Raw genomic sequence first — 576716 nt, 5'->3', positions numbered from 1 at the left:
AAATTTCCCATTACTTTTTTTCCACATTGTTGGTTGCTGGACATTAGGCTTAAATAGTTTTCGTCATCAAGATGTGTTCAAAATTTAGACAAAATAAATTATTAAAATTATAGAAATTAAAGAAAATTTGTTGAAAAGGCAAGTATATCGGTCGAAAGTCCATTCTTGCCAAATCTTATGTACCTTGTAGACTCTATTGGGGGGCAAGAAGGGTCCTGAGGATGGCATATGACTGGGGCCTGAATGTTAACCCAGAGAAGACAGAATTATGCTCATTCACTAGTAGGACTATAACTGTCCAATATATTGGACTATTGTTTGTTTTTGGGCAAGACGATACCAGTATCTGATAAAATAAAGTAATTGGGAGTAACCTTAGGCAAGGACCTGAATTAGAAGAGCCATATGAAATAGAGAACCGCTAAAGCCCTCAGATATTGGACACCATGCAGAAGAGCGGTGGGCTCTGATTGAGGCCTCAATCGAAAGATGAGGTACTAGATATATGAGAACGTAATAAGGCCAATCTTGACATACGCGTCGATAGTCTGGTAGACATAAATGAAGAGGAAGTGTAACATAAAAATTTTACAGCGGGTCCTGTAAGATGGCCCTGGAGAATGGGACCCCAGAACAAATACCAGAGGGGAATAACTGCTACACTGATGATCGACGAAATTAAAGACACCTACATCCTATTCCATTTACCAGACCACAGCACAATCTACCAGAGAGAATTATGGGCCATAACACGACAACACATATGGTGTTATCGTGTTCGTATCGGGCTGCCGCGATAGAGCTATACGTTAGGTTAGGTTATGTGGCAGCCCGATGTATCAGGCTCACTTAGACTATTCAGTACATTGTGATACCACAGTGGTGAACTTCTCTCTTATTACTGAGTGCTGCCCGATTCCATGTTAAGCTCAATGTTAAGGGACCTCCTTTTTATAGCCGAGTCCGAACGGCGTTCCACATTCCAGTGAAACCACTTAGAGAAGCTTTGAAACCCTCAGAAATGTCACCAGCATTACTGAGGTGGGATAATCCACCGCTGAAAAACTTTTTGGTTTTCGGTCGTAGCAAGAATCGAACCCACGACCTTGTGTATGCAAGGCGGGCATGCTAACCACGGTGGCTCCCTATACAATGTGTATATACCGCCGGTTAGTAGCTGTGCTCTAGATTATAGCCCAAACATTGAGTGGCTGTTGTGCGGGCATAACCGATTGGTTCTGGAGACTTTAGAGCCCACCATGAACTTTGGCATTCTCTCCTGGGTGATGACCAGAGAGGCATAGCTTAGGCAGAGCAAACAGATGACTCCACATTTTGCACGGTGAACGAAGAGGCCCCCACGAGGATTATGGGGGATTGCAGCAGTTCGCCAGATTTATCTTTAGCATCGATGTTTTTTCCTGGCAACCCGTCATTTCATTGGTATCAGACCACCTCCCCATAATTCTCGCCATTAACCGATCCTCCGATTTAATAACCTCTGAACGCCGGATGTTTATAAACCAACAGAAAGCCAACTGGGAAGGCTTAAGACAATATACAGATCGCCGCTTCAGTGAGCTCCCGTTCCCCTCTCATGATCTTGCTGCCCAGAGGGTGTTCCGTGACTTCATCAACGCAGCAGCCGCACGCTTCATACCCGCTGGTCGAATTGCCCAAGTGAAGCCCAACATCCCAGCTGAAGCGGGGGGACTCGCAGACGAGCGTGATGAACGCCGTCGCACTAACCCTGCTAACCCTAGAATCAGGGAACTGAATCTAGAGATTAGTAATATAGTCGACGAGCACAAGCGGAACACATGGTTAGAGCACCTGCAGCAATGTAACCTAGGCACAGGAACAGGTAAATTGTGGTCAATAGTGAGAGCCCTCTCGAACCCCGCTACGAGGGATGATGGAATTTTAGTTACCTTTGGCAACGTGACTGTGACTAATCCGAAGAGATGCGCTAGACACTTCAACCGACAGTTTGTCGAGCATCCTTAGAGTGATAGAGCGAAAAGGAGAACCACTCGTCGCATACGTGGTCTCCGAGCCGACGACACACCACAATTTACCACAGCCGAAGTTACCAATGTCATAGAGTTGAGTAGTTCGCGAACGAACTAGTTCAATTGAACTGTTCACTGAAATAGGCGAACTGAACTAGTTCACATCTATCGTTCTTTTCCGTTCACCATGTCAGTTTAGCAAATTAATAAGCACATTGTATCAGTTTGTTCGCTCAGTTATTTTCGCTTCCCTTGATAATTGGACAATTTTCTGCCTTTACGCTCATATCGATATTTTTTGCCGTTTGGGATTCTTTTCGCATGGGATTTTTAGGATGCATAAATCAACGCAAGGCTAATATGTTAAATCAACAACAGAAGTCGAAATGAACCAGTCACTGACCGAAAATGAACTAATGAACTAACTGACCGCGCTAGTTCGTTGATCGGAAAAGAGCTGAAGTGAGCGATCACTACACTAAACTATAATGCCCAACACTAAAATGTCATCAATAGCGCGAAACCATCAAAGGAGCTGGGCCCCGACGGAATTAATGCTGAAGCATCTGGGAATACTGGATGTTGAGTACCTGACCAGACTCCTCAATTTGTCCTTGGAATCACTCATTATACCCGATATCTGGAAGATGGGTAGGGTGATTTCAGTATTGGTTCGAGTAAAGGTGAATCGTACAGACCGATATCCCTTCTCTCGTCAGTAGCCAAGACACTTGAGGCACTACTCCTCCCCAGCCTTGTGGAAAATTTTCCAGCTGCCCACCATAAAACATGGATTCCGTAAGGTACATAGCACGACGACAGCCTTGCATGCCATTTCGGCACATATTAATATGGGACTCAATCAGCCCAAGCCGTGTCATATGACAGTCCTCGTGGAATCAAAATTCTCTTTCTAGAGAAAATCAAATCAAAATTCTATTTCTTGAGAAAATTTGGCAATACTTTACATCGAAAGAAAATTTTGTCAAAATTTTATTTCTATCAAAGATTATGAAGTACCTCTTACCCCCATTTTGGGGAAGCTCCGTTAGTGCTACGTTAGTTAACGAACTTTTAAACCGTACTATGGCCATGGCTGTCATCATGTCTATATATTCCATATGCCAGTTAGGAACTTAACGCTAAAAATTGTTCAGTTAAAATTAACCGGAGAGAAGATAACATATTTCGATTTTACTTTCTGTTAACTGGGAGACACATGAAAATGGTTGGTAGTTAGAGAGAAATATTTTGCAAAATCTACCAAACAGTAAAAAATCTACCATTTTTTGGTAGAATTCTACCAATTGTGGCAATTGAGACGCAAAGCTAATAGAAGCAACGAAAAATTTTCTATAAAAATAAAATTTTGGTAGATTATTTTTGGCTCGAGTGGCAACCATGATTATGAACCGATATGGACCAATTTTTGTGTGATTGGGGATCGGTTATATGTAACTATAGACCGATATGGACCAATTTTGGCATGGTTATTAACGGCCATATACTAACACCACGTACCAAATTTCAACCAGATCGGATGAATTTTGCTCCTCCAAGAGGTTCCGGAGGTCAAATCTGGGGATCGATTTATATGGGGGCTATATATAATTATGAACCGATATGGATCAATGCTTGTGTGGTTGTTAGAGACCACATTCTAACACCACGTTCCAAATTTCAACTGGATCGGATGAATTTTGCTCCTCCAACAGGCTCCATAGGTCAAATCTGGGGATCGATTTATATGGGGGCTATATATAATTATGGACCGATATGGACCATATAACACCATTTATCAAAATTCAACCGAATCGGAAGAATTTTGCTCCTCCAAGAGGTTCCGGAGGTCAAATCTGGGGATCGGTTTATATGGGGGCTATATATAATTATGGACCGATATGGACCAATTCTTGCATGTTTGTTAGAGACCATATACCAAAACCATGTAACAAATTTCAGCCGGATCGGATGAAATTTGCTTCTCCTTGAGGCTCCGCAAGCTAAATCTGGGGATCGGTTTATATGGGGGCTATATATAATTATGGACCGATATGGACCAATTCTTGCGTGGTTGTTAGAGACCACATTCTAACACCACGTTCCAAATTTCAACCGGATCGGATGAATTTTGATCCTCCAAGAGGCTCCGGAGGACAAATCTGGGCATCGGTTTATATGGGGGCTATATATAATTATGGACCGATATGGACCAATTTTTGCATGATTGTTATAGACCACATAACACCATGTACCAAATTTCAACGGAATCGGATGAATTTTGCTCCTCCAAGAGGTTCCGGAGGTCAAATCTGGGGATCGATTTATATGGGGGCTATATATATTTATGGACCGATATGGACGAAATTTTGCGTGGTTGTTAGAGACCACATTCTAACACCACGTTCCAAATTTCAACCGGATCGGATGAATTTTGCTCCTGCAAGAGGCTCCGGAGGTCAAATCTGAGAATCGGTTTATATGGGGGCTATATATAATTATGGACCAATATGGACCAATTTTTACATACTTATATACTTACACCATGTACCAAATTTCAACCGGATCGGATGAAATATGCTACTCTTATAGGCTCCGCAAGCCAAATCTTAGGGTCCGTTTATATGGGGGCTATATGTAAAAGTGGACCGATATGGCCCATTTGCAATACCATCCGACCTACATCAACAACAACTACTTGTGCCAAGTTTCAAGTCGATAGCATGTTTCGTTCGGAAGTTATCGTGATTTCAACAGACGGACGGACGGACATGCTTAGATCGACTCAGAATTTCACCACGACCCAGAATATATATACAATTTATGGGGTCTAAGAGCAATATTTCGATGTATTACAAACGGGATGACAAAGTTAATATACCCCCCATCCTATGGTGGAGGGTATAAAAATACTGGAGAACTACTCAAAGAGAGTAGGATGAAAGTCAGGAGGACCGTGGGAATAATGACCGGGCACCTAGAATTGAGAGCACATCTGCGCCGAATTGGACGAGCTAGGAGATTGGTGAATGTAGGGCGTGTTTTAAGGATAATGAGACCTTCGAACACTACATTTGTCACTGTTCTGCCTTTACTAGGCAAAGAGTTAACCAAATCGGTGAAGAGGTGATTCGGAATCTAGTCCAGCTTGGAAACAGAGATAGGAAACAAATTCGTTAGAGACACCGACTTCGTGGAATAAGAAAACGGTACGATCGAAAAAAGAAGTTAGAGCGCACAACAAGCCAAATACTGGCTTATTGTGTATGTCAGCTGACATTAGACAGGACAACCTGAATCCTCTCTATAATCTAATGCGCTGTACAGACTATCAGTTATTCCGGACGGAATGTCGGTGTATGTAACGAATCTTACAGTGTGTCGGATCGATACGACTTGTCGGCTATGACTAAATAATCGGCAAATGTGTTATCGATCCCATAAACATGCAGCAGAATCGATTATGCCTTCGGACTTAACTTGTAATGTGTTATGTAAAGCACATAACGTAGCCCAAACTACCAAATATTCCTTGCACCATAGAATTGGTGCATAGTAGTAGAAACTCTACTCTCTACATGTTTTGCCTATACCAACTGTTACCACATTTTTTTCCAATAACTTCCAACTGCTTCGTCTCCTTTTCCAATAAGCTCGTATAAAATTGTAATGTAAATTTTTTTTGAGTACACTATGTTGCACTCAAATGTAGCAATGTGTGGATCTCGCCCCCACACCACCTCAAAAAAAATATCATCAATATGGCGAAATTGTATCAACAATCAAACACACTATTGCATCAATTGGACACAATGGCAAACAAAGCGGCATACACTTCAGTGATTACTATCTCAGAAAAACTTTTATATATCTATGGAAAAAAGTTGATAGTAAAATGGAATCACACTGTGCATGACTATTGCCAATGGTGAAACCATTCCCTGTCCCAAAAACATCGATTTGATTCAAAAAATCGTGGATTTCAAATCAATTTTTCACATGCATTTTTACTACATACAGCCATATTCACAGCCAATGATGGTGGTTTTTTCTGCACTTTTCAATTGAAGTCCTATGTGAGTAACAAACTACATACATAGATTAAATGACATTTTTTTAGTAAAAATAACTTAATGGTGTTTACAAATTTCATCATTATACCCACCACCATAGAATGGTGATGAGGGTATAATAAAATTAACATTTCGTTTGTAACACATCGAAATATCGATTTCAGACCATATTTTTATTTATTTATTTCTATTTTGCTACAGCCTTCAATTATGGACATATGACTCTATGCCAAAACCTCCTTTTTTCTCGGCAAGCAGGTGAAGTCCGAAGACCAACTATAGTGGTCCAGGTTTTGATATAGCCCCCATATAGAACGACCCCCGACTTGGTTTCCTAAGCATCTAGCACCACAATTTTTATTCAAGATTGAAAATCATAAGGGTGATACGGTCAAAATTTGGTCAATATAAACTTGACGTATTTCTTTAAATTTTGTATTTAAAAAACCTGAACACCCCCATTTTGAAGGTGTGTGTGTGTAGAATGTTGCTCCTATTTTGATTTTGGAATTCCCTCCTCAGTTGTCAAAATGCCGTCCAAGCAAGAAGAGCAGCGTATCAAAATTTTGCTCGCGCATCGCGAAAATCCGAGCTACTCCCACGCAAAGCTGGCAAAATCGCTAAAAGTTGCCAAATCAATGTAACATTGACACGTTACAAATGTAATTAAAGTGTTTGGGGAACGTTTGTCGACAGCCAGGAAGTATGTATCGGGGGGAAATCGAAAACCGGAAGCCGCTGAGACGACAAAGAGAGTTGCCGGTAGTTTCAAGCGAAACCCTAACCTCTCTCTCCGAAATGCCGCAAATAAGCTGGGTGTATCGTCTACAACCGTGCATCGAGCCAAAAAACGAGCCGGACTATCGACTTACAAGAAGGCAGTGACTCCAAATCGCGATGATAAACAAAATACGACGGCCAAAGCGCGATCCCGGAGGCTGTACACGACGATGCTGACGAAGTTTGATTGCGTGGTAATGGACGACGAATCCTACGTCAAAGCCGACTACAAGCAGCTTCCGAGACAGGAGTTTTATAGTGCAAAAAGAAGGGGAAAGGTAGCAGATATTTTCAAGCACATAAAACTGTCAAAGTTCGCAAAGAAATATCTGGTTTGGCAAGCCATCTGTACCTGTGGCTTGAAAAGCAGCATTTTCATAGCTTCCGGGACTGTCAACCAAGAAATTTACGTGAAAGAGTGTTTGAATAAACGTCTGCTGCCTTTCCTGAAGAAACACGGTTGTTCCGTACTGTTTTGGACGGATTTGGCATCTTGCCATTACGGTAAAAAGGCCATGGAGTGGTACGCCGCCAACAACGTGCAGGTGGTTCCGAAGGACAAGAACCCTCCCAACACGCCAGAGCTTCGCCCAATTGAGAAATACTGGGCTATTGTCAAGCGGAACCTAAAGAAGACCAAAAAAACTGCTAAGGACGAGCAGGAACTGGCTTTCTGCGGCGAAGAAGGTGGACAAGGTGGTGCAAAATCTGATGGCAGGTGTCAAGCGTGAGGCCCGGCAATTCGGATTTGGAAAAGCGAAAGCCTAACTGAATATTTTTCCTGAATTTTATACTAATTGAACTTGAAAAAGAAATTTAATTTGATTTTTTAAATAAACGATTTCACCGATTTACACGCGTTTTCCCTTGACCAAATTTTGACCGTATCACCCTTTAGAACCGGAGAGGAACTATATCGGTGCAGGCATATCAGAACGAACCCATTGCTGTAGTTGCCTCAGCGTCCAAATACCACAATTTTCCCAATTTGGATGAAATTGAAAACATTGCACTTCTACCCTCCACCATAGGATGGGGGGTATATTAACTTTGTCATTCCGTTTGTAACACATCGAAATATTGCTCTAAGTCCCCATAAAGTATATATTCTGGGTCGTGGTGAAATTCTGTGTCGGTCTAAGCATGTCCGTCCGTCCGTCTGTTGAAATCACGCTAACTTCCGAACGAAACAAGTTATCAACTGCAAACTTGGCACAAGTAGTTGTTATTGATGTAGGTCGGACGGCATTGCAAATGGGCCTTATCGGTCCCCTTTTACGTATAGCCCCCATATAAACGTACCCCCAAATTTGGCTTGCGGGGACTCTAAGAGAAGCAAATTTCATCCGATCTTGCTGAAATTTGGTACATGGTGTTGGTATATGGTCTCTAACAACCATGCAAAAATTGGTCCACATCGGTCCATAATTATATATAGCCCCCATATAAACCGATCCCACGATTTGGCTTGCGGAGCCTCTAAGAGAAGCAAATTTCACTCGATCCGGCTGAAATTTGGTACATGGTGTTGGTATATGGTCTCTAACAACCATGCAAAAATTGGTCCACATCGGTCCATAATTATATATAGCCCCCATATAAACCGATTCCCAGATTTGGCTTGCAGAGCTTCTAAGAGAAGAAAATTTCATCCGATCCGATTGAAATTTGGAACATGGTGTTAGTATATGGTCTCTAAAAACCGTGCCAGAATTGGTCCATATCGGTCCATAATTATATATAGCCCCCATATAAACCGTTCCCCAGATTTAACCTCCGGAGCCTCTTGGAGGAACAAAATTCATCCGATCCGGTTCAAATTTGGAACGTGGTGTTAGTATATGGCCGCTAACAACCATACCAAAATTGGTCCATATCAGTTATAGTTATATATAGCCGATCTCCAATCACACAGAACTTAGTCCATATCGGTTCATAATCATGGTTGCCACTGGAGCCAAAAATAATGTACCAAAATTTTATTTCTATAGAAAATTTTGTCAAAATTTTATTTCTATAGAAAATCTTGTTAAAATTTCATTTCTATAGAAAATTTTGTCAAAACTTTATTTCTATAGAAAACTTTGTCAAAATTTTATTTCTATAGAAAACTTTGTCAAAATTTTATTTCTATAGAAAATTTTGTTAAAATTTTATTTCTATAGAAAATTTTGCTAAAATTTTATTTCTATAGAAAATTTTGTGAAACTGAATTATAGACGTATTTAATCGGTATTTTTTGATTTAATATATACCACGTATGGGCTTACTTACAATTTAGAAGACAGTGTTAGGAGGTTTTAAGATACCTTGCCATCGGCAAGCGTTACCGCAACTCAAGTAATTCGATTGTGGATGGCAGTGTTTAGAAGAAGTTTCTACGCAATCCATGGTGGAGGGTACATAAGCTTTGGCCTGGCCGAACTTACGGCCGTATATACTTGATTTTTATACACCGCATTTTTTATGAAATTGAAAAATTCAATGAAAATCTTCAAACATGGCAAACTTACATACGAACAATTTGTTTTTCACATATATTCCTAACATTAATAGGGGTCCAACGAGGGTTAACTTATTTTGGCGCGATTGGGAACTTCTACTTATATACTTGTTTTTCTTTGACTTTCATATACCACATTTTTTTATGAAATTGGAAAATTCAATTAAAATCTTCAAACATGGCAAACTTACAGATGAAAAATTTGTTTTTTCCTTATATTCCTAAGTAGGGGTCCAACGAGGGTTGTCTTTTATTTGGCACGATTGGGAACTTCTACACACAAAAAAAATTATATTTGTGATTCAATCACGAAATTAATTGATTCAATAAATTTTTTAATTGAAAAGTCTTCAATTAGTTAAAAAATTAATTGAAAGTCAATTAAAAAATAAATTGATTGCTAATAGATACTATTAATTTTTTCGATTGATTTTTCTTTCAATTAAAAAAATTGTTGAATCAATTAAATTTTAAATTGAAAATTCTTTTAAAATTCAATGAAGACTTTAATTGGAAAATTTTTCATGAAAATTTTTTTCTGTATAACGCTATAAAATGCCAGTTGACAGATCAGCTTGACATTTTTGACATTAAAACTATTCATCTCGCCCAAAAAAAAATGGAATTAAATCGTGAAATTTTGAGAAAATTTCCTATAACAAAGAGATTTTGAGAAAATTTTCTATAGCAAAGAAATTTTGCAAAAATTTTCGATAGCAAAGAAATTTTGCAAAAATTTCCGATATCAAAGAAATTTTGAGAAAATTTTCTATAGCAAAGAAATTTTGAGAAAATTTTCTATAGCAAAGAAATTTTGAGAAAATTTCCTATAGCATAGAAATTTCGAGAAAATTTCCTATAGCAAAGAAATTTTGAGAAAATTTTCTATAGCAAAGAAATTTTGAAAAAATTTTCTATAGCAAAGAAATTTCGAGAAAATTTCCTATAGCAAAGAAATTTTGTGAAAATTTCCTATAGAAGTGAAATATTGAGGACATTTTCTATAGCAAAGAGATTTTGTGAAAATTTCCCTTAAACATGAAATTTTGAGAAAATTTCCTATAGCAAAGAAACTTTGAAAAAATTCCTATAGCAAGAAATTTTGAGAAAATTTTCTATAGCATAGAAATTTGGCAAAAATTTCCTATACAAATGAAATTTTCAGAAATATTTCTATAGCACGACATTTTGAGAAAATTTCCTATGACAAAGAAAATTTCCTATAGCAAAGATATTTTGAGAAAATTTCCTATAGAAAAAAATGTTGCGAAAATTTTCTATAGCAATAAAAATTTGAGAAAATTTCCTAAAATAGGAATTTTGAGAAATTTTCCTATACCAAAATAAATTTCCTATACACACAAAGAATATTTCATTAAAATTCAGCCAACGAAATTTTTTCATTGATATAACGAAAGATTTTCATTAATACAATGAAGATATTCGATAATAGTACGAAACGTTACGTTGATTAACAGAAAAATAGTCATAAATAATAACGAAAAATTGCGTTGTATTAACGAATTTGTTTCACTGGCTCACTTTTTTGAAAAAAAAATCCTATAGCAAAGAAATTTTGAGAAAATGTCCTATAGTAAAGAATTTTAACAAAATTTTCTATAGGAAAGCAATTTTAAGAAAATTTGCTATAGCAAAGAAATTTTGAAAAAAACTTCTTATAGCAAAGAAATTTTGAGAAAATTTCCTATAGAAAAGAAATTTTTTAGAAAATTTTCTATAGCAAAGAAATTTGAGAAGGGAGCCACCGTGGTGCAATGGTTAGCATGCCCGCCTTGCATACACAAGGTCGTGGGTTCGATTCCTGCTACGACCGAACACCAAAAAAAGTTTTTCAGCGGTGGATTATCCCACCTCAGTAATGCTGGTGAGATTTCTGAGGGTTTCAAAGCTTCTCTAAGTGGTTTCACTGGAATGTGGAACGCCGTTCGGACTCGGCTATAAAAAGGAGGTCCCTTGTCATTGATCTTAACATGGAATCGGGCAGCACTCAGTGATAAGAGAGAAGTTCACCACTGTGGATTGAATAGTCTAAGTGAGCCTGATACATCGGGCTGCCACATAACCTAACCTAACCTAAAGAAATTTGAGAAACTGTTTCCTATAGCAAAGAAATCTTAATAAAGTTTCCTACAAAAATGAAATTTTCACAAAATTTTCTATACAAAGAATTTTGATAAAATTTCCTATGGCAACGAAATTTAAAAAAAAATTCCATTAGAAATGAAATTTAGACAAATTTTCCTATAGCAAAATATATATGACAAATTTTCCTAAGCGTTGAGATTTTAACAAAATTCCCAATAGCGAAGAAAGTTTGAGAAATTTGTCTACAGCAAAGAAATTTTGAGAAAATTTATAGAAAAGAAATTTAAAAAAATTCCTATCGAAAAAAAATTTGAGAAAATTTCCTATAGCAAAGAAACTTTGAGAAAATTTTCTATAGCAAAGAAACTTTGAGAAAATTTCCTATTCAAATGAAATTTTGAGAAACTTTTCTATAGCACGACATTTTGAGAAAATTCCCTATGACAAAGAAAACTTCCTATAGCAAAGAAATTTTGAGAAAATTTCCTGTAAAAATGAAATTTTGAGAAAATTTTCTATAGCAAAAAAAATTTTGAGAAATGTTCCTAAGCAAAGGAATTTTGAGAAAATTTCCTATAGTAACGATCTATAGAGAAAATTTTTATAGAAGCGAAATTTTGAAAAAATTCTTATAACAAAGAAATTTTGCGAAACTTTTCAAAGAATTTTAATAACATTTCCTATAGCAAAGAAATTTTGAGAAAGTTTTCTACAAAAATGAAATTTAGTCGATATACAACTGTGATCTAGATAATAGGAAATCTCTGTGATATTTAGTTTTAAATCTGATTATTTTCAGCAATTATATAAAGTTTTGTGTTTGTCTCATATCATATGTTAGCGAATAAGAAAACTTTATAAGTGCAATAGAAAATAACCTGACGAAAGATTAAATATTCAATAAAAATACCTTCCCTGAAGAAGCTGGAATCGCCCAGCGAAACGTTGGATGACAAAAATGGAATAAATTAATCTTTTATTCGCATTAAAATACCTGACCTTAAAAGCCCAAAAATAACAATAGATGTTTGGAAATTTTCACAAAATTTTCTATACAAAGAATTTTGAACAAAATTTCCTATGGCAACAAAATTTTGAAAACAAAATTCCATTAAAAATGAAATTTTGAGAAATATTCCTTTAGCAAAAACTATATGACAAATTATCCTAAGCATTGAGATTTTAACAAAATTCCCAATAGCGAAGAAAGTTTGAGAAAATTGTCTATAGCAAAGAAATTTTGAGAAAATTTATCGAAAAGAAATTCAAAAAAAAATCCTATCGAAAAAAATTTTGAGAAAATTTCCTATAGCAAGGAAACTTTGAGAAAATTTTCTATAGCAAAGAAATTTTGAAAAAATTTCCTATACAAATAAAATTTTGAGAAACTTTTCTATAGCAAAGAAACTTTGAGAAAATTTCCTATACAAATGAAATTTTGAGAAACTTTTCTATAGCAAAGAAATTTCGAGAAATTTTTTTATAGCAATGAAATTTTGAGAAAATTTCCTATAGCAAATAAATTTTGAGAAAATTTTCTATAGCAAAGAAATTTTGAAAAAATTTCCTATACAAATAAAATTTTGAGAAAATTTTGTATAGCAAAAAAATTTTGAGAAAATTTTCTTAGCACGACATTTTGAGAAAATTTTCAATGACAAAGAAACTTCGTATAGCAAAGAAATTTTGCGAAAATTTCCTGTAGAAATGTAATTTTGAGAAAATTTTCTATAGCAAAAAAATATTGAGAAAATTTCCTAAGCAAAGGAATTTTGAGAAAATTTCCTATACACACAAAGAATATTTCATAAAATTGAAATTTTTCATTGATATAACGAAACATTTTCATTAATACAATGAAAATATTCGGTAATAGTACGAAACGTTAGGTTGATTAACAGAAAATTAGTCATAGTAACGAAAAATTACGTTGTATTAATGAATTTGTTTCATTGGCTCACTTTTTTGAAAAAAAATCCTATAGCAAAGAAATTTTGAGAAAATGTCCTATAGTAAAGAATTTTGACAAAATTTTCTATAGGAAAGCAATTTTAAGAAAATTTCCTATAGCAAAGAAATTTTGAAAAAACTTCTTATAGCAAATAAACTTTGAGAAAATCTCCTATAGAAAATAAATTTTTGAGAAAATTTCCTATAGCAAAGAAATTTTGAGAAAGTTTTCTACAAAAATTAAATGTTCACAAAATTTTCTATGTCAACGAAATTTTGAAAACAAAATTCCATAATTTTTGAAAAACAAAATTCCATAAATTTTGAGAAATATTCCTATTTTAGCAAAATTCCCAATAGCGAAGAGGCTTTGAGAAAATTGTCTATAGCAAAAAAATTTTGAGAAAATTTATCGAAAAGAAATTCAAAAAAAATCATATCGAAAAGAAATTTTGAGAAAATTTCCTATAGCAAAGAAATTTGGAGAAAATTTGCTATAACAAGAAGTTTTCTACAAAAATTAAATGTTCACAAAATTTTCCATACAAAGAATTTTGATAAAATTTTCTATGTCAACGAAATTTTGAAAAGAAAATTCCATTAAAAATTAAATTTTGAGAAATATTCCTATTTTAGCAAAATTCCCAATAGCGAAGAGGCTTTGAGAAAATTGTCTATAGCAAAAAAATTTTGAGAAAATATATCGAAAAGAAATTCAAAAAAAATCATATCGAAAAGAAATTTTGAGAAAATTTCCTATAGCAAAGAAATTTGGAGAAAATTTGCTATAAGAAGAAGTTTAGAAAAAAATTGCTATAGCAAAGAAATTTTGAGAAAATTTTCTATAGCAAAGAAACTTTGAAAAAAATTTTTATAGCAAAGAAATTTTGCAAAAATTTTCTATACAAATAAAATTTTGAGAAAATTTTCTGTAGCACGACATTTTGACAAAATTCCCTATGACAGAGAAAATTTCCTATGGCAAAGAAATTTTAAGAAAATTGCCTGTAGAAATGAGATTTTGAGAAAATTTTCTATAGCAAAAAAAAATTGAGAAAATTTCCTAAGCAAAGGAATTTTGAGAAAATTTCCTATAGCAACGACCTATTGAGAAAATTTCCTATAGAAACGACATTTTGAAAAAAATTTCCTATTTGGAGAAAATTTTTTATAGCAAAGAAATTTTGAGAAACTTGTCAAAGAATTTTAATTCCTATAGCAAAGAAATTTTGAGAAAGTTTCCTACCAAAATGAAATTTTCACAAAAATTTCTATACAAAGAATTTTGAAATAAATTTCCTATGACAACAAAATTTTGAAAAAAACAATTCCATTAGAAATGCAATTTTGAGAAATTTTCTAATAGCAAAAACAAAATATGACAAATTTTCCTAAAACATTGAGATTGTAACAAAATTTCCAATAACGAAGAAAGTTTGAGAAAATTGTCTATAGCAAAGAAATTTTGAGAAAATTTATAGAAAAGAAATTTTAAAAAAATTGCTATCGAAAAGAAATTTTGAGAAAATTTCCTATAGCAAAAAAATTTTGAGAAAGTTTCCTAGAAATGAAATGTAGACAAAATTTTCTATGGTAAGCACCATTCATTAGACGTTTTTCGAAACCGATAGCGGATATGCTCACCATCATACCACTGCCATCCGAATACCACAATTTGCGACATGGATTAACTCAACATCAGGACATCGATGAACTTAATTAAATTTTTGACGATGAAGCTCTGTCAAAGACCTGTGTTTATCTATGGTATGGTGAATTCAATCTCAAGACGATATAGTCCAGACTTGGCACCGAATGGCTTCTTTTTATTTCCGTACGTAAAAGATAAAATGAGAGGTCAAGGTTTTGCGACACTTGTTTTAGAGATACCTCAATCAAAGTTGCAAAAGAGCTTTGACAATTGGTTCAAACGCGTGCAAAAGTGTATATGTTAGATTTTAATGGAGATTATTTTAGAAACCAATAAAGCTATTTTCAATTAATATTTGTTTTTTTCTCTAATCCCTAAATATTTAAAGTCAACCCTCGTACTTAAACTTACTGTAGTATATCATAGTGTAGAGAATCTTTATCGTTTCAAATTCTTAGTTTGTTCGTATTTCAAAGTTCTAAAATAAATATCTTAATTATTTCGACAACATATTTTTTTTTTCACTAACATAAAGAAACTTTTTCGAAAAAAAAAATAATTCATAACAAAATTCTTCTCTTCTTTAGTAAATAACTAAAAAAAAGTCAAAGTTCACAAGCTTCTTTAAATTCTTAGAACATTTTTCTTTCATATTTCACATTCTGCAAATATGACAAATTTTCATTTGAAGAAAAAATAAACTTCTCTTCTAAATTTAAATCTATGTCTGGAGGATATTTGTTCATCTCTCACGTATTTGTTTAGCAAGTAGCTTCATGAGTACGAGTATGTGCAAGGGCAGTAAATTTCTTTCAGGTTAGTGTGTCGTTAGATAAGTGTGAGTAAATGTGTCAGAGTGTTTGAGTTGCAAATGAATTTACCCAACCACAATGGCAAATACAAAGGTACCTGCTATTTGGTGTACATGTTTAGATGTTGACGCAAATAAAATATAATCCCACATTGTAGTGTCGAGTGTCAACATTTTCCATTGCATTTTCCAAATGGTTTCGACAGTCATGTGTGTTTGTCTGGCCCCTGGAGAAATAAAAGATGAAAGTGATCCGAAAAGAGAAGAGTCCTACAAATACCACATGAGTGGAGTGGGGGATACATTGTGGAAGTGTGACATGAAAAAACAACCCAAAGGATAAGCGAAGAATTTTTATATTAAATATTAAGAAATTGATATAAAATTTAAATATTTATTTTATGTTTTTTTTTTTTGATATTTTTCCTTTAGCTAATACGACAACGAACTTCGGGAATTATGTAACTAAAACTTTTTTTGTTTACATCAATGCGATAGGCCGTATTAGCTAAAGGAAAAATACCCAAAAAAACATAAACTAATACTATTGGCCAAAATTAAAATATTTATTTTCAAATCTTTAGCCATTTGTGATAGCCGTTACAGAGTAAGTATCATGGTCGGCAAGTGGGTGCTCTTGCACAAAACGCTTCTTTAAACGTGATTCCAGAAAGGTACAAATTAAATTGAAACCGCCATCATGCGAGCAGCAAACAAACATATGAGCAGACACCAAGAGCTTGCTCACATGAAGAAACCGTTGCGGTGATTAAGGAGCTGATTGTAGTCAAATTTGTATAGAGATGAAATTTTTATGCTGCTGCTACATATGCTACATATATCAAAGACATGCATTCGGTATAATAGTCCCCATATATATTTAATTTATTACGTTTTCATGTTTAACCAAGCTTTTAATTGGAAATATTTTGGTGAACTTTTTTCTGTGTACCATCTGAGTCGATCTTTTGATGGAAGTATATTTACCTGAAAGTTACCTGAAATTCGTAATATTAAAATTTTGGCTTCTGATATCAGTTATGGACATAAATAAGTCCAGAAGCTCATGTAATTTGTTGTGGGGAGATGCCTCCACTAAATTTTTTTGCAACCGATCTTGGGTTGTGGCTATTTAACCATACTACAGAAGACATTTAAAAAACCTGAACACCCCTCATTTTGAAGGTGTGTGTGTGTGTAGAATGTTGCTCCTATTTTGATTTTGGAATTCACTCTTCAGTTGTCAAAATGCCGTCCAAGCAAGAAGAGCAGCGTATCAAAATTTTGCTCGCGCATAGCGAAAATCCGAGCTACTCGCACGCAAAGCTGGCAAAATCGCTAAAAGTTGCCAAATCAACCGTTACAAATGTAATTAAAGTGTTTGGGGAACGTTTGTCGACAGCCAGGAAGTCTGTATCGGGGGGAAATTGAAAACCGGAAGCCGCTGAGACGACAAAGAGAGTTGCCGGTAGTTTCAAGCGAAACCCTAACCTCTCTCTCCGAGATGCCGCAAATAAGCTGGGTGTATCGTCTACAACCGTGCATCGAGCCAAAAAACGAGCCGGACTATCGACTTACAAGAAGGTAGTGACTCCAAATCGCGATGATAAACAAAATACGACGGCCAAAGCGCGATCCCGGAGGCTGTACACGGCGATGCTGACGAAGTTTGACTGCGTGGTAATGGACGACGAAACCTACGTCAAAGCCGACTACAAGCAGCTTCCGGGACAGGAGTTTTATACGTCAAAAGGAAGGGGAAAGGTAGCAGATATTTTCAAGCACATAAAACTGTCAAAGTTCGCAAAGAAATATCTGGTTTGGCAAGCCATCTGTACCTGTGGCTTGAAAAGCATCATTTTCATAGCTTCCGGGACTGTCAACCAAGAAATTTACGTGAAATAGTGTTTGAATAAACGTCTGCTGCCTTTCCTGACGAAACACGGTTGTTCCGTACTGTTTTGGCCGGATTTGGCATCATGCCATTACGGTAAAAAGCGAAAGCTTAACTGAATATTTTTCCTGAATTTTATACTAATTGAACTTGAAAAAGAAATTTAATTTGATTTTTTAAATAAACGATTTCACCGATTTACACGCGTTTTCCCTTGACAAAATTTTGAACGTATCACCCTTCATCTTCTGTTATTTATTAAAATTATTTCATCAAATTTTATCAAAATTTTATTTCTATGTAAAATTTTGTAAAAATTTTGATTTCTATAGAATTTTGTCAAAATTTTATTTACGTAGAAAATTTTATCAAAATTTTATTTCTATGTAAAATTTTGTCAACATTTGTTTTCTTCGGTTTTATCAAAATTGTATTTCTTTAGAAAATTTTGTCAAAATTGTATTTGTATGTAAAATTTTTGTCAAAATTTTATTTCTATAGAAAATTTTGTCAAAATTTTAGTTCTATAGAAAATTTTGTCAAAATTTTAGTTCTATAGAAAATTTTGTCAAAATTTCTATGTAAAATTTTATTTCCATAGAAAATTTTATTAAACTTTTGTTTCTATGTAAAATTTTGTCAACATCTTGTTTCTATAGAAAATTTTATCAAAATTGTACTTCTTCAGATTTATCAAAATTGTATTTCCATAGAAAATTTTGTCAACATTTTAATTTTATGTAAAATTTTGTTAAAATGTTATTTCTATAGAAAATTTCGTCAACATTTTATTCCTATAGAATGTTTTATCGAAATTTTATTTCTATTAGGTTTTGTCAAAATTTTATTTCTATAGAAAGTTTTGTCAAAATTTTTTTTCTATAGAAAATTTTGTCAAAATTTTATTTCTATAAAAAATTTTATCAAAATTTTATTTCTATGTAAAATCTTGTCAACATCTTGTTTCTATAGAAAATTTTGTCAAAATTTTATTTCTATAGAAATTTTTGTAAAAATTTTATTTCTATGGAAAACCTTGTCAAAATTTTATTTCTATAGAAAGTTTTATCAAAATTGTGTGCCTATAGAAATGTTGTCAAAATTTTATTTCTATGGAAAATTTTGTCAAAATTTTATTTCTATAGAAAATTTTGTCAAAATTTTATTTCTATAGGAAGTTTTAGCAAAATTTTACTTCTATAGAAATTTTTGTAAAAATTTTATCTCTATAGAAAGTTTTATCACAATTTTATTTCTATAGAAAATTTTTTCAAATTTTATTTCTATTGAAAATTTTGTCAAAATTTGTGAAGTTCCTCATAGTTGGAGAGGAATATTTTGCAAATTCTCCAAAACACCCAGAATTCTACCAATCTACTAAACCGTAAAAATCTGGAATATTTTGCAAAATCTTTTTTTGGTAGAATTCTAAAAATTGTGGCAACGGTGGCCTAGCTTAATATTCGACAAATTTATACTTGTTTCAATATACCGAATTTGGTTTTCTCCGATAAGAAACCATTCCAAATTAAGTAGTTTGTGAAGAAATAAAATTATCATGTTTACTTGCCAGCTGCAAATGTAAACTTTTGATTAACCACTATGACCCAAACGCCGAAGGTATTGGTATGGACCGCTATACTCATCGACAGTGGTGTCAAAATAAATTCCGAATATTATCGGGAAGATGTTTAAAGACAGTATTGAAGCCCCAAGCTGACAAACATTTCGGCCGCAGATCATGGACATTCCAACAGGACTTAGCACCATCGCTCTCAACCAAAAATGACTTAAAAAAGTGGTTCTTGACTTCATTTCTACCGAGCAATATCACCTGGGGCATTTTAGAGAGTAAGGTTCGAACAAATTTTTTGCTTTTGAACAATAAAATTAAAAAAAAAAATAAATAAAAATAGCGTTTTACTTTGATGGTTTACATATCAGCCACTTTCTATGTTCCTATTTTGATGGGGATTTAGTTATATTGCTTGGAGTCAACCCCGGAGTTGGTGTTGAGTTTGAACAAAAAGCTGAAGTCGAAGTTGAGCTTGACTCCACAGCACTCAAACGTGTCAAAATAAGTACCATTTTTATGTTAACCTGATATCAATGCAGGTTGGTTTAATGTCCAAAAGTTTTTATAAATTTCAATTTATAAATGTCAATATACTAAATATTATTACAATATTTATGCGGGTAAGAAGATTAAGTGAATTGATACTATTAAGTTATTGAAAGGAAAAATCTACACAAGCCAGATTATACACATGTTTTATCGCGGGCTAATTTGAATTTCCATAGCCTTTAGAATAGATCCGGCAGGGGAATATGGTGCATTTTTGCCCAATTTCTTATGAAAATTGCATATGAAAATATTTCTCCCCAAATTGAACCATTTTTTACCACCACTGCACCGCATTATCAACCCTCTCCCACACTCATGTGTTTCTCTTTCATTCCCGAAGTTACTCAAGTTATTAGTGATGCTAACTCACTAACACTTATGTTACGTTGGGATCCCCATCATACTAGTACGTCTATTTTACTGCCGGCAGCTGAATAATCTGATACAAACTCATAATAACCCTATGTACTGACATAAAGGTCTTGAGGGGAGGTGCGGCTTATGCTGAAGATGTGAGAGTAATAAAGATCACAGCAAAATTTATGCTTAGAGAATTTTTATGTGCATATCTTAACCCTCCTATAGAAACTTTTCCAAGTCTCTTTTAGTTCCCCTCTATTCATCGTTTTTCTCACTAACTTTTGCTTGTTTACAAAATAACCCATATTACTCATATTTCTCAATTCGTTGAATTTTTATCTCTTGTAAATATTTTAATTTTTGCAAAATAATTTAATGATTTATTCATGTTTAATCTTCCATCTTGTTTATGCATGATGGTTTCTTACATGCTTAATAAATTGCTAAACATGTTTCAAATCTCATTAGCCTTTTTAATGAATGCCTGTTTTGCTCTCATTTCCATGAATAATCTATTTGAAGTGAAATGCTCGCAACAACCATGCCACATGTTACCTCTGACTATTCATTTGTGCATTGTAAGATAGGTGGGCATTTTGTATTTGGGAATAAGTCCCTTGATTTCATGGAAGAGCAAACTCTCTTGTGATGCCTCTGGCATGTATGCATGTGGAGGAAATCATAAAAACAAGTCGTTAGAAAATTCCAAATGAGTTCTCTATCAAATATCATTTTTCAAACAGCCGCCTCTGATAAAATCTTTTATGATGAGATGCCATTTGAAATTCCATTAGTTAAAGAGATTGATAAGTAAAGTAAAAGGACATATGGGATGTTAAATTAAGTGCAAAGGATGACGAGTTCATATAATTAAATATATAATAAATCTAAGAGCTATAATAAAGAAAAACGATTTAGTTTAATAGATTGAAATTATTTTTCTTTTATTTGAAACTAGCTCAACCGCTTTTACCAGTTTTTACTATGAGCTCTCAAATACTCACCACAATGGATTAAATTTAATAAATGTCTTTGAACAATCATACGCCCTTAAGAAGATCGGTGCAAATGGTTTGATTTCCGAACTTTTAAAAAGTTAACATTTTTACATCAGACTCTAGAGATTTGTAGTTCTAGATGAATCTTAAATTTCTCGTCTATACTTGCAGAACATCGGATAAAATAATGTATTTACTTCTAGTTACAAGCAATTTGGATGGAAAATGGACTTTCTATTCCCTCACGAAGTTAAAAAGGGAGATATGCCTATATGGGGTCCATAAAACCATGAGCTGATGTAACCAAAATTTGACTAGACCTATGGCATATAGGACACGGTTGCCACTTTTGGTAAAATATTTTGCAAAATATTCCTCTCCATACATTTTCTATAGAAATAAAATTATGAAAAATTTTCTATAGAAATAAAATTTTGCCAAATTTTCTACAGAAATAAAATTTTGACAAACTTTCTATAGAAATAAAATTTTGCAAAATTTTCTATAGAAATAAAATTTTGACAAATTTTTCTATAGACAAAAATTACAACATTTTCTATAGAAATAACATTTTGAAAAATTTTCTATAGAAATAAAAGCTTCACAAAATTTTCTATAGAAATAAAATTTTGACACAATTTTCTATAGAACAAATGACAACATTTTCTATAGACATAACATTTTGAAAAAAATTTGTATAGAAATAAATTTTTAAATGCATTTATCATCAGTGATGCGCATTTAGACTGACTGTCTGTACGAAGTACACAAAGTGTATCGTAGTACATGTAATGATATAATGGCTCATTTATTAGCCTGATTATTTTTATGGTGTATTACTGGTTATTTTTATGTTGTATGGAAACGTGAAAATGTTATCCAAAATGGTTGGAAGACAGCTGTTTCGAACTTCCACATCCTCATCAGTTCCCTTTATTGGACGATCTACTGATCTCAATTATTAGACCATGTTGCTAAGTCATTCTACTATTGCAAAGAAATAACATTTTGACAAAATTTTCTATAGAAATAAAATTTTGACAAAATTTTCTGTAGAACTAAAATATTGACAAAATTTTCTATAGAAATAAAATTTTGACAAAATTTTCTATAGAAATAAAATTTTGACAAAATTTTCTAGAGAAATAAAATTTTGACAAAATTTTCTATAAAAACAAAATTTTGAAAAAAAAATTATAGAAATACAATGTTTACAAAATTTTCTATAGAAATAAAATTTTGACAAAATTTTTTATAGAAATAAAATTCTGACAAAATTTTCTATAGAAATGAAATTTTGACAAATTTTTCTATAGACAAAAATTACAACATTTTCTATAGAAATAACATTTTGAAAAAATTTTCTATAGAAATAAAAGCTTCACAAAATTTTCTATAGAAATAAAATTTTGACACAATTTTCTATAGAACAAATGACAACATTTTCTATAGACATAACATTTTGAAAAAAATTTGTATAGAAATAAAATTTTTAAATGCATTTATCATCAGTGATGCGCATTTAGACTGACTGTCTGTACGAAGTACACAAAGTGTATCGTAGTACATGTAATGATATAATGGCTCATTTATTAGCCTGATTATTTTTATGGTGTATTACTGGTTATTTTTATGTTGTATGGAAACGTGAAAATGTTATCCAAAATGGTTGGAAGACAACTGTTTCGAACTTCCACACCCTCATCAGTTCCCTTTATTGTACGATCTACTTATCTCAATTATTAGACCATGTTGCTAAGTCATTCTACTATTGCAAAGAAATAACATTTTGACAAAATTTTCTATAGAAATAAAATTTTGACAAAATTTTCTGTAGAAATAAAATTTTGACAAAATTTTCTATAGAAATAAAATTTTGACAAAATTTTCTATAGAAATAAAATTTTGACAAAATTTTCTATAAAAACAAAATTTTGAAAAAAAAAATTATAGAACTAAAATGTTTACAAAATTTTCTATAGAAATAAAATTTTGACAAAATTTTTTATAGAAATAAAATTCTGACAAAATTTTCTATAGAAATAAAATTTTGACACAAAATTTTCTATAGAAATAAAATTTTGACAAAATTTTTAGATAAAAATGAAATTTTGACAAAATGTTATATAGAAATGAAATTTTGACAAAAGTTTCTATAGAAATGAAATTTTGACAAAATTTTCTATAGAAATGAAATTTTGACAAAATTTTCTATAGAAATAAAATTTTGACAAAATTTTCCATAGAAATAAAATTTTGACAAAATGTTATATAGAAATGAAATTTTGACAAAAGTTTCTATAGAAATTAAATTTTGACAAAATTTTCTATAGAAATAAAATTTTGACAAAATTTTTCATAGAAATAAAATTTTGACGAAATTTTCCATAGAAATAAAATTTTGACAAAATTTTCTATAGAAATAAAATGTTGACAAAATTTTTCTATAGAAATAAAATTTTGACAAAATTCTCAGTAGAAATAAAATTTTGACCAAATTTTCTATAGAAGTAAAATTTTGACAAAATTTTCTATAGAAATAAAATTTTGACAAAATTTTCTATAAAAACAAAATATTGAAAAACATTTTATAGAAATAAAATTTTGACAAAATTGTTTATAGAAATAAAATTCTGACAAAATTTTCTATAGAAATAAAATTTTGACAACATTTTTAGATAGAAATGAAATTTTGACAAAATGTTATATAGAAATGAAATTTTGACAAAAGTTTCTATAGAAATGAAATTTTGACAAAATTTTCTATAGAAGTAAAAATTTTCTATAGAAATAAAATTTTGGCAAAATTTTCAATAGAAATAAAATTTTGACAAAATTTTCTATAGAAATAAAATTTTGACAAAATTTTCTATAGGAAAAAAATTTTGACAATAGGAATAAAATCTTGACAAAATTTTCTATAGAAATAACATTTTGACAAAATTTTCTATAGAAATAACATTTTGACAAAATTTTCTATAGAAATAAAATTTTGACAAAATTTTCTGTAGAAATAATATTTTGACAAAATTTTCTATAAAAAGAAATTTTTGAAAAAAAATTTTTGTAGAAATAAAATGTTAACAAAATTGTCTATAGAAATAAAATTTTGACAAAATTTTCTATAGAAATAAAATTCTGACAAAATTTTCTATAGAAATAAAATTTTGACAAATTTTTCTATAGACAAAAATTACAACATTTTCTATAGAAATAACATTTTGAAAAATTTTCTATAGAAATAAAAGCTTCACAAAATTTTCTATAGAAATAAAATTTTGACACAATTTTCTATAGAACAAATGACAACATTTTCTATAGACATAACATTTTGAAAAAAATTTGTATAGAAATAAATTTTTAAATGCATTTATCATCAGTGATGCGCATTTAGACTGACTGTCTGTACGAAGTACACAAAGTGTATCGTAGTACATGTAATGATATAATGGCTCATTTATTAGCCTGATTATTTTTATGGTGTATTACTGGTTATTTTTATGTTGTATGGAAACGTGAAAATGTTATCCAAAATGGTTGGAAGACAGCTGTTTCGAACTTCCACATCCTCATCAGTTCCCTTTATTGGACGATCTACTGATCTCAATTATTAGACCATGTTGCTAAGTCATTCTACTATTGCAAAGAAATAACATTTTGACAAAATTTTCTATAGAAATAAAATTTTGACAAAATTTTCTGTAGAACTAAAATATTGACAAAATTTTCTATAGAAATAAAATTTTGACAAAATTTTCTATAGAAATAAAATTTTGACAAAATTTTCTAGAGAAATAAAATTTTGACAAAATTTTCTATAAAAACAAAATTTTGAAAAAAAAATTATAGAAATACAATGTTTACAAAATTTTCTATAGAAATAAAATTTTGACAAAATTTTTTATAGAAATAAAATTCTGACAAAATTTTCTATAGAAATGAAATTTTGACAAATTTTTCTATAGACAAAAATTACAACATTTTCTATAGAAATAACATTTTGAAAAAATTTTCTATAGAAATAAAAGCTTCACAAAATTTTCTATAGAAATAAAATTTTGACACAATTTTCTATAGAACAAATGACAACATTTTCTATAGACATAACATTTTGAAAAAAATTTGTATAGAAATAAAATTTTTAAATGCATTTATCATCAGTGATGCGCATTTAGACTGACTGTCTGTACGAAGTACACAAAGTGTATCGTAGTACATGTAATGATATAATGGCTCATTTATTAGCCTGATTATTTTTATGGTGTATTACTGGTTATTTTTATGTTGTATGGAAACGTGAAAATGTTATCCAAAATGGTTGGAAGACAACTGTTTCGAACTTCCACACCCTCATCAGTTCCCTTTATTGTACGATCTACTTATCTCAATTATTAGACCATGTTGCTAAGTCATTCTACTATTGCAAAGAAATAACATTTTGACAAAATTTTCTATAGAAATAAAATTTTGACAAAATTTTCTGTAGAAATAAAATTTTGACAAAATTTTCTATAGAAATAAAATTTTGACAAAATTTTCTATAGAAATAAAATTTTGACAAAATTTTCTATAAAACCAAAATTTTGAAAAAAAAAATTATAGAACTAAAATGTTTACAAAATTTTCTATAGAAATAAAATTTTGACAAAATTTTTTATAGAAATAAAATTCTGACAAAATTTTCTATAGAAATAAAATTTTGAGACAAAATTTTCTATAGAAATAAAATTTTGACACAAAATTTTCTATAGAAATAAAATTTTGACAAAATTTTTAGATAAAAATGAAATTTTGACAAAATGTTATATAGAAATGAAATTTTGACAAAAGTTTCTATAGAAATGAAATTTTGACAAAATTTTCTATAGAAATAAAATTTTGACAAAATTTTCCATAGAAATAAAATTTTGACAAAATGTTATATAGAAATGAAATTTTGACAAAAGTTTCTATAGAAATTAAATTTTGACAAAATTTTCTATAGAAATAAAATTTTGACATAATTTTTCATAGAAATAAAATTTTGACGAAATTTTCCATAGAAATAAAATTTTGACAAAATTTTCTATAGAAATAAAATGTTGACAAAATTTTTCTATAGAAATAAAATTTTGACAAAATTCTCAGTAGAAATAAAATTTTGACCAAATTTTCTATAGAAGTAAAATTTTGACAAAATTTTCTATAGAAATAAAATTTTGACAAAATTTTCTATAAAAACAAAATTTTGAAAAACATTTTATAGAAATAAAATTTTGACAAAATTGTTTATAGAAATAAAATTCTGACAAAATTTTCTATAGAAATAAAATTTTGACAACATTTTTAGATAGAAATGAAATTTTGACAAAATGTTATATAGAAATGAAATTTTGACAAAAGTTTCTATAGAAATGAAATTTTGACAAAATTTTCTATAGAAGTAAAAATTTTCTATAGAAATAAAATTTTGGCAAAATTTTCAATAGAAATAAAATTTTGACAAAATTTTCTATAGAAATAAAATTTTGACAAAATTTTCTATAGGAAAAAAATTTTGCCAATAGGAATAAAATCTTGACAAAATTTTCTATAGAAATAACATTTTGACAAAATTTTCTATAGAAATAACATTTTGACAAAATTTTCTATAGAAATAAAATTTTGACAAAATTTTCTGTAGAAATAATATTTTGAAAAAAAATTTTTGTAGAAATAAAATGTTAACAAAATTGTCTATAGAAATAAAATTTTGACAAAATTTTCTATAGAAATAAAATGTTGACAAAATTTTCTATAGAAATAAAATTTTGACAAAATTTTCTATAGAAATAAAATTTTGACAAAATTTTCTGTATAAATAAAATTTTGACAAAATTTTCTGTAGAAAAAAATTGTTGACAAAATTTTTTATAAAAATGAAATTTTGCAAAAATTTTCTATAGAAATAAAATGTTGACAAAATTTTCTAAAGAAATAAAATTTTAGCAAACTTTTTTATAGAAATAACCTTTTTACAAAATTTTCTATAGAAATAAAATTTTGACAAAATTTTCTATAGAAAAAAATGTTGACAAAATTTTCTGTAGAAATAAAATTTTGACAAAATTTTCTAAAGAAATAAAATTTTTACAAAATTTTCTATAGAAATCAAATGTTGACAACATTTTCTATAGAAATAAAATTTCCACAAAATTTTCTATAGAAATAAAATTTTGACAAAACTTTCTATAGGAATAAAACAAAAAATATTTTTTTGTAAATTTTTCTCCATATTTTGGTAGATTATTTTTGGCTCGAGTGGCAACCATGAAATAGGATCATCGTGAAAGTACCTAATTTCACGATGAGATTTCATTTTTTGCCGGCACACAGATCAAATTCGAAGATGGGCGACATCGGTTCATGTTTCGCCGCCATATAGATCGATCTCTCGATTCGTATATACTTGTTGAGTACTGAAAACATCGATGTGAAAGGTCATCCGCCGTAAAGTCTTGACCGTATGACATCTTTTTATTCTCGTACGTAAGTAATAAAATGAGAGGTCTACAGAGTGGCAAAAGTGCTGCGAAAATTGGTTCAAAAACATGCAAATATCTTAAGAGTGAATATTTTGAAAAACAATAAAACTATTTTCGATGATTAATATTTGTTTTTGTTTACTAGTCCCTAAATATAAAAGACATCCCTCTCATAGAGTGTTATCACAATGCAACAACTTCCTCCGGATTACATTTAATTACCAGCTTATTAATCTATTGCATTTTGTTAGAAAACTTTAATAAAAAATTTTAATAGAAAATCGTTATTATTATTAATTTATATCATATGGTTAAAGGAGCAAATTTTCTGTTAGTCAGGTTTTTGCACAAATCGAGTGTATAGAATAGTGCGTTACGATATTGTCACCTTTCTAAACATTAAAAATTCTAAGACGTATAGTCAAATAAAACATAAGCAAGGGCAAAAATTAAATATACATATACATGTGCTGTGTGTGTTCCTCCGTCTACCCTAAGCAACCTGCTTCCGGTTTTGGTTATGGCCCATATATATGAAAACATGGCACGTGCCTTCGTTTTTCCTAAATAATTTCCAATGAAACAATTAACTTTAATTATATGCTGGTAATTTAGGAATTTGTATCATCTTTCTTTTCTACTAAGCTTTCAGTTACATTTTTCAAGAGTTTTCAAAATAAAAATGTTCCAAGATAAAGTTTAACTTTAAAGTCAGGCAAAGATATCGCTTACAATTCTCTTTAATTTCCAAGCAATATATTTTCCATACATCACGGTTGCTTAGATAGATCTCTTAAATCGTTGCTTTGTATTTAATATTTATTAGCTGTACCTAATTTGTAATGGATTCTAGCAAATGGAAGACAATAACAAATGAAAAATTCATCAATTTTAATTTAAAAACATCTCTTGGCAATAGTGCCTACATACATATACACTGATAACCTGTATCATACATAGAGAAATAGCTTCTCTTTCTCTTCAATTTTAATTTAAAAACATCTCTTGGCAATAGTGCCTACATACATATACACTCATAACCTGTATCATACATAGAGAAATAGCTTCTCTTTATTACAGCAATATTTTTTTACATAATAATTAAGGTTAGTAACTCAGGTATTTTACTGTTTGTTACAAGAGCTCATTTAGTTTCATTGATTAAATGAAAAATGCTCTTTTCAATTAAACTCAAAATGTAATTAATAACAAGTAGAATACTTATGTTTACATGGGAAAAAGTAAAAGTACATCAATTTCACTAGAATTATATTTCATTTGCTTGCGAGACTTTTTACATACGCTCCAAACATAAAGGTGGGTCGATTTGTATACGAAAAAAAAACAAATTATTTTCGAGGACACGCTTTGGTTGTGAGTGTATGTTGTGTTTGTCGTTTAAATATTTTGTTAATATGGCTAGGTTGGAATATGTCCTGAGTGATTTAGATGCGATCTTTGATTTGAGATTAGAGGTGTGCGCGTGACACGAAATTCTCGTGACGCGCGTGATTCACGTGAGTCGTGAACAAAACCCAAAGCAACCCTCGTGAATGTGCGTGAATGACTAAAATAAATATGTCGTGCGTGAGAAATAAAATCGGTTCGTGAATGTGCGTTAATAAAATTTCTGCAAATTTCACGCTCACGAAAAAAATCAAGATTTAATTCATACTCGTATGTTAACTGAAATTAATTTAGCTCTCGAACTATATTATTGTTTTAAATTTTGTTACCTTCGCTGGTTTCCTTTTGGAAAATGTCGTGAGTCTCGTGAATTTATCGTGAATTGTCGTGAATCGTGCGTGAGCGTGAGTCTTTAAAAGTAGTTCGTGCGTGAGTACTGGTTTTCATTTCGGGACTGGCTACCACACGTATCGTGTGTGAGCGTGCGTGAATAAACATTTCTCTTCGTGAATGTGCGTGAGTGTGAGTGAAATTTCAGTCATGCGCGCACCTCTATTTGAGATGGTAGCGTTACTGGCATCCACAGACATATTTTTGGATTACCCGTTTTCCAAACTTATTTCTTTGGATGTATGATACGGGTTGTATTGGTTAAATCCATTGTCCATACACGCAGAGAAGGAATATGATCACCTCAAACATGTTTCAAGAGCAAAATGTTATTTTTGTATGGTGACCATGTAACATGTTTGTCACTAAAATGTTATTTTCTCGTCAAATATAAGCTGCTTGCCGAAATCAGATACATGATTTTCGAGAAAATAACATGGTTGCGAAAACCATGTTACATGGTCACCACACAAAAATAACATTTTGCTCTTAAAACATGTTTGAGGTGATCATATTCCTTCTCTGGGTGTAGTTTGACAATTTCCTCTAGCTAAAAATTAATAAAATTTCGTTATAGGTCCATGACTTGAACATAGCTAAACAATTCATTTATAATAAAGCAACTACACACAAAGTTAAAATAAAATTATTTCTTTTGTAGGAAACAAAATTATTTTCGGTGGAGATAAATTGTAAATTTAACTAGCCGAGACAAAAACTAGGTAGGCCACCATGCACTACACATGCGCAAGATTTCAAACAAAAAGCTTTGAAGAATATTATTAATGCAAATCATTTCCATTTTCGAAAGCATTCCTGAAATGTTATTTTTTATACCCTGCGCCACACTGTGGAACAGGGTATTATAAGTTAGTGCATATGTTTGTAACACCCAGAAGGAGACGAGACAGACACATGGTGTCTTTGACAATAATGCTCAGGGTGCGTCCCTGAGTCGATATAACCATATCCGTCTGTCCGTCCGTCCGTCCGTCTGTCTGTGAACACATTTTTGTGATCAAAGTCTAGGTCGCAATTTAAGTCCAATCGCCTTCAAATTTGGCACATGTTCCTAATTTGGGTCTGAATAGAACTCTATTGATTTTGGAAGAAATCAGTTCAGATTTAGATATAGCTCCCATATATATCTTTCGCCCGATATGCACTAATATGGACCCAGCAGCCAGAGTTTTATACCGATTTGCTTGAAATTTTGTACAAACATAACACTTGGTCGTATAGTCAAGTGTGCAAAATTTGATTGAAATAGATATAGCTGACATATATATCTTTCGCTCGATTTGGACTTATATGGTCTCAAAAGCCAGAGTTTTGCTCTGACTTACTTCAAATTTTGCACAAGCGGTACTTTTAATGATAATATTGTATGTGCCAACTATGGTCAAAATCGATTCAGATTTAGATATAGCTCCTACAAATATATATCTTTCGTCCGATTTGAAGTTATATGGCCTCAAAATCTAGGGTTTTGCCGTCATTTACTTCAAATTTCGCACAAGGAGTACGTTTAGTAGTATCGGTAATTGGTTGAAATCGGTTCAGATTTAGATATGGCTCCCATATATATCTTCCGTCCGATTTGCACTCATATGACCAGGGGGGCCAAAGTATTACTCCCATTTATGTGAAATACCGCATAGATAGCAGAATTGTTATTCTAACTGTACATGTCAAATTTAGTCAAAATCGGTTCAGATTATATATAGCTCCCATATATACGTACTCCAGAGTTGGGGAAATATGGTAGACTGTTACACATTTTAGACCCATTTTCAATGGAAGTTTCCTACAATTAACTGGATAGCTTTAGCCGAAAATAAAAAAATTGTCTCTTTTATATAGCTTCCAGCAAATGTGAAGTAGTTGAGATGGTAACACAAATTTTGGCCTACATACACGCAAAAAAATAATTCTTTCCTCCCAAACGAAATTTTAGACAAACAAAGTTCATTTCTCATTTGCTTTTTGTTGAAAGGAAGTTTATTTAGAAAAAAGTATATACTTTTTGTGATAAACGTTTAATCTTTTCCGGGATGTAAAAACAATTTCATAAAGACTAACTCAAAAAAAAAAAAATAATTTCTGGCTAATTGCATTTTCCCTCACATCTTTCTCACTTCACGAAGTTTTTTTAGTTCTTAGCACCTTTTTCTGTAATACAAACAATGTAGAAGAAATTATACGATTTTATAAATTTTAAATTTTTTTTTTACCTTTCGCCTGGACGGAGAATCGAACCGCGGACCATGCAATTTGTAAGCCAACACACTATCCACTGAGCTATGTTGCCGTTATTGTCATCAATAGACAATTACCCATATAAGTTATATTTATATAGCATAGCGTGCGGCGCCTACGAGCCGATTAAACAAAGTTTATTTAACATTTAGTTGGGCACCGTGGAGCAGTGGTTGCTACGTCCGTCTTGCATGCCAAGGGTCGTGGATTCGATCCCTGCTAAGACCAAAGTTTTTTTTTTACATATATTCCAGATATGGTCGGAAGATTCCGAAAAAAATTTCAACATTATATTCTACTATATTAAATTTTTACTATGAATTGTAAAATGTGTCTTATTAAAGACCTAAAGTCAGAAAAGAACAGTGTTTGATATAAACGAAATGGACTGTGTTGTTGGTTCAAAAATAACTTTTTTTATTGAAAAAATAAAAATTTTGTACCAAACGAATTTTTTTGGTGATAAAAGTGTATACTTTTCGAAGCAATTCAAAAAACTCTAACAAAAGAAAAACGTTTTCGGTACACGTTTTCCAAACGATTTTTTTCTTTGCGTGTAGGGGTGAAGGGTATAATATAGTCGGCCCACCCGACTTTAGACTTTACTTACTTGTTTTTACTTACATTGTATTCCACCCTAGTGCATTAGCCGACTTAAATTTTGAATTTATAGATTTTGTAGAAGTCTATTGTGTCCAGATCGAGAGATATTAAAATGTATATATTTGGGACAAACCTTTATATATAGCCCCCAACACATTTGACGGATGTGATATGGTATCGAAAATTTAGATCTACAAAATGGTGCAGGGTAAATCGGTTCAGTTTTAGATATATGTATTTCCCATATAAGGTTGGCTGATAAGTCCCCAAAGAAAAACACATTTTTTTGTCAAAATTCGTTTTTATTATTCAACATAGTTCCCTTCAAGAGCGATACAACGATTATAACGACCTTCCAATTTTTTGATACCATTTTCGTAGTAAATACTCCTTCGGTTTTGCCTCAAAATAGGCCTCAGTTTCGGCGATCACCTCTTCATTGCAACAAATTTTTTCCCTGCGAGCATCCTTTTGAGGTCTGAGAACAAGAAAAAGCCGCTGGGGGCCAGATCTGGAGAATATGGTGGGTGGAGGAGCAATTCGAAGCCCAATTCATGAATTTTTGCGATCGTTCTCAATGACTTGTGGCACGGTGCGTTGTCTTGGTGGAACAACACTTTTTTTCTTCTTCATATGGGGCCGTTTTGTCGCGATTTCGACCTTCAAACGCTCCAATAACGCCATTTAATAGTCACTGTTGATGGTTTTTCCCTTCTCAAGATAATCGATAAAAATTATTCCATGCGCATCCCAAAAAACAAAGGCCGTTACTTTGCCAGCGGACTTTTGAGTCTTTCCACGCTTCGGAGACGGTTCACCGGTCGCTGTCCACTCAGCCAACTGTCGATTGGACTCAGGAGTGTAGTGATGGAGCCATGTTTCATCCATTGTCACATATCGACGGAAAAACTCGGGTGTATTACGAGTTAACAACTGCAAACACCGCTCAGAATCATCAACACGTTGTTGTTTTTGGTCAAATGTGAGTTCGCGCGTCACCCATTTTGCACAGAGCTTCCGCATATCCAAATATTGATGAATGATATGACCAACACGTTCCTTTGATATCTTTAAGGCCTCGGCTATCTCGATCAACTTCATTTTACGGTCATTCAAAATCATTTTGTGGATTTTTATGATGTTTTCGTCGGTAACCACCTCTTTCGGGCGTTCACTGCGTCCACCGTCCTCCGTGATCATTTCACCACGCTTGAATTTTTCATACCAATCAATTGTTGTTGATTTCCCTGGGGCAGAGTCCGGAAACTCATTATCAAGCAAAGTTTTTGCTTCCACCGTATTTTTCCCCTTCAGAAAACAGTATTTTACCAAAACACGAAATTCCTTTTTTTTTATTTTTTTCACAATAACAAAAGTTGCTTCACAAAAGACGCTCTACCTCGCAAACTAATTGACTTACAGACGTCAAATTTTGACACGAATCATTTGAAGGTTGGTACTACATAAAAATAATATGCGTTTAATACTAACGACGCCATCTATGTGTCAGACCGGGGACTTATCAGCCAATCTGTTAGAGAAGCAAATTTCATCCGATCCGGTTGAAATTTGGTACGTGGTATTACTATATGGTCCTGTTGAAACTTGGTACGCGGTGCAAGTATATGGTCTCTAACAACCATGCAAAAATGGTTCTGTTCTAATCCCCTGTTGGTTAAGCTACTCTTGTAGTTTAGTCAACGCAATGGTTTTTAAGCTGATATCAAAACAACAAATATGAATGAAGTACAAACCAACCAAAGGTTAGGTTAGGTTAGGTTAGGTTATGTGGCAGCCCGATGTATCGGGCTCACTTAGACTATTCAGTCCATTGTGATACCACAGTGGTGAACTTCTCTCTTAAACCAACCAAAACAAAATAAAATTTTATTTCTATAGAAAATTTGGTCAAAATTTTATATCTATAGGAAATTTTGTCAAAATTTTATATCTATAGAAAATTTTGTCAAAATTTTATTTCTATCGAAAATTTTGTCAAAATTTTATTTTTATAGAAAATTTTGTCAAAATTTTATTTCTATAGAAAATTTGGTCAAAATTTTATTTTTATAGAAAATAATGTCAAAATTTTATTTCTATAGAAAATTTTGTAAAAATTTTATTTCTATAGAAAATTTTGTAAAAATTTTATTTCTATAGATAATTTTGTCAAAATTTTATTTCTATAGAAAATTTTGACAAGATTTCGTTTCTATAGAAAAATTTGTTAAAATTTTATTTCTATAGAAAATTTTGTCAAAATTTTATTTCTATAAAAACCTTTTTCAAGATTTTATTTCTATAGAAAATTTTATCAAAGTGAATAATATATGTATTTAATCGGTATTTTTATACCCTCCACCATAAGATGGGGGTATATTAACTTTGTCATTCCGTTTGTAACGCATCGAAATATTGCTCTAAGACCCCATAAAGTATATTTATTTTGGGTCGTGGCGAAATTCTGAGTCGATCTGAGCATGTCCGTCCGTCCGTCCGTCCGTCCGTCTGTTGAAGCTTAGCATAAGTAGTTGTTATTGATGTAGGTCGGATGGTTTTGAAAATGGATCATATCGGTCCACTTTTACATATAGCCCCCATATAAAATAACCACCAAATTTTGCTTGCGGGGACTCTAAGAGAAGTAAATTTCATCCGATCCGTTGGTACGTGGTGTTAGTATATGGTCTCTAATAACCATGCAAAAATTGGTATATATCGGTCCATAATTATATATAGCCACCATATAAACCGTTCCCCAGATTTGACCTCCGGAACCTCTTGGAGGAGCAAAATTCGTCCGATCCGGTTGAAATTTGGAAAGTGGTGTTAGTATATAGCCGGTCTATAGTTATATATAGCCGATCCCCATTCACACAAAAAGTGGTCCATATCGGTTCATAATCACGGTTGTCATTCGAGCCACAAATAATCTAAAAAAATTTTGTCAAATTTTTATTTCTATAGAAAATGTTGTTAAAATTTTATTTCTGTAGAGAATTTTTCAAGATTTTATTTCTATAGAAAATTTTTACAAAATTTTATTTCTATAGAAAATTTTGTCAAAATTTTATTTATGTAGAAAATTTTGTCAAAATTTTATTTCTATAGATAATTTTGTTGAAATTTTTTTTCTATAGAAAATTTTGTCAGAATTTTATTTCTATAGAAAATTTTGTCAAAATTTTATTTCTATAGAAAATTTTGACAAGATTTCGTTTCTATAGAAAAATTTGTTAAAATTTTTTTTCTATAGAAAATTTTGTTAAAATTTTATTTCTATAGAAAATTTTGTCAAAATTTTATTCCTATAGAAAATTTTGTCAAGATTTTATTTGTATAAAAAATTTAGACAAAATTTTATTTCTATAGAAAATTTTGTTAAAATTTTATTTCTAGAGAAAATTTTGTTAAAATTTTATTTCTGTAGAAACTTTTGTCAAGATTTTATTCCTATAGAAAATTTTGTCAAAATTTTTTTCTATAGAAACTTTTGTCAAGATTTTATTTCTATAGAAATTTTTTTTTAAAGATTTTATTTCTATAGAAAATTTTGTCAAAATTTTATTTCTACACGCAAAGAAAAAAAACGTTTGGAAAACGTGTACCGAAAACGTTTTTCTTTTGTTAGAGTTTTTTGAATTGCTTCGAAAAGAATACACTTTTATCACCAAAAATATTCGTTTGTTACAAAATCTTAATTTTTTTAATAAAAAAAGTTATTTTTGAATCAACAACACAGTCCATTTCGTTTATATCAAACACTGTTCTTTTCTGACTTTAAGTCTTTAATAATACACATTTTACAGTTCAAAATTTAATATACTACAATGTAATGTTGAACATTTTTTCGGAATCTTCCTAACATATCTGGAATATATGTAAAAAGAAAAAAAAAAAACAAAAAAAAAACGTTGGTCGAAGCAGGGATCGAACCCACGACCCTTGGCATGCAAGTCAGACGTAGCAACCACTGCTCCATGGTGCCCAACTAAATGTATTTTTCTGTGAAATAAACCTTGTTTAATCGGCTCGTGGGCGCCGCAAGCTATGCTATATAAATATAACTTATATGGGTAATTGTCTATTGATGACAATAACGGCTACATAGCTCAGTGGATAGTGTGTTGGCTTACAAATTGCATGGTCCGCGGTTCGATTCTCCGTCCAGGCGAAAGGTAAAAAAAATTAAAAAAATTTATAAAATTGTATAATTTCTTCTACATTGTTTGTATTACAGAAAAAGGTGCTAAGAACTAAAAAAATCATGGAAGTGAGAAAGATGGGAGGGAAAATGCAATTAGCCAGAAAAAATTTTTTTTGAGTTAGGCTTTATGAAATTGTTGTTACATCCTGGAAAAGAATAAACGTTTATCCCAAAAAGTATATACTTTTCTTCCAAATACACTTCCTTTCAACGAAAAGCAAATGAGAAACGAACTTTGTTTGTCTAAAATTTCGTTTGGGAGGAAAGAATTATTTTTTTGCGTGTATAGAAATTTTTGTCAAAATTGTATTTCTATAGAAAATTTGTCAAAATTTAATTTCTATAGAAAATTTTGCTAAAATTTTATTTCTATAGAAAATTTTGTCAAAATTTTATTTCTATAGAACATTTGGTCAAAATGGTATTTCTATAGAAAATTTTGTCGAAATTTTATTTCTATAGAAAATGTTGTTAAAATTTTATTTCTATAGAAAATTCTGTCAAAATTTTATTTCTATAGAAAAAAAATTGTTAAAATTTTATTTCTATAAAAACTTTTTTCAAGATTTTATTTCTATAAAAACTTTTTTCAAGATTTTATTTCTATAGAAAATTTTGTCAAACTGAATAATATACGTATTTAATCGGCCTTTTTTATTTAGTTTAATATATACCACGTATGAACTAATTTACAATATAGAAGACGGTGTTAGGAAGTTTTAAGATACCTTGCCATCGGCAAGTGTTACCGCAACCCACGTAATTCGATTGTGGATGACAGTCTTTAGTAGAAGTTTCTACGCAATCCATGGTGGAGGGTACATAAGCTTCGGCCAGGCCGAACCTACGGCCGTATATACTTGTTTTTTGTTTTTTTTTTTCAAACTAACATTTTTGCAATATTAAACTAATAATTTTGATTTTCTTATAAATATTTATTTCAAATGTAAACGTCTATTAATCATTAATATAGATATACCAAATCCATATACCAATTGAATGAACGTTTGCCCAGTTAATTGAACAGTTGTCAATTAACATAAAAGATTTCTTTACAAACTATCTATAAATTCAAATATTCACACTTTCAACATCTACAACGAAGATGGAGTTTTAATCACTTTATACATCCATACTCGTATATTTTTCTTCTGATTATGTTCAATGAGTCATTTTACTCATTGAACAAAACTGTTCAATGACTTTGGTCGTAAATGTCTATACTGAATATCCAATTATTTCGATACACATCATTTGCATAATTTGCAAAAATTACCTAGAAGATATAAAATGCAATTGTGTGGAAAAGTGTTGATGGAAATTTAAATGGCAGCTACAATGGCCAAGTATTCAATTGCCGACAAATTGCAATTGTGTTAATTTTGCATAACAGAATATTTTTGACCAATACTAATTGCTAATAGGAGATAACATTTTGAAATAGGATACATTTATTATAGAACAAATAGACTAACAAAATTGGGTTTGTAATTGTTAAATGAAATAGTCGCAAGACTTTTCTATTAGAAATAGATTTTGACTTTTATATGATGCCCTAATATTAGATTCATATTTTCTTGAAAGTTGGAGAAAGAGCTGAAGATGGATACACTCAATCACATTGAAATTGAGTTATTCAGCATACATGAGAGTTGACGGGATAATATTAAGCTAGAAATAGTTAATGATGATAATCATTTTATACGCTACACTATACACAGACGTAAAAGACTGTTCTAAAAAACTAATTTAGAACTAACTGTGCCAAAACCAAAAAATGTGCCTTGTGTTAATTTTTTATAATTTAAATATTGAAAGAATAAAAATTTTTCTAAAAAAATTATCTAAATTCTTAATGCAGTTACAATCCAAATTTAAACATTTTTTTAATTTAAAATAGCTTGACATCACTTTTAAAATGTGGTTTTTAAACAAAATTGTATGGTGTGCCAATACTTATGTGCGTCACTGTATGTTAATATATATCTTAATATGTTAGAACATATTTTGTTTGGGACATAACATTTTTTTTTAAATATAATATGTGTGAATGCAAACATATTTTAATTTAGCATTGCCTATAAATATATATGCGATTCGAAAGGGAGCCCGAGAGAATAGTGCAAGTAAAAAAATGGAAGTAACCAATTTGCGCTTTAAAAATATATACACACAAAGAAACTTTCATTAAAAGTTTTTTTTTTTCTACCAGTGTATACCTAAGGAGAAATATTATATGTTCAACTTAAAAAAAAAATATTCATATAATCTCATGTGTAGAAAATTTTATTTATGCATAGGTATGTATACAATATTTTTATAATATTAAATTGAGCCGACGGGCTTTTTGGGCAGCAAATAAATCAATTACTTCTTCAGTCGGCACATTTATTCGGCGATGAACCGACATTACTGCCAATTGAGTCTACTCTCGCTAGTCGAATTTCTAAGATACGTCTTTAATCTCTTCATTGTTGAAAATGAAAGTTCGGATGAGTACGTAGTAACTGCAGGGATGGAAAAAGCAGTACTATAGTACTTTTTTCAATACTTTTTCACCCCGGTCAGTACCGTAGTACCCCCGCGAATGATTTAGTACCTTTTGTGTAGACATTTTTGAGTCGATATCAGATTTATGGTACAATAGCTTTGACAAAATATTTTTATATTTTGAGAAAGTCTTTATCAACTTTATTTGCTAATAGTCTTTTACAAATATGGCAAAACAAACATGTTCATGTGGGAAGAAAATCTCGATTTTGTAAAAGACATAGTCAAAAACCGGATTTTATTGAACTTCAAGAATGTTTTAGTCGAAAAAAGAATGTGATTCTATATTATCGATTTTTTATTTCGGTAGAAAATGTTGTCAAAATTTTATTTCTATATAGAATTTTTGCAAAATTTTATTTTTATAGAAAATTTTGTCAAAAATTTATTTCAATTGAAAATTTTGTACAAAATTTATTTCTATAGGAAATTTTTGCAAAATTTTATTTCTATTGAAAAAATTTTGCAACATTTTTTTTCTACAAACTTTTTTTGCAAAATTTTATTTCTATAGAAAATTTTTGCAAAATTTTATTTATATAGAAAATTTCGTCAAAATTTTATTTTCTTTAAAATTTAGTTTCTTGACAATAATTTTCCAGTGATATATTTTTTTTTAAATTTAGTAAAAAGTACCTTTCCGCTCAAAAAATACCTAAAATTTCTTAAAAATTTTATTTTCCATCCCTGAGTAACTGGCAAAGTGACCAAAATTTTTAAAAGAATATGCACGTTTGGAAATATCTCTTTATTGCACTCTCCAAGTGCTTCCATCGCTGAATTAGGCAGGTTCTTTTCGCAGGTTTTGCGCCATTTCATTTACACATGTGTGTTTGGCTGTTCCGTTGTTGTTGCTATGGCCAAACAAAGCGAGTCATGTTCACAAAAAGAACAACAAACACAAATAAAAAGCAGAAAGACATTTTCCAAAAATGAAATTTGTGGTGCGAGAACAAAAACAATTTGTTTTTTTTTTCGACCGACGTTTGACAGGCTTTTCAACTAGTATTCTATGATTTGTGCAAGTTTTATAAGTAAACGTTTTTCAAAATAAAACCTCCAGCTTTTCTTCAACAACTTCGATAAGATTTTTCTATGCAGCTAAAAATATATATTTATTTATATAAAAATATTCATTCATTTCGGGGGGGTTTGATCCCCCTCATCCCCCCCCCCCCCCCTGAATACGGCCTTGGTTGCGGTAACACTTGCCGATAGCAAGGCATATTAAAACTTCTTAACACCGTGTTCTCAATTGTAAGTTAGTCCATACGGGGTATATATTAAACAAAACAAGGCCGATTAAATACATAAATAATTCAGTTTGACAAAATTTTCTATAGCAATAAAATTTGACAAAATTTTCTTTAGAAATAAAATTTCGACAAAATTTTCGTTAGAAATAAAATGTTGACAAAATTTTCTATAGAAATAAAATCTTGACAAAATTTTCTATAGTAATAAAATTTTGACAAAATTTTCTATAGTAATAAAATTTTGACAAAATTTTCTATAGAAATAAAATTTTGGTAGATTATTTTTGGGGATCGGCTATATATGTTATATAACTATAGACCGATATGGACCAATTTTGGCATGGTTGTTAGCGGCCATATACTAGCGCAATGTACCAAATTTCTCCACGTATCAAATTTCAACCGGGTCGGATGAATTCTGCTCCTCTCATAGCTCCGGAGGTCAAATCTGGGGATCGGTTTAAATGGGGGTTATATATAATTAAGACCGGTATGGACCAATTTTTGCATGGTTGTTAGAGACCACATACTAACACCATGTACCAAATTTTAGCCGGATCGGATGATCCCCAGATTTGGTTTTGGAGCCTCTTGGAGGAGCAAATTTCATTCGATTCAGTTGAAATTTTGTATTTTGTGTAAGTATATGGACACTAATAGCCATGCAAAAATTAGTATACATCGGTCCATAATTATATATAGCCACCATATAAACCGTTCTCCAGATTTGACCTCCGATGCCTTTTGGAGGAGTAAATTTCTTCGGATTCGGTTGAAATTTGTACATTGGGGTAGTATATGAACGCTAAAAACCATGCCAAACTTGGCCCATATAGTTATATATAGCCCTCCGATAAACCGATCCCCAATAACACAAAAATTGGTCCATATCGGTTCATAATTGTATATAACCCCGATATAAAGCAATGCCCATATTTCAATCTGGCTCTCTAATTAACGGTCAAGAGATCATATCGGTTACCTATATATACCTTTTTTTTGTCTACTATATACCACGTATGGACTAATTTACAATTTAGAAGACGATGTTAAGAAGTTTTAAGATACCTTGTCATCGGCAAGTGTTACCGCAACCCAAGTAATTCTTTCGTAGAAGTTTCTACGCAATCCATGGTGGAGGGTACATAAGATTCGGCCTGGCCGAACTTACGGCCGTATATACTTGTTTTTCATTAACCTACCAATTCACTTCTTTCTATATGAAAATTTCTTCCAACGTTCAATATCGTTAATAATTTACTTTACGCTTAAATCCACTACAGATACAAAGTGGAAAATTAAATTAAAATTAACTCAATTTTATCGATAATTATTCTGAAAATATGTACACATATGAAATTTCATACTGTCATCAATTTATTTACATTCGAACGTTGATAAACTGCGAAAGCTTTCATAAGTTATATATTTCATACAAATTACTACTCTTCACAGGAATGAAAAATAAGTGTAGAATAAATAAACTTTAATGCTCCTTTGGGGCAAAATAACCATCGAAGGAACAACATTAAAAAAAAACTCCATTACAAGATCGTGGGTAAACGTCGGCGTCTGCACCATCAAGAGTCAACATCGTCACTATGACACTGCAATCATTTCCAATGTAGAATATCTGCACCAGAGTGCTATCCTTATAAACCACAAAAAAAGGATGCAACCCATCACAGGATATGGTGTTGTGGTGCAGGCACTTTTTTCCCCTTCTGTCTGGTACATTCACTTTATGACTTGGTGGCTTTGCTTTTACTGCTTCATTTTTTTTCCTTTTTTTTTGACTTCAACAACCAGGAATTGAGTCGTCCAACAAAGGACGAAAATTCTACTGCGATTAAAAAAAAACAAGGGAAATTGTTTCATTCCAAAAATATCGTTAAATGAAATGATACCACAAACCAGGAAAAAGGAAGCTTGAAAAAAATGACACCATGCTGATTACCACCGCTCGACATTCACCAGATTTGGTCCAATATGCGATAAAGGTAGGCCCACAAAAAACAATGCCCATTGGATTAACCAGAACCACGGTGGATTGCTCTCAACAACAATGGTAATTATTTAGAAGAGTGCTGTAGGAATGGCATCATTGAAAGTGGTCTCGTTGGATATTAATGATGTCTGGGGGAATGGATTAAAAGTATAGCTAATAAATCATCAACATCATTAAGTACTGGATATGCATTGAATTTTCATTTAAAATCTTATGATTATCGAATTTTTTATAATTTAAATTATGAAAATCTGATTTTTATGAACATATTTCATAAAAACATTGATGAAAATAGAATTTGTTTTCTAAAAATTTATGATTATCAAATTTTTGTAGAAAATTTAATGATTATCGATATTTCAGAAGCTATAGGAAGATTATTGAGTTTTTATAGAAAAATTTATGATTATCGAATTTTCATAGAACCTTTGATGGTTATCGAATTTTCATAGAAAATTTGATGTTTATAGAATTTTCATAGAAAATTATCAAATTTTTTATTGAAAATTCGATGATTAAGAAGCAAATTTGTCTCTAACAACCATGCAAAAATTGGTCCACATCGGTCCATAATTATATATAGCCCCCATATAAGCCGATCCCCAGATTTGGCTTGCGGAGACTCAAAAAGAAGCAAATTTCATCCGATCCGGCTGAAATTTGGTACATGATGGTGGTATATGGTTTCTAACAACCATGCTAAAATTGCTTCACATCGGTCCATAATTATATATAGCCCCCATATAAGCCGATCCCCAGATTTGGCTTGCGGAGCCTCAAAGAGAAGCGGCTGAAATTTGGTAAATGGTTTTGGTATATGGTCTCTAACAACCATACAAAAATTGGTTCACATGGGTCCATAATTATATATAGCCCCCATATAAACCGTTCCCCAGATTTAACCTCCGGTGCCTCTTGGAGGAGCAAATTCATCCGATCCGGTTCAAATTTGGAACGTGGTGTTAGTATATGCCCGCAAATAAACATACCAAAATTGGTTCATATCGGTCTGTAGTTATATATGGCCGATCCCCAATCACACAAAAATTGGTCCATATCGGTTCATAATCATGGCTGCCCTTCGAGCCAAAAATAATCTACCAAATTTTATCTATCAAAATTTTATTTCTGTAGAAAATTTTGTTAAAATTTCATTTCTATAGAAAATTTTGTCAAAACTTTATTTCTGTGGAAAATTTTGTCAAAATTTTATTTCTATAGAAAATTTTGTCAAACTGAATTATATACGTATTTAATCGGTCTTTTTATACCCTCCACCAAAGGATGGGGGTATATCAACTTTGTCATTCTGTTTGTAACACATCGAAATATTGCTCTAAGACCCCATAAAGTATAAATATTCTGGGTCGTGGTGAAATTCTGAGTCGATCTGAGCATGTCCGTCCGTCTGTTGAAATCACGCTAACTTCCGAACGAAACAAGCTATCGACTTGAAATTTGGCACAAGTAGTTGTTATTGATGTAGATCGGATGGTATTGCAAATGGGCCATATCGGTTCACTTTTACGTATAGCCCTCATATAAACGGACCCCCAAATTTGGCTTGCGATTGCTCTAAGAGAAGCAAATTTCATCCGATCCGGCTGACATTTGGTACATGGTGTTAGTATATGGTCTCTAACTACCGTGCAAAAATTGGTCCACATCGGTCCATAATTATATATAGCCCCCATATAAACCGATCCCCCGATTTGGCTTGCGGAGCCTCTAAGAGAACCAAATTTCATCCGATCCGGCTGAAATTTGGTACATGGTGTTGGTATATGTTCTCTAATGACCATGCAAAAATTGGCCCACATCGACCTATAATTATATATAGCCCCCATATAAGCCGATCCCCAGATTTGACCTCCGGAGTCTGTTAGAGTAGCAAAATTCATCCGATCCGGTTGAAATTTGGTAGGTGGTGTTAGTATATGGTCTCTAACAACCATGCAAGAATTGGTCCATATCGGTCCATAATTATATATAGCCCCCATATAAATCGACCCCAGATTTGTCCTCCGGATCCTCTTGGAGGATCAAAATTCATCCGATCCGGTTGAAATTTGGAACATGGTGTTAGAATGTGGTCTCTAACAAACATGCAAGAATTGGTCCATATCGGTCCATAATTATATATAGCCCCCATATAAACCGTTCCCCATATTTGATCTCCAGAGCCTCTTGGAGGAGCAAAATTCATCCGATCCGGTTGAAATTTACAACGTGGTGTTAGTATAAGGCCGCTAATAACCATGCCAAAATTGTTCCATATCGGCCTATAGTTATATATAGCCGATCCCCAATCACACAACAATTGGTCCATATCGGTTCACAATCATGGTTGCCACTCGAGCCAAAAATAATCTACCAAAATTTTATTTTTATAGAAAACATTGTCAAAATGTTATTTCTATAGAAAATTTGTCAAAATTTTATTTCTATAGAAAATTTTGTCAAGATTTTATTTCTATAGATAATTGTTTCCAAATTTTATTTCTATAGAAAATTTTGTCAAAATTTTACTTCTATAGAAAATGTTGCCAAAATTTTATTTCGATAGAAACTTTAAACTTAATTATATACGTATTTAATCGGCCTTTTTTAGTTTAATATATACCACGTATGGACTATGTGGTATATATTACGGTGTTAGGAAGTTTTAAGATACTGTGCCATCGGCTTCAGTAGAAGTTTCTACGCAATCCATGGTGGAGGGTACATAAGCTTCGGCCTGGCCGAACTTACGGTCGTATATACTTGTTTAGTTTAACTTAATATATGCCACATATGGACTTACTTACAATTTAGAAGACGGTGTTAGGAGCATTATGGAAATTTACATAGAAAATTTTATGGTTATCGAAATTTCATGAAAAAAATTGAATATTAGCGAGTTTTCATAAAAAATATGTTGATTATCAATTTTTCATTGCAAATTGTATGATTACCGAATTTTCATAGAATTAGTTGTTTGTGTTTTTTTTTTTGATCATCGAATTGTCAGTGAAAATTTGAAAATGGTCATCGAATGCCACTAATTCATTAGATTTGTTAAAGGTCCTGTATAGTCGACATCAAACTTAATATCTTATTCTCTACATTTATGTATTAGTTTTAATTTTCACATTTTTCAACAATTCAATACCACTGTACCATGCAAAATACCACATCAATTTCCACCTCCATAGCCATAGTTCATGGATGTGAGCAAAAAAACGTAAACGATATTAAAAAATATTGTTAATATGCCCTGGACGAAAGATAATATATGACATGGGAAATAAACCCTTGGTAGCATATGTCGACAAAAAAATCTACATTGTCAATGATGAGTTATTATTTCAGCACAATTGAGAAGAAAAAACAATATATGCCATTATCCTACACCTTCCTTGTTGGATAATAATCTATGGAGGCGACGTAAATTCCGCCCTAGTACTATAGTTACTTTGCAATGTCAAATAAAAAAATCTGCAACGCTGTCTATTGCCAGGACATAAAAGTTGCAGAATACCATATAAGTTGCTTGGTTTTTTTTTTGTGTTACATAAACGTGTGAAATATACTTTGTGTGTGAGATATTTTTTTTTTATAAAAAAATAGAATATAATTTTGTCTAAGATGTTTGATGATTATCCAATTTTTCATAGACATGTTGATGATTATCGTTTTTTTTTTTATAAAAACATATTATTATTATTGAGTTTTTATAGAAAACATGATGATTATCGAATTTTTATAAAAACAAGTATATAAAGATTTAAGTTCGGCCGGGCCGAATCTTAAATACCCACCACCATGTATCAAATATTATAGTTTCCCGTGAAAATTTCAGGGGGATTTGGTGATAAGCAGATCAGTTCAACCAGCACACCTCTTTATTGTTCTAAAATACCTCTAGATTTCCAATTTCAGGCAAATTGGATAAAAACTACGGACTCTATAGTCCCAAGACCCCAAATCGGGAGATCGGTCTATATGAGGGATATACCAAAACCTGGACAGATACTCACCATTTTTAGCGCACCTCTTTATGGTCCTAAAATACAACTAGATTTCAAATTTCAACCAAATTGGATAATAACTACGGATTCTAGAAGCCCAAGAAGTAAAATCGGGAAATCGGTCTATATGGGGGCTATACCAAAACATGGACCGATACTCACTATTTTTGGCACACCTCTTGGTGGTCATAAAATACCTCTAGATTTCCAATTTCAAGCAAATTGGATAAAAACTAAGGTTTTTATAAGCCCAAGACCCCAAATCGGGAGGTCGGGTTATGTGGGGACTTTCTCCCTGATCAAGAATATATAAATAGAAAATTTTATGAAAATTTTTAAGAAAATTTGATGATGATCGAATTTTCATAAAAAATTGAGATTTCATAGGAAAATTTAATAGAATATTTAAATAGAAATTTAATAGAAAATTTCATAGAAATCTTTATTATTATCGAATTTTCATTAAAAAAAATTATAATTATTGAGGTTTGATTCGAAAATTTGATGATATCGAGTTTTTATTGAAAACTTTATGATTATTGACTTTTCAAATAAAATTGTATGATTATCGAATTTATATAAAAAATTGTATGATTATGGAATTTCATAAAAAATATTATGATTATCGAATTTCTATAGAAAACTTTATGATTATCGAATTTTAATAGAAAATTTTATGATTAGCGAATTTTCATAAAAACATTTATGATTATCGACTTTGAATATACAATTTTATGTTTATCGAATTTTCATAGAAAATTTTAGAGTATCGAATTTTCATAGATTATGATTATCGACTTTGAATATAAAATTTTATTATTATCGACTTTGCATATAAACTTTTATGATTATCGAATTTTCATAGAAAATTTTAAGATTATTGAATTTTCATAGAAAATTTTGAGATTATCGAATTTTCATATAAAATTTTATGATTATCGAATATTTCAGAGAAAATTTAATGATTATCGAATTTTCATATAAAATTTTATGATTATCGACTTTGCATATAAAATTTTATGATTATCGAATTTTCATAGAAAATTTTAAGATTATCGAATTTTCATAGAAAATTTTAAGATTATCGAATTTTCATAGAAAATTTTATGATTATCGAATATTTCAGAGAAAATTTAATGATTATCGAATTTTCATAGAAAATGTAATGATTATCGAATGTTCATAGAAAATTTAATGATTATCGACTTTTTATATAAAATTTTATGATTATCGAATTTTCATAGAAAATTTTATGACTATCCAATTTTCATGGTAAATTTTAAATTTATCGAATTTTCATAGAAAATTTAAAGATTATCGAATTTTCATATAAAATTTTATGATTATCGAATATTTCATAGAAAATTTAATGATTATCGAATATTTCAGAGAAAATTTAATGATTATCGAATTTTCATAGAAAATTTAACGATTATCGAATTTTCATAGAAAATTTTATGATTATCGACTTTGCATACAAAATTTTATGATTATCGAATTTTCATGGTAAATTTTAAGTTTATCGAATTTTCATAGAAAATTTTAAGATTATCGAATTTTCATAAAAAATTTTATGATTATCGAATATTTCAGAGAAAATTTAATGATTACCGAATTTTCATAGAAAATTATAAGATTATCGAATTTTCATAGAAAATTTTATGATTATCGAATATTTCAGAGAAAATTTAATGATTATCGAATTTTCATAGAAAATGTTATGATTATCGGCTTTGCATATAAAATTTTATGATTATCGAATTTTCATAGAAAATTTTATGATTATCGACTTTGCATATAAAATTGTATGATTATCCAATTTTCATGGTAAATTTTAAATTTATCGAATTTTCATAGAAAATTTAAAGATTATCGAATTTTCATAGAAAATTTTATGATTATCGAATATTTCATAGAAAATTTAATGATTATCGAATATTTCAGAGAAAATTTAATGATTATCGAATTTTCATAGAAAATTTTATGAGCATCGAATATTTCAGAGAAAATTTAATGATTATCGAATTTTCATAGAAAATTTTATGAGCATCGAATATTTCAGAGAAAATTTAATGATTATCAAATTTTCATAGAAAATTTAATGATTATCAAATTTTCATAGAAAATTTAATGATTATCGACTTTGCATATAAAATTGTATGATTATCCAATTTTCATGGTAAATTTTAAATTTATCGAATTTTCATAGAAAATTTAAAGATTATCGAATTTTCATAGAAAATGTTATGATTATCGAATATTTCATAGAAAATTTAATGATTATCGAATATTTCAGAGAAAATTTAATGATTATCGAATTTTCATAGAAAATTTAATGATTATCGACTTTTTATATAAAATTTTATGATTATCGAATTTTCATAGAAAATTTTATGATTATCGACTTTGCATATAAAATTTTATGATTATCGAATTTTCATGGTAAATTTTAAGTTTATCGATTTTTCATAGAAAATTTTAAGATTATCAAATTTTTATAAAAAATTTTATGATTATCGAATATTTCAGAGAAAATTTAATGATTATCGAATTTTCATAGAAAAATTAATGATTATCGAATTTTCATAAAAAAATTTATGATTATCGACTTTGCATACAAAATTTTATGATTATCGAATTTTCATAGAAAATTTTATGATTATCGAATATTTCAGAGAAATTTTAATGATTATCGAATTTTCATGGTAAATTTTAAGTTTATCGAATTTTCATAGAAAATTTTAAGATTATCGAATTTTCATAGAAAATTTTATGATTATCGAATATTTCAGAGAAAATTGAATGATTATCGAATTTTCATAGAAAATTTAATGATTATCGAATTTTCATAGAAAATTTTATGATTATCGACTTTGCATACAAAATTTTATGATTATCGAATTTTCATAGAAAATTTTATGATTATCGACTTTTTATATAATATTTTTTGATTATGGAATTTTCATAGAAAATTTTATTATTATCGACTTTGCATATAAAATTTTATGATTATCGAATTTTCATGGTAAATTTTAAGTTTATCGAATAATCCCAAGACCCCAAATCGGGAGATCGGTCTATATGAGGGATATACCAAAACCTGGACCGATACTCACAATTTTTAGCGCACCTCTTTATGGTCCTAAAATACAACTAGATTTCAAATTTCAACCAAATTGGATAATAACTACGGATTCTAGAAGCCCAAGAAGTAAAATCGGGAAATCGGTCTATATGGGGGCTATACCAAAACATGGACCGATACTCACTATTTTTGGCACACCTCTAGGTGGTCATAAAATACCTTTAGATTTGCAATTTCAAGCAAATTGGATAGAAACTAAGGTTTTTATAAGCCCAAGACCCCAAATCGGGAGGTCGGGTTATATGGGGACTTTCTCCCTGATCAAGAATATATAAATAGAAAATTTTATGAAAATTTTTAAGAAAATTTGATGATTATCGAATTTTCATAAAAAAATTGAGATTTCATAGGAAAATTTAACAGAATATTTAAATAGAAATTTAATAGAAAATTTTATAGAAATCTTTATTATTATCGAATTTTCATTAAAAAAAATTATAATTATTGAGGTTTGATTGGAAATTTGATGATATCGAGTTTTTATTGAAAACTTTATGATTATTGACTTTTCAAATAAAATTGTATGATTACCGAATTTATATAAAAAATTGTATGATTATGGAATTTCATAAAAAATATTATGATTATCGAATTTCTATAGAAAACTTTATGATTATCGATTTTTAATAGAAAATTTTATGATTAGCGAATTTTCATAAAAAAATTTATGATTATCGACTTTGAATATAAAATTTTATGTTTATCGAATTTTCATAGAAAATTTTAGATTATCGAATTTTCATAGATTATGATTATCGACTTTGAATATAAAATTTTATTATTATCGACTTTGCATATAAACTTTTATGATTTAATGATTATCGAATTTTCATAAAAAAATTTATGATTATCGACTTTGCATACAAAATTTTATGATTATCGAATTTTCATAGAAAATTTTATGATTATCGAATATTTCAGAGAAAATTTAATGATTATCGAATTTTCATGGTAAATTTTAAGTTTATCGAATTTTCATAGAAAATTTTAAGATTATCGAATTTTCATAGAAAATTTTATGATTATCGAATATTTCAGAGAAAATTTTAAGATTATCGAATTTTCATAGAAAATTTAATGATTATCGAATTTTCATAGAAAATTTTATGATTATCGACTTTGCATACAAAATTTTATGATTATCGAATTTTCATAGAAAATTTTATGATTATCGACTTTTTATATAATAATTTTTGATTATGGAATTTTCATAGAAAATTTTATTATTATCGACTTTGCATATAAAATTTTATGATTATCGAATTTTCATGGTAAATTTTAAGTTTATCGAATTTTCATAGAAAATTTTATGATTATCGAATATTTCAGAGAAAATTTAATGATTATCGAATTTTCATAGAAAATTTAATGATTATTGACTTTTTATATAAAATTTTATGATTATCGAATTTTCATAGAAAATTTTATGATTATCGAATTTTCCATTCTTTTTGTTTTGTTATTGTTGGTTTTGTTCTTTAAGCATTGTTGCTACAAGTGTAGCTTAACCAACAGAGGAAAAGAAAATTTTATGATTATCGACATTTTATATACAATTTTATGATTATCGAATTTTCATAGAAAATTTTATGATTATCGAATTTTCATAGAAAATTTTATGATTATCGAATTTTCATAGAAAATTTTATGATTATGGACATTTTATATAAAATGTTATGATTATCGAATTTTCATACAAAATTTTATATTTATCGAATTTTCATAGAAAATTTATTGATTATCGAATTTTCATAGAAAATTTTATTACAATATTTATTCGAGCTTATTGGACAGGAAGAATAAGGGAATTGGCATTATTAAGTTACTGAAAAGAAAATGGCAGTTACCCATATCGCAAGCCTGACTATACATATATGTTTCAGTGTTGGCAACTACACATTTCCATAGTCTTCCATTTCCATAGATCTGGCCCGGTGAAAAGATGATGCATAGTGCGGGTGGAAAAAATTGTTAAATTTGGGAAAAATAATTCTCGTATGTAAATTTCATAAGAAATTAATATAAAAAGATCAAAATTAAATCATCTCACCCGGCCAGATCTCGCTAAAGACTATGGAAATGTGTAGTGGCCAACACTGAAACATGTATATATAGTCAGGCTTGCGAGATGGGTATCTGGCATTTTCTTTACAGTAACATAAGAATGCCAATTCCCATAATCTTCCTGTTCAATAAGCTCGAATAATTATTGTAATAATTTCTAGTTTGAATGATTTGGACATTGAACCAGCCTGCATTGATATCGGGCTAACATAGAAAATTTTATGTTTATCGAATTTTCATAGAAAATTTTATGATTATCGACTTTTCGATCCTTTCGTTAATGTTCGGTTAGTCGATTTTGATCATTATCAAAAGTCGATTTAAAAATATGTAGAAGATTAAAAAAAATCTCTTTTCGCCAAATCGATAGCATAAAAGTTTATTTTCTACTTTTCAACCCTTTATTTTTCCAATTACACCCAATCGAAAATGTTAAGTGATATCGAACTTACAGCACCCTCTTCTTCTAAATAATTGTATCCAAAAATTTAAGAATGACCTTTATAGTCAATATCCAATCGTTCTCTTACTAAACCCCTCTATCTAACAAACTCAAACCGATTTTCAAAAAAAAAAAAATACGACAAAAACCAAAACATAACCACTCGCTATGAAACTACATTCCCTACAATTAGGCCAACAAACGTTTCATCGTTTAAGTAGATGGCCTAACAAGTGAAACTGAACTAGGCGAAGGGCATAGATACCGAGTGGTTGAACATTAAAAGTGCATTCCCTTTAACGATATGCATCACAAATAGCCATCAAAAGCAAACACGCAACATTGTCCTTCCCACGAGACTCCATGCGTTCCATGGTGAAATATTCAAGGGCCATTGCAGTATGTTATGGGACCAAAGACCCTTTGTGGCTTTTTGGTTGTGGCACGTTGCTTGAACGGCATGTCATAGATCTAAACGAGTAAGCGAATGGCTTAACATGGATAAAGAAGAGAGATGCATATTTTGAATTTAAGCAAATATAAAAATTTAAATGAGATTTGTATTGTTTTTTTAATTTTTTATATACAAAGCATAAAACCTCGAATCGATGAATTTAATACAAATCGAATTTTTCGGAATTAAAGGAATTTATTGTCTATGATGTCACAATGGACTAATAAGTGAACCAGCTTATTGAACTCTCAACAGGAATAGACTCCAACTGAACACGGCATATGTGACCTATCTTATGACACGACCTATTTCAACTTCCCTATTAGAGATTTCAGCACATTTTTTGACTAAAACCCCTTCAATTTAATTTCCGCTGTTAACAAATTAAAGCAAATGCCCATTTATGTACTCGAATAGTTTGCTTCAACGAATTCATGTATGCTCCCCAAACAAACCCTAAACAAATTACCAACTTAGATTCCCAATTTGTCACTTCATGCAACCGGAGTACCATGGAATTTATCCGGCATTTATATCGAATGGAAATAAAATCATCAATGAACATTCTATGTAATTTGCTTGTAAATTGAGACGATTCCAACGACCAACCTCCTACAACCACGCGATTTGTTTTTGTTGGATGCACTCTAACGATTATACTCGGTAGTGTGTGTTTTTTTTTCTCCATTGATTTTGCGTAAATTGATGTTGTTTATCTATTCATTAATTTTGCCGATGATGCCTTAAACCACACTAAATTGAACATACAGCCACAAGCTAGTTTTGTGAACAAAACGTAAAATTTTAACTCAAATTCCCAAGCTATGGGAAATCGATGCATATGTGCATTACAAATTGATACAGTAATTTCGCATCAGCACTTGATGATGTTTAAACTCAATGTTTACATTTTATTAAAACCACATATTACCACATTTTAAATAGAAAATTTAATATTGAATTTATTAAAATATTTGATTTACACGTAAAGAAACAAAATCGTTTGAAAAATGTGTAACGAAAACGTTTTTCTTTTGTTATAGTTTTTGAATTGCTTCGAAAATTTTAAACTTTTATCACTAAAAAAATTCGTTTGTTACAAAATTTTTATTTTTCCAATAAAAAAATTATTTTTGCACAGTCAATTTCGTTTATATCAAGCACTGTTCTTTTCTGACTTTAAGTCTTTAATAAGACACATTTTTCAATTCATAGTAAAAATTTGATATAGTAGTATGTAATGTTGAACATATTTTCGGAATCTTCCGAACATATCTGGAATAAATAAAAAAAAAATGTTCGGTCGAAGCAGAGATCAAATCGAAGCAGAGATCAAAAAATGTTCGGTCGAAGCAGGGATCGAACCCACGACCGTTAGCATGCAAGGCGGACGTAGCAACCACTGCTCCACGGTGCCCAACTAAATGTACTATGTTTCTGTTAAATAAAGTTTGTTTAATCGGCTCGTGGGCGACGCAAGCTATGCAATATAAATATAACTTATATCGATAATTGTCTGTTGGTGACAATAACAGCATATAGAACATAAAACATTTGATGAATATCAAATTTTCATAAAAATTTTGATGAATATCGAATTTTCATTAAAAAAAAATTGGTGCACATCGAATTTATATAGAAAATTTGATGCATATGGAATTTTTATCGAAAATTTAATGCATATCGAATTTTCATAAAAAAAATTTATGAAAATCGAATTTTTATAAAAAATTTTATGAAAATCGAATTTTCATAGAAAATTTCATGAATATCGAATTTTCATAGAAAATTTCATAAATATCGAATTTTCATAGATAATTTTGTGAATACCGAATTTTCATAGAAAATTTGATGAACATCGAATTTTCATAGAAAATTTGATGAATATTGAATTTTCATTGAAAATTTTATGTATATCGAGTTTTCATAGAAAATTTTATGTATATCGAGTTTTCATAGAAAATTTTATGTATATCGAATTTTCATAGAACATTTTATGAATATCGAATGTTTATAGAAAATTTGATGAATATCGAATTTTCATAGAAAATTTGATGAATATCGAATTTTCATAGAAAATTTGATGAATATCGAATTTTCATAGAAAATTTGATGAATATTGAATTTTCATAGAAAATTTTATGTATATCGAATTTTCATAGAAAATTTGATGAATATCGAATTTTCATAGAAATTTTGATGAATATTGAATTTTCATTGAAAATTTTATGTATATCGAGTTTTCATAGAAATTTTCATGTTTATCGAATTTTCATAGAACATTTTATGAATATCGAATATTTATAGAAAATTTTATGAATATCGAATTTTCAAAGAAATTTTGATGAATATTGCATTTTCATTGAAAATTTTATGTATTTCGAGTTTTCATAGAAAATTTGATGAAAATCGAATACTGAATTTTCATAGAAATTTTGATGAATATCGAATTTTCGTAGAAAATTTTATGAAAATCGAATTTTCATAGACAATTTTATGAATATCAAATTTTCTTAGAAAATTTTATGAAAATAAAATTTTCATAAAATATTTTATGAATATCTAATTTTCATAAAAAAATTGATACATGTCGAATTTTTAAAGAAAATTTGATACATATCGAATATTTATAGAAAATTTAATGCATATGGATTTTGCATAAAAAAAATTTGATGAATATCGATCGAACTTTCATAGAAAATTTGAAGAATATCGAATTTTCATAGAACATTTTATGAATATCGATTTTGCATAAACAAATTTATGAATATCGAATTTTCATTCAAAATATGAGGAATATCGAATTTTCATATAAAATGTGATGAATATTAAATTTTATGAATATGGAATATTCATAGAAAATTTTATGAAGATCGGATTTTCATAGAATATGAATATCAAAATTTGATGAATATCGATTTTTCATAAAAATTTTTATGAATATCGAATTTTCATAGAAACTTTGATGAACATCGAATTTTCATAGAAAATTTGATGAATATGTTATTTAATTTTCATTAAAAATTTTATGTAACATATATCGAGTTTTCATAGAAAATTTATGTATATCGAATTTTCATAGAACATTTTATGAATATCGAATATTTAAAGAAAATTTGAAGAATATCGAATTTTCATAGAAAATTTTATGAATATCGAATTTTCATAGAAATTTTAATGAATATTGAATTTTCATTGAAAATTTTATGTATATCGAGTTTACATAGAAAATTTGATGAAAATCGAATACTGAATTTTCATAGAAATTTTGATGAATATCGAATTTTCGTAGAAAATATGAGGAATATCAAATTTTCATAGACATTTTGATGAATATCGATTTTGCATAAAAAATTTGATGAATATCGAATTTTCATAGAAAATTTTATGAAGATCGAATTTTCATAGACAATTTTATAAATATCAAATTTTCATAGAAAATTTTATGAAGATCGAATTTTCATAGACAATGTTATGAATATCAAATTTTTTTAGAAAATTTTATGAATATCGCATTTTCACAGAAAATTTTATGGATATCGAATTTTCATTGAAAATTCGATGAATATCCAATTTTCATAAAACATTTGATGAATATCTAATTTTCATAAAAAATTTTATGAATATCGAATTTTCATAAAAAATTTGATGAATATCGAATTTTCATAGAAAATTTAATGAATATCGAATTTTCATACAAATTTTGATGAATATCGAATTTTCATAGAAATTTTGTAGAATTTTCATAAAAATTTTGATAAATATCGAATTTTCATAGAAATTTTGATGAACATCGAATTTTCATAGAAAATTTGATGAATATTGAATTTTCATTGAAAATTTTATGTATATAGAGTTTTCATAGAAAATTTTATGTATATCGAATTTTCATAGAACATTTTATGAATATCGAATATTTATATAAAATTTTATGAATATCGAATTTTCATAGAAAATTTGATGAAGATTCAATTTTCCTAGAAAATTTTATGATTATCGAATTTTCATAAAAATTTTGATGAATATCGACTTTTCATAGAAATTTTGATGAACATAGAATTCTCATAGAAAATTTGAGGAATATTGAATTTTCATTGAAAATTTTATGTATATCGAGTTTTCATAGAAAATTTTATGTATGTCGAATTTTCATAGAACATTTAATGAATATCGAATTTTCATAGAAAATTTGATGAAGATTCAATTTTCCTAGAACATTTTATGACATAGAAAATTTGATGAAGATTCAATTTTCCTAGAACATTTTATGACATAGAAAATTTGATGAAGATTCAATTTTCTTAGAAAATTTTATGAATATCGAATTTTCATAAAAAATTTGATGAATATCGAATTTTCATAAAAGTTTTGATGAATATCGAATTTTCATAGAAATTTTGATGAACATAGAATTCTCATAGAAAATTTGAGGAATATTGAATTTTCATTGAAAATTTTATGTATATCGAGTTTTCATAGAAAATTTTATGTATGTCGAATTTTCATAGAACATTTTATGAATATCGAATTTTCATAGAAAATTTGATGAAGATTCAATTTTCCTAGAACATTTTATGACAATCGAATTTTCATAATAATTTTGATAAATATCGAATTTTCATAGAAATTTTGATAAATATCGAATTTTCATAGAAATTTTGATGAATATCGATTTTTCATAGAAAATTTGATGAATATTGAATTTTCATAAAAATTTTGATGAATATCGAATTTTCATAGAAATTTTGATGATTATTGAATTTTCATAGAAAATTTGATGAATATTGAATTTTCATTATAAATTTTATGTATATCGAATTTTCATAGAACATTTTATGAATATCGAATATTTATAGAAAATTTGATGAATATCCAATTTTCATGAAACATTTGATGAATATCTAATTTTCATAAAAAAATTGATACATATCGAATTTTTATAGAAAATTTGATACATATCGAATTTTTATAGAAAATTTAATGCATATGGATTTTGCATAAAAAATTTGATGAATATCGAACTTTCATAGAAAATTTGAAGAATATCGAATTTTCATAGAACATTTCATGAATATCGATTTTGCATAAACAAATTTATGAATATCGAATTTTCATAGAAAATATGAAGAATATGGAATTTTCATATAAAATGTGATGAATATTAAATTGTATGAATATGGAATATTCATAGAAAACTTTATGAAGATCGGATTTTCATAGAATATGAATATCAAATTTTCTTAGAACATTTTATCAATATCGAATTTTCATAGAAAATATGAGGAATTTCGAATTTGCATAAAAAATCGAATATCGAATTATCATAGAAAATTTTATGAATAGCGAATTTTCATAGAAAATATGAGGAATTTCGAATTTGCATAAAAAATCGCATATCGAATTTTCATAGAAAATTTTATGATTACCGATTTTTCATAAAAAATTTAATGAATATTGAATTTTTATAAAAAATTTAGTTATCACAATCAAGTACTAAAGAGTCTTATATATAGATATCTCATCCGCAATCTACACAGAAAGAAAAGTAAACCCTTTTATAAAAATAATGAACTATTTCGTCCAAAAGTGAACTAGATGGTACTCCACATTTTGGGATTTCCACAAAGCGTTGTTATAACCAGGAAAATGTAATGCCCTGGTGTACTTTTTAACTGTAATTCTAGAATTCCTCTCATAGAAGAACAAATTAAAGAAAAAAAATCATGGACTCTAAATCATGACCATTTTAACCATATATTCTTACTTCTTATTATTTTTGGGAATCGTAAGAAAATGTTCTCCTGCTTTGGTTCACATTGAACTTATGTGTATGGTCATTGATCTTTATATCCAGGTTTAGTTAGTGGGTAGTGGACAGTTTCGCAAGAAATAATAAAGTTCAACTACAAACCAATTATTTTTTTTGCAATAAAAATAAGTTAAACTTAGCGTTGATTTACCTATGAATTTTTTTCTGTGCAAAGAAATTTTACCTAAATACTCAGAATTTTTGCCAAAAAAAAGGGAGAGGACAACATTCAGACATAAATAAAATAAAAATATTAGGAGTAGTAAAAATAAATCCATTATTTTACTGTTATCGAAAGCATCCTACAACGATTCAATTCGAAAATTTCATTTAATACTTTTATTGATATGATACATATACTGAGAAACAGAAATCGCATAAAAAATCAAGTTGAATTGAATTTCCTCGAAAAAAAGTTCAAGTTGGTTTTAATTAATTTAGCCTAGCGTGTTGATAGGTGTTTTTTGTCGAGATTCCACTCTCGTTATCTTTTTCTGAAAGAAAATTGCATTAATGACTCTGGTTGTATTATGCAATATGCAAATTGAATGTTTATCCCAGTTGATGTTAGTGGGTATTGGAGGCTGCATTGCTTTTTGTCGACCAGCAAGCTCTAGGAAGGAAATGTGTTTATGCATTGAAACCTTGGTTGCCAAATGCTGGTAGAATTTTACCAAAAAATGATAAAGTTTTTGTTGAAGTAGGGACGTCCTCCGGTAAGTCCAATGGGAAATCGTCAATTTTAAAAATGTTTACCCATTTGAAATTGAAGGGATATTTTATTTGTATACCCAAAAAATAGGAGTGGTTGTTTTCCGTTGTTTTTTGTACTCATAGAAAATATCTTGGTTTCACCAGTACTAATTGACATCGTCCTGCCTATCGACTGCGAACAAATTCAAAGGCCTTCTTAAATTCCGCACTGCCTACTTTCATCAAGAATTTTTTCACTTTTTTATATTTAACAAATATTATTCACCGCAACGAATGAACAGAGTTTTTTGTGAGTTGGACAATTTTACTCACAATAAAACGCAAAATCGTATATGTATGTCAATATACATTGTTGAAGTATACAAAGAATTAAGCCACTTATTCATACATATATTAACTTTGTCATTCCGTTTGTAACACATCGAAATATTGCTCTAAGACCCCATAAAGTATATATTCTGGGTCGTGGTGAAATTCTGAGTCGATCTGAGCATGTCCGTCCGTCTGTTGAAATCACGCTAATTTCCGAACGAAACAAGCTATCGACTTGAAACTTGGCATAAGTAGTTGTTATTGATGTAGGTCGGATGGTATTGCAAATGAGCCATATCGGTCCACTTTTACGTAGATCCCCCATATAGCTTGCGGATCCTCTAAGAGAAGCAAATTTCATCCGATCCGGTTCAAATTTGGTACATGGTGTCAGCATATGATCTCTAACAACCATGCAAAAATTGGTCCACATCGGTCGATAATTATATATAGCGGATCCTCTAAGAGAAGCAAATTTCATCCGATCCGGCTGAAATTTGGTACATGGTGTTAGTATATGGCCTCTAACAACCATGCAGAAATTGGTCCATATCGATCCATAATTACATATAGCCCCCGTATAAACCGATCCCCCGATTTGGCTTGCGGAGCCTCTAAGAGAAGCAAATTTCATCCGATCCGGCTGAAATTTGGTACATGGTGTTGGTATATGTTCTCTAATGACCATGCAAAAATTGGTCCATATCGATCCATTATTACATATAGCCCCCGTATAAACCGATCCCCCGATTTGGCTTGCGGAGCCTCTAAGAGAAGCAAATTTCATCCGATCCGGCTGAAATTTGGTACATGGTGTTAGTATATGGTCTCGAACAATCATGCGAAAATTGGTCCACATCGGTCCATAATTGTATATAGCCCCCATATAAACCGGTCCCCCGATTTGGCTTGCGGAGCCTCTAAGAGAAGCAAATTTCATCCGATCCGGCTGAAATTTGGTACATGGTGTTGGTATATGTTCTCTAATGACCATGCAAAAATTGGTCCACATCGGCCCATAATTATATATAGCCCCCATATAAACCGATCCCCAGATTTGGCTTGCGGAGCCTCTAAGAAAAGCAAATTTGGTACATGGTGTCAACATATGATCTCTAACAACCATGCAAAAATTGATCCACATCGGTCTATAATTATATATAGCCCCCATATAAACCGATCCCCAGATTTGACCTCCGGTGCCTTTTGGAAAAGCAAAATTCATCCGATCTGGTTAAAATTTGGTACGTGGTGGTAGTATATGATATTTAACAACCATGCCAAAAGTGGTCCATATAAGTCCATAATCATATATAGCCCCCATAAAACCGATCCCGAGGTTTGGTTTTGGAGCCTCTTGGAGGAGCAAATTTCATCCGAGTCAGTTAAAATTTGGTACATTATGCTAGTATATGGCCGTTAACAACCATGCCTAACTACACACAAAAAAATGTTTTTCTGGTTCAATCACGAAATTAATTGATCCAATTAATTTTTTAATTGAAATATTTTCAATCATAGAAATGATAGTATCAATTAAAAAATTAATTGAAGGTCAATTAAAAAATTAATTGATCCAATTAAAAAATTAATTGATACTATTAATTTTTTTGATTGATTTTTGTTTCAATTAAAAAATTTTTTGAATCTTTTTTGGACCCCAATCACACAAAAATTGGTCCATATCAAGTTCATAATTGTATATAGCGCCCATATTTCAATTCTGGCCCTCTACGCACCGTGCAAAAAGTCCATATCGATTCGTAATTATTTGTAGACGTACCTATGCATACCTTTTTTGTCTAATATATACCACGTATGGACTAACTCACAATTTAGAGAACTATGTTAAGAAGTTTTAAGATTCCACAACCCAAATAATTCGATTGTGAATGACAGTCTTTCGTAGCAGTTTCTACACAATCCATGGTAGAGGGTACATAAGATTCGGCCTGGCCGAACTTACGGCCGTATATACTTGTTTAAATTAAACTTCTTTAATCACAAAATTGATAGTATTAATGACCAACGTCAATTAAAAAATTAAACATTTAATTGATACCATTAATTTCTGTGATTGATTTTTGTTTCAATTAGAAAATTTGTTGAGCCAATTACAATTTTAATTGGAAACATTTTGGTGATATTTTTTATGTGTATATATAAATATGAACTGATTTAGACAACATTTTTAACACTTCTACAAAATCTCTAGACATAAAATTTAATCCAGCTAATGCCCCTAAATATCAAAACATGGGCCGATACTCACCATTTTTGGCACACTTCTTTATTTATTATTTATAATAAATTTCATTACAGTATACAAAACCCCGCGAAGCCACAAAAGCTTATCTGCGGGATGGTCCGAAAATACCTCTAGATTTCCAATTTCAATCAAATTAGAAAAAAACTACGGTTTCTATAAACCCAAGAAGTAAAATTGGGAGATCGGTCAATGTGGGGGCTCTACCAAAACATGGACCGATACTCACCATTTTTGGCACACCTCTTTATGGTCCTAAAATACTTCTAGATTTTCAATTTCAGGCAAATTGGATTTAAAGTACTGTAAGTAAAAAAAACTGCGACCTGGACTTTGATCACAAAAATGTGTTCACAGACAGACGGATATGGCTATATGGACTCAGGGACCCGCCCTAAACAATATTGCCAAAGACACCATATGTCTATCTCGTCTCCTTTTGGGTGTTGCAAACATATGCACTAACTTATAATACCCTGTTCCACAGTGTGGCGCAGGGTATAAAAATCGGAGTAAAATTATGGCCACTGAGGTCATATAAGTATTAGAGGTGTGCACGTGACACGAAATTGTCGTGACTCACGACAATTTTCGTGATTCGTGTGTGAGTCACGCTCATGATAACAGCGTGAGTGTGCGTGAGCGTGATTAACAAACCAAAATGTCGTGCGTGAGCGTGAGTCACGAAAACAATATCTTCGTGAGTGTGTGTGAGAAACGAATTACACTCACGAAAATATTCCTGCTTACCACCATAAAAAGCTTTAGAGTTAAATTCAATTACAATTTTAGTGACGCCTGGGATGTTAAGAGTTTAATAACACCCTCGATTTTAATAATGCTCATGTTTTCAGACACTTCGGTAAGGTAAATTAATCATAAAATTATTCGTGAGTCACGATGTTTTTCGTGACTCACGACATTTTCGTGCGTGAGTGTGCGTGAGTACAAATTTTCTTTTCGTGAGTGTGCGTGAGTCCTACCAAAAAATATCGTGCGTGAGTATGATTTTTCAGTCGTGAGTGTGCGTGAGTAAACCATTAATCACGTGCACACCTCTAATAAGTGTACACCGGCGAAAGATTTATATGGGAGCTATACATATATCTGTACCGATTTCAACCAAATTTGGTATACTCTACGACACTCCTTATGCAAATTTAAAGCACATTAGGATAAAAATTAATGGTGATCTCTTCTGACCCAAAACACACATTTGTGGCAAATTTGAAGTAGATTGAACTTAAATTACGGCTTAGTCTTTGAACACAAAAAAGTGTTTTCACAGACAGACGGACATGGCTGGATGGACTCAATGACCGTCCTGAGTATTATTGCCAAAGATACTACTAACTACCCAGCAAAAAAATTTGGAGGCACAACTTTAACAGCACTTCGAAAAATGTCATCCCAAAGGTGTACTTAATTTTAACTACACAAGAAGTTCTTTTAAATCAATTTTTTATATCTCGCTTTTGTCATATTTTTAATGAATAATTTTAACTTTTTTGCTTCACATGGTCTAAAAACAGAGAACGAATTAATAAAATGTTGCAAATTATTTACATTTTGTCGAATGCTAAAAGCTAAAATTCTAGAAATATTTTGTATTTTTGAAAATATACGAGAGCAAACGTTGGAGACAAGCGTTAGAAGTTATAAGAAATATTAAAAAATTATAAAAAATTATAACAAAGTTTTATTTGGCAAAATATCACAAAATTTTTTAATTCACACTCTAAAGACTGAATTCGCATCATACCTTAAAAATTGATACAAATTCAGTGCAAGGGCTATTGAAACGTTGGACATTCGTCCTATGACAAGCCCATCTTAAATTCATAGCTTTTGCGCCAATTTTGCACCACTTCCCGATCCAAAAAGAACATTTTCACTACTTTTTTGTCGGCGCTTGTTTTGCTGCATAATTATAGCCCAGAAGGGTATAAAAATGTAATATTTACAAACTCACATTACCAACAAATTCGTGAAAATAAAATAAAACAGCGAATTCTGCAAATTAAACAAATAAAATGGACAGATCTACACTCTACAGACCCATGAGTTACCATTGGGATGGGAGCATAATAATATAGATTACGATTGTAATTTCCAGCGAAATATAACGAAATCAATCAACTCAGATGCAAATGCTTTTGGTGGCTTTTAAACAATATAATGAGCAGTCAATAAAATAAAATATAATGTGTCCAGGTTTTCTTGAGGCAAAATAGGTCTCCATTTCGGATATGGCCTCCTTATTTGACTGATATTTGTGTCCAAATAGTGAAGTTCTAAGTTTTGGAAAGAAAAAGAAACAAAAATCAGGAGAATGTGGTAGATGCAACAAATTCGACTAATTTGACTTGACAAGGCGGAAGGTAGGAGAGAGATAATCATAATGAATGAGTACATATTTATTTAGCAAGTGGTACGGTTTTTATCATCAAATCAGTCCGTTAATTAAGTTAGAACCAAAGACGATTAAAGAGGAAGATGTGAATTGGGCTTTGATAGTGTTAGTGTCAGAAACCGGAGATTAGCCCCATACTTGTAGGAAAGGCGCTTCAAACTTACTGGTTTGATGCAGACGGTTTTTATTTTGCTATTTTCTCAAAAGTTCCCGCAAATTTCTGTGTCGATTACACTAAATTATTAATTAAATGTTTCATGAAGTGTTTTTGTTCTTTTAAAAGTTAAAAAAATTGCTAAAATAAGTGAATTAGGTTTTGTTACGAATGCAAAATGAAAAGAGAAACCGAAAAAAAAGTTGCAACTTCTCATCGAACATGTATGGGGCTAATCTCTGGTTCTCGAGAAAAAAGAATAACAACATGCCCAATTCACATCTTCCTCTTTAATCGTCTTTGGTTAGGACATCGCTCTAATCAATTTGCCCATTTACAGGTTGTTAATGCCCGTTCAATACTTGTTAGTAACATTTCATCCTTGACAAACCCAAATTCCCAAACCCAAGCAATGAATGTTAATTCTACACAAAAATTGGTCACATACTACCATTCATATCGCTCCATCATCACCATCTTCAAAAACTCACTTTCAAAAGATGTTTCATGAAGTTCTTTCAAACATTCGCTTAGAGCTAATCCACGTCCATGCATAAAAGAAATATTCGTTACACTTCCCAAGCTGACGACGTTCGCATCATGAAGTTTCAAGTTCTGTTACAATTGTTGAGGGAATATTTATCTTGATTTAGTAGAAGTAAACAAAGGTTCATGCAGACAAATTTTTAATCAAATTAAAAATAACGAAATGAAGACAAATACCTTGGAAGAATAATCACAAATGTAAACACATCAAAAAAATGTTTGAAATGTAACTGATAATAATAAAAATGAATATGAAAGAGAAATGTACGAAAGGGTGAGCCGATTAATTCACAAAATTTTGCAAGCGATCATATTGCAAAGAAAAAGGAGTTTTCTTTGCGGAGCAACGGAAATTTAGACATACGAAGTTTTTTACGCTAAAATTTTTTTCTTTTAAAGCTAAAAAAAAAATTTGAGGCAATCTTTGCGACGGGTTGCGGATTTTTTTTTTAAATAACAAAAGAGAATTTTGTATCGGGCGATAATGTTACCGAGGCCCCAAATAAACTGATCCACAGATTTGACCTCCGGAGCCACTTGGAGGAGAATATTTCATCCGAGCCGGTTTAAATTTGGTACGTTATGTCAATAGACTCTAAAAGTCAAATCTGGAAATCGATTTATATGGGGCCTACATATATTTATAGACCGATATGGACAAATTGCATGGTTGTTAGGGCATATACTCATCACGTATCAAAATTTCAACCGGATTGCATATCAGATGAAATTTCCCCTCGCAATAGGCTCCGGACTTCTAAAAGTGGTCCGATATGGCCCATTTGGCGTATACCAATAACAGTTAGTTGTGCTGTTTCAAGTCGATAGCTCGTTTCGTTCAGAAGTTAGCGTGATTTCAACAGACGGACGGACAGACAGCAACCAGAATATATATGCATATATACATTTTGTGGTCTTAGGCCAATATATCGATGCGTTACAAACAGATTGACAAAATTTGTATAAAAATTTCAATTTTATAGAACGCACATCACACAAGCCCAAAGAATCCAAATTTTTACGTGAAGGTCAAACTGTAGGAATCTTTGCAAAAAAAAAATGTGTATGTCGTAATATGCAAACTCCTAACCTTAAATTAGCGTCAATACCAATCCACCCTAATATACAAATATATGGATAAACATTAATATAAATACGAAATTTCAAAAAAAAAAAAAAAAACAAAAAAAATTGAAAATAATAACAAGTATATACGGCCGTAAGTTCGGCCAGGCCGAAGCTTATGTACCCTCCACCATGGATTGCGTAGAACTTCTACTGAAGACTGTCATCCACAATCGAATTACTTGGGTTGCGGTAACACTTGCCGATGGCAAGGTATCTTAAAACTTCCTAACACCTTAATGTATACCACATTGTCCATACGTGGTATATATTAAACTAAAAAAGGCCGATTAAATACGTATATAATTAAGTTTGACAAAATTTTGTATAGAAATTAAATTTTGACGAAAGTTTCTATAGAAATAAAATTTTGACAACATTTTCTATAGAAGTAAAATTTGGAAAAAAAATTTATATAGGAATAAAATTTTAACAAAATTTTCTATAGAAATAACATTTTGACAAAATTGTCTATAGCAATAAAATTTTGACAAAATTATCTATAGAAATAAAATTTAAAAAAAAATTTTTCTTTAGAAATAACATTTTGACAAAATTTTCTATAGAAATAACATTTTGACAAAATTTTCTATAGAAATAAAATTTTGACAAAATTGTCTATAGAAATAAAATTTTGACAAAATTTTCTATAGAAATAACATTTTGACAAAATTTTCTATAAAAATACAAATTTGGTAGATTATTTTTGGCTCGAGTGGCAACCATGATTGTGAACCGATATGGACCAATTTTTGGGTGATTGGGGATAGGCTATATATAACTATAGACCGATATGGACCAATTTTGGCATGGTTATTAGTGGACATATACTAACACCACGTTCCAAATTTCAACCGGATAGGATGAATTTTGCTTCTCTTAGAGGCTCCGCAAGCTAAATCTGGGAATCGGTTTATACGGGGGCTCTATATGTAATTATGGAGCGATATGGATATGCATGGTTGTTAGAGACCATATACTAACATCATGCATATGGCTATATAAAGGGTGGTTAAAATTTCAAAGGCCGATGTTGATTTTGAATAAAACACAAACTATTTAGGAAATTATTATAATTTTATTTTATTATGATATATTGGTATTACTGAATTATGTATGGAACAAAATATCGGCCAAATGGGCGTCGCGACCTTCGGTGGCACACCTTCATCCGATGGTCCAAATTTTCGATGACGCTGAGGCATAATGGAGGTTCTATGCCGAATTATCTCATCCTTTAGCTCTTGAATTGTTGCTGGCTTATCGACGTACACCTTTTCTTTCAAATAACCCCAAAGAAAAAAGTCCAACGGTGTCAAATCGCATGATCTTGGCGGCCAATTGACATCGCCATTACGTGAGATAACACGGCCATTGAATTTGTTGCGCAAAAGAGCCATTGTTTCGTTAGCTATGTGACACTGTTGGATTCTCATTCGCCCAAATGCGCAATTCTGTATATTGACGAATCCGCTGAGGTGAAAATGTGCCTCATCACTGAAGATGATTTTCTTCGAAAATTGATCATCCACTGTTGCCATTTCTTGGAACCATTTAACACGTTGTTGGATTATGTATCTCTCCATGGTTCAAATTGAGTAAGTCTGAAATAGACAAATTTCGGAAAAAAAACTTAGCGTTTAGGTGTGGTTCACATTAAACATCGGCCCTTACAATTTAACCACCCTTTATAATTATGGGCCGATGTGGACAAATTTTTGCATGGTTGTTAGAGACCATATACCAACACCATGTACCAAATTTCACCCAGATCGGATGAAATATGCTACACTTAGAGGCTCCGCAAGCCAAATCTGGGGGTCCGATTATATGGGGGCTATATATAATTATGGACCGATGTGGACCAATTTTTGCATGGTTGTTAGATACCATATACTAACATCAGGTACCAAATCCCAGCAGGATCGGATGAAATTTGCTTCTCGTAGAGGCTCCGGAAGTTAAATCTGGGGATCGGTTTATATGGGGGCTATATATAAATATGGACCGATGTGGATCAATTCGACATACATCAATAACAACTAGTAGTGCCAAGTTTCAAGTCGATAACTTGTTGGACGGACATGCTTCGATCGACTCAGAATTTCACCACGACCCAGAATATATATACTTTATGGGGTCTTAGAGCAATATTTCGATGTGTTACAAACGGAATGACAAAGTTAATATACCCCCATCCTATGGTGGAGGGTATAAAAATTTGAGGCAACCTTTGCGACGGGTTGCGGATTTTTTTTTTTTTAATAACAAAAGAGAATTTTGTATCGGGCGATAATGTTACCGAGGCCCCAAATAAACTGATCCACAGATTTGACCTCCGAAGCCTCTTGGAGGAGAATATTTCATCCGAACCGGTTTAAATTTGGTACGTTATGTCAATAGACTCTAAAAGTCAAATCTGGAGATCGATGTATATATGGTTGCATGGTTGTTAGGGCATATACTCATCACGTATCAAAATTTCAACCGGATCGCATATCTGATGAAATTTCCCCTCGCAAGAGGCTCCGGACTTCTAAAAGTGGTCCGATATGGCCGATCTGGCGTATACCAATAACAGTTAGTTGTGCTGTTTCAAGTCGATAGCTCGTTTCGTTCAGAAGTTAGCGTGATTTCAACAGACGGACCGACAGACAGCACCCAGAATATATATACATATGTATATACGTTTTGTGGTCTTAGGCCAATATATCGATGCGTTACAAACAGAATGACAACATTTGTATAAAAATTTCAATTTTATAGAACGCACATCACACAAGCCCACAGAATCCAAATTTTTACGTGAAGGTGAAACTGTAGGAATCTTTGCAAAAAAACATTTTTAGTGTATATCGTAATATGCAAACTCCTAACATTAAATTAGCATCAATACCAATCCACCCTAATATACAAACATATGGATAAACATTAATATAAATACGAAATTTCCAAAAGAAAAAAAAAAACAAAATAAATTTATGTAATAAAAATAAATTCCTATTAACTTTTAGATGGTATAAGAAGTAAACAACAGTATGAAGATATGCGTACATAGAGAGGAAACCCTGTTTTAGATATGTTTATGCTTTAAATCATGCTTTAATTTGAAAATCATATAACATACAGGGTGGCTGATATACATTGCAAACAACGTCAGATTGCTATCATTCCTAAACCCCTCGTTTCCTAAACCGCTAGTTTGAAAGCCATAATTCGTGTCAAAGGTAGCCAATTCGAACAAATCTATAATGATCTTAATTGTATGTTATTTCCCATATGTTTTGCTTTTAAACAATAAAATAACAAATGATAAAAAATATAGCGCTTTACTGTATGGAATTACATATCAGCCACCCTGTATAAATATTTAAACAAGTTTTTTCTTGGATCCAAAAATTTTGACCTTCCCTTAAGGATTTTGGTATTGATTCCGAGCCAAAGATGCTGCTTCTTTAAAATAAGGAAATTTTTTAGCGACCTATCTGGCTTTAAATCTAGGACCAATAAAATTAATATTAGGATACAGATCTCATTTATCAAATTTTCATTCTCTTTTCGCGGTTTATTAATAAAGGTACTCACGTACAAACAAATGCCAGTTTAAAAATCCAAATTATAACGGATACTTCAAAGTAAAAAATGTTTTCTTAATTCCAAAATGTCCTCAAAATAAGTCTTAGCCTATATCTGAAGCATTTTTATCTTAAATCTAAAGTTTCAATATTTCAATTAATTTAATGACAATTTCTCTAAATCAAAAATGTGTTTCTTTACTTTAAGGAAAATAAGCCTTAGTTCAAAGACATGCCACTTTAAATTTAATAAAAACAAGTATATACGGCCGTGAGTTCGGCCAGGCCGAAGCTTATGTACCCTCCATCATGGATTGCGTAGAAACTTCTTCTAAACACTGCCATCCAGAATCGAATTACTTAAGTTGCGGTAACGCTTGCCGATGGCAAGGTATCTTAAAACCTCCTAACACCATCTTCTAAATTGTATGTAAGTCCACACGTGGTATATATTAAATCAAAAAATCCAATACGTATATAATTCAGTTTGACAAAGTAGACATAAAATTTTGACAAAATTTTCTACAGAAATAAAATTTTAACAAAATTTTCTATAGAAATAAAATTTTCACAAAATTTTCTATAGAAATAAAAAATTTGACAAAATTTTCTATAGAAAGAAAATTTTGACAAAAAATTTGTACAGAAATAAAATTTTAACAAAATTTTCTATAGAAATAAACTTTTGACAAAATTTTCTACAGAAATAAAATCTTGGTAGATTATTTTTGGCTTGAGTGGCAACCATGATTATGAACCGAATAAAATTTGAACAAAATTTTCTATAGAAATAAAATTTAGACAAAATTTTCTATAGAAATAAAATTTTGACAATGATAAAATTTTATTATGAACCGAATAAAATTTTAACAAAATTTTCTCTAGAAATAAAATTTTGACAAAATTTTCTATAGAAATAAAATTTTGGTAGATTATTTTTGGCTCTAGTGGCAACCATGATTATGAACCGATATGGACAAATGTTTGTGTGATTGGACCAATTTTGGTATGGTTGTTAGCGACCATATACTAACACCACGTTCCTAATTTGAACCGGATCGGATGAATTTTGCTCCTCCAAGAGGCTCCGGAGGTCAAATCTGGAGAACGTTTTCTATGGGGGCTATATATAATTATGGACCGATATGGATCAATTCTGCCACGGTTGTTAAAGATCATATACTAACACCATGTTCCAAATTACAACCGGATTGGATGAAATTTGCTTCTCTTGGAGACTTCGCAAGCCAAATCTGGGCATCGGTTTAAGAACCGATGTGGCCATTAAGAACCGATGTGGACCAATTTTTGCATGATTGTTAGAGACCATATACCAACATCATGTACCAAATTTCAGCCGGATCGGATGAAATATGCTTCTCTTAGAGGCTCCACAAGCCAAATCTGGGGATCGGTTTATATGGGGGCTAGATATAATTAAAGACCGATATGGACCAATTTTTGCATGGTTGTTAGAGACCATATACCAACACCATGTACCAAATTTCAGCCGGATCGGATGAAATTTGCTTCTCTTTTAGGCTCCGCAAGCCAAATCTGGGGATCGGTTTATATGGGGGCTATATATAATTATGGACCGATGTGGACCAATTTTTGCATGGTTATCAGAGACCATATACCAACACCATATACCAAATTTCAGCCGGATCGGATGAAATTTGGTATATGGCCAAATCTGAGGGTCCCTTTATATGGGGGCTATACGTAAAATTGGACCGATATGGCCTATTTTCAATATCATCCGACCTACATCGATAACAACTACTTGTGCCAAGTTTCAAGTCGATAGCTTGTTTCGTTCGGAAGTTAGCGTGATTTCAACAGACGGACGGACGGACGGACGGACATGCTTAGATCGACTCAGAATTTCACCACGACCCAAAATATATATACTTTATGGGGTCTTAGAGCTATATTTCGATGTGTTACAAACGGAATGACAAAGTTAATATACCCCCATCCTATGATGGAGGGTATAAAAATTTTTGAAGCAAAGATTATAAAATTTATTTTAATTAAAATTTCATTATTTTAAATAAATTTTGTCCTTAATATTTTGTAAATTTCGCATCCTAAAATTTAGGTTACTTAATCTTTAATATCACGTAAATATTTTTTTCAGTGTAGTTTAAAAATTTATTTGTTTTTGTTAACCATTCACTTGTGTTGCAGTATGGACCTACAATATTTCATTCCAAATATCCAATCGAAACAAATGACCATTTATTTGTATGACCTTGGCATATTTGCACAAAAGAATTTAAAAAATAATAAACTAAATTTTTTTGCATAATATTTGTATAAATTAAAAGCTTATAAAATGATTCTATTTGCATCAATAATGTAAATTGTAATTTATGTAAAATAGTTTTTATCCACAACTTGTATGTACATGAATATGCTCGTTATTATATTAGATATTCTTTTGTTTCTTGTTTTTCTTTTTTTTTCAAATGAAACCAAGAAAAGCATACAAACGGTTATTATATTGTTAAAATTTATAGCAATTGATCATTGTTAAAATGTTTATATATAATTTGCCTTTTATTATCAGAATATAAACTCCCAAGTTCAAATAAGTTAAAACAAATTTTATTCCTACTGTTACTACATGGTAAAGAACTACAAAAAAAATCCAGAAGTACAGCAAATTGCAGAGTGGAATTTTCACATCATTCAGATATAATATCTTAGAAGTTTATTTGATTGAGAAACATTTAATATTTCTAAAATAATTGATCTCCTATTAATCACTGACAGGTAGGAATTTAGACGGCTACACTTGCTTGGTCTTAGTTGGGCCAAAACTTTGCTGGTCTTCCGCGGGATGTCTCTTTCCACCGGTGCTATTGGCGGTGATCGAGCTTAGAAAACAGGATTATCCTTGTAGCTTCCCACCGCTTCAGCTACAGCATCCTCCGTATTCTGTTCTGTACAGTCTCTCTTTTGTAACGCTAAATCTCGGACTCATATAAAAATTTCATTTTTTTTAGGTTTTGGGTGGATTTTTCAATTTTTTTAGGGTGGTCACGAATTATCGTCCTTTTCGCTCTAGGACGCTTAGTTTAGGAGATATGGCCAAAATAAGTTTTCCATATAAAAATTTAATTTTTTTAGGATTGGGGTGGATTCTTCAATTTTTTGAGGATGGTCACGAATTAAAGTCCTTTTCGCTCTAGGACGCACATTTAAGGAGCTATGGCCGAAAGAAGTTTTTCATATAAAAATTTCAATTTTTTTTAGGTTTTGGGTGGATTTTTCAATTTTTTGAGGGTGGTCACGAATTATCGCCCTTTTCGCTCTAGGACGATATGGCCAACAGAAGTTTTTCTTATAAAAATTTCAATTTGTTTAGGTTTTGGGTGGATTTTTAAATTTATTGATGGTGGTCACGAATTACCGTTCTTTTCGCTCCAGGACGCATATTTAAGGAGATATGGGCAAACGAAGTTTTTCATATAAAAATTTTAATTTTTTTAGGTTTTTGGTGGAATTTTCAATTTTTTTGGGTGGTCACGAATTAAAGTCCTTTTCGCTCTAGGACGCATATTTAAGGAGATATGGCCAAAAGAAGTTTTTCATATAAAAATTTCAATGATTTTAGGTTTTGGGTGGATTTTTGAATTTTTTGAGGGTGGTCACGAATTATCGTCCTTTTCGCTCTAGGACCCTCAGTTTAGGAGATATGGCCAAAAGAAGTTTTTCATATAAAAATTTCAATTTTTTTTAGGTTTTGGGTGGATTTTTCAATTTTTTGAGGATGGTCACGAATTATCGTCCTTTTCGCTCTAGGACGATATGGCCAAAAGAAATTTTTCTTATAAAAATTTCAATTTGTTTAGGTTTTGGGTGGATTTTTAAATTTATTGATGGTGGTCACGAATTATCATCCTTTTCGATCTAGGACGCATATTTAAGGAGATATGGGCAAAAGAAGTTTTTCATATAAAAATTTAAATTTTTTTAGGTTTTGGGTGGATTTTTCAATTTTTGAGGGTGGTCACGAATTAAAGTCCTTTTCGCTCTAGGACGCATATTTAAGGAGATTTGGGCAAAAGAAGTTTTTCATATAAAAATTTCAATGGTTTTAGGTTTTGGGTGGATTTTTGAATTTTTTGAGGGTGGTCACGAATTATCGTCCTTTTCGCTCTAGGACGCATATTTAAGGAGATATGGCCAAAAGAAGTTTTTCATATAAAAATTTCAATTTTTTTAGGTTTTGGGTGGATTTTTCAATTTTTGAGGATGGTCACGAATTAAAGTCCTTTTCGCTCTAGGACGCATATTTAAGGAGATATGGCCAAAAGAAGTTTTTCATATAAAAATTTCAATTTTTTTAGGATTTGGGTGGATTTTTAAATTTTTTGAGGGTGGTCACGAATTATCGTCCTTTTCGCTCTAGGACGCATATTTAAGGAGATATGGCCAAAAGAAGTTTTTCATATAAAAATTTCAATTTTTTTAGGATTTGGGTGGATTTTTCAATTTTTTGAGGGTGATCACGAATTATCATCCTTTTCGCTCTAGGACGCATATTTAAGGAGATATGGCCAAAAGAAGTTTTTCATATAAAAATTTCCATTTTTTTAGGATTTGGGTTGATTTTTACATTTTTTGATGGTGGTCACGAATTATCGTCCTTTTCGCTCTGGGACGCTTAGTTTAGGAGATATGGCCAAAAGAAGTTTTTCATATAAAATTTCAATTTTTTTAGGTTTTGGGTGGATTTTTCAATTTTTTGATGGTGGTCACGAATTATCGTCCTTTTCGCTCTAGGACGCATATTTAAGGAGATATGGCCAAAAGAAGTTTTTCATATAAAAATTTCAATTTTTTTAGGATTTGGCTGGATTTTTAAATTTATTGATGGTGGTCACGAGTTATCGTCTTTTTCGCTCTAGGACGCTTAGTTTAGGAGATATGGCCAAAAGAAGTTTTTCATACAAAAATTTCAATTTTTTTAGGATTTGGATGGATTTTTAAATTTATTGATGGTGGTCACGAGTTATCGTCTTTTTCGCTCTAGGACGCTTAGTTTAGGAGATATGGCCAAAAGAAGTTTTTCATACAAAAATTTCAATTTTTTTAGGATTTGGATGGATTTTTCAATTTTAATTCGTGGTGGTCACGAATTATCGTCCTTTTCGCTCTAGGACGCATATTTAAGGAGATATGGCCAAAAGAAGTTTTTCATATAAAAATTTCAATGGTTTTAGGTTTTGGGTGGATTTTTGAATTTTTTGAGGGTGGTCACGAATTATCGTCCTTTTCGCTCTAGGACGCATATTTAAGGAGATATGGCCAAAAGAAGTTTTTCATATAAAAATTTCAATTTTTTTAAGATTGGAGTGGATTTTGTCACTTTTTTGAGGGTGGTCACGAATTATCATCCTTTTCGCTCTAGGACGCATATTTAAGGAGATATTTCCAAAAGAAGTTTTTCATATAAAAAATTCAATTTTTTTAGGATTTGGGTGAATTTTTCAATTTTTTTATGGTGGTCACGAATTATCGTCCTTTTCGCTCTAGGACGCTTAGTTTAGGAGATATGGCCAAAAGAAGTTTTTCATATAAAAAATTCAATTTTTTTAGGTTTTGGGTGGATCTTTCAATTTTTTGAGGGTGGTCACGAATTATCATCCTTTTCGCTCTAGGACGCATATTTAAGGAGATATGGCCAAAAGAAGTTTTTCATATAAAAATTTCAATTTGTTTAGGATTTGGGTGGATTTTTCAATTTTTTGAGGGTGGTCACGAATTATCGTCCTTTTCGCTTAGGACGATATGGCCAAAAGAAGTTTTTCATGTAAAAATGTCAATTTTTTTAGGTTTTGGGTGGATTTTTCAATTTTTTGAGGGTGGTCACGAATTATCGTCCTTTTCGCTCTAGGACGCTTAGTTTAGGAGATATGGCCAAAAGAAGTTTTTCATATAAATATTTCATTTTTTTAGGTTTTGGGTGGATTTTCAATTTTTTTATGGTGGTCACGAATTATCGTCCTTTTCGGTCTAGGACGCATATTTAAGGAGATATGGCCAAAAGAAGTTTTTCATATAAAAATTTCAATTTTTTTTAGGTTTTGGGTGGATTTTTCAATTTTTGAGGATGGTCACGAATTAAAGTCCTTTTCGCTCTAGACCGCATATTTAAGGAGATATGGCCAAAAGAAGTTTTTCATATAAAAATTTCAATTTTTTTAGGATTTGGGTGGATTTTTCAATTTTTTGAGGGTGGTCACGAATTATCGTCTTTTTCGCTCTAGGACCCACATTTAAGGAGATATGGCCAAAAGAAGTTTTTCATATAAAAATTTCAATTTTTTTAGGATTTGGGTGGATTTTTCAATTTTTTGAGGGTGGTCACGAATTATCATCCTTTTCGCTCTAGGACGCATATTTAAGGAGATATGGCAAAAAGAAGTTTTTCATATAGATATTTCATTTTTTTAGGTTTTGGGTGGATTTTCAATTTTTTGATGGTGGTCACGAATTATCGTCCTTTTCGCTATAGGACGCATATTTAAGGAGATGTGGCCAAAAGAAGTTTTTCATATAAAAATTTCAATTTTTTTAGGATTTGGCTGGATTTTTAAATTTATTGATGGTGGTCACGAATTATCGTCTTTTTCGCTCTAGGGCGCTTAGTTTAGGAGATATGGCCAAAAGAAGTTTTTCATACAAAAATTTCAATTTTTTTAGGATTTGGATGGATTTTCAATTTTTTGATGGTGGTCACGAATTATCGTCCTTTTCGCTCTTGGACGCTTAGTTTAGGAGATATGGCCAAAAGAAGTTTTTCATATAAAAATTTCAATTTGTTTAGGTTTTGGGTGGATTTTTCAATTTTTTGAGGGTGGTCACGAATTATCGTCCTTTTCGCTCTAGGACGCTTAGTTTAGGAGATATGGCCAAAAGAAGATTTTCATATAAAAATTTCAATTTTTTTAAGATTTGGATGGATTTTTAAATTTATTGATGGTGATCATGAATTATCGTCTTTTTCGCTCTAGGACGCATATTTAAGGAGATATGGCCATAAGAAGTTTTTCATATAAAAATTTCAATTTTTTTAGGTTTTGGGTGAATTTTTTAATTTTTTGAGGGTGGTCACGAATTATCGTCCTTTTCGCTCTAGGATCCTTAGTTTAGGAGATTTGTTTAGGATTTGGATGGATTTTTCAATTTTTTGAGGGTGGTCACGAATCGTCCTTTTCGCTCTAGGACGATATGGCCAAAAGAAGTTTTTCTTTTTAAATTTATTGATGGTGGTCACGAATTATCGTCTTTTTCGCTCTAGGACGCATATTTAAGGAGATATGGGCAAAAGAAGTTTTTCATATAAAAATTTCCATTTTTTTAGGTTTTGGGTGGATTTTTCAATTTTTTGAGGGTGGTCACGAATTATCGACCTTTTCGCTCTAGGACCCTTAGTTTAGGAGATATGGCCAAAGAAGTTTTTTATATAAAAATTTCAATTTTTTTAGGTTTTGGGTGGATTTTTCAATTTTTTAGGGTGGTCACGAATTATCGTCCTTTTCGCTCTAGAACGCATATTTAATGAGATATGGCCAAAAGAAGTTTTTCATATAAAAATTTCAATTTTTTTAGGATTTGGGTGGATTTTTCAATTTTTTGATGGTGGGCACGAATTATCGTCCTATTCGCTCTAGGACGCTTAGTTTAGGAGATATGGCCAAAAGAAGTTTTTCATATAAAAATTTCAATTTTTTTAGGATTTGGGTGGATTTTTCAATTTTTTGATGGTGGTCACGAATTATCGTCCTTTTCGCTCTAGGACACTTAGTTTAGGAGATATGGCCAAAAGAAGTTTTTCATATAAAAATTTCAATTTGTTTAGGTTTTGGGTGGATTTTTAAATTTTTTGATGGTGGTCACGAATTATCGTCCTTTTCGCTCTAGGACGCATATTTAAGGAAATATGGTTAAAAGAAGTTTTTCATATAAAAATTTCAATTTTTTTAGGATTTGGGTGGATTTTTCAATTTTTTGATGGTGGTCACGAATTATCGTCCTTTTCGCTCTAGGACGCTTAGTTTAGGAGATATGGCCAAAGAAGTTTTTTTATAAAAATTTCAATTTTTTAGGTTTTGGGTGGATTTTTCAATTTTTTTAGGGTGGTCACGAATTATCGTCCTTTTCGCTCTAGGACGCTTAGTTTAGGAGATATGGCCAAAAGAAGTTTTTCATATAAAAATTTCAATTTTTTTAAGTTTTGGGTGGATTTTTCAATTTTTTGATGGTGGTCACGAATTATCGTCCTTTTCGCTCTGGGACGCATATTTAACGATATATGGCCAGAAGAAGTTTTTCATATAAAAATTTCAATTTTTTTAGGTTTTGGGTGGTTTTTAAATTTTTTGAGGGTGGTCACGAATTATCGTCCTTTTCGCTCTAGGACGCTTAGTTTAGGAGATATGGCCAAACGAAGTTTTTCATAAAAAAATTTCAATTTTTTTAGGAATGGGGTGGATTTTTCAATTTTTTGAGGGTGGACACGAATAATCATCCTTTTCGCTCTAGGACGCATATTTAAGGAGATATGGCCAAAAGAAGTTTTTCATATAAAAATTTCAATTTTTTTTAGGTTTTGGTTGGATTTTTCAACTTTTGAGGGTGGTCAAGAATTAAAGTCCTTTTCGCTCTAGGACGCATATTTAAGGAGATATGGGCAAAAGAAGCTTTTCATATAAAACTTTCAATGGTTTTAGGTTTTGGGTGGATTTTTGAATTTTTTGAGGGTGGTCACGAATTATCGTCCTTTTCCCTCTAGGACGCATATTTAAGGAGATATGGCCAAAAGAAGTTTTTCATATAAAAATGTCAATTTTTTTAGGTTTTGGGTGGATTTTTCAATTTTTTGAGGGTGATCACGAATTATCGTCCTTTTCGCTCTAGAACGCTTAGTTTAGGAGATATGGCCAAAAGAAGTTTTTCATATAAATATTTCATTTTTTTAGGTTTGGGTGGATTTTCAATTTTTTCATGGTGGTAACGAATTATCGTCCTTTTCGCTCTAGGACGCATATTTAAGGAGAAATGGCCAAAAGAATTTTTTCATATAAAAATTTCAATTTTTTTAGGTTTTGGGTGGATTTTTCAATTTTTTGAGGGTGGTCACGAATTATCGTCCTTTTCGCTCTAGGACGCATATTTAAGGAGATATGGCCAAAAGAAGTTTTTCATATAAAAATGTCAATTTTTTTAGGTTTTGGGTGGATTTTTCAATTTTTTGAGGGTGATCACGAATTATCGTCCTTTTCGCTCTAGAACGCTTAGTTTAGGAGATATGGCCAAAAGAAGTTTTTCATATAAATATTTCATTTTTTTAGGTTTGGGTGGATTTTCAATTTTTTGATGGTGGTAACGAATTATCGTCCTTTTCGCTCTAGGACGCATATTTAAGGAGAAATGGCCAAAAGAAGTTTTTCATATAAAAATTTCAATTTTTTTGATGGTGGTCACGAATTATCGTCCTTTTCGCTGTAGGACGCTTAGTTTAGGAGATATGGCCAAAAGAAGTTTTTCATATAAAATTTCAATTTTTTTAGGTTTTGGGTGGATTTTTCAATTTTTTGATGGTGGTCACGAATTATCGTCCTTTTCGCTCTAGGACGCATATTTAAGGAGATATGGCCAAAAGAAGTTTTTCATATAAAAATTTCAATTTTTTTAGGATTTGGCTGGATTTTTAAATTTATTGATGGTGGTCACGAGTTATCGTCTTTTTCGCTCTAGGACGCTTAGTTTAGGAGATATGGCCAAAAGAAGTTTTTCATACAAAAATTTCAATTTTTTTAGGATTTGGATGGATTTTTCAATTTTTTGATGGTGGTCACGAATTATCGTCCTTTTCGCTCTTGGACGCTTAGTTTAGGAGATATGGCCAAAAGAAGTTTTTCATATAAAAATTTCAATTTGTTTAGGTTTCGGGTGGATTTTTCAATTTTTTGAGGGTGGTCACGAATTATCGTCCTTTTCGCTCTAGGACGCTCAGTTTAGGAGATAAGGCCGAAAGAAGATTTTCATATAAAAATTTCAATTTTTTTAGGTTTTGGGTGGATTTTTCAATTTATTGATGGTGATCACGAATTATCATCCTTTTCGCTCTAGGACGCATATTTAAGGAGATATGGCCAAAAGAAGTTTTTCATTTTCCATTTTTTTAGGATTTGGGTTGATTTTTAAATTTTTTGATGGTGGTCACGAATTATCGTCCTTTTCGCTCTAGGACGCTTAGTTTAGGAGATATGGCCAAAAGAAGTTTTTCATATAAAATTTCAATTTTTTTAGGTTTTGGGTGGATTTTTCAATTTTTTGATGGTGGTCACGAATTATCGTCCTTTTCGCTCTTGGACGCTTAGTTTAGGAGATATGGCCAAAAGAAGTTTTTCATATAAAAATTTCAATTTGTTTAGGTTTCGGGTGGATTTTTCAATTTTTTGAGGGTGGTCACGAATTATCATCCTTTTCGCTCTAGGACGCATATTTAAGGAGATATGGCCAAAAGAAGTTTTTCATATAAAAATTTCCATTTTTTTAGGATTTGGGTTGATTTTTACATTTTTTGATGGTGGTCACGAATTATCGTCCTTTTCGCTCTAGGACGCTTAGTTTAGGAGATATGGCCAAAAGAAGTTTTTCATATAAAATTTCAATTTTTTTAGGTTTTGGGTGGATTTTTCAATTTTTTGATGGTGGTCACGAATTATCGTCCTTTTCGCTCTAGGACGCTTAGTTTAGGAGATATGGCCAAAGAAGTTTTTTATATAAAAATTTCAATTTGTTTAGGTTTTGTGTGGATTTTTCAATTTTTTAGGGTGGTCACGAATTATCGTCCTTTTCGCTCTAGAACGCATATTTAGGGGGATATGGCCAAAAGAAGTTTTTCATATAAAAATTTCAATTTTTTTAGGATTTGGGTGGATTTTTCAATTTTTTGATGGTGGGCACGAATTATCGTCCTATTCGCTCTAGGACGCTTAGTTTAGGAGATATGGCCAAAAGAAGTTTTTCATATAAAAATTTCAATTTGTTTAGGTTTTGGGTGGATTTTTAAATTTTTTGATGGTGGTCACGAATTATCGTCCTTTTCGCTCTAGGACGCATATTTAAGGAAATATGGTTAAAAGAAGTTTTTCATATAAAAATTTCAATTTGTTTAGGTTTTGGGTGGATTTTTAAATTTTTTGATGGTGGTCACGAATTATCGTCCTTTTCGCTCTAGGACGCATATTTAAGGAAATATGGTTAAAAGAAGTTTTTCATATAAAAATTTCAATTTTTTTAGGATTTGGGTGGATTTTTCAATTTTTTGATGGTGGTCACGACTTATCGTCCTTTTCGCTCTAGGACGCTTAGTTTAGGAGATATGGCCAAAGAAGTTTTTTATATAAAAATTTCAATTTTGTTAGGATTTGGGTGGATTTTTCAATTTTTTTAGGGTGGTCACGAATTATCGTCCTTTTCGCTCTAGGACGCTTAGTTTAGGAGATATGGCCAAAAGAAGTTTTTCATATAAAAATTTCAATTTTTTTAGGATTTGGATGGATTTTTCAATTTTTTGATGGTGGTCACGAATTATCGTCCTTTTCGCTCTAGGACGCTTAGTTTAGGAGATATGGCCAAAGAAGTTTTTTATATAAAAATTTCAATTTGTTTAGGTTTTGGGGGGATTTTTCAATTTTTTGAGGGTGGTCACAAATCGTCCTTTTCGCTCTAGGACGATATGGCCAAAAGAAGTTTTTCTTTTTAAATTTATTGATGGTGGTCACGAATTATCGTCTTTTTCGCTCTAGGACGCATATTTAAGGAGATATGGGCAAAAGAAGTTTTTCATATAAAAATTTCAAGTTTTTTAGGTTTTGGGTGGATTTTTCAATTTTTTGAGGGTGGTCACGAATTATCGACCTTTTCGCTCTAGGACCCTTAGTTTAGGAGATATGGCCAAAGAAGTTTTTTATATAAAAATTTCAATTTTTTTAGGTTTTGGGTGGATTTTTCAATTTTTTTAGGGTGGTCACGAATTATCGTCCTTTTCGCTCTAGGACGCTTAGTTTAGGAGATATGGCCAAAAGAAGTTTTTCATATAAAAATTTCAATTTTTTTAGGATTTGGATGGATTTTTCAATTTTTTGATGGTGGTCACGAATTATCGTCCTTTTCGCTCTAGGACGCTTAGTTTAGGAGATATGGCCAAAAGAAGTTTTTCATATAAAATTTCTATTTTTTAAGGTTTTGGGTGGATTTTTCAATTTTTTGATGGTGGTCACGAATTATCGTCCTTTTCGCTCTAGGACGCTTAGTTTAGGAGATATGGCCAAAAGAAGTTTTTCATATAAAAATTTCAATTTTTTTAGGTTTTGGGTGGATTTTTCAATTTTTTGAGGGTGGTCACGAATTATCGTCCTTTTCGCTCTAGGACACTTAGTTTAGGAGATATGGCCAAAGAAGTTTTTTATATAAAAATTTCAATTTTTTAGGTTTTGGGTGGATTTTTAAAATTTTTTGAGGGTGGTCACGAATTATCATCCTTTTCGCTCTAGGACACATATATAAGGAGATATGGCCAAAGGAAGTTTTTCATATAAAAAATTCAATTTTTTTAGGATTTGGGTGAATTTTTCAATTTTTTTATGGTGGTCACGAATTATCGTCCTTTTCGCTCTAGGACGCTTAGTTTAGGAGATATGGCCAAAAGAAGTTTTTCATATAAAAAATTCAATTTTTTTAGGTTTTGGGTGGATTTTTCAATTTTTTGAGGGTGGTCACGAATTATCATCCTTTTCGCTCTAGGACGCATATTTAAGGAGATATGGCCAAAAGAAGTTTTTCATATAAAAATTTCAATTTGTTTAGGATTTGGGTGGATTTTTCAATTTTTTGAGGGTGGCCACGAATTATCGTCCTTTTCGCTTAGGACGATATGGCCAAAAGAAGTTTTTCATGTAAAAATGTCAATTTTTTTAGGTTTTGGGTGGATTTTTCAATTTTTTGAGGGTGGTCACGAATTATCGTCCTTTTCGCTCTAGGACGCTTAGTTTAGGTTATATGGACAAAAGAAGTTTTTCATATAAATATTTCATTTTTTTAGGTTTTGGGTGGATTTTCAATTTTTTTATGGTGGTCACGAATTATCGTCCTTTTCGGTCTAGGACGCATATTTAAGAAGATATGGCCAAAAGAAGTTTTTCATATAAAAATTTCATTTTTTTTAGGTTTTGGGTGGATTTTTCAATTTTTGAGGATGGTCACGAATTAAAGTCCTTTTCGCTCTAGGACGCTTATTTAAGGAGATATGGCCAAAAGAAGTTTTTTATATAAAAATTTCAATTTTTTTAGGATTTGGCTGGATTTTTAAATTTTTTGATGGTGGTCACGAGTTATCGTCTTTTTCGCTCTAGGACGCTTAGTTTAGGAGATATGGCCAAAAGAAGTTTTTCATACAAAAATTTCAATTTTTTTAGGATTTGGATGGATTTTTCAATTTTTTGATGGTGGTCACGAATTATCGTCCTTTTCGCTCTTGGACGCTTAGTTTAGGAGATATGGCCAAAAGAAGTTTTTCATATAAAAATTTCAATTTGTTTAGGTTTCGGGTGGATTTTTCAATTTTTTGAGGGTGGTCACGAATTATCGTCCTTTTCGCTCTAGGACGCTCAGTTTAGGAGATAAGGCCGAAAGAAGATTTTCATATAAAAATTTCAATTTTTTTAGGTTTTGGGTGGATTTTTCAATTTATTGATGGTGATCACGAATTATCATCCTTTTCGCTCTAGGACGCATATTTAAGGAGATATGGCCAAAAGAAGTTTTTCATTTTCCATTTTTTTAGGATTTGGGTTGATTTTTAAATTTTTTGATGGTGGTCACGAATTATCGTCCTTTTCGCTCTAGGACGCTTAGTTTAGGAGATATGGCCAAAAGAAGTTTTTCATATAAAATTTCAATTTTTTTAGGTTTTGGGTGGATTTTTCAATTTTTTGATGGTGGTCACGAATTATCGTCCTTTTCGCTCTTGGACGCTTAGTTTAGGAGATATGGCCAAAAGAAGTTTTTCATATAAAAATTTCAATTTGTTTAGGTTTCGGGTGGATTCTTCAATTTTTTGAGGGTGGTCACGAATTATCATCCTTTTCGCTCTAGGACGCATATTTAAGGAGATATGGCCAAAAGAAGTTTTTCATATAAAAATTTCCATTTTTTTAGGATTTGGGTTGATTTTTACATTTTTTGATGGTGGTCACGAATTATCGTCCTTTTCGCTCTAGGACGCTTAGTTTAGGAGATATGGCCAAAAGAAGTTTTTCATATAAAATTTCAATTTTTTTAGGTTTTGGGTGGATTTTTCAATTTTTTGATGGTGGTCACGAATTATCGTCCTTTTCGCTCTAGGACGCTTAGTTTAGGAGATATGGCCAAAGAAGTTTTTTATATACAAATTTCAATTTGTTTAGGTTTTGTGTGGATTTTTCAATTTTTTAGGGTGGTCACGAATTATCGTCCTTTTCGCTCTAGAACGCATATTTAAGGGGATATGGCCAAAAGAAGTTTTTCATATAAAAATTTCAATTTTTTTAGGATTTGGGTGGATTTTTCAATTTTTTGATGGTGGGCACGAATTATCGTCCTATTCGCTCTAGGACGCTTAGTTTAGGAGATATGGCCAAAAGAAGTTTTTCATATAAAAATTTCAATTTGTTTAGGTTTTGGGTGGATTTTTAAATTTTTTGATGGTGGTCACGAATTATCGTCCTTTTCGCTCTAGGACGCATATTTAAGGAAATATGGTTAAAAGAAGTTTTTCATATAAAAATTTCAATTTGTTTAGGTTTTGGGTGGATTTTTAAATTTTTTGATGGTGGTCACGAATTATCGTCCTTTTCGCTCTAGGACGCATATTTAAGGAAATATGGTTAAAAGAAGTTTTTCATATAAAAATTTCAATTTTTTTAAGATTTGGGTGGATTTTTCAATTTTTTGATGGTGGTCACGACTTATCGTCCTTTTCGCTCTAGGACGCTTAGTTTAGGAGATATGGCCAAAGAAGTTTTTTATATAAAAATTTCAATTTTGTTAGGATTTGGGTGGATTTTTCAATTTTTTTAGGGTGGTCACGAATTATCGTCCTTTTCGCTCTAGGACGCTTAGTTTAGGAGATATGGCCAAAAGAAGTTTTTCATATAAAAATTTCAATTTTTTTAGGATTTGGATGGATTTTTCAATTTTTTGATGGTGGTCACGAATTATCGTCCTTTTCGCTCTAGGACGCTTAGTTTAGGAGATATGGCCAAAGAAGTTTTTTATATAAAAATTTCAATTTGTTTAGGTTTTGGGGGGATTTTTCAATTTTTTGAGGGTGGTCACAAATCGTCCTTTTCGCTCTAGGACGATATGGCCAAAAGAAGTTTTTCTTTTTAAATTTATTGATGGTGGTCACGAATTATCGTCTTTTTCGCTCTAGGACGCATATTTAAGGAGATATGGCCAAAGAAGTTTTTTATATAAAAATTTCAATTTTTTTAGGTTTTGGGTGGATTTTTCAATTTTTTTAGGGTGGTCACGAATTATCGTCCTTTTCGCTCTAGGACGCTTAGTTTAGGAGATATGGCCAAAAGAAGTTTTTCATATAAAAATTTCAATTTTTTTAGGATTTGGATGGATTTTTCAATTTTTTGATGGTGGTCACGAATTATCGTCCTTTTCGCTCTAGGACGCTTAGTTTAGGAGATATGGCCAAAAGAAGTTTTTCATATAAAATTTCAATTTTTTTAGGTTTTGGGTGGATTTTTCAATTTTTTGATGGTGGTCACGAATTATCGTCCTTTTCGCTCTAGGACGCTTAGTTTAGGAGATATGGCCAAAAGAAGTTTTTCATATAAAAATTTCAATTTTTTTAGGTTTTGGGTGGATTTTTCAATTTTTTGAGGGTGGTCACGAATTATCGTCCTTTTCGCTCTAGGACACTTAGTTTAGGAGATATGGCCAAAGAAGTTTTTTATATAAAAATTTCAATTTTTTAGGTTTTGGGTGGATTTTTAAAATTTTTTGAGGGTGGTCACGAATTATCATCCTTTTCGCTCTAGGACACATATATAAGGAGATATGGCCAAAGGAAGTTTTTCATATAAAAAATTCAATTTTTTTAGGTTTTGGGTGAATTTTTTAATTTTTTGAGGGTGGTCACGAATTATCGTCCTTTTCGCTCTAGGACGCTTAGTTTAGGAGATATGGCCAAAAGAAGTTTTTCATATAAAAAATTCAATTTTTTTAGGTTTTGGGTGGATTCTTCAATTTTTTGAGGGTGGTCACGAATTATCATCCTTTTCGCTCTAGGACGCATATTTAAGGAGATATGGCCAAAAGAAGTTTTTCATATAAAAATTTCAATTTGTTTAGGATTTGGGTGGATTTTTCAATTTTTTGAGGGTGGCCACGAATTATCGTCCTTTTCGCTTAGGACGATATGGCCAAAAGAAGTTTTTCATGTAAAAATGTCAATTTTTTTAGGTTTTGGGTGGATTTTTCAATTTTTTGAGGGTGGTCACGAATTATCGTCCTTTTCGCTCTAGGACGCTTAGTTTAGGTTATATGGACAAAAGAAGTTTTTCATATAAATATTTCATTTTTTTAGGTTTTGGGTGGATTTTCAATTTTTTTATGGTGGTCACGAATTATCGTCCTTTTCGGTCTAGGACGCATATTTAAGAAGATATGGCCAAAAGAAGTTTTTCATATAAAAATTTCATTTTTTTTAGGATTTGGGTGGATTTTTCAATTTTTTGAGGGTGGTCACGAATTATCGTCCTTTTCGCTCTAGGACCCATATTTAAGGAGATATGGCCAAAAGAAGTTTTTCATATAAAAATTTCAATTTTTTTAGGTTTTGGGTGGATTTTTCAATTTTTTTAGGGTGGTCACGAATTATCGTCCTTTTCGCTCTAGGACGCTTAGTTTAGGAGATATGGCCAAAAGAAGTTTTTCATATAAAAATTTCAATTTTTTTAGGATTTGGATGGATTTTTCAATTTTTTGATGGTGGTCACGAATTATCGTCCTTTTCGCTCTAGGACGCTTAGTTTAGGAGATATGGCCAAAAGAAGTTTTTCATATAAAATTTCAATTTTTTTAGGTTTTGGGTGGATTTTTCAATTTTTTGATGGTGGTCACGAATTATCGTCCTTTTCGCTCTAGGACGCTTAGTTTAGGAGATATGGCCAAAAGAAGTTTTTCATATAAAAATTTCAATTTTTTTAGGTTTTGGGTGGATTTTTCAATTTTTTGAGGGTGGTCACGAATTATCGTCCTTTTCGCTCTAGGACACTTAGTTTAGGAGATATGGCCAAAGAAGTTTTTTATATAAAAATTTCAATTTTTTAGGTTTTGGGTGGATTTTTAAAATTTTTTGAGGGTGGTCACGAATTATCATCCTTTTCGCTCTAGGACACATATATAAGGAGATATGGCCAAAGGAAGTTTTTCATATAAAAAATTCAATTTTTTTAGGTTTTGGGTGAATTTTTTAATTTTTTGAGGGTGGTCACGAATTATCGTCCTTTTCGCTCTAGGACGCTTAGTTTAGGAGATATGGCCAAAAGAAGTTTTTCATATAAAAAATTCAATTTTTTTAGGTTTTGGGTGGATTCTTCAATTTTTTGAGGGTGGTCACGAATTATCATCCTTTTCGCTCTAGGACGCATATTTAAGGAGATATGGCCAAAAGAAGTTTTTCATATAAAAATTTCAATTTGTTTAGGATTTGGGTGGATTTTTCAATTTTTTGAGGGTGGCCACGAATTATCGTCCTTTTCGCTTAGGACGATATGGCCAAAAGAAGTTTTTCATGTAAAAATGTCAATTTTTTTAGGTTTTGGGTGGATTTTTCAATTTTTTGAGGGTGGTCACGAATTATCGTCCTTTTCGCTCTAGGACGCTTAGTTTAGGTTATATGGACAAAAGAAGTTTTTCATATAAATATTTCATTTTTTTAGGTTTTGGGTGGATTTTCAATTTTTTTATGGTGGTCACGAATTATCGTCCTTTTCGGTCTAGGACGCATATTTAAGAAGATATGGCCAAAAGAAGTTTTTCATATAAAAATTTCATTTTTTTTAGGTTTTGGGTGGATTTTTCAATTTTTGAGGATGGTCACGAATTAAAGTCCTTTTCGCTCTAGGACGCATATTTAAGGAGATATGGCCAAAAGAAGTTTTTTATATAAAAATTTCAATTTTTTTAGGATTTGGGTGGATTTTTCAATTTTTTGAGGGTGGTCACGAATTATCGTCCTTTTCGCTCTAGGACGCTTAGTTTAGGAGATATGGCCAAAAGAAGTTTTTCATATAAAAATTTCAATTTTTTTAGGATTTGGGTGGATTTTTCAATTTTTTGAGGGTGGTCACGAATTATCATCCTTTTCGCTCTAGGACGCATATTTAAGGAGATATGGCAAAAAGAAGTTTTTCATATAGATATTTCATTTTTTTAGGTTTTGGGTGGATTTTCAATTTTTTGATGGTGGTCACGAATTATCGTCCTTTTCGCTATAGGACGCATATTTAAGGAGATATGGCCAAAAGAAGTTTTTCATATAAAAATTTCAATTTTTTTAGGATTTGGCTGGATTTTTAAATTTATTGATGGTGGTCACGAATTATCGTCTTTTTCGCTATAGGGCGCTTAGTTTAGGAGATATGGCCAAAAGAAGTTTTTCATACAAAAATTTCAATTTTTTTAGGATTTGGATGGATTTTCAATTTTTTGATGGTGGTCACGAATTATCGTCCTTTTCGCTCTTGGACGCTTAGTTTAGGAGATATGGCCAAAAGAAGTTTTTCATATAAAAATTTCAATTTGTTTAGGTTTTGGGTGGATTTTTCAATTTTTTGAGGGTGGTCACGAATTATCGTCCTTTTCGCTCTAGGACGCTTAGTATGGGAGATATGGCCAAAAGAAGATTTTCATATAAAAATTTCAATTTTTTTAAGATTTGGATGGATTTTTAAATTTATTGATGGTGGTCACGAATTATCGTCTTTTTCGCTCTAGGACGCATATTTAAGGAGATATGGCCATAAGAAGTTTTTCATATAAAAATTTCAATTTTTTTAGGTTTTGGGTGAATTTTTTAATTTTTTGAGGGTGGTCACGAATTATCGTCCTTTTCGCTCTAGGATCCTTAGTTTAGGAGATATGGCCAAAGAAGTTTTTTATATAAAAATTTCAATTTTTTTAGGTTTTGGGTGGATTTTTCAATTTTTTGAGGGTGGTCACGAATTATCGTCCTTTTCGCTCTAGGACGCATATTTAAGGATATATGGCCAAAAGAAGTTTTTCATATAAAAATTTCAATTTGTTTAGGTTTAGGGTGGATTTTTCAATTTTTTGATGGTGGTCACGAATTATCGTTCTAGGACGCTTAGTTTAGGAGATATGGCCAAAGAAGTTTTTTATATAAAAATTTCAATTTTTTTAGGTTTTGGGTGGATTTTTCAATTTTTTTTAGGGTGGTCACGAATTATCATCCTTTTCGCTCTAGAACGCATATTTAAGGAGATATGGCCAAAAGAAGTTTTTCATATAAAAATTTAAATTTTTTTAGGATTTGGATGGATTTTTCAATTTTTTTATGGTGGTCACGAATTATCGTCCTTTTCGCTCTAGGACGCTTAGTTTAGGAGATATGGCCAAAAGAAGTTTTTCATATAAAATATTCAATTTGTTTAGGTCTTGGGTGGATTTTTCAATTTTTTGATGGTGGTCACGAATTATCGTCCTTTTCGCTCTAGGACGCTTAGTTTAGGAGATATGGCCAAAAGAAGTTTTTCATATAAAAATTTCAATTTTTTATACCCTCCATCATAGGATGGGGGTATATTAACTTTGTCATTCCGTTTGTAACACATCGAAATATTGCTCTTAGACCCCATAAAGTATATATATTCTGGGTCGTGGTGAAATTCTGAGTCGATCTAAGCATGTCCGTCCGTCCGCCCGTCCGTCCGTCCGTCCGTCTGTTGAAATCACGCTAACTTCCGAACGAAACAAGCTATCGACTTGAAACTTGGCACAACTAGTTGTTATCGATGTAGGTTGGATGGTATTGAAAATGGGCCATATCGGCCCACTTTTACGTATAGCCCCCATATAAAGGGACCCTCAGATTTGGCTTGTGGAGCCTCTAACAGAAGCATATTTCATCCGATCCGGTTGAAATTTGGTATATGGTGTTGGTATACAGTCTCTAACAACCATGCAAAAATTGGTCCACATCGGTCCATAATTATATATAGCCCCCATATAAACCGATCCCCAGATTTGGCTTGCAGAGCCTAAAAGAGAAGCAAATTTCATCCGATCCGGCTGAAATTCGGTACATGGTGTTGGTATATGGTCTCTAACAACCGTGCAAAAATTGGTCCATATCGGTCCTTAATTATATATAGCCCCCATATAAACCGATCTCCAGATTTGGCTTGTGGAGCCTCTAAGAGAAGCATATTTCATCCGATCCGGCTGAAATTTGGTACGTGGTGTTGGTATATGGTCTCTAACAACCGTGCAAAAATTGGTCCACATCGGTCCATAATTATATATAGCCCCCATATAATCCGATCCCCAGATTTGGCTTGCGGAGCCTAAAAGAGAGACAAATTTCATCCGATCCGGCTGAAATTTGGTACATGGTGTTGGTATATGGTCTCTAACAACCATGCAAAAATTGGTCCACATCGGTTCATAATTATATATAGACCCCATATAAACCGATCCCCAGATTTGGCTTGCGAAGTCTCCAAGAGAAGCAAATTTCATCCAATCCGGTTGTAATTTGGAACATGGTGTTAGTATATGATCTTTAACAACCATGCCAGAATTGGTCCATATCGGTCCATAATTATATATAGCCCCCATATAAAACGTTCTCCAGATTTGACCTCCGGAGCCTCTTATAGGAGCAAAATTCATCCGATCCGGTTCAAATTAGGAACGTGGTGTTAGTATATGGTCGCTAACAACCATACCAAAATTGGTCCAATCACACAAAAATTGGTCCATATCGGTTCATAATCATGGTTGCCACTAGAGTCAAAAATAATCTACCAAAATTTTATTTCTATAGAAAATTTTGTCAAAGTTTTATTTCTATAGAAAATTTTGTTAAATTTTTTTTCGGTTCATAATAAAATTTGCATCATTGTCAAAATTTTATTTCTATAGAAAATTTTGTCAAAATTTTATTTCTATAGAAAATTTTGTTCAAATTTTATTCGGTTCATAATCATGGTTGCCACTCGACCCAAAAATAATCTACCAAGATTTTATTTCTGTAGAAAATTTTGTCAAAAGTTTATTTCTATAGAAAATTTTGTTAAAATTTTATTTCTGTGGAAAATTTTGTCAAAATTTTCTTTCTATAGAAAATTTTGTCAAAATTTTTATTTCTATAGAAAATTTTGTGAAAATTTAATTTCTATAGAAAATTTTTTTAAAATTTTATTTCTGTAGAAAATTTTGTCAAAATTTTATGCCTTCTTTGTCAAACTGATTTATATACGTATTGGATCGATGTTTTTTGATTTAATATATACCACGTATGGACTTACATACATTTTAGAAGATGGTGTTAGGAGGTTTTAAGATACCTTGCCATCGGCAAGCGTTACCGCAACTTAAGTAATTCGATTCTGGATGGCAGTGTTTAGAAGAAGTTTCTACGCAACCATGATGGAGGGTACATAAGCTTCGGCCTGGCCGAACTTACGGCCGTATATACTTGTTTAGGATTTGGATGGATTTTTCAATTTTTTGATGGTGGTCACGAATTATCGTCCTTTTCGCTCTAGGACGCATATTTGGAGATATGGGCAAAAGAAGTTTTTCATATAAAAATTTCAAGTCTTTTAGGTTTTGGGTGGATTTTTCAATTTTTTGAGGGTGGTCACGAATTATCGACCTTTTCGCTCTAGGACCCTTAGTTTCGGAGATATGGCCAAAGAAGTTTTTTATATAAAAATTTCAATTTTTTTAGGTTTTGGGTGGATTTTTCAATTTTTTAGGGTGGTCACGAATTATCGTCCTTTTCGCTCTAGAACGCATATTTAAGGGGATATGGCCAAAAGAAGTTTTTCATATAAAAATTTCAATTTTTTAGGATTTGGGTGGATTTTTCAATTTTTTGATGGTGGGCACGAATTATCGTCCTATTCGCTCTAGGACGCTTAGTTTAGGAGATATGGCCAAAAGAAGTTTTTCATATAAAAATTTCAATTTGTTGAGGTTTTGGGTGAATTTTTAAATTTTTTGATGGTGGTCACGAATTATCGTCCTTTTCGCTCTAGGACGCATATTTAAGGAAATATGGTTAAAAGAAGTTTTTCATATAAAAATTTCAATTTTTTTAGGATTTGGGTGGATTTTTCAATTTTTTGATGGTGGTCACGAATTATCGTCCTTTTCGCTCTAGGACGCTTAGTTTAGGAGATATGGCCAAAGAAGTTTTTTATATAAAAATTTCAATTTGTTTAGGTTTTGGGTGGATTTTTCAAATTTTTGAGGGTGGTTACGAATTATCGTCCTTTTCGCTCTAGGACGATATGGCCAAAAGAAGTTTTTCTTTTTAAATTTATTGATGGTGGTCACGAATTATCGTCTTTTTCGCTCTAGGACGCATATTTAAGGAGATATGGGCAAAAGAAGTTTTTCATATAAAAATTTCAAGTTTTTTAGGTTTTGGGTGGATTTTTCAATTTTTTGAGGGTGGTCACGAATTATCGACCTTTTCGCTTAGTTTAGGAGATATGGCCAAAGAAGTTTTTTATATAAAAATTTCAATTTCTTTAGGTTTTGGGTGGATTTTTCAATTTTTTTAGGGTGGTCACGAATTATCGTCCTTTTCGCTCTAGGACGCTTAGTTTAGGAGATATGGCCAAAAGAAGTTTTTCATATAAAAATTTCAATTTTTTTAGGATTTGGATGGATTTTTCAATTTTTTGATGGTGGTCACGAATTATCGTCCTTTTCGCTCTAGGACGCTTAGTTTAGGAGATATGGCCAAAGAAGTTTTTTATATAAAAATTTCAATTTGTTTAGGTTTTGGGTGGATTTTTCAAATTTTTGAGGGTGGTTACGAATTATCGTCCTTTTCGCTCTAGGACGATATGGCCAAAAGAAGTTTTTCTTTTTAAATTTATTGATGGTGGTCACGAATTATCGTCTTTTTCGCTCTAGGACGCATATTTAAGGAGATATGGGCAAAAGAAGTTTTTCATATAAAAATTTCAAGTTTTTTAGGTTTTGGGTGGATTTTTCAATTTTTTGAGGGTGGTCACGAATTATCGACCTTTTCGCTTAGTTTAGGAGATATGGCCAAAGAAGTTTTTTATATAAAAATTTCAATTTCTTTAGGTTTTGGGTGGATTTTTCAATTTTTTTAGGGTGGTCACGAATTATCGTCCTTTTCGCTCTAGAACGCATATTTAAGGAGATATGGCCAAAAGAAGTTTTTCATATAAAAATTTCAATTTTTTTAGGATTTGGGTGGATTTTTCAATTTTTTGATGGTGGTCACGAATTATCGTCCTATTCGCTCTAGGACGCTTAGTTTAGGAGATATGGCCAAAAGAAGTTTTTCATATAAAAATTTCAATTTGTTTAGGTTTTGGGTGGATTTTTAAATTTTTTGATGGTGGTCACGAATTATCGTCCTTTTCGCTCTAGGACGCATATTTAAGGAAATATGGTTAAAAGAAGTTTTTCATATAAAAATTTCAATTTTTTTAGGATTTGGGTGGATTTTTCAATTTTTTGATGGTGGTCACGAATTATCGTCTTTTTCGCTCTAGGACGCTTAGTTTAGGAGATATGGCCAAAGAAGTTTTTTATATAAAAATTTCAATTTTTTTAGGTTTTGGGTGGATTTTTCAATTTTTTTAGGGTGGTCACGAATTATCGTCCTTTTCGCTCTAGGACGCTTAGTTTAGGAGATATGGCCAAAGAAGTTTTTTATATAAAAATTTCAATTTTTTTAGGTTTTGGGTGGATTTTTCAATTTTTTTAGGGTGGTCACGAATTATCGTCCTTTTCGCTCTAGGACGCTTAGTTTAGGAGATATGGCCAAAAGAAGTTTTTCATATAAAAATTTCAATTTTTTTAGGATTTGGATGGATTTTTCAATTTTTTGATGGTGGTCACGAATTATCGTCCTTTTCGCTCTAGGACGCTTAGTTTAGGAGATATGGCCAAAGAAGTTTTTTATGTAAAAATTTCAATTTGTTTAGGTTTTTGGTGGATTTTTCAATTTTTTGAGGGTGGTCACAAATCGTCCTTTTCGCTCTAGGACGATATGGCCAAAAGAAGTTTTTCTTTTTAAATTTATTGATGGTGGTCACGAATTATCGTCTTTTTCGCTCTAGGACGCATATTTAAGGAGATATGGGCAAAAGAAGTTTTTCATATAAAAATTTCAAGTTTTTTAGGTTTTGGGTGGATTTTTCAATTTTTTGAGGGTGGTCACGAATTATCGACCTTTTCGCTCTAGGACCCTTAGTTTAGGAGATATGGCCAAAGAAGTTTTTTATATAAAAATTTCATTTTTTTTAGGTTTTGGGTGGATTTTTCAATTTTTTTAGGGTGGTCACGAATTATCGTCCTTTTCGCTCTAGGACGCTTAGTTTAGGAGATATGGCCAAAAGAAGTTTTTCATATAAAAATTTCAATTTTTTTAGGATTTGGGTGGATTTTTCAATTTTTTGATGGTGGTCACGAATTATCGTCCTATTCGCTCTAGGACGCTTAGTTTAGGAGATATGGCCAAAGAAGTTTTTTATATAAAAATTTCAATTTTTTTAGGTTTTGGGTGGATTTTTCAATTTTTTGAGGGTGGTCACGAATTATCATCCTTTTCGCTCTAGGACGCATATTTAAGGAGATATGGCCAAAAGAAGTTTTTCATATAAAAATTTCAATTTGTTTAGGATTTGGGTGGATTTTTCAATTTTTTGAGGGTGGTCACGAATTATCGTCCTTTTCGCTTAGGACGATATGGCCAAAAGAAGTTTTTCATGTAAAAATGTCAATTTTTTTAGGTTTTGGGTGGATTTTTCAATTTTTTGAGGGTGGTCACGAATTATCGTCCTTTTCGCTCTAGGACGCTTAGTTTAGGAGATATGGACAAAAGAAGTTTTTCATATAAATATTTCATTTTTTTAGGTTTTGGGTGGATTTTCAATTTTTTGATGGTGGTCACGAATTATCGTCCCTTTCGCATATTTAAGGAGATATGGCCAAAAGAAGTTTTTCATATAAAAATTTCAATTTTTTTAGGTTTTGGGTGGATTTTTAATTTTTGAGGATGGCCACGAAAGTCCTTTTCGCTCTAGGACGCTTAGTTTAGGAGGTATGGCAAAAAGAAGTTTTTCATATAAATATTTCATTTTTTTAGGTTTTGGGCGGATTTTCAATTTTTTGATGGTGGTCACGAATTATCGTCCTTTTCGCTCTATGACGCATATTTAAGGAGATATGGCCAAAAGAAGTTTTTCATATAAAAATTTCAATTTTTTTAGGTTTTGGGTGGATTTTTCAATAAAAATTTCAATTTTTTTAGGTTTTGGGTGGATTTTTCAATTTTTTGAGGGTGGTCACGAATTATCGTCCTTTTCGCTCTAGAACGCATATTTAAGGAGATATGGCCAAAAGAAGTTTTTCATATAAAAATTTATATTTTTTTTAGGATTTGGGTGGATTTTTCAATTTTTTGATGGTGGTCACGAATTATCGTCCTTTTCGCTCTAGGACGCTTAGTTTAGGAGATATGGCCAAAAGAAGTTTTTCATATAAAAATTTCAATTTTTTAGGTTTTGGGTGGATTTTTCAATTTTTTGAGGGTGGTCACGAATTATCGTCCTTTTCGCTCTAGGACCCTTAGTTTAGCAGATATGACCAAAGAAGTTTTTTATATAAATTTTTCATTTTTTTTAGATTTTGGGTGGATTTTTCAATGTTTTGATGGTGGTCACGAATTATCGTCCTTTTCGCTGTAGGACACTTAGTTTAGGAGATATGGCCAAAAGAAGTTTTTCATATAAAAATTTCAATTTGTTTAGGTTTTGGGTGGATTTTTCAATTTTTTGATGGTGGTCACGAATTATCGTCTTTTTCGCTCTAGGACGCTTAGTTTAGGAGATATGGCCAAAAGAAGTTTTTCATATAAAGATTTCAATTTTTTTAGGATTTGGGTGGATTTTTCAATTTTTTGATGGTGGTCACGAATTATAGTCCTTTTCGCTCTTGGACGCTTAGTTTAGGAGATATGGCCAAAAGAAGTTTTTCATATAAAAATTTCAATTTGTTTAGGTTTAGGCTGGATTTTTAAATTTATTGATGGTGGTCACGAATTACCGTTCTTTTCGCTCTAGGACGATATGGCTAAAAGAAAAATTTCAATTTGTTTAGGTTTTGGGTGGACTTTTAAATTTATTGATGGTGGTCACGAATTACCGTTCTTTTCGCTCTATGACGCATATTTAAGGAGATATGGGCAAAAGAAATTTTTCATATAAAAATTTCAATTTTTTTAGGATTTGGGTGGATTTTTCAATTTTTTGATGGTGGTCACGAATTATCGTCCTTTTCGCTCTAGGACGCATATTTAAGGAAATATGGCCAAAAGAAGTTTTTCATATAAAAATTTCAATTTTTTTAGGTTTTGGATGGAATTTTCAATTTTTTGAGGGTGGTCACGAATTATCGTCCTTTTCGCTCTGGGACACGTAGTTTAGGAGATATGGCCTTATTTTCGTGGATTGTGGTTACCTATCCACATGTGGTGCGACAAGAAGTAATTGTGTCTACACACAGTGGTGATATTGGTCTCCACATACAGGTGATCCAAGCGTATACTTCGGAGACATCCTGTCGCAGTTCTAAAAGGAAAATATGAACTATTTTATTTTTTAGTAAAATTGTGCACTATATTTGTATACAACTTTTTTTCTTATTTTTAGTTCACGTCATTAAAGTTAGCAAAAAATTATTCAAATAAGGAACATTATTCAAATAAGGAACATATGCAAAATTTAACTAAAATCAACTAATTTTCATGAACTAAAATAAAGTTCAGTTGGCATTAGCGACCCTTTTTTCTGGATGTGCCGGCGAGTGACTTAAGGACTTTGTTTCTACCGTGGTGCTTACTGCAAATAGCAGTGGTATGGGCAGACGACTTGAAAAGGCAGTCGAAAGTAGAGGTGTGTACGTGAGTAATATTTTACTCACGCTCACGCACACTTACGAAAAGAAAATTTGTACTCACGCACAAAATGTCGTGGCTCACGAAAAATTCAGTGAATAACGAAAAATGTCGTGAATCACGTGTAATTTTATGACTAATTTACATTAGAGGCGTGTTTGAAAAGATGAGCATGATTAAAATCGAGAGTGTTATTAAACTCTTAACATCCCAGGTGTCACTAAAATTGTAAATGAATTCATCTCGTAAGCGTTTTATGTCAGTGGTCGGAATATTTTTGGTGAAATTTTTTTCAAAGTAAATTGATTTCTCCCAAATTTAAAAGTTTGGAATACGAACATGTCATAAATGCAGTAATTGGTTTCCCTTCCCGTTTACGTTTACGTTACGTTTTCAAAAAGTACTCACCAATAACCCGGCATTAGTGCCAAATGTCAATCATAAGAAAGAAGAAGAATTGCACCGCTATAGAGTTGCGCCTTTATGTGTTTTTATTTAATTTCATATTAGTTTAAGTTAAATTGCACAATTCTGAGTAACACCACAAAGAAACAGTTCTAAATTTATAATCTCAAGTTTGAAAATGTCCGGTGGTAGTCCTTTTGTACCCAAACGGGGATTGATCAACATTAAACCTCGAACACCACAACGTGGTGGTGGTGGTGGCGGCGATGCAGATTTGCACAATTTCTCCATTACCCTAATGCCTGGTGAGATACAGAGAATGCTGGATAACTCTCAGATGAATACTAGTGGGCTTTTTAGTTCATCATTTCATGGAGCTGCTATGGGTGACACAACAAGCATTTGTGAACGCTCACTGCTGGATCATCCTCAAATTGATGTTTTCAAAGAGAAGGCCGACATGTTATTTCCTCAATTTCTAGAAGTCTTGCAAGCTCGTACCAATGACTCGGAAGTATTCGATACAATTCAAGATCTTATACATACGTGTTCTGGTGTTTTGGAAGATTGTTTGAAAGACGTCCATAGAGGTGGCATGGACATTATTACAAAATCCAAGGCCGAGTGGTTAGAAATGGAGTGTAAAACTTGGAAGCTGTTATATGCTTTATACAAAGACCGTGTTCTTCTACAATCAAATGACCCAGGAATGGATTGTGACATCGGCAGTCTGGGGGGATCCGAAAAAGAGATAATTGCCCAGTTGTACAATTGCAACTCAACTCTAAGGGAATATCAGCTTATTATTGATTGGCTGGAGGCTTGCTATGAGAAAAAGATGACTGGACCTGAAGTGGGTCATACCACAGACCGTACAGTGGCCTGGGAGAATACATTGTTTCAATTGAAGAAACAGCAACAAATTGCCTTTGGATCTGGCACAGAAATAGTAAAGTCACTTGATCCCGATGCACCCATCAGAGAAAAGAAACCACTGCATGCTTTGGACGAAGAAGATAATATGCGTCTTTCGCGTTGTATATTCGAGGAAATTCGTCAGGGTCGCATAGATGAAGCCATGTCTTTGTGTAAATACTGTGGACAAACATGGAGGGCGGCCATATTGGAAGGCTGGCGTCTGCATGAAGATCCAAATTATGAGCCAAACTATGGAAACAATAGGGAAAAAATGCCCATAGAAGGCAATCCTAGACGAGATATATGGAAAAAATGTGCTTGGATGATGGCTGATTCAAAGAAATTTGATGAATATACCAGGGCCATAGCCGGTGCTTTCTGCGGCCATTTGGAGTCGTTGAAATCCCTATTATCAAATTCATGGGAAGACCTCCTTTGGGCCTATTTAAAGGTACAAGTTGATATTCGTGTGGAAAGCGAAATAAGGGCAAACTGCATGAAGCCCTATCACACAATGCCAGAAGATTATTGGAATTCTAAGATGTCCATGGAACAGATTTTCGATGAGTTATTGGTGCACAATGATGCAGCTGTACGGGACTATGCCCAAAGCAAAATTGGTATTATACAAAAATTCTTAATACTCGATAATATTGCTGAGTTATTGCAACAAATACGCCGATGGATTGAAGAGGATCAACTTTTGGACAGCAAGGATTTGTCAGCTTCCCATATGTTGAGATTTTTAACGCACATTGTTTTATTCATGCGTCAAATAGGTCGTGTCGACAAAGAGGATACGGCAGATCGTATAATAGCTGCTTATGTCGAGAGTCTAATTCCAATGAAAGATGCTCAACTAGTAGCTTTCTATACAGCCGCTTTGCCTGGCAAGACGCAGGTTACATTATATGCAAATTTTTTGGCAACCATAATGGAAACATCGGCCAGACAGACAGCATTGGAAGAGGCGATGGGTGCCGGCTTAGATATAGAGAATATAACACGTCACACAGTTGAAACCATTCGACAAAAAGAGCCCACCGAAGCGGAGATACAACAGATGCAAGAGGAACCATTACAACAGGGAGATATTTCCAGTTTTGATCAACAGAAAATCAAAGTTCTTGAATGGTTAACGTTCTTGCCATCACAACGTGGAGATCTGTTATGGCAAGGAAATGCAATGATACGCTCATTTTTGGCCGAAAATAAAATGGAATGTGTACGGGCTGTATATGATATGATTCCACAGGATTCCCTAACTCATATAATAAATACCTATGGCAGTAAGGACAATTTACCCTGCCGTGAAGACTGTAGTATTAAGGAATATCTTAGCTATAAAGTGTATTTGGCGGCCATAGATTCGTTTAATGAATGGTCGCGTCTATATCACAATCGCCCTAAAGAACCACAATTGGTAAATGCTGGAGCAAATTTCACCGAACGAATGGCTTCAGAACACAAAGAGCAAGTCTATAGAGCTGAGCTAAATCGTTGGAATGTGTCGTTGGAGGAACAGGCAAAAGGTAAATAATGGAAAATTTTCGTTTTCTGGAATTATAAATATTTCTAATATTCTAATATCTCTTTGTAGTATGTCGTGATTCTCTATATAATGTTCTGTTGTTCCCTGAAAAAGGATGGCTTATTGATCCTGACACACCCAAGGATCCCACTGATATTAGTTCTATTGTTTGGGAAAGTCGTCAGATACAATTGGATAAAATCCGTAGTATTTGTATACCCGAAGTAACCCTACTTTTACATAAGGTTTTACATTTGTCCGAAGACTATCAAGGTTGCGTTAAATTGGCCGATGAAATAGCCTCAGAGAATCGTGAACTCTACAAAGTCTATACAAAACACAAATTAGCTGAACTCTTGGCGAAACTGGCAGAATCCTCATTGGAGTTATTAAATAAAAAATTAGATCCTTGGGGATTTCCGGTGACTGTTTAATAGAATACTACATTTTTTTTGTATTTTATTGGAAATTTTTTTGTTAAAAATAAATTCAAAATCAAATAGTTTTAAGAATATATTTCTTCAGAAGTTTGGAATTGGAGGCAGCTTCCTGGGGAAAATGGTTTATTGCAATTTCTAACTAGATGGATCTAAACGTGTTGGGTAATTAAGTTTTTTTTTTGTCTGCTGAATGGCGATTTCGAGACGGAAAAAGGTTTGATTGTAAAATATGAAGGACTCTGCAATAGATTTTGGACCCTGTATCCCTCACAATATTATGAATTAACAATAACTTTGGAATGACAGTATTATTTGGGCGAAAATACAATGAGGGAAAAAGTCGGGTAACCCCAAGGCAACATATTTTTTGCCAATCAAAAACGCCAGTAGATGAGTTGAGACATTGTCATCAGACAGGTATATTGGCAATTGTGATGCCATAGTGGTTAACTTCTTTTTCATTACTGAGCACTGCCCAATTCAATGTCTTGCTTAATAGCAGTTGACCTTTTTTTAGCCTAGTCCCAGATTTTTTTTAATATCTTTGGACCACAATCTTCATCAAATTGTTATATATAATAAGAATTATGTATATTAAACTCCATATCAACAATTATCCTCCACATTACAAACTTCTTTATTTGTTACAAAGTTTACATGAACTGTAAATTTTCTTAATTATTAAAATGGTAAAACAAAAAAAAAATATGTTAAGCAAAAATTTGTCTAATTAAAATTTAATTTTGCCGTATGCTATTCTCTTGGTTTCCTTCGGAACATGCGGCCATTTGTAGCAAATCTTGATCGACGGTCTTTAAAGCATTCTGATATTCGGTAATTTCAAGAGCTTCCCATTCAGCTTTAAATGCCACCTTTGGATCTTGTGTCATAGTCATAGCCGCTCCCGTCATTGCATCTGCTTGGGCTTGTGTTTGATCGGCTTGATTATTTTCACCCAAAACCAAGGTGTAGATAGAACGCAAACCAAATACATTCAAGAAATACCATGAAGCTGATGATACCCAGGCGGCATCTAATGAAGCTAATTCAATGCCTCTTTGCAACATAGGTTTAAAACGCAAAGTCAAAGGGAATGGCACTTTAGTTGTAACAAAACCAGAAAACATCCAATTAATCCAACCTCCAATGATGACCATAGGTAACATATTGACAAAGTTTCCCTTCAACATATCGGTTACCATTGCTGTGGAATTTTGGGGCACCGGAGCTCTTTTCTGAGTCTTGAAATAGCCAGTCTCCTCGTTGTTAAAGAAATTCTTACGCATGGCAAATGATTGAGCTGTTAAATATTTTCCATTTTCTCTTAACAAGCGAGCCCGGATCATAGCTTGGCTACAAGAAAAACATAATGCAAAATAAAATGTATAAATTAACTACTTCCGATTGTCCATGCTTTGCTTACCTATCTTGGATTTGTGTGATTTCGGCCTTCTTCTGTGAGGCTATTAAAATGCTAACATAATGGCGAAGAATTCCTATGAAGAAAGCTATCAAAACTATAGGTAAGAATACCCATACGCGGATATTAGGATCAATTAACAATTCTGTCATGATTTTCCTTCAATTAGAAACTGGAGAAAATAATTTTTTCACTTTTTCTTCCCCAATACCTGCACACAATATGACAATCATCAATTAATGTCAAATTTTGTTATTGTGAATGATAATTCATATGTTATCAATTAGAATTATTGCAAGACGTATTATATTGACGTTGTGAATTTACTTTCATGAACTTTTATTATGCGTCGTTCTCTTTTATAATTTTTTGGGCAATTTATTTAAAAAAAATGTTTAATAATGAAAACATGGCTATGCTGATTTGATTCCTCCTGCGTGCGCTAATATTTTGACCATTGCTTTTTTTAAGGTAAGTACAGGCATTTCGGGAGATTTTGCGGGATCCCGAAAAAATAAACCCAATTTGTTAAATTTGTGGCTTTTTGGGATTGTTTATTAATAAATTGGAGTCTTAATTCATTGCAAACTGGTCTTAGATGTCATACCCGACAAATTGAGTTAATAAACATTGATGGTACACATTGAGTAAGAATTTATTATACATGAGGTGTACTATAAACAGCACAATTTCATGAAAAATAGATCAGGTCCTCCTTTGAATAATAAGATCAAGTGAAACGGAATTCGTGCCACATAAAATAAAAAAACAATGATAAAAGGTCCGTCGACAATATGACAAGAATGCGTTTAAGTAAGTACTATGTTCGGCTTTTTCACCAAAACACTAAATTAAAAGTACAAATATATTTATGAAGACGACTATATTTTGATCGAGTCTTGCCAAATAATGGATGGAAAAGATCCAAGGAATTGATTGAAAAAATTTTAAATTTCTAAATTTGTTAATTAAAAAAAGTAACCGTGAAAACAAGCTGGTTTTCAGCTTGAAAACTGAACATGGTACTCAGCTTTTATCTGTAAAAATTTGGATGCCTTGTTATTTTTAAGAAGTTAATTAAAATGATGACGTGCAATCAAATTGCTTTTTAATTTATTTTGTCATAATTCTTTTGTTTTTGTTTCTTTACCATGTTGATTTAGTGTTCGTTAAGTATGATAGCAGTTTGAAATTGCTTTTTAATTTACTCTTACGTTCTTTTTGGTTCATAAAATTGATTTATCCTAAATTGGTTTTGGCGCTGTAGATTGTTATTAATAATATTTTTTCAAGGATCCCGACAATTTCAGGATCTCGAAAAAATCCCAGAAAACCCGGGATTCAATATTTTGAAATCCCGAATCCCGGGATTTATAAAAGTCGATTCCGATTCCCTAATAAATCATAAATACACTATTCCGAAGTTGCCTCAAAATTGGTCCAGATTTAAATGTTTCCCATATTTTTTACTAACATATTTTCCACCCCAGGGCATTAACCGAATTAAATTTTGAGTCAATATATTTTCTAAGAAGTCGTAAGTATATTGTCCTTGAATATGCCTTAAATATATTGTATATGGGAACATAAACCTTTATATCCTGCCAGCATTCCAATGTCGCTGTCATTCATGCGAAAACGTGATCTCACCGACAATCGCTGTGGTTGTGATTGCTTATTCCAATATTGCTACGCAGTTATTCGGGTATATCGCATTGGCTTTGTAATACACTTCAAAACAAATAAAATTAATTCACGATAGTGCACATTGTAATTCTGAAAAACATTATTTAAAAGGTATTTACCATCTTAGTATTTCACATGTAAAAAACATACATTTTTGAGGTAAAATAATTTTACATTAGAACTCATCTTATATTTTTAGCATGGAAACGGGTCCAAATAATCAAAATGCGGCACCCCCAGCAGAACCACAGATTTCAACAAACAATTCCACCTCAACTGTTGGACAACAATGCAAGAAATCTAGAGCCGATTTGAATTCATTGCCTACAAGACAATATTTAGATCAAACTGTAGCGCCTATTTTACTTATGGGCCTACAAACATTAGCTCGAGAACGACCACCAGATCCCATCAGTTTCCTAGCATCGTATTTATTGAAGAACAAGAATCGTTGTGACGATGCAATCGCTGAGAATGCCTGAATAACTGGCTATATGTTTCATCTCGTGTCACATTGTACTGAATGGAAACTTATATTTTTTAGACACTAATATATTATTGAATATGTTCTTCATTAATTACATGAAAAATTTGAACTCCCAATTTTGGGGACATGGCTTTTATCGATACGATTTGGAAAAATGTACATTTCAAGATAAATTTGTATTCTTTTGGGAGCAAGTACATTGAAGTAAGCAAATATCGTACATTAGGTTTCTCTATAATATCTTTAATTACTATATGAAATATGTATATCACACAAATCACGTGGAAATAAAATTATACCGTAGTTACCTCTTACAGATAAATTAATTTCTATGATTAAAAATGACTCTGCATACTAAATTCGTAAAAACGATTAATTTCAGTAATAGCACTTGGATAATTGTGTCTTATAAATAATCGTGGAAAGAGCCCATGTATAGGTATAACTGCACATCCACAATACTTTGGGTCGTAGCCGTTCGTCGTGAGGGTTTCATGTATAGAATGGAATTGTATATGTTTCTGCAGACGCTGCTAGAGCATGTGCTTAAACTATTACCTCAATGCCACCAAAAGGGGAATCGCGTCCGGCACCTTATGCCGAACTAATGGTCGTGCCATCAAAGACATCAGAAAAAGTAGGTGCTGCATTATTGCACTCGTGACTGTGGATTTTTTATTTTCGCAAAATTCTTCGTAGACAGAAATAAAACCAATTTTAATTTTTTTTAAATTTTTTTAAAAATGTGGCTTTTGTTTTCAAAACTAATTACTCATCAGCCTCAACTTCACTTACTCCAAACATACCAGCCATTAAGCATCCATAGCTTAATGCATTAGAAGCCGATATTTCACTAGGCGTTGGTATGGGACCATCATCGCCTTCATATACATACGGTAACCTCAGCATCCAATATGCACTTTGCGATAATTTTGGTTCGGAACCCAATACAAAAATATAATCTCCATTTGCAGTGCGAACTTTAGGATCCAAAGATACATTTACCGGAGCTTTGGGGGTAACAACATGAATACGCATTAATTGGGCTACATCAAATTTCTTCGTCCGGCAAGGACAAGGGAAGTATAAAGGCATATTGTTAAAAACAACTTTGCTACCACTGTCCCTGAGAATACCTTGAATTATTAAAAAAAAGACATATATTAAAAATTTTCTTTTATACTTTAAATAATCCCACAAACCTGACCCTCCTCGCAAAATTTTATCGGGAGCTGACATCATAAATCTATGGCCTCTGGGACATTCATATTCAAAACCTACAAATATCTTTAATACAAACACTTCACCCATTTTTCGATAGCGTGTTTTCTCATAAGCCCATTGTGCCGAATGTTCTAAACGAACTTGAACATCCCATGGCAATAGAAAATTTGAACCTGATAGGAATCCCGATTGAAAGTGTTCTTGCAAACCATGATTGTGGCTATACACTGAACTTGGACCTACACAACACAGAGACCAACTGGGAAATTGAGGTAATAATCCCACAGGACTTTGTGTGTGCATCATGCCAGGCAAATATTCTGTAGTTGAGGGTTGGCGAAATATCGTACGTTCCGTTGTTTCATCATTAGCATCATCGGTTTCTTTCACCTTCAAAATCAGTTCATTTACAGATTCATCAGAGCTATTCTCCTCCTCATTGTCGTGATCATCAATTTTATTCATTTTATCCATAGATGCGGAAAGACTAAGATTTGTGTGAGTACCTTGAAGTAGAGATTGCAAAAGGAATAAAAATTGAGGATCGTGATTTTTTTTTTACAAAATTTGCAATAAACTAAAAAAGGCGATCGTTAATGTATGACATGCAATGTTCATTTTTAAAGTTGATTTCTATGTTATGGTATTTGTCGTTTTTCGCTATCATCAATTTTGGCCATGACTAGAAATGTAGTATTGAATTTTAAAGATATTGAGAGTCGATGCCATATTTTTATAAAATTATAACATTTTATAAATTATAACAAAAAGTCAATCTTTTGGGATGGCAAAAATCCACATTTATATTTTTAAAATTTTTGGAAAACGCGATTTTTCTATTTTTTATAATATGATCTCGAAAAGTCGATGAAACTTGTTATTGGAAGGTCAAAAGTTGATTCAATGATGTTGGTAACCAAGAAAAGTCGATAATCCCAGTTTTTAGACAACGGAATAGAAACTTTTTTCCAACTAAATCATTTCAGTCTATGTTTTTACCTACCTTGAGAAGCAGTCAGAGGTTGAGAATTGTTGATGTTAAATTGTTCTTCGTCTGAATCACACAATGAATTGGATGTCATGTCCTGGTTATTACGCATGGGTAATTTTGGAAAACCTCTATCAAATTCGGCGGCCCTACAAAATGGGAAATCTTTCCGATTATCTTTTCTATTTACTTTATAATAAATTTTACTTTAAGAACTCCTTACCTATAGTCATTAATAGAAGGTTCAAATATGGCAAAACTTATTCTCTTCACTTTGGCACACAAATTACAATTACTGGCCATATATTCATAAAATTCATAATTAGCGTGTCTTGTGCTGTAGGGATCTTCTCGTCGACCTTGAACTTTACCACAATTACAGGCTGATATGAACACCAAGCCACTTGAATGTTCTGTGGGATCTTTTGCAATGTGTTTGGGTCTAGCACATGGATAACCCCTTAAACTGGGATATTCACATTGTTCCTTGCCATTCTTCCAACATGATTCACACATTTCACGAAGTTTTGCTTCATTTGTGGCCTTATCGGATCCGCGAGCATATTTCATATACAATGCTACAGCTTCCTCAACCTTGAAAGGGTGGAAATATTTTAAAATGAAAACCAAATATGAAATATTTTAGCTTCACTTACCAATTTTTTATGAACTGCTCCACTGTAATAAGTCAATGTAGGATTGTTATACATAGAGAACGCCTTTTGAAGGCCTATATCACAACATGCCTTAAAGAATCTAGAAAGGAAAAAATTTAACACACACGCAGAAAAAAACGTCAACATTGCTTTTTCGACCAAATTTTAAATGAATATGAAAACATTCAATAAAAAAAAAAATAAAAAATTAAATAAATAAATTTTTAACTAGACCAATTATTTTTTAACTGGTATTTGGCTATAAATAAACTCACTCGCTATCATAATTTAGAATTTTATCAAAATTTTCCAAATAGGATTTCTGTAAGAGATGTTTAAAAAACGTTTATTATATTTTTAGAATTATGTACTTTATTTCAAAACTCACATAGTCTGGATCATTAGCTTCAAATTCTGGATTATCAGGATTTTCTATGAATAGTTTGTGCAACATTTTAAAAGTTTCATACCAAGATTTGAAATTGAGTAACTGCAAATAGACAATAGACAAGTAGCTGCAAATAAATATACAATACAAATATGCCACTACTCAGACTTACCACAAAATGATGCTTGCCTTTGAATTTTGTTAGATTGTCATTGAATCCTGTTTCAAATGCTTGATCTACATGTTCCTTTAATAGATCTATAAATTTTCGATTCTTTACAAACAAATCTTCTTGCGAATCTGATGGCTTTGTTTCGGTATTGGAGAATGTGAGAGGTTTTCCAAAACCCTGTAAGATAAATTTAAGGTAAATAATGAACATTTTATTCCTAAGGTACTATATATGACAAAAAGTCAATTTATAACCCATCAATTTCCAAAATAGAATCTTTTTAATATGTATCGTGAAGCGAAAACGAGATTAATTCGCAAATGAATCCAAATTAGGAATATAAATAGAATAGAAATTTGTCAAAAAATCGACCGAATACGTATTTTTATATCCAATCTACCTTAAATGGCAGTAGATCGTCTAAATCCTCATCATCTTGTGTGAAATTAGGTTTTTGTAAAAATTCCTGTAGCAAAGCTACAGATTTCAAGAGCGGATCTTCTCGCAGCTTATCATTGAGATTGTAGTAGACAAAACGCAAATTAACAGGAATTGAAAATAATGAATTATTGCTATTGTTGACCACTATAAATTCGTTTCTTAGCATTTTATAGATATTGTCCTCAACATCGAATTCAAATTTCGAAATTGCTTCCTTGGTTTTTTCTAAAAAAAAATAAAAAAAAAATATTTTATATTGGGAATAATAGTAGACAGTTTCCAAAGCTTACCATGCCCATCAGGTAAATTTTCAAATAGAAAGAGTACACGGGGCGAACACAATCTCGCAGGTTTACCCAATATATAGCCGGTATTCGAGTTTTTAAGCAATTTGGGGAAGAACTTTAAAACATGACGATCTCTGAAAATGTAAATATATTAAATAAATTCCAAGTTTTTTTTTTAGTTTGTCTCGATAGGCATTTACAAACCTTATAATCTTTAAAGCCTTAAAGACACCTAACAATGAAGCATCAAATGTTACACTCAACTCCACAAACACTATCACATGACAAACTTGTGTTGCAAATAAAAACATGCGAGCAAAACGACTTCGAACTTTCTGATGGAATGTCAGAAATTCTTGAAAACGTTGTTGTTCTAGATCTTCGAGTAACATTTTCTGCATACATGCTTCATCATAAGATGTAGCAAAATGTAAATATAAGATGGACTCCAATGGGTTGTGGTAGAATTGTATTTGGCCCTGCAAATAAATTTAGGAAGATATTTCTTAGGGGAAAAAGGTGTTCTAAAAAATATTTCTTACCTCTCTGGGTTCATTTTTCGTAACACTGGGATGTCGACCCAATATTTCCAAAGCGGCCATTTTATTACAATCTGGAAATGCTGATTTTCCTATCACACCTACAACTACCAATTTCTTATCATTTTGTTGAAACAGAATCTTACTGGAAATACAAGGGATCGTAATGAAATGAATTAATTTGATATTGCAGATATGTAATATAATCCATATTTCCTATGAAAGTAAAAAAGCAACAACCTGCAAAGCCCCAAATAGTTGAGCCAAAATTTTATAGTATTTTTTGTGCAATACTGGAACATTGGAAGTGAATTTGTTTCCAACACTCACAGTTTCCTCAACTTACTTGATTTCTTCCGGAATATCGGGATATGCCCAAGAAAAATGTTCAGGCATTGTAAATATACTTATGTTAAATGTAACTCCCAGGACAAACGATTTTTTTTTTTCAAAACACAAACAACAGATGGTATTGTTTACGTTTATTTTCGATACCATTGTTCGATAATTTATTATCGGCGATGTCACATGGTGACACAGAGAAATCAAAATAGGTAGTCAATACACATATGTGCCCTGCCAGCATTTCAAAGGGTGATTTCATCGCTACCATAGACTCGTAAATGATATTACAATAGACGCCAACTGTGATGGGGAAATGTACCAAAAAGTGTGAAATGTAAATGAAAGTATTATGCCATCTTTATTGTTACAACAGTCATTTCGATATTTTTGAAACACCCCTGCCAACATTTCAAAGTTCCATTTCATCCTCATCGCTACCACAGACTCGTAAGTGACACTGCAACAATCGCCAACTGTGATTGTATTTTGCCATCCCTATTAGCATGAAAGTATTTTGCCATCACTATTGTTACAAGAGCCATGTTATATTTTGTGAAATAACCAAGCACAACTAGCTTCTTATAATTTATTTAAATAAAAACGATAATGAAGTGCTGAAAACATATTTATTTCGCTTAAAATTGTGAAAGGTATATTGGTGAACAATTTTTGACTTTCCAAATCGAATAAAGTGATAGTTTTTCAAATATTTTTCCAGACACGCTGCCTCCATTGGGAATAAAAGCACTTGCTGATAGACGCTACAACATGTAACTTGCAACTTGTAACTCAACATCAATCTTTTATTAATGCATAAAAATATGTTAAATTTTATGTGATAGTCGTATAAATGTTATATTTATGAGAATTTATAAATGTATGATAAAATTAATAAACATCTAAACAATCGTGTTTTAATTTACCACAATGATTCTTCTACAACTATCTTAAAATGCACTTTCTCTGATTGTTTATTGGCGTCCTTCTAAATGAATCCAGAAGGGCACCTAATAATTGCACTCATGCGATACTTTTTTGTAGTAACTTGGCGTGGTACAACTTCTCAATAGTGACGGCGCTTTTCCGAGGAGTTTTGGATATCGTATACGACTGTTTTCGACGTAGTGGGGATTCTCAGAAGCGCCCCCAAAATCAAAAAATGTTGGCAGGGACAGCACAAATAGCTTCTCATAAATTATTTCAATAAAAACAAAAATTAAATACTGAAAAAATAGTTATAACGCTTAAGATTGTGAAAGCTATATTGACGAAAAATTTTCGGCACTACAAATGGAACAAAATGAAAGTTTTCAGATATTTTTTCAGACATGACGCCTCAATCAAAGATAAACACACTGGCTGATAGACGCGGGTAGATTAGCAGAGTATAGCAATATCATTCCTTTGTTAATGAAAACTTTATGTTAAATTTTTAGTTATATAACCCAATAAACACAAACCTTTGAAAAATGCTAAATTTCAACAATTTTTCAAACATTTTTTCAAAGGATTAGGGTAATATTCAAGTTGAGAAATTGTTGAGAAAATCGCGTTCTCAACAAAAAACAGACATTACCCTCAACAGTGAAATTCAACACATTAGCAATAATATCTCAAGTGTTATCCTCAAATTGAAATACATCGCTACTCAATGATTTGTCAAACAATTTTCGATGCGAGTCAAATTCAAAATTAACATCGTTGCAAATACTTTTCAACCTAAATTTGTATGAATGATATCCCCACTTCAAATTGAAAGTCAAAGCCAAAATTCTATGAATTTTGTATAATTTATTCTTTTTCATCAAAATAAAATATATAATAATACACTACACCAAATAATACACTACAATAATAATTGATAAATAATAATCTTATTATACTTAAGGCCGGTATGCACCTCTAGCGAAAAATTTCATTCCCATAAGAAATGCATTGCTATTTATGCTAACGAAATTTTCGGTAGCGTTCAATTTCGTAAGCTAGTACGCACCTCTAATGAAAATAACAGGGTTGTCAAAAGCATATTTTGGCAACAAACATTTAATTTATTACAATCATTGTGTGCGTAAAAGTTTTAAAAGGTCTGTAAATAATAAACAATTTATTTGAGGAATATTTGGAACATATATTAACAATTTTTAAAAGCGATTAGCTGGTTTAAAATTTGTGTACACAGCCCTGTTTTTTTGTTGTAGACTTAAATAAATTTTTGCTACCGAAAATTTCGCTAGAGGTGCATACCGGCCTTTATCAACAAATAAGAACAAAAAAAAAAACAACAAACCTTTAAATATCTTAAACAATATTAGTAAACACTTTTGCATTGATAATTCGATTTCCTTCCTTTTGGTGTCATAAAACAGCATTAAAATTTATTAACATGCGGGCAATTTGAAGTTAGGAACGTACTGGACCGCGTGTTAGAATTGATTTCCAGCAGAAGGAATTCACAAAATATGCATTTTAAACTGTTAATAGCATATGAATTAAACTGACGATGTGATGCACATTTTCATCCAGAAGTTGTTGATTTCAACAATTTGTTGTTTTTAACAATTTTAATTGGTTGCACTTGTAATGCTTCTGGAAACTTTTTCTTGTCGATAAGCAACTTATTTTTCATTGGTCAGCTTCTTAATGTTTACAAGAATGTAGCATCCAAAGGTTTTAGTTTTCTGCAAAGAGATTTAAATTTAGTGACTTCTCTAAAGTGTTAATTTAATTTTTCATATTGACGTACCAATTATTATAAACTATTTGAAGCAGTTCCAGTTAATTGCCCACCATTTTTTCATCGGTCTGCTTTTTAATGTTTTCAAGAACGTAGAATCCATAATTTTAGTTTTCTGCAAAAGAGATATACATTTAGTGACTTCCTTAAAGTTTTATTTCATTTTTTATTTTCACTTACCTATTTTTATAAACTATTTGGTTATATGTCTAATATTTTCCATTTTTTTATTTCTTGCAATTGACCACGAACTTCGTTGCACAAATAAGTATTGAAAACCACATGGTTTTTTCGTTGCATTTTAGGGTAGTGTTTTGTCAAAGTTTTCTCATATTATCTTCAACACCTTTTCAAAGATTTCGTCAACATTTTGGCAAATTGGAAGTAATTCGCAAACAATTTGAAGATGTATTGAAGATGAGCTATTTCAAGTCAAGTTGAATTTATGTTGAAAATTATATTTACCCTCAAGCTGAAAAGTTGTTGGATTTGAAAAACGCTCATCCTGTGTTTATTGGGTAAATGTTGAATTTATAAATTTTCAATTTTTGGGTACATTTCCCAACCATATTTGGCGATTGTTCCAGTACCACTTATGAATTCGGCCACCGTTATGATTATGTTTATACACTTTGATTGTGTTATATTTTGTATGAACTACCCTGTCATATTATTTCAGTTTAATAACATCGTAGAGTCAATTGACCAAATAATTATTTTGTGTAAATTACTGGACAACGGACAAAAATATTAAGAAATGGGATGCGATGGTGGTACTATTCCGAGACGGGATGAATTGGTTCGTCTCAAAAAGAAACCCGAACAGGTAAGTGCAAACACTGTAAAGATAAACTCGAACACAAACTGTACCCTTTAACTTTCTTCAACAGAAAGACAAAGATTCCGAAAGAGAATTTCGTTGGCTGCATTGTACCTTGACTCAACAACGATTGCAGGAACCCATAGTGATGTGTGGTCTGGGCCGTTTATATTCCAAACAAAATGTACTCGAACGGTTGCTAGAAAAAGAACCCATGCCAGAAGTTGCTAAACATATTAAAAGCATGAAAGACATTAAACAACTGAGTTTGACTCCCAATCCTGCATTCACTGAAAAGGACAAAACTGAGGGCTTACTCGATGATCGTCATGCTCCGTACATTTGTAAATTAATTGGTTTGGAAATGTCTGGTAAGTTTCGATTTGTAGGCATATGGTCTTGTGGCTGTGTAATGTCAGAGAGGGCTTTAAAGGAAATAAAAGGTAGCTCGGCCGGAGGCTCATGTCCAGTTTGTCAACAACCATTTGGAATCGAAGATGTAATTGTTCTTAACGGCAATGAAGACGATCTTGAGATGATGCAAGCAAAGATAGAAATGCGTCAAGCCAAAAGAAAAGCAAATAAAAAAGAGAAAAAGGAAAAGAAGGACAAAACTATTAAAACTGAAGAAGATACCTCCAATGATATGCCTTCAACAAGTAAATCCGTTTCCAAAGACAATGTTGCACCAACAACATCGACCAATGCTTCGAAACTAAAGATCGTAGCAAGTACCAAAAGATTGGGTGCAAGTTCAGAAGCAATGCAAGATCCAGAGATAAAACGATTGAAAACAGATTATAGTGTGGCAAAAGATCCAAAGGCGTCTGATGTATACAAGTCGTTATTTACTTCGCATAAAAGTGACAAGGAACAGACACGGGCCCACTGGGTCACATATAATCCCTTCTATAATTAGTTTTAGATTTTATTTTTAGCATATGAATTAGTTGAAATCATATATTAAAACGTAAATAAATGTCCTTCTATATTATCTACAATGTGCGAAGATGGACTTTTTTTTCGCATCATTCGCATCAAATTAGTTTATTAATGACCCTTTAAATTTCGGAGAGATCGTCCAGAGCAACTCAAAATGCAGAGATGATATACAGATATCTCTCAATATCTTCTTGCAATATATGTAAAAAATATTTTTAAGTATAATGGTCTTATTTGTGAATGCAAGTCCGGTGGATATAAATCATCCACGGCATAAACCTTGAAATAGTATTTCCAACGAAAATAAAATTTTCTACAGAAATAAATATTGACCAAATTTTCTATAGAAATAAAATTTTGACAAAATTTTCTATAGAAATAACATTTTGACAATAAAAATTTGACAAAATATTCTGTATAAATAATATTTTGACAAAATTTTCTATAGAAATAAAATTTTCACAAAATTTTCTATAGAAATAAAATTTTGACAAAATTTTGTATAGAAATAAAATTTGGACAAAATTTTCTATAGAAATAAAATTTTGACATAATTTTCTATAGAAATAAAATTTTGACAAAATTTTCAATAGAAAAAAAAATTTTTTGACAAAATTTTCTATAGAAATGAAATTTTGACAAAATTTTCTATAGAAATAACATTTTGACAATAAAAATTTGACAGAAAATTTGACAGAAATAGAAATAAAATTTTGACAAAATTTTGTATAGAAATAAAATTTTGACAAAATTTTCTATAGAAATAAAATTTTGACAAAATTTTCTATAGAAATATAATTTTGACAAAATTTTCTATAGAAATAAAATTTTGACAAAATTTTCAATAGAAATAAAATTTTGACAAAATTTTCTATAGAAATGAAATTTTGACAAAATTTTCTATAGAAATAAAATTTTGACAAAATTTTCGATAGAAATAAAATTTTGACAAAATTTTCTATAGAAATAAAATTTTGACAAAATTTTCTATAGAAATGAAATTTTGACATAATTTTCTATAGAAATAAAATTTTGACAAAATTTTCGATAGAAATAAAATTTTGACAAAATTTTCTATAGAAATAAAATTTTGACAAAATTTTCTATAGAAATAAAATTTTGACAAAATTTTCTATACAAATAAAATTTTGACAAAACTTTCTATAGAAATAATATTTTGACAAAACTTTCTATAGAAATAAAATTTTGACAACATTTTCTATAGAAATAAAATTTTGACAAAATTTTCTATAGAAATAAAATATTGACAAAATTGTCTATAGAAATACAATTTTGACAAAACTTTCTATAGAAATAAACTTTTGACAAAACTTTCTATAGAAATAAAATCTTGACAAAATTTTCTACAGAAATAAAATTTTGACAAAATTTTCTATAGAAATAAAATGTTGACAAAATTTTCTATAGAAATAAAATTTTGACAAAATTTCCTATAGAAATAAAATTTTGAGAAAATTTTCTATAGAAATAAAATGTTGACAAAATTTTCTATAGAAATAAAATTTTGACAAAATTTTCTATAGAAATAAAATTTTGACAAAATTTTCTATAGAAATTCAATTTTGATAAAACTTTCTATAGAAATAAAATTTTGACAAAATTTTCTATAGAAATAAAATTGTGACAAAATTTTGTATAGAAATAAAATTTTGACAAAATTTTCTATAGAAATGAAATTTTGACAAAATTTTCTATAGAAATAAAATTTTGACAAAATTTTCTATAGAAATAAAATATTGACAAAATTGTCTATAGAAATACAATTTTGACAAAACTTTCTATAGAAATAAACTTTTGACAAAATTTTCTATAGAAATAAAATCTTGACAAAATTTTCTACAGAAATAAAATTTTGACAAAATTTTCTATAGAAATAAAATTTTGACAAAATTTTCTATAGAAATGACATTTTGACAAAATTTTCTATAGAAATAACATTTTGACAATAAAAATTTGACAAAATATTCTGTATAAATAATATTATGATACAATTTTCTATAGAAATAAAATTTTGACAAAATTTTGTATAGAAATAAAATTTTGACAAAATTTTGTATAGAAATAAAATTTTGACAAAATTTTGTATAGAAATAAAATTTTGACAAAATTTTCTATAGAAATAAAATTTTGACAAAATTTTCTATAGAAATAAAATTTTGACAAAATTTTCTATAGAAATAAAATTTTGACAAAATTTTCAATAGAAATAAAATTTTGACAAAATTTTCTATAGAAATGAAATTTTGACAAAATTTTCTATAGAAATACAATTTTGACAAAATTTCCTATAGAAATAAAATTTTGACAAAATTTTCGATAGAAATAAAATTTTGACAAAATTTTCTATAGAAATAAAATTTTGACAAAATTTTCAATAGAAATAAAATTTTGACAAAATTTTCTATAGAAATGAAATTTTGACAAAATTTTCTATAGAAATAAAATTTTGACAAAATTTTCTATAGAAATGAAATTTTGGCAAAACTTTCTATAGAAATAAAATTTTGACAACATTTTCTATAGAAATAAAATTTTGACAACATTTTCTATAGAAATAAAATTTTGACAAAATTTTCTATAGAAATAAAATATTGACAAAATTGTCTATAGAAATACAATTTTGACAAAACTTTCTATAGAAATAAACTTTTGACAAAATTTTCTATAGAAATAAAATTTTGACAAAATTTTCTATAGAAATAAAATTTTGACAAAATTTTCTATAGAAATAAAATGTTGACAAAATTTTCTATAGAAATAAAATTTTGACAAAATTTCCTATAGAAATAAAATTTTGAGAAAATTTTCTATAGAAATAAAATGTTGACAAAATTTTCTATAGAAATAAATTTTGACAAAATTTTCTATAGAAATAAAATTGACAAAATTTTCTATAGAAATAAAATTTTGACAAAATTTTCTATAGAAATTCAATTTTGATAAAACTTTCTATAGAAATAAAATTTTGACAAAATTTTCTATAGAAATAACATTTTGACAAAATTTTCTATAGAAATAAAGTTTTGACAAAATTGTATATAGAAATAAAATTTTGACAAAATTTTCTATAGAAATAAAATTTTGACAAAATTTTCTATAGAAATAAAGTTTTGACAAAATTTTATATAGAAATAAAATGTTGACAAAATTTTCTATAGAAATAAAAATTTGACAAAATTTTATATAGAAATAAAATTTTGACAAAATTTTTTATAGAAATAAAATTTCGACAAAATTTTCTATAGAAATAAAATGTTGACAAATTTTTCTAATAAATAAAATTTTGACAAAATAAGATTTTGTTGTATGGTAGTCTTAAATGTATATACCGCAGTACATAAGTCTGGTTATCGGTCTACGTAGAGGTTGACATGACCTGTTGATCCGATCGGGTGTATGCATATGTACGATCTTCGAATATGAACCACTATTTGGAGCCGATAGAACCCAGAATGTTTCCAATTTGAGTGACTCCTTTTTTTACAGTCTAGAATCAAGACTATACCAATATATTGACCCATCATATGTTGGGAGTCGTAGGAAAACCAGAACCGCACCTTTTAGATATTCAAAGTGAGACCGGCTTATGTCTATGTACGATAATCCAATTCGTATAACTTATAAAACGAGAAAGGATTATGTCCCAGATCAACTGAGACGCGATAAACCCCAGATTGATTTCAATTTGATTGGCCTATTTTCTCTTATGAGTAGTGTATCATTCGACAGAATTATAATTTTGAACATATAACTGGAAATTTTTTTTTTTTAATTAAAATTAAATCTCACACTTAAACAATAGTATATCAAAACTAAATAAAATCTTTCTACCGTTCATCCATATAATTTAATATGGATGATGCAATTTTAGAATCGTTTGTTGCATTTTCCTCAATTTTATCTTGTTTCGTGTCATCTGTTGATTCTTTTTTGGGTGGATCTGAATTAATAGGCTCATCGTTAGATGGAGTTTTATTGTCCTCATTTGGTTTAGAATTTGTGTTGCTACAACTTTCTTGGTTATCCTGGGGAGAAAAATAAAAAATTCGAATACAATATTCCAATTCTCAAATGAACATTGCATACTTACGATTGGTTGATGTATTGAATCAATGGGTTCAAACACTGGAACATCGGGTAATGATGCAAAGATTCTACTCAATGAAGGCTTTACATTAGGCATATCTTCATTTTTTGAGTTTTCTTTACTTGGCCTTATCATCATAACACGAACATTATTGGGACAAGCAGTATTTTGAGTTTCTGTACTTTTTCCAAGGGTATCCTTTTTAGGGGAGATGAGGTTTAAGAAAAAATAAACAAAATTAGTGATTAGTTCAATTTGATCATAGTTGATAACTGCTTTTGTCATAAATTTGTGGTTTCACCGCAATGTGGAATTCGGCTATAAAAAGGAGGTCTTCTGTTATTGACCTAAGAATTGGGCAGCACTCAGTGATAATAGAATAAAAAGTCTAAGTTAGCATGAAATATCGGGCTGCCACTACACCTATCCTAACCTTCCTAATAATCGGTGTGACAGTGTAACAATATCTCCATTCTATAGTCGTTAAAGCAAAATTCTGGTAAATTGGGCAGACGCACAGACATACAGTGCAGTTGCATATGTAAAATTGCAATTGTAAAAAACACTAAAAATGTTGTTTGCTATACTATGAAGTTCGAAAATATAACAGCAAACACCGACTGTTGTTTTCAGCACATTTTTTCTATGATTTTCATTAATCTTGCAAAAAGTCTGCTGAAACAGGGAAACCAGCCACTGTTGGCTGAAATAGCATAGATGTTTTACTTTGGCTGAAATGAATAAAAAAGACTGGGATCTATAGTAATACAAGAAAAACAATTATTAAGAATATTTCTCCCATTTAGAGGTTATTTTTGGATAACAAGGAATTTACAAAAAAATTGTTTTTTAAAAATAACAAAATTTTATTTCTATAGAAAATTTTGTCAAAATTTTATTTCTATAGAAAGTTTTGTCAAAATTTTATTTCTATAGAAAATTTTGTCAAAATTTTATTTCTATAGAACATTTTGCCAAAATTTTATTTCTATAGAAAATTTTGTCAAAATTTTATTTCTATCGAAAATTTTGTCAAAATTTTATTTCTATAGAAAATTTTGTCAAAATTTTATTTCTATAGAAAATTTTGTTGAATTTTTATTTCTATACAAAGTTTTGTCAACATTTTATTTCTATCGAAAATTTTGTTAACATTTTATTTGTCAAAATTTTAGAAAAGTTTGTCAAAATTTTATTTCTATAGAAAAGTTTTTCAACATTTTATTTCTATAGAAGTTTGTCAAAATTTTATTTCTTAGAAAATTTTGTCAAAATTTTATTTCTGCAGAAAATTTTGTCAAAATTTTATTTCTATAGAAATTTGTGTCAAAATTGTATTTCTGCAGTAGATTGTGTCAAAATTATATTTCTATAGAAAATTTTGTCAAAATTGTATTTCTATAGAAAATGTTCTCAAAATTTTATACCTATAGACAATTTTCTCTAAATTTTAATTCTATAAAAAATTTTCTCACAATTTTATTTCTATAGAAAATTTTGTCAAAATTTTATTTCTATAGAAAATTTTGTCAAAATTTTATTTCTATAGAAAATTTTGTCAAAATTTTATTTCTGCAGAAAATTTTGTCAAAATTTTATTTCTATAGAAAATTTTGTTAAATTTTTATTTCTATACAAAATTTTGTCAACATTTTATTTCTATAGAAAATTTTGTTAACATTTTATTTCTATAGAAAAGTTTGTAAAAATTTTATTTCTATAGAAGTTTGTCAAAATTTTATTTCTGCAGAAAATTTTGTCAAAATTTTATTTCTGCAGTAGATTGTGTCAAAATTTTATTTCTATAGAAAATTTTGTCAAAGTTGTATTTCTATAGAAAATTTTGTCAAAATTTTATTTCTATAGAAAATTTTGTCAAAGTTGTATTTCTATAGAAAATTTTGTCAAAATTTTATTTCTATAGAAAATTTTGTCAAACTTTTATTTCTATAGAAAATTTTATTAAAATATTATTTGAATGGAAAATTTTGTTAAAATTTTATTTCTATAGAAAATTTTGTCAAAATTTTATTTCTATAGAAAATTTTGTCAAAATTTTATTTCTATAGAAAATTTTGTCAAAATTTTATTTCTATAGAAAATTTTGTCAAAATTTTATTTCTATAGAAAATTTTGTCAAAATTGTATTTCTATAGAAAATTTTCTCAAACTTTTATTTCTATCGACAATTTTGTCAAAATTTTATTTCAATGGAAAATTTTCTCAAACTTTTATTTCTATCGACAATTTTGTCAAAATTTTATTTCTACAAAAAATTTTGTCAAAATTTTATTTCTATAGAACATTTTGTCAAAATTTTATTTTTATACAAAGTTTTGTCAAAATTTTATTTCTATAGAAAATTTTGTCAAAATTTTATTTCTATAGAAAATTTTGTCAAAATTTTATTTCTATAGAAAATTTTGTCAAATTGTATTTCTATAGAAAATTTTCTCTAACTTTTATTTCTATCGACAATTTTGTCAAAATTTTATTTCTATAGAAAATTTTATCAAATTTTTTTTCAATGGAAAATTTTGTTAAAATTTTATTTCTATAGAAAATTTTGTCAAAATTTTATTTCTATAGAAAATTTTGTCAAAATTTTATTTCTATAGAAAATTTTGTCAAAATTTTATTTCTATAGAAAATTTTGTCAACATTTTATTTCTATAGAAAATTTTTTCAAAATTTTAATTCTATAGAAAATTTTGTCAAAATTTTATTTCTGCAGTAGATTGTGTCAAAATTTTATTTCTATAGAAAATTTTGTCAATAGTTTATTTCTATAGAAAATTTTGTCAAAATTTTATTTCTATAGAAAATTTTATTAAAATTTTATTTCAATGGAAAATTTTGTAAAAAGTTTAGTTTTAGTTTTGTCAAAACTTTATTTCTACAGAACATTTTGTCAAAATTTTATTTCTATAGAAAATTTTGTCAAAATTTTATTTATTTAAGGGCAATATTTTGCAAAATCTACCAAATCATCAAGAATTCTACCAATTTACTAAACAGTAAAAAAATCGACCAGTTTTGGTAGAATTCTACTGTAGCAACCGTGATCGTTATTGGTAATAAAAAGTGCATCAACTACGGCAATCCTAAGCGAAAAAATTATATGATTACCCCGGACTATGGAAAGAAGCTTATAAGCATTTTCATTGTGTCGATTCGTCGATTCTGTCAAAAGAAGATTCTTTTTTTCCTTCACGGTATCCTTATGTTGCGAGAAATATGGGGAAAAGTAGTGGCTAGCGATATACATTACTTGGATTGATCAGTCCATTGCAATTTTTTTCGTAATATATTCCCAAACGTATGAAAAAAATCACGCATGTCTTATTTGCGCTCCCAATATGTGTATATTAAAATAAGGACAACTACAAATTTACTTACATTTGATAGACAAGATATGTGTGTGGATTCTTGATTATGTTCTATGGATACGTTGTTTGGGGGAATATTCGCATTTTCAAAATTAGCGGACGAGATTGTATTATCACTACCGTTTTTAGATGGTTTTTGGTTTATTTCCAAGGCATCCTAATGGGAAATAATGAATTTTAATTGGTTTTAGGAAGGCATTACTTATATACGTACATTTGGAGAATTAGATATGGCTACATCGCTTTGAGCTTTTACCATATTTGCTTGAGTTATTTCATTAGTATCCATTATTGAAGTATTATCAATTAATCTTCCATCTAATTTCAGGGGATGCTTTAAATAAACAGGAGTTATAGACATTCTAATTAGAAATTGAAAAAGGATAACTTGCAAATATATTTACAGTGGTTTGATTAGAAGTCTCCATGGGCTCGCTAATTATTGTCACAACACTTTGTACTAAAGCAGTAGGTGGCAATTCATTATTGTGCGATATTGGATCGTCACTGGCAAATAGATGAACTTCTTCATTTATTTGCGAAGTATTCTAGTGCAACATTTAATGTAAAAATTTTAATAACAGAAAAACAAATTAATAAAATAAAACCTTACATTTGACGACATCAACACATTTGGTTCTATCATATCATCATCTGATTCAGAAGCTTCATCACTAATATCCTCTTGATGTATTTCCAAGGATGCCTGTTTATACTTTGGAAATGAAACATGTTTTCCAGTCCTATCTAATTTTTTATGGTTCGATCGGAATCTTTTTCGTGTTCTTTGAAATTCATTTCCTGACAACGAATTATCACTGTCGTATCCTTTACGTTTTAAGTTTACCTCTTCAAACTCCTGGCCATGGATAATGCTTATGATTTCTTTTCTTCAAATATGTATAAAAATTAATTCTTTTACTTACATTTCCATCATTGCAAGAAAGAATTACATTGCCATAGTGTTCATTTCCAAACTTTTTAATAAGGCCGTAAGAAGACAAATTATTAAGGGAGGCTCTAGCTACACTTTCAAAATCGCGAACTGGAACCAAATTTCTCATTTGGTATTCCATTTCCGCTATTATATGATCGAATGGTATTCTTTTTTGGCGACTTCCTTTGCTTAATGCATAAACGGCTTTTAGGACATGGCGATTTACTTTTTTGGGAATATTGAATATATCCATAATGACAATTTAATTTATTACAAAATTTATTTCAATAAAAAATTTTATTTCACAATCGAATTTTATTAAAGAAAAATTCAGGTTTTGTGATTTGAAAAATTTGAAAATTTCTTCTTGAAATAAAAACCAAGGTAATTTTGTTAAATCCTTATATTTTCAAGCAGGGTGTATAAACGAGTATTGTGTGTAAAATTTAAAATGGGGTATTTGGTATTACCTAGCCAGTATTTCAAAGTCCGGTTTCATTTTCATATTTACCAAAGACATTTCTATGTAACAAACAATAGATAAAAAATCAATAAAAAATCAATAAATTCGAAAAACAAATCAAAATAAACAGAAAAAAATATACTCACATCATGGCTTCTAATTTACATCAGATACCAACATTTCCGGTAAATGGGATAAAATAATTATTTACTAATCACTTTAGAAGCAAAGTCGAGTTATATATGGGCTGTCTCATACAAACCATCATTATTTATGGCTAAAATAACACCATACATATAAAGTTTATGTTCTCATATACATATATTTAAATCTGGATCGATCTGCACAAAATTTGTTTGACTTCTGTAGACTTAAAATTTAAATAGGCTAATGCCCTGTGGTGCAGCAAAATGTTAGTAAAAAAATATGGGAAACATTTAAATCTGAAGCAATTTTTAGGTAACTTTTCAAAAGTGTATCTATGATTTATCGGTCGATAGATACGTATTAGAAATATAGGAAAATTGGAGTCATTTTTACAAGTTTTTGTCTTAGCAGTGGCGTTTTTACAAGGAAAATGTGAGTATTTTTGCCAATTTTGCCGAAATCACAAAAACATATATATGGGAGCTATATCTAAATCTGAACCGATTTCAACCAAATTTAGCATACATAGCTACAATGCTAATTCTACTTTTTGTGCAAAATTCCACTTAAATCGGATTACAAATTTGACCTCTGGGGTCATATGAGTGTAAATCGTACGAAAGATATATATGGGAGATATATGTAAATCTGAACCGATTTCAACCAAAATTGGCATGTATATCGAGAACGTTAATTCTACTCCCAGTACAAAATTTAAAGCATATCAGAGTAAAACTCTGTCGTCTGGGGCCATAGTGCATATCGGGAGAAACATATATATGGGAGCTATATCTAAATCTGAACCGATTTCAACCAAACTTTGCATGCACAGCTATAATATTAATTCTATTCCCCGTGCAAAATTTCAGACTACAAATTTGACCTCTGGGGTCAAATGACTTTAAATCGGACGAACGATATATATGGGAGCTATATCCAAATCTGAACCGATTTCAACAAAAATCGGGATGTACATGTAGAATAAAAACTGTACTCCCTGTACAAAATTTAAAGCAAATCAGGGCAAATCTTTAACTTCTGGGGCGATATAAGTGCATATCGGGAGAAAGATATATATGGGAGCTATATCTAAATCTGAACCGATTTCAACCAAATTCTGCATACTTTACGACACTATCACCTGCACTCCTTGTGCAAATTTTAAACCAAATCAGGCTTAAATCCGGGCTTCTGGGACCATATTAGTAGATATCGGGCGAAATGTATATATGTGGGAGCTATATCTAAAACTGAACCGATTTCTTCCAAAACCAATAGGGTTCTATTCTGAGCCAAAACACATTCTTGTGCCGCTGTTCCACAGTGTGGCGCAGGGTATAATGATAGCCAATAAAAATATCTGCACCGCAACGTGGAATCTTTACACTCTTCGGTTTTAATTTTTACATGTCAAAGAATCGTTTACCAACTTTAGTATCCTATGTCCGGTCAAATAGGAATGTCAAGAAGCTTAAGTAAAGAAACGGTAATGACCTACTAATTTATAAGTCGTCCCTATGTCGATTACACGGCCGCCATAGTATTAGCGCTTTTCAATGGAGAATTTCCTAGTTGTTCAAAATACTGCGGTTGCTACTGGATGTTCCTCAAAGAATCCGGAAGAGCAATGTTAAACTTTTCATGTTCTATGTGGGAAACTGTTCCATATGGAAGAGTTTGCCACAGCTGGGGGAACACAAATAAAATTCTGAAGGCATTAGTTGGCAAAACTTGGAGGAGAGATAAGGCGACGATAAAGTAGATCTACGAGTGCATCCGTGACTCCTTCGTCGATTAAGAGACCTCGTTTGAATTCACACTTGCTACCCTACTTAATGGAGGAACTTCCAAGTGATGAAAATTTTGAAAATTTTCAGGGGCAGAGATCCCCAGCATATGCACAGAGGGTGGTTACCCGATGTCCCTTCAAAACGCCGGAACAGCACCTACAAAATGAGTCGAAATTGTTGTCGGTGATGGATTTGTATTCTGATCACCTCCAGGAGGACACCTTCAGAATGAACCAGCTCCAGCAATATATCGAGAATCAATTACCTGGTTGACGACAGCAGTGAACAGAAAATACAGGCGGCACTGAGGACTATCAGAGCAGTATTGGTTTGGGGATCAGTCCTTCATGCGTTAGGAAAGGTGCGAGTGAGCCGCCAAGATAATATCTACAACAGCTTCCGGCCATATTTTTGATATAGATCACAGTACGGATAAATTTTCTCGGGTAGCTGAAGAACAAAGAAGACAATAGCAGTTATTACGGTAAGACCACGAACCCATTTGGGAATGCCGAAGGGAAATCAATAATTACTCATAATACAGCAGGATCTGCAACATATGGGTGACATGCTGAAATAAGGGGGAAATTTAAAGGCAAAAGAACTGGATCTAAAAGTGAGGATACAAATGGAAGTGAATTTAGATTCATGTCCGTGTATTAAGTAAGTGTACCAGGAACTGGGGATATCATTCGTTTGTGCCAAATGGGTTGGCTCATGATTATGTACATATGATAGGTTTTAAGACAGGAGATACCTTGTAATCCCAGCTTCTAAAGATTTAGAGCCCATCATATCAGGGAAGGCTATTCGGAACGTGAGCAATTTGGAGATTGCGATGCCAAACAAGTTGGGGCATTCGTTAAAGACTCCGAGCGTAGATGGAAAGAAGTTAGAGCTCACAAAAAGCCCTGTATTGACTTAGGTTTATGTCAACCGACATGAGGCAGTGAAACCTGGATCCTGTTTTCATCCTAACCTAACCATTACATGCATACAATTCGCAAGGTTTACAACAATAAGGACTATGCTCACTGCAGTCACAAAATTTAATACATGCATATTTTATTTTTTTTTTTTAAATTTTTATTGAAAATATTTTGTTTTTTTTTCGTTAGTTTTAAAAATACAAAATAAATTTACTGTATAATATTTTCGCTCTTATATTTAAAAATGATTCGTAATCCGTATTGAAGTTTAGATATAATTGGTTTTGTTTTGTGTTTGTTTACAAATTACTATGGAAGGGCTATTGATGACCAAGAAGCATCATTTATTCTACATTTAATTTAATATGTTATTTAAAAAGTAATAATTTATGGGACTAAAAAATATCCATTTTGTAAAATATAGAAAAAAAAACATTTTTAAAACCTCAAATGGTAGACTCGCAAAATTTACAGTTAATACTATCAGTTTTTAAGCCTGCTACTAGACATAAATATCGAGCATTCGAGCATTTTACTCAGCAGTTTCGACTTCCTCTTCGGCTGCATAATCATCATAGAAATTAAATTTTGTATCATCGATAAATGGATACTCGTTCATTTCAATGTCATGGATATCTCCAACTTCTGACGATGACATAATACTGTTTCCCTTAATATTAAATGATGCAGGATTTAAGACATCACACATGCCCCCATCATTATTTTCGTCCACCTCATTGCCGTCTTCTGTTTCCGAATCATTTGAATGAAATCCATTGGAAAAGATGTCACGTCTTTGTTCATGATTGTCATAGATAGTTTGTTCTTCATTGAAATTGTTAGAATTATAATGGTCTTCATGGTGATTCTGTGGCGGTGACGAGCCATTTTCGTATCCACTGTAATTGGAGCCCAATTCATTTGTATAATTTGCTTCACTTTCTTGCAAATTGTTATGATGGCCATCACTGTATATAGATTCCTCTTCTTGGTCAGGGTACATATATTGGCCGTCATTATGTTCATGCTCCTCAGATTCATTTTCTTCCATATTATAATTGGAATTATTTTCCATTTCATCATTATCATCATACATGGATTGCCTGTGATTACTGCTCTCTTCTTCAAACTGCTCCTCCACCTCCTCCTCCTCTTGCTCTTCGGCCTCATCAAGATCATTTGCATTTTGTTGTGTATTTTGTTCATTGTTCGATTCTTCCTCTTCCTCATGGTCCTCACTCATAGCTTCTTCTGGTTTATTTTGACCTTCCATATCTTCTAAAGGCAATTGTGGTAAATTGTTTGATGCTGGATGTTGCAACATCTGCTGTTGTTGCTGCTGCATGTGCATTAAAGCTTGTATTTGTTGCATATACATGAGTTCCTGTCTTCGTCTTTCCTCTTCACTTATTTCTACTCTTCCAGCTTCCCGCATATTGTTTAATAAAGCCGCATGTTTTTGTGTCACGTGTAAGGCCAAAGATGAAGCATCCTTATGCAGTTCTCCACACACAATGCATAGCAAAGTTTCCCTCTTCAGTTCTGTTTGCTGGTTTTGTTCTAATTCCTTCTTTTGCATTTGCAAATGATTTTGTATATGCTTATTGAGATAAGCCGACTGGCTATAGGATTTTCCACATATATAACAAGGGAAAGGTTTGGAATTTTCATGGATTTTCATATGGACACTTAGGCTGGAAGCTTGTGTGAATGATTTGTTGCAATATTTACAATTAAATGGTTTTTCACCTGCAAGAAAATAGCAATTAAATGATTAGCAAAAATAAATGAAGGTTTGTACGCATACCTGTATGAATACGCATGTGAATATTGAGACTTCCAGATTGTGTAAAGGATCTATCACAAATTGAACAGGTAAATGGTTTATCTCCCATATGTTGCTTCATATGCTGAACCAATTCAGACGATGAGGCATAGGCAATTCTGCAAATTGAACATTGATACACTAATGACAGTGTGTGCATTCGCATATGTTCCTTTAGTTGGAATTCCTGTTTAAAAGTCTTATCGCATTCTGGACAGCTAATAGAGGATTCCCCATTATTGTGTGTTTTCAGATGTATGGCCAATGAGGTCGAGTTTACAAATCCCTTATCACACAAATGACACTGATGAGGTTTTTTGATTGAATGGGATCGCACATGTACCATAAGACTGCTTGATTGGGTGAATGCTTTGGAACATAATTCACATTTATAGGGCTTTTCACCACTATGTATGCGTATATGGGTATTCAAGCTTCCAATGTGCGTGAAAGTTTTCTCGCAAATGGAACATTGGAAAGGTTTATTGCTTATATGACAACGAACATGTTTCGAGAGATCTCCAGCACTGGGAAAAGAAGCCTCACAATGACTACATTGGAAACATTTCGGTTCGCCACTAATTAGAGAAGACATTTCTATGGCAGCCTGTTGGGCAGCACTGCGACGTCCTCGTCCTCGTTTGACAGGGCCAATGACAGGCGTAATTGTGGTATTTGAAGCAGGATTTAAAACAAACACAGATCCCTTATCATCTATCTCAGGTTTGATGTGTAAAGCACCCATCCCTAGCCCATTGCCATTCATTTGAGAATTGGAATGCAAAGATTCTGCTTCAACTTCTTCATAAGCTCCCTCTTCCATAACCTCCATAGTGCTATTATCTCCTTCAAAGCCAAATTTTTGTAGTTCTGGAGCATCTCGGGTAGTTTCATCCTGGGTATTCGAGTTGGAAGAACTGGAGTCCGACGATGAACTTGATGAAGAAGATGATGTGGTCGAACTTGAGTCATCATCCGAATCTGAATCCGAAGACGAGTCGTCTTCCTCTTCCTGATTTACTTGTTGTTGCTGTTGCTGCTGCTGTTGTTTTCCTTGTGTACTATCTTCGGCCACTAGTTCACACACTGGTTCAAATACCCAACTGTAATCTTTACCATCGTCCAATTCTTCCTCAGACTCTTGCGGTTCGGGAGGTAAGTCTGCATGTTTTGTATTCAAATGTTCATACATATGAAAAGGATTTACAAAATACTCCTCACAGCACATACAATGAAATGTAAGATCTGGAGGTTTTGATACAGAATTTTGGGCCGTCTGAATCCTGTGACGTTCTAAGGCATCTTCAGTAAGCGGGATAATTGTCAGGGGTAAGGTGACATTTTGTTTGTTGAGATTATTATTATTGGATGTATTGATATTATTATTGATGTGGCTTCTGCCTGCATATGAGTTCATATGTAAGGCCATTGCATTGAGAATTCACTGGAAAACAACAAAAAATGCGAAATTTGTGGTTAAGTTGAATTTATGTGAAATAAAGCTTAGTCGTTTTAGTCCTAAAATAGCGTCCGTCAACCTTTTTTACCTTCCGCTATATCTAAAAACTTCTTTATTTAGTTATGACATGTATATTTATCCCGATCGAATCTCGAGTAATCGGTCAATACCGGATGTGGATCCTGCCCTATATTTGTCTCTGGATGAACTCATGGCATTTGATTGCAAAGATTCGAGTAATAATAAATAAAACAGGCGGATCTCCCTTATGTCAACATTTAAGGCATGCTCTTCCCGGATTCTCGTAGAGAATTTTCATCACATAAAAGAGCTTCGTATTTTTCATCACATAAAAGAGCTTATCACAATGGACTGACTGAATAGTCTAAGTGAGCCTGAATATTAATCGGGCTGCCACTTTAACCTATCACATAAAAGAGCTTCGTATACCATAAGTGATAGGGTAAGATAGTCCAAATTGTACACCAATCTCATACGGAATACACCCCAATTATGAAAGGGCTTTGAAGGACAAAATTATTATTTTCTTGAAATTTGTGTATTCCTAATATGTATTTTTCCATTTCAAAAATTTTGTTAGTTGTACCTCTAAACTGCAATTAAATCCAATGTTTTGCCGCGCTATCACTTTGACCCTCAAAACGAGTTTTGATATAATGCCAATTAAAAAATTATGTATTACAATGCTTTTCTCCAGTTTTCTTTGTATATGTACACATACATCTATTTCAATAAAATAACAAAGTCCTCCTCTGTCCTTTTGCTAATTAACATAAAACCAAACAAACCAAATATTTCTGCTTTTCTCCACAGTCCAATAAAAACCAACTGCCTTAAAAAGAAATCTCTTAGACTTTGTGAGTTGCTAAACACGTTTTTTTATTTATCGAGAATTAGTTTGTACTAGTATTAATAAAAAACAAGATATAATAAAGGATTCAATTGTTGTTTTGTTTATAGGTAGTTGGCGAATCTGTCAGTGCCAGTGTTGCCATTGTATCAGTCTACTACCAGTTTTAGCAACGCTGGTTTGCCAATTTAAAATTTGAAAAGACCGTTTCAACCCTGACAAACACCAAATTAGAGAAATGTTTGAATTCAACGTGTCTTCAAATTTTATTCTTGTGAAGTAATTTCTGTTAAATCTGTATCAGAGAGGAGGAAATACAAGAGGAAGCAAATTGCTATTCTGCAAAGAAAACAAATGTCAACTGTATAGGTTCTAAATTTTATTTTCCTTAAATTTCGTAAAGCCGGCAGAGAACAGAACTGGGTACACCGACGCAAACTGTATGATATTTGAGAGAAACGTCGACAAAAACAGCCTGATATTGGAGAATCTTTCCACATGACTGCCACCTACTGACGCAATTTTATTTAAGAATTACGATCTCTTGTATTTCTTCCTCTCTTTTTGTATTATTTATACATTTGTATTTAACGTCTGTTTAAGAATTGTTTTGTAAGCTCTTACAATTCTGCCTATTAGAAATCGAAAAATTGTGTTAAAAAGTGTATCTTAACGAGGCGAGAAAAATTTCTTAGTTTTCTGGATAAATTTCTAGCTTTTTCAAATACAAAACATCGGCGTACATATAATAGTTTCAATATTAAGGCGGGTAAGTTTGCTGGCATGTTTCACTAGTGACATCGAAATATTGGTGTCAGGGCCTATAAAGTATACAGGATGGCTGATATATAATGCAACAAACTAAACAGCTATATATATAAGACCAACAAAGCCACCATAAGCTGCATGAAAGTGGCTCTGCGGTATTTTTCCCATTCCCGTCTCCTTGAGATGATCGACACTTTGGTATTTGTGAGTGGCAATCTTTTTTTCCAAAATGGCCAGGCGTACAAGTCCAATGAGTTGGTATCCGGTTATTGGGCATAGAAATGAAGCGATAATCTCCTTTTTGACCCAGGAAAGTGAATCTTTGTTTGATCGACACTTTGGTATTTGTGAGTGGCAATCTTATTTTCCAAAATGGCCAGGCGTACAAGTCCAATGTGTTGGTATCCGGCTATTGTGCATAGAAATGAAGCGAGGAATCTCCTTTTTAAACCTGGAAAGTTATCCTATTTTGTACACTAATGGCATCCTTCGTTATTTTGACTACGGCCTACTTCAGTGCCTTTTAAATTGTATCGTGAGCAAAAGTGATAACCAACATTTAGTTTATTTTGTTACTGTGTTAATTTTTAATTAATAATAACCAAAAAAGTATTCAATCATATACTTTTTTGGTTAAGTGAACTTAAATTTATCAATTTTCAATCGACGGAAGCACACTTTACGTCAAAAATAAAATTAAGCGTTGTACATTTTGACATTGGATAATTGTCTAGGGTTAGGGTGGATTATCCCACCTCAGTAATGCTGGTGACATTTCTGAGGGTTTCAAAGCTTCTCCAAGTGGTTTCACTGCATTGTGGAACGCCGTTCGGACTCGGCTATAAAAAGGAGGTCCCTTGTCATTGAGCTTAACGTGGAATCGGGCAGCACTCAGTGATAAGAGAGAAGTTCACCAATGTGGTATCACAATGGACTGAATAGTCTAAGTGAGCCTGATACATCGGGCTGCCACCTAACCTAACCTAACCTAGGGTTAAGGCATTCTTGGTTGACGCATACTGATTGCAATGGTACTGAGTCCTGGGGCAATGTCCATGGTCTGCGGCCGGAATGTTTGTCTTCCCAGGGCTTCAATACTGCCATTATACCAGTATTGAAGCATTTTTTTAAATCTCACGGTAGATGAATATCAGCGAGAAGCGACTATCGGCCATTAGGGCAGCCCAAATCATTGCAATCCGGGCCTATTGTTTATGACATATGCAATCGATGAAATATCTACCTTGCTAATCTTACCAGATAGTTCACTGCTACAAATCCGTCACCAAATTCTCAGCCACACTTCTGCCGTATGAAAGCTGTAGAGTTGGGAAGTTCGCGAACGAACTAGTTCAATTGAACGGATCATTGAAATGAACGGACCGAATTAGTTCGCATCAATAGTTCTTTTTCATTCCCCTTGTCAGTTTAGCTAACTAAGCATATTGTATCAGTTTGTTCGCTCAGTTAGTTTCGATTTCCTTTGCAATGTCACAATGTTCAGCCTTTAATCTCATATGCTTTTTTCGCACATAAATTGTTCGGAAATATTATCGTATGTGGTTTTGAGTGATGAATAAGTCAACGCAATACTTGTAATTTATGATGAAATGGGCAAGAGCAATAAAATAACTTGGAATGAACCAGTCACTGACCGACAATGAACTAGTGAACTACCTGACCGAACTAGACCTAAATTGAGCGATAATATCATTGAACTACAATGCCCAATACTAAAGGGTGATTCTTTTGAGGTTAGGATTTTCATGCATTAGTATTTGACAGATCACGTGGGATTTCAGACATGGTGTCAAAGAGAAAGATGCTCAGTATGCTTTGACATTTCATCATGAATAGACTTACTAACGAGCAACGCTTGCAAATCATTGAATTTTATTACCAAAATCAGTGTTCGGTTCGAAATGTGTTTCGCGCTTTACGTCCGATTTATGGTCTACATAATCGACCAAGTGAGCAAACAATTAATGCGATTGTGACCAAGTTTCGCACTCAGTTTACTTTATTGGACATTAAACCAACCACACGAATGCGTACAGTGCGTACAGAAGAGAATATTGCGTCTGTTTCTGAGAGTGTTGCTGAAGACCGTGAAATGTCGATTCGTCGCCGTTCGCAGCAATTGGGTTTGTGTTATTCGACCACATGGAAGATTTTACGCAAAGATCTTGGTGTAAAACCGTATAAAATACAGCTCGTGCAAGAACTGAAGCCGAACGATCTGCCACAACGTCGAATTTTCAGTGAATGGGCCCTAGAAAAGTTGGCAGAAAATCCGCTTTTTTATCGACAAATTTTGTTCAGCGATGAGGCTCATTTCTGGTTGAATGGCTACGTAAATAAGCAAAATTGCCGCATTTGGAGTGAAGAGCAACCAGAAGCCGTTCAAGAACTGCCCATGCATCCCGAAAAATGCACTGTTTGGTGTGGTTTGTACGCTGGTGGAATCATTGGACCGTATTTTTTCAAAGATGCTGTTGGACGCAACGTTACGGTGAATGGCGATCGCTATCGTTCGATGCTAACAAACTTTTTGTTGCCAAAAATGGAAGAACTGAACTTGGTTGACATGTGGTTTCAACAAGATGGCGCTACATGCCACACAGCTCGCGATTCTATGGCCATTTTGAGGGAAAACTTCGGAGAACAATTCATCTCAAGAAATGGACCGGTAAGTTGGCCACCAAGATCATGCGATTTGACGCCTTTAGACTATTTTTTGTGGGGCTACGTCAAGTCTAAAGTCTACAGAAATAAGCCAGCAACTATTCCAGCTTTGGAAGACAACATTTCCGAAGAAATTCGGGCTATTCCGGCCGAAATGCTCGAAAAAGTTGCCCAAAATTGGACTTTCCGAATGGACCACCTAAGACGCAGCCGCGGTCAACATTTAAATGAAATTATCTTCAAAAAGTAAATGTCATGGACCAATCTAACGTTTCAAATAAAGAACCGATGAGATTTTGCAAATTTTATGCGTTTTTTTTAAAAAAAAAGTTATCAAGCTCTTAACAAATCACCCTTTATAAGGCAGTTGAATGTCAGCGTCGACGGCGAGATAATTTCGACTACAAACTACCCCAATATTCTCGAGGTTACAATCGACAGCCTTTTCATGTCGTCTGCCCATGCCACGGCAATTTGTGATAAGCTTCGCGGTAGAAACAATGTCGTCTATTCGTTTGCCGGTGCACTTAAGATGCGGATAGGGAAACTACATATAAGGCAATTGGCCTATTAGTAGTAAACAATGCAACGCCATACAGACCTGAGTAGTTTTGGCCCAACTACGATTTGGCAAGTGCCGTCCCAATTCCTACGTAGGTACACACAAAAAAAAATTTTTTGATTTCAATCACGAAAATCGCGGATTCAATCATTTTTTTAATTGAAATGTCTTCAATCACGAAAATGATAGTATCAATCACCCATTTTGATTGAAAACCAACACGATTTTTAATTAAAAATTTAATTGACTTTTGTCACGGAATCAATTAATTGTGTGATTGAATCAATTAAAAACGTGATTGATTTTTAACATAAAATTCAATCACAGTTTTAATTGAATCAATTAAAATTTTAATAAATTTCGCGACAAAAATCAATCAACTATTTGATTCATTCAATTAAATAATTAATTGAAATTGGCTATAAATTTCGATCAAAAAATTTATATATTGCGACCCCAAAATCGTATTTAGTTTTATTTGAAATAAAAGAAAATATGTGTTTCTTATAAAACATATTTAACATTTTATTATTTTTTTAATTATGCAATAGACAAATAAATTTGGTTCTTGTCATTTGTGTTTTGTTCTAACATAACTTACAAATACAATTACTATCAATAACAACTATAGGGTGAAAAAATAAATTATATAAATCATTATCTTACTTATAATAATATCTTCCTTTAATAACCATGTTAGCATGTTCCTTCTAATATGTAGATGCGCCTAGATTTCCAATAAATCAGCAGCCTGTAAGCTAAATTAGTTTTTCTGAAAGTAAACAGAATAATTCGAATTTAATTTTGTTCAATTAAAAGTTAATTTTGTTAAACATTACCTGCATAGAATATCAAGTTCAATTCTTAGTTCCAGGTTGCAGATTTATAATCTTCTTTTGCAGTTGTAGTCTTTTAGCATAAAAAGGTGTATTAAGGAGCTCGGTAATTTAATTTTAGTAACAATTCCTTTCCAAAATTTCCACACATTAAAATCGTCTATTAAAATTTGAACCAATCAAAAACAAAAATAATGGGAAAGCAATGTAATATTTGGTATTATATTGATGATACTTTGCCAATTCTGGAAATAGAAAAAAATATAAATGGAAAATACATATTTTTATTATTCGGATATTTTTCATATTTTTAAATCAAAAAGAAAGAACTTTTTACCATTACATAATTCAGCTCATTAGTTTATATACCAGATATACTGCTCTTTACTTGGGTTCAAACTGAAAAAGGCAGGTAAAACAAAAATGCAATTTAATGCCAACGCCACTTCGCAACTTCAAGGAGAATCTTCCAACAAACCCATACCGCTCTTGGTTTTAAGAAAACTAGGAGTGAAAAAAATTTATAATTTTAAAAGATCAATATTGCAAACATATTCTTATATATTTGATAAAATGATGGAGTTGATGGGATTGATTGGTCAATTTCACGAAATAAAATTGGTCACTAAATGAAATGAATAAAAAATATATTATTTTAGTCCGTTTAATGTAAACAGGCTTCAATGGAAAACGGTATTCACATTTCACAATTTCTTACCTTCAATAAACGTAGATTGTTTTCCATTTTTACAATACCTCAAAACACAAACACAGGTAATTTCAAATGCGTTCTCTCATATATTTTTTTCAAACCCTTACCACGTGGCCATTTGTTGTTGCACACTTTATTTATTTCAACCCTTTGCTATGATTTGTTGTTGCGTTCAAAATATTTATGCACACATTTTGAATGCAGCAGACAGAATGTCGCCAATCATGTTTTTCAATTTACGCGAAAAACAAAAACCTAACCGTTCGTTACGAGTTACTTGCACAGACTGATCTCTCCATCATACTTTGTTGAATAAATACCCATTCTCTTGTTCTCTTTTCGCTCTTTCCATTGCTCAAAATTATTCAGTTTCAATCACAAAGGTGATTGGATCAATCACATGTGTAATTGGAAACGGAAAAAATTTCAATCACGTTTGTAATTAAAAATTATTTCCGAATTGATTAACAAATTGATTGAATCAATTAATGTTTTAATTGGAAACGTAACAAATATCAATCATTTTTTTAAGTGGTTTTTATTCGGATTTGATTAAATAATTAATTGAATCAATTAACATATTAATTGAATCCGTTTCCAAATTCAATTAAGTGTTTATTGAAAAAAATTTGGTGATAATTTTTTGTGTGTAGGATCTGCAATGAAGGTCCACATGACAGGCACCACCTTTTTGCTTGCACAGCAAAACCTACCCGACTGGACCACGGTTGCCACTTGTTACTATAACAATCTACCAAAATTTTAAGAAAAATTTACCAAAAATCTACCAAGTTAAAAAAAATTTATTTTAAAGTTTTTGATCAAAAATTTGCAAAAATTTTATTTGTCTAGAAAAATTTGTTAAAATTTTATTTTCCTAGAAAATTTGTCAAAATTTTATTTCTTTAGAAAATTTTGTCAAAATTTACCTCTATAGAAACTTTTGTCAAAATTTTATTTCCATAGAAAATTTTGTCAAAATCTACTTCTATAGAAATTTTGATAACATTTTATTCTGGCAAAATTTTTTCTACAAACAATTTAGTTAATTTTTTTTTGGGAGCCACCGTGGTGCAATGTTTAGAATGCTCGCCTTGCATACACAAGGTCCCACCTCAGTAATGCTGGTGACATTTCTGAGGGTTTCAAAACTTCTCTAAGTGGTTTCACTGCAATGTGGAACGCCATTCGGACTCGGCTATGAAAAGGTTGTCCCTTGTCATTGAGCTTAAAATGGAATCGGGCAGCACTCAGTGATAAGAGAGAAGTTCACCAATGTGGTATCACAATGGACTGAATAGTCTAAGTGAGCCTGATACATCGGGCTGCCACCTAACCTAACCTTAGTTAAAATTTTATGCTCATAGAAAATTTTGTCAAAATTTTTTTCTGTAGAAAATTTTTGCAAAAATTTTCTTCAATGGAAATTTTTTCAAATTTGTTTTATAAAAAATATTTTCAACATTTTTCTTTTATTATATTATTTTGTCAACATTTTTTTCTGTAGTAAATTTTGTCAAAATCTTTTTCTATGTTGTAGAAAATTTTGTCAAAATTTTTTTATATAGAAAATTTTGTCAAAATGTTTTTCTAGAGAAAATTTTGTCAAAATGTTTTTCTATAGAAAATTTAATTCTAATTTTTCCTTTTAATTCTAATTTTTATAACTCCCCAGCAAAAAAAACGTCGCCAAAAAAGTTATGAAAATGATCTTTTTGGATCCGGAAGTGGTGCAAAATTGACGCAGAAGCGATGAATTTAACATGGACTTGTCATAGGACGGAAGTCCTCCACTGAATTTGCATCGCATTTGCCGTTGCACTGAATTTACATCGCTTCTTTAGTTGTGATCCGAATTCAATTTTTTGTATGTAAATTAAAAAAATCTGTGATATTTTGTCAAATAAATAAATTTTATAATTTTTTATAGTTTTTAATGGAATATAACGCTTGTCGGAAACGTTTGACCTCAAATATTTTCAAAAATTCAAAATTTTTCAGATTGGATTTAGCATTTTTTTCGACAAAATTTAAATGATTTGTACCATTTTATGAATTCTTGCTCAGTTTGCAACCTTTTTGAAACAAAAAAAGTTCAAATTACTCATTAGAAGTATGAAAAAACATGTTATAAAAAATTTAATTAAAAGAACTTCCTCGGAAGTTAAAATAAACAACATCATTGGGAGTGCATCTTCTGGAAGTGCTTTTGAAGTTGTGCCTTTGAAAGAACTTCAAAAATTTTTTGCTGGATCGCTTTTTCATATATTTAATGGGTAATTAGAAGTAAGAATTAATAAAATGGTACAAATCATTTAAATTTTGTCAAAAAAATGCTAATTCTAGTAAAATTGAGAATTTTTGAATATATTTTTTTTAACTAAATTTTTGAAACGGTCATTTCGGTTATTTCTTTTAACAAACACCCTCCACCGGTTTTGTGAATATAGTCCAGTTTTTTTAAAACCGAGAAAAACCGACTTTCAAAAAACTCGGGTTTTTATTACTCTAATTGTATGATTAACTTCTATAAAATCTATAGCTTTGCAATATTCGAAATAACTTAAATTTCACTAAATATTTTTTTTTAATATATGTTTTCATGTATTTATTCGTTTAAGAATATTTTCTGTTTAAACTAATATACAACAATAGAAATAAATTAAAATCAGACTATTTCAGCAATATTAACGATAAAACAAAAGACTAAATTAAATTATTAAATAATAAACTAATACTAAAATTTAATTTAAATAATTTCTAATTATTGCGAATTGGATCGTTGTAAGGTTACGTTACTTCACTGAATGGACAGTGTCTTGCAAATGGTACATCTATACAAACGCATCCTTTGGCACTGTAAATATAAAGCAAATATGATCGTTTTTTATAGTGTGTGTAAAAGTAGTTTAATTTTACATAGTTTAACGGGAAAATTAGATGAACATTTAAAAAATAAAAAAAAAAATCTGGACTCGTATTTTGAAATTTATTTCGATGGTACTTACTGATCTGGAGCATCATTCCCCAAATAATATTCTCGAAGTTGTGCAACAGCTTCAAAAGGATTTTTACTCGATACTGGAAGTCTCTGTGGTCCACTTATATCCACGCAACCATTTGGACATGGCACTCCAAGATATCGGCGATGTTTAAACATGGCCGATGCCAAATAGCATATGCTCATAAAATGAGAACAACGCGATCTTCCTGATGGATGTGATAAAGAAAGGAATTAATGGTGTGAGAAAACTATCGGGAATAAAAGGAAAATTTTCAGCTGGTAGAATTGAATAAAAATACTTTGGGAGTACAGAAATATAAAATCCTGTATAAGGACAATAACATAAAAAGATATAACCATTTTAAGTTATCCAAGAATATTATTTCTTCAATTTAGTACTACAGAGTGAGAATTATAGACCCATGTGGATCGATATTAGTCCATATTGGGATACACAAATAGAAAATTGAATTTTCGAATAATCGACTTTTGTCACAAAAAGTCCAAAACCACTAATCGTCAAATTCAACTTATTAACTTTTGAAATATATGAAACTCGACTAATCGAATTTTGTTGTTGGCAAAAATGGACCTTTAACGAAAAAGTCGACATGGGATGAATAGGAGAATATGTTGCAAATATAACTCTGAGATTATGTGAGGAAAATATCGCAGGGACCCTTCGGGAAATTGGTGGGAATTGTCACTAACGGACATAACATATCACAGGATTGGTACCAGTGCTCCAGTTTGTCGCAATTTTTAAAGTTTTATATAATTTATTGATTTCCATACTCTCTTGATATTAAAATCTTATTGGATCTACACATTTTCTCAAATACAATTATCAGAATAATTGGATATATTCTAATAGATGTCCCAGAACGAGTCTAAGACGTGCAATGACAAAACCATGTCAATGACAAAACCGGCCCTGGGGTTGATCCAATTCCCGTAGGGGAGATATAACAATTTTAAGTTATTCAAAAAAAAAAAAAAAACAAGTATATACGGCCGTAAGTTCGGCCAGGCCGAAGCTTATGTACCCTCCACCATGGATTGCGTAGAAACATCTACTGAAGAATGTCATCCACAATCGAATTACTTGGATTGCGATAACACTTGCCGATGACAAGGTATCTTAAAACTTCCTAACACCGTAATATATACCACATAGTCCATACGTGGTATACATTAAACTAAAAAAGGCCGATTAAATACGTATATAATTAAGTTTGACAAAATTTTCTATAGAAAAAAAAATTGACAACATTTTCTATAGAAATAAAATTTTAACAAAATTTTCCATAGAAATAAAATTTTGACAAAATTTTCTATAGAAATAACATTTCGACAAAATTTTCTATAGAAATAAAATTTTAAAAAAATTTTCCAAAGAAATAAAATTTTGACAACATTTTCTATAGAAGTAAAATTTGGACAAAATTTTCTATAGAAATAAAATTTTAACAAAATTTTCCATAGAAATAAAATGTTGACAAAATTTTCTATAGAAATAACATTTTGACAAAATTTTCTATAGAAATAACATTTTTTCGTTTTGTTATTGTTGGTTTTGTTCTTTAGTCATTTGTTGTTGTTTTTTTGATTTCAGCTTAAAACCATGCATTGACTAAACTACAAGTGGTTTGATGAACGCACGTTTCGGAATTACCACATTCCTCATCAGCATACTTCCAGCAAAACTATCAACCAATTATCAGAATAAATTCAGGCAGTTCATTAAACCAAACAATGAACCACACTTAAACCTTCCGAAAAAAGGTTTTACATGATAGCCGGCTTATGCCGAAATAATTTGTACAAACATATCTCTTTTCCGTTGCCACCGTCAAATCATCGATTTGAGTGCAGTTGGCTGGGTTTATTTTGAGCGTGCTTCCTCTTGTTTCATTCGTTTTGTTTTGTTATTGTTGGTTTTGTTCTTTAATCATTGTTGTTGTTTTTTTGATTTCAGCTTAAAACCATGCATTGACTAACATTTTGACAAAATTTTCTATAGAAATAAAATTTTGACAACATTTTCTATAGAAATAAAATTTTGACAACATTTTCTATAGAAATAAAATTTTGCCAAAATTTTCTATAGAAATAAAATTTTGCCAAAATTTTCTATAGAAATAAAATTTGACAAAATTTTCTATAGAAATACAATTTTGGTAGATTATTTTTGGCTCGAGTGGCAACCATGATTATGAACCGATATGGACCAATTTTTGTGTGATTGGTGATCAGCTATATATAACTATAGATCGATATGGACCAATTTTGGCATGGTTATTTTGCGGCCATATATTAACACCACGTTGCAAATTTCAACCGGATCGGATGAATTTTGCTTCTCCAAGAGGCTCTGGAGATCAAATCTGGGGAACGGTTTATATGGGGGCTATATATAATTATGGACCGATATGGACCAATTTGTGCATGGTTGTTGGAGACCATATACTAACACCACGTACCAAATTTCAACCGAATCGAATGAATTTTGCTCCTCCAAGAGGTTCCGGAGGTCAAATCTGGGGATCGATTTATATGGGGGCTATATATAATTATGGACCGATATGGATCAATTCTTGCGTGTTTGTTAGAGACCACATTCTAACACCACGTTCCAAGTTTCAACCGGATTGGATGAATTTTGCTCCTGCAAGAGGCTCCGGAGGTCAAATCTGGGGATCGGTTTATATGGGGGCTTTTTATAATTATGGACCGATATTGACCAATTTTTGCATGGTTGTTAGAGACCACATTCTAACACCACGTTCCAAATTTCAACCGGATCGGATGAATTTGGCTCCTGCAAGAGGCTCCTGAGGTCAAATCTGGGGATCGGTTTATATGGAGGCTGAAATAGGCTACTCTTATAGGCTCCGCAAGCCAAATCTGGGGGTCCGTTTATATGGGGGCTATACGTAAAAGTGGACCGATATGGCCCATTTTCAATACCATCCGATCTACATTAATAACAACTACTTGCGCCAAGTGTGAAGTCGATAGCTTGTTTCGTACGGTAGTTAGCGTGATTTCAACAGACGGACGTACGGACATGCTTAGATCGACTCAGAATTTCACCACGACCCAGAATATACATACTTTATGGGGTCTTAGGTCAATATTTCGATGTGTTACAAACGGAATGACAAAGTTAATATACCCCCCATCCTATGGTGGAGAGTATACAAAATTTAAGTTATTCAAAAAAATATACGTGAGAGTGAGAATACACAGATACACAAGTAGAAAGTCGCCTTTTCGACTAATCGGCTTTTATCAAAAAATGTCCAAATATACTTTTTGTAATCAAGTCAAATTGATCTAATCCACTTTGGTTAGTGATCAAATGTGACTTTTAACGAAATAGTCGACATTCGATGAAAAGAAGAATATGATGCAAATATTTCTGTACCAATTCTGAGATTATCTGCCGATTCTATCATAAGATGATATAGCCATTTTAAGTTATTCAAAAATAACCATTTTCCAATTTAGTCATACATACATGAGAGTGAGAACAATAGACTGATATGAACATATTTTAGTTCATATTTGGGATACAAAAATCTAAAATCTACTAAACAACTTTTTGTCAAAAAAGTCGAAGTTGTGTTTTTCTTCTTTTCTTCCTCTTTAACATGTTTGGCAAAATCCACTATTAACGAGATCGTCGACATGGGATTATAGGGAGATGCATATATTTCTGTGGTAATTCTGAGACAATCTGCAGACGATATCATAAGGCGATTTAGCTATTTTAAGTTATTCAAAAAATTCTTTTTCCAATCCAATGGAGAGTAGGAAAACAAAAAGACAAATTCGTTTTATCCCATTCAATTGTACCATCTGAACAATAAAAAGTTAAAGTCTTACTTATTGGATTTCCTTTACAATATGGTTGAACTCTACCACCATTTACGCAATAATTCAAATGACCGGTATTTTCCTCTTGACCCAGATGTCCAGCATTTGTATGAAGGACTTGTATAACATTTGCATCATCCAGTGACAACCGGAACTGATTACTTTTCTTGCGTTCAATCAAGGGTCTAGCCGGATCTAAACCAATTATGCGATACTGTTTTACATTTAGGTGATTACTGACCATACCACAGATGTGAGCACCCAATGAATGTCCCACACAGGTGATTTTTTCTCTTGCCGCTCCATAGTGAGTGAGGAAGGAATAGATCTGAAAAGAAATAAGAAAAGGAATTAGCCATCGTTAGAGAATATATAAGAATGGGGCATATATATTTCTTTCATCATGGTTTTGAAGTTTCAACCGGATCGAATGAAATTTGCTCTTCCAAGAGCCACCGTAAGCCAAATCTGGGATCGGTTTAAAGGGTGATACGGTCAAAATTTGGTCAAGGGAAAACGCGTGTAAATCGGTGAAATCGTTTATTTAAAAAAAAAAATCAAATTAAATTTCTTTTTCAAGTTCAATTAGTATAAAATTCAGGAAAAATATTCAGTTAGGCTTTCGCTTTTCCAAATCCGAATTGCCGGGCCTCACGCTTGACACCTGCCATCAGATTTTGTACAGCCACCTTGTCCACCTTCTTCGCCGCAGAAAGCCAGTTTGCCTTGAACTGCTGCTCGTCCTTAGCAGTTTTTTTTTGGTCTTCTTTAGGCTCCGCTTGACAATACCCAGTATTTCTCAATTGGGCGGAGCTCTGGCGTGTTTGGAGGGTTCTTGTCCTTGGGAACCACCTGCACGTTGTTGGCGGCGTACCACTCCATGGCCTTTTTACCGTAATGGCAAGATGCCAAATCCGGCCAAAACAGTACGAAACAACCGTGTTTCTTCAGGAAAGGCAGCAGACGTTTATTCAAACACTCTTTCACGTAAATTTCTTGGTTGACGGTCTCGGAAGCTATGAAAATGCTGCTTTTCAAGCCACAGGTAGAGATGGCTTGCCAAACCAGATATTTCTTTGCGAAATTTGACAGTTTTATGTGCTTGAAAATATCTGCTACTTTTCCCCTTCCTTTTGCCATATAAAACTCCTGTCCCGGAAGCTGCTTGTAGTCGGCTTTGACGTAGGTTTCGTCGTCCATTACCACGCAGTCAAACTTCGTCAGCATCGTCGTGTACAGCCTCCGGGATCGCGCTTTGGCCGTCGTATTTTGTTTATCATCGCGATTTGGAGTCACTACCTTCTTGTAAGTCGATAGTCCGGCTTGTTTTTTGGCTCGATGCACGCTTGTAGACGATACACCCAGCTTATTTGCGGCATCACGGAGAGAGAGGTTAGGGTTTCGCTTGAAACTACCGGCAACTCTCTTTGTCGTCTCAGCGGCTTCCGGTTTTCGATTTCCCCCCGATCCAGACTACCTGGCTGTCGACAAACGTTCCCCAAACACTTTAATTACATTTGTAACGTTTGATTTGGCAACTTTTAGCGATTTTGCCAGCTTTGCGTGCGAGTAGCTCGGATTTTCGCGATGCGCGAGCAAAATTTTGATACGCTGCTTTTCTTGCTAGGACGGCATTTTGACAACTGAAGAGTGAATTCCAAAATCAAAATAGGAGCAACGTTCTACACACACACACCTTCAAAATGAGGGGTGTTCAGGTTTTTTAAATGCAAAATTGAAAGAAATACGTCAAGTTTATATTGACCAAATTTTGACCGTATCACCCTTTATGTGGGGGCAATACTTGCGGTTCCTCTGCCCTATATTCATAAAAACTACTTATACCAACAGACCGACGGACATCGCTAGTGAACTTAAAATATTCCTAGAACGAATGCAACACATATTGAAAAAAGAGCTTGTACTAAATCCATTGAAGTTCCAAAAAATGCAAGTGCTCACCGATGCACCAAAAACCTTGCGCTTGCAAAGTGGATAGTTACTGAAGTTGGATTTCTCCGATGAGAAGACATTCCAAATTGAGCAGTTTGCGAAGAAACAAAACTACTTGCAAATCTTTGATTGGCCAACAGATCTCAAGCGATGGTAATGGTGCGGGCCGGCATAATGAGCCAACGGAAGTTGGAACACAGTATACTGTAATTTTACCGGCAAAATAAGTTTACTTTATAGTTGCTGTCTGCAAATAAAATATATCGCAGAATATATATTTTTCGCTCAGAAGTCCGAAAACGTGGTCTCACGTGTGAATCAGAACAATTAACTTTTTGAGAGGTGTGAAGAATTATATGTTGTGTGGTGTACAGTGCGGTGAGACCCAGAACAGGCATGAATAAATAAATCCATGAGAGTTAACTTGTCTTTAGTGCCCTGGAGGGTTCACTAATGTTTTTTTAGTGAATGGCTCAAAAACGCGGCCTTTTCGGCCTTTGAAGGCCATAATTCGTGTCAATGTTAGCCAATACGAACAAATCTAAACTGATTCTAAAATTTCATATTATTGCCGACATTTTGTGCTTTTGAACAAATCAACCACCCTGTATTGGACAAACTACTCATTCCTACCCAGCAAAAAAAGAGATTCCAAAAAAGTAGTTTGGATCCCCAATCTGTGATCCGGAAGTAGTGCAAACTTGGATCATCTCCAATGAATTTTACATGGGCTTGTCATAGGACGGAAGTACTCCCTTTTTGGATCCTTTGCATTGCTTTAGAAGTTGTGCCCTGGAAGTTAATTTGAATGAAGAAATTTAAAAAGCGAAAAAAACAATTTTTTTTTCAACCAATTTCACTTTTTTTCATCCATATGTTTTATTACACAATTATTTTCTTATTATCTAATTTTTACAATTTGAAAATTTTTTCGCTCCGACCAGGGGTTGAACCTGAGTTTGCTGGCACCATAACAGAACGCCTTAGCACACTCAGCCACAAACGCCATTGAACATAAGGTTTCGAAAGGTCAATTCAAATGTTTGTGTTATGATCATAATACGACACCAAGGAATAACATTCTAATAGCTTCTCGAGATGTTCTTTATTAGTATGAACGAAAAAATAAGAAACGCAGGTTCAAAACTCACCAGCGGCAATTTTTTTTATCAAATATTTTTCTAAAAAATATTTTTTTTTATGTCATGCATCGTTTTTATTTTTTATTTTCGGCATATATTTTCGTATAAATATATTTTTTTCATTAAAAATCAACAAAAAATTAAAAATTCACGTAATTTGCAAAACCTTCTCAAAAGAAGTTCCATGGAAGCGAAAAAGTCAAACGGCACAGGTTCAAATCCCAGCGGGGATGAAATTTATTTTTTTTATTATTTTTTTACGTTTTTTTTTTATTAATTTCTATTTTTTTAGTTTTTTTTATTAGTTTTCCATTTTTTTGTAAAATTTAATTGTACAAAATTTGCATTTAAAATAGCCTGATTGCGTTCTTTCGAATACTTGTCTACAAGGACTGGGGGATCCCAAGATGCGCTTTAGAAGAAATGTTTGTGCACTTGTCCAAAAGGACTGCATCGGAAGTGGCAAAAAATTATTGGGGGATCCCACGATCCGCTTTAGAAGAAATGTTTGTGGACTTGTCCAAAAGGACTGCATCGGAAGTTGAAAAAACTCTATGGGGGATTCTGGGATGGGCTTTAAAAGACATGTTTGTGGAACAACTTCCAATTTTTTTTGCTGGGTACTATTAGACAATATTCACCGAATCGATCTTCAATTATATCAATTACAAGTGGTACATACTCGTATGAAGTAGATAATAGCCCCAAAATACAAAACCAATTAAATTTATAATTTTTAAATTTTATAAAATAATTTAATATACTTACTTGAGCCGTACATTGCGCTGTCAATCTTGTATTTATTAAAGATTGCAGATAACATGGATACTGAGTCAATGGCCTCCAGTCAACGGTAATAACATTAAAGTCTCTCGATAGATACGCTTGAAAAAGTAATGAAAAATATTTTTCATATTTAACCACAATGTTTGTATCGAAAACAAAACAAAAAAATTTTTTTTCTTTTTCAAAAATATGTGTATTAAAGCGAAAAATTATGTTGTTGATATTATTGTCGATTTACAAGTCTACTCACTAACCATCCCTTAAAAACTGCAAATGCTTGTCAATGGCTGTACCATTGAAGCCATGCACGATCAAAACTGTCTCACGCTTTTTGCTGAAACCACCTTGGAACAATGTCATCGGATTATGGATATTAACGGCAACACCACGCCGTGACGATTTCCTGAAATGTAAACAAAAGAAAATTAATTAAATTATATAGTATGCATATGTATCATGTAATATAATGATATGTAATGTACTACATATTTATTTAGTTTATTGTACAATCAAGATATATCAAAGGCATACTGTTACATCATGAGCAGGAACATTTTTTATTAGAAAAAAACGATCTTTGAATATATTACATACAATATTTTTTTATGTTAGCCTGATATCAATGCAGACTGGTTTCTCGTCCAAATTAATTACTTTACATATCATTACAATTCTAATAAGAGCTTATTGAACATAAAGATTTTTTTTCTACTATGATTATATAACCTTGAATTAAATATTCTACATTCCTTCTGCACGAATTTATTTTTCCTCTTTTTGAGGTATCTCAACAATGAACATATATGGTAGCTTTCACACCTTAAGAGAACGTTGCTATCTACACGCAAAGAAAAAAACATTTATCACAAAAAAATTTTATTTTTTACAAAATTTTTATTAAGAGGATTTTTTTATTCCAAAATCACAGTAAATTTCGTTTGTAGTAGTATGTAACGCAGAACATCTTTTTCGAAACCTTACGAAATTTTTAAGAATATATGTAAAATTACATTATTTCCGTTTCCAAATGTTGTATTTTAAGAAAGTGGCATACTAAAAGCATGTTTCTGTTAAATAAAGTTTCTTTACATCAGCTCGTGGGCGCCGAAAACTATGTTTTATAAATATAACTGCTTAATTGTATGGGTTGCTTGTGCGTTGATGGCTATAGCGATAATTATCTGTTGATGACAATAAAATCTACTTAGCCCAATGGATAGTGTTTTGGCTTACAAACTGTATGGTCCGCTGTTCGATTCTCCGTCCAGGTGAAAGGTAAAATTAAAAAAAAAAAAAACAAGTATATACGGCCGTAAGTTCGGCCAGGCCGAATCTTATGTACCCTCCACCATGGATTGCGTAGAAACTTCTACGAAAGACTGTCATCCACAATCGAATTACTTGGGTTGTGGTATCTTAAAACTTCTTAACATCGTTTTCTAAATTGTGAGTTAGTCCATACGTGGTATATATTAGACAAAAAAGTTATGTATACGTAAGTCTACAAATAATTACGAATCGATATGGACTTTTTGCACGATACGTAGAGAGCCACAATTGAAATATGGGGGTCGCTTATATGGGGGCTATATACAATTATGAACTTGATATGGACCAATTTTTGTGTGATTGGGGATCGATTTATCTGACGGCTATATATAACTATAGACCGATATGGACCTAGTTAGGCATGGTTGTTAATATACCATATACTAGCACAATGTACCAAATTTCAACTGACTCGGATGAAATTTACTCCTCCAAGAGGCTCCAAAACCAAATCTCGGGATCGGTTTATATGGGCGCTATATATGATTATGGACTGATATGGACCACTTTTGGCATGGTTGTTAAATATAATATACTATCACCACGTACCAAATTTCAAGCAGATCGGATGAATTTTGCTTCTCCAAAAGGCACCGGAGGTCAAATCTGGGGATCGTTTTATATGGGAGCTATATATAATTATGGACTGATAGGAACCAATTCCTGCATGGTTGTTGGATACCATATACTAACATCACGTACCAAATTTCAACCGAATGGGAAGAATTTTGCTCTTCCAAGATGCTCCGGAGGTCAAATCTGGGGATCGGTTTATATGGGGCCTATATATAATTATGAACCGATATCGACCAATTTTTGCATGGGTGTTTGAGGCCATATACTAACACCATGTATCAAATTTCAGCCGGATCGGATAAAATTTGCTTCTCTTAGAGGCCTCGCAAGCCAAATTGGGGGATCGGTTTATATGGGGGCTATATATAATTATGGACCGATGTGGACCAATTTTTGCATGGTTATTAGAGACCATATACTAACACCATGTACCAAATTTCAGCCGTATCGGATGAAATTTGCTTCTCTTAGAGGCCTCGCTAGCCAAATTGGGGGATCGGTTTATATGGGGGCTATATATAATTATGGACCGATGTGGACCAATTTTTGCATGGTTGTTAGAGACCCTATACTAACACCATGTACCAAATTTCAGCCGGATCGGAAGAAGGGTGGAGGGTATAAAAATGATCTTTGAATATTTTACATACAATTTTTTTATGTTGCAAGTTTGTAGGTCTTTGGTCGATCCATTGACTGACCTGTAGGCGTTGCAAGTTGGTCAATTCGGGGTATGAGAATTTGTGTTAGCTGTCAAATCCGCAATTACTAACCGATATCGATATTATATATTTTCTTTGCTGGAAAAGTGTGCAATTATCTTTCACAGATCGCAAGATATTGGCCCCACAATTTTTTTCCAAAAGTTGACAAAGTGGGGTCAGTATTTTGAAACTAGAAGTTCCGATCCTTAATATCTTTTTGATCCTTAATATCTGTTATTCAATATTTTTTAAAACAACCTTTCCTACAAAACTCAACAAAAAGCATACTGTATCATAACTAGTTCAAAAGTTATAAAGTTTTCAATTCATATTTTAAAATTCCAAAAAAATGTATTTAAAACAAGTATATACAGCAATAAGTTCGGCCGGGCCGAATCTTAAATACCCACCACCATGAACCAAATATAAGGGTTTCCTTTGAAATGGATGGCTTGAGGACACTTCCCGAAGATAAATTTAAAGATTTCACCTATGAGAACTTTATCAGATTCTGGATTTATAAGAACCATTTTTGTTTGAGTTTTAGAGGAATCATTAGCATCTCTTGTAAGTGTGCAAGAAAATTATAAAATAACGTCTTGATTTGAAACCTTAAATCTGTAGAAGTAAAATCTGGAAATTTTACATTGAGTTTCAAGCAATTTTCATGATCAGTGCGCCTTCTACACCCTCAAGAAGTGAAGTCGGTCTATATGGAGGCATTACCAAATGGACCAAAAAACTTAATCCGATACACGTTTTTGTGAGCCTAAAATACCAGAATATTTACAATTTCAGGCAAATCAGATAAAAACTACGGTTTCTAGAAACCCAAGGAGTTTAATCGGGAGATCGTTCTTATGGGGGCTATACTAAAATATGGACCGATACTTACCGTTTTCGGCACACCTATTTATGACGCGAAAATACCTCTAGATTTCCAATTTCATGCAAATAGGATAAAAAGTTCGGATTCTAGAAGCCCAAGAAATAAAATCGGGAAATCGGTCTATATGGGGGCTATACCAAAATATGGACCGATACTCACCATTTTCGGCACACCTCTCTCTAACTACGGTTTCTATAAGCCCAAGACCCCAAATCGGGAGGTCGTTTTATATGGGGACCATAACAAAACATGGACCGATACTCACAATTTTTGGCACACGTATTTGTGGTCCTACAATACCTCTAGATTTCCAATTTCAGGTAAATTGAATAAAAACTGCGGTTTCTATAAGCCCAAGAAGTAAAATCGGGAGATCGGTCTATATGGGGGCTATACCAAAACATGGACCGATACTCACCATTTTTGGCACACCTCTTTATGGTCATAAAATACCTCCAGATTTCAAATTTCAGGCAAATTGGATAAAAACTTCGATTTCTATAATCCCAAGACCCCTAATCGGGAGGTCGGTTTATATGGGGACTATATCAAAACCTGGACCGATATAGCCCATCTTCGAACTTGACCTGCCTGCAGACAAAAGACGAGTTTGTGCAAAATTTCAGCACGATTGCTTCATTATTGAAGACTGTAGCGTGATTACAACAGACAGACAGACAGACGGACAGACGGACATCGTTATATCGTCTTAGAATTTCTCCCTGATCAAGAATATATGTACTTTATATAGTCGGAAATCGATATTTCGATGTGTTACAAACGGAATGACAAACTTATTATACCCCCGTCACCATTCTATGGTAGTGGGTATAAAAAGTGTTCCTTGTCCAATAAAAAAAGTAGTTTTTCTTTGGGTGTAGAGGGCTCTAACAATTGCCACTTGTGGTTTTCTAGCAAAATATAAAGCAATCACACTATCACGCTTCAATTTCATCACGAATAACTTTGTTTCTGAATGCAATATATCAAAGTGCTTTTGTTAGCTTGAAACCATAATATGAAATGACACTGGAATAAATTTTGTCAGCTATCAGGCGAGCTGTTCAGAAATAATATGAAGCTGAAGATGGTTGCAATACATATCAGCCAAATTGTATATGTTACAGAAGCGATGGTTTTTGAGAGTGTTAACTACACTCTCAAACTCCGCCAGACTTTAACTATTTCTCATAGTTTTGTTTGAATTTCTTGAATGAATAATATTAAAAGTAATTAAAATTACTCCTAACTAAATTTATAGTTTTTTATGTTACATAAAAAATTTAATATTGTTGATTGTGTAATATTTTCAAATTAATTGCACATGGGGAACGCTTGCATTGGTAATGTTTTAGGCCTGTGTACGTCCATCTTCGCAATATTGCAGTGCTATAATTTAAATTTCTTTTTCATGGTTAATGCATCAATTTTATAGACATTAAAAAATGGTTGGTTTAATATAATAATTGGATAGACTTGTTGATAGGTAAAAAAGCCTATGGAAAGGTTATTTAACAAGAAATATAGACCCGGAAATAATTATTTCTTTTCCCACAATACAAAAGAATTTGGCAACATTTCTTTGGAAATAATAATATGAAATCACTGATCTTTACATTTTTTACGACCTTACATTCAATGTCGCAATATAAAATAAAATTTAATGTTTTTGTATGCTTTAATATAAAATATATTAAGACAGTTTTGTTAATTTGCTTTGTTTTTCGCATGAAAGGTAAATAGCGCTGTTAAATTTAAATATTTTATTTATTATATTTATACAATTTAAAGCGTTTTAAAGAATTGTTTTTGTAAAACGGCTTACGAGTTTGAAATTTCATATAACCTATTTATGTTTCATATAATATTCATAAGATGGAAAGGTGGGCTTCGACGTCGCCTATATTAGCTTCAGATTGTAAGCAATATGTGATGGATTCAATTTTGATTTGATTAGGGCTTTCAAGGCCTTCAAGTATGTTAAACATTTACAAATGCCCAATAAATGATACATTTTGTTAAAAGATAGAAATATTTCTAAAAGTCTGCAATTTTGTAAGTTTGCGATCATAGTGAAAGAAAGGAGCTGTAATGGGTCAGGTCAGAAAAATAATTTACAAAAAAATTTGAAGAAAATTTTGCCAAAAATTTACCAAATTAAAAAAAAAACAATTTTGATCGAAATTTTGTGGTTAGTATAAAAAATGTTTTTACTTCGACTTGTAAATATGCCGAATTTTAAATGTTTTAGAATGCAACAACAAGGGAAATTTACTACTTCTACAAAAATTTAGCTTGTACCAACAAGGCAAAGGGGGAACTTACTCACTATGGACTTTGATAGTATAAATTTTTATAAAAATATTGATTTTATAGAATACTTTGTCAAAATTTTATTTCTATAGAAATTTTGACATTTTTATAGAATATTTTTATAGAATATTTTGCCAACATTTGTTTCTATAGAACAGCTAAAAATGTATTTCTATAGAAAATTTTGTCAATATTTTATTTCTATAGAAAAATTTGTCAAAATTTTATTTCTATCGAAATTTTTGTCAAAATTTTATTTCTTTCGAAAATTTTGTCAACATTTTATTTCTATAGAAAAATTTGTCAAAATTTTATTCCTATAGAAAATTTTATTAAAATTTTATTTCAATAGAAAATTTTGTTAACATTTTATTTCTACAGAAAATTTTGTCAAAATTTTAATTCTATAGAAAATTTTGTCAAAATTTTATTTCTATAGAAATTTTGTCAAAATTTTATTTCTATAGAAATTTCGTCAAAATTTTATTTCTATAGAAAATTTTGCCAAAATTTTATTCCTATCGAAAATTTTGCCAAAATTTTTTTTCCATAGAAATTTTGTCAAAATTTTATTTCTATAGACATTTTGTCAAAATTTTATTTCTATAGAAATTTCGTCAAAATTGTATTTCTATAGAAATTTTGTCAAAACTTAATTTCTATAGAAATTTTGTCAAAATTTTATTTCAATAGAAAATTTTGTTAACATTTTATTTCTATAGAAAATTTTGTCAAAATTTTAATTCTATAGAAAATTTTGTCAATAATTCATTGTTGTTGTTGTTTTTTTTTTTTTGATTTCAGCTTAAAACCATATATTGACTAAACTACAAGTGTAGCTTAACCAACAGAGGAAAAGAATATTTGTCAAATTTATTTGGGCAAAGCCCTATAGACTGCAAGATGGTTGGATGGACGCACGTTTCGGAATTACCACATTCCTCATCAGCATCATCTACTTGCAGCAAAACTATCAACCAATTATTTCTATAGAAAAGTTTGTCAAAATTTTATTTCTTAGAAAATTTTGTCAAATTTTTACTTCTATAGAAATTTTGTCAAAATTTTAATTGAATAAAAAATTTTGTCAAAATTTTATTTCTATAGAAAATTTTGTTAAAATGTTCTATAGAAAATTTTCTCAAAATTTTATTTCTATAGAAAATTCTGTCAAATTTTTTTTTTCAATAGAAAAATTTGTTAACATTTTATTTCTATCTAAAATTTTGCCAAAATGTTATTTCTATAGAAATTTTGTCAAAATTTTATTTCTATAGAAATTTTGTCAACATTTTATTTCTATAGAAAAAATTTCCAGAAATTTATTTCTATAGAAAATTTTGTCAATATTTTATTTCTCTAGAAAATTTTGTCAATATTTTATTTCTCTAGAAAAATTTATCAAAATTTTATTTCCATCGAAAATTTTGCCAAAATTTTATTTCTATAGAAAATTTTGTCAAAATTTTATTTCTATAGAAAATTTTGTCAAAATTTTATTTTTATAGAAAATTTTGTTCAACATTTTGTTTCTTTAGAAAATTTTGTCAAAATTTTATTTCTATAGAAAATTTTGCCAAAATTTTATTTCCATCGAAAATTTTGCCAAAATTTTATTTCTATAGAAAATTTTGTCAAAATTTTATTTGTATAGAAAAATCTGTCAAAATTTTATTTCAATAGAAAATTTTGTTAACATTTTATTTCTATAAAAAGTTTTGCCAACATTTTATTTCTACAGAAAATTTTGTCAAAATTTTATTTCTATAGAAAATTTTGCCAAAATTTTATTTCTATAAAAATTTTTGTCAAAATTTTATTTCTTTCGAAAATTTTGTCAACATTTTATTTCTATAGAAAAATTTGTCAAAATTTTATTCCTATAGAAAATTTTATTAAAATTTTATTTCAATAGAAAATTTTGTTAACATTTTATTTCTACAGAAAATTTTGTCAAAATTTTAATTCTATAGAAAATTTTGTCAAAATTTTATTTCTATAGAAATTTTGTCAAAATTTTATTTCTATAGAAATTTCGTCAAAATTTTATTTCTATAGAAAATTTTGCCAAAATTTTATTCCTATCGAAAATTTTGCCAAAATTTTTTTTCCATAGAAATTTTGTCAAAATTTTATTTCTATAGACATTTTGTCAAAATTTTATTTCTATAGAAATTTCGTCAAAATTGTATTTCTATAGAAAATTTTGTCAAAATTTTATTTCTACAGAAAATTTTGTTAAAATTTTATTTCTATAGAAATTTTTGTCAAAATTTAATTTCTATAGAAATTTTGTCAAAATTTTATTTCAATAGAAAATTTTGTTAACATTTTATTTCTATAGAAAATTTTGTCAAAATTTTAATTCTATAGAAAATTTTGTCAATAATTCATTGTTGTTGTTTTTTTTTTTTTGATTTCAGCTTAAAACCATATATTGACTAAACTACAAGTGTAGCTTAACCAACAGAGGAAAAGAATATTTGTCAAATTTATTTGGGCAAAGCCCTATAGACTGCAAGATGGTTGGATGGACGCACGTTTCGGAATTACCACATTCCTCATCAGCATCATCTACTTGCAGCAAAACTATCAACCAATTATTTCTATAGAAAAGTTTGTCAAAATTTTATTTCTTAGAAAATTTTGTCAAAATTTTACTTCTATAGAAATTTTGTCAAAATTTTAATTGAATAAAAAATTTTGTCAAAATTTTATTTCTATAGAAAATTTTGTTAAAATGTTCTATAGAAAATTTTCTCAAAATTTTATATCTATAGAAAATTCTGTCAAATTTTTTTTTCAATAGAAAAATTTGTTAACATTTTATTTCTATCTAAAATTTTGCCAAAATGTTATTTCTATAGAAATTTTGTCAAAATTTTATTTCTATAGAAATTTTGTCAACATTTTATTTCTATAGAAAAAATTTCCAGAAATTTATTTCTATAGAAAATTTTGTCAATATTTTATTTCTCTAGAAAATTTTGTCAATATTTTATTTCTCTAGAAAAATTTATCAAAATTTTATTTCCATCGAAAATTTTGCCAAAATTTTATTTCTATTGAAAATTTTGTCAAAATTTTATTTCTATAGAAAATTTTGTCAAAATTTTATTTCTATAGAAAATTTTGTTCAACATTTTGTTTCTTTAGAAAATTTTGTCAAAATTTTATTTCTATAGAAAATTTTGCCAAAATTTTATTTCCATCGAAAATTTTGCCAAAATTTTATTTCTATAGAAAATTTTGTCAAAATTTTATTTCTATAGAAAAATCTGTCAAAATTTTATTTCAATAGAAAATTTTGTTAACATTTTATTTCTATCTAAAATTTTGCCAAAATGTTATTTCTATAGAAATTTTGTCAAAATTTTATTTCTATAGAAATTTTGTCAACATTTTATTTCTATAGAAAAAATTTCCAGAAATTTATTTCTATAGAAAATTTTGTCAATATTTTATTTCTCTAGAAAAATTTATCAAAATTTTATTTCCATCGAAAATTTTGCCAAAATTTTATTTCTATAGAAAATTTTGTCAAAATTTTATTTCTATAGAAAATTTTGTAAAAATTTTATTTCTATAGAAAATTTTGTCAAAATTTTATTTCTATAGAAAATTTTGTCAAAATTTTATTTCTATAGAAAATTTTGCCAAAATTTTATTTCCATAGAGTTAGTTTGTCAAAATTTTATTTATTTCTATAGAAAATTTTGCCAGCAATTTATTTCTATAGAAAAGTTTGTCAAAATTTTATTTCTATAGAAAATTTTGTCAAAAATGTACTTCTATAGCAAATTTTTCCAAAATTTTATTTCTACAGAAAATTTTTCAAACATCTTATTTCTATAGAAAATTTTGTCAACATTTTATTTCTATAGAAAATTTTGCAAAATTTTACTTCTATATCAAATTTTGCCAATAATTTATTTCTATAGTAAATTTTGTCAAAATTTTATTTCTTTATAAAATTTTATCAAAATTTTATTTTTATAGAAAATTTGGCTAAAATTTTATTTTTATAGAAAATTTTGTCAATATTTTATTTCTATAGAAAATTTGGCTAAAATTTTATTTTAGTACAAAATTTTGTCAATATTTTATTTCTATAGAAAGTTTGTCTAAATTTTATTTCTATCGAAAATTTTGCCAAAATTTTATTTTTACAGAAAAATTTGCCAAAGTTTTATTTCTATAGAAATTTTGTCAAAATTTTATTTGTATAGACAATTTTCCAAAAATTTATTTCTATAGAAAATTTGGCTAAAATTTTATTTTTATGGAAAATTTGGCTAAAATTTTATTTTTATAGAAAATTTGGCTAAATTTTATTTCTATAAAAAAGTTTGTCAAAATTGTATTTATTTCTATAGAAAATTTTGTCAATAATTTTACTTCTATAGAAAATTTTGCCAAAATTTTGTTTTATAGCAAATTTTGCTATAAAAACTTTCTTTAGAAAATTTTATTTCTATGGAAAATTTTGTAAAAATTTTTTTCTATAGAAAAATTTTCCCAAAAAAATTATTTCTATAGAAATCAAACTTTTATTTCTATAGAAAATTTTGTTAAAATTTTATTTCTATAGAAAATTTTGTCAAAATTTTTTATTTTTACTGAAAATTTGGTGGCAATTGTATTTCTATAGAATAGAAATAAAATTTTTTGAAATTATTTTCATCCACCTAGCAGTACTGCAGGTAAAACGTGACCAAGTAATAATTTCAAATGCCAAAGTGATGGGGGATTTAACATCACTATTAGACTAGCATTTAATGTTTAAATCAAATGTCAGCCTAATGCCTGCAATTATAGACAAAAGGTTTTTTTTTCCACTACCATAAAAGGTTAATACGTTTATGCTGCACAAAAAAAAACGTATTTCAGTAAATTATAGCACCTACACCATCATTAAACCATAGCTGGGTTTAAACAATTATTTCCTTTTTGAAAATCATACAATATTATGGACATCATGAAATAATTCATATAAAATTGTCATCTCTCAATTTAAGGAATGATACAATACAAATAATCCAAGCTTTCGTTTACACATTTCCATTTATAGCCCTGGTTTGATAGTTTGCTTTTTTTCCTCATTTGTAATTGATATTTGCCTTCTACAAATGATATAGTTTTTATTTCTTCTCTACAAACTTTTACTCTTAGCAAACACCTTCACAAATATATACGCGATTTTAAACGCGTTTGGTAGCCAAATGATTTCCTGATGAATGGCCGCGATTTAATCCAGCTAAACTGCTTGCTTCAATGAAAAGACTCAGTGTTGTAAAACAAAAAAACTTAGTAAGAAAGTCGTCTGGCTTGGCCAAATGGCAGATATTACTATGAACTTGATTTCCCAGTCCTGGAATATTTATAAATTTTTCCAGGTCAATCATGACCAGATTTCATGGTGAAGAAAAAATATTAAGAAAAGAGTAATGCTGAAAATTCGGTTAGATATTGAATATAATTTAAAAATAGAAAATTTTAAGGCCTTTAGCCTCAAGATTTTCTGTAGAAAATTTTAAAGGCTTTAGCCTCAAGATTTTCTATAGAAAATTTTAAGGCTTTAGCCTCAAGATTCTCTATAGAAAATTTTAAGGCTTTAGCCTCAAGATTTTCTATAGAAAATTATAAAGGCTGTAGCCTCAAGATTTTCTACAGAAAATTTTAAAGCTTTAGCCTCAAGATTTTCTATAGAAAATTTTAAAGCTTTAGCCTCAAGATGATCATAGATTCAATAGAAAACATATCAGATTATATTAAATTACAAAATTCGTTATTAGCACAAATCTTTTTTAATAGTGTATATGCTCTAGATGAATGAAGAAGGAAATAATCTTTCTATGCCAATGAATTTCCCATGTCTTCACATATCAATAATAAAATCCAGAAACGTCTTCATAAATATCCATGTCACATCTACTTCTATCTAAATCACATCTGCATTACAGCTATCAATGTCTACGAGTATCTATCAATACATCAATCATGTGTATTAATCACCAACATTAAATCAAGAACAACTTGAACATCACATTTGAATAAAATATATGTTCATGTCTTCACCTATTATTTCAGTCTGTCGTAAGCAAAAAAGAAAAAACAAAACAAATATTAAATTAATTTGAATATTTAATTAGTTACCTACACAGAAAAAAATAGCTCGAAAATAGTTCCACTTATAAAGGTGATTGAAAAAGAAAACGTTATCAATGAAAATATTAAATGACACAATTAATTTTTAATAAAATTAAAAATAAAATTAAAATATTAATTATCCCAATTAATATTTTAATTTAAAAAAAGTTTCTAAATTCACGAGGGCTTGTCGGAAGTAATCTTTTTAAGGATGGCGTTGATTTATTTCGAATTAATTCTTCAGATGGAATGCAATTTTAGTATTTCAGAGAGTACTAAATTTTTTTTACCTTCCACCATAGGATGTGGGGGGGGGGGGGGGTTTGGTACATTAACTTTGTAATTCCGTTTGTAACACATCGAAATATTGCTCTAAGACCCCATAAAGTATATATATTCTGGGTCGTGGTGAAATTCTGAGTTGATTTAAGCATGTCCGTTCTTCCGTCCGTGTATTGAAATCACGCGAACTTCCGAAAGAAACAAACCATCGATTTGAAACTTGGCACAAGTAGTTGCAATTCATGTAGGTCGGATGGTATTGCAAATGGACCATATCGGACCATTTTCACGTATCGCCCCCCATATAAACCGACCCCCAGATTTGGCTTGCGGAGCCTCTTGGAGGAGCAAAATTAATCCGATCTGCTTGAAATTGTTAGTATAAGGTTTCTAACAAGCATGCAAAAATTGGTCCATATCGGTCCATAATTATAAAGGGTGATTTGTTAAGAGCTTGATAACTTTTTTTTTAAAAAAAACGCATAAAATTTGCAAAATCTCATCGGTTCTTTATTTGACACGTTAGATTGGTCCATGACATTTACTTTTTGAAGATAATTTCATTTAAATGTTGACCGCGGCTGCGTCTTAGGTGGTCCATTCGGAAAGTCCAATTTTGGGCAACTTTTTCGAGCATTTCGGCCGGAATAGCCCGAATTTCTTCGGAAATGTTGTCTTCCAAAGCTGGAATAGTTGCTGGCTTATTTCTGTAGACTTTAGACTTGACGTAGCCCCACAAAAAATAGTCTAAAGGCGTCAAATCGCATGATCTTGGTGGCCAACTTACCGGTCCATTTCTTGAGATGAATTGTTCTCCGAAGTTTTCCCTCAAAATGGCCATAGAATCGCGAGCTGTGTGGCATGTAGCGCCATCTTGTTGAAACCACATGTCAACCAAGTTCAGTTCTTCCATTTTTGGCAACAAAAAGTTTGTTAGCATCGAACGATAGCGATCGCCATTCACCGTAACGTTGCGTCCAACAGCATCTTTGAAAAAATACGGTCCAATGATTCCACCAGCGTACAAACCACACCAAACAGTGCATTTTTCGGGATGCATGGGCAGTTCTTGAACGGCTTCTGGTTGCTCTTCACTCCAAATGCGGCAATTTTGCTTATTTACGTAGCCATTCAACCAGAAATGAGCCTCATCGCTGAACAAAATTTGTCGATAAAAAAGCGGATTTTCTGCCAACTTTTCTAGGGCCCATTCACTGAAAATTCGACGTTGTGGCAGATCGTTCGGCTATTCATGATGAAATGTCAAAGCATACTGAGCATCTTTCTCTTTGACACCATGTCTGAAATCCCACGTGATCTGTCAAATACTAATGCATGAAAATCCTAACCTCAAAAGAATCACCCTTTATATCATAAAAACAACTTCTTATAATGTGAAAATGAAGTCCTTTGCTCGAAAAGTATTTTTGGATGTACTATAAAAGTAAGTTAGGAAATTTTTCCCAAATCAATTAATGTATATTTGTTATTTATAATCGATACTATCATGATTGTAGACATGTTAATTATAAAATTGATTGGATCAAATAATTAGAACATTTTTTCTGTGTATATTTACTCAAAATGAAATGCACTAATCACTAGCCGGTTTTGGACAAAATACAACTAATATTTTTAATAATATATAACCCAATTAATATGAATAGTTTGAAATAAATATAACCCCTGCTCATTCATTATTTCTTTGGGATGCATCTTTCACTAAAGTAAACAATGACGCACAGTGGGATGTGAAATGAAAAAATAAAAATATATATGTTATATGATCATAAAGTGCATATAGTTAGTCGCTGTGAAAAGAGATAATAAGTACGCTTTCAATAACCATGTACATGGTTGCCTAGGTTAGGTTAGTTATAGAGGTAGCCCGATATAGCAGTCTCACTTAGCCTATTTAGTCAATTGTGGTACTACAGTGGTGATTTTCTCTGCGATCTCAGAGTGTTGCTCGATTCCATGTTTAGCTCAACCTACTTTTTATAGCCGAGTCCGAGGCTCAAGATATCAAATCTGAGATTGGTACACGGGGTCTATACCTAAAAGTGGTCCGATATGAATGTTTACAATACCGAGTTTCAAGTCATTGGCCTTTCGCTCGAAAGATAGCATGACTAGACGCAAGACCAACTCTGAATTTCAACATTACCAAGAATTTATAGATAACTTTGTGGGGTCTGAGACCAATACCTCAATGAGCTACACCCGAAGTTTAGTATACCCCCCCCCCATCCTATGATTATTTTATTGAATGATATTTATTTTCGATTTGATTTTAATCCCACAACCCACTGTGCTTGACATTGGCCATGAATTTCTTATAGATTGTGTCGTCATACTCATTCAATAAATGTTGTCTACTTTTTATATGCATTTGTTGAGAAGAATGTGATTATGACAACAGGTTCGGTTGTAGCGACAAAGTTGTTTGGTTATTGTCACAAATGTTGTTGTTCGAGTTGCCTCCTATGAATGGTGTTCAATTTCTACTGGTTGCAATTTTTGGGTCAATCGTTGTTTTTATTAAAAAACCTGTTGATTTTCTTTAGATTTGCGTTAAAATCAATGAACAAACTCACCAATATTTCCGTATAAGCACAGGAGAAATTTGTTTGCATTGATCACATCTCTTCCCCAAAAATGTTTTGGTAATGGGAAAAAAGTAAAAGTTGTTCTAGAATGCATGGAAACTCTGAAAAACTAAATTGTGATAGTTAATTTATGGACTTGCAATTATCCGTTTGGTATTTGTTTGTCTCACTTTATGTAGGTTAAATGATATATGAACTGGCGTGATTAGTATTTAGAGAAAAGGAAATTATGAGAGAAAAGAAAAAAGTTGATCTTTCATTAAGAATTTAAATAAAAACAAGTATATACGGCCGTAAGTTCGGCCAGGCCGAATCTTATGTACCCTCCACCATGGATTGCGTAGGAACTTCTACTAAAGGCTGTCATCCACAATCGAATTACTTGGGTTGCGATAACACTTGCCGATGGCAAGGTATCGTAAAACTTTTTAACACTGTCTTCTAAATTGTAAGTTAGTCCATAAGGGGTATATATTAAACAAAAAAAAGGCCGATTAAATACGTATATAATTCAGTTTGACAAAATTTTCTATAGCAATAAAATTTTGACAAAATTTTCTATAGAAATAAAAACTTGACAAAATTTTCTATAGAAATAATATGTTGACAAAATTTTCTATGGAAGTAAAATGTTGACAAAATTTTCTATAGCAATACAATTTTGACAAAATTTTCTATAGAAATAAAATGTTGACAAAATTTTCTATAGAAATAAAATGTTGACAAAATGTTCTATAGAAATAAAATGTTGACAAAATTGTCTATAGAAATAAAATGTTGACAAAATTTTCTACAGAAATAAATTTTTTACAAAATTTTCTATAGAAATAAAATGTTGACAAACATTGCTATAGAAATAAACTTTTTACAAAACTGTCTATAGAAATGAAATTTTGACAAAACTTTCTATAGTAATAAAATTTGACAATTTTTACATGGCTGTTAGAGGCCATATACTAACGAAATGTACCAAATTTCAACCGCATCGGATGACTTTTGCTCCTCCAAGAGGCTCCGGAGGTCAAATCTGGGGATCGGTTTATATGGGAGCTATATATAATTATGGACCGATATGGACCAATTTTTGCATGGTTGTTAGAGACCATATACTAACACCGCGTACTAAATTTCAATTGGATCGGATGAATTTTGCTCATCCAAGAGGCTCCAGAGTTCAAATCTGGGGATCGGTTTATATGGGAGCTATATATAATTATGGACCGATATGGACCAATGTTTGCATGCTTGTTAGAGACCGTATACTAACATCAGGTACCCAATTTCAAACGGATCGGATGAATTTTGCCCCTCCAAGAGGCTTCGGAGGTCAAATCTGGGGATCGGTTTATATGGGAGCTATATATAATTATGGACCGATATGGACCAGTTTTTGCATGGTTGTTAGAGACCATATACTAACACCACGTACCAAATTTCAATCGGGTAGGATGAAGTTTGCTCCCCCAAGAGGCTCCGGAGGTCAAATCTGGGGATCGGTTTATATGGGAGCTATATATATTTATGGACCGAAATGGACCAATTTTTGCATGGTTGTTAGAGACCGTATACTAACATCAGGTACCAAATTTCAACCGGATCGGATGAATTTTGCCCCTCCAAGAGGCTCCGGAGGTCAAATCTGGGAATCGGTTTATATGGGGGCTATATATAATTATGGACCAATTTTTGCATGGTTGTTAGAGACCGTATACTTAGACCACGTACCAAATTTCAACCGGATCGGATGAATTTTGCTGCTCCGGAAGGCTCCGCAAGCCAAATTTGGGGATCGGTTTATATGGGGGCTATACGTAAACGTGGGCCGATATGGCCCATTTTCAATACCATCCGACCTACATCAATAACAACTACTTGTGCCAAGTTTCAAGTCGATAGCTAGTTTCGTTCGGAAGTTAGCGTGATTTCCACAGACGGACGGACAGCCGGACATGCTTAGATCGACTCAGAATTTCACCACGACCCAGAATATATATACTTTATGGGGTCTTAGAGCAATATTTCGATGTGTTACAAACGGAATGACAAAGTTAATATACCCCCATCCTATGGTGGAGGGTATAAAAATCGGCTCTTAAAAATTAAAATTAAGATACAGATTTCATTTACTTTAGGTTAGGTTATGTGGCAGCCCGATGTATCAGGCTCACTTAGACTATTCAGTCCATTGTGATACCACAGTAGTGAACTTTCTCTCTTATCACTGAGTGCTGCCCGATTCCAAGTTAAACTCAATGACAAGGGACCTCCTTTTTATAGCCGAGTCCGAACGGCGTACCACATTGCAGTGAAATCACTTAGAGAAGCTTTGAAACAGTCCGAAATGTCACCACCATTACTGAGGTGGGATAATCCACCGCTGAAAAACTTTTTGGTGTTAGGTCGAAGCAGGAATCGAAACCACGACCTTGTGTATGCAAGGCGGGCTTGCTAACCATTGCACCATGGTGGCGATATATTAACACCGCTATTCATACAGAAATAAAAATCCAAATATATACGAGGGTTGCCTTTTATAGTTCGGGATTGTGCAACCCTACATACAGATTGAAACACTAGGGCGTTTTGACATACGAGCGCTATTTGTGTTGTTTACCTCTCACCCAAAAGATGGAATTTAATCGTGAACATTCGTGAGCCATAATTTTTTACAACTTTTGACGTGGATTAACTCAACAAACCAATTCTTGGCGATGAAGCTACGTCAAGGACTAGTGTTTTGGATATACCTCAATCAGACTGGCAAAAGTGCTTCGACAATTGATTCAAATGCATGGAAAAGTGTATAGATCTTAACCCTTATATTATGTTGGGGTCATTTCGTGACACAAGCACGGTTGCCACTCGAGCCAACAATAATCTACTAAAATTTGGAGAACATTTTACCAAAAAATCTTATTTTGCAAAATTTTATTTCTATAGAAAATTTTATCAAATTTATTTCTAGAAATTTTTTTCAAAATTTTATCTCTAGAAAATTTTACCAAATTTTATTTCTATGAAAAAATTTGTCAAAATTTTATCTCTATAGAAAATTTTGTCAATCAATTTTATCTCTATAGAAAATTTTGTTAAAATTTTATCTCTATAGAAAATTTTGTCAAAATTTTATCTCTATAGAAAATTTTGTCAAAATTGTATCTCTATAGAAAATTTTGTCAAAATTTTATCTCTATAGAAAATTTTGTCAAAATTTTATCTCTATAGAAAATTTTGTCAAAATTTTATCTCTATAGAAAATTTTGTCAAAATTTTATCTCTATAGAAAATTTTGTCAAATTTATTTCTAGAAAATATTTTCAAAATTTTATCTCTATAGAAAATTTTACCAAATTTTATTTCTATGAAAAAATTTGTCAAAATGTTATCTCTATAGAAAATTTAGTCAACATTTTATCTCTATAGAAAATTTTTTCAAAATTTTATCTATATAGAAAATTTTTTCAAAATGTTATCTCTATAGTAAATTTTACCAAAATTTTTTCCTATCAAATTTTTTTGCCAATATTTTATTGCTATAGAAAATGTTTCCAAAATTTTATCTCTATAGAAAATTATGTCAACATTTTATCTCTATAGAAAATTTTTTTCAAAATTTTATCTCTATAGAAAATTTTGTCAAAATTTTATCTCTATAGAAAATTTTGTCAAAATGTTATCTCTATAGAAAATTTTGTCAAAATTTTATATCTATAGAAAAATTTTTCAAAATTTTATGTCTATAGAAAATTTTTTCAAAATTTTATCTCTATAGAAAATTTTGTTAAAATTTTATCTCTATAGAAAATTTTGTCAAAATTTTATCTCTATAGAAAATTTTGTTAAAATTTTATCTCATAGAAAATTTTGTCAAAATTTTATCTCTATAGAAAATTTTGTCAAAATTTTATGTCTATAGAAAATTTTGTCAAAATTTTATCTCTATAGAAAATTTTGTCAAAATTTTATGTCTATAGAAAACTTTGTCAAAATTTTATCTCTATAGAACATATTGTCAAAATTTTATCTCTATAGAAAATGTCAAAATTTTACGTCTACAGAACATTTTGTCAAAATTTTATTTCTATAGAAATTTTTTTTTCAAAATGTTATCTCTATAGAAAATTTTGTCAAAATGTTATCTCTATAGAAAATTTTGTCAAAATTTTATCTCTATAGAAAATTTTGTCAAAATTTTATCTCTATAGAAAATTTTGTCAAAATTTTATCTCTATAGAAAATTTTGTCAAAATTTTATCTCTATAGAAAATTTTGTCAAAATTTTATCTCTATAGAAAATTTTGTCAAAATTTTATCTCTATAGAAAATTTTGTCAAAATTTTATCTCTATAGAAAATTTTGTCAAAATTTTATCTCTATAGAAAATTTTGTCAAATTTATTTCTAGAAAATATTTTCAAAATTTTATCTCTATAGAAAATTTTACCAAATTTTATTTCTATGAAAAAATTTGTCAAAATGTTATCTCTATAGAAAATTTTGTTAAAATTTTATCTCTATAGAAAATTTTTTCAAAATTTTATCTATATAGAAAATTTTTTCAAAATGTTATCTCTATAGTAAATTTTACCAACATTTTTTCCTATCAAATTTTTTGCCAATATTTTATTGCTATAGAAAATTTTTCCAAAATTTTATCTCTATAGAAAATTATGTCAACATTTTATCTCTATAGAAAATTTTTTTCAAAATTTTATCTCTATAGAAAATTTTGTCAAAATTTTATCTCTATAGAAAATTTTGTCAAAATGTTATCTCTATAGAAAATTTTGTCAAAATTTTATATCTATAGAACATTTTTTCAAAATTTTATCTCTATAGAAAATTTTTTCAAAATTTTATCTCTATAGAAAATTTTTTCAAAATTTTATCTCTATAGAAAATTTTGTTAAAATTTTATCTCTATAGAAAATTTTGTCAAAATTTTATCTCCATAGAAAATTTTGTTAAAATTTTATCTCTATAGAAAATTTTGTCAAAATTTTATGTCTATAGAAAATTTTGTCAAAATTTTATCTCTATAGAAATTTTTGTCAAAATTTTATGTCTATAGAAAACTTTGTCAAAATTTTATCTCTATAGAACATATTGTCAAAATTTTATCTCTATAGAAAATGTCAAAATTTTACGTCTACAGAATATTTTGTCAAAATTTTATTTCTATAGAAATTTTTTTGTCAAAATGTTATCTCTATAGAAAATTTTGTCAAAATTTTATCTCTATAGAAAATTTTGTCAAAATTTTATCTCTATAGAAAATTTTGTCAAAATGTTATCTCTATAGAAAATTTTGTCAAAATTTTATCTCTATAGAAAATTTTGTCAAAATTTTATCTGTATAGAAAATTTTGTCAAAATTTTATCTCTATAGAAAATTTTGTCAAAATTTTATTTCTATAGAAAATTTTGTCAAAATTTTATCTCTATAGAAAATTTTGTCAAAATTTTATCTCTATAGAAAATTTTGTCAAAATTTTATCTCCATAGAAAATTTTGTCAAAATTTTATCTCTACAGAAAATTTCTCAAAATTTCATCTCTACAGAAATTTTGTCAAAATTTTATCTCTATTGAAAATTTTGTCAAATTTTTTTCTCTATGAAAATTTTGTCAAAATTTTATCTCTATAGAAAATTTTGTCAAAATTTTATCTCTATAGAAAATTTTGTCAAAATTTTATCTCTATAGAAAATTTTGTCAAATTTATTTCTAGAAAAAATTTTCAAAATTTTATCTCTATAGAAAATTTTACCAAATTTTATTTTTATGAAAAAATTTGTCAAAATGTTATCTCTATAGAAAATTTAGTCAAAATTTTATCTCTATAGAAAATTTTTTCAAAATTTTATTTTTATAGAAAATTTTTTCAAAATTTTATCTCTATAGTAAATTTTACCAAAATTTTTTCCTATCAAATTTTTTGCCAATATTTTATTGCTATAGAAAATTTTTCTAAAATTTTATCTCTATAGAAAATTATGTCAACATTTTATCTCTATAGAAATTTTTTTTCAAAATTTTATCTCTATATAAAATTTTGTCAAAATTTTATCTCTATAGAAAATTTTGTCAAAATTTTATCTCTATAGAAAATTTTGTCAAAATTTTATCTCTATAGAAAATTTTGTCAAAATTTTATCTCTATAGAAAATTTTGTCAAAATTTTATCTCTATAGAAAATTTTGTCAAAATTTTATCTCTATAGTAAATTTTACCAAAATTTTTTCCTATCAAATTTTTTGCCAATATTTTATTGCTATAGAAAATTTTTCCAAAATTTTATCTCTATAGAAAATTTTGTCAAAATTTTATTTTTATAGAAATTTTGTTAAAATTTTATCTCTATTGAAAATTTTGTCAAAATTTTATCTCTATAGAAAATTTTGTCAAAATGTTATCTCTATAGAAAACTTTGTCAAAATTTTATCTCTATAGAAAATTTTGTCAAAATTTTATCTCCATAGAAAATTTTGTCAAAATTTTATCTCTACAGAAAATTTCTCAAAATTTCATTTTGTTAAAATTTTATCTCTATAGTAAATTTTGTCAAAATTTTATCTCTATAGAAAATTTTGTCAAAATTTTATCTCTATAGAAAATTTTGTCAAAATTTTATCTCTATAGAAAATTTTGTCAAAATTTTATCTCTATAGAAAATTTTGTCAAAAATTTATTTCTATAGAAAATTTTGTCAAAATTTTATCTATAGAAAATTTTGTCAAAATTTTATCTCTATAGAAAATTTTGTCAACATTTTATCTCTATAGAAAATTTTGTTAAAATTTTATCTCAATAGAAAATTTTATCAAAATTTTATTTCAATAGAAAATTTTGTCAAAATTTTATTTCTATAGCAAATTATTTCTATAAAAGTTTGTAAAATACCTCTTAGTTGGAGTGAATATTTTGCAAAATCTACCAAAACATCAAGAATTCTACCAATCTACCAAACAGAAAGAAATCTACCATTTTTGGTAGAATTCTACCAATTGTGGCAATAGTGGACCCAGGCATATGTATCATCATCGCATTTCTTTATGTTGGAATATAATTAAAAGGTCTTTGCTACTCAGCATGAATTTAGTATATGTCAACAATTCATGCATTCATGCGATGAAGTCAATGGCAACACAGAGTTCCTTAGAGACTACACAATTAATAAATAATCCCAAAAAATAAAAAAAAACAACCCTCGTACAGATTCTTAAGACTAAGAACTGCAACCAAATATCCTGAAATTTAGTTTAAGTCTATATTTGAAGCTTTTTGATGTTTAATCCAATGATTCGATGTTTAATTTAATATAAAAATTGTTTCTTTAAAACAAAAATGTTTTTCCTTACTTTAAGGAAAACATGCCTTACTTCAAAGACATACGACTTTAGTGGAGGTATGTAAATTTTAAATATTGCTGTCCTAAACTTAATAAAAAATATTTTTAAACCAAAGATTATGAATTTTCTTTTGATAAAAATTTCTTTATTTTAAATAAAGTATACATTGCAGAATCTTTCATATTAGAATTCTCTCCAAAAAAGTTCAATCACCGTCTGAATATTAAAGTATGTACTATTGTATCAGTATTAAATATATGGTATTAACAATTTTATTGTTTTTTTTTAACAACTCCCATCGAATTTAGGCAAGCCTATGGATTTGTCAAGAACTGGTCAACACCAGTCAAAATGATGAATTCACAACACGTTATTTATTTTGTAGGTATGTTTTTTTTTCGCTAAGATAAATCGATGTGTAACACTCGTTGACTATCCTCCATGACCCTTCTCAACGTGATGAGGATATAAATGCAAGTAAGGTCTATTGTTCGTTTGTCTACACTTCAAACTTGCAGATGATTAACCGGTTGGAAGCGGATGCTTTTCATGACCATGCAGTGAATACTGTTGTTTTGTTTTTTTACTGTTTTGGCCACTTATTTTTAAACCTGGCACAGACGACATTTTTTGGTCTGGTGTTTGGCCTAAGGCGTAAAAAGGCTTACTTTGGTAGCACTTGCAGATGGTACTTTCACAAAGATTGTTTATAGAATAATGCAGCCATTGCTGTAGTATATAAAATATGGACAAGGCATCGGTTGATAAATAGTATATCCAGGCATATAAAATGTATACTGGCTGTCTCTTCTAGTAGATATAAAATTTAAAGTGATTTTCCCACAAACGAATACCATTTGACAAAATTTGAATACTTCATTTGGAAGGTGAAAAATTATTTGAAAAGAAAAATTATATTAAATTAATTAACGCTAAATTAAATAAATTGAAGAAAATAGAATACCTGATTGTATCACCATGCTGCTTGTTTTTTCTTTAAATTATATAGAATATAACATATTTTATTATACCCTTCACTATAGGATGGGGGGTATATTAACTTTGTCATTCCGTTTGTAACACATCGAAATATTGCTCTAAATCGTGGTGAAATTCTGAGTCGATCTAAGCATGTCCGTCCGTCCGTCCGTCTGTTGAAATCACGCTAACTTCCGAACGAAACAAGCTACCGACTTGAAACTTGGCACAAGTAGTTGTCATTGATGTAGGTCGTATGGTATTGCAAATGGGCCATATCGGTTCACTTTTACGTATAGCCCCCATATAAACGGATCCCCAGATTTGTCTTGCGGAGCCTCAAAGAGAAGCAAATTTTATCCGATCCCGCTAAAATTTGGTACATGGTGTTGGTATATGGTCTCTAAAAACTATGCAAAAATTGGTCCACATCGGCCCATAATTATATATAGCCGCCATATAAACCGATCCCCAGATTTGGCTTGTGGATCTTCAAAGAGAAGCAAATTTCATCCGATCCGGTTCAAATTTGGAACGTGGCGTTAGTATATGGTCTCTAACACCCATGCAAAATTGGACCACATCGGTTCATAATTATATAAAGCCCCCATATAAACCGATCCCCAGATTTGGCTTGCGGAGCCTCTAAGAGAAGCAAATTTCATCCGATCCGGTTGAAATTTGGAACATGGTGTTAGTATATGGCCACCAACAACCATACCAAAATTTGTCCATATCGGTCTATAGTTATATATAGCCGATCCCCCATCACACATAAATTGGTCCATATCGGTTCATAAGCATGGTGGCCACTCGAGCCAAAAATAATCTAGCAAAATTTTATTTCTATAAAAAATTTATTTCTATAGAAATTTTATTCCCATAGCAAATGTTGTCAATATTTTATTCCTATAGAAATTTTTGTTAAAATTTTATTTCTATAGAAAATTTTGTTAAAATTTCGTTTCTATAGAAAATATTGTCAAAACTTTATTTCTGTAGAAAATTTTGTCAACATTTTATTTCTATAGAAAATTTTATCAACATTTTATTTCTATAGAAAATTTTGTAAAAATTTCATTTCTGTAAAAAATTTTGTAAAAATTTTATTTCTATAAAAAATTTTGTAAAATTTTTATTTCTATAAAAAATCTTTGGCAAAAATGCTCAGGGTGGGCTCCTGAGTCGATATAGCCATGTCCGTCTGTCCGTGAACACATTTTGGTAATCAAAGTCTAGGTCGCAGTTTTAGTCCAAACGACTTCAAATTTAGCACAAGTATGTGTTTTGGCTCAGAATAGAACCCTATTGATTTTGGAAGAAATCGGTTCAGATTTAGATATAGCTCCCATATATATATTTCGCCCGATATGGACTTATATGGCCCCAGAAGCCAGAGTTTTACCCTAATTTGCTTAAAATTTTGCACAAGAAGAACAATTAGTACTATAGTCAAGTCTGCCAAATTTTATTGAAATCCGTTCAGATTTAGATATAGCTCCCATATATATATTTCGCCCGATATGGACTAATACGGTCCCGGAAGCCAGAGTTTTGCTCCAATTTGGTTGAAATTTTGCAGTAGGAGTACAATTAGTAGGGTAGTAAAGTGTGCCAAATTCTATTGAAATCGGTTCAGATTTAGATATAGCTCCATATATATATCGTTCGCCCGATTTACACTCATATGACCACAGTGGCCAATCTGTTACTCCGATTTAATTGAAATTTTACACAAGGAGTAGAATTAGCATTGTAGCTATGCGTGCCAAATTTGGTTGAAATCGGTTCAGATTTAGATATAGCTCCCATATATAGCTTTCGCCCGATTTACACTCATATGACCACAGTGGCCAATCTGTTACTCCGATTTAATTGAAATTTTACACAGGGAGTAGAATTAGCATTGTAGCTATGCGTGCCAAATTTGGTTGAAATCGGTTCAGATTTAGATATAGCTCCCATATATAGCTTTCGCCCGATTTACACTCATATGACCACATAGGCCAATTTTTTGCTCCGATTTAATTGAAATTTTGCACAGGGAGTAGAATTAGCATTGTAGCTATGCGTGCCAAATTTGGTTGAAATCGGTTCAGATTTAGATATAGCTCCCATATATAGCTTTCGCCCGATTTACACTCATATGACCACATAGGCCAATTTTTTTGCTCCGATTTAATTGAAATTTTGCACAGGGAGTAGAATTAGCTTTGTAGCTATGTGTGCCAAATTTGGTTGAAATCGGTTCAGATTTAGATATGTCTCCCATATATAGCTTTCGCCCGATTTACACTCATATGGCCACAGAGGCCAATTTTTAACTCCGATTTAGTTGAAATTTTGCACAGGGAGTGGAATTAGCATTGTAGCTATGCGTGCATTTGGTTGAAATCGCTTCAGATTTAGATATAGCTCCCATATATATGTTTTTCTGATTTCGACAAAAATGGTCAAAATACCAACATTGTCCTTGTAAAATCGCCACTGCTTAGTCGAAAAGTTGTAAAAATGACTCTAATTTTCCTAAGCTTCTAGTATATATATATCGAGCGATAAATCATAAATAAACTTTTGCGAAGTTTCCTTAAAATTGCTTCAGATTTAAATGTTTCCCATATTTTTTACTAAAATTGTGTTCCACCCTAGTGCATTACCCGACTTAAATTTTGAGTCTATAGATTTTGTAGAAATCTATCAAATTCTGTCCAAATCGAGTGATATTTAAATGTATGTATTTGGGACAAACCTTTATATATAGCCCCAACACATTTGACGGATGTGATATGGTATCGAAAATTTAGATCTACAAAGTGGTGCAGGGTATAATATAGTCGGCCCCGCCCGACTTTAGACTTTCCTTACTTGTTTAATTTGATTCCTTTTTTATAATTGTATCATTTAATCATAAAATATACATGATTACACACAAAAAAAAATTTCTGATTCAATCACGAAATTAATTGATCCAATTAATTCTTTAATTGAAATGTCTTCAATCACAGAAATTATAGTATCAGTTAAAAAATTAATTGACAGTCAATTAAAAAATTAATTGATACTATTAATTTGTATGATTGATTTCTATTTCAATTAAAAAATTCAATTAAATTTTTAATTGATTTTTTTTTTTTAAATTCAATTAATATTTTAATTGGAAAAATTTTTGTGAAATATTTTTATTAAGTTCGACTTTAGCCGTTAAAATCGCTAAAGTGAAAACTAAATCAGTAAAAAAATGCATAAAATTATACATATTTTTTGCAAATTTTATTATAACTTGATGGGGAATAGCCCAAAGCAAATTTTCACAATATTTGTAAAGGGTGATTCTTTTGAGGTTAGGATTTTCATGCATTAGTATTTGACAGATCACGTGGGATTTCAGACATGGTGTCAAAGAGAAAGATGCTCAGTATGCTTTGACATTTCATCATGAATAGCCGAACGATCTGCCACAACGTCGAATTTTCAGTGAATGGGCCCTAGAAAAGTTGGCAGAAAATCCGCTTTTTTATCGACAAATTTTGTTCAGCGATGAGGCTCATTTCTGGTTGAATGGCTACGTAAATAAGCAAAATTGCCGCATTTGGAGTGAAGAGCAACCAGAAGCCGTTCAAGAACTGCCCATGCATCCCGAAAAATGCACTGTTTGGTGTGGTTTGTACGCTGGTGGAATCATTGGACCGTATTTTTTCAAAGATGCTGTTGGACGCAACGTTACGGTGAATGGCGATCGCTATCGTTCGATGCTAACAAACTTTTTGTTGCCAAAAATGGAAGAACTGAACTTGGTTGACATGTGGTTTCAACAAGATGGCGCTACATGTCACACAGCTCGCGATTCTATGGCCATTTTGAGGGAAAACTTCGGAGAACAATTCATCTCAAGAAATGGACCGGTAAGTTGGCCACCAAGATCATGCGATTTGACGCCTTTAGACTATTTTTTGTGGGGCTACGTCAAGTCTAAAGTCTACAGAAATAAGCCAGCAACTATTCCAGCTTTGGAAGACAACATTTCCGAAGAAATTCGGGCTATTCCGGCCGAAATGCTCGAAAAAGTTGCCCAAAATTGGACTTTCCGAATGGACCACCTAAGACGCAGCCGCGGTCAACATTTAAATGAAATTATCTTCAAAAAGTAAATGTCATGGACCAATCTAACGTTTCAAATAAAGAACCGATGAGATTTTGCAAATTTTATGCGTTTTTTTTTAAAAAAAAGTTATCAAGCTCTTAACAAATCACCCTTTATTTCTTAAAATGGATTATTAAAGAAAAGTAATCGTGAAAAAAATGACGATTTAGCGGCTAAACTCGATCTTAATACCCACCTTAACAAATTAATTGATTTCTTTGTCACTTTTAATTATATTTTTAACGGTTTCAATTTTATATTCAATTGAATTTGGCCGCAAAACTCAATTAATTTTTTAATTGTGGAAAATATTTTTTTAATACAATCATTAATTTTCTTAACTGATTTTAGTTTTTTAAGGACAAGAAATTTTTGTGTTCACGGCAAGTTATTTTATATATAAATTTATCTACCTGTGCTTACATTTGTTTTTTTTTTTATTTTTCTTATAAAATATGAGCTGAAGTCAATGATTCAGATATTTCATTATTTAAAATTTTCACAAACCAGTGTAATACTCTTGCAATTCAATGATGAAAACTATTTTTAATAGCTTATTAGAAAAAAGATGACATTCAATAGTCATTAAAAATTTATGATTTAAACACTTTCACATTGTCAAGTTTTCACTGGACAGGTCATTGGTAAGATTAAATATTATTAAAGTCTACTGAAAAATTCATCTAGTGAATAAATTCGTCATAAATGCATTTATTTAAAGATTTAAACTTACGGTGTATGCAAACGATATGTGACATAAGGGCTCGGACAGACTCTGGTACTGATCAATTGGCAACGTAAAACATTTATATCAAGTACACCACTACGAACGAAATTTTTCAAATCTGTTTCACTGAATATCAACGTATTCGTTTTATAGTAAAAACTAAAGCAAAGCATCAAAATGATTAGAAACTTGGAATATATCATTCTGAAATGATTCCCAAAAACGATTGATTGATTGTTTATATATATATGTATTACACTTCACTTATATTGTGTTTCACTAAATTATCTGTATATTTCTTTTGTATATAAACATTTCCTTTTTAAATTATTCAAATATTTATTTTATTTTCTTCAGTTTGAATGTTATTGTTTTTATTTAGTTTTAATTTTTATAGCGCCATTCCCCATATATTTATGCGCTATATTAATCGCGCGCGCGCTCTCTTTGTATTCGCATGTGCTTCTTCTTTGAGCTACCGATACGTTATGTTATTTACATTTAAACATTTTATGCTACGATTAGCCAGTCTCATTTCCAGTCACATGTAAACGATTGATTATGTGTATGTGTGTGAGTAAATGAGAGAGTGACTAGCTGCACTTTAATTCCTGTATTAACGAGGTCCAACTTCGTTTGTCGGTTAAATGTTTTTCGTAAAAGCGAGAAGATACAGTGTTTACATTAAGCAGCAGTGCAGTACTTTTGACTTTTATTTATTTTTTTGTTTCCTTGTAAATGTGTTTTTATGACCTATATCGTGTATTATAGGTATTTTAAGTTTGTACAGCTGTAATGCTTATAATCTATAGACATAATAATCGTAGAATCAACAATAAATACAAAATAAGGTATTTAAACAATTATTTACACATGAAAATGTGTCTACATTTTCAGATGAAAATATGCCCTCACATGGAGAAAAATACGTATATGTTTAAATGTAGAAGTTCGAATCAAATGTTCAATCAATCAAATTTGTAGAATTTAATGATGGAGAGCATGTACGATGAGATTCTTTTATATTTCGGGATTAGAGGCAACATGAAACATTTTTGCCGCAAAAATTTTATTTTCTCGCCAAAAATAAAATGGTTGTCGAAATCAAATACATACCCAGCAAAAAAAATTTGAAGTTCTTCCAAAGGCATTACTTTCAAAGCACTTCCAAAAGATGCACTCCCAATGATGTTCTTTATTTTAACTACCCAGGAAGTTCTTTTAATACAATTTTTATACCCTCCACCATAGAATGGGGGTACCCAGCAAAAAAATTTGGAAGAAATTCAGAAGATGCACTCCCAATGATGTTCTTTAGTTTAACTACCCAGGAAGTTCTTTTAATTCAATTTTTTATAACTTGGTTTTTTTCATACTTTTAATGGGTAATTTTAACTTTTTTTTGTTTCAAATAGGTTAAAAACAGAGTAAGAATTCATATAATGGTACAAATCATTTAAATTTTGTCAAAAAAAAATGCTAAATCCAATCTGAAAAAATTGTGAATTTTTGAAAATATTTGAGGTCAAACATTTCCGACAACCGTTAGAATCCATTAAAAATCATAAAAAATTATAAAAATTATTTATTTTACTAAATATCACAGAATTTTTTAATTTACATTCAAAACATTGAATTCGGATCACTCCTAAAGAAATGATGCAAATTCGCTTTTTTTGCTACCCAGCGTCGCCAAAAAAGTTTTGAAAATGTTCTTTTGGGATCCGGAAGTGGTACCAAATTGCCGCAGAAGCGATGAATTTAACATGAGCTTGTCATAGGACGGAAGTCCTCCATTTCAACAGCAGTTGCACTTAATTTGCATCACTTCTTTAGGTGTGATTCGAATTCAATGTTTTGGATGTAAATTAAAAAAATTCTGTGAAATTTTGTTAAATAAATAATTTGTATAATTTTTTTATAACTTTTAATGGATTCTTACGCTTGTCGGAAAAGTTTGACCTCAGATATTTCCAAAAATTCAAAAATCCAAAATTTTTTTCAGATTGGATTTAGCATTTCTTTCGACAAAATTTAAATGATTTGTACCATTTTATGAATTCTTACTCTGTTTTTACCTTATTTGAAACAAAAAAAGTTAAAATTGCCCATTAAAAGTATGAAAAAACAAAGTTATAAAAAAATGAATTAAAATAACTTCTTGGATAGTTAAAATAAAGAACATCATTGGGAGTGCATCTTCTGGAAGTGCTTTTAAAGTTGTGCCTTTGGAAGAACTTCCAAATTTTTTTGCTGGGTAGGTATAGACCGATATGCATGGCTGTTAGCGATCCTATACTAGCGCAATGTACCAAATTTCAAACGAATCGGATGAATTTTGTTCCTCCAAGAGGTTCCGGAGGTCAAATCTGGGTATCGATTTATAACATATGGGCCTATATATAATTATCGACCGATATGGACCAATTTTTGTTAGAGACCTAACACAAAATTTTGATAAAATTTTCTATAGAAATAAAATTTTGAACAAATTTTCTATTGAAATAAAATTTTGACAAACTTTCATATAGAAATAAAATGTTGGTAATCGGATGAATTTTGCTCCTCCAAGAGGCTCTGGAGGTCAAATCTGGAGATCGGTTTATATGGGGGCTATATATAATTATGGACCGATATGGACCAATTTATGCATGGTTGTTAGAGACCATATACTAACACCACGTACCAAATTTCAGCCGGATCGGATGAATTGTGCTCCTTCAAGAGGCTCCGGAGATCAAATCTGGGGATCGGTTTATATGGGGGCTATATATAATTATGGATCGATATTGACCAATTTTTGCATGGTTATTAGAGACCATATACCAACACCACGTACCAAATTTCAACCGGATCGGATGAATTTTGCTCCTCCAAGAGGCTCTGGAGGTCAAATCTGGGGATCGGTTTATATGGGGGCTATATATAATTATGGACCGATATGGACCAATTTTTGCATGGTTGTTAGAGCCCATATACTAACACCACGTACCAATTTTCAACCGGATCGGATGAATTATGCTCCTTCAAGAGGCTCCGGAGGTCAAATCTGGGGATCGGTTTATATGGGCCGATGTGGATTAATTCTTGCAAAGTTGTTAGAGACCATATACTAACACCACATACCAAATTTCAACCGGATCGGATGAAATTTGCTCCTCCAAGAGGCTCCGAAGATCAAATCTGGGGATCGGTTTATATGAGGGCTATATATAATTATGGGCCTATGTGGATTAATTCTTGCATTGTTGTTAGAGACCATATACTAACACCACATACCAAATTTCAACCGGATCGGATGAAATTTGCTCCTCCAAGAGGCTCCGGAGATCAAATCTGGGGATCGGTTTATATGGGGGCTATATATAATTATGGGCCTATGTGGATTAATTCTTGCATTGTTGTTAGAGACCATATACTAACACCACATACCAAATTTCAACCGGATCGGATGAAATTTGCTCCTCCAAGAGGCTCCGGAGATCAAATCTGGGGATCGGTTTATATGGGGGCTATATAAAATTATGGATCGATATTGACCAATTTTTGCATGGTTATTAGAGACCATATACCAACACCATGTACAAAATTTCAACCGGATCGGATGAATTTTGCTCCTTCAAGAGGCTCCGGGGGTCAAATATGGGCCGATGTGGTTTAATTCTTGCCAAATTTCAACCGGATCGGATGAAATTTGCTCCTCGAAAGACGGCTCCGGAGTAGAGGTGTGCGCGTGACACGAAATTCTCGTAACCCTCAAACTATATTCTATTTTTGAATTTTGTTACCTTTGCCGATTTATGTTTGGAAAATGTCGTCAGTCTCGTGAATTTGTCGTGAATCACGTGAATTGTCGTGAATTGTCGTGAATCGTGCGTGAGCGCGAGTCTTTAAAAGTAGCTCGTGCGTGAGCGTGCGTGAGTAGTGGTTTTCATTTTGTGAATGTGCGTGAGTGGGATTGGCTACCACACGTATCGTGCGTGAGCGTGCGTGAATAAACATTTTTATTCGTGAATGTGCGTTAGTGTGGATGAAATTTCAGTCACGCGCACACCTCTACGCCGGAGGGAAAATCTGGGGATCGCTTTATATGGGGGCTATATATAATTATGAACCGATATGAACCAATTTTTGCATTATTGTTAGAGACCATATGCAAACACCACATACCAAATTTCAACCGGGATCGGATGAAATTTGCTTCTGTAAGAGCCTCCGCAAGCCAAATCTGAGGGTCGGTTTATATGAGGGCTATACGTAAAAGTGGTCCCATATGGCCCGTTTCCAATACCATCCGACCTGCATCAATAACAACTACTTATGCCAAGTTTCAAGTCGGTAGCTTGTTTCTTTCGGAAGTTAGGCGGACGGACGGACAGACATGCTTAGATCTACTCAGAATTTCATCACGACTTAGAAAATATATTTTTTGGGTTCTTAGAGCAATATTTCGATGTGTTACAAACGGAATGACAAAGTTAATATACCCCCCATCCTATGGTGGAGGGTATAAAAGCAGAGCCAATTTAACCTCTTTTTAGTTCATGGAAATTATATAAATATTCCAAAAGAGTACGTTTCCTTCAATTTAAAAATTTTTTGTTTACTTTAGTTAAATGAACTAAGAATTTAAAAAAAGTTGTACGTAAAATCAAAACTGTTTTTTTTATGGCGATTGTTGAAAATACCATTTCGATTCAATGAACACTAATAGAAACAATTTCGTAGTACTTAAAAATTCAATTTCAAAATTTCTAATCCAATTTAGTTAAATTTTCGCAAGAGATAGTTCATTTTTCCCATAATGTAGTTTACTTTTTTTCTGTGTAGTATAAGTGGCTTAAAGTTTTTATTTGTAAATTTTGGTATATGGTGCAAAATCTTTGGTATTGGATAATTTTGTTTTTCTTGTACAGAATAAAAATTTCAAAATTCCAGACACAAACTTTTCATGTTAGAAGTTTTTTCGCCAAACTTTGTCCCAGTTTTTTAATCTCTTGAAATTCTAATTAACTCCAACCTCCGAAGATAAATTCCCAACCAAAGTTCAATGACGATAATCACGATAATCACTTTGAGCGAAGTTTCATTTCAACTTGTCTGTTAAACTCGATTTCCATTTGCATTGGCCTAATCCAAAACGTTCGATTGACTTCTGAGTGAACTTATGCACTTAGTACGACAAAAAAAAACCAAAAGCAGCTGCTAAACGTAGTCGCCCATTGTGATCATTATTTTTGTTTTCTTTGTTTTATGGCGTCTGCCATGCCAAATGTTACAGAGCAATGTTACTATGGCTGATGTTATTTTGTTTTGGAATTTGTCTTTTAGCATGTGTATCTTTGTTTCTCATCTCAAAACACTCTTTAGGTGGTAAGGTGTTTAGGTCTATATGCGCTTACATTCGTATATATTTTAATTAATTCCCCGTTTCATCATTTCAATGTGGTTGTTTTTTTTCGCTCTGAATATAAATTGATGTGAAATGTTAATTCATTTGATTTTTGGGTTTTTTTTTGCTATGTTTCACATCAACCAACACGTTCGTGGATAGTTGTTAACATTTCTTGTTACCGGTATATGGCAGTTGTTATGGTTTATTATATGTGTGTCGTGTGTGAGCGAGAGTGTTCGATGTTAATGAGAGTGGGAAATTTTCAATTACATCGTGTTTGTGTCTTAAGTCTTTTGATTTACACATTGTAATGCATGATGGCACAATGATAGAATTGTATGAACATGATGCATCTTTATGGTGTGAAAAACAATTGTCATAAATTATTCGTTAATGAGTTTATTATATTACAATAAAATATCTACAGTGTGTAATACTGTTAGTAATTAAATGATTACTCACAACGACATAAATTGGTCTTAAGCCTATAAATAAAATGAGAATAGTATTTTAGCCTAATTAAGGGAAAAAGTAATCAAATATGGCATAAGAAAACCTTGCAATCAATTAAAGTGGTACTCATGTTTATGTTTGGTAGAATTTTTACACAACTTGATTTATTATGGTTTTCATTTGATATTTTGTAGTTACCATTTAAATAAAATAATATAATGAAATAATTGATGACATACCAGGAACATACTCACAAACAAACATAAATGAATATCATTTGGTTTTATTTATAGATCGTTGTCGATCAAATAGTTTTTTGCGAATATCTAAATACCATGAATATATTTGCACAATTTTAATATCTGTTATTTCACACATAAATCAATTCGAATAGCTTGTTTTGCTAATTTGAAATAATATTTTATAATAAAAACTTCAAAATTTAACAAATTAAGTTTTTAACCTAAATTTTATTGTTTAAATTGGAGGTGTGCGCGTGACACGAAACTGTCGTGACACGCATGATTCTCGCGTGAATCACGTGGACCGATAAAACTAAATCATATACACTTTGTGTCATTGAGCTTAACATGGAATCGGGCAACACTCAGTGATAAGAGAGAAGTTCACCAATGGACTGAATAGTCTAAGTGAGCCTGATACATCGGGCTGCCACCTAACCTAACCTAACCTATATACACTTTGTTATGGGTCTAAAATGCCAGTATATTTTCAAGTTGTGGCAAATCGGATAAAAACTATAATTTCTAGAAACCCTAGGAGTTAAATCGGGATTTCGGTGTAATGGGGGCTATACCAAAACATGGAAGGTTGCACTCAGTATTCAGTACATTTAATTGTAGTTCTAGAATCTAGAGCCCAAATCGGAGGGCCGGTTTATATGGGGGCAATATCAAAAACTGTACCGATACTCAATATATTCGGCACATCTCTTTATTTTCCTAGAATACCTCTAGATTTCCAATTTCAGGCAAATTGGGTAAAAACTACGGATTCTAGAAGCCCAAGAAGTAAAATCGCGAGATCGGTCTATATGGGGGCTATATCAAAACATAGGCTGGTACTGACCGTTTTCGACACACGTCTTTATTTTCCTAGAATACCTCTAGATTTCAAATTTCAGGCAAATTGGATAAAAACTACGGATTCTAGTAGCCCAAGAAGTAAAATCGGGAGATCGGCCTATATGGGGGCTATATTAAAACATGGACCGATACTCACCATTTTCGGCACACCTCTTTAAGGTCCTAGAATACCTCTACATTTCCGATTTGAGGCAAATTGGATAACAATTACGGATTCTAGAAGACCAAGTAGTAAAATCGGGAGATTCGCCTATATGGTGGCTATATCAAAACATGGACCGGTACTCACCATTTTCAGTACATGTCTTTAGGTCCTAGAGTACCTCTAGATTTCAAATTTCAGGTAAATTGGATTAAAACTACGGATTATAGAAGCCCAAGAAGTAAAATCGAGAGATCGGTCTATATGGGGGCTATATCAAAACATGGACCGATACACCCCATTTTCGGCACACCTCTTTATGGTCCTAGAATACCTCTAGATTTCCAATTTCAGGCAAATCGGATAGGAAATACACTTTTTAGACGCTCAAGAAGCAAAATCGGGAAATCGGTCCATATGGGCGCTATACCAAAACATGGACCGATACGCACCATTTTCTTTAAGGTCCTAGAATACCTCTACATTTCCGATTTGAGGCAAATTGGATAAAAATTACGGATTCTAGAAGACCAAGTAGTAAAATCGGGAGATTCGCCTATATGGTGGCTATATCAAAACATGGACCGGTACTCACCATTTTCAGTACATGTCTTTAGGTCCTAGAGTACCTCTAGATTTCAAATTTCAGGTAAATTGGATTAAAACTACGGATTATAGAAGCCCAATAAGTAAAATCGGGAAATCGGTCTATATGGGGGCTATATCAAAACATGGACCGATACACCCCATTTTCGGCACACCTCTTTATGGTCCTAGAATACCTCTAGATTTCCAATTTCAGGCAAATCGGATAGGAAATACACTTTCTAGACGCTCAAGAAGCAAAATCGGGAAATCGGTCCATATGGGCGCTATACCAAAACATGGACCGATACGCACCATTTTCGGTACACTTTTTCATGGTACTAAAATACGTCTATATTTCCAATTTCAGGCAAAGTGGATAAAAAATACAGTTTTTATAAGCCCAAGACCCCAAATCGGGAGGTCGGTTTATATGGGGACTGTATCAAAACTTGGACCGATGTAGCCCATCTTCGAACTTGACCTGTCTGCAAACAAAAGATGAATCTGTGCCAAATTTCAAGACGATTGGGCCATTATTGAAGGCTGTAGCGTGATTACAACAGACAGACAGACGGACATGCTTATATCGTCTTAGAATTTCTTCCTGATCAAGAATATATACTTTGTATAGTCGGAAATCGATATTTCGATGTGTTAGAAACGGAATGACAAACTTATTATACTCCCGTTACCACTCTATGGTGGTGGGTATAAACAATTATCTAAGAACAAAGATCTCATGTCTTTAAAATATTGATGCCATTTTTGCGTGGCATAGAAGACGCAATTCTCTAATACAAAAATGTTTTACTTGACCAAAAGTTTATAAACTTTTCATTGAAGGCGTTTTTTCCTCAGGGTTAGGATATGTCTGTACATGAAAGAACATTAGTTGAACTTAGGTCAACATGGCTTTAAAATGGCTTTAAAATGTTAGTCTTTAAAATCATTGACTTTTTGTATCTTGACTATTTTAAAGACTTCAAAAAAAAAATAATTTATAATTGATGGTGAGTTTGGATTTCGGATTTGAAGCTACGGTTAACACGTTTATGAAAGACTTTAAATGATGAAAACACACAGGAAAACTAATAAATTAATATTTTTGTCTCAGTATGCAGTACGCAATTTCAATATTTAAAAGTGAATTGCATCTTAAACATATCGTTGGTTACTTTTTTGCCTCTGAAACAATACCAAAATAATTTTAGTAAAAACAACCTCTTTGGAACAATATTCCTTATTAAGATCTATACACTTTTGCATGCTTTTGAACCAATTATCGAAGCGCTTGTACCCCTCTGATTAATGTATCTCCAACACATACATTCTGAACGCATAAACCGCTTCTTCAGGCGTCGAACAGTCGAGTGATGTTTACTTTCGGTCTCATACGTCTAAATTGACGATGTTATAGACGTGTTTATAAGCACTGCGATCATACTTGTGGAGCATTTCTTTCGACCTATAGACACGATCCTTGTTTTGAACGATTGACAAATTGTGTGGGATCCAACCACGGTTGCCACAGTTGGTAGAATTCTACCAAAAATGGTAGATTTTTTACTGTTTGGTAGATTGGTAGTATTCTTGATGTTTTGGTAGATTTTGCAAAATATTCCTTTCCAACTAAGAGGTACTTTACAAATTTTCTATAGAAATACAATTTCGACAAAATTGTCTATAGAAATAAAATTTTGACAAAATTGTCTATAGAAATAAAATATTGACAAAATTTTCTATAGAAATAAAATTTTGACAAAATTGCCTATAGTAATAAAATTTTGACAAAATTTTGTATATAAATAAAAGTTTGAAAAATTTTTCTATATAAATAAAATTTTAAGAAACTTTATATAGAAATAAAATATTGACAAAATTTTCTATAGAAATAAAATTTTGACAAAATTTTCTATAGAAATAAAATGTAGACAAAATTTTCTATATAAATAAAATTTTGACAAAATTTTTTATAGAAATTAAATTTTGAGAAAATTTTCTACAATAAATAAAAGTTTGAAAAAGTTTTCTATATAAATAAAATTTTCTATATAAATAAACATTTTCTATATAAATAAAATTTTGATAAAATTTTCTATAGAAATAAAATTTTGACAAAATTTTCCATTGAAATAAAATATTGACAAAATTTTGTATAGAAATAAAATTTTGACAAAATTTTCTATAGAAACAAAATTTTAACAAAATTTTCTATAGAAATAAAATTTTGACAAAATTTTCTAAAGAAATAAAATTTTGATAAAATTTTCTAAAGAAATAAAATTTTGACAAAATTTTCTATAGATATAAAATTTTGATAAATTTTTCTATAGAAATAAAATTTTGACAAAATTTTCTATAGAAATAAAATGTTGACAAAATTCTGTTTATAAATAAAATTTTGACAAAATTTTCTATAGAAATAAAATATTGACAAAATTTTCTATAGAAATAAAATATGGACAAAATTTTCTATAGAAATAAAATTTTGACAAAATTTTCTAAAGAAATAAAATTTTGACAAAATTTTCTAAAGAAATAAAATTTTGACAAAATTTTCTAAAGAAAAAAAGTTTTACAAAATTTTCTATAGAAATAAAAGTTTTACAAAATTTTCTATAGAAATAAAATTTTGACAAAATTTTCTATATAAATAAAATATTGGGAAAATTTTCTATATAAATAAAATTTTGACAACATTTTCTATAGAAATAAAGTATTGAAAAAATTTTCTATAGAAATAAAATATGGACAAAATTTTCTATAGAAATAAAATTTTGACAAAATTTCCTAAAGAAATAAAATTTTGACAAAATTTCCTAAAGAAATAAAATTTTGACAAAATTTTCTAAAGAAAAAAAGTTTTACAAAATTTTCTATAGAAATAAAAGTTTTACAAAAATTTTTATAGAAATAAAATTTTGACAAAATTTTCTATATAAATAAAATATTGGGAAAATTTTCTATATAAATAAAATTTTGAGAAAATATCCTATAGAAATAAATTTTTGAAAAATTTTTCTATAGAAATAGAATTTTGACAACATTTTCTTTACAAATCAAATTTTGACAAAATTTTCTATAAGAATAAAATTTTAACAAAATTTTCTATTGGAATAAAATTGTGATAAAATTTTCTATAGAAATAAAATTTTGCAATTTTCTGTTTTTCTATAGAAATACCATTATAAAGTACTTTCTATAGAAATAAAATTTGTTTGATATTTTTGTTTTTATAAAATTTTCTCCAAATTTTGGTAGATTATTTTAGGCTCGAGTGTCAACCTTGGATCCAACGCGAACAACTTTTTTTTGACAATGTTCATGCAATATTAAATGTGTGCTGGTCCCACAAATGCTTAAGGTTTTTTCAATCTCACTATACGTCACATCACGATCTTGCAATATCAGTTGGCGCATAGTATCAATGGTTTCCGGAACAACAATTGACTTTGGACGACCTTCAAAAAACTCGTCTTGGAGTGAACTACGACCTGGATTACATACACCGTACCATCGATAAACACTGGTCCTTAACGGAGTTTTTTTTCGCCAAAAATTGAATTAAGTTCATCGAAGCACTGTCATTCAGTTAATCCACGTCGAATTGGCAGGTTGCAACACTAGGGTTGCCCAATTCAGCCAAATAAAAGGCAACCCTCGTATTAACCATTCCTTTTAATTAGATCAGTCTTAGATTGACAAAATGTAATCTATTTTACTTGCTTTACAAATATTGTAAGGTATCTGTTAATAATCTTATACTATGAGCAAATGGCTAATATGCTTTAGTGACAAATTATTTAACCCATAATAGAAAAATATAAAAGTAGGTTATAGTTTAGGCCTATTTTGAAATTTATAAATCATTATCATTTTTAATTTATTTCAAGTTTTTTCCTTAAGTCTTTTGTTTTACGAATAAATTGATCACGAATTGCAAACATTAAAAGTTACACAAAGTATTTGGCTAATCAAATTTGCACATCCTTGACTTATACTGCTTAGATATTCGTGAGCGATATGAAAGACTTAAGACGCAAACATAAGAAAGAAATTCGTGAGCGATATGAAAGACTTAAGACACAAACATAAGAAAGAAAGACATTCTCACGTTTGTGTCTTAAGTCTTTCATTTATTTTTTAGATTTAAATATAAATGTAATAAAATGTGATAAAACTTACTTGGTAAACAATTGAAATGTTAAATATTTATGTGGGCAAATATCCGTTCTTAACAATTGACAATAAATTGGGTCAATATTTAAATGACGTTGAATAAATAAATTGAAATCGGCACGATCCCAGAAAGCACAGTGTGCTAACATCGATAATGAAAAAAAATTATAAAAACATTGCCCGGTTAAATATCATGTGACACACTTTCTTAGCATTTTACTACCTTTGGCTCCAAGAAATAAAATAAAAATAAACACTTTATGCATATTGTAATCTCTTTTCTATCGACTTTAAAACTTTTCAATTGCACAAACAAAAACTGTGGTCACTTTGCAAGAGCACTTTAATAGAAGATCATTTATTCGCTTTAATTTTCTCTCACTATTTTTGATTCTTCCTCATAGTTGGAGTATCAGATGGTTACTAAATGTTCCATATGTTATGGGTTAATGTCATCTGTATGCCTGTTGCGCTTTGATTTTAGAAATTCTAGCATTCTCATTTCTGGTTGAGCTGGTTATTACTACTTCTCTTAGAACTTGGTTCTGTGCTAAGTAGCACATCGTGGTTTTTACGTCTGCACATGATCAACTTCCATTTCAGTGAAAATAAAAATATTGGTTACCAGGACAACTTTTGCTTCTTTTGCCATGGTCTATTTTTGTTATAGTTGCTTTATATTTTGTTTTGATTTTTATTTTCGCATTTGGTCTGTTACGTTTCATTATTGCATGCATTCTATTTCCTATAACTTTCGTAACGAATTTTATTACTTTATAGTTTAATGTCTTCTTTTTGTTTTGCATCGATTTAAGGATTATGCTAAATCATGCTATTGGACGAGGGAGGTTTAGTTTAATTTGGAAAATAAAATTGTTTTCTTCATATTTCTCCTTGGAATCAGAAGACCTGTAAAAAGTGCTTAGGATTTTTAAACGAAATTTTTGCTCAGACGATACTTTTATCGCTCTATTATGCTAATAATCCATTCATCATAAAATACTTGGTTTTTTTGGTTTTTAATTGAAATTCGAATTATAGAAGTTAGCCGCACATGCTAAATTTTACTGAGACTAATTTATAGACTGAAGCTATATTATGGAAAAGTTTTCAAAAGTTGACTCTTCGAGTTTAAAAAAAATTATAAAACTAGACTTTTTGGAATATAAAAAGTTTGGAAAATTCTACTTTCTTTCTACTTACAGAAAATTCAACTACATTTTCACGTATGCAATTGGATGAGTTATATAAGGTATAAGAATTTTTTAAATTACTGATATTTTCTACTCATACTCTGAGTTATTTTAAATAAATTTTCCCTTTCAATTTAATTAGGATTTTTCGACTATTTCATTTCAAAACATTTTTATAAAAAATCTCAAGTCGATTGCTTGATGGGATTTAAAAAACGCCTTCATTTTTTTTTTTGATAAAATATCTATCAATTTTGAATTTAAAGATTTAGAAAAAAGTGATTTCAACATTTTATTTATTCGGCAAAAGGTCGATTTTTGTGGCCAACATTTGGAATTTGTTTCGAAAGGAGGATGTCGGCATTATTGTAACGGCACATAAACCAAACAAATTCCTTTTAAAGATTGACCAAATTTTGATAAGAATTTGAATAAGAACAAAATAAATAAGTTTATCAGAAAATCCGCGCTAATTTTAATGGGAATACCGAACTTAGTATCGGTCTTTAGAGTTGAAATTAATTTGACTACAATATTTTTGTATATCTTTGAAAAGTAATGAATTTTCAACAATTTAGTTTTATTCCCTCTGCAGTCGCATTACTTATCTAATCACTCCTCATGTCTGCCTTAATTGCAAATCATTTTTGCATTGTGCTGTCTTAGACCTCCATTATTTGTTTTTCATTTCCAAAAATTTCACGCTTTACTTATTTTTCTCAGAAACTGTAAACAAGTCAAAAGCGACGGCGAAAGTAAATAGGAAAGTTATTTACCTAGGAATTTATGGTGGAATTTTGTAAATCGAATTTTGTAGAAATTTATATCAGTATGGTAAAAGGTCAATACTCGCATTTGAATCCAAAACAACAATTAATTGGGCAAACTGTAAGAAGATTGTTATTTACACTGGCCTACAAACAATTTTTCCAATTGTCTATAGCGATAGAAAAATTGACTAGTAAAATATTTAGAATACGTACTAACTTAAAATACTAACTTGAAAAAGTCGACTGCTTCAAATTTTGAAAAAAAAAGATTTTTCTTTCTCATTACAATCTCTAATTTGAAGGTATTTTATCTTTAATCAAAGGAAATGTTTTTTTTTTTTTACATAAATGAAATATTCACTTACTTCAACACATACATACATAACGTAGGGTCTTATATTTCAAATATTGCTATTCTAAATTTAACGAAAAAAAATATTAAATATTTGTAATAAATATTTTTTTAAAGAATTTATTATAGTGTGAATTGTATTTGCTTATATTTAGAAAAAAATCTTAAATACTTGTAATAATTATTTTTTTTTAAAGATTTTATTTATTATTTTGTGAATTGTATTTGCTTATATTTAGATTGTATAATCTTTAATATTTGCTCAATATTTTGTTAGTGTACACCTAAATTTTAGTAAGCAAAATTTACACAATATGAAATAAATTCTTTAAAAATGAAAGACAACAAATAAATACGGCCGTAAGTTTGGCCAGGCCGAATTCTATGTACCATACAGGGTGATACAGCAAAATTTGGTCAAGGGAAAACTACACGCGTTTTCCCTTGACCTTGAATCGGTGAAATCGTTTATTTAAAAAATCAAATTAAATTTCTTTTTCAAGTTCAATTAGTATAAAATTCAGGAAAAATATTCAGTTAGGCTTTCACTTTTCCAAATCCGAATTGCCGGGCCTCACGCTTGACACTTGCCATCAGATTTTGTACAGCCACCTTGTCCACCTTCTTCGAGGCAGAAAGCCAGTGGCCTTGAACTGCTGCTCGTCCTTAGCAGTTTTTTTGGTCTTCCTTAGGTTCCGCTTGACAATAGCCCAGTATTTCTCAATTGGGCGCAGCTCTGGCGTGTTGGGAGGGTTCTTGTCCTTGGGAACCACCTGCACGTTGTTGGCGGCGTACCACTCCATGGCCTTTTTACCGTAATGGCATGATGCCAAATCCGGTCAAAACATTATGGAACAACCGTGTTTCTTCAGGAAAGGCAGCAGACGTTTATTCAAACACTCTTTCACGTAAATTTCTTGGTTGACAGTCCCGGAAGCTATGAAAACGCTGCTTTTCAAGCCACAGGTACAGATGGCTTGCCAAACCAGATATTTCTTTGCGAACTTTGACAGTTTTATGTGCCTGAAAATATCTGCTACCTTTCCCCTTCCTTTTGCCGTATAAAACTCCTGTCCCGGAAGCTGCTTGTAGTCGGCTTTGACGTAGGTTTAGTCGTCCATTACCACGCAGTCAAACTTCGTCAGCATCGTCGTGTACAGCGTCCGGGATCGCGCTTTGACCGTCATATTTTGTTTATCATCGCGATTTGGAGTCACTACATTCTTGTAAGTCGATAGTCCGGCTCGTTTTTTGGCTCGATGCACGGTTGTAGACGATACACCCAGCTTATTTGCGGCATCTCGGAGAGAGAGGTTGGGGTTTCGCTTGAAACTACCGGCAACACTCTTTGTCGTCTCAGCGGCATCCGGTTTTCGATTTCCCCCCGATCCAGACTTCCTGGCTGTCGACAAACGTTCCCCAAACACTTTAATTACATTTGTAACGGTTGATTTGGCAACTTTTAGCGATTTTGCCAGCTTTGCGTGCGAGTAGCTCGGATTTTCGCGATGCGCGAGCAAAATTTTGATACGCTGCTCTTCTTGCTTGGACGGCATTTTGATAACTGAAGAGTTTATATTGACCAAATTTTGACCGTATCACCCTTTACATTTAGCCAACTGTGAGTAAGATCGGTTGATAAATAAGGGTTTTGTGGCCAAAATTGGGAAAATCGGGCGATACATATATATGAGAGCTATATCTAAATCTGAACCGATTTGGATAAAATTTTGCACACATGAAGGGCGATGAAAAAGATTACTTTGTGCCAAATTTGGTGACGATCCGTTTGAAAAAAGCGCAACGTGACCCCATTTGTCGAAATCGGGCGATACATATATATGGGAGCTATACCTAAATGTGATCCGATGTCTTCCAAATTCAATAGCGTTCGTCCTTGTGCCCAAAAAACTCCATGTACCAAATTTCATCAAAATCGGTTAATAATTGCGACCGGAATCCTGTGAACAACAAATACATGGACAGACGGAAACCAAATCGTTGGATCGTCATCAATACCAAAATCCTTAAGGGAAATGTATATGCGCCTGTATGATATATCACATTCTTTACAAAAAAAAAAATCATATAGCCAGTGTACCGTAATTCACCATTCATTTATTATTGAAAAAATTATCCAATTATGTATTTAGGAATACAGACAACAAAAAAACCACTCTACTCATCATCCAGTAATTTAAACAATTATTCGCATACAGATTGAGTACCAACCGAATATCTCGGTATCTGTATTGTGGAAAAGAAAAATAATAATACGCTAGGGTAGCGAAACATTTATCACACAAAACATCACTTCATGGGCGGTAAATTTTCATTTTCCTTATCAGAGTGCCTATTTTGGCGGCAAAATTTTCCTACAACATAATAATGACATAGCATACTTAGTTAAGAGGTAAGTGTTGCTTTAAAGAGCTCGGATGAAAATTAAATGTGCAAAATTTTACCAAGTAAGATATGTAGGAAGATTGAAAACAACACCCCTTTTTTATTTGAATCACTTGAAAATGTAAGCAAACTGACATTGCATGATCTTGGCACAAATGTCCGGAATAACGTAATTCGCAAACAAAAGAAGTGCGTTTAACTAAAGTTAATAGCCATTTAGGTAGGTGCCTTGTTGTAGATTGTAGATCTTATATGCAAAAATAGTGTAGTGTAATTGAATTAAAGCATTTGTTATAGCATTCAAACATGTGGATACATACTACACTCAAAAAATGTTTACTTGGATACAAAGATTTCCGAGCTAAATACGCTGCATTTTGGGAAGCACCGAGTTTATACAGTGTGACAAAAAAAAACGTTTTGACAAAACAAAAACACTTTCATGTATTGCATTCAGAAATAAAGTTATTCATGAGTTCCCGATAATGTTATCTATGGCGGCTATCTTTAGATTAAAAAGTGCAGGAAAAAATAGTCAGAAATGATCCGAAGTTCCGCACTGAAAAAAAAGCATGCCCGGTTCCAAAGATTTTGTCTTTACTTTAAAAATTTTGGTATTGATTCCGAGCCAAAGAAGCGGAGAATACAAGTAAGGATACTTTTAAGACACAATTCTCTTTTAAATTTGGGTTTTGTGTACTTGCTTCTAGGAAGCAAATTTTATTTTTCATTTTTTCAGCTTTTTTTTCTTCATATGCTGTCAAAGTCCTTTAAAAACGAGTTAATGACAACTTTATTTTCCAAATTCAGACTCGACTTCCAGTAGAAGGTTTCAAGTAAGAAACGTCTTTAAAATAAAGTGTTGAGCACTTAAAGAGTTTAATAAATTGAGTAGCTTGCATGATTTGGACTTTGCAATGTCCTTAAATAAGTTCAACTCTACTTTAGATTTAATTTACTTTTAATTCTGGTAGTCTGTAAGGATTGTAATCCATAGACTTAAATAAATGAATAAATAAATAAATATATAAATAAATAAATAAAAAACATGTCCTAGTACACGGTTGAAAAAGACTGTTTTTCATATGTTTGGCTATAAACATTATATGTTTGTAACACAAATTTTTAAACACAATATTTTTGAGTGCAAGCATATAATGTTCATAAACTAGCATAACATGTTTGGGACATATATGTTAATATGTTAGAACATATTATGTTTGGGACATAAAATGTTTGTAAATATAATATGCTTGAATGCAAACATATATTAATTTAGAAATAGCCTATTAACATATATGTGTTTAGTAGCTTGGAGCGCTATTTAACAGGGAGCGATATTGAATTAAGTTGGTGGTTGTTGCTTGTTATTACAAAATTAACATTTTATTTTTCCTTGGGCAATTGATCAGCTACTTCTTTGATCCTTACAAACTGTGTGGTCCGCTGTTCGAGTCCCCGTCCGGCAAAAGGTAAAATTAAAATAAAAAAAAATCATAAAATTGATTAATTTCTTCTACAATGTTTGTATTACAGAAAAAGGTGCTAAGAACTAAAAAATCTCGTGGAAGTGAGAAAGATGTCGGGGAATATACAATTGGGCAGAAACAAAATTTTGAGCATTCAGGTCGAAAACCTATGTTGTGAGCACCTATATTACCTGTTTATTTTCATAATTCATTATGATTGTAAATATATAAATAAATAAATAAAATTTCGAGCACAATATTGTTTTGGAGAATTTTTTTAAGCATATAATATTTTTGGGTGCAAAATGCTTCCAAACATATTATATGGTCACATAATAACATATTGTTTTTTGGAAGACAACATGATTGAATTTGGATGCAAAAATACAAAATGTTTGGAACTTAGACTACCCAAACATATATTGTTTAGACCAATATGCTTTCAAACATATTATATATTGGAAGAGATCAAACATATAAATGTTTGGGCAATACCCAAAAATGTATATGCTTGAAGCAAAATATGTTTGGGAGTATATGTTACAGAAGCGATTTTTTGTGAGCGTGTATGAACGATTTTTTGCTTTGTAGTCAAGATGCAAAACGACAACAAATTTAAAAACAATTTCATTAAATTTAAAGAATTTTTCTTAATTATTAAAGTCAAGTTGACCTTACCCCAAATATTTTTTCTTTTATATTATAAGGACAAAACGACTTCATTGAAAAGTTTATCGACTTTTGGACAAGGAAAAAACTTTATATTAGAGAAATACGTCTTGCAAGAGAAATACGTATAGCAATAAAATTTTTCAAAATTTTGACAAAATTTTCTAAAGAAATAACATTTTTACAAAATTTTCTATAGAAATAAAATTTAGCAAATTTTTCTATAGAAATAAAATTTTGCAAAATTTTCTATAAAAATATAATGTTGCAAAATTTTCTATAGAAATAAAATTTTGCAAAATTTTCTATAAAAATATAATGTTGCAAAATTTTCTATAGAAATAAAATTTTTAAAAAATTTTCTATAGAAATAAAATTTTTACAAAATTTTAAAGAAATACAATTTTGCAAAATTTTCTATAGAAATAAAGTTTTGAAAAATACTTCTAAAGAAATAAAATTTTGACAATATTTTCTATAGAAATAAAATTTTGACAAACTTTTTATAGAAATAAAGTTTTGAAAAATTTTCCATAGAAATACAATTTTGACAAAATTTCCAATAGAAATAACATTTTTACAAAATTTTCTATAGAAATAAAATTTTGAAAAAATTTCTATAGATATAAAATTTTGAAAAAAATTTTTATAGAAATAAAATTTTGAAAAATTTTTCTATAGAAATAAAATTTTTACAAAATTTTCGATAGAAATAAAATTTTGACAAAATTTTCGATAGAAATAAACTTTTGAAAAAAAATTCTATAGAAATAAAATTTTAACAAAATATTCTATAGAATAAATTTTTGAAAAAAATGTCTGCCAATATTCGACATACGTATATAAAATAAAATTAAAAAAAATAAAATCGATTGTTCGAAATATTTCAAATAAATTGTTATGGGCGGTGGGCATTAAAATGGATCGTTACAGCCCATCTGCTAGTCTAAAATTCTAGGAAGCATAAAATGATCTCCGTAATTGGAAGTTGCTTTTCATTTACAGTCATTCCCAACATTGATCGAATGAATAACGCAATGGAAACAAATTTGTGTAAAAACTTTTTTAGTTACAAGAGTGTGAAGTGTTTTAAAAAATTTAGTTTGGCCGGAGTCGGAGTCGAGCAAATTTTTACGACTCCTACTCCAGCAAAATCTTCAGACTCCGACTCCACAGCCCTGTTAACGACAACTTTATTTTCCAAATTCAGACTCTACTTTCAGTAGAAATTATGCTATGTTTCAAGTAAACAACCTCTTTAAAATAAAGTGTTGAAAAACATGTCGTAGTTTTGAACGATTTTTTGCTTTGTAGTCAGGATGCAAAAAGACATAAAATTTAAAGACAATTTAATTAAATTTAAAGAATTTTTCTGAATTATTAAAGTCAAGTTGACCTTAGCCCAAACATTTTTTCTTTCATATTATGATACCCATTTTTAAATCAAATCACTTAATTATAAGGACAACACGACTTCATTGAAAAGTTTAACGACTTTTAGACAAGGAAAAAATCTTTATATTAGAAAAATACGTCTTGTATGCTAAGCAAAATGTGCATTCGTATTTTAAAGACATGAAATCTTTGACCTCACGAAATGTTTTTTTTTTTTAAGTGCGGTCCCATTTTATCGACATTCACGTCGCATTGGTACTTGCTTGTGAGTTGAACATATCGTGGGAATGGATGCAACACATATTTAAAAATGAGTGAGCAGTTTGTGAACAAAAACTATGATTTGGTTTACCTGTCAAAGAGGTCAACTGAAAATTTACACTTTCGAATGGCACACTGAAAAAAATATTGTCGTGAAGCCAAAGTTTTCACGTCTTTAAAATACGAAAGCGAATTTTGCTTAGCACAGAAGACGCATTTCTCTGATACAAAGTTTTTCCTTGTCCAAAACGTCGATAAACTTTCCAATGAAGTCGTTTTGTCCTTAGAATTAGGTGACTCGACTTATAAATGGATATCATAACACGAATAAAAATTTTTTTGGGTTAAGGTCAACTTGGTTTTAATAATTCAGAAAAAAATCGTTAAAATTAATGAAATTGCCTTTAAATTTGTTGTCTTTTTGCATCCTGACTACAAAGCAAAAAATGTTCCAAAATGGGACAAGCTTTTCAAAACTTTATTTTAAAGACGTTTTTTACATGAAACATAGCATAAATCTGCATTTGGAAATTAGAGTTGGAGTCGTAAAAATTTTGCTCAACTCCGACTCCGGCTAAACTAACCTTTTTAAAACACTTCACACTCTTGTAACTAAACAAGTTTTTACACAAATTAGTTTCCATTGCATTATTCATTCGATCAGTGTAGGGTATGACTGTAAATGAAAAGCAACTTCCAATTACGGAAATCATTTTATGTTTCCTAGAATTTTAGACTAGCAGATGGGCTGAAACGATCCATTTTAATGCCCACCACCATAACAATTTATTTGAAATATTTCGAACAATCGATTTTATTTTTTTATTTTATATACATATGTCGAATATTGGCAGACAGTTTTTCAAAAACTTATTCTATAGAAAATTTTGTTAAAATTTTATTTCTATCGAAAATTTTGTCAAAATTTTATTTCTATCGAAAAATTTGTCAAAATTTTATTTCTATAGAAAATTTTGTCAAAATTTTAATTCTATAGAAAATTTTGTGGAAATTTTATTTCTATGGAAAATTTTTTCAAAACTTTATTTCTATAGAAAGTTTGTCAAAATTTTATTTCTATAGAAAATTTTGTCAAAACTTTATTTCTATGGAAAATTTTTTCAAAACTTTATTTCTATAGAAAGTTTGTCAAAATTTTATTTCTATAGAAAAATTTGTCAACATTTTATTTCTATAGCAAATTTTGTCAAAATTTCAGTTCTTTAGAATTTTTTTTCAAAACTTTATTTCTATGGAAAATTGTCAAAATTTTATTTCTATAAAAATTTGGTCAAAATGTTATTTCTGTAGAAAAATTTGTCAAAATTTTATTTCTATAGAAAATTTTCTCAACATTTTATTTCCATAGAAAATTTTGTAAAAATTTTATTTCTATTGAAAATTTTGTCAAAACTTTATTTCTATGGAAATTTTTTTCAAAACTTTATTTCTATAGAAAGTTTGTCAAATATTTATTTCTATAGAAAGTTTGTCAAAATTTTATTTCCATAGAAAATTTTGTAAAAATGTTATTTCTATTGAAAATTTTGTCAAAGCTTTATTTCTATGGACATTTTTTTCAAAACATTATTTCTATAGACAATTTTGTCAAAATTTTATTTCTATAGAAAGTTTGTCAAAATTTTATTTCTATAGAAAGTTTGTCAAAATTTTATTTCTATAGAAAATTTTGTCAACATTTTATTTCTTTAGAATTTTTTTTCAAAACTTTATTTCTATAGAAAATTTTGTCAATATTTTATTTCTATAGAAAATTTTGTCAAAATTTTATTTTGTCAAAATTTTATTTCTATAGAAAATTTTGTTAAAATTTTAATTCGATAGAAATATTTGCCAACATTTTATTTCAATAGAAATTTTTGTCAAAATTTTATTTCTATAGAAGATTTTATCAAAATTTTATTTCTATGGAAAATTTTGTCAAAATTTTATTTCTATAGAAAAATTTTTCAAAATTTTATTTCTATAGAAAGTTTGTCAAAATTTTATTTCTATAGAAAATTTTGTAAAAATTTTATTTCTATAGAAAATTTTGCCAAAATTTTATTTCTATAGAAAATTTTGTCAAAATTTTATTTCTATAGAAAATTTTGTCAAAATTTTATTTCTATAGAAAAAATTGTCAAAATTTTATTTCTATAGAAAATTTTGTTAAAATTTTAATTCTATAGAAAAATTTGCCAACATTTTATTTCAATAGAAATTTTTGTCAAAATTTTATTTCTATAGAAGATTTTATCAAAATTTTATTTCTATGGAAAATTTTGTCAAAATTTTATTTCTATAAAAAAAATTTTCAAAATTTTATTTCTATAGAGTTGGTCAAAATTTTATTTCTATAGAAAATTTTGTAAAAATTTTATTTCTATAAAAAATTTTGTCATAATTTTATTTCTATAGAAAATTTTGTCTATGGAAAATTTTTTCAAAACTTTATTTCTATGGAAAATTTTTTCAAAACTTTATTTCTATAGAAAGTTTGTCAAAATTTTATTTCCATAGAAAATTTTGTAAAAATTTTATTTCTATGGAAAATTTTGTAAAAATGTTATTTCTATAGAAAATTTTATTTCTATAGAAAATTTTGTCAAAATTTTATTACTATAGAAAAATTGGTCAACATTTTATTTTTATAGAAAATTTTGTAAAAATGTTATTTCTTTAGAATTTTTTTTCAAAACTTTATTTCTATAGAAAATTTTGCAAATTTTTATTTCTATAAAAAAATTGTCAAAATTTTATTTCAAAGAAATTTTCTCAAAATTTTATTTCTATAGAAAATTTTGTAAAAATTTTATTTCTATAAAAAATTTTGTCATAATTTTATTTCTATAGAAAATTTTGTTAAAATTTTAATTCTATAGAAAATTTTGTCAACATTTTGTTTCTATAGAAAATTTTGTCAAAATTTTATTTCTATAGAAAATTTTGTCAACATTTTATTTCAATAGAAAATTTTTTAAAAATTGTATTTCTATAAAAAATTTTGTCATAATTTTATTTCTATAGAAAATTTTGTCAAAATTTTATTTCTATCGAAAATGTTGTCAAAATTTTATTTCTATAGAAAATTTTTTCAAAATTTTATTTCTATAGAAAATTTTCTCAAAATTTTATTTCTATAGAAAATATTCTCAAAATTTGAAGTATTTGAGATTTTATCGAAATGTAGTTGTGCAGAGTATATTATAGTCGCCACAGCCCTGGTCGTCAACACGTTTTTATAGGATATGAAGAAAAAAAGCCGAAAAATTAATGAAAATTTGGAATTTAGAGTCAAGTGCGCAAAACTCAAATTTAAACGAGAATTGTATTTTAAAAGTTTCCTTGCTTGAATTCTGTCTATATTTCAAGCTGTTTTGTTCGTAATTTAATGATTCAATATCTAAGTTATTTTAAAGATTATTTCTCTACATTAAATATGTATTTCTTTACATTATTAAAAATTAGGATAACGAACTTTATTTTAAAGAATTGTTTTACATATTGTGTAAATCTTTTGTTTTTTATACCCTCCACCATAGGATGGGGGTATATTAACTTTGTCATTCCGTTTGTAACACATCGAAATATTGCTCTAAGACCCCATAAAGTATATATATTCTGGGTTGTGGTGATATTCTGAGTCGATCTAAGCATGTCCGTCCGTCCGTCCGTCTGTCCGTCTGTCCGTCTGTCCGGCTGTCCGTCCGTCTGTGGAAATCACGCTAACTTCCGAACGAAACAAGCTATCGACTTGAAACTTGGCACAAGTAGTTGTTATTGATGTAGGTCGGATGGTATTGAAAATCGGCCATATCGGACCACGTTTACGTATAGCCCCCATATAAACCGATCCCCAAATTTGGCTTGGGGAGCCTCCCGGAGCAGCAAAATTCATCCGATCCGGTTGGAATTTGGTACCTGATGTTAGTATACGGCCTCTAACAACCATGCAAAAATTGGTCCATATCGGTCCATAATTATATATAGCTCCCATATAAACCGATCCCCAGATTTGACCTCCGGAGCCTCTTGGAGGAGCAAAATTCATCCGATCCGGTTGAAATTTAGTACGTGGTCTTAGTATACGGTCTCTAACACCAATGCAAAAATTGGTCCATGTCGGTCCATAATTATATATAGCCCCCATATAAACCGATCCCCAGATTTGACCTCCGGAGCCTCTTGGAGGGGAAAAATTCATCCGATCCGGTTGAAATGTGGTACCTGATGTTAGTATATGGTCTCTAACAACCATGCAAAAATTGGTCCATATCGGTCCATAATTATATATAGCCCCCATATAAACCGATCCCAGATTTGACCTCCGGAGCCTCTTGGAGGGGCAAGATTCATCCGATCCTGTTGAAATTTGGTACCTGATGTTAGTATACGGCCTCTAACAACCATGCAAAAATTGGTCCATATCGGTTCATAATTATATATAGCTCCCATATAAACCGATCCCCAGATTTGAACTCCGGAGCCTCTTGGAGGAGCAAAATTCATCCGATCCAATTGAAATTTAGTACGTGGTGTTAGTATATAGTCTCTAACAACCATGCAAAAATTGGTCCATATCGGTTCATAATTATATATAGCTCCCATATAAACCGATCCCCAGATTTGACCTCAGGAGCCTCTTGGAGGAGCGAAATTCATCCGATCCAGTTGAAATTTGGTACATGGTGTTAGTATATGGTATCTAACAACCATGCAAAAATTGGTCCATATCGGTCCATAATTATATATAGCAAAAGTCATCCGATGCGGTTGAAATTTGGTACATTTTGTCAATATATGGCCTCTAACAGCCATGTAAAAATTGGTCAATATCGGTCTTTAGTTATATATAGCCGATGACTTATTACACAAAAATTGGTCCATATCGCCAAAAATAATCTACCAAAACTTTATTTCCATAGAAAATTTTGTCAAATTTTATTACTATAGAAAGTTGTGTCAAAATTTCATTTCTATAGAAAGTTTTGTCAAACGTTTATTTCTATAGAAATGTTTGTCAAAATTTTATTTCCATAGAAAGTTTTGTCAAAATTTTATTTTTATAGAAAATTTTGTAAAAAATTTATTTCTGTAGAAAATTTTGTCAACATTTGATTTCTATACAAAATTTTGTCAACATATTACTTCCATAGAAAATTTTGTCAACATTTTATTTCTATAGAAAATTTTGTCAAGTTTTTATTTCTATACAAAATTTTGTCAACATTTTATTTCTATAGAAAATTTTGTCAAGTTTTCATTTCTATAGAAAATTTTGTCAAACTATATTATATACGTATTTAATCGGCCTTTTTTTGTTTAATGTATACCCCGTATGGGCTAACTTACAATTTAGAAGACAGTGTTAAAAAGTTTTACGATACCTTGCCATCGGCAAGTGTTATCGCAACCCAAGTAATTCGATTGTGGATGACAGTCTTTAGTAGAAGTTCCTACGCAATCCATGGTGGAGGGTACATAAGATTCGGCCTGGCCGAACTTACGGCCGTATATACTTGTTCATTTTAGGTTATAACCTTTCATATTAGGTCAAAACTTTGTTGAGATGTTGTCGAGCGTCATAGAATAAAGGATGGCTGACAGGAAGAGTTACCAAGTGCACCCTGGTATTTAAAAATCTATTATGATTCAGTTTTTTCCCTCAAAAGTTATGCACAACGGCCGTAAATTATATTGCATAAATGTCTTTTGAGAAAAACAAGTTCAATATCAAACCGCAACTAAAGCAGCATTCATAACCGGAACAAAGAAAGGTAAAAGACACAACATAAATATCCCCCTACAAGTTTTGTAATGCATGAGATACAATTACCTCATTGGGTGCAGAATAGGAAAGGCAAGTGGGGGGAGTGTTGCCTAAAACACAAATTACTGCGTCAGCTAAAGTAAAACTGCATTAAAAACAGTAGAAAAGCAAATAATAAGAAAAAAATATTGGAAGAAAGAGTAAAGTGGAAACACAATAACATGAAAAAAGCCTTTCACTTCAAAGTAAATCAACATTTGTTAATATCATGGAGCAGTATGTTCCCAGCAAAAAAATTTGGAAGTTCTTCCAAAGACACAACTTTAAAAGTTCCGAAAGATGCACTCCCAATGATGTACTTTATTTTAACCACCCAGGAAGTTATTTTAATTAAATTCTTTATAACTTGGTTTGTTCATACTTTTAATGGTTAATTTTAACTTTTTTTGCTTCAAAGAGTTTAAAAACAGAGTAAGAATTCATAAAATGGTACAAATCATTTAAAATTTGTCGAAAGAAATTCTAAATCTAATTTGAAAAAATTGTGAATTTTTGAAAATATTTGAGGTCTAACGTTTCCGACAAGCATTAGAATCCATTAAAAATTATAAAAATTACTTATTTGACAAAATATCACAAAATTTTTTAATTTACATCCAAAACATTGAATTCGGATCACACCTAAAGAAGTGATGCAAATTCAGTGCATCGGCTGTTGAAATGGAGGACTTCCGTCCTATGACAAGCCCATGTTAAATTCATCGCTTCTGCGTCAATTTTGCACCACTTCCGAACATTTTCATTACTTTTTTGGCGATGCTTTTTTTGGTGGGTATAATTATGTCCTAAAGCACATAGTGATCAGGGTATAATTACTTTAATCTGCCAAAAAATGTGCCTACCAGAAATATTGATTTTAGACCCCATAAAATATATACCGATCGACTCAGAATCACCTCCTGAGTCGATCTAGCCCTTGTTGTCCGTCCGTTCGTCCATGTATTTGTTGTTCGCAGGATTCCGATCGCAATTATTATCCGATTTTGATGAAATTTGGTATGTGGCGCTTTGGTACAGAGACGAACGCTATTGAATTTTTGAAAAATCAGATCAAATTTAGATATAGCTCGCATATATATGTATCGCCCGATTTCAATAAATGGGGTCAGATTGCGTTCATTTACTAACCGATTTGCCATAAAGTAATCCAATTGACCACCCTTTAAGTGTGCCAAATTTCATCGAAATCGGTTCAGATTTAGATATAGCTCCCATATATATGTATCGCCCGATTTTCCCAGATTTGGCCATAAGTCCCTTATTTATCAACCGATCTTACTCAAATTTGGCTTACTCTAGTCTTCTATTGTACTGACTATAACAGGTTGTCTGATAAGTCTCCGGTCTGACACATAGATGACGTCGCTGGAACCCTCCACCATAGGATGGGGGTATATTAACTTTGTCATTCCGTTTGTAACACATCGAAATATTGCTCTAAGACCCCATAAAGTATATATATTCTGGGTCGTGGTGGAATTCTGAGTCGATCTGAGCATGTCCGTCCGTCCGTCTGTTGAAATCACGCTAACTTCCGAACGAAACAAGCTATCGACTTGAAACTTGGCACAAGTAGTTGTTATTGATGTAGGTCGGATGGTATTGCAAATGGGCCATATCGGTCCACTTTTACGTATAGCCTCCATATAAACGGACCCCCAAATTTGGCTTGCAGACCCTCTAAGAGAAGCAAATTTCATCCGATCCGGCTGAAATTTGGTACATGGTGTTAGTATATGGTCTCTAACAACCATGCACAAATTGGTCCGCATCGGTCTATAATTATATATAGCCCCCATATAAACCGATCCCCCAATTTGGCTTTCGGAGCCTCTAAGGGAAGCAAATTCCATCCGATCCGGCTGAAATTTGGTACATGGTGTTAGTATATGGTTCATAATTATATATAGCCCCCATATAAACCGATCCCCAAATTTGGCTTGCAGACCCTCCAAGAGAAGCAAATTTCATCCGATCCAGCTGAAATTTGGTACATGGTGTTAGTATATGGTCTCTAACAACCATGCACAAATTGGTCCGCATCGGTCTATAATTATATATAGCCCCCATATAAACCGATCCCCCAATTTGGCTTTCGGAGCCTCTAAGGGAAGCAAATTCCATCCGATCCGGCTGAAATTTGGTACATGGTGTTAGTATATGGTTCATAATTATATATAGCCCCCATATAAACCGATCCCCAGATTTGGCTTGCTGTGCCTTTAAGAGAAGAAAGTTTCGTCCAATCCGGCTGAAATTTGGTACATGGTGTTAGTATATGGTCTCTAACAATTATGCAAAAATTGGTCCACATAGGTCATCAATTATATATAGCCCCCATATAAACCGATCCCCCGATTTGGCTTGCGGAGCCTCTAAGAGAAGCAAATTTCATCCGATCTGGCTGAAATTTGGTACATGGTGTAAGTATACGGTCTCTAATGGCCATGCAAAAATTGGTCGAAATCGGTCCATAATTATATATAGCTCCCATATAAACCGATCCCCAGATTTGACCTCCGGAGCCCCTTCGAAGAGCAAAATTCCTCCGATTCGGTTGAAATTTGGTACGTGATGTTAGTATATGGTATCCAAAAACCATGCAGGAATTGGTTCATATCAGTCCATAATTATATATAGCACCCACACACAAAATATTTTTTTCTGATTCAATCACGAAATTAATTGATCCAATTAATTTTTTAATTGAAATGTCTTCAATCACAGAAATGATAGTATCAATTAAAAAATTAATTGACAGTCAATTAATAAATTAATTGATCCAATTAAATATTTAATTGATACTATTAATTTGTGTGATTGATTTTTATTTCAATTAAAAAATTTGTTGACTCAATTAAATTTTTAATTGAAAATTTTTTAAAACTCAATTAAAATTTTAATTGGAAAATTTTTCGTGAAATTTTTTTCTGTGCATATAAACCGATTCCCAGATTTGACCTCCGGTGCCTTTTGGAGAAGCAAAATTCATCCGATCTGGTTGAAATTTTGTACGTGGTGGTAGTATATGATATTTAACAACCATGCCAAAAGTGGTCCATATCAGTCCATAATCATATATAGCCCCCATATAAACCGATCCCGAGATTTGGTTTTGGAGCCTCTTGGAGGAGCAAATTTCATCCGAGTCAGTTGAAATTTGGTACATTGTGCTAGTATATTGCCGTTAACAACCATGCCTAACAAGGTCAATATCGGTCTATAGTTATATATAGCCCTCAGATAAATCGATCCCCAATCACACGAAAATTAGTCCATTATCAATAATTGTATGTAGCCCCCATATAAGCGACCCCCATATTTCAATTCTGGCTCCCTACGTACCGTGCAAAAGTCCATATCGATTCGTAATTATTTGTAGACTTACCTACACATACCTTTTTTGCCTAATATATACCACGTATGGACTATCTCACAATTTAGAAAACGATGTTAAGAAGTTTTAAGATACCACAACCCAAGTAAATCGATAGTGGATGACAGTCTTTCGCAGAAGTTTCCACGCAATCCATGGTGGAGGGTACATAAGATTCGGCCTGGCCGAACTTACTGCCATTTATACTTGTTTTTATATAGTACCAACCTTCAAATGATTCGTGTCAAAATTTTACGTTTGTAAGTCAATTAGTTTGTGAGATAGAGCGTCTTTTGTTATTGTGAAAAAAGGCAAAAAAGGAATTTCGTGTTTTGATAAAATACTGTTTTCTGAAGGGAAAAAATACGGTGGAAGCAAAAACTTGGCTTGATAATGAGTTTCCGGACTCTGCCCCAGGGAAATCAAAAATAATTGATTGGTATGCAAAATTCAAGCGTGGTGAAATGAGCATGGAGGACGGTGAACGCAGTGGACGCCCGAAAGAGGTGGTTACCGACGAAAACATCAAAAATATCCACAAAATGATTTTGAATGACCGTAAAATGAAGTTGGTCGTGTTGGTCATATCATTCATCAATATTTGGAAGCTCTGTGCAAAATGGGTGCCGCGCGAGCTCACATTTGACCAAACACAACAACGTGTTGATGATTCTGAGCGGTGTTTGCAGCTGTGTTAACTCGTAATACACCCGAGTTTTTCCGTCGATATGTGACAATGGATGAAACATGGCTCCATCACTACACTCCTGAGTCCAATCGACAGTCGGCTGAGTGGACAGCGACCGGTGAACCGCCTCCGAAGCGTGGAAAGACTCAAAAGTCCGCTGGCAAAGTAATGGCCTCTGTTTTTTTGGGATGTGCATGGAATAATTTTTATCGATTATCTTGAGAAGGGAAAAACCATCAACAGTGACTATTATATGGCGTTATTGGAGCGTTTGAAGGTCGAAATCGCGGCAAAACGGCCCCATATGAAGAAGAAAAACGTATTGTTCCACCAAGACAACGCACCGTGCCACAAGTCATTCAGAACGATGGCAAAAATTCATGAATTGGGCTACGAATTGCTTCCCCACAAACCGTATTCTCCAAATCTTGCCCCCAACGACTTTTTCTTGTTCTCAGACCTCGAAGGGATGCTCGCAGGGAAAAAATGTGGCTGCAATGAAGAGGTGAACGCCGAAACTGAGGCCTATTTTGAGGCAAAACCGAAGGAGTACTACCAAAATGGTATCAAAAAATTGGATGGTCGTTATAATCGTTGTATCGCTCTTGAAGGGAACTATGTTGAATAATAAAAACGAATTTTGACAAAAAAATGTGTGTTTTCTTTGTTAGACCGGGGATTTATCAGCCAACCTGGTGGTGGTGGGTATAAAAAGTTATTTAACTACGCTAAGCGAAAAATATTCGTTGTATTAATGGGTCCTAATAAATATCACAGCCTTCAGTGACGGTCTAAATCATCAGACTTCAAGTATGTTAAGCTAGGTTTTGTGCTTAGCTGTCATTTCTAATTTGACAGATATACCATTGTGAACAAAGTAAAACTTATTTTCTGCTAGCCCTTAGACAAATCCCTGCAATTATCACTTCGAAACCAGCCACCCCCCAATTAAGGTCATAACTGCCATTTGAAAAAAAAAAAAAAAATTGCAAACTATTACTTCGTTTATTTCGAGTAGTTGTGTTATTTATTCCCATGGTATTCTTGGAATTAAAACCAAACTAAATAATTTGCATTCTGATTTGAGGATAAAAAAGTGTAAATGTGTAAATAAACTATTTTTCCTAGCATACAGTCACTTTGCTCAACGACCATCACTTACTACTACTACACCCTTCAGTTTCGTATGCTGTTTTTTTTGTTCCACTTGCTTGAGGGACTTGGTAGACTTAATTAACAAATTTACACAAAACCATGTTGTTTTTATTCTCTTTGACCTGCCATTTACTCATTCCTGAAAATTATTTTGTCTGTCAGGAGAAGGGTTAATAAAAAAGGAATCTTTTTATAATCCTTTGCTGTGTACTTCGCCATCTGAAGCAGCAAGTAAGATGAGGCACAAATGTAAATAGCTTTTGCATATGTAAATATTCTATGGCTCACATGCATGAGATGAATAGAGTTTTAATGGGTCGATCCAAACAATGCAACATGCACTGATGGTGATATAAACAAACAAGTATATACGGCCGTAAGTTCGGCCAGGCCGAAGCTTATGTACCCTCCATCATGGATTGCGTAGAAACTTCATATAAACACTGCCATCCACAATCGAATTACTTAAGTTGCGGTAACGCTTGCCGATGGCAAGGTATCTTAAAACCTCCTAACACCATCTTCTAAATTGTATGTAAGTCCATACGTGGTATATATTAAATCAAAAAAGATCGATCCAATTCTTATATAATTCAGTTTGACAAAGTAGAAATAAAGTTTTGACTAAATTTTCTACAGAAATAAAATTTTACCAAAATTTTCTATAGAAATAAAATTTTCACAAAACTTTCTATAGAAGTAAAAATCTTGACAAAATTTTCTATAGAAAGAAAATTTTGACAAAAATTTCTACAGAAATAAACTTTTAACAAAATTTTCTATAGAAATAAACTTTTGACAAAATTTTCTATAGAAATAAAATCTTGGTAGATTATTTTTGGCTCGAGTGGCAACCATGATTATGAATCGAATAAAATTTTAACAAAATTTTCTCTAGAAATAAAATTTTGACAAAATTTTCTATAGAAATAAAATTTTGGTAGATCAGTTTTGGCTCTAGTGGCAACCATGATTATGAACCGATATGGACCAATTTTTGTGTGATTGGACCAATTTTGGTATGGTTGTTAGCGACCATATACTAATACCAAGTGCCTAATTTGAACCGGATCAGATGAATTTTGCTCCTCCAAGAGGCTCCGGAGGTCAAATCTGGAGAATGTTTTATATGGGGGCTATATTTAATTATGGACCGATATGGACCAATTCTGGCACGGTTGTTAAAGATCATATACTAACACCATGTTCCAAATTACAACCGGATCTTATGAAATTTGCTTCTCTTGGAGACTTCGCAAGCCAAATCTGGGGATCGGTTTATATGGGGCCATATACCAACATCATGTACCAAATTTCAGCCGGATCGGATGAAATTTTCTTCTCTTTGAGGCTCCGCAAGCCAAATCTGGGGATCGGTTTATATGGGGGCTATATATAATTATGGACCGATGTGAACCAATTTTTGCATGGTTGTTAGAGACCATATACCAACCCCATGTACCAAATTTCAGCCGGGTCGGATGAAATTTGCTTCTCTTTTAGGCTCCGCAAGCCAAATCTGGAGATCGGTTTATATGGGGGCTATATATAATTATGGACCGATGTGGACCAATTTTTGCATGATTGTTAGAGACCATATACCAACACCATATACCAAATTTCAGCCGGATCGGATGAAATATGCTTCTGTTAGAGGCTCCACAAGCCAAATCTGAGGGTCCCTTTATATGGGGGCTATACGTAAAAGTGTACCGATATGGCCCATTTTCAATACCATCCGACCTACATCGATAACAACTACTTGTGCCAAGTTTCAAGTCGATAGCTTGTTTCGTTCGGAAGTTAGCGTGATTTCAACAGACGGACGGACATGCGTAGATCGACTCAGAATTTCACCACGACCCAGAATATATACTTTATGGGGTCTTAGAGCAATATTTCGATGTGTTACAAACAGAATGACAAAGTTAATATACCCCCATCCTATGATGGAGGGTATAAAAATATTAAAATAATAATGTCTTTAAAGGGAAGAGTAAGAGTAAAAGTTTGGGGAAATTTTGGCTTTCTGAGACTAACAAACTAAATTTGGGTATTTGCAGACGGGTTACTAGTTGCAAAAAAACTTACTTCGAACTCATTACCAAAATTAGGGAGTCATTAGGAAGCCATTATCTGGGGGACTTACACACAAAAAAAAACAATTTTTTTGTCTTCAATCATGAAATTAATTGATCCAATTAATTTTCAGTTGAAACATCTTCAATTAATGAAATTATAGTATTAATCAACAAAGTCAATTAGATAATTAATAGTTCCAATTAAAAAAAATAATTGATACAATTAAACAAATAATTGATACAATTCATTTTTGTGGTTGATTTTTATTTCAATTAAAAAATTTGTTGAACCAATTAAGTTTTTAAATGAATCTATCTATATATGAAATTCAATCTATGTTTGTTTATTTGTATGTTCCGAGTTGGCTCCGAAACGGCTGAACCGATTTACTTGAAACTTTCAGATATCGTAGAGGGCGTTCATGTGGTGAAAATATGGTACCTCACTTTTTGACACCTGGTCGCGGAGGGGGACCTCTCCTTTGTCGGACTTTTTGAAAATTGGACCAAAGTTGACCGATTTGCTTGAAATTTTCATTGAAGGTTGGGATTGGCATCTAGACAAAGATCCGCTACTTTATATTTCGATATTTGGTGGTGGAGGGGGATCTCCCCTTTGTTCGACTTTTTTTAAAGTACAGTGAAAAAACTAAAAATCTCTAAATTATCTGAGATTTACAGAGAACATGAGGTGAGGTTGTGAAATTAAAAGGGGGACCTGATGATTTCATATGTGGACGGGGAGGGGGACCTCCCCTTGCCATACTTTTTGAAACTTGGAACAAAATTATGCGATTTGCTTAAAATTTTCATTGAATGTTGGGATTGGCATCTAGACAAAAATCCGCTACATTATTTTTCGATATTTGGCCGGGGAGGGGAATCACCCCTTTGCCCGACTTTTTTTAAAGTACAGTGAAAACAAAACTCCTTCGACTGAAATTTTACGGAAAAAATGAGTGAGGTTATGAAATTTATATCAGGTTACTGATTTTTTAATAAAAATAAAAGGACATATGGAGACATCCGCTTCTCTTAAGTACATACAGAGAAACAATTAAATTTTACCGAGTTACTTGAAATTTACAGAGGACTTGGGAGAGGTTACGATATTATTAGTTGATACCTGATTTTGTGAAATTTGGACGGAAGAGAGGCCGCCCCTTTAGGCTTATAATTTGCTTGACATTTTCTGGGACGTTTACAAAAGATACGCTACATCACTTTTCGATATTTGGTCGGGGAGGAGGTCCTCCTCTAAAACTGAAAAAAACAAAAATTCTTAAGTTTTCTTGAAATTTACAAAGGCAGTGGGGGAAGGTTATGAACGTAGAGGCAACCTTCCTTGCGCCACACTTGAAGAAAAGTTTCAAGAATTTTCAGGGAAGGTTAGGGGTGCTATTCACTACGGTGTTTGTCGATATTGTATTGGGGAAAGTGACGTCCCTTTAAAACAATAGAGCAAAATTTAAACATCTCCGATCTACTTGAAATTCCCTGTAAGGGAATCACCTGCTGTGGGAGGAGGTGATTAAATTTATACATAATTTTTAAATTAGTATATGATTTTTCGATATCTGGTTGGGGAAGGGGAAAATTGAAATAAACTTTGTTCGATTTACTTCGATAGAATTTATAGGGACCATTGAGTAGTTGTGAAATTAATATAGGGTACGTGATAGTCCGATATCTGGTCGGAGTAGAGCGAAGGTGGGGAGAGGGTTCCCTTTTGTCGTTTTTTTTTTTCTAAAATTGAAAGTAGATGGTTGTCCGTAAATGGGAACTCGGTACATAATTTTATGATTTTTGCACAGGCTTCTGCCAGACTTCTTTTTAGTAAAGAACTTAAATTTACATGAAATTGGCAGCCAACGTAGAGGGTGCATCATTTTCCAACATTTTAGCAAATGTTAATGTGGTAAAATTTGTTACTCTTTTGCTTTTTCCGATTTATTGGATGGGAAACAGTAATTCTTTGTATGTTATTATAATATAGTGCTTAATTTTCAGATATGTTGAGGAGAAGGATACCTTTCCTTGACAAACCACACTTAAAATTCACAAGAAATATAGAAGATTGTCCAACTATGTTACTTGAATACAGAACATTATTTAAAAAATTTGGAGGAAAGGGTACACCCTCTCCCCGACATTTTTTAAGACGAAACGTTTTACATATGCATATCCGCCGTATTTGTACCTATAAACGAAAAAACAACTAGTCCGATTTGTTTGAAAGAATTCAAATCTTTTCGAATGTGTTTTCAGCACGAAGGATATGGTTGACTAAGTTAACGCAAAATGTTCCTACAAATACGTTTCGGAAGGTGCAGCGAAGCGGGCCGGGTTAAGCTAGTATTTTTTAAAATTCAATTTTAATTGGAAATATTTTGGTGAGATTTGTTTTCTGTCTGTCATGTTTTGTTAAAGTACAAATTGGAGTTGTCTATGTGATATGAACACTGAAAAAGAACTTACCATGAAGTAAAAAATATAAAGCAGACATCGAGTGCTGATTTTATCAGTCTTTTTGCTATGAGCGTAGACCATATGCTACACAGAATTTTAAAGCGAATGTGCTCAGAACATCTGAGCACATACTGTAATTGGCCACTGTTTACTGAGATTCATAAGGTGTGATCCCCACGAGGAAGGCTAAAATTGTATTGTGCCGAATTAGTGGGTGTATTCAATGCAGAATAGGACAAAAAATATCACGAAAATTTTTCTAATTGAGTTTTAAAAAAGTATTCAAATTAATAAATAATTGACTCAACAAATTTTTTAATTAAAAAAAAAAAAATAAATAAATAAATCACAAAAATTTGTTATATCAATTAATTAAATTATATATAAATTCTTATCAATTTATTTTTAATTGACATTGGTGATTGATACTATCATTTCTGTGATTAAAGACATTTCAATAAAAAAAGTAATAGGATGAATTAATTTCGTGATTGATGACAAAATTTTTTTTTGTGTGTACGGTCAAATTGTCCTAATTGTCTACCAACCTGTTGTCACATCAAATGCTATCAGCTGATTTGGTCCAATGCTACTTCCAAATGAGACTATATCGAAAGCTACTTTTTTCAAAATATTTGTTGTATTTTTTATAGGCTATGAATTTATCGGTATGTTGAATTTATTCCATCCTTACAATGATGCTTTGCATCACAATGTTCTTTAAGCTCAAATCAAGTAATTAGTTGTGAAGGATATTCTTTACTGCCATCTATATGTGATGCATGATATGCAGTATTCATGAGCATAGTTGTTTACCTTACCGGGTATTCACAATAGATACGCTTTCTTTGCAACCAAGCTGCTTAGCCAAGACGAGAACCATACCCTTATAAACGAAAAGTATGTAAAATCTAGAATTCAACCTACCTTCAAACTGAAAAATGGTGACTGAAATCAGTGTTGCCTGGTTAGGGGTTTTCCCCCCAAATTTAGGGGGTTTTTTCACGTTTAGGGGGATTTTTAGGGGTAAAATTTATTTGGGGGGATTTTTGGGGGTAAAAAATTATTTCAGACCTTATAAAGTGGAGCAATGCTCAAGCAAATTCGGAAAAATTCTAGCATGAGTTATGAGAAAAAAGATGCGGAAAGTCAACAAGAAGATCCTAAATACAAACAAATATCCAATAGCATTATTTTCGTTATCTTTTTTAAACTCTTCTGTTGAAAGGGCATTTTTAATATTTGACAAAATTAAAAACAATCGTATTTTAACTTAGCAGCTGAAAGCTTTTTAAGAGTAAGTCCACTTTTTAAATTGATATACATATTGTATTATTGCATCCATAGAAAAAATAATTTCCTCAGGGATGAAATTTTAAACAAACGAAAATCTCTTTTGTTTTAAAGTATTTTCTTAAATAGCAAATTTTATTTTTTATTTACTTCAAACGAAAAAAAAATTAGCATCAAAAGAAAACTTAGTTTTTCCAAAATTTCGTCTCTCAAGAAAGAACTCTTCTTTCAGGGTATATATTTGTTTTAAATTTAATTTTTAAAGTGTATCACTACAGGATTTTTTTCACGTAATTTTGGGACCACTTTTTGTACTTTTATATTCTAAAATTTTTTGGGGGTTTTTGAAAAAAGCTTAGACCAATTTAGGGGTTTTTTCTTAAGATTTGGGGGAAGAATCAAAAATCACCTGGCAACACTGATACATGATATCAGAATCTATAATTGATTTTGCACCTACAGAGTTAGTATGCCACTAATATTGAGTCCATTATTAAAAAAGAAGAATTCGCACAATTAGTGTGGGTAATGTAGCAAAATTTGTGAAATATATTTGTGTAAGAGCTTTATATATAAGTCTGAATAAGGTCGGTTAGTACATCTAAATTTGAAATTTGTGTAACATTGGGTTATATATAAGATTATTATAGGGAGACACCGTGGTGCAATGGTTAGCATGCCCGCCTTGCATACACAATAGTCGTGGGTTCGATTTCTGCTTCGACCGAACACCTAAAAGTTTTTCAGCGGTGGATTATCCCACCTCAGTAATGCTGGAGACATTTCAAGGCTTCTCTAAGTGATTTCACTGCAATGTGGAACGCCGTTCGGACTCGGCTATAAAAAGGAGGTCTCTTGTCATTGAGCTTAACATGGAATCGGGCACTCAGTGATAAGAGAGAAGTTCACCACTATATAAGTTCACGGCTATAAAAAGGAGGTCCCTTGTCATTGAGTTTAACATGGAATCGGGCACTGATAAGAGAGAAGTTCACCACTGTGGTATCGGCTCAGTTTTAGATGTAGCTCCCATATATATGTATCGCCCGATTTTCACAAATTTGGCCCTTATTTTTGACCATATGCCCTCATTTAGGAACCGATCTTAGTCAAATTTAGTACAATGTAACCTTCTTTGGTATCAACCATACCTTCAAAATATCATCGAAATCGGTTCAGATTTAAATATACCTCTGATAAATATCATTATTTACTAGCCCATCTTACTCAAAGTTATAACAATGTAATCTTGTATAGTATAAACTAAGCCTGTCAAAAATAATAGAAATCGAATTTAGATATAGCTCCCATATACATGTATCACCCGATTTTCCACAAATTTGCCTATAGGTTAGGTTAGATGGCAGACCGATGTATCAGGCTCACTTAGACTATTCAGTCCATTGTCATACCACAGTGGTGAGTGATAAGAGAGAAGTTCACCACTGTGGTATGACAATGGACTGAATAGTCTAAGTGGTTAAGGATATAAATATGGACCTCCAGGACTTTTTGATTGATTTTTGCCGAAATTCTCGTTCTCCAAAGAGAAATTGAGGGAAATTGCATTGAAAATTGGGCTGTTTTCTTTTAGCACTGGATGCAGCACTTGTAGGGGCTATCCAGAACATCTCATCAGTGCAAGTCGCGTCGGTGTTGCCAGATTGCATTTTGATAAAGTGACGCTTTTTAGATTCACAATAGCAATTTATTGTGACTAATTGATCGAAAAACATTAAATTCAAAGTGATACAGTGTCTATAACTATTTGAGCATTTGATACATTAAAAATGTAAGATTTCACTTGTTTTCTGTGATTGTTTTTAAACAGCTGATGACAGTGTTGCATATTTTTTGGAGATGTTCTGGATAAACGAGTACTCTGTTTTCTTTTAGTCCGTGACTGCTTAGGTTATCCAGTGCAAAAAGAAAACAGCCCTAATGTTGTTGGCTCAATTTTAATAGGGCTGTTTTCTTTTTGCACTGGATATAACATTTGTATGGGCTATCCAGAACATCGTTGCACTGGTGTTCTATCCAGAACATCTCATCAGTGCAAGATTTCACTTCTTTTCTGTGATTGTTTTTAAACAGCTGATGACAGTGTTGCATATTTTTGGAGATGTCCTGGATAAACGTGTAGTCTGTTTTCTTTTTGTCCTTCATGGCTTAGGGTATCCAGTGCAAAAAGAAAACAGCCCTAATGTGGTACTACCATAGACCAAGAAAGGTATAGACGTCTCAAGTCAATTCACAATAATCTGCCCATCGAAGATGTCGTCTTTTTGTTATTGAAAAATAAATTTTAATTTGTTCTCTGTCTTTTGAAAAAAAAACTGCAACTTTTCTAAAAGAAACTAAAATTCTGACTGATTTCCAATATATCATCAGCCAAAGGTAATGTTGTGACTTTCACAAATTACACTATTTCCTAAAGGGTCATCAAAGTAAGAGCAAATAGTTAATCTCAAACGCTATTTTTGTTCTCTTTATTTCTGATTGTTATACTATTAACGATATGCTGCTAACTTGGATGCTGTTATAAACTTCGACGACATTGACCATATCAATTCTAACAAAAGGTTTCTGTCAAAGAGTAAAACGAAAATAAAGAATTTGAAGGTAGAGAAAATAATTGTTCGTCCATCGTCTATCATCAGCTCGCTGTATATATGAAAAAACTTGGATGGACAGTTATCGATCATAGTACAAGATAAGCACATTATTTTTTACGCAATAAAGCATAGTCAATTGAATTGAAACTAAATTGCCAAAAGTGAATTTTATTGAATTTGGATTTAGACTCGCACTTTACAAGTAGGAAAAAGCTCCTGCTTCATCAGGTAAATTGAGGGAATCTTATACACAATAGAATTAAGTGTATGTACACCCTCAAAAAAATCGCTTCCAAAAACACATTTTGCTTTAAGCATATATATTTTCAGGATTGGTCCAAACAAAATATTTTTTGTATTGTTCAAACATATTATGTTTCACCTTGGGGCATATACTGATAGTAAAAATTTTAATGAAATTTTCTTTGTGTGGATATATTTTTAAGGCGCCAATTGGTTACTTTCATTATTTTAATTGCAGCATACTCTCTAGGTCTCTCTTTTTAAAAACATATATGTTTGTAGGCCTTTTCCAAATTAATATATGTTTGCATCTAAGCATATTATATTAAGAAACATTTTATGTCCCAAACATAATGTGTTCTAACATATTAACATATATGTCCCAAACATGTTATGCTAATTTATGAACATTATATGCTTGCATTTAAAAATATTGTGTTAAAATATTTGAGTTCCAAACATATAATTTTTACACCCAAACATATGAAAAACAGTCTTTTTTGTCCAGAGAATGCATGATGCAATTTGAAGTTATTCGAATGGTAATGAGATTAGTTGTACAACCAATCATACAATCAAATTTACATTTCTTTCACATTTTTTGAGCAAAATTTTTGTAAAATTATTATAGTAACTTGATACTAATTGATTGTGGTTGGAAAGTTAAAAATTTTAGCAATAAATATAACAATTATTAATACATTTGAATCAATATGTTTGAGTAATCAACATAAGGCGAGAAGGACTAAAAGAAAACAGAGTACTCGTTTATCTAGGACAGTGTTGCCAGGTGATTTTTGATTCTTCCCCCCAAATCTTAAGAAAAAAGCCCCTAAATTGGTCTAGACTTTTTTCAAAAACCCCCAAAAATTTAAGAATGTTAATAAGTCAAAAAGGTGTCCCAAATTTGTTTAAAAAATCCTGCAGTGATACACTTTACAAATTAACTTTAACACAAATATATATACTGAAAAAAATTTTTTTTCTGAAGAACAAAATTTCGTTTTGAAGTAAATAAAAATCAGTAGATAACATCATTATACCACTTTTCATAAATTCGGGTTTATTTGTCTAAAATTTCGTTCCTGAAGAAAGTAATTTTTCTATGGGTATAATAATACAAAATGTATATCAATATAAAGAGCAGACAAAACAATATAATTCAATGTATAAATCTTTCAAATCAAATTAATTAAAACAATGGCTTATAAAGTACAAATAATAGAAATAAAAAATAAACAAAAATTAAAGTTCAGTAAATTTTTTGTTTTTTGTTTTTTGTTTTTAATTGTATCAAATGTTTTTAATTGTATCAAATATTAAAAATGCCCCTTCAACAGATGCGTTTAAAACAGAATGTCATTGCTTACTTGCTTGTATTTAAGAACATGGGTTGACTTCCCTCATTTTTTTTTTCAAAATTCATGCCAGAATTGTTCCAAATTTTGTTGAGAATTGCTCCACTTTATAGGGTCTAAAATAATTGTTTACCACCAAAAATCCCCCCAAATAAATGTTACCCCTAAAAATCCCCCTAAACGTGTAAAAAACCCCTAAATTTGGGGGGAAAACCCCCCAACCTGGCAACACTGATCTAGTACATCTCCAAAAATATACAACACTGTCATCAGCTGTTTAAAAACAATCACAGAAAAGAAGTGAAATCTTGCATTTTTAATGTATGAAATGCTCCAATTAGTAATAAATATTTACTGCTGCGATTATTTATGACACTGTATCACTTTGAATTTCATGTTTTTCGATAAAATAGTCACAATAAATTGCTGTTGTGAATCGAAGATCAAAATACAATCTGGCACTGATGACATGTTCTGGATAGAACACCAGTGCAACGATGATCGCATAGTCCATACAAATGTTGCATCCAGTGCTAAAAGAAAACAGCCCTAATATTATTTGAATCAATATTTTTGATTAATTGGCCACTACACTTGAGTCGAGATCAGTCGATATATTCGGCGTCGGCGCGACTCGACGGCTTTATTCTCTGGTATCACGCTAACACACACTCACGCACACTTACGCCGTTACTATCAGCCTGACTCACCTGTGATTCACGAAAATTTTCGTGAGTCACAGCAATTTCGTGTCAAGTGTACACCTCTATTACAAGCAAAATTATTGTAAATTTATGTCTGATTAACAATCAGAGAATGAAGCCGACCCATTTTCGTCGGCGGCGGCTGACACTAAATTTTTGCCTCCGGCGGCGGCGGCGGTTTAACGGCTAAGCCGATATAAATTTGTCCATTCGGCTGCGCACAATTATCCATTATAAAATCAATTTGAAGTTATTCGAATGGTAATGAGATTACAATCTTACAATCAAATTTACATTTCGTTAAAATTTTCTGAGCAAAATTTTTGCAAAACTGTTATAGCAGTTTGAAATTGAATGATTGTGGTTGGAAGGTTCAAAATGTTGGCAAAAATACGACAATTATTAATAATTTTTTTCTGATTTAAATTGATATTTTTGAATAATTGGCGGCTAAATTTGAGTCGAGATGAGTCGACATATTCGGCGACGGCGTCGACTGGCAAAAAATGTTCTGCTGCGACTGAAATCAGCTTCGCGACTCGGCTGCTTCATTCTCTGTTAACAATCAAATTGATGTTGGATGTACAACTTAACGTACAAACGTTTGGAACGTTGTTATTTGAATTTTCATTAGATAATTCCATAGTCTATAAAAATTTTGATCACACACCCAAAGAAAAAATACTTTCCTCTGGAACGAAATTTAAAAAAAAAATCGAAATTCCATTTTCTTTAAGACCAACTAACCCCCGAATTTATTGCAAACGAAGCAACTATTATCTTCAAATTTGTTATTTTCCTTTAAAACAGACTTTGTGGCGTTTTATTGTTATGAGATTGAGGAATATTTTCTTTCAAGCATCCGTTTTTTCAGACTCTTTTAATACGACACACAAAAAATAATTCTTTCCTCGAAACAAAATTTTAGACCAAATCAGATGTTTTGTTAGTAAAGTTGTCCCTTTAAAGGCAAATAAAACTTCCTTTTGTGATACTACTTTTTCCTCAACGAACTTTTTCTTTAGCTTGAACAGATAACAACTTTATGAAATCTTCGATGGTCTCAAATTAGGTTTGCCAGATAATAAATTAATTTTTTTGCATGAATTTACAAATAAACACTCCCAACAAAACCATATACCTTCCTACATTTTCATTTCCTATGAATATTCACCCCTTTTTACGAATGATTTACAGACCAATCATGGCATTTGTAACGCGTCAATATCAATAATTCTTTAAAATGGCATATTGAGATGTCAATTCACAAAAGCCCCAATTCGCACACACACACACGCATACATACTCAGAACATCCTCCCCATAAAGTTTGAAAATTCTTTGTGAACAGACGGAAAAAGTCATTTGCAATTATTCAGCCATTCCTCCGTTTTTTTTTTTGTTTGGGAGGAAAATGTCCTCTACAACATCATTTAACATATTATCCTTGTGCCTTGATCAAAACCTAGACAATAACATACCCTTTGGCTAAAATATTATAAATAAAACAGAGCATAAGGATAACAAGAATAGGTGAGAGAGGGAGAGAGAGAGTGAGAAAGAGTAAGAGAAGCTTTGGTCAGAGATAGATGGGTTGGTTTGGTCATTGAAGAGAGGAAGAGAGTTACAAAGTTAATTAACACTGTCTTACATTTGTTTGCCTCTGGGGGAGCTTACAGTGAATCCTTTTGGCCTTAAAAACGATGACAACAGACTACAACAAATAAATACGTAATAAAGCGAATCAATTGAGTAAGGGTGAAAGGATCCTTGGGTATAAATGGTTGAACCAGGAATTTCATTTTCACGTGTACGTTTGTATGTCATCTGTGCACTGTTCATGATATTCCCCACTCATACTTGGTTTTTTGTTTTTGTTTTTTTTTTTTGCTTTTCAGTTTAATGTTAACTAGAATTGCCTTCGTATTCCCATCAGTCCTTAGATTCCATTGGATGTCTGGTCTTTCGGTTTGTACTACAATCTACGTGTTGTTGATGCCTATGCAAAACAAAAATGTCACTGCAAAGATTTATTGGATTTTATAGCATAAAATAGGATTTTTCAGGAATTTGTATTTTTTTTTGATTCTCATACACTCAATGTTAGAAAAGGTTGTTCTTTTGTAAAAATCGGGGGCATTTTGTGATATGGTCATATGTATATTATACAGTTTATGTTTCGGTTTGATGCGTCCCAAAATTAGGGTTTATAAATGGTTTCCTAAACATGAAAATGTGGTGGTGTAAGTACTGCATGCTACAAAAGATATTCTTCACAAAAAGGGGAAGTCGAGTTTGAGGTTATGATATTGAAAAAGTAAAGTTTTTTTTCTTACCTAAACTAATTTAAGAATTAAGAATTCGCAAAAATCAAAATGTTTCTCAATATTTATTCTCGGTAGTACCATAATATACAATAAATAATATAAAATTGTGCAAATTCAATTTTTACAAATTTAATTTGTAAAAAGTTTATGTCTAAAACTGTATCGGTTGCACGGTTGCCACTCGAGCCAAAAATAAAAAAATATATCTATAGACAATTTTTTATCAAAATTTTATTTCTAAAGAACATTTTTGTCAAAATTTTATTTCTATAGAAAATTTTCTCAAAATTTTATTTCTATAGAAAAATTTCTCAATATTTTATTTCTAAAGAAAATTTTGTCAAATTTTTATTTCTATAGAAAATTTTGTCGAGTTTTTAATTGTATAAATTTTATTTTTATATTTTATATATAAATATTATTTCTATAGAAAATTTTGTCAAAATTTTATTTCTATAAACAATTTTTGTCAAAATTAAATTTCTATAGAAAATTTTGTCAAAATTTATTTCTAAAGAAAATTTTTGTCAAATTTTTATTTCTATAGAAAAATTTTTTAAATTTTTATTTCTATAGAAAATTTTGTCAAAATTTTATTTCTTTAGAAAATTTTGTCAAAATATTATTTCTATAGAAAATTTTGTCAAAATTTTATTTCTATAGAAAAATAGAAATCTATAAAAAATAGAAAATTTGGTCTAAATTTTATTTCGATAGAAAATTTCGTTCGAAAATGTTTGTCAAAAATTTATATCTGTAGAAAATTTTTGTCATTTTTGTGCTGTAGAAAATTTTGTCAAAATTTCATTTCTATAGAAAATTTTGACAACATTTTATTTCTATAGAAAACTTTGTCAAAATTTACTCAAATTTATTCAAAATTTTCTCAAAATTTTATTTCTATAGAAAATTTTCTCACAATTTTATTTAGAACATTTTGTAGAATTTTTATAAAAAAATTTGTCTAAAATTTATTTCTTTAGAAAATTTTGTCAAAATTTTATTTCTATAGAGAATTTTGTCAAAATTTTATTTCTATAGAAAATTTTCTCAATATTTTATTTCTATATACAATTTTTGTCAAAATTAAATTTTTATAGAAAATTTTGGCAAAATTTATTTCTAAAGAAAATTTTTGTCAAATTTTTATATCTATAGAACATTTTTTAAAATTTTTATTTCTATAGAAAATTTTGTCAAAATTTTATTTCTATAGAAAATTTTGTCAAAATATTATTTCTATAGAAATTTTGTCAAAATTTTATTTCTATAGAAAAATTGAAATCTATAAAAAAAATAGAAATTTTTGTCAAAATTTTATTTCGTTCGAAAATGTTTGTCAAAATTTTACGTTTGTAGAAAATTTTGTCAACATTTTTGTGCTGTAGAAAATTTTGTCAAAATTTTATTTCTATAGAAAAATTTCTCAAAATTGTATTTCTTTAGAAAATTTTCTCAAAATTGTATTTCTTTAGAGAATTTACTCAAAATTTTATTTCTATAGAAAATTTTCCCAAATTTTATTTCTATAGAAAATCTTCTCAAAATTGAGAAAGTAAAGTTTTTTTTACCAAAACTAAATTCGCAAAACGCAAAATGTTTCTCAATATTTATTCTCGGAAGAATAAATAATATAAATTTGTGCAAATTCAATTTTTACAAATTTAAGCCAAAAATTACCAAAATTAGGAGAAAATTAAAAAAAAACCAAAAAATCTTCTTTCCAAAGCTTTACTTCGATAGAAAAATTTGTCAAAATTTTATTTCTGCAGAAAATTTTCTCAATATTTTATTTCTAAAGACAATTTTCGTCAAAATTTTAATTCTAAAGAAAATTTTGTTTTATTTTTATTTCTATAGAAAATTTTGTCGAATTTTTATTTTTATAAAATATTTTCTCAAAATTGTATTTCTATAGAAAATTTTGTCAAAATTTTATTTCTATAGACAATTTTGTGAAAATTAAATTTCTATAGAAAATTTTGTCAAAATTTATTTCTAAATAAAATTTTTGTCAAATTTTTATTTCTAAAGAAAATTTTGTTAAATTTTTATTTTTGTAGATTTTTTTTTTGAGTTTTTAATTCTAAAGAAAATTTTGTCTTATTTTTATTTCTATAGAAAATTTTGTCGAATTTTTATTTTTATAAAAAATTGTATTTCTATAGAAAATTTTTTCAAAATTTTATTTCTATAGAAAATTTTCTCAATATTTTATTTCTAAAGAAAATTTTTGTCAAAATTTTATTTCTAAAGAAAAGTTTGTCAAATTTTTATTTTTATAGAAATTTGTTTTAAATTTTTATTTCTATAGAAAATTTTGTCAAAATTTTATTTCTATAGAAATTTTGTCAAAATTTTATTTCTATAGAAAATTTTGTCAAAATATTATTTCTATAGAAAATTTTGTTAAAATTTTATTTCAATACAAAATTTTGTCAAAATTTTATTTCAATACAAAATTTTGTCAAAATTTTATTTCTATAGAAAAATAGAAATCTATAAAAAAATAGAAAATTTTGTCAACATTTTATTTCGTTCGAAAATGTTTGTCAAAATTTTATTTCGGTGGAAAATGTTTGTCAAAATTTTATATCTGTAGAAAATTTTGTCACAATTTTTGTGCTGTAGAAAATTTTGTCAAAATTTTATTTCTATAGAAAATTTACTCAAAATTTTATTTCTATTGAAAATTTGCTCAAAATTTTATTTCGTTCGAAAATGTTTGTCAAAATTTTATTTCGGTGGAAAATGTTTGTCAAAATTTTATATCTGTAGAAAATTTTGTCACAATTTTATTTCTATAGAAAATTTACTCAAAATTTTATTTCTATTGAAAATTTGCTCAAAATTTTATTTCTATAGAAAATCTTCTCAAAATTTTATTTATAAAATTTTGTAGAATTTTTATTTTTATAAAAAATTTTCTCAAAATTTTATTTCCATAGAAAATTTTGTCAAAATTTTATTTTTATAGACAATTTTTGTCAAAATTAAATTTCTATAGAAAATTTTCGCAAAATTTATTTCTGAAGAAAATTTTGTCCAATTTTTATTTCTATAGAAATTTTTTTAAAATTTTTATTTGTATAGAAAATTTTGTTTAAATTTTATTTCTATAGAAAATTTTGTCAAAATTTTATTTCTATAGAAAACTTTCTTAAAATTTTATTTAGAAAATTTTGTCGAATTTTTATTTTTATAAATAATTTTGTCAAAATTTTATTTCTATAAAAAATGTTGTCAAAGTTTTATTTCTATAGAAAATTGTGTCAAAATTTTATTTCTATAGAAAATTTGGTCAAATTTTATTTGTATAGAAAATTTTTTCATTTTTGTTTCCATAGAAAATTTTGTCAAAATGTTATTTGTATATAATTTTTTTTTATTTCTATAGAAAATTTTGTCAAAACTTTATTTCTATAGAAAATTTTGTAATTTTTTAGTCAAAATTTTATTTCTATAGAAAATCTATCAATACCGCAAGTATTTTGCCAATCTACCAAACAATAAAAAATCTACGATTTTTGGTAGAATTCTACCAACTGTGGCAACGGTGATCCGTTGACGAGTTATCATTTTTTGCGTTTTGCAAATTCGTAAATCAGAACAGGGGGGTTTGATTCAAAATGCAAGATTTACATCCCAGCAAATAATGCAGCACTATTTCAGCAGGTTGATTATTCGTTTACGTTATTGCCACCGATTCATGTAGTGTGGTTGCACGCCTACTTTATTATATACCAAAAAGCACAACTAAACTCTTACTGCTGAAGTATTTTTTGCTGGGATTGCAACCACAAGTTTACTTCAATATTCAATGTTTGATTTGATCTGATTTTGAAGACATGGCTGCTGTCGACAATTCATCCATATCATCGTGGTGCATTGGATTGTATTCTCGCCTTCCATAAAAAGGGTCATGGGTTCAATCCCAGTTTCGACCGAACGCCGAAGACTTTTTCAGCGATGGTTTGCTGGTGATATTTCTGAACGTTTCAAAGCTTCTCTATGCGGTTTCACTGTTTAGACTCGATTATCATAAGGGGTCTCTTATCATTGAGCTAATATAGAAACGGGTAGAACTCATTGATAAGAGTGAAGCTCCCTATAATGGACAGAATAGTCTTAGTGAGCCCACAATATATTAGGCTGTTACTATATCTAACCTAGCCTACACACAATAAATAAAAATTGATGACAAGCGTAACCCGGCCTGCTTCGCTGTGCCTGCCGAAGAATATTTGTAGGAACATTTTGCGTTAACTTAGTCAACCATACCTTCGAGGTGAAAACATATTCGAAAAGAATTGAACTCTTGTAAAGAGTAGGGTCCGGCACAAAAACTGAGGAGAGGGTGTTTCGTTCCCACCATTTTTTAAATTATTTTCTGTACTGAAGGCGTTGGATCCTCCTTTACATTTCCTGTAAATTTCAAGCGTGATTTGTCAGGAGGAGGTATTATTCTCCTCAACGTACCTGAACATTAATCATCATATTTCAACTACATATGAAGAATCTATGTTTCCCGCCAAATAAATAGGAAAAAGGAAAATTACTTAAAAATTGAGCATATTAACAGTTGTTAAAATGTTCGTAACGGAAAGCAAGTCTTTCACGAACATGTCTGTAAATTTCATGTAAATGTAGGTTTTGTACTTAAAAAGTTTAGCAGAAACCTGTGCAAAAATCATAAAATTATGTACCGAGTACCCATTTATGCACAACCCTCTACTTTTAATTTTCAAAAAATCGTACAAAAGGGAACCCTCTCCTTCGCTCCTCCGCAACCTGATATCCGAAAATCACGTACCCTATTTTCATTTTCTCAAACTACCCAACGGTCCTTATAAATTCCAATTAAATGGACGAAGTTTAGATTTTTCACTATTCTTCTTCCCCTAACAGATATCGAATTTTCGTCCGTGTAGCAAGAAATCCTAAGACAAATTTCTGTAACAAATATTCTAAAATAATCTCAAATGGTATCAATGATATGAGAGTCTTATGGAAAATTGTTGCTCCCCAAAGTTATAGTCGCCTCAATCAACACAATCTACTGCCAAGCAGTATGGTCCTTTATACCACCTCTTACACTTTCCATTTCCGTGAATTTACTAGAATGGAAATTTAGCTCAACTTGTATTTGTTCGACTTTGAAAACATTCTCTTGTGCGGGTATGTAAATATTTATTTATCCTGTTTTCTCTAGGATACCATTGGAGTAATTTCTCATTGTACAGTATCACCTCTCATTCTTGTTATTTTCTCGTTCTCAGTGTGAAATCCTCCCTTTTGTTTTTAGTTGCAATTTGCCTAGCTTGCATAGCACTTAGATGTGTTTGCTTAGAGTTTTGTATATTCAACAGTCAACCATAACAACAACAGCTTGCAAATATCCTTTCATAGGCTGGCGAGTCCGAACTGCGTTCCAATGTTGGTAAATGGTGGCCAGTAGAAATGATTGACATTTATGCATAGTATCCAAATATTATCCCCTATTCAGTACTTAAAACGTTTTTATACTCTTCACCATACGATGGAAGATATTCTGGCTATTTCATTCCATTCGTTAATCGTCCAATTTAAATATGCGTTGTGCAGCGACAAGGAGTCCAAAAAAACGAAAACTATCAATTCCAGGAATATATGCGTCACAAAACCTTAGGGAACTAAATGGATGATCTAGGTTAGGTTAGGTTAGGTGGCAACCCGATGTATCAGGCTCACTTAGACTATTCAGTCCATTGTGATACCACATTGGTGAACGTCTCTCTTATCACTGAGTGCTGCCCGATTCTCACTGACACTTCTGAGACTTAGGAGCTTGAACACGCTGGAGAGGACAGCCTACAGGTATACTGAAATTCTGGCCGAGCAGTATAGAGAGACGGAGCATGTTTATCATCACAAACCGACGTACATTATACCAAGTATGGAAGAGTGGGAAGACAGGAGGATACCCTTCGGAACCCTGAACATGTATACGGACGGATCAAAAATGGTGGAAGGAACGGGCAGCGGAATCTATTGTAGTGAACTAGGAATAAGGGAGTCTTACACGCTGGATAGTGATTGCAGTATATTTCAGGCTGAGATTTATGCGATCACGAAGGCTGCTGAGTCGCTCTTGATGAGGCCGTTATACAGAAGCGATATCAGCTTCTTCATCCACAGTCAGGCAGCTATAAAGGCATTGTGCAGTGCTGACATAAGGTCTAGGGTAGTCAGCCGCTGTCGTCGAGAACTCAAGGTTCTCACTGAACAGCATAATATAACTCTGTGCTGGGTACCTGGGCACTATGGGATAATAGGAAATGAGAAAGCAGATGTGCTGGCTAAGGAGGGTGCTCGTGGAACGAACAATGTCCTAGCGGACGTTTTTCCTCCACTATCTTCTTATCATTACAGGATAGAGGTTAAATATGATGGGCAATGGCGAAGACCCTGGGTCTCTTCGGATGGTTGCGAACAAACCAAGTTGATATGGGATGAAAAGAAACGTAGGAACTGTGAAATTTTGTTGTCGATGAACAGAGAGGAATTACGGCCATTGATTGGTATCATAACAGGACACAACACACTTGGGAAACACATGGTAAGAATAGGACTTAAGGACGATGATATCTGTAGATGATGCCTGGACCCGGAAGTTACGGAGGACTCGTACCACTTCCTGTGTCAGTGCCCAGCTTTATCCTTTAGAAGAAACAAGATACTGGGCTCCTTTTTCTTTCAGACTCTCACTGATCTACGGGAGTGCAGCTTAAGGAACATACTTGCCTTCATCAGGGCCTCTGGTTGGTTATTTTGAGATTTCTTTCAAAGAGAACGAGCAGATGGAAGTTTCTGGGACAAGGCGGCCGCATCGGAATAAGAAAGATTGAAAAATCACATCGAGGGATCACAATGGACCTATACTGGTCTAAGTGGGCATCAATGCAAGACATTGATGTCACCCTCTACAACCTAACCTAACCTAACCTAACCTCCCGATTCCATGTTAAGCTCAATGACAAGGGACCTCCTTTTTATAGCCGAGTCCGAACGGCGTTCCACATTGCAGTGAAGCTACTTAGAGAAGCTTTGAAACCCTCAGAAATGTCACCAGCATTACTGAGGTATGATAATCCACCGCTGAAAAACTTTTTGGTCTTCGGTCGAAGCAGGAATCGTGTATGCAAAGCGGGCATGCTAACCATTGCACCACGGTGGCTCCTGAATGATCTAAAAATAGTCCAGAATCTTATGCCTCGATAAGAACCCCATATGATCATATAATTCCGCCCCCCCCCCATTATCAAATAGTGATGGGTGATCTAAAAATAGTCCAGAATCGTATGCCTCGATATGGACCACATGTTGTCGTTATCCATGTTACAAAGGCTACAACTTTATCGTCCTTTTAGAGGAAGAATTCTATCACTGAGATGTGATCTAGAGATAAGGTGAGTCATCTAATCAGGGGCTGATGTTTGCTTCGGGGCTTTTCGAACGAGTAGGGTGGAATTTGTATTAAAATAGTCCGGAAGGTTTTGACTCGATATGGACCCCATAGTTTTGTTATTCTTTTGGGATAGGTTGTTGTCTTTATTAGTTGTCCATTTTGATCAGCAACTCTACTAACGGCAAGAGATCAGTTGACATATTATCCATGGTTACAGATGCGAATGGACGTTTGCTAAATTGATTACCGAAAAAGAAGGATCTGAATTAACTGCACTACCCTGATCTCAGTTGGAAGAAAACTATTCTAGTTTGCAATGGAAGCTATTTTTAATACGGCTCAATTTGCTGAGGTCGAACTTCCAGATTACGAATAACTTTGGCTGGCTTCAGTGAATGCAGTGCTCATATTTTACCCATTGGGTATTAAGATTGAGTCCAAAGGCGTGGACAGACGATTCAACTTTACCATCGAGCTCCCATTGTGGTCCAGGATCAAAACTTCCAAGACCCTTTACTCCGGTGCAATGTGTTGGGGTTGAATTGCAAATTTATGATTGGTCTGGCTTCAGCAGCGGTTTCTCTCCTCCCATTAACTGCACTACCCTGATCTGGGAAGTTATGGAAGTTATTTTTACTCCGGCGCAATGTGCTGACTTCGAACTCCAAGATTACGAATAACTTTGGTTTGGCTTCAGTGAATTCAGTGCTCGTATTTCACACATTGGGTATTAAGATTGAGTCCAAAGGCGTGGAAAGACCATCGAGCTCCCATTGTGGCCCAGGATCAAAGCTTGCAAGACCCTTTACTCCGGCGCAATGTGTTGGGGTTGAATTCCAAATTTATGATTAACCTTGGTCTGGCTTCAGCAGCGGTTTCTCTGCTCCCATTTTACCCATTGGGAATTAAGATTGAGTCTAAAACTGTGGACATATGTTTGAACTTTAACGTCGAATTCTTATGTCTCTCAGGGTCTTGGTAGCTTAAGACGTCTTAGATGTGGAGCAAAGCTTACAAGACTCTATACTCCGGCATTATGTGCTGAGGTCGAACGCCGAGATCTCGGAGTCTGGCTTCAGCAGCGGATTCTTTTCTCCCATTTTACCCATTGGGTATTAAGATTGAGTTCAAAACCGTGGACAGATGTTTCAACGTTATCGTCGAGCTCTCATCGTGGCCTAGGGTCTTGACAGCTTTGGTCCTATCAATGTGGCAAATTGTTTTCTCAGAGGTGGCGAAAAGCGTTCGGGATACTCTATAAGCTGTTGGTTAAAAACCCGTACGCTTTCTTTCAGATCAGTAGTCGCCATGAGTTTGACATCGGAACCTTCGGCTGAGGTGAATTGTGGCAAGTCGTTGGCTCAGAGGTCAAGAGCCACGAAGAGCGTACGGAACACTCTATAAGCTGTCTGTTAAAACCCCCTATGCTTTCTTTTGGTTCACTACTCGCCATAACTTTGGTCTTATAGATTACATCGGAAATTTCGGCAGAGGTGAATTGTGGCAAGTCGTTGCCTCAGAAGTCACGAGCCATCAAGAGCTCCATGCCATGACTGTAACTACATCATCCCTCCTAGAGGTGTTCAAGAGAGCTCTTAAATCGTACCTATACTTGCAACATTATTCCAATTGCTCTAACTGTATGTTCCCCTAGTGTTCTTGATCTGTTTCTAAGGTCATAACACTTGTCTGCAAGATCTGCTGAGTCTATTAAGAACGTAGACTTGTTCTGGACCAGCGGATATAAAGCTAGTGTCTTCCGCAATATTGATGTCCCAGAAATTTCGACAGCATGAACATGTCAGAACTTTTTGGTATAGTCTCTGAATTCGTCTTAAGATGCTTTCATTTAATTTTTAAAGATAATTATGAGGAGGTGGTGTAAACCCAGTGAAATGACTACAAATGAATGGATGAATGAAATGACACGGTTAGGGTAGGTTAAGTATCGTGGCAGTTCGATATTTCAGGCTGATTTACACTATTGTTGTAATAGTGTAAGTCAGTAAGTTGTAACCTTCACTCTTATCAATTAGTGCTGCCCGATTCTATGTTAACCTCACTGACAACCTACCTCCTTCTTATAGCCGAGTCCGAACGCGGTTTCACATCACGGTGAAACAACTTTTTAGTGAAGTTTAATACACACAGAAATGCCACCAGCGCTAAAAAACTTTTTGGTCTTCGGTCGAATCTGGGATTGAAGGGTCCAGTGTCCCTTTGTAACAGGTTGGCTGATAAGTCCCCGGTCTAACAAAGAAAAACACATTTTTTTTTTGTCAAAATTCGTTTTTATTAATCAATATAGTTCCCTTCAAGAGCAATACAACGATTATAACGACCTTCCAATTTTTTGATACCATTTTGGTAGTACTCTTTCGGTTTTGCCTCAAAATAGGCCTCAGTTTCGGCGATCACCTCTTCATTGCAGCCAAATTTTTTCCCTGCGAGAATCCTTTTGAGGTCTGCGAACAAGAAAAAGTCGCTGGGGGCCAGATCTGGAGAATACGATGGGTTCGAAGCCCAATTCATGTATTTTTGCCATCGTTCTCAAAGACTTGTGGCACGGTGCGTTGTCTTGGTGGAACAACACTTTTTTCTTCTTCATATGGGGCCGTTTTGCCGCGATTTCGACCTTCAAACGCTCCAATAACGCCATACAATAGTCACTGTTGATGGTTTTTCCCTTCTCAAGATAATCGATAAAAATTATTCCATGCGCATCCCAAAAAACGGAGGACATTACTTTCCCAGCGGACTTTTGAGTCTTTCCACGCTTCGGAGACGGTTCACCGGTCGCTGTCCACTCAGCCGACTGTCGATTGGACTAAGGAGTGTCGTGATGGAGCCATCTTTCATCCATTGTCACATATCGACGGAAAAACTCGGGTGTATTACGAGATAACAGCTGCAAACACCGCTCAGAATCATCAACACGTTGTTGTTTTTGGTCAAATGTGAGCTCGCGCGGCACCCATTTTGCACAGAGCTTCCGCATATCCAAATATTGATTAATGATATGACCAACACGTTCCTTTGATATCTTTAAGGCCTCTGCTATCTCGATCAACTTCATTTTACGGTCATTCAAAATCATTTTGTGGATTTTTTGTGATGTTTTCGTCGGTAACCACCTCTTTCGGGCGTCCACTGCGTTCACCGTCCTCCGTGCTCATTTCACCACGCCAACCTGTTATGTATGCTAACTATTTCACCACCGTGGGTCCACCGTAAGACGATAACATCATTCACGCAATTATTGGCGAATTGGTGAGAAACATCACCTCCTTCGTGCAAGAAGTTCTTTGGGCTTATGCTACTAAATTCTGGCGGATTTAGTGACGTCATAATGCTGAAATTAGCATTACAACGATTTATGGGGCGAAACACAAACATTTTTTGACTTTGAAGAGTTTGAGCTCCCCAATAATAGCCCTTGTAAGCACGAATAATTTTATTCAAATTAACTACGATGCAAATTCTTTTGGTGACCCGTAAATAATATAATTTAAGAAGCTAAAACGTCCTGGAATGAAATACATCCCATTATGGCGATGATATCCTTACACACTGGGGGACACAAATTTCATCCTATTTACCAATAATGTTGGCCATAATCATTTGGTTTAATTATTTTTTTTGTAATTCCGTCGCCTGTGTTATTTTAGCGCTTGGCATAGTCTGGCATCCGAAAAGAGTAAAACCTACCGGTTGCTTCATATCCAATAATAGGGCACCCATTTCATTTATCCTTTGGCCTAGCTAGCATCCGCGATGCTTACACTGTTATTGTTTCGGATGCTCTGCGGATGCTTTTGTTAACCGGTGTATTTGCTGAAGCGTTAAACTTATACTTAATGTCAAGGTTTAAGTACCTTTAAGTATGTTTTTATTTATAATTGCAACGCAAAAATAATTAAAACATTTTTGTCCTGAGTCAGGCTGAGGAGAGGTTGCTCTGTCAGTGAGTCGTGTGGTCTGTTAGTTGTATAAAATTACTGATGGTCCTGTTTGCTGGGGTCTTGGATGAAGTCATTTGCCTGGGTATGTCTACAGTTGAGTTGAGTTGTGATAGCAACAATGCTCTAAAGCGGCCCGGAAAGAGTTTGATGAAGTTAACGATAGTTTAAATAGTTTCATTTTGCCAGAGTTGTAAACTTGAGATTAGAGAAATTTTTAATAATGGTTTTGTTGTCGTTGTCGGCTTCTTCATCGTTCATCTCATCTCATCCCATCTTATCGCATTCGCTGCAAAGACCTTAGCATCTTCTTATGCTTTTGTCATGAAAAGTTTCTTAATGACTTCAGCCCAAACTGTTGCCAACAGTAGTTTGCTGAGGTCTGAGTATCAAGTGGTTTTTGTTTTTGTAAACGAAGGATTCTAGAATTCCTGGATTCAAGGATGTTAATTAGAATATCTGCACCATAGTTGATTATGGATATTTTGTGGGAAGAAAATGTTGTTTCAACATTTTTCAGGTAAAATTTGAGTTGGTATCTTATTCTCCACTATGTCTTAATCTTCAATGAAACCATGATGATAATAATAAATACGTTGTTTATTTAGAAGATGTAGTAGAAAGAGACTCTACTACTGTTAGGTAATTTTTGCGAGTTTATTGTAATGAAGCGTTTTAACTTTTCGAGACAGTATACTTGCAGTAATTGAAATAATCAAGAGGATATTTTAAGGTGTTGATTTAAGGAAGAGTGGGTTGTAATAATAATATCCTCTTAAGAAAGCATTGTGGAAGATAAATTGGACGAGAGGTAGTAGAAAGAGTAGTAATAGTGGCATAAAATGATGGGGTTGAAATACGGGCTTTGCAATTTCAAGATTGTGGAATTGATTCCCGTTCACCTGATAGTGAATATGCGAACATGAGCCTAAAATATCCCTAGATTGCAAATTTCAGTGCAATGGAAAAAATTGCGTTGTCTAGAAACGCAGGGAGTTACGATGGGAGATCGGTCTACATGAGAATTATGAATACATATATGAGGACTCAACCAGCCCAAGCTCTGTCACAGGACCTCGTGGCGAGTTCGAAGGCATTCGATACAGTCAATCATGCAAGCCTATTCGAGGACAACGAGAACACGTCCCTACTGGCAGGCATCAAACTTTGGGTTCTCAATTATCTGTGCGGGCGCCAGTCGTATGTGGAATTTAGGGTTAATAATTCGAGATTACATAGAGTGAAATAGGGACTTTCCCTCTATTCCTTTATTCTCTTTCCCACTCCCTCTTGACGACGTTGAGATAAACGGACTGGCATGGCATCTGGACCCATTGTTGATGAGATATGTAATCCATTCAACATCTACCTTGTTGATTTTATCAGATTTGTCGCTGCTAAAAATTTGACGATATCCGCCACCAAATCCTCAGCCACACTATTCCCTACATGGACACTTATGCGGTCCATGTAGGGAATAGTAGTAGCAAGCAGATTAATGATAGAGTCGACGCCGAGATAATTCCGACTACAAACGTCCCCAAGATTCTCGGGTTTACATTCGGCAGCCTCTTAAAGTCATCTAGCCATACCACTGCAATTTGTGCTAAGTTCCTCAGTAGAAACAAGGTCTCAGTCGCTTGCGGGCAGCACTTGGGTTGCGGACAAAGAAATCTTGTTGGCTACATATAGGGAAATTGGTCGGTCTATGGTAAATTATACAGCGCCAGTTTGGAAACCTCAAACAAGCGACACTGAGAGGAATAACGTACAGATCTTGAAGAATGCTATTCGAAGGCATCGATAACACGTCCCTACCGGCAGGGATCAAAACTTTGGGTTCCTTATTGTCTGTGCGGGTGCCAGTCGTATGTGGAATTTACGAATAAAAATTCGAGATTACATAGAGTGAAATAGGGACTTCTCCCCTATTCCCATCTTCTCTGTTCCACACCGTCTTCACGGTGTTGGGATTGTATCATATTCAGGCGACTGTACAATCATCGTATCCGGACTCATTGTTGATAACATATGCGATCTATTAAACATCTACCTTGCTAATCTTACCAGATTTGTTTCTGCTAAAAATTTGAGAATATCCGCCACCAAATCCTCAGCCACACTATTCACTACATGGACCGCATAAGTACGCAGGCAGTTTAATGTTGGAGTCAACGCCGAGATAATTCCGACTACAAACGTCCCCAAGATTCTCGGGTTTACATTCGGCAGACTTTTAAAGTCGTCTAGCCATACCACTGCAATTTGTGATAAGCTACTCGGTAGAAACAAGGTCTCAGTCGCTTGCGTGCAGAACTTGGGTTGCGGACATAGAAATCTTGTTGAATATATATGAGGAACAACGTACATACCTGTCAGAACGCTACCCTTAGAGCTGTAACAGGATGTCTCTGCAGTACATGCCTGTATCACATTTAAGTGGAGACCAAATACATGTTGTCAAAACAGTATCTCCTGGATTGCTATCGCTGCATCCACCGAGATCACAATTTTGTTGATAGGCTACCACCTCCCAGAAATGTAAGCGTTGAACTAAACTTTCTAGAGAGCGATATCTAGCGTAGCAAACTAGAGCCTCAAGATTAGGCGGCATACCAGACAAGTATGAATGGGATTCATGAGGATACTATAGCTGAAGGGGTGAGCAAGCGGCACGCAGATGAATAACGTACAGACCTGTCAGAACGCTGCCCTTAGAGCTTTGACAGGATGTCTACGCGGTACAACACTGGATTATCTTTATGTTGAGACCAAGATCATCTCTGTGCGAAGACACAATCACATGCTATCAATGCAGGGTTGTTATCGCAGTAGCCATCCAAAACACTATCGTATGGGTAGTCAATCAACAGAGTTGATCTACACCTTCTAGCGCGCGAGATCTAGCGTAAAAAAATAGAGCCTAAAGACTTGGTCTGAACAGGATTCATGAGGATACTGTAGCTAAAGCGGTGACAAGCTACAAGGTTAATTCTGTTCTCGGAGCTCGACCGTCGCTCATAGCACTGGAGGCAAGAGACCTCTTGAGGCAGTTTTGACCCAACTACTCGTAAGATCAGCCAAGTGCAGCCGTCGCAATTCGTACTTATCAGTGTGTTGAGTGTCCCATCTGTAACAAAGGAGAGCCTCAAGCCTTGATCTGAATAGGATTCATGAGGATACTGTAGCAAAAGCGGTGACAAGCTACAAGGTTAATTCTATTCTCGGAGCTTGACCGCCGCTCATAGCAATGGAGGCAAGATACCTCTTGTGGCAGACTAGGGCAATTTTGACCAACTAAGATCAGCCAAGTGTAGCCGCCTTAATTCATACTTATCAGTGTGTCATGTGTCCCATCTGCAACAAAGGAGAGCCTCAAGCCTTGATCTGAATAGGATTTATGAGGATATTGTAGCTAAAGCAGTGACAAGCTACAAGGTTAATTCTGTTCTCGGAGCTTGACCGCCGCTCATAGCACTGGAGGCAAGAGACCTTTTGCGGCAGACTAGGGCAATTTTGACCAAACTAAGATCAGCCAAGTGCAGCCGCCCTAATTTATACTTATCAGTGTGTCATGTGTCCCATATGCAACAAAGGTTCACATGACAGCAGGGATGATAAATGATGTTGACGAAAAAGTACTAAAAAGGTACTTTTCGTAGCCAGAAGGTGCTAAAACTACATAATATCAACTTTAAAAATTTTATTTCTACGAAAATTTTGTAAAAAATTTATTTCTATAGAAAATGTTGTCAAAATTTGATTTCTATAAAAAATTTTTTCAAAATTTTATTTCTATAGAAGATTTTGTCAAAATTTTATTACTATAGGAAATTTTGTCAACATTTTATTTCTATAGGAGATTTTGTCAAAATTTTATTACTATAGGAAATTTTGTCAACATTTTATTTCTATAGAAAATTTGGTCAAAATATTATTTCTATAGAAAATTTTGTCGAAACTTTATTCCTTTCTTTTGTTATTGTTGGTTTATTCTTCAATCATTATTGTTGTTTTTGATTTCATCTTAAAACCATGCATTGACTAAACTACAATTGTAGCTTAACCAAAAGAGAAAAAGAATGTTTGTCAAATTTATTTGTAGTGTAGTCAATTGATGGTTTTAAGCTGAAATCAAAAAACAAAAAAAAAAAAAATATTCCTATATAACATTTTGTCAAAATTTTATTCCTATAGAATATTTTGCCAAAATTTTATTTCTATAAAAATTTTGTCAACAACTTTTTTTTTATTTTTTTTTTTATTTCATTTCTATAAAAAATTTTGTCAACAATTTTTTTCTATAGGAAATTTTGTCAAAATTTTATTTCAATAGGAAAAATTTTATTCTTATAGAAAAAAACGGTAACAACAACAACATGGGTATTAGTGCTACACAACATGGGTATGAGTGCTACCCATTTGTGGACTTGGCACTATTCTGGATTTCCAACTTCAGGCAAATCGGATAAAAATTGTCTAGATGCTCAAAACGAAGTTTCAGAAATGTGACTCTTATAACAACAGACAGACTAAAAAAGGACATCGTTAGATTGCCTTAAAATATGTCCCTAATCAATAATAGCTATATTCCTTAAATATTTGGTAATCGATATTTCGATATATTTTGAAATACCTTAAAGTGCTATACTAATTTGACCAAACCTTTGTCCTATGCTCTCCTCTAGAAAGCTTTAAATGTATCCATAGTTCACATCCGCCGCAATGCTTCTTCTCACCTGGCATCTGTGTTCACTAAAAGTTGGCATACATAAAAGCCACCATATCGCCACAAAACTCTCTGTTGCATGTTCAAGTTTAATTGAGTTTTTACACCATTTCCCCAAAGGAGGAGAATGCACATGGTGGACATGACTGCCCCGAACGGATATGCGCCACAACAAAATAACGTTTTTCAGTTGGCTGGTGAAAAAGTTTCCTTGCACCATAAATCCCTTAGAAAGGGGAATCAAAAAATGAAAATAAAAATAAAATGTAATAAACCACTTTCAGTTTTTACACTACAAAGGGGATTTGTCGCGGAAAATTTAAACCAGCTATCACACCGCCACCTTTGCATATAGCACAGAACTCTATCTGGTACAAGATGTCAAGATTATTTCGATTTTTTGCCAACAGGAAGTTACACAGGGGAAAATCGAACGTGAATATCAGGTAAAAATTTTGACGTAGACAGACGGACAGACAGTTGGGGCTAGATCAACTCTGGATGACCTTCGATCGGTATATGTAATGGCGTCTAGAATCAACATCGGTGTGGTAATGGAAGCTGCATTTTACGTTCAATTGTGCAGAAAGAGGTAGGAAATTCACAGTGGTATCGCATCTTGCACAGGATGGTCCTCGTGACGCTTGACCTATCGAAGGCATTCGATACGGTCAATCAGGCCAGACTATTCGAGGACATCGAAACAGGTCCATACCGGCACGAACCAAATATTGGGTTCTTAAATATCTGTGCGAGTAGAATTCAACCAAAAATGGTAGATTTTTTACTGTTTGGTAGATTGGTAGAATTCTTCTATAGAAATAAAATTTTTACAAAATTTTCTATAGAAATAAAATTTTGACAAAATTTTAAATAGAAATAAAATATTAAGATAATTTTGTATGGAAATACAATTTTGGCAAAATTGTCTATAGAAGTAACATTTTCTATGGAAATAAAATTTTGACAATATTTTTTCTGGAAATAAAATTTTGAAAAAAATTTTTTATAGAAATAGAATTTTGACAAAATTTTCTATAGAAATAAAATTTTGACAAAATTTTCTATAGAAATAAAATTTTGACAAAATTTTCTATAGAAATAAAATTTTGACAAAATTTTCTATAGAAATAAAATTATGACAAATTTTTCTATAGAAATAAAATTTTGACAAAATTTTCTAAAGAAATAAAATTTTGACAAAATTTTCTATAGAAATACAATGTTGACAACATTTTCTAAAGAAATAAAAATTTGACAAAATTTTCTATAGAAATAAAATTTTGGCAAAATTTTCTATAGAAATAAATTGTTGACAAAATTTTCTATAGAATTAATATTTTGACAAAATTTTCTATAGAAATAAACTGTTGACAAAATGTTCTACTGAAATAAATTTTTGACAAAATTTCTATAGAAATAAAACTTTGGCAAATTTTTCTGTAGCAATAAAATGTTGACAAAATTTTCTATAGATTTAAAATTTTTTCTATTTCTATAGAAATAAAAATTTGGCAACATTTTTTAAAGAAATAAAATTTTGACAAAATTTTCTATAGAAATAAAATTTTGAAAATTTTTCTATAGAAATAAAATTTTGACAAAATTTTCTATAGAAATACAATTTTGACACAATTTTCTATGGAAATAATATTACGACAAAATTTTCTATAGAAATAAAATTTTGACAAAATTTTTTATAGAAATAAAATTTTGAAAAAGTTTTCTATAGAAATAAATTTTTGAGAAAATTTTCTATAGAAATAAAATTTGGACAAACTTTTCTATAGAAATAAAATTTTGACAAAATTTTCTATAGAAATAAAATTTTGACAAATTTTTGTATAGAAGTAAAATTTTGGCAAAATTTTCTATAGAAATAAAATTTTGAGAATATTTTTTATGGAAATAAAATTTTGACAAAATTTTCTATAGAAATAAAATTTTGACACAATTTTCTATGGAAATAATACTACGACAAAATTTTTTATAGAAATAAAATTTTGACAAAATTTTCTATAGAAATAAAATTTTGACAAAATTTTCTAAAGAAATAAAATTTTGACAAAATTTTCGATAGAAATAAAATTTTGGCAAAATTTTCTATAGAAATAAATTATTGACAAAATTTTCTATAGAATTAATATTTTGACAAAATTTTCTATAGAAATAAACTGTTGACAAAATGTTCTATTGAAATAAAATTTTGACAAAATTTCTATAGAAATAAAACTTTGGCAAATTTTTCTGTAGAAATAAAATGTTGACAAAATTTTCTATAGCTTTAACATTTTTTCTATTTCTATAGAAATACAAATTTGGCAACATTTTCTAAAGAAATAAAATTTGGACAAACTTTTCTATAGAAATAAAATTTTGACAAAATTTTCTATAGAAATAAAATTTTGACAAAATTTTCTATAGAAATAAAATTTTGACAAAATTTTCTATAAAATTAAAATTTTGACAAAATTTTCTATAAAATTAAAATTTTGACAAAATTTTCTATAGAAATGAAATTTTGACAAAATTTTCTATAGAAATGAAATTTTGACAAAATTTTCTAAAGAAATAAAATTTTGAAAAAATTTTGTAATAAAATTTTGACAAAATTTTCTGTAGCCAAAAAAATTTTGACAAAATTTTCTATAGAAATAAAATTTTGACAACATTTTCTATAGACATAAAAGTGTGACAAAAATTTCTATAGAAATAAAATTTTGGCAAATTTTTCTATAGAAATAAAATCTTGGCCAATTTTTGTATAGAAATAAAATTTTGACAATTTTTCTATAGAAATAAAATCTTGGTAAATTTTTCTATAGAAATAAAATCTTGGCCAATTTTTTATAGAAATAAAAATTTGACAAAATTTTCTATAGAAATAAAATTTTGACAAAATTTTCTATAGAAATAAAATTTTGACAAAATTTTCTAAAGAAATAAAATTTTGAAAATTTTTCTATAGAAATAAAATTTTGACAAAATTTTCTATAGAAATACAATTTTGACACAATTTTCTATGGAAATAATATTAGGACAAAATTTTCTATAGAAATAAAATTTTGACAAAATTTTTTATAGAAATAAAATTTTGAAAAAGTTTTCTATAGAAATAAAATTTTGAGAACATTTTCTATAGAAATAAAATTTGGACAAACTTTTCTATAGAAATAAAATTTTGACAAAATTTTCTATAGAAATAAAATTTTGACAAATTTTTGTATAGAAGTAAAATTTTGGCAAAATTTTCTATAGAAATAAAATTTTGAGAATATTTTTTATGGAAATAAAATTTTGACAAAATTTTCTATAGAAATAAAATTTTGACACAATTTTCTATGGAAATAATACTACGACAAAATTTTTTATAGAAATAAAATTTTGACAAAATTTTTTATAGAAATAAAATTTTGACAAAGTTTTCTATAGAAATAAAATTTTGAGAAAATTTTCTATAGAAATAAAATTTGGACAAACTTTTCTATAGAAATAAAATTTTGACAAAATTTTCTATAGAAATAAAATTTTTTTTTTCTATAGAAATAAAATTTTGACAAATTTTTGTATAGAAGTAAAATTTTGGCAAAATTTTCTATAGAAATAAAATTTTGACAAAATTTTCTATAGAAATAAAATTTTGACAAAATTTTCTATAGAAATAAAATTTTGGCAAAATTTTCTATAGAAATAAAATTTTGAGAATATTTTTTATGGAAATAAAATTTTGACAAAATTTTCTATAGAAATAAAATTTTGAGAATATTTTTTATGGAAATAAAATTTTGACAAAATTTTGTAAAGAAATAAAATTTTGACAAAATTTTCTATAGAAATAAAATATTGACAAAATTTTCTATAGAAATAAAATTTTGACAAAATTTTCTATAAAATTAAAATTTTGACAAAATTTTCTATAGAATTAAAATTTTGACAAAATTTTATATAGAAATGAAATTTTGACAAAATTTTCTAAAGAAATAAAATTTTGAAAAAAATTTGTAAAGAAATAAAATTTTGACAAAATTTTCTAATAAAATTTTGACAAAATTTTCTGTAGAAAAAAAAAATTTGACAAAATTTTCTATAGAAATAAAATTTTGACAACATTTTCTATAGACATAAAAGTGGGACAAAAATTTCTATAGAAATAAAATTTTGGCAAATTTTTCTATAGAAATAAAATCTTGGCCAATTTTTCTATAGAAATAAAATTTTGACAAATTTTCTATTGAAATAAAATATTGACAAAATTTTCTATTGAAATAAAATCTTGGCAAATTTTTCTATAGAAATAAAATCTTGGTAAATTTTTCTATAGAAATAAAATCTTGGCCAATTTTTTATAGAAATAAAATTTTGACAAAATTTTCTATAGAAATAAAATTTTGACAAAATTTTCTATAGAAATAAAATTTTGACAAAATTTTCTAAAGAAATAAAATTTTGACAAAATTTTCGATAGAAATAAAATTTTGGCAAAATTTTCTATAGAAATAAATTATTGACAAAATTTTCTATAGAATTAATATTTTGACAAAATTTTCTATAGAAATAAACTGTTGACAAAATGTTCTATTGAAATAAAATTTTGACAAAATTTCTATAGAAATAAAACTTTGGCAAATTTTTCTGTAGAAATAAAATGTTGACAAAATTTTCTATAGCTTTAACATTTTTTCTATTTCTATAGAAATACAAATTTGGCAACATTTTCTAAAGAAATAAAATTTTGACAAAATGTTCTATAGAAATAAAATTTTGACAAATAAAATTTTGACAAAATTTTCTATAGAAATAAAATTTTGACAAATTTTCTATAGAAATAAAATTTTGACAAAATTCTCTATAGAAATAAAATTTTGACACAATTTTCTATGGAAATAATATTACGACAAAATTTTCTATAGAAATAAAATTTTGACAAAATTTTTTATAGAAATAAAATTTGGACAAACTTTTCTATAGAAATAACATTTTGACAAAATTTTCTATAGAAATAAAATGTTGACAAATTTTTGTATAGAAGTAAAATTTTGGCAAAATTTTCTATAGAAATAAAATTTGGACAAAATTTTCTATAGAAATAAAGTTTTGACAACATTTGCTATAGAAATAAAATGTTGACATAATTTTCTATAGAAAAAATTTTGAGAAAATTTTCTATAGAATTAAAATTTTGACAAAATTTTCTATAGAAATAAAATTTTTAGAAAATTTTCTATAGAAATAAAATTTTTAGAAAATTTTCTATAGAAATAAAATCTTGTCCAATTTTTCTACGGAAATAAAATCTTGTCCAATTTTTCTATGGAAATAAAATTTTGACAAAATTCTCTATAGAAATAAAATTTTGACAAAATTTTCTATAAAAATAAAATTTTGACAAAATTTTCTATAGAAATAAAATTGTGACAAAATTTTCTATAGAAATAAAATTGTGACAAATATTTTATTTATTTTTTCTGTGTACGTGTATGTTCCTCGTCGTATTTGAAATGTTTCGAAGCTGCGGAAAAAATTAAAAATTTATTAAAACGACACCAAGAAGAGAGCATTTTTCCGTTCAATTAAAAAAACCAAATCAAAGAATAAACTTGATAAAAGTTGTGCTCTCTTCGTTAAAGTTTCAGAAAAGTTAGTAATTATCCAAAAAACATACTTTGTAATCTCTTTATATGGTTCTCTATTATTCGATGGGGTAAAGGGAATATGTCTTTCCGTTTTTCTTTCAACTTAATCAAGGCAAATATAATTTACTGCACTCAAGGGAAATGAGCTGCCAACAACAAATAAATGCAAACACTACTCAGTCTTTCCGTATCCGTTTTACACCGTTCAGCGGATGCAAAGTGGTATTTGCATTGGTATAGGAATGAAAGAGTGGGAGAGAGAGAGCGGCAGACACATACATTCCCCCATAGACTTTAAGTGTCAGCAGTTTTGGAACAAATTTATCAAGACAAAGTCTTTTGCTGATGATAAATCAGCGATTATCATTTTGGTTAAAATTAGCATTTGTGTCCTTTTCTTTAAAACTCACCCTGCTACCTGCAACAATGGATGCCAGTTCAGAAAGAGATCTCTAGCATTTATCTCATGGTCTTTATTTTCATTTTTCAGCAATAACACTTAATCAAATACTATGAATTTTATATTCATTGCTTGAATCATTGTTGTTTATAATGCATTCATATTTTTTCTTTTGGGCTACCAAACGCGAGAAGGAAAGAAATTGTTGTAGAAATTATAAAATATATCAGAAATGTATTCGTTATTTGTATAAGCGAATCATTATAGAATGTCTACCATTCTTGTTTTAAATTTTGGTTTTATTAAATTAAATTATTTTTTATTAATATTTTTTGTGACTTTGATTTTTTCGAAGATTTTCATCGACATATTCTAAAACGCATATATAATTTTGATTTTTCGTGGTGGTCATGAATTAACGTCCTTTTCGCTCTAGGACGCATATTTAAGGAGGTATGGCCAAAATAATTTTTTCATATAAAAATTTGAGTTTTTCTAGGATGTTCATCGAAATTTTGATTTTTTGGTAGTGGTCATGAAATAACGTCCTTTTTCGCTTTCGGACGCATATTTAAGGAGATATGGTCAAAATACGTGTTTCATGTAAAAATGTTAATTGTTCGAGGATTTTCATCAAATTTTGATTTCCTGGGGTTCTCGTGAATTAACGTCCTTTTTCGCTTTAGGACGCATATTTAAGGAGATATGGCCAAAATAAGTGTTTCATGTAAAAATTTTAATTGTTCGAGGATTTCCATCAAATTTTGATTTTCTGGGGTTGTCGTGAATTAACGTTCTTTTCTCGCTTTAGGACGCAAATTAACTGAGCTATGGCCAAAATAAGTTTTTCATACAAAAATTTAATTTTTGAGGATATTCATCAAAATGTTGATTTTTGAGCGGTGGTCACGAATCGTTCTTCTCGTTCTAGGACGCATATTTAAGGAGATATTGCTAAAATAATTTTTTTCATATAAAAATTTGAATTCTTCAAGGATTTTCTTTAAATTGTGATTTTTTGGGGGTGGTCATGAATTAACGTCCTTTTCGCTCTAGGACGCATATTTAAGGAGATATGGGCAAAAATAAATTTTTCATATAAAAATTTGAGTTTTTCTAGGATTTTCTGAAAATTGTGATTTTTGGGGGTGTTTATGAACTAACGTCCTTTTCGCTCTAGCACGCATATTTAAGGAAATATGGTCAAAATAAATTTTTCATATAAAAATTTGAATTTTTCAAGAATTTTATAAAAATTTTGATTTTTGAGGAGTGTTCACGAATTATCGTCCTTCTCGCTCTAGGACCCATATTTAAGAAGATACGGTCAAAATAAATTTTTCATATAAAAATTTGAATTTTTCAAAGATTTTTATCAAAATTTTGATTTTTTGGGGGTGGTCACCAATTAACGTCCTTTTCACTCTAGGACGCATTTTTAAGGATATGTGGTCAAAAAAAGTTTTTTATATAAAAAATTGAATTTTTCGAAGATTTGCATCGAAATTTTGAATTTTTGGGGGGTGGTCGCGAATTATTATCCTTCTCGCTGTAGGACGCATATTTAAGGAGATATGGCAAAAATGAGTTTTTCGTATAAGAATTTGAATTTTTCGAAGATTTTTCATCGAAATTTTGATTTATTGGGGTTGGTCATGAATTAACGTCCTTTTCGCTCTCGGACGCATATTTAAAGAGATAAATTTTTTATATAAAAATTTGAATTTTTAAAGGATTTTATCAAAATTTTGATTTTTGAGGGGCGGTTACGAATTAACGTCCTTCTCGCTCTAGGACGCATATTTAAGGAGATATGGCTATATTGGGGGGTGGTCACGAACTAAAGTCTTTTTCGCTCTAGGGCGCATATTCATGAATTAACGTCCTTCTCACTCTAGGACCCATATTTAAGGAGATATCACCAAAAGAAGTGTTTTATATTGAAATTTTAATTGTTCGAGGATTTTCATCGAAATTTTGATTTTCTGGGGTTGTCTACGTTTTTTCATGTAAAAATGTTAATTGTTCGAGGATTTTCATCAAATTTTGATTTCCTGGGGTTCTCGTGAATTAACGTCCTTTTTCGCTTTAGGACGCATATTTAAGGAGATATGGCCAAAATAAGTGTTTCATGTAAAAATTTTAATTGTTCGAGGATTTCCATCAAATTTTGATTTTCTGGGGTTGTCGTGAATTAACGTTCTTTTCTCGCTTTAGGACGCAAATTAACTGAGCTATGGCCAAAATAAGTTTTTCATACAAAAATTTAATTTTTGAGGATATTCATCAAAATGTTGATTTTTGAGCGGTGGTCACGAATCGTTCTTCTCGTTCTAGGACGCATATTTAAGGAGATATTGCTAAAATAATTTTTTTCATATAAAAATTTGAATTCTTCAAGGATTTTCTTTAAATTGTGATTTTTTGGGGGTGGTCATGAATTAACGTCCTTTTCGCTCTAGGACGCATATTTAAGGAGATATGGGCAAAAATAAATTTTTCATATAAAAATTTGAGTTTTTCTAGGATTTTCTGAAAATTGTGATTTTTGGGGGTGTTTATGAACTAACGTCCTTTTCGCTCTAGCACGCATATTTAAGGAAATATGGTCAAAATAAATTTTTCATATAAAAATTTGGATTTTTCAAGAATTTTATAAAAATTTTGATTTTTGAGGAGTGTTCACGAATTATCGTCCTTCTCGCTCTAGGACCCATATTTAAGAAGATACGGTCAAAATAAATTTTTCATATAAAAATTTGAATTTTTCAAAGATTTTTATCAAAATTTTGATTTTTTGGGGGTGGTCACCAATTAACGTCCTTTTCACTCTAGGACGCATTTTTAAGGATATGTGGTCAAAAAAAGTTTTTTATATAAAAAATTGAATTTTTCGAAGATTTGCATCGAAATTTTGAATTTTTGGGGGGTGGTCGCGAATTATTATCCTTCTCGCTGTAGGACGCATATTTAAGGAGATATGGCAAAAATGAGTTTTTCGTATAAGAATTTGAATTTTTCGAAGATTTTTCATCGAAATTTTGATTTATTGGGGTTGGTCATGAATTAACGTCCTTTTCGCTCTCGGACGCATATTTAAAGAGATAAATTTTTTATATAAAAATTTGAATTTTTAAAGGATTTTATCAAAATTTTGATTTTTGAGGGGCGGTTACGAATTAACGTCCTTCTCGCTCTAGGACGCATATTTAAGGAGATATGGCTATATTGGGGGGTGGTCACGAACTAAAGTCTTTTTCGCTCTAGGGCGCATATTCATGAATTAACGTCCTTCTCACTCTAGGACCCATATTTAAGGAGATATCACCAAAAGAAGTGTTTTATATTGAAATTTTAATTGTTCGAGGATTTTCATCGAAATTTTGATTTTCTGGGGTTGTCTACGTTTTTTCACTTTAGGACGAAGATTAACTGACATATGACCAAATTAAGTTTTTTATATAAAAATCTCGCTCTAGGAGGCATATTTAAGGAGATATGGCTAAAATAATATTTTCATATAAAAATTTGAATTTTTCATGGATTTTCTTTAAATTGTGATTTTTTGGGGTGGTCATGAATTAACCTCTTTTTCGCTCTAGGACCCATATTTAAGGAGATATGGCCAAAATGAATTTTTCGTATAAGAATTCGAATTTTTCGAAGATTTTCATTGAAATTTTGATTTATAGGGTGGGGTCATGAATTAACGTGCTTTTTTAAGGAGATATTGCTAAAATAATTTTTTTATATAAAAATTTGAATTTTTCAAGGATTTTCTTTAAATTGTGATTTTTTGGGGGGTGGTCATGAATTAACCTCTTTTTCGCTCTAGGACCCATATTTAAGGAGACATGGCCAAAATGAGTTTTTCGTATTAGAATTTGAATTTGTCGAAGATTTTCATCGAAATTTTGAATTTTTGGGGGCGGTCATAAATTAACGCCCTTTTCGCACTAGGACTCATATTTAAGGAGATATGGCCAAAATAATTTTTTTATATAAAAATTTGAATTTTTCAAGGATTTTCTTTAAATTGTGATTTCTTGGGGGTGGTCATGAATTAACGTCCTTTTCGCTCTAGGACGCATATTTAAGGAGATATGGCCAAAATGAGTTTTTCGTATAAGAATTTGAATTTTTCGAAGATTTTCTTCGAAATTTTGATTTATTGGGGTTGGTCATGAATTAACGTCCTTTTTGCTCTAGGACGCATATTTAAGGAGATAAATTTTTCATATAAAAATTTGAATTTTAAAGGATTTTTATCAAAATTTTGATTTTTTTTGGGGGGGTTGGTGGTCACCAATTAACGTCTTTTTCGCTCTATGACGCATTTTTAAGGAGATATCGCCAAAAAAAGTTTTTTATATAAAAATTGAATTTTTCGAAGATTTTCATCGAAATTTTGAATTTTTGGGGGGTGTCACGAACTAAAGTTCTTTTCGCTCTAGGGCGCATATTTAATGAGATATGGCCAAAATAACTTTTTTATATAAAATTTTGATTGTTTTTCAAGGATTTTCTTTAAATTGTGATTTTTTGGGGGTGGTCATGAATGAACGTCCTTTTCGCTCTAGGACGCATATTTAAGGAGATATGGGCAAAAATAAGTTTTTCATATAAAAATATGAATTTTTCAAGGATTTTCATAAAAATTTTGATTTTTTGGGGGTGGTCATGAATTAACGTCCTTCTCACTCTAGGACTCATATTTAAGGAGATATGGGCAATATAAATGTTTCATATCAAAATTTGATTTTTTAAAGGATTTTTATCAAAATTTTGATTTTATGGGGTTGTCATGAATTACCGTTTTTTTCGCTTTAGGACGCAGATTGACTGAGATATGCCCAAAAAAGTGTTTCATATAAAAATTTAATTTTTGAGGATTTTCATCAAAAATTTTGATTTTTGAGGGGTGGTCACGAATTTACCTCCTTGTCGCTCTAGGACTCATATTTAAGGAGATATGGCCAAAAAAAGTTTTTTATATAAAAAATTGAATTTTTGGGGGTGGTCACGAACTAAAGTCCTTTTCGCTCTAGGGCGCATATTTAAGGAGATATGGCCAAAATAACTTTTTTTATATACAATTTTGAATTTTTCGAAGATGGTGGTCATGAATTAACGTCCTTTTCGCTCGAGGACGCATATTTAAGGAAATATGGCCAAAATAAGTGTTTTATATAGAAATTTTAATTGTTCGAGGATTTTCATCGAAATTGTGATTTTCTGGGGTTGTCAACGTTTTTCGCTTTAGGACGAAGATTAACTGACATATGACCAAATTAAGTTTTTTATATAAAAATTTATTTTTTTTTTGAGGATTTTCATCAAAATTTTGATTTTTGAGGGGCGGTTACGAATTAACGTCCTTCTCGCTCTAGGACGCATATTTAAGGAGATATGGCTAAAATAATTTTTTCATATAAAAATTGTAATTTTTCAAGGATTTTCTTTAAATTGTGATTTTCTTTTTCGCTCTAGGACCGATATTTAAGGAGATATGGCCAAAATGAGTTTTTCGTATAAGAATTCGAATTTTTCGAAGATTTTCATCGAAATTTGATTTATTGGGGGGTGGTCATGAGTTAACCTCATTTTCACTCAGGGGATATGGGCAAAATAAATTTTTTATATAAAAATTTGAATTTTTTAAGAATTTTATAAAAATTTTAATTTTTGAGGGGTGTTCACGAATTATCGTCCTTCTCGCTCTAGAACCCATATTTAAGAAGATAGGGTCAAAATAAATTTTAACGTCCTTCTCACTCTAGGACGCTATTTAAGGAGATATGGCCAATATGAGTTGTTCGTATAAGAATTTGCATTTTTCGAAGATTTTCATCGAAATTTTGATTTATAGGCTTCTCACTCTAGGACGCTATTTAAGGAGATATGGCCAATATGAGTTGTTCGTATAAGAATTTGCATTTGTCGAAGATTTTCATCGAAATTTTGATTTATAGGTTGTGGTCATGAATTAACCTCCTTTTCCCTCTAGGACGTATATTTAAGGAGATATGGCCAAAATAAATTTTTCATATAAAGTTTGAATTTTTGAATTATTTATATCAAAATTTTTAACTTTTGGGAGGTGACCACGAACTACCGTCCTGAACTAACGCTCTAGGATGCATATTTAAGGAGATATGGCCAAATTAAAATTTTCACATAAAAATTTTCGAGGTTTTTCAGTGAATTTTTGATTTTTTGGGGATGGTCACAAATTAACATCCTTTTCGCTCTAGGACGCATATTTAAGTAGATATGGCCAAATTAAATTTTTCACATAAAAATTTTCGAGGATTTTCATTCAAATTTAGATTTTTTGAAGTGGTCATGAATTAACGTCCTTTTCGCTCTAGGACGCATATTTAAGGAGGTATGGCCAAAATAATTTTTTCATATAAAAGTTTGAGTTTTTCTAGGATGTTCATCGAAATTTTGATTTTCTGGGGTTGTCAACGTTTTTTCGCTTTAGGACGGAGATTAACTGAGATATGGCCAAATTAAGTTTTTTATATAAAAATTTAATTTTTTTGAGGATTTTCATCAAAATTTTGATTTTTAAGGGGCAGTTACGAATTATCGTCCTTCTCGCTCTAGGATGCATGTTTAAGGAGATATGGCTAAAATAATTTTTTCATATGAAAATTTGAGTTTTTCAAGGATTTTCTTTAAATTGTGATTTTTTGGGGGTGGTCATGAATTAACCTCTTTTTCGCTCTAGGATCCATATTTAAGGAGATATGGCCAAAATGAGTTTTTCGTATAGGAATTCGAATTTTTCGAAGATTTTCATCGAAATTTTGATTAATTGGGGGGTGGTCATGAATTAACCTCTTTTTCACTCTATTTAAGGAGATATGGGCAAAATAAATTTTTCATATAATAATTTGAATTTTTCAAGGATTTTAAAAAATTTTGATTTTTTGGGGATGGTCACCAATTAACGTCCTTTTCACTCTAGTACGCATATTTAAGTAGATAAGACCAAAATGAGTGTTTCGTATAAGAATTTGAATTTTTCGAAGATTTTAATCGAAATTTTGATTTATAGGGTGTGGTCATGAATTAACCTCCTTTTCGCTCTAGGACGCATATTTAAGGTGATATGGCCAAAATAATTTTTTATATAAAAATTTTATTTTTTAAAGGATTTTTATCAAAATTTTGAATTTTTGGGAGGTGGCCACGAACTAACGTCCCTTTCGCTCTAGGACGCATATTTAAGGGGATATGGCCAAATTAAATTTTTCACATAAAACTTTTCGAGGATTTTCATTCAAATTTTGATTTTTTGAGGTGGTCATGAATTAACATCCTTTTCGCTCTATTTAAGGAGGTATGGCTAAAATGAATTTGTATTTGTCGAAGATTTTCATCGAAATTTTGAATTTTTGGGGGCGGTCATAAATGAACGTCCTTTTCGCACTAGGACTCATATTTAAGGAGATATGGGCAAAAATAAGTTTGTCATAAAAATTTTAATTTTTTGAGAATTTTCATAAAAATTTTGATTTTTTTAGGGGTGGCCACGAATTAAGTTCCTTTTCGCTCTAGTGTTGGGTTTTTTTTTTGGGGTTGTCATGAGTTAACCTCCTTTTCGGACTAGGACTCGTATTTAAGGAGATATGGCCAAAATAAGTTTTTCATATAAAAATTTGAATTTTACGAGGAATTTTGTTTGATGTTTTGAGGGTGGTCACGAGTTAACCTTGTTATTGCTCTAGGATGTATATTTAACGAAATATGGCCAAAATATGTTTTTAAAATTTACATTGAATTAATGCAAAATTTTCATTCCTATTTGATTTGGAGGTCTTTGTAGATAGCGTTGCATGTGATGTCTTCATGCATTTAAATCGCTTTTGGGTTTCCATGCAACATTTATTTTCCAACTCAAGATGCATGCGAATATATCAACGGTATAGCGAAGAACAACACCACTATTCCTATTCGTATTCATAATTCATATTTGGTTGATTCAAAACTACAATTTATTGACGGTCGACCGTACTCCCTCACTGTTCTGTGAAGAAGGCAATGCACCAAGCATTCGGATGGGATAGAATTACTCTTTCCACTCTCTTTAGTTTTCGATAATAAATTGCATTTGGAATTCGCATAAATTACCTACATTTGCTCATTGCTACTTTGCTTTTATTATCCTGCAAGGAAAGCAACAAAGGATAAGCTTATTTTTATGAATGCAATGAATTTGCTTGGGCTTGGTTATATCAGACGTTATGTTATTGCGAAAGAGATCTATGGCAAATGGATTTTGTTCTTCTTTCGTTTTGCAAGAAGTACGAAGAAAAATCTTTGCCTTGATCATCAAAATAATATTCTTCATTTATATTTCATACGCGATATTGAATCGAATTTCAAATGAAGTAAATCCAATAAACATTGCGTATAAAATTGTATTTCCTCCTATTCATAAGAAAAGACTGCTGTAATTAAGTTTGTCTACAAAACGATATAAATTATTTGTATTTATTGAGGATTTAACTAAAAGAAGGAGTGATAAGGATTTTAAAGGCTTTTATAGCATCGACATTTTAAAGTTCGCTTGTTTCCAATATGATGGATATATTTCTCTGAGTGCGTTTCCTTCTTAAGATGACAAGATTTGGGTGGTCTATCGAATTGCCAGCTACTGATATCGGATTACCAGCTACTGATTCTCCTGCGCTCCTTAATCGTGTGTATTTTGCCAGTACTTTAAATTGAGTGCCGGTGGCAAGTCGTAGGTCAGTACTTTGTATAGTTTGAAGCCCAAATGTGATCGGCGTTATCGATAAGAAAACAAGTAAGGAAAGTCTAAAGTCGGGCGGGGCCGACTATTTTATACCTAAATTTTCGATACCATGTCACATCCGTGTTGGGGGCTATGTATAAATGTTTGTCCCAAATACATACATTTAAATATCACTTGATCTGGACAGAATTTGATAGACTTCTACAAAATCTATAGACTCAAAATTTAAGTCGGCTAATGCACTAGGGTGGAACACAATGTTAGTAAAAAACAAGTAAGGAAAGTCTAAAGTCGGGCGGGCCGACTATTTTATACCCTGCACCACTTTGTAGATCTAAATTTTCGATACCATATCACATCCGTTAAATGTGTTGGGGGCTATATATAAAGGTTTGTCCCAAATACATACATTTAAATATCACTCGATCTGGACAGAATTTGATAGACTTCTACAAAATCTATAGACTCAAAATTTAAGTCGGCTAATGCACTAGGGTGGAACACAATGTTAGTAAAAAATATGGGAAACATTTAAATCTGAAGCAATTTTAAGGAAACTTCGCAAAAGTTTATTTATGATTTATCGCTCGATATATATGTATTAGAAGTTTAGGAAAATTAGAGTCATTTTTACAACTTTTCGACTAAGCAGTGGCGATTTTACAAGGAAAATGTTGGTATTTTGACCATTTTTGTCGAAATCAGAAAAACATATATATGGGAGCTATATCTGAATCTGAACCGATTTCAACCAAATTTGGCACGCATAGCTACAATGCTAATTCTACTCCCTGTGCAAAATTTCAACTAAATCGGAGCAAAAAATTGGCCTCTGTGGTCATATGAGTGTAAATCGGCCGAAAGCTATATATGGGAGCTATATCTAAATCTGAACTGATTTCAACCAAATTTGGCACGCATAGCTACAATGTTAATTCTACTCCCTGTGCAAAATTTCAATTAAATCGGAGTAAAAGATTGGCCACTGTGGTCATATGAGTGTAAATCGGGCGAACGATATATACGGGAGCTATATCTAAATCTGAACCGATTTTGCTGATATTTTGCAAGTTTTTCGAGACTCATAAAATATTCGGATGTAAGCAATTTGAGGAAGATCGGTTGATATACACGCCAATTATGACCAGATCGGTGAAAAATATATATGGCAGCTATATCTAAATCTGAACCGATTTTTTTCCAAAATCAATAGGGATCGTCTTTGAGCCAAAACAGGACCCTATACCAAATTTTAGGACAATCGGACTAAAACTGCGAGCTGTACTTTGCACACAAAAATACATCAACAGACAGACAGACAGACAGACGGACAGACAGACGGACATCGCTAAATCGACTCAGAATTTAATTCTAAGACGATCGGTATACTAAACGATGGGTCTCAGACTTTTCCTTCTTGGCGTTACATACAAATGCACAAACTTATTATACCCTGTACCACAGTAGTGGTGAAGGGTATAAATATGGGAAACATTTAAATCTGAAGCAATTTTAGGGAAACTTCGCAAAAGTCTATTTATGATTTATCGTTCGATATATATGTATTAGAGGTTTAGGAAAATTAGAGTCATTTTTACCACTTTTCGACTAAGCAGTGGCGATTTTACAAGGAAAATGTTGGTATTATGACCATTTTTGTCGAAATCAGAAAAACATATATATATGGGAGCTATATCTGAATCTGAACCGATTTCAACCAAATTTGGCACGCATAGCTACAATGCTAATTCTACTCCCTGTGCAAAATTTCAACTAAATCGGAGCAAAAAATTGGTCTCTGTGGTCATATGAGTGTAAATCGGGCGAACGATATATACGGGAGCTATATCTAAATCTGAAGCGATTTCAACCAAATTTGGCACGCATAGCTACAATGCTAATTCTACTCCCTGTGCAAAATTTCAATTAAATCGGAGTAAAAGATTGGCCACTGTGGTCATATGAGTGTAAATCGGGCGAACGATATATACGGGAGCTATATCTAAATCTGAAGCGATTTCAATAAAATTTGTCACACATGACTACACTACTAATTGTTCTCCTAGTGCAAAATTTCAACGAAATTGGGGTAAAACTCTGGCTTCTGGGACCGTATTAGTCCATATCGGGCGAAAGATATATATGGGAGCTATATCTATATCTGAACCGATTTCAATAAAAGTTGGCACACTTGACTATAGTACTAATTGTTCTTCTTGTGCAAAATTTTAAGCAAATTAGTCTAAAACTCTGGCTTCTGGGGCCATATAAGACCATATCGGGCGAAATATATATATGGGAGCTATATCTAAATCTGAACCGATTTCTTCCAAAATCAATAGGGTTGTATTCTGAGCCAAAATACATACTTGTGCCAAATATGAAGTCGATTGGACGAAAACTGCGACCTAGACTTTGATTACAAAAATGTGTTCACGGACAGACGGACATGGCTATAGCGACTCAGGAGCCCACCCTGAGCATTTTTGCCAAAGCACCATGTGTCTATCTCGTCTCCTTCTGGGTGTTGCAAAGATATGCACTTGCTTATAATACCCTGTTCCACAGTGTGGCGCAGGGTATAATGACCAACTGACCGATATGTATTCCGTATTGTTTCTTTATCTTTGCCCCCATTTCCTCCCAGGCTATACCCTTGAACTCCTTGGTCAACTCCTTGGCCATCATATATCCATAGAAAGTAAACCATAACAACCCTAGGTTAGGTTAGGTGGCAGCCCGATGTATCAGGCTCACTTAGACTATTCAGTCCATTTGCTGAACTTCTCTCTTATCACTGAGTGCTGCCCGATTCCATGTTAAGCTCAATGACAAGGGACCTTCTTTTTAGAGCCGAGTCCGAACGGCGTTGCATATTGCAGTGAAACCACTTAGAGAAGCTTTGAAACCCTCAGAAATGTCACCAGCATTACTGAGGTGGGATAATCCGGTTTTTCAGCGGTGGCCACCGCTGAAAAACTTTTTGGTGTTCGCTTTTGGTATGCAAGGCGGTCATGCTAACTATTGCACCACGGTGGCTCCCAACAACGCTATCTATCACTGAAAAAAAAATATTTACGTGATATTAAAGAGTACGCAAACTAAATTTTAGAATGCGAAATTAACAAAATATTAAGGATAAATTTCTTTAAAATAATGAAATTTTAAATAAAATAAAGTGTATAATCTTTGCTTCAAAAATTTTTTTCATTAAACTTAGGACACAAATTTTTGTAAATTTGCGTCCCTCCGTTAAAGTCACATGTCTTTGAACTAAGGCTAATTTTACTTAAAGTAAATAAACACATTTTTGATTTAAAGAAATTGTCCTTAAATTAACTGAAATATTGCAACTTTAGATTTAAGATAAAAATGCTTCAAATATAGGCTAAGACTTATTTTGAGGATTTAGCGTCTTTGGTTTAAAGTTTTTTTTTCGGAACTAAGAAAACATTTTTTACTTTGAAGTATCCGTTATAATTTGGATTTTTAAACTGGCATTTGTTTGTACGCGAGTACCTTTATTAATAAACCGCGAAAACGATTTAAAGCCAGATAGGTCGCTAAAAAATTTCTTTATTTTAAAGAAACCGCATCTTTGGCTTGGAATCAATACCAAAATCCTTAAGGGAGGGTAAAAAAACTTTGGATCCCAGTAAACTTTTTTTTGATTGTAGACTTTAGAAAAGCCAAGTGCAACAAGAATGAAACGTTTATGTGGCCTCTTGCTATTCCATCCCTCTGCAAAGTTAGCTGATAATTTATATTGGCGATAGAATTACATAGAATCACCGATACGAAAGTTTTTGATTTTTTGGAGGTGGTCACGAATTAACCCCTTTTTGCTCTAAGTGGCATATTTAAGGAAATATGGCCAAAATAATTTTTTATACCCCCCAACCTTAGAATGGTGATGGGGGTATAATAATTTTGTCATTCCGTTTGTAACACATCGAAATATCGATTTCCGACTATATAAAGTATATATATTCTTGATCAGGGAGAAATTCTAAGACGATATAACCTGCCCGTCTCTCTGTCTGTAGTAATCAACGTACAGCTTTCAATAATGGAGATATCGTCCTGCAATTTGGCACAGATTCATTTTTTGGTTACAGGCACGTCAAGTTTGAAGATGGACTATATCGGTCCATGTTTTGATATAGCCCCCATATAAACCGACGCCCCGATTTGGGGTCTTGGGCTTCCAGAAACCGTATTTTCTATCCGATTTGTATGAAATTGGATATCTAGAGGTATAAGAAGACCATAAATAGGTGTGACGAAAATGGTGCCTATCGGTTCATGTTTTGGTATAGCCTCCATATAGACCGATATCCCGATTTTACTTCTTGGGCTTCTAGAAACCGTACTTTCAATCGGATTTGCCTGAAATTTGAGGTATTTTAGGACCATGTTTTGGTATAGCCCCCATATAGACCGATCTCAAGATTTTATTTCTTGGCCTTTTAGAAACCGTATTTTCAATCCGACTTACATGAAATTTGAAATCTAGAGGTATTTTAGAATTACAAATCGTTGTGCCAAAAATGGTGCCTATCGGTCCATGTTTTGGTATAGCCCCCATATAGACCGATCTCTCGATTTTACCTCTTGAGTTTCGAGAAACTATCCGATTTACCTGAAATTTGAATTCTAGAGGAATTTTAGGCCCACAAGTAGTTATGCCGAAAATTGTGCTTGTCGGTCCATGTTTTGGTATAGCCTCCATATAGACCGATTTCCCGATTTTAATTCTTGGGCTTCTAGAAACCGTCTTTTCAATCCGATTTGCATGAAATTGGAATTCTAGAGTAGAATTCATTTACAATTTTAGTGACACCTGGGATGTTAAGAGTTTAATAACGCTCTCGATTTAATCATCCTCATTTTTTAATAAAATTATTTGTGAGTCACGAAATTTTTCGTAAGTCACGGTATTTTTCGTGAGTCACGACATTTCGTGCGTGAATGTTCGTGAGTACAAATTTTCTTTTCATGAGTGTGAGTCCTAGCAAACAATATTGAGCGTGAGTAAGATTTTTCCATCGGAAGTGTGCGTGAGTGTGAATAAAATATTACTCACGTGCACACCTCTCTTCTAGAGGTATTTTAGGCCCACAAATAGTTAAGCCGAAAATGGTGACTATCGGTCCATGTTTTGCTGTAGCCCCCATATAGACCGATCTCCCGATTTTACTTCTTGCAAGAAATCATAGTTTTTAGTCAATTTGCCTGAAATTTGAAATCTAGAGGGTTTTTAGGGTCATAAATAGGTATTTTGAATATATTGTGTATCGGTAGAGATTTTGATATATCCCCCTAATATCTCCGATTTCAGAACCACAATTGGGTGTGCTGAATTTGATGTGTATCAGTGCATGTTTTTGGCATAGCACCCACATAGATCGATCGATTTAACTCCTTGGGCTTATATAAATCGTAGTTGTTATCAAATGTACCTGAAATTGTAACGGATTTAGTTTTTATAGACGCATTTGATTAGGTCTCCATATAGACTGTTTGCACTTCTTGAAAGTAAAGAAGGCGCACTGATCATGAAAATTGCATGACAACATTTCCAGAAACGTACTGGTTGAACTGGACTGCTTGGGAGAATATCTGTCATCAAACCCTTCTGAAATCCTTTAGATTATCAACCCGCTACAACCAAGAGTTTTCAGAGGAAACTATTATATTTGATTTATGGTGGTGGGTATTTAAGATTCGGACCGGCCGAACTTGCTGCTGTATGTATTTGTTTTTATAAAAATTCGCTTTTTCAGGATTTTCATCGAAATTTTAATTTCTTGGGGATGATCGCGCATTAGTCTCCTGATCGCTCAAGAATGCATATTTAAGGAGATAAGGAGCTTCTAATGTATGCATGTGGACCAGGAATCTGGAATAATTGAAAATGTTGCCAAATATTCATTGGCCGGAGGGTGTTTGAGGGCCGAGGTGGCACGACTTTGTTTTCAACTTATAATCTGGGGTCGCTAATCCCTGGTATCCGCTAACCTTTCAAATTCCATAAGGCATTCATTCCAATTTAAATTATACTAAAACGTGTTATTTTTTATTTTTTTTTATACAAATTTGGATCCGTTTTAACAAAAAACAAGTATATACGGCCGTAAGTTCGGCCAGGCCGAAGCTTATGTACCCTCCTCCATGGATTGCGTAGAAACTTCTACTGAAGCCGATGGCAAGGTATCTTAAAACTTCCTAACACCGTAATATATACAACATAGTCCATACGTGGTATATATTAAACTAAAAAGGCCGATTAAATACGTATAAATTTAAGTTTAAAGTTTCTATAGAAATACAATTTTGACAACATTTTCTATAGAAGTAAAATTTTGACAAAATTTTCTATAGAATTTTCTATATTTGGAACAAATTTTATAGAAATAAATTTTTAACAAAATTTTCTATAGAAATACAATTTTGTCAAAATTTTCTATAGAAATAAAATTTTGGCGAAATTTCTATAGAAATAAAATTTTGACAAAATTTTCTATAGAAATAAAATTTTGACAAAATTTTCTATAGAAATAAAATTTTGACAAAATTTTCTATAGAAATAAAATTTTGACAAAATTTTCTATAGAAATAAAATTTTGACAATGTTTTCTATAAAAATAAAATTTTGGTAGATTATTTTTGGATCGAGTGGCAACCATGATTATGAATCGATATGGACCAATTTTTATGTGATAGGGGATCGGCTATATATAACTATAGTCTGATATGGACCAATTTTGGCATGGTTATTAGCGACCTTATACTAACACCACGTTGCAAATTTCAACCGGATCGGATGAATTTTGCTCCTCCCAGAGGCTCCGGAGATCAAATCTGGGGAACGGTTTATATGGGGGCTATATATAATTATGGACCGATATGGACCAATTCTTGCGTGTTTGTTAGAGACCACATTCTAACACCATGTTCCAAATTTCAACCGGATCGGATGAATTTTGCTCCTCCAAGAGGCTCCGGAGGACAAATCTGGGGATCGATTTATATGGGGGCTATATATAATTATTGACCGATATGGACCAATTCTTGCATGGTTGTTAGATACCATATACTAACACCACGTACCAAATTTCAACCGGATCGGATGAATTTTGCTCCTCTAAGAGGATCCGTAGGTCAAATCTGGGGATCGGATTATATGGGGGCTATATAATTATGGGTCGATGTGGACCAATTTTTGCATGGTCATTGGAGAACATATACCAACATCATGTACCAAACTTCAGCCGGATTGGATGAAATTTGCTTCTCTGAGAGCAATCGCAAGCCAAATTTGGGGGTCCGTTTATATGGGGGCTATACGTAAAAGTGGACCGATTTGGACCAATTTTTGCGTGGTTGCTAGAGACCATTTACTAACACCATGTACCAAATTTCAGCCGGATCGGATGCAATTTGCTTCTCTTAGAGCAATCGCAAGCCAAATTTGGGGGTCCGTTTATATGGGGGCTATACGTAAAAGTGGACCGATTTGGACCAATTTTTGCATGGTTGCTAGAGACCATTTACTAACACCATGTACCAAGTTTCAGCCTGATCGGATGAAATTTGCTTCTTGTAGAGCAATCGCAAGCCAAATTTGGGGGTCCGTTTATATGGGGGCTATACGTAAAAGTGAATCGATATGGACCAATTTTTGCATGGTTGTTAGAGACTATATACTAACACCATGTACCAAATTTCAGCCTGATCGGATGAAATTTGCTTCTTGTAGAGCAATCGCAAGCCAAATTTGGGGGTCCGTTTATATGGGGGCTATACGTAAAAGTGAACCGATATGGACCAATTTTTGCATGGTTGTTAGAGACCATATACTTACACCATGTACCAAATTTCAGCCGGATCGGATGAAATTTGCTCCTCTAAGAGGCTCCGGAGGTCAAATCTGGGGATCGGCTATATGTAATTATGGGTCGATGTGGACCAATTTGCAATACCATCCGACCTACATCAATAACAACTACTTGTGCCAAGATTCAAGTCGATAGCTTGTTTCGTTCGGAAGTTAGCGTGATTTCAACAGACGGACGGACGGACGGACATGCTCAGATCGACTCAGAATTTCACCACGACCCAGAATATATATACTTTATGGGGTCTTAGAGCAATATTTCGATGTGTTACAAACGGAATGACAAAGTTAATATACCCCCATCCTATGGTGGAGGGTATAAAACGAATTGCAGAATTCTTTGCTTCCAAAGTATATTAATAAATTTCTAGTTTGTCTATACTTTGTGTGATTGTTGGCCCAAAACTGATTGTGATTAAAATTCCTAACATATTTGCTTGTTGAAAGAATTCATGAAAACGAAACAAAGGTTCACTCCCTTTCTCACTTTTTGTTTTTTAAATGAAATTTTCCCCACGCAAAAAAAAAAGAAAATTAAAATATGCCAACATGAATGTTTGCAAATAGTAACACGTCCTTTATACCATCAACTACCACCATACCAATCTCCTTTAGGAAAAAAACCAAATAAATACTGCCTCTTGTTGCAATTCCTGTGGTTGCTCTATTCGGCCCTCTGCTCATCTCATTTAGTGCTAACAAAACATTCAGCATGTTATAGACTATTTTCCAAAAATATGTAAGGTCTTGTCCTTGCTCCAAAGTTTTGTAAAAAAAAATCGATTTCAATGGAAACATGTACCAAATATGTGAATAAAAAAAACTCAGATATTCACTTCAGCAAAAAAAGTTAACACAACAATGTCATGGATAAGATATGGAAAAATGTGTTGTCATTTCTTCATCTCCCCCCGGGAATGTCTATCTTCGTCTCCTTGTTCCTTGTTTTTGGGCGGGCAGTTATTTCGTTCATTCGTTCATCCATGTGAAGAAATGTGAACACAAAACTTTTTGTTATGCCAGCCAAAAAAGCCAAGAAAAAAATGGGGAAAAAATCTTGTCACTTACATGGCTATCTCGCATACCAAAGTGTAGGCACGTGGTTCTAGTGGCGCATCCTCAAACTCTATGGTGAGATGGTCTCCATTCATGATCAAAGTTACGAAGAAAAAATTTTAATAATGAAGTGTCGTACATTTGTGACGTGCACTCTCACATCCGTTTGCTCTGTTTCAACGCCTTCCGTGGTTTTTGGAAAGAATTTTGTATTTTTTTTCCAAATGTATGTTTTTAAAATTATAATCATAAACATAAGACGAAGGCTTTGGATTTATTTTTTTGAACAGCTATATCACAATAGCTGTGTATAGATTGCAATGATAACCTTTTTTGATCGCACATTTTGAAAACATTCAAGGCACCATTTACAGAAAAGTTCTATAAAACTGAAATACTTAGACAATTATGACATCTGTCGACATGGAGGCTATATGAATAATTTGCATCATTTCTTATGGTACGATTCAAATTCAGTGTTTTGGATGTGAATTGAAAAGTTTTCTAATATTTTACCAAATGAATGTAGTTTCATCCATTTTGTTCTATGTTTGTGTAGTTCAACTAGTAGCCAGATCAAGGAACTCTGCGACGAGGATGTGGTGTGTCCAGAGTGATCTGGTGGTGAGTCGGGTAGGCTTAGATGGGCAAGCGTAAAGGTGACGAATGTCATGTGGCCCTTAGGTTAGGTTAGGTTAGGTGGCCGCCCGATGTATCAGGTTCACTTCGACTATTCAGTCCATTGTGATACCACATTGGTGAACTTCTCTCTTATCACTGAGTGCTGCCCGATTCCATGTTAAGCTCAATGACAAGGGACCTCCTTTTTATAGCCGAGTCCGAACGGCGTTCCACATTGCAGTGAAACCACTTAGAGAAGCTTTGAAACCCTCAGAAATGTCACCAGCATTACTGAGGTGGGATAATCCACCGCTGAAAAACTTTTTTTGGTATTCGGTCGAAGCAGGAATCGAACCCACGACCTTGTGTATGCAAAGCGGGCATGCTTACCATTGCACCACGGTGGCTCCTTGATAACTGATGGGACACACGCCATTTACGCTTCTATCGATCACTGCTAAGTAGGAATTGAGGCGGCAGCACTTGTCTGGAGGAGGTCTCTCTCCTCCGGTGCTATGGGCGGCGATCGGACTCCGAGAACAGGATTAGCCTTGTAGCCAGTGTTACCGTTGGAAATTTTGAATAAGTCGCAAAAAAAGTCGCATACTCATAAAAAGGTCGCACAAAAAAGTAGTATTTTTATTACAAAAAATCTTCTATAAATCAACTTAAAAAAATTCATATAATCTCATGTGTAGAAATTTTTATTTATGCATAGGTATGTATACAATATTTTTTATAATATTAAATTGAGCCGACTGGCTTTTTGGGCAGCAAATAAATCAATGACTTCTTCAGTCGGCACATTTATTCGGCGATGAACCGACATTAATGCCAATCCTTTTAGACTACTCTCGCTAGTCGAATTTCTAAGATACGTCTTTAATCTCTTCATTGTTGAAAATGAACGTTCGGATGAGCACGTAGTAACTGCAGGGATGGAAAATGCAGTTCTATAAAATTTTTCACCCCGATCAGTACCGTAGTACCCCCGCGAATGATTTAGTACCTTTTGTGTAGACATTTTTGAGTCGATATCAGATTTATGGTACAATAGCTTTGACAAAATATTTTAATATTTTGAGAAAGTCTTTATCAACTTTATTTGCTAATAGTCTTTTACAAATATGGTAAAACAGACATGTTCATGTGAGAAGAAAATCTCGATTTTGTAAAAGACATAGTCAAAAACAGGATTTTATTGAACTTCAAGAATATTTTAGTCGAAAAAAGAGTGCGATTCTATATTATCGATTTTTTATTTCGGTAGAAAATGTTGTCAAAATTTTTTTTCTACATAGAATTTTTGCAAAATTTTATTTTTATAGAAAATTTTGTCAAAATTTTATTTTTATAGAAAATTTTGTCAAAATTTTATTTTTATAGAAAATTTTGTCAAAATTTTATTTCAATTGAAAATTTTGTAAAAATTTTATTTCTATAGGAAACTTTTGCAAAATTTTATTTCTATAGAAAAAATTTTGCAAATTTTTGTTTATAGATTTTTTTTTGCAAAATTTTATTTCATTTGTTTTGTTTTGTTATTGTTGGTTTTGTTCTTTAAGCATTGTTGTTGTTTTTTATTTTTTCGGAGGGTTCAAGTGTGGTTTTTGTTGGGTTTAATAAACTGCCTGAATTTATTCTGATAATTGGTTGATAGTTTTGCTGTAAGTAGAGGATGCTGATGAGGAATGTGGTAATTCCGAAACGTGCGTCCATCCAACCATCTTGCAGTCTATAGGGCTTTGCCCAAATAAATTTGACAAACATTCTTTTCCTCTGTTGGTTAAGCTATACTTGTAGTTTAGTCAATGTACGGCTTTAAGCTGCAATAAAAAAAAAAAAACAACAACAATGCTTAAAGAACAAAACCAACAATCACCCCCCCCCCTGAATACGGCCTTGAGCTCAATGACAACTTGTCATTGAAAAGTGAACTCTTTTTTTATAGTCCCCGGTCTAACAAAAAAAAACACGTTTTTTTTGTCAAAATTCGTTTTTATTATTCAACATAGTTCCCTTCAAGAGCGATACAACGATTATAACGACCTTCCAATTTTTTGATACCATTCTGATAGTACTCCTTCGGTTTTGCCTCAAAATAGGCCCCAGTTTCGGCGATCACATCTTCATTGCAGCCAAATTTTTTTCCCTGCGAGTATCCTTTTGAGGTCTGAGAACAAGAAAAAGTCACTAGGGGCCTGATCTGGAGAATACGGTGGGTGGGGAAGCAAATCGAAGCCCAATTCATGAATTTTTGCAATCGTTCTCAATGACTTGTGGCCCGGTGCGTTGTCTTGGTGGAACAACACTTTTTTCTTCTTCATATGGGGCCGTTTTGCCGCGATTTCGACCTTCAAACGCTCCAATAACGCCATATAATAGTCACTGTTGATGTTTTTTCCCTTCGATAAAAAGTATTCCATGCGCATCCCAAAAAACAGAGGCCATTACTTTACCAGCGGACTTTTGAGTCTTTCCACGCTTCGGAAACGGTTCACCGGTCGCTGTCCACTCAGCCGACTGTCGATTGGACTCAGGAGTGTAGTGACGGAGCCATGTTTCATCCATTGTCACATATCGACGGAAAAACTCGGGTGTATTACGAGTTAACAGCTGCAAACACCGCTCAGAATCATCAACATGTTGTTGTTTTTGGTCAAATGTGAGCTCGCGCGGCACCCATTTTGCACAGAGCTTCCGCATATCCAAATATCGATGAATGATATGACTAACACGTTCCTTTGATATCTTTAAGGCCTCTGCTATCTCGATCAACTTCAGTTTACGGTCATCCAAAATCATTTTGTGGATTTTGTTGATGTTTTCGTCGGTAACCACTTCTTTCGGGAGTCCATTGCGTTCACCGTCCTCCGTGCTCATTTCACCACGCTTGAATTTTGCATACCAATCAATTATTGGTGATTTCCCTGGGGCAGAGTCCGAAAACACATTATCAAGCCAAGTTTTTGCTTCCACACGAAATTCCTTTTTTTCCATTTTTTTCACAATAACAAAAGTTGTTGCACAAAAGACGCTCTATCTCACAAACTAATTGACTTACAGACGTCAAATTTTGACACGAATCATTTGAAGGTTGGTACTATATAAAAATAATATGCATTTAATACTACCGACGCCATCTATGTGTCAGACCGGGGACTTATCAGCCAACCTGTTATAAGCGTGTAGTTAATTTAGTTCAAATTTGGTAAGCAATTACTATTAAATGGAATTTTTTTCTTTTCTTTTTCTTTGCAGTATAACCAAAAGCTAAATAATAAACGTTGACGAGATATGAGAAAAATACATAATTTACGAGAAAAAAACAACAAACTTAAAAAATCTGATGTACGGTAACCGACATTAATTTTTGTTCATGAGAATTTAGCAGAAGCTGAATTCTGGTATATATTTTATTATAACTAGTGTTGTGCAAAAAAAAAAAAAAACGTTATCGATCATAACGGCATAAAAGTGAAACGTTTTTCCCTTTTAAAAATATTTAATTTAAATACATTAAAATTTAAAGTCATACAAATCAACGTCATGATACCGTTACCATCTATTCGGTCTGAAGGGCCTTTCACCGAGGGACCTGCTCTAACAAGTAAGTGATTTCTTTTTCTTTCTCGTTGTTGCATATGAGACACGCACCCACCGAATATAAGTTTGAAAATAACGGCATAAGTAATCGAATCCCCAATTGTATGTGTACAGTTTTAAAACCATTGTTGAAATAGACATTTGTGCTAATAGTATCCATGTCAGCACATTAAGTTTGCAACTATGTTGTATGTCGCTTATGACCTATAAAATGTCAGTGGAAAATAAATTTGAAAGTTTAATTTAGTATTACAATATCCAATCGAATTGCAGGAGACTGTAGCTCAAAAATCATTTATGCATTTAAAGCAGACATTCCCAATCCAAGTTGCATTGCGTTTTTTTGAGTTTTTTATCTCAACTATTTACAACTATTTGGAATATTCATCAAATCATTATTACTTCAGCACAACTTTGCTATATATGGCTTTTTGAAACTTCACCATTATTGAAAGCAGTTTCTTAAAGCATTTCCATTTAATAGCAAGGAAACCTTTTTAAAGATTGTATCCGTTTTCTTGAATTTTGTATCCAGACATTCTGCTTATTCACCCTGCTAAGATTGACAAATTTTTTCCAGAATCAATACCTACGATAAAAATCCCCAAGTTTAATTCCCTGCACGCACCCAGGTGTTAAATAATGGCTCATAGGTAAATATTGGACAAACACCATACAAGTCATTGTTAAGAAATTACTTTAACATCTAAGACCAATTAAGAAACATTGCAAATCATTTTCTATGGGGATGCTTTTCGTATTCTTCTTTGCTCTCTGGTTTACTTTGCTTATGGATATCAATCCTTCATTCATAGCTGTTATCCCTTGATAGCAACCACCCTAGGCGGAAAATACCAAAAAATAGCAACAAAATCAATAAGAGGCGTGAGTAACACGTTGTCCTTCGATTTTTTGTTTGTGAGCCTAGAGTCATTCTGTCTCTCCTTCTTTAGATGATGATTATTTATTGCATACCTTAAGGCTGTTAAGACCTACGTTTTTTTTTTGCTTTCCTCAAAATAACTAAAACTGGTATTTACTTTATTCCTTCGTCGTTTTGTTTTCCCACTCTCTTCTGTTCCTTTAGCCGTTACTGCTAAATATTTAAATACGGTGGTATACATACCGTGTGTTATGCATGCATGAGCGGCTATAATGTTATTGGAGCATTTGTCCAAACAGGCAAACAGTGTTTTGGGGAAGTTCGAATTATATCAGATAATAATAAAAGGGAAAATGGGGTCGATGGGGGGCGACAATTTACTAATTTCGGCATTGGACACCAATGTTCTAATTTTGGTTTTGGAAGAAAATTTTATGTCTATAGAAACTTTCGTTAAAATTTTATTTCTATAGAAAATTTTGTCAAAATTTTATTTTTGTAGAAAATTTTGTCAAAATTTTATTTTTGTAGAAAATTTTGTCAAAATTTTATTTTTATTGAAAATTTTTTCAAAATTTAATTTTTATAGAAAATTTTGTCAAAATTTTATTTTTAAAGAAAATTTTGTCAAAATTTTATTTCCAAAGAAAATTTAATTTTTTATATATAGACAAATTTCTCAAAATTTTATGTCGATAGAAATTGTTGTCAAAATTTTATTTCTATAGACAATTTTCTCAAAATTTTATTTCTATAGAAAATTTTCTCAAAATTGTATTTCTATAGAATATTTTCTCAAAATTCTATTTTTACAGAAAATTTCGTCAAAATTTTATATATTTTTATATATAGACAAATGTTTTGGTGAAGTTCGAATTATATCAGATAATAATAAAAGTGAAAATGGGGTCGATGGGGGCTTAGGGGTTAGTAATTGTACCCCCCAATTTACTAATTTCGGCATTGGACACCAATGTTCTAATTTTGGCTTTGGAAGAAAATTTTATGTCTATAGAAACTTTCGTTAAAATTTTATTTCTATAGAAAATTTTGTTAAAATTTTATTTTTGTAGAAAATTTTGTCAAAATTTTATTTTTATTGAAAATTTTTTCGAAATTTAATTTTTATAGAAAATTTTTTCAAAATTTTATTTTTATAGAAAATTTTGTCAAAATTTTATTTTTATTGAAAATTTTATAAAAATTTTATTTCCAAAGAAAATGTAATTTTTTATATATAGACAAATTTCTCAAAATTTTATTTCGATAGAAATGGTTGTCAAAATTTTATTTCTATAGAAAATTTTCTCAAAATTTTATTTCTATAGAAAATTTTCTCAAAATTGTATTTCTATAGAATATTTTCTCAAAATTCCATTTTTATAGAAGATTTCGTCAAAATTTTATATATTTTTATATATAGACAAATTTCTCAAAATTTTATTTCTATAGAAATTGTTGTCAAAATTTTATTTTTCTAAGAAAATTTTGTCAAAATGTTGTTTCTATAGAAAATTTGGTAAACATTTTGTTTCTATAGAAAATTTGATAAAAATTTTATTTTAATAGAAAATTTTATATCTATAGACAAGTGTTTTGGGGAAGTTCGAATAATATCAGATAATAATAAAAGTGAAAATGGGGTCGATGGGGGCTTAGGGGTTAGTAATTGTACCCCCCAATTTACTAATTTCGGCATTGGACACCAATGTTCTAATTTTGGCTTTGGAAGAAAATTTTATGTCTATAGAAACTTTCGTTAAAATTTTATTTCTATAGAAAATTTTGTCAAAATTTTATTTTTGTAGAAAATTATGTCAAAATTTTATTTTTATTGAATTTTTTTTTTTCAAAATGTAATTTTTATAGAAAATTTTGTCAAAATTTTATTTTTATAGAAAATTTTGCCAAAATTTTATTTTTATTGAAAATTTTATCAAAATTTTATTTCCAAAGAAAATTTAATTTTTTATATATAGACAAATTTCACAAAATTTTATTTCGATAGAAATTGTTGTCAAAATTTTATTTCTATAGACAATTTTCTCAAAATTGTATTTCTATGGAATATTTTCTCAAAATTCCATTTTTATAGAAAATTTCGTCAAAATTTTATATATTTTTATATATAGACAAATTTCTCAAAATTTTATTTCCATAGAAAATGTTGTCAAAATTTTATTTTTCTAAGAAAATTTTGTCAAAATGTTATTTCTATAGAAAATTTGGTAAACATTTTGTTTCTATAGAAAATTTGATAAAAATTTTATTTTAATAGAAAATTTTATATCTATAGAAAATATTATCAAAATTTTATTTCCATAGAAAATTTTCTGAAAATTTTATTTGTATAGAAAAATTTATCAACATTTTATTTGTATAGAAAATTTTTTCAAAATTTTTTTTTCTATAAAAAAAAAAGTTTTATTTCTGGAAAAAATTTTGATAAAAATTTTAATTTTACAGAAAATTTTGTCAAAATTTTATATCTATAGAAAATATTATGAAAAATTTATTTCTATAGAAAATTTGGTCAAAATTTTATTGCTACAGAAAATTTGCTCAAAATTTTACTTCTATAGAAAAATTTCTCAAAATTTTATTTCTATAGAAAATTTGGTCAACATTTATTTCTATTTGGTCAACATTTTATTTCTAAATTTAGTTGCATAGAACAAATTTTCAAAATTTTATTTGTATGGAAAACGTTTTAAAAATAATTTCTCAAAATTTTCTTTCTGTAGGAAATTTTCTCCAAATTTTATTTCTGTAGAAACTTTTGTCAAAGTTTTATGTCTATACCAAATTTTCTCAAAATTTTATTTCTATAGAAAATTTTGTTATAATTTTATTTCTATAGAAAATTTTCTCAACATTATCTTTATATCAAATATTTTCTCAAAATTTTATTTCTATAGAAAATTTGGTTAAAATTTTATTGCTAAGAAAATTTTCTCAACATTTTACTTCTATAGAAAATTTTGTCAAAATTTTAGAATTTTATTATCTAAATTTTATTTCTATAGAAAAGGTTCTCAAAATTGTATTTCTTTAGAAAAGAAATTTGTGAAGATTTTATTGTTATAGAAAAGAATTTGGCAAAATGTTATTTTTTTAAGAAAATTTTTATCAAAATTTTATTTCTATAGAAAATTTGGTAAAAATTAAGTTTCTATAGAAAATTTGATAAATTTTTAATTTTTATACAAAATTTTGTCAAAATTTTATATCCATATATTTACAAAATTTTATTTCTATAGAAATTTTCTCAAAATTTTATTTCTATAGAAAATTTTATTTGTATAGAAAATTTTTTCAAAATTTTATTTGTATAGAAAATTTTTTCAAAAATTTTTTTCTATAGAAAGTTTTGGTAACATTTTATTTCTGTAGATAATTTTCTCAAAATTCTGTAGAATTTCTGTAGAAAATTTTTTTTTTTAAGTTTTATGTCTATACAAAATTTTGTAAAAATTTTATTTCTATAGAAAATTTTGTTAAAGTTTTATTTCTATAGAAAATTTTCTCAAACTTTTATCTATATCGAATATTTTCTCAAAATTTTATTTTTTATAGAATATTTGGTCAAAATTTTATTGCTACAGAAAATTTTCTCAAAATTTCACTTCTATAGAAAATTTTCTCAAAATTGTATTTCTATTGAAAATTTTCTCAAAATTTTAGATTTTTATTATCAACATTTTATTTCTATAGAAAGTTTTGTCTACATTTTTAGAAATTTAGTGAATTTTTTATTATAAAAATTTTTGTCAAAATTTAATTTTTATAGAAAGGAATTTTGTCAAAATTGTATTTCTATACAAAATTTTATCAAAGCTTTATTTCTATTGAAAATTTTGTCAAAATTTGATTTCTATAGAAAATTTTGTCAAACATTTTTCCAAATTTTATTTCCATAGACAATTTTTTCAAAATTCTCTTTCTGTAGAAAATTTTGTCAAACATTTAATGCACATTTTATTTCCATAGAAAATTTTTTCAAAATTCTCTTTGTGTAGAAAATTTTGTCAAAATTTTATTTCTATAGAACATTTTATTTTTATTGAAAATGTTGTCAAAATTTTATTTCTTTAGAAAATTTTGTCAAAATTTTATTTCTATAGAAAATTTTGTCAAAATTTTATTTCTATAGATCATTTTGGCAAAATTTTATTTCTATAGATAATTTTGGCAAAATTTTTTTCTATAAAAATTTAGTCAAATTTTTTTTCTATATTACTTATTTAGTTGGAAAAGAAATCTACCGAACAGTAAAAAATCTAAAATTTTTGGAATAATTCCACCAACTGTGATCTCAATCCGGGAATGGGCCACACCGAAAAAAAAGTAAACTGTTGTATAGGAAGAATGAACTACCTCGCACGAAAATTGAACTAATTTTTATTCCACATTTTGAGATTTCCACAAAGCGTTGTTAAAACCAGGAAATTTTAATGCCCTGCTGTAATTTTTACCTGCAGTTCACGAAATTACATCATCTCATAGAAGAAAAAATAACTAAAAGTAAAGAAGAACATCATTGGTGCCAAATCATTACCATTTTAACCATACAGTAGTTCATTCTTACTATTTTTGGCAATCGTACGAAAATCTTCTTTTGCTTTAGTTCATATTGAACTTATGCGTACGGTCATTGAAGTTTATACTCACGTTTAGTTCTACTTTCTTGCATTACATTCTACTTTGTTGCATTACATATCAGTCACACTGTAAAAGAAAGAACGTTCGATAGGAATATTCATAAGAATCAGTTGTTTTCAGTTGTTGCCAAGGAAAACACTGTGCACTGTTTGGTCTCCTGTTTACCTCCATCACCTCAACAACGAGATAAAAAACTCGTTTGCAAGAAAAAAAAAACCGTTCAAAGTTATGGTCGCATTAGATACGCTGACAATTCTAAGATTTATGTTATTCACGATATTCCTCTACGCTTCGCAAGACTCATAGCTTCATAGAGCATAGTAAGCTTTGAAATGTCGCATTTGTTGTACGGTTGGATTTTGGCTAAGTGGAAATGGTTGGCTTATAATGGCAGCCCAAAAAAATACAAATAGATTTCTGAGTCCTGTTGGTATCCCACTATGCTACAATCAACAAATGAATGCTTTAAATATACAAGTGGAGGGTAGGGAAAACAAAAAGCAACGAAAATACACTGAAAAAAATATAGACAACCTAACGTGACATATCACAATGGAATATTGTGAATATTCCTATCGAATGTTGTTTCGTTTTACAGGGTGACAGAAATGTAATGTAACAAATTGCAAACAATTTTAGTATCAGCTTAGATTTGTTTGAAATAAAATTTTTACAAAATGTTCTATAGAAATAAAATTTTGACAAAATGTTCTAAAGAAATAAAAATTTGAAAAAATTTTTTATAGGAATTAAAATTTTGACAAAATTTTCTATAGAAATTAAATTTTGACAACATTTTCTATAGAAATAAAATTTTGACAAAATTTTCTATAGAAATAAAATTTTGATAAAATTTTCTTTAGAAATAAAATTTTGACAAAATTTTCTATAGAAATAAAATTTTGACAAAATTTTCTATAGAAATAAAATTTTGACAAAATTTTCTATAGAAATAAAATTTTGACAAAATTTTCTATAGAAATAAAATTTTGACAAAATTTTCTATAGAAATAAAATTGTGACAAAATTTTCTACAGAAATAAAATTGTGACAAAATGTTCTGCAGACATAAAATTTTGACAAAATTTTCTATAGAAATACAATTTTATGAAAACTTTCTATAGAAATACATTTTTGAGAAAATAAAATTTTGACATTTTCTACAGAAATAAAATTGTGACAAAATTTTCTACAGAAATAAAATTTTGACAAAATTTTCTATAGAAATAAAATTTTGCCAAAATTATCTATTGAAATAAAATTTTGACAAGATTTTCTATAGAAATAAAATGTTCTATAGAAATAAAATTTTGACAAAATTTTCTACAGAAAGAGAATTTCGAAAAAAATTATATGGAAATAAAATTTGGAAAAAATGTTTGACAAAATTGTCTACAGAAAGAGAATTTTGAAAAAAAATTTCTATGGAAATTTCCTATAGAATAAAAATTTTCTATAGAAATAAAATATTGACAAAATTTTCTACAGAAATAAAATTGTGACAAAATTTGCTTTAGAAATAAAATTTTAAGAACATTTTCTATAGAAACACAATTTTGAGGAAACTTTCTATAGAAATACAATTTTGAGAAAAAAAAAAATTGACTAAATTTCCTATAGAAATAAAATTTTTGACCAAATTTTCTATAGAAATAAAATTTTGAGAAAATTTTCTATAGAAATAAATTTGTGACAAAATTTTCTATAAAAATAAAATTTTGACAAAATTTTCTATAGAAATAACATTTTGACAAATTTTTCTATAGAAATAAAATGTCGTTGTATTTGTTATTGTTTGTTCGACAACCACTCTACATACTTCTATACCTTTTTAAATACATACATATTCAGAAGTTTTTTGTGAAAATATTTTTGTTATAATTAATTTAATTTTTATACCCAGCGCCACACTGTGGAACAGGGTATTATAAGTTAATGCATATGTTTGTAACATCCAGAAGGAGACGAGATAGACACATGGTGTCTTTGGCAATAATGCTCAGGGTGGGTCCCTGAGTCGATATAACCATGTCCGTCTGTCTGTCCGTCCGTCTGTCCGTCCGTCTGTCTGTGAACACATTTTTGTAATCAAAGTCTAGGTCGCTATTTAAGTCCAATCGCCTTCAAATTTGGCACATGTTCCTAATTTGGGCCAGAATAGAACCCTATTGATTTTGGAAGAAATCGGTTCAGATTTAGATATAGCTCCCATATATATCTTTCGTCCGATATACACTAATATGGACCCAGCAGCCAGAGTTTTATACCGATTTGCTTGAAATTTTGTACAAACATAACACTTAGTCGTATAGTCAAGTGTGCAAAATTTGATTGAAATCGGTTCAGATTTAGATATAGCTCCCATATATATCTTTCACCCGATATGGACTTATATGGCTCCAGAAGCCAGATTTTGAGCCGAATTTGGTTGAAATTTTGCACTAGGAGTACAATTAGTAGTATAGTCAAGTGTGCAAAAATTGATTGAAATCGGTTCAGATTTAGATATAGCTCCCATATATATCTTTCGCCCGATATGGACTAATGTGGTCCTAAATGCCAGATTTTTGGCCCAATTTGGTTGAAATTTTGCACAGAGAGTAGATTTAGCATTGTAGCTATGCGTGCCAAATTTGGTTGAAATCGATTCAGATTTAGATATAGCTCCCATATATATCTTTCGCCCGATATGCACTTATATGGACCCAGAAGCCAGAGTTTTATCCCGATTAGCTTGAAATTTTGCACAAGGAGTACAATTGGTAGTATAGTTATATGTGCCAAATTTGATTGAAATCGGTTCAGATTTGGATATAGCTTCCATATATATTTTTCGCCCGATATGGACTTATATGGCCCCAGAAGCCAGAGTTTTGGCCCAATTTGGTTGAAATTTTGCACTAGGAGTACAACTAGTAATATAGTCATGTGTGCCAAATTTGATTGAAATCGGTTCAGATTTAGATATAGCTCCCATATATATGTTTTTCTGATTTCGACAAAAATGGTCAAAATACCAACATTTTCCTTGTTAAATCGCCACTGCTTAGTCGAAAAGTTGTAAAAATAACTCTAATTTTCCTAAATTTCTAATACATATATATCGCGAAGTTTTCTTAAAATTGCTTCAGATTTAAATGTTTCCCATATTTTTTTACTAAAATTGTGCTCCATCCTAGTGCATTAGGCAACTTAAATTTTGAGTCTATAGATTTTGTAAAAGTCTATCAAATTCTGTCCAAATCGAGTGATATTTAAATGTATGTATTTGAGACAAACCTTTATATATAGCACACAGCACATTTGACGGATGTGATATGGTATCGAAAATTTAGATCTACAAAGTGGTGCAGGGTATAATATAGTCGGCCCAGCCCGACTTTAGCCTTTCTTTACTTGTGTTTTATTAATTTCTAGAAATAAATATTTTTTAAAATTCTTATTCAACCTTATTTCGTTGAAATCTTCTATGAAATCATCTATCATCTATTTTTTGAGTGTACTTTCTTTTATTTGTTGAATTTTAATCTACAATGTTACCTTTTTTATTCATTGTTTGCACAAAGATTTATTTATATTTTTCGCCTTTTTTTGTGGCTGCTGGCTGTCTTGTCTATGCTGTCGATTGAGGGTGCTTCGAAAAAAAAAATAAAATCATTGATATCCAATAAATATTTATTATGACAATGTTTTGGCATTGGGGGAAGAAACGGAAGGAAGTGGGGGAAGTCAAAGCTGAGCCATAATAGATAAGCTGGCTATACAATGAACGTGTTGGTCCTTTTGCGATTTGGCCTAAGAAATTAATTTACAACGGCTGAGGCTCTTTCTGAGCGGAAGTTATAAGTCAGCAATATTGAAAAAATAGGTTTTATTATTTTGAGGATAAAATTCAATATAATAAAAGGTCATAGTAGATACAAAATAATAAATATAGGAAAAAATTTATAAAATTTTCTATAGAAATAAAATTGTTACTTTTTCGTGATAGCCTGACATCGACGTTTAATCTAAAATGTATTCTCGCAATTCTCGCATGCGTTGAAACATGCATACCTACACAGAAAATAATTGCTAACATTTTTCGGAATAAAATACTAATTGAAACTTTAACTGCATCAACTAAAATCACTAAAATCACTTTAACTGCATCAACTAAATTAATTAACTAATTAAATTATAATGAAATCGCAATAATTAATTGTATTAATTATTTTTATACCCTCAGCTACAATGTGGAACAGGGTATTATAAGTTAGTGGATATGTTTGCAAAACCCAGAAGGAGACGAGGTAGACATATGGTGTCTGTGGCAAAAATGCTCAGGGTGGGCTCCTGAGTCGATATAGCCATGTCCGTCTGTCCGTCTGTCCGTGAACACATTTTTGTAATCAAAGTCTAGGTCGCAGTTTTAGTCCAATCAACTTCAAATTTGGCACAAGTATGTGTTTTGGCTCAGAATAGAACCCTACTGATTTAGGAAGAAATCGGTTCAGATTTAGATATAGCTCCCATATATATATTTCGCCCGATATGGACTTATATGGCCCCAGAAGCCAGAGTTTTACCCCAATTTGGTTGAAAGTTTGCCCTAGGAGTACAATTAGAAGTGTAGTCAAGTGTGCCAAATTTTATTGAAATCGGTTCAGATTTAGATATAGCTCCCATATATAGCTTTCGCCCGATTTACACTCATATGACCACAGAGGCCAATTTTTAACTCCGATTTAGTTGAAATTTTGCACAGGGAGTAGTATTAGCATTGTAGCTATGCTTGCCAAATTTGGTTGAAATCGGTTCAAATTTAGATATAGCTCCCATATATATGTTTTTCTGATTTCGACAAAAATGGTGAAAATACCAACATTTTGCTTGTAAAATTGCCACTGCTTAGTCGGAAAGTTGTAAAAATGACTCTAATTTTTCTAAACTTCTAATACATATATATCGAGCGATAAATCATAAATAAACTTTTGCGAAGTTTCCTTAAAATTCTTCAGATTTAAATGTTTCCCATTTTTTACTAACATTGTGTTCCACCCTAGTGCATTAGCCGACTTAAATTTTGAGTCTATAGATTTTTTAGAAGTCTATCAAATTCTGTCCAGATCGAGTGATATTTAAATGTATGTATTTGGGACAAACCTTTATATATATGTAGTACCCAACACATTTGACGGATGTGATATGGTATCGAAAATTTAGATCTACAAAGCGGCCCCGCCCGACTTTAGACTTTCCTTACTTGTTTTATTTAATTAAACTTTCTTTTTTTTAAGCTGTATTATTTTAGGTGTACATTTTTATACCCACCACCATAGAATGGTGGCGGGGGTATAATAAGTTTGTCATTCCGTTTGTAACACATCGAAATATCGATTCCCGGCTATATAAAGTATATGTATTCTTGATCAGGGAGAAATTCTAAGACGATATAACCATGTCCGTCTGTCTGTCTATTGTAATCACGCTACAGTCTTCAATAAGTGAGTTATCGGCCTGAAATTTGGCACAGAATCGTCTTTTGCAAGCAGGCCAAGTTCGAAGATGCGATATATCGGTCCACGTATTGATATAGCTCCCATATAAACCGATCTCCCGATTTTACTTTTTGGGCTTATAGAATACGTATAATTTATCCTATTTGCCTGAAATTGGAAATCTAGAGGTATTCTAGGATCATAAAGAGGTATGCCGAAAATGGTGAGTATCGGTCCATGTTTTTGTATAGGCCCCATATAGACCGATCTCCCGATTTTACTTCTTGGGATTGTAGAATCCGTAGGGTTTATCCAATTTGCCTGAAATTGGAAAACTAGAGTTATTCTAGGACCGTAAAGAGGTGTGCTGAAAATGGTGAGTATCGGTCCATGTTTTGATATAGCCCCCATATATACCGATCTCCCGATTTTATTTCTTGGACTTCTAGAATCCGTAGGGTTTATCCAATTTGCCTGAAATTGGAATACTAGAGTTATTCTAGGTCCGTAAAGAGGTGTACCGAAAATGGCGATTATCGGACCATATTTGTATATAGCCCCATATAGATCGATCTCCCTATTTTACTTCTGGGAATCTAGAATCCTAGAATCCAATTTGCCTGAAATTGCTAATCTAGCGGTATTCTAGGAGCATAAAGAGGTGTGCCGAATATATTGTGTATCGATACAGTTTTTGATATAGTCCCCTTACAAACCGGCCCTTCGATTTGCGGTCTAAATTCTAGAACTACAATTAGAGGTGCTTAATATTGTGTGTATTCCTCCATGTTTTTGGCATAGCACCCATTAGACCGATCTCCCGATTAACACCTAAGGTTTCTAGAAATTTTAATTTGTATCCGATTTGCCACAAATTGAAAATATACTGGCATTTTAGACCCACAAAAAAAGTGTATATGATTTAGTTTTTATCGGTCCACTTGGTAAGGCCTCCATATAGACCGATTTCAGATCTTGAGGGTACAGAAGGTGCAGTGATCATGAAAATAGCTTGAAACTGAATGTAAAATTTCCAGATTTTACTTCTCGTCATCATATCACGCGCATACCTCTACTCTAAAACTCAAACAAAAAATGGTTCTTATAAATCCAGAATCTGATCTAGTCTTCATAGGTAAACTCGTCAAACTTTTCTTCGGGAAGCGTACTGGTTGAACTGATCTGCTTGGGAAAATATCTGACATCAAACCCCCTCTGAAATTTTCAATGGAAACTACACAGAGAATACAGATTGGTTGTGACAATCGAATTTATTGCCAACCTCCTTTTGGCAGTTGTAGCAACTACCAGTTGGCAGTTGTGTCACCCGACTGATTCGGTCGACACAACTAATATCTCATATGGTGTAGGTTGGGTCTGCCGACGATATCGGTTGTTGCTACCTTCACCATTCGGTTGTGCTGCCCGACCTTAATAGTGCTCATGACCAAATTAAAGACCAATTTCTTCTCAATTAAATATTATATTTTATTTTATTTAAATATACATAGTATAAATCGAAAAACAATGTATTTGATCAAATGTCTTTTGTAATCACGCTACAGCCTTCAATAATCAAGTTATCGGGTTGACATTCTTTTGTCTGCAGATAGTTCAAGTTTGAAAATGAGAACGCCCATGTTTTGCGTTCTTTATCATCGAGACATTGCAATTTCTATCCGATTTGCTTGAAAATTGAAATGTTAAGATGTTATAGGTTCGCAAATGTGTGTGTGTATGTGTTATAAGAAGCGTATCGGTTTCGTCTAACCTCAATAAAGGCCGATCTTCCGATTTGAATTCATGAATCTAGAAAACCGACATTTTTATCCGATTTGATTAAAATTTGAAATCTACATGTACTTTATTTTTCCTGAAATTGTAAATCTAGAACCATTAATTGATATATCAAATTTGCTTTATACCGGTATGGGTTTGATATAATCCTCATTTACACCGCTCTACTGTATTAACTTCAGGTAAAAAGCGTAATCATTCGATTAATGCGGGTAAAAATATGTAGAATTTAGATTTGACATCATATTATAAGCAGATACTCTTGCACGCTTAGAAAAGAAGTTAAAAATTCCTCTACAACTCAACCAAAAATGGATATTATAAGTCCAGAATCTTATGTAGTCTCCATATGTATAAACTTTATATTTATTTTTGGGAAGCATACCATTTGAACCAATATCTTTGGGAGAGTACCGGAACCAGCAGGATTCAAGTTAAACCACTCCTCCATGTTTGTTTGCCATACATGCTAGAAATTCGGTACATGGAGTTATTTTGAGTTATCTAAAAAAATATTTTCAATACAAACCAATGTTTTAATTTTTTTGTCCACAGGAAACATTCCTTTCATTATGTTTTGCGATCCCATCCATGGTGAAGATTTCATAATTTGCCACATTCCTCGATTTAAAATTTCGATATTAAATATGAACATTTTCTTCTTCAATTAATTTTAATATCATCAAATGACATTTAAAAAGTATTTGAAATATCATTCGGCTGTAACTACCATATGGAAATATTGGCTACTAACTGATAGTTAAGAAATGTTTTTACAGTCGGTCGTATCAACCAATTTGAATCAAAATTATGAAAAGGAGGTCGATTTGGTTGCCACAACCATTTATCTTGTAACACGACAGAAAATTTGTTGAAAATCTCACCAAATGGTTATAAATACGAACAAATACATGTAAATACTGAAAATTGATATGAACAACTTATATATATTTCTAAATATAGAATGTTCCTAGCTACAACCTAATTCCAACCAATCTCTTCTCTGTGTGTAGTATATTTGATTCATGATGGTGGGTATTTAAGATTCGGCCTAACTTACTGCTGTATATACTTGTTTTCACTAAAATTCCTCTTAAATATTCTTTAAAAATAATACATCGATTTAACTTCATTTACCATGTCTGTTGTTTTTTTTTCGCAGCTATTATCTCTTTCGTTATCTTTAAATCATGAACATATATCATCGCTCTTGATGCTGTTATCATTTTGTATTTAATTCTCTACTCCGTTGATGTAAAGCAAATATATTTCATACTTTTTTGAAACAAAAAAAAAAAAAAAAAAACAAAAAACCTGAACTCAATGTTGCATCCTTCTAAGTCATTTAATATTCTGCTACACCATGATAAGCTACTTAGTGTTGGATATTACTTACAAGAAGTTAGTCCGTTTGGCAATAAAGATTAGCTTTTTGGTATCTTAAATTTAAGATTAACATCACTATCCGAACTATGCACGTTGTTGACATTGAAACACCTCAGGTGTTGGTTGAGTCCTGTGAAAACTTTATGTATGCCAGAGGTGCTAGAAAAACAATTTCCTTGAACAAGGATTTTTACCGAAGATAAGCTGACACGCAGGATGTACTCAGTACTCAGGAAAGATGCATTTGTTTTCATTTAAAATGCTCCTGCGAAAAGTTAGCTCTTTTTCCACATCTCATCCAAATGCAGTAGATTTCTCTAAGGGTCTTGGTTGGTTGTTTACCTCATTGCAGATTTATTATCGATAAGAAATGCTGAATGCAAGTGCATTTGAAAACAGGGATATATCTCAAACTCCTTTTAGTTGGCTGGTAAAAAGTTTTTGGCTCAAGACATCTAATTTTACAATGCGCAATTTTTGCACTATTAAGGACAAATTTCTTTAAAATAATGAAATTTTAATTAAATTAAAGTTTATAATCTTTGTTTCAAATTTTTTTCATTAAATTTACGACACACATTGTGAAAATTTGCGTCCCTTCGTTAAAGTTGCATGTCCTTAAACTAAGGCAAATATTCCTTAAAGTAAAGAAACACATTTTTGAATTAAAACAAGTATATACGGCCGTAAGTTCGGCCAGGCCGAATCTTATGTACCCTCCACCATGGATTGCGTAGGAACTTCTACTAAAGGCTGTCATCCACAATCGAATTACTTGGGTTGCGATAACACTTGCCGATGGCAAGGTATCGTAAAACTTTTTAACACTGTCTTCTAAATTGTAAGTTAGTCCATAAGGGGTATATATTAAACAAAAAAAAAAGGCCGATTAAATACGTATATAATTCAGTTTGACAAATTTTTCTATAGAAATAAAATTTTGACAAAATTTTCTATAGAAATAAAAACTTGACAAAATTTTCTATAGAAATAAAATGTTGACAAAATTTTCTATGGAAGTAAAATGTTGACAAAATTTTCTATAGCAATAAAATTTTGACAAAATTTTCTATAAAAATAAAATGTTGACAAAATTTTCTATAGAAATAAAATGTTGACAAAATGTTCTATAGAAATAAAATGTTGACAAAATTGTCTATAGAAATAAAATGTTGACAAAATTTTCTACAGAAATAAATTTTTTACAAAATTTTCTATAGAAATAAAATTTTGACAAAATTTTCTATGGAAATAAAATGTTGACAAACATTGCTATAGAAATAAACTTTTTACAAAACTTTCTATAGAAATGAAATTTTGACAAAACTTTCTATAGTAATAAAATTTGACAATTTTTACATGGCTGTTAGAGGCCATATACTAACGAAATGTTCCAAATTTCAACCGCATCGGATGACTTTTGCTCCTCCAAGAGGCTCCGGAGGTCAAATCTGGGGATCGGTTTATATGGGAGCTATATATAATTATGGACCGATATGGACCAATTTTTGCATGGTTGTTAGAGACCATATACTAACACCACGTACTAAATTTCAATTGTATCGGATGAATTTTGCTCATCCAAGAGGCTCCAGAGTTCAAATCTGGGGATCGGTTTATATGGGAGATATATATAATTATGGACCGATATGGACCAATTTTTGCATGCTTGTTAGATACCGTATACTAACATCAGGTACCCAATTTCAAACGGATCGGATGAATTTTACCCCTCCAAGAGGCTCCGGAGGTCAAATCTGGGGATCGGTTTATATGGGAGCTATATATAATTATGGACCGATATGGACCAGTTTTTGCATGGTTGTTAGAGACCATATACTAACACCACGTACCAAATTTCAATCGGGTAGGATGAAGTTTGCTCCTCCAAGAGGCTCCGGAGGTCAAATCTGGGGATCGGTTTATATGGGAGCTATATATATTTATGGACCGATATGGACCAATTTTTGCATGGTTGTTAGAGACCGTATACTAACATCAGGTACCAAATTTCAACCGGATCGGATGAATTTTGCCCCTCCAAGAGGCTCCGGAGGTCAAATCTGGGGATCGGTTTATATGGGGGCTATATATAATTATGGACCGATATGGACCAATTTTGGCATGGTTGTTAGAGACCGTATACTTAGACCACGTACCAAATTTCAACCGGATCGGATGAATTTTGCTGCTCCGGAAGGCTCCGCAAGCCAAATTTGGGGATCGGTTTATATGGGGGCTATACGTAAACGTGGGCCGATATGGCCCATTTTCAATACCATCCGACCTACATCAATAACAACTATTATGCCAAGTTTCAAGTCGATAGCTAGTTTCGTTCGGAAGTTAGCGTGATTTCCACAGACGGACGGACAGCCGGACAGACGGACGGACGGACGGACATGCTTAGATCGACTCAGAATTTCACCACGACCCAGAATATATATACTTTATGGGGTCTTAGAGCAATATTTCGATGTGTTACAAACGGAATGACAAAGTTAATATACCCCCATCCTATGGTGGAGGGTATAAAAATCACCCTTAAATTAACTGAATCTTTAGATTTAAGATAAAAACGCTTGAAACATAGGCTAAGACTTATTTCGAGGATTTAGCATTTTTGGTTTAAACGTTTTTTTTTGGAATTAAGAAAACATTTTGTACTTTGAGGTATAATTTGGATTTTTAAACTGGCATTTATTTGTACGATAATACAACTGGCATTTATTTGTACGATATACTGCGAAAAGCAAAAGAAAATTCGTTAAATGAGATCTGAATGCTAATTTTAATTTTATTAATCCTATATTTAAGGCCAAATAAGTCGCTAACAAATGTGCTTATTTTAAAGAACCCGCAACTTTGGCCAAAATCCTTAAAGGAAGGTCAACATCTTTGGATCCATGTAAACTTTTTTTTTGAGTGTATCTAGAAATGTGAAATCATTTCTTAAGTAGGCCATAACTAGCTGAACAATCATGTTATCTTAATTTTTTATTAAAACTCACTGCTTGAAAATGACAATGCTGGGGAGCAATGTTACCCTTAGAAATTTCGAAAAAGTGTCACTAAAAGTATCATTCACGGGGCCGACCATAATATAATCAGCACCAATTTGTACATTTATCTGACCATATTTGTAAAAATTTTATTAGACTTCTTCTAGACTTAAAAGTTGAAGTCATTCGCCGACCTGCACAGAAAAAAATCTCACGAAAAATTTTCCAATTAAAATTTTAATTGAGTTTTAAAAAATATTCAATTAAAAATTTAATTGGTTCAACGAATTTTTTAATTGAAACAAAAATCAATCACAAAAAATAATAGTATCAATTAATTTTTTAATTGGATCAATTAATTGTTTAATTGACCTTCAATTAATTTTTTAATTGATACTATCATTTCTGTGATTGAAGACATTTCAATTAAAAAATTAATTGGATCAATTAATTTCGTGATTGAATCAGAAAAAATTTTTTTTGTGTGTGGGATGGAACACAATGTTTAATGTTGTTAAAGTCTAAAATCGGGTGGGACTGACTATATTATACCCTGCACCACTGTGTAGATTCACATTATCGATAGCATATAAAGGTTTATCTTCCCATATACTTATTTTTAAATCTGACCCGATCTGAACAAAATTTGTTAGACTTCTACAAAATCTATAGACTTTAAATTAAAGTTGGTTAATGCCCTGGGAATCATTTAAAACTGCCCCAATTTTGAGGTAACTTTGCAAAAGTGTTTTATGATTCATTCGTCGATAGATATGTTTTAGAAGTTTAGGCAAGTTAGAGTCATTTTTACAAGTTTTCGACTTAGCAGTGGCGATTTTACAAGGAAAATTTGGGTATTTTGGTAATTTTTGCCCAAATCGGAAAACCATACTATATATGGAAGTTCAGATTTAGATATAAATCTGAACAAATTTCAACCAAAATTGACATGCATACACGATTGTCACTCGAGCCAAAAAAAAATCAATCAAAATTTTGAGAAAATTTTACCAAAGAACTACCAAACAAAAAATCTTATTTTGCAAACCTTTATTTCTATAGAAAATTTTATTTCTATAGCAAAATTTATTTCTATTGAAAATTTTGCGAAAATTTTATTTCTATAGAAAATTTTACGAAAAATTTATTTCTACAAAATATTGTGCTAAAATTTTATTTCTATAGAAAATTTTGTCAAAAATTTATTTCTTTGAAAATTTTGTCAAAATTTTATTTCTATAGAAAATTTTGTCCCAATTTTATTTCTATAGAACATTTTGTCAATATTTTATTTCAATAGACAATTTTGTCAAAATTTTTGTTTCTATAGAAAATTTTGTCAAAATTTTATTTCTATAGAAAATTTTAATAATATTTTATTTCTATAGAAATTTTTGAAAACTTTTTGTCAAAATTTTATTTCTAAGAAAATTTTGTCAAAATTTTATTTCTATAGAAAATTTTGTAAATATTTTATTTCTACAAAATTTTGTGTTAACATTTTATTGCTATAAAAACTTTTGTCAAAATTTATTTCTATGGAAAATTTTGTCAAAAATTTATTTCTATAGAACATTTTGTCAAAAATTTATTTCTATAGAAAATTTTGTCAAAATTTTTTTTCTATAGAAAATTTTGTCAACATTTTATTTGTATAGAAAATTTTGTCAACATTTTATTTCTATAGAAAATTTTGTCAAAATTTTATTTCTATAGAAAATTTTGTCAAAATTTTATTTCTATAGAAAATTTTGTCAAAATTTTATTTCTATAGAAAACTTTCTCAAGTCCTTTATATCTGTAGAAAATTTTGTCAAAATTTTATTTTTATAGAAAATTTTGTTAATTTTTTTTAGAAAATTTTGTTAAAATTTTATTTCTACAGAAAAAGTTGTCAAAATTTCATTTCTATCGAAAATTTTGTCAAAATTTTATTTCTGTAGAAAATTTTGTCAAAATTTTATTTCTATAGAAAATTTTGTCAAAATTTTATTTCTATAGAAAATTTTGTCAAACTTTTATTTCTATAGAAAATTTTGTCTAAATTTTATTTCTATAGAAAATTTTGTCAAAATTTTATTTCTATAGACAACTTTGTCAAAATTTTATTTCTATAGAAAATTTTGGCAAAATTTTATTTCTATAGAAAATTTTGTCAAAATTTTATTTCTATACAAATTTTTTTCAAAATTGTATTTCTATAGAAAATTTTGTCAAAATTTTATTTCTAAGAAAAATTGGTCAAAATTTTATTGCTATAGAAAATTTTGTTTCTATAGAAAATTTTGTCAACATTTTATTTCTATAAAAAATTTTTTCAAAATTTTATTTCTATAGAAAATTTTGTCAAAATTTTATTTCTATAGAAAATTTTGTCAAAATTTTATTGCTATAGAAAATTTTGTTTCTATAGAAAATTTTGTCAAAATCTTATTTCTATAGAAAATTTTGTCAAAATTTTATTTCTATAGAAAACTTTCTCAAGTCCTTTATATCTGTAGAAAATTTTGTCAAAATTTTATTTTTATAGAAAATTTTGTAATTTTTTTAGAAAATTTTGTTAAAATTTTATTTCTACAGAAAAAGTTGTCAAAATTCCAAATGTTGTCAAAATTTTATTTCTATAGGAAATTTTGTCAAAATTTTATTTCTATAGAAAATTTTGTCAAAATTTTATTTCTATAGAAAATTTTGTCAAAATTTTATTTCTATAGAAAATTTTGTCAAAATTTTATTTCTATAGAACATTTTTTCAACATTTTATTTCTATAGAAAATTTTGTCAACAATTTAATTTCTATAGAAAATTTTGTCAACATTTTATTTCTATAGAAAATTTTGTCAAAATTTTATTTTTATAAAAAATTTTGTCAAAAATTTATTTCTATAGAAAATTTTGTCAAAAATTTATTTCTAAAGAAAATTTTGTCAAAATTTTCTTTTTATTAAAATTTTGTGAAGAGGAATATTTCGCAGAACCTACCAAAACGTCAAGAATTCTTCTAATCTACCAAACAGTAAAGAATGTATGATTTTTTTTTTTGGTAGAATTCTACCAACTATGGCAGCCGTGAATGCATGTCCAGAACCTTAAGTTTACTCCCTATGCCAAGTTTTTGGTAAATCGGAGTAAAACTTTGGTCTATGTGGTTATATGAGTGTAAGTCGGGCAAAAGATATATATTTGGGAGCTATATCTAAATCTGAACCGATTTCAACCAAATTTAGCAAACATAGTAAGAATATTAATTTTGCTCCCTTTGCAAAATTTCACATAAATCAGAGTACAACTTTGGCCTCTGTGGTCATATGACGGAAAATCGGGCGAAAGAGATATATGTGAGTTATATCTAAATCTGAACCGACTCAGGGACCGATCCTGAGCAATATTGCCACAGACACCATGTATCTATCTCGTCCCTCTTCTGGGTGTTGCAAACATAGGCTCTAACTTATAATAGCCTGTTCCACAGTGTGGTGCAGAGTATAATTATGGAAATAGGGATTTAGAAGCAACACTCAACATTATGGTAAGGGGTAAACAAATAATGTCCATCTACCAAATTTAAATCAAATTAAATTTAGAACTAATCGATAGATATTTTGTGTAAGTGTATGTGTATGTAATCGTTGACTTAGTTTAATATGTGCCCTTGTACAACTACAAGACAAAGAAATTTGAACATAATCTGTGTTTCCATCTGTGGTAGAAAATCATTCACTTCATGGTTCAATAAAATTGAACCACATTGCATCAATTGCAAGTCATAAATATGCAATTGCCATAGCAAACCAAAGTTGAGAACACCAAATTTCGAAACAGGGATTTGGAATCAACGAAACATGAAAAACAAAAAGAAAAACTCTCCAAAAATATATCTCAATAATGGCATAGACAACCAATGCAGATGAAAACATGAATGCACAATGAAACTAAAGAAAACTTTTGTATCACACTTCACTTAACCTATAGTGTTTGGCAGGTGCAATCTAATAAATAATACACTAACATAAACAACCCTGCACTAACACATTGAAGAAAAAGAAAAATATTTCCACAAACCTAAAATCCGCAAAATAAACTTTTTGCAAAGGAGTCAAAACAATGGTTGCGAATACGACGAGCAGAAGAAGGATGTTTACAGTTCACCAAGTACATTTGTAAAACGAAACAAAACATGCAACAACATAAGCTGATTAGGTTCCTTTTACAATATTCTCAATGAGGTGAACCAATGGAATATCTAAAAAAGGAAAGAACTCTGGGGAAGAATTTTTGAGAATTTAGTTCTTTTGATTGGAAAGAATTAAAGCTTTCAAGAAATTAAGCTAGAGGAACTAACACAAGTGATTCATGACAATTTGTATGAGTCGAAATATTCTAACATTAGCAAAATTTTCGTTATTCGATTGGTGTGTGCGTCAGAGAAATGAAATAAAATTTTCACAAAATTTTCTATGAAAATAAAAATGTTGACAAAATTTCCTATAAAAATAAAATTTTGAAAACAAATCCTAGGGAAGTAAAATTTTGAGAAAATTTTCTATAGAAATAACATTTTGACAAAATTTTCTATTGAGATAAAATTTTGACAAAATTTTCTATAGAAATAAAATTTAAAAAAAAAATTCTATAGAAATAAAATTTTGACAAAATTTTCTATAGAGATAAAATTTTGACAAATTTTTCTATAGAAATAAAATTTTGACAAAAATTTCTATAGAAATAAAATTTTGACAGAATTTTCTATAGAAATAAAATTATTACAAAATTTTTGATAGAAAAATAAAATATTGACAAAATTTTCTTTAGAAATAAAATTTTGAAAACATTTTCTCTAGAAATAAAATTTTTACAAAATTCTCTATAGAAATAAAATTTTAACAAAATTTTCTATAGAAATAAAATTTTCATAAAATTTTCTATAGAAATAAAATTTTGACAAAATTTTCTATAGAAATAAAATTTTTACAAAATTTTCTATGGAAATAAAATTTTCTATAGAAATAAAATTTATTTTTTTTTCGTGGTTCGATTTGTGTGTGCGTCAGAGAAATGTCTACCGCAAATAAGATTGATAAACAGAAACTAAAAATGCACTAACTTCTATTGGGTGGCTGATATGTATTGCAATTAACTTCAGGTTGTAAAATTTTGAGAAAATTTTCTATAGAAATACAATTTTGAGAAAATTTTCTACAGAAATAAAATTTTGATAAAATTTTCTATAGAAATACAATTTTGAGAAAATTTTCTATAGAAATAAATTTTTTACAAAATTTTCTATAGAACTAAAACTTTGAAAAAATTTTCTATTGAAATAAAATTTTTACAAAATTTTCTCTAGAAATAAAATTTTGAAAAAATTTTCTCTAGAAATAAAATTTTTACAAAATTTTCTATAGAAATAAAATTTTTTACAAAATATTCTATAGAAATAAAATGTTTACAAAATTTTCTATAGAAATAAAATTTTGATAAAATTTTCTATAGTAATAAAATTTTGACAAAATGTTCTATAGAAATAAAATTTTGACAAAATTTTCTATAGAAATAAAATTTTGGCAAAATTTTCTATAGAAGTAAATTTTTGACGAAATTATCTCTAGAGATAAAATTTTGACAAAATTTTCTATAGAAATAAAATTTTGAGAAAATTGTCTATAGAAGTAGAATTTTGAGAAAATTTCTATAGAAATAAAATTTTGAGAAAGGTTTTTATGGAAATAAAATTTTGACGAAATTTTCAATAGAAAAAAGATTTTGAGAAAATTTTTTATAGAAATAAAATTTTGACAAAATTTTCTATAGAAATAAAATTTTGAGAAAATTTTCTATAGAAATAAATTTTGGACAAATTTTTTTATATAAATTCTATAAAAATAAAATTTTCTATAGAAATAAAATTTAATTTTTTTCGTGATTCGATTTGTGTGTGCAACGGAGAAATGTCTACCGCAAATAAGATTGATAAACAGAAACTAAAAATGCACTAAATTCTATTGGGTGGCTGGTATGTATTGCAATTAACATCAGGTTGTACAATTTTCTATAGAAATACAATTTTCACAAATTTTTTTTATAAGAATAGTATTTTGACAAAATTTTCTATGAAAATAAAAATGTTGACAAAATTTTCTATAGAAATAAAATTTTGAAAAAATTCCTAGAGAAGTAAAATTTTGACAACATTTTCTATAGAAATAAAATTTTGAGAAAATTTTAATAGAAATAAAATTTTGACAAAATTTTCTATAGAAATAAAATTTTGGCAAAATTTTCAATAGAAATAAAATTTTTTTAAAATTTTCTATAGAAATAAAAATTTTTACAAAATTTTTGATAGAAAAATAAAATTTTGACAAAATTTTCACTAGAAATAATTCTTTTTTTTTCTAGAAATAAAATTTTCACAAAATTCTCTATAGAAATACAATTTTGAGAAAATTATCTATAGAAATAGAATTGTGAGAAAATTTTCTATAGAAATACAATTTTGACAAAATTTTTTACAGAAATAAAATTTTGATACAATTTTCTATAGAAATACAATTTTGAGAAAATTTTCTATAGAACTAAAATTTCGACAAAATTTTCTATTGAAATAAAATTTTTACAAAATTTTTGATAGAAAAATAAAATTTTTACAAAGTTTTCTCTAGAAATAAAATTTTGAAAACATTTTCTCTAGAAATAAAATTTTCACAAAATTCTCTATAGAAATAAAATTTGAGAAAATTCTCTATAGAAATAAAATTGCGAGAAAATTTTCTATAAAAATAACATTTTGACAAAATTTTCTATAGAAATAACATTTTTACAAAATTTTCTATAGAAATAACATTTTTACAAAATATTCTATAGAAATAAAATTTTGACAAACTTTTCAATAGAATTAAAATTTGGACAAAATTTTCAATAGAATTAAAATTTGGACAAAATTTTCTATAGAAATAAAATTTTGAGAGTATTTTTTTTATAGAAATCAAATTTGAACAAAATTTTATATAGAAATAAAATTTTTACACAATTTTCTATGGAAATAAAATTTTTACAAAATTTTCTATAGAATTAAAGCTTTTACAAACTCTACTTGCAGCAAATTATCAGAATAAATTCAGGCAGTTCATTAAACCCAACAATGAACCACACTTGAACCTCCCGAAAAAAGGTTTTTTATGATAGCCGGCTTATGCCGAAATAAATTCAAAACAAACATGTCTCTTTTCCTATGCCACTGGAAAATCATCGATTTGAATTCAGTTGGCTGGGTTTTGTAAAATTTTCTTTAGAAATAAAATGTTGACACAATTTTCTATACAAATAAAATTTTATTTGTTGTTATTATCTCAGCTTAAAAACAAGAAATATGATTGAAGTACAAACCAACAATAAAAAACAAAACGAAATAAAATTTTTACAAAATATTCTATAGAAATAAAATTTTGACAAACTTTTCAATAGAATTAAAATTTGTACAACATTTTCTATAGAAATAAAATTTTGAGAGTATTTTTTATAGAAATAAAATTTGAACAAAATTTTATGTAGAAATAAAATTTTTACAAAATTTTCTATAGAAATAAAATTTTTACAAAATTTTCTATACAATTAAAGCTTTTACAAAATTTTCTATAGAAATAAAATTGTGAGAAAATTTTGTATACAAACAAAATTTTGATAAAATTTTGTATAGAAATAACATTTTCTATAGAAATAAAATTGTGAGCAAATTTGCTATACAAATAAAATTTTGATAAAATCTTTTATAGAAATAAAATTTTGTAAAATTTTCTTTAGAAATAAAATGTTGACACAATTTTCTATACGAATAAAATTTTAATTGTTGTTTTTATCTCAGCTTAAAAACAAGAAATATGATTGAAGTACAAACCAACAATAAAAAACAAAACGAAATAAAATTTTTACAAAAATTTCTATATATTCCTATACAGGCAGAGAAGGAATATGATCACCTCAAACATGTTTCAATAGCAAAATGTTTTTTTTTTGTATGGTGACCATGTAACATGTTTGTCACTAAAATGTTATTTTCTCGTCAAATATAATATGCTTGCCGAAATCAGATACATGATTTCCGAGAAAATAACATGGTTGCGAAAACCATGTTACATGGTCACCACCCAAAAATAACATTTTGCTCTTGAAACATGTTTGAGATGATCATATTCCTTCTCTGGGTGTATGAAGTATAGGCTTCAATTTTAAATGTAAAGAAATTTATACTTAATTTTGTATAATTTTCGCCTGTTTAATATCACGCTCACTAACACACAGTCATTTTTGATTGCTACGCGTACTCTTGGCATCAATGCCCATTGAGACAAAATCTAGCCTTTGGTGGATAGGGTCCTTTCACCTGCAACAAACTACACTCGTTTGTTGGTTAACCCTAAAATGCTGATGTTTTGTTGTGAGTTTTTGTTTTTGGTTTCTCTATGCAATTGCAATTTGATGTTTAGAGCCTTTGTAGTGTTTCGCCACATATACTGAGTTTTCAGCATCTTGAACTTTATAGTTAAAGCTTTTGTATATTTGCTTTGTAGTTTGTTGGCCCATGCGATGCGAATACATCACATAGGGCACCATATGCCACAAAGTTCACACATTTTTGTTTATATGTGCTTAAGAACTTTGTTCCTTACTACTTTTTTATGGTGTTAAAGTAATTTGAATATTTTATGACCTAGGAACCACTCAGCATATTAGATGCAGACAATGCTAGAGAGTATTAAAACAAACAAAAAAAAAATAATCTTAAGGATATTATATTTCGATCCACCATGAAATTTTAGACAAAAAATAGTTTATTTGGTAGCTGGAATTCTTTTTAGAGGCAAAATATGGATAAGGGGTCGGTGTATATGGGGACTATATAAAAACTTCGACGCATCTTCGTATTTCATATTTTTTGAAGACAAAAAACATCTAAATCGATTGACATCTGATATACAAAGAGAAAATATTTTGGAGTTTTATTCCGAAATTCAATGATCCAATTAATTTTCAATTGATCTAATTGATTTTTATTTGATCCATTTCATTGTACCCACCACCATAGAATGGTGACGGGGGTAGAATAAGTTTGTCATTCCGTTTGTAACACATCGAAATATCGATTTCCGACTATATAAAGTATATATATTCTTGATCAGGGAGAAATTCTAAGGCGATATAACAATGTCCGCCTGTCTGGCTGGATGTCTGTTGTAATCACGCTACAGTCTTCAATAATGAAGCAATCGTGCTGAAATTTTGCACAAACTCGTCTTTTGTCTTCAGGCAGGTCAAGTTCGAAGATGGGCTATATCGGTCCAGGTTTTGATATAGTCCCCATATAAACCTATTGGGGGTCTTGGGAAATCGTAGTTTTTATCCAATTTACCTGAAAATTTAAAACAAGAGGTATTTTATGACCATAAAGTGGTGTACCAAAAATGGTGAGTATCGGTCCATGTTTTGGTATAGCCCCCATATAGACCGATCCCCCGATTTTACTTCTTGGACTTCTAGAATCCGCAGTTTTTATTCCATTTACCAGAAATTGGAAATTTAAAGGTATTTTACAACCATAAAGAGGTGTGCCAAAAATTGTGAGCATCGGTCAATGTTTTGGTATGGTCCCCATATAAACCGACCTCCCGATTTGGGTCTTGGGCTTACAGAAGCCGTAGTTTTTATCCAATTTGCCTGAAATTGGAAATCTAGAGGTATTTTATGACCATAAATAGGCGTGCCGAAAATGGTGAGTATCGGTCCATGTTTTGGTATAGCCCCCATATAGACCGATCCCCCGAGTTTACTTCTTGGACTTCTAGAATCCGCAGTTTTTATTCAATTTACCAGAAATTGGAAATTTAGAGGTATTTTAGAACCATAAAGAGGTGTGCCAAAAATTGTGAGCATCGGTCAATGTTTTGGTATGGTCCCCATATAAACCGACCTCCCGATTTGGGTCTTGGGCTTACAGAAACCGTAGTTTTTATCCAATTTGCCTTAAATTGGAAATCTAGAGGTATTTTATGACCATAAATAGGCGTGCCGAAAATGGTGAGTATCGGTCCATGTTTTGGTATAGCCCCCATAGAGACCGATTTCCCGATTTTAATTCTTGGACTTCTAGAATCCGCAGTTATTATTCAATTTACCAGAAATTGGAAATCTAGAGGTATTTTAGAACCATAAAGATGTTTGCCAAAAATGGTGAGCATCGGTTAATGTTTTGGTATGGTCCCAATATAAACCGACCTCCCGATTTGTGGTCTTGGGCTTATAGAAACCGTAGTTTTTATCCAATTTGCCTGAAATTGGAAATCTAGAGGTATTTTATGACCATAAAGTGGTGTACCAAAAATGGTGAGTATCGGTCCATGTTTTGGTATAGCCCCCATAGAGACCGATTTCCCGATTTTACTTCTTGGGCTTCTAGAATCCGAAGTTTTTATCCAATTTGCCTGAAATTGGAAATCTGGAGATATTTTTGGACCATAAAGAGAACGATAGAAACTGTAGTTTTTATCCAATTTGCCTGAAATTGGAAATCTAGAAGTATTTTATGACAATAAAGAGGTGTGCCGAAAAGGGCGTGTATTGGTTCATGTTTTTGTATATCCCCAATAATGACCAATCTCCGGATTTTATTTCTTGGGATTATAAAAATCGTAGTTTTTATCCAAATTCTATGAAATTCGAAATCTAGAAAATTTTTTTTTGGATCATAAAGAGGTACGCCGAAAATGGTGAGTATCGGTCAGTGTTTTAGTATAGCCCCCATAAGAACGATTTCCCGATTTAACTCCTTGGGTTTCTAGAAACCGTAGTTTTTATCCGATTTGCCTGAAATTTCACTTCTTGAGGGTATAGAAGGCGCACCGATCATGAAAATTGCTTGAAACTCAATGTAAAGTTTCCAGATTTTACTTCTCGGGTGAAAATCTGCATATTTAAGAGAAATTCAAGACGTTATTTTATAATTTTCTTGCACACTTACAAGAGATGTTAATGATTCCTCTAAAACAAAAATGGTTTTTACAAATCCAGAATCTGATATAGTCTTCATAGGTAAAATCTTTAAATTTATCTCCGGGAAGTGTATTGGTTGAACTGCTCTGCTTGATTTGTCCTCAAACCCCCCTGAAATTTCAAAGGAAACCCTAATATTTGATTCATGGTGGTGGGTATTTAAGATTCGGCCAGGCCGAACTTACGACCGTATATACACAGAAAAAAATTTCACGAAAAATTTTCCAATTAAAATTTTAATTGAGTTTTAAAAAATATTCAATTAAATTTTTAATTGAATCAACAAATTTTTTAATTGAAACAAAAATCAATCACAAAAATTAATAGTATCAATTAATTTTTTAATTGGATCAATTAATTTTTTAATTTACCTTCAATTAATTTTTTAATTGATACTATCATTTCTGTGATTGAAGACATTTCAATTAAAAAATTAATTGGATCAATTAAATTCGTGATTGAATCAGAAAAAAAATTTTTTGTGTGTACTTGTTTTTAATTAAAATCACTTCAATCACGGAATTTATAATAGTAATCGCTGACACCAATTAAAAACTTAATTAACTTTAAAATTAAAAATAAAATTAATTTATCCAATTGATTTTTGTAATAGAATTTAATTTTGATAAAAAAAATAATTAAATAAATAAATATTTTAATTTATTGTTTTTTTTTTGTGATTACAAAAATGTGTTCACAGTGGGATATAGGGTACAAAAGTGGGTATTTTGAATACGTAACACTTGGTGTCAGCTACTCTGTATATTTTTCTTTACCAATTTTTGCAAATATAAGAGTTTTAAGATTTTTTTTTTAAGTTTTATTGCCTTGAAACGTTTTAGTTGATAGGGTCATATCTTAGGCACCATGATTTTATTTCATATCATTGCATACTTTTAGGAGCTAAAATTATTTTTTTCAAACAAATGGTTAACATCAAAATCTATGAATATGTTTATAATATTATTGCATGCATAACGAGCAAAACTAATTTAGCATTGGCTAGGTTTTAATATGTTCACATCGGTCCTCACAACTTAAACGTAACAATTATAATAACACGCATGTCATCTGTCACTGACAAATGGTCATCAATCAACTTGTAGGATTCCCACAATTCCCTTAATCATTCTTTTAAGGCTCAATGGAGCGATACGAGACCAATTCACTACCAATTCACAAATGTGACAAAGTAATTCCCCAGAACTGGTCCTCATCACCATGTTGTGTGTGATGAAAGTTTTCAAAGCAGGGGGCGGCTAAGACAAAAGTAAAGGACATCGGTCGACAAGGATAAAAATAACAAAACCAAAACCAAAGTCATTTAGTTAAGTTTTGGAAACAAACGAAAAACTTTTTTGATAAATCTGTCATATAAAGCCAGTGTTTTACGCCCCAGCAATTATATCAACCCAAAGCCATGCAAACACATATGCTTTACGCACACACATATATACATCCATTTACTCTCAGGAATAAGGATAAGCAAATGATTTGAATTGGAATGGAATGGTATGGTTGTAACCATATATTAAAATGTGCTCCACTTTAGGAAGAAACTTTTGGGCAATTTATTCATACTGACCAGTGTTCAGTGGTCAGCAAAAAACATGAAACTCTAAATATATTTTCTTTTCTTTTTGGAAAAAACTTTTTTTGTTTTGCTTGTTCTTGACTGGTTGATATGAACATTTTATGGACCCATAAATATTTTTGGAAATATCATCATTATCATTGTCGTCATCATTGTTTTTTTTATAAATAATTGTTTTGGCCATAGTTACGATTTTGGAAATAAATATACCGAAGATAATCAAGGGAAGTCAATAATTTAGCTGTAACCCAGCAAAAAAATTTGGAAGTTGTTCTAAAGGCACAACTTTAAAAGCAGTTCCTAAAATGACCTTCCAAAGATGTTCTTTATTTTAACTACACAAGAAGTTCTTGTAATTCAAATTTTTACTCACTCACTTTTTTCATATTTTTAAACCTTCCACCATATGATGGGGGATATATTAACTTTGTCATTCCATTTGTAACATATTGAAATATTGCTCTAAGACCCCATAAAGTGTATAAATTCTGGATCGTGATGAAATTCTGATTCGATCTAAGCATGTCCGTCCGTCCGCCTGTTGAAATCACGCTAACTTCCGAACGAAACAAGCTATCGACTTTAACCGTGGCACAAGTAGTTGTTATTGATGTAGACCAGATGGTATTGCAAATGGGCCATATCGGACCACTTTTACGTATAGCCCCCATATAAACCGACGCTCATATTTGACCTCCGGAGCCTCTTAGAGGAGCAAAATTCATCCCATCCGGTTGAAATTTAGTACATGGTGTTAGTATATGATCTCTAACAATCCATATCGGTCCATAATTATATATAGCCACCATATAAACCGATCAACAGATTTGGCTTGCGGATCTCCTAAGGGAAACAAATTTAATCCGAGCCGGCTGAAATTTGTTACATGGTGAAAGAATATGGTCTCTAACAACTATTCAAAAAATTGGTCCACATTGGTCCATAATTATATATAGCTTCCATATAAACCGATCCCCAGATTTGGCTTGCGGAGCCTCTAAAAGAAGCAAATGCCATCCTATCTGGCTGAAATTTGGCACATGAGGTTAGAATATGGTATCTAACATCCATGCAAAAATTTGTCCACATCGGTCCTTAATTATATATAGCCTCCATATAAACCGATCCTCAGATTTGACCTCCGGAGCCTCTTGGAGGAGCAAAATCCATCCGATCCGGTGAAAAAAATTTCACCGCTAGTATATGGCCGCTAACAATCATGCCAAAATTGGTCCATTATCGGTCTGTAGTTATATATAGCAGATCCCCCAAAATAATCTACCAAAATTTTATTTCTATAGCAAATTTAGTCAAAATTTTATTACTATAGAAATTTTGTCAAAAATTTATTACTATAGAAATTTTGTCAAAAATTTATTACTATAGAAATTTTTGTCAAAATTTTATTACTATAGAAAATCTTGTCAAAATTTGATTATTATAAAGAATTTTGTGAAAATTTTATTACTATAGAACATTTTGTCAAGATTTTATTTCTATAGAAAATTTTGTCAAAATTTTATTTCTATAGAAAATTTTCTCAAACTGAATTATATACGTATTTAATCGGCCTCGTATGGACTAACTTACAATTGAGAAGACGGTGTTAAGAAGTTTTAAGATACCCTGGCATCGGCAAGTTTTACCGCAACCCAAGTAATTCTATGCAATCCTCCACCATGGATTGCATAGAATTACTTGGGTTGCGGTAACATAAGTTTCGGGCTGGCCGAACTTACGGCCGTTTTGTCTCAAATATGTTATTTAAATTTTTTGGTCTCAAATATGTTAAACACAGAGTAAGAATTACTAAAATGGTACAATATGTTTATAAATTGTCGAAAAAATTGCTAAATCCGTTCTAGAAAAATTGCGAATTTTTGAAAATATTTAAAGTCATTTTCATTTGCATTAAATCATGAAAAAATATAAAAATTATTTATTTGACAAAATATCACCAAATTTTTAATTCATATTCGAAATACTGAATTCGGATCACCACAGAAGTAGTGATCCAAATTCAGTGCAACATCTATACAAATGGTGGACATCTGTACTATCTCAGCAAAAAAATTTGGAAGTGCTTCTAAAAGCACAACTTTAAAAGTACTTCCAAAAATGTCCTCCCAAAGATGTTCTTTATATTAACTGCACAGGAAGTTCATTTTAGCCAATTTTTTATAACTCGATTTTTTCATATTTTTAATGGGAAATTTAATTTTTTTTGTTTCAAATAGCATAAAAGCAGATTAAGAATTAATAAAATGGTACAAATTATTTAAATTGTGCCGTATAAAATGCTAAATCTATTCTAGAGAAATTGCGAATTTTTGGAAATATTTGATGTCAAACGTTCTAGACAAGCATTAAAGGGTGATACGATCAAAATTTGGTCGAGGGAAAACGCGTGTAAATCTGTGAAATCGTTTATTTAAAAAATCAAATTAAATTTCTTTTTCAAGTTCAAATAGTATAAAATTCAGGAAAAATATTCAGTTAGGCTTTCGCTTTTCCAAATCCGAATTGCCGGGCCTCACGCTTGACACCTGCCATCAGATTTTGTACAGCCACCTTGTCCACCATCTTCGCCGCAGAAAGCCAGTTTGCCTTGAACTGCTGCTCGTCCTTAGCAGTTTTTTTGGTCTTCTTTAGGTTCCGCTTGACAATAGCCCAGTATTTCTCAATTGGTCGGAGCTCTGGCGTGTTGGGAGGGTTCTTGTCCTTGGGAATCACCTGCACGTTGTTGGCGGCGTACCACTGCATGGCCTTTTTACCGTAATGGCAAGATGCCAAATTCGGCCAAAACAGTACGGAACAACCGTGTTTCTTCAAGAAAGGCAGCAGACGTTTATTCAAACACTCTTTCACGTAAATTGCTTGGTTGACAGTCCCGGAAGCTATGAAAATGCTGCTTTTCAAGCCACAGGTACAGATGGCTTGCCAAACCAGATATTTCTTTGCGAATTTTGACAGTTTTATGTGCTTGAAAATATCTGTTACCTTTCCCCTTCCTTTTGCCGCATAAAACTCCTGTCCCGGAAGCTGCTTGTAGTCGGCTTTTACGTAGGTTTCGTCGTCCATTACCACGCAGTCAAACTTCGTCAGCATCGTCGTGTACATCCCCCGGGATCGCGCTTTGGCCGTCGTATTTTGTTTATCATCGCGATTTGGAGTCACTACCTTCTTGTAAGTCGATAGTCCGGCTCGTTTTTTGGCTCGATGCACGGTTGTAGACGATACACCCAGCTTATTTGCGGCATCTCGGACAGAGAGGTTAGGGTTTCGCTTGAAACTACCGGCAACTCTCTTTGTCGTCTCAGCGGCATCCGGTTTTTGATTTCCCCCCGATCCAGACTTCCTGGCTGTCGACAAACGTTCCCCAAACACTTTAATTACATTTGTAACGGTTGATTTGGCAACTTTTAGAGATTTTGCCAGCTTTGCGTGCGAGTAGCTCGGATTTTCGCGATGCGCGAGCAAAATTTTGATACGCCGCTCTTCTTGCTTGGACGGCATTTTGACAACTGAAGAGTGAATTCCAAAATCAAAATAGGAGCAACATTCTACACACATTTGAGGTCAAACGTTTCCGACAAGCGTTAGAATCCATTAAAAATTATAAAAAAAAAAATATAAAAGTTATGTATTTGACATTTATTTGAATATCACAGAATTTTTTAATTTACATCCAAAACATTGAATTCGGATGACACCTAAAGAAGTGATGCAAATTCAGTGCAACGGCTGTTGAAATAGAGGACTTCCGTCCTATGACAAGCCCATGTTAAATTCATCGCTTCTGCGTCAATTTTGCATCACTTCCGGATCCAAAAAGAACATTTTCATTACTTTTTTGGCGGCGCTTTTTTTAGCTGGGAACATATATATGGAAGCTATATCTAAATTTGATCCGATGTCTTCCAAATTCAATAGCGTTCGTCCTTGTACCCAAAAAACTCCATATACCAAATTTCATCAAAATCGGTGAATAATTGCGACCGGAATCCTGTGAACAACAAATACATGGACAGAGGGACGGACTCCAAGCGCTAGATCGACTCAGGAAGTGATTCTGAGTCGATCGGTATATATTTTATGGGGTCTAAACTCAATTTTTCTGGTAGGCACATTTTTTGGCAGATCAAAGTTATTATACCCTAACCACTATGTGGTTTGGGGTATAAAAATCCAAATTTCGATTGGCGAAATCTCAACGTGTTTATTCCATGTTCAATGTATGGCAAAAAAAAAAATTATTTCAACTATAGTAGTGGACTTGTCCTACCCTAATGTACAAAAAAAAAAAAACAAATAATTCATATCCATGCATTGTCAACACATTCACTTGGACTTTTACTACATTGGGGAAACTCCACTGACAAATGACATGAAACGAATGAATTGAAATAAATGACATTAAATTAATTGCATATGTTTAGGAGCTGTGTCATCCAATGGTCGACACAAAATGGCAATGAGCGCGATGTACCGTGAGGACACATTGCGTTTCATATAATTTTATAATGATTTTAAATAAATTGCTGAACGACCAGGATTAAATGGGATAAATATCACTCATTAAATATAAATATGTAATAAAAGTTGAAAGTTGATATTTATGCGAAACAATGTTTAAATTGTTTTTGCATTTTAATACCTTAATTGAAAATTTTTAATGAAACAATGAAGGGGATTAGTGCAATTTTTCGCGATAACAAAAATATGACATGAAATGAAGTACTTGCGGCAAAGTAAACATTTAAATTATATTGAAAGGTGATAAATCTTCAAAAAATTCACTATAACTATTTATATAGTTTTAAATGTAAAAATTATGTTTTTTGTTTGTATCAATCTCAAAAAGAAACTTCATATGTAACGCTACGGTCACACTGGGCAAATATTTGACAGAAATCGAAAAAGAATTCGTCGCCACAGTCAAACCAGCAAATGTTTTCTGCTGATATGGGATATATTTTAGCACGATAGCAGTATTTTCCAAAAATGGTTTAAACGATAAAGTGCTCTTGGAAAAAAATTGACACTCATTTTGGGAGCCACCGTGGTGCAATGGTTAGCATGCCCCCGTTGCATACACAAGGTTGTGGGTCCGAACCCAGTTTCGACCAACCACCAACAAGTTTTTCAGCGGTGGATTATCCCACCTCAGTAATGCTGGTGACATTTCTGAGTGTTTCAAAGCTTTTCTAAGTGGTTTCACTGCAATGTGGAACTCGGCTATAAAAAGGAGGTCCCTTGTCATTGAGCTTAACATAGAATCGGGCAGCACTCAGTGATAAGAGAGAAGTTCACCACTGTGGTATCACAATAAATAGTCTAAGTGAGCCTGAAATATCGGGCTGCCACTATACCTAACCTAACCTTGGGCGAATATTTGCCTTTGTGCGACTATATCCTAAATTCAACATTCCAGTTTTTCAAAGGGTGGTTAAAATTTCAAGGGCCGATGTTGATTTTGAATAAAACACAAACTATTTAGGAAATTATTATAATTTATTATAATATATAATATATTTTAATTTATTATAATATATAATATATATAATATATATAATATATATAATATATATAATATATATAATATAATATATATATATATATATATATATATATATATATATATATAAATATAGGTATTATTGAATTATGTATGGAACAAAATATCGGTCAAATGGGCGCCGCGACCTCGGTGGCACACCTTCATCCGATGGTCCAAATTTTCGATGACGCTGAGGCATAATGGAGCTTCTATGCCGTTAATGTGCCGAATTATCTCATCCTTTAGCTCTTGAATTGTTGCTGGCTTATCGACGTACACCTTTTCTTTCAAATAACCCCAAAGAAAAAAGTCCAACGGTGTCAAATCACATGATCTTGGCGGCCAATTGACATCGCCATTACGTGAGATAACACGGCCATTGAATTTGTTGCGCAAAAGAGCCATTGTTTCGTTAGCTGTGTGGCAAGTGGCACCGTCCTGCTGAAACCACATATCTCCACATCCATATCTTCCAATTCGGGCCATAAAAAGTTCGTTATCATCTCACGATAGCGAACACCATTAACAGTAACTGCCTGACCGGCCTCATTTTGGAAAAAATACGGCCCGATGATACCGCCAGCCCATAAACCGCACCAAACAGTCACTCTTTGTGGGTGCATTGGTTTTTCGACAATCACTCTTGGATTCTCATTCGCCCAAATGCGGCAATTCTGTTTATTGACGAATCCACTGAGGTGAAAATGTGCCTCATCACTGAAGACGATTTTCTTCGAAAATTTATCATCCACCATTTCTTGGAACCATTTAACACGTTCTTGAATTGTGTATCTCTCCATGGTTCAAATTGAGTAAGTTTGAAATAGAGAAATGTTAAATAAAATTCGGAAAAAACTTGGCGTTTAGGTGTGGTTCACATTCAACATCGGCCCTTAAAATTTAATTTATTATACTCTTCACCACTACTGTGGTACAGAGTATAATAAGTTTGTGCATTTGCATGTAACGCCCAGAAATACCAGTCTGAGACCGTATACCGATCGTCTTAGAATTCAATTCTGAGTAGATTTAGCGATGTCCGTCTGTCAGTCTGTCTGTTCATGTATTTTTGTGTGCAAAGTATAACTCGCATTTTAGTTCCGTTTGTCCCCAAATTTGGCACAAGGTCTTATTTCGGTTCAAAAATGATCCCTATTGATTTTGAACAAAAAATCGGTTCAGATTTAGATATAGCTGCCACATATACTTATCACCGATCTGGTCATAATTGGCGTGTTTATCAACCGATCTTCTTCAAATTCCGTACATCTGAATATTTTGTGAGTCTTGAAAAACCTGCAAAATATCAGCCAAATGGTTTCAGATTTATATATAGCTCCCATATATATCTTTCGCCCGATATGCACTCATATGGTCCCAGAAGCAGAGATTTACCCAGATTTGCTTCAAATTTTTGCAAAAAGAGTACAATTGATAGTCTTGTTCAAATTTATTTGAAATCGGCTCAGATTTAGATATAGCTCCCATATATATCTTTCGCTGTATTTATACTCATATGGCCGCAGAGGCCACAGTATTACACTGATTTATGGGAAATTTTGCACATGCAAAATTTTATTTGATTTGACCTACGGAGCCTCTTGGAGGAGCAAAATTCATCCGATGCGGTTGCAATTTGATACATGGTGTTAGTATTTGGTCTCTAATAACCATGCAAAAATTGGCCCATATCGGTCTATAATCATATATAGCCCCCATATAAACCGATCCCCAGATTTGACCTACGGAGCCTCTTGGAGGAGCAAAATTCATCCGATACGGTTGAAATTTTGTATTTTGGGTTAGTATGTGGTATCTAATAACCATGTTAAAATTGGCCCATATCTGTCCATAATTTTATATAGCTGCCATATAAACCGATTCCTGGATTTGACCTCCAGAGCCTCTTGGAGGAGCAAATTTCATCCGATTCAGTTGAAATTTTTTATTTTGTATAACAACCATGCTAAAATTAGTCCATATCGGTCCATAATCCTATATATAGCCCCCATATAATCCGATCCCCACGGTTATGGCAACGGTTTTGGTTTTGGGACTTCAAAGGTATTTCACTGATTGTCTATCTGCAAAAGGGTAAAACAATAAATTCAGAGTACTATTGCAACCTTTTGGATCAATTAAATGTACAAATTCGAGAAAAACGTCCTGGCTTACAACACAAAAAAATAATTTTTCATCAAGACAACGCATCAGCGCACAAGAGTTTTTAACAATGGCTAAAATCAACGAATTAAAGTATGAGTTGCTTGACCACCCACCTTATTCTCCTGAGTTAGCTCCCAGTGACTTGTTCCCAAATCTAAAAAAATTCCTTGCTGGCAAGCGTTTTATGTTAGCCCTCAGATAAACCGATCCCCTATAACACAACAATTGGTCCATATCGGTTCACAATTGTATATCCCCCATATAAAGCGACACCCATATTTCAATTGCTCCTCTCTAATTACCGCGCAATAGTTCCTATTATTAGTAGACATCCCTACACTGAAAAAAAAATATTTACGTGATATTAAAGATTACGCAACCTAAATTTTAGGATGAGCAAATTACAAAATAATAAGGACAAATTTTTCTAATATAATAAATAATAAATTTAGGACACAAATTTTTGAAATTTGCGTCCCTCCGTTAAAGTCGAATGCCTTTGAACTAAGGCAAATTTTCCTTAAAGTAACGAAACACATTTTTAAATTAAAGAAATCGCCCTTAAATTAACTGAAACATTAAATCTTTAGATTTTGCATTTTTCAACTGACATTTGTTTGTACGTGATTGGCTTTATTTGTATATCGCAAAAATAGAGTGAAAATTTGATCAATTAATTCTGTTGTAATTTTAATTTTATTGAACCTAGATTTAAAGCCACATAGGTCGCTAAAAAATGTCTTTAATTTAAAGAAGCCGAAACTTTGGTTCGGAATCAATATCAAAATCCTTGTAAGAAGGTCAAAATCTTTGGATCGAAGTAAATTTTTTTGAGTGTATACATACCGGTCAACAACTGAATTATATACGTATTACATCTGCTACGCAATAGGGGAGGGTACATACGATTCGGCCTGACCGAACTTACGTCCGTATATACTTGTTTTAAGTTCGTTTAATTAACGTATGCAAAAAAAACATTAAAGTCAAGGAAAATTTCTCAAAGCATAATAATTCCATGAACTAAATTAAATTGTCTTTAGGGTTCACATTATTTTGAGTGTGCTGAAGTAATGAACTTAATTATCTTGAAAGTTGAACATTTTTCCATAAATTCACTATAACTGCTTATAAAATTTTATATTATTTTTTATGGGAGCTATAATACATCTGAACCGATTTCAATAAAATTTGGCACGCTTGACTGCTCTATTAATTGTACTCCTAGTGCAAAATTTCAACCAAATTGAGGTAAAACTCTGGCTTCTGGGACCGTATTAGTCCATATCGGGCGAAAGATATACATGGGAGCTATATCTAAATCTGAACCGATTACATACTTGTGCCAAATTTGAAGTCGATTCGACTAAAACTGCGACCTAGACTGTGATTACAAAAATGTGTTCACGGACAGACGGACATGGCTATATCGACTCAGGAGCCCATCCTGAGCATTTTTGCCAAAGACATTATGTGTCTATCTCGTCTCCTTCTGGGTGTTGCAAACATATGCACTAACTTATAATACTCTGTTCCACAGTGTGGCGCAGGGTATAAAAAACCAAATACAACACACATATGTTTGCTCTAATGCTCTCGAAACAAATTGACTTCTACTACAAACCTAAAGGCATACAATTTCGGTTTCCAAAAATTTTTCGAATTTTTCATTTGGAGAACACTTTACAGAGCAGAACAAAAATTATAAATGTAAACATCACTGAAAACAAAATCCCATAAATGTACAACAAAAAAAGTTCCTCAATTTATTTTGCTGGGCAACTTTGCATGCCCACCATCAGCTAGAAATAGTAAATCTGAGTATTGACTAAAAAACTCGCTTTGGAAAATTTGGTTCAAGCAATGATATCCCAACTCTAAGAGACGGGGTCAAAAATCTCATCACTTGTCTTTACCTCTCTCTCTCTCTCGCTTATTCCACTTGAGAGAATATTATCAAAAAGGCAGCAACTCAGTTGAGACTAATTGAATACCAATGAAATACGGGGCTCATATTTTGTTTTGGCTTTTTTCCTTCTCACAATTTTGTGTGTGTGTGTTTTTTTTCACTCATTTAAAATTCATACTCTTGAACGTTAATAAAAACCAAAAAAATAACTGAGAACAAATAAAAAAGAGTTAAACACAAAAATAAAATAAATTCCCACAACTCAACTCTACACAACTTGAAATAAGACTTTGTATAAACGTTGCTTCGTTGCATTCTCAAGAGGAAAAAACCATCATCACAAATACCGGCATCAACTGCTATTTCACCAGCGACAAGCCGTGTGCCTTAAAAAAAACGGCATCATTAAGTTGTGAAGGCTACTTGTAGAGCTGGTGTATTTAGGAGGTGGTATGAAAACGAAGGAATAAAGAAAATGTTTCAAATTTCCCGCCCAAAGCAAAAATTTAAATGTGGTGAAATTCTGAGTCAATCTAACGATGTCCGTCCGTCTGTTGAAATCACGATAACTACCGAACGAAACAAGCTATCGACTTGAAACTTGGTAGCTATTAATGTAGGTCGGATGGTATTCCAAATGAATCACATAGGATGACTTTTAGGTATAGTCTACATATAAACCGATCTCAATAGCAATAAGTTCAGCCGGGCCGAATCTTAAACACCCACCATCATGAATCAAATACAGTAGTTACCTATGACAACTTTTCGTCGTTGTGGGTTTTTTGAATATATAGAATAATAATATATAGAAGCCCAAGAAGAAAAATCGGAAGATCGGTCTATATAGGAGCTCTACCAAAACATGGACCGATAATGGCTATTTTCGCCACACCTATGTGTGGTCCCAAAATACCTCTAGACTTCAAATTTCAGGAAAATGAAATTGATAATACGGTCTATATGGGGGCTATACCAAAACACGGACCGATACACCCTATTTTCGACACAGCTATTTGTGGTCAATTTCAGGCAAATTGGATAAAAACTACGGATTCTAGAAGCCCAAGAAGTAAAATCGGAAGATCGGTCTATATGGGGGCTATACCAAAACATGGACCGATATCTACAATTTTCGGTACACCTCTTTATGGTCCTAGAATACCTTAAGATTTGCTATTTCAGGCAAATTGGATAAAAAATTCTAGAAGCCCAAGAAGTAAAATCGGGAGATCAGTCTATATGGGGCTATATCAAAACATGGTCCGACAATCACTATTTTCGGCACATGTCTTTATGGTCATAGAATACCTCTAGATTTCCAATTTCTGGCAAAGTGGGTAAAAACTACGGATTCTAGAGGCATAAGCGTAGTAAGGCCTCTGGGGGGAGGGCTTAGCCCCCTCCAGAAAAAATTAGCCCCCCTAGAATATGAAAACCTATATATGATTTTCCATTATATATTGTTACTGTAGTATAGATAGGGTGGTTATAGCCCCCTGCCATAGGGTCGTTTTGTGGGACAGAGACAATCGCTATTGATTTTGGAAAATATAGGTTCAGATTTAGATATAGCTGGCATATATAAAGGGTGATACGGTCAAAATTTGGTCAAGGGAAAACGCGTGTAAATCGGTGAAATCGTTTATTTAAAAAATCAAATTAATTTTTTTTTCTAGTTCAATTAGTATAAAATTCAGGAAAAATATTCAGTTAGGCTTTCGCTTTTCCAAATCCGAATTGCCGGGCCTCACGCTTGACACCTGCCATCAGATTTTGTAAAGCCACCATGTCCACCTTCTTCGCCGCAGAAAGCCAGTTTGCCTTGAGCAGCAGCTCGTTCCGCTTGACAATAGCCCAGTATTTCTCAATTGGGCGGAGCTCTGGCGTGTTGAGAGGGTTCTTGTCCTTGGGAACCACCTGCACGTTGTTGGCGGCGTACCATTCCATGGCCTTTTTACCGTAATGGCAAGATGCCAAATCCGGCCAAAACAGTACGGAACAACCGTGTTTCTTCAGGAAAGGCAGCAAACGTTTATTCAAACACTCTTTCACGTAAATTTCTTGGTTGACAGTCCCGGAAGCTATGAAAATGCTGCTTTTCAAGCCACAGGTACAGATGGCTTGCCAAACCAGATATTTCTGTGCGAACTTTGACAGTTTTATGTGCTTGAAAATATCTACTACCTTTCCCCTTCCTTTTGCCGTATAAAACTCCTGTCCCGGAAGCTGCTTGTAGTCGGCTTTGACGTAGGTTTCGTCGTCCATTACCACGCAGTCAGCATCGTCGTGTACAGCCTCCGGGATCGCGCTTTGGCCGTCGTATTTTGTTTATCATCGCGACTTTGAGTCACTACCTTCTTGTAAGTCGATAGTTCGGCTCGTTTTTTTGGCTCGATGCACGGTTGTAGACGATACACCCAGCTTATTTGCGGCATCTCGGAGAGAGAGAGGTTAGGGTTTCGCTTGAAACTACCGGCAACTCTCTTTGTCGTCTCAGCGGCTTCCGGTTTTCGATTTCCCCCCGATCCAGACTTCCTGGCTGTCGACAAACGTTCCCCAAACACTTTAATTACATTTGTAACGGTTGATTTGGCAACTTTTAACGATTAGGCCAGCTTTGCGTACGAGTAGCTCGGATTTTTGCGCTGCGCGAGCAAAATTTTGATACGCTGCTCTTCTTGCTTGAACGGCATTTTGACAACTGAAGAGTGAATTCCAAAATCAAAATAGGAGCAACATTCTACACACACACACACCTTCAAAATGAGGGGTGTTCAGGTTTTTAAAATGCAAAATTGAAAGAAATACGTCAAGTTTATATTGACCAAATGTTGACCGTATCACCCTTTATTTATCCCCGATCTGGTCATAATTGGCGTGTTTATCAACCGATGTTCTTCAAATTCCGTATATCCGAATACTTTATGAGCCTCGAAAAGCTTGCAAAATATCAGCCAAATCTGTTCAGATTTAGATATAGCTTCCATATATATCTTTCGTCCGATTTGGACTTATATGGCCTTAAAAGCCAGAGCTTTTCCGTGATTTGCTTTAAATTTTGCACAAGGGGTACGATTAATGGTATCGTTATGTGTGCCAAATTTGGTTAAAATCGGTTCAGATTTAGATATAGCTCCCATATATATCTTTCGCCCGATTTGCACTTATATTGCCTCAAATGCCAGAGTTTTACCGTAATTTGCTTAAAATTTTGTACTAGAGGTACGTTAAATGGTAAAATTATATGTGCCAAATTTGGTTAAAATCGGTTGAGATTTAGATATAGCTCCCATATATATCTTTCGCCGATTTGGACTTATATGACTTGCTTCAAATGTTGCCTGATAAATCATAAATGCTCTTTTGTACAATTACATTAAAATTTATCTCGCTTCATATTTCCCATATTTTTATACCCTCCACCATAGGATGGGGGTATATTAACTTTGTCATTCGGTTTGTAACACATCGAAATATTGCTCTAAACCCCATAAAGTATATATATTCTGGGTCGTGGTGAAATTCCGAGTCGATCTGAGCATGTCCGTCCGTCCGTCTGTTGAAATCACGCCAACTTCCGAACGAAACAAGTTATCGACTTGAAACTTGGCACAAGTAGTTGTTATTGGTGTATGTCGGATAGTATTGCAAATGGGTCATATCGGTCCACTTTTACGTATAGCTCCATATAAACGGACCCCCAAATTTGGCTTGCGGGGACTCTAAGAGAAGCAAGTTTCATCCGATCCAGCTGAAATTTTGGTACATGGTGTCAGCATATGATATCTAACAACCATACAAAAATTGGACCACATCAGTCCATAATTATATATAGCCCCCATATAAACCGATCCCCCGATTTGGCTTGCGGAGCCTCTAAGAGCACCAAATTTCATTCGATCCGGCTGAAATTTGGTACATGGCGTTAGTATATGGTCTCTAATGACCATGCAAAAATTAGTCCACATCGTTCAATAATTATATATAGCCCCCATATAAACCGATCACCAGATTTGACCTCCGGAGCCTCTTGGAAGACCAAAATTCATCTGATTCAGTTGAAATTTGGTACGTGGTGTTAATATATGGCCTCAAACACCAATTCTATAATTGGTCGAAATCGGTCCATAATTACATATAGCCCCCATATAAACCGATACCCAGATTTGACTTTCGGAGAAACAAAATTCATCCGATGTGATTGAAATTTGGTACGTGGTGGTAGGTATGATATTTAACAACCATGCCAACCGATCCCGAGATTTGGTTTTGGAGCCACTTGGAGGAGCAAATTTCATCCGAGTCAGTTGAAATTTGGTACATTGTGCTAGTATATGGCCGTTAACAACCATGCCTAACTAGGTCCATATCGGTCTATATAGCCCTCAGATAAATCGATCCCCAATCACACAAAAATTGGTCCATATCAAGTTCATAATTGTATATAGCCCATATATAAACGACCCCCATATTTCAATTCTGGCTCTCTACGTACCCTGCAAAAGTCCATATCGATTCGTAATTATTTGTAGACTTACCCATACATACCTTTTTTGTCTAATATATACCGCGTATGGACTAACTAACAATTTAGAAAAGTTTTAAGATACCACAACCCAATTACCACAAATTCTAGAGTTTTTGAAAAAGTACAAAAAATTGTCTCCATTAAAAGTATTTGTATCTGGAAATGCAAACCTTTATATTGCTCCCAGCAAATTTGAAGTAGTACACGGATGAAAAAGACTGTTTTTCATATGTTTGGCTATAAACATTATATGTTTGGAACACAAATTTTTAAACACAATATTTTTGAGTGCAAGCATATAATGTTCATAAACTATCATAACATGTTTGGGACATATATGTTAATATGTTAGAACATATTATGTTTGGGACATAAAATGTTTGTAAATATAATATGCTTGGATGCAAACATATATTAATTTAGAAATAGCCTATAAACATATATGTATTTAGTAGCTTGGAGCGCTATTTAACAGGGAGCGATACTGAATTAAGTTGGTGGTTGTTGCTTGTTATTACAAAATTAACATTTTATTTTTCCTTGGGCAATTGATCAGCTACTTCTTTGATCCTTACAAACTGTGTGGTCCGCTGTTCGAATCCCCGTCCGGCAAAAGGTAAAATTAAAATAAAAAAATCATACAATTGAATAATTTCTTCTACAATGTTTGTATTACAGAAAAAGGTGCTAAGAACTAAAAAAATCTCGTGGAAGTGAGAAAGATGTGGGGGAATATACAATTGGGCAGAAACAAAATTTTGAGCATTCAGGTCGAAAACCTATGTTGTTAGCACCTATATTACCTGTTTATTTTCATAATTCATTATGATTGTAAATATATAAATAAATAAATAAAATTTTGAGCACAATATTGTTTGGGAGAATTTTTTTTAAGCATATAATATTTTTGGGTGCAAAATGCTTCCAAACATATTATATGGTCACATAATAACATATTGTTGTTTGGAAGACAACATTATTGAATTTGGATGCAAAAATACAAAATGTTTGGAACTTAGACTACCCAAACATATATTGTTTAGACCAATATGCTTTCAAACATATTATATATTGGTAGAGATCAAACATATAAATGTTTGGGCAATACCCAAAAATGTATATGCTTGAAGCAAAATATGTTTGGGAGTATATGTTACAGAAGCGATTTTTTGTGAGGGTGTAGAGATGGTAACACAAATGTTTGTTTACATTTTGGTGAAGGGTATAATATAGTCGGCCCCGTCCGACTGTGGACTTTCCTTACTTGTTGTTTTTGAGTTCCTTAGGTTGAAAGATTAATTTTGTTTAATCATACAATTACTCTCAGTGGGCTTATCCACTAACAGTCAAACCTTACCTGCAACCACTTCTTTATTGTATGTGTTTCACAATTTGATGAGAATTCCTGAATTGATATACCAAAAAATGTTCAGAGTTGAATTAAAACACTTTTGTTTGTGTAAGGATATCAAGTGAAATATTTAATTTTTCATATTGTTTTCAGCGCTTTTTTTATAGCTTACAAAAAAGAGTTTTCAGGTATTTTTATGTTTCGTGATTTTTTTTCACGAAATCATATATCCCCTTAAGCATTGAACAACAACTAACAATAATTTGAGTTCAACAAAAACAACATTGTTTAGTGTTGGTTTATCCAGTTTCCAAGTCAAGGATTTTCTTTTTTCCTTCGGCATGGGTGCGTGTGTGTGTGAACAGTATGATTTTGATTTAACCTTAAAGCATAGCAAATGTGGCACCTGTTTTCCAACTTGGTTTGTGAGGAAGTAGCAAAAAAACAAAAAATAACACTAAAAAAGTCGGTTATTATTTCATGGAACGGTCATTGCCTTGGCTCAATGGCTATTTTTTTGTGTGGGTGTTTTCCACTTTTTTCGTGGAGTTGAATTTATGTTCAACTTACATGGGAAAAAAGTGGTCTTGATATCATTTCCTAACAAAATGAAATTTTGACAAAATTTCCTATAAAAATGAAATTTTAATAAAATTTCCTATATAAATGAAATTTTCAACAAATTTCGTATACAAAAAAAAAAACTTTACAAAAAATTGCTAAAGAAATGAAGTTTTGACAAAATTTTCTATAGAAAAAAAAATTTGACAAAATTTTGATAACATTATTAACAGGTTTTAGCAAAATTTCATATAGAAATAAAATTTTAACAAAATTGCTACAGAAATGAAATTTTGTCAAAATTTTCTATAGAAAGGAAATTTTTATAAAATTTCCTAACAAAATCAAATTGTAACATAATTTTCTATAGAAATAAAGGTTTGAGAAAATTTTCTATAAAATTAAAATTGACAAAATTTTCTATAAAAATAAAATTGTGACAAAATTTTCTATAGAAATACAATTTTGACAACATTTTCTATGGAAATTCAATTTTGACAACATTTTCTATAGAAGTAAAATTTTGACAAAATTTTCAATAGAAATAAAGTTTTGACAAAAATTACTATATAAAGAACAATTTGACAAAATTTTCTAAAGAAATAAAATGTTGGCAAAATTTTTTATAGAAATAAAATTTTGACAAAATTTTTATAGAAGAAGAATTTTGACAAAATTTTCTATTGAAATAAAATTTTGACAAAATTTTCTATTGAAGTAAATAAAATTTTGACAAAATTTTCTATTAAAATAAAATGTTGACAAAATTTACTATTGAAATAAAATTTTCTATAAAATTATATAAAATAAAATTTTCTGTAAAAAAAAAGAAGTCTCATCAAATGGACTGTAGAAATAAAATTTTGGCAAAATTCTCCATAGAAATAAAATTTTGACAAATTTTCTATAGAAATAAATTTTTGACAAAATTTTCTATAAAAATAAAATATTGATAACATTTCCTAACAAAACGAAATATTGACAAAATTTTATATAGAAAGATTGTAACAAAATTTTCTATAGAAATGAAATGTTGACAAAATTTCGTATATAAACGAAACATTGCAAAAATTGCTACCGAAATGAAATTTTAACAAAATTTTTTATGGAAATAAATTTGTGACAAAATTTTATATTAAAATAAAATTTGTTATAAAATTTTCTATAGAAAAAAATTTTGACAAAATTGTCTAAAGAAATAAAATGTTGGCAAACATTTTTATAGAAATAAAATTTTTACAACATTTTCTGAAGAAATAAAATTTTGACAAAATTTTTATAGAAGTAGAATTTTGACAAAATTTTCTATTGAAATAAAATTTTGACAAAATTTTCTATTGAAGTAAAATTTTGACAAAATTTTCTATTAAAATAAAATGTTGACAAAATTTACTATTGAAATAAAATTTTCTATAAAATTATATAAAATAAAATTTTCTGTAGAAAAAGGAGGTCTCATCAAATGGACTGATAAAATTTTCTGTAGAAATAAAATTGTGACAAAATTTTCTCTAGAAATAAAATTTTGGCAAAATTTTTTATAGAAATAAAATTTTGAAAAATTTTCTATAGAAATAAATTTTTGACAAAATTTTCTATAGAAATAAAATATTGATAACATTTCATAACAAAACGAAATATTGACAACATTTTATATAGAAAGATTTTAACAAAATTTCCTATAGAAATGAAATTTTGAAAAAATTTCTATCGATATAAAATTTTGACAAAATTTTCTATTGAAATAAAATTTTAACAAGATTTTCTATAGAAATAAAATTTTAACAAAATTTTCTATTGAAATAAAATTTTAACAAAATTTTCTATAGAAATAAAATTTTGACAAAATTTTCTTAGAAATAAAATTTTGACAAAATTTTCTATAGAAATAAAATTTGGCAAAAATTTTCTATAGAACTAAAATTTTGACAAAATTTTCTATAGAAATAAAATTTTGACAAAATTTTCTATAGAAATAAAGTTTTGACAAAAATTACTCTATAAAGAACAATTTGACAACATTTTCTATAGAAATAAAATGTTGACAAATTTTTTATAGAAAAAAAAATTTTAAAAATTTCTACAGAAATAAAATCTTTATAACATTTCCTAACAAAATGCAATTTTGACATAATTTTATATAGAAAGATTTTAACAAAATTTCATATAGAAATGAAATTTTGAAAAAATTTTTTATAGAAATAAAATTTTGACAAAATTTTCTATTGAAATAAAGTTTTGACAAAATTTTCTATGGAAATAAAATTTTGCAAAAATTTTCTTAGAAATAAATTTTTGACAAAATTTTCTATAGAAAAAAATTTTGACAAAATTGTCTAAAGAAATAAAATGTTGGCAAAAATTTTTATAGAAATAAAATTTTGACAACATTTTCTGAAAAAATAAAATTTTGACAAAATTTTCTATTGAAGTAAAATTTTGACAAAATTTTCTATTAAAATAATATGTTGACAAAATTTACTATTGAAATAAAATTTTCTATAAAATTATATAAAATAAAATTTTCTGTAAAAAAAAGAGGTCTCATCAAATGGACTGTAGAAATAAAATTTTGACAAAATTTTCTGTAGAAATAAAATTTTGGCAAAATTTTCTATAGAAATAAAATTTTGACAAATTTTCTATAGAAATAAATTTTTGACAAAATTTTCTATAGAAATAAAATATTGATAACATTTCCTAACAAAACGAAATATTGAAAAAAATTTTATATAGAAAGATTGCAACTAAATTTCCTATAGAAATGAAATTTTGACAAAATTTCGTATATAAACGAAACATTGCAAAAATAGCTACCGAAATGAAATTTTAACAAAATTTTCTATGGAAATAAAATTGTGACAAAATTTTATGTATAAATAAAATTTGTTATAAAATTTTCTATAGAAAAAAATTTTGACAAAATTGTCTAAAGAAATAAAATGTTGGCAAACATTTTTATAGAAATAAAATTTTTACAACATTTTCTGAAGAAAAAATCCTTGAAAACCGTTCTGACGAAGTCAACCGAAATATCAGAAAATAAAAAAACAAGAAACCTACAATTTCAAGTTTAATTTATAGACCTATAGCCGAGATTATGAGATAAAAAATCATAAAAATTTAAATAAAATTTTGACAAATTTTTCTATAGAAATAAAGTTTTGACAAAAGTTTCTATAGAAATAAAATTATGACAAAATTTTCTATAGAAATAAAATTTTGACAAAATTTTTATAGAAATAAAATTTTAAAAAAATGTTCTAAAGAAATAAAATTTTTACAAAAATTTCTATAGAAATAAAATTATGATAAAATTTTCTATAGAAATAAAATGTTGGCAACATTTTCTATAGAACTAAAATTATGACAACATTTTCTATAGAAATAAAATTATGACAAAATTTTCTATAGAAATAAAATTATGACAAAATTTTCTATAGAAATATATCATATAAAATAAAATTTTCTGTAGAAAAAGAGGTCTCACCAAATGGACTGGTAAAATTTTCTGTACAAATAAAATTTTGACAAGATTTTCTGAAGAAATAAAATTTTGGCAAATTTTTCTATTGTAATAAAATAATAATTTTTAATTAAAGCTGTATACTCCTATAATTTTTTTTAAAGGAGCTACATTTTTGGCTCGGAATCAATACTAAAATCGTTAAACAAAAATCTGTGGATCCAAGTAAAGTTAGTAAAGTTAGCTTAGACTGTTAAAAAATCAAAGTTTGGTAGTGTAGATTTCTTATATCTACCATTAAAACTATTCTTCCCTATTCATAATGGAGGGTATATGAACTTCAATTTAAACAATATCTGCTCTCTTTTGCTTTGTTATTGTAGCTTATTTTCTTTTATATTCCATTGTTTTTGCTCTTGTTTCTCATTGGCTCACTTGAGATATTTATAATTGCCTCAATACAAAAACTTCACAATTGCCTGTAGTTAGTTGATTCTAGTCCTTGAAGGACTAGGAGTTTGCTTTTATTTCGTTACCTTCCTATCTAGCCTAGCCGTTGATGCTTCATTTAAATTGAGCTTTAACAACCACAAAGTAGTATTTCCACTTGACTTCATTTCAAGTCCGTATAGCCTTCAATTATAACCAATGCAGTTCATGATGATGATGATGATGATGATGATGATGTTCTTAATAACACTGGTAACGCTGTTGAAGTGAATTTTTAAATTGTAAGGACAATAACTCCTAATGACCTTTACTTTGTCTTGAGACTTACCTGTTGTTGTAGTAGTCCTCTGAAATCCTATGGAATTTTCATTTAATTGAGTGATAACATCACAAGGAATAAGGACACTAGCCCTCTTTCAGTCTCTTTCTCTGTTTAACTCTCTGTTGTATGTTACTGTGTCACTTTGACAATGATAAAATCTGAAAATCTCAAGTATGGACCTTGGCTAGGAGGCAATATGTCATGTGTCAAGACTAGGACTATGAGAAGATGATTTTCATGCTTTGGCATTTCCTACATTGCGTTAGGAAAAATCAATAAAACTCCAATTAAGAACTTCCAACATAGATTCTGAAGCACAAATTCCTACAAACCACCCAAAATGGAGTAATGATTGTTGTAAACTGAAGTTAGGATTATCAGGAAAACGAATTAGATGACAATTTGAGTGAGTAATTTGAAGGTGGGCAAGAAATCCCATTATGGGAAATGGAAGTAGTGATAATAAAATTAAGATAACCGAGATATCATGGAAGAGCGTTTTTATGTAAAATATATTAAGAATGATGGAATAGTGGACCGAACGAAGAAAAACGTATAAGATGTAAACGGTTTAACATAATACACGATCGAATGCCCTAAGAGATAACAGGTTGACGGATAAGTCCCCAGTCTAACAAAGAAAAACACATTTTTTTTTGTCAAAATTCGTTTTTATTATTCAACATAGTTCCCTTCAAGAGCGATACAACGATTATAACGACCTTCCAATTTTTTGATACCATTTTGGTAGTACTCCTTCGGTTTTGCGTCAAAATAACATGTTGGGTGATAAGTCCCCGGTCTGACACATAGATGGCGTCGCTAGTATTAAATGCATATTGTTTTTATATAGTACCAACCTTCAAATGATTCGTGTCAAAATTTGTCGTCTGTAAGTCAATTAGTTTGTGAGATAGAGCGTCTTTTGTGAAGCAATTTTTGTTATAGTGAAAAAAATGAAAAACAAGGAATTTCGTGTTTTGATAAAATACTGTTTTCTGAAGGGAAAAATACGGAGGAAGCAAAAACTAGGTTTGATAATGGGTTTCCGGACTCTGCCCAGGGAAATCAACAATAATTGATTGGTATGCAAAATTCAAGAGCACGGAGGAGGGTGAACGCAGTGGACGCTCGAAAGAGTTGGTTACCGACGAAAATATCAAAAAAATCCACAAAATGATTTTGAATGACCGTAAAATGAAGTTGATCGAGGTAGCAGAGGCCTTAAAGATATAAAAGGAACGTGTTGGTCATAGCATTCATCAATATTTGGATATGCGGAAGCTCTGTGCAAAATGGGTGCCGCGCGAGCTCACATTTGACCAAAAACAACAACGTGTTGATTATTCTGAGCGGTGTTTGCAGCTGTTAACTCGTAATACACCCGAGTTTTTCCGTCGATATGTGACAATAGATAAAACATGGCTCCATCACTACACTCCTGAGTCCAATCGACAGTCGGCTGAGTGGATAGCGACTGGTGAACCGTCTCCGAAGCGTGGAAAGACTCAAAAGTCCGCTGGCAAAGTAATGGCCTCTGTTTTTTGGGATGCGCATGGAATAATTTTTATCGATTATCTTGAGAAGGGAAAAACCATCAACAGTGACTATTATATGACGTTATTGGAGCGTTTGAAGGTCGATCGCGGCAAAACGGCCCCATATGAAGAAGAAAAAAGTGTTGTTCCACCAAGACAACGCACCGTGCCACAAGTCATTGAAAACGATGGCAAAAATTGATGAATTGGGATTCGAATTGCTTCCCCACCCACCGTATTCTCCAGATCTGGCCTCCAGCGACTTTTTCTTGTTCTCAGACCTGAAAAGGATGCTCGCAAGGAAAAAATTTGGCTGCAATGAAGAGATGATCGCCGAAACTGAGGCCTATTTTGAGGCAAAACCGAAGGAGCACTACCAAAATGGTATCAAAAAATTGGAATATCGTTATAATCGTTGTATCGTTTTTGAAGGGAACTATGTTGAATAATAACAAGTACATACAGTAGTAAATTCGGCCGGGCCGAATTTTAAATACCCACCACCATGAATCAAATATGATAGTTTACTTTGAAAACTCTTCGTCGTAGTGGGTTACTTGATAATATATAGAATTGTAGGGTGTTTGATGACAAATCTTCTCCCAAGGCAGTCAGCTCCCGAAGACAAACTTTAAAGATTCTACCTATGAAGACCAGATAAGATTCTAGATTTATGAGAACCAATTTTGGTTGAGTTTTAGAGAAATTATAAACATATCGTGTATATGATTACATTACGCCTTGATTTGAAATCTTAAATCTGTAGAGTGAAATCTGGAAATTTTACTTTCAGTTTGAAGCAATTTTCATGATCAGTGCGCCTGCTATTTTAGAGAATTTTACAGTTGAGTAAACGAAAATACTTTATAAGAAAAGGAAATTTCGTTTGTCTAAAATGTCATTATAAATTACTAATTTTCAGCAAATCGGATAAAAACTACGGATTCTAGAAGCCCAAGAAATAAAGCCGGGAGATCGGTGTATATGGGGGCTAAACCAAAACATGGACCGATAGGTACCATTTGCTACTCACATATTTGTGATCTTAAAATACCTATAGAATTTCAAACAAATCTGCTAGAAAACATAGTCTCTAGACGCCCAAGAAGTAAAAATCGAGAGATCAGTCTATATGGGGGTTATACCAAAAAACGGACCGATATACCTCAAATTCGGCACACTTATTTGTGGTCTAAAAATACTTCTAGATTTCGAATTTCAGGCAAATCGGGTAATAAATACAGTTTATAGAAGCTCAAGAATTTCAGGCAAAGCGGATGGTAAATATAGTTTCTAGAAGCCCAAGAAGCAAAATCGGGAGATCGGTCTATAAGGGGGCTATACCAAAAAATGGACCGATGGGCACAATTTTCGGCACACCTTTTTATGGTCCCAAAAGAACTCTAGATTTTCAATTTCAGGAAAATCGGATAGAAAATATAGTTTCTAGAAGCCCAAGAAGCAAAATCGGGAGATCAGTCTCTATGGGGCCTATATCAAAACATGGACCGATGAGCACCATTTTCGGCACACCTTTTTATGGTCCTCAAATACCTCTAGATTTCCAATTTCAGGCAAATCATATTGTAAATATAGTTTCTAGAAGCAAAATCGGGATATCGGTCTATATTGGGGGCTATACCAAAACATGGACCGATGGGCACCATATTCGACACACCTCTTTATGGTCCTCAAATACCTCTATATTTCCAATTTCAGGCAAATTGGATAAAAACTACGGTTTTTATAGGCCCAAGACTCCAAATCGGGAGGTTGGTTTATATGGGGGCTATATCAAAACATGGACCGATACGGACCATTTTCGACTCACCTCTTTATGGCCCCAAAATACCTCTAGATTTTCAATTTCATACAAATCGGATAGAAAATACTGTTCCTAGACGCGCAAGAAGCAAAATCGGGAGATCGGTCTATATGGGGGCTATACCAAAACATGGACCGATACGGACCATTTTCGACACTCCTCTTTATAGTCTCAAAATACCTTTAGATTTCCAATTTCAGGCAAATCGGATGGTAGATATAGTTTCTAGACGCCCAAGAAGCAAAATCGGGAGATCGGTCTATATGGGGGCTATATCAAAACATGGACCGATACGGACCATTTTCGACACACCTCCTTATGGTCCTAAAATACCTCTAGATTTTCAATTTCAGACAAATCGGATAGAAAATACTGTTTCTAGACGCCTAAGAAGCAAAATCGGGAGATCGGTCTATATGGGGGCTATACCAAAACATGGACCGATGCGGACCATTTTCGACACACCTCTTTATGGTCCCAAAATGCCTCTGGATTTCCAATTTCAGGCAAATCTGATAAAAACTACGGTTTTTATATGCCCAAGACCCCAAATCGGGAGGTCGGTTTATATGGGGACTATATCAAAACTTGGACCGATATAGCCCATCTTCGAACTTGACCTGCCTGCAAACAAAGAACTAATCTGTGCCAAATTTGGGGACGATAGCGCCATTATTGAAGGCTGTAGCGTGATTACAACAGACAGACAGACAGACGGACATGCTTATATCGCCTTAGAATTTCTCCCTGATCAAGAATATATATACTTTATATAGTCGGAAATCGATATTTCGATGTGTTACAAACGGAATGACAAACTTATTATACCCCCGTCACCATTTTATTGTGGTGGGTATAAAAACGAATTTGGACAAAAAATGTTATATAATTTCTTGATCATTATATTATTATTATATAATTTCTGTTATATAAATTCTTGATCAGGGAGAAATTCTAAGACAATATAACCATGTCCGCTTGTCTGTCTAGATGTCTGTCGTAATCACGCTACAGTTTTCAATAATGAAGCAATCGCGCTGAAATTTTGCACAAACTCGTCTTTTGTCTGGAGGCAGGTGAAGTTCGCAGATGGGCTATATCGGTCCAGGTTTTGATATAGTCCCCATATAAACCGACCTCACTATTTGGGGTCTCGAAATTGGAAATATAGAGGTATTTTAGGACCATAAAGAGGTGTGCCAAAAATGGTGAGTATCGGTCCATGTTTTTCTATAGCCCCCGTATAGACCGATCACCCGATTTTATTCTTGGGCTTCTAGAATCCGCAGTTTTTATCCAATGTACCTGAAATTGGAAATCTAGAGGTATTTTAAAACAATAAAGATGTGTGCCAAAAATGGTGAGTATCGATTCCAGATTTTGGGTCTTGTGCTTATAGAAGCCGTAGTTTTTATCCAATTTGCCTGAAATAGAAACCGTAGTTTTCATCCAATTTGCTTGAAATTGGAAATCTGGAGGTATTTTCGGACCACAAAGAGTTGTGCCAAATATGGTGAGTATCGGTTCATGTTTTGGCCTCCATATAAACCGATCTCCCGATTTTACTTTTTGGGCTTATAAAACCCGTAGTTTTCATCCAATTTGCTTGAAATTGGAAATCTGGGGGTATTTTCGTTTCACAAACAGTTGTGCCAAATAGGGTGTGTATCGGTTCATGTTTTGGTATAGCCCCCATATAAACCGATATCCCGATTTTACTTCTTGGTTTTCTAGAATCCGTAGTTTTTATCCGATTTGTCTGAAATTGTAAATATTCTGGTATTTTAATCTTACAACGTGTATAGGATTAAGTTTTAATCGGTCCATTTGGTAAGGCCTCCATAGAGACCGATTTCACTTCTTGAGGATATAGAAGGCGCACCGATCATGAAAATTGCTTGAAACTCAATGTAAGATTTCCAGACTTTATTTCTACAGGTTTAAGATTTCAAATCAAGACGTTATTTTATAATTTTCTTGCACAGATGTTAATGATTCCTCTAAAACTCAAACAAAAATGGTTCTTATAAATGCAAAATCTGATATAGTCTTCATAGGTAAAATCTTTAAATTTATCTTCGGGAAGTGTATTGGTTGAACTGCTCTGCTTGATCTGTCATCAAATCCCCCTAAAATTTCAAAGGAAACTATAATATTTGATTCATGGTGGTGGGTATTTAAGATTCGGCCCGGCCGAATTTACTGCTTTATATACTTGAAAGTTTCCCGCAATTACTGAGGTCAAATCTGTAAAAAAATAGGTCTATCTGAACCATGTTCCCAAGATAACCTTACTGCAAGCCTGTTTATATAGGGGCTACATTGAAACATTAATATATTGTCTTTGGGTCATTTGTTTCGTATTTCGTAGTTAGTTTCTTCTTCCCTCATATTTTCCTAATCCCCAGTTTTCAGCACTCTTTTCTGTAATACATATAATGTAGAACTTAATCGATTGTATAAATTTTTCAAAATTTAACTATCGTCAAAATTTTCAAATTTTAGCTGTCGGAGAATCGAATCGCGGACCATACAATTTGTAAGCAAACACACTATCCACTGGGTCATTTAGCTCTTTTTGTCATCAACACAAACAATTAATGCTATATAAGTTATCTGGAGCAGTTACAAACAGAATGACAAACTTATTGTAACCTCCCTCCTACAGTTGAGGTTAAATGCTTGGTTCGATATGCCCGTTCTATTTTTGTCCCATATCTCCTTTGCTACGAAAGATAAGGTGATTTCAATAGAAAACCGTCATGCAATCGCAAGGTTAATTCAGTTTAAGCAGAATGCTTGGACGAGTTCATCCCACTTATAGCACTTTTTTCACTTGTATCCTTAGTAACCTACTTCTGTATATCTCGCTTGAAAGAATAAATTTGCTTAAATAGAAAAAAAAAAAATCCATATTGCGTCAATACTAAGTACATTAACATATCGCTCTAATTGTATTCACCATCTGTACCATCTCTGGTACTTCTCAATTAAAACGGCTAAATCCATCGATCCAGGGACCCTATTATCATTTAGCTATTAGAGAAATATTTTTACATTCTTTTAGCAGCTTTTCATTATGCTGACAATGATGTCTGGTTGTGTCGTCTGTATTGTGGGGTCAGTCAGTCAGTCACTCACTCTGTACTTGTATTGCGGTTATATCCGTTTCCGTTTTCAATTGAGTTGTAGTCTGCAATTCAATTGATTGCTTCAATTTGAACGTTTCGTTCATCCTTAGATTTTACCTTTTCCGTTCGTCCCATCTGCGCTGCGCCACTTAATTGCATGAATCTGGTATGGATGAGACAAAACAGAAGACCTTACTGTTGAAAGGGCATTTGGATGGTATTAATGGGATTCAACTGCGGTTTGTTAACCTTATTCACACATACTAATCCGTTACTGATTTCCACTTTTCAATTGAGTTGCTTTGATTTCGTTTTTATACTTTTTGTTGTTGTTGTTGTTGCTTTTATGCAAATTTTCCCTTCCATGGTCTGTAGAAATTATCTCTTGTGGTCAGTAATTGAGGGTTTAGCACCGCCACCTTGTGGTAGGTGTAAATATGTTGTGTGATTTCAATAGAGGATAGAGAACAGTAAAGATATTAATATTTTTAAGATGCAAATTTAAAATTGAATGAATAGAGGAAAGAGGCGTCCTGTAGACCTCAATTATTATTGACCAGAGAAAGTCCACAATGTGACCCAAATATTTGATATTCTAAATTCTCGCTTTTGTTTCTATAGAAATAAAATGATGGAAAATATTTCTGTAAAAATAAAATTTTAGAAAATACAGAATTGAAATTTTGGAAAAATTTTTTACAAAAATAAAATTTTTTGAAAAATTTTTTGAAAATTTTTATAGAAATAGAATATAGAAATTTTGACAAAATTTTCTGTAGATAAAATTTTGAAATTATTTTCTAAAGAGATAACGTTTTGCGAAAATCTTCAATAGAGATAAAATTTTGAGAAAATTTGTATAGAGATAAAATTTTGCGAAAATTTTGTATGAGATAACATTTTGGGATTTTTTTTAGAAATAAAATTTTGCGAACATTTTTCTAAAGAGAAATTTCTATAGAAATATAATTTTGGGAACATTTTTTTAAAGAAATACAACATAGAAATGAAATGTTGACAAAATTTTCTACAGAAGTAAACTTTTGAGAAAATTTCCTATCGAAATAAAATTTTGACAAAAAATTTTATACACAAAAAAAAAAAAACAACAACAAAATCCAAAAAAATAAACTAACGCTAAATTTATTATCTTTTAAGTATGTCTCCAACATTTTATGAACCAAACGTAGGTACAAAGTTCAATGGCCGTAAACGTAGGTTCACTATGAACTAAAGCAGAAGAACATTTTCGTACGATTTCCAAAAATAGTAAAAACTACCAAATGGTTAAAAAGGTCATGATTTGGCGCCAATGATTTTATTCTTTATTTTCAGTTCATTTTTTCTTCTATGTAATTTCGTGAGTTGTAGTTAAAAAGTACAACAAGGTATAACATTATCCTGGTTTTAACAACGATCTGTGGATATTTCAAAATGTGGAGTTCAATTTTTGCACGACGTAGTTCATTCTTGCTATAAAATTGTTGACTGTTTTTCTGTGTAAAAGTAAAATTTTAGGAAACTTTTCTATAGGAGTAATATTTTGATAAAATTTTCTATAGAAATAAAATTTTGAAAAAATTTTCTATAGAAATAAAATTTTGACAAAATTTTCTATAGAGATGAAATTTTGACAGAATTTTCTATAGAGATACAATTTTCAAAGAATTTTCTATAGATATAAAATTTTGACAAAATTTTCTATAAAAATAAATATTTGACAAAAATTTTCTATAGAAACAAAATGTTGAAAAATTTTTCACAATTTTGACAAAATTTGCTATAGAGATAACATTTTGACAACATTTTTTACAGAGATAAAATTTTGACAAAATTTTCTATAGAGATAAAATTTTTACAAAATTTTCTATAGAAATGAAATTTTGACAAAATTTTCTACAGAGATAAAATTTTTACAAAATTTTCTATAGAGATGAAATTTTGACAAAATTTTCTATAGAGATACAATTTTGACAAAATTTTCTGTAGAGATACAATTTTGACAAAATTTTCTATAGAGATAAGATTTTGACAGAATTTTCTATAGAGAACAAATTTTGACAGAATTTTCTATTGAGATAAAATTTTGGAAAATTTTTCTATAAAGATACAATTTTAAAAAATTTTCTGTAGAAATAAAATTTTGGCAAAATTTTCTATGGAAATGAAATTTTGACAAAATTTTTTATAGAAATTAAACTTTGACAAAATTTTCTAGAGAGATAAAATTTTGAAGTAATTTGCTATAGACATCAAATTTTGACAAAATTTTCTATAAAAATAAAATGTTGAAAGATTTTTCTAAAGAGATAAAATTTTGACAAAATTTTCGATAGGGATAAAATTTTGACAAAATTTTCTACAGAGATAAGATTTTGACAGAATCTATAGAGAAACAATTTTGACAGAATTTTTCTATAAAGATACAATTTTGAAAAAATTTTCTATAGAGATACAATTTTGACAAAATTTTCTATAGAGATACAATTTTGAAAGAATTTTCTATAGAGATAAGATTTTAACAGAATTTTCTATAGAGATAAAATTTTGGAAATTTTTTCTATAAAGATACAATTTTGACAAAATTTGCTATAGAGATAAAATTTTTTTTAGAAATTAAATTTTGACAAAATTTTCTAAAGAGATAAAATTTTGAAAGAATTTTTTATAGACATCAAATTTTGACAAAATTTTCTATAGAAAAAAACATTTGACAAAAATTTTCTATAGAAATAAATATTTGACAAAAATTTTCTATAGAAACAAAATGTTGAAAAATTTTTCTAAAGAGATACAATTTTGACAAAATTTTCTATAGAGATAAAATTTTTACAAAATTTTCTATAGAGATGAAATTTTGACAAAATTTTCGATAGAGATAAGATATTGACAGAATTTTCTATTGGGAACAAATTTTGACAGAATTTTCTATAGAGATAAAATTTTGCAAAATTTTTCTATAAAGATACAATTTTGACAAAATTTGCTATAGAGATAAAATTTTGACAAAATTTTCTATGGAGATGAAATTTTGACAAAATTTTTTATAGAAATTAAATTTTGACAAAATTTTCTACAGAGATAAGATTTTGACAGAATTTTCTGTAGAGATACAATTTCGACAAAATTTTCTATAGAGCTACAATTTTGACAAAATTTTTTATAGAGATAAATTTTAACAAAATGTTCTATAGAACTAAAATTTTCACAAAATTTTCTACGGAGTTATAATTTTGATAGAATTTTCTATAGAGAAAAAATTTTGACAGATTTTTCTATAGACATAAAATTTTGACAAATTTTTCGATAAAGATACAATTTTAAAAAATTTTCTATAGAAATAAAATTTTGACAAAATTTTCAATAAAGATAAATTGTTGACAAAATTTTCTATAGAGATACAATTTTGACAAAATTTTCTATAGAGATACTATTTTGACAAAATTTTCTATAGAGATACAATTTTGACAAAATTTTCTATAGAGATACATTTTTGACAAAATTTTCTATTGAAATAAAAATTTGAAAAAAATTTCTATGGAAATAAAATTTTGAAAAAAATTTTCTATAGATACAATTTTGACAAAATTTTCGATAGAGATAAAATTTTGACAACGGTTTCTATAGATATAAAATTTTAACAAAATTTTCTATAGAGATAAAATTTTGACAAAATTTTCTATAGAAATAAAGTTTTGAGAAAATTTTGTATAGAAATAAAATGTTGACAAAATTTTCTAGGGAAATAAAACTTTGACAAAATTTCCCTACGGGAAATGGATCAACCACAGAACCGGTACAGGACAAGTCTCTGGTGTGTATGGACAGTCTCACTTGTGGTCAAATCGTATGGAAGGGACCGGTCACTTTAACATGGGTTTGTCATTGACGGGGTAAATTTACATTTTAGGACGCGTCTTGGACTCATCCCATAGGACACGTCCTGGGACAATTTAACAGGAGCACCCCATAGACAGGTCATCAAGAACCGGTCTCGGACAAACTCTTAGAAATATGTTTCAATTTGGGCATCCCAATCGAACCCGAAATGAAGAAAAAAACTTTTAAAATATGTTTTAGTATCAAGCGAGTACGGAAATAAATAAATTACGGCTATTTAAAAATTGCAACTAACTGGAGCACAGGTACCAGTTCTGTGATAGGGTTTCTACAGAATTAAAATTTTGAGAAAATTTTCTATAGAGGATGCTGATGAGGAATGTGGTAATTCCGAAACAGCTGTACATCCAACCATCTTCCAGTCTATAGGGCTTTGCCCAAATAAATTTCACAAGCATGCTTTTCGTTTGTTGGTTAAGCTACACTTGTAGTTTAGTCAATGCATGGTTTTAAGCTGAAATCAAAAACAACAATAATGATTGAAGACTAAACCAACAATAACAAACAAATCGAAATAAAAAAATGTTGACAACATTTTCTATAGAAATGTTAAGGAAATTTTCTATTGAAATAAAATGTTGAATTTTGATATTATCGCCATGATTTTGGTCATTATGTGTACAGTTCTGTCATTTCACAATGACATAATTAATTTTAAGCAAAAATAGCTCGTTTTTTCACATTCAATAGACTTCCAATTTAAAGCAATTTCATCCATTCTGACATAAATTCATAGCCAGTTTAATTTTTTTTTTATTTTAAAATTTTCGTATATGGCTACAATAAAAAAAAATATAATTATCTTCTAAGGATCCAATTCAATAGCTACAAAAAACCCTTTCTCTTCCATTTATTTTAAAATATTACTCTTTGCTACAATACCTGATGTTATTTTTTAGATCCACATATGTATGCTGCCTTCATAAATTTTAACTCCATTATTCTTAGCGCCCATTAAATTTGAATAACATATGAATCAATTTAATGGCCTTTTGTTTTTCTTTCACATTCTTTGGGAATTTTTCTAAAGCAATCAAAATTTATCAATTTCAGTTTTACATTGAAAAACTTATATACGCGTTTTTTTGTTAACTTGATATTATTGTCAATAAAAAGTAATTTGCATAAGATATTCATATGCTTCAATGTGGCTGAAATGCTCAAGGCTTTAAAATGGATGTGGATTTCAGTCGTCTTGTGTGAACACAGCAGCTAACAAATTTCAAGCGACATACGAACACATACGAATGTATCAGCCACTGCTGACAACACACATACTTAGCATACAGCATATGTTGAGGAAACGGAAATCAGCCTTGAGCCAGGAACATTTATCATTGATAATATGGAAAATATTCAAACAATAATCGAGAAAATTGTACTGGCTTTGCTGCTGAGCACCTAAAACAGAAATGAAAAAAAACAAGAGCCGCTCCTCGCAACAAATATGATGATATGTCGCGAATGTTTTATGCCCAAACCATTGTGTAATGGGATTTCGATACAGAAGTTTAATATAATTTCCAGGTCTTTAAAATTTATGAAAAAAATTCAAAGGTATTTGGAGGTTCTCCTAGATAGAACATTGTATTGAAAATACTAAATAAACTAGAGGTAGATTTACAAATGCCGGGTTGATTTTTTACAGTTTGGTAGATTGGTAAATTTTGTGATGTATTGATAGATTTTGTAAAATATTCTTCTCCAACTAACTGGTAACTCAATTGTTGTAGAAATAATATTTTTATAAAATTTTCTATACAAAAAAAAAAAAAACAATTAATAATAACATATAAATAAAATTTCCTATCGAAATATAATTTTGACAACACTTTCAATAGAAATTAAATTTTGACAAAATTTTCTATAGAGATAATGATGACAAAATTTTGTATACAAATTAAAATTTGGCAAAATTTTCTATAGACAAAATGTTCTATAGAAACAAAATTTTGACAAAATTTTCTATAGAGATAACATTTTAACAAAATTTTCTATAGAGATAACATTTTAACAAAATTTTCTATAGCGATAAAATTTTGACAAAATTTTCTATAGAGATAAAATTTTGACAAAATTTTCGATAGGGATAAAATTTAGACAAAATTTTCGATAGGGATAAAATTTTGTCAAAATTTTCTGTAGAGATAAAATTTTGACAAAATTTTCTATAGATATAAAATTTTGACAAAATTTTCTATAGATATAAAATTTTGGCAAAATTTTCTATAGATATAAAATTTTGGCAAAATTTTCTATAGAAATAAAATTTTGACAAAATTTTCTATAGAAATAAAATTTTGACAAAATTTTCTATAGAAAATTCAATTTTGACAAAATTTTTTATAGAGATAAAATTTTGACAAAATTTTCTATAGAAATTAAATTTTGACAAAATTTTCTATAGAAATTAAATTTTTGCAAAATTTTTCTATAGAGATCAAGTTTTGACAACACTTTCAATAGAAATTAAATTTTGACAAAATTTTCTATAGAGATAATGATGACAAAATTTTGTATACAAATTACAATTTGGCAAAATTTTCTATAGACAAAATGTTCTATAGCAACAACATTTTCTACAGAGATAAAATGTTGACAAAATTTTCTATAGAGATAAAATTTTGACAAAATTTTCTATAGAGATATAATTTTGACAAAATTTTCTATAGGGATAAAATTTTGACAAAATTTTCTATAGATATAAAATTTTGACAAAATTTTCTATAGACATAAAATTTTGGCAAAATTTTCTATAGAAAATTCAATTTTAACAAAATTTTTTATAGAGATAAAATTTTGACAAAATTTTCTATAGAAATTAAATTTTGACAAAATTTTCTATAGAGATAAAATGTTGACAAAATTTTCGATAGGGATAAAATTTTGTCCAAATTTTCTATAGAGATAAAATTTTGACAAAATTTTCTATAGATATAAAATTTTGACAAAATTTTCTATAGATATAAAATTTTGACAAAATTTTCTATAGAGATAAAATGTTGACAAAATTTTCGATAGGGATAAAATTTTTTCAAAATTTTCTATAGAGATAAAATTTTGACAAAATTTTCTATAGATATAAAATTTTGAGAAAATTTTCTATAGATATAAAATGTTGACAAAATTTTCTATAGAAAATAAATTTTTGACAAAATTTTTTATAGAGATAAAATTTTGACAAAATTTTCTATAGAAATTAAATTTTGACAACATTTTCTATAGAGATAAAGTCTTGACAAAATTTTCTTTAGATATAAAATTTTGACAAAATGCTCTATAGAAATTAAGTTTTGACAAAATTTTCTATAGAGTTACAATTTTGACAAAATTTTCTATGGAGATAAAGTTTTGACCAAGTTTTCTATAGAGATAAAATTTTGACAAAATTTTCGATAGGGATAAAATTTTGAAAAAATTTTCTATAGAGATAAAATTTTGAAAAAATTTTCTATAAATATAAAATTCTGATAAAATTTTCTACAGAGATAAAATTTTGACAAAATTTTCAGTAGAGATAACATTTTGACAAAATTTTCTATAGAGATAAAATTTTGACAAAATTTTCTACAGAGATACAATTTTGACAAAATTTTCTATAGAGATAAAATTTTGACAAAATTTTCTATAGAGATAAAATTTTGACAAAATTTTCTATAGAGATAAAATTTTGACAAAATTTTCTATTGAGATAAAATTTTGACAAAATTTTCTATAGAGATGAAATTTTGACAAAATTTTCGATAGAGATAAAATGTTGACAAAATTTTCTTAGAGATAAAAGAAAAATTTTCTGTAGAGATAAAATCTTGACAAAATTTTCTATAGAGATAAAATTTTGAAAAAATTTTCTGTAGAGATAAAATCTTGACAAAATTTTCTATAGAGATAAAATTTTGAAAGAATTTTCTAAAGAGATAAAATGTTGACAAAATTTTCGATAGGGATAACATTTTTGATAGAAATGTTCTATAGAAATTAAATTTTTACCAAATTTTCTATAAAAATTAATTTTTGAAAGAATTTTCTGTAGACATAAAGTTTTGAAAAAATTTTCTTTATAGATACAATTTTGACAAAATTTTCTATAGAGATAAAGTTTTGACAAAATTTTCTATAAAGATAAAATTTTGACAAAATTTTCTATAGAGATAAAATTTTGACAAAATTTTCTATAGAGGTAAAATTTTGACAAAATTTTCTATAGATATAAAATTTTGACAAAATTTTCTATAGAAATTGAATTTTGACAAAATTTTCTATAGAGAATAACATTTTTACAAAATTTTCTATAGAGATGAAATTTTGACAAAATTTTTTATAGAGATACAATTTTGACAAAATTTTCTATAAACAAAATTTTCGATAGGGATAAAATTTTGACAAAATTTTCTATAGATATAAAAATTTTGCAAAATTTTCTATAAAAATTAAATTTTGACAAAATTTTCTATAAATATAAAATTTTGACAAAATTTTCTATATATATAACATTTTGACAAAATTTTCTATAGAAATTAAATTTTGAAAGAATTTTCTAAAGAGATAAAATTTTGACAAAATTTTCTATGGAGTTAAAATTTTGACAAATTTTCTGTAGAGATAAAATTTTGACAACATTTTCTATAGAAATAAAATTTTGACAACATTTTGTAAGAAATAAAATTTTGGCAAAACTTTCGATAGAGATAAAATTTTGACAAAATTTTCTATAGAAATAAAATTTTGGAAACATTTTCTATAGAGATAAATTTTTGACAAAATTTTCTATAGAGGTAAAATTTTGACAAAATTTTCTATAGAGATAAAATTTTGATAAAATTTTCTATGGCGATAAAATTTTGACAACATTTTCTATAGATATAAAATTTTGACAAAGTTTTCTATAGAGATAAAATTTTGACAACATTTTCTACAGAAATAAAATGTTCACAAGATTATAAACTTGTTTGTAATTAAACTTTCAATATTTCAAAGTAATTTGTTCTTAACATTTTGTAAATTGCAAAACTTAAAATTTAAGTCTTAAATATTTTTTTTAGAGTAAGATCCACAATCTGACTTCCAGGTTTTAAATTCAATTTCCTCACTGACATCCCTACCTTTGTGATATCAATGAAATTTATGCATAAATATTTTATATGGAATAAAAATGAAACATTACCCGAATCATGGGGATGACAATGGTGTCATCCATCATTGGCTGTATTTTTAGGAAACAAGGATACTGTAGCAGATGGAAAACAAAGGCAGTAGGCAGTTATTTGCCTTGGAACATCTTTGGAAAATTATTTCATAAATATTTCATGAAATATTGTTTGTTCCAATTTCGGGTAGATGTTATTTTTTCTAAATTTTTTTTTCGACTCGCAATGTTTGTTGTCTAAGAACTCTCAAAATATTGTATCGAATATTTAGATAGGAAAACCTGAAAATATGCTTTCAAGTACACTAGACATAGATATTTTAAAAAGATGTATTATCTAAAACATTCTTTTGAAAATTTCGTTTTAGTTTATACCTGTGTGGAGACTTCCTTTCTTATGTTTTTCAAGGATCCTCTTCTATATAGAAGAAAAAAAAACAAATATTGCTTGTGCCTACACTTGCCAATAAGCCTTGTTTGTATGTGTGTCTGTAATATTTATAAATTATTCAAAATATTTTGTATTTTTAGTAATGTCATGAATTACCTTAAAATAACACTTTTTCTCTAGGCCTAATGTCTATTATGCTTATTACTAAAGTTATCTGATGCACTGACAAAAATATTGTATTATATATAATCGATCATATTAGGTCAATATTTTATACTTAGTCAAATTCCCCACTTATTTGGTTCGCAATCAATATCAAAGTTATTAATGTGTTAATAAAATCTCTGATAATTGGGCGAGCTTTTTGCTCAGTGTATAGAGAAAGAAATTTTTGTGCCCTTTATGCTTTTGTTTCCTATTCACTTTTCAATGGTGATGATTTTCATCTCTAGAGTAATGTGCACATGAAAGAATATTACTACCATCTTTACATGGGTGTATCTGAAGTGTTGAACATGTTTGTGGTTTTATTTTAATTAAATAGTTTTTTTTTTCTTTTACGAACTTTTTAGAAGAACATTCCAAACAATAATTTGGCAAATGTTTTTGTATAGAAATGATTACATAGGGGAAAGAGGTTTCAATAATTTAAATGAAAGAAACTTGAAAGAGAAATGAAATATAATTTTGTAGTTCTCTTACGAAAATTATTAAAACATTTTTTTATGAAAAACAAAAGTAAGGGACTCAAATTTGCAGAATTTTATATAAATTTATGAAGCAAAGATTATAAACTTTGTTTTATTGAATTGCAAAAACTAAAATTTAGGTAAATTACTCATTATTTTAATATCACGTAAATATTTTTTTAGTGTAAGATTCATAATCTCACTTCCATTTTTATATCCTCCACCATAGGATGGGGGTATATTAAATTTGTCATTCCGTTTGTAACACATCGAAATATTGCTCTAAGACCCCATAAAGTATATATATTCTGTGTCGTGGTGAAATTCTAAGTCGATCTGAACATGTCCGTCCGAAATCCGAAATCACGCTAACTTCCGAACGAAACAAGCTATCGACTTGAAACTTGGCACAAGTAGTTGTTATTGATGTAGGTCGGATGGTATTGCAAATGGGCCATATCGGTCCACTTTTACGTATAGCCCCCATATAAACGGACCCCAAAATTTGGCTTGCGATTGCTCTAAGAGAAGCAAATTTCATCCGATCCGGCTGAAATTTGGTACATGGTGTTAGTGTATGGCCTCTAACAACCATTGGTCCATATCGGTCCACATTTACGTATAGCCCCCATATAAACGGACCCCCAAATTTGGCTTGCGATTGCTGTAAGAGAAGCAAATTTCATCCGATCCGGCTGAAATTTGGTACATGGTGTTATTATATGGTCTCTAACAACCATGCAAAAATTGGTCCCTATCGGTCCATAATTACATATAGCCCCATATAAACCGATCCCCCGATTTGGCTTGCGAAGCCTCTAAGAGAACCAAATTTCATCCGATCCGGCTGAAAATTTGGTACATGGTGTTAGTATATGGTCTCTAACAACCATGCAAAAATTGGTCCATATCGGTCCATAATTACATATAGCCCCCATATAAACCGATCCCCCGATTTGGCTTGCGGAGCCTCTAAGAGAACCAAATTTCATCCGATCCGGCTGAAATTTGGTACATGGCGTTGGTATATGTTCTCTAATGACCATGCAAAAATTGGTCCACATCGGCCCATAATTATATATAGCCCCCATATTAACCGATCCCCAGATTTGACCTCCGGAGCCTCTTAGAGCAGCAAAAGTCATCCGATCCGATTGAAATTTGGTACGCGGTGCTAGTATATTGTCTCTAACAACCATGCTAAAAGTGGTCCATATCGGTCCATAATTATATATAGCCCCCATATAAGCCGATCCCCAGATTTGACCTCCGGAGCCTCTTAGAGGAGCAAAATTCATCCGATCCGGTTGAAATTTGGTACGTGGTGTTAGTATATTGTCTCTAACAACCATGCAAGAATTGGTCCATATCGGTCTATAATTATATATAGCCCCCATATAAATCGATCCCCAGATTTGTCCTCCGGAGCCTCTTGGAGGAGCTAAATTCATCCGATCCGGTTGAAATTTGGAACATGGTGTTAGAATGTGGTCTCTAACAAACACGCAAGAATTGGTCCATACCGGTCCATAATTATATATAGACCCCATATAAGCCGATCCCCAGATTTGATCTCCGGAGCCTCTTGAAGTAGCAAAATTCGTCCGATCCGGTTGAAATTTGCAATGTGGTGTTAGTATAAGGCCGCTTATAACCATGCCATAATTGGTCCATATCGGTCTATAGTTATATATAGCCGATCTCCAATCACACAAAAATTGGTTGTTGCAACTCGTGCCAAAAATAATCTACAAAAATTTTATTTTTATAGAAAACATTGTCAATATTTTATTTCTATAGAAAATTTTGTCAATATTTTATTTCTATGGAAAATTTTGTCAAAATTTTATTTATATAGAAAATTTTGTCAATATTTTATTTCTATAGAAAATTTTGTCAATATTTTATTTCTATGGAAAATTTTGTAAAAATTTTATTTCTATAGAAAATTTTGTCAAAATTTTATTTCCATAGAAAATTTTTTCCAAATCTTATTTCTATAGAAAATTTTTTCCAAATTTTACTTTTATAGAAAATGTTGTCAAAAATTTATTTTGCCAAAATTTTATTTCTATAGAAACTTTAAACTTAATTATATACGTATTTAATCGGCCTTTTTAGTTTAATATATACCACGTATGAACTATGTGGTATATATTACGGTGTTAGGAAGTTTTAAGATACCTTGCCATCGGCAAGTGTTACCGCAACCCAAGTAATTCGATTGTGGATGACAGTCTTCAGTAGAAGTTTCAACGCAATCCATGGTGGAGGGTACATAAGCTTCGGCCTGGACGAACTTACGGCCGTATATACTTGTTTTAAAGCCAATATCCTCATTGACATCCCTACCTTTGTGATACCAGTGAAATGTATGCATAAATATTTTATGGAATAAGAGATAAAATTTTGACAAAATTTTCTATAGGAAAAAAAAATGTTGGCAATATTGACAAAATTTTCTATAGAAATTAAATTTTGACAGAATTTTCTATAGATATAAAATTTTGACAAAATTTTCTATATATATAAAATATGGACAACATTTTCTATAGAAATAAAATATTGACAAAATTTTGTATAAAACTAAAATTTTGGCAACATTTTCTATAGAAGTAAAATGTTGACAAAATTTTGTATAAAAATAAAATTTTGGCAAAATTTTCTATAAAAATAAAATGTTAACAAAATTTTGTATAAAAATAAAATTTTGGCACAATTTTCTATAGAAATAGGAAGAAAAATATGGTTATTGTCCAAATCAAGGCTGCGAACTCAGACTCAGAGTCTGGAGATTTTGCTGATGTTGGAGTCGTACAAATTTTAACAAGTATATATGGCCGTAAGTTCGGTCAGGCCGAATCTCATGTACCCTCCACCATGGAAACTTCTACGAAAGACTGTCATCCACAATAAAACTACTTAGGTTGTGGTATCTTAAATCTGTTTCTAAATTGTGAGTTAGTCCATACTTTGTATATATTAGACAAAAAAGGTATGTGTAGGTAAGTCTACAAATAATTACGAATCGATATGGACTTTTGCATGGTACGTAGAGAGCCAGAATTGAAGTATGGGGATCGCTTATATGGGGGCTATATACAATTATGAACTTGATATCGACCAATTTTTATGTGATTGGGGATCGATTTATGTGAGGGCTATATATAACTATAGACCGATATGGACCTAGTTTGGCATGGTTGTTAACGGCCATATACTAGCACAATGTACCAAATTTCAACTGACTCGGATAAAATTTGCTCCTCCAAGTGGGTCCAAAATCAAATCTCGAGATCGGTTTATATGGGAGCTATATATGTTTATGGACTGATATGGACCCCTTTTGGCATGGTTGTTAAATATCATATACTACCACCACGTACCAAATTTCAACCAGTTCGGTTTATATGGGGGCTATATATAATTATGGACCGATTTCGACCAATTTTTGCATGGGTGTTTGAGGCCATATATTAACACCACGTACCAAATATCAACTGAATCAGATGAATTTTGGTCTTCCAAGAGGCGGTATATATGGGGGCTATATATAATTATGCACCGATGTGAACCAATTTTTGCATGGTCATTAGAGACCATATACAAACACCATGTACCAAATTTCAGCCGGATCGGGTGAAATTTGTTTCTCTTAGAGGCTCCGCAAGCCAAATCTGGGGATCGGTTTATATGGGGGCTATATATAATTATGGACCGATGTGGACCAATTTTTGCATAGTTGTTAGAGACCATATACTAACACCATGTACCAACTTTCAGTCGGATCGGATAAAATTTGTTTCTCTTAGAGGCTCCGAAAGCCAAAGCGGGGGATCGGTTTATATGGGGGCTATATATAATTATGGATCAATGTGGACCAATTTTTGCATGAATTTTAGAGACCATATACTAACACCATGTACCAAATTTCATCCGGATCGGATGAAATTTACTTCTCTTAGAGGGTCTGCAGGCCAAATTTGGGGGTCCGTTTATATGGGGGCTAAACGTAAAAGTGGACCGATATGGCCCATTTGCAATACCGTCCGACTTACATCAATAAAAACTACTTGTGCCAAGTTTCAAGTCGATAGCTTGTTTCGTTCGGAAGTTAGCGTGATTTCAACAGACGGACGGACGGACATGCTCAGATCGACTCAGAATTTCACCACGACCCAGAATATATATACTTTATGGGGTCTTAGAGCAATATTTCGATGTGTTACAAACGGAATGACAAAGTTATATACCCCCGTCCTATGGTGGAGGGTATAAAAACGCTTCATATTTTTTGTAAATAAACAAATTTGTACGTAAATAAAATTCCATTGGATTCTTCAATCGATCAATGAACCATTTGACTAAAAGTGCGGTGCAACTTCCAATGATGAAGATTGTTAGACTACAATATGGACTAAATCGATCCAATTTGGTGTCCAACACCAAAAACATCTATTTATAAAGTTTCGAAATATCGATTTTTTTTTTAATTTTATTGTAAGATGATATACACAAGTAGAACAAAATACGTTCCAAAATCGTGAACGGTCGGTAAAAAAATGAAAAGGCAACGTTCACGAAAAATCAAAATGGGCATGAAAAGTCTTAAAATATTTGTTAGACGTTCACTTACATTTAGTCATTCATGGTTGATGTATGTTATGCTGAGTGCGGTGGTACTGAGGAGTCCTTATTGAATGTCCATGTTCTGCGGCGGAAATGTTTGTCTGCTCAGAGCTTCAATACTGTGTTTAGGCAATTTTTCCGATAATATTTGGGTTTTATTTTGACCCTACGGTCGATGAATGCGAGAGGGGAGCGAACATTGACATCATTACCATAGGCAATGCTTCTGGTGGTCAATCGAAGGTGAAAACTTTCAGTTGAACTCTTTGGCATACACAGAGAAGGAAGAGGTGATCATCTCTTACATTGAAAAAACTATGGACGTGAGGCCAAAGAGTTCATATCCTTAAAATACGAATAAATTAATTAAATCGTCTTTAAATTTGTTTATTTTTTTCAAAGCAAAAAACATTTAATAATAGGAGATTTTTCTCTCCTTTTTTTACTTAAACCAAGCATAGCTTCTATTTGTAATTAGGTCCGAATTTGGAAATTTAAGTTGTCGCTAACATGATTTTAAAGGGCTCTAATAGCACATGAAGAAAAAAGTTGAAAAACGGATATATTAATTGTTTCCTAGAATCAATTCTCTGCTTTGGCTCGGAATCCATACCAAATTCATTAGTGTAAAAACAAAATCTTTTGAACCGGACATATTTTTTTTCCATATAAGCCGTTCTCCAGATTTGACCTCCGGAGCCTCTTGGAGGAGCAAAATTCATCCGATCCGGTTCAAATGTGGAACGTGGTGTTAGTATATGGTCTCTAACAACAGAAATTGGTCCATATCGGTCTATAGTTATATATAACCGATCTCCAATCACACAAGAATTGGTCCATATCGTTTCACAATCATGGTTGCCAAAAATAATCTACCAAATTTTATTTCTATAGAAAATTTTGTTAAAATTTTATTTCTATAGAAAATTTTGTTAAAATTTTATTTCTATAGAAAATTTTGTCAAAATTTTATTTCTATAGAAAAGTTTGTTAAAATTTTATTTTTATAGAAAATTTTGTTAAAATTTTATTTTTATAGAAAATTTTGTTAAAATTTTATTTTTATAGAAAATTTTGTCAATATTTTATTTCTATAAAAAATTTTGTCAAAATTTTATTTCTATAAAAATTTTGTCAAAATTTTATTTCTATAGAAAATTTTGTCAAAATTTTAAGTCTATAGAAAATATTTCGATTTTGTCAAAATTTTATTTCTATAGAAAATTTTGTCAAAATTTTATGTCTATAGAAAATTTTGTCAAACTGAATTATATACGTATTTGATCGATCTTATTTGATTTGATATATACCACGTATGGACTTAGATACAATTTAGAAGACGGTGTTACAAGGTTTTAAGATACCTTGACATCGGCAAGCGTTACCGCAACTTAAGTAATTCGATTGTGGATGGCAGTGTTTAGAAGAAGTATCTACGCAATCCATGGTGGAGGGTACATAAGCTTCGGCCTGGCCGAACTTACGGCCGTATATACTTGTTTTTACTTAAAACAAGAATTGCTTCTATTTGTAATTAAGTCCCAATTTGGAAATTTAAGTTGTCGTTAACATGATTTTAAAGGGCTCTAATAGCACATGAAGAAAAAAGTTAAACAAGTAAGGAAAGTCTAAAGTCGGGCGGGGCCGACTATATTATACCCTGCACCACTTTGTAGATCTAAATTTTCGATACCATATCACATCCGTCAAATGTGTTGGGGGCTATATATAAAGGTTTGTTCCAAATACATACATTTAAATATCACTCGATCTGGACAGAATTTGATAGACTTCTACAAATCAATAGACTCAAAATTTAAGTCGGCTAATGCACTAGGGTGGAACACAATATTAGTAAAAAAATATGTGAAACATTTAAATCTGAAGCAATTTTAAGGAAACTTCGCAAAAGTTTATTTATGATTTATCGCTCGATATATATGTATTAGAAGTTTAGGAAAATTAGGGTTATTTTTACAACTTTTGGACTAAGCAGTGGGGATTTTACAAGGAAAATGTTGGTATTTTGACCATTTTTGTCGAAATCAGAAAAACATATATATGGGAGCTATATCTAACTCTGAACCGATTTCAAATTTGTCACGCATAGCAACAATGCTAATTCTACTCCCTGTGCAAAATTTCAACTAAATCGGAGTTAAAAATTGGCCTCTGTGGTCATATGAGTGTAAATCGGGCGAAAGCTATATATGGGATATATATCAAAATCTGAACCGATTTCAACCAAATTTGACACGCATAGTTACAATGCCAATTCTACTCCCTATGCAAAATTTTAACTAAATCGGAGCAAAAAATTGGCCTCTGTGGGCAAATGAGTGTAAATCGGGCGAAAGCTATATATGGGAGCTATATCTAAATCTGAACCGATTTGGCTGATATTTTGCAAGTTTTTCGAGACCCATAAAATATTCGGATGTACGCAATTTGAGGAAGATCGGTTGATATACACGCCAACTATGACCAGATCGGTGAAAAATATATATGGCAGCTATATCTAAATCTGAACCGATTTTTTCGAAAATCAATAGGGATCGTCTTTGAGCCGAAACAGGACCCTATACCAAATTTTAGGACAATCGGACTAAAACTGCGAGCTGTACTTTGCACACAAAAATACATCAACAGACAGACAGACGGACAGACAGACGGACATCGCTAAATCGACTCAGAATTTAATTCTAAGACGATCGGTATACTAAACGATGGGTCTCGGACTTTTCCTTCTTGGCGTTACAGACAAATGCACAAACTTATTATACCCTGTACCACAGTAGTGGTGAAGGGTATAAAAACGGATATATTAATTGTTTCCTAGAATCAATTCTCTGCTTTGGCTCGGAATCCATACCAAAATCATTAGTCTAAAGACAAAAATCTTTTGAACCGGACATGTTTTTTTCGAGTGTAGAGCAAATCCTTTTTTTTTTTTTTTGATAGGGAACATGAAACAATTTTACCGCTAATACATAAAATGGTGGTCGAAATCACACGCATATAGTCCGAGAAAATAGCATGGTTGCGATAAACATCCCAGCAAAAAAAGCGTCGCCAAAAAAGTAGTGAATATGTCCTTCTTGGATCCGGAAGAAGTGCACAATTGGCGCAGAAGCGATGAATTTAAGATGGTCTTGTCATAGGATGGATGTCCACAATTATGTTACAACAGTCGTTGCACTGAATTTGCATCACTTCTTAAGGTATGATCCAATTCAGTGTTTTGGATGTGAATCAAAAACTTTTGTGATATTTTGCCAAATCGATATTTTTTTATAAGTTTTTTATGATTTTTAATGCATTCTAACGCTCGTCTGAAACGACTGCTTTCAAATATATTCACGAATTCTCAGTTTTTCAAAAAAAGTTAAAATTACCCAGCAAAAATTTGAAACAGCGAGTTATAAAAAATTGCTTTTAAAGTTGTGCCTTAAGAAGTACTTCCAAATTTTTTTGCTGGGATTTTCACCGTTCAAAAATAACATTTGGCTCTTGAAACATGTTTTAGGGGATCATATTCCTTCTCTGGGTGCAAGAAAACCCCAAACTGCACAACTCGGAATCCCTTCTCATCGGAGAAAACCGAATGTGGTAACTGAATTGTCATCATTCCAATCAGCCACACCCTTTAAACAATCACTTGAAGTGCATATGCCTTCATTGCATGTTACTTCTTCGAAAATGTTCCGCAACCTTTACTATAGAATGCAATTAAACTCCAAATCTACAAATACTTATCTCTTACTCCCATACAAAGATTTCTGTTTTATACCTTTTTTGGGGTTAAAAACATCATTTTCAGTTAAGTTTCAAACAAGATGCTTTCTTCCACTTATTGTGGTTTCGAGAAAACTTTCTTTGAGAGGGCCTTGGGAATTTTTTCTCTAACAAAACACAAAAAAAAAACCAGATCCACAAGAGAAGTTTCTTAGCAACTTTCTCATTTAAAATGGCATCGAATCGAGAACTTTTCTACATTTCTTACTCCATTTTTTTTTGGCTTTGTCCTTTCCAACGCCTTCCCCTCTCAAATACAGTCAATGCAAATTACAATAGTTTAGTCTATTTGTTGTTGTAATCACTCTCTTAAAAACTTTGTTAAACTAAATGTTAAGTATGCAAAATGTTCATAGAAATAATTCCCGGAAATAGAGAAAGAAGTGGAATGATTGGTGAGGGGAAGAGCCAAAAAATTACTAAAATGTGTAAAAAAAGTTGTGTTTGAAAAAAAAAAATCAACCAAAAAAGAAATGTGAAGAGAAATATTTTCTGTAAATATTTTAAGGACTTGAAAGCTTTGTAAAAGTTTTATAGCTTAGAAATTTTGAACAAATTGCAAAAAACAAAATCAAACATTGAAAAGAAATGAAAAAAAAAAAATAATTCGTGTAAGTTGGAGACGTGTGAAACCACCAAACAGGAACACAATTACTGAAGAGAATATTGTGTTGATGAAAAATATTGACAAACCTTTTTGTGTTTGATACCCAGAGACTGGGATACAGACAGACAGAGTATAGACGTGGCATTTTTCTATATTGGTAATACAGCCATGGTTGCCACAGTTGGTAGAGTTCTACCAAAACATGATAGATTTGTTTACTGTTTGGTTTTAGTAGATTTTGCAAAATATATCTCTTCAACCAAGAGATACTTCAATTTTCTATAGAAATAAAATTTTGAGAACATTTTCTACAGAAATAATATTTTGACATAATTTTCTATAGAACTATTAAAAAAATATATTTGAATTTTTCTATAGAAAATTTTGTCAAAATTTTATTTCTATAGAAAATTTTGTCAAAATTTTATTCCTATAGAAAATTTTGTCAAAATTTTATTTCTATAGAAAAATTTGTCAAAATTTTGTTTCTACAGAAAATTTTGTCAAAATTTTATTTCTATAGAATTTTTTGTTAAAATTTTATTTCTATAGAAATTTTTGTTAAAATTTTATTTCTATAGACATTTGGTCAAAATTTTATTTATAAAAAAAATTTTGTCAAACTTTATTTCTGTTCTATAGAAAATTTATATTTCTATTTATATAGATAGCTTTTTTAGCTTGTTTCGTTCGGAAGTTAGCGTGATTTCAACAGACGGACGGACGGACATGCTCAGATCGACTCAGAATTTCACCACGACCCAGAATATATATTCTTTATGGGGTCTTAGAGCAATATTTCGATGTGTTACAAACGGAATGACAAAGTTTGTATACCCCCATCTTATAGTGGAGGGTATAAAAAAATCGAGTAAGTTGGAGACGTGTGAAACCACCAAACAGGAAGACAATTACCGAAGAGAATATTGTGTTGATGACAAATATTGACAAACCTTTTTGTGTGTGATACCCAGAGACTGGGATACATACAGGCAGAGTATAGACGTGAGATTTTTCTCTAATGGCATTGTATCTACCAAAAAATTTTAGATTTTTTACTGTTTGGTTTTAGTAGATTTTGCAAATATATCTCTCCAACCAAGAGGTACTTAATTTTCTATAGAAATAAAATTTTGAGAACATTTTCTACAGAAATAATATTTTTACTAATTTTCTACAGAACTATTAAAAAAATATATTTTAATTTTTCTATAGAAAATTTTGTAAAATTTTTATTTCTATAGAAAAATTTGTCAAAGTTTAATTTCTATAGAAAATTTTGTCAAAAATTTATTTCTATAGACAATTTTTTCAAAATTTTATTTCTATGGAAAATTTTGTCAGAATTTTATTTCTATAGAATATTTTGTCAAACTTTATTTTTATTCTATAGAAAATTTCTGTTTCTATTTCTATAGAAAATGTTGCCAACATTTTATTTCTATAGAAAATTTTGTCAAAATGTTATTTCTATAGAAATTTTTGTTCGAATTTTATTTCTATAGAAAATTTTGTCAAAATTTTATTTATATAGAAAATTTATTTCTATAGAAAATTTATATTTTTATTTCTATAGAAAATTTTGTCAACATTTATAGAAAATTTTGTCAAACTTTGATTTCAATAGAAAATTTTGTCAAAATTTTATTTCCATAGAAAATTTTGTCAAAATTTTATTTGTATAGAAAATTTTATCAATATTTTATTTCAATATAAAATTTTGTCAACATTGTATTTCAATAGAAAATTAAATCAGAAGTTTATTGCTATAGAAAATTTTGCCAAAATTTTATTTCTATAGAAAATTTTGCCAATATTTTATTTCTATAGAAAATTTTGTCAAAATTTAATTTCTATAGAAAATTTTGTCCAAATTTTATTTCTATAGAATATTTTGTCAAACTTAATTTTAACTTTATTTCTATTCTATAGAAAATTTATATTTCTATTTCTATAGAAAATTTTGTCACAATTTTATTTCTATAGAAAATTTTGTCAAAATTTTAATTCTATAGAAAGTTTTGTCAAAATTTTATTTATGTATATAATTATTTCAAATTTTATTTCTGTATAAAATTTGGTCAAAATTTTATTTCTATAGAAAATTTTGTCAAAATTTTATTTCAATAGAAAATTTTGTCAAAATTTTATTTCAATAGAAAATTTTCCCAAAAGTTTATTGCTATAGAAAATTTTGTCAAAATTTTATTTCTATATTTTTGGTTTTAGTCCAGCTCAAGGTCATTAATGAAAAAACTCCAGATTTTTTTATTCGAGTTTTACTTTATTGAAGCCAATATTTCGATTTGACATCGTCAATCTTCATCAGGGCCAGGTAATTAAATAAAACAAGAGTGAAATTGCACTTTACTGTTTTAAGACACCTTACTGACTTAAAACAGTAAAGTGCAATTTCACTCTTGTTTTATTTAATTACCTGGCTCTGATGAAGATTGACGATGTCAAATCGAAATATTGGCTTCAATAAAGTAAAACTCGAATAAAAAACATCTGGAGTTTTTTCATTAATGACCTTGAGCTGGACTAAAACCAAAAATATAGTTAAACACAGGTCAACAATCCAAATAAATAATAAAATTTTATTTCTATAGAAAATTTTGTCAATATTTTATTTCTATAGAAAACTTTGTCAAAATTTTATTTCTATAGAAAATTTTGTCAAAATTTTATTTCTATAGAATATTTTGTCAAACTTTATTTTTAATCTATAGAAAATTTCTATTTCTATAGAAAATGTTGCCAACATTTTCTTTTGTCAAAATTTTATTTATATAGAAGATTTTGTCAAAATTTTATTTCTATAGAAAATTTTGTCAAAATTTTATTTCTATAGAAAATTTTGTCAACGTTTTATTACTATAGAAGATTTTGTCAACATTTTATTTCTGTAGAAAATTTTGTCAACATTTTATTTCTGTAGAAAATTTTGTCAAAATTTTATTTCCATAGAAAATTGTGTCAAAATTTTATTTGTATAGAAAATTTTGTCAAAATTTTATTTCTATAGAAAATTTTGTCAAAATTTTATTTCTATAGAAAATTTTGTCAAAATTTTATTTCTATAGAAAATTATGTCAAAATTTTATTTCTGTATAAAATTTTGTCAAAATTTTATTTCTATAGAAAATTTTGTCAAAATTTTATTTCTATGGAAAATTTTGTCAAAATTTTATTTCTATAGACAATTTTCTCTAAATTTTATTTCTATAGAAATTTTGTCAAAATTTTATTTCTATGGACAATTTTGTCAAAATTTTATTTCTATAGAAAAACAATGTGCCTCTTAGTTGGAGAGGTATATTTTGCAAAATCTACTAAAACATCAAAAATTCTACCAATGTACCAAACAGTAACAAAACCTACCATTTTTGGTAGAATTCTATCAACTGCCCCAACTCTGGTTGATGGAGGTTTTGGAACTAAATAAAAATAAATTTGAGCCAATTAAAATTTTTGCATTTTTTTTATACCCACCACCATAGAATGGTGACGGGGATATAATAAGTTAGTCATTCCGTTTGTAACACATCGAAATATCGATTTCCGACTATATAAAGTATATATATTCTTGATCAGGGAGAAATTCTAAGACTATATAACGATGTCTGTCTGTCCGTCTGTCTGTCTGTCTTCAATAATGAAGCAATCGTGCTGAAATTTTGCACAAACTCGTCTTTTGTCTGCAGGCAGGTCAAGTTCGAAGATGGGCTATATCGGTCCAGGTTTTGATATAGTCCCCATATAAACCGACCACCCGATTTGGGGTCTTGGGCTTATAGAAATCGTAGTTGTTATCCAATTTGCATGAAATTTGAAATCTAGAGGTATTTGATGACCATAAAGAGGTGTGCCAAAAATGGTGAGTATCGGTCCATGTTTTGGTATAGCCCCCATATAGACCGATCTCCCGATTTTACTTCTTGGGCTTATAGAAACCGCAGTATTTATCCGATTTGCCTGAAATTGTAAATATTCTGGTATTTTAGGCTCACAAAAACGTGTATGGGATTAAGTTTTTATCGGTCCATTTGTTAATGCCTCTATATAGACCGATTTCACTTCTTGAGGGTATAGAAGGCGCACTGATCATGAAAATTGCTTGAAACTCAATGTAAAATTTCCAGATTTTACTTCTACAGATTTAAGATTTCAAATCAAGACGTTATTTTATAATTTTCTTGCACACTTACAAGAGATGTTAATGATTCCTCTAAAACTCAAACAAAAATGGTTCTTATAAATCCAGAATCTGATATAGTCCTCATAAGTGAAATCTTTAAATTTATCTTCGGGAAGTGTTGTGAAATATGTAGTGAAATATTTTATAAATTATGTTTATTTTTAGAATATATTTTTGGTAAAAACCCCCATTTTATAACAATGAATGGTGTTTCAATGAACGAGTTTTTGTCAAGTATTGCATTTTCGATTTTAGTCGTATGTTTGTTGTTAACTACCATCCGCAAAAATACAATTATGTAAACTTTAGAAATTAACGCTATTTGTTGATTTTTTTTAAATATTAACATATTTTCCTTTTTCACCTGTTTTACACCTTTTGCAAAAGTAACGCTACTTTTTTTGTAATTAGCAACATTTTATTTACATATTATTAGAGAAGAGAGCGAAAGCGATAAGTCAAGAGAAGAGAGCGAAAGCGATAAGTCAAAGTTTATACAAGGAGATAATAAATAAATAATTAAAAATATAAAATCACAACTTTAATAGACAGTGACTATTTCATATATAAATAGAATCAAAACTGAATATCTAAAGTGTGAAAGATTTGTGGAAGAGCTGAGGATAATCATAAAAATAATAATTTTATTTGGTCAACAATGACTGAATGTAATAAGTGTAAAAAGCCAATTAGAGGAGAGACAGGCATTAGATGCAGTGGTGTGTGTGCAAAAGTATATCACTGTGAGAACAAATGCTCAGGTGTTGATGCATACGCGGCAAGTTGCATTGGGGCCAACAAAAATGTGCGTTATATGTGTGATGATTGTATACAATACATCCACAATATTGATGAGGCTATGAGACAAATACATGAGGATGTGTGTAAAAACAAACAAAGCTTAAGCGAATATAAAAATGAGTTTGAGATGTCTCTGAAACAAAATGAAAACGAAATAAAAGCCCTACTTGAAGCGATAGAAAAAAGATACGAAGAGAGAATGAGTAAAATAGAGAAATTACAAAGAATGAGTGACAAAAATATTGGAGAGATCACGAAACTAATTGGTAATGTGCAAGAAATGGAGAACAAAAATAAAGCAATGTGCGATACAATAGGTGAGAGCAATGAAAAGATGTGCAACGAAATTAAGAGAGCTTTAAAGGAGAGAAATGTCAAACGAAATGTGACATATGCACAAGCTATTAAAGATTCTGATACAATGATGCCAGATGTTTCAAAACCAATTGTGATAAAACCAAAGGAAAAGCAGAATATTTCTCAAACCAAAAATGACTTGAATTCTAATGTTGACCCAACAAATCTGAAAATTATAAATGTTGAAAATAGAAGAAATGGTACAGTGGTTATACAAACTGAGAATGAAACAGAAAGGGAAAAAATAAGACTAGCAGTACAAAATGGATTAAATGAAAACTACGAGGTTAAAGTCCCAAACCCAGCTGAGATGTCAATAAAAATTACAGGAATGACATTCAAATACACGGAAGAAGAATTAATTGCGAAGATAAAAGCACAGAATGAGAATTTAAGCTCAACTGAGATAAAAAATATAAAATTTTATGAGGTGAAGAGAAATAATATAACAACATATAACGCAAAAGTCAATCTTGATAATGAATCATACAAAATAGCAATGAATGCTGGGAAAATTAACATTGGATGGGAACGTTGTAGAATATTCGACGGCACAGATGTACTACAATGCTTCAAATGTAAAGGTTACAATCACAAAGCCAAGGATTGTAAGAATCAAGAAGTGTGTAACAAATGCCATGGAAATCATAAATCAAAGGATTGCCAAAGGGAACAGATGATGAAATGCATAAATTGTATTCACGTTAATAAAAATCTAAAACTTGATCTGGATGAGAACCATTTTACAAACAGCAAACAATGTCCGGTTTATATGAATAAATTATCAGCAAAAAAAAGAAGAAGGGGAATTAGCGCATAACAATTAAATAATATTAAGGGAATATATACAAATATACAAGGACTAACAAACAACTACGCACAATTGGAATATTTAATTGAAGATAAAACACCCGATTTTGTAATATTATCAGAAACCCATATGACCAAAGATATCCAAGAATGCGAAATAAAAGTTAAAGGATATAAAAATGAGCTAACTTTCTCAGATAGCAGAAGAACGGGAGGAGTTGCATTATATGTTAAAAATTGTTTCCAGGTACAAAATATTTTTGAGAGAGCTAATGGCGTAACACATTGGATAAATGTTTCAATGATAAAGAATAAAAATGAAAATCTAATTATTGCAGCTATATATAGATCCCCAAGTTATAATGAAAACGAATTCTATGAACATTTCGAAGACATGATGGAGACAATAATTGAATATAATACTGACGTTATAATAGCTGGAGATTTTAATATTGATTGGTGCAAAAATAGTACACAAAGGAGTAAAATACTTAGTATGATACAGGACAATGGAATGAAACAGATAGTCGGCGAATATACAAGAGTGACAATGACATCAAAGACAATTATTGACTATGTAATAACAAATTCAAAAAGAATTAAAGTTAAAATAAATGATCTGTACAAAATCTCTGACCATGAATGCATAGATATTATTGTAGAATGCCGACGTAAACAAAATGAGAACAATAAGATCGTTAAAGAATGTTTCAGATACAATAAAAACATGTTCAGAGAGGAATTACGCACAATAATGGAGTTGGAAATGCAAAACAATAGATATGAATATCCTAATATAATAGATATATGTCTTGAAAATACAATAAAGAAATTTATAAAACCTCTCCGAATAAACTCTACTAAACATCAAACTGCGTGGTACAACAAAGAACTGTTTGAAATGAAGATGCAGAAAATGGAGAAATATAGAAAAGCAAAGCTTGAAAATACAGTGTCCTCATGGAATATTTATAAAAGAACAAGAAATATGTATAAAGCGAAAGTAATAAATACCAGAAATAGTTACATAAACAACAAAATAAATGGAGCGAAAGATCAAAAACAAATGTGGAGGGAGATAAAAGACTTGGTACTAAGGAATGAGAAATGTGCAATAGAGACTGTGATATTTAACCAAATAGAATATAAGGACAGCAAAATAATAGCGAATAAATTCAACGAATATTTTGTAAATAGTATTAGAACGATAAGAGATGAAATAGATGATGTGCAATACCAAAACAGAATACATATGACTAGTACGAAATTCCAATTCAGAACCATAAATATAAACGAACTTTTGGCAATATGCAAACAGCTAAAAAATAAACCAGACTTTAACCATGTATCGACAACACTAATATTGGATAACTGGGATAAAATTGGAAATATGATATTAAAGACGATAAATGATTCACTTGAAAGGGGAATTTTTCCGGAAAATTGGAAAGAGACTATGGTAATACCAATCGAAAAAGTTCAGAGAACAAAGAAATGTGAAGAATTTCGACCAATAAATACATTATTGACATGCGAAAAAATCCTAGAAAAAGTGGTTAAAGAGCAACTGGTGAAATATATTGAAATGAACGGATTATTATCAAAATACCAGTCTGGTTTCAGAAAAAATTATTCTTGTGAGACGTCAGTAAATTATGTGATAAATAGATGGAAAAACAAAAACAAAGATGACAAAACATTAGCTATGTTCATAGATTTCAAGAGAGCATTTGAAACGATTGACAGAGATATCCTAATACAAAAATTATATATGTATGGAATACAAGACAAGGAATTAAAATGGTTCAAATCATACTTAAGCAATAGAACACAAAGAACTAGAGTAAATGACGTGATCTCGGAAGATATTAGAAATGAATACGGAGTTCCACAAGGGTCGATACTAGGTGCAGTACTTTTCATCATCTACATAAATGATATGGCAAATGTATTAGAAGAAAGTGAGGTAATACTATATGCAGATGACACATTGATTTTTACGGAAGCTGATACGCCAAATGAATGCTATATAAAAATGGAAAAAGACTTAAGTGCGCTTAATACATGGTTGAATATGAATAGACTAAAACTTAATGAAAGTAAGACTAAAATTATGGAAATAAACATGAACACTAATAGGAGTATTATAATAAAAGACAAAGAAATAGAAAAAGTAACAAACATAAAGTACCTTGGAATAATCATTGACAAAGATTTAAAATTTAAAGAACACCTGGAATATATATGCAAAAAGATAGGAAAAAAACTTGGATTTTTCAAAAGAATAAGAAATCAAATGTCAACGACAACAGCGATAAATATATATAATACGATGATAAAACCACATTTTGAATATGCTTCAACAGTGTTATATACATGTTGTACGCAGAACCAAATTGATAGGCTGCAGAAACTTCAAAATAAAGGTATGAGATGTATACTAAGGATGAATAGATATGCAAATATAAAATGGATGCTGGATACATTAAAATGGCTTAATATAAGACAACGTTTAGAAATGAATACTATGGTATTTATACAAAAAATGAAAATGGGAATTGCGCCGGAGTACTTAAGCGAGCAACTACAAATGGTAGGAGACGCTCAACCATATGGGCTAAGAAATGCAGAAAACTTCAGGATCAAACGATCAACAACGAGTGCTGGACAAATGAGTCTTTTCTACAAAGGGTTACAAACATACAACAGATTACCAAACTATATAAAATGTCAAGAAAATAATATTGTATTTAAAAAACTTATTGTTGATTTTATTAAAAATAGAGAATTATATTAAGATATAAGAATATTAAGAATATAACTGTTTGTATAACATAGTATAATAATACTTTAAATAAATGTCAAAAAAAAAAAAAAAACTGTTTTTTTAAAACGAGCTAAGTGGACATGAAAAATAAGGAGTTGGTATTATTAAGCTATTGTCGGCCAATCCTCATTTCCATAGTCTCTAGTAAGATCTGGCTGGGTGAGATGATTCAATTTAGGTCTTATATGCTAATTTCTTATGAAAATTATATACGAGAATTATTTTCTCCCAAGTTGAACCATTTTTTCACCACCACTTTGCATCAATCATCTCATATAGCTACAATCCCTTAATCCTATTTTATTCGATTTCGATTTGTTATTACATTGCTGCAAAAACAAGTCGAAATCTATTTTTAGAGGCATTGCTGAATTCACCTGATTGGTGAACGATCACACAATGTCTTGTTTCTTAGTCAATAACAACTACTGTGATAACTATTTTGAAACTGCTTTCAAGGACACAGCATCAATTCTAACGACAACATTAGCAGTGTTTTGTTTTCCTTTACGACGGGCTCATCGTAGCTTACAGGCTGGTTTTTAGTCCAAATCAATTACGTTACATATTATTACAATTTTTTTATATTATTTTTTTTTTTTTATTTTATGTTTTGAAAACGAGTCAAAATTCTAAAAAATTTAAAAGTTGGTAAATTTTTCACATAGTCGAGGGATCAATTTTAAAGGCCTTCAGTAGGGTTCCGCTCTATCTAGGGTCTCCAAATTTAGCTTACTTTTTGATAAGTATCTCTGCTCAAACCATACAACATTTCAGAGAGTGATCTATAACCGTTCCCAAATGACGGACATTTTGCTATTTGTGTTATCTTATTTTTATATGCAATCAGATATTTTTGATCCCTTTGGGAGGTACGTAAAGGAGTGGGGCGATCGGTACCAAACTTTGCATTTTTTATTAGTTTTGACCATCAAAAAAGCCCTTAAAGTTTCGCTTTCCTACGATGCCTCTTTCTATTTTGGTCCATTCGTTGTACAAAATCGAAGCACTGTGCGGCGATGGTAATGGATCTCAGTAAAGGCTACGTTCGTATTCATCGACAGTAAGGTCAAAATAATGCCGAATATTATCGGAAAAATATCCTAATGAGAGGATTAAAGCCCTGGACAAACAAACATCGCCGCTGCAGACCATGGACATTGCAACAGAACATATCACCATCGCACTCATCACGCGTCAATCAAGAATGGCTGAAAAAAGAAGTTCGTCATTTCATTTTCAACCAAAATCTCCGGATCTTTTGCGCTTGGGCATTATAAAGAATAAGGTTAGGGAGTTAGGCTGGCACTAAAAAACTAGCAAAGTTTCAAGATGATGGTCATTTCAAGACAACGCTTCCCCGGGAATGGACCGAAATATCGTAAACCCACTTTCATGCATCCTGTAATGGTTTCTTCGGTCGTTCTAAGGTTACAATTCGTCGCCCTCGTATCCAATTGGAACAAATCTAAACTGATTCTAAAATTGTATATTATTTTCGACATTTTTTCCTTTGATGAATAAAATAAAAAAAAAAATAGAAAAATATAGAGCTTTACTTTGTTGCATTTCACATCAGTCACCCTGTATATAGATACTAAGGTTTTAGTATAATAGTGACGATGATGATTATGATGTAGTGATGATATGTGGCATGTCTATCTTCTTCTCATTAGTATTTAAATGAGTTTCCATGTTTATTTATATGCATTTGGTCGAATGTATCCGTACGCTCAAATGTTCTCATGGGTTTCTCTCATGCAACATGATGAAGGTTCATAGGTTAGTGATGATATCATAGCTTGTACTCCACACTAATACAGGCACACACGCACACACACCGAAAAACGCGTATTCTTTTAGGAATATAAAAGGCATAGAATTAAACGCAGCTGGAAATCGTCTGCATTTCGTTTAAAACTCTTTAGGGGGTTTTTTGAACCATTTTGAGCTTATATTGTGCTGCATTTTGCTTTTCTGTCTTTTTTGATAAATTTCGACGAATGTTGAGTTGGAGTAATGCTTACTTTTGTTTTCACATTTTGCGGCTTTATTTGCTGTTGTTTGTCGGTTGGCTAGATGGCTGGGATGCTTTTGGTTTCAGCGGTTTGGTTTTGGGGAAGAATTTCAATGTTATATTCAGACTGGACCACCATAAACATCAGTATCATTTGCATATGTTGAAAAAATGATCAGCCACATATATATGTTGCTTTGAGTGAGGAACACTGAGAAAAAAGCAGGCTGCACTAAAATTTTCATATAGAAAATGTATTCAGGCTGGCTGAATAAAAGTTTTCCTGTAGAAAACTGTATTCAACCAGCTGAATTAAAGTTTTTCTATCGAGAACTGTATTCAGCCAGGCTGAGTTAAAGTTTTCCTATCGAAAACTGTATTCAGCCAGGCTGAATTAAAGTTTTCGTACGGACAACTGTATTCAGCAAGGCTAAATTAAAGTTTCTCTATAGAAAACTGTATTCAGCCAGGCTGAAATAAAGTTTTCCAATAGAAAACTTCATTCAGCCAGGCTGAATTAAAGTTTTTCAATACAAAACTATATTCAGCTAGGCTGGATTAGACTTTTCCTATAGAAAATTGTATTCAGCCAAGCTGAATTAAAGTTTCCCTATCGAAAACTATGTTGAGCAAGACTGAATTGAATTTTTCTAAATCTGTATTCAGTCAGGCTGAATTAAAGTTCTTCTGTAGAAAACTGTATTTAGCCAAGCTGAATTAAAGTTTCCCTATCGAAAACTATGTTAAGCAAGATTGAAAGGAAACTGTATTCAGCCAGGCTGAATTAAAGTTTTCGTACGGACAACTGTATTCAGCAAGGCTAAATTAAAGTTTATCTATAGTAACTGTATTCAGTCTGGCTAAAATAAAGTTTTCCTATAGAAAACTGTATTCAGCCAGGCTGAAATTAAGTTTTTCAACAGAAAACTTCATTCAGCCAGGCTGAATTAAAGTTTTTCAATACAAAACCATATTCAGCAAGGCTGGATTAGACTTTTCCTATAGAAAATTGTATTCAGCCAAGCTGAATTAAAGTTTCCCTATCGAAAACTATGTTTAGCAAGACTGAATTTGAATTTTTCTAAATCTGTATTCAGTCAGGCTGAATTAAAGTTCTTCTGTAGATAACTGTATTCAGCCAAGCTGAATTAAAGTTTCCCTATCGAAAACTATGTTAAGCAGGATTGAATTGAAACTGTATTCAGCCAGGCTTAATTAAAGTTTTCGTACGGACAACTGTATTCAGCAAGGCTAAATTAAAGTTTATCTATAGTAACTGTATTCAGTCTGGCTAAAATAAAGTTTTCCTATAGAAAACTGTATTCAGCCAGGTTGAAATTAAGTTTTTCAACAGAAAACTTCATTCAGCCAGGCTGAATTAAAGTTTTTCAATACAAAACCATATTCAGCAAGGCTGGATTAGACTTTTCCTATAGAAAATTGTATTCAGCCAAGCTGAATTAAAGTTTCCCTATCGAAAACTATGTTTAGCAAGACTGAATTGAATTTTTCTAAATCTGTATTCAGTCAGGCTGAATTAAAGTTCTTCTGTAGATAACTGTATTCGGCCAAGCTGAATTAAAGTTCTTCTGTAGAAAACTGTATTCAGCCAAGCTGAATTAAAGTTCTTCTGTAGAAAACTGTATTCAGCCAAGCTGAATTAAAGTTTCCCTATCGAAAACTATGTTAAGCAAGATTGAATGGAAACTATATTCAGCAAGGCTGGGTTAGACTTTTCCTATAGAAAATTGTATTCAGCCAAGCTGAATTAAAGTTCTTCTGTAGAAAACTGTATTCAGCCAAGCTGAATTAAAGTTTCCCTATCGAAAACTATGTTAAGCAAGATTGAATTGAAACTGTATTCAGCCAGGCTGAATTAAAGTTTTCGTACGGACAACTGTATTCAGCAAGGCTAAATTAAAGTTTATCTCTAGTAACTGTATTCAGTCTGGCTAAAATAAAGTGTTCCTATAGAAAACTGTATTCAGTCAGGCTGAAATAAAGTTTTCCAATAGAAAATTGTATTCAGCCAGGCTGACTTAAATTTTTTCAATACAAAACTATATTCAGCAAGGCTGGAGTAGACTTTTCCTATAGAAAATTGTATTCAGGAAGATTGAATTAAAGTTTTCCTATCGAAAACTATGTTAAGCAAGATTGAATTGAATTTTCCTATAGAAATCTTTGCTCAGTCAGGCTGAATTAAAGTTCTTCTATAGAAAACTGTATTCAGCAAGGCGGGATTAGAGTTTTCCTATAGAAAATTGCATTCAACCAGGCTGAATTAAAATTTTCCTATCGAAAACTCTCTTTAGCAAGACTGAATTGAATTTTCCTGTAGAAAACTGTATTCAGCCATCCTGAATGAATACGATTCCTAAGTGGTGTAAAAATATAATCCTGCACCACGAAAGAAGAAGGTCACCTCATCCCGGCTTCATGAACCATATGGCTTCATGTAATCAAGAAATCTTAAAGTTGGCTGACAGCTTAATTTTGACAAAAACTTGGAGTGAGTCAAAATTTTCATAATTTTTTTTTTCAAGTGTAGTTTGTTTGGTTACCCTGCTCTTAAAGCTTTTACTACAAGTACATCCCTTTGGTATCCAGAGTGCTACTGTCCATCGTATATGAATGTTTGTGGTTTGTTTCCATTTATATTCACTTTTTTGGGTGTGAGAGTACGTATATATTTTTCCCTCCATCATTTTGGGATAGCTGTAACCAAGGAATTTAATCTATTTCCAGTAAACAAACAAATGTACTTTGGCATTTAGGGAGTCCAATTGCTCCTGTTGTTCCTACTTAGCAATGGAATTGTAAAATAGCCCAGATCACTGTTGGAGATGTGGGTGGAATTAACACAGTAGGGTAAATTACAAATCTTTAATACATCCTGGCTGAATACAGTTTTCTAATAGGAAAACTTTAATTCAACATGGCTGAATACAGTTTTCTATAGGAAAACTTTAATTTACCCTGGCTGCATATATTTTTCTATAGGAAAACTTTAATTTATCCTTGCTGAATACAGTTTTCTATAGGAAAACTTTAATTCTGTCTGGCTCAACACAGTTTTCTATAGGAAAACTTTAATTAAGCCTTACTGAATTTTGTTTTCTATAGAAAAAACTTTAATTCAACCTGACTGAATACATTTTTCTATAGGAAAACTTTAATTTAGCCTTGCTGAATACATTTTTCTATAGCAAAACTTTAACTTAGCCTGGTTGAATACGTTTTTCTATAGGAAAACTTTAATTAAGCTTGGCTGAATATAGTTTTCTATAGGCTGAATACTGTTTTCTACAGGAAAACTTTAATTCAACCTGGCTGAATACAGTTTTCTATAGGAAACCTTAAACTCGGCCTTGCTGGATACAGTTTTCTATAGGAAAACTTTAATTCAGCCTGACTGAATACTGTTTTCTATAGGAAAACTTTAATTTAGTCTGCCTGAATACAGTTTTCTATAGGAAAACTTTTATTCAGCCTGGCTGAATTTAGTTTTCTATAGGAAAACTTTAATTCAACTTGGCTGAAATTAGTTTTCTATAGGAAAACTTTAATTCAACCTGCCGGAATACAATTTTCTATAGGAAACTTTAATTCAGCCTGGCTGTATACAGTTTTCTATAGGAAAACTTTAATTTAGCATGGCTGAGTACAGTTTTCTATAGGGAAACTTTAATTCTGCCTGGATGAATACAGTTTTCTATAGGAAAACTTTAATTCCGCCTGGCTGAATACATTTTTCTATAGGTGAATACAGTTTTAAATATGAAAACTTCAACTTGGCATTACTGAATACGGTTTTCTACAGGAAAACTTTAATTCAACCTGGCTTAATACTGTTTTTTATAGGAAAACTTTAACACAGCCTGGCTGAATTTAGTTTCCTATAGCAAAACTTTAATTCAACCTGGCGGAATACCGTTTTCTATGGGGAAACTTTAATTCAGCCGGGCTGAATTTAGTTTTATATAGGAAAACCTTAATTTACCCTGGCTGAATATATTTTTCTATAGGAAAACTTTAATTCAACCTGGCTTAATACAGTTTTCTATAGGAAAACTTTAATTCAGCCTGACTGAATACACTTTTCTATAGGAAAACTTTAATTTAGCCTTGCCGAATACAGTTTTCTATAGGAACATTTTAATTGAGCCTTACTGAATACATTTTTCTATAGGAAAACTTTATTTCAGTCTGGCTGAATTTAGTTTGTTATAGGAGAACCTTAATTTACCCTGGCTGAATACATTTTTCTATAGGAAAACTTTAATTCAACCTGGCTTAATACAGTTTTCTATAGGAAAACTTTAATTCAGCCAGGCTGAATACAGTTTTCTATAGGAAAACTTTAATTCAGCCTGGCTGAATTTAGTTTTTTATAGGAAAACTTTATTTCAGCCTGGCTAAATTTAGTTTGCTATAGGAAAACCTTAATTTACCCTGGCTGAATAAATTTTTCTATAGGAAAACTTTAATTCAACCTGGCTTAATACAGTTTTCTATAGGAAAACTTTAATTCAGCCTGACTGAATACACTTTTCTATAGGAAAACTTTAATTTAGCCTTGCTGAATACAGTTTTCTATGGGAATACTTTAATTGAGCCTGACGAATACATTTTTCTATAGGAAAACTTTAATTCCGCCTGGCTGAAAACTATAATTCAACCTAGCTGAATACAGTTTTCTATAGGGAAATTTTAATTCAACCTATCTGAATACAGTTTTCTATAGGAAAACATTAATTCAACCTGGCTGAATTTAGTTTTCTTTAGGAAAACTTTAATTCAACCTGACGGAATACAGCTTTCTATAGGAAAACTTTAATTCTGCCTGGCTGAATACAGTTTTCTATAGGAAAACTTTAATTCCGCCTAGCTGAATAGAGTTTTCTATAGGAAAATTTTAATTCTGCCTGGCTCAACACAGTTTTCTATAGGAAAACTTTAATTCAGCCTGGCTGAATATAGTTTTAAACAGGAAAACTTCAACTCGGCCTAGCTGAATAGAGTTTTCTATAAGAAAACTTTAATTTAGCCAGGCTGAATACAATTTTCTATAGGAAAACTTTAATTCAGCCTGGCTGAATATAGTTTTTGTTTTATGGAAAAACTTCAATTCAGTTTTGCCGAATACAGTTTTCTATAGAAAAACTTTTGGTGTTAAAGGAAATTTCCGCCACTGTTATGTGGCAACAAATAAATGTAAATGTTTTAGCAAAATCTCCCTGTGGGTTTTTCCTAGGCGACCCTAGTTAAATGAGTTTTTTTGTTCATATGAATGTCAGCAAGAGTGTGTATGGGAGTTTGTTTTGTGATGTAATTGTTGTTAATGTGGTTTTTATTTTACTTTTGATGAATCCATCCGCCTTTCATTCAAAATTTTCTAATTTTTTTATCTACTTCCCAGAAATTTTGCTAGCTCACCATATGGAATTAATTTTTTGTTTTATCTTGCCAATGAAAAATAAAATTTAAATTAGATTTTTTGCTTAAGAAAGTTTTATTTAAAGCAGTCAGCACAAAATTAAAAACTGTTTGAGCGGCTCTGAATAAAATTTGGTAATTGTTCTCACATTATTTTGGGAGGCTTTCTACACTCCAAATAAAACTACTTGGATCCAAAGATTACGACCTTAAGGATTTTGATATTGAGCCAAAGATACGTCTTCATTTAAATAAATAAATTTTTAGGGGGCTTAAATATAGGCCCTAGAGTATTAAAATTAGGATATTGATCTCATTTATTGAATTTTCTTTCTTGGGGCATCCATCCCCAAGATACGGATCCACATGTGGCTGCTCTTCTGTTCTGTTCTTCAGTTTAATTTTTCTCAAATCCTTTGGAACTTCCATAGTCTGTTTAAAAGAATTGCTCTTTCGATGGTCTAGAATTATGCGAGAACTCTCCTCCTGCAATGAGTTGCAATTTGGTCACATCTCGGTTTTTGGTGAGTAAAGTCCAGGTACCCAGAAAACGGAAATTTTATTTCTATAGAAAATTTTGTCAAAATTTTATTTTTATAGAAAATTTTGTCAAGTTTTTATTTCTATAGAAAATTTTGTCAAAATTTTATTTGTATAGAAAATTTTGTCAAAATTGTATTTCTATAGAAAATTTTGTCAAAATTTTATTTCTATAGATTTTTTTTCAAAATTTTATTTCTATAGAAAATTTGTCAAAATTTTATTTCATTAATATTTTTTTCAAAATTTTTTTTCTATAGATTTTTTTCAAAATTTTATTTCTATAGAAAATTTTGTCAAAATTTTAATTATATAGAAAATTTTGTCAAAATTTTATTTCTAAAGAAATTTTTTTCTTCACTTCTTATCCCTAAATTCCATTTAAGACTGACACCCGCACAGATAATTTTACAGAGTCCATGTTGATGAGTGGTAGCTGGAAAATTCTCCACAAGAATGGGGAGAAGTTGTGTCCAGAGTCATCTGGACGTGAGTTGGGTAGGTAAAGCTGGACAAGCGAAAATATGACGAGTGTTATGCGGGCCTTGGTTACCGAAGGGACACACGTCAGCTGCGCTGCTATCAACCACTTATAGCCTGATCATAATTGGGCCAAAACTATCCTGGTCTGCCACGTAAGGTCTCTTTCCTCCAGTTCCTCTTTTTCTATAGAAAATTTTGTCAAAATTTTATTTCTGTAGAATGATTTTTTTTTCAAAATTTCGTTTCTATAGATTTTTTTTTTCAAAATTTTATTTCTATAGAAAATATCAAAATTTTATTTCTATAGAAAATTTTGTAAAAATTTTATTTTTATAGAAAATTTTATCAAAAAAAATTTGTCAAAATTTTATTTCTATAGAAAATTTTGCCAAAATTTTATTTTTATAGAAAATTTTGTCAAAATGTTATCTCTATTGAAAATTTTGTCAATATTTTATTTTTATAGAAAATTTTGTCAAAATTTTATTTCTATAGAAAATTTTGTCAAAATTTTATTTCTATAGAAAATATCAAAATTTTATTTCTATAGAAAATATCAAAATTTTATTTCTATAGAAAATTTTGTCAAAATTTTATTTTTATAGAAAATTTTGTCAAAAAAATTTTGTCAACATTTTATTTCTATAGAAAATTTTGCCAAAATTTTATTTTTATAGAAAATTTTGTCAAAATTTTATTTCTATAGAAAATTTTGTCAAAAACTTATTTCCATAAAAAATGTTTTCAAAAAGTTAGTTCTATAGATAATTTTGTTAAAATTTGTCAAAATTTTAATTCATTAATATTTTTTTCAAAATTTTATTTCTATAGATTTTTTTCAAAATTTTATTTTATAGAAAATTTTGTCAAAATTTTATTTTTATAGAAAATTTTGTCAACATTTTATTTCTATAGAAAATTTTGTCAAAATTGTATTTCTATAGATTTTTTTTTCTTCAAAATATTATTTCTATAGAAAATTTTGTCAAAATTTTATTTCCATAGAAAATTTTGTCAAAATTTTATTTCTATAGAAAACTTTGTCAAAATTTTATTTCTATAGAAAATTTTGTCAACATTTTATTTCTATAGAAAATTTTGTCCAAATTTTATTTCTATAGAAAACTTTGTCCAAATTTTATTTCTATAGAACATTTTGTCTAAATTTTAGTTTTATAGAAAATTTTGTCAAAATTTTATTTCTATAGAAAATTTTGTCAAAATTTTATTTCTATAGAAAATTTTGTCAAAATTTTATTTCTATAGAAAATTTTGTCAAAATTTTATATGTATAGAAAATTTTGTCAAAATTTTATTTTTATAGAAAATTTTGTCAAAATTTTATTTCTATAGAAAATTTGTCAAAATTTTATTTCTATAGAAAATTTTGTCAAAATTTTATTTCTATAAAAAATTTTATTTCTATAGAAAATTTTGTCAAAATTTTATATGTATAGAAAATTTTGTCAAAATTTTATTTTTATAGAAAATTTTGTCAAAATTTTATTTCTATAGAAAATTTGTCAAAATTTTATTTCTATAGAAAATTTTGTCAAAATTTTATTTCTATAGAAAATTTTTTCAAAATTTTGTTTTTATAGAAAATTTTGTCAAAATTATGTTTCTGTAGAAAATTTTTTCAAAATTTTGTTTCTATAGAAAATTTTGTCAACATTTTATTTCTATTGAAAATTTTATTTCAATAGAACAGTGCTTGTTTAACTCTACGGTGTCTTCACTTCTTTTCTCTAAATTACGACTGACGCCCGCACAGATAATTTATAATCCAACGCTTGGTTCCTGCCGGTAAGGACGAGGATAGTCCTATGACACGGCTTGGGCTGATGTAGACCTCTATTAAGACATGCTGAAATGACTTGAAATGCACTCATCGTGCTATGTACTGTACAGAATCCATGTTAAGGATGTCAGCTGGAAAATTCTCCACAAGAATGGGGAGGAGTTGTGCCTCAAATGTTGTGGCTAGTGGTGAGAGAAGGCAGATCGGTCAGCCTTGCTCGCGTCTTTGTCTGACTTCAGTAGTGGAATCACCCTATAGAAGAGTATACGTGTTGTCTAGTTTCAGAGTAGTTCTCGGCGCTGTTTAGGAGAAGATAGAGCTGACGAAACTTTGATCTACTGATAAACAGAAGAGACTAAGGAAATATCAGTGATGTCCGATATTGTGGCTGACCTGCGACAAACTTGGAAGCCTCTTAGACCACAATACTTGTAACGCACCAACTAACAACTCCTTCCAAGTCACGATTAAATTTATTCGCTACGGTTAAAGTTATAGGAAACGAGCCGATACTCAAATCACCGTATTCTAATTTATCCCAGTCTCACTGGGATTGTGTTTCCCTTCTTATGTTTGAGACAAAATTTTTGTATACTAAGCAGAAATGGCACATGTATTTGCAGAGCAAGAAATCTTTTAGTTTACAACATTACATTTTTCATTACATCAGCAATTCAAAGTTTGAGAAATAAACTAGAGGATCAAAGTTTTCCAGACATATAGACTATTGTTTCAAAGACTATCGCTACATCGAATCCAATTTCCATCATCAACTCGAACACGTATGTTTATGGTCAATTCCTTTGTCGCAACTTTTTTCTCACATCTAATCCTCTAATTACGACAGTGTGTTGTGAATATATTCAGACCGTCTCGTCTTTGGTCTAATCATACATGGTCAGCGACGATGGGCAAACAATTGACTATAGAAATCTAATTCTATTGAAACATGACCACATTTTCCAATTAATCATTACTCATTAATGAAACTCCTAAATGGTCAGTAACCCCTTGTGCTGGGAATGGTTTCTAGTGCAAGAGGAATAGGTTGGAAAAAATCTTGGTCTATTTGTATAAAACTTTACAACAATCATCATGAATAAGGTATGTAGAGATAGAACAGTTTGAATGAATGAACAAAATATAAGGGCTGTGAACACGGTTGCCACTTGAGCCAAATATAATCAACCAAAACTTTTGAAAAATGTTACCAAAAAAACTACCATACAAAAATAAATTATTTTGGAAAATTTTGTCAAAATTTTATTTCTACTGAAAATTTTGTCAAAATTTTATTTCTATTGAACATTTTGTCAAAATTTTATTTCTGCACGAAATTTTCTCAAAATTTAATTTTTATAGAAAATTTTGTCAAAATGTTATTTCTATAGAAAATTTTGTACAGATGTTATTCCATAGAAAATTTTTTAAAAATTTTATTTCTGTGAAAATTTATATCAAAATTTTATTTCTATAGAAAATGTTGTCAAATTTTAATTCGTTTATTTCTATAGAAAAATTTGTCAAAATTTTGTTTCTATATAAAACCTTGTCAAAATTTTTTTCGTTTTGTTTTATTATTGTTGGTTTATTCTTCAGTCATTATTGTTGTTTTTGATTTCAGCTAAAACCATGCATTGACTAAACTACAAGTGTAGGAAAATAATGTATGTCAAATTTATTTGGGCAAAGTCCTATAGACTGCAAGATGGTTGGATAAGCGGAATTACCACATTCCTCATCAGCATCTTCTACTTGCAGCAAAACTATCAACCAATTATCAGAACAAATTCGGGCAGTTCACTAAACCCAAAGTGAACCACACTTCCGAAAAAAGGTTTACGATAGTGGGAAATAAATCTTTGTACAAACATCTCTCTCTTCCTTTGCCACTGTCAAATCATCGATTTGAGTGCAGTTGTTATTTCTATAGAAAATTTTGTCAAAATTTTATTTCTATAGAAAATTTTGTTAAAATTTTATTTCTATAGAAAATTTTGTCAAAATTTTATTTCTATAGAAAATTTTGTCAAAATTTTATTTCTATAGAAATACTGTCAAAATTTTATTTCTATAGAAAATTTTATCAAAATTTTATTTCTATAAAAAATTTTATCAAAATTTGATTTCTATAGAAAATTTTGTCAAAATTTTGTTTCTTTAGAAAAAATTTGTCAATGTTTTATTTCTATTGCAAATTTTGTCAAAATTTTATAGCTATAGAAAAATTTATCAAAATATTATTTCTATAGAAAATTTTGTCTAAATTATATTTCTATAGAAAATGTTGTAAAAATTTTATTTCCATAAAATTTTGTATCAAATTTTTTTCTATAGAAAATTTTGTCAAAATTTTATTTCTAAAGAAATACTGTCAAAATTTTATTTCTATAGAAAATTTTATCAAAATTTTATTTCTATAAAAAATTTTATCAAAATTTGATTTCTATAGAAAATTTTGTCAAAATTTTGTTTCTATAGAAAATTTTGTCAAAATTGTATTTCTATAGAAAATTTTGTCAAAATTTTATTACTATAGAAAATTTTGTCAAAATTATATTTCCATAGAAAATTTAGCCATAATTTTATTTCAATAGAATTTTTTATCAGAATTTTATTTCTGTAGAAAATTTTGTCAAAAATTTCTTTCCATAAAAAATTTAGTCAAAATTTTAGTTCTATAGAAAATTTTGTTAAACATTTTATTTCTGTAGAAAATTTTTTTCAAAATCTTATTTCTATAGAAAATTTTGTCAAAATTTTGTTTCTATAGAAAATTTTGTCAAAGTTTTATTTCTATAGAAAATGTTGTCAAAATTTTATTTTTATAGAAAATTTTGTCAACATTTTATTTCTATAGAAAATTTTGTCAAAATTTTATTTCTATAGAATATTTTGTCAAAATTTTGTTGCTATAGAAAATTTTGTCAAAATTTTATTTCTATAGAAAATTTTGTCAAAATTTTATTTCTATAGAAAATGTTGTCAAAATTTTATTTCTATAGAAAATTTTGTCAAAATTTTATTTCTATAGAAAATTTTGTCAAAGTTTTATTTTTATAGAAAATTTTGTCAAAATTTTAGTTCTATAGAAAATTCTGTTAAAAATTTTATTTCAATAGAAAAAATTGTCAAAATTTTATTTCTATAGAAAATTGTGTCAAAATTTTATTTCTATAGAAAAATGAGTTCAAGTTTTATTTCTGTAGAAAATTTTGCCAAAATTTTATTTCTTTAGAAAATTTTGTCAAAATTTTATTTCTTTAGAAAATGTTGTCAAAATTTTATTTAGAAAATTTTGTCACAATTTTATTTCTTTAGAAAATTTTGTCAAAATGTTATTTCTTTAGAAAATTTTGTCAAAATTATAGCGTAAATTTTAACCTTGTAAATTTATTCTGGGATAGTCCTTAAATCATTACCATCCCTCACATGCATCATTGAATATTAAAATACGGCTGAACGATATACCATGACCAACAGAGATGTTTCTACTCACGAAAGAATAGTCGATGCTCTAACTGATAATCTAAATCACATTTTATCGTTTTTACATATAAACTTAAAATACCCACATACAAATATTCCAATCTCCTGGCCGAAGGGCATATGGCTCACACACATACATAGTCGAAAAGCTCTTTGTGGCAATGTTTTGATTCACATGTGAATGTAAGTGCAACACATACTTGTTAGAAAGAAGAAAAAAAAAAGAAAAATGGGAAAATTCAAATGCATGAAAGTTAATTGCCATTGGTATGTAAAGCTTTAGCAGTTTTTATTCCTAAATGCCATAGCATGCCATCCCATAAAACATAGGCCGCAATCTATGGCAACTTAACTCACACCAATGTTAGGGAGATTAAAGTCCATTCATAGACTTTGATTATTATACACACAGAAAAAAATTGGTAAGGGAATGTAAAATTTTTAAAAATATTAAAATTTAATAATAAGAATTTTGGAAATTTTTTTTTCAAGTAAATGTTAATTTAATATATACCCATTTTTATATCAATTTATTTTATTAAATATTTTTCAGTGTTTCTGACTATCTTTATTTCTTTTCTTTTTTTGTTTCGCCCCATGTGGTTCTATATTTGCACACATCATGTGAACTTTTCGATTAGGTCTGTCCTTTGGCCGTTGGTATGCAATGCATTGAAGTCATTGTGTTAATGAAGTTAGAAATTATTCTGTTACTTTATTTTGGAGTATGGAAATCGATGGGTTGTGTTTGGCCATGCACAAAAACAAAAACCCAAAGACCAAACTGAAAAGTGAATTCAACTGCAACAATGAAATCGATACGGCTTTGATTTGTGTCGACTCAACGAAGTTGAAAACATAATTAAAAATTGTTTGCTAACAAAATTTAAAACAAAAAATTGAGTTTTTCTATTTGAATTTATTCATGTTGTGTGGGGAGAAAATTTCATTGTGGACACTAAAAAAATCGGAAATTTCCTGTTTTGTAATTTGTTTAAATTATAATAAAATGCATAAGTGTGAAATATAGATAGAAAATATATAAATTGTTTTTTGGGAAAAAAGTAAGAATAAGCTAAAGTCGGGCGGGGCCGAAATTTTTCAGACTTTTACAAAATCTCAAGACATGAAATTTAAATCGGCTAATGTCCTGGGAAAAGACAATGTTGGTAAAAAACTAGTAAGGAAAGCCTAAAGTCGTGCGGGGCCGACTATATTATAGCCTACACATTTTTGATATAATCTAAAATTTTTCAAATTTCTTGGGTGCTATATATAAAGGTTTAGGCACACAAAGAAAATTTCATTAAAAGTCAGCCAACGAAAAATGTTCATTGATATAACGAAACCTTATCATTAATACAATGAAAATATTCGTTAATAGTACGAAACGTTACGTTGATTGGCACAAAATTCGTTATATTAACGAAAAAATTCACTGTATTAATGTGGTGTCATATACATATATTTAAATCTGGAGCAATGGGACAAATAGTCATATTTTAAATTTATTATTTTAAATTGGCTAATGGCTGGGCACCATGTTAGTAAAAAATGTGGGAAATATTTAAATCTCAAGTCGATATTATAAATTTATAAATTTTATGAAAATTTTATTTTTATAGAAAAATTTGTCAACATTTTATTTCTATAGAAAATTTTGTCAAAAGGTTATTTCTATAGAAATTTTATCAAAATGTTATTTCTGTGGAAAATTTTGTCAACATTTTATTTCCATAATTTTTTTCATATTTTTATAGATAATTTTATTTCTATAGAAAATTTTGTTTAAATTTTATTTCTATATAAAATTTTGTCCAAAATTTTATTTCTATAGAAAATTTTGTAAAATTTTTATTTCTATAGAAAATTTTGTTAAAATTTTATTTCTACAAAATTTGTCCAAAATTTATTTCGTTATTGTTGTTTTTGATCTCAGCTTAAAGCCATGCATTGACTAAACTACAAGTGTAGCTTAACCAACAGAGGAAAAGTATGCTCGTCAAATTTATTTGGGCAAAGCCCTATAGACTGCAAGATGGTTGGATGTACAGCTGTTTCGGAATTACCACATTCCTCATCAGCATCCTCTACTTGCAGCAAAACTATCAACCAATTATTTGAACCTCCCGAAAAAGGGTTTGATAGTCGGCTACTGCCTAAACAAATTTGCCAGCATATCTCTTTTCCTTTGCCAAACTCAAATCATCGATTTGAATGTATTTGGCTGAGTTTGTTTTTGAGCGTGCTTCCTCTATCTTCATTCATTTTGTTTGTTATTGTTGGCTTCTCTTCAATCGTTATTGTTGTTTTTGATCTCAGCTTAAAGCCATGCATTGACTAAACTACAAGTGTAGCTTAACCAAATTTGACAAGCATACTTTTCCTCTGTTGGTTAAGCTACACTTGTAGTTTAGTCAATGCATGGCTTTAAGCTGAGATCAAAAACAACAATAACGATTGAAGAGAAGCCAACAATAACAAACAAAAAAAAAATATTTCTATAGAAAATTTTGTCCAAAATTTATTTCTATAGAAAATTTTATCAAAATTTTATTTCTATAGAAAATTTTTTCAAACTTTTATTTCTGTAGAAAATTTTGTCAAAATTTTATTTCTGTAGGAAATTTTGTCAAAATTTTATTTCTATAGAAAATTTTGTCAAAGTTTTATTTCTATAGAAAATTTTGTCAAAATTTTATTTTGATAGAAAATTTTGTCAACATTTTATTTCTATAGAAAATTTTGTCAAAATTTTATTTCTATAGAAAATTTTGTCAAAATTTTATTTCTATAGAAAAAATTGTCAAAATTTTATTTCTATAGAAAATTTTGTCAAAATTTTATTTCTATAGATTTTTTTTTTCAAAATTTTATTTCTATAGAAAATTTTGTCAAAATTTTATTTCTATAGAAAATTTGTCAAAATTTTATTTCATTAATATTTTTTTTTTCAAAATTTTATTTCTATAGATTTGTTTTTCAAAATTTTATTTCTATAGAAAATTTTGTCAAAATTTTATTTCTATAGAAAATTTTGTCAAAATTTTTCTTCTATAGAAAATTTGTCAAAATTTTATTTCATTAATATTTTTTTTCAAAATTTTATTTCTATAGATTTGTTTTTCAAAATTTTATTTCTATAGAAAATTTTGTCAAAATTGTATTTCTATAGAAAATTTTGTCAATGCGAAAGCCTGATACACGTTCTACGAGAAAATCTTCGGTCGGAGGAAAATGTTGGTAATTGGATATCTTTTTCACACCCACTTCAGTCAATCATGAAAATATTGTTGTTGCTATTGTAACAGTTTATGTGATTTTATCCATTTTGTTTTACGCTGTGGTACGTCAGCATGTATCGAGATTAAGGAACTCTGCGACAAGATGGTATGTTTTATTTCTATAGAAAATTTTGTCAAAATTTTATTGCTATAGAAAATTTTTGTCAAAATTTTATAGCTACAGAAATTTTCTATAGCTATAAAATTTTGTCAAAATTTTATTTCTATAGAAAATTTTGTCAAAATTTTATAGCTGTAGAAAATATTGTCAAAATTTTATTTCTATAGAAAATTTTATCAACATTTTATTTCTATAGAAAATTTTGTCAAAATTTTATTTCTATAGAAAATTTTGTCAAAATTTTATTTCTATAGAAATTTTTGTCAAAATTTTGTTGCTATAGGAAATTTTGTCAAAATTTTATTTCTATAGAAAATTTTGTCAAAATTTTATTTCTATAGAAAATTTTGTCAAAATTTTATTTCTATAGAAAATTTTGTCAAAATTTTATTTCTATAGAAAATCTTGTCAAAATTTAATTCCATAAAAAATTTTGTCAAAATTTTATTTCTATAGAAAAATTTGTGAAAATTTTATAGCTATAGAAAATTTTGTCAAAATTTTATTTCTATAGAATATTTTGTCAAAATTTTATTTCTGTACAAAATATTGTCAAAATTTTATTTCTATAGAAAATTTTATCAACATTTTATTTCTATAGAAAATTTTGTCAAAATTTTATTTCTATAGAAAATTTTGTCAAAATTTTATTCCTGTAGAATATTTTGTAAAAATTTTATTGCTATAGAATATTTTGTCAAAATTTTATTGCTATAGAAAATGTTGTCAAAATTTTATTTCTATAGAAAATTTTGTCAAAATTTTATGTCTATAGAAAATTTTGTCAAAATTTTATTGCTATAGAAAATTTTGTCAACATTTTATTTCTATAGAAAATTTTGTCAAAATGTTATATTTTTAGAAAATTTTGTCAAAATTTTATTTCTATGGAAAATTTTGTCAAAATTTTATTTCTATAGAAAATTTTGTCAAAATTTTATTTCTATAGAAATTTTTGTCAAAATTTTATTTCTATAGAAAATTTTGTCAAAATTTTATTTCTATAAAAATTTTTGTCAAAATTTTATTTCTATAGGAAATTTTGTCAAAATTTTATTTCTATAGAAAATTTTGTCAAAATTTTTGTCAAAATTTTATTTCTATAGAAAATTTTGTCAAAATTTTATTTCTATAGAAATTTTTGTCAAAATTTTATTTCTATAGAAAATCTTGTCAAAATTTTATTTCTATATTCTGATCTAAGACAAATTTGATAAATTTGAAGTCGATTAGACTAAAACTGCGACCTGAAGTTTGTGTACAAAAATGTGTTCACAGACATACAGACTGCCCGTCCGATGGACTTGCCTATATCTTCTCAGAGAGCGACCCTGAGCAATATTGCCAAAGACACCATGCATCTGTCTCGTCTCCTTCTGGGTTATACAAACATATGCACCAACTTATAATACCCTGTATTGTACAAGGAAAATATGGATATTTTGGGCATTTTTTCCAAATCGGAAAATCTTATATATACGGGGGCTTTGTGTACACTTAAAAATAAATGTGAACACTATACGATGCTATATTTGTTCATGGAATTATTTTGTTGTGAGAAATTTTCCAGGACCTTTTTCCTTTCACAAAAGTTGCAGAATTATTTCCAAAAAACGATTTGGCGTGTGTTAGTTACATGAATTAAAAAAGTTGAAAAAAAAAAGTTGAAAATTGGATAGGTATAGTGGCAGTCCGATATTTCAGGATCACTTAGACTATTCAGTTCATTGTGATACCACAGTGGTGAACTCCTCTCTTATCACTGAGTGCTGCCCGACTCTACGCTAAGCTCAATGACAAGGGACCTCCTTTTTATAGCCGAGTCCGAACGGTGTTCCACATTGCAGTGAAACCACTTAGAGAAGCTTTGAAACCCTCAAAAATGTCACTAGCAATACTGAGGTTGGATAATCCACCGCTGAGAATTTTTTTGGTGTTTGGTCGAAACGACCCTGTGTATGCAAGGCGGGTATGCTAACCATAGCACCACTGTGGCTCCCAGAATTTTGTTAAAAAATATTGAATTTCAATTTTTTCCTACAAACTACAAAATTTTATTTAACAAACGAGAAAAGATAATTATGTTTAATATTTTTATACCCTCCACCATAGGATGGGGGTATATTAACTTTGTCATTCCGTTTGTAACACATCGAAATATTGCTCTAAGACCCCATAAAGTATATATATTCTGGGTCGTGGTGAAATTCTGAGTCGATCTAAGCATGTCCGTCCGTCTGTCCGTCTGTCCGTCTGTCCGGCTGTCCGTCCGTCTGTGGAAATCACGCTAACTTCCGAACGAAACTAGCTATCGACTTGAAACTTGGCACAAGTAGTTGTTATTGATGTAGGTCGGATGGTATCGAAAATGGGCCATATCGGCCCACGTTTACGTATAGCCCCCATATAAACCGATCCCCAAATTTGGCTTGCGGAGCCTTCCGGAGCAGCAAAATTCATCCGATCCGGTTGAAATTTGGTACGTGGTCTAAGTATACGGTCTCTAACAACCATGCAAAAATTGGTCCATATCGGTCCATAATTATATATAGCCCCCATATAAACCGATCCCCAGATTTGACCTCCGGAGCCTCTTGGAGGGGCAAAATTCATCCGATCCGGTTGAAATTTGGTACCTGATGTTAGTATACGGTCTCTAACAACCATGCAAAAATTGGTCCATATCGGTCCATAAATATATATAGCTCCCATATAAACCGATCCCCAGATTTGACCTCCGGAGCCTCTTGGAGGGGCAAAATTCATCCGATCCGTTTGAAATTGGGTACCTGATGTTAGTATACGGTCTCTTACAAGCATGCAAAAATTGGTCCATATCGGTCCATAATTATATATAGCTCCCATATAAACCGATTTGAACTCTGGAGCCTCTTGGATGAGCAAAATTCATCCGATCCAATTGAAATTTAGTACGTGGTGTTAGTATATGGTCTCTAACAACCATGCAAAAATTGGTCCATATCGGTCCATAATTATATATAGCTCCCATATAAACCGATCCCCAGATTTGACCTCCGGAGCCTCTTGGAGGAGCAAAAGTCATCCGATGCGGTTGAAATTTGGTACATTTCGTTAGTATATGGCCTCTAACAGCCATGTAAAAATTGTAAAATTTTATTACTATAGAAAGTTTTGTCAAAATGTCATTTCTATAGAAAGTTTTGTAAAAAGTTTATTTCTATAGCAATGTTTGTCAACATTTTATTTCCATAGAAAATTTTGTCAAAATTTTATTTCTATAGAAAATTTTGTAAAAAATTTATTTCTGTAGAAAATTTTGTCAACATTTTATTTCTATAGACAATTTTGTCAACATTTTATTTCTATAGAACATTTTGTCAACATTTTATTTCTATAGAAAATTTAGTCAACATTTTATTTCTATAGAAACTTTTGTCAAAATTTTATTGCTATAGAAAATTTTGTCAACATTTTACTTCCATAGAAAATTTTGTCAACATTTTATTTCTATAGAAAATTTTGTCAAGTTTTTATTTCTATAGAAAATTTTGTCAAAATTTTATTTCTATAGAAAATTTTGTCAAACTGAATTTTATACGTATTTAATCGGCCTTTTTTTTGTTTAATATATACCCCTTATAGACTAACTTACAATTTAGAAGACAGTGTTAAAAAGTTTTACGATACCTTGCCATCGGCAAGTGTTATCGCAACCCAAGTAATTCGATTGTGGATGACAGCCTTTAGTAGAAGTTCCTACGCAATCCATGGTGGAGGGTACATAAGATTCGGCCTGGCCGAACTTACGGCCGTATATACTTGTTTTTTTTGAATTTGTCTAATAATATTTACTTATGTTTGTAAAACCGGCGAGACGTCTGTGTATGTAATAGAGAATAGCTACCAAAATTAATAGAATTAACCCAACTTTACCTCCATGGTGAGTTTTTTTTTTCAGTGTAAGGCGATGTTGACCAGCCTGAGTCGATTTTGAACAAATTTAGCATACATTGCTAAAATGTCAAGTAAATCGAAGTGAGATTTTGACTTGCGGTGTGTCTAAATCGGGTGAAAGTTCACAGACAGACGGACAGGCAGATATTTCTAAATGGTCTTTGGGCCCGGCGCTGAGCATTATTGTCAAAGACACCATATGCCTATCTCGTGTTTTTCTGGGAGTTACAAACATATGCACCAACTTATAATGCCTTGTTCGATAGTGTTGTATAACAAATGATTTTTACGTTTCCATAATGTGTTTATAAAATAATGTCAATTTACTGAATTTTTTGGATTTGTAACAACCATTTACGAATTTCATAAACAGGGGCTAAATTCCATAATAGGGGCTATAATTAAGGAAAAATCATTAGCGCCAAAGCATTATCACAATACCATCAGTAATGGAAAACATATTACATTAGTTAAATCTGAAAAAACAATTTATTTCGATTTTCGCACGAGCTAATTAATTTTTCCTATAAAACAGTTTACTTGTTGTTTTGTGAACTTTATTTTCTGTAGACATTGTTCACTCTATTCCATGCACTAAACAAAATCTTACCCGGTTCAAAAGATTTCGTTTTTATATTAATTTCTTTGGTAAACGTTATACAAATTTAGTCGGGGTTGTAACTAGCTTATAAGAAACGATGCCATACCCATGGCATGAAACTTTAACTAACATATCAACTTTATTGAAATGTTCATACCGTACTATGTATGAAGATGCTTGCAAAGTATTCCCACCACTTCAATTCCAACTAAAACATAATGGTGGAGTGCATTCGTTCTATTTTGGGTCGCTCATGTTCTACTTGGTTTAAGAACTCCACTTTCGTTGCTTTTATTTAAGGAATCAGAATATGTTTCTCATTCAATTGCACTTGAAGAAAAAATTATTCCAGCCAAAGTGTAGAGTCAATAAATATAGCAAACATCTTGATATCGAATCTGGAGTCGAAAAATAATAAATTGGTTACCATAGTTGGTAGAAATCTACAATGTTATAGAGTTGGCTCAAGATCTCAATTCGAGTAAGTTTTTGGTTTTAGGGGATTTCAATTTGAGTAATGTTAGTTGGTCACTTGATAGAAATTCGAATATGCTTATGGCTTCCAATGTTAATAAGCCCTTTGATATAAATGTAATAGATGGTTTATTTAGTCTTAATTTAACTCAAATTAATAAGTTTTCTAATCGTCTTTGTTAGATATTGGATTTAGTTTTTATTGATCATGATTTGAAATATGATATTTTTGAATGTATGCAGCCCTTTTCGAGATCCGATATGCACCATAATCCATTAGAGATTTTTGTTGAGTTTTATGCCTATCATAAGTCCACCTCTTATATTTGTGGTTTTGATTTTAATAAGTGTAATTTCGATTACCCTTCTAAGATGTATATTGGTGATAAGTCCTCGAATTCTTTGCAAGAAACTGCCAACATCATTGCTGATTATTTTAGGACTAATTTTGTCAGTGATAGTGGTTTTACAGGTTCCCTTAGAATTTATGATAACTCTAATTTGAATTTAGGTTGTATGGAACTTGAGACTTGTGATGTTCTCGTAGGTATTGAAACGTTAAAGTCAACTAATCGTATTGATAGTGATGGGCTTAGTTCATTTTTATTTTTAATAGATCACTGAAAGAGGGTGTCTTTATTGATAGATGGAAGGTAATGTGGATAACACCTGTACATAAATCAGGTTCCAAAGATAATGTTTGCAATTATAGACCTATTTCAAAAATTTGTAATATTTCTAAGTTATTTGAACATATTATCTACGATAAATTGTATTTTCATGTTGAAGGGATAATATCGATGCATCAGCATGGGTTTGTTCGGGGTCGTTCGACCATTACGAACTTAACAATTTCTTCGCAATATTGCATTTCTTCTTTTGAGCTTGGAAGTTGCGTTGATGCCATTTATATGGATTTGTCGAAGGCTTTTGATCGTGTGTTACATAGTATACTTTTGAAAAAGTTAGCTTGTTTAGGTTTTCATTCTAATTTTTTGAGATGGGTATCTTCTTATTTGTGTAATAGACTTTGTTATGTACGAATAGAAAATTATGTGTCTGATGTATATAGAGCCACATCCGGTATTCCACAAGGGAGTGTTTTAGGACCTCTGTTTTTTATATTGTTTATTAATGATATATCTGAATGTGTTGTGTGTGCGAATATACTACTTTATGCTGATGATTTAAAAATTTTTTCACGGGTTGAATCTTATGTTGACTTTTCTAGACTACAGAATGACTTAGATAATATTGTGAATTGGTGTGTAGAGAATAGACTTGATATTAATGTAGCTAAATGTTTTAAGGTCACATTTAGCAAGGCCAGGTTTAGGATTTCTACGAATTATTTCATAGATTCCTTTTGTATTCAAGATGTTGATAATGTGAGGGATTTTGGAGTAATATTTGATTCTAAATTTACATTTGTGGGTCATATTGACTTCATAGTGCCAAAGGCATATGCAATGTTAGCCATTGTTAAAAGGCATTGTAAGGACTTTTTAGATCCCTATACTGCTAGAAATATATACATGTTATTGGTTAGATCTAGATTTGAATATGCCAGTGTGATTTGGAATCCCTTTTATATGTGCCATGTTACTCGTATTGAACGCATTCAGAAAAGATTTATTAAATTTGCCCTGCGTTCAATATCTTTCACAGATCCTGAAAAATCATATTCGGACCGATGTCGACTTATCGGTATGAAGACACTAGAAAATAGAAGATTATTTTTATCTCAGATTTTTCTGTACAAGATAGTTAATGCTAACATAGATGCTCCAGATTTGCTTGAATTAATACAATTTAATATTCCATGCCATAATTTGCTTCGTCAAAACCTACTCTTCATTCCAATTCATCGTAGCAACTATTCATATAATGAACCAATTGTGCGTGCTTTAAAGGAATTTAATCGGATCTCAAATTTTAGGTTGGATGTTTCTTCTACATTATTTGATTTTTGTAAATCATTAGATATTATATATTTTTAGTAATAAGCTTAGTCTGTAAGGATTGTAATGCAAATCCAAAGACTGAAATAAATAAATAAAAATGATAGACAAAATTTTCTATAAAATAAAATTTTGACAACATTTTCTACAGAAATAAATTTTTGACAAAATTTTCTATAGAAATAAAATTTTGACAAAATTTTCTATAGAAATAAAAATTTGCCAAAATCTTCTATAGAAATAAAATTTTGACAAAATTTTCTATAGAAATAAAATTTTGACAAAATTTTCTATAGAAATAGAATTTTGACAAAACTTTGTAGAGAAATAAAATCTTGACAAAATTTTCTATAGAAATAAAATTTTGACAAAATTTGCTGTAGAAATAAAATTTTGACACAATTTTATTTCTATAGAAAAAGAATTTTGACAAATCTTTCTAGAGAACTAAAACGTTTCCTAAAGAAGTAAACTTTTGATAAAGTTTTTTGTAGAAATAAAATTTTGACAAAATTGTCCATAGAATTAAAAATTTGACAAAATTGTCTATAGAAATAAAATTTTGAATAATTTTCTACAGAAATAAAATTTTGTCAAAATATTCTATAGCAATAAAATTTTGACAAAATTTTCTATAGAAATAAAATTTTGACAAGATTTTCTATAGAAATAAAATTTTAACAAAATTTTCTATATTAATAAGATTTTTACAAAAATTTCTATAGAATCAAAATTTTTACAAAATTATCTATAGAAATAAAATTTTGACAAAATTTTCTATAGAAATAAATGTTTGACAAAATTTTCTATAGAAATAAATTGTTGACAAAAATTTCTATAAAAATAAAATTTTGACAAAATTTGCTATATAAATAAAATTTTGACAACATTTTCTATAGAAATAAAATTTTAACAAAATTTTCTATATTAATAAGATTTTAACAAAATTTTCTATAGAAATAAAATTTTAACAAAATTTTCTATAGAAATAAAATTTTAACAAAATTTTCTATAGAAATAAAATTTTGACAAAATTTTCTATGGAAATAATATTTTGACAAAATTTTTTTATAGAAATAAAATTTTGACAAAATTTTTATATAAATAAAATTTTAACAAAATTTTCTATAGAAATAAAATTTTAACAAAATTTTCTATAGAAATAAAATTTTAACAAAATTTTCTATAGAAATAAAATTTTGACATTTTCTATGGAAATAATATTTTGCCAAAATTTTCTATAGAAATAAAATAGCAGATTATTTTCTTGCTCGAGTGGCTACTGTGATAGTGGCTCCTATAGGGATATAAAAAAACTTCTTGTTTGTACACCTTAACGTATGTGTTATTTCAAGGATTATTATTGTAAACCATACGTCACCATGTTCGGTATTTTTCTGGTACATATCATAATAAAAGTTGGCAGATTGAAGCGTACATGTGAAGTGAAGTGAAGAATGTATCAGTGTATGGGTTGTAGGACTTATGGAGTAGGTTTCGTTAGGTTTAGTGGCAGCCCGCTATTCCAGGCTCTCTTGGAATAAAATTTTGACAAAATTTTCTATAGAAATAAAATTTTGACAAAAGTTTCTATAGAAATAAAATTTTGACAAAATTTTTTGTAGAAATAAAATTTTGACAAAATTTTCGATAGAAATAAAAAAACTTGCCACAAAAAAAATTGACAAATTTTGCTATAGCAACTAAATATTGACAAATTTTGCTATAGCAACTAAATATTGACAAAACTTTCTATAGAAATAAAATTTTGACAAAATTTTCGATAGAAATAAAATTTTGACAAAATTTTCTATAGAATCAAAATTTTGACAAAATTTTCTATAGAAATAAAATTTTGACAAAATTTTCTATAGAAATAAAATTTTGACAAAATTTTCTATAGAAATAAAAATTTGACAAAATTTTCTATAGAAATAAAATTTTGACAAAATTTTCGATAGAAATAAAATTTTGACAAAAATTTCCATAGAAATAAAATTTTGACAATATTTGCTATAGAAATAGAATTTTGACAAAACTTTCTAGAGAAATAAAACGTTTCCTAAAGAAGTAAACTTTTGATAAAGTTTTTTGTAGAAATAAAATTTTGACAAAATTGTCTATAGAATTAAAATTTTGACAAAATTGTCTATAGAAATAAAATTTTGAATAATTTTCCACAGAAATAAAATTTTGACAAAATATTCTATAGCTATAAAATTTTGACAAAATATTCTATAGAAATGCAATTTTGACAACATTTTCTATAGAAATAAAATTTTAGCAAAATTTTCTATATTAATAAGATTTTTACAAAAATCTCTATAAAATCAAAATTTTTACAAAATTATCTATAGAAATAAAATTTTGGCAAAATTTTCTATAGAAATAAATGTTTGACAAAATTTTGTATAGAAATAAATTTTTGACAAAAATTTCTACATAAATAAAATTTTGAAAAAATTTGCTATATTAATAAAATTTTAACAAAATTTTCTATAGAAATAAAATTTTAACAAAATTTTCTATAGAAATAAAATTTTGACAAAATTTTCTAAGGAAATATTTTGACAAAATTTTTTATAGAAATAAAATTTTGACAAATTTTTCTATAGAAATAAAATTTGGACAAAATTTTCTATGGAAATAATATTTTGACAAAATTTTTTTATAGAAATAAAATTTTGACAAAATTTTTATATAAATAAAATTTTAACAAAATTTTCTATAGAAATAAAATTTTAACAAAATTTTCTATAGAAATAAAATTTTAACAAAATTTTCTATAGAAATAAAATTTTGACATTTTCTATGGAAATAATATTTTGCCCAAATTTTCTATAGAAATAAAATTGCAGATTATTTTCTTGTTCGAGTGGCTACTGTGATAGTGGCTCCTATAGGGATATAAAAATACTTGTTGTTTGTACACCTTATCGTATGAGTTATTCAAGGATTATTATTGTAAACCATACGTCACCATGTTCGGTATTTTTCTGGTACATATCATAATAAAAGTTGGCAGATTGAAGCGTACATGTGAAGTGAAGTGAAGATTGTGTCAGTGTATGGGTTGTAGGACTTATGGAGTAGGTTACGTTAGGTATAGTGCCAGCCCGCTATTCCAGGCTCACTTGGATTAAAATTTTGACAATATTTTCTATAGAAATAAAATGTTGACAAAATTTTCTGGAGAAATAAAATTTGGCAACATTTTCTATAGAAATAAAATTTAGACAAAATTTTTTATAGAAATAAAATATTGATCAAATTTTCTATAGAAATACAATTTTGACACAATTTTCTATAGAAATAAAAAATTTCAGATTGAAGAGTACATTTTCTATAGAAATAAAATGTTGACAAAATTTTCTATAGATTTTTTTAGAGAAATACAATTTTGACGAAATGTTCTATAGAAATAAAAATTTGACAAAATTTTCTATAGAAATACAATTTTGACAAAATTTTCTATAGAAATAAAATTTTAACAAAATTTTCTATAGAAATAAAATTTTAACAAAATTTTCTATAGAAATAAAATTTTGACAAAATTTTCTATAGAAATAAAATTTTGACAAAATTTTCTATAGAAATAGAATTTTGACAAAACTTTCTGGAGATATTAAATTTTGACAACATTTTCTATAGAAATAAAATTTTTACAAAATTTTCTATAGAAATAAAATTTTTACAAAATTTTCTATAGAAATAAAATTTTGACAAACTTTTCTATAGAAATAAAATTTTTGACAAAACTTTCAATAGAAATAAAATTTTTACAAAATTTTCTATATTAATAAAATTTTGACAAAATTTTCTATAGAAATGTTATTTTGACAAAATTTGCTATAGAAATAAAATTTTGACAAAAGTTGCTATAGAACTAAAATTTTGACAAAACTTTCTATTGAAATAAACTTTCTATAGAAATGAAATTTTGACAAAATTTTCTATACAAAGAAAATTTTGACAAAATTTTCTAAAGAAATAAATTTTTCCATAGAAATAAAATTTTGACAAAACTTTCTATAGAAATAAAATTTTGACAAAATTTTCTATAGAAATAAAATTTTAACAAATTTTTGATAGAACTAAAATGTTGACACAATTTTCCATAGAAATAATATTTTGATAAAATTTTCTATAGAAATAAAAGTTTGACAAAAATTTCTATATAAATAAAATTGCAGGTTATTTTCTTACTCGAGTGGCAACCGTGATAGTGGCTCCTATAGGGATATAAAAATGCTTGTTGTTTATACACACCTAGGTTAGGTTAGGTTATACACACCTAACCTAGGTTAGGTTAGGTTAGGTGCCAGCCCGATGTATCAGGCTCAGTTAGACTATTCAGTCCATTGTGATACCACATTGGTGAACTTCTCTCTTATCACTGAGTGCTGTCCGATTCCATGTTAAGCTCAATGACAAGGGACCTCCTTTTTTAGCCGAGTCCGAACGGCGTTCCACATTGCAGTGAAACCACTTAGAGAAGCTTTGAAACCCTCAGAAATGTCACCAGCATTGCCGAAAAACTTTTTTGTGTTCGTTCGAAGCAGGAATCGAACCCACGACCTTGTGTATGCAAGGCGGACATTCTAACCATTGCACCACGGTGGCTCCCTTGTACACCTTAACGTGTGAGTTATTTCAAGGATTTTTATTGTAAACCATACGTCACCATGTTCGGTATTTTTCTGGTACATATAATAAAAGTTGGCAGATTGAAGCGTACATGTGAAGTGAAATTAAGAATGTGCCAGTGTATGAGTTGTAATACTTATGGAGTAGGTTACGTTAGGTATAGTGGCAGCCCGCTATTTCAGGCTCACTTGGACTATTCACTCCATTCTGTTACCACAGTGGTGTACATCTTTCTTATCAATGAGTGCTGTCCGATACTTTGTTTAGCTTTAGGATAATCCATTACCGAAAAACTTGTTGGTGGTTGGTCCAATTGGGATTGAACCCATGACCTTTTATATGCAAGCCGGCCTCATTGCACCACGGCAATAAAGCTTTGTGTCATAAAATGTAGGTTCTCTAATTTTTATTATTAAATAAATACTTTTTTCTGTGTACGTTTTCTACATAGTGGATAACATGTAGACGATTTGGTTAAGCAAACGTGACACAAACACTAGTGTTAAAATGCAGGAATAAGTTTCAGTTTTTTTTTGGTCGGTGTTCTTTGATGCAGCCTTAACTCCTTTGCTCTCTAACAAAGGAATTCAGAAAGGCATCACAATGAGACAAACTCACAGAAATTTTATTCTGTTGTTCATATACATTTTAATTTCTTATGTAGATTACAATTTTAAATATGTAAAATGTCGCGTATTTTATTTAAGAATGTTATAGCTGGGAATAATTCTACTTGGCATGGAATAAAATGTATTAGGTAACAAAAACTAATTGGGTAGTTAAAGATTTCCCAAGAAATTTATGCTGGATATAGTTAACTACAAAAATCCATAGTGCAATCAGTTTGAATTTATAGTTTTTTTATAAAATAATTTTCAAGTTGTACAGACTTCTGCAGTAGCATCTAATGCTGGTCGGGACGGACTCTAACATATTTCACATTTCGCTAAACTAAAAGAAAGCGTCCTGTGTATATTGGTTATGGTCAATCCCACCTTTTGAGCAATAGACCAAGGATTTTATTCCAGACTCAGTTGAGCACCAAAGGATTTTCAATGGTGTTTCGGGAACTCTCAGTTATGCTGATGACCTTTTCGAATATTTAAACAAGTAAGGAAAGTCTAAAGTCGGGCGGGGCCGACTATATTATACCCTGCACCACTTTGTAAATCCACATTTTTGATACTATATCAAATCCGTCAAATGTTTTGGCTGCTATATATAAAGGTTGTTGTCCCAAATACATACATTTAAATCTGACTCCATCTGAACAACATTTATAATCTATAGACTTAAAATTTAAGTCGGCTAATGCCCTGAGATGGTACACTATGTTAGTAAAAAAAAATGGGAAACATTTTAATCTGAACCAATTTTTGAGCAACTTCGCAAAAGTGTATTTATGATTTATCGGTCGATAGATATGTATTAGAAGTTTAGGAAAATTAGAGTAATTTTTACAACTTTTCGACTAAGCACGATTTTACAAGGAAAATGTTGGTATTTTGAGCATTTTTGTCGAAATCAGAAAAACATATATATGGGAGCTATATCTAAATCTGAACCGATTTCAACCAAATTTGGCACGCATAGCTACAATGCTAATTCTACTGCCTGTGCAAAATTTCAACTAAATCGGAGTTAAAAGTTGGCCTCTGTGGTCATATGAGTGTAAATCGGGCGAAAGCTATATATGGGAGCTATATCTAAATCTGAACCGATTTCAACCAAATTTGACACGCATAGCTACAATGCTAATTCTACTCCCTGTGCAAAATTTCAATTAAATCGGAGTAAAAGATTGGCCACTGTGGTCATATGAGTGTAAATCGGGCGAACGATATATATGGGAGCTATATCTAAATCCGATTTCAATAAAATTTGGCACACCTGACTACACTACTAATTGTACTCCTAGTGCAAAATTTCAACCAAATTGGGATAAAACTCTGGATTCTGCGACCGTATTAGTCCATATCGGGCGAAAGATATATATGGGAGCTATATCTAAATCTGAACCGATTTCAATAAAATTTGGCACACTTGACTATAGTACTAATTGTTCTTCTTGTGCAAAATTTTAAGCAAATTAGGGTAAAACTCTGGCTTCTGGGGGCCATATAAGTCCATATCGGGCGAAATATATATATATGGGAGCTATACCTAAATATTAACCGATTTCTTCCAAAATCAATAGGGTTCTATTCTGAGCCAAACCACATACTTGTGCCAAATTTGAAGTTGATTGGACTAAAACTGCGACCTAGACTTTGATTACAAAAATGTGTTCACTGACAGACGGACATGGCTATATCGACTCAGGAGCCCACCCTGAGCATTTGTGCCAAAGACACCCTGTGTCTATCTCGTCTCCTTTTGGGTGTTGCAAACATATGCACTAACTTATAATACCCTGTTCCACAGCGTGGCGCAGGGTAAAAAAAAATTCCATGTGGGTAATGACATTTCAATTATGAAATTCGCTATTCGACTTTTCTACTAATCGACGTTATATCTACCCAGGTTGAAAATATATGGAATTTCAGGTGGATTTTGAGAAATATACTACCACAAGAAATGATACCGATCCCGAAGATAAATTTGAAGTTTACAGAAATTGGATTTATATGAATCTTTTTGTTTGAAATTTAGATAAATCTTTTATTCCCCCCAAAAAAACGGAGAAATGCGAGAGATCGGGTTATAACAGGTTGGCTGATAAGTCCCAGGTCTAACAAAGAAAAGCACATTTTTTTGTCAAAATTCGTTTAACATAGTTCCCTTCAAGAGCGATACAACTTTTATAACGACCTTCCAACTTTTTTGAAACCATTTTGGTAGTACTCCTTCGGTTTTGCCTCAAAATAGGCCTCAGTTTCGGAGATAACCTCTCCATTGCAGCCACATTTTTTCCCTGCGAGCATCCTTTTGAGGTCTGAGAACAAGAAAAAGTCGCTAGGGCCAGATCTGGAGAATACGGTGGGTGGGGAAGCAATTCGAAGCCCAATTCATGAATTGTTGTCATCGTTCTCAACGACTTGTGGCACGGTGCGTTGTCTTGGTGGAACAACACTTTTTTCTTCTTCATATGGGGCCGTTTTGCCGCGATTTCGATCTTCAAACGCTCCAATAACGCCATATAAGGTGAGGTTATTATGTGGCAGCCTGATGTATCAGGCTCACTTAGACTATTCAGTCCATTGTGATACCACAGTGGTGAACTTCTCTCTTATCACTGAGTGCTGCCCGATTCCATGTTAAGCTCAATGACAAGGGACCTCCTTTTTATAGCCGAGTCCGAACGGCGTTCCACATTCCAGTGAAACCACTTAGAGAAGCTTTGAAACCCTCAGAAATGTCACCAGCATTATTGAGGTGGGATAATCCACCGCTGAAAAACTTTTTGGTGTTCGGTCGTAGCAGGAATCGAACCCACGACCTTGTGTATGCAAGGCGGGCATGCTAACCATTGCACCATGGTGGCTCCCACGCCATATAATAGTCACTGTTGATGGTTTCCAAGTCATGAATTTTTGCCATCGTTGTCAACGACTTGTGGAACGGTGCGTTGTCTTGATGGAACAACACTTTTTTCTTCTTCATATGGGGCCGTTTTGCCGCGATTTCGATCTTCAAACGCTCCAATAACGCCATATAATAGTCACTGTTGATGGTTTTTCCCTTCTCAAGATAATCGATAAAAAATATTCCACGCGCATCCCAAAAAACAGAGGCCATTACTTTGCCTGCGGACTTTTGAGTCTTTCCACGCTTCGGAGACGGTTCACCGATCGCTGTCCACTCAGCCGACTGTCGATTGGACTCAGGAGTGTAGTGATGGAGCCATGTTTCATCCATTGTCACATATCGACGAAAAAACTCGGGTGTATTACTAGTTAACAGCTGCAAAAACCGCTCAGAATCATCAACACGTTGTTGTTTTTGGTCAAATGTGAGCTCGCGCGGAACCCATTTTGCACAGAGCTTCCGCATATCCAAATATTGATGAATGATATGACCAACACGTTCCTTTGATATCTCGATCAACTTTATTTTACGGTCATTCAAAATCATTTTGTGGATTTTTTGGATGTTTTCGTCGGTAATCACCTCTTTCGGGCGTCCACTGCGTTCACCGTGCTCCGTGCTCATTTCACCACGCTTGAATTTTGCATACCAATCAATTATTGTTGATTTCCCTGGGGTAGAGTCCGGAAACTCATTATCAAGCCAAGTTTTTGCTTCCACCGTATTTTTTCCCCTTCAGAAAACAGTGTTTTATCAAAACACGAAATTCCTTTTTTTCTCCATTTTTTTCACAATAAAAAAAGTTGCTTCACTAAAGACGCTCTACAAACTAATTGACTTACAGACGCCAAATTTTGACACGAATCATTTGAAGGTTGGTACTATATACAAATAATATGCATTTAATACTAGCGACGCCATCTATGTGTCAGACCGGGGACTTATCAGCCGACCTATTATGAACATGGACCGATAAAATCTATATTCTAAACACGTCGTTTGTGATCTAAAATACCTTAAGATTTCCGATTTAGGCAAATCGGATGGGAAAGGAGATCGTGGTGTATATCATTAGTTGATTAGAACTCATCGAAAATTCGAAAGTAACGACTTCACAAGTCGATTTTTCTATGAATATATCCATTCTATTCACTACTGCTGCGCTATCAATTCAGTCCATCACACGTATGCGAACTGAAAGTGAAATCACTCAAATCTAGAAGCACTTAACTTAAAAGCTAATTTCTATGCACTACTAAGGATGCTCCATTTTTATACAGTGATGAAAATGGGTTTTGCGTATTTGTTGAGGGACTCCTGGTTATTGATGACTTAATTCTGGTTGATTTATTAATACGCCAGAGTGGCAAGAGCAATAGCAAATGCTAACCACACCATCTTACAAACATTTCCCATTGCTCCTCAAGTGTGAGGGGCACTGAGAGAACAAAGCCTCAAAATATAAACTGTATGTAAGTCAAACATTCATTTCTAATGATTATTGTGGTGTGGGAGCAAAACACGTTGATGTGTGTGAGTTGTGGGGGTATCGTTCGAACATCAATAAACATTAAGAGACCCAATGAATACAAATTCTTCGGTCTTCACACCACAACCAAATGTTCCCTCATATCTACGCAAATACACATACACAAAGTTGTTTATACAAATACGCGGAGAACCACAAATATTTGTATTAATGTAATGTACATGGGAGTTAAGAACCAATGCTATGGAGTGAGAGTGAAAAAAATAACGGGCTACAAGAACTAAATAAAACATAACCTAAAAACAAATACAATAAGTGCGGAAGAGAGTACATCGCAAACTGGGAGAAGATGTATGGAAAAATATTAATCGATCAAGGGGTAAAATAAGTGAGGCCCTGTAAAATTGAAGCCTACATTGGAATAGACAAAGAAACCAGAAAAATACAGGTTGGCTGATAAAAGGTTGGCTGATAAGTCCTCGGTGTGACACATAGATGGTGTCGATAGTATTAAATGCATATTATTTTTGTATAGTACCAACCTTCAAATGATTCGTGTCAAAATTTGACGTCTGTAAGTCAATTAGTTTGTGAGATAGAGCGTCTTTTGTGAAGCAACTTTTGTTATTGTGAAAAAAATGGAAAAAAAGGAATTTCGTGTTTTGATAAAATTCTGTTTTCTGAAGGGAAAAAATACAGTGGAAGCAAAAACTTGGATTGATAATGAGTTTCCGGACTCTGACCCAGGGAAATCAACAATAATTGATTGGTATGCAAAATTCAAGCGTGGTGAAATGAGCACGGAGGACGGTGAACGCAGTGCACGCCCGAAAGAGGTGGTTACCGACGAAAACATCAAAAAAATCTACAAAATGATTTTGTATGATCGTAAAATGAAGTTGATCGAGATAGCAGAGGCCTTAAAGATATCAAAGGAACGTGTTGGTAATATCATTCATCAATATTTGGATATGCGGAAGCTCTGTGCAAAATGGGTGCCGCGCGAGCTCACATTTGACCAAAAACAACAACGTGTTGATGATTCTGAGCGGTGTTTGCAGCTGTTAACTCGTAATTCACCCGAGTTTTTCCGTCGATATGTGACAATGGATGAAAGATGGCTCCATTACTACACTCCTGAGTCCAATCGACAGTCGGCTGAGTGGACAGCGACCGGTGAACCGTCTCCGAAGCGTGGAAAGACTCAAAAGTCCGCTGGCAAAGTAATGGCCTCTGTTTTTTGGGATGCGCATGGAATAATTTTTATCGATTATCTTGAGAAGGGAAAACCCATCAACAGTGTCTATTATATGGCGTTATTGGAGCGTTTGAAGGTCGAAATCGCGCTTGGGCTTAGAATTGCTTCCCCACCCACCGTATTCTCCAGATCTGGCCCCCATTTCTATATACTATATCAAAACCTGGACCGATATAGCCCATCTTCGAACTTGACCTGTCTGCAGACAAGAGACGAGTTTGTGAAAAATTTCAGCACGATTGCTTCGTTATTGAAGACTGTAGCGTGATTACAATAGACATACAGACAGATGGACATGGTTATATCGTCTTAGAATTTCTCCCTGATCAAGAATATATATACCTTATAAAGTCGGAAATCGATATTTCGATGTGTTACAAGCGGACTGACAAACTTATACCAACGTCACCATTCTATGGTGGTGGGTACAAAAATATCAAACAAAGTATAAATGTGTCAACTTTATCAACCCTGGCCTACCATATGACAAGCCATGTATGCTTTTCATAAGATCTAGATTTGGAAACGCAACACGAGGAAAAATTTATGAAAATTTTATTTCTATAGAAAATTTTGTCAAAATTTTATTTCTATAGAAATTTGATAGACAATTTTATTTCTATAGAAAATGTTCTCAAAATTTTATTTCTCTAGAAAATGTTGTAAAAATTATATTTCTATAGAAAATTTTGTCAAACTGTTATTTCAATAGAAAATGTTCTCAAAATTTTATTTCTATAGAAAATTTTGTCAAAATTTTATTTCTGTAGAAAATTTTCTCAAAAATTTATTTCTATGGAAAATTTTGTCATAGTTTTCTTTCTTTAGAAAATTTTGTCAAAAATTTATTTCTATAAATTTTTTTTTTTCAAAATTTTATTTCTTTGGAAATTTTTTTTCAAAATTTTATTTCTATAGAAATTTTATAGACAATTTTATTTCTATAGAAAATGTTCTCAAAATGTTATTTCTCTAGAAAATGTTGTCAAAGTTATATTTATATAGAAGATTTTGTCAAAATTTTATTTCTTCAGCAATTTTGTCAAAAAAATAATTCTATAGAAAAATTTGTTAAAATTTTATTTCTATAGAAAATTTTCTAAAAATTTTATTTCTGTAAGTAATTTTGCCACACTTTTATTTCTATAGAAAATTTTGTTAAAATTTTATTTCTATAGAAAATTTTGTCAAAATTTTTCAAGTAGTACACCCTCAAAAAAAATCGCTTCTCTAACATATGTTCCAAACATATTTTGCAGGAAGCACATATATTAGTGGATATTGCCGAAACATTATTATGTTTGTTTTATGTGAACATATTATCTGTTTGGAAGCATTTTGAGCCCAAAAATATTATATGCTTGGAAGAATATTCTCCATAAGAAGATTGTGCTCATTCCCTCACATAATTTTCACTTCCACGAATTTTTTAGTTCTTGGCACCTTTTTCTGCAATACAAATAATGTTCAAGAAATTATTCAATTTTATAATTTTTTAAACTTTTTCTCTCGCCTGGACGGAGAATCGATCCGCGAACCATGCAATTTGTAAGCCAACACACTACCACTGGACTACGTAGCTGTTATAGTCACCAATAGACAATTATCGTTATAAGTTACATTTATATAGCATAGTTTGCAGCGCCCACGAGCCCATGCAAACATAACATTATTTAACAGAAACATACATTTGCAGTGGTTAACATACGTTCCGATTTCTTTTAACGAACCAAGAAAAAAAATTGTGCCCATAATGCCAAAATGATAAACAAAACACATGTCCACACATACATAAAATGCTGCTCTCAAGACGAAAACACACGCTGTTTTTTTTTTCAAATGTCTATTCTCTTGTTCCGTATGTCTATTCTCTTTACGCCGAATACTCATTCTAATATTAAAATTTATTTAATTTTAATATTTAGACTTAAGCATATCAAATTTTTGGTCTTATTATAAAACAGTTTTCCGAAACAACATACAAGCGGTTTCACAGAAATTGGTTTGATTCTCTTGCTGTGTTATGTTGATATCTTTCGTCAACCCTCCCGTCCATCTCTATTTCTTTCTCTATACTCTCTCTCTCTCTCTGGCGCTCTCTGAATAAAATATCACAACATATATATGTTTACTCGAAATTTGTAAATGTATATATGTTTACATTCACACATATTATTTTTGTAAAATATTCATGCCCCAAACATAATATATTCTAACATATTAACATATGTGTCCCAAACATTTAGTGTTAGTTTAGGAACATTACATGTTTGCACTTAAATATTTTGTGTTTAGAAATTGTGTCCAAAACACATTTTGTTTATATCGGAACATATGAAAAACATATTTTTCTAACAGTGTATAGAAAATGTGTTTTTCTTTGTTAGACCGGGGACTTATCAGCCAACCTGTTATATTGCTTGCAATTATAAAGGCCTTGTCTGACATACCCATTGAGCATGAGCAATTATTTGTAAAGGCTGTAATGGTGTATGTGAGTGTGTGCGTTGGTGAGGAATGGTTTAGGGAATTCAAATGCATGAGCTGTTGTGAGAGTTATCCCAAAACTAATGGTGTCAGTGCATTTTATGTTATGTGTTTTTTGTCTGTGTGTTTGTAGTTGGCACTTTCTGTTTGCCGATTTGTTTGGCTGCATAAATGTGTGTTTAATAAATAAAAATACTAGAAGTTAATTTTACTTAACATTAAACTTACACAGCAAATAGAGCACGCAGGCACTGTTAAATGAGTGTAAAAATAATAAACTACCAACGAATACTACAATAATATATACACTGTAAAATACACAAAGGATTGAAATAAGAAAGTCGACGTTTCGCAAGAGGAATTAAAACTAAAGTAGAAATATCAAGATAGCATTCATGTGCCAAAATCTTCCAAAAGTTTCATCTTTAATTTCTCTTTAATTAAAATTTGTATAAGTGTAAAAATCCCGCTTGATCTTTACCACATATAAAATATCTCATTTGAATGTGCATATGTCCTAACAATTAATGCTAATGTTTTACCATAAAGTTTACCATTATTTGTTGTTCTTAATGTTACTTTCGAAGTTTTATTATTTTTGCCAAGTAATATGACGATTGTTTTGTGTTGTAACAAAAACAACAACTACAAACTGTAATACACGTTTTATTGTTGTCGCTGGCAAAATAAACATTCATTAAACCACAATCATAAAATGGCTTTTTAATTATTATCAACCATAAAGTATCATGTATGGTTGGATTAGTGGAATTTGCAATTAAATTAAAACAGAGAAAAAAATTAAACAAAGTTGTGAAAGTGATATAGTTTTTATATCCTCACGGTAGGCAGGGTGTATACATTAATTGATATGAATAAATTTTATAACACTTATAAGGAGTGCTTTATGGTCTCAAGTCTCATAAGAAATGCTTGGATGATATTCGAATTCATGGAGTTTCCTTTCCATCCGTCGGTTTAAATAAAGTTTTTACACAGGGTAATATTTTTACCCAGCTTTAATGAAGTTCAGTTTATGTCTAATATATAATGTGGCTCATTTATACTGCAACCAACATCAGGTTACTGCCATTTTTAAACCGCTCGTCTGACAGATGAAAATAAAATCTTAATCTTGTCTCCTTCGACCTCAATGCACAGTGGATGCAAATTGTTTTTTTTTTTTTGTTTAATAATTCTGTAACTTATGTATGGATAAAGAATCAACAAAATGTTGTCCTTTAGGTGAAAGCTGAGGTGTTTTCGACTAAATTTTCATGTTTGTGGTTGCTTAGTTGGCCCATGAGCTGACCTGTAGGCGTTGAAATTTGATCACCTGGGGTGTATGAAGTTTTATTTTAGCTGCCAAATCCGCAATTGTTAACCTTTTCTTATGATTGTTTTCTTTTTTTTTTTGTGGTGGATATACCTTGTGAAAGCCTACAAAAAGGTATTTTTTTTTTGTTTTTGCTGGATATACCTTGTGAAAGCCTACAAAAAAGTTTTTTTTTTTTTTTTTGCTGGATATACCTTGTGAAAGTCTACAAAAAAGGTCGCGAGCGGTGCGAATATCTCTTATAGTCCGGGATATGGGGCCTGCAATATATTTTATGCAAAATTTGAACAAAGTAGGGTCCCTGTCTTCTGGGGACATATAAGTGTAGTAACAACGCAATTTGCCAGTAACTTATATGGCCTTAGAGGCACAGTTGCCCTTCGTGCAGAATAAAATCTACCAAAAATTTAAGACAAATTTACCAGAAATCTACCAAATTTAAAAAATCATATTTTGAAGTTTATAACCATATTTTTGTAAGAATGTTATTGCTATAAAGAATGTTGTCAACAATTTATTTCTACAGAGAATTTTGTTAAAATTTTACTTCTGTAGAAAATTTTGTCAAAATTTTATTGCTATAGAAAATTTTGTCATAATTTTATTTCCATAGAAAATTTTGTCAAAATTTTATTTCCATAGAACATTTTGTCAGAATTTTATTTCTATAGAACATTTTATCAAAATGTTATTTCTATAGAAATTTTTTGTCATAATTTTATTTCCATAGAAAAATTTGTCAAAATTTTATTTCTATAGAACATTTCATCAAAATGTCATTTCTATAGAATTTTTGTCATAATTTTATTTCCATAGAAAATTTTGTCAAAATTATATTTCCATAGAAAATTTTGTCATTTTTTTTATTTCGAAAGAAAATGTGTCACAATTTTATTTCTATTGAAAATATTATCAAAATTTTATTTCTATAGAACATTTTAAGGCATACGGGTGAATTCGAACAATCCAAATGGCGTGGTGATAGCTGTTTTCGGAATATCTTCCTCTTCTACCGGAATTTGGAAATATCCTTTAATCAAATCGATTTTTGAAAATATATTTTTGCCATGTAAATTTCCTGCAAAATCATGGATATGTGGCACGGGGTATCGGTCGGGAATTGTCACTTTGTTCAATGCCCTATAGTCTCCACAAGGCCTCCATTCGTTATTGGCCTTTGGTACCAAATGTAATGGGCTGGCCCAACTGCTCTTTGAGGGGCGACATATTCCAAGCTGAAGCATATATTCGAACTCTTTTTTAACTATTTTCAACTTTTCAGGCGACAATCTCCTAGGCTTGCTATAAACAGGCGGACCTTTCGTTGCTATCACATGTGTTACTGAATGCTTAACTTGAGGTATTTTATTCGACGGTCTTGCTACGTCTCTGAACTCGCTGATTAAGGAATAGAACGGAGAATTTTTCGGGAGTGTATTGCAAGTGACTGAAGATATTTGAGGTATAGTTGATAATGAACACTCAACCTTCAAATTAGTCCTTTTATCTATGAGGCAGCGTCTTCCTATATCGACAAGCAAATCGAAATTCTCTAAAAAATCAGAGCCAATGATAGGCTGGGTTATATCAGCTATAACGAACGGCCATACCAAATCTCTTCTTAAACCAAGATTAAGCTTAAGCATTTTTGTGCCAAATGTTTTAATCGGAGTTCTATTTGCTGCTTGTAGTTCGAACGCTTCCACTTCGCCTCGCTTTCCATATAAAGATGCTGGAATCACTGACACATCAGCCCCAGTATCCACTAAAAATTGTTGCTTGGAAGACTGATCCCGTAACATGAGGCGACATATCTTCAGTTCTCCTTCGTCCGTCACCGAAGGCGAAGGAGATTCTAGTTTTCCGATTTATAAGAACAGGGAGACCGACACTTCGTGGCTTTATCACCAAATTTAAAGTGATACCAACACTTCCATCCCTCATTTGTTTCACCATGGGACCGAGTCTTACTTTCTCTACGTTTTCTGGATGTACTACGGTTACGTTGTGTTGTTCGCAGCTCGTCAAATGTTCGTATTATTTCATTAATTTGCCCTTCAAGGTTATCTAGTCTTGATACTGGGTCAGATTTACTTACTTGATTTATCGATGTATTTCCGAGATGGTCGTTTATTTTATCTGCCATGACCGATAGTTTATCCAAATTGTCAGTACTCACGGAAAGAACAGCTTTTATCGTTGCTGGCAACCGTTGGAACCATAAAGATCGTAGCATTTCTTCGGATACCTTTCCAGATGCTAATTGGCGCATGTCGCGCAGCATCGCTGAAGGTTTTCTATCGCCCAAATCCACATTTTCCATAAGCTTCTGCAGACGTTTTTCTTCTGAATCTTGAAACTCAGCCAGCAGAGCGTTTTTCAGGGAATTGTACAAATCTCGCTCTGGAGGATTCTCGATTATGTGGCTTACCGCATTAAGGATGTTGCTTTCTATAGAGCCAACCAGCGTATGGTATTTCGTGGAATCCTGAGAAATCCCAGCGTTAATAAATTGACTCTCCATCTGGCTAAACCACAATTTTGGATTCGCCTTCCAAAACGGCGGAACTTTTACTGCAACACGTGAAATTGTTGAATTTTCCTCCATATTATCAGGCATTGTTCTCAAATACTCAGGGGTCACCAATGAAGGAAACAAATTTAACTTTTCCTTTTTTTATTACAAAAATTATTTATTGAATATATCTAGTGTGACAGAGGAATATTAATTAATTTGAAAAGATTTTGTATTCTCAAAAGCAAAGCAAAGAAAACTAGATGAAAAAGTATTTTTAAATGTAAAGTACGAATAGTGCAAGTAGTATATATTCCCACAAGGGTATTATAAGTTAGTGCATATGTTTGCAACACCCAGAAGGAGACGAGATAGACACATGGTGTCTTTGGCAAAAATGCTCAGGGTGGGCTCTTGAATCGATATAGTAATGTCCGTTTGTCCGTGAACACATTTTTGTCTAGGTCGCAGTTTTAGTCCACTCGACTTCAAATTTGGCACAAGTATGTGTTTTGGATCAGAATAGATCCCTATTGATTTTGGAAGAAATCGGTTCAGATTTAGATATAGCTCCCATATATAGCATTCACCCGATTTACACTCATATGACTACAGAAGCCAATTTTTAACTCCGATTTAGTTGAAATTTTTCACAGGGAGTAGAATTAGCATTGTAGCTATGCGTGCCAAATGTGGTTGAAATCGGTTCAGATTTAGATATAGCTTCCATATATAGCCTTCGCCCGAATTACACTCATATGACCACAGAGGTCAATTTTTAACTCTGATTTAGTTGAAATTTTGCACAGGGAGTAGAATTAGCATTGTAGCTATGCGTTCCAAATTTGGTTGAAATCGGTTTAGATTTAGATATAGCTCCCATATATATGTTTTTCTGATTTCGACAAAAATGGTCAAAATACCAACATTTTCCTTGTAAAATCGCCACTGTTTAGTCGAAAAGTTGTAAAAATGACTCTAATTTTCCTAAACTTCTATATATCGAGCGATAAATCATAAATAAACTTTTGCGAAGTTTCCTTAAAATTGCTTCAGATTTAAATGTCGCCCATATTTGTTATTAACATTGTGTTCCACCTTAGTGCATTAGCCGACTTAAATTTTGAGTCTATAGATTTTGTAGAAGTCTATCAAATTCTGTCCAGATCGAGTGATATTTAAATGTATTTGGGACAAACCTTTATATATAGCACCCAACACATTGACGGATGTGTATGGAAATTTTAGATCTACAAAGTGGTGCAGGGTATAATATAGTCGGCCTCGTCTGACGTTAGACTTTCCTTACCTGTTTATTCTATATTTTGCTTCTCTTTGAGGCTCCGCAAACCAAATCTGGGGATCGGTTTATATGGGGGCTATATATAATGATGGACCGGTGTGGACCATTTTTTTGCATGGTTGTTAGAGACCCTATAAGAAAACCATGTACCAAAGTTCAGCCGGATAGGATTAATTTTACTCCTCCAAGAAGCTCCGCAAGCCAAATCTGAGTGTCCGTTTATATGGGGGCTATACGTAAAAGTGAACCGATATGGCCCATTTGCAATACCATCCGACATACATCAATAACAACTACTTGTGCCAAGTTTCAAGTCGATAGCTAGTTTCGTTCGGAAGTTAGCGTGATTTCAACAGACGGACGGACGTACGAACATGCTTAGATCTCAGAATTTCACCAAGACCCAGAACATATATACTTTATGGGGTCTTAGAGCAATATTTTGATGTGTTTTGTAACGGAATGACAAAGTTAATATACCCCCCATCCTAAGGTGGAGGGTATAAAAATTTGCATATATACAAACTTATGCACATATTTTGTATAAGAAAAATTTATACAAATTTTATATAGAAACAAAATTTGCGATAATTTTCTATAGAAATAAAATTTTCACAAAATTTTCTATAGAAATAAAATTTTGTCAAAATTTCCTATAGAAATAAAATTTTGGAAAAATTTCTATAGAAACAAAATTGTGACAAAATTTTCTATAGAAATAAAATTTTGTCAAAATTTCCTATAGTAAAATTGTGACACAATTTTGTATAGAAATAAAATTTTTACAAAATTGTCTATATGTTGTCTATATGTTATGTTTCTATATGTTATGTTATATGTTATGTTTCTATCGAAATAAAATCTTGAAAAAATTTTCTATAGAAATAAAATTTTGGAAAAATTTCTATAGAAACAAAATTGTGAAAAAAATTTTCTATAGAAATAAAATTTTGTCAAAATTTCCTATAGTAAAATTGTGACATAATTTTGTATAGAAATAAAATTTTCACAAAATTTTCTATATGTTAGAAACAAAATTGTGAAAAAATTTTCTTTAAAAATAAAACTTAGACAAAATTTTCTATAGAAATACAATTTTGGAAAAATTTCTATAGAAACAAAATTGTGACAAAATTTTCTATAGAAATAAAATTTTGTCAAAATTTCCTATAGTAAAATTGTGACACAATTTTGTATAGAAATAAAATTTTCACAAAATTTTCTATATGTTAGAAACAAAATTGTGAAAAAATTTTCTATAGAAATAATATTTAGACAAAATTTTCTATAGAAATAAATATTTGACAAAATTTTCTACAGAAATAAAATTTTAATAAAATTTTCTATAGAAATAAAATTTAAAAAAAAAAAATCTATAGAATTAAAATTTTGACAACAGTTTCAAAGGAAATAAAATTGTGACAAAGTTTTCTATAGAAATAAAAATTTTGAATAGAAATAAAAATTTGGCAAAACTTTCCATCGAAGTAAAATGTTGGAAAATTTTTAATTTTTAAATGATATTAATTTAATTTGGAAAAATGGTCCGATGGTACGAATTTTGGTCGAATTTTGGAAAAAAAATTGAGCCGAACTAAAAATTCACTGTGGCAACGCTGAACAAAATATATGTCTCTTGTTTTCTTTGACGTAGTGTTGGACAGTGTTGCCAATTTGGCAGTTTTTTGGTTTTATTTCATTTGTCTGCAAATGTCAGCTATGTCTCTGATGGTTATTAACATTATTTATTACATTTATATTGTATACAAAAAATAAATACTTAATTTTAATAAATAAATACTTAAATTCCAATTAATTTATATCAAATATCATGTATTATTCCTTTTCCTTTGAATTCTCATCCTCATCTGGTATTTCAATATCTTTGGATAATGGATAGGCACTGGCATTATTTCGTCGCTCTTTGAATTTACTCAAAACTTGTAACATTCTTGAATAGACAAGACGTCTAACATTTATGGCCCATAAAAAGTCCATATGATTGAACTCTTTTTGTGGTATGAGATATTTTCCAATAGGCTTCCCCAAATCGGCATACATAGCCTCAACATCGGTGGGATGACAAAGAAGATCATTTTTCGAGTAATAGACATAGGTGGGTACAGTCACCGCTGTTAAATTATAACGCGGTGGTTCACGCTCCTTATAGAGGACCATATTTTTATTGGTACTATAACTGTATGGGGCAAATTTTCCAGTTTTTATCACTTGAATAAAATGTTTAACCTGTTTGGCAGCAACACCGGCAGGATAGTGGCCTAAAATGACGGGAAACATTTTCTGGAAAGAAAAAGTAAAAATAGGTAAATACATGCAATAAGCACATGAAGGTTATATTAATGTGGGCAAAAAGTAAGATTAATTTTTAAAGTATAATTCAATCTTCGGGAACTGTAGACAGTTCGATCTTTGAAACCAAAATATTTTTGGTTATTTTTTCCGAAGATCAGCTCAGGACCTATTGACCTTGCCCAGAGATATATGCTTACATTTGCACTTTGATTCCTCATAAATATTGTTTCTTTATTTTAAAATAATTTACCCGATTAAATTCATTCCAATTCCTTCCTACAATCCCAAAAACAGCTTCTATGCAAAGCCTTTCCGTTTCCTCGGTCATGCGACATAGGAAACGGAACTCATTGTGGAACATTTCCGTTATGGAGCCTCCAACCAAGGTCTATACAAAACAGAAAATTGATGTTAATTGTATATTTTTTACAACAATATTTAATACTACTTACATTGAAATATATACTAATTGCCCTTATGTAAGGATGTTCTCCAGTTTCTTGGGCATACACAGCTGGAGCCAAAGCCTGCATTAACACGATTTTTTTATTATACTCCGGTCTCATGGAACACATTACAAAGAATGCGGTACAACCCTATTGGAAATGTCTATAATTGGTTTTTATTGATTGATTTATAAGGGAAGGGCCTTACCTGGGAATGTCCCACATACTGAAGTCTTTTAAACCCAGTCGTTTTCAAAACATAATCAATCATAGCCGGTAAATCATACATTCCGATTTCATGCCAGCTAAATTCCCAAAATTTCTTCCCATCAGGATCTAAGGTGGTATGATTACGGGAATAGCGATTTCCACGGGCATTACCCATCCAAACGTCATAGTTGTTGTCGGCAAGTAAATACGCTGAAAATGAAATAAATGAAAAAAAAACAATAAATAAAATTTAAAAAAATCAACATATAAAAAATATATATAATTTCCTATACAAAATTATAAATTTCATAAAATTTTCTATATAAATAAAATTTTGAGAAAATTTTCTATATAAATAAAATTTTGAGAAAATTTTCTATAGAAATAAAATTTTACGAAAATTTTCTATAGAAATAAAATTTTACAAAAATTTTTTATAGAAATAAAATTTTGAGAAAATTTTCTATAGAAATAAAATTTTGACAAAATTATCTATAGAAATAAAATTTTGAGAAAATTTTCTACAGCAATAAAATGTTACAAAAATGTTGACAACATTTTGTATAGTAATACAATTTTGAGAAATTTTTCTATAGAAATAAGAAATTGACAAAATTTTCTATAGAAATAAAATTTTGACTAAATTTTCTATAGAAATAAAATTTTTACGAAATTATCTATAGAAATAAAATTTTGAGAAAATTTTCTCTAGAAATAAAATTTTGACTAAATTTTCTATAGAAATAACATTTTTAAGAAATTTTCTATAGAAGTAAAATTTTGACAAAACTTTCTATAGAAGTAAAATTTTGACAAAGAAAGAAAAAAAATCCGACAAAATTTTCTATAGAAAAATAATTTCAACAAAATTTTCTATAGAAATAAAATTTTTATTTGTTGTTTTGATCTCAGCTTAAAAAACCGAAACGTGCGTCCATCCAACCATTTTGCAGTCTATAGGGCTTTGCCCAAATAAAGTTGACAGACATTCATTTCCTCTGTTGGTTAAGCTACACTTGTAGTTTAGTCAATTCATGGTTTTAAGCTGAAATCAAAAACAACAACAATGATTGAAGGAAATAAACCAACAATAACAAAACAAACCGAAATAAAATTTGACAAACTTTTCTATAGAAATGAAATTTTGTCAAAATTTTCTATTAAATTAATTTTGACTAAATTCTATAGAAATAAAATTAACTTTCTTAGAAATAGAACTTTTACAAAATTTTCTATAGAAATAAAATTTTTAGGAAATTTTCTATAGAAGTAAAATTTTGACAAAATTTTCTATAGAAATAAAATTTTGACCAAATTTTCTATAGAATTAAAAAATTGTCTACTTTTTCTATAGAAATAAAATTTTGACAAAATTTTCTATAGAAATAACATTGTGACAAATTTTTCTATAGAAATAAAATTTTGAGAACATTTTCTATAGAAATAAAATTCTATAGAAATAAACTGTTGAGAAAAATTTCTATAGCAATAAAATGCTATAAAAATTTTGACGAATTTTTCTATAGAAATACAATTTTGAGAAAATTTTATATAGAACTAAGAAATTTACAAAATTTTCTATAGAACTAAAATTTTGGCAAAATTTTCTATAGAAATAAAATTTTGACAAAATTTTCTATACAAATAAAAAGTTGACTAAATTTTCTATAGAAATAAAATTTGGCTAAATTTTCTATAGAACTAAAAAATTGACTACTTTTTCTATAGAAATAAAATTTTGACAACATTTTCTATAGAAATAACATTTTGACAAAATTTTCTATCATTAAAATTTTGGCAAATTTTTTCTATAGAAATAAAATGTTGACAAAATTTTCTATAGAAATAAAATTTTAACAAAATTTTCTATAGAAATAAAACTTCTATAGAAATAAAATTTTGACCAAATTTTCTATAGAACTAAAAAATTTTCTACTTTTTCAATAGAAATAAAATTTTTGTCAAAATTTTCTATAGAAATAACATTGTGACAAAATTTTCTATAATTACAATTTTGACAAATTTTGCTATAGAAATAAAATTTTGAGAACATTTTCTATAGAAATAACATTTTGACAAAATTTTTACAAAATTTTCTATAGAAATACAATTTTGAGAAAATTTTCTATAGAACTAAGAAATTGACAACATTTTCTATAGAAATAACATTTTGACAAAATTTTCTATAATTAAAATTTTAACAAATTTTTCAATAGAAATAAAATTTTAACAAAATTTTCTATAAATATAAAATTTTGACAAAATTTTCTATAGAAATAAAACTTTTACGAAAATTTTTAAAATTTTTACGAAGTTTTCTATAGAAATAAAGTTTTGACAAAATTTTCTATTGATATAAAATTTTTACAAAATTTTCTATAGCAATACAATTTTGCAAAAATTTTCTATAGAAATAAAATTTTTAGGAAATTTTCTATAGAAGTAAAATTTTGACAAAATTTTCTATAGAAATAAAATTTTGACCAAATTTCCTATAGAACTAAAAAATTGTCTACTTTTTCTATAGAAATAAAATTTTGACAAAATTTTCTATAGAAATAACATTGTGACAAAATTTTCTATAATTACAATTTTGACAAATTTTTCTATAGAAATAAAATTTTGAGAACATTTTCTATAGAAATAACATTATGACAAAATGTTTACAAAATTTTCTACAGAAATACTATTTTGAGAAAATTTTCTATAGAACTAAGAAATTGACAACATTTTCTATAGAAATAACATATTGACAAAATTTTCTATAATTAAAATTTTAACAAATTTTTCTATAGAAATAAAATTTTCACAAAATTTTCTACAAATATAAAATTTTGACAAAATTTTCTATAGAAATAAAACTTTTACGAAAATTTTTAAAATTTTTACGAAGTTTTCTATAGAAATAAAACTGTGACAAAATTTTCTATTGATATAAAATTTTGACAAAATTTTCTTTAGAAATAAAATTTTGAGAAAATTTTCTAAAGAAATAAAATTTTGCGAACATTTTCTATAGAAATAAAATTCTATAGAAATAAAATGTTGAGAAAATTTTCTATAGCAATAAAATGCTATAAAAATTTTGACGAATTTTTCTATAGAAATACAATTTTGAGAAAATTTTATATAGAACTAAGAAATTAACAAAATTTTCCATAGAACTAAAATTTTGGCAAAATTTTCTATAGAAATAAAATTTTGACAAAATTTTCTATACAAATAAAAAGTTGACTAAATTTTCTATAGAAATAAAATTTGGCTAAATTTTCTATAGAACTAAAAAATTGACTACTTTTTCTATAGAAATAAAATTTTGACAACATTTTCTATAGAAATAACATTTTGACAAAATTTTCTATCATTAAAATTTTGGCAAATTTTTTCTATAGAAATAAAATGTTGACAAAATTTTCTATAGAAAAAAAATTTTAACAAAATTTTCTATAGAAATAAAACTTCTATACAAATAAAATTTTGACCAAATTTTCTATAGAACTAAAAAATTGTCTACTTTTTCAATAGAAATAAAATTTTGACAAAATTTTCTATAGAAATAACATTGTGACAAAATTTTCTATAATTACAATTTTGACAAATTTTGCTATAGAAATAAAATTTTGAGAACATTTTCTATAGAAATAACATTTTGACAAAATTTTTACAAAATTTTCTATAGAAATACAATTTTGAGAAAATTTTCTATAGAACTAAGAAATTGACAACATTTTCTATAGAAATAACATTTTGACAAAATTTTCTATAATTAAAATTTTAACAAATTTTTCAATAGAAATAAAATTTTAACAAAATTTTCTATAAATATAAAATTTTTACAAAATTTTCTATAGAAATAAAACTTTTACGAAAATTTTTAAAATTTTTACGAAGTTTTCTATAGAAATAAAGTTTTGACAAAATTTTCTATTGATATAAAATTTTTACAAAATTTTCTATAGCAATACAATTTTGCAAAAATTTTCTATAGAAATAAAATTTTTAGGAAATTTTCTATAGAAGTAAAATTTTGACAAAATTTTCTATAGAAATAAAATTTTGGCCAAATTTTCGATAGAACTAAAAAAATGTCTACTTTTTCTATAGAAATAAAATTTTGACAAAATTTTCTATAGAAATAACATTGTGACAAAATTTTCTATAATTACAATTTTGACAAATTTTTTTATAGAAATAAAATTTTGAGAACATTTTCTATAGAAATAACATTATGACAAAATGTTTACAAAATTTTCTACAGAAATACAATTTTGAGAAATTTTTCTATAGAACTAAGAAATTGACAACATTTTCTATAGAAATAACATTTGGACAAAATTTTCTATAATTAAAATTTTAAAAAATTTTTCTATAGAAATAAAATGTTCACAAAATTTTCTATAAATATAAAATTTTGACAAAATTTTTTATAGAAATAAAACTTTTACGAAAATTTTTAAAATTTTTACGAAGTTTTCTATAGAAATAAAATTTTGACAAAATTTTCTATTGATATAAAATTTTGAAAAAATTTTCTTTAGAAATAAAATTTTGAGAAAATTTTCTATAGAAATAAAATTTTGCGAACATTTTCTATAGAAATAAAATTTTGACAAAATTATCTATAGAAATAAAATGTTGAGAAAATTTTCTATAGCAATAAAATGCTATAAAAATTTTGACGAATTTTTCTATAGAAATACAATTTTGAGAAAATTTTATATAAAACTAAGAAATTGACAAAATTTTCTATAGAACTAAAATTTTATAGAAATAAAATTTTGACAAAATTTTCTATACAAATAAAAATTTGACAAAATTTTCTATCATTAAAATTTTGGAAAATTTTTTCTATAGAAATAAAATGTTGACAAAATTTCCTATAGAAATAAATGTTTGACAAAATTTTCTATAGAAATAAAACTTTGGCAAAAGTTTCTATAGAACTAAAATTTTGTTAAAATTTTCTATAGAAATAAAATTTTGTCAAAATTTCTATAGAAATAAAATTTTGACTCAATTTTATATAGAAATAAAATTTTTACCAAATTTTCTATAGTAGTAAAATTTTGACAAAACATTCTAGAGAAGTAAAATTTAAAAAAATTTTCTATAGCAATAAAATTTTGACTAAATTTTTTATAGAACAAAAAAATTTACTATTTTGACAAAGTTTTTTATAGAAATAACATTTTAACAAAATTTTCTATTGATATAAAATTTTGACGAAATTTTCTATAGAAATAACATTTTGAGAAAATTTCCTATAGAAATAAAATTTTTACAAAATATGCTATAGGAATAAAATTTTGAGTAATTTTTTTACTTTGGCCAAATTTTCTGTAGTATTAGAATTTTGACAACATTTGCTGTATAAATCAAATATTGACAAAATTTTCTATAGAAATATAATATTGACAAAATTTTCTATAAAAATAAATTTTTGACAAAATTTTCTGAAGGAAATTGTTACAGAAATAAAATCTTGAGAAAACTTTCTATAAAAATTAAATTTTTATAAAATTTTCTATAAAAACAACATTTTGAGAAAATTTTCGGTAGAAATAAAATTTTGCGAAAGTTTTCTATAAAATTTTTTTATAAAAATAAAATTTTGCAAAAAAATTCTCTAAAAAAAATCTTTTATGACTACAGGTATAATATTTTTATACATTATACTTTTCTTATATTGATTTATTATTATTTTCCCAGCCATCTGCCTGATTGCAGTATAATTAATATGCATGAGTTCATTCACATGTATATTGAATTAATTTAATAGCAATTTGCTCAATAATGTTGTATTGATAAATGTAATTCTATGAAGATAAGATCGTCTCTTGTTCATCCTTATTCACCGTTTACCTCCTACGAAATCAGTATAGTCTAACATCACCATTCATTTAAATGAACGCCATAAACTACATTGTGACTATCGAGTTTAATCCTAGCCATTTGCTGCAATCAGCAACATCCATCCTTGTTTGTCCTTTTCGTCTTTCATATGGTACCACGCTTCGTATCCCATTTTTGCGTGGAAGTAATTAATCTATGTTTATCTTAGGAATTACTCAACTTCAAATTATAAAATGATTCTGTCCCACCAACAATACCCGAACATGGCGGAAGGATTCATAGGTACACTTGTGTGAGATATACACATACATCTGTGTTTTGTTGAACAATGTGATGCCTGTGCTGACGCCACCTCCGTGGTCCGTCAGTATTCAAATACAAACACAGATTAAGTGCAGAATATTTGAATAACGGTTATGGATAAAACCCAGTAACAATTTTTGAATCCAAAGACAATTTTTTCTTTAAAAACAAAAATATTTTTAAAAACATTTTGTAAAAGTTTTTATATATAGAAAATTTTGTCAAAATTTTTTATATATAGAAAATTTTGTCACAATATTTTATATATAGAAAATTTTGTCAAAACATTTTATATATATTTTGCAAATATTTTTTATCTACAAAAAAAAATGTTGGCAAAAATTTTAACTTTAGAAAAATATCAAAGTTTTTTATCCATACAAAATTTTGTCAATTTTTTGTATTTGTAGCAAATCTTGTCCTTGCTATCTATAAAACATTTTGTAAAATTAGCTATCTACATTCATAGAAAAAAATCATGTACGGCGTGCTCATTTCAAAACGATTCGATCATGAAAGTGAATCAACACACATGTGGTGTCAAACTGAGAACAGGCGTTGTCAATATGACAACCATAAAATGACACCATGCGTTGTCAAAACGACAACCAGCGTTCATGATCTGAAAACGTTATGGTTACGACTTTATAAACAAAATTTAAAAAAGATTTCCACTAGCGTGACTCGAACCTGTGTTTCCTGCGCCATACGCGTTAACACTCGCCTTAGCACATTGCACCACCGAGGGAGTTGCCATAATATTGTTTAACGATTATTTTAAGACTTTTTATGGCCAAAGAAAAACGAATGCCGTTCATGCAATCGTGAACGCCCGTGGACGAAATTGTGAACATTCCGTTTTGATTTTCTGTGAACGTTTCCGTTTCATTTTGTCACCGTCCGTTGACGACTATGGAACGTAATTTTTTCTATTAGTGTACAGAAAATTTTGTAAAAGTTTTATCTATAGAAAATTTTGTAAAAGTTTTATCTATAGAAAATTTTGTAAAATTATTGTTTATAGAAAGTTTTGTTAAATTTTTTATCTGTAGAAACGTCTGTCAAAATTTTTATTTGTTGAAAATTTTGTCACAAATTTTTATCCATACAAAATTTTGTAAAAGTTGCCGAGGGAGTTGCCATAATATTGTTTAACGATTATTTTAAGACTTTTTATGGCCAAAGAAAAACGAATGCCGTTCATGCAATCGTGAACGCCCGTGGACGAAATTGTGAACATTCCGTTTTGATTTTCTGTGAACGTTTCCGTTTCATTTTGTCACCGTCCGTTGACGACTATGGAACGTAAATTTTTCTATTAGTGTACAGAAAATTTTGTAAAAGTTTTATCTATAGAAAATTTTGTAAAAGTTTTATCTATAGAAAATTTTGTAAAATTATTGTTTATAGAAAGTTTTGTTAAATTTTTTATCTGTAGAAACGTCTGTCAAAATTTTTATTTGTTGAAAATTTTGTCACAAATTTTTATCCATACAAAATTTTGTAAAAAAAAATTGTATCTATAGAAAATTTTGTAAATATTTTTTATCTACAGAAAATGTTGTCCAAAATTTTACTTATAAAGGGTGATTCTTTTGAGGTTAGGATTTTCATGCATTAGTATTTGACAGATCACGTGGGATTTCAGACATGGTGTCAAAGAGAAAGATGCTCAGTATGCTTTGACATTTCATCATGAATAGACGAACGATCTGCCACAACGTCGAATTTTCAGTGAATGGGCCCTAGAAAAGTTGGCAGAAAATCCGCTTTTTTATCGACAAATTTTGTTCAGCGATGAGGCTCATTTCTGGTTGAATGGCTACGTAAATAAGCAAAATTGCCGCATTTGGAGTGAAGAGCAACCAGAAGCCGTTCAAGAACTGCCCATGCATCCCGAAAAATGCACTGTTTGGTGTGGTTTGTACGCTGGTGGAATCATTGGACCGTATTTTTTCAAAGATGCTGTTGGACGCAACGTTACGGTGAATGGCGATCGCTATCGTTCGATGCTAACAAACTTTTTGTTGCCAAAAATGGAAGAACTGAACTTGGTTGACATGTGGTTTCAACAAGATGGCGCTACATGCCACACAGCTCGCGATTCTATGGCCATTTTGAGGGAAAACTTCGGAGAACAATTCATCTCAAGAAATGGACCGGTAAGTTGGCCACCAAGATCATGCGATTTGACGCCTTTAGACTATTTTTTGTGGGGCTACGTCAAGTCTAAAGTCTACAGAAATAAGCCAGCAACTATTCCAGCTTTGGAAGACAACATTTCCGAAGAAATTCGGGCTATTCCGGCCGAAATGCTCGAAAAAGTTGCCCAAAATTGGACTTTCCGAATGGACCACCTAAGACGCAGCCGCGGTCAACATTTAAATGAAATTATCTTCAAAAAGTAAATGTCATGGACCAATCTAACGTTTCAAATAAAGAACCGATGAGATTTTGCAAATTTTATGCGTTTTTTTTTTAAAAAAAGTTATCAAGCTCTTAACAAATCACCCTTTAGAAAAATATCAAAGTTTTTTATTCATAGAAAATTTTGTCAATTTTTTTATTTGTAGAAAATCTTGAAATATATAGCAAATTTTGTAAAATTAGCTGTCTACAGAAAATTTTGTAAAATTTTTGTCTATATACAATTTTGTAAAATTTTTGCTTATATAAAGTTTTGTTAAATTTTTTATCTGTAGAAAAGTCTGTCAAAAATTTTTTATCTATAGAAAATTTTATCAAATTTTTTTATCCATACAAAATTTGCCATCTTTGGAAAATTTTGTAAAATTTTTATCTACAGAATATTTTGTAAAATTGTTATACTCGTATATAGAAGATTCTTGTAAAATTTTTATCATCTATAGAAAATTTTCTAAAATTTTTATCTGTAGAAAATTTTGTAAAATTTTTATCTATAGAAAATTTTGTAAAATTTGTATCTATAGAAAATTTTGTATAATGTTTATATATGGAAAAATTTGTAAAATGTTTATCTGCAGAAAATTTTGTCAAAATATTTGATATATAGAAAATTCTGTAATTATTATTATCTATAGAAAATGCTGTCAACAACTTTTATTTGTTGAACATTTTGTCAGATACGTTTATTTATAGAAAATGTTGTAAAAATTTTTTATCTGTAGAAAATGTTGTCAAAATTCTTAACTATAGACAAATATAACAGTTTTTTTATCCATAGAAAATTTTATCAAATTTTTTTATTTATAGAAAATTTGTCAACATTTTTTATTTATAGAAAATTTTGTAAAATTTGCTATCTACAGAAAATTTTGTAAACTTTTTATCTATATAAAGTTTTGTTAAATTGTTTTTTTGTAGAGTAAATTTTGTCAACATTTTTATACCCTTCACCACTACTGTGGTATAGGATATAATAAGTTTGTGCATTTGTGTATAACGCCTACAAGGAAAAGTCTGAGACACATCGTTTAGTATACCGATCGTCATAGAATTAAATTCTGAGTCGATTTAGCGATGTGCGTCTGTCTGTCTGTATATGTAATTTTGTGTACAAAGTACAGGTCGCAGTTTAAGTCCGATCGTCCTAAAATTTGGCACAGAGTTTTAATTTGGCTCAAAGACAATCGCTTTTAATTTGGAAAAAATCGCTTCAGATTTAGATATAGCTGCCATATATATTTATCACCGGTCTGGTCATAATTGACGTATTTATCAACTTATTTTCTTAAAATTTCGTACAGCCAAATGGTTTGCGGCTCTCGTAAAATATGCAAAATATCAGCCAAATCGGATCAGATTTAGATATAGCCCCCATATATATCTTTCGTCCGATTTACACTTATATGGTCACAAAAGCCAGAGTTTTGTCCTGATTGGCTTAAAATTTTGCACAAGGAGTGCGTTTAATAGAATAGTTAAGTGGGACAAATTTTATTAAAATCAGTTCTGATTTAGATATAGCTCCCATATATATCTTTCGTCCGATTTACACTTATATGGCCACAAAAGTCAGAGTTTTGTCCTGATTTGCTTCAAATTTTGCACGTTTAATAGTACGTTTAATAGTATCGTTAATTGTGCCAAATTTAAAATCGGTTCAAGCTTAGATATAGCTCCCATATATATCATTCGCCCGATATGGACTTATATTGCCCCAGAAGCCAGAGTTTTACTCTGATTTACGTGAAATTTTGTAGAGGGAGTAGAATTAACATAGTAACTATGAATGTGAAATTTTATTGAAATGGCTTCAGATTTCGATATACACGCAAAAAAATAATTCTTTCCTCCCAAACGAAATTTTAGACAAACAAAGTTCGTTTCTCATTTGCTTTTCGCTGTAAGGAAGTGTATTTGGAAGAAAAGTATATCCTTTTTGTGATAAACGTTTATTCTTTTCCAGGATGTAAAAACAATTTCATAAAGACTAGCTCAAAAAAAAAACATTATTTTCTTGCTAATTGCATTGTTCCTCACATCTTTCTCACATCCACGAGGATTTTTAGTTCTTAACACCTTTTCCTGTAATACCAACAATGCAGAAGAAATTATACAATTTTATAAATTTTTAAAATTTTTTTTACCTTTCGCCTGGACGGAGAATCGAACCGCGGACCATGCACATTGTAAGCCAACACACTAACCACTGAGCTATGTACCTGTTATGGTCATCAATAGATAAATATCCATATAATTTATATTTATATAGCATAGCTTGCGGCGCCCACGAACCGAATAAACAAAGTTTATTTAACAGAAAAAAACATTTAGTTTGGCACCGTGGAGCAGTGGTAGCTACGTCCGACTCTCATGCCAAGGGTCGTGGGTTCGATCCCTGCTTCGGCCAAAGTTTTTTTTTTTGCTTTTGTTTTTTTTGACATATATTCCAGATATATTCGGAAGATTCCGAAAAAATGTTCAACATTACATTGTACTATATTAAATTTTGAACTATAAAATGTGTCTTATTAAAGACCTAAAGTCAGAAAAGAACAGTGTTTTGATATAAACGAAATGGACTGTGTTGTTATTTCAAAAATAACTCTTTTTATTGAAAAAATAAAAATTTTGTAACAAACGAATTTTTTTGGTGATAAAATTTTAAAATTTTCGAAGCAATTCAAAAAACTCTAACAAAAGAAAACCGTTTTCGGTACACGTTTTCCAAACGTTTTTTTTCTTTGCGTGTAGCTTCCACATATATGTTTTTCCGATTTAAGCCAAAATGGCCAAAATACCCACATTTTCCTTATCAAATCGCCACTGCTAAGTCGAAAACTTATCAAAATGACTCAAATTGTTCTATTACTCTAATACACATCTATCGACCGATAAATCATAAATACGCTTTTGCGAAGTTGCCTCAAAATTGGTTCAGATTTAAATGTTTCCCATATTTATACCCTGCTCCACACTGTGGAACAGGGTATTATAAGTTAGTGCATATGTTTGCAACACCCAGAAGGAGACGAGATAGACACATGGTGTCTTTGGCAAAAATGCTCAGGGTGGACTCCTGAGTCGATATAGCCATGTCCGTCTGTCCGTCTGTCCGTGAACACATTTTTGTAATCAAAGTCAAGGTCGTAGTTTTAGTCCAATCGACTTCAAATTTGGCACCAGTATGTGTTTTGGCTCAGAATAGATACCTATTGATTTTGGAAGAAATCGGTTCAGATTTAGATATAGCTCCCATATATATCTTTCGCCCGATATGGACTAATACGGTCCCAGAAGCCAGAGTTTTACCCCAAATTGGGTGAAATTTTGCACTAGGAGTTCAGTTAGTAGTGTAGTCTAGTGTGCTAAATTTTATTGAAATCGGTTCAGATTTAGATATAGCTCCCATATATATATCGTTCGCCCGATTTACACTCATATGACCACAGAGGCCAATTTTTTGCTCCGATTTAGTTGAAATTTTGCACAGGGAGTAGAATTAGCATCATAGCTATGCGTGCCAAATTTGGTTGAAATCGGTTCAGATTTAGATATAGCTCCCATATATAGCTTTCGCCCGATTTACACTCATATGACCACAGAGGCCAATTTGTTGCTCTGATTTAGTTGAAATTTTGCGCAGGGAGTAGAATTGGCATTGTAGCTACGCGTGCCAAATTTGGTTGAAATCGGTTCAGATTTAGATATATCTCCCATATATAGCTTTCGCCCGATTTACACTCATATGACCACAGAGGCCAACTTTTTCCTCCGATTTAGTTGAAATTTTGCACAGGGAGTAGAATTAGCATTGTAGCTATGCGTGCCAAATTTGGTTGAAATCGGTTCAGATTTAGATATATCTCCCATATATAGCTTTCGCCCGATTTACACTCATATGACCACAGAGGCCAATTTTTAACTCCGATTTAGTTGAAATTTTGCACAGGGAGTAGAATTAGCATTGTAGCTATGCGTGCCAAATTTTGTTGAAATCGGTTCAGATTTAGATATAGCTCCCATATATATGTTTTTCTGATTTCGACAAAAATGGTCAAAATACCAACATTTCCCTTGTAAAATCGCCACTGCTTAGTCGAAAAGCTGTTAAAATGACTCTAATTTTCCTAAACTTCTATTACATATATATTGAGCGATAAATCATAAATAAATTTTTGCAAAGTTTCCTTAAAATTGTTTCAGATTTAAATTTTTCCCATATTTTTTTTACAAACATTGTGTTCCACCTTAGGGCTTTAGCCGACTTAAATTTTGAGTCTATAGATTTTGTAGAAGTCTATAAAATTCTGTCCAGATCGAGTGATATTTAAATGTATGTATTTGGGACAAACCTTTATATATAGCCCCCCAACACATTTGACGGATGTGATATGGTATCGAAAATTTAGATCTACAAAGTGGTGCAGGGTATAATATAGTCGGCCCCGCCCGACTTTAGACTTTCCTTACTTGTTTTTACTAACATTGTGTTCCACCTTAGGGCTTTAGCCGACTTAAATTTTGAGTCTATAGATTTTGTAGAAGTCTATCAAATTCTGTCCAGATCGAGTGATATTTAAATGTATGCATTTGGGACAAACCTTTATATATAGCCCCCCAACACATTTGACGGATGTGATATGGTATCGAAAATTTAGATCTACAAAGTGGTGCAGGGTATAATATAGTCGGCCCCGCCCGACTTTAGACTTTCCTTACTTGTTTTTAGTAATATAGTGCTTCATCCCAGGGCATAAGTCGATTTAGTTCTAGAGATTTTGTAGAAGTACAAAAAATTGTCTCCAAACCGGTTAAGATATAAATATTTGTATATGGGAATATAAACCTTCATGAATGAGTTGAGATGTAACACAAAATTTGGTCTACAAAGTGGTGAAGGGTATAATATAGTCGGGCCCGCCCGACTTTAGACTTTACTTACTTGTTGTCTATAGAAAATTTTGTCAAAACTTTTTATCTATAGACAATTTTGTTAAAATTTTTTATCTATAGAAAATTTTGTCAAAAATTTGCCATCTATGGCAAATTTTGTAAAATTTTTATCTATAGAAATTTTTTTTTTAAATATTTATCTATAGAACATTTTGTAAAATTTGTATCTTTATGGAAAATTTTGTAAACTTGTTATATATAGAAGATTTTCTAAAAATTTGTATATATAGATTTTTTTTTAATTTTTTATTTGTTATTTTTTACTTATAGACAAATTTGGCCAATCTTTTTAGTTATAGAAAATTCTGTAAAAAAAAATTTTATTTATAGAAAAATATGAAAGTTTTATTAATCGTAGAAAATGTTGTCTAAATTTTTTATCTATAGAAACATTTGTCAAATTTGTTTATTTATAGAAAATCTGTTCCAAATTTTGTACCTATAGAAAATTTTGTAAAATTTGCTATCTATAGAAAATTGTACAAAATTTGTATCTATAGAAAATTTTATCTGTAGAAAATTCTATCAAAATGTTGAGTCCATAGAAAATTTTGCCTATAGATATATTTTTCAAAAAATTTTATGTATAGAAATTTTTTTTTGAAATTTTTTATTTATAGATTTTTTTTTATAAAATTTTTTATTACTTGAAATTTCTGTAATTTTTTTTTTTATTTATAGAAAATTTTGTTAAAATATGTATTTATAAGAAATTTTGTCAACATTTTTTACCTATTGGAAATTTTGTTAAATTTATGTACATATGAAAAATTTTATCAAACGATCTATTCTTTTGTCGCTGGGACTCTCTAAAATCTCAATCTCAATGGCCAATAATTCTTTTAGACTTCATTTCCATTTGGTCTCAAACCCTATTACATTAACTATAGACGCTTACACAGGACGGATAAAAAACAAAAGATACTTACCGAGACTTACATTGGGACCCATTATAACATAGCCCGCTGAGCTGTCAACAAGACCATGTTGCAAGAAAAATGGTTGGGCACCTTGCTTGCCGCGTATGCGATGCATTGTCAGGATGTAGCCATCTTCGGTGGTGACTTGATGCACTTCGGCCGGATACCCATATTTAGCAATTAATTTATCCTTGTTTTTTGTTTTGTTGGTATTTTTCGAGTTGGTTTTATGTGTGTGTTTTTTTTTGTTGTCCAATGGGCGAATGCAAAGGCAATGACAATGTAAGGAATAGTAAATCACAGCATGAATATGGAAAATGGAAATGACGAAGACACGGTTGATGATGTGATGATGTTGACGACGATATGAATGAGAAGGGGGAAACGGAAGAGAGAAAAGAAAATATTTATATAAGTCAAGTGAATTGGTGGCTGGCAGTACATTGCTTCTGATGCATATCATCTGAGTGATTGACTCAGATGGTGATGCTGGATGGTGATGTTCGGTCGCCAGTCAGTCGGTCTCGTCCTGTAATGTGAGTGTGTGACAGTTGGGTGAAAGAGACTGTGCCTAAAGGAAATGTTACAAAAGTGCTGATTGCGTTACTTTTGCACAGAGAGCTTCAATTAAATTTGGTTAGAATGTGGAAGAAGTTCGTTAATTACATAAAACCGAGGATGTTGTAAAAATGTTGATGTTCTTCATGATGAATGCTCATTGAATCCGCTTTTTGGTTCTGCCTGTCTGTATTTGTGGCTTCACTAAAAACTTTAAAAATTTTCAATGTAATTTGTAGTATATGAAATTTCTGAATTTAAAGAATCAAATGGGAAATTATAGAAAACATTGTATAAAGATTTAAAAATTTATTTTGAGTATCTCCTAAATTCCTAAGTACAAAGTAGCTGATATGTATTGCAACAAAATTCTGTTCTATATTATTTCAAACTGCTCGTCTAACAGCTAACAGATTTATTCCAATGACAGTTTGTTGTATTGTTTACAAGCTTTTAAAAGTATTTTGATTTGGAATCCAAGCGTGATACTGCGATTGCTTTATATGTGGCTAGAACTCTCCAGTATTTAAATGTGAGTAAATATTGTTATTTTTACCGTCATACTGGCAGTGCTAATTTTTTGATTTAAAATTACTCATTAAAGATATGAAAAAAAGCGAGTTATAAAAATTGAATTAAATGAACTACTTGTGTACATAAACATTTTTATGTTTCAATTACGAAATGTCTTCAATCACAGTGTCAATTAAAAAATTAATTGAAAGTCAATTAAAAAGTTAATTCAATTAAAAAAATAATTGATACCAATAATTTTTGTGATTGATTTTTGTTTCAATTAAAAACTTTGTTGAATCAATAAAATTTTTAATTGAATGTTTTTATACCCTAAACCACATAGTGGTCAGGGTATAATAAGTTTGATCGGCCAAAAAATGTGCCTACCAGAAAAATTGATTTTAGACCCCATAAAATATATACCGATCGACTCAGAATCACCTCCTGAGTCGATCTAGCGCTTGGTGTCCGTCCGTCTGTCCATGTATTTGTTGTTCACAGGATTCCGGTCGCAATTATTAACCGATTTTGATGAAATTTGGTACAGGGAGTTTTTGGGAACAAGGACGAACGCTATTGAATTTGGAAGAAATCGGATCAAATTTAGATATAGCTCCCATATATATGTATCGCCCGATTTCGACAAATGGGGTCACGTTGCGTTTGTTTTCAAACGGATCGTCACCAAATTTGGCAGAAGGTAATCTTTTTCATCGTTCTTCAAGTCTGCAAAATTTCATCTAAATCGGGCGATACATATATATGGGAGCTATATCTTACCCATATATATGTATCGCCCGATTTTCCCAAATTTGGCCATAAAAACCTTATTTATTAAGCGATCTTACTAAAACTTGGCTTACTCTAATCTTTTATGGTACTGACAATATGTTCCAAAAATAATCGAAATCGGTTCAGATTTAGATATAGCTCCCATATATATGTATCGCCCGATTTTGCCAAATTTGGCCGTAAAACCCTTATTTATCAACCGATAGTGCTCAAAGTTGGCTAAATATAATACCTTAACTTATTTTTGACCATAGGGGCCTCATTTATTAACTGATCGTACTCAAATTTTACACAAAGTGACCTTCTGTGGTATCAATCATACCTGCAAATTATACAAATTGGTTCAGATTTAGATATAGGTCCCATATATATGCATCGCTCGATTTTGTCATATTTGGCCATAATGCTCTTATTTATTAACCTATGTTATTCAAATGTGGATGTACTAGCTGATCGTATGTAGACTTACATGTAGTTCTTACATAAATCTGTTGCCCTATTTGCAGAAATTTGGACTTATTACCCACAACTAATTGACCGATTTCCTCTTTTTAAATAATGGACTCAATATTAGTCGCATACTAACTGTTTTAGTGCAAAATAAATTATAGCTCCTAATATTAGACATTTCTGCTCAGATTGTGACAAGACACCCATAAACATGTACCCCCCTTTATGTTCTCCAAAACCTATACCAATGATATCCCACAAATGCTTATGTTTACTAATTCAGTAGGGGTGGTTTAGGGTATGATATAGTCGTCCCCTCCCGACTTTCTACTTTACTCACTTGTTTAAAACTCAACTACGATTTTAACTGGAAACATTTTCATAAAATTTTTTTCTGTGTAGTTAAAATGAAGAACATTTTTGGGAGGTCCCTTTTGGAAGTTCTTTTAAAGTTGTACCTTTAGAAGAACTTCCAATTTTTTTGCTGGGAATCGAATTCAGTTCTTGGTCGCTTTATATAGAGGAGTCTATATATACAGAAAAATATTCACGAACATTTTTCCAATTAAAGTCTTAATTGAGTTTTAAAAAATATTCATTTAAAAATTTAATTGATTCAACAATATTTTTAATTGAAACAAAAATCAATCAGAAAAATTAATAGTATCAATTATTTTTTTGTAATTGGATCAATTAATTTTTAATTGACTATCAATTATTTTTTAATTGATACTGTGATTAAAGGCATTTCAATTAAATAATTAATTGGATCAATTAATTTCATGATTGAAACAGAAAGAATTGTTTTGTGTGTATATTTATGAATCACTTTTAGCACGGTAATTGGAGAGCCAAATTTCAATCGCATCGGACGAAATTTGTCCCTCCATGAGGCGCCAGAAGTCAAATGTGGTGATCGGTTTACATGGGGGCGTACGAAATTTCAATCAAATCGGATTAAATTTGTTTTTCCAGGAGGCTCAAGAAGTAAAATATGGGAGTTATATGGACCGATGCACAGTGGTCGATCCCATTGACCAAAATAAAAAAATCAAAGTTAGAAGTTGGTTAAAAAGTGTAGCAACACTGTTTTTTATGCAAACAAGGTTTTAAAATTAATATTTGTTTTTGTTTTATTCCAAATTTAATCTTTAAGAAGGGCTTCAAAAGAGAGAGAGCAAGTACTCAGTTGAATTTTGCAGTGTGAGAAAGTATAAAATTAAGTGTATACTTTAATAATAAATAAAACAAAAGAAGAAAAACTTCTAACGAAATAAATCGAAATGAATATTGAATTAAATGTTGTTAAATATATTTTAAAATAATAAAAATGTGTAAAACTTGATTTAAATTTGTTATAAAACAAGTGTGTAAAGTAGAAAGTCGGGCGGGGCCGACTATATCATACCCTAAACCACCCCTACGAAATTCACCAATGTGGTATCACAATGGACTGAATAGTCTAAGTGAGCCTGATACATCGGGCTGCCACCTAACCTAACCTAACCTAACCTACGGAATTAGTAAACATAAGCATTTGTGGGATATCATTGGTATAGGTTTTGGAGACAATAAGGGGGGTACATGTTTATTGGTGTCTTGTCACAATCTGAGCAGAAATGTCTAATATTAGGAGCTATAGTTTATTTTGCACCAAAAGAGTTAGTATGCCACTAATATTGAGTCCATTATTAAAAAAGAGGAACTCGGTCAATTAGTTGTGGGTAATAAATCCAAATTTCTGCAAATAGGGCAATAGATTTATGTAAGAACTACATGTTAGTCTACATACGATCAGCTAGTACATCAAAATTTGAATAACATAGGTTAATAAATAAGAGTATTATAGCCAAATATGACAAAATCGAGCGATGCATATATATGGGACCTATATCTAAATCTGAACCAATTTGTATAATATTTTGCAGGTAGGATTGATACTACAGAAGGTCACTTTGTGTAAAATTTGAGTACGACCAGTTAATAAACGAGGCCCCTATGGTCAAAAATAAGGTTATTAGGGGCAAAATTTTCAAAATCGCGCAATACATATATATGGGAGCTATATCTAAATTTGAACCGATTTCGATGAAATTTTGCAAATACAGTTAGTGCTATAGAAGATTACATTTAGCCAACCTTGGTTACGATCGGTTGATAAATAAGGGTTTTACGGCCAAATTATGCAAAATCGGGCGATACATATATATGGGAGCTATATCTAAATCTGAACCGATTTCGATGAAATTTCGCACATACAGTTAGAGCTATAGCAGATTACATTTAGCTAATTTTGAGTACGATCGGTTGATAAATAAAGGTTTTACGGCCAAATTTGACCAAATCGGGCGATACATATATATGGGAGCTATATCTAAATCTGAACCGATTTCGATTATTTGTGGCACATATTGTCAGTACTATAAAAGATTAGAGTAAGCCAAGATTGAGTAAGATCGCTTAATAAATAAGGTTTTTATGGCCAAATTTGTGAAAATCGGGCGATACATATATGTGGGAGCTATATCTAAATCTGAACCGATTTCGATGAAATTTTGCAGACTTAAAGGGTGATGAAAAAGTTTACTATGTGCAAAATTTAATGACGATCGGTTTGTAAAAAAGCGCAACGTGACTCCATTTGTCGAAATCGCGCAATACATATATATGGGAGCTATATCTAAATTTGATCCGATTTCTTCCAAATTCAATAGCGTTCGTCGTTGTGCCCAAAAAACACCCTGTACCAAATTTAATCTAAATCGGTTAATAATTGCGACCGGAATCCTGTGAACAACAAATACATGGACAGACGGACGGACGGACACCAAGCGCTAGATTGACTTAGGAGGTGATTCTGAGTCGATCGGTATATATTTTATGGGGTCTAAAATCAATATTTCTGGTAGGCACATTTTTTGGCCGATCAAACTTATTATACCCTGACCACTATGTGGTTTAGGATATAATTAATAAAGGGTGATTCTTTTGAGGTTAGGATTTTCATGCATTAGTATTTGACAGATCACGTGGGATTTCAGACATGGTGTCAAAGAGAAAGATGCTCAGTATGCTTTGACATTTCATCATGAATAGACTTACTAACGAGCAACGCTTGCAAATCATTGAATTTTATTACCAAAATCAGTGGCAGAAAATCCGCTTTTTTATCGACAAATTTTGTTCAGCGATGAGGCTCATTTCTGGTTGAATGGCTACGTAAATAAGCAAAATTGCCGCATTTGGAGTGAAGAGCAACCAGAAGCCGTTCAAGAACTGCCCATGCATCCCGAAAAATGCACTGTTTGGTGTGGTTTGTACGCTGGTGGAATCATTGGACCGTATTTTTTCAAAGATGCTGTTGGACGCAACGTTACGGTGAATGGCGATCGCTATCGTTCGATGCTAACAAACTTTTTGTTGCCAAAAATGGAAGAACTGAACTTGGTTGACATGTGGTTTCAACAAGATGGCGCTACATGCCACACAGCTCGCGATTCTATGGCCATTTTGAGGGAAAACTTCGGAGAACAATTCATCTCAAGAAATGGACCGGTAAGTTGGCCACCAAGATCATGCGCTTTGACGCCTTTAGACTATTTTTTGTGGGGCTACGTCAAGTCTAAAGTCTACAGAAATAAGCCAGCAACTATTCCAGCTTTGGAAGACAACATTTCCGAAGAAATTCGGGCTATTCCGGCCGAAATGCTCGAAAAAGTTGCCCAAAATTGGACTTTCCGAATGGACCACCTAAGACGCAGCCGCGGTCAACATTTAAATGAAATTATCTTCAAAAAGTAAATGTCATGGACCAATCTAACGTTTCAAATAAAGAACCGATGAGATTTTGCAAATTTTATGCGTTTTTTTTTAAAAAAAAGTTATCAAGCTCTTAACAAATCACCCTTTATTTGTTAGTCTCATTGCTACGTGTATATGGGGGCTATTTAAATACATGGAGCGATAGGCACCATTTTCGACACATCTATTAGTGGTCCTAAAATACCTCTAGATTTCCAATTTCAGGGAAATCAGATAGAAACTACAGGTTCTAGAAGCCCCAGAAGTAATATCGGGATATCGGTCTATATAGGGGACTATGCCAAAACTTCATCAATCAATTCCATTTTATCATTAAATAGTTCTGACATAATTATAAAGCCGTGATCGAAGTTTCACGATGATACCTATACTGGAAGTATTTTTGACCGCTAACTCCATACAGCGCCGACCACTGAGCGATGGGGGACAAATTTTGCATGATTGTTAGAGAGTATATAACAATACAACGTACCAAAATTCTACCGGATGGGATGAAAGTCGCTCCTAAAATAGGCTCTGGAAGTCAAATATGGGGATCGGTTTATACGGGGCCCATATAATTATGAACAGTTTTGAACCAATATTTGCGTGGTTGTTAAAGGGCACATACTAACATCTCGTACCCTATTTCAACGGGAACGGATGATGGGGACTAACCCATCCTATAGTGGTAGATATAAAAATTTCCCCCTGACCCGATAGTTTTATTTATGATTACACTTTACTCTTTTGATTTGTTTAAAAATTTTAAAGAAAATGACCTACACTGCCATCTTTTAGTAAAATCAATTGTAGATTTTCGGTTTATTTGAAACGCACAGGAAATGATAATAATAGTAAGCATACAATTCTGTAAAAAAAGGAACCTGTAAAGACGAAACAATTTATAATCTTTGCTGTAATTTTTTATTAACCTTTAAAAGCGCAAGAAAACCGACTTAAAATTTAGACCTGTTTTGGGACCATAATGAGATGTGCTTATTTTGGTATATATCGGTCCATGTTTAGCATGATATAGCACCAATATAGACCGATCTCCTAATTTGAGATCTTGCGAACATGGAAGCATTTTTTTGTCAGATAGGCTTGACATTTAAAATCTAGAAATACTTTCGTCGAGAGCTGTACTAACTTTGGTATACATCGGTGCATATTTTGAAAAAGCTCCCACATAAAACGATCTCCCGAGTTGGCATCTGAAAATCTTAACGAAAAAAGCTGTTCCAAATTCCCAAGTTTATATGGGAGCCTCCAGCTAAATGTCTAAATTACCCACGTTGGGTATATTTGCATATTTGTTGTAAAAACTATCTTGGTCAGTACAGATGCCCTCTGTTTTATATAAGTCGCGCATTTCAATCGCAGATATCCATAATGCACTTTCTTTTCCTTACTTACCACTGTCAGATATGAATCCTCTTCAATACTCTTTCTTTCTGCTTTCTCCTCTGGTGTTTCATCCTCACTACTCTCATCTTCATCTTCGTCGATAAATTGGCCATTTGTCAGCGGAAGAACCAAATTAAAAATTACAAAAACTACAATCACTTGTCTGAAATTCCATTCTTTAAATAACCACATTTGTTTTTAAATCACTCATAAAATATTTACTCCAAATTACAAATTTTTCTTTCTTAATTTTTTTTCGTTTCTATTTTCTTAACCTCTTTCTAGTAATAATGCACTTCCGATATTCAAATTTTCTACGTAATCGTATTCAATAATAAAAAGTGAAATTATTTAATTTTTGTTTATTTTTTGTGTTTTTGTAGCCTCCGTAATGTTGGTCACAGACCGTGAATAAGTGGTGTGTGTATAGTGGTCAATCTTTTACCGGAGCTCAATGAAGACTAACCCTCATGAAATTATTACGTTAAGACCCAAAAAGATTGAAATTTGTGGAAGGTGGCGGCTGGTGGCGATGGTCGCTGGAAGTGATCAATAACAAAGCAGGTCGTGTACTTCGATGCCAAACGTTAAGGTGCGTAGCACTTACGCAGCCATACATAAGGTCGGTGGTGTTGGCACAAAGCAAAGTAAAGGTAAATCAAAAGAAATGGGTTGTTGTTGTATACATCCCATTTTTGTTGTTTTTGTTGTTGTTTTTTTTTTTGTAATTGGACATTGTTGCTTCTTACCATAACGCCAAAATATGTGACGCTTTGATTTTTTTGGTGTGCTAAAGACAATAAATCGAAAATTGTAAAAAAAGAAACATTTAATTAAGACATTGGCTGTCCAGTGCACAATGGGTTTAGAATGGACATTTTTGGTGTCAAGCGAAATTTTATAGAATATGTGAAATTTTCACAGAAAATTTGGTGTAAAGCGAAGTTTCATAGAAAATTTGGAATTTTCTTTGAAAATGTTGGTGTCAAGCGAATCGGCATAGAAAATTTGGTGTAAAGCGAATTTCCATAGAAAATTTGGTGTCAAGCGCATTGTGCATAAAACATTTGGTTTGAATTTTCATAGAAAATTTGTTGTCAAGCAAATTTTCATAGAAAATGTGGTGTCAAGGAAATTTTCATAGAAAATGTGGTGTAAAGCGAATTTTCATTGAAAATTGGTGTCAAACGAAGTGAATTTTCATAGAAAATTTCGGGTCAAGTGAATTTTCATAGAAAATTTGGTGTCAAGTGAATTTTCATAGAAAATTTGGTGTCAAGCAAGTTTTCATAGTAAATTTGGTGTCAAGTGAACTTACGTAGATAATTTCGGACCAAGTGAATTTTCATAGAAAATTTCGGGTCAAGTGAATTTTCATAGAAAATTTGGTGTCAAGCAAATTTTCATAGAAAATTTCGTGTCAAGCGAATTTTCATAGAAAATTTGGTGTCAAGCAAATTTTAATAGAAAATTTCGGGTCAAGTGAATTTTAATAGAAAATTTGGTGTCAAGCAAATTTTCATAGAAAATTTGGTGGCAAGCAAATTTTCATAGAAAATTTGGTGTCAAGTGAATTTTCATAGAACATTGGGGTCAATCGAAATTTCATAGAAAATTTTGGAGTCAAGAGAATTTTCATAGAAAATGTCGGTTCAAGTTAATTTTCATAGAAAATTTCGGGTCAAGTGAATTATCATAGAAAATGTCGGGTCAAGTTAATTTTCATAGAAAATTTCGGGTCAAGTGAATTTTCATAGAAAATTTCGGGTCAAGTGAATTTTCATAGACAATTTCGGGTCAAGTGAATTTTCATAGAAAATTTCGGGTCAAGTGAATTTTCATAGATAATTTCGGGTCAAGTGAATTTTCATAGACAATTTCGGGTCAAGTGAATTTTCATAGAAAATTTCGGGTCAAGTGAATTTTCATAGAAAATTTGGTGTGATGGTAATTTTCATAGAAAATTTGGTGTGATGGTAATTTTCATAGAAATTTTGGTGTCAAGCAAATTTTCATAGAAAATTTGGTGTCAAGCAAATATTCATAGAAAATTTGGTGTCAGGCAAATTTTCATAGAAAATTTGGTGTCAGGCAAATTTTCATAGAAAATTTGTTGTCAAGCAAATTTTCATAGAAAATTTGGTGTCAAGCAAATTTTCATAGAAAATTTGGTGTCAAGCAAATTTTCATAGAAAATTTGGTGTCAAGCTAATTTTCATAGAAAATTTGGTGTCATAGAAAATTTGGTGTCAAGCAAATTTTCATAGAAAAGTTGGTGTCAAGCGAATGTTCATAGAAAATTTGATGTCAAGCAAATTTTAATAGAAAATTTGGTGTCAAAAAAAATGTTAATAGAAAATTTGGTGTCAAGCAAATTTTCATAGAAAATTTGGTGTCAAGCAAATTTTCATAGAAAATTTGGTGTCAAGCAAATTTTCATAGAAAATTTGGTGTCAAGCAAATTTTCATAGAAAATTTGGTGTCATAGAAAATTTGATGTCAAGCAAATTTTAATAGAAAATTTGGTGTCAAAAAAAAATGTTAATAGAAAATTTGGTGTCAAGCAAATTTTCATAGAAAATTTGGTGTCAAGCAAATTTTCATAGAAAATTTGGTGTCAAGCAAATTTTCATAGAAAAGTTGGTGTCAAGCAAATTTTCATAGAAAAGTTGGTGTCAAGCGAATGTTCATAGAAAATTTGGTGTGAAGAGAATTTTCATAGAAAATTTGATGTCAAGCAAATTTTAATAGAAAATTTGGTGTCAAAAAAAATGTTAATAGAAAATTTGGTGTCAAGCAAATTTTCATAGAAAATTTGGTGTCAAGCAAATTTTCATAGAAAATTTGGTTTAAAGCGAATTTTCATTAAAAAAAATTGGCGTCAAACGAACTTTCATTGAAAATTGGTGTCAAACGAAGTGAATTTTCATAGAAAATTTCGGGTCAAGTGAATTTTCATAGAAAATTTGGTGTCAAGTGCATTTTCATAGAAAATTTGGTGTCAAGCAAGTTTTCATAGAAAATTTGGTGTCAAGTGAACTTTCGTAGATAATTTCGGGCCAAGTGAATTTTCATAGAAAATTTCGGGTCAAGTGAATTTTCATAGAAAATTTGGTGTCAAGCAAATTTTCATAGAAAATTTCGTGTCAAGCGAATTTTCATAGAAAATTTGGTGTCAAGCGAATTTTCATAGAAAATTTGGTGTCAAGCAAATTTTAATAGAAAATTTCGGGTCAAGTGAATTTTAATAGAAAATTTGGTGGCAAGCAAATTTTCATAGAAAATTTGGTGTCAAGTGAATTTTTATAGAACATTGGGGTCAATCGAAATTTCATAGAAAATTTTGGAGTCAAGAGAATTTTCATAGAAAATGTCGGTTCAAGTTAATTTTCATAGAAAATTTCGGGTCAAGTGAATTTTCATACACCCTCAAAAAAAATCGCTTCTTTAACATATGTTCCAAACATATTTTGCAGGAAGCACATATATTATTGCATACTGCCGAAACATTAATATGTTTGTTTTATGTGAACATATTATATGTTTGGAAGCATTTTGAGCCAAAAATATTATATGCTTGGAAGAATTTTTCCCAAAGACGATTGTGCTCATTGCCTAACATACTCGTAATTTTCACTTCCACGAAATTTTTTAGTTATTGGCACCTTTCTCTGTAATACAAATAATGTTGAAGAAATTATTCACTTTTATAAATTTTTTAAATTTTACCTTTCGCCTGCACGGAGAATCGAACCGAGGACCATACAGTTTGTAAGCCAACACACTATCCACTGGGCTACGTAGCTGTTATAGTCACCAGTAGATAATTATCGTTTTAAGTTACATTTATATAGCATAGTTTGCAGCGCCCACGAGCCCATGCAAACATAACAATATTTAACAGAAACATACATTTGTTTGCCACGTGGAGCAGTGGTTAGCATGTCTGCCTTGCATGCAAAGGGTCGTGGGTTCAATCCCTGCTCCGACCGAACATTTTTTTTTGTTTTTTTTTTTAATTTATACATTTATATTTATACTATATTAATTTTTTTAAATGAAACATCGAAATGTGCGTTATTAAAGATTTATAGTCAGTAACAGTGCTTGATATAAACGAAATTGAAAGATTTTTGGATAAAATAATATTTTATCCAAAAATCTTTCAATTTCGTTTATATCAAGCACTGTTACTTTTTATTGCAAAAATAACAATCTTGTAATAAAAAACTGTTTTTGTACAAAACTTTAAAATTTGGAAGGAATTCAAAAAGTAACAAAAGAAGAACGTGGAGTCGAGTATAAACATACATACATAATTTTATAATATAAACATAAATTTATTTAGGAGTGAACAATTTTTTACTAGCATTTAACACCATCGCTCTAAAATTCCTTTTATTTTTCTTTAATAATTCATTTTAAAGAGAATAAACTTTTTAAATTGTTTTAGCTGTAAAAGTCGAACTTAATGCCCGCTTTTATATTTGATGGTGTCCCTCAACTCCTCGTGGACTACTTTTTAATAAAGAGAAACTAAACTTTGTTTTTTTACATTTTACTGTGTAATTTTTCACTATTTCCTCCTTATTTCATTTTACCGTCCCAACTCTAAAAAGAGTATAGTGCCCTTTCGTTATTTTTATGAAGACCCCTGATTTCTTTTAACGAACCAAGAAAAAAATTGTGCCCATAATGCCAAAATGATAAACAAAACACATATCCACACTTACATAAAATGCTGCTCTCAAGGCGAAAACATAAGCTGTTTGTTTTTCAAATGTCTATTCTCTTGGTTCAGAATGTATATTCTCTTTATTCAAATTAAATAATATTTAGACTTAAACATATCAAATTTTTGGCCTTATCATAAAACAGTTTTCCGAAACAACATACAAGCGGTTTCACAGAAATTGTTCTCTTTTGACTCTTTTGCTGTGTTATATTGATATCTTTCGTCAACTCTCCCGGTTTCCATCTCTATTTCTCTCTATACTCTCTCTGTCGCTTTGAATAAAATATCACAACATATGTATGTTTAGTTGAAATTTGTAAATTTATATATGTTTGTATTCACACATATGATTTTTATGAAACATTCATGCCCCAAACATAATATATTCTAACATATTAACATAGATGTCCCAAACATTTAGTGTTAGTTTAGGAAAATTACATGTTCGCACTTAAATATATTGTGGTTTAAAATCGTGCCCGAAACACATTTTGTTTATATCGGAACATATGAAAAACATATTTTTCTAACAGTGTAGAAAATTTCGGGTCAAGTGAATTTTCATAGACAATTTCGGGTTAAGTGAATTTTCATTGAAAATTTCGGGTCAAGTGAATTTTCATAGACAATTTCGGGTCAAGTGAATTTTCATAGACAATTTCGGGTCAAGTGAATTTTCATAGAAAATTTCGGGTCAAGTGAATTTTCATAGAAAATTTGGTGTGATGGTAATTTTCATAGAAAATTTGGTGTGATGGTAATTTTCATAGAAATTTTGGTGTCAAGCAAATTTTCATAGAAAATTTGGTGTCAAGCAAATTTTCATAGAAAATTTGGTGTCAAGCAAATTTTCATAGAAAATTTGGTGTCAAGCAAATTTTCATAGAAAATTTGGTCTCAGGCAAATTTTCATAGAAAATTTGTTGACAAGCAAATTTTCATAGAAAATTTGGTGTCAAGCAAATTTTCATAGAAAATTTGGTGTCATAGAAAATTTGGTGTCAAGCAAATTTTCATAGAAAAGTTGGTGTCAAGCGAATGTTCATAGAAAATTTGGTGTGAAGCGAATTTTCATAGAAAATTTGATGTCAAGCAAATTTTAATAGAAAATTTGGTGTCAAAAAAAATGTTAATAGAAAATTTGGTGTCAAGCAAATTTTCATAGAAAATTTGGTGTCAAGCTAATTTTCATAGAAAATTTGGTGTCAAGCTAATTTTCATAGAAAATTTGGTGTCAAGCTAATTTTCATAGAAAATTTGGTGTCAGGCTAATTTTCATAGAAAATTTCGGGTCAAGCTAATTTTCATAGAAAATTTGGTGTCAAGCTAATTTTCATAGAAAATTTGGTGTAAAGCGAATTTTCATAAAAAATTGGTGTCAAACTTATTTTCATTGATAATTTGGTTTCAAGCCAATTTGCAAAGAAAATTTGGTGTCAATGCAATTTTCATAAAAAAATTTGGTGTCAAACGAATTTTCATCGAAAATATGGTGTCAAAGAAATTTTCATAAAAAATTTGGTGTCAAGCGAATTTTCATAGAAAATTTGGTGTCAAGCAAATTTTCATATAAAATTTAGTGTCAAACAAATTTTCATAGAAAATTTGGTGTCAAGCTAAATTTCATAGAAAATTTCGGGTCACGCGAATTTTCAAAGAAAATTTTATGTCACGCGAATTTTCAACGAAAATTTTATGTCAAGCGAATTTTCATAGATAATTTCGTCTCAGGCGAATTTTCATAGAAAATTTGGTGTCATGGGAATTTTCATAGAAAATTTGATGTCAAGCAAATTTTCTAGAAAATTTGGTGTCATGGCAATTTTTATACAAAATTTGGTGTCATGGGAATTTTCATAGAAAATTTGGTGTCATGGGAATTTTCATAGAAAATTTGGTGTCATGCGAATTTTCATAGAAAATTTGGTGTCATGCGAATTTTCATAGAAAATTTGATGTCAAGCAAATTTCCATAGAAAATTTGGTGGCAAGCAAATTTTCTAGAAAATTTGGTGTCAAGCAATTAACACAAAAATTTTCATGAAAATCATCATAACAACGAATTTTGTTATTCTTCTTCTCTTCGAATTTTCATAAAAAAAATGGTGTAAAGCGAATTTTAATATAAAATTTGTTGTTACGAGAATTTTTGATAAACAATTTGCTGTTAGGGAAATTTTCATAGAAAATATTTTTTTAGGAGAATTTTCGTAAAACAAATTGGTGTTGAGTGAATTTTCGTAGGAAATTTGCTGTTAGGGAAATTTTCATAGAAAATTTGTTGTTTGAGGAATTTTCATAGAAAATTTGGTGCACAAGCGAAAATTTGTTGTTTGAGGAATTTGTATAGAAAATTTGTTTTTAGGGGAATTTTTATAGAAAATTTGTAGTTAAGATAATTTTCATAAAAAATTGGCGTAAATTGGCGATTGTTTATAGAAAATTTGTTAGGAAAATTTTTCTTGGAAAAATTTTTGTTAGAGTTATTTTCGTAAAAAAATTGCTTTTAGGGAATTTTCGTAGAAATTCGCAGTTGCACAGAAAATTTGTTGTTAGGGAAATTTTCATGGAAAATTTGTTGTTTGTGAAATTTTCATGGAAAAGTCTTTTTCATGGAAGTCTTTTTTCTTTTTGGGAACCTCATGGAAAATTTAGTGGTAGAGGAATTTCATAAAAAACTTGGTTCCAAACGAAAGTTTCATAGAGAGTAGACAAATTTACCCCACTGTGCACTAGGTCAACTCTTTCGATGTTGTCCAATAATATTTTGATTTTGATATTTCGTTATCATTTAAAATATTTCGCTCGATAGTTTTGTTTATTATTACCAAACAACACTGCTTTTCTGTGCTCACAGAGCTGTTGTTGTTTATTGACTGCTTCTGGTTTCTTTTGCCAAATGAAATTGAAAACCTGCTTTAATGCATTTCTTTTGGAGCCCTATGCATGAGATCTCTTGAATGAAATGTTTGCTGTTGGCAGTCTCATGGACTTGTTCCGTTCGATTATTTATGACTTGGATGGTGTTAATAGCTTTTACCTAAATTGCGGTTTGGCTTGGAACAGCTGATCGATTAATGATCACTAAAATGAGTTGGCAGATAGATTTGATAAGAAAGTAGAATTTTGTAGTAGTTTCACAATTAAGACATTTTTGCATTATAAAAATTGTTATTTATTGATATATGGGAATAAACTTTCATAGAAAAGGGGCACCACATATTCATCATAAAAATTACTTGGAACAATAATACATGATACTGTTCGTTTGTGAGTGAAATGATTTGTATTCAGTGAAGTGTTTATAGAGTGCAGCAAGTTTTGGCACTGTATAATAATTTAATAAATATTTGCACTTTATTTGTATTCATTGAATGGACTATTGTGATTGATTTATTGTTTAGTAAAAATAATTTTAATGAATTGCCGAGAAAATCAAACGATATAAAAATGTAATTAACCCGATTTAATTTTGATGAAATAATATTCGTAAGTACTAACCCTCTCACCATCAAGTGGAGAGGCTATCAAGATACAAATTAGTGCAAAATGTTTAATTACAGCAATGAAACTAGGGAGATTCTTTATATTATTTCGGTGACCATAGCCGTAGTGAATTGGGTAGAGCTGACAATAAAATTGCAAGAAAACTAATTTTTTTCTAAAAAAATCATACCCGCCACTTGCATTTTAAAAATCGACAAAACAATCGGCAATGTCAATAATTTTAAAATAAAACCTATTTTTGGGTTAAAAACAAATCAAAAGTATTTATTTCATATCAATAGCAGAAAATTATTCTTTTATATTTTATCAGAAATTATGTCTGTATGTGGTTATTTCTTGTGCTAGAAATATATTATAATTTATGAATGTTTATATTACACATACTGAGTAAGTCATTGTCAATTTTGGTATTATATTATTTAATTCAATATTTTCAAAAATTTCCTTAAAACTTTAAAAGTCTAACTCCCCAAACCTGAGCCAAAAGATTGCCTTTCGTTTTCAAAACTAAAAGTGGGAAATACTTTAAAAATATCTAACGGACATAATAAATCGGAAAATCGGCATTTTCTACGTTTTTAGTAAAAAATTGGCAAAATGCCTATAAATTAACCCTTTCACTACAGAATTAAATCTAATGTTAAAAACTTTAAATTTTCCTCTGTTTCTACTTGTAAAGGGTGATTCTTTTGAGGTTAGGATTTTCATGCATTAGTATTTGACAGATCACGTGGGATTTCAGACATGGTGTCAAAGAGAAAGATGCTCAGTATGCTTTGACATTTCATCATGAATAGACTTACTAACGAGCCACAACGTCGAATTTTCAGTGAATGGGCCCTAGAAAAGTTGGCAGAAAATCCGCTTTTTTATCGACAAATTTTGTTCAGCGATGAGGCTCATTTCTGGTTGAATGGCTACGTAAATAAGCAAAATTGCCGCATTTGGAGTGAAGAGCAACCAGAAGCCGTTCAAGAACTGCCCATGCATCCCGAAAAATGCACTGTTTGGTGTGGTTTGTACGCTGGTGGAATCATTGGACCGTATTTTTTCAAAGATGCTGTTGGACGCAACGTTACGGTGAATGGCGATCGCTATCGTTCGATGCTAACAAACTTTTTGTTGCCAAAAATGGAAGAACTGAACTTGGTTGACATGTGGTTTCAACAAGATGGCGCTACATGCCACACAGCTCGCGATTCTATGGCCATTTTGAGGGAAAACTTCGGAGAACAATTCATCTCAAGAAATGGACCGGTAAGTTGGCCACCAAGATCATGCGATTTGACGCCTTTAGACTATTTTTTGTGGGGCTACGTCAAGTCTAAAGTCTACAGAAATAAGCCAGCAACTATTCCAGCTTTGGAAGACAGCATTTCCGATGAAAATCGGGCTATTCCGGCCGAAATGCTCGAAAAAGTTGCCCAAAATTGGACTTTCCGAATGGACCACCTAAGACGCAGCCGCGGTCAACATTTAAATGAAATTATCTTCAAAAAGTAAATGTCATGGACCAATCTAACGTTTCAAATAAAGAACCGATGAGATTTTGCAAATTTTATGCGTTTTTTTTTAAAAAAAAGTTATCAAGCTCTTAACAAATCACCCTTTACTAACAGCATATAGAAAAAATATTGCAATTTGGAAGGCCTACCTCAATTATTTATAAAGCTATATGTGTTTGTTCTGAAGACTCTCTCTCCTCGGTAGTGGATATCGGTAGTGAAAGGGTTAATAAAATTGGTAGCCCTGCTACTCAACCATCTCGTTTAGAGATTTGGGACAGTGAAAGCATAAAGAAAAAAAATTGCTTCTAGATAGACAGTTTGAGAAAAAAAATTATCCCAAATTAACCTACAAAATTGAACGATTTTTATACCCTCCACCATAGGATGGGGTGGTGGAGGGTTTAAAAATCAGGACGAGATAGACACATGCTGCATTTGGCAAAATTACTCAAGACCGACTCATAACAGGTTGGCTGATAAGTACCCGGTCTGACATATAGATGGCGTCGCTAATATTAAATGCATATTATTTTTATACCCTCCACCATAGGATGGATGCTCTAAGACCCCATAAAGTATATATATTCTGGGTCGTGGTGAAATTTTGAGTCGATCTGAGCATGTCCGTCCGTCCGTCTGTTGAAATCACGCAAACTTCCGAACGAAACAAGCTATCGACTTGAAACTTGGTACAAGTAGTTGTTATTGATGTAGGTCGGATGGTATTGCAAATGGGTCATATCGGTCCACTTTTACGTATAGCCCCCATATAAACGGACCCCCAAATTTGGCTTGCGAGGCCTCTAAGGGAAGCAAATTTCATCCGATCCGGCTGAAATTTGGTACATGGTGTTAGTATATGGTCTCTAACAACCGTGCAAAAATTGGTCCACATCGGTCAATAATTATATATAGCCCCCATATAAACCGATCCCCCGATTTGGCTTTCGAGGCCTCAAAGAGAAGCGAATTTCATCCGATCCGGCTGAAATTTGGTACATGGTGTTAGTATATGGTCTCTAACAACCATACAAAAATTGGTCCACATCGGTCCATAATTATATATAGCCCCCATATAAACCGATCACCAGATTTGACCTCCGGAGCCTCTTGGAGGACCAAAATTTATCTGATTCAGTTGAAATTTGGTACGTGGTGTTAATATATGGCCTCAAACTCCCATGAAAAAATTGGTTGAAGTCGGGCCATAATTATATATAGCCCCCATATAAACCGATCCCCAGATTTGGCCTCCGGAGCCCCTTGGAAGAGCAAAATTCAACCGATTCTGTTGAAATTTGGTACGTGATGTTAGTATATGGTATCCAACAACCATGGAGGAATTGGTTCATATCAGTCCATAATTATATATAGCCTCCATATAAACCGATCCCCAGATTTGACCTCCGGTGCCTTTTGGAGAAGCAAAATTCATCGGATCTGGTTTAAATTTGGTACGTGGTGGTAGTATATGATATTTAACAATCATGCCAAAAGTGGTCCATATCAGTCCGTAATCAAATATAGTCCCCATATAAACCGATCCCGAGATTTGGATTTTGGAGCCACTTGGAGGAGCAAATTTCATCCGAGTCAGTTGAAATTTGGTACATTGTGCTAGTATATGACCGTTAACAACCATGTCTAACTAGGTCGATATCGGTCTATAGTTATATATAGCCCTCAGATAAATCGATCCGCAATCACACACAAATTGGTCCATATAAAGTTCATAATTTTATGTAGTCCTCATATAAGCGACCCCCATTTTTCAATTCTGGATCTCTACGTACCATGCAAAAGTCCATATCGATTCGTAATTATTTGTAGACTTACCTTTTTTGTCTAATATATTTCACGTATGGACTAACTCACAATTTAGAAAACGATGTTAAGGAGTTTTAAGATAACACAACCCAGTAATTCCATTGTAGATGACAGTCTTTAGTAGAAGTTTCTACGGAGGGTACATAAGATTCGGCCTGGCCGAACTTACGGCCGTATATACTTGTTTTAATTAATAAAAGCTTAAACTTTTGAATCAATCACAATCATTCTTCTGCACAACACCCTATTGACACTTAGAAACTTATATTTCAGCATAAAGTCACTCAATATAAAACAAAACATTGATAATTAATTAGCACTTTATCATATTGTTTTTGCTTGGATATACATGTCCCCAATATTTCATATTGGTGATACCGTTTCGACAGTAGTGTTTCTTCAACGAGAAAAAAAATAAATCAATAAATTATGTAATATTTTTGTGAATTCCTTTGATCTCAAAAAAGATTCACATGGTAAACAAAAATTTAAGATTTAAATACATATTTTGCTTTTACTTTCGCTAAAATATTCATGGAAACTTCGTACGGTCAATATGTTAATTAAAGTAGCTCTGTTGACACCGCCGCCTCCAATCAGTAAGGGGGAAGGTAAACATGTGCTGTAGTAATAAGTGGTGTTGTGTTGGCATACAGATACTACCATTATTCATGGAAACTTCCAATGCTTTTGGGTGTTGGGTATAAACCGTAAATAAATTAATCTCTTTGTTACATTTAAATATCAGTTGGCCCTTATTCACTCGTCTACTTACACATTGTCATATAGGTCAGGCCAATTTACATAAAATTTCAAAATGCAATTTTTCGAGAAACTTCAAAATGCGGAAAAAGTAATTTTTCCAATGGCTACATAGCTCAATCTGTGTGTTGTATTGAAAAATATTTAAAAAGAAATATTTTGTTTTTAATTATTAAATTTGCTTCTGCCAAAATTTCTATGAATTTTTAGGCTAAAGCTACATTCGGACGGATTATTTGACTCAATGGCAGTGATTGATGCGGCAGTGGTTTGGGTTTATGTTTCATCCGAGTATTGAACATCATCAACAAAAGACACAAATGTAGTTTATATCGCAAACTTGTATCCAGAAATAGTCCCGATTTAGATCATCACCACTGAATGATGTTTGAACATATCAAAGCAATTTGCAAGTCATGGGTCGGGTTACCATAAAGGTTCACGCTTTTGATCTAGTGATCGTAGAAATTTTGTTGCTATTCTCACCACCATAGAATGGCGGTATAATAAAATTACACATCGAAATATCGATTTCCGATTATATAAATTATATTTATATAAGTATATATTATTATTGTGAGTGTGCGTTCATACCTTTAATATAAACCGGACCTAATTTTATTCGATTTGCTTGAAATTTGAAATGAAGGCAATTTGGACACAGTTGCTAAATTTGGTAGAATTATAGAAGCTTTTTTACTGTTTGGTAGATTGTTAGAATTCTTGAAGTTTTGGTAGATTTTGCAAAATATTCCTCTCCAAATAAGAGGTACAGTGAAACCTCTGAAGGTGGACACTCACGGTCGCTAAAATTTTGTCCAGATATGAGAGGTTAATTTTAATGTGTTAATATAGCAAACGTCCCCAGACAACTGCCCCTATTTGGGAGGTGTCCGGTTTTCAGAGTGTCCAAGTTTGAGAGGTTTCACTGTATAGCAAACGTCCTCAGACAACTGCCCACATTTGGGAGGTGTCCGGTTTTCAGAGTGTTTAAGTTTGAGAGGTTTGCTGTACTTCAATTTTCTATAGAAATACAATTTTGCGAACATTTTCTACATAAATACAATTTTAAGAAAGTATTCTATAGAAATACAATTTTTATACCCTCCACCATAGGATGGGGGTATATTAACTTTGTCATTCCGTTTGTAACACATCGAAATATTGCTCTAAGACCCTATAAAGTATATATATTCTGGGTCGTGGTGAAATTCTGAGTCGATCTAAGCATGTCCGTCCGTCCGTCCGTCTGTCCGTCCGTCCGTCTGTCCGGCTGTCCGTCCGTCTGTGGAAATCACGCTAACTTCCGAACGAAACAAGCTATAGACTCAAAACTTGGCACAAGTAGTTGTTATTGATGTAGGTCGGATGGTATTGAAAATGGGCCATATCGGACCACGTTTACGTATAGCCCCCATATAAACCGATCCCCAAATTTGGCTTGGGGAGCCTCCCGGAGCATCAAAATTCATCCGATCCGGTAAAAATTGGTCCATATCGGTCCATAATTATATATAGCCCCCATATAAACCGATCCCCAGATTTGACCTCCGGAGCCTCTTGGAGGGGCAAAAATCATCCGATCCGATTGAAATTTGGTACCTGATGTTAGTATATGGTCTCTAACAACCATGCAAAAATTGGTCCATATCGGTCCATAATTATATATAGCCCCCATATAAACCGATCCCCAGATTTGACCTCCGGAGACTTTTGGAGGGGCAAAATTCATCCGATCCGGTTGAAATTTGGTACCTGATGTTAGTATACGGCCTCTAACAACCATGCAAAAATTGGTCCATATCGGTCCATAATTATATATAGCTCCCATATAAACCGATCCCCAGATTTGACCACCGGAGCCTCTTGGAGGAGCAAAATTCATCCGATCCCGTTGAAATTTAGTACGTGGTGTTAGTATACGGTTTTTAACAACCATGCAAAAATTGGTCCATATCGGTCCATAATTATATATAGCCCCCATATAAACCGATCCTCAGATTTGACCTCCGGAGCCTTTTGGAGGGGCAAAATTCATCCGATCCGGTTGAAATTTGGTACCTGATGTTAGTTTATGGCCTCTAATAACCATGCAAAAATTGGTCCATATCGGTCCATAATTATATATAGTTCCCATATAAACCGTCCCCAGATTTGACGTCCGGAACCTCTTGGAGGAGCAAAAGTCATCCGATACGGTTGAAATTTGGTACATTTTGTCAATATATGGCCTCTAACAGCCATGTAAAAATTGGTCCATATCGGTCTTTAGTTATATATAGCCGATGACTTATTACACAAAAATTGGTCCATATCGCCAAAAATAATCAACCAAAACTTTATTTCCATAGAAAATTTTGTCAAATTTTATTACTATAGAAAGTTTTGTCAAAATTTCATTTCTATAGAAAGTTTTGTCAAAAGTTTATTTCTATACAAATGTTTGTCAAAATTTTATTTCCATAGAAAATTTTGTCAAAATTTTATTTCTATAGAAAATTTTGTAATCTACCAAAACTTTATTTCCATAGAAAACTTTGTCAAATTTTATTACTATAGAAAGTTTTGTTAAAATTTCATTTCTATAGAAAGTTTTGTTAAAATTTCATTTCTATAGAAAGTTTTCTCAAAAGTTTATTTCTATAGAAATGTTTGTTAAAATTTCATTTCTATAGAAAGTTTATTTCTATAGAAATGTTTGTCAAAATTTTATTTCTATAGAAAATTTTGTAAAAAATTTATTTCTGTAGAAAATTTTGTCAACATTTTATTTCTATAGAAATTTTTGTCAAAATTGTATTGCTATAGAAAATTTTGTCAACATTTTACTTCCATAGAAAATTTTGTCAACATTTTATTTCTATAGAAAATTTTGTCAAGTTTTTATTTCTATAGAAAATTTTGTCAAATTTTTATTTCTATAGAAAATTTTGTCAAGGTTTCATTTCTATAGAAAATTTTGTCAAGGTTTCATTTCTATAGAAAATTTTGTCAAAATTTTATTTCTATAGAAAATTTTGTCAAACTAGATTATATACGTATTTAATCGGCCTTTTTTTGTTTAATATATACCCCGTATGGGCTAACGTACAATTTAGAAGACAGTGTTAAAAAGTTTTACGATACCTTGCCATCGGCAAGTGTTATCGCAACCCAAGTAATTCGATTGTGGATGACAGCCTTTAGTAGAAGTTCCTACGCAATCCATGGTGGAGGGTACATAAGATTCGGCCTGGCCGAACATACGGCCGTATATACTTGTTAGATTTTTTTTTATAGAAATAAAATTTTGACAAAATCTTCTATAGAAGTTAAAATATTAACAAAATGTTCCATAGAATTTAAAATTTTGACAAAATTTTCCATAGAATTTAATATTTTGACAAAATGTTCCATAAAAGTTAACACTTGGATAAGTTACAATTTTTACGTCTACAGAAAATCTATAGAAGTTAAAATTTTCATACATTTTTTTATAGAAATAAAATTTGGAGAAAATTTTCAATAGAAATAAAAGTTGGAGAAAATTTTCAATAGAATTGAAATTTTGAGAAAATTTGCTATAGAAATAAACTTTTGATAAAATTTTATATAGAAATAAAATTTTTCTATAGAAATAAAATTTTAAGAAAATTTTCTAGAGAAACAAAATTTGACAAAATTAGAAAAAAATTGACAAAATTTTCTGCAGAAATGAAATTTGACAAAATGTTCTATCTTCTTCTTCTTTATTGCATATTCAATATTCGAATGTTGGCGACCATATTAAATTTCATGTAGAGTTTCCTTTTTATATATTATGACAAAACAAGAAAAATAATTCTCTGTTTCTACACACAAAAAACGAAACTCGCGGATTCAATTATTTTTTTTAATTGAAATGTCTTCAATCACGAAAATGATAGTATCAATCACCCATTTTGATTGAAAACCAACACGATTTTCAATTACAAATTTTATTGACTTTTGTCACGGATTCAATTAATTGTGTGATTGAATCAATTAAAAACGTGATTGATTTTTAACATAAAATTCAATCACAGTTTTAATTTAATCAATTAAAATTGTAATTAATTTCCCGACAAAAATCAATCAACTATTTGATTTATTCAATTAAATAATTAATTGAAATTGGCTATAAATTTCAATCAAAAAATTTATATATTGCGACCCCAAAATCGTATTTTGTTTTATTTGAAATAAAAGAAAATATGTCTTTCTTACAAAACATATTTAATATTTTATTATTTTTTGAATTATGCAATAGACAAATAAATTTGGTTCTTGTCATTTGTGTTTTGTTCTAACATAACTTACACATACAATTACTATCAATAACAACTATAGTGTGAAAAAATAAACTATAAAAATCATTATCTTCCTTATCATAATAACCATGTCAGCATGTTCCTTCTAATATGTAGATGCGCCTAGATTTCCAATAAATCAGCAGCCTGTAAGCTAAATTAGATTTTCTGAAACTAAACAGAATAATTCGAATTTAATTTTGTTCAATTAAAAGTTAATTTTGTTAAGCATTACCTGCATTGAATATCTAGATCCAGGTTGCATATTTATAATCTGGTCACACATAGAAAATCTAAATTTTATTTCTATGGAAAATTTCGCCAAAATTTTATTTCTATGGAAAATTTCGCTAAAATTTTATTTCCATGGAAAATTTTGTCAAAATTTTATATCTATAGAAAATTTTGTCAAAATTTTATTTCTATAGAAAATTTTGTCAAAATTTTATTTCTATAGAAAATTTTGTCAAAATTTTAGTTCTATAGAAAATTTTGTCAAAATATTATTTCTATAAAAAATTTTGTTTCTATGGAAAATTTTGTCAAAATTTTATTTCTATAGAAAATTTTGTCAAAATTTTAGTTCTATAGAAAATTTTATTTCTATAGAAAATTTTGTCAAAATGTTATATCTATAGAAAATTTTGTCAAAATTTTGTTTCTATAGAAAATTTTGTCAAAGTGTTATTTCTATAGAAAATTTTGTCAAAATTTTGTGTCTATAGAAAATTTTGTCAAAATTTTATTTCTATAGAAAATTTTGTCAAAATTTTATTTCTATAGAAAATTTTGTCAAAATTTTATTTCTATAGAAAATTTTGTCAAAATTTTATTTCCATTGAAAATTTTGTCAATATTTTATTTCTGTTGAAAATTTGGCAAAATTTTATTTCTATTGAAAATTGTGTCGAAATTTTATTTTTGTAGAGAATTTCCTCAAAATTGTATTTCTATAAAAATTTTGTCAAAATTGTATTTCTATAAAAATTTTGTCAAATTTTATTTCTATTGAAAATTTTGTCAAAATTTTATTCCTATAGACTATTTTGTCAAAATTTTACTTCTTAGAAAATTTTGTCGAAATTTTATTTCTATAGAAAATTTTGTCAAAATTTTATTTCTATAGAAAATTTTGTCAAAATGTTATTTCTATAAAAAATTTTGTCAAAATTTTGTTTCTATGGAAAATTTTGTCAAAATTTTATTTCTATAGAAAATTTTGTCAAAATTTTAGTTCTATATAAAATTTTATTTCTATAGAAATGTTTGGCAAAATGTTATTTCTATAGAAAATTTTGTCAAAATTTTATTTCTATAGAAAATTTTGCCAAAATTTTATTTCTATAGAAAATTTTGTCAAAATTTTATTTCTATTGAAAATTTTGTCAAAATTTTATTTCTATTGAAAATTTTGTCAAAATTTTATTTCTATAGAAAATATTTGTCAAAATTTTATTTCTATAGAAAATTTTGTCAAAATTTTATTTCTATAGAAAATTTTGTCAAAATTTTATTTCTATAGAAAATTTTGTCAAAATTTTATTTCTATAGAAAATTTTGTCAAAATTTTATTTCTATAGAAAATTTTGTCAAAATTTTATTTCTATAGAAAATTTTCTCAAAATGTTATTTCTATAGAAAATTTTTTTCAAAATTTTATTTCTATAGAAAATTTTGTCAAAATTTTATTTCTATGGTAAATTTTGTCAAAACTTTATTTCTATGGTAAATTTTGTCAAAATTTTATTTCAATTAAAAGTTAATTTTGTTAAGCATTACCTGCATTGAATATCAAGTTCCAGGTTGCATATTTATAATCTAGTCAAACATAGAAAATCTAAATTTTATGTCTCTAGAAAATTTTGTAAAAATGTTATTTCTATAAAAAATTTTGTCAAAATTTTGTTTCTATAGAAAATTTTGTCAAAATTTTATTTCTGTTGAAAATGTGGCAAAATTGTATTTCTATTGAAAATTGTATAAAAATCTTGTTTCTATAGAAAATTTTGTCAAAATTTTATTTCTATAGAAAATTTTGTCAAAATGTTATTTCTATAGAAAATGTTGTCCAAATTTTATTTCTATAGAAAATTTTGTCAAAATATTATTTCTATAGAAAATTTTGTCAATATTTTATTTCTATAGAAAATTTTGTCAAAATGTTATTTCTACAGAAAATGTTGTCCAAATCTTATTTCTATAGAAAATTTTGTCAAAATTTTATTTCTATAGAAAATTTTGTCAATATTTTATTTCTATAGATCATTTTGTCAAAATTTTATTTCTATAGAAAATTTTGTTCCTATAGAAAATTTTGTCAAAATTTTATTTCTATTGAAAATTTAGCTAAAATGTTATTTCCATGGAAAATTTTGTCAATATTTTATTTCTATAGATCATTTTGTTAAAATTTTATTTCTATAGAAAATTTTGTTCCTATAGAAAATTTTGTCAAAATTTTATTTCTATTGAAAATTTAGCTAAAATGTTATTTCCATGGAAAATTTTGTCAAAATTTTATTTCTGTTGAAAATTTGAAAAATTTTATTTCTATAGAAAATTGTGTCAAAATTTTATTCTATAGAAAATTTTGTTAAAATTTTATTTCTATAGAAAATTTTATCAGAATTTTATTTTATTTCTATGGAAAATTATTTATTTTATTTCTATGAAAATTTTGTCAAAATTTTATTCCTATAGAAAATTATGTCAAAATTTTATATTTATTGAAAAGTTAGTTAAAATTGTGCATGCATAGAAAAGTTGGTCAAATCATTTAGAAAATCAAAATTTTATTTCTATGGAAAATTTCGCCAAAATTTTATTTCTATGAAAAATTTTGTTAAAATTTTATATCTGTTGAAAATTTGGAAAAATTTTATTTCTGTAGAAAATTTTATCAAAAATATTTGATCTATTCGTCTATAGAAAAATTGGTCAAAATTGTATTTCTATAGAAAATTGATGCACCTCTTATTTGAAGATGTATATTTTGCAAAATCTACCAAAACATCAAGAATTCTGCCAATCTACCAAACATTTTTGGTAGAATTCTACCATCTGTGGCAGCCGTGCCCATAACATCAATCTCCCGATTTGACTTCTAGTGCTGTTTATCCGATGTGGCTGAAGTTAGAAGTCTAGAAGTTATTTCTTGTGCTTATTCGAGTAATGTATGTGAAAATATATAGAATTTAGCTAATCAGCTTAAAATCATATATTGACCAACTACAAAATTAGTTTAACCCAAGCCCGCCTTTAGGCGGTCTTCATTTAATAAGGAAGCTTTTAGTAAAACACGCCTTAAGACAACAAAAATGGGCAAAATAAAAAGAACACTTATTTGAAACTATCCAAGAGGCTTTGCAGGATATGCTGAATTTTACTGTATAAAATTTTCTTGCTTAGTTCTCTTGCTTTTGTGTCGTTAACATTGAAAATTTAATCAGCTGGAAAAAAACTTGGGGCATTAGAGGGTTAACCTACGGATTAATAATTTTTCTCCAACCGCCTGATAAAAAATTGAATAAAAAAATGGATGAACATATCTATTTTAATTTATAAATTTTCTTCTGAACATCACGTTTGCTTAACTACTAAATTAAAACTAAATCTCATAAAGTAAAAATATATTTAAAAAAATATCAAATATCTACTCAATAACATATTTCAGTTGATGTTTTAGATATTTCTCCATATGTTCCAATAGACGATCATTTACCAATTTTTTCACATCCGATGATATATAGAAATCATAATGATTAAATTTTTCCGCAAGTATACGATAGACGCCCTTAACGCTACTCAACATATGGGCATAGATAGAGTGAACACCCTCAGGTGTAGCAGTGGCATCGGTATCACCAAAATATAAAATCATAGGAACTTGAACATTCGTGAGATTATAGCTGGTGGGTTCTACGGTGCGATAATGTAAAAGATTTCCTTGTGGTTCATAGTCATACCAAACAAAATCGCCAGATTTCCATAGTTGTCGCAAATGTTGAGCTTCTTTAAGGGAACCACCTTGTAGTAATTGGCCATAGAGTAAAGTATTCATGGTCTGAAGAGGCGGTTGAAAAGTTATTTCCAACACAGAAAAAAATTTCACGAAATTTTTTCCAATTAAAATCTTAATTGAGTTTTAAAAAATATTCAATTAAAAATTTAATTGATTCAACAAATTTTTTAATTGAAATAAAAATCAATCACACAAATTAATAGTATCAATTAAATATTTAATTGGATCAATTAATTTTTTAATTGACTGTCAATTAATTTTTTAATTGATACTATCAATTCTGTGATTGAAGACATTTCAATTAAAAAATTAATTGGATCAATTAATTTTGTGATTGAATCAGAAAAAAAATTTTTTGTGTGAATTTTTATTTATGGATTGTCTTACCTTTTCATATTGACCTTTTCCTGCTAGTAGAGTAAACCATTCTTCACATTGTGATCTCTCCGAGGATCTTAAACATTTATCCCTCATAAAATCTTTGGGCAGTAATTCAAAATCATTAGAGCTGGTTTTTTTCTACGAACATTAAAAAAAAAAATAGATTTTTCTTAAATTTAAATTTAAATTTTGTTTTTTGTTTTTTTTATTTTTTTATTTCCATTTACTTTACCTTAATAAATTTAAATAATTTCCTTACATCATCATTGGTATAGTTCACTTTATTCCTTAACGAGGCTATGGGTGCCAAAGCCTGTACAAATTGCAATCTATCATTGTATTGGGGTAGTAAGGAACACATAACCAAAATTGCATTAAAGGCCTAGAAAATTTAAAGAAAAAGGCAATCACACTTGAATTGTTCGTGGTGGTGGTCATAGAAGTGGTTAAATATTTGCTAAAATTTTGCTCCAGCAAATTTCAACACACATCCTTTTGGCATTTCACTTAGGGGCCTGTATGCTATAGCATGACGCCCACTCTTCCATTCATAACTCACCTGGGAGTGAGCAATTAACCAAACTTGATGGAATGAAGTTTCATTGCGTATGTGGTCAACAATTGCTGGTAAATCGTAACGGCCCCATTCATGATAGCTAAAACTCCAAAATTCTGCATCCTTGGTGGTGAGACGTGAATGATTGCGCCCATAAGGAGAGCCGCGTAAATTGGCTAGCCAAACATCATGTTGATTGTTAAATAGCTGAAAGGCTAAAAGGATGTCAAACACTAGGCTGGCCAAGACATGTGCAACATAAAGTGAAAATGGCCGTATGTTATGCGTCAACGAATTTCAAATACCGTTTGGCCCTTAATTTTATTCAATGGTTTTGCTATTATTAATAAATAAATTAAAATAATAGTTTTTATACCCATCACCATAGAATTGTGATGGGGGTATAATAAGATTGTCATTCCTTTAGTAACACATCGAAATATTGATTTCCGACTATATAAAGTACATATATATTTTTGACCAGGAAGAAATTCTAAGACGATAAAATCATGTCTGCCCTCAAAAAAAGTTTACTTGGATTCAAAGATGTTGACCTTCCCTTAAGGATTTTGGTATTGATTCCGAGCCAAAGATGCTTCTTTAAAATAAATTAATTTTTTAGCGACCTATCTAACTTTAAATCTAGGACCAATAAAATTAAAATTAGGATACAGATCTCATTTATCAAATTTCCATTCTCTTTTCGCGGTTTATAGATAAAGGTACTCACGTACAAACAAATGCCAGTTTAAAAATCCAAATTAAAATGGATACTTCAAAGTAAAAAACGTTTTCTTAATTCCAAAAAAAAAAAAAACATTAAACCAAAGACGCTAAAACCTCAAAATAAGTCTTAGCCTATATTTGAAGCGTTTTTATCTTAAATCTAAAGATTCAATAGTTCAGTTAATTTAAGGACAATTTCTTTAAATCAAAAATGTGTTTCTTTACTTTAAGGAAAATTAGCCTTAGTTCAAAGACATAACACTTTAACGGAGGGACGCAAATTTACAAAATGTGTTTCCTAATTTTAATGAAAAAAATTTTGAAGCAAAGATTATAAACTTTATTTTAATTAAAATTTCATTATTTTAAGAAATTTGTCCTTAATATATTGTAAATTTCGCATTCTAAAGTTAAGGTTGCGTAAACTTTAATATCACGTAAATATTTTTTTCAGTGTGTCGTTTGTAATCACGCTAGAGCGGCTCTACGAAATAATGCCCCAAAGAGAAAATGAAATAAGACCTAAAATGTTTATAGAGATAACAAAAACCACATTTTTATACCCTTCACCACTACTGTGGTACAGGGTATAATAAGTTTGTGCATTTGTATGTAACGCCAAGAAGGAAAAGTCTGAGACCCATCGTTTAGTATACCGATCGTCTTAGAATTAAATTCTGAGTCGATTTAGCGATGTCCGTCTGTCTGTCTGTCTGTCTGTCTGTTGATGTATTTTTGTGTGCAAAGTACAGCTCGCAGTTTTAGTCCGATTGTCCTAAAATTTGGTATAGGGTCCTGTTTCGGCTCAGAGACGATCCCTATTGATTTTTGAAAAAATCGGTTCAGATTTAGATATAGCTGCCATATATATTTTTCACCGATCTGGTCATAATTGGCGTGTATATCAACCGATCTTCCTCAAATTCCGTACATTCGAATATTTTAACAGTCTCGAAAAACTTGCAAAATATCAGCCAAATCGGTTCAGATTTAGATATAGCTCCCATATATAGCTTTCGCCCGATTTACACTCATTTGCCCACAGAGGCCAATTTTTTGCTCCGATTTAGTTGAAATTTTGCACAGGGAGTAGAATTAGCATTATAGCTATGCGTGTCAAATTTGGTTGAAATCGGTTCAGATTTAGATATAGCTCCCATATATAGCTTTCGCCCGATTTACACTCAAATGACCACAGAGGCCAACTTTTTGCTCCGAATTAGTTGAAATTTTGCACAGGAAGTAGAATTAGCATTGTAGCTATGTGTGCCAAATTTGGTTGAAATCGGTTTAGATTTAGATATAGCTCCCATATATAGCTTTCGCCCGATTTACACTCATATGACCACAGAGGCCAATTTTTTGCTACGATTTAATTGAAATTTTGCACAGGGAGTAGAATTAGCATTGTAGCTATGCGTGCCAAATTTGGTTGAAATGGGTTCAGATTTAGATATATCCCCCATATAGCTTTCGCCCGATTTACACTCATATGACCACAGAGGCCAATTTTTAACTCCGATTTAGTTGAAATTTTACACAGGGAGTAGAATTAGCATTGTAGCTATGCGTGCCAAATTTGGTTGACATCGGTTCAGATTTAGATATAGCTCCCATATATATGTTTTTCTGATTTCGACAAAAATGATCTAAATACCAACATTTTCCTTGTTAAATCGGCACTGCTTAGTCGAAAAGTTGTAAAAATTACTCTAATTTTACTAAACTTCTAATACATATATATCGAGCGATAAATCATAAATAAACTTTTGCGAAGTTTCCTTAAAATTGCTTCAGATTTAAAAGTTTCCAATATTTTTTTTTACTAAAATTGTATTCCACCCTAGTGCATTAGCCAACTTAAATTTTGAGTCTATAGATTTTGTAAAAGTCTATCAAATTCTGTCCAAATCGAATGATATTTAAATGTATGTATTTGGGACAAACCTTTATATATAGCCCCCAACACATTTGACGGATGTGATATTGTATCGAAAATTTAGATCAACAAAGTGGTGCAGGGTATAATATAGTCGGCTCCGCCCGACTTTAGACTTTACTTACTTCTTTGGACTTTATTTAATTTTCTTGGGGCCTTGTTTCATTTTTATACCCTCCACCATAGGATGGGGGTATATTAACTTTGTCATTCCGTTTGTAACACATCAAAATATTGCTTTAAGACCACATATACCCAGCAAAATCTAGGTAACCACATCTCATTACAATTGGCATTACCAGGAGTAAAGCTGTCATTACACGTTGCATTACATTGCGGCGAGTTATAATGACTAACTTGTAATGACAAAAATAAATACTTCTCGGTAATTTTCGAATCTCAAATTTTTAGGCAGTGTAGTTAATATAATTATTCACATAATCGAGCACTTACATAAAAAATCAAAAAGAATATGTAATGTAACGGTAATTCTGAAGATTTTTCCGTTAAGAATTTTTTATTACAAATATTTCATAATAATTGTGTATAATGATATTATCATATTATGTTTTAAATAAATGCTTTCTTATACCTCATTGACATTACACTTCCAAAATGCGCTTAAACTAAATTTCAAATGCCATTTGCCTTATAAAAAAGAGACTTAAAATCCACTTTTAGTAGATTTCGAACCTTATGTGAATTGGCTATTGGATATATTATAACGTAATTCACGAATCCAACTCCCTTAAACAACCTACATATATTTCTATTTTAAGTGTGAAATTAATTAGAGTGTAATCTTACTTAGATTATTTATTAGATTTTTTGTTTATTTATACAATATTCTATTTCTATTCAAGTAGTTCTCCTATTGCAACACCACTCGCCATATTTTGATCCATTGTAATCGGCGATAGAAATCAATATTTTCGAGATTTGGTTGCCTGAGACAATAAGTGGCTATTTTGCAAGCTTTGGTGTATCTACGAATAAGTCATTACATATTAGGTGATTATATGCTTTAAATGCACTACTTATTTTATGGACGATAGTATTCCTGGGGAGAAGTACTTTCCTCCTAGGACATGCGTATGTAAATGTAATCCGAAGCGATGCCAATTAATAAGTGGTTATTAATTTTTAAATAGGCTTACCTACAAGATTACCAGGTAATGAGAGTTTTTGCTGGGTATATATATACTAGAGGTGTGCACGTGAGAAATCTTATTCATGAAAAGAAAATTTGTATACACGCACACTCACGCACGAAAATCTTTTAAATGTCATGACTCACGAAAAATGTTGTGACTCACGAAAATCTTGTGATTCACGAATAATTTTATGAGTAATTTACCTATAGCTTAGGGGTGTGCACGTGAGTAATAGTTTACTCACGCTCACGCACTCTCACGACTGAAAAATCATACTCACGCACACTCACGCACGATATTTTTTGGTAGGACTCACGCTCACGCACACTCACGAAAAGAAAATTTGTACTCACGCACGAAAACGTCGTGACTCACGAAAAATATCGTGACTCACGAAAAATATCGTGACTCACGAATAATTTTATGATTAATTTATCTCACCGAAGTATCTGAAAACATGAGCATTATTAAAATCGAGAGTGTTATTAAACTCTTAACACCCCAGGTGTTACTAAACTTGTAATTAATTTAACTCTTAAGCGTTTTATGTTGGTGAGCAGGAATATTTTCGTGAATGTAATTCGTCACGCACACTCACGAAGATATTATTTTCGTGACTCACGCTCACGCACACTCACACTGTTGTCATGAGCCTGACTCACGCACGAATAACGGAAATTTTTGTGAGTCACGACAATTTCGTGTCACGTGCACACCTCTACTATAGAACCTGACTAAAAACATGAGTATGATTAAAATCGAGAGCGTTATAAAACTCTAAACACCTAGGATGTCACTAAAATTGTAAATGGATTCAACTCGTAAACATTTTATGTTCGTAAGCGGGATTAACATATTTTCGTGAGCGTATTTTTCCGAAATTCGTTAGTCACGCACACTCACGATGATATTATTTTCGTGACTCACGCTCACGCACGATATTTGCGTGAGCGTGAGTCACGCACACTCACGCCGTTGCCGTCAGCGTGACTCACAACTTACGCGTGATTCACGAAAATTGTCGTGTCACGAGTACACATTTAATAAACAAAATCCTTCTAACCAGGCAACACTGCTTGGAATCAATACCAAAATCATTAGTGTTAAGGCATAATCTTTGGAACCGGACATGCTTTTGTTTTCATTGTACCACAGTAGTGGTGAAGGGTATAATTAGCTTTGGTTTAACTATGGACTTTTTTATGTGCGTTTTTAAAATGCAGTCTTGGGAGACGCCTCCTAGTTATGAATACGTTTTAGCTTTATAGTGAATTACAAAAAAAAAGAAAAAACAAGTATATATGGCCGTAAGTTCGGCCAGGCTGAATCTTATGTACCCTCCACCATGGATAGCATAGAAACTTGTACTAACATACTCGTAAAGGTAACACTTGCCGATTGCGGTAACACTTGCCGATTGCAAAGTATTTTAAAACTTCTTAACCCCATCTTCTAAATACGTATATAATTCAGTTTGACAAAATTTTCTATAGAAATAAAATTTTGAAAAAATTTTCAATAGAAATAAAATTTTGACAACATTTTCTATAGAAATAAAATTTTGACAACATATTCTATAGAAATAAAATTTTGACAAAATTTTCTATAGAAATAAAATCTTGACAAAATTTTCTATATAAATAAAATCTAGACAAAATTTTGTATAGTAATAAAATTTTGACAAAATTTTCTATAGAAATAAAATCTTGACAAAATTTTCTATAGAACTAAAATTTTGAAAAAATGTCTATAGTAATAAAATGTTGACAACATTTTCTATAGAAATAAAATTTTGACAAAATTTTCTATAGAAATAAAATGTTGACAAAATTTTCTATAGAAATAAAATTTTGACAAAATTTTCTTTGGAAATAAAATTTTGACAAAATTTTCTATACCCAGCAAAAACTCCTATTACCAGGTATGAGTACAAGTATGCCTGCGCCAAATTGGTAACAACTTCCTCGTACATATATCAGTAGTAATACATTTACACGGGCATGACATTGGAGGAAAGTACTTCCGTGCACGCATACCAGTAGTCGGAAAATAAGTACTTCTTCGCAAGCATACCAGCTCTCCAAAAATAATATCTTTACCATAAAGATACCCAAAAAGTGCGAACTCACCCCTGTTGTTTTGTAATCCAACACACTTTACCACGCTCCACGACATGGATCTCTATTCAATGATGTTATTTTGTATATATATTATGTACTATACAACTTTAGAAAACAAAGGTATATTTTATTGGCAATTTTTTTCTGAAATGTAATTTGGCATTGCTTATCGCTACTATTAACAGTGTCCACTGTAGAGCCGAACCCGGACCTCAAGATATGATTTTGATTACCGGTATTAATAGAAATAATCACTTTTTGCCTACAAAGGTAAGTTATTATTTTTAAATCCCAGGTAATACTGCAAGTAGTAACTTTTTGATTACCGGTATTACTGCAAGAATCACTAGTGCTTACCCAGTTTTTGCTGGGTAGAAATAAAATTTTGACAAAATTTTCTATAGAAATAAAAATTGACAAAATTTTCTTAGGAATAAAATTTTGAAAAATTTTCTATATAAATAAAATTTTGAACAAATTTTGTATAGTAATAAAATTTTGACAAAATTTTCTATAGAAATAAAATTTTGACAAAATTTTCTATATAAATAAAATCTTGACAAAATTTTGTATAGTAATAAAATTTTGACATAATTTCTATAGAAATAAAATCTTGACAAAATTTTCTACAGAAATAAAATTTTGACAAAATTTTCTTTAGAAATAAAATTTTGACAACATTTTCTATAGAAATAAAATCATGACAAAATTTTCTATAGAAATAAAATTTTGACAAAATTTTCTTTAGAAATAAAATTTTGACAAAATTTACTATAGAAATAAAATTTTGACAAAATGTTCTATAGAAATAAAATTTGACAAAATTTTCTATAGAAATAAAATTAAAAAAAAACTTATGGAAATAAAATTTTGACAAAATTTTCTATAGAAATAAAATTTTGACAAAATTTTCTATATACATAAATTTTGACAAAATTTTCTATAGAAATAAAATTTTGACAAAGTTTTCTATAGAAATAAAATTTTGACAAAATTTTCTATATAAATAAAATCTTGACAAAATTTTGTATAGTAATAAAATTTTGACAAAATTTTCTATAGTAATAAAATTTTTACAAAATTTTCTATAGCAAAAAAAAAATTTAACAAAGTTTTCTATAGACAAAATTTTCTATAGAAATAAAATTTTGACAATGTTTTCTATAAAAATAAAATTTTGGTAGATTATTTTTGGCTCGAGTGGCAACCATGATTATGAACCGATATCATATGCTGACACCACGTACCAATTTCAACCGGATCGGATGAAATTTGCTTCTCTTAGAGGCTCCGCAAGCCAAATCTGGGGATCGGTTTATATGGGGCTATGTATAATTATGGACCGATATGGACCAATTCCTGCATGGTTGTTGGATACCACATACTAACACCACGTACCAAATTTCAACCGGATCGGATGAATTTTGCTCCTCTAAGAGGCTCCGGAGGTCAAATCTGGGGATCGGCTTATATGGGGGCTATATATAATTATGGACCGATATGGACCAATTTTGGCGTGGCTGTTAGAGACAATATACTAACACCACGTACCAAATTTCAATCGGATCGGATGACTTTTGCTCCTCTAAGAGGTTCCGGAGGTCAAATCTGGGGATCGGTTTATATGGGGGCTATATATAATTATGGGCCGATGTGGAGCAATTTTTGCATGGTCGTAAGAGACCATATACTAATACCATGTACCAAATTTCAGCCGGATCGGATGAAATTTGCTTCTCTTAGAGCGATCGCAAGCCAAATTTGGGGGTCCGTTTATATGGGGGCTATACGTAAAAGTGGACCGATATGGACCAATTTTTGCATGGTTGTTAGAGACCATATACTAACACCATTTACCAAATTTCAGCCAGATCGGATGAAATTTGCTTCTCTTAGAGCAATCGCAAGCCAAATTTGGGGGTCCGTTTATATGGGGGCTATACGTAAAAGTGGACCGATATGGCCCATTTGCAATACCATCCGACCTACATCAAAAACAACTACTTGTGCCAAGTTTCAAGTCGATAGCTTGTTTCGTTCGGAAGTTAGCGTGATTTCAACAGACGGACGGACGGACGGACGGACGGACATGCTCAGATGGACTCAGAATTTCACCATGACCCAGAATATATATACTTTATGGGGTCTTAGAGCAATATTTCGATGTGTTACAAATGGAATGACAAAGTTAATATACCCCCATCCTATGGTGGAGGGTATAAAAACAAGTATATATGGCCGTAAGTTCGGCCAGGCCGAATCTTATGTACCCTCCACCATGGATTGGGTAGAAACTTAGGCATGGTTGTAAACGGCCATATACTAGCACAATGTACCAAATTTCAACTGACTCGGATGAAATTTGCTCCTCCAAGAGGCTCCAAAACCAAATCTCGGGATCGGTTTATATGGGGGCTATATATGATTATGGACTGATGTGGACCACTTTTGGCATGGTTGTTAAATATCATATACTACCACCACGTATCATATTTCAACCAGGTCGGATGAATTTTGCTTCTCCAAATGGCACCGGAGGTCAAATCTGGGGATCGGTTTATATAGGGCCTATATTTATTAATAATGGACTGATATGAACCAATTCCTGCATGGTTTTTGGATACCATATACTAACTTCACGTACCAAATTTCAACCGAATCGGATGAATTTTGCTCTTCCAAGAGGCTCCGGAGGTCAAATCTGGTGATCGGTTTATATGGTGGCTATATATAATTATGCACCGATGTCGACCAATTTGTGCATGGTCATTAGAGACCATATATTAACACCATGTACCAAATTTCAGCCGGATCGGATGAAACTTTCTTCACTTAGAGGCTCCGCAAGCCAAATCTGGGGATCAGTTTATATGGGGGCTATATATAATTAAACACCGATGTGGACCAATTTTTGCATGGTTGTTAAATACCATATGCTAACATCATGTACCAAATTTCAGCCGGATCGGATGAAATTTGCTTCTCTTAGAGGCTCCGAAAGCCAAATTGGGGGATCGGTTTATATGGGGGCTATATATAATTATGGACCGATGTAGAGGAATTTTTGCATGTTTTTTAGAGACCATATACTAACACCATGTACCAAATTTCAGGATCGGATGAAATTAGCTTCTCTTAGAGGGTCTGCAAGTCAAATTTGGGGGTCCGTTTATATGGGGGCCATTTGCAATACCATCCGACCATTTGCAATACCATCCGACCTACATCAATAACAACTACTTGTGCCAAGTTTCAAGTCGATAGCTTGTTTCTTTCGGAAGTTAGCGTGATTTCGACAGACGGACGGACGGACATGCTCAGATCGACTCAGGATTTCACCACGACCCAGAATATATATATGGGGTCTTAGAGCAATATTTCGATGTGTTACAAACGAAATGACAAAGTTAATATACTCCCATCCTATGGTGGAGGATATAAAAAATTGTCAAAAATATTAAAGATTTATTCTCAATTTTGTGGGACATATTAGTCGAATTAATTAATGTGTCTTAGCAAATACTCAATGAATTTATTCCTTACCATGATATAGAGTGCAAAAAAAAAAAGACAACGTAAACGTCCAAACATCATGAAAACAAATGCTGGGGAACATTTGTGTGTTAAATTAGTGCTACTATCCATGCAAAAAGAAGCAAGTCAACATCGTTCCCATTAAGGGATTTTTAACTTACCCAAACTTTTCATGGGTCCCATCACCACCCAAGCTAGTGACGAGGTTAGTAAACCATGAACCAATAGAATGGGTCTAGAACCAGGACGTGGCATACGATGCAATGTTAAATTGTAACCATCCTCAGTGATAACGTAATGCAATTCCAAAGAAAAATTATTCTTTTCAATCCAATCACTCTAATTAAGGAAATAGCGTATTACGAAGCAGAAATCTTTGGTAGTAGGTCTATTCAACTCACCGTAGTCCATTTAAGTTTCTCATATTTTGGTGAGTTTTCATCAATTTCACGTGAACCTTCATCGATATCTTTGCCTGGTAGATTGGATCCACGTTTATTCGATTTACCAAAAATATTCCAAAATATTGGTATACCCTTCATGGTATTGGCAAATTTTGGGCTACATGCCGTAGTGATTTGGCATTTACCCAAAATCTCTTGAATTGTCAATAAAGCGAAAATGATCAAATGTTGTGATTTACGTGCTGTACACATTTGAAGCAGTTGTTGTTCGCTTTTAAATGCCGATTGGAAATTCTTTCCTCTGACTATGGGCCATGACATTAGTGAGCATTTCACGAATGACTTCCATTCGATTATATTTAATTGTTCAACTATCATGGTTATCAATCATTAAATGTTCTGGTTGAATTTTGAAAACATTTCCCATTATATTGCTTACCCTTTCGTAGGATTTTGTTTACGAATTAAATCCGTTATTTTAAATTGTTTTTGAATAATATTCAGGTTATTAAAAAAATCTGGAAATAATTTTTGACTTCCAAAATATTTTCATTGACCTTGACTTTGTTGTTTAGGAGTCGTATTTCAGATTTTAATAATATTACGCATATTAGGGTGGCATACAAAGCAACAACATAAATTTTATAAGAAATTAAGAACGTAAGGGATACCAAATATGTCGTGGGGGTAACAAACAGTACCAAAAATTGTACGAACCAAGTATGTTATATACAGCAGTAAATACCCACCACCATGAATCAAATATTAGGGTTTCTTTGAAATTTCAGGGGGGTTTGAGGACAGATCAAGCAGAGCAGTTCAACCAGTACACTTCCCGAAGATAAATTTCAAGATTTTACCTATGAAGACTATATCAGATTTTGGATTTATAAGAACCATTTTTGTTTGAGTTTTAGAGGAATCATTAACATCTCTTGTACGTGCACAGAAAAAAATATCACCAAAATATTTCCAATTAAAAAGTTAATTGAATTTGAAATTTTTTTTTTCAATTAATAAATTAATTGGTACAATTAACTTTTTAATCAAGATAGAAACATTAATTGAAAACAATGATTGAAAATTTTAAAATTTTTAATTAAAAAGTTAATTGATACAATTAACTTTTAATCAAATTTGGAAGACTAAGTCAGTTTATGATGATGATGAACATTTTTTAAAATTTTTAATTATTTTTTTCTTCAAACAATCAATTGTTAATCCAAATAAAAATTCTAAGCCAATTCAGAATTTAATTGAAAATAGTTACCTTTTTTTAATTAATAAATTAATTGAGTTTTGCAATCAACATCAATTAAATTTTTAATTGAATCAATTAAAAAATTAATTGAAATATGGCAATGAAATCAATTAATTTTTAATCAAGAATTTTTTCTATGCCCAACTAAAACTGTGATTGATACTATCATTTTCGTGATTGAAGACATTTCAATTAAAAAATTAATTGGATCAATTAATTTCGTAATTGAATCAGAAAAAAATTTTTTTGTGTGTGTGCAAGAAAATTATAAAATAACGTCTTGATTTGAAATCTTAAAACTGTAGATTTTCACCCGAGCAGTAAAATCTGGAAATTTTACATTGAGCTTCAAGCAATTTTCATGATCAGTGCGCCTTCTATACCCTCAAGAAACGAAATCGGTCCATACACTGAAAAAAATATTGACGTGAGGTCAAAGATTTCATGTCTTTAAAATACGAATACAAATTTTGCTTAGCATAGAAGACGCATTTCTCTAAAATAAAGTTATTTTCCTTGTCCAAAAGTCGATAAACTTTTCAATGAAGTCGTATTGTTCTTATAATTAAGTGATTTGACTTAAAAATGGGTATCTTAACATGAAAGAAAAAATTTATAGGCTAAGGTCAACTTGACTTTAATAATTCAGAAAAATTCTTTAAATTTAATGAAATTGTCTTTAAATGTGTTGTCTTTTTGCATCTTGACTACAAAGCAAAAAATCGTTCAAATATAGGACATGTTTTTCAAAACATTATTTTAAAGAAGTTTTTTACTTCAAACATAGCATAATTTCTACACCCTCAAAAAAAATCGCTTCTTTAACATATGTTCCAAACATATTTTGCAGGAAGCACATATATTATTGTATACTGCAGAAACATTAATATGTTTGTTTTATGTGAACATATTATATGTTTGGAAGCATTTTGAGCCCAAAAATATTATATGCTTGGAAGAATTTTCCCCAAAGAAGATTGTGCTCATTCCCTAACATAATTTTCACTACCACGAAATTTTTAGTTCTTGGCACCTTTTTCTGCAATACAAATAATGTTGAAGAAATTATTAAATTTTAAATTAATAATTTCTCCGCCTAGACGGAGAATCGAACAGAGGACCATACTGTTTTTAAGCCAACACACTATCCACTGGGCTACGTATCTGTTATAGTCACCAGTAGACAATTATCGTTATAAGTTACACTTATATAGCATAGTTTGCAGCGCCCACGAGAAACATACATGTGTTGGCAACGTGGAGCAGTGGTTAGCATGTCTGCCGTACATGCAAAGGGTCGTGGGTTCAATCCCTGCTCCGACCAAACTCCAATTGCTTTTTTTTTAATTTACACATTTATATTTATACTATATTAAATTTTTCGAATGAAACTTCGAAATGTGGGTTATTAAAGATTTACAGTCAGAATCAGTGCTTGATATAAACGAAATGGACTGAGCTTTGGATAAAATATTATTTTTTATTGCAAAAATAACAATTTTGTAATAAAAAACAGTTTTTGGTATAAAAGTTTGAAATTTTGGAAGGAAATTCAAAAACTCTAACAAAAGAAGAACGTGGAGTCGATTATAAACATGCATAAATAATTTTATAATAAACACATACATTTATTTAGGCGTGAACAGTTTTTTGCTAGCATTTAACACTTATTGTGGTTTGTACTTAATTTCATTTTTAGACCGGTATTAAGTTGGCATTATCGCTCTAAAATGGCATTATCGCTCTAAAATGACCCTGTTTTGCCTTTTACATTTCTTTAATAATTCATTCTAAAGAAAATAAACTTTTTCAAATGTGTTAGCTGCAAAACTCGAACTCAATGCCCGCTTTTATATTTGAAGGTGTCCGTCAACTCCTCTTGGACTACTAATTAATAAAGTGGAACTAAACTTTGTTCTTATACATTTTACTGTTTAATTTTTTCACCATTTCCATTCACCATATCATTTCATTTAACTGCCCCAACTCTAAAAAGAGTATAATGCCCTTTCATTATGTTTATGAATATCCCTTTGTAATTTGTGTATTTTTTCACGGTTTTTTTTTTTTTAAATTTCCTTTGCCTGAATATTTTCCTCGTACGTTCCGGTTTCTTTTAACGAACCAAGAAAAATAGTTTACCCATAACGCCAAAATGATAAACAAAACACATGTCTACACATACGAAAAATGCTGCTTTCAAGACGAAAACACATGCTGTTTTTTTTTTTAAAGTCTATTCTCTTTATTCCGAATACTCATTCTAATATTCAAATTAAATAATATTTAGGTTTTACAGAAATTGCTCTCTGTTGATTCTCTCGATGTGTTAATTTGATATCTTTCATCAACCCTCCCGGTTTCTGTCTCTATTTCTTTCTCTATACTCTTCTCTGTCGCTCTCTGAATAAAATATCACAACAAATATATGTTTACTCGAAATTTGTAAATTTATATATGTTTACATTCACACATATAATTTTTATGAAACATGCATGCCCCAAACATAATATATTCTAACATTAACATATGTGGTCCAAACATTTAGTGTTATTTTGGGAACATTACATGTTTGCTCTTAAATATATTGTATTTAAAATTGTGCCCGAAACACATTTTGTTTATATCGAAACATATGAAAAACATATTTTTCTAACAGTGTACTGGAAGTCGTGTCTAAATTTGGAAAATAAAGTTGCCGTTAACTCGTTTTTAAAGGACTTTGATAGCATATGAAGAAAAAAAGCTGAGAAAGCGAAAAATTAAAATTTGCTTCCTAGAAGCAAGTACACAAAACCTAAATTTAAAAGAGAATTTTGTCTTAAAAGTATCCTTACTTGTATTCTCCGCTTCTTTGGCTCGGAATCAATACCAATTTTTTTTTAAAGTAAAGACAAAATCTTTGGAACCGAGTATGCTTTTTTTCAGTTTTTATCGGTGCATTACCAAATGCACCGATAAAAACTTAATCCGATACACGATGAGCCTAAAATACCAGAATATTTACAATTTCAGGCAAATCGGTCTATATGGAGAATATACCAAAACATGGGCCGATACTCACAATTTTTGGCACACCTGTTTATGGTGCGAAAATAACAGGCTGGCTGATAAGTCCCCGGTCTGACACATAGCTGGCGTCGCTAGTATTAAATGCATATTATTTTTATATATTATCAACCTTCAAATGATTCGTGTCAAAATTTGACGTCTGTATGTCAATTAGTTTGTGAGATAGAGCGTCTTTTGTGAAGCAACTTTTGTTATTGTGAAAAAATGGAAAAAAGGAATTTCGTGTTTTGATAAAATACTGTTTTCCGAAGGGAAAAAATACGGTGGAAGCAAAAACTTGGCTTGATAATGAGTTTCCGGACTCTGCCCCAAGGAAATCAACAATAACTGATTGGTATGCAAAATTCAAGCGTGGTGAAATGAGCACGGAGGACGGTGAACGCAGTGTACGCCCGAAGGAGGTGGTTACCGACGAAAACATCAAAAAAATCTACAAAATGATTTTCTATGATCGTAAAATGAAGTTGATCGAGATAGCAGAGGCCTTAAAGATATCAAAGGAACGTGTTGGTCATATCATTCATCAATAGTTGGATTTCCGCATATCCGCTCTGTGCAAAATGGGTGTCACGCGAGCTCACATTTGACCAAAAACAACAACGTGTTGATGATTCTGAGCGGTGTTTGCAGCTGTTAACTCGTAATACACCCGAGTTTTTCCGTCGATATGTGACAATGGATGAAACATGGCTCCATCACTACACTCCTGAGTCCAATCGACAGTCGGCTGAGTGGGCAGCGACCGGTGAACCGTCTCCTAAGCGTTGAAAGACTCAAAAGTTCGCTGGCGAAGTAATGGTCTCTGTTTTTTGGGATGCGCATGGAATAATTTTTATCGATTATCTTGAGAAAGGAAAAACCATCAACAGTGACTTTTATATGGCGTTATTGGAGCGTTTGAAGGTCGAAATCGCGGCAAAACGGCCCCATATCAAGAAGAAAAAAAGTGTTGTTCCACCAAGACAACGCACCGTGCCACAAGTCATTGAGAACGATGGCAAAAAGACATGAATTGGGCTTCGAATTGCTTCCCCACCCACCGTATTCTCCAGATCTGGCCCCCATTTCTATATACTATATCAAAACCTGGACCGATATAGCCCATCTTCGAACTTGACCTGTCTGCAGACAAGAGACGAGTTTGTGAAAAATTTCAGCACGATTGCTTCATTAGTGAAGACTGTAGCGTGATTACAATAGACATACAGACAGATGGACATGGTTATATCGTCTTAGAATTTCTCCCTGATCAAGAATATATACCTTATAAAGTCGGAAATCGATATTTAGATGTGTTACAAGCGGACTGACAAACTTATACCAACGTCACCATTCTATGGTGGTGGGTACAAAAATATCAAACAAAGTATAAATGTGTCAACTTTGTCAACCCTGGCCTACCATATGACAAGCCGTGTATGCTTTTCATAAGATCTAGATTTGGAAACGCAACATGAGGAAAAATTTATGAAAATTTTATTTCTATAGAAAATTTTGTCAAAATTTTATTTTTTTCAAAATTTTATTTCTATAGAAAATGTTCTTAAAATTTTATTTCTCTAGAAAATGTTGTCAAAATTATATTTCTATAGAAAATTTTGTCAAACTGTTATTTCAATAGAAAATGTTCTCAAAATTTTATTTCTATAGAAAATTTTGTCAAAATTTTATTTCTATAGAAAATTTTCTCAAAATTTTATTTCTATAGAAAATTTTCTCAAAATTTTATTTCTATAGAAAATTTTCTCAAAATTTTATTTCTATGGAAAATTTTGTCATAGTTTTCTTTCTTTAGAAAATTTTGTCAAAAATTTATTTCTATAAATTTTTTTTTTCAAAATTTTATTTCTTTGGAAAATTTTTTTCAAAATTTTATTTCTATAGAAATTTTATAGACAATTTTATATCTATAGAAAATGTTCTCAAAATGTTATTTCTCTAGAAAATGTTGTCAAAATTATATTTATATAGAAGATTTTGTCAAAATTTTATTTCTTCAGCAATTTTGTCAAAAAAAATAATTCTATAGAAAAATTTGTTAAAATTTTATTTCTATAGAAAATTTTCTAAAAATTTTATTTCTGTAAGTAATTTTGCCACACTTTTATTTCTATAGAAAATTTTGTTAAAATTTTATTTCTATAGAAAATTTTGTCAAAATTTTTCAAGTAGTACACCCTCAAAAAAAAAATCGCTTCTCTAACATATGTTCCAAACATATTTTGCAGGAAGCACATATATTAGTGGATATTGCCGAAACATTATTATGTTTGTTTTATGTGAACATATTATCTGTTTGGAAGCATTTTGAGCCCAAAAATATTATATGCTTGGAAGAATATTCTCCCCAAGAAGATTGTGCTCATTCCCTCACATAATTTTCACTTCAACGAAATTTTTAGTTCTTGGCACCTTTTTCTGTAATACAAATAATGTTGAAGAAATTATTCAATTTTATAATTTTTTAAATTTTACCTCTCGCCTGGACGAAGAATCGAACCGCGAACCATGCAATTTGTAAGCCAACACACTACCACTGGACTACGTAGCTGTTATAGTCACCAATAGACAATTATCGTTATAAGTTACATTTATATAGCATAGTTTGCAGCGCCCACGAGCCCATGCAAACATAACATTATTTAACAGAAACATACATATGTTGGCCACGTGGAGCAGTGGTTAACATACGTTCCGATTTCTTTTAACGAACCAAGAAAAAAAATTGTGCCCATAATGCCAAAATGATAAACAAAACACATGTCCACACATACATAAAATGCTGCTCTCAAGACGAAAACACACGCTGTTTTTTTTTTCAAATGTATATTCTCTTGGTTCCGTATGTCTATTCTCTTTACGCCGAATACTCATTCTAATATTAAAATTTATTTAATTTTAATATTTAGACTTAAGCATATCAAATTTTTGGCCTTATCATAAAACAGTTTTCCGAAACAACATACAAGCTGTTTCACAGAAATTGGTTTGATTCTCTTGCTGTGTTATGTTGATATCTTTCGTCAACCCTCCCGTCCATCTCTATTTCTTTCTCTCTCTCTCTGTCGCTCTCTGAATAAAATATCACAACATATATATGTTTACTCGAAATTTGTAAATTTATATATGTTTACATTCACACATATTATTTTTGTAAAATATTCATGCCCCAAACATAATATATTCTAACATATTAACATATGTGTCCCAAACATTTAGTGTTAGTTTAGGAACATTACATGTTTGCACTTAAATATATTGTGTTTAGAAATTGTGTCCAAAACACATTTTGTTTATATCGGAACATATGAAAAACATATTTTTCTAACAGTGTATAGAAAATTTGTCAAAATTTTATTTCTATTGGAAATTTTGTAAACATTTTATTTCTGTAAGTAATTTTGCCACACTTTTATTTCTATACTAGCGTAACCCGGCCCGCTTCGCTGCGCCTTCCGAAGTGTTTTTGTAGGAACATTTTGCGTTAACTTAGTCGTGCTGAAAACAAATTCGAAAAGATTTGAATTCTTTCAAACAAATCGGACTACTTGCTTTTTCATTTATAGATACAAATACGGCGGATATGCATATGTAAAACGGTTCGTCTTAAAAAATGTCGTGGAGAGGGTGTACCCTTTCCTCAAAATTTTTTAAATAATGTTCTGTATTCAAGTAGTTGGAAAATTTTCTATATTTCTTGTGAATTTTAAGTGTGGAAATGTATCCTTCTCCTCAACATATCTGAAAATTAAGCACTATATTATAATAACATAACATACAAAGAATTACTGTTTCCAATTCAATAAATCGGAAAAAGCAAAAGTAGTAAAAAATTTTATCACATTAACATTTGATAAAATGTGGGAAAATGATGCACCCTCTACATTGGCTGCCAATTTCATGTAAATTTAAGTTCTTTACTAAAAAGAAGTCTGGCAGAAGTCTGTGCAAAAATCATAAAATTATGTACCGAGTTCCCATTTACGGACAACCCTCTACTTTCAATTTAAGAAAAAAAAAAACGGACAAAAGGGAACCCTCTCCCCACCTTCGCTCCACTCCGACCTGATATCGGACTATGACGTACCCCTATATTAATTTCACAACTACTCAATGGTCCCTATAAATTCTATCGAAGTAAATCGACAAAGTTTATTCAAACTTTCCCCTTCCCCAACCAGATATCGAAAAATCATATACTAATTTAAAAATCATGTATAAATTTAATCACCTCCTCCCACGTTCCCTGTAAATTTCAAGTAGATCGGAGATGTTTAAATTTTACTCTATTGTTTTAAAGGGACGTCACTTTCCCCTATACAATATCGACAAACACCGTAGTGAATAGCACCCCTAACCTTCCCTGAAAATTCTTGAAACTTTCCTTCAAGTGTGGGGCAAGGAAGGTTGCCACTTCGTTCATAACCTTCCCCCACCCCCTTTGTAAATTTCAAGAAAACTTAAGAATTTCCCCCTCGACCAAATATCGAAAAGTGATGTAGCGTACCTTTTGTAAACGTCTCAGAAAATGTCAAGCAAATTATAAGCCTAAAGGGGCGGCCTCTCTTTCGTCCAAATATCACAAAATCAGGTATCAACTATTAATATCGTAAACTCTCCCCAGTCCTGTGTAAATTTCAAGTAACTCGGTAAAGTTAAATTGTTTCTCTTTATGTACTTAAGAGAAGCGGATGTCTCCCTATGCCCTTTTATTTTTATTAAAAAATCAGGAACCTGATATAAATTTCATAACCTCACCCATTTTTTCCGTAAAATTTCAGTCGGGGGAGTTTAGTTTTGTTTTCACTGTACTTAGAAAAAAAGTCGGGCAAAGGGGTGGTCCCCCTCCCCGACCAAATATCGAAAAATAATGTAGCGGATTTTTGTCTAGATGGCAACATTCAATGAAAATTTCAAGCAAATCGCATAATTTTGTTCCAAGTTTCAAAAAGTAGGGCAAGGGGGAGGTCCCCCTCCCCGACCACATATGAAATCATCAGGTACCCCATATTAATTCAATAACCTCACCGCATGTTCTCTGTAAATCTCAAACAATTTAGAGAATTTTAGTTTTTTCACTGTACATTAAAAAAAATCGAACAAAGGGGAGATCCCCCTCCGCCACCAAATATCAAAATATTAAGTAGCGGATCTTTATCTAGATGCCAACCCCAACCTTCAATGAAAATTTCAAGCAAATCGGTCAACTTTGGTTCAATTTTCAAAATGTCGGACAAAGGGGAGGTCCCCCTCCGCGACCAGGTGTCCAAAAATGAGGTACCTTTTTTCACCACATGAACGCCCCCTACGATATCTGAAAGTTTCAAGTAAATCGGTTCAGCCGTTTCGGAGCCAACTCGGTACATACAAACAAACAAGCAAACAAACAAACAAACAAACAAACAAATAAACAAACATAGATTGAATTATATATATATATATATAGATAAAATTTTGTAAAAAATATATTTCTTCAGAAAATTTTGTCAAAATTTATTTCTATGGAAAAAATTGCCAAAATTGTATTTCTGTAGACAATTTTGTCACAATTTTATTTCTATAGAAAATTTTTCAAAATTTTATTTAAATAGAAAATTTTTATCAATTTTTATACTCTTCACCACTACTGTGCTACAGGGTATAATAAGTTTGTGCATTTGTATGTAACGCCAAGAAGGACAAGTCTGAGACCCATCGTTTAGTATACCGATCGTCTTAGAATTAAATTCTGAGTCGATTTAGCCTGTCTGTCTGTCTGTCCGTCTGTCTGTCTGTTGATGTATTTTTGTGTGCAAAGTACAGCTCGCAGTTTTAGTCCGATTGTCCTAAAATTTGGTATTTTGGAAAAAATCGGTTCAGATTTAGATATAGCTGCCATATATATTTTTCACCGATCTGGTCATAATTGACGTGTATATCAACCGATCTTCCTCAAATTCCGTACATTCGAATATTTTAACAGTCTCGAAAAGCTTGCAAAATATCAGCCAAATCGGTTTAGATTTAGATATAGCTCCCATATATAGCTTTCGCCCGATTTACACTCATTTGCCCACAGAGGCCAATTTTTTGCTCCGATTTAAAGGGTGATTCTTTTGAGGTTAGGATTTTCATGCAATAGTATTTGACAGATCACGTGGGATTTCAGACATGGTGTCAAAGAGAAAGATGCTCAGTATGCTTTGACATTTCATCATGAATAGCCGAACGATCTGCCACAACGTCGAATTTTCAGTGAATGGGCCCTAGAAAAGTTGGCAGAAAATCCGCTTTTTTATCGACAAACTTTGTTCAGCGATGAGGCTCATTTCTGGTTGAATGGCTACGTAAATAAGCAAAATTGCCGCATTTGGAGTGAAGAGCAACCAGAAGCCGTTCAAGAACTGCCCATGCATCCCGAAAAATGCACTGTTTGGTGTGGTTTGTACGCTGGTGGAATCATTGGACCGTATTTTTTCAAAGATGCTGTTGGACGCAACGTTACGGTGAATGGCGATCGCTATCGTTCGATGCTAACAAACTTTTTGTTGCCAAAAATGGAAGAACTGAACTTGGTTGACATGTGGTTTCAACAAGATGGCGCTACAAGTCACACAGCTCGCGATTCTATGGCCATTTTGAGGGAAAACTTCGGAGAACAATTCATCTCAAGAAATGGACCGGTAAGTTGGCCACCAAGATCATGCGATTTGACGCCTTTAGACTATTTTTTGTGGGGCTACGTCAAGTCTAAAGTCTACAGAAATAAGCCAGCAACTATTCCAGCTTTGGAAGACAACATTTCCGAAGAAATTCGGGCTATTCCGGCCGAAATGCTCGAAAAAGTTGCCCAAAATTGGACTTTCCGAATGGACCACCTAAGACGCAGCCGCGGTCAACATTTAAATGAAATTATCTTCAAAAAGTAAATGTCATGGACCAATCTAACGTTTCAAATAAAGAACCGATGAGATTTTGCAAATTTTATGCTTTTTTTTTTTTTAAAAAGTTATCAAGCTCTTAACAAATCACCCTTTAGTTGAAATTTTGCACAGGGAGTAGAATTAGCATTATAGCTGTGCGTGTCAAATTTGGTTGAAATCGGTTCAGATTTAGAAATAGCTCCCATATATAGCTTTCGCCCGATTTACACTCAAATGACTACAGAGGCCAACTTTTTGCTCCGAATTAGTTGAAATTTTGCACAGGAAGTAGAATTAGCATTGTAGCTATGTGTGCCAAATTTGGTTGAAATCGGTTCAGATTTAGATATAGCTCCCATATTTAGCTTTCACCCGATTTACACTCATATGACCACAGAGGGCAATTTTTTGCTACGATTTAGTTGAAATTTTGCACAGGCAGTAGAATTAGCATTGTAGCTATGCGTGCCAAATTTGGTTGAAATCGGTTCAGATTTAGATATAGCTCCCATATATATGTTTTTCTGATTTCGACAAAAAAAGGTCAAAATACCAACATTTTCCTTGTTAAATCGGCACTGCTTAGTCGAAAAGTTGTAAAAATTTTCCTAAACTTCTAATACATATATATCGAGCGATAAATCATAAATAAACTTTAGCGAAGTTTCCTTAAAATTGCTTCAGATTTAAATGTTTCCCATATTTTTTTTTTTACTAAAATTGTGTTCCACCCTAGTGCATAAGCCAACATAAATTTTGAGTCTATAGATTTTGTAAAAGTCTACTAAATTCTGTCCAAATCGAGTGATATTTAAATGTATGTATTTGGGACAAACCTTTATATATAGCCGCCAACACATTTGACGGATGTGATATTGTATCGAAAATTTAGATCTACAAAGTGGTGCAGGGTAAAATATAGTCGGCCCCGCCCGACTGTAGACTTTCCTTACTTGTTTTTCTATAGAAAAGTGTGTGAAAATTTTATTTTTATATAGAAAATTTTGTCAATGTTTATTTCTATAATAAATTTTGTGAACATTTTATTTTTGTAGAAAATTTTGTAAAAATATTATTTCTGTAGAAAATTTTGTCAAATTTTCATTTCTGTAGAACATTTTGTCAACATTTTATTTCTACCGAAAATTGTCCAAAATATAATATAGAAAATTTTGTCAAAGCTTATTTCTACACCCAGAGAAATGATTGGTTGGAATTCGAGTACGACAACAAATAGATTGTGGTGACCCACAATTTTTAATTGTTTGGAATAATTTTTAGTTACTTCCCTTGTTTAATGGTTTCTGTAACCAATATAATAGTTGTGTGACTAAAAGTTGGTACACCCGACCAAATATTGGTCGTTATTTATATATTGAAGTAAGCAACTATTTCCATTTATTCCATCTTGTTGTGATAACTAATTTGTTTTGTCAATGTGTCACCAAACCCAACTGAAAGTCTGTATAGCAAATAAGTTAGTTGTGTTAACAGATTTGATAGTTATAAAAGGAACTTGTTGCTATGGACTACATATATGACAACAAATAATCTTTTGTTTCATTAGTTATATAAAACTTAAAAATGCAAATTAGATTTTTTCATAATTTTTTAATTCCGGTAGCTTTGCAAGTTAAGCATCAAGGTAAGTAAGATAAACATTAAGTTGCAACTTACTCTTCATCATTTCCCTTAATTTCTATAAAATTTCTATAGATATCTTAGCAAATGTTACCAGTACTGAGGTTGGGAAAGGTAAACATATAGATTGTCTGCTTCATCAGCGGTCTCAAAATTTCAACATTCCCCTGATGCCGATATATAAGAAAAATTTCATGAGCCATGATTGAATCCCAAGTCACACTGAAAATTGATCACATGATTGTGAGTGGTCGAACTAACTGTGCGTGGCCGAACTAAAAAAATTAGTGTATGGGCGTGAGTATTGGCGGCAGTTGGGAAAATCCATGTTATTCATTTGCTATGGGACGCGTTCAACGATGATAATGTGGTACTACAACAATTGGAAATACTTGATTCTGCTTTTGAAGATTTTGAAAATCTCCACCTTAGCTATTTCATGGGATTATCTTTTACCGTTCATTAAGAACTTTTTACAAGTTCCTTTTTGGTTAATAACTAGAATATACATTAATATATAATAAAATAAAAACTAAAATGATGTTTTCTTTAAATTCGCAAGTATTGGTCGTCGGACAATAATTAGTTGGTTGTACAAACGAATGCAATTTTAATGGTTCTGTTGGCTAATTAGACTGTTAATGTACCCAAAATTTAGTTCTTTAAACTACTTTATGTACTGTTGTGCCAGACAACAATTGGTTGCTTCAACAAATTTTGTCGGTTATATTCTGATAGTAGATGTGACCAAATAATTTGGTTGGCAAAAAAATTGGTTGGCACAACAAATTTGTTTTCTGTGTGTATAATAAATTTTATTTTTTATTTCTACAGAAAATTTAGTCAAAATTTTATTTCTATAGAAAATTTAGTCAAAATTTAATTTCTATAGAAAATTTTGTGAAAATTTAGTCAAAATTTTATTTCTATAGAAAATTTTGCCAAAATTGTATTTCTATGGAAAATTTTGTGAAAATTTTATTTCTAAAAATTTTGACAATATTTGTCAAATTTTTTTATCTATACTTTTTATTTCCATAGAAAATATTCTCAAATTTTATTTCTATAAAAATTTGTAAATTACTGGACACCCACCGACGACTAAATTTTGTCTAATGAGGAGAGGTTAATTTTAATGTGATGTATAGCAAACGCCTCACGAAAGTTGTTCACTTTTTCAGAGCGTCCAAGTATGGAAGATTTCACTGTGTAAGATTAGGTCAGTCTAATACAGTTCATCGTCAAACAATTATGTCAATGGAAAATTTTTTAGGAAATTTAATATGTTTTCCATGAAAACAATCATCAATCATCTCCTTATGACTTTCATTCAGAATTTATTTTAATTTTTTGTTTGTTTTCGTATTTTAAACAAAAATCCAATCAATCGATTTTATATTTATTTACAGTATCATTAAATTTTTACCATTTCGTAATTCATGAAATAAAATCTTAAAAAGACATTTTGAAGCCCATCTTCATCATATACCAGCGGATGTATGTATGTACATCCGTACGTACATCATTGCTCGCAGTCATCATCATATTCATAAATTCGTGAGTGCTTCATGGAAATCTCATAAAAAAGCCCCATTTCGTTTACAAGTGAAGCTCGAATTTACAATGGTGCGATTTGGTGTTCCCTTTGTTTTTGGCATTTCCACTCACGTCCGTATTTAAAAACGGTTAATATTCCAAGTGCCCAAAAATATGCCAAACGAAATTTCAGAATTGGATCTCAGGCCCATTCAAAATCTACTTGAAACGCATAATAAAAATAAAATAAGCGAAGGCCCCCACAATGGTCAGGCGAGCGCATCGAAATGGTGGATAGATGGCAGCACCGTTAAAGGGGTTGTGGTGGTGGTGAATGTCTGTTAATATGGGTAAAATGAAAAATTTCAAATGGTAAAGGAAGTTGGGGGTTAAACAAGAGCCCATTTACCCTGTATCTGGCAATAGATAGGAAACCTTAACTTCGAAATACAAACACGTTTGGAATAAATAAAAAAATAAATATGTTAAAATAAAAACAACACAATTGTACCAACGAATATTGCTTAATGAAATGATTTTTTTAAGCAACAGATTTTGTCGGATTTTTTTTTGAGTATGGAATGAGAAATGGATAGATTTCTACCCATTTATGATGGCTTTATGAAATATTTAATTTTATGTTATTTTTTTAATATGCTCTTTCAAATTTGTATGCTTGGGAGGACTTTTAAAAAATTTTATTTATATTTTATGATTTTATGATTTTTTTTTTTTTTTTTTTTTGCTTTGTGCAATTACAGTTGCCCGTTTTTTCCCTAACCATTCGACACGCATAGCCATTTACACCTCATCCTGGATTATAAGAAAAATTCTATATACGTGAAGTTAATGTTATTTGAATTTAAATTGGACTCAACCGAATACTGGGTTTTTATCTTTAATAAATAATTAACATACAATCGTTATATCAATTTGTAATTGGGAAAATGAGAGTGGAAAAGCAATTGCAAGTACACTAATAGAAAACAAGTATATACGGCCGTAAGTTCGGCCAGGCCGAAGCCTATGTACACTCCAACATGGATTGCGTAGAAACTTCTTCTAAACACTGCCATCCACAACCGAATTACTTAAATTGCGGTAAAGCTACCGTCTTCTAAATTGTATGTAAGTCTATACGAGGTATATATTAAATCAAAAAAGATCGATTAAATACGTATATAATTCAGTTTGACAAAATTTTCTATAGAAATAAAATTTTCACAAAATTTTAACAAAATTTACTATAGAAATAAAATTTTCACAAAAAGTTTCTATAGAAATAAAATTTTGACATAATTTTCTATAGAAATAAAATTTAAAAAAAAAATTCTAAAGAAATAAAATTTTAAAAAAATTTTCTATAGAAATAAAATTTTGACAAAATTTTCTATAGTAATAAAATTTTGGTGTATTATTTTTGGCTCGAGTGGCAACCATGATTATTAACCGATATGGACCAATTTTTGTGTGATTGGAGGCCGGCTATATATACCTATAGACCGATATGGACCAATTTTGGTATGGTTGTTAGCGGGATCGGTTTATATGGGGGCTATATATAATTATTTACCGATGTGGACCAATTTTTGCATGGTTGTTAGAGACCATATACCAACACCATGTACCAAATTTCAGGGGGATCGGATGAAATTTGCTTCTCTTTGAGGCTCCGCAAGCCAAGTCTGGGGATCGGTTTATATGGGGGCTATATATAATTATTTACCGATGTGGACCAATTTTTGCATGGTTGTTAGAGACCATATACCAACCCCATGTACCAAATTTCAGGGGGATCGGATGAAATTTGCTTCTCTTTGAGGCTCCGCAAGCCAAGTCTGGGGATCGGTTTATATGGGGGGCTATATATAATAATGGACCGATGTGGACCAATTTTTGCATGATTGTTAGAGACAATATACCAACACCATGTACCAAATTTCAGGCGGATCGGATGGAATTTGCTTCTCTTTTAGGCTCCGCAAGCCAAATCTGGCGATCGGTTTATATGGGGGATATATATTATTATGGACCTATGTGGACAATTTTGGCACGGTTGTTAAAGATCATATACTAACACCATGTTCCAAATTACAACCGGATTGGATGAAGTTTGCTTCTCTTTGAGGCTCCGCAAGCCAAATCTGGGGATCGGTTTATATGGGGGCTATATATAATTATGGACCGATGTGGACCAATTTTTGCATGGTTGTTAGAGACCATATACCAACACCATGTACCAAATTTCAGCCGGATCGGATGAAATTTGCTTCTCTTTGGGGCTCCGCAAGCCAAATCTGGGGATCGGTTTATAAGGGGGCTATATATAATTATGGACCGATATAGACCAATTTTTGCATGGTTGGTAGAGACCATATACTAACATCATGTAGCAAGTATCAAGTCTATAGCTTGTTTCGTTCGGAAGTTAGCGTGATTTCAACAGACGGACGGACGGACATGCTTAGATCGACTCAGAATTTCACCACGACCCAGAATATATATACTTTATGGGGTCTTAGAGCAACATTGTTAGAGACCATATACCAACACCATGTACCAAATTTCAGGCGGATCGGATGAAATTTGCTTCTCTTTGAGGCTCCGCAAGCCAAATCTGGGGATCGGTTTATATGGGGGCTATATATAATTATTTACCGATGTGGACCAATTTGTGCATGGTTGTTAGAGACCATATACCAACATCGTGTACCAAATTTCAGGCGGATCGGATGAAATTTGCTTCTCTTTGAGGCTCCCCAAGCCAAATCTGGGGATCGGTTTATATGGGGGCTATATATAATTATGGACCGATATAGACCAATTTTTGCATGGTTGTTAGAGACCATATACTAACGTCATGTACCAAGTCTCAAGTCTATAGCTTGTTTCGTTCGGAAGTTAGCGTGATTTCAACAGACGGACGGACATGCTTAGTTCGACTCAGAATTTCACCACGACCCAGAATATATATACTTTATGGGGTCTTAGAGCAATATTTCGATGTATTACAAACGGAATGACAACGTTAATAAAGGGTGATACGGTCAAAATTTGGTCAATATAAACTTGACATATTTCTTTCAATTTTGCATTTAAAAAACCTGAACACCCCTCATTTTGAAGGTGTATGTGTGTAGAATGTTGCTACTATTTTGATTTTGGAATTTACTCTTCAGTTGTCAAAATGCCGTCCAAGCAAGAAGAGCAGCGTATCAAAATTTTGCTCGCGCATCGCGAAAATCCGAGTTACTCGCACGCAAAGCTGGCAAAATCGCTAAAAGTTGCCAAATCATCCGTTACAAATGTAATTAAAGAGTTTGGGGAACGTTTGTCGACAGCCAGGAAGTCTGGATCGGGGGGAAATCGAAAACCGGAAGCCGCCGAGACGACAAAGAGAGTTGTCGGCAGTTTCAAGCGAAACCCTAACCTCTCTCTCCGAGATGCCGCAAATAAGCTGGGTGTATCGTCTATAACCGTGCATCGAGCCAAAAAACGAGCCGGACTATCGACTTACAAGAAGGTAGTGACTCCAAATCGCGATGATAAACAAAATACGACGGCCAAAGCGCGATCCCGGAGGCTGTACATGACGATTCTGACGAAGTTTGACTGCGTTGTAATGGACGACGAAACCTACGACGAAACCTACGTCAAAGCCGACTACAATCAGCTTTCGGGACAGGAGTTTTATACGGCAAAAGGAAGGGGAAAGGTAGCAGATATTTTCAAGCACATAAAACTGTCAAAGTTCGCAAAGAAATATCTGGTTTGGCAAGCCATCTGTACCTGTGGCTTGAAAAGCAGCATTTTCATAGCTTCCGGGACTGTCAACCAAGAAATTTACGTGAAAGAGTGTTTGAATAAACGTCTGCTGCCTTTCCTGAAGAAACACGGTTGTTCCGTACTGTTTTGGCCGGATTTGGCATCTTGCCATTACGGTAAAAAGGCCATGGAGTGGTACGCCGCCAACAACGTGCAGGTGGTTCCCAAGGACAAGAACCCTCCCAACACGCCAGAGCTCCGCCCAATTGAGAGATACTGGGCTATTGTCAAGCGGAACCTAAAGAAGACCAAAAAAACTGCTAAGGAAGGTGGACAAAGTGGCTGTACAAAATCTGATGGCAGGTGTCAAGCGTGAGGCCCGGCAATTCCGATTTGGAAAAGCGAAAGCCTAACTGAATATTTTTCCTGAATTTTATACTAATTGAACTTGAAAAAGAAATTTAATGTGATTTTTTAAATAAACGATTTCACCGATTTACACGCGTTTTCCCTTGACCAAATTTTGACCGTATCACCCTTTATACCCCCATCCTATGGTGGAGGGTATTAAAAAACACGTTCGAAAATCGTGAACAGACGGTAACAAAATGAAACGGAAACCTTAACGAAAATCAAAACGGAATGTTCACGGTTTGGTCTATGAACGTTAACGGCTTTCGTTTTTCCTTGGCCATGAAAAGGCTAAAAAAAGTATTCGATGGACGTCCTTATGGCAAATCCGTCGGTGGTGCAATGTGCTAGGGCGACTGCTAATGCGTATGGAGCAGACAATCCAGGTTCGAGTCACGGGAGCGGATTCGTAACCATTACGGTTTCCGATCATGAACGCTGCACTGAAAAAAAAATTGTCGTGAGGTCAAAGATTTCATGTCTTTAAAATACGAATACAAATTTTGCTTAGCATAGAAGACGCATTTCTCTAAAATAAAGTTATTTTCCTTGTCCAAAAGTCGATAAACTTTTCAATGAAGTCGTATTGTCCTTATAATTAAGTGATTTGACTTAAAAATGGGTATCTTAACATGAAAGAAAAAAATTATAGGCTAAGGTCAACTTGACTTTAATAATTCAGAAAAATTCTTTAAATTTAATGAAATTGTCTTTAAATTTGTTGTCTATTTGCAACTTGACTACAAAGCAAAAAATCGTTCAAATATAGGACATGTTTTTCAAAACTTTATTTTTAAGAAGTTTTTTACTTCAAACATAGCATAATTTCTACTGGAAGTCGAGTCTTAATTTGGAAAATAATTGCCGTTAACTCGTTTTTAAAGGACTTTGATAGCATATGAAGAAAAAAAGCTGAGAAAGCGAAAAATTAAAATTTGCTTCCTAGAAGCAAGTACACAAAACCTAAATTTAAAAGAGAATTGTGTCTTAAAAGTATCCTTACTTGTATTCTCCGCTTCTTTGGCTCGGAATCAATACCAAATTTTTTAATGTAAAGACAAAATCTTTGGAACCGAGTATGCTTTTTTTTCAGTGTGGTTGTTTGTTTTGACAACGCTTGGTATCATTTTATCGTTATCAGATTGACACAATCTTTTCTCCATTTGACACCATATATGTGTTGATTCACCTATTGAAGAAAATTATTTAATTTGAAGGAAAATATGCAAAAATGCCTTTAGCGCTATTCGCGATGGACGCATTTGTGGAAAAATTTCAAAATTGTAAGAAATTCTGACCTTGTGAGAAATTTTTGTTTATTAGTTTATTTTAGTTAATCGTTATTTGTGTATAATTTTTAACCCTTTTTAGTGATTGATTTGACCTTGTGAGAAATTTTTGTTTATTAGTTTATTATATTTTATTAGTTTATTTTAGTTAATCGTTATTTGTGTATAATTTTTAACCCTTTTTAGTGATTGATTTTTCTACCAGTGTAGAGGATATAAAAAGAGATCTTCATTTATACTGAAATTTAATTTTAAGAAATTATTTTGTTTACGTATGCTGTTCATTGCACCTTCCTACTTTAATTCTCCCGTTTGACCCTTAATTTTAAAATACTGTTTTATTGTAAGTCCATCTTTATCCATATCATCTTTTAAAAAAAACAGCAATGACAAGCATATTACAAATTACGGAAATTTGTAATTAAAAATCTTCCACTGGTCTTCACTCACCTTGCCACAAGTCGTTAATAGCTTTCTTGCACACGAATAATTTCGATTATTGTTGTGATTCTTATTGTATGGCATTATCCTTTAATTTTATGCTGCACACTCACACAATAGCAATTTAGCATTGCATTGTCCTGCAATTCGGGACAATCGTTTGTATGCAAATTTTTTGCACATTTGGCATTTCCAGTTAATTGTTCATGATTTATGGGAATGTTTATTTTGGCAATTGTACACGCCTCTGTGTTATTGAGATGTTGAAACTCCAGGAGATTACGATGAAGCCATATGATGTGTATGTGTTAGTGTAAGTGAATATAAGACTTCCTTTCATGGTCTCTATTGTGTTTGTGAAAAACATTGGCCCTCTCTTCATTCATGTCTCCATTGGCATATTGTCAAATTTTATTACAAAGGATGGGAGGTCTTAAAAGTTTGTATTTCTGTTTGTAACAAAATATGATTCACTGACTGGGAAAAACAGAAACATTGTGGTGAATTTTGAACCGCAATCTATTATAGTTAATAATTTACTGATCCGATATTTGTTATACCCTCCACCATAGGATGGTGGAGGGTATAACAGCGGTGGATTATCCCACCTCAGTAATGCTGGTGACATTTCTGAGGGTTTCAAAGCTTCTCAAAGTGGTTTTACTGCAATGTGGAACGCCGTTCGGACTCGGCTATAAAAAGGAGGTCCCTTTTCATTGATCTTAACATGGAATCGGGCAGCACTCAGTGATAAGAGAGAAGTTCACCAATGTGGTATCACAATGGACTGAATAGTCTAAGTGAGCCTGATACATGGGGCTGCCACCTAACCTAACCTAACGAGCCAATTGCTCATACATATTGTTTTTTTTTTTTTTGAGTTAATTGATTTTCCTTCGTACCACGGTACCCCAATTTTCGCCCTTCGGACTACTGTACCCAATTGCTTGCTTTGCGTCACTGTACGCATTGCAACAGTTGTCATTGCTTGCATAAAGTACAAGTGATATCGAAGGGAGGCTACTTCCATCGCACAACATTTTTTGAATTACACGTTGGTAATTCCCATTTAGTTGGTAGTACTGCCGACTTAAAAATGTTGACCTGTCGGGACGATGGCATAAATCAACCGAGTCTTGACGAATAGTAAAGCGAGTGGCAACGACTGCAGCCGAACTTCCGATAGCAACACCCGATTCATCCCAACGCGATTCGTTCGCATCCCGAGTGTAATTAACGCGATTCGTTCGCATCCAAACCTTGTGGTAGATTAGCACTCCCCACTCCCTTCTCCTATCCCCCCTTCCTCTCTAAGGCTATACTAGCACCCCTTAACGCGGTTCGTTCGCTTTCGCAGTTAGGCTGCTTACGCGGTTCGTCCGCTTACGCGATTCGTTCGCTTACGCAGTTCGGCTGCTTACGAGGTTCGTCCGCTTACGCGATTCGTTCGCTTAACAGGTTGGCTGATAAGTCCCCGGTCTAACAAAGAAAAACACATTTTTTTGTCAAAATTCGTTTTTATTATTCAACATAGTTCCCTTCAAGAGCGATACAACGATTATAACGACCTTCCAATTTTTTGATACCATTTTGGTAGTACTCCTTCGGTTTTGCCTCAAAATAGGCCTCAGTTTCGGCGATCACCTCTTCATTGCAGTCAAATTTTTTCCCTGCGAGCAGCCTTTTGAGGTCTGAGAACAAGAAAAAGTCGCTGGGGGCCAGATCTGGAGAATACGGTGGGTGGGGAAGCAATTCGAAGCCCAATTCATGAATTTTTGCCATTGTTCTCAATGACTTGTGGCACGGTGCGTTGTCTTGGTGGAACAACACTTTTTTCTTCTTCATATGGGGCCGTTTTGCCGCGATTTCGACCTTCAAACGCTCCAATAACGCCATACAATAGTCACTGTTGATGGTTTTTCCCTTCTCAAGATAATCGATACAAATTATTCCATGCGCATCCCAAAAAACAGTGGTCATTACTTTGCCAGCGGACTTTTGAGTCTTTCCACGCTTTGGAGACGATACACCGGTCGCTATCCACTCAGCCGACTGTCGATTGGACTCAGGAGTGTAGTGATGGAGCCATGTCTCATCCGTCGTCACATATCGACGGAAAAACTTGGGTGTATTTCGAGTTGACAGCTGCAAACACCGCTCAGAAACATCAACACGTTGTTGTTTTTGGTTAAATGTGAGCTCGCCCGGCACCCATTTTGCACAGAGCTTCCTCATATCCAAATATTGATGAATGATATGACCAACACGTACCTTTGATATCTTTAAGGCCTCTGCTATCTCGATCAACTTCATTTTACGGTCATTCAAAATCATTTTGTGGATTTTTATACCCACCACCATAGGATGGGGGGTATATTAACTTTGTCATTCCGTTTGTAACACATCGAAATATTGCTCTAAGACCCCATAAAGTATATATATTCTGGGTCGTGGTGAAATTCTGAGTCGATCTGAGCATGTCCGTCCGTCCGTCCGTCCGTCCGTCCGTCCGTCCGTCTGTTGAAATCACGCTAACTTCCGAACAAAACAAGCTATCGACTTGAAACTTGGCACAAGTAGTTGTTATTGATGTAGGTCGGATGGTATTGCAAATGGGCCATATCGGTCCACTTTTACGTATAGCCCCCATATAAACGGACCCCAAAATTTGGCTTGCGAGGCCTCTAAGAGAAGCAAATTTCATCCGATCCGGCTGAAATTTGGTACATGATGTTAGTATATGGTTTCTAACAACCATGCAAAAATTGGTCCACATCGGTCCATAATTATATATAGCCCCCATATAAACCGATCCCCCGATTTGGCTTGCGAGGCCCCTAAGAGAAGCAAATTTCATCCGATCCGGCTGAAATTTGGTACATGGTGTCAATATATGGTCTCTAACAACCATGCAAAAATTGGTCCACATCGGTCCATAATTATATATAGCCCCCATATAAACCGATCCCCCGATTTGGCTTGCGAGGCCTCTAAGAGAAGCAAATTTCATCCGATCCGGCTGAAATTTGGTACATGGTGTTAGTATATGGTCTCTAACAACCATGCAAAAATTGGTCGACATCGGTCCATAATTATATATAGCCCCCATATAAACCGATCCCCCGATTTGACTTGCGAGGCCGCTAAGAGAAGCAAATTTCATCCGATCCGGCTGAAATTTTGTACGTTATGTTAGTATATGGTCTATAACAACCATGCAAAAATTGGTCCACATCGGTTCATAATTATATATAGCCCCCATATAAACCGATCACCAGATTTGACCTCCGGAACCTCTTGGAAGACCAAAATTCATCTGATTCAGTTGAAATTTGGTATGTGGTGTTAATATATGGCCTCAAACTCCCATGCAAAAATTGGTCGACCTCCGGTGCCTTTTGGAGAAGCAAAATTCATCCGATCTGCTTGAAATTTGGTACGTGGTGGTAGTATATATTTAACAACCATGCCAAAAGTGGTCCATATCAGTCAATAATCGTACATAGCCCCATATAAACCTATCCCGAGATTTGGTTTTGGAACCTCTTGGAGGAGCAAATTTCATCCGAGTGAGTTGAAATTTGGTACATTGTGCTAGTATATGGTCGTTAACAACCATGCCTAACTAGGTCCATATCGGTCTATAGTTATATATGGCCCTCAGATAAATCGATCCCCAATCACACAAAAATTGGTCCATATCAAGTTCATAATTGTATACAGCCCCCATATAAGCGACCCCCATATTTCAATTCTGGCTCTCTACGTACAAAAAGTCCATATCGATTCGTAATTATTTGTAGACTTAACTATACATAACTTTTTTGTCTAATATATACCATATATGGACTAAATCACAGTCTTTCGTAGAAGTTTCTACGCAATCCATGGTGGTGGGTACATAAGATTCGGCCTGGCCGAACTTGCGGCCGTATGTACTTGTTTTTTTTTGATGTTTTCGTCGGTAACCACCTCTTTCGGGCGTCTACTGCGTTCACCGTCCTCCGTGCTCATTTCACCACGCTTGAATTTTGCATACCAATCAATTATTGTTGATTTCCCTGGGGCAGAATGCGGAAACTCATTATCAAGCCAAGTTTCCACCTTATTTTTTCCCTTCAGAAAACAGTATTTTATCAAAACACCATTTTCCATTTTTTTCACAATAACAAAAGTTGCTTCACAAAAGACGCTCTATCTCACAAACTAATTGAGTTACAGACGTCAAATTTTGACACGAATCATTTGAAGGTCGGTTCTATATAAAAATAATATGCATTTAATACTAGCGACGCCATCTATGTGTCAGACCGGGGACGTATCAGCCAACCTGTTACGCAGTTTGGCTGATTACGCGGTTCGTCCGCTTACGCGATTCGTACGCTTACGCGGTTCGTCCGTTTAGGTGATTCGTTTGCTTACGCAGTTCGTTCGCATCAATACAGTGCTAGTATAACCGAATCCTTTCCCTGTCCTTCTTCTCGTTAACCAACACGAACACCATCGGCCCGACACCATCATCATCCTCGTATACGAGCACTATCGGCCCAACACAATCGTCGCCTCTGCACACGACCACCATCGGCCCGACACCATCGTCATCCTCGTACACGATCACCGACCCCATCGTCATCCTCGTATACGAACACCGCCGGCCCGATACCATCGTCATTCCCGCACACGAAGATCATCGGCCCCAACGCAATCGTCATCTCCGCACACGAACACTATCGGCCCGACCCATTCGTCATCCTCGTATACGAGCACCATCGGCCCAACACAATCGTCGCCTCCGCACACGACCACCATCGACCCGACACCATCGTGCACGATCACCGTCGGCCCGAACACTATCGGCCCAACCCCATCGTCATCCTCGTATACGAACACCGCTGGCACGATACCATCGTCATTCCCGCACACGAACATCATCGGCCCGACACAATCGTCATCCTCGTATACGAACACCGCCGGCCCGATACCATCGTCATTCTCGCACACGAACATCATCGGCCCCACTTCGTTGTCATCTCCGTATACGAACATCACCGACCGTCACCACAGCATCATACCGTCGCCCCATCGTCATCAGTCAACGCCACACTGTTTTCCCGACACCCTTACCAATGCACCGCTTCATCACCGACAGCGCTTCTTCGTCGACACCAGCCGACACCGTTCGCCGTCATCACCAATTAGCATCACCTCGTCATACTGCCGACACCGACCCATCATCGTCACCAGCCAACCCACCAACACCGTTTCATCATCATCAACACCGCCCATTCATCGTCGTCACCAGCCAGCTTCGCACCGTTTCAACATAGTCACCAACCAGCATTGCACCAGTCCTCGTCATCGTCCAACAGCCCACAGTTCTTCACAGGCGAAACCCCACCAGTCGTCGCCGCCCCTTCAGCCCGCTCATTGCCCTTACCCATAATTGTATTGTATATAAATAAGAATTGCTAATAAAAACCCGCAAAGGAATAAAAGTAGTGTGTTGTTATTTAATGTTTGTGGATCCTTAAAAGGTAATCCTGGACGGCCACTGGCCTACGAAGCCAGTGGCCGCCCACGAAGAAAACCATGTTACACGTGTTGTTCGCAGAAAAAATCTCACGAAAATATTTCCAATTAATATATAAATTGAATTTTAAACAAGTATATACATGAACCAAATATTAGGGTTTCCTTTGAAATTTCAGGAGGGTTTGAGGACTTGAGGACACTTCCCGAAGATAAATTTAAAGATTTCACCTATGACGACTATATCAGATTCTGGATTTATAAGAACCATTTTTGATTGAGTTTTAGAGGAATCATTAACATCTCTTGTAAGTGTGCAAGAAAATTATAAAATAACGTCTTAATTTGAAATCTTAAATCTGTGGAAGTAAAATCTGAAAATTTTACATTGAGTTTCAAGCAATTTTCATGATCAGTGCGCCTTCTACACCGTCAAGAAGTGAAGTCGGTCTATATGGAGGCATTATCAAATGGACCGATAAAAACTTAATCCGATACACGTTTTTGTGAGCCTAAAATATCAGAATATTTACAAATTCAGGCAAATCAGATAAAAACTACGGTTTCTAGAAACCCAAGGACATAAATCGGGAGATCGTTGTTATGGGGGCTATACTAAAATATGGACCGATACTCACCGTTTTCGGCACACCTCTTTATGACCCGAAAATACCTCTAGATTTCCAATTTCAGGCAAATAGGATAAAAACTTCGGATTCTAGAAGCCCAAGAAGTAAAATCGGGAAATCGGTTTATATGGGGGCTATACCAAAATATGGACCGATACTCACCATTTTCGGCACACCTCTTTATGGTCCTAAAATACCTCTAGATATCCAATTTCAGACAAATTGGATAGAAACTACGGTTTCTATAAGCCCAAGACCCAAAATCGGGAGGTCGTTTTATATGGGGGCTATACCAAAACATGGACCTATACTCACAATTTTTTGGCACACGTATTTGCGGTCCTACAATACCTCTAGATTTCCAATTTCAGGTAAATTGAATAAAAACTGCGGCTTCTATAAGCCAAAGAAGTAAAATCGGGAGATAGGTCTATATGGGGGCTATACCAAAATATGGACCGATACTCACAATTTTTGGCACACCTCTTTATGGTCATAAAATCTCTCTAGATTTCAAATTTCAGGCAAATTGGATAAAAACTACGATTTCTATAAGCCCAAGACCCCAAATCGGGAGGTCGGTTTATATGGGGACTATATCAAAACCTGGACCGATATAGCCCATCTTCGAACTTGACCTGCCTGCAGACAAAAGACGAGTTTGTGCAAAATTTCAGCACGATTGCTTCATTATTGAAGACTGTAGCGTGATTACAACAGACAGACAGACAGACGGACAGACGGACATCGTTATATCGTCTTAGAATTTCTCCCTGATCAAGAATATATATACTTTATATAGTCGGAAATCGATATTTCGATGTGTTACAAACGGAATGACAAACTTATTATACCCCCATCACCATTCTATGGTGGTGGGTATAAAAATATTCAATTAATAATTTAATTTATTTAACAACGTTTTTAATTGAAACAAAAATCAATCACAAAAATTAATAGTATCAATTAATTTTTTAATTTACTTTCACTTAAAGTTTTAATTGATACTATCATTTCTGTGATTGAAGACATTTCAATTAAAAATTAATTGAATCTATTAATTTCTTGATTGAAGATAAAAAATACTTTTGCTAAGGAAATTTTTAATTAAAAGTTAAATTTTCCATATAAACCATTTGTGAGAAAGTTCCGTATTTCCTTTCCAAACTTGGGAAACAACCTACGTATATACGTACTCGTATATATGCAGGACGATTACATTAATTTCGGAATTATTCTGTTGTGAAGGAGTTTCACGCGTAATAACGATTGTTGAAATATCCATATGGACAATAAATACAACCAAAGGCTTTGTATTTCACCTGGACATGAAAGTAAATGGGACGGACTATTATGTTGTATAAGTAGAGGGAGATTCAGCACATAAACACAACGAAAAAAAAAAAACTCTGTCAACGCTATATGAATTTAAACTGAATTCAACATTCATCACAAAAAAGGGACATAAATGCAATTAATATTTTGTAGCATCCTTTGAATTGATGATTCGTGTACAGCCTAGCACCAAAGTAACCTATCAACTATTGAGACTCTATTGAAAAAAAAAAAAAAATAAACAAAACGTGAAAAAAAAGAAACCTATCACAGATTCCAATCCATTTATAATCTTAGCAATCTCATTGCATTCAGTGTGTGCGCCATATCGTTGCCAAATGATTTTCCCTTTTCAACTTCAGACAGATTGGATCTATTCAGGCACGTTAGCTTTATGTGTGAAAAACATGACACTGTTTTTCATCTCACACCCGCTCTCTTGTAATTGGAGTCTATTCATTTGCAATGTTACTCTGATTGAGGGATTTTATGTTTCGTTTGAAAAACAGAAATTGCATTTCAAATCATAAGCCCTATCACCGCGATATTGTAATGCAGGTGGCTCATAGATGTCAAGGAGTTTAAATAAATACACAGAGAAAATAATTAAAATTGAAATAAATTCAATTTTCAAATCAAAAATGTTCAAATCAGAATTATTTTTAGATATAAAATAATCAATGATAAAGGGTGGTTAAAATTTCAAGGGTTGATTTTGATTAAAGCACAAACTATTTAGGAAATTATTGTAATTTTATTTTATTATGATAACAGGTTGGCTGATAAGTCCCCGGTCTAACACATAGCTGGCGTCGCTAGTATTAAATGCATATTATTTTTATATATTATCAACCTTCAAATGATTCGTGTCAAAATTTGACGTCTGTATGTCAATTAGTTTGTGAGATAGAGCGTCTTTTGTGAAGCAACTTTTGTTATTGTGAAAAAATGGAAAAAAGGAATTTCGTGTTTTGATAAAATACTGTTTTCTGAAGGGAAAAAATACGGTGGAAGCAAAAACTTGGTTTGATATTGAGTTTCCGGACTCTGCCCCAGGGAAATCAACAATAACTGATTGGTATGCAAAATTCAAGCGTTGTGAAATGAGCATGGAGGACGGTGAACACAGTGGACATCCGAAAGAGGTGGTTACCGACGAAAACATAAAAAAAAATCCACAAAATGATTTTGAATGACCGTAAAATGAAGTTGATCGAGATAGCGGAGGCCTTAAAGATATCAAAGGTACGTGTTGGTCATATCATTCATCAATATTTGGATATGCGGAAGCTCTGTGCAAAATGGGTGCCGGGCGAGCTCACATTTAACCAAAAACAACAACGTGTTGATGTTTCTGAGCGGTGTTTGCAGCTGTTAACTCGTAATACACCCGAGTTTTTCCGTCGATATGTGACAATGGATGAAACATGGCTCCATCACTACTCTCCTAAGTCCAATCGACAATCGGCTGAGTGGACAGCGACCGGTGAACCGTCTCCGAAGCGTGGTAACACTCAAAAGTCCGCTGGCAAAGTAATGGCCTCTGTTTTTTTGGGATGCTCATGGAATAAATTTTATCGATTATCTTGAGAAGGGAAAACCCTTCAACAGTGACTATTATATGGCGTTATTGAGCGAGCGTTTGAAGGTGGAAATCGCGGCAAAATGGTCCCATATGAAGAAGAAAAAGGTGTTGTTCCACCAAGACAACGCACCGTGCCACAAATCATTGAGAACGATGGCAAAAATTCATGAATTGGGCTTCGAATTGCTTCCCCACCCACCGTATTCTCCAGATCTGGCCCCAGCGATTTTTTCTTGTTCTCAGACCTCAAAAGGATGCTCGCAGGGAAAAAATTTGGCTGCAATGAAGAGGAGATCGCCGAAACTGAGGCCTATTTTGAGGCAAAACCGAAGGAGTACTACCAAAATGGTATCAAAAAATTGGAAGATCGTTATAATCGTTGTATCGCTCTTGAAGGGAACTATGTTGAATAATAAAAACGAATTTTGACAAAAAAAAATGTGTTTTTCTTTGTTAGACCGGGGACTTATCAGCCAACCTGTTAGCTCTTGAATTGATGCTGTCTTATTCAAATAACCCCAAAGAAAAAAGTCCAACGGTGTTAAATCACATGATCTTGGCAGCCAATTGACATCGCCATTACGTGAGATAACACGGACATTGAATTTGTTGCGCAAAAGAGCAATTGTTTCCTTAGCTGTGTGGCAAGTGGCACCGTCCTGCTGAAACCACATATCGTCCACATCCATATCTTCCAATTCGGGCCATAATAAGTTCGTTATTATCTCACGATAGCGAACACCATTCACAGTAACTGCCTGACCGGCCTCATTTTGGAAAAAATACGGCCCGATGATGCCGCCAGCCCATAAACCGCACCAAACAGTCACTCTTTGTGGGTGCATTGGTTTTTCGACAATCACTCTTGGATTCTCATTCGCCCAAATGCGGCAATTCTGTTTATTGACGAATCCACTGAGGTGAAAATGTGTCTCATCACTGAAGACGATTTTCTTCGAAAATTGATCATCCATTGTTGCCATTTCTTGGAACCATTTAACACGTTGTTGGATTGTGTATCTCTCCTAGGTTCAAATTGAGTAAGTCTGAAATAGAGAAATGTCAAATAAAATTCGGAAAAAAACTTGGCGTTTAGGTGTGGTTCACATTCACATATTTGTAAAGAAATTTATTATAGATAATTTTTTCTTTAACATTAATTAGCGAATTAAAAAAAAAAATATATAAAAATAAATTATTTTGATCGCTTCTGTAGCAAAACAATTGCCTCTTAAATTTTCTAAAGGGTGATTCTTTTGAGGTTAGGATTTTCATGCATTAGTATTTGACAGATCACGTGGGATTTCAGACATGGTGTCAAAGAGAAAGATGCTCAGTATGCTTTGACATTTCATCATGAATAGACTTACTAACGAGCCACAACGTCGAATTTTCAGTGAATGGGCCCTAGAAAAGTTGGCAGAAAATCCGCTTTTTTATCGACAAATTTTGTTCAGCGATGAGGCTCATTTCTGGTTGAATGGCTACGTAAATAAGCAAAATTGCCGCATTTGGAGTGAAGAGCAACCAGAAGCCGTTCAAGAACTGCCCATGCATCCCGAAAAATGCACTGTTTGGTGTGGTTTGTACGCTGGTGGAATCATTGGACCGTATTTTTTCAAAGATGCTGTTGGACGCAACGTTACGGTGAATGGCGATCGCTATCGTTCGATGCTAACAAACTTTTTGTTGCCAAAAATGGAAGAACTGAACTTGGTTGACATGTGGTTTCAACAAGATGGCGCTACATGCCACACAGCTCGCGATTCTATGGCCATTTTGAGGGAAAACTTCGGAGAACAATTCATCTCAAGAAATGGACCGGTAAGTTGGCCACCAAGATCATGCGATTTGACGCCTTTAGACTATTTTTTGTGGGGCTACGTCAAGTCTAAAGTCTACAGAAATAAGCCAGCAACTATTCCAGCTTTGGAAGACAACATTTCCGAAGAAATTCGGGCTATTCCGGCCGAAATGCTCGAAAAAGTTGCCCAAAATTGGACTTTCCGAATGGACCACCTAAGACGCAGCCGCGGTCAACATTTAAATGAAATTATCTTCAAAAAGTAAATGTCATGTACCAATCTAACGTTTCAAATAAAGAACCGATGAGATTTTGCAAATTTTATGCGTTTTTTTTTTAAAAAAAGTTATCAAGCTCTTAACAAATCACCCTTTACATATTTTATTTGGTAAAATTTAATTTTGATAATAACTAATTATACAATATACAAAAAATAAATACTCTTGAAGTAATTCTCATAAAAAATCTAAAGTTCCTTTAAATAATGTTACAAAAATATATTTATATACATTTTCTAAGAAAAGAGAACATTTCTCCAAAATATCTCAAATACACATAGAAAAACAAAATCCAAAATTAGTGTAAATGTACATTTCATTATTTTTGGATGTTATTTTATTTTTTTTTAGTGTATTTGTAAAGCTGCGCTATGTAAAATTTTTCACTAATTGCTATTAATAATTTCATTCCATTTAATTACAGAATATATTCAGTGAATTCAACTACAACATATCATGTTTTTGTAACATTTTATAATCAATACTTGCCGTTTTTATATGGTAAAATATGGAGAAACAATTGCAGACATCTTTTCCACATATGAGCGAATTTAATGTCTATTTGGCGAAATTCAATTACACTTGAGTGGTTGTTATGCAGTCGGTGTTGCGAGTGAGGATTTTACTATTGATTTTTTTCAAATAAAACAAGTAAGTAAAGACTAAAGTCGGGGACGTCCAACTTTGGTGCTATATATAAAGGTTTATATTCCCATATACATATATCTAAATCTGATCCGATCTGGACAAAATGTGTTATACTTCTACAAAATATATAGACTTGAAATTTATATCGGCTAATGCCCTGGGGTGGAACACAATGCTAGGAAAAATTTGGGATACATTTAAATTTGAAACAATTTTTATGCAACTTCACAAAAGTGTACTTATGATTTATCCGTGGATAGATATGAATAAGAAGTAGAGGAAAATTAAAGTAATTTTTACAATTTTATTTTTTACGATTTTACAAGGAAAAATGTGGATTTTGGCCATTTTTGCCCAAATCTGAGAAACATATGGGAGCTACATCTATATCTGATCAGATTTCGGCACACATTACGCAACTATCAGTTGCATTCATTGTGCAAAATTTATAGCAAATCAGGGAAAAACTCTGGCTTTTGGGGCTATACCCAAATCTGAACCGATTTAAATCAAACTTGTCACACTTGAAGTAAATCAGAGAAAATCCTGGCTTCTGCAGCCATATAAGTGCATATCGGGCGTAACAAATATATATGGGGGCTATATCTAAATCTGAAGCGATGTCAACCAAATTCGGTATGCATATCTAGAATGTTAATTGTACTTCCTGTGCAAAATTTCAGAGTGAAAATTTGGTCTGCGGTTGTCATCTGAATCTAACTCAGGCGGAAGATTTATATGGTAGCTACATCTAAATCTGAACCGATGTCCACCAAATTTAACACACTTTACTATATCGGTAATTATACTCCTTGTGAAAAAGTTGAAGCGAATCGTAGGAAAACTCTGGCTTCTGAAGATAGGGTTTTCGGAGTCTTAACACATGTGAGCTATACCAAAACATGGACCGATCCTCACCATTTTCGCTACACCTATTTACGGACCGAGAATACCTCTAAATTTTGAAATTCTGGCAAATCGGATTAAAATTTCGGTGTCTAGAAGTCAAATCGGGAGATCGGTCTCTATGGGGGGGTATATCAAAATCGATCGATACGCCCCATATTCGGCTTACATATGTGTTGAATGTAGTTGTCCCCTTCTCATGAATTTCTTATTAATTTGAATTTAACGGTCACTTTTATACTGTATGCATTTACTTGATAGTTGTAAGATAGATGGCAACTTGAGGTCATTTCATGTTACTCGCTCGACTTGCGAGTTGAACTGTCAAGTCAATGAGCATGACATGGTCTCTTTTTCCATCGAACCATCGAGCCCTCAACAACTCTTACTCTAAGAATACCTCAATAAAATGTAAGTTACGAATGCACAAAGAAATAGGTGAGCGTTATTATTTATCCCAACGAAACGAACATAAGTTCATTGCTGGCCACTGCACTGCATAAGGTAATAAACTGAATAAGACCTAACTACCATAAGGTAACCACAAACCATAAGGTAATACTTTTCCTGATCACTAATGAATGCGCTCACAACTTGAGACAGCTGTTGTAGTTCCCTATTTTCGTTATGATAAGCAACAATATGTGTGGATCCAAAATACCTCTTGATTTTGAATTACAGGCAAATCGCATAAAAAATTGGGATATCTACACACTTAAGAGGTCAAATCTGGAGATCGGTCTACCATATGCTATATGAGGTAAATACTCCAGATTTTGAAGTCCAAGAAGTCAAATCGGGAAATAGGGCTATATGGAGGCTAACCTAAACGTTGGACCGATTAGATTTTCAATTTCAGATAAATCGGGTAAAAATTGCGGTGTCTAGAAGCCCAAAAAGCAAACTCGGTAGATCGGTCTATATGGGGGCTATACCATAACATGGACCGACACACACCATTTTCGACACACCTGTTTGTGGTACTAAAATACCTCCAGATTTCCAATTTCAGACAAATCGAAAAAATCTACAGTTTCAGAAGCCCCAGAAGTAAAATCGGGAGATCAGTCTATATAGGGGCTATACCAAAACATGAACTGAATTACACCATTTTCGAAATTCCTCTTTGTGGTCCTACAATACGTCCAGATTTCCAATTACAGACAAATCGGATAAAAACTACGGTTTGTAAAAGCCCAAGGAGTAAAATCAGGAGATCGGTCTATATGGGGAGGCACCGTGGTGGAATGGTTAGCATACACAAGGTCGTGGGTTCGAACATTTTTCAGCTGTGGATTATCCCACCTCAGTAATGCTGGTGATATTTCTGAGTGTTTCAAAGCGTCTCTAAGTGGTTTCACTTCATTGTGGTACGCCGTTCGGACTCGGCTATAAAAAGGAGGTCCCTTGTCATTGAGCTTAACATGGAATCGGGCAGCACTCAGTGATAAAAGAGAAGTTCACCACTGTGTTAACACGATGGACTGAATAGTCTTAGTGAGGCTGATACATCGGGCAGCCACCTAACCTAGCCTATGGGGGCTACACCAAAACATGGACCGATATACACCATGCGACACTCCTCTTTGTGGTCCTAAAATACCTCTAGATTTTTAATTTCAAGCAAATCGAAAAAAAACACGGTTTCTAGAAGTTCAAGACCCCAAATCAGGGGATCGGTGTATATGGAAGCTATATCGAAACATGGACCAATATTGTTCATCTTCAAACTTGGGTGACGTGCAGACAAAAGACGAATCTGTGAAAAATTTCAGGACGATAGCGTCATCATTGAAGATCGTAGTATTGTTATAACAGACAGACAGACAGACATGCTTATATCGTTTTACAATTTCTCCCTCATCAAAAAAAAAAAAAAAAAAAAATATATATATATATATATATATATATATATATATATATATATATATATATATATATATATATATATATATATATATATATATATATATATATATATATATATATATATATATATATATATATATATATATATATATATATATATATATATATATATATATATATATATATATATATATATAGTCGAAGCTCTGTTTAACGAATATCCCATTTAGCGAAAATCCATTTTAACGAACGTCAAAATTCTTAACATTGAGTATTCTAAATAACGAACAATTGAACAAAATTTACGTTCGATTTAACGAAAAGGCTTTTAATCTTAAGAAAATAAACAACAACAAAATTCAGCAATATTTGACGATTGGGAGTATGGCTTAAGTCCTTAGGAAATGTCCACAAAGTACGGCATTCCCAAGATATTTAGATTCCATTAAAATGTTTGAAAACACATATTCAATGGCCGGGTAACTGGTAAAGTAAGGTTAGATAGAGTGGCGCAGCTTCGCTACGCACTGAAAAAAAAAGCATAATCGGTTCCAAAGTTTTGTCTTTACTTTAAAAAATTTGGTATTGATTCCGAGCCAAAGAAGCGGAGAATACAAGTAAGGATACTTTTAAGACAATATTCTCTTTTAAATTTAGGTTTTGTGTACTTGCTTCTAGGAAGCAAATTTTAATTTTTCGCTTTCTCAGCTTTTTTCTTCATATGCTATCAAAGTCCTTTAAAAACGAGTTAACGACAACTTTATTTTCCAAGTTAAGACTCGACTTCCAGTAGAAATTATGCTATGTTTCAAGTAAAAAGCTTCTTTAAAATAAAGTGTTGAAAAACATGTCCTATATTTGAACGATTTTTTGCTTTGTAGTCAAGATGCAAAAAGACAACAAATTTAAAGACAATTTCATTAAATTTAAAGAATTTTTCTGAATTATTAAAGTCAAGTTGACCTTAGCCTATAAATTTTTTCTTTCATGTAAAGATACCCATTTTTAAGTCAAATCAATTATAAGGACAATATGACTTCATTGAAAAGTTTATCGACTTTTGGACAATGAAAATAACTTTATTTTAGAGAAATGCGTCTTCTATGCTAAGCAAAATTTGTATTCGTATTTTAAAGACATGAAATCTTTGACCTCCCGACAATATTTTTTTCAGTGCGGGAAATGAATCTACAACTTCATATATATATATATATATATATATATATATATATATATATATATATATATATATATATATATATATATATATATATATATATATATATATATATATATATATATATATATATATATATATATATATATATATATATATATATATATATATATATATATATATATATATATATATATATATATATATATATATATATATATATATATATATATATATATAAACGGTAATCGATATTTCGATGTATTACAAACGGAACAAGTATATACGGCCGTAAGTTCGGCCAGGCCGAAGCGTTTGTACCCTCCACCATGGATTGGGTAGAAACTTCTACTGAAGACTGTCAATTGCAAGATAGTCCATACGGGATATATATAGAATGTTGACAAAATAAAATCTTGACAACATTTTCTATAGAAGTAAAATTTGGACAAAATTTTCTATAGAAATAAAATTTTGACAAAATTTTCTATAAAAATAAAATTTTGACATAATTTTCTATAGAAAAAAAATGTTGACAACATTCTCTATAGAATTAAAACTTTGACAACATTTTCTATAGAAATAAAATTTTGGCAACATTTTCTATAGAAATAAAATTTGACAAAATTGTCTATAGAAATAAAATTTTGACAAAAATTTCTCTAGAAATAAAATTTTGACACAACTTTCTATAGAAATATAATTTTAACAGAATTTTTCTATAGAAATAAAATTTTGACAAAATTTTCTATAGAAATAAAATTTTCACAAAATTTTCTATAAAAATAAAATTTTGACAAAATTTTCTATAGAAATAAAATTTTCACAAAATTTTCAATAGAATTAAAATGTTGACAACATTCTCTATAGAATTAAAATTTTGACAACATTTTCTATAGAAAAAAATTTTGGCAAAATTTTCTATAGAAATAAAATTTGACAAAATTGTCTATAGAAATAAAATTTTGACAAATTTTTTTATAAAAATAAAATGTTGACACAATTTTCTATAGAAATAAAGCTTTGACAAAATTTTGCTATAGAAATAAAATTTTGACTAAATTTTCTATAGAAATAAAATTTTTACAAAATTTTCTATAAAAATAAAATTTTGACAAAATTTTCTATAGAAATAAAATTTTGACAAAATTTTCAATAGAATTAAAATGTTGACAACATTCTCTATAGAATTAAAATTTTGACAAAATTTTCTATAGAAAAAAATGTTGACAAAATTTTCTTTAGAAATAAAATTTGACAAAATTGTTTATAGGAATAAAATTTTGACAAGATTTTCTATAGAAATAAAATTTTGACAAATTTTCTATAGAAATAAAATTTTGACAAAATTTTCAATAGAATTAAAATGTTGACAACATTCTCTATAGAATTAAAATTTTGACAAAAGTTTCTATAGAAACAAATTTTGGCAAAATTTTCTATAGAAATAAAATTTGACAAAATTGTTTATAGGAATAAAATGTTGACAAAATTTTCTATAGAAATAAAATTTTGACAAATTTTCTATAGAAATAAAATTTTGACAAAATTCTATATAGAAATAAAATTTGCACAAAATGTTCAATAGATTTAAAATGTTAACAGCATTCTCTATATAATTAAAATTTTTACAACATTTTCTATAGAAATAAAATTTTGGCACAATTTTCTATACACATAAAATTTGACAAAATTGTCTATAGAAATAAAATGTTGACAAAAGTTTCTATAGAAATAAACTTTTGACAAAATTTTCTATAAAAATAAAATTTGGACAAAATTTTCTATAGAAATAAAATTTTGATAAAATTTTTAATAGAATGAAAATGTTGACAACATTCTCTATAGAATTAAAATTTTGACAACATTTTCTATAGAAATAAAATTTTGATAGATTTTTTTGGGCTCAAGTGGCAACCGTGATTATAAATCAATATATACCAATTTTTGTGTGATTGGGGATCGGCTATTTATAACTATAGACCGATATGCACCAATTTTGGCATGGTTATTAGCGGCCATATACTAACACCACGTTCCAAATTTCAACCGGATCGCATGAATTTTCCTCCTCTAAGAGGCTCCGGAGATCAAATCTGGGGATCGGTTTATATTGGGTCTATATATAATTATGGACCGATATGGACCAATTCGTGCATGGTTGTTAGATATCATATACTTATACCACGTACCAAATTTCAACGGGATCGGATGAATTTTGCTCCTGCAAGAGGCTCCGGAGGTCAAATCTGGGGATCGGTTTATATGGGGGCTATATATAATTATGGTCCGGTATGGACCAATTTTTGCATGGTTGTTAGAGAGCCACCGTGGTGCAATGTCCGCCTTGCATACACAAGGTCGTGGGTTCGATTCCTGCTTCGACCGAACACCAAAAAGTTTTTCAGCGGTGGATTATCCCACCTCAGTAATGCTGGTGACATTTCTGAGGGTTTCAAAGCTTCTCTAAGTGGTTTCACTGCAATGTGGAACGCCGTTCGGACTCAGCTATAAAAAGGAGGTCCCTTATCATTGAGCTTAACATGGAATCGGGCAGCAATCAGTGACAAGAGAGAAGTTCACCAATGTGGTATCACAATGGACTGAATAGTCTAAGTGAGCCTGATACATCGGGCTGCCACCTAACCTAAACTAAACCTAGAGACCATATACTAAAACCATGTACCAAATTTCAACCTTATCGGATGAATTTTGCTGCTCTAAGAGGCTCCAGAGGTCAAATCTGGGGATCGGTTTATATGGGGTCTATATATAATTATGGACCGATATGGACCAATTCGTGCATGGTTGTAAGAGACCATATACTTACACCACGTACCAAATTTCAGTCAGATTGGATGAAATATGCTATTCTTAGAGGCTCCAGAGGTCAAATCTGGGGATCGGTTTATATGGGGGCTATACTTAAAAGTGGACCCATATCGCCCATTTGCAATACCGTCTGACCTACATCAATAACAACTACTTGTGCCAAGTTTCAAGTTGATAGCTTGTTTCGTTCGGAAATTAGAGTGATTTCAACAAACGGACATGCTTAGATCGATTCAGAATTTCACCACGAATATATATACTTTATGGGGTCTTAGAGCAACATTTCGATGTGTTACAAACTGAATGACAAAGTTAATAAACCCCCCATCCTATGGTGGAGGGTATAATGACAAACTCCCCCATCACCATTCTATGGTGGTGGGTATTAAAAGCGATTTCGAACCACTGTGCGACGGTAGGATAGGTTAGGTTAGGTTATGTGGCAGCCCGATGTATCAGGCTCACTTAGACTATTCAGTCCATTGATATACCACAGTGGTGAACTTCTCTCTTATCACTGAGTGCTGCCCGATTCCATGTTAAGCTCAATGACAAGGGACCTCCTTTTTATAGCCGAGTCCGAACGGCGTTCCACATCCCAGTGAAACCACTTAGAGAAGCTGTGAAACCCTCAGAAATGTCACCAGCATTACTGAGGTGGGATAATCCACCGCTGAAAAACTTTTTTGTGTTCGGTCGTAGCAGGAATCGAACCCGCGACCTTGTGTATGCAAGGCGGGCATGCTAACCATTGCACCACGGTGGCTCTGTGCGACGGTAATGGTGTGGGCCGCATATCCACCGCACAATGATCACAATGATCACAAATATCTCCGGCTCTCAAACGGGACTTGAAGCACTTTGAATAGTAAGATTGACACTAAAAAATACCAAAGTTTCGATCATATCAACACTACACTTGGCCTGGAATTGGCCAACATACCGCAGAACCACTTTAGTGCAGCGGATGATAACTTTATCGGAGGGTAAAAAGCCATAATTCATGCTAGGGGTGGCCAATTCAAACAAATCTCAACTGGTTATTTACGAAACTTCTCCAGTAATACTTCTCTAATAATTCACATGCGGTTACTTATTTGGAAGAGTAGTTTGGATTATGATATAGTCGACCCCGTCCGATTTTCTACTTTACTCATTTGTTCTACATTAATTTAATAAGTAATCAATTCCGTGATAATGAATTGCTTCGAAATGAGATATACTATTTCGTAGTTCATTTTATATTATGCTCCATTTAAGTGTTAACTATCCATGAATTGTATGGCATGTGTGCTTAAAATTTGCTTCTATACACTTAATTATAATACCAAACATTGGTTGGGAATCATGGCAAACTTAATTATTATGAATTATTTTTCATGGTTAAGAGGATTATAAACAATCACGAAAATGGATTTTTAAAGTTATTAGAGGGTATTACATTTTATCCGAATACATTAACAGCACATCAACAGTGGCACCGCACATCACTGCACCGCTGCATAAGACCCTGTGTTACGTGCTTTGTTAAAGAGCTTTAAGCTTTTGTCAGATTTACCTGTTTTATAATTCCGAAATGTTGGGTTATTTATACAAAGCCCATTAAATATTTTGATATTTGAATATTTTATGTGAGTTATGGAATATAATATTAAGTTAAAAGGAACGTTAACTATGGGTACACTGTAAAAAAATATTTATGTGATATTAAAGATTACGCAACATAAATTTTTGGATGCGGAATTAACAAAGAATTAAGGACAAATTTCTTTAAAATAATGAAATTTAAATTAAAATAAAGTTTATAATCTTTGCTTCAAAAAATTGTTTCATTAAGTTTAGGACAAAAATTTTGTAAATTTGTGTCCCTCCGTTAAAGTCGCATGTCTGTAAACTAAGGCTAATTTTTCTCAAATTAAAGAAACGCATTTTTGATTTAAAGAAATTGCTTTTAAGTTAACTGAAATATTGAAACTTTAGATTTAAGATAACAACGCTTCAAATATATGCTAAGGCTTATTTTGAGGATTTTGCATCTTTGGTTTAAAGTTTTTTTTTGGAATTAAGAAAACATTTTTTACTTTGAAGTATGTAACGACGAAAGTCGGTTACCCTCGTTTTCGCCAACACCTTTATTTTCTTTTCCTTATTTTTGCTTTATTTAGTCTTTACATTTGTTCTTTCCGAGAAAGTATTAAGTTGAAGTAAATACCTATTACATTTAAGTTGCAACAAGAATTCCTATTGTTTTAATTTCTAACATACTTTACTGAACTATTTAACTGTGAGTATACATGAAAATAAACATATCGGTTGCATCAACGAGGACATGTAGGTAACAAAGTAACGCGCAGCATATACATCGTTGTCTGGACATACGTGCAATAGTTATGTAACGGCATTAAAGTGACGTCGACTGCAGTCTTACGACCTATATAAGGAAGCTACAAAGGCAAATCAGGGGCATTTGGAGTTCGCACGTGGACGAGTCAACAGGTGGTAAGTATGGTGTGAAATAATATTCAATGTGAAAAACTGTTGTTATTGAGTGAAAGTGAAATCCTGTGTCGCATAGTTCTCATGACCTCTGTTCAAGGTCACCGGTTATGTTGTACCACGTGTTTTCTCCGCATCAAAGACGAATAGGCCGCAGTACATTTGACTTGTGTACTTATCCAGGTCACCGTCACTCTTGATCTTCACGATCTCATTGACTTTGTCCCATATTTGACCTCTGTTCAAGGTCACCGGTTTATGTTGTCCCACGTGTTCCCTCTGCATCAAAGACGAATAGGCCGCAGTACATTTGACTTGTTTACTTATCCAGGTCGCAGTCACTTTCGATCTTCACGATCTCATTGACTTTGTCCCATATTTGACCTCTGTTCAAGGTCACCGATTTAGGTTGTACCACGTGTCCCCTCCGCACCACAGACGAACAGCCCGCAGTACATTTGGCTTTTGTACTTATCCAGGTCGCAGACACTTTCGATCTTCACGATCTCATTGACTTTGTCCCATATTTGACCCCTGTTCAAGGTCACCGGTTTATGTTGTCCCACGTGTTCCCTCTGCATCAAAGACGAATAGGCCGCATTACATTTGACTTGTGAACTTATTCAAGTCGCAGTCACTTTCGATCTCATTGACTTTGTCCCATATTTGACCTCTGTTCAAGGTCACAGGCTTAGGTTGTACCACGTGTCCCCTCCGCACCACAGACGAACAGCCCGCAGTACATTTGGCTTTTGTACTTATCCAGGTCGCAGACACTTTCGATCTTCACGATCTCATTGACTTTGTCCCATATTTGACCTCTGTTCAAGGTCACCGGTTTATGTTGTCCCACGAGTTCCCTCTGCACCACAGACGAACAGCCCGCAGTACATTTGGCTTGTGTACTTACCCAGGTCACAGTCACTCCAGATCTATACGATGCCATTGTCTCTGACCTTCGTTTGACTTGTGTACTTACCCAGGTCGCAGTCACTCCAGATTTACACGATCCCATTGTCTGTGCCCCTCGCCTGACTTGTGTACTTACCCAGGTCGCAATCACACCAGAGATACACGATCGCATTGTCTCTGACCTTCGTTTGACTTGTGTACTTACCCAGGTCGCAGTCACTCCATATCTAAACGATCCCATTGTCTGTGTCCCTCGCCTGACTTGTGTACTTACCCAGGTCGCAGTCACACCAGATCTACACGATCCCATGGGAGGCACTGTGGTGCAATGGTTAGCATGCCCTTCTTGCATACACAAGGTCGTGGGTTCGATTCCTGCTACGACCGAACACCAAACAGTTTTTCAGCGGTGGATTATCCCACCTCAGTAATGCTGGTGACATTTCTGAGGGTTTCAAATTGTCTAAGTGGTTTCACTGGAATGTGGAACGCCGTTCGGACTCGGCTATAAAAAGGAGGTCCCTTGTCATTGAGCTTAACATGGAATCGGGCAGCACTCAGTGATAAGAGAGAAGTTCACCACTGTGGTATCACAATGGACTGAATAGTCTAAGTGAGCCTGATACATCGGGCTGCCACATAACCTAACCTAACCTAACCTAACTTAACCTACACGATCCCATTGTCTCTGTCCTTCGTTTGACTTGTGTACTTACCTAGGTCTCAGTCACTCTACATGATCCCATTGTTTCTGACCTTCGTTTGACTTGTGCACTTACCCAGGTCGCAATTACACCAGATCTACACGATCGCATTGTCTCTGACCTTCGTTTGACTTGTGTACTTACCCAAGTCGCAGTCACTCCAGATCTATACGATCCCATTGTCTCTGACCTTCTTTTGACTTGTGTACTTACCCAGGTCGCAATCACTCTAGATCTACACGATCGCATTGTCTCTGACCTTCTTTTGACTTGTGTACTTACCCAGGTCGCAATCACTCTAGATCTACACGATCGCATTGTCTCTGCCCTTCGTTTTGCTTGTGTACTTACCCAGGTCGCAGTCACCCCAGATCTACACGATCCCATTAACGCTGTACTTACCAAGGTCACCATTCCTAGTATCGTCGCGTCTATCCACTCCGCCGTCCCTGGTCTCTAGTTCGCTCTAGGGCACTGTTCGTTCGTTATTCTTCGTCGCTTAGTATTATTCTAGCTCTACTTGACTCTCCACTGTCTCGTTTACATACGTCTCACCGGATTTATGGGGCGTACTTATCCAGGTCGCCATTTAATTGCCCAGTCCTTCAGAGCGTACTTAACCAGGTCGTCATTTAATCGCCCATTCTATCAGAGCGTACTTAGTCAGGTCGCTAGTTAATCACACACATTCGCCAGCGCATGATCCTGCCCAGACTTCGAGAGCGTACTTAGCCAGGTCGCCATATCATCAACCAGATTCGCCAGCGCAAGATCCTGCCCAGACTTCCGTACTAAGATACGACGTAAATCAGCTCGACCATTCCTGCCACACCATCGATCAGGCCAAACCCGTGGTCAGTCCAGTCCGTTGTGCTTATCCAGGCCACCATATCAAGCCTATCCAGCCCCATCGAAACAGTACCACGTGCTCACATCACCCGTATCCCCATTTATTATATACCAATTTAACTATAGGCGACTTAGCATAAATAAAACTTTAACATCAAAAGTTTTATTTATGGTAAGGAAAGGAAAAGATTCCTTTCTCGGTCACTACACAAAAAAAATTCTGTGACGGACCCTTCCCCCGCGAGCAAAACCCCATTGTACGTGAGTACTTTTATTAATAAACCTCGAAAAGCGAATGAAAATTTGATAAATGAGATCTGTATCCTAATTTTAATTTTATTGGTCCTAGATTTAAAGCGAGTAAACTTATATTTTGGTGTATACGAATAAAGTATTAAAAAAGGAATTAGTCAATGAAATCAAACTTTAATTTTTTATACCCTCCACCATAGAATGGGGGTATATTAACTTTGTCATTCCGTTTGTAACACATCGAAATATTGCTCTAAGACCCCATAAAGTATATATATTCTGGGTCGTGGTGAAATTCTGAGTCGATCTGAGCATGTCCGTCTGTTAAAATCACGCTAACTTCATAACGAAACAAGCTATCGACTTGCAACTTAGCACAAGTAGTTGTTATTGATGTAGGTCGGATGGTATTGAAAATAGGCCATATCGGTCCACTTTTACGTATAGCCCCCATATAAACGGACCCCCAAATTTGGCTTGCGATTGCTCTAAGAGAAGCAAATTTCATCCGATCCGGCTGAAATTTGGTACATGGTGTTAGTATATGGTCTCTAACAACCATGCAAAAATTGGTCCATATCGGTCCACTGTTACGTATAGCCCCCATATAAACGGACTCCCAAATTTGGCTTGCGATTGCTCTAAGAGAAGCAACTTTCATCCGATCCGGCTGAAATTTGGTACATGGTGTAAGTATATGGTCTCTAACAACCATGCAAAAATAGGTCCACATCGGCCCATAATTATATATAGCCCCCATATAAACCGATCCCCCGATTTGGCTTGCGGAGCCTCTAAGAGAAGCAAATTTCATCCGATCCGGCTGAAATTTGGTACCTGGTGTTGGTATATGTTCTCTAATGACCATGTAAAAATTGATCCACATCGGCCCATAATTATATATAGCCCCATATAAACCGATCCCCAGATTTGACCTCCGGAGCCTCTTAGAGGAGCAAAAGTCATCCGATCCGATTGAAATTTGGTCCATGGTGTTAGTATATTGTCTCTAACAACCATGCCAAACTTGGTCCATATCGGTCCATAATTATATATAGCCCCCATATAAGCCGATCCCCAGATTTGACCTCCGGAGCCTCTTAGAGGAGCAAAATTCATCCGATCCGGTTAAAATTGGGTACGTGGTGTTAGTATATGGTCTCTAACAACCATGCAAGAATTGGTCCATATCGGTCCATAATTATATATAGCCCCCATATAAATCGATCCCCAGATTTTCGGTCTATAGTTATATTTAGGCGATCCCCAATCACACAAAAATGGGTCCTTATTGGTTCATAATCATGGTTGCCACTCGAGCCAAAAATAATCTACCAAAATTTTATTTTTTTAGAAAACATTGTCAAAATGTTATTTCTATAGAAAATTTGTTCAAAATTTTATTTCTATAGAAAATTTTATCCAAATGTTATTTCTATAGAACATTTTTTCCAAATTTTACTTCTATAGAAAATGTTGTCAACATTTTATTTTGTCAAAATTTTATTTCTATAGAAACTTTAAACTTAATTATATACGTATTTAATCGGCCTTTTTTAGTTTAATATACACTGCGGAGCAGAATTATAGCCGCACTCGATTTTTGTGCATTTTTAATATTAGGTCGTGTATTTGAAAAAATATAATGATTACAAATTGAAGATATTAATAAAACTACAGATATTCAGTTGGTCTAAATAAAAATAATTCATTTGATTTTAATTTATTAGGAAAAGTTAACTTTTTTTATGGTGCAAATTATAGCCGCATCTTAAAAACTAGTCAAAAACGTAGGAAAACAAAAATAATTGTAAATTGAAAGGAACTTTTTTTTGTTCTAATAGTGGGTAGGACCTCCATGCTTTGATATGAGCTCAAATATTCGCTCGGGCATACTATTTATAAGTTTAAAACGAACTTCATTGGAGATTCCCTCCCACGCTTCAATTACGGCGGATTTGAGGTCCTCAATATTTTCGTATTGCTTGTTGCCTCTATACATTCTTCGAACCATGATTCCCCAAATGTTTTCAATTGGATTCTGATCGGGAGAACAAGCTGGCCATTCCAACTGGGGAATGTTATGTGACTCTAACCACGTACGAGTCTGATTACTCTTATGGACGGCAGCATTATCTTGTTGGAAAATAAATTTTTTCTGTGTGTTTCGTTCAAAAAACGGCACCAAGGTAATTTGGAGCAGAGTTATGTATTCGGCTGAATTCATTTGGGTACTTGGAAAAGCCAGCTCAAGCATACCATCGGCACAGAATGCTCCCCAAACCATGAGACTACCACCACCGAAATTCCTTTTGGAAAAATATCGCGGATCTTTTCGTAAATCCCTCCAATATGGATTGTAGCCATCTGGACCGTCTAAATTGAACTTTTTCTCATCAGAAAAAATGATCTGTAAACAAAATTGTACTTAGTATGTTAATTTCAAGTTGTTTGAACTTATCTACCTTATTCCAGTCAGTATTCATATTATTTCTAGCAAAGTTTAAACGCGCTGCTTTGTGCCGAGGGAGTAATCGCGGCGAATTCTTCAGTTTTTGGCGTTGAATGACGGTGACCTTTCCATCGGCAAGTGTTACCGCAACCCAAGTAATTCGATTGTGGATGACAGTCTTCAGTAGAAGTTTCTACGCAATCCATGGTGGAGGGTACATAAGCTTCGTCCCGGCCGAACTTATGGCCGTATATACTTGTTTGTTTAATATAATTTATTTTAAAATTTACTTTAAGTGAAGTTGGTGTAGTTAGTTACCTTATAGGTAACCTAAATATTTATTTAGATTTTAAGTAAATCAAAATTTTTTTCCTTTTTTATAATTTTTGGCTTCAACGAATCTTCATACAATTTGTGCTATTTTTTTTTTTGTTGATGTCCTCTCCAAAATCGAGTTCATCATCATCACGATTATTTGCTAACCTCGAATTGGAAAATTCCATTTCACTGATTAAATCACAATGGAAAACAAACAAAACAATAACGATTATGGAGTGGCTCCTCGTAAAGGTCCCACTGGTCTATGTGGGTGTTAGATTTTCTTCTACTCCAACTGATTGCAATTTCTTTGACTAACAACATCATCAAAATGTTATCCTGGCTACTATGCCTTGTGGTAAGATTATATGTTGTGTGTGTGTATGTGTAAATGGATGGATCCTTGGTGGTATGGATGATAGCTGTTCAGTGTCAATCGGTGCTTACTGAATTTGCACAAAAATTCCAAATCAACAGCCAACAGTGATGATGATAACAATGTTATTGTGACAATTGTCAGGCAGTAGTTGTGCTGCCACAACAATACCTCAGTAGTTAGTGACAGTTCATCAGTTCTTTGAAATGCTTTTCGAATTACTTACACAGAGACAGACAGAGAGAGTGAAAGAGAGAGAGAGAATATCAACTAAACCGACAAACAATAAAATAACAATCAAAAATAAAGGACTACGGGTTTGGACTCCGGACTTTGTTTTTTTTTTCTTCTATTTCATGGCAATGTTTATGGACTTCGAACTGACTCTTTTGGGTGACGTTTCCATGTTAAAGAAATGAAAACTAAGAGAGTAAGCGATGTTGATGATGATAGCAAATGGAAAATAACTGTGAAGCAATATCATAGAATGACTTACTTGTTGACTCACTCAATACCTTCTGGAATGATAGTTTATTGACAAAATGTTGATAATGTGAATGACAACAATGAAAACTGGATTCCTGTTGTCCTGAAGAGACTATGTGACCTGCATTTATTGATGTCTTATGAAGTGAAGAAAATTTACCTCAAAGCATTATGCTATTATACCGACATTTGAAATAATCTATTAATCACCAAGAGGAGATGGTTCCTACACTGAAAAAAAAGCATGCCCGGTTCCAAAGATTTTGTCTTTACTTTAAAATTTTTGGTATTGATTCCGAGCCAAAGAAGCGGAGAATACAAGTAAGGATACTTTTAAGACACAATTCTTTTGTAAATTTGGATTTTGTGTACTTGCTTCTAGGAAGCAAATTTTAAATTTTCACCTTCTCAGCTTTTTTTCTTCATATGCTATCAAAGTCCTTAAAAACGAGTTAACGACAACTTTATTTTCCAAGTTAAGACTCGACTTCCAGTAGAAATTATGCTATGTTTCAAGTAAAAAGCTTCTTTAAAATAAAGTGTTGAAAAACATGTCCTATATTTGAACGATTTTTTGCTTTGTAGTCAAGATGCAAAAAGACAACAAATTTAAAGACAATTTCATTAAATTTAAAGAATTTTTCTGAATTATTAAAGTCAAGTTGATCTTAGCCCAAACATTTTTTCTTTCATGTTATGATACCCATTTTTAAGCCAAATCACTTAATTATAAGGACAATACGACTTCATTGAAAAGTTTATCGACTTTTGGACAAGGAAAAAAACTTTATATTAGAGAAATGCGTCTTCTATGCTAAGCAAAATTTGCATTCGCATTTTAAAGACACGAAATCTTAGATCTCACGACAATATTTTTTTCAGTGTAGCGCTGAAACATGTCTATATACTCCACGAAAAAAAAATATACAAGTAACAAGTAAATACGGATGAATGTTCGACTTGGTTGAATCTTCTGTACCCTCCACCATGGATTGCATATAAAGTTCTACTGAAGACTTTTAACCACAATCGAATTTCTTGGTATTTGGTAACAGTTACCGATGGCAAGGAATATTAAACGTTTTTAACATTGTCTTCTAAATTATATGTTAGTTCAAATGGAGTCTTTGTTACACGAAAAGATGTAAAATAAATACCTACGTATATTGATCAATTTAAGCATGGTACTTAGCAGGGATGGAAAATACAATTTTTAAGAAAGTACAAAAAAGGTATTTTTTTGAGCGAAAATGTACTTTTTAATAAATTTTAACAAAAATTTCACTGGAAGATTATTGTCAAGAGCTCCTTTAGACTGAATGTTAAAGAAAATAAAATGTTGACAAAACTTTCTATAGAAATAAAATTTTGACAAAATTTTCTATATAAATAAAATTTGGCAACTTTCTATGTAAATAAAATTTTGACAAAATATTCTATAGAAATTAAATTTTGCAAAAAATTTGTATAGAAATAAAATTTTGCAAAAATTTTTTATAGAAATAAAATTTTGCAAAAATTTTTCTATAGAAATAAAATTTTGCATAAATTTTTCTATAGAAATGAAATTTTGCAAAAATTTCCTATTGAAATAAAACTTTTACAAAATTTTCAATTGAAATAAAATGTTGACAAAATTTTCTATAGAAAATCAATTTTGCAAAAAATTTATACAGAAATAAAATTTTGACAAAATTTTTTACCGAAATAAAAAATCGATAATATAGGATCGCATGCGTTTTATTGAATTTTCGAAAACATTCTTGAAATTCAATAAAATCGTGTTTTTGACTATGGCTTTTACAAAATCCAGATTTTCTTCCCGCATGAACTTGTCTATTTTGCCATATTTGTAAAAGACTATTAGCAAATAAAATTGATAAAGACTTTTTCAAAATATTAAAATATTTTGTCAAAGATATTGTACCATAAATCTGATATCGACTCAAAAATGTCTACACCAAAGGTACTAAATCATTCGCGGGAGTACTACGGTACTGACCGGGGTGAAAAAGTATTGAAAAAAGTACTATAATACTGCATTTTCCATCCCTGGTACTTAGAGGGTAAAATGTCAGACGGATCACATTAAATTTGATCCTTTATTAGGCTTCAGAAGTTCTTGGGATTGGTTCATATAGGAGCTATCACCTCTCGATATGGAGATTATATCAAATTATGGACCGATATGGTCCAATTTTTGCATGGTTATTTGAGGGTATATACTAACATCATGTATCGAATTCCAACCGGGTCGGATGAAATTTACTCCTCCAAACGACCCCGGAGGTCCAATTTGAGGATCGGTTTATATGAAGGTTATATATAACTAAAGAGCGATTTGGACAAATTTTGAGAAAGTTTTCTATAGAAATAATATATTGTTAAAATTTTCAATTGAAACAAAATTTTGAGAAATTTTTCTATAGAATTTTGAATTTTGTGAATTTTTGCTAGAGGAATAAAATTTTGAAAAAATTTTCTATACCAATAAAATATTGCAAACATTTGCTAAGAAATAAATTTTTGAGAAAAATTTGCTATAGAAATAAAATTTTGCGAAAATTTGCTATAAAAATAAAATTTTGATAAAGTTTTCTATAGAAATAAAATTATGTATAGAAATAAATTTTTGAGAAAATTTGATAGAGAAATACATTTTTAAATATATATTCTATACGAATATAATTTTGAAAAAATATTCTATACGAATAAAATTTTGACAAAATTTTCTTTAGAAATAAAATTTTGATAAAGTGTTCTATAGAAATACAATTGTGATAAAATTTTCTATAAAAATAAATTTTTGACAAAATTTTCTTTAAAAATTAAATTTTAATAAAGTTTTGTATAGAAATAAAATTTTGACAAAATTTTCTATAGAAATAAAATTTTGAAAAAAATAATATACAAATAAAATTGTAAGCAAATTTTCTATAGAAATAAAATTTTTCGTTTTGTTTTATTATTGTTGGTTTGTACTTCAATCATATTTTTTTCATTCTTTTCCTCTGTTGATTAAGCTACTCTTGTCGTTTAGTCAACGCAATGGTTTTTAATCTGAGATCAAAACAACAAATATGATTGAAGTACGAACCAACAATAACAAAATAAAACGAATGAAGTAAGAGGAAGCACGCTCGAAATAAAACCAGCCAACTGCACTCAAATCGATTATTTGAAATCGGCAAAGGAAATGAGAAATGTTTGTACAAAATTTATTTCGGCAAAAGCCGACTATCATAAACCTTTTTCGGAAGGTTCAGAAACAGAATTTGTTCTGATAATTGGTTGTTAGTTTTGCTGCAAGTAGAGGATGCTGATGAGGAATGTGGTAATTCCGAAACGTACGTCCATCCAACCATCTTGCAGTCTATAGGGCTTTGCCCAAATAAATTTGACAAACATTCTTTTCCTCTGTTGGTTAAGCTACTCTTGTAGTTTAGTCAACGAAATGATTTTTAAGCTGAGATCAAAATAACAAAAATAACATTTTGAGAACATTTTCAATATAAATAAAATGTTGAGAAAATTTGCAATAGAAATAAAATTTGGAGAAAATTTTCTATAATAATAACATTTTGACAAAATTTTCTATGGAAATAAAATGAAAAAACAAATTTTTCTATAGAAATATAATTTTCAATAGAAATAAAATTTTGAAAAAAATTTCAATAAAAATAAAATTGTGCAAAACTTTTCAATAGCAAATTACTGGAAAGTTTTCTATGGAAATAAATCTTTGAGAGAATTTTTAAGAGAAATAAAATTTTAAGAACAATTTATATAGAAATAAAATTTTGAGAAAAATTTTAATAGATATGAATTTGTGAGAAAAATTGCAACAGAAATAACATTTTGAGAAAATTTTCAATAGAAATAACATTTTGAAAAAAATTTCTATAGAAATATAAATATAAAGTTTTAAGAAAATTTTCTATAAAAATAAAATTTTGACAAAATGTTTTTTTAAAAAGAAAATTTTGATAACGTTTTGTATAGACATAAAATTATGACAAAATTTTCTAAAGAAATAAAATTCTGACAAAATTTTCTAAAGAAATAAAATTTTGACAAAATTTTCTATAGAAATAAAATTTTGACAAAATTTTCTAAAGAAATAAAATTTTGACAAAATTTTCTATTGAAATAAAATTTTGACAAAATTTTCTATAGAAATAAAAATTTTTATAAAAATACAATTTTGAAACAATTTTCTATACAAATAAAGTTTTAAGAAAATTATCTATAAAAATAAAATTTTGACAAAATGTTTTTTAAAAAGAAAATGTTGATAACGTTTTGTGTAGACATAAAATTCTGACAAAATTTTCTAAAGAAATAAAATTCTGAAAAAATTTTCTAAAGAAATAAAATTTTGACAACATTTTCTATAGAAATAAAATTCTGACAAAATTTTCTGCAGGAATAAAATTTTGAGAAAATTTTCTATTGAAATTAAATTTTGACAAAATTTTCTATAGAAATAAAATTTTCTATAAAAATACAATTTTGAAACAATTTTCTATACAAATAAAGTTTTAAGAAAATTATCTATAAAAAATAAAATTTTGACAAAATGTTCTTCAAAAAGAAAATTTTGATAACGTTTTGTATAGACATAAAAATAAAATTTTGACAAAATGTTTTTTAAAAAGAGAATTTTGATAACGTTTTGTATAGACATAAAATTCTGACAAAATTTTCTATAGAAATAAAATTCTGACAAAATTTTCTAAAGAAATAAAATTTTGACAAAATTTTCTATAGAAATAAAATTTTGACAAAATTTTCTACAGGAATAAAATTTTGAGAAAATTTTCTATTGAAATAAAATTTTGAGAAAATTTTCTATGGAAATAAATGGTTGACAAAATTTTCTATAGAAATAAAATTTTGACAAAATTTGCTATGAAATAAAATTTTGACAAAATTCTATAGAAAATTTTGTAAAAATTGTATTTCTGTAGGACAAACAAAATAAAATTTTGACAAAATTTTCAATAGAAATAAAATTTTGACAAAATTTTCTATAGAAATAAAATTGTGACAAAATAAAATTATAGAAATAAAATTTTGTCAAAATTGTCTACAGAAATAACATTTAGACAACTTTTTCTATAGAAATAAAATTTTCTATAGAACTAAAATTTTGACAAAGTTTTTTATAGAAATAAAATTTCGACAAAATTTCCTATAGAAATAAATTTCTGACAGTTTTCTATAGAAATAAAATTTTGACACTTTTCTATGGAAATAAAATTTTGACAAAATTTTCTATAGAAATAAAATTTTGACAAAATTTTCTATAGAATAAAATTGTGAAAAAATTTTTTATGGAATAAAATTTTGAAAAAAAAATCTATAGAAATAAAATTTGGACAACTTTTTCTATAGAAATAAAATTTTCTATAGAAATAAAATTTTGACAAAATTTTCTATAGAATAAAATTTTTAAAAAAATTGTATTGAATAAAATTTGGAAAAAAAATTTCCATAGAAATACAATTGTGAGAAAATTTTCTATAGAAATAAAATTTTGAGAAAATTTTCTATTGAAATAAAATTTTGACAAACTTTTCTATAGAAATAAAATTTTGAGAAAATTTTCTATTGAAATAAAATTTTGACAAAATTTTCTATAGAAATAAAATTTTGACAACATTTTCTATAGGACTAAATTTTATGAAATTTTCTATACAAATAAAATTTTGACAAATTTTTCTATAGAAATAAAATTTTTACAAAAGTGTCTATAGAAAAAATATTGACAAAATGTTCTATAGAATAACATTTTGAAAAAAAATTTCTATAGAAATAAAATTTTGAAAAAAATTTCTATAGAAATAAAATTTTGACAAAATTATCTATAGAAATAAATAACGTGTTTTATAGAAATAAAATTCTGACAAAATTTTCTAAAGAAATACAATTTTGACAAAATTTTTTATAGAAATAAACTTTTGACACAACTTTCTATAGAAATAAAATTTTGAGAAAATTTTCTATTGAAATAAAATTTTGACAAAATTTCTTAGAAATAAAATTTTGAGAAAATTTTCTATTGAAATAAAATTTTGAGAAAATTTTCTATAGAAATAAAATTTTGCAAAATTTTCTATTGAAATAAAATTTTGACAAAATTTTATATAGAAAAAAAAAATTTGAACAAAATTTTCAATAGATTAAAATTGTGAAAAAAAAAATTCTATATAATAAAAAAAAATCTATAGAAATAAATTGTTGAAAAATTTTCTATAGAATAAAATTTTGAAGAAAAATCTATAGAAATAAAATTTGGACAAAATTTTCTATAGAAACAAAATTTTGACAACATTTTCTATAGAACTAAATTTTACGAAATTTTCTATATAAATAAAATTTTGACAAATTTTTCTATAGAAATAAAATTTTTACAAAATTGTCTATAGAAAAAAATTGACAAAATGGTCTATAGAATAACATTTTGAAAAAAATTTTCTACAGAAATAAAATTTTGAAAAAATTTTCTTTAGAAATAAAATTTTGACAAAATTATCTATAGAAATAAAATTTTGACAAAATTTTCTAAGAAATAAAATTTTGAAAAAAAAATCTATAGAAATAAAATTTTGATAAAATTTTCTATAGGAATAAAATTTTGATAAAATTTGCTATAGAAATAAAATTTTGACAACATTTTATTTAGAAATAAAATTTGGACAAAATTTTCTGTATTTTGAGAAAATGTTCTATAGAAATAAATATTGGACTTTGGGCAAAATTTTCCATAGAAATAAATTTTGGAGAAAATTTTCTATATATAATATGAAGGGTGGTTTATATGGTTAGGTTAGGTTAGGTGGCAGCCCGATGTATCAGGCTCACTTAGACTATTCAGTCCATTGTGATACCACTTTGGTGAACTTCTCTCTTATCACTGAGTGCTGCCCGATTCCATGTTAAGCTCAATGACAAGGGACCTCCTTTTTATAGCCGAGTCCGAACGGCGTTCCACATTCCAGTGAAACCACTTAGAGAATTTGAAACCCTCAGAAATGTCACCAGCATTACTGAGGTGGGATAATCCACCGCTGAAAAACTTTTTGGTGTTCGGTCGAAGCAGGAATCGAACCCACGACCTTATGTATGCAAGGCGGGCATGCTAACCATTGCACCACGGTGGCTCCCGGTGGTTTATATGGTGGCTATAGGGTTCATTTGATATACCATCCGACCTACATCATTAAAAACTACTTGTGTCAAATTCCAAGTTTCGTTCGAAAGTTAACGTGATTTCAACAGACGGACGGACATCCTTCGATCAACTCAGAAGTCCGGAGTGGCAAAGTAAGTTTACCCACCATACTATGGTGGGGGATATAAAAAAAATAAAATTGTAGTATGCCTTGCATGGTGGTAGGTATTTAAGATAAGGTCAGGCCGAACTTTTATCAGTATGTAGCAATATAACTAGTTTTTCTTTAATATTAGTTTAGTTAGATATTTGGCAATTTTAAATAGATATATATGTATGTATTTATTTTTATTGTTTTTTATTTTTATTACGATTATATTTAAAATCTTGGTTTGTTTCGTTTTTTAAATAGCGAAAACAAATTGAACCCAAATAAGCGTAAAATTTCAAAACGATTCTTTATTTCCAGTTTATGTATAACAAAGTACATATTTCAAAAATATAATACCGTTGCGTCAATACAGATTATTTCATTCTAAATGCTTTATTTAATGTAAACTTAGAAAAAAAAACCGTACTTGATAAACGAGTAAGAATTCGGGATGGAACACATACATATGTTTTAATACCGAGCACATGTAAAGGTTTTTGACTTTAATTTGATGAACATGATATTTTATTGTAGTCATATTTTATTTCTAAAACAATTCAGCTTCAGCTTGAACATGACTAACGTTCAAGCTACTCGAGATGCAAAAGTCGAAATTTGTCCAAAATATTAAAACGTCTAAGTCGATTTTTGTAATCTTTAAATTCGATTTTTTTTTAGAAAATCGTGTCAAATCGACTTATTGAACCTTTTGATGGTGACCAATATCGACAATTTAACCTTTTATGAACTAATCGATTAGTATATATTTTTAGTTTGAAAACTCATTGCAACGTAAAATCGACTTTTTAATAATCGCAAAATTCAAAATTCGAATTTTTCAAATTTTGGATAAAGTCTAGAAATCGATTAACGTGTATGTGTTTATGGATATAAAATATTGTCTATATTACTTACAGTGTTCTCGAAAAGTTTATAGAGACCTTCTGTATGGACAAGTGTTGGAGAAGTAAAGTATTCATAAAAAATCGAAAGTACAGTCGAAAGTTCTATCAGGCCGACTCTTATGTACCCTACACCATGGACTGCGTACAAAGTTCTACTAAAGTCTGTCATCCACTATCGAATTACTTCACAGAAAAAAAAGTCACTAAATTTTTTTCCAATTAAAATCTTAATTGAGTTTTAAAAAATATTCAATTAAAAATGTAATTGATTCGACAATTTTTTTTTAATTGAAACAAAAATCAATCACAAAAAAATTAATAGTATTAATTAATTATTAAGTTGATTTCAATAAATTTTTTAATTGATACTATCATTTCTATGATTGAAGACATTTCAATTAAAAATTAATTGGATTAATTAATTTCGTGATTGGATACAAACTATTAATTGGATGAATTAAATTCGTGGTTGAATTAAAAAAAAATATATTTTTTGTGTTGCGTTTTGCTAACTGGCATTGACGATTTTCATCTGCATGATTATGGAATCACTGTAAAACAAAAACAAATCATTTGGGTAATTAGAACAAAATTCGAATTCTCACTGCAGCCCGACATGAAACCTGTTTTCCACCATTCGCGAAAAAATCGTAATTTAATTAGAACCAAAAAAAATAGGAATGCTCCATTAATTTTTTAATCCGCGATTTGTTTGTTTTTATTTTGTTTTTTTTTTGTTTTGTAGAAAATATTACAATAATTTTTATTTATGAATAGGATTCAGGTGTTTAACCTTTTATTAAATACAATCATGTATAAATTCGCCCGATTCTACGAAGAAATTAGTCAGTTGCAATTGATATTGCCTCGTAATCGAACATCGGTAAATTTCTAATGAAATTCTTTGTAATTTTAACTTTGTGTGCAGCCACAGCCTATGCTGGCCCATATGGTGGCGGTGGATTTGGTCAAGCTCAAGCTCAAGCCGGTGCCACAGCCACCGCAAGTGGTAATGGTGGTGGTGGCTTTGCACCTGCATGTGCTCCACAAGGATTTGCACCTGCCTATGGTCCTGGAGGTGGATACGGAGGATTCGGTGGTCCAGGTGGTGGATATGGTTTTCCCGGTGGTGGATATGGTGGTGGTCCTCCTTTTGGACATGGACATGGTCATGGACGTGGACATGGACATGGTCATGGTCGCCATCATGGTGGTTTTCATGGTGGTGGTGGTCCTGTACCATATGGTGGTGGCGGATATCCTGTAGGTGGTGGAGGATATCCTGTAGGTGGTGGTGGCTCTGGAACTGCCAATGTAAATATCAACGTAAATGCTGTTGCCAGTGGTTCTGGCACTGGCTATGGTAAAAAATAAAAATGGAACCAAGCAAAAAAAAAAAAAGTACATGTGTTTTAAATCAGTTTATATAAAAAAAATTATAAAAAAAAAATTATTTCCAAACAAGTATATACGACCGTAAGTTCGGCCAGGCCGAATCTTATGTACCCTCCACCATGGATTGCGTAGAAACTTCTTCTAAAGACTGTCATCCACAATCGAATTAGTTGGGTTGCGGCAACAATTGCCGATAGCAAGGTATCTTAACACCGTCTTCTAAATCGTAAGTTAGACCAAACGGGGTATATATTAAAAAAAAGCCGATTAAATACGTACACGCAAAAAAATAATTCTTTCCTCCCAAACGAAATTTTAGACAAACAAAGTTCGTTTCTCATTTGCTTTTCGCTGTAAGGAAGTGTATTTGGGAGAAAAGTATATACTTTTTGTGATAAACGTTTATTCTTTTCCATGTAAAAACAATTTCATAAGGACAAACTCAAAAAAAATTGCATTTCCCTCTAATTGCATTTTCCCTCACATCTTTCTCACACCCACGAGGTTTTTTAGTTCTTAACACCTTTTCCTGTAATACCAACAATGTAGAATAAATTATACGATTTTATAAATTTTTAAATTTTTTTTTACCTTTCGCCTGGACGGAGAATCGAACCGCGGACCATGCACTTTGTAAGCCAACACACTAACCACTGAGCTATGTACCTGTTATGGTCATCAATAGATAAATATCCATATAAGTTATATTTATATAGCATAGCTTGCGGCGCCCACGAACCGAATAAACAAAGTTTATTTAACAGAAACAAACATTTAGTTTGGCACCGTGGTGCAGTGGTTCCTACGTCCGACTTGCATGCCAAGGGTCGTGGGTTTGATCCCTGCTTCGACCAAAGTTTTTGTTTTTTTTTTTACATATATTCCAGATATGTTCGGAAGATTCCGAAAAAATGTTCAACATTATATTGTAGTAAAGGGTGATTTGTTAAGAGCTTGATAACTTTTTAAAAAAAAAAACGCATAAAATTTGCAAAATCTCATCGGTTCTTTATTTGAAACGTTAGATTTAGATTTACTTTTTGAAGATAATTTCATTTAAATGTTGACCGCGGCTGCGTCTTAGGTGGTCCATTCGGAAAGTCCAATTTTGGGCAACTTTTTCGAGCATTTCGGCCGGAATAGCCCGAATTTCTTCGGAAATGTTGTCTTCCAAAGCTGGAATAGTTGCTGGCTTATCTCTGTAGACTTTAGACTTGACGTAGCCCCACAAAAAATAGTCTAAAGGCGTCAAATCGCATGATCTTGGTGGCCAACTTACCGGTCCATTTCTTGAGATGAATTGTTCTCCGAAGTTTTCCCTCAAAATGGCCATAGAATCGCGAGTTGTGTGGCATGTAGCGCCATCTTGTTGAAACCACATGTCAACCAAGTTCAGTTCTTCCATTTTTGGCAACAAAAAGTTTGTTAGCATCGAACGATAGCGATCGCCATTCACCGTAACGTTGCGTCCAACAGCATCATTGAAAAAATACGGTCCAATGATTCCACCAGCGTACAAACCACACCAAACAGTGCATTTTTCGGGATGCATGGGCAGTTCTTGAACGGCTTCTGGTTGCTCTTCACTCCAAATGCGGCAATTTTGCTTATTTACGTAGCCATTCAACCAGAAATGAGCCTCATCGCTGAACAAAATTTGTCGATAAAAAAGCGGATTTTCTGCCAACTTTTCTAGGGCCCATTCACTGAAAATTCGACGTTGTGGCAGATCGTTCGGCTATTCATGATGAAATGTCAAAGCATACTGAGCATCTTTCTCTTTGACACCATGTCTGAAATCCCACGTGATCTGTCAAATACTAATGCATGAAAATCCTAACCTCAAAAGAATCACCCTTTATATTAAATTTTGAACTGTAAAATGTGTCTTATTAAAGACCTAAAGTCAGAAAAGAACAGTGTTTGATATAAACGAAATGGACTGTGTTGTTGTTTCAAAAATAACTTTTTTTATTGAAAAAATAAAAATTTTGTAACAAACGAATTTTTTTGGTGATAAAAGTTTAAAATTTTCGAAGCAATTCAAAAAACTCTAACAAAAGAAAAACGTTTTCGGTACACGTTTTCCAAACGTTTTTTTCTTTGCGTGTATACATTTCGGTTTGACAAAATTTTCTAAAGAAATAAAATTTTGACAAAATTTTCTATAGAAATACAATTTTGACAAAATTTTCTATAGATATAAAGTTTTGAAAAAATTTTCTATAGAAATAAAGTTTTGACAAAATTTTCTAGAGAAATAAAATTTTGAAAAAATTTTCCATAGAAATAAAGTTTTTACAAAATTTTCTAAAGAAATACAATTTTGACAAAATTTTCTATAGAAAAAAATTTTTGACAAAAATTTTTATGGAAATTAACTCTCTAAAAAATGTTCTATTGAAAAAAAAAATTTTGACAAAATTTTCTATAGAAATAAAGTTTTTACAAAATTTTCTATAGAAAAAATTTTCTATAGAAATAAAATTTTGACAAAAATTTTTATGGAAATTAAATCTCTAAAAAATGTTCTATTGAAAAAAAAAATTCAATAGAACATTTTTTTTAGAAATAAAGTTTTGACAAAATTTTCTACAGAAATAAAATTTTGATAGATTTTTTTGGCTCGAGTGACAACCCTGATTATGAACCAATATGGACCAATTTTTGTATAATTGGGGATCGGCTATATATAACTATAGACCGATGTGAACCAATTTTGGCATGATTGTTAGCGGCCTATACTAGCGCAATGTACAAAATTCCAATCGGATCGGATGAATTTTCCTCTTCCAAGAGACTCCGGAGTTCAAATCTGGGGATCGGTTTATATGGGAACTAATAATATAACTAATAATATAATTATGGGCCGTTATGGACCATTTTTGGCATGGTTGTTAGATACTTTATACTTACACCTTGTACCAAATTCAAATTTTCTATAGAAATAAAATTTTGAAAAAATTTTCCATAGAAATAAAGTTTTTACAAAATTTTCTAAAGAAATACAATTTTGACAAAATTTTCTATAGAAATAAAATTTTGACAAAAATTTTTATGGAAATTAAATCACTAAAAAATGTTCTATTTAAAAAAAATTTTGACAAAATTTTCTATAGAAATAAAGTTTTTACAAAATTTTCTATAAAAAAAATTTTCTATAGAAATAAAATTTTGACAAAAATTTTTATGGAAATTAAATCTCTAAAAAATGTTCTATTGAAAAAAAATTTTGACAAAATTTTCTATAGAAATAAAGTTTTTACAAAATTTTCTATAGAAATAAAATTTTGACAAAATTTTCTATAGAAATGAAATTTTGAGAAAATTTTCTATAGAAATAAAGTTTTGACAAATTTTTTTTATAGAAATAAAGTTTTGACAAAGTTTTCTATAGAATAAAATTTTCTATAGAAATAAAATTTTGATAAAATTTTCTTTGGAATTAAATTTGGGCCAATTTTTTATAGAAGTAAAATTTTGACAAAATTTTCTGTAGAAATAAAATTTCGACAAAATTTTCTAAAGAAATAAAATTTTGACAAAATTCTCTACAGAAATAAAATTTTGACAAAATTTTCTACAGAAATAAAATTTTGACAAAAGTTTCTATAAAAATAAAATTTTGACAAAATTTTCTATACAAATCAACATTTTGACAAAATTTTCTATAGAAATCAAATCTTGACAAAATTTTCCATAGAAATAAAGTTTTGACAAAATTTTCTATAGAAATAAAATTTTGGTAGATTTTTTTGGCCAGAGTGACAACCCTGATTATGAACCAATTTTTGTATGATTGCGGATCGGCTATATATAACTATAGACCGATATGGACCAATTTTGGCATGGTTATTAGCGGCCATATACTAACACCACATTCCAAATTTCAGCCGAATGGGACGAAATTTGCTTCTCTTAGAGGCTCCGCAAGCCAAATCGAGGGATCGGTTTATATGGGGGCTATATATAATTATGGACCGATGTGGGCCAATTTTTGCATGGTTGTTAGAGATCATATACTAACACTATGTACCAAATTTCAGCCGGATCGGATGAAATTTTCTTCTCTTAGAGGCTCCGCAAGCCAAATCTGGGGATCGGTTTATATGGGGGCTATGTATAATTATGGACCGATATGGACCCATTTTTGCATGGTTAGTAGAGACCATATTCTAACACCACGTACCAAATTTCAACCTGATCTGATGAATTTTGCTCTTCCATGAGGCTCCGCAGTACAAATCTGGGGATCGGTTTATATGGGGGCTACATATAATTATGGGCCGATATGGACCAATTTTTGCATGGTTGTTAGATACTATATACTTCCACCTCGTACTAAAGTACAACCGGATCGGATGAATTTTGCTCTTGCAAGAGGTTTCGGAATTCAAATCTGGGGATCGGTTTATATAATTATGGGCCGATATGGACCAATTTTTGCATGGCTGTTAGAGATCATATACTTACACCACTTACCAAATTTCAACCGGATCGGATGCAATTTGCTTCTCTAAGAGGATCCGCAAGCCAAATCTGGGGGTCGGTTTATATAGGGGCTATACGGAAAAGTAGTCCAATATGGTCCATTTGCAACACAGTCTGACTTACATCAATAACAACTACTTATGCCAAGTTTCAAGTCGATAGCTTGTTGCGTTCGGAAGTTAGCGTAATTTTTACAGACGGATGGACGGACGAACGGACGAACGGACATGCTTAGATCGACTCACCACGACTTTATATACTTTATGGGGTCTTAGAACAATATTTCGATGTGTTACAAACGGAATGACAAAGTTAATATACCCCCATCCTATGGTGGAGGGTATAAAAAAAGCTTTAAACCAAAAATGTGAAATCTAAATAAGTCTTAGCTTTGAAAGACATACGACCATGTTCATCGTTCAGAAATAACATTTTGCTCTTGAAACATGCTTGGTGTGATCATATGCCTTCTCTGGGTACGGAAGGCTTCCTATTGTTGGGGTTTCCAAGTCAATTATATGACATAAATTGAAATCTAATCAAATATTCCTTTCAAACTTCATAACCAAACCACTCCCCTGTTCAAATGTCTAGCACAGAGATATGATTAAAGCTGCATGAGGCTTGCCAATTTTATTTGCACAACTAATGGGGACACTCTTCTATTATCTAAAATGAAACATTGATTTGTGGGCAGCATTTCAGCACACATAAATATATAAATTGATGGCCTTATTTATTTTCACAAAATTGTGGTCTACTCAATGAAGAGGATGCATCATCCCCCCAATTAGTATTCGTGGCATTTTGTATGTACGATTTTAGTTTTGCCACACAAATTTAATTCTCAAATATACTTTTGATTTAGCCATAATTTTATATATTTATTGATACACTTCCATTTGTATGTGTTTGGGAGTTGATAATCATTGTGAAGGAATCGAAATCAGGCGGAAATGAGGGTGCGAACAAATAAATTGACCACATATCCCATTCAGTATACCATGTATTTAGTTATAAATTCATATAAATTATTAGCAATTTATTTGAATATATTTTATACGCCAATATTATAATGTAACGTATTTATAATTCATTCACACAATCACTACAGACAGGACTCGCAGAATTTGATTGAGTTAAATGTTAGAATGGTTTTGAATTCTGAAAATAGAGGAAAATAATTCCAATACTGATAATCACATATAACATACGCAATCCATCTGGTGGAGGGTACATAAGATTCAGCCCGGCCGAACTTACGGCCGTATATAGTTGTTTTAATTTCGCATTTGTCGAGTCCCGCCTGTAGCACACATTGTAAATTTGCATAATATTACGCGATAACACATGAAAATTGATTTAAATGGAACTATAAACGTTTTACAATTTACAAAATTTGTTTGCATATAATTTATTTAAAAAAATATTGACCAATACCCAGACGCAAAAGGACGAGGAGGAGATGATGATCATTTTATTGCAATCCCCTAAAATATTTCACTGAAATGGAAAATAAATAAATTTTGATAAAGCTGGTGGTAGTAAAATTTAGGATTATTTAGAATATGTTCACATAACTATCGAAATAAATGGAAATTTGTTTTGATTGCTTTAATTTGTAATTCTCTATAAATGCTACACTAATGATAATTGGATATTTGCAATTTGATTGAGCATAGTAATAATATTTTTAATTGACAACAACAATAACAACAAAAAACAGCATACAAATGATATTGTGGAATGAGAGAATTTTATTGTATTTTGTTTATATTGTAAATAATGGTTTTATTGAAAACAATTTAATGAAAATAAATATATTTATACTAACTCCATATTTATACTAAATCCACAATGGATTGCGTACAAAGTTCTACTAAGGGATCGAATTGGGAGTGCTAAGAGTTACCATTGATAAGGTATCTGACTTCTGAGGTCTTATGAGTAAAAATCGGAGCAAAGATATATATGAGAGCTATATCTAAATATGAACCAATTTCAACCAAATTTGACATGCATAAAGAAAACGTTAATTCTACTCGATGTGCAAAATTTCGGACCATCAATTTGGATTCCAGAAAAATGACTCGACTATCGAACAAGTTCATAGAGTCACCGATAATATTGAAAAAGCCTTCGAGAGAAAACCAATCTGTTCCGCTGTATTCTTGGACATTTCCAAAGCTTTTGCTGGAGTATGGCATGATGGGGTCCTTCTAAAGCGCAGCAGATTACTTCCAAAGAATTATTGTGAAATACTTAGATCATACCTGAATAATCGATTTTATAGAGAATGCCAAGATAATGAATTTAATGATCTATATCCAATATCTGTAAGAGTTCCGCAAGGCAGTATACTTAGCAGAGATGGTCTGTATCAAACTTTTTTAGGTTTGCGACTGTCGCAAAGTTGTAAACGTCGTAAACGTCACATACACGTCGTAAATGTAGAAAAATTAACAAAAGTCGCAAACTGAAAATACTTTAGTCGCGTCAGCTAGGCAGCGAATTCGATGATATCCAAGACGATGTTATGTGCGAAGAAGTTTCAATTAATAGGAATGTTCACAATTTTCGGTTTTAGTCCCCACATTTTCCTTATTGCCTTTTGCACGAGTACAGGGTAACCGTTGATTTTCTCGTCCTTTCTTAGCTTTAAGTTCAGTCTCCTGTCCAATATAACCCCAAGGTATTTTGCACACTCACCAACGGGAATTTCGATACCACCTAAGAAAATAGGCTTGACCATGGGAAAACTTTCACAAATTTCTGCAGAAACTCACAGCGAATGCTGTCAAACTAAATTAAAAAATGTTCAGGATTTCTTCTATTCAAAATTTGGTTTTCTACAGTAGGTTTACGACTTTTGTGACATACGTATTATACCGTCGCAAATGTATGTCGCAAAATTCACAGTTTGTGACAGGCCAACCCTGTTACTTAGACCTACGTTGTATCTACTTTCAAGGCCGTAGCCAGGATTTTAATTCGGGGGGGTTCAACTTTAGAAAAAAATATTCATATAATCTCATGTGTAGAAAATTTTATTTATGCATAGGCATGTATACAATATTTTTATAATATTAAATTGAGCCGACGGGCTTTTTGGGCAGCAAATAAATAAATGACTTCTTCAGTCGGCACATTTATTCGGCGATGAACCGACATTAATGCCAATCCATTGAGTCTACTCTCGCTAGTCGAATTTCTAAGATACGTCTTTAATCTCTTCATTGTTGAAAATGAACGTTCGGATGAGCACGTACACACAAAAAAATTTCACGAAAATTTTTCCAATTAAAATTTTAATTGAGTTTTAAAAAATATTCAATTAAAAATTTAATTGATTTAACAAATTTTTTAATTGAAGCAAAAATCAATCATAAAAATAATAGTATCAACTAATTTTTTAATTGGATCAATTAACTTTTTAATTGACCTTCAATTAATTTTTTAATTGATACTATCATTACTGTGATTGAAGACATTTCAATTAAAAATTAATTGGATCAATTAATTTCGTGATTGAATCAGAAAAAAATTTTCTGTGTGTAGTAACTGCAGGGATGGAAAATGCAGTACGAAAGTACTTTTTTCAATACTTTTTCACCCCGGTCAGTACCGTAGTACCCCCGCGAATGATTTAGTACCTTTTGTGTAGACATTTTTGAGTCGATATCAGATTTATGGTACAATAGCTTTGACAAAATATTTTAATATTTTGAGAAAGTCTTTATCAACCTTATTTGCTAATAATCTTTTACAAATATGGCAAAACAGACATGTTCATGTGGGAAGAAAATCTCGATTTTGTAAAAGACATAGTCAAAAACAGGATTTTATTGAACTTCAAGAATGTTTTAGTCGAAAAAAGAATGCGATTCTATATTATCGATTTTTTATTTCGGTAGAAAATGTTGTCAAAATTTTATTTCTATATAGAATTTTTGCAAAATTTTATTTTTATAGAAAATTTTGTCAAAATTTTATTTCAATTGAAAAGTTTATAAAAATTTTATTTCTATAGGAAAATTTTGCAAAATTTTATTTCTATAGGAAAATTTTGCAAAATTTTATTTCTATAGAAAAAATTTTGCAAAATTTTATTTCTATAGAAAAAATTTTGCAAAATTTTATTTCTATAGAAAATTTTTCCAAAATTTTATTTCTATATAGAAAATTTTTGCAAAATTTTATTTATATAGAAAATTTTGTCAAAATTTTATTTTCTTTAAAATTCAGTCTCTTGACAATAATCTTCCAGTGAAATTTTTGTTGAAATGTAGTAAAAAGTACCTTTCCGCTCAAAAAATACCTTTTTTGTACTTTCTTAAAAATTGTATTTTCCATCCCTGAGTAACTGGCAAAGTGACCAAAATTTTTAAAAGAATATGCACGTTTGGAAATATCTCTTTATTGCACTCTCCAAGTGCTTCCATCGCTGAATTAGGCAGGTTCATTTCGCAGGTTTTGCGCCATTTCATTTACACATGTGTGTTTGGCTGTTTCGTTGTTGTTGCTATGGCCGAACAAAGCGAGTCATGTTCACAAAAAGAACAACAAACACACATAAAAAGCAGAAATACATTTTCCAAAAATGAAATTTGTGGTGCGAGAACAAAAACAATTTGTTTTTTCGACCGTCGTTTGACGGGCTTTTCAACTAGTATTCTATGATTTGTGCAAGTTTTATAGGTAAGCGTTTTTCAAAATAAAACCTATGCAGCTAAAAATATATATTTCTTTATATAAAATTATTCATTCATTTCGGGGGGGTTTGATCCCCCTCATCCCCCCCCCCCTGAATACGGCCTTGTCTACTTTACAATCACGATATGCCTGTTAACGAAGACTGTTTCATTGGAACATTTGCTGATGACACAGTTTTAATGTCAACAATTGACTGAATAGTCTAAGTGAGCCTGAAACTAAATTAGATAGTCAAATTTCGATCAGATCAGATGAAAATTGTTCCTCCACGAAGATTTCGAATTTAAATCTTGGGGGGTCGGTTTATATGGGATCTAAATATATGGGAGTTATATAATGTTGTTGTTTTTAATTTCAGATTAAAACCATGCATTGACTAAACTACGAGTGTAGCTTAACCAACAGAGGAAAATAATGTTTGTCAAATTTATTTGGGCAAAGCCCTATAAACTGCAAGATGGTTCGATGGACGCACGTTTCGGAATTACCACAACCAATTATCAGACTAAATTCAGGCAGTTCATTAAACCCAACAATGAACCACACTTGAACCTTCCGAAAAAAGTTTTTACATGATGGCCGGCTTATGCCGACATAAATTCGTACAAACATATCTCTTTTCCTTTGCCACTGTCAAATCATCGATTTGAGTGCAGTTGGCTGGGTTTATTTTGAGCGTGCTTCCTCTTTTTTCCCTTCGTTTTGTTTTGTTATTGTTGGTTTTGTTCATTAATCATTGTTGTTCTTTTTGATTTCAGCTTAAAACCATGCATTGACTAAACTACAAGTGTAGCTTAACCAGCAGAGGAAAAGAATGTTTGTCAAATTTTTTTGGGAGTTATATAATTATAGACCCATATGGACTGATTTTTAAACAGTTGTTAGACGAAATATACTAACATCACGTACTAAATTTCAACCAGATTGGACACAGTTTGCTCTTCCAAGATGCTTTGTAAGGCAAATCGGGTGATCGGTTTATATGGACCAGTTGCAATACCATTTGCAATCCGACTTACAGGTTAGGTTAGCATAGGTGACAGTCCGATGTATCTGGCTTATACTTATACTTTATTTCCTGATAAACAAAACTTTACATTCAGATAAATTATACTCCTACAATAATGGATTTATTAAAATAAAATAAAATAAAATAAAATAAAAGTAAGTCTGAATCCAGTTTTACACAATATCAAGGTAGTCTCCTTTCTTCATGATTCCTTATCACTAACCAACGGACTAGTGTATCACCACCCCATACCATTACCAGCTCATTACCAGTAATGTTTGGAGGTCGTTACGAGTAATGTTATATTGCATCAGATTAATTTTGTTTCATCTGCATCAGATTATTTTACGACCCAATCTGTGTGGACCTTAGGTTAGGTTAGGTGCACGCTCACAAAAAATCGCTTCTGTAACATATACTCCCAAACATATTTTGCTTCAAGCATATACATTTTTGGCTATTGCCCAAACATTTATATGTTTGATCTCTTCCAATATATAATATGTTTGAAAGCATATTGGTCTAAACAATATATGTTTGGGTAGTCAATTTCCAAACATTTTGTATTTTTGCATCCGAATTCAATAATGTTGTCTTCCAAAAAACAATATGTTATTATGTGAACATATAATATGTTTGGAAGCATTTTGCACCCAAAAATATTATATGCTTAAAAAAAATTTATTTATTTATATATTTACAAGCATAATGAATTATGAAAATAAACAGGTAATATAGGTGCTAACAACATAGGTTTTCGATCTGAATGCTCAAAATTTTGTTTCTGCCCAATTGTATATTCCCCCACATCTTTCTCACTTCCACGAGATTTTTTAGTTCTTAGCACCTTTTTCTGTAATACAAACATTGTAGAAGAAATTATTCAATTGTATGATTTTTTTATTTCAATTTTACCTTTTGCCGGACGGGGATTCGAACAGCGGACCACACAGTTTGTAAGGATCAAAGAAGTAGCTGATTGCCCAAGGAAAAATAAAATGTTAATTTTGTAATAACAAGCAACAACCACCAACTTAATTCAATATCGCTCCCTGTTAAATAGCGCTCCAAGCTACTAAACACATATATGTTTATAGGCTATTTCTAAATTAATATATGTTTGCATCCAAGCATATTATATTTACAAACATTTTATGTCCCAAACATAATATGTTCTAACATATTAACATATATGTCCCAAACATGTTATGCTAGTTTATGAACATTATATGCTTGCACTCAAAAATATTGTGTTTAAAAATTTGTGTTCCAAACATATAATGTTTATAGCCAAACATATGAAAAACAGGCACACTTAGACTACTCTGTCCATTGTGATACCACATTGGTGAACTTCTCTCTTATCACTGAGTGCTGCCCGATTCCATGTTAAGCTCAATGACAAGGGACCTCCACGGCGTTCCACATTGCAGTGAAACCACCTAGAGAAGTTTTGAAACCCTCAGAAATATCACCAGCATTACTGAGGTGGGATAATCCACCGCTGAAAACTTTTTGGTGTTCGGTCAAAGCAGGAATCGAACCCACGACCTTGTGTATGCAAGGCGAACATGCTAATCATTGCACCACGGTGTGGACCTTACTAGACATTTTCTATTTAATAAAGATTGCAAAAAGTGAAAACATGCGCTCGGTGTTGCTCCCCACTGTACATTAGTAACAACTACTTGAGCACAGTTTCAGTCAGATAGACGGATGGAGGGACATTAGTAGATTGACTCAAAATTTTACAATGATCCAGATGTGTTATAAACGTAATGACAAGGTTAATATACCTGCCATCGTATGATGGAGAGTATAAAAATATAGTGTTTTACTTTGTTTCATTCATTATCATTCACCCTGTAAATACATATCAGCCGAGAGCTATATCTAAATCTGAACCGGTTTCCCGTAGAGAAACCGGTTCATGTTTGATCACATCATACATGTTTCATTTTTGAGTTTTCTCGGCAAACAGGTTGCCGAAATCTGATACACAAGGTTCGAGAAAATACTTTTGGGTTGCGACAAACATGTTCCATGTTCAACATCCAATAAATAAATAAAATTTTGCTCTTGTAGCATGTTTGGGGTGGTCATATTCCTTCTCTGGGTGTTCTTTGAATAATGATCGATGACCCAAAAATGAACTCATGTCGATTGTACCAAAATTTCGACCTAGATTTTGCATGTTGTTATTTTGTTTATGTTTATTGTGTATGGACGGACATTGCAACCCATGATGTGGCCCTGAGCATTATTATAAAGGGCTCCATGGGTCTATCAAAGATTTGCACTAACCTGTTGAACCTGTTCAAAAAACATCGTTGACCAGTTTAGGTCAACGATAAGTTCAGTTCATTAAAACCGAAAAAACCCAACTTTAAAAAACTGTTTTTTTTTTTAATCACTCTAAACTGTACTGTATAGTTTAACCTTCTGGAAACATACTTGTTGCTTATTCTGATCAAATAAATTGATATAAGATCTACAAATGACTCATAATGAACGAATAATTTCGGCTAGTAATTTCTCTAAATATAGGAAGCTCCACTTCATATATCCGATGCTCATATCGTCGATAACAAGTTAACCTTGTTTGAATTGCTCTTTATAATGGCAGAGTCCAATCAATAATGTTGATGGAAATGTACACATGTCTTTTATTGCAAAAAAAAAAAATAAATAAATAAATAAATCATATAAAACTCTTTTCATGTTCCATATAGATAAGCAAAGTGTTTCCCCTTTCTAAAATGAAGAGACCGATCAAGTAGTAAGTTTGATGTGTATTTAAAACAAAGCCGTTCAATAACCAACACAAAACTAAATGCATATTTAAATTTATTCATCAAATTGTATTGTTTATAAACACACTTCGTAGCTTTATCAATAGTTGGGCTACGAACTTCTGCTGACCGATTTAATTTTTTTGTTTAAAATACGTTTTTTATACCCTCCACCATAGGATGGGGGTATATTAACTTTGTCATTCCGTCTGTAACACATCGAAATATTGCTCTAAGACCCCATAATATATATATATTCTTGGTCGTGGTGAAATTCTGAGTCGATCTGAACATGTCCGTCCGTCCGTCTGTTGAAATCACGCTAACTTCCGAACGAAACAAGCTATCGAGTTGAAACTTGGCACAAGTAGTTGTTATTGATGTAGGTCGGATGGTATTGCAAATGTGCCATATCGGGCCATTTTTACGTATAGCCCCCATATAAACGGACCCCCAGATTTGGCTTGCGGAGCCTCTAAGAGAAGCAAATTTTATTCGATCCGGCTGAAATTTGGTACATAGTACTAGTATATGGTCTTTAACAAACATGCAAAAATTGGTCCACATCGGTCCATAATTATATATAGCCCTCATATAAACCGATCCCTCGATTTGGCTTGCGGAGCCTCTAAGAGAAGTAATTTTCATCCGATCCGGCTGAAATTTGGTACATGGTGTTAGTATATGCACAAATTGGTCTACATCGGTCCATATTTATATATAGCCCCGATATAAACCGATCCCCAGATTTGGCTTGCGGAGCCTCTAAGAGAAGCAAATTTCTTCCGATCCGGCTGAAATTGGTACATGGTGTCAGCATATGATCTCTAACAACCATGCAAAAATTAGTTCACATCGGTCCATAATTATATATAGCCCCCATATAAACCGATCCCCCGATTTGGCTTGCGGAGGCTCCAAGAGAAGCAAATTTCATCCGATACGGCTGAAATTTGGTACATGGTGTTAGTATATGGTATCTAATGACAGTGCAAAAATTGTTCTACATCGGTCAATAATTATATATAGCCCCGAATAAACCCATCCCCAGATTTGCCTTGCGGAGTCTGCATGAGAAGTAATTTTCAACCGATCCGGCTGAAATTTGGTACATGGTGTTAGTATATGCAAAAATTGGTCCACATCGGTCCATAATTATATATAGCCCCCAAATAAACCGATCCCCAGATTTGCCTTGCGGAGTCTCTACGAGAAGAAAATTTCATCCGATCAAGCTGAAATTTGGTACATGGTGTTAGTATATGGTCTCTAACAATTATGCAAAAATTGGTCTACATCGGTCCATAATTATATATAGCCCCCATATAAACCGATCCCTAGATTTGGCTTGCGGAGCCTCTAAGAAAAGCAAATTTCATCCGATCCGGCTGAAATTTGGTACATGGTGGTAATATATGGTCTCTAATGACCATGCAAAAATTAGTCCACATCGGTCCATTATTATATATAGCCCCCATATAAACCGATCAACAGATTTGACCTCCGGAGCCTCTTGGAAGACCAAAATTCGTCTGATTCAGTTGAAATTTGGTACGTGGTGTTAATATATGGCCTCAAAAACCAATGCAAAAATTGGTCGAAATCGGTCCATAATTATATATAGCCCCCATATAAACAAATCCCCAGATTTGACCTCCCGAGCCCCTTGGAAGAGCAAAATTCATCCGATTCGGTTGAAATTTGATACGTGATGTTAGTATATGGTATCCAACAACCATGCAGGAATGGCCCATATAAACCGATCGCCAGATTTGACCCCCGGTGCCTTTCGGAGAAGCAAAATTCATCCGATCTGGTTGAAATTTGGTACGTAGTGGTAGTATATGATATATAACTCTTGTTTTTATGTTGTTTGTATCCAATTCTAGTCCCAATCCTGCCTATAAATCTTCTATTGTCCCTACAATTTCTAAAATAGGTTATATAGTTATATTTTATTTTGTTTTATTTTTAATGTATTATAAGCGTCATACTATTTATTTTACTGTAACCAGCTGCTAATTATGCTGTGTAAATAAATAAATAAATAAATAAAAAATAAATAACAACCATGCCAAAAGTGGTCCATATAAGTCCATAATAATATATACCCCCCATATAAACCGATCCCGAGATTTGGTTTTGGAGCCTCTTAGGTGAGCAAAAATCACCCGAGTCAATTGAAATTTGGTGCTAGTATATGGCCGTTAACAACCATGTCTAACTAGGTCTATATCGGTCTATAGTTATATATAGTCCTCAGATAAATCGATCCCCAATCACAAAAAAATTGGTCCATATCAAATTCATATAAGCGACCCTCATATTTCAATTCTGGCTCTCTAAGTACTGTCCAAAAGTCCATATCGATTCGTAATTATTTGTAGACTTACCTATACATACCTTTTTTGTCTAATATATACCACGTATGGACTAACTCACAATTTAGAAAACGATGTTAAGAAGTTTTAAGATACCACAACCCATGTAATTCGATTGTGGATGACAGTCTTTCGTAGAAGTTTCTACGCAATCCATGGTGGAGGGTATATAAGATTCGGCCTGGCCGAATCTTGTGATACATCTTCTTTGCTGATGTATCAAAGCTAGACACCCGCACCGGCTTAACGTAGACAAATTGACTTGTGTTTGTTTTTTTTTTTGTTTTGTTATTGCAAATAAATAATTAATTTCAAATTTTGTATTTCAAATATTTTTTGTCATGTGACTGAAGATGCTGCTTTCTCGAAACGTTTTATCAAAACTTGTCGAGGGTTTTGAAGATCACCTCATTCAGTTTGCAAAATGGACTAAAGCATGCCACAACCAAATTGTAACTAATTTCGGAGATTTGTTTTATTTATTTTGCATAATCATTTTTGCATATAGAATGTGAGAGAAATTAGTTACAATTAGAAAGAATGTGAAAGGTTGAAAAGCTCAAGGTAGAGAGTGTACTATTTTGAAAAAAAAAAAACAGGATATTCCAAGCCTATTTGGAAATTTTTTTTATAACTTTCTGTGTCCGAGTATCTATCATTGATTTAAAGGCATATTAAGGAAAGTCCTTTCAGTAATAGTACAAAAAGTCAGACGCCATATTGCCATTTTGATTGTCAGTCAAATTGAAACATTATTCAACAAGTGGGAAATGTAAATCGAATGATTTTTGTTTCAATTAAAAAATTTATTGAACCAATTAAATTTTTAATTGAATATTGTTCAAAAATCAATAAAGAATTTAATTGGAAAAATTTTAGTGAAATTTTTTTCTGTGTTCTGCAATTTGTCGAAAAATATTTACTTATTTTTGTGATGTCGGCATGATGTCAGGGTTTGGAGTACTGTTTAGTAAAAATTAAAAATAATTTCTTCCTGGTGGGTTCACTGTTTTTTTTACTATATATATACCGGTCAAAACTGAATTATATAGGTATTTAATATGCCTTTTTATACCCATCGCCATAGAATGGTGATGGGTGTATAATAAGTTTTTCATTCCGTTTGTAACACATCGAAATATCGATTTCCGTCTATATAAAGTATATATATATTCTTGATCGGCGAGAAATTTTAAGACGACATATCCATGTCCGTCTGTCTGTTGTAATTACACTCAGCCTTCAATAATGGTGCTATTGTACTGTAATTTGTCATAGTTTCATTTTTAATACCCTCCACCATATGATGGGGGTATACTAACTTTGCCATTCCGTTTGTAACACATCGATATATTGCTCTAAGACCCCATAAAGTATATATATTCTGGGTTCTGGTGAAATTCTTAGGCGATCTGAGCATGTCCGTCAGTCCGTCCGTCCGTCCGTCCATCCGCCTGTTGAAATCACGCTAACTTCCGAACGAAACAAGCTATCGACTTGAAACTTGGCACAAGTAATTGTTATTGATATAGGTCGAATGGTATTGCAAATGGGCCATATCGGTCCACTTTTACGTATAGCCCCCATATAAACGAACCCCCAAATTTGGATTGCCGATCCTCTAAGAGAAGCAAATTTCATCCGATCCGGCTGAAATTTTGTACATGGTGTTAGTATATGGTCTCTAACAACCATGCAAAAATTGGTCGACATCGGTCCATAATTATAAATAGCCCCCATATAAACCGATCCACCGATTTGGCTTGCCGAGCCTTTACGAGAGGCAATTTCATCTGATCCGGCTGAAATTTGGTACATGGTGTTGGTATATGTTCTCTAAGAACCATGCAAAAATGGGTCCACATCGGTCCATAATTATATATAGCCCCCATATAAACCGATCCCCCAATTTGGTTTGCGGAGCCTCTAAGAGAAGCAAATTTCATTCGATCTGGCTGAAATTTGGTACATGGTGTTGGTAAAGGGTGATTTGTTAAGAGCTTGATAACTTTAAAAAAAAAAAACGCATAAAATTTGCAAAATCTCATCGGTTCTTTATTTGAAACGTTAGATTGGTCCATGACATTTACTTTTTGAAGATAATTTCATTTAAATGTTGACCGGGGCTGCGTCTTAGGTGGTCCATTCGGAAAGTCCAATTTTGGGCAACTTTTTCGAGCATTTCGGCCGGAATAGCCCGAATTTCTTCGGAAATGTTGTCTTCCAAAGCTGGAATAGTTGCTGGCTTATTTCTGTAGACTTTAGACTTGACGTAGCCCCACAAAAAATAGTCTAAAGGCGTCAAATCGCATGATCTTGGTGGCCAACTTACCGGTCCATTTCTTGAGATGAATTGTTCTCCGAAGTTTTCCCTCAAAATGGCCATAGAATCGCGAGCTGTGTGGCATGTAGCGCCATCTTGTTGAAACCACATGTCAACCAAGTTCAGTTCTTCCATTTTTGGCAACAAAAAGTTTGTTAGCATCGAACGATAGCGATCGCCATTCACCGTAACGTTGCGTCCAACAGCATCTTTGAAAAAATACGGTCCAATGATTCCACCAGCGTACAAACCACACCAAACAGTGCATTTTTCGGGATGCATGGGCAGTTCTTGAACGGCTTCTGGTTGCTCTTCACTCCAAATGCGCCAATTTTGCTTATTTACGTAGCCATTCAACCAGAAATGAGCCTCATCGCTGAACAAAATTTGTCGATAAAAAAGCGGATTTTCTGCCAACTTTTCTAGGGCCCATTCACTGAAAATTCGACGTTGTGGCAGATCGTAAGTCTATTCATGATGAAATGTCAAAGCATACTGAGCATCTTTCTCTTTGACACCATGTCTGAGATCCCACGTGATCTGTCAAATACTAATGCATGAAAATCCTAACCTCAAAAGAATCACCCTTTATATGGTTTCTAACAACTATGCAAAAATTGGTGCACATCGGTCAATAATTATATATAGCCACCATATAAACCGATCCCCCGATTTGGATTGCGGAGCATCTAAGGGAAGCAAATTTCGTCCGATCCGGCTCAAATTTGGTATATGGTGTTAGTATATAGTCTTTAATGACCATGCAAAAATTAGTCCATATCGGTCTATTATTATATATAGCCCCCATATAAACCGATCACCAGATTTGACCTCCGGAGCCTCTTGGAAGACCAAATTCATCTGATTCAGTTGAAATTTGGTACGTGATGTTAATATATGGCCTCAAACACCAATGCAAAAATTGGTCGAAATCGGTCCACAATTATATATAGGTCCCCATATAAACCGATCCCCAGATTTGACCTCCCGAGCCCCTTGGAAGGGCAAAATTTATCCGATTCGGTTGAAATTTGATACGTGATGTTAGTATATGGTATCCAACAACCATGCAGGAATTGGTTCATATCAGTCAATAATTATATATAGCCCCCATATAAACCGATCTCCAGATTTGACCTCCGGTGCCTTATGGAGAAGCAAAATTCATCCGTTCTGGTTGAAATTTGGTACGTGGTGGTAGTATATGATATTTAACAATCATGCCAAAAGTGGTCCATATCAGTCCATAATCATATATAGCCCCCATATAAATCGATCCCCAGATTTGACCTACGGAGTCCCTTGGAAGAGCAAATTTCATCCGAGTTAGTTGAAATTTGGTACATTGTGCTAGTATATGGCCATTAACAACCATGCCTATCTAGGTCCATATCGGTCTATAGTAGAGGTGTGTACGTGACACGAAATTGTCTTGACTCACGAAAATTTTCATGATTCGTGCGTGAGTCGTGAGTCACGCTCATGACAACAACGTGAGTGTGCGTGAGCGTGATTAACAAACCAAAATGTCGTGCGTGAGCGTGAGTCACGAAAAGAATATCTTCGTGAGTGTGCGTAAGTAACGAATTACACTCACGAAAATATTCCTGATCACCAACATAAAACGCTTAAGAGTTAAATTCAATTACAATTTTAGTAACACCCGAAATGTTACGAGTTTAATAACACTCTCGATTTTAGTACTCATGTTGATGTTTTCAGACACTTCGGTAAGGTAACTTAATCATAAAATTATTCGTGAGTCACGATATTTTTCGTGAGTCACGGTATTTTTCGTGAGTTACGACGTTTTCGTGCGTGAGTGTGCGTGATTACAAATTTTCTTTTCGTGAGTGTGCGTGAGTCCTACCACAAAATATCGTGCGTGAGTGTGCGTGAGTATGATTTTTCAGTCGTGAGTGTGCGTGAGCGTGAGTAAACTATTACTCACGTGCACACCTCTAGTCTAAAGTTATATATCAGATAAATCGATCCCCAATCACACAAAAATTTGTCCATATCAAGTTCATAATTGTATATAGCCCCCATATAAGCGACCCCCATATTTAAATTCTGGCTCTCTACGTACCGTGCAAAAGTTCATATCGATTCGTAATTATTTGTAGACTTACCTATACATACCTTTTTTGTCTAATATATACCACGTATGGACTAACTAACAATTTAGAAAACGATGTTAAGAAGTTTTAAGATACCACAACCCAATTAATTCGATTGTGGATGACAGTCTTTCGTAGAAGTTTCTACGCAATCCATGGTGGAGGATACATAAGATTCGGCCTGGCCAAACTTACGGCCGTATATACTTGTTTTTTAATTGATACTATCATTTTTGTGACATTTCAATTAAACAATTAATTGGATCAATCAATTTCGCATGCGTATGAAGGACATGAAATCTTTAGCCTTACAAAAATGTTTTCAGTATACGCTTTCTAAGCATCAAACTAATTTTATATTATTATATTCCGTAATCTAAGGTATTTCATTCAAAATACTATGAGACAAATGTCTTTTCATTTGCAATACCAATTGTCTTAATAGAGCTTTGCCTAAGATATGTGAAGAAATATGTCTGCTGCACACATGTTGTTTGCCAACTAGTACACAAATGACATGACTGAAGTTGGATTGAGCTTCCAACTCTCATGTAGCATTCGGGGGACAATGTCTTGTATTCAAAGAAAATTGCACAATACATATAAGTCTCGAACTGACATAGCCGGAGAAGGATACGGATAGCGACCATAACTTCTCCACGTTTTCTAGACTTAACTCTAAGGATCAATGGCATCTGCAGCTACACAATTGACATCCTCTTGCATATGCGACCACAACAAAGGATAGTTGTAAATAACAGTTGCAAACCATAATGTGTTTGAGGCAAATGGTGAGCTAGATGATGATGATGATGATGAATGGCAGTGACCATGACAGTGAATGTTTATTGTACAGAAAAGCTTAGCATGGAAGTTAAGCAACCTGCTGTTACTTCTTTGGGTCTTTCAAAATGTCTCCTATACTCGTAGCATTTTCCTTAAAAATGTTTTGAGTTATTTATTTGAGTTGTTCGACACAGTGGTATCAGTGGAAGTAAAGACAAGTATATACAGCAGTAAGTTCGGCCGGGCCGAATCTTAAATACCCACCACCATGAACCAGATATTAGGGTTTCCTTTGAAATTTCAGGAGGGCTAGAGGACTTGAGGACACTTCCCGAAGATAAATTTAAAGATTTCACCTATGAGGACTATATCAGATTCTGGATTTATAAGAACCATTTTTGCTTGAGTTTTAGAGGAATCATTAACATCTCTTGTAAGTGTGCAAGAAAAATATCAAATAACGTCTTGATTTGAAATCTTAAATCTGTAGAAGTAAAATCTGGAAATTTTACATTGAGTTTCAAACAATTTTCATGATCAGTATTTACAATTTCTGGCAAATCAGATAAAAACTACGGTTTCTAGAAACCCAAGGAGTTTAATCGGGAGATCGTTCTGATGGGGGCTATACTAAAATATGGACCGATACTCACCGCTTTCGGCACACCTCTTTATGACCCGAAAATACCTATAGATTTCCAATTTCAGGCAAATAGGATAAAAACTTCGGATTCTAGAAGCCCAAGAAGTAAAATCGGGAAATCGGTCTATATGGGGGCTATACAAAAATATGGACCGATACTCACCATTTTCGGCACACCTCTTTATGGTCCCAAAATACCTCTAGATTTCCAATTTCAGACAAATTGGATAAAAACTACGGTTTCTATAAACCCAAGACCCCAAATCGGGAGGTCGTTTTATATGGGGACCATAAGCGTAGGAAGGCCTCTGGGGAGGGGGCTTAGACCCCCCCAGAAAAATTTTAGCCCCCCCAGAATTTGAAAACCTATTTACGATTTTACATTTTTCTAAAAATTAAACAAGTATATACACAGCAGAAAGTTCCGCTAAAGATGTTCATGCACAATCGAATTACTTTGGTTGTGGTAGCAGTTGCCGATGGCAATGTTTTTAATCTGGTATTTATAAAATAAATCTGTGGTTGAACTTTTGATTTAGTTGAACAACTAAAGCTCCTTTATTATTTTGTTTAGTCTGGTTTAGTCAATTTAATTTAAAAAATAGTAATTGATACTATTTGGGGGCTACACCAAAATATGGACCGATACTCACCATTCTCGGCACACCTCTTTATGGTCCTAAAATACCTCTAGATTTCCAATTTCAGACAAATTGGATAAAAACTACGGTTTCTATAAGCCCAAGACCCCAAATCGGGAGATCGCTCTATATGGGGGCTATACCAAAATATGGACGGATACTCACAATTTTTGGCACACGTATTTGTGGTCCTACAATACCTCTAGATTTCCAATTTCAGGTAAATTGAATAAAAACTCTAGATTTTCAATTTCGCGCAAATTGGATGAAAACTACGGTTTATATAAGCGAAAGACCCCAAATCGGGAGATCGGTTTATATGGGGGCTATACCAAACCATGGACCGACACTCACCATTTTTGGCACACCTCTTCAAGGTCCCAAAATACCTCTAGATTTTCAATTTCGCGCAAATTGGATGAAAACTACGGTTTCTATAAGCGAAAGACCCCAAATCGGGAGGTCGGTTTATATGGGGGCTATACCAAAACATGGACCGACACTCACCATTTTTGGCACACCTCTTCAAGGTCCCAAAATATCTCTAGATTTTCAATTTCGCGCAAATTGGATGAAAACTACGGTTTCTATAAGCGAAAGACCCCAAATCGGGAGGTCGGTTTATATGGGGGCTATACCAAAACATGGCCCGATATAGCCCATCTTCGAACTTGACCTGACAAAAGACGATTCTGTGCCAAATTTCAGGACGATAGCTCCATTATTGAATGCTGTAGAGTGATTACAACAGACAGCCAGACAGACAGACAGACAGACGACAGACGGACATGCTTATATCGTCTTAGAATTTCTCCCTGATCAAGAATATATATACTTTATATAGTCGGAAATCGATATTTCGATGCGTTACAAACGGAATGACAAACTTATTATACCCCGTCACCATTCTATGGTGGTGGGTATAAAAATACTATGTGAGAAGATGATGCACGGTGGTGCCAAAACATGGTTCCATTTGGGAGAAATAATTCTCGTATGTAATTTTCATAAGAAATATAAACATGTAAGATCCAAATTGAATAATCTCACCTGGCCAGATCTTACTAAAGACTATGGAAATGTGTATTAGGTAACACTGAAGCATATGCTTTGTCAGGCTTGTGAGATTGCTATTTGGAATTTTGTTTTCACTAACTTAATAATACCAATTCCTTAATCTTCATGTCCAATAATCTCCTATTACAACTGTAATGATATGTAAAGGGGAATTCAGTTTGTCCAAAATTTTATTCCATGGAAAGAAAGTATTTTTCTTTTGGTGCATACACTGAAAGAAGAGTTTCCTCTTCTGAGGAACGAAGTTTTAGACAAGCAAATTTTTCCTTTGACGTTAAAGTTTTCTTTTTAATTAAAGGCAAATAAAGAGAAATTGAGACAACCGTTGAATAGCATATCATAAATTTGGGTTTGTGTTCTGGGGCCATATAAGTCCATATCGGGCGAAAGATATATATATGGGAGCTATATTTAAATCTAAACCGATTTCAATAAAATTTTGCACACTTGACTATACGACTAAGTGTTATGTTTGTACAAAATTTCAAACAAATCGGTATAAAACTCTGGCTGCTGGGTCCATATTAGTGCATATCGGGCGAAAGATTTATATGGGAGCTATATCTAAACCTGAACCGATTTCTTCCAAAATCAATAGGGTTCTATTCTACCCAAATTAGGAACATGTGCCACATTTGAAGGCGATTAGACTTAAATTGCGACCTAGACTTTGATCGCAAAAATGTGTTCACAGACAGACGGACGGACGAACGGACGAAAGGACGGACGGACGAACGGACGGACGGAAGACGGACATGGTTATATCGTCTCAAGGACCCACCCTGAGCATTATTGCCAAAGACACCATGTGTCTATCTCGTCTCCTTCTGGGTGTTACAAACATATGCACTAACTTATAATACCCTGTTCCATAGTGTGGCGCAGGGTATAAAAAGGCCGATTAAATACGTATATAATTAAGTTTAAAGTTTCTATAGAAATAAAATTTTGACAAAATAAAATTTTGACAACATTTTCTATAGAAGTAAAATTTTGACAAAATTTTCTATAGAAATAAAATTTGGAAAAAAATTTTCTATGGAAATAAAATTTTGACAAAATTTCTCTATAGAAATAAAATTTTGTCAAAATTTTCTATAGAAATAAAATTTTGACAAAATTTCTCTATAGAAATAACATTTTGACAATGTTTTCTATAAAAATAAAATTTTTGGTAGATTACTTTTGGCTCGAGTGGCAACCATGATTATGGACCGATATGGACCAATTTTTGTGTGATTGGGTATCGGCTATATATAACTATAGACCGATATGGACCAATTTTGGCATGGTTATTAGCGGCCTTATACTAACACCACGTTGCAAATTTCAACCGGATCGGATGAATTTTGCTCCTTCAAGAGGCTCCGGAGATCAAATCTGGGGAACGGTTTATATGGGGGCTATATATAATTATGGACCGATATGGACCAATTCTTGCGTGTTTGTTAGAGACCACATTCTAACACCATGTTCCAAATTTCAACCAGATCGGATGAATTTTGCTCCTCCAAGAGGCCACGGAGGACAAATCTGGGGATCGATTTATATGGGGGCTATATATAATTATGGACCGATATGGACCAATTCTTGCATGGTTGTTAGAGACCATATACTAACACCACGTACCAAATTTCAACCGGATCAGATGAATTTTGCTCCTCTAAGAGGTTCCGGAGGTCAAATCTGGGGATCGGCTTGTATAGGGCCTATATATAATTATTGGTCGATGTGGACCAATTTTTGCATGGTCATTAGAGAACATATACCAACACCATGTACCAAATTTCAGCCGGATCGGATGAAATTTGCTTCTCTTAGAGGCTTCGCAAGCCAAATCGGGGGATCGGTTTATATGGGGGCTATATATAATTATGGCCCGATGTGGACCAATTTTTGCATGGTTGTTAGAGACCATATACTAACACCATGTACCAAATTTCAGCCGGATCGGATGAAATTTGCTTCTCTTAGAGCAATCGCAAGCCAAATTTGGGGGTCCGTTTATATGGGGGCTATACGTTAAAGTGGACCGATATGGCCCATTTGCAATACCATGCGACCTACGTCAATAACAACTACTTTTGGCAAGTTTCAACTCGATAGCTTGTTTCGTTCGGAAGTTAGCGTGATTTCAACAGACGGACGGACGGACGGACGTGCTCAGATCGACTCAAAATTTCACCACGACCCAGAATATATATACTTTATGGGGTCTTAGAGCAATATTTCGATGTGTTACAAACGGAATGACAAAGTTAATATACCCCCATCCTATGGTGGAGGGTATAAAAAGTGTTGTTCCACCAAGACAACGCACCGTGCCACAAGTCATTGAGAACGATGGCAAAAATTCATGAATTGGGCTTCGAATTGCTTCCCCACCCACCGTATTTTCCATATCTGGCCCCCAGCGACTTTTTCTTGTTCTCAGACCTCAAAAGGATGCTCGCAGGGAAAAAATTTGGCTGCAATGAAGAGGTGATCGCCGAAACTGAGGCCTTTTTTGAGGCAAAACCGAAGGAGTACTATCAAAATGGTATCAAAAAATTGGAAGGTCATTATAATCGTTGTATCGCTCTATGTTGAATAATAAAAACGAATTTTGACAAAAAAATGTGTTTTTCTTTGTTAGACCGGGGACTTATCAGCCAACCTGTTACGTCTTGAATTTATCCTTAGTGCAATTCTCCCCTTTCGCCCTGGAATATTATTAATGGAAATACAAAACCAAGTTTTTATTCGCCCTCTATTAAAAATGTATTTATTATATAACATCATATAATAATGTTAGTAACTAAAACAAAACAAGTACTGTTTACATTCAATTGCTTTTGACCTCTAGCAATAGCGAATCTCTTCACATCATTGAGATTTTATGGGAGTCAGTGACTTAAGACTGGGGAAATTTCCCCGGAAGCTTTAGCTGAGACCTTAACTAATGCTTCTGCTGTTTGTTATGGACAGCAAAAACTAGTTTCCGATTATTTATTTATCCATAAAATTATGAAATTTGAAAGATAAACATTGTGAGTGTGTGTCTGCTTTTTTAAGATTTGTTGTTCTTCTCTTTCTGTTTCGTTTTTGTTTTGTTTTGTAAATTTTATTACGTCGACATGTGTTGTCATCAACATTTAATGATCGAATAAGATCAACAAGGTATTAAAGGGAAATCACATACAAAATAATTGTTTTTGGTATGTTTATATGCTCTGGTTTTAAAAATCACGATTTATGGGGAATTCCCCATCATTTAAATAAATTCGTATCATTCGATTAGCAGGTTTTATTTGAGAACAAATCAATGCATCAGAATTGTTCAACAATAGTTTATTGTTTGGGCTTCTGTTATCATTCATTCAAGTTGAGCTAAATGAATCAAATTGATTGTTAAATTTTAGAATATCCAAAGTTATTGAAAAAATGATTCATACACTGAATAAATATTGACCTTATCTGAAAGATTACACATCTTAAATTTTAAGAACAAATTTATTTAAATTAAAGAAATATTTTAAAATTTAATCTTTCTTTACAATTTTTATACCCTCCACCATAGGATGGGGAGGCTTTTGCAGGAGCAAAATTCATCCGATCCGGTTGAAATTATGTACATGGTGTTAGTATATGATCTCTCACAACCATGCAAAAATGGGTCCACATCGGTTCATAATTATATATAGCCCCCATATAAACGGAGCCCCAAATTTGGCTTGCGATTGCTCTAAGAGAAGCAAATTTCATCCGATCCGGCTGAAATTTTGTACATGCTGCTAGTATATGGTCTCTAACAACTATGCAAAAAATTGGTCCACATCGGTCAATAATTATAAAGGGTGATACGGTCAAAATTTGGTCAATATAAACTTGACGTATTTCTTTCAATTTTGCATTTAAAAAACCTGAACACCCCTCATTTTGAAGGTGTGTGGGTGTGTAGAATGTTGCTCCTATTTTGATTTTGGAATTCACTCTTCAGTTGTCAAAATGCCGTCCAAGCAAGAAGAGCAGCCTATCAAAATTTTGCTCGCGCATCGCGATAATCCGAGCTACTCGCACGCAAAGCTGGCAAAATCGCTAAAAGTTGCCAAATCAACCGTTACAAATGTAATTAAAGTTTTTGGGGAACGTTTGTCAACAGCCAGGAAGTCTGGATCGGCGGGAAATCGAAAACCGGAAGCCGCTGAGACGACAAAGAGAGTTGCCGGTAGTTTCAAGCGAAACCCTAACCTCTCTCTCCGAGATGCCGCAAATAAGCTGGGTGTATCGTCTACAACCGTGCATCGAGCCAAAAAACGAGCCGGACTATCGACTTACAAGAAGGTAGTGACTCCAAATCGCGATGATAAACAAAATACGACGACCAAAGCGCGATCCCGGAGGCTGTACACGACGATGCTGACGAAGTTTGACAGCGTGGTAATGGACGACGAAACCTACGTCAAAGCCGACTACAAGCAGCTTCCGGAACAGGAGTTTTATACGGCAAAAGGAAGGGGAAAGCTAGCAGATATTTTCAAGCACATAAAACTGTCAAAGTTCGCAAAGAAATATCTGGTTTGGCAAGCCATCTGTACCTGTACCTTGGCAAGCCATCTGTACCTGTGGCTTCCGGGACTGTCAACCAAGAAATTTACGTGAAAGAGTGTTTGAATAAACGTCTGCTGCCTTTCCTGAAGAAACACGGTGGTTCCGTACTGTTTTGGCCGGATTTGGCATCTTGCCATTACGGTAAAAAGGCCATGGAGTGGTACGCCGCCAACAACGTGCACGTGGTTCCCAAGGACAAGAACCCTCCCAACACGCCAGAGCTCCGCCCAATTGAGAAATACTGGGCTATTGTCAAGCGGAACCTAAAGAAGACCAAAAAAACTGCTAAGGACGAGCAGCAGTTCAAGGCAAACTGGCTTTCTGCGGCGAAGAAGGTGGACAAGGTGGCTGTACAAAATCTGATGACAGGTGTCAAGCGTGAGGCCCGGCAATTCGGATTTGGAAAAGCGAAAGCCTAAATTTAATTTGATTTTTTAAATTCAAAATTAAACGATTTCACCGATTTACACGCGTTTTCCATTGACCAAATTTTGACCGTATCACCCTTTAGTTGTTATTGCTGGATGGAAAATTGGTCATATCGGACCACTTTTACGTATAGTCCCTATATAAATCGATCCCCAGATTTGGCTTGCGGAGCCTTTTGGAGGAGCAAAATTCATCCGATCCGGTTGAAATTATGTACATGGTGTTAGTATATGAACTCTCACAACCATACAAAAATTGGTCCACATCGGTTCATCATTATATATAGCCCCAATTTAAACGATCCGCAGATTTGGCTTGCGGAGCCTCTAAGAGCAGCAAATTTGATCCGATCCGGCTGAAATTTTGTACATGGTGCTAGTATATGGTCTCTAATAACTATGCAAAAAATTGGTCCACATCGGTCAATAATTATATATAGCCCCCATATAAACCGATCCCTCAATTTGGCTTGCGGAGCCTCTAAAAGAAGCAAAGTTGATCCGATCCGGCTGAAATTTGGTACATGGTGCTAGTATATGGTCTCTAATAACTATGCAAAAATTGGTCCACATCGGTCCATAATTATATATAGCCTCCATATAAACCGATCCCCAGATTTGGCTTGCGGAGCCTCTAAGAGAAGCAAATTTCATCCGATCCGGCTGAAATTTGGTACATGGTGTTAGTATATGGTCTCTAATGACCATGCAAAAATTGGTCTACATCGGTCCATAATTATATATAGACCCCATATAAACCGATCCCCAGATTTGACCTCCGGAGCCTCTTGGAAGAGCAAAATTTAAAAAATGAAATTTCTTACGTGATGTTAGTATATGGTATCCAACAGCCATGCAGGAATTGGTTCATATCAGTCCATAATTTTATATAGCCCCCATATAAACCGATCCCCAGATTTGACCTCTGGTGCCTTTTGGAGAAGCCAAATTCATGCGATCTGGTTGAAATTTCGTACGTGGTGGTAGTATATGATATTTAACAACCATGGTGGTCCATATCAGTCCATAATCATACACACAAAAAAAATTTTTCTGATTCAATCACCAAATTAATTGATCCAATTAATTTTTTAATTGAAATGTCTTCAATCACGAAAATGATAGTATCAATCACAGTTTTAATTGGGCATAGAAAAAATTCTTGATTAAAGAATTAATTGATTTTTTCAGCAAATTTCAATTAATTTTTTAATTAATTCAATTAAAAATTTAATTGATGTTGATTGCAAAACTCAATTAATTTATTAATTAAAAAAGGTAACTATTTTTAATTACTTTCTGAATTGACTTAGAGTTTTTATTTGGATTAACAAATCATTGTTTGAAATACATTTTTAATTAAAAATTAAAAAAAATCAGCACTTTTTTTAACTGAATAAGTCTTCCGAATTTGATTAAAAAGTTAATTGTATCAATTAATTTTTTAATAAAAAATTTTAAAATTTTCAATCACTGGCTTAATTAACTTAATGTTTCTATCATGATTAAAAAGTTAATTGTATCAATTAATTTATTAATTGAAAACATTTTCAACTTCAATTAACTTTTTAATTGGAAATATTTTGGTGATATTTTTTTCTGTGTATATAGCACCCATATAAATCGATCCCGAGATTTGGATTTTGGAGCCTCTTGGAGGAGCAAATTTCATCCGAGTCAGTTGAAATTTGGTACATTGTGCTATTATATGGCCGTTAACAAGCATGTCTAACTAGGTCCATATTGGTCTATAGTTATATATAGCCCTCAGATAAATCGATCCCCAATCACACAAAAATTGGTCCATATCAAGTTTATAATTCTATATAGCCCCGATATAAGCGACCTCCATATTTCAATTCTGGCTCTCTACGTACCGTGCAAAAGTCCATGTCGATTCGTAATTATTTATAGACTTACCTATACATAACTTTTTTGTCTAATATATACCACATATGGAATAACTCACAATTTAGAAAACGATGTTAAGAAGTTTTGAGATACCACAACCCAAGTAATTGGATTGTGGATGACAGTCTTTCGCAGAAGTTGCTACGCAATCCATGGTGGAGGGTACATAAGATTCGGCCTGGCCGAACTTACGGCCGTATAAACTTGTTCTTAAATTCCAAAATGAATACCGCATATCTGGCAAAAGGGCACCTAAGACAGTTCATGTTAATTTCCACAAAAGAATATATCAACCTGGATGAATATCGTCATACTAATGTATAATATTAAAAATTTTGCTGCTCACCATTTGATTTGATAATAGAAATATGCCGAAATCTGATGGAGCTAAATAACAAAATTATTCTCTTGATTTAGCTGGATTCTATTAATATGCAAATTCAAATTAAGTGAAATTAAGTTAAGTTGCTACTGTTTGTGATTCTTCGTATAGATCTACAATTAGACCAATGCATTAGCTAATTAACGAATCAATTATTGGATCTAATTAATGAACATTTGTATCCAGTTTCACTTGTTCCTAAAAAATATCGTTCAACCTCATCTGATTCCGATATAAAAAGTTCTCTATTAGCCAAAAACTGCATCAAATAGTCGGAATTATTGTTGGTTGCATATACAAAATGAGATTGTTCGCTATATTCGTCGCCTTAATTTTGCTCATCGCTGCCGTTAGTGCTGGATCTGCTAAAGCATCTGCACGTGCCACAGCCACTGCCACCTCCGTAGCAAATGGTGCGGGTAGTGAAGCAGTTGCTGACTCTCAAGCTAATGCCATAGGACCTGGTGCTGTTGCAGAGTCCTCTGCAGCTGCTATGGCCGATGGTTCTGAGCATCGTCGCAGACGTTGATAAGCTCACTCTGGAAATATTATTGATGGCAAGGATCTGTATGAGGAATATGAAGTTACAAAACAAATTAAAAACTGGAATAATAAAGAAAACTGTAACTATAACTCATGTGTTTTGTTTAATCTCCAAAAGAAGCCAACTAGCTATAGAAAAGTACACACGCTTTAAAGCTAAATAGAGATATAAAGTAAATAGGACTTTGTCTAGAAATTTGAGTAATTATAATGTGGCGTGTCTTTCCGTTTTATGTTGCTGTCTAAATTTTATATTTAAATTAGTGCATTGCTGATTGAAGACCTAAGCTATATTAGTTAATCTATTTTGTGTCATATATTATTTCACAAAGAATTAACAAGCAGTGATTCTTAAAGAAAGTGAATAATTAAAATACAGCAAAAAAATATTGTATTGGGCAAAAGTAAAATACAAATTGCGAGTAGTATGGAAGGTGTATTTCTCTGATACAAAGTTTTTATCCATAGGATGGGGGTATATTAACTTTGTCATTCCGTTTGAAACTCATCGAAATATTGCACTAAGACCCCATAAAGTATATATATTCTGGGTCGTGGTGAAATTCTGAGTCGATCTGAGCATGTCCGTCCGTCCGTCTGTTAAAATCACGCTAACTTCCGAACGAAACAAACTATCGACTTGAAACTTGGCACAAGTAGTTGTTATTGATGTTGGTCGGATGGTATTGCAAATGGGCCATATCGGTCCACTTTTACGTATAGCCCCCATATAAATGGTTAGGGGTCCGTTTATATGGGGGCTTGTAGAGCCTGTAAGAGAAGCATATTTCATCCGATCTGGCTAAAATTTGGTACATGGTGTTGGTATATGGTCTCTAACACCCACACAAAAATTGGTCCATATCGGTCGATAATTATATATAGCCCCATATAAACCGATCCCCAGATTTGCACTCCGAGCCTCTTAGAGGAGCAAAATTCATCCGATCCGGTTGAAATTTGGTACGTGGTGTCAGTATATGGTCTCTAAAAACCATGGAAAAATTGGTCCATATCGGTCCATAATTATATATAGTCCCCATATAAACCGATTCCCAGATTTGGTTTGGGGATCCTCTAAGAGAAGCACATTTCATCCGATACGGTTGAAATTTTGTACATGGTATTAGTATATGGTCTCTAACAACCATGCAAAAATTGGTCCATATCGGTCCATAATTATATAAACCGATCCCCCGATTTGGCTTGGGGAGCCTCTAAGAGAAGCAAATTTCATCCGATACGGCTGAAATTTTGTACACGGTATTAGTATATGGTCTCTAACAACCATGCAAAAATTGGTCCATATCGGTCCATAATTATATATAGCCCCCATATAAACCGATCCCCAGATTTGAACTCCAGACCCTCTTAGAGGAGCAAAATTCATCCGATCCGGTTCAAATTTGGAACGTGGTTTAGTACATGGCCGCTAACAACCATACCAAAATTGGTCCATATCGGTCTATAGTTATATATAGCCGATCTCCAATCACACAAAAATTGGTCCATATCGGTTCATAATCATGGTTGCCACTCGAGCCAAAAATAATCTACCAAAATTTTATTTCTATAGAAAATTTTGTCAAAATTTTATTTCTATAGAAAATTTTGTCAAAATTTTATTTTTATAGAAAATTTTGTCAAAATTTCATTTCTATAGAAAATTTTGTCAAAATTTTATTTCTATAGAAAATTTTTTCAAAATTTTATTCCTATAGAAAATTTTTATTAAAATTTTATTTCTACAGAAAATTTTTTTAAAATTTAATTTCTATAAAAAATTTTGTCAAAACTTTATTTCTATAGAAAATTTTGTCAAAATTTTATTTCTATAGAAAATTTTGTAAAAGCTGTATTTCTATAGAAAATTTTGTCCAACTGAATTATATGCGTATTTAATCGACCTTTTTATACCCACCACCATGGGATGGTGACGGGGGTATAATAAGTTTGTCATTCCGTTTGTAACACATCGAAATATCGATTTCCGACTATATAAAGTATATATATTCTTCATCAGGGAGAAATTCTAAGACGATATAACAATGTCCGTCTGTCCGTCTGTCTGTCTGTCTGTCTGTCTGTCTGTTGTAATCACGCTACAGTCTTCAATAATGGAGCAATCGTGCTGAAATTTGGCACAAACTCGTCTTTTGTCTGCAGGCAGGTCAAGTTCGAAGATGGGCTACATCGGTCCAGGTTTTGATATAGTCCCCGACTTCACTTCTTGAGGGTGTAGAAGGCGCACTGATCATGAAAATTGCTTGAAACTCAATGCAAAATTTCCAGATTTTACTTCTACAGATTTAAGATTTCAAATCAAGACGTTATTTTATAATTTTCTTGCACACTTACAAGAGATGTTAATGATTCCTGTCTCAAACAAAAATGGTTCTTATAAATCCAGAATCTGATATAGTCCTCATAGGTGAAATCTTTAGATTTATCTTCGGGAAGTGTTCTCAAGTCCTCAAGCCCTCCTGAAATTTCAAAGGAAAGCCCAATATTTGGTTCATGGTGGTGGATATTTAAGATTCGGCCCGGCCGAACTTACTGCTGTAACGACCTTTTTATACCCTCCACCATAGGATGGGGGTATATTAACTTTGTCATTCCGTTTGTAACACATCGAAATATTGCTCTAAGACCCCATAAAGTATATATATTCTGGGTCGTGGTGAAATTCTGAGTCGATCTAAGCATGTCCGTCCGTCCGTCCGTCCGTCCGTCTGTCCGTCTGTCCGGCTGTCCGTCCGTCTGTGGAAATCACGCTAACTTCCGAACGAAACAAGCTATCGACTTGAAACTTTGCACAAGTAGTTGTTATTGATGTAGGTCGGATGGTATTGAAAATCGGCCATATCGGACCACGTTTACGTATAGCCCCCATATAAACCGATCCCCAAATTTGGCTTGGGGTGCCTCCTGGAGCAGCAAAATTCATCCGATCCGGTTGAAATTTGGTACCTGATGTTAGTATACGGCCTCTAACAACCATGCAAAAATTGGTCCATATCGGTCCATAATTATATATAGCTCCCATATAAACCGATCCCCAGATTTGACCTCCGGAGCCTCTTGGAGGAGCAAATTTCATCCGATCCGGTTAAAATTTAGTACGTGGTCTTAGTATACGGTCTCTAACACCCATGCAAAAATTGGTCCATGTCGGTCCATAATTATATATAGCCCCCATATAAACCGATCCCCAGATTTGACCTCCGGAGCCTCTTGGAGGGGAAAAATTCATCCGATCCGGTTGAAATGTGGTACCTGATGTTAGTATACGGTCTCTAACAACCATGCAAAAATTGGTCCATATCGGTCCATAATTATATATAGCCCCCATATAAACCGATCCCCAGATTTGACCTCCGGAGCCTCTTGGAGGGGCAAAATTCATCCGATCCTGTTGAAATTTGATACCTGATGTTGGTATACGGCCTCTAACAACCATGCAAAAATTGGTCCATATCGGTTCATAATTATATATAGCTCCCATATAAACCGATCCCCAGATTTGAACTCCGGAGCCTCTTGGATGAGCAAAATTCATCCGATCCAATTGAAATTTAGTACGTGGTGTTAGTATACAGTCTCCAACAACCATTCAAAAATTGGTCCATATCGGTTCATAATTATATATAGCTCCCATATAAACCGATCCCCAGATTTGACCTCAGGAGCCTCTTGGAGGAGCGAAATTCATCCGATCCAGTTGAAATTTGGTACATGGTGTTAGTATATGGTATCTAACAACCATGCAAAAATTGGTCCATATCGGTCCATAATTATATATAGCAAAAGTCATCCGATGCGGTTGAAATTTGGCACATTTTGTCAATATATGGCCTCTAACAGCCATGTAAAAATTGGTCAATATCGGTCTTTAGTTATATATAGCCGATGACTTATTACACAAAAATTGGTCCATATCGCCAAAAATAATCTACCAAAACTTTATTTCCATAGAAAATTTTGTCAAATTTTATTACTATAGAAAGTTGTGTCAAAATTTCATTTCTATAGAAAGTTTTGTCAAACGTTTATTTCTATAGAAATGTTTGTCAAAATTTTATTTCCATAGAAAGTTTTGTCAAAATTTTATTTTATAGAAAATTTTGTAAAAAATTTATTTCTGTAGAAAATTTTGTCAACATTTTATTTCTATACAAAATTTTGTCAACATTTTACTTCCATAGAAAATTTTGTCAACATTTTATTTCTATAGAAAATTCTGTCAAGTTTTTATTTCTATAGAAAATTTTGTCAAAATTTTATTTCTATAGAAAATTTTGTCAAATTTTTATTTCTATAGAAAGTTTTGTCAAACTATATTATATACGTATTTAATCGGCCTTTTTTTGTTTAATATATACCCCGTATGGGCTAACTTACAATTTAGAAGACAGTGTTAAAAAGTTTTACGATAACTTGCCATCGGCAAGTGTTATCGCAACCCAAGTAATTCGATTGTGGATGACAGCCTTTAGTAGAAGTTCCTACGCAATCCATGGTGGAGGGTACATAAGATTCGGCCTGGCCGAACTTACGGCCGTATATAATTGTTTGGTTTAATATATACCTTGCCATCGGCAAGCGCTACCGCAACTTAAGTAATTCGATTGTGGATGGCAGTGTTTCGAAGCAGTTTCTACGCAATCCATGGTGGAGGGTACATAAGATTCGGCCTGGGCAAACTTACGGCCGTATATACTTGTTTTGATTTTTTGTTTCTTGTTTTTGAGTGTAATTACGTCGCCTAATATTCAAGCAAGAAATTCGTAATAGATTGCAAATTTGGTAATGAAATCAAAAATTTTATGATGTTATGGTCGTAATGCGAAAGTAAAATTATTTCCGTACATTTGTGTTTATCTATGTATGTTGTAAACATCTTACATCATTAGGGGCGTATATAAGAATATCATTAAATTTTATTTAAATATATTTATACGAATAGAGAATAATATTTTCCATTGCTGGTAAAAGTTAAACTCTAGGGAAAAAACTTAAAAAGGCAAATAACCTTTTCGATTAAAAGCTAACCGGTTTTGTTAATCAGGTTTGTGTGTTTTCGGAAAGAAGATTCTTTATTTTGAATTTAAAATCAAACAAAAACAATTTGATTTTAGTAAGAGAAAAAAAAAACCAAAAGAATATGAGAAGAAATAATAAACAGAACTTTCTCAACCAAAAAAGAATTGCTAATTAAGAATAATCGTCTCAATCATCAGCCACCGTGGTGCAATGGTTAGCATTCGCAAGGTCGTGGGTCCGATTCCTGCTTCGACCGAACACCAAAAAGTTTTTCAGCGGTGGATTATCCCACCTCAGTAATGCTGGTGACATTTCTGAGGGTTTCAAAGCTTCTCTAAGTGGTTTCATTGCAATGTGGAACGCCGTTCGGACTCGGCTATAAAAGGGAGGTCCCTTGTCATTGAGCTTAACATGGAATCGGGCAACACTCAGTGATAAGAGAGAAGTTCACCAATGTGGTATCACAATGTGAGCCTGATACATCGGGCTGCCACCTATCCTATCATGCACTAAAGGGTGATACGGTCAAAATTTGGTCAATATAAACTTGATGTATTTCTTTCAATTTTGCATTTAAAAAACACCCCTCATTTTGAAGGTGTGTGTGTGTAGAATTTTGCTCCTATTTTGATTTTGGAATTCACTCTTCAGTTGTCAAAATGCCGTCCAAGCAAGAAGAGCAGCGTATCAAAATTTTGCTCGAGCATCGCGAAAATCCGAGCTACTCGCACGCAAAGCTGGCAAAATCGCAAAAAGTTGCCAAATCAACCGTTACAAATGTAATTAAAGTGTTTCGGGAACGTTTGTCGACAGCCAGGAAGTCTGGATCGGGGGGAAATCGAAAACCGGAAGCCACTGAGACGACAAAGAGAGTTGCCGGTAGTTTCAAGCGAAACCCTAACCTCTCTCTCCGAGATGCCGCAAATAAGCTGGGTGTATCGTCTACAACCGTGCATTGAGCCAAAAAACGGGCCGGACTATCGACTTACAAGAAGGTAGTGACTCCAAATCGCGATGCAAAACAAAATACGACGGCCAAAGCGCGATCCCGGAGGCTGTACACGACGATGCTGATGAAGTTTGACTGCGTGGTAATGGACGACGAAACCTACGTCAAAGCCGACTACAATCAGCTTCCGGGACAGGAGTTTTATACGGCAAAAGGAAGGGGAAAGGTAGCAGATATTTTCAAGCACATAAAACTGTCAAAGTTCGCAAAGAAATATCTGGTTTGGCAAGCCATCTGTACCTGTGGTTTGAAAAGCAGCATTTTCGTAGCTTCCGGGACTGTCAACCAAGAAATTTACGTGAAAGAGTGTTTGAATAAACGTCTGCTGCCTTTCCTGAAGAAACACGGTTGTTCCGTACTGTTTTGGCCCGATTTGGCATCTTGCCATTACGGTAAAAAGGCCATGGAGTGGTACGCCGCCAACAACGTGCAGGTGGTTCCCAAGGACAAGAACCCTCCCAACACGCCAAGCTCCGCCCAATTGAGAAATACTGGGCTATTGTCAAGCGGAACCTAAAGAAGACCAAAAAACTGCTAAGGACGGGCAGCAGTTCAAGGCAAACTGGCTTTCGTGCGGCGAAGAAGGTGGACAATGTGGCTGCACGTAAAAAAAATAATTCTTTCCTCCCAAACGAAATTTTAGACAAACAAAGTTCGTTTCTCATTTGCTTTTCGCTGTAAGGAAGTGTATTTGGAAGAAAATTATATACTTTTTGTGATAAACGTTTATTCTTTTCCAGGATGTAAAAACAATTTCATAAAGACTAATTCAATAAAAACATTGTTTTCTTGCTAAGTGCATTTTCCCTCACATCTTTCGCACATCCACGAGGTTTTTTAGTTCTTAACACCTTTTCCTGTAATACCAGCAATGTAGAAGAAATTATACGATTTTATAAATTGTAAAATTTTTTTTTACCTTTCGCCTGGACGGAGAATCGAACCGCGGACCATGCACTTTGTAAGCCAACACACTAACCATTGAGCTATGTACCAGTTATGGTCATCAATATAAGTTATATTTATATAGCATAGGTTGCGGCGCCCACGAACCGAATAAACAAAGTTTATTTAACAGAAACAAACATTTAGTTTGGCACCGTGGACCAGTGGTTGCTACGTCCGTCTTGCATGCCAATGGTCGTGGGTTCGATCCCTGCTTCGACCAAAGTTTTTTTTTTTTTTAAATATGTTCCAGATATGTTCGGAAGATTCCGAAAAAATGTTCAACATTACATTGTAGTATATTAAATTTTGAACTGTAAAATGTGTCTTATTAAAGACCTAAGGTCAGAAAAGAACAGTGTTTGATATAAACGAAATGGACTGTGTTGTTGTTTCAAAAATAACTTTTTTTATTGAAAAAATAAAAATTTTGTAACAAACGAATTTTTTTGGTGATAAAAGTTTAAAATTTTCGAAGCAATTCAAAAAACTCTAGCAAAAGAAAAACGTTTTCGGTACACGTTTTCCAAACGTTTTTTTTTTCTTTGCGTGTGTACAAAATCTGATGGCAGGTGTCAAGCGTGAGGCCCGGCAATTCGGATTTGGAAAAGCGAAAGCCTAACTGAATATTTTTCCTGAATTTTATACTAATTGAACTTGAAAAAGAAATTTAATTTGATTTTTTAAATAAACGATTTCACCGATTTACACGCGTTTTCCCTTGACCAAATTTTGACCTATCACCCTTTAGATCGGGTAGAGGTATAAAGCATTACAACTTAAATTATTTCCAATTTTTTCAAGAGTGAAGATTACTTATGCGTTATTCTGGTCAAAATTCTATTAAATAATAAACTCCAAATGCTAATTGAGAGCTTTACTATATATATAAATAAATTAATATACTTTTGTACATATTTTGGAATCAAGATATTGATAGGTATGAATCATATTTAGAAGACCTTTTTGTGAACATAAAAAAAATAAGCAAGATGTCTATGAATAGCAGATGCAGATAAATAATGGGAATTTAAGCTAATATTTCTGATAGTCACATTTTCATTACAATAAAAATTACCATGTCCTGACTATACATAACATGGGAAATTTTCTTTAGTAACTACGCAAAACTATACAATGTAATCTATCTGACTATAATTGATTTGAAGAATTGATGTGAACATGCTATACATGCGTACGTCTTTACGACCCATCTTCAGTGGCCAAGAGTCTACATCATCTGTTAACTTTATTCCACGTTAAGCCCTTAGGGAGTCCACTAATTTTTTCTTATCGACATTGGTAATTTTTATTTCTTTTTGCAGACAAAAAAGAGTACCAAACCTCAAACCTGTTTCCTTCGCCTAAACAAGCAGTGAAACTTCATCTGTATCGATAAGCCATTAATAAAAAATCAGCGATTTGCTAATTGCCAAAATTTAAAGCTTATGTTTACATTATATTTTTGGGAATCACCTACAGGAAAAAGAGAAAGAGTTTATGAGAAAGCTGAATATTATGTTTGGTATGATAATTTAGAAAAATTTACGAAATTTTGTATAGAAAAATTTCTCAAAATTTTATTTTTGAAAACTTCATTTCTATAGACAATTTTTGGCTAAATTTGATTTCTATAGAAAAATGTTCAAAAATTAGATTTCTTTAAAAAATTTTTATCAATAATTTTATTTATTTTTTTATTAAAAATTTTAATTTTTTGCAAAATTTTGTTTTATAGAATATTTTTAAAAAATTTTATTTCTATTGAAAATGTTTGCAAAATTGTATTTCTATTTAAAATTTTATCAAAAATTTTATTTCTATCGCAAATGTTGGAAATGTTGAAATTTCGTTGCTATAGAAAATTTTGGCACAATTTTGTTTCTGTAGAAAATTTGTGCAAAATTGTATTTCTATAGAACATTTTTTCAAAATATTATTTCTATCGGAAATTTTTGCAAAATTGTATTTCTATCGAAAGATTTTGCAAAATTTTATTTCTATGGAAAAGATTTAAAAATTTTTTTTTCTACAGAAAAAATTGCAAACATTAGATTTCTTTACAAAATTGTTGTCAATAATTTTATTTCTTTAGAAAAATTTTTTTTGTTAAGAATTTTAATTTTGTCAACTTTTTGTTCCTATAGAATTTTTTTTTCAAAATTTTGTTCTATAGAATATTTTTAAAAAAAATTATTTCCATTAAAAATGTTTGCAAAATTTTGTTTCTATAGAAAGCTTTTGCAAAACTGTATTCCTATATAAAATTTTATAAACAATTTTATTTCTATCGCAAATGTTGCTATAGAAAATTTTGGCACAATTTTGTTTCTGTAGAAAATTTGTGCAAAATTGTATTTCTATAGAACATTTTTTCAAAATATTATTTCTATCGCAAATTTTTGCAAAATATTATTTCTATCGCAAATTTTTGCAAAATTGTATTTCTATCGAAAGTTTTTGCAAAATTTTATTTCTATGGAAAAGATTTTAAAAATTGTCTTTCTACAGAAAAATTTTCAAACATTAGATTTCTTTACAAAATGTTTGTCAATAATTTTATTTCTTTAGATTTTTTTTTTTGTTAAGAATTTTAATTTTGTCACCTTTTTGTATCTATAGAATTTTCGCCAAATTTTGTTCTATAGGATATTTAAAAAAAAAATTATTTTCATTAAAAATGTTTGCAAAATTTTGTTTCTATAGAAAGCTTTTGCAAAATTGTATTTCTATATAAAATTTTATAAAAATTTTTATTTTTATCGCAAATGTTGGAAAATTTCATTGCTTTAGAAAATGTTGGCACAATTTTGTTTCTGTAGAAAATTTGTGCAAAATTGTATTTCTATAGAACATTTTTTCAAAATATTATTTCTATCGCAAATTTTTGCAAAATTTTATTTCTATCGAAAGTTTTTGCAAAATTTTATTTCTATGGAAAAGATTTAAAAAAAATTTCAAAAATTAGATTTCTTTCCAAAATGTTTGCCAATAATTTTATTTCTTTACAATTTTCTTTTTTTTGCGAAATTAAAATTTCGTCACTTTTTTGTTGGAAAAGATTTTAAAAAAATTCTTTCTACAGAAAATTTTTTATACATTAGATTTCTTTACAAAATGTTTGTCAATAATTTTATTTCTTTAGATTTTTTTTTTTGTTAAAAATTTTAATTTTGTCACCTTTTTGTTTCTATAGAAATTTTGCAAAATTTTGTTCTCTAGAATATTTTTAAAAAAATTTTATTTCTATTGAAAATGTTTAAAAAATTTTGTTTCTATAGAAAGCTTTTGCAAAATTGTATTTCTATATAAAATTTTATTTCTATCGAAAATGTTGAAAAATTTCATTGTTATAATTTAAAATTTTGGCACATTTTTTTTGTAGAAAATTTTTGCAAAATTGTATTTCTATCGAAAATTTTTTGCAAAATTTTATTTCTATGGAAAAGGTTTGCAAAATTTTCTTTCTACAGAAAATTATGTTAAAATTTTTAATTTTGTCATATATTTATTTCTATAGAAACCTTTTGGAATTTTTGGTTCTATAGAAAATTTGTACAAAATTTTATTTCTTTTAAAAGTCTTTGAAAAATTTTATTTCTATAGAAAGCTTTTGCAAATTGTATTTGTATAGAAAATTTTGTCAAAAGTTTATTTGTAGAAACGTTTTTGTCAAAATTTTATTTCTACAAAATTTTGTCAAAATTCTATTTCTATAGAAAATGTTGTCAAATATTTATTTCTTTAGAATATTTTGTCAATATTTTGTTTCTAGAAAAAATTTTGTCAAAATTTTATTTCCATAAACAATTTTGTCAAAATTTTAGTTGTACAGAAAATTTTGTTAAAAATTTTTATTTTGTCAAATTTTTATTTCTATAGATTTGTTCTATAGAAAATTTGTATAAAATTGTATTTGTATTCAAAACCTTTGCAAAATTTTATTTCTATAGAAAGCTTTTACATAATTATTTTTCTATAGAAAATTGTATCAAAAATTTTATTCCTTTCAAAAAATTTTGCAATTCTTTTTTTTATTTAAAGTTTTTGCAAAATTTTATTGCTATAGAAAATTTTGGCACAATTGTGTTTCTATAGACAATTTTTGCAAAATTGTATTTCTATATAATATTTTTTTCAAAATTTTATTTCTATCGGAAATTTTTGCACATTTTTGTCTGTAGAATATTTTGTCGAAACTTTTTTTTCATAAAAAATTTTGTCGAAATTGTATTTCTTTAGAAAATGTTGTAAAAATTTTATTTCTATAGAAAATTTTGTCAAAATTGTATTTCTATAAGAAATTTTATTTCTAGAAAAAATTTTTGCACTTTTTTGTCTGTAGAATATTTTGTCAAAACTTTCTTTTTTTTAAAAAACTTTTTTTTCCTAAAAAATTTTGTCAAAATTTTATTTCTAAAGAAAATTTTGTCAAAAATTTTATTTCTATAGAAAATTTTATCAAAATGTTATTGCTATAGAAAATTTTGTCAAAATTTTATTTCTATAAGAAATTTTATATTTAGAGAAAATTTTGTTAAAACTTTATTTCTACAGAAAATTTTGTCAAAGTTTCAATTAAATAGAAAATTTGTCAAAAATTGATTTCAATAGAAAATTGTGTCAAAATTTGATTTTTACAGAAAATTGTATCCAAATTTTTTTCTGTAGAAAATTTTCTCAAAACTGCATTTCCATAGAAAATGTTGGCAAAACTGTATTTCTATAGAAAATTTTGTTAAAATTTTATTTCTATTGAAAATGTTTGTTCCTTTTGTCTGTAGAATATTTTGTCGAAACTTTTTTCCATAAAAAATTTTGTCGAAATTTTATTTCTAAAGACACTTATGTCAAAATTTTATTTCTATAGAAAATTTTGTCAAAATTTTAGTGCTATAGAAAATGTTGTCAAAATTTTATTTCTATAGAAAATTTTGTTAAAACTTTACTTCTATAGAAAATGTTGTCAAATTTTCATTTAAATAGAAAATTTGTCGAAAATTTATTTCTATAGAAAATTTTGTCAACATTTGATTTTTATAGAAAATTTTATCCAAATTTTTTTGCTGTAGAAAATTTTCTCAAAATTGCATTTCCATAGAAAATGTTTTCAAAACTGTATTTCTATTGAAAAAAATTGTTAAAATTTTATTTCTATCGGAAATCTTTGCACTTTTTTGTCTGTAGAATATTTTGTCGAAACTTTGTTTTCATAAAAAATTTTGTCAAAATTTTATTTCTAAAGAAAATTTTGTCAATTTTATTTCCATAGAAAATTTTGTCAAAATTTTATTTCTATAAGGAATTTTATTTCTAGAGAAAATGTTGTCAAAATTTTATTTCTATAAGATATTTTATTTCTAGAGAAAATTTTGTCAAAATTTTATTTCTAAATATAGAAAATTTTGTTAAAACTTTATTTCTATAGAAAATTTTGTCAAAGTTTCATTTAAATAGAAAATTTGTCAAAAATTGATTTTTATAGAAAATTGTATCAAAAAAAATTTATTTTTTAGAAAATTTTCTCAAAGTTGCATTTCCATAGAAAATGTTGACAAAACTGTATTTCTATAGAAAATTTTGTTAAAATTTTAATTCTATTGAAATTTTTCCCAAAAATTTATTTCCAATCGAAATTTTTGTCAAAATTTTATTTCTATAGAATTTGTATTTCTATAAAAAATTTCCCAAAATTATAAACCTACCAAGTTTCTAAGATAAACAATGGAGATCAACAAAGAATTGGCTTATTTGGGAATACATTTCAAATAAATCAATCTTCCCCAAATGGTTTCTAGTAGGTGTTAATTATTGGGGTTTACTCCAAAGCTGAAAACCTCTACGTAAGAGACAATTTTGTCTCTCTAAATAAAGAATGGAGCTATATTACGGATGTCTTTGTTACGATCGTAAATTTTTTTTCTTCTCATTTATTGCTCACTTCCTAACTCTTGAACTTGTCTACTTGAAATGAGATGAATGAACCTCAACAAGATCTGTCGATAAAAGACTCAGCGTCTTGTGTCGCTTGAGCGAGATGATCACACTCTTCATCATGGACATTGTGAACTTCCAATACCACTCTATTACTATGCTTGACAGCATTGTATGTTTCGACGAGAGTTACCATCTTCGAATCTGTATAAATTCATAATGGATCTTTCAATTGAAATCAGTCTCACTAAATCAATTCGAAATGAAGGTATTCATCGTTCTCGCTATGTTGGTGGCAGCCGTTTGCGCCTTGCCCCAATTCGGTAATCCCTACTATGGAGGCCCTGGATTTGGCGGTGGTTTTGGTGGCCGTCCTGGATTTGGTGGTGGCTTCGGTGGTGGTTTCGGTGGTCCCGCTTATCGTCCTGGTATTGGTGGTGCATATGGACGTCCAGTATATGGTGGTGGCTTCCCTGGACGTGTTGGCGGCGGTGGTGGTGCTGCTTCGGCCTCTGCTTCTGCTTCTGCCAGTGCTGCTGGTGGTGGTCGTGGTGGTGCTGGTGCTGCTTCAGCTTCTGCCTCAGCATCTGCTGCTGGAGGTGGTTTCCGCGGTTAAATACAGCAAAAACGAATTCATTCTGTGAAAATCTGCAAAACTTTAAGAAGCACTTTGGCGCTGTTTTTGTTTTGTGTGAAATTTTGAAGATTTGTTCATAGAAAGTTTTGAATTTTGTTAGAAAGTTGATAATTTAGTGACAAAGCTAGTTTTTTAGTTTTTAAGAAGAAAAACAAAAACGGCAATCAACTAATTCGAATGATTAATTACGAGAAATTGTTCGTTTAGCATATCTGCTGTTAGCTGTTATCTTTAGATCTTAAGAATTTATTTATTCTTAGAAGACAAAATACTGAAGTTCATTAACATGTAAATAGATTTTAAGTTGATTACAAAACATTGCATAATAGAAGCTATGTAAAAACAATGAAATAATCAAAATCATATTTTTTTATTGCAAAGGTATCAGTTAGGAAACGGGGTTGTAGTCACGGTTGACGCAATTGGTAGAATACTACCAATAATGGTAGATTTTTTACTGTTTGGTAGATTGGTACAATCCTTGATGTTTTAGTAGATTTTGCAAAACATTCCTCTCCAACTATGAGGTACATACTGCCACTACAGAAATAAAATTTTGAGAAAATTTTCTATAGAAATAAAATTTTGAGAAAATTTTCTATAGAAATATCCCAGCAAAAAAAGAGCTTCCAAAAAAGTAGTTTGGATCCCCAATCTGTGATCCGGAAGTAGTGCAAACTTGGATCATCTCCAATGAATTTTACATGGGCTTGTCATAGGATGGAAGTACTCCCTTTTTGGATCCTTTGCATTGCTTTAGAAGTTGTGCCCTGAAAGTTAATTTGAATGAAGAAATTTAAAAAGCGAAAAAAAAATTCTTTTTCAACCAATTTCACTTTTTTTTTATCCATATGTTTTATTACACAATTATTTTCCTATTATCTAACTTTTACAGTTTGAAAAACTTTTTCGCTCCGACCAGGGGTTGAACCTGGGTTTGCTGGCACCATAAAAGAACGCCTTAGCACACTCAGCCACAAACGCCATTGAACATAAAGCGTCGAAAGGTCAATTCAAATGTTTGTGATATGATCGTAATACGACACCAAGGAATAACATTCTAATTGCTTCTCGAGATGTTCTTTATTAGTATGAACGAAAAAATAAGAAACGCAGGTTCAAATCTCACCAGCGGCAATTTTTTTTATCAAATATTTTTCTAAAAAATTATTTTTTTATGTTTTGCATCGTTTTTATTTTTTATTTTCGCCATATATTTTCGTATAAATATTTTTTTCCATTAAAAATCAACAAAAAAATTTAAAATTCTCGTAATTTGCAAAACCTTCTCAAAAGAACTTCCATGGAAGCGAAAAAGTCAAACTTTTTTATTAATTTCTATTTATTTTTTAGTTTTTTTATTAGTTTTCTATTTTTTTGTAAAATTTAATTGTACAAAATTTGCACTTAAATTAGCCTGATTGCGTTCTTTCTAATACTTGTCCACAAGCACTGCATCGGAAGTAGAAAAAAATTATTGGGGGATCCCACGATGCGCTTTAGAAGAAATGTTTGTGGACTTGTCCAAAAGGACTGCATCGGAAGTTGAAAAACTCGATGAGGGATTCTGGTCTGGGCTTTAAAAGAAATGTTTGTGGAAAAACTTCCAATTTTTTTTTTTGCTGGGTAGAATTTTGAGAAAATTTTCTATAGAAATAGAATTTTGAGAAAATTTTCTATAGAAATAAGACTTTAAGACATTTTTGAAAAACTTTTCTATATAAATAAAATTTGGAGAAAATTTTCTATAAAAATAAAATTTTGACAAAATTTTCTATATAATAAAATTTGGAGAAAATTTTCTGTAGAAATAAAATTTGGAGAAAATTTTCTGTAGAAATAAAATTTGGAGAAAGTTTTCTGTAGAAATAAAATTTGGAGAAAATTTTCTGTAGAAATAAAATTTGGAAAAAAATTTCTATAGAAATAAACTTTTAAGAAAATTTTCTATAGAAATAACATTTTAAGAAATTTTTGACAAAATTATCTATAGAAATAAAATGTTTATAAAATATTTCTATAAAAATAAAATTTGGAGAAAATTTTCTGCAGAAATAAAATTTTGAGAAAATTTTCTATAGAAATAAAATTTGAAGAAATTTTTCTATAGAAATATACTTTTAAGAAAATGTTCTATAGAAATAAAATTTTGAGAAAATTTTCTATAGAAATAGAATTTTGAGAAAATTTTCTATAGAAATAAGACTTTAAGACATTTTTGAAAAACTTTTCTATATAAATAAAATTTGGAGAAAATTTTCTATAAAAATAAAATTCTGACAAAATTTTTTATATATTAAAAATTGGAGAAAGTTTTCTGTAGAAATAAAATTTGGAGAAAATTTTCCGTAGAAATAAAATTTGGAAAAAAATTTCGATAGAAATAACCTTTTAAGAAAATTTTCTATAGACATAACATTTTAAGAAATTTTTGACAAAATTTTCTATAGAAATAAAATATTGATAAAATATTTCTATAAAAATAAAATTTGGAGAAAATTTTCTGTAGAAATAAAAGTTTGAGAAAATGTTCTATAGAAATAAAATTTGAAGAAATTTTTCTATAGAAATATACTTTTAAGAAAATGTTCTATAGAAATAAAATTTTGAGAAAGTTTTCTATAAAAATAGGATTTTGAGAAAATTTTCTATAGAAATAAGACTTTAAGACAAACTTTTCTATATTAATAAAATTTGGAGAAAATTTTCTACAAAAATAAAATTTTGACAAAATTTTCTATATATTAAAAATTGGAGAAAATTTTCTGTAGAAATAAAATTTGGAGAAAATTTTCCGTAGAAATAAAATTTGGAAAAAAATTTCGATAGAAATAAACTTATAGGAAAATTTTCTATAGAAAAACATTTTAAGAAATTTTTAACAAAATTTAAATAAAATGTTGATAAAATATTTCTATAAAAATAAAATTTGGAGAAAATTTTCCGTAGAAATAAAATTCGGAGAAAATTTTCTGTAGAAATAAAATTTTGAGAAAATTTTCTATAGAAATAAAATTTGAAGAAAGTTTTCTGTAGAAATATACTTTTAAGAAAATGTTACATAGAAATAAAATTTTGAGAAAATTTTCTATAGAAATAGAATTTTGAGAAAATTTTCTATAGAAATAAGACTTTAACACATTTTTGACAAACTTTTCTATATAAATAAAATTTGGAGAAAATTTTCTATAAAAATAAAATTTTGACAAAATTTTCTATATAAATATTAAAAATTGGAGAAAATTTTCTGTAGAAATAAAATTTTGAGAAAATTTTCCGTAGAAATAAAATTTGGAAAAAAATTTCTATAGAAATAAACTTTTAAGAAAATTTTCTATAGAAATAACATTTTAAGAAATTTTTGACAAAATTTTCTATAGAAATAAAATGTTGATAAAATATTTCTATAAAAATAAAATGTGGAGAAAATTTTCTGTAGAAATAGAATTTGGAGAAAATTTTCTGTAGAAATAAAATTTTGAGAAAATTTTCTATAGAAATAAAATTTGAAGAAATTTTTCTATAGAAATATACTTTTAAGAAAATGTTCTATAGAAATAAAATTTAAAAAAATAAATATTTTAAGAAATTTTTGACTAAATTTTCTATAGAAATAAAAAGTGTTGATAAAATATTTCTATAAAAATAAAAACATTTTCTAAAGAAATAAAATTTGGAGAAAATGTTCTGTTAAATTAAAATTTGGAGAAAATTTTCTATAAAAATAAAATTTGGAGAAACTGTTCTGTAGAAATAAAATTTGGAGAAAATGTTCTATAGAAATAAAATTTGAAGAAAATTTTCTATACAAATAAAATTTGGAGATAAGTTTCTATAAAAATAAAATTTTGAGAAAATTTTCTATAAAAATAAAATTTTGAGAAAATTTTCTATAGAAAAAAAATTTGGGAAAATTTTCTATAAATATAATTTTTTATAATGATGAAAAACCCCATTTTTCATAATAATCACAAAAATTTTATCAAAAACTTCAGAATAGATTTTCTAAATTTGGTAGATTTGTGGTACAATTTTGTTCAAAGTTTGGTAGATTATTTTTGGCACGTGTGGCAACCGTCGTTGTACTTGGTATTAGTTTACATTCTGCAATGTATTACGGCCTAAGTCGATCGAGACTTTAGGTTAGGTTAGGTTAAGTGGCAGCCCGATGTATAAGGCTCACTTAGACTATTCAGTCCATTGTGATACCACATTGGTGAACTTCTCTCTTATCACTGAGTGCTGCCCGATTCCATGTTAAGCCCAATGACAAGGGACCTCCTTTTTATAGCCGAGTCCAAACAGCGTTCCACATTGCAGTGAAACCACTTAGAGAAGCTTTGAAACCCTCAGAAATGTCACCAGCATTACTGAGGTGGGATAATCCACGCTGAAAAACTTTTTGGTATTCGGTCGAAGCAGGAATCGAAATCACGACCTTGTGTATGCAAGGCGGGCATGCTCCAGACTTTAATCTTCGTCTATCCATCTGTCTGCCCTTTTCTTGTTAGATAAAAAGGCCAAACATAGTTTATTTTTTTTTTATTTCTAAATTTCATATATCATTGTTGGCATTGAAAATATTTACAAGTTTTTATGTTAGTTTCTTACGAGATATTACTATATAATTTAATTTAATAATATATAATTTGAGTTTTTTGTTTGCCTTCAATATACTTCCCGGAGTACCAAATGGATGATTATTGCAAATAGTTTTCTGTCTGCCCTAATAACAAATATCCTTAAGCTAGTTTGACAGATATAAAACTTTCCATCAGTATCAGAAAAAGTTTCATTCTATTAACGAAGTCTTCGGCTGAATTTTAATGAAATTTTCATTGAGTATAGAAACACATCTCCTGATTTCACCGCTAAATTGAATGGACGATGGTGTTTATATCCGATTTTCATGAAATTTTGTATTTGGTAGAGAAAAAATCCTTCGCTTCGTTTCGCTTTAATTTAATGTTATTATTTCTGGCGTAATTTAATTTTTCTTATTTCAAGTATGAAATTATAACAACGTGGGTATAAATTTTCAATGACTGTACAAATAAATCCTATGTATACTAAAGCAGAAAAATATTTTCCTGCGATTTTCAAAAATAATAATTAAATACTGGAGGTTAATATAGTCATGATTTGGTGCCAATGATCTTTTTCTTTGTTTTTTGTCCATGTCTTTTTTATGGAAATTTCAAGAAATGAAATTCGATATAGTTTAATGTTAATGTGACTTATCTTTTTTTCAGTATATGCAATTTTATGGTGTTTTGAGTGACGCTCAAAAATTCAAGTTTTAACGCAACTGTAAGTATTCATATTCAGATAAAAAGTCCAACGTCCTGGTTTAATTTGTGCAAAAGCAACTTATAAATGGGCCAAGCACAAATTTATATATTTTAATTTTTTAATGTTAATTGAATATTGAAAAATTCATAAGTTTTTTTTTTATATAACAGTTTTTTGTTTTTCTTTTTACTTAAAAAAGAAGTAAAAATTTTATAAATCTTTTCTGTGAACCCTTGAAAGTCTTATAAATGAAGGAAATTCTGCGACACAAAGCCGGCATTTTGTCTTCATAGTGTTGCTAAAAAATCGGTGTTCAAATGCTTTACAACCAGGAAGCCTATATATTTGATTCATTGTGGTGGGTATTTAGATACGGCCGGATCGAAATAATGACGTATATACTTGTTAATATAAACCTTGCCGACTTCTGGCCGGATTCATTGCTACACCCACGAACATATAGCATACTTTGCAAAATATCTTATTAGGACTGACACACACTTTTCCCAAGCAAAGTATAGTTTTTACTTTTTAACTTTATAGTGCTAAGAGAGTCCCATTCTTACTTTTGTCCTACCGATACTATTTTTTTAGTGTGGTCCTTTCTTTCTTTTTTTTCTTACTGACATTTTATATTGTATATGAGTTGGGAAACATAACTTTATGACTTAATTTAAACAAGGAAAACTATTTTCGTTAAGCCATAATGTACTCATTAACACATAATATATTTGGTTTCGACCATTAGATAACATAAATTACTTAACTCTTATAGACGAATGCATACGGCGTTTTAAACTAATTAATGAGCTCTTACAAATTAAGAACTTTTAGGGTATTTAAATACCACTTAAGAAATATTCAAAGACACATTGTGTCTCTCTCACTCTCTCTTTGATATACAAGATACAAAATTTGATGTTTGTTGCTTAAGTCTTTTGATATCGTATAAGGTGTGTTGAACTGTAAGTTTGTGTCTTAAGTCTTTGGATTTACAAGTTAATTTTATAAGTTGTTCGAATATTAATGAAGTTGTTTGCAAAGTTTTATTAATATTTAATTAGTTAGCAACGACATCTATTGATAATTTAAGTAATATATTCCAAGTTTCGATGAGGTTTTTTGCCAAAGTTTGATTTGAATAAAAGCTCTTGTTTCAAAGTTACTCTATGGAGCACGAAACTCGAGAGACAGTGTTTAAAGATAAATATTATATATATTTTATATGTATTAATAGTAAACCTGTTTTATTCTAATAATCTTATATAATATTTTTTATATATTTTCAATTTTACACTGAAAACAAGTAAGGAAAGTCTAAAGTCGGACGGGGCCGACTATATTATACCCTGCACCAATTTGTAGATCTAAATTTTCGATATCATATCACATCCGTCAAATGTGTTGGGTGCTATATATAAAGGTTTTTCCCAAATACATACATTTAAATATCACTCGATTTGGACAGAATTTGATAGACTTTTACAAAATCTATAGACTCAAAATTTAAGTTGGCTAATGCACTAGGGTGGAACACAATTTTAGTAAAAAATAAGGAAAGTCTAAAGTCGGGCGGTGCCGACTATATTATACCCTGCACCACTTTGTAGGTCTAAATTTTCGATACCATATCACATCCGTCAAATGTGTTGGGGCTATATTGGGGGCTTGTGCAAAATTTCAAGCTAATCGGGATAAAACTCTGGTTTCTAGGTCCATATAAGTGCATATCGGGTGAAAGATATATATGGGAGCTATATCTAAATCTGAATCGATTTCAACCAAATTTGGCACGCATAGCTACAATGCTAATTCTACTCCCTATGCAAAATTTCAACTAAATCGGAGTTAAAAATTGGTCTCTGTGGTCATATGAGTGTAAATCGGGCGAAAGCTATATATGGGAGATATATCCAAATCTGAACCGATTTCAACCAAATTTGGCACGCATAGTTACAATGCTAATTCTACTCCCTGTGCAAAATTTCAACTAAATCGGAGCAAAAAATTGGCCTCTGTGGGCAAATGAGTGTAAATCGGGCGAAAGCTATATATGGGAGCTATATCTAAATCTGAACCGATTTGGCTGATATTTTGCAAGTTTTTCGAGACTCATAAAATATTCGAATGTACGGAATTTGAGGAAGATCGGTTGATATACACGAAAATTATGACCAGATCGGTGAAAAATATATATGGCAGCTATATCTAAATCTGAACCGATTTTTTCCAAAATCAATAGGGATCGTCTTTGAGCCGTAACAGGACCCTATACCAAATTTTAGGACAATCGAACCAAAACTGCGAGCTGTACTTTGCACACAAAAATACATCAACAGACAGACAGACAGACGGACAGACAGACAGACAGACAGACACACGGACATCGCTAAATCGACTCAGAATTTAATTCTAAGCCGATCCGTATACTAAAGGGTTGGTCTATGATTACTCCTTCTTGGCGTTACATACAAATGCACAAACTTATTATACCCTGTACCACAGTAGTGGTGAAGGGTATAAATATGGGAAACATTTAAATCTTAAGCAATTTTAAGGAAACTTAGCAAAAGTTTATTTATGATTTATCGCTCAATATATATGTATTAGAAGTTTAGGAAAATTGGAGTCATTTTTACAACTTTTCGACTAAGCAGTGGCAACTTTACAAGGAAAATGTTGGTATTTTGACCATTTTTGTCGAAATCAGAAAAACATATATATGGGAGCTATATCTAAATCTGAACCGATGTCAACCAAATTTGGCACTCATAGCTTCAATGCTAATTCTACTCCCTGTGCAAAATTTCAACTAAATCGGAGTTAAAAATTGGCCTCTGTGGTCATATGAGTGTAAATCGGGCGAAGGCTATATATGGGAGATATATCCAAATCTGAACCGATTTCAACCAAATTCGGCACGCATAATTACAATGCTAATTCTACTCCCTATGCAAAATTTCAACTAAATCGGAGCAAAAAATTGGCCTCTATGGGGAAATGAGCGTAAATCGGGCCAAAGCTATATATGGGAGCTATATCTAAATCTGAATCGATTTGGCTGATAGTTTGCAAGTTTTTCGAGACTCATAAAATATTCGGATGTACGGAATTTGAGGAAGATCGGTTGATATACACGCCAATTATGACCAGATCGGTGAAAAATATATATGGCAGCTATATCTAAATCTGAACCGACAAAATCAATAGGGATCGTCTTTGAGCCGAAACAGGACCCTGTACCAAATTTTAGGGCAATCGGACTAAAACTGCGAGCTTTACTTTGCACACAAAAATACATCAACAGACAGACGGACAGACAGACAGACAGACGGACATCGCTAAATCGACTCAGAATTTAATTCTAAGACGATCGGTATACTAAACGATGGGTCTCAGACTTTTCCTTCTTGGCGTTACATACAAATGCACAAACTTATTATACCATGTACCACAGTAGTGGTGAAGGGTATAAATAGTAAACTGAAAAAATACTACCTTGTGCAAACAATTTTACTAAATTGCACCCCTCTTTTTTAAATTTCTATAGTGCCTCATTATAACAAAAAAATTGTATTGGTATGGCATGCTTTTAACTACCATTTATGATATTGTATATTTTCATTAAAGAAAACATAAAATCAAGTAAGGACAGTCCAAAGTCGGGTGGAGCCGACTATGTTATACCATGCACCACTTTGTAGATCAACATTTTCGATAGCATATCAAATTTTTAGGTAACTTTGCAAAAGTGTATTAATGATTTATTGGTCGATAGATATTTATTAAAGTATAGGAAAATTAAAACCATTTTTACAAGTTTTCGACTTAGCAGTGGCGTTTCTACAAGCCAAATTGAGTATTTTGGCAAATTTTGCCGAAATCAGAAAACCATATATATGAAAGCTATATCCAAATCTGAAACGATTTCAACCAAATTTGGCACGCACAGATACAATATTAATACTACTCCCTGTGCAAAATTTCACTTAAATCGGATTACAAATTTGACCTCTGGGGTGTAAATCGGACGAAAAATATATATGGGAGCTGTATCTAAATCTGAACCGATTTCAACCAAATTTGGCATGTATATCGAGAACGTTAATTCTACTTCCTGTACAACATTTAAAGCATATCAGTGTAAAACTATGGCTCCTGGGCCATATAAGTGTATATTGGGCGAAAGATATATATGGGAGCTATATCTAAATCTGAACCGATTTCAAATTCGGCACAGGTTACGACACTATTAATTGCACTCCTTGTGCAAAATTTAAAACTAATCGGGCTTAAATTATGGCTTCTGGGGCTATATTAGTATATATCTGGCGAAAGATATATATGGGAGCTATATCTGAAACTGAGCCGATTTCTTCCAAAATCAATTGGGTTCTATTCTGAACCAAAACACATATTTGAGCCAAATTTGAAGTCGATTGGACTAAAATTGAGACCTATACCTTGATTATAAAAATGTGTTCACAGACAGACTGACGGGCGGACATGGCTAGATCGACTCAGGGGCCGGCCCTGAGCAATATTGCCGAAGACACCATATGTTGTTGCAAACATATGCACTAACTTATAATATCCTGTTCCACAGTGTGGCACAGGGTATAAAAATGGCGCCAAATCATAACAAACAATGACATTGTTAATTCATTCTTTTTTTTTTTTTGGAATTACACGAACATTTGCTTCCATTCAATTTGTTTGAATGAACACTGAATTTTTATCCCACGTTTAGACATATTTGGGATAAGGAAAATAATACATTAAAATTCACCTCTAATAAGTGCACACTTCTCAAATGTGTATATAATTTAGGCGATATCGTCGTAGAGGTTTTTTAGAGAATAATTTATGTATTTATTATTATCCTACACAACAAGAGTTTGATCTTATAATTACAGTGTAGGAGAACAAATGCACATTAGTAAAAAGCATAAAATTACATATATAAGACAAAATGAAAACATGAAAAAAAATCAAATCTAGTCTATTAAAATACAATATATTAAATAAAAATTTGTTTCTTAAGTCTTTTGAAATATCAAGAGCGATATATAAATCGTTAATCGTATCTAGTACCTGGAAGTCCAAATTTTCATGCGATTTTCGTAAAGGTTTGGACAAGAAATTTAAGAAGCCTTTTCAAATCCAAAGGCAAAAATGAGCACATGCTTATTACAAAAACCTGACCGTAATATACCAATCATCTGATCGAAAGATCACGTGAAAGAAAATATCTTGAAGCATGCTATCCAAAATTGGACAATAAGAGTATAGGACTAAAACGGTTGGAATTTTTTTAAGTTAGACTAATGGAACAAATTTTATGTTTAGAGCCACCTAAGTTCTCAAAAAAAAAAAAAGCGCAGCCAAAAAAAGTAGTGAAAGTGTTCTCTTTGGAGTGGTGCAAAATTGTCGCAGAATTTAAAATGGGCTTGTCATAGGACTGATATTTAGCATTTCAACACCCGTTTGCATCACTTCTTAAGGTGTGACACGAATTCAGTGCTTTGGATGTGAATTAAAAAAATTGTGATATTTTGCCAAATAAATTCAAACAGTTGTCTGAAACATTTGACCTCAAAAATATTTTCAAAAATTCGTAATTTTCTTAATGTTTTTTAATCTACTTGAAACAAAAACAAGTAAGGAAAGTCTAAAGTCGGGCGGGGCCGACTATATTATACCCTGCACCACTTTGTAGATCTAAATTTTCGATACAATATTACATATATAAAGGTTTGTCCAAAAACCACATACATTAAAATATCACTCGATCTGCACAGAACATGATAGACTTCTACAAAATCTATAGACTCAAAATTTAAGTCGGCTAATGCACTAGGGTGGAACACAATGTTAGTAAAAAAATATGGGAAACATTTAAATCTGAAGCAATTTTAAGGAAACTTCGCAGGGAGTAGAATTAGCATTGTAGCTATGCGTGCCAAATTTGGTTGTAATCGGTTCAGATTTAGATATAGCTCCCATATATATGTTTTTCTGATTTCGACAAAAATGGTTAAAATACCAAAATTTTCCTTGTAAAATCGCCACTGCTTAGTCGAAAAGTTGTAAAACTGACTCTAAATTTCCTAAACTTCTAACACATATATATCGAACGATAGATCATAAATAAACTTTTGCGAAGTTTACTTAAAATTGCTTCAGATATTTTTTTACTAACAGTCTGTTCCACCCTAGTGCATTAGCCGACTGAAATTTTGAGTCTATAGATTTTGTAGTCTATCAAATTCTGTCCAGATCGAGTGATATTTAAATGTATGTATTTGGGACAAACCTTTATATATAGCCCCCAACATATTTGACGGATGTGATATGGTATCGAAAATTTAGATCTACAAAGTGGTGCAGGGTATAATATAGTCTGCCCCGCCCGAATTTAGACTTTCCTTACTTGTTTTTGTCTGATTTTTACCTATATGGCAAAAAAAAGCTAGAGTTTTATTCTGATTTGCTTAAAATTTTTCACAAGGAGTATGTTTAATAGTATTGTTAATAGTGCTGAGTTTGGTTGAAATCGGTTCAGATTTAGGTATAGCTCCCTTGATATCTTTTGTCCGATTTGCACTTATATGGCTTCAAAAGCCAGAGTTTTGCCCTGATTTGCTTCAAATTTTACACAAGAAGTACGTTTAATAGTATCATTAAGTATAGCAAATTTCGTTGAAATCGGTTCAGATTTAGATATAGCTCCCATATATATCTTTCACCCGATTTACACCCATATGATCACGGAGGCCAAAATTATTCTCCCATTTACGTTTTTTGCTGAGATAGCAGGATTATTATTTTAACTATGCATGTCAAATTTGGTCAAAATCGGTTCATATTTAGATATAGCTCGCATATATATGTACGCCAGAGTATGGGAAATATGGTAGAATGTTTCATATTTTAGACCCATTTTCAATGGGAGTTTCTTCCAATTGATTCGATAGTTTGCACAGAGAATACATTTAATATGCTATTTAAGTGTGTAATCTTAATCTAATATGGCCAAAATACCCACATTTTACACAAAATTCTGTGATGATATCCCCATATCGTAGTCATATTCTACACACTGTAATGCCAAACTTTTCACAGAATGGTCGAATTTTAAATAAAGCTCCGGCTTATGGAAATGTCACCCGAATTACTTAAATAATATATCATAACCCACAATTGACCACATATCTTGGAGAAATTTGACCAATATCCTTGTAAAATCGTCACTGCTGAGTAGTCAAAATTTTAAATACTACTCAAATTGTTCTATATCTCGAATACATATGTATATGTGTCATCCCAGGGTGTTAGCCGATTTAATTTTTAATTCTAGCGATTTTGTAGAAGTACAAAAAATTGTCTCCAAATCGTTTCAGATATAAATGGTCTACATAATGGTGAAGGGTATAATATAGTCGACCCCGCCCGACTTTAGACTTGACTTACTTGTTTATATTAAGGTAAGTACTATGTTCGCTTTTCGCGTTGAATATTTCGCGGTTACTTTATTAAAACAGTTCAATGTAAAGCAGATAGATTAACTAAATTGATGTGAAATGTCTTGTTTCTCTAGATTTCGGAGAGATTTTACAGGATTATGTAGTTTTTAAGAAAAGTAATCGCGAAAATAAAGTGATTTTCAACTTGAAAACCGAACAGAGTACCCATCTTTATGTGATAAATTAAGGATTTGAAAGAGTTTCCGCTAATTTACATATTACAACCAATATGTTCTTCAGTTGTATGGTATCGTTGAACTCAGTTTACACAAATGACGAATCTTAGTTATTATAAATTTACTATGCTTTGTTTTTTTTTCTCTTTATAATTCGATTCTTTTTACTTGTTTTTTGTTTAATATTTTGTATATCAATAAAGTTAGTGGCGCCATAAACTTTCTTGTTTTGCTCACGTCATTAATGTAAATTTTCTAGTCGGTTTCTTAATCCATAGCAAACAAACAAAAACGCAAATGTGTATATATTTTATATCATCCCAAAGACCGTTTAAAGATTATGAAAAAAAAAACAAAACAAAAAAACCACAACAGAAAAAGATAAACAAAATTTTAAATTATGCAAATAATTAAACGAATTAAGATGGCTTATAAGGCGTTATGATAATTTCTTATATCGTGTGTCTTATAATTTTCGGTGATTTCCCTATATCATTATTGATTTCGATATTCAAATCGGTAGCAGTGACAATTTAATGAAATGATGACAAACTTTCTTTGAAATCGAGTCGAAGCGACGACATAACTAGATCATGGTATCGCCATAGAGTGGAGACTAATTAAAAATATGCCAATCGTATTGTTTGCATATTATATTGTTGTATATATTTTATTATATATATGTCCGAATAATGGTACAAGGTATTATATTATGTAACATCTAAAAGAAAAAGGATAAATTCCAAATCAAAAGTCACTGAGTCGTTCTACAATTCGATTGCCTTCCAAAAACTGCGAATATGAGTGGCTTAAATTGATTAAATCTTAATTCTAGGACATGTAATTTTGCACAATAATTAAAACGAAAGTTCATCATCTTTGCTTTAAAAATTGTTTCCATATTCTGTTTATACCCTCCACCATAGGATGGGGGTATATTAACTTTGTCATTCCGTTTGTAACACATCGAAATATTGCTCTAAGACCCCATAAAGTATATATATATTCCGGGTCGTGGTGAAATTCTGAGTCGATCTGAGCATGTCCGTCCGTCCGTCTGTTGAAATCACGCTAACTTCCGAACGAAACAAGCTATCGACTTGAAACTTGGCACAAGTAGTTGTTATTGATGTAGGTCGGATGGTATTGCAAATGGACCATATCGGTCCACTTTTACGTATAGCCCCCATATAAACGGACCCCCAAACGGACGCGATTGCTCTACAAGAAGCAAATTTCATCCGATCCGGCTGAAATTCGGTACATGGTGTTAGTATATGGTCTCTAACAACCATGCAAAAATTGGTCCATATCGGTCCATAATTATATATAACCCCCATATAAACCGATCCCACGATTTGGCTTGCATAGCCTCTAAGAGAAACAAATTTCATCCGATCCGTCTGAAATTTGGTACATGGTGTTAGTATATGGTCTCTAACAACCATGCAAAAATTGGTTCACATCGGTCCATAATTATATATAGCTCCCATATAAACCGATCCCCCGATTTGGCTTGCGGAGCCTCTAAGAGAAGCAAATTTAATCCGATCCGGCTGAAATTCGGTACATGGTGTTAGTATATGGTCTCTAACAACCATGCAAAAATTGGTCCACATCGGTCCATAATTATATATAGCCCCCATATAAACCGATCCCCCGATTTGGCTTGCAGAGCCTCTAAGAGAAACAAATTTCATCCGATGCGGCTGAAATTTGGTACATGATGTTAGTATATGGTCTCTAATGGCCATGCAAAAATTGGTCCATATCGGTCCATAATTATATATAGCCCCCATATAAAACGATCCCCCGAGTTGGCTTGCAGAGCCTCTAAGAGAAACAATTTTCATCCGATCCGGCTGAAATTTGGTACATGGTGGTAGTATATGGTCTCTAATGGCCATGCAAAAATTGGTCCATATCGGTCCATAATTATATATAGCCCCCATATAAAACGAACCCCCGATTTGGCTTGCAGAGCCTCTAAGAGAAACGAATTTCATCCGATGCGGCTGAAATTTGGTACATGATGTTAGTATATGGTCTCTAATGGCCATGCAAAAATTGGTCCATATCGGTTCATAATTATATATAGCCCCCATATAAACCGATCACCAGATTTGACCTCCGGAGCCTCTTGGAAGACCAAAATTCATCTGATTCAGTTGAAACTTGGTACGTGATGTTAATATATGGCCTCAAAAACCCATGCAAAACTTGGTCGATATCGGTCCATAATTATATATAGGCCCCATATAAACCGATCCCCAGATTTGACCTCCGGAGCACCTTGGAAGAGCAAAATTCTTCCCATTCGGTTGAAATTTGGTACGTGATGTTAGTATATGGTTTCCAACAACCATGCAGGAATTGGTTCCTATCAGTCCATAATTATATATAGCTCCCATATAAACCGATCGCCAGATTTGACCTCCGGTGCCTTTTGGAGAAGGTTGACATTTGGTACGTGGTGGTAGTATATGATATTTAACAACCATGCCAAAATTGGTCCATATCAGTCCATAATCATTTATGGCCCCCATATAAACCGATCCCGAGATTTGGTTTTGGAGCCTCTTGGAGAAGCAAATTTCATCCGAGTGAGTTGAAATTTGTGGATGACAGTCTTTCGTAGAAGTTTCTACGCAATCCATGGTGGAGGGTACATAAGATTCGGCCTGGCCGAACTTACTGCCGTATATACTTGTTAAATTTTAAAGGACTTTTAAAGTCAAATGGCTTTGAAGCAAGGCATATTATCCTTAAGGTTAGATATAGTGGCAGCCCGATGTATCAGGCTCACTTAGACTATTCAGTCCAGTGGTGAACTTCTCTCTTATCCCTGAGTGCTGGCCGATTCTATGTTAGGCTCAATGACAAGGGACCTCCTTTTTGTAGCCGAGTCCGAACGAAGTTGCACATTGCAGTGAAACGACTTAGATTGTAGAAACTGGTTTTGAAACCACGACCCTGTGTAAGCATGGCGGGCATGATAACGATTGCACTACGGTGGTTCACAAGTTGACTTTAGTCCAACAACATTTTCTTTCGTGCCAAGATACTCATTTTTAAGGACAAAATTACTTCATTGAAAAGTTGATCTATTTTTGGAGAAGGATTTCTCCTTGGATAAAAAAATGTATTTTCTATTTCAAGACAATATATTTTTCAGCGCAGGAACATTATGTCTCTAACAAATTCCCTGAGTTTTGATAGTCCCAGCTCGGCTAGATCCCGAATCACTGCTTCACTGGTATGGTTAACACTTTGCCTAGTAAAGGCATTGCAGTGCCAAAGGGTCGTAGGTCATACAATCCTCAAAACACGCCCTACATACTCCATCCTCAATTCTAGGTGTCCGGGGTCATTATTCCCAAGGTCCTTCTGACTGTCGCCCTACTCTCTTTGAGTAGGTAACCAGTCGTTTCATTATCTGAATCACGGAATAATATATTCTTCGGCCTTCAGATCGTTGCATTGTGTCTCCCGTGCCCAGTCCTCCAATTCGGTCCACGTTGTCTCTATTGGCTTTGTGTTCTCTAAATTTACATCCCAATGTACCCTAGCTCTTATCTCCGGTTCATTCGCCTTTACCTTTCATCTTATTCCGTCATGTCTCGGTACCCATAGGATGCGGATTCTGCCATTCCAATTTTGCAGTCTCCTATTGCCTACACTGCCCTCCGTAATCTGTGAAATTGTTCACGTTTTGTGACCTAGTGTTATTTCCAAACCATTTAAAATATTCCGTTATTACACGCACTTCTGCCTACAGGATTGCACTGTTTTCTGATCGGAATAGGTTCTCGGTGTCTGTGTTCTCCACACATACGCGCAGTCCCGGCTTCACCCATTTTCGATCTATCGGTGTCAGGGATGGAAAATACAATAGTTAAGAAAATACAAAAAGTATTTTTTGAGCGAAAACGTACTTTTTACTACATTTCAACAAAAGATTAGTGTCAAGAGCTCCCTTAGAATGAATTTTAATGAAAATAAAACTTTGTTTGTTAACTCTTCCATTTTAAATATTTTTTTTTTTTTTTAATTTTATATCCGCTTACCACATTTGGAAGAATTCTACCAAAAATGGTATTTTTTTACTGTTTTGTAGATTAGTAGAATACATGGGATTTCATAAAATTTCTATATATAAATAAAAATAAATTTTCGGCAAATTTTTCTATAGAAATAAAATTTTGAAAAAATTTTCAATAGAAATAAATTTTCGGCAAAATTTTCTATAGAAATAAAATTTTGACAAAATTTTCAATGGAAATAAAATTTTGACAAAATTTTCTATAGAAATAAAATTTTGACAAAATTTTCCATAGAAATAAAATTTTGACAAAATTTTCTATGGAAATAAAATTTTGACAAAATTTTCTATAGAAATAAAATTTTGACAAAATTTTCTATAGAAATAAAATGTTGACAAAATTTTCTATATTAATCAAAATTTTCATAAAATTTTCTACAGAAATAAATTTTTGACAAAATTTTCTATAGAAATAAAATTTTGACAAAGTTTTCTATAGAAATAAAATTTTGACAAAATAAATTTATTTTGTTTGGTAGTTTTTTGGTATTTTTTTCCATATTTTGGTAGATTATTTTAGGCGTGAATGCCATCCGTGCCCTATTATCCATTGATGGTCCATCATGTTTCCGTCCATTCTCCCAACATCTTCAATCTTATCGCATTAACCATATGCGTTGTAAAATGTTCTACATCCTCTCTTGATGTCCACCAACTATCGACGCGTATAATGGGAATGGTCTAATGTAGGAGCCCACCGCTCTTCTGCACAGTGTGCAACATTTCTCAGTCATCTCTTTGATGTGGCTCTTTCAATTAAGTTTCACGTCTAAGGTTACTCTTAGGCACTTTATTACATTATTATCCTTAAGAAAAAGACAAATACAATTATATTGAATCTGATTACAAGCTAAATTTTTGGACGTGGATGTGTTTTTTTCACTGTATGTGCAAGTTTGTTGGTTGGATTCCTTGACTCTTCGACACATAAAGATACTAACAATTACTGTGCAATAAGGTGATATAATAAATATATTTGCTCTTTAATATTTTTAAAATAATTGGGATTTCAAATTGTTATATAATTGTTAAGTATATTAAGTTAATGATTATTTCAATTCTAAAGACAAATTAATTAATTAATTTGTTTTAGAATATGATGTTTATCAATTTAGTACGTATTAATGTCCATAAATGTTTGTCATATAATACATTAATGAATATGATTAATAAAGGTAAAGAAAACGTGTCTCATATTTTTAAAATTTGTTTATAAGCTTTGTACATTGCCCTCTTCTAAAATTTAAAAAAAAAGTATAAACGAAAAATTATGATAAATGTGTACGAACAAACATTGTCACAAGAATGAAAGATTGTTCTGTCAATGCAAAAATGAATCCTAGTTCATTCGGTCAGGTGGAATTTTAGGCACCCTTTTCTAGGCATTAGAAAATTTTATCAAAATCTTATTTCTATAGAAAATTTTATCAAAATGTTAGTTCTATGGAAAATTTTGACAAAATTTTATTTCTATAGAAAAGTTTGTCGAAATTTTATTTATTTAGAACATTTTGTCAAAATTTTATTTCCGTAGAAAAGTTTGTCTAAATTTTTTTTGGTCAAAATTTTATTTCTATAGAAAATTTTGTCAAAATTTTATTTCTATAGAACATTTTGTCAAAATGTTATTTCTATAGAAAAATTTTTAAAATTTTATTTCTATAGAAAATTTTGTCAAAATTTTATTTCTATAGAAAATTTTGTCAAAATTTTATTTCTATAGAAAATTCTGTCAAAATTTTATTTCTGTAGAAAAATTTTGGCAAAATTTTATTTATATAGAAAATTTTGTCAAAATTTTATTTCTATAGAAAATTTTGTCAAAATTCTAGTTCTATAGAAAAATTTGTAAAATTTTATTTCGGTAGAAAATTTTAGCAAAATTTTATTTCTGTAGAAAATTTTGGCAAAATTTTATTGCTATAAAAAATTTTGTCAAAATTCTATTTCTAAGAAAATTTTGTAAACATTTGATTTTGTCAAAATTCTATTTCTATAAAAAATTTTGTAAAAAATTTATTTCGGTAAAAAATTTTACCAAAATTTTATTTCTGTAGAAAAATTTTGGCAACATTTTATTTAGGTAGAAAATTTTGTCAAAACTTTATTTAGGTAGAAAATTTTGTCAAAATTTTATTTCGGTAGAAAATTTTAGCAAAATTTTATTTCTGTAGAAAATTTTGGCAAAATTTTATTTCTATGAAAACTTTTGTCAAAATTTTATTTCGGTAAAAAATTCTGTCAAAATTTTATTTTTATAGAAAAATTTGTCAAAATTTTATTTCTATAGAAAATTTTGTCAAAATTTTATTTCTATAGAAAATTCTGTCAAAATTTTATTTCTATAGAAAATTCTGTCAAAAAATTTTTTTTTGTCAAAATTTTATTTCTGTAGAAAATATTGGCAAAATGTTATTTCTGTAGAAAATTTTGGCAAAATTTGATTTCTATAGAACATTTTGTCAACATTTTATTTCAGTAGAAAATTTTAGCAAAATTGTATTTCTGTAGAAAATTTTGGCAAAATTTTATTTCTATAAAAAATTTTGTTAACATTTTATTTCTATAGAAAATTGTGTCAAAATTTTATTTCTATAGAAAATTTTGGCAAAATTTTATTTCTATAGAAAATTTCGTCAACATTTTATTTCTATAGAAAATTTTGTTAAAATTCTATTTCTAAGAAAATTTTGTAAAAACTTTATTTCGGTAAAAAATTTTAGCAAAATTTTATTTCTGTAGAAAAATTTTGGCAAAATTTTATTTCTATAGAAAATTTTGTCAAAATTTGATTTCTATAGAAAATTTTGTCAAAATTTGATTTCTATAGAAAATTTTGTCAAAATTTGATTTCTATAGAAAATTTTGTCAAAATTTTATTTCTATAGAAAATTTTATTTCTATAGAAAATTTTGTCAAAATTCTATTTCTATAGAAAATATTGTAAAAATTTTATTTTGTCAAAATTTTATTTCTATAGAAAATTTTGTCAAAATTTTATTTCTATAGAAAATTTTGTCAAAATTCTATTTCTATAGAAAATTTTGTCAAAATTGTATTTCTGTAGAAAAATTTGTCAAAATTGTATTTCTATAGAAAAGTTTGTCAAAATTTTATTTCTATAGAAAATTTTATCAAAATTTTATTTCTATAGAGAATTCTGTCAAAATTTTATTTCTATAGAAAAGTTTGTTAAAATTTTATTTCTATAGAAAATGTTCGCATGGTTATTAAAGGACCAAATTTCAACCGCAACAGATGAAGTTTGTTCCCCTATGAGGGTGCGGAAATCAAATCTGTTGATCGGTTTATATGAGGGCTATATAATTATGGATCTATATGGAGCAATTTTTTAGGAAACAAAGTATAATTTATTTGTTTTTTTCTGTTGTTGTTTGATAGTTGACCTTTAAACTGTTAATTATATTTGTTTGGTACGGTTCGAGGTCATGTGAATATGTCTTTCAGAGTCTTTTGAAATAATGTTAATGACAACTTAAATTTCCAATTTTAAACTCAACTACAAGTAGAAATTATGCTTTGTTTCACGTAAAAAGGGTCTTTAAAATTAAGTGTTGAAAAATTCTCCCATTTTAAGGTACCCGATTTTAAGTTGAATAACTTATCTATAAGGACAAAACGACTTCATCAAACAGTTTATTGACTTTTGGACAAGGAAAAAAACTTTATTTACGTCTTCTATGGTGAGCAGAATTTGGATACATATCTTAGGGACATGTAAGTTTTGACACAACGATAATATTTTTGTTTTTTTAGTGTGAGTCGGTTGGTTCAAAATTTAAAAATCAGAAAAAGACAACTGATATAATGTAGTATTACGACAAGTGTACTTCGATTAGACGAAAATTAAATTTTGACTCGTAATCGAGCTTAACTGATCATAATACATCCAAACCTGTCTTAGATTAATGATCGAATTGGTTTAATACTACCTATTAATTATTTTTATTATTTTTAATTTTTAAATGTAATCCAATTAACAAAAAAAACTAAAAATATCTAAAAAACGAAAATAAAAACCAAAGAAATCCAAATTAGAACCTGTATGCAGTCATTAGAAGTTAAGCTAAGTTATATTTTGGTTTGTTTTTACTTTGCTTGAAATATTGCGAAGGCCATATCATTAGTATCTCATTTAGATGTTAATTTTTGACGCTACTTTCTTAAGCTATCACAAATATGAATAATCGGGGGTTTTTCGTAGTTGTTTTGGTTGGGGGGGGTTTATGTTGTGTATTCGCTCCTCTGGATAACAAAATTTCTTCTGGTCGACTATAAAAGATAAGCGAGAGGACTGTTAGCATATCAGTTCTATTTCGTCGATACGAAACGAGCTACATCATGAAAGTTTTTGTAGTCCTAGCTGCGATTGTTGTGTGTACTTGTGCTGCTCCTGGCAATTATGGAGGAGGTGGTGCTGGAGCTACTGCCGGTGCTGGCGCTAGTGCTGTCGTTAAAGGTGGTGGTGGTGGCGGATTCGGTCCCGGCGGCCATGGAGGCGTAGGTGGATTTGGACCTGGTGGCGGTGGTCATGCTGGAGGTGGTGGTTTCGGTGGTGGTCCTGGATTTGGTGGACCTGGCGGCCATGTTGGAGGTGGTCCTGGATTTGGTGGACCTGGCGGCCATGGTGGTGGTTTCGGTGGTGGAGCTGGCGGTCATGGCGGTGGTTTCGGCGGTGGCCATGCTGGAGGTGCTGGATTTGGAGGAGCTGGCGGTCATGGTGGTGGTTTCGGTGGAGCTGGCGGTCATGGCGGTGGTTTCGGTGGAGCACCTGGCGGTGGTTTCGGTGGAGCACCTGGCGGTGGTTTCGGTGGTGGCGGTTTTGGTGGTGGTAAAGTTGGTGCCTCAGCTAGCTCTAGTGCTTCTGCCAAAGCACAAGGTTCTGGATATGGTGGTGGTATAGCTAATGCCAATGCCCAATCATCCGCCTCAGCTGGCGTTCACGGTTAATTCATTATCTAGTTTTAAAAATGTTATCCCAAATAAATTATTAAAAAAATGTGAAAACATAACAAAAAAAAAAAAAATTATTATCAAAATGCGTACTCTATTAAGAAAGCCAAATATCAAATATTTTTTACCGAAAAATTATGTTAAGCATCGAAGCTAATTGTCGACTCGTAAATAAGCAGAATTTTCGATTTTGTAGTGAAGATGAGCCAGAAGCATTGCAAAATATACCAGTGCATCCAGAAAAAGCCACCGCTTGGTGAGGTTGATGGACTGGTGCCACACCATTGTACCGTACTTCTTCAAAGATGATGCGATTCGTAACTGTGTAACTGTGAATGGTGAGCGCTACCGTGAGATAACAAACTGCAAGAGTTTGACTTGCATTCATGGTCTGTGGTTTCAATCACATAGCAAGCATAATAATAGAGTTGTCGAGACGCCAGTTTGGTGAAAATTTTATTTAACTTTCGGGACCGGTAAATTGGCCGCCTATATCGTTCGATTTAACGACTTTTAGACTATTGAGAGCCATTAATAGCTATGCAAAAATTGGTTCATATCGGTCCATAATTACATATATCAAATATGGTCTGTATCACATGCGCCAAGCAATGCAGAGATAAAGAAGACCCAAATTAATAGTAAAAACATGTTAACGCCAATATAATTTTTTTCTTTTTATACCCTCCACCATATGATGGGGGGTATATTAACTTTGTCATTCCGTTTGTAACACATCGAAATATTACGCTAAGACCCCATAAAGTATATTCCTATATTCTGGGTCGTGGTGAAATTCTGAGTCGATCTAAGCATGTCCGTCTGTTGAAATCACGCTAGGTTAGGTTATATGGCAGCCAGATGTATCAGGCTCACTTAGACTATTCAGTCCATTGTGATACCACAGTGGTGAACTTCTCTCTTATCACTGAGTGCTGCCCGATTCCATGTTAAGCTCAATGACAAGGGACCTCCTTTTTATAGCCGAGTCCGAACGGCGTTCCACATTCCAGTGAAACCACTTAGAGAAGCTTTGAAACCCTCAGAAATGTCACCAGCATTACTGAGGTGGGATAATCCACCGCTGAAAAACTTTTTGGTGTTCGGTCGTAGCAGGAATCGAACCCACGACCTTGTGTATGCAAGGCGGGCATGCTAACCATTGCACCACGGTGGCTCCCTGAAATCACGCTAACTTCCGAACGAAACAAGCTATCGACTTGAAACTTGGAACAATTAGTTGTTATTGATGTAGGTCGGATGGTATTGCAAATGGGCCATATCGCTCGACTTTTACGTATAGCCCCCATATAAACGGACCCCCAAATTTGGCTTGCGAGGCCTCTAAGAGAAGCAAATTTCATCCGATCCGGCTGAAATTTGGTACATGGTGTTAGTATATGGTCTCTAACAACCATGCAAAAATTGGTCTATATCGGTCCACATTTACGTATAGCCCCCATATAAACGGACCCCGAAATTTGGCTTACGATTGCTCTAAGAGAAGCAAATTTCATCCGATCCGGCTGAAATTTGGTACAGGATGTTAGTATGTGGTCTCTAATAACCATACAGAAATTGGTCCATATCGGTCTATAATTACATATAGCCCCCATATAAACCGATCCCCCGATTTGGCTTGCGGAGCCCCTAAGAAAACCAAATTTGATCCGATCCCGCTGAAATTTGGTACATGGTGTTAGTATATGGTCTCTTACGACCATGCAAAAATTGCTCCACATCGGCCCATAATTATATATAGCCCCCATATAAACCGATCCCCAGATTTGACCTCCGGAACCTCTTAGAGGAGCAAAAGTCATCCGATCCGATTGAAATTTGGTACGTGGTGTTAGTATATTGTCTCTAACAGCCACGCCAAAATTGGTCCATATCGGTCCATAATTATATATAGCCCCCATATAAGCCGATCCCCAGATTTGACCTCCGGAGCCTCTTAGAGGAGCAAAATTCATCCGATCCGGTTGAAATTTGGTACGTGGTGTTAGTATGTGGTATCCAACAACCATGCAGGAATTGGTCCATATCGGTCCATAATTATATATAGCCCCATATAAACCGATCCCCAGATTTGGCTTGCGGAGCCTCTAAGAGAAGCAAATTTCATCCGATCCGGTTGAAATTTGGTACGTGGTGTCAGCATATGATATCGGTTCATAATCATGGTTGCCACTCGAGCCAAAAATAATCTACCAAAATTTTATTTTTATAGAAAACATTGTCAAAATGTTATTTCTATAGAAAATTTTGTCAAAATATTATTTCTATAGAAACTTTTGTCAAAATTTTATTTCTATAGAAAGCTTTGTCAAAATTTTATTTCCATAGAAAATGTTGTCAAAATTTTATTTCTATAGAAAATTTTGTCAAAATTATATTTCTATAGAAAATTTTGTCAAAATTTTATTTTATAGAAACTTTTGTCAAAATTTTATTTCTATAGAAAATGTTGTCAAAATTTTATATCTATAAAAAATTTTGTCAATTTTTTTTTTCTATAGATTTTTTTTGTTTAATTTTTTTTTTCTACAGAAAATTTTGTCAAAATTTTATTTCTATAGAAAATTTTGTCAAAATTTTATTTCTATAGAAAATGGTGTCAAAATTTTATTACTATAGAAAATCTTGTCAAGATTTTATTTCTATAGAAAATTTTATTGCTATATAAAATTTTGTAAAAATTTTATTACTATACAAAATTTTGTCAAGATTTTATTTCTATAGAAAATTTTGTAAAAATTTTATTTCTATAGAAAATTTCGTCAAAATTTTATTTCTATTGAAAATTTTCTCAAAATTTTATTACTATAGAAAATTTTGTCAAGATTTTATTTATATAGAAAATGTTGTCAAAATTTTATTTCTATAGAAAATTTTGTCAAAATTTTATTTCTGTAAAAAATTTTGTCAAAATTTTATTTCTATAGAAAATTTTGTCAAAATTTTATTTCTATAGAAAATTTTGTCAAACTGAATTATATGCGTATTTAACTTACAATTTAGAAGATGGGGTTAAGAAGTTTTAAAATACCTTGCAATCGGCAAGTGTTACCGCAACCCAAGTAATTCGATTGTGGATGACAGCCTTTACGAGTATGTTAGTACAAGTTTCTATGGTATCCATAGTGGAGGGTACATAACATTCGGCCTGGCCGAACTTACGACCCTATATACTTGTTGTTTATATAATATAATAAGCATTGATTAAAAACAACAAAAATCTCTTAATTGATTATAAATTAAATTTTCAGAATAAACCAGCAAATAGTGTGTAGATTTGAAAATTACAAATTAAGTGGTAATTTTCAGCTACCAAAGTTATTAACGTGTTAGAAAACTTGAGAATAGAGTTATTTCAAATGGAGACTCCAATCCAAAATTACTATGAACTACTTGATGGCGCAGTATACGAGACGATCGGTATTCGCTCATTCTTTCTTTCCATAATTTCTGCAGAAACAGGAAGGGAGGAAAACTATGTTACTTAAGTCTTGCATAAGTGAATTTTGCTTAGAGAGAATTTTATAAAATCACTTTTTGGCTTATTAGAGCCAATTTCCATACTAATTAAAATTTTTGAAAATTGTAGCTAATCATTCGCTGATGAAACTAAGGGTTGGGTGGACCATTACGGACCACACAAACCCAGAATAGTTTGAAGTTGCGAATGAGAGATGTAAAACTAGTAGAGTTTTGAATAAATACAATATAAAACATATTTTGCATCCCTTTTAATTAAATTAAATTAAAAACTATTCATAATTTCTTTAATTCAAGATTAGGTTTTTTACATTAGGTTTACGACTTTTGCGACATACGTATTATACCGTCATAAATATATGTCGCAAAAGTCACAGTTTGCGACAGGCCAACCCTGACGTATATAGCCCACATATAAACCGATGACCAAATTTGATTTCCTGCGCTTCCTGCAAGTGCAAATTTAATCCGATCCTTTTGAAATTTGGTACGCAATTTCAGTATATGCCTTCGTCTAATTGTGGACAAGTTGGTCTATATCGGTTGATACACAAACAAAAAAATAATACATTTATTTTACAAAAATTTTCCAAACACAGATTTCATAAATTGTATTTCCCAAATGTCAATTGGGAAATCACCTTGTTGATATGTCCATCAAAGCTTAATTTGTTGTCTATATGAAATCCCAAGGTGGTCACACTTGGCACATATTCCAAATAATGGTGACCAATTAACAAATTAGGCCAACTAATAGCAACTCCAACAGCATTAAAAAAAGCCATAGCTTTGGACTTAGTAGCGTTGAAAAGAATAAAATTTTCCCTACACCAATCCTCAATGCTATGGAGATTGTTTTGAACCATTGACACCAGACTATTCAAATTATTACTATCCGAAGAAGCAAGAAATTGTAAATCGTCGGCATATAAATGGACACTTATGACGTTCAGTACATTGAATATATCATTTATGTACATATTGAAGAATAATGGAACCAATACCGACCCTTGGGGAACTTCTCTGGATACTACCCTCGTACTAGAAATCGTCCCTGCAAACTGTACGAACTGCTTCCTACAGAATAAGAAGTATATACGGCCGTAAGTTCGGCCAGGCCGAATCTTATGTACCCTCCACCATGGATTGCGTAGAAACTACTACGAAAGACTGTCATCCACAAATTTCAACTCACATGGTTGTTAAATATCATATACTACCACCACGTACCAAATTTCAACCAGATCGGATGAATTTTGCTTCTCCAAAAGTCACCGGAGGTCAAATCTGGGGATCGGTTTATATGGGAGCTATATATAATTATGGACTGATAGGAACCAATTCCTGCATGGTTGTTGGATACCTTATACTAACATCACGTACCAAATTTCAACCGAATGGGAAGAATTTTGCTCTTCCAAGGTGCTCCGGAGGTCAAATCTGGGGATCGGTTTATATGGGACCTATATATAATTATGGACCGATATGGACCAATTTTTGCATGGTTGTTAGAGACCATATCTAACACCATGTACCAAATTTCAGGCGGATCGGATGAAAATTGTTTCTCTTAGAGGCTCTGCATGCCAAATCGGGGGATCGGTTTATATGGGGGCTATATATAATTATGGACCGATGTGAACCAATTTTTGCATGGTTGTTAGAGACCATATCTAACACCATGTACCAAATTTCAGCCGGATCGGATGAAATTTGCTTTTCTTAGAGGCCTCGCAAAGCAAATTAGTTTGGGAAGCTTTGATATAAACCGATTAAGAACCAAACTGGTGTATACACGGACGAAAAAACAGTTTTTCATATTTTTGGGTGCAAAAATTATATGTTTGGAACTCAAATGTTCTAACACAATATTTTTTAAGTGCAAGTATATATGTTAATATATTAGAACATATTATGTTTGGGACATATATGTTAATATGTTAGAACGTATTATGTTTGGGATATAAAATTTTTGTAAATATAATATGCTTGGATGCAAACATATATTAACTTAGAAATATCCTATAAACATATATGTGTTTAGAAAGAGAGACGTAGAAAGTATGCTGCAAGTAAAAGAATGGAAGTAATAAATTGACGCCTTTATAATATATATACACACAGAAAATTTAATTGATTTTTTTCTACCAGTGCATGGCTAAGGTGAAACATAATATGTTTGAACAATACAAATAATATTTTGTTTGGACTAATCCTCAAAATAGTATATATATTTTTTTGGGGGTGTACAGGTATTTAGTATGCCTCCATATGGCCAAAATTTTATTTCTATAGAAATTTTTTTCTTTATTTTATTTCTTTAGAAAGTTTTATCAAGATTTTTTTTTTATTTTTTGATTCACTGATAAGCTATGTAATCAAAAAACAAAAAAAAACAATTATAGGAGAACAAACTCGAGAAATAGTTTTTGTGGTCCTTTGTATCCCATCCCAAAAAATCCGCAAAATTTACAAAATTGTCAATCTTTTTATTTGCTCATTGTTTTTTTTTTTTTTTGGTTTTACTTCAAAAACCATCACCAAAACCTACACAAAATATATAACTTGGCCAAAATCGGACCATTTCTTTTACACCATCCATGTAATTTAACCCCATTTTCGACCAAATAAAACTTAAAATTCAAATATTTTTTCAAAAAAATTGTTCTGGTCAATTTTTGCAAAATTTTATTTTTGCATTCGAAGTTCGATATCATAGACTATTTATAACAGAAATTAGAATTAAAATCAGAGCATATATTTTTTTGCAGCGGTGGATTATCTCCTGTCAGTAATGCTGGTGATATTTTTGAGAGTTTCAAAGCCTCCCTAAGAGGTTTCACTGCAAAGTGGAAAGTCGTACGGTCTTGGCTATAAAAAGGAGCTTAACATAGAATCGAACAGCACAAAGAGATAAGAGAGAAGTTCAGTACTGTGGTATCACAATGGACTGAATAATCTAAAATAGCCTAAAATATCGGACTGCCACTGTACCTAACCTAACCTAACACTTATTTTGAGGATTTTGTATTAAAGGTTTAAAGTTTTATTTGTAAATTAACAGGTTTTACTTTGAAATATTGGTTCATAATTTCTTTGCGATTAGCTTTCAAAAATTACGTATACTACTGCCATTGTGTTCCCAAGTTAATTTCAACGAATTTTGGCACTTAGATTTGGTTGGTGAACATTTTACCATAAACTGTGAAGTTTATTCAAATAAAGTAAATCTTAAATTCAACGAAATTTTTTTAATAACTCATTGTTTACATTGGTTTATTAGCAACATGGC

General features: G+C 31.5%; 11 protein-coding genes and 1 long non-coding RNA gene across 16 annotated transcripts; 5 read left to right on the top strand and 7 right to left on the bottom strand.

Moving 5' to 3' along the window:
• The first annotated feature begins 97201 nt into the window (after positions 1–97201).
• Positions 97202–100131, top strand: Nup107 (nuclear pore complex protein Nup107). The gene is made up of 2 exons (XM_075297084.1): positions 97202–99616; positions 99685–100131. Exons 1-2 carry the CDS (start codon positions 97345–97347, stop codon positions 100047–100049), a joined length of 2637 nt encoding a protein of 878 aa, XP_075153199.1. The 5' UTR covers positions 97202–97344; the 3' UTR covers positions 100050–100131.
• Positions 100132–100668: 537 nt separating this feature from the next.
• On the bottom strand, positions 100669–101712 carry EMC3 (ER membrane protein complex subunit 3). Its single transcript, XM_075297086.1, has 2 exons — positions 101479–101712; positions 100669–101408 (listed from the first exon to the last, which is right to left on the bottom strand). Exons 1-2 carry the CDS (start codon positions 101625–101627, stop codon positions 100793–100795), a joined length of 765 nt encoding a protein of 254 aa, XP_075153201.1. The 5' UTR covers positions 101628–101712; the 3' UTR covers positions 100669–100792.
• A 1449-nt stretch (positions 101713–103161) lies between these two features.
• Positions 103162–103970, top strand: Dpy-30L1 (Dpy-30-like 1). 2 transcript variants are annotated; one of them, XM_075297082.1, is made up of 2 exons: positions 103162–103272; positions 103361–103970. In XM_075297082.1, the coding sequence occupies exon 2, from the start codon at positions 103362–103364 to the stop codon at positions 103641–103643; it is 282 nt and encodes a 93-aa protein (XP_075153197.1). In that variant the 5' UTR covers positions 103162–103272; position 103361; the 3' UTR covers positions 103644–103970. The 2 variants fall into 2 exon arrangements, with proteins under 2 accessions (XP_075153197.1, XP_075153198.1); XM_075297083.1 differs by having other exon boundaries at positions 103177–103272; positions 103341–103970.
• Positions 103971–104363: 393 nt separating this feature from the next.
• On the bottom strand, positions 104364–108812 carry LOC142226846 (nonsense-mediated mRNA decay factor SMG8). The gene is made up of 13 exons (XM_075297081.1): positions 108690–108812; positions 108347–108488; positions 108009–108283; positions 107808–107938; positions 107477–107742; positions 107077–107253; positions 106905–107006; positions 106792–106838; positions 106517–106616; positions 106084–106454; positions 105876–106009; positions 104851–105378; positions 104364–104784 (listed from the first exon to the last, which is right to left on the bottom strand). The coding sequence occupies exons 1-13, from the start codon at positions 108737–108739 to the stop codon at positions 104417–104419; spliced, it is 2691 nt and encodes an 896-aa protein (XP_075153196.1). The 5' UTR covers positions 108740–108812; the 3' UTR covers positions 104364–104416.
• Positions 108813–112090: 3278 nt separating this feature from the next.
• On the top strand, positions 112091–113247 carry LOC142226844 (replication termination factor 2). Its single transcript, XM_075297079.1, has 2 exons — positions 112091–112248; positions 112313–113247. Exons 1-2 carry the CDS (start codon positions 112180–112182, stop codon positions 113159–113161), a joined length of 918 nt encoding a protein of 305 aa, XP_075153194.1. The 5' UTR covers positions 112091–112179; the 3' UTR covers positions 113162–113247.
• A 3689-nt stretch (positions 113248–116936) lies between these two features.
• On the bottom strand, positions 116937–121998 carry LOC142226843 (uncharacterized). 2 transcript variants are annotated; one of them, XM_075297077.1, is made up of 7 exons: positions 121608–121997; positions 121295–121540; positions 121086–121229; positions 120896–121015; positions 120692–120838; positions 117296–117490; positions 116937–117230 (listed from the first exon to the last, which is right to left on the bottom strand). In XM_075297077.1, exons 1-7 carry the CDS (start codon positions 121869–121871, stop codon positions 117033–117035), a joined length of 1314 nt encoding a protein of 437 aa, XP_075153192.1. In that variant the 5' UTR covers positions 121872–121997; the 3' UTR covers positions 116937–117032. The 2 variants fall into 2 exon arrangements, with proteins under 2 accessions (XP_075153192.1, XP_075153193.1); XM_075297078.1 differs by lacking the exon at positions 121086–121229 and having other exon boundaries at positions 121608–121998.
• Positions 121999–125081: 3083 nt separating this feature from the next.
• LOC142226842 (uncharacterized) lies at positions 125082–129216 on the bottom strand. 2 transcript variants are annotated; one of them, XM_075297075.1, is made up of 3 exons: positions 129041–129216; positions 126755–128216; positions 125082–126696 (listed from the first exon to the last, which is right to left on the bottom strand). In XM_075297075.1, exons 2-3 carry the CDS (start codon positions 128199–128201, stop codon positions 125480–125482), a joined length of 2664 nt encoding a protein of 887 aa, XP_075153190.1. In that variant the 5' UTR covers positions 128202–128216; positions 129041–129216; the 3' UTR covers positions 125082–125479. The 2 variants fall into 2 exon arrangements, with proteins under 2 accessions (XP_075153190.1, XP_075153191.1); XM_075297076.1 differs by lacking the exon at positions 129041–129216 and adding an exon at positions 128839–128982.
• A 512-nt stretch (positions 129217–129728) lies between these two features.
• LOC142224427 (uncharacterized) lies at positions 129729–553206 on the top strand. The gene is made up of 6 exons (XR_012719156.1): positions 129729–129871; positions 199394–199638; positions 261776–262124; positions 414975–415244; positions 477975–478201; positions 553106–553206. It is a non-coding gene; the product is annotated as an uncharacterized LOC142224427 (long non-coding RNA).
• On the bottom strand, positions 137246–185667 carry LOC142224426 (phospholipase A1 VesT1.02). 2 transcript variants are annotated; one of them, XM_075294201.1, is made up of 7 exons: positions 185567–185667; positions 185350–185485; positions 145687–145835; positions 145415–145530; positions 141561–141879; positions 137674–137875; positions 137246–137522 (listed from the first exon to the last, which is right to left on the bottom strand). In XM_075294201.1, exons 1-7 carry the CDS (start codon positions 185607–185609, stop codon positions 137456–137458), a joined length of 1032 nt encoding a protein of 343 aa, XP_075150316.1. In that variant the 5' UTR covers positions 185610–185667; the 3' UTR covers positions 137246–137455. The 2 variants fall into 2 exon arrangements, with proteins under 2 accessions (XP_075150316.1, XP_075150315.1); XM_075294200.1 differs by lacking the exons at positions 185350–185485; positions 185567–185667 and adding an exon at positions 173487–174047.
• Positions 391476–414783, bottom strand: Lip1 (Lipase 1). The gene is made up of 6 exons (XM_075298106.1): positions 414601–414783; positions 407074–407254; positions 392607–392818; positions 392405–392548; positions 392203–392340; positions 391476–391940 (listed from the first exon to the last, which is right to left on the bottom strand). The coding sequence occupies exons 1-6, from the start codon at positions 414781–414783 to the stop codon at positions 391476–391478; spliced, it is 1323 nt and encodes a 440-aa protein (XP_075154221.1).
• On the bottom strand, positions 434890–446450 carry Lip2 (Lipase 2). Its single transcript, XM_075298105.1, has 6 exons — positions 446070–446450; positions 445830–446007; positions 436199–436410; positions 435872–436021; positions 435646–435777; positions 434890–435300 (listed from the first exon to the last, which is right to left on the bottom strand). The coding sequence occupies exons 1-6, from the start codon at positions 446448–446450 to the stop codon at positions 434890–434892; spliced, it is 1464 nt and encodes a 487-aa protein (XP_075154220.1).
• On the top strand, positions 547474–548213 carry LOC142224424 (uncharacterized). Its single transcript, XM_075294199.1, has one exon. The coding sequence runs from the start codon at positions 547479–547481 to the stop codon at positions 547830–547832; it is 354 nt and encodes a 117-aa protein (XP_075150314.1). The 5' UTR covers positions 547474–547478; the 3' UTR covers positions 547833–548213.
• Positions 553207–576716: the final 23510 nt, after the last annotated feature.

This window comes from Haematobia irritans, chromosome 2 (assembly GCF_050003625.1).
Source record: "Haematobia irritans isolate KBUSLIRL chromosome 2, ASM5000362v1, whole genome shotgun sequence".
Taxonomy (NCBI): domain Eukaryota; kingdom Metazoa; phylum Arthropoda; class Insecta; order Diptera; family Muscidae; genus Haematobia; species Haematobia irritans.
Note: the sequence above shows the minus strand (reverse complement) of the source record. Positions and strands in the feature narration are given on the sequence as shown.

What these genes read in the sequence shown, in the direction of transcription:
- Nup107 (XM_075297084.1), top strand. Translation starts at nt 97,345, where the DNA reads ATGTCCGGTGGTAGTCCTTTTGTACCCAAACGGGGATTGATCAACATT. An exon ending in GTTGGAGGAACAGGCAAAAG is followed by an intron (nt 99,617 to 99,684) that starts GTAAATAATGGA and finishes ATCTCTTTGTAG; the next exon opens with TATGTCGTGATTCTCTATAT.
- EMC3 (XM_075297086.1), bottom strand. Translation starts at nt 101,627, where the DNA reads ATGACAGAATTGTTAATTGATCCTAATATCCGCGTATGGGTATTCTTA. An exon ending in ATCACACAAATCCAAGATAG is followed by an intron (nt 101,409 to 101,478) that starts GTAAGCAAAGCA and finishes TTTTTCTTGTAG; the next exon opens with CCAAGCTATGATCCGGGCTC.
- Dpy-30L1 (XM_075297082.1), top strand. Translation starts at nt 103,362, where the DNA reads ATGGAAACGGGTCCAAATAATCAAAATGCGGCACCCCCAGCAGAACCA.
- LOC142226846 (XM_075297081.1), bottom strand. Translation starts at nt 108,739, where the DNA reads ATGCCTGAACATTTTTCTTGGGCATATCCCGATATTCCGGAAGAAATC. An exon ending in ATTCTAAATTATGATAGCGA is followed by an intron (nt 106,617 to 106,791) that starts GTGAGTTTATTT and finishes TTTCCTTTCTAG; the next exon opens with ATTCTTTAAGGCATGTTGTG. An exon ending in CCTTCTATTAATGACTATAG is followed by an intron (nt 106,010 to 106,083) that starts GTAAGGAGTTCT and finishes CCCATTTTGTAG; the next exon opens with GGCCGCCGAATTTGATAGAG.
- LOC142226844 (XM_075297079.1), top strand. Translation starts at nt 112,180, where the DNA reads ATGGGATGCGATGGTGGTACTATTCCGAGACGGGATGAATTGGTTCGT. An exon ending in TCAAAAAGAAACCCGAACAG is followed by an intron (nt 112,249 to 112,312) that starts GTAAGTGCAAAC and finishes TTTCTTCAACAG; the next exon opens with AAAGACAAAGATTCCGAAAG.
- LOC142226843 (XM_075297077.1), bottom strand. Translation starts at nt 121,871, where the DNA reads ATGGATATATTCAATATTCCCAAAAAAGTAAATCGCCATGTCCTAAAA. An exon ending in ATGTGTTGATGTCGTCAAAT is followed by an intron (nt 121,230 to 121,294) that starts GTAAGGTTTTAT and finishes ATGTTGCACTAG; the next exon opens with AATACTTCGCAAATAAATGA. An exon ending in ATTCAATACATCAACCAATC is followed by an intron (nt 117,231 to 117,295) that starts GTAAGTATGCAA and finishes TTTTCTCCCCAG; the next exon opens with GATAACCAAGAAAGTTGTAG.
- LOC142226842 (XM_075297075.1), bottom strand. Translation starts at nt 128,201, where the DNA reads ATGGCCTTACATATGAACTCATATGCAGGCAGAAGCCACATCAATAAT. An exon ending in TCACATGCGTATTCATACAG is followed by an intron (nt 126,697 to 126,754) that starts GTATGCGTACAA and finishes ATTTTCTTGCAG; the next exon opens with GTGAAAAACCATTTAATTGT.
- LOC142224426 (XM_075294200.1), bottom strand. Translation starts at nt 173,683, where the DNA reads ATGATATATTCCAAGTTTCTAATCATTTTGATGCTTTGCTTTAGTTTT. An exon ending in ACATATCGTTTGCATACACC is followed by an intron (nt 145,836 to 173,486) that starts GTAAGTTTAAAT and finishes TTTACATTTCAG; the next exon opens with GAAATCGTCACGGCGTGGTG. An exon ending in TTTGCAGTTTTTAAGGGATG is followed by an intron (nt 145,531 to 145,686) that starts GTTAGTGAGTAG and finishes TACTTTTTCAAG; the next exon opens with CGTATCTATCGAGAGACTTT.
- Lip1 (XM_075298106.1), bottom strand. Translation starts at nt 414,783, where the DNA reads ATGTGGTTATTTAAAGAATGGAATTTCAGACAAGTGATTGTAGTTTTT. An exon ending in AGGATTCATATCTGACAGTG is followed by an intron (nt 407,255 to 414,600) that starts GTAAGTAAGGAA and finishes ACAAAAAACAAG; the next exon opens with GATAAATTAATTGCTAAATA. An exon ending in GGGTCCCAATGTAAGTCTCG is followed by an intron (nt 392,819 to 407,073) that starts GTAAGTATCTTT and finishes TTTCATTTTCAG; the next exon opens with CGTATTTACTTGCCGACAAC.
- Lip2 (XM_075298105.1), bottom strand. Translation starts at nt 446,450, where the DNA reads ATGATAGTTGAACAATTAAATATAATCGAATGGAAGTCATTCGTGAAA. An exon ending in AGAAACTTAAATGGACTACG is followed by an intron (nt 446,008 to 446,069) that starts GTGAGTTGAATA and finishes TTCCTTAATTAG; the next exon opens with AGTGATTGGATTGAAAAGAA. An exon ending in AATTATTTAAATTTATTAAG is followed by an intron (nt 435,778 to 435,871) that starts GTAAAGTAAATG and finishes TAATGTTCGTAG; the next exon opens with AAAAAAACCAGCTCTAATGA.
- LOC142224424 (XM_075294199.1), top strand. Translation starts at nt 547,479, where the DNA reads ATGAAGGTATTCATCGTTCTCGCTATGTTGGTGGCAGCCGTTTGCGCC.